The sequence below is a fragment of the Staurois parvus genome, unplaced genomic scaffold (assembly GCF_062004578.1).
Source record: "Staurois parvus isolate SC_StPar_1 unplaced genomic scaffold, SC_StPar_1.0 ptg000163l, whole genome shotgun sequence".
In the NCBI taxonomy this organism is placed as follows: domain Eukaryota; kingdom Metazoa; phylum Chordata; class Amphibia; order Anura; family Ranidae; genus Staurois; species Staurois parvus.
Genome location: NW_028317959.1, coordinates 2,032,755 through 2,609,470, shown reverse-complemented (window position 1 = coordinate 2,609,470; position 576,716 = coordinate 2,032,755). Strand labels below are relative to the sequence as shown.

The window sequence follows — 576,716 nt, the reverse complement described above, 5'->3', positions numbered from 1 at the left end:
TCCACAAACACCGAACTATTGGTGGAGCCAGCTGTATTGACTTTGAGGATTACCTAACTGCTATCTGCTTAGACCAACTGAGAGAGTGGTTTCACCAACCCTCATTCGTCTCTTGATTGACTTCTGAATCATCATTGGTTACGGTAGGCAATCTCTCTCATTTCCTACTCATGGATGGCTGCAAACCCTGGAACCTACACGTTCTTCCACCCACTATACACTGTAGCCTGCTAGCTTGGAGGAAACTATTAGCCAATTCCCAGGATACGATCTCTATTTGCTCTTCACTCTTCCCACTAAAACTCATGGAATTAGCTATCCCCTTTCTCAATGTTCAACGGTGGTTAGGGAAAGGTATCCAGAAAATCTCCAATTTATATGCCTCTAACACAATAAAAAATTGGGATACATTAGAAACTGAATTTGGAATCTCGGGAACTGACAGATTCTAATATCAACAAATTTCTCATGTTTTTCGTACACTACCCTCAAACATTAAATAGATCCTTATCGACTACTAGAAGTCAGAAAAAGTCTACATCCATCTTTTATACTTCTTCAAAATAAACTTGAAATTGTCAAAAACGCGGCTATGCTCCCAATGGGAATCCGACCTGTCAATGCATTTCTCTGAAGTGCAATGGAAATCTGCTCTAACAACTTTATACAAAGTATCTAGCTGTATTGACCACTGGGAGTTATCCCTAAAAATTATTACTACACTCCGTATAGACTTTCAAAATTTAGTCCAATCCACTTTCCTCTATGCTGGAGAAACTGAGCCACTATAGGCACGCTACCACACATTTTATGGTGCTGCAAGAACCTTACAAGCTTCTGGAAAAAAATCTTCCTCATTATTTCAGAGGTTACTGGTATACTGGTGAAACCTAATCCAGCTCTTGCTTTCTTAAATTTGGGAATTTCTGAAATACCCCCTCACTTTCGTGTGTCCATCTCCCACATTTTATACAGATTTTAAAAACAAATTATGTCTATGAACGCTTACTGGTTATTAGGAAAAATAAGTCGCCAGATTCATTCACCAATGGAAATCTTGGGTGAGCTGGAATGGCAGAGATGAAGTTGAGGATCTATAAAAAGTGATACGATCATACTTGACTACTACCTATACTTATCTATTCATATAATATTGAACGTACTTCTACTTTACCTTTCTTTTTTTCCCTGCCCTTTTGGATGATTATCTGTGCTACAATGCTAATGTACAATGATTGCTGGTATATTTCTTTCTCTATTTTTTTTTCTCCGCTTTTTGCTGTTCAGAATGGGGTGCTTAGGATCTGAATATATCTATATACTCTGTATATATTATTATTATTATACAGTATTTATAAAGCGCCAATAGTTCACTCAGCGCTGTACATTACAAAGGGGGACAGAACCTGTGACAGAACAAAACCAATACAATGCAAAACATGAGGGGATCGAGGGCCCTGCTCTTTCGAGCTTACAATCTAGGAGGGAGGGAATGGTGGCACAGGAGAAGATAGTTGTGGGGGATGGAGTGGTAGGAAGAGTGGAGGAGGTCGGCAAGTTTAGCGAGGGGTGGGGTAGGCTTCCCTGAAGAGATGGGTTTTCAGGGTGCACCTAAAGGAGAGGAGAGTAGGTGATAATCTGATGGGTTGGGGCAGGGAGTTCCAGAGGATGGGTGACACCCTGGGGAAGTCCTGGAGGCGGGCATGGGAGGAGGAGACCAGGGAACTAGAGAGGAGGTCTTGTGAGGAGCGGAGTGTGCGTGCTGGGCGGTACTTCGATATTAGGTCAGTGATGTAGTTCGGGGCAGTATGGTGGACAGCTTTGTACGTCAGTGTTAGGATTTTGAATTTGATCCGTTGCGCAATCAGAAGCCAGTGGAGGGATTGGCAGAGGGGGGTGGCAGAGATGGAGCGGTTGGAAAGGTGAATGAGTCTGGCAGCCGTATTCAGGATCGACTGAAGTGGGGACAGCCAGCGGCGAGGCAGGCCAGTGCGGAGGGAGTTGCAGTAGTCGAGTCGTGATATGATGAGGGAGTGGATGAGCTGTTTAGTGGTTTCTGGGGTTAGGAACGTGCGTATTTTGGCGATGTTGCGGAGGTGGAGTCTGCATGAGTTTGTTAAAGATTGGACTATATATAGATGTTGAATGGACCAAGTAGTTCTCTGGTCTTTTAGATCTTTTTTCTTGTAATATGTAAAAATCCTAATAAAAATCTATTGTTAAAAAAAAGGTGAGCCCTAGGCATTGGGAGGGGAAACTGGGCATGGTTTAAAGTGCGCTAAATATTGGGCGTGACTAAAGGGGAGTGTGGAGAAAGAGTCTGAGATTACTTACTTAGTGCAGAATATGGTAATGTTAAATATGGAATGTACAAAGCAGAGTGTATGGAGATGGGTAGCATGCACAGGAGAGGAGTGCGGAGTGTATGGCGGTGGGCAGTATGTACAGGAGAGGAGCGCAGAGTATATGCTGGTGGTTAATATGTACAGGAAAGGAGTGTGGATTGTATAGCGGGTAGTATGTATAGGAGAGGAGTGCAGAGTGTATGATGGTGGTTAGTATGTACAGCAGAGGAGTGTGGAATGTATGACAGTGGGCAGTATGTACAGAAGAGGAGTGAAGAGTGTATGGAGGCAGGTGGTATGCACAGTAGAGGAATGTGGAGTGTATGGAGGAGGGTAGTATGTACAAGAGAGGAGTGCGGAGTGTAGGGAGGTGGGCAGTATGCATAGGAGAGAAGTGCAGAGTGTGTTGCGGTGGTTAGTATGTATAGGAAAGGAATGTGGATTATAGGATGGTTGGTAGTATGTACAGGAGAGGAGTGCGTAGTGTATAGAGGTGGGTGGTATGTACAGGAGAGGGGTGTAGAGTGTATGGCAGTGGGTAGTATGTACAGGAGGGGAGTGTGGCGATAGGATAGTGGGCAGTATGTACAGGAGGGGAGTGTGGAGTGAATGGCGTGGGCGAGGGCACAGGTACACATAGGAGGAGAGGGGTGGGAGGAGCAGGTCCAGCTTTCTCTCCCTCTCTCTCTCTTCTCTCCCATCTGTGTGAGGACAGGGAGGGGGGGGAGGCTGTCGGTGGTGGTGGTGGGTGATCAGGGGCAGCAGTTGTGGTGGGGGGATGGGATCAGTGCCAGTGGTGTGTGTGTGGGGGGTGATCAGTAGCAGCAGCGGTGGGGGGTGGGGGATCAGTGGCAGCGTTGCTAGGGTTGATATGCGATCAGTGGCAGTGGTGGTGGGGGGCATGAGAGGGAATCTCCTGTATAATAATATGGGATCAGTGGCAGGGGTGGTTGTGGGGTGATCAGTGGCAGTAGTGGTGGGGAGGGATGGGATCAGTGGAAGTGCTGATGGGGGGGATGGGATTAGTGGCACTCACTTTCAGATTACTTGGTTCGTCCTCCTTGCTCAATCTCAGTATTTTTCCAGCTTCAGGTGTCTCCAGTAACTCCTATACTGACATGAGGTCTCCACACATGATGGAAAGCACCTCACACTTCTGGGTCAGCTGACTTTCTGTTTCAGTTTCCGCCTCCCAACATGACATCTCTGCCATCATTGCTGGGAACTGAATGGGCAGAGAGGATGAGTGGGACAGACCGATGTGTGGCTTCTGTGTGTCTGCCTGTGAGTAAGACAAGCTCCTCTCTCATATTAGTAGAAGAGCATTTGGGCTGGCGGTAGGCCCTCCCCTACAGTGGGGAAACTCAAGGGTCCAGTTGCAAGTGCGACCCTGGCAGTTCCGCCACTGCCCCTGATATGTATCATCCATGGGTACAATGTCTGTTAGAGCACAGTGACCCCCCTCTGGGCCTGTGTGCATGGAACACGCTGCACCCATTGATGATTTGCCACTGGCTGTAAATATTACACAGATAATGTCAGCACTCAACATAATAGTGGAAACAAGCCAAAGTTCGGCAATAAAGATAACAAGTCCATAAAAAACACAGTGCTGAATTAGTGACCAATGAAGGATATAGAACGATTATGACACACGGTCTTCGGTAGCTTCTCTCCAATATCTCAGAAATCTCTCAAGTACATGCAAAGAAACACAGCAGGGCACCAGATAAGTGTGAGTAAAAGAAAGTTATACTCTGCACCGGCTGTCGGCTGTGCTAGTCTGAAAAGAACTGTCCCCACATGTCGCCCTATCACTGGTGCAGTACAAAGGTTACCCTACATGTAAGTGAGATGTAAAAAAGTATCTCTTTCTTTTACTCACACTCACCTGGCATCCTGCTGTGTTTCTTTGCATAGCAGTTACTCTTTTGAGAGGCAGACATTACTCGCTGCTCAAGGAACCCCTAACTAGTGCTGGATAAACCATAGGGTTCCAAGGAACCCTGGTTGGGAAAGGCTGAAAGCGTGCCTTCCTACAAGCTCTATACTAATCTGTCTCTATGTGCTTTGTCAGCAGCATTCTCTATGCCAGGGTTTCTCAACCAGGGTTCCTCCAGAAGTTGCCAAGGGTTTCTTGAGCAATGAGCAATTTTTGCCTTTCTGATGAGTTCCCATTGACACCATTGATCTTTTTAGCAATCTCTAAGGGGGCAATTCATCCCAATGACCACAAGTGTAAGGAACATTTTTACCTCTACTATCACACTCATGAATTGTAGATAAAGCCATTTTTAGCAGGGGGTCCCTGAGATCAGAAAGTTATGTCAAGGCTTCCTCTGCGTTGAAAAGGTTGAGAAAGGCTGCTCTATGCTTTCCCTATCCCAGCTAAGCACATTTTTAATATGGCTGCTGGGAACCCTTCCTTTTTATAGTTGGTTCTGAAGAAAGCCCCCAAATATTGTCCATTCTAAGCCACCTGACCCAACTTCAGAGACCCGAAAACAAAAAAATGATGAGGTGATCTCTCTGGAATGAAGAATACTTTCAGCATCTGAAGTGTGTATTATTTATTTTTTAACACTTTTAGCCTTGTGTTTAGCTTGTATTTGAATTTGTGATTCATCGTAGCTTACATGTAAGTGAGATGTAAAAAAGTATTGCTTTCTTTTACTCACACTCACCTGGCATCCTGCTGTGTTTCTTTGCATAGCAGTTACTCATTTGAGAGGCAGAAGTTACTCACTGCTCAAGGAACCACTAACTAGTGATGGATAAACCATAGGCTTCCAAGGAACCCTGGTTGGGAAAGGCTGAATGCGTGCCTTCCTACAAGCCCTATACTAATCTGTCTCTGTGCTTTGTCAGCAGCATTCTCTATGCCAGGGTTTCTCAACCAGGGTTCCTCCAGTGGTTGCCAAGGGTTTCTTGAGCAATGAGCAATTTTTGCCTCTCAGGTAAGTTCCCACTGACACCATTGATCTTTTTGGCAAGGAGGCAATTCATCCCAATGACCACAAGTGTAAGGAACATTCTTACCTCTGACTATCACACCAATTTATCATGAATTGTAGATAAAGCCATTTTTAGCAGGGGGTCCCTGAGAATGGAAAGTTACATCAAGGCTTCCTCTGCGTTGAAAAGGTTGAGAAAGGGTGCACTATGCTTTCCCTATCCCAGCTAAGAACATTTTTAATATGGCTGCTGGGAACCCTTCATTTTTATAGTTGGGGCTGAAGAAAGCCCCCAAATATTGCCCATTCTAAGCCACCTGACCCAACTTCAGAGACCAGGAAACAAAAAAATGATGAGGTGATCTCTCTGGAATGAAGAATACTCCTCAGCATCTGAAGTGTCTGTTCTGTTTAACACGTTTAGCCTTGTGTTTAACTTGCATTTGCATTTGTGATTCATCTTAGCTTTTCAGACTCTGCAGTTTCCCACACTGTGTTCTAGGGTAAATGGGCTCTTAATGCAAATCCTACTGTAGGATCATTTTCACTGTTTGTCATTCTGTTTTCTGCCTGTATTCATCCACAAGCTTGACTTTAACATCGTCCAAGGTATGCTCATAGAATGGACAAGCAAGAAGTCTTGAACAAGTGTTTTATAGCTGTCCGAGAGACCCCTGGTAGGAGTACTGCTAAATGAAAGAGTTATTTTTTCTCTTATAGCTTGCAGGCTTTCTATCATTTCAATGGTACACCTTTTATAGAACTGCATGTGCTGTCCTCTCATTAGTTTATTCTGGTATAACGTCTAATAAAACTGAACACCAGGTAAAGTAAAAGTCTTCCCTTGCAATGGGGATTTGCCAACTCTGCAAGGGTTTGCTGCTCATTTATGTCTAGGGAATAGGGTGAAGCAGTTTTATAACTTTCATAACTGCTTTTGCTGTCTCCTCCACATAGAGTAGTCCCTGTCACCTTTTTCCTCTCTGGCAGTTGGATGCTTCTGACTTCATCAAGAAAGATGCAGGCACCAGAGCCCTGCACTAGACTTTAGGACGCCAGGTGAGTAGGGGATTAGGTAAGTAAAATTGCTTTTACTGTCCTTTTAAACATAAATGAGCAGGTACATTTTGCAGTATAGATCCACAGCTAGGAAGGATTTTAACGTTTTCCCAGAGTTGGGCTTTAAATACTGTTTATTGTGAGGATTTGCTTTTTTTCATGTACCTTCTGCAGCTCATTTCACATTTCTTTTGCAGTTTCAAACTTGCACATGTGCACAAATTGATCATTTTTCTACGTTCAGGAATTTAGTACTTTACGTTTTCTGTTTATCTGTAGGTGGATTTCTTCTGGGCTCATTCCAGTGTACCCTTTCTATATCATTAGCATCTTCATTTTAAATTTCAAGGACTGGTAGACCTGGTTTGTCAGCCTAACAACTGAGAATTATGTTGAAGTACTGTTATCAGTCATTATTGAACTTTCCTTGGTTTAGTACTTTGGCTGTAGTTCAAACCATAACCTTTTGTAAAGCTGGGGACCCCCAAATAGCATACCAGACTGTATGAGTCTGACATGGATTTTAAGGGGGAACCCCAAGGAAAAAAAAAACTTGCTGCTCCCCCTTCCTGAACCATGTCAGCCCACATGTCCTGGGGGGAGGACATCCTAGCAAAGCACCTTTTCCCCATGTTGATGAGGACAAAGGCCTCGTCCCCACATCACTGGCCCCGTTAGGCTTCATTCACACCAGCGATTAGGGTTGGTGTGAATTGTAGCGGCAGTTCTTGCTGTGGCTCTCAGTGGGTAGGTGTGGCAACTGGCTCTGTTCACTATAATGATAGGTTGCCAACAACCACACCTGGGGTGATCACTGCTGGATGCACAAATTGTGTGCACTTACAATGTTAATAAATATGCAACATGTTTGAAACTCAGGTGAAAATCTATTGCCAAACACGTTATCTAGAAATTTTATATCCATGTCAGTTGTGGTGACCAACAATCCCGATGACCCCTCCAAAAAAAGATTATTGCATCACTTCTACTGCCTACAACTACTTGCCATGAATGACAGCTCCTGGACCCACAGCTGAATTTAAAAGGAGTGAGGGTATTCCTTGCACCACCATACTGCAACTTCCCATACCACTCAGGCTTTAGACTATTTATGGACTCCCCCCCCACATTCTGGGCACACCTCCCCAGCGATTGTCTAAAATCCTATATTCAGACTGCAGCCTCTACTCCCTACCACCCCCCATGTTGTAGAAATCTCTAGCATACAGGGGCAGTAGCAGAGCAGCAGCCTGTGAAAACCTGAGCAGCCCTATCCAATCAACCCCTGCCCCACTGATTACAGTGTTGCCCAACTAAATTTAACTAGCAACTTTCCCTAAACCTAGAAGGATTCTATATTTGTAAATGTCACTTTTGCTGAAGTACATCATACAGAGGCACAACTTTACAGGCAGGTTTAAAGCATGATTCCCATACGCTCAAGTGTGAACAGGGCCTTATTAAAAAAGCTGCTCCTTGTCAAACAGTAATTTTAAAAACATTTTTTTGCTTTAGCATATGTCCCTTTTTGGCAATGCCCAGCTCTGCATGACTTTTGTTTGACAATCCCTTGCCCATTAGCCTTAAGAATGGAGGGAAATTATTTCCAAGATTTGCCTCCCATTGACTTCAATGGGGTTTACATTTAAATTGGCAATGTGCAGACTTTTGTGTGCTTGCTGAATCTACCTTTTGAATTGAAGTAGATTTGCTCATCAATACTACAGACTTGTCTTTTGTGGTGCTTCTTCTAACCAAATTTAATTCTGTAATCTTAACGTGACCGTAAAGTCTAAAATTGTTTTAAACATAGACGTGTATACTTACCTCCTTTGTATAATGGAATTGCACAAAGCGGCCCCAAACCACCTCTTCTTGGGTCCCCTGCCAGTGCTCCTGGCTCTTTGTCTTCTTGGTGTGGCACCATGGAAAGCTGCTTCCTATCATGGCACATCTGCGTGCTCAATCCCTAGCCACACTGCCTCTGTCCATTGACACAGACAGCGAGACTTGACCCTTCCCCCTCCCACATCACACAATTTGACTGACAGCAGCAGGAACCAATAGTTTCTGCTACTTTCAGCCAAACCTATTGTTAGAAATTCTGTACATAGCCCTACAGAACAGGCAGTGCACAGTTCACAGTGCACAGTTCATATGTTTTCTTCTGCATGAAGGTAACAGGAAACTTTTTATTCAGAGGAAAGACATACTGTATACAGTACCATAGACACAGCTAAAAACTAAACACTTCCTTCTACTGTTTGAAAAATATATCTCCACTAAATACTGATGTAGTTGTTGCATAAAATACATGAACAATGTATTCCAACACCCCCACTCAACAATTACACTTTATATTAGTCCTGTTTCAGATCTCAATTCTATACATCTGTTTCTTGAAAGCAGTTATATGAAAACATCTGATCCACTTTTGTTTCTCATGGGTTGGAAGTCTTTGCATCATATCCCATTAATCTGACTCTGGTTTTGATGCTATGCAAGCAATATAGGACAGACGTTTGGCTGGGATGCCTTTATTTTTTCTGGTGGATTTCCTGATTGAAGCCTCTTGTGGCCTGGTTTCGTATTTTACAATATTTGGATTGCCTGCATTCATTTCCATCTCTGTGTCACTTTGTTACACTTCTAATAATGGTTACCTTTTTGTTTGTGTCTTGGTGTAGACTTCTGTATCCCTTTTGAGATTCACTGTGCCCCACGAGTACACTTTCCTTTGCACAACATCCCGTTTTTTAAGTTTTTCTTTTGGGATGTGCACATAGGCTTTACTTCCAAAAATGTGTAGATGGTTCAAATTCATGGTCGTTCCATTTCACAGTTCATATGGATTTTTCTCTGTTGAGTTTCCTGGTAGTCAATTTTGGAGTCAGTATGCGGTCAGTATTACCTCCCCACAGTATGTGGCTGGCATATATGCATCAAACAACATGGTTCTTCCACTCTCACATAGAGTACGGTTAATTTTTTCTGCAACCCCATTTTGTTCTGGTTGTATGGGTGCAGTAGTTTGAAATATTATGCCATGCTTTCTGAGGATTGCCTGTATGTTATCACTTGTATATTCAGTTCCATTTTGCCAAATTTGTTGCTTACTTCTGCCAAATTCTGTTCAAGTTTCTCTTGTACTTCACTTTTGATGTGTAACAGATGCGGTGTAGTATCCCTGGAGTAATAATCTATAAAAGTGAGAAAAAAAACTTTTTCTTTATTGGAGTCAATTTTTCCAGTGGACAAAGATCTGAATAAATTAAGTCCAGGGTTTTTTTTTTCTTAGCTCTGCTGTCACTCTGCTTTTGGAAAGGCTTTTCTCATAATTTTTCCTTTTATACAGCTGGTACATTTCATTGTTTGATCACATGGACTAATTTTTAGTCTACTTGCATACTCACTCTCAGTTAATTTCTTTATTATGTCAGGACTTCTGTACCCAAGTCGTCTGTGCTATGTGTGAAATGCAGTTTGAATGTTTTCTTCCTTGGCAGAGTTACCCATCTCATTGTAATTCAGCTGTCACCTTTGGCAGGTCACTATATTGCCTTGTTTTGTGAGCTTCTTCACTGACCAAAGATTGGACATACAGGGCATTTTTCACAGGTATCTTTCTGGTGACACTCTGTGAAATAGAACAGTAAAGAAAAATGTCTTCTTTTCCTTCTGATTCCTTATTTGCCCATTAGCTGTAGTGATTTTTTCTTTTTTATTCTGGTCAAGGTGAATAAGGAAATTGTCAATTGTGACTTGTGACTTGTAGCAAGGAGGTGTAACTTTTGGATTGAAAAACATATTCATTATCTGAAATTTCTTCCTTCACACTTTTGGCTTTTTGTAGTTTAGTTAATTTTTGCATACTAGCTTCCCAGATTCTGCAATCTGCTTTTAAATGACCTTATTTCTTGCATACAAAGCATTCATGTGTTTCTTGTTGTATGTTACTGTTTTTATCCCTATTTTCCATCTTTAAACCAGACTCTGAGACAGAAGCACCGTCACTATTGATGCTTTCTGTTTTACGCTGATATTCATCCACAGGTTTGGCCTTAACATATTCCAATGCCAGTTTGTAATCTGGATGTGTATCAAGAACTGTGACAAGCATTTCATAACTTTCTGGTAAACCACTAAGTAATAGTGCTGCAACATGAAAATCTATTATTTCTTCTCCTATAGCTCTCAGGCGTTCAACCATTTCCATATTAAGTCATATATAATCCTGCATATCCTGGCTTTTCGTCAGCTTGGTTTGGTATAGCTTTCTAATCAAGTACAATTTATTGCTGAGACTAGCTCTTTCATACACCTTTTGTAATCCTTCCCACATTTCTTTAGCAGTTTCACATATACAGGTGAAACTCGAAAAATTAGAATATCGTGCAAAAGTTCATTTATTTCAGTAATGCAACTTAAAAGGTGAAACTAATATATGAGATAGACTCATTACATGCAAAGCAAGATAGTTCAAGCCGTGATTTGTCATAATTGCGATGATTATGGCTTACAGCTCATGAAAACCCCAAATCCACAATCTCAGAAAATTAGAATATTGTGAAAAGGTGCAATATTCTAGACTCAAAGGCCTTGATTCACTAAGATGTGAGTGTATTAGCAGAGACTGACCATTCAGGCAGACTCCGGTCAATCAATCAGTCGTCTGACCAGCGTCTAGCAAGCTCATTAACGAGCGTCTACTGACTACTTTGCCATTAGTGAATGTGGTATCCCGTCTGGCACATTTTTAGGTGCAATACCGGATATATTCGCTAGATGGCGCACAAGCGCGGGCTTTATTAACATTGGCGTTTTTCTGATAGAAAATTCTAATACAGCTGTACTATTACATTCTGAAAATTCTCTTTTGCTATTTTTTTTTTTTGGCTGTTTCTCCAAAATGATCAGGAAAGTATTGCATTTACTAATGAATGTCATACATTTTATTTTCAAATTTTTCACACTTATATCTCAAATAATTTATATACTTCTAATTTCCCAATATAGTTATATATCTTCATTCTCTTTAATCACATAACTATTCTATGTTAAAGACAAGTGCAGCGCTATAAATGCATGTGATCAATAATGAACGCATGTAAAAACCAAAAAGTGTAAAGAACTGCAATAATGATGTAAACTGGTAAATCGTGCTAAAATAAGTTCATATAATTATTTCTGAATAATGGAATGTCCTTGGTGTGAGAGTACCAACTCAGAGAGTGCCTATGAATGGCACGTGTGTTCTCTCCGTGACGGACAGTAGTGCATGAACTCGTGAAAGGTAAACCACCCTTGGGACTGGTCTACACTCACCAGAACAAAAGTATTAATGTGCATGGGTTATACACATCGCACATCTGGGGGTGCAGCGGTATGCTGGCAGCTATGGGTTAGTCAACCAGCTCCATCCATCCATCAGGGTGGGTGCCCAAATGGTCCTGGGGAGGAATTAGCTCAGCCACAGGAGCCAGAAAGGTGCTCAATAGTGTAGTACACTGTCACAGGGGTGGATGACCTTTCACGAGTTCATGCACTACTGTTCGTGGTTATATTTATCTTGTGTAATACCATTTTACTAGTCTATATCATTTGACCAGCGCTCGCTTTATCATTTTTAAACAATGTAACTATTCTACATTATAACTCAAACTGTGTTTCCCACAGTGGTTTAGTGGTTAGAGCTCAGAACTTACAGCACTTGGGTCATGGGTTCTAATCCCAGTCTTGGCAACATCCCAAAAAAATGGAGATCAATTTTCTGGGTTGTGGCAGGAATATTGATCAATCAATTATGATTTTGCCTAATGCCTAGAAAGTGGATGAATGTTACTTGCGTACTGTTCTTCTGCCAATTAGGTCATGTGCAAGTTTCATGCCGTGTATATTTCATTGTAACTTTTTTCTCTTTTAAATCTGTCTCCTTATACAACTTGACCCCCTCCCCCACCCCATCATCACCTGTCCCATATGCAAATCTATGGATCACCGCCCCACTCTTTAACTATCTATTTACTGATCAAGTGAATGTGTCTCATTTCTATCAGCTACAGCTCAGATCTCACATTATTATACAATTGCTGATTGTATCTCACCACTAGTCTGATTGAATTCACAATTCCTGGTCAGTCCTGTTCCCTGACCTCTAATAACCTTTAGGGCCAGTTCACACTACATGTGTTTCAGTTGCTTTTTCAGCATCACAAACGCACAGAAAGAAGGTTATATGGTTGTCAATGTCATAGTTCACATCAGCGCTTGCATTTTCAATGCATTGCAGGTGCTGTAAACAAAGTTGACCACGCTGCATTGTTTCTGCACAGAACTGTACTGGAACACATTGAAACGTCCTTGAATGTACTAAAACGCACATGTCCCTAACTACATTGAATACAAAGAAAATAGAAAAAAATAAGTGGAAGGGATACAAAAATGCAATGTAAACATGTCCAAAACGCATCCAAAATGTACTGGAACACACTAAACATGCATGCCAAAAGGGCATGAAAAAAACCCATCAGGAACACATCTAGACTGTTTCTATAGTGTGAACCAGCCCTTAGGACTTGTTCACACCATTGGTGGTGCAGAAACGCATGCAAGAACACACATTTTCCAGCACAGCAAAGAAATGCAATGCCCTATGTAGATGTGCGCAGGTACCATGATGAAAACGTTGTTGCACCTACACACGTCTATTAAAAACAGCCCCATTCACAGCCACAAATACGCATGGCACCACACTACTGTGCGGTTAGGTGCGACACACTTGGAAAATAACATAAAAATAAGCCAACATGGCTAAAACATATCTTGAAAATATGGGGACTCTGATATCCGGCGACAGTCCGTTCACCAACGAGAAGCAATTCTGCACCCTAAAACCAACATAGAGGAAAGGGATGGTCAAATTGCTGTGCTGCTTCCAAACCACCTCTGGCATGCCAGGGTCATTATGCAGGTCCTCGATGCCAGTTCTTGCCTGCGGCCACAAAATATCCACTGGCCACAAGTGAAGGTGAGTGGAGGACGTGAAGGTGGATTTCTACCAGCTTCAACCGCAAGCAGTACCACTCCTGAAAAATGAGAGCAAATAATCATTGACACGTCAACATGACAGTCAATTCTCAGTGCAGGCTATCTAGAGTGTCTTCCTTTTTAACCATTTCAAGAGTTCAAGGAAACATTCTTGGAGCATCTACTGTGTTTGGAAAGGCCAAAGGTCCCCCCCTCCCCCAGGCACACTAATGCTTATGCAGGCCATAGACAGGGAGAAAAACAGCCGATTTTTCTTTTAAAAAATGAAAAATCGGTTGTTCAAGAGGCCGACGTTACCAGCAATGGTAAAAAAAAAATCGGCCGATTTTCATCCCATCTACAGCCGGCAAAAAGTGTCCCTGCAGAGAGCTCCGCTATTTCTTTGACAGTTCTTTGACATTTATAGCGGTTGCAACAATGTATTTGTATCCATTTCGGATACAGATGTTTTTAGTCGGAAACAAATGGATACAATGTTGTAACCGCTGTAAATGTCAAGGAACTGTCAAAGAAATAGCGGAGCTCTCTGCAGGGACACTTTTTGCCATACTGGAATTCCTCTCATTTTTCATCCTTCTTCTTCCTCTTCTTCTTCATCATCATCCTCTTCTTCTTCATCATCCTCTTCTTCTTCATCATCATCATCCTCTTCTTCTTCATCATCATCCTCTTCTTCCTCTTCATCATCATCTTCTTCTTCATCATCATCCTCTTCTTCATCATCCTCTTCTTCTTCATCATCATCATCCTCTTCTTCTTCATCATCATCCTCTTCTTCCTCTTCATCATCTTCTTCTTCTTCTTCATCATCATCATCCTCTTCTTCTTCATCATCATCCTCTTCATCATCCTCATCCTCTTCTTCATCATCCTCATCTTCTTCTTCATCCTCATCCTCTTCTTCATCATCCTCATCTTCTTCTTCATCATCTTCATCTTCATCATCTTCATCATCATCCTCTTCTTCCTCTTCATCATCTTCTTCTTCTTCTTCATCATCATCATCCTCTTCTTCTTTTTCTTCTTTTTGTCTTCCTCTTGCAGGTCACTGCTCATCACTGATCAGCCATGTCCAATGACACGCTGATCACCGGGAAATGCATTTGCCGGGTCTTGGCTGCACTTTCATCACGCTGTCAGAATGTGTGGAAAGTACTGCCGAGAACCAGCAGTTATCAAAGCAGGGGTCGGCCCCAATGATCAGTGCCCACCAGTGCCACCCAACAGTTCCGCCCACCTGTGGCCAGCAGTGCCGCCTCATCAACGCACATCAGTGTTGCTAAATTACCAGTTTACCAAATGTTATAATATAAACAGACTTTTATTCATTATGAGCTATTTTGTGGTTTATCGAGCAAAAAGTAAAACACACAGCAGCAAGTCAATACCACCCAAAGAAAGCTCTATTTGTCTGAAAAAACTGATACAAATTTAAGATGGGTACAATGTGGCATGACCGCACAATTGTCATTCAAAGGGTAACAGTGCAGAAAGATTAAAATTGGCCAGGACAGGAAGGGGGTAGGAGTACCCAGTAGGCAAGTGGTTAATATAATTGACCCATCAATACCCAGGAGCTAATGTACAGATAAGTAGCATGTGCACCAAGTGAGATTCTGCTAGGCCCCACCCACAAAATTGCAATTACTTGTCCCTCACATGTTATAAACATATTTGCAATGGCCACAGTTACTTTACATATAAGGGTCATCTCCTCAGTTGAGAACTGTGCTCTCGCCATGTCCAAATGCCAATAAAGTTATCAAAATTTTCAACCAACACAAAACCTCCAACCACTTGTCATCCACTTACACTCCCCACTACCACTTCCGGGTGCGCACGCACCAGATGACGGACTTCCGGGAGGATAGCTGCTCGTGCGCCATGGGGGACACCTGTTTGGCGTTTATTTGTGCACGATCGCGCATATCTATGCACGATCGCTCATTTCTATGCACGGCTATGATAGCTTTCGCGAATGTGTGTTTTAGTGATTTTTTTCTTTTTAAACCTTGGCTAATATATATTTGTTGCCAAAGGCCAAAAATCAACATACAGTGGGGACTATTTTATTACTGTAAATCAAATTGTAGAAAACCTGTAGCTGGCTGCACAGTGAATGTGACATATTCATTAGTACATAACAATATTGTGGTGCAAGCAGGTTTTTTATTTTTTTGTTTGGTTTTGAAAAAGCCAGTTTGCACCCACTTGCATATTCACGCTCTTACAAGCTACATTTGAGCAGATTATATAAGTATACAAAGTAACTATTAAGGTTGTTCATATATTGAACATAAGATAAACACAAAAACATCGGTGAAACATTTATTGATCAAATATATCTTCATTTATTTGGTCAGCAGGAACAAGTAGGTACAGTCAATATCTTGGTGAGTCACAAAAATAGGATTGATGTGGCAAAAATAAAACACTCCTGCTCATAAGAGCTTACAATCTAAAGATACTTCTACTGAACTGTGTGTGCTCAGGTTATAGCAGGAAACAAAGGGGAAGATGAATCAAGTAACATTTTCGTGCACATAAGGTTTACTTACACAATCATTTAGTATAAAGATCCATTCACAAAAAAAGTCTACAGATCAAAATATCAAGAAAACAAGACATATGTGAAAAACCCCTCCCACCTCTACAAACCCCCTACACATACATTTGTCAGCAGGTTTGTAAGAAAAATACATTTGAGTCTAAATAAGCAAGCAAAATTAAAACAAGAGCAGATTTTAAACAAAACGATTGACATGTGTGAGGCTTTCAATGCAAAGAGAAAAAACACAATCATTGTGCAATAACACACAAACACACTTTACAAGGCCAAAAATATGCAAACATTTCCAGCCCACTTCCAAACACAGCCTGAGTGGTGTCTGGGGCAATTCAGCACAAAATCTCTTCCTCCCCCAAACCACCCGGCCTAGTAACAGGCCAAATCACTCCCTACTGCACATCTTTATATAAGCTAGGTTGTATTTGGAGCACGCCAAACAAGGCCCCACACCCAATGAAGCCACACCCACCACTGACCTTAGTTTGGTCAGTGAAAGTGTTTTCACCTGATGAATCCGCTTCCTACCTGCATTAACCCTTGGTATACAGGCCCCACAAATCAGAAAGATATATACAGTGAAATGTAGGTGTGCAGCATACAACAGAACATTGAGCAGGGATGTGAAAGGGAACCCCAATTGGAACCGTTATTGCTACTATGGTCACAATTCCCTCCAGATTCTCGCATGAGTTAAGACAGTCACATGACCACATCTTGTATGCAATACTGAAAATGACAAATCGATTTGACTAGTATGGTGAATTTCCCATCAATTGGTAAAACACTCCAGAAATCAAACATCACCAAACATTACACTCTGGGCAAAGCTGATTTACAAATCCTGCGACTTACAGTAAAGTTGACCATTTTAATGCAATTTTCAAGACATCTGACACAGATCTCTATGCAAATTGCCACTAAAGTAGTACATGTACTACTATAGAAATCAGTGTTTGAAACGCACCCATATGGTCACTCTAATAGCAGACAATAGGGTGCGACTTTGCAGACGATTTACAGCTTGCATGTTGTGCAAATCACATGCCAAGTCCCACTCAATGTGCACGCTATTGGAGCGTTCATATTGTTGTGGTTCAAACTTGGTAGGAGCCGCAAGTAATAATAAAGTAATGAATACACTACTTTTCATGCAATTTGCTGAGAGATCGGTGTCGAATGTCTTGCAAATTGCACTTGAAATCACCATGTACCCCGACTTTGAAATCATGCAACTTCTATGCAAGTCACATGATGTGACTGTGGTGTCAATAACACCACTTAGAAATCTGCTTTAATGTGACCGGGTAGCCCCCAGTAACATTGTTTGCGATTGCCATGCAATTGGCATGACAGGCGACTTGCAAATCGTAGACCAAGTCGCACCCTATTGGCCACTGTAGGCTCTGTTCACATCCAATTGGATTGTGAACTCGTGCAACTTCACTGTAAGTTGGACAATTGCTGCATCGGATTAGATGTGACAGTGGTGTTGGCCCCCAGTAACATTGGGTGCAATTTGCCATGCAAAGAGCAAGCTGCTGGCCATGCCAATCACATGACAAGTCACATCCAGGGTGTGCAATTTCAGGTGCGATTTGTGCATTGACATCGTACCTGATATCGGATATAATGAATGTGAGTGTATTAACATACACCATTTGTTGCAGCGAGAGTTCAAAGGTATTTGAGAATTGTGGCCATTTATTAGCAATTTAACATCTAGACTCAAATAGAAATCGCAATGCTACACACAATTGAAAACACAACTAGTTAGTAATTCTCTAGAAAACACAGTAAAATTGGCAACTTAAAGAGTAATTTTCAATTGCATATAGTGTGAGCGAAGCAGGAAAATCAACAAAGGAAATAAATCTTTGAAGGCGTGCGGTACCTGCCTGCTGGGATAAGGGTCTGCTATGCATTTGGGGGAAAAATGCACGCCAGGATTTGTGACAAGTTTGATGTGTGGATTCACCAACCAAGTCTTTTCTCTCTCGTTCACTCTTCTGAATGTCTCTCTTTATCACTCTTCAGTATGTATCTCTTGCTCACTCTTCTTTGTCTCACTGGCTCGCTCTTCTCTCTCGCTCACTCTTCTGAATGTCTCTCTTTATCACTCTTCATATGTATCTCTCGCTCACTCTTCTTCGTCTCACTCTTCTCTCTCTCTGTCAGCTCTTTGCTTGCCAAATCCTTCACAAAAGTGGGTGGAGTGTAAACCATCATTATCAAATCTATTAGTGATTCAGGCCCTTATCTTATCCCATTGTATGACATTCACATAAGGTGCAGCTTTGAAGGTGTTTCAACAGACAAGGCCTCATTCTAATTCACATTTTAGGGATCATTTAGACAGAAAGCAAAGATGTTGCCAGAATATGTATGTGAAGACAGCCACACACGGAGATCATGCTACTTCCTCGCCGGGGTTGGGATTCAAACCTACAACCCTAGAGTTATGAGGCAGTAGTGCTAACCACTAATCCACGGAGCTACATTGCTAACCCAGCCTGTATTTCTGTGCTGTAAATCAATCCTAGGTCCCTGGGCATGGTCAGTATAACTAGCCAGATATCTCCAATGTGACACAAATGTTGTGCTATGTTGCCAATTCAGATGTATGTTGGTTCTATGTATCCCAATACAAAGGATTGCAATACTAATACAGGCGTACCTCGGTTTACCAACGCCTCAGGGAACGTCATATTTGGGGTACAAATGTCAAACCATTTCAGTTAATTGGTCTGTTTACAAATGTTTGAATAATTTGGTATGGGCATGTGGCCTGGTATGGTTCAGGAGAGGGGAAGGCGCTCGCTCGTCGTCCCCCCCCCTTTCCTGACCTGCCGGGCTGCATGCTCGGATAAGTATGTGTTATGGATTTAGGGGGGTACCCCATGCTGTTTTTTATTTAATTTCAGCGTGGAGTTACCCCTTAACATCCATACGAGACCCGAAGGGCTTAGTATGGATGGGAGGGGGGACCCCACGCCAGTTATTTAAAGAACTGTTTATAAATCACTGCAATACTTTGACATTCAACTGTCAGTGGGGAAATCCGCCGACAGCTGAAACATGAGCGCTGCATTGGTTTTCACTACTAAAATGCTGCATGAGTTGATAACATAACTCATGCGGGATTGTAGGAGCGACAGCCATGAGTTAATGTTTCAACTGTCAGCGGGGTTCCCCACTGACAGCTGAATGTAAAATAATTCCCTTTATTGCATAAATAATAAAAAAAAAAGCGTGGGGTCCCCCCTCCCATCTGTACCAAGCCCTTCGGATCTGGTATGGATATTAAGGGGGAACTCCATGCTGGAATTAAAGAAAAAACCAGCGTGGGTCCCCCTCAATATCCATACCAGACCCTTATCCGAGCATGCAGCCCGGCAGGTCAGGAAAGGGGGGGGACGAGCGAGCGCCCCCCCCCTCCTGAACCATACCAGGCCACATGCCCTCAACATGGGGGGGGTGCTTTGGGGCAGGGGGGGCTCCCCCCCCAAAGCACCTTGTCCCCATGTTGATGAGGACAAGGGCCTCTTCCCCACAACCCTGGCCGGTGGTTGTGGGGGTCTGCGGGCGGGGGGCTTATCGGAATCTGGAAGCCCCTTTACCAAGGGGGCCCCCAGATCCCGGTCCCCCTCCTACGTGAATGATTCTGCGGTACACGGTCCGCAGACTCATTCACAAAAAAACTAAGTGTGGTGTAAAAAAAACACAGTACAGGGTCTTTGACAAGTCCTTTATTAAAACAATGTCCCCCGAAGTAGATCCAACGTCAATCGCGGCGGCGGCTACCCGAAAAAAGGAAAAAAAAAAAAAAGGTTCCGCTCCCGTCCGAGGCTTCCAGCCTAGTGAAGAAAAGCCTAGCTGACATTTCTTATATAGGTATGGGCGGGGCCAGCCGGGGACATCATCCCAGTGACCCGCCCCATGTCACATGCTTGCTGTTCCCGGCTGGCCCTGCCCCATACCTATATAAGAAATGTCAGCTAGGCTTTTCTTCACTAGGCTGGAAGCCTCGGACGGGAGCGGAACCTTTTTTTTTTTTTTCCTTCTTTCGGGTCGCCGCCGCCGCGATTGACGTTGGATCTACTTCGGGGGACATTGTTTTAATAAAGGACTTGTCAAAGACCCTGTACTGTGTTTTTTTTACACCACACTTAGTTTTTTTGTGAATGAGTCTGCGGACCGTGTACCGCAGAATCATTCACGTAGGGGGGGGGCCGGGATCTGGGGGCCCCCTTGTTAAAGGGGGCTTCCAGATTCTGATAAGCCCCCCGCCCGCAGACCCCCACAACCACCGGCCAGGGTTGTGGGGAAGAGGCCCTTGTCCTCATCAACATGGGGACAAGGTGCTTTGGGGGGGGAGCCCCTCTGCCCCAAAGCACCCCCCCATGTTGAGGGCATGTGGCCTGGTATGGTTCAGGAGGGGGGGGGTGCTCGCTCGTCCCCCCCTTCCCTGACCTGCCGGGCTGCATGCTCGGATAAGGGTCTGGTATGGATATTGAGGGGGACCCACGCTGTTTTTTTTTTTAATTTTCGACGTGGAGTTCCCCCTTAATATCCATACCAGATCCGAAGGGCTTGGTACAGATGGGAGGGGGGACCCACGCTGTTTTTTATTATTATTTATACTATAAAGGGAATTATTTTACATTCAGCTGTCAGTGGGGAACCCCGCTGACAGCTGAAACATTAACACATGGCTGTCGCTTCTAAAATCCCGCATGAGTTATGTTATCAACTCATGCGGCGTTTTAGTAGTGAAAACCAATGCAGCGCTCATGTTTCAGCTGTCGGCGGAGTTCCCCACTGACAGTTGAATGTCAAAGTATTGCGGGGAATTAGAAACTGTTTTTTAAATAACTGGCGTGGGGTCCCCCCTCCCATCTGTACCAAGCCCTTCGGATCTGGTATGGATATTAAGGGGGAACTCCACGCTGAAATTAAAAATAAAAACAGCGTGGGTCCCCCTCAATATCCATACCGACCCTTATCCGAGCATGCAGCCCGGCAGGTCAGGAAAGGGGGGGGGACGAGCGAGCGCCCCCCCCCCTCCTGAACCATACCAGGCCACATGCCCTCAACATGGGGGGGGTGCTTTGGGGCAGGGGGGGCTCCCCCCCCCCAAAGCACCTTGTCCCCATGTTGATGAGGACAAGGGCCTCTTCCCCACAACCCTGGCCGGTGGTTGTGGGGGTCTGCGGGCGGGGGGCTTATCAGAATCTGGAAGCCCCCTTTAACAAGGGGGCCCCCAGATCCCGGCCCCCCCCCCCTACGTGAATGATTCTGCGGTACACGTTCCGCAGACTCATTCACAAAAAAACTAAGTGTGGTGTAAAAAAAACACAGTACAGGGTCTTTGACAAGTCCTTTATTAAAACAATGTCCCCCGAAGTAGATCCAACGTCAATCGCGGCGGCGGCGACCCGAAAGAAGGAAAAAAAAAAAAAAGGTTCCGCTCCCGTCCGAGGCTTCCAGCCTAGTGAAGAAAAGCCTAGCTGACATTTCTTATATAGGTATGGGGCAGGGCCAGCTGGGAACAGCAAGCATGTGACATGGGGCGGGTCACTGGGATGATGTCCCCGGCTGGCCCCGCCCATACCTATATAAGAAATGTCAGCTAGGCTTTTCTTCACTAGGCTGGAAGCCTCGGACGGGAGCGGAACCTTTTTTTTTTTTTTTTCCTTTTTTCGGGTCGCCGCCGCTGCGATTGACGTTGGATCTACTTCGGGGGACATTGTTTTAATAAAGGACTTGTCAAAGACCCTGTACTGTGTTTTTTTTACACCACACTTAGTTTTTTTGTGAATGAGTCTGCGGACCGTGTACCGCAGAATCATTCACGTAGGGGGGGGGGCCGGGATCTGGGGGCCCCCTTGTTAAAGGGGGCTTCCAGATTCTGATAAGCCCCCCGCCCGCAGACAACCACCGGCCAGGGTTGTGGGGAAGAGGCCCTTGTCCTCATCAACATGGGGACAAGGTGCTTTGGGGGGGGAGCCCCTCTGCCCCAAAGCACCCCCCCCATGTTGAGGGCATGTGGCCTGGTATGGTTCAGGAGGGGGGGGGTGCTCGCTCGTCCCCCCCTTCCCTGACCTGCCGGGCTGCATGCTCGGATAAGGGTCTGGTATGGATATTGAGGGGGACCCACGCTGTTTTTTTTTTTAATTTTCGACGTGGAGTTCCCCCTTAATATCCATACCAGATCCGAAGGGCTTGGTACAGATGGGAGGGGGGACCCACGCTGTTTTTTATTATTATTTATACTATAAAGGGAATTATTTTACATTCAGCTGTCAGTGGGGAACCCCGCTGACAGCTGAAACATTAACACATGGCTGTCGCTTCTAAAATCCCGCATGAGTTATGTTATCAACTCATGCGGCGTTTTAGTAGTGAAAACCAATGCAGCGCTCATGTTTCAGCTGTCGGCGGAGTTCCCCACTGACAGTTGAATGTCAAAGTATTGCGGGGAATTAGAAACTGTTTTTTAAATAACTGGCGTGGGGTCCCCCCTCCCATCTGTACCAAGCCCTTCGGATCTGGTATGGATATTAAGGGGGAACTCCACGCTGAAATTAAAAATAAAAACAGCGTGGGTCCCCCTCAATATCCATACCGACCCTTATCCGAGCATGCAGCCCGGCAGGTCAGGAAAGGGGGGGGGACGAGCGAGCGCCCCCCCCCTCCTGAACCATACCAGGCCACATGCCCTCAACATGGGGGGGGTGCTTTGGGGCAGGGGGGGCTCCCCCCCCCCAAAGCACCTTGTCCCCATGTTGATGAGGACAAGGGCCTCTTCCCCACAACCCTGGCCGGTGGTTGTGGGGGTCTGCGGGCGGGGGGCTTATCAGAATCTGGAAGCCCCCTTTAACAAGGGGGCCCCCAGATCCCGGCCCCCCCCCCCCTACGTGAATGATTCTGCGGTACACGTTCCGCAGACTCATTCACAAAAAAACTAAGTGTGGTGTAAAAAAAACACAGTACAGGGTCTTTGACAAGTCCTTTATTAAAACAATGTCCCCCGAAGTAGATCCAACGTCAATCGCGGCGGCGGCGACCCGAAAAAAGGAAGAAAAAAAAAAGGTTCCGCTCCCGTCCGAGGCTTCCAGCCTAGTGAAGAAAAGCCTAGCTGACATTTCTTATATAGGTATGGGGCAGGGCCAGCCGGGAACAGCAAGCATGTGACATGGGGCGGGTCACTGGGATGATGTCCCCGGCTGGCCCCGCCCATACCTATATAAGAAATGTCAGCTAGGCTTTTCTTCACTAGGCTGGAAGCCTCGGACGGGAGCGGAACCTTTTTTTTTTTTTTTTTTCCTTTTTTCGGGTCGCCGCCGCTGCGATTGACGTTGGATCTACTTCGGGGGACATTGTTTTAATAAAGGACTTGTCAAAGACCCTGTACTGTGTTTTTTTTACACCACACTTAGTTTTTTTGTGAATGAGTCTGCGGACCGTGTACCGCAGAATCATTCACGTAGGGGGGGGGGGGCGGGATCTGGGGGCCCCCTTGTTAAAGGGGGCTTCCAGATTCTGATAAGCCCCCCGCCCGCAGACCCCCACAACCACCGGCCAGGGTTGTGGGGAAGAGGCCCTTGTCCTCATCAACATGGGGACAAGGTGCTTTGGGGGGGGAGCCCCCCTGCCCCAAAGCACCCCCCCCATGTTGAGGGCATGTGGCCTGGTATGGTTCAGGAGGGGGGGGGCGCTCGCTCGTCCCCCCCCCTTTCCTGACCTGCCGGGCTGCATGCTCGGATAAGGGTCTGGTATGGATATTGAGGGGGACCCACGCTGTTTTTTTTTTTAAATTTCAGCATGGAGTTCCCCCTTAATATCCATACCAGACCCGAAGGGCTTGGTATGGATGAGAGGGGGGACCCACGCTGTTTTTTTTTTTTTTTTTTTTTATTGCGGACCTTTATTTTTACATTCAGCTTTCAAAATAAATATTATCTAGACCTTCAAAATAAGTAAAATCATAACAGAAATAATTATAAAGGATAAGAAACAAAAATAGAATCACTAGAACTAAGGAAATCTAATTAGATTACATGAAGATATGCCGAGTGCTGTTTATTAAACACAGTAGTCGCGACCGAGTGCCAGCTGTCAGAGGAATCCACAATCAGATTCACTATTAGTCAGTGGCTAAAAATCAAACGCCCATGGCAGAGGTCTAAAAGGTGTTCTGCACATGCTCAGTTCTATCTGCCAAAGACACTGCACGGGCGTCTAGATTTTTACTGTGTCAATTTCCTTAAAAAAAACGATTTTTAACACATTCTTAATTTTTTTGGAAATAGCAGATATTGTTTAAAGTGAAGTCCTGATATTTGGCAAAGCAAATTTCTAAGTGAACATGTCTCTGCAGTGATTTTTCATGGTGTTAGATGTGCTTCTTAGCAAGTCTGCTTTTGTGAGTCTGATTCCGGGCGTGTGTCTTTTTGTGAATTAGATTGGGCGTCTGCTTATGGGTTCTGCTCAATAGTGAATTAGGTTGCAGGGTAAAAAATGGACGGACGCCCATGAAAATTGGGCTTAAGGCCATAAATATGCGCCCACGCCCAATAGTGAATCAAGGCCAAAGTGTCCCACTCTAATCCGCTAATTAAGCCATAACACCTGCAAAGGGTTCCTGAGCCTTTAAATGGTCTCTCAGTCTGGTTCAGTAGGAATCACAATCATGGGAAAGGCTGCTGACCTGACAGTTGTGCAGAAAACCATCATTGACACCCTCCATAAGGAGGGAAAGCCTCAAAAGGTAATTGCAAAAGAAGTTGGATGTTCTCAAAGTGCTGTATCAAAGCACATTATTAGAAAGTTATGTGGAAGGGAAAAGTGTAGAAGAAAAAGGTGCACAAGCAGCAGGGATGACCGCAGCCTGGAGAGGATTGTCAGGAAAAGGCCATTCAAAAGTGTTGGGGACTTTCACAAGGAGTGGACTGAGGCTGGGGTCAGTGCATTAAGAGCCACCACACACAGATATATTAGTTTCACCTTTTAAGTTGCATTACTGAAATAAATGAACTTTTGCACGGTATTCTAATTTTTTGAGTTTCACCTGTATGTATGATTTGATCATCTTCTATGCAAAAAGAGATTGTGCTCTGACCTTATGATCTTTCTCTATCCACTCCTCTGAAGGGTGTTCTGGCCTGACTTCAATTATACATTTCCATGTACTTTCTCCATAGTTTCATCTTGCATTTCCAAAACTGGCAGTTCTGGTTTGTCAGATTGAAAGCTTTGTTGCAGCTGTGTTACTTGCCATTTTATTCTGTTTGAAGTATTCTTTCTGTTGCTGTATCTTGCACTCTTTTGCTGTGACAGGCTATGACTGGGTGTTTGGGTGGGCGTCTGGGCCCATAACTGGTTAGAGATTGTGTATATTGCCCTACAGAACAGACAATGCTCAGTCCACGTGTTTACCTGCTGCTTCTCTATAAACAGGAACTTTTTTTTATAGAGAAAAGACATAGAGATTAACCATAGATGCAGCTGCAAACTTATAAACACTGTCCTCTACTGGTTGAAGAATATATCTCCACTGAATACTGATGTAGTTGTACAAAAATACATGAACAAGGTATTCTAACAGCTAGCCAAGGAGGAGAGGAGAGTGTACTTCCTTTGACTCCTTCAGGTCTACTTTCAGCACAGTTGCCTTGGTGAGGGCACATCACAGGGCATGTTGGCTGCATGATGTCACATTAAAATGTAGAGGTGAGATGGTATTACAGGTATTTTCTTAATTTTATGTCAATATTCTGTTAAAGTACAACTAAAGGCAAAACTTTTTTTTTTTTTTTTTTTTTTTTTAGTCTTGGATAGAGTGGAGAGGGTTTAGAATGCTTTTCAGTTTTTATTGCAGTGTGTGTTAGGGAGATTCACCTTCTCTATTGTGCCAAAATGTTTTTGACAGTCTCATCTGCTGATAAGGGTGGACAACTGCCATCTCCCCAGCTCTGTCGACTGCAAAATTAGCAGGAGTCTGAAGTCATCCCATTTTAAAGGCTCGACACTATCTGAAAATTGCTTATCATTTTTTTGCAAGCTCATTTTGAGCAAAATTCACATGGAAAATTGTATATAATAGGAAATTAATAGAGACAAATAGAGCTGTGTAATTCCAAAGCCATTGTTTCTAATTTTTAGGGACTCTTTAATGACTGGCATAGTTTCACTAGTTTGGTGTAAGGCCAATGTGGTGCCTATATTTAAAAAGAGATCAAAGTCTTTACCAAGCAGCTTTAGCTCTTTATCTTCTATAGTTGGGAAAATACTGTAGAGTTTAATAAAAAAACTCATAGAATAGTTTTTCCTAGAAAAAATATTTTAAGCAACAGACAGCAAGGATTCATGAAAGACAGAAGTTGTCAAACCAATCTTATTTTCTTTTTATGAGGAGGGCAGTGAAACCTTAGACAAAGGAGTGGCTGTGGATATATTATACCTGGATTTTGCACACGTGGCCAATGTGTAAAGTGAAGTCTAAAGTCTTGAAAATTCAGTTTGTAAATGAATAGAAAACTGGCAAAAAGACTGTAATCAGAGAGTAGTGGTCAATGATTCATACTTTGAATGTTCTAAGGTTATCAGTGGTGTACCCCAAGGTTCAGGGTTGGGACCGTTCCTTTATAATATATATATAAACAATATAAAGTCAGGGATTAAAAATCCCATTTCAGTCTTTGCAGATGACACCAAGCTGTGCAGTGGAATAACGTCCTTACAGGATGTCTCCAATTTACAAGCCAACCTCAATGCACTGTTTCATTGGGCAACTGTGTGGTAAAGAAGGTTTAATGTTAATAAATGGTGAAGGATCTGGGGGTTGTGGTAGATTATAAGCTTATAAACTTTGCTCAGTCGATTGCTGACGATACCTCTTTTAATATAAGATAGGATTTTGCTTGCTTTAGAAACTGCAGCTTGGCATTGCATGCCATTATTAGGGTTGTGATCTACCAGAACTCCCAGATCCTTCTCCACCATTGACCCCCCCCCGTATGTATGATGCATGCATATTCGTAGCCCCCAAGTCCATAACCTTACATTTATCAACATTAGACCTCATTTGCCACATAGTTGCCCAATTAAACAATGCATTGAGGTCAGCTTGTAAATTGGAGACATCCTGTAAGGACGTTATTCCACTGCACAGCTTGGTGTCATCTGCAAAGACTGAAATGGGATTTTTAATCCCAGACCCTATATTGTTTATAAATATATTAAAAAGTAATGATCCCAACACTGAACCTTGGGGTACACCACTGACAACCCTAAACCATTCAGAGTATGAATCATTAACCAATACTCCCAGAATACGATATTTTAGCCAGTTTTCTATCCATTTACCATACTGTTCGCTCCATAAGACGCACTTTTTTCTCCCCAAAAAAGGGGGGAAAATGTCAGTGTGTCTTATGGAGCGAATATGGAGCGGCCGGTCTGGTGTCAGAATACAACAGGACCTTACCTGTTCCTCAGTCCATCTCTGTACTGTCTTCCCGCGCCAGAATCTTTAGTTTGGGCACCCAGCTGTGACAGCCGGGTGCCCACTGTGCATGCGCGAGAAGCGCTGCACTTTGTGAATGGCCCGGCGTCTTCTTGGACCTGGCATGTGTTCCATTAGACGCTGGGCCATTCACAAAGCGCAGCACTTCTCACGCATGTGCAGTGGGCACCCGGCTGTCACAGCCGGGTACCCACTAAAGGGAGGACAACTCCGCAGAAGTGGGAGCGGGTACCTGTCAAATTTAGGTGCCCGCTCTTCCTCCCTCCCCAAAGGTCCACAGTCTCTGGTCATCCCCTGTACTGTCTGCAGTCTCTGGTCATCTTCTGTACTGTTTGCAGTCTCTGGTCATCTTCTGTACTGTCCGCAGTCTCTGGTCACCCCCTGTACTATGTTCGCAGTCTCTGGTTATCTCCTGTACTGTCCGCAGTCTCTGGTCATCACCTGTACTTTGTTCACAGTCTCTGGTCATCTCCTGTACTATGTCTGCAGTCTCTGCTTATCTCCTGTACTATGTCCGCAGTCTCTGACCATCTCCTGTACTATGTCCGCAGTCTCTGGTCATCTCCTGTAATATATCTGCAGTCTCTGGTCATCTCCTGAACTGTGTCCAGTCTCTGGTCATCTCCTGTACTGTGTCCGCAGTCTCTGGTCTTCTCCTGTACTGTGTCCGCAGTCTCTGGTCTTCTCCTGTACTATGTCCACAGTCTCTGGTCTTCTCCTGTACTATGTCCGCAGTCTCTGGTCTTCTGTACTATGTCCGCAGGCTCTGGTCATCTCCTGTACTATGTCTGCAGTCTCTGATCATCTCCTGTACTGTGTCTGCAGTCTCTGGTCATCTCCTGTACTGTGTCTGCAGTCTCTGGTCATCTCCTTTACTATGTCTGCAGTCTCTGGTCATCTCTTGTACTGTGTCTGGAGTCTCTGGTCATCTCCTGTACTGTGTCTGCAGTCCATTGGTTCAGAATATTTTTTTTCTTGTTTTCCTCCTCTAAAACCTAGGCGCGTCTTATGGTCAGGTGCATCTTATGGAGCAAAAAATACGGTACATACAGATTTTTCCAAGCCTGTAGACTTTACCTTACACATTAGCCGTGTGTGGGGAGCTGTGTCAAACACTTTTGCAAAATCCAAGTATACCACGTCCACCATCACCCCTCTGTCCAAAGCTTTGCTCACCTCCTCCTAAAAAGAAATCCGATTTGTTTGACAACTTCTGTCTTTCATGAATCCATGCTGTCTGTTGCTTAAAATATTTGTTTCCAGCAAGAACTCATCTATGTGGTCTTTTATTAAACTCTCCAGTATTTTCCCAACTATAGAAGTTAAAATAACAGGTCTATAATTACTTGGTAAAGATTTTGACCCCTTTTTAAATATTAGCACCACATTGGCCTTACGCCAATCCAGTGGTACTATGCCAGTCATTAAAGAGTCACTGACAATTAGAAACAATGGCTTTGAAATGACAGAGCTCAATTCTTTAAGGACCCGTGGGTGTATGCCATCTTGTCTAGGTGCTTTATTCACCTTTTATTCTGTCTAAATATTTTTGGATTATATCAATTGATGTGGATCATCTGGAGCTGTGTCAATACCATGCCCATTATGGACAAGAGCTCCCCCATTCCCCCATGGCATCATCAGCAGAGGAAGGCATCAGACACCTGCACAGAACCTTTAATGTTGGATGTCTTATGTGCGTAGATGTTGTTGCATTATGTAAAACTATTAGTTTAGTTTTTTACATATAAAATGGAACATCTCAAGATACATAATTTTAAAGGGTGCCTTGACTGAAAAAAGGTTGATTAACACTGGACTAAAATAATATAACTTTCGTTTTCTTTTTTTTCCCAGGAAACCCCAATAGACAAAATCTTGTGAGAACATGAAAAAAATAAACAGTTGGATGATTTTCTCGATTTTAATATTAATAGTCATTGCAAATATATTCTTCTGGTACATTCCTGCAAGAAGATCTATAACATTTTGCACAAACACAAGCACAAAACAAACCCTTAATGCAATGAATCCTGAAAATAGGATGCCCAAAAACAATGACCATGCCTTTGAACCCACTGGTGTGTGGACTGTGGAACCTTCAGGACGTCTTGGAAACCTCATAGGGCAATATGCAACGCTTTACGCGTTTGCCAAACGGCATGGACATCAAGCTTACATCTTACCCTACATGCATTCAGCACTATCTAAGATTTTTAAGATAAAACTGCCGGTTATTAATCGGGAAGTTGCAGACCGAATACCATGGAAAACCTTCAGAATATACAATAACTGGATGTCTGAAGAATATTATAACATATCTGGACAGTATGTTAAACTTTCTGGTTATCCCTTTTCATGGACCTTCTATCATCATCTCAAAGAAGAGATTCTTAAGGAATTCACTTTCCATGAATTTATTAGAGAGGAAAGCAATGCCTATCTTGCTGATATACGGGGGAACAAAACTAACACCACCTTCATTGGTATACATGTCCGTAGAGGTGACTATGTAGATATTATGCTAAAGAGCAAGAAAGGTGTGCTAGCTAGCAAAAAGTACCTGGATAAAGCAATGGAGTATTTTAGAAAAAAATATACAAACCCCTTGTTTGTGGTGACCAGCAATGATCTAGTTTGGTGTAAATCGAATATCAATAATTCCTTGGGAGATGTTTACTTTATTGGAGATGGAAAGGAAGGATCACCTGGCCGTGACTTTGCTCTCTTGGTTCACTGTAACCACACAATTATGACCATAGGTACATTTGGCTTATATGCTGCCTATTTGGCTGGAGGTGAAACCATTTATCTTACAAACTATACTTTGCCTGATTTCCCCCGTGTCACAAGATTTAAATATGAGACTATCTTTCTTCCTGAATGGATAGGGATTCCTGCAGATCTTTCCCCACTTTTAAGAAAAGATTAACACTGATATCTCACTGAAAGGGGTAGTATTAAAGTAAACTTGTCAAAAATTTCAATAATTCAAACTCAGCAATTAAAGGAAAAACATGGGCTTATAAAAAAAAAAGCAAACCTACAGTATATACTTCTATGCTGCAGCATCAGTGTAACATTGCAGCTGTCCCACATCAGCTCTAAGCCTGAGTGAATACATGACTGCTGATCGCTCAGCTCTTGGTCTGCATTGAGCAGAGATCAGTGACTGTCAATCACCGCTGTTAGCTCTGCTCCTCCAGCACTCACTGCAGTGCCGGGATAAAGAGGTAGCAGGTGCAGCGGGCTCCAGCTATCAGCCTCCAGCTGAGAGGTGGAGCCAACTGTCAATCAAGCATCATCGGGATCCTTCCAGAGCCTGGAGCAGCTCTGCTACGTCAACTGATAGCGAGTTATATAGCTCATTGTCAATTGACTCTGGTTCACAGGAGTGCAAAAGCAAGTGCACTCCTGTGACCCACAAGAGAAGTATGACCAAAAATGTATGGCTTTGGCCATACTTCTCTTTTATGAAAATATACTGTATATGTGGGGTTATTATATTTCAACTTCTTCAGTGTGCATTGTGATACACTGAAAAGTATGCAGCAGGACCATCATTTTTGGCTGTTGAGGTGCGAAAATGCTCTGCTATTGTGCAGCCCTCTGGAAGTGTTGGTGACCTCACTGGAGGCTCTCTTGATTTTCCAGCTGACCACGGTTTTTTTTAAAAATAAATAACTGCAAAACATTTTCCTAGTTTTAGATACAGTGAAGATGGATTCGAGCACCAGTCAGGTTTTTATTGCTGTCTGTGTCCCCGGTAGGGAGATTCACCCTCACTTTTTGTCCTGGTGATCATTATCACAGAAAGTGAAAGTAAATCCGAAATTTTGAGTGGACACCAGAACAGAAATGGAGGGGAAATCTTCCAATGGGGAAATATCTTTTTAAGTAAAATACATTTTCTTTCAGTTGTACTTTTATTGGGTTAATGTAATTTAAGAAAAAAATGATTCTTTTAAAAATGGAGTTTTCAATAAAAGAATACAGAACTTGATGATTCGCTACAATGGTGCTTGTTCAGGCACTTTCTTGTATGGCAAAATTAGAAACACAAAACATCAGATTGCGCAGATAAAAACACCTCTTAAACACTTGCTGGCCAACCACAGTATTTTTACTGCAAGAGGGCAGGTAGCTGCACATGTGCACTGGCGCATCCTAATCCCATGACCACTGTGTCTGGTGGAAACAGTAGATTACAACGCTTGGTACCTTTCTGCTGATCATAGCAATCACATGATTACAATGTAAACAAAACAGTCATAAATGGCTTCCAAGTTGTGATGCTGTGATTGGCCCACAGCTACTCATAGTACCTGGCACCCTGTACCATGTGATTAGCTGTAGCCAATCACAGATCACAATACTAAGTAAGCTGTTATAAATGAAAGCCATTCATGACCGCTAAAACTATTGCATATAACAGTGATCATCACCTTTTATAAGCAATAACCACAATCTCCCAGAGTAGTATGATATCACTCTGGTGACACAGAACTACTCTGATGAGAGTATGTAAATAAAAAAAATCTAAAAAAGAAGAGTAAATCTTTAGAGTAAAGTTTTAAAAAATTGAATAAAAAATATTATTTTTTTTATTTTTCACATACTGTCACCAGTCAGTATCACTAATCACTGCCACACCAGTCATGTTGATGCTGTACTGCACTGGTAACTATGTAAAAAAAAAATTGTGGAAAAAAAAACACATTTTATTTAATTTCATCATTTTCCAAAACAAATTACAACTCACAATGCCTCTTACTAAATTAAGGGGGGATATGATCAATATGTATAAATACATCAATGGTTCATATAGTGAACTCGGTGTAGAGTTATTCACCCTGAGGTCATCACAGAGGACATGGGGGCACTCGTTACGTCTGGAGGAAAATAAATTTAATCTCCAAACACGGAAAGGTTTCTTCACAGTAAGAGCTGTGAAAATGTGGAATAGACTCCCTCAAGAGTTGGTTCTGGCCAGCTTAGTGGATTGCTTTAAAAAAGGCCTGGATTATTTCTTAGATACACAGAATATAACTGGATACTATCCTTTATAGGTAAAGTTGATCCGGGGAATATCCGATTGCCTCTCGGGGGATCAGGAAGGAATTTTTTTCCTGCAGTAGCAAATTGGATTATGCTTTGTTGAGGTTTTTTTTTGCCTTCCTCTGGATCAACTGTGGGTATAGGATTATAACTTTTTTTTTTTTAATGGGTGAACTGGATGGACTTTTTGTCTTTTTTCAGCCAGACTAACTATGTAACTAGCAGCCTAACTATAAAAGAGCTACACATTATAAGATCTTGACTGTATGGTATGACAATGTTCTTGCACTGTGTTATCTTGTGCCACCTTTTTATGTTCGCTATGTTACCCAGCATGAAGAAGCAGCACACTCAGAGTCCAAAGGAGGTTCACAGTGTTATATTTACAGTACATAGTGGTTCCCCCTTGAGGGCCACTGGATTTTTGCTGTGTCCCCCTAATCTCTGCAGAGCCAGGCAACACGCATTTTCCACACTTTCAGGGTCAGTAAAACAGTCCTTGAGCTGGTTTTTGTTGTTTTTATTAGGGGTTATCAACTATGAGGACAATTTCCTAGCAAAACTCTGTACAAAATATGGACCAAAAATCAGCAACAGTGTTTTTAATGAGCACTGAATCCCCTTTGGTGTACCTCCTCAAACCCAGTCGAACCTCTTCTCATACACCTGGCTGTCCTGAAGTTATCTCTGGGCAAGAGATTCCAGAATCCACTGTAAAGCAGACCCAAAAGAGAAATAGCTGGGTATTGCTATAGATATTTAGGTATTTTCACCTGGTGAACATGCTTACTGTCTTAGGCTAGGTTCACACCTATGCAGGTTGCAATTGAGCCGTTTCTGCATTGCATTTTGCGTTGCGTTTTTGCACCTACATTTTGCATCGTTTTCGCCATGTTTTTGATGCTTTTTGGGTTTTTAACCCCTTGCCCTCCAGAGGATTTACCCCCCTTCCTGACCAGGCAATTTTTTGCATTATGGCGTTGTGTTACTTTAACTGACAATTGCGCAGTCATGCAACGCTGCACCCAAATCAAATTTACGTCCTTTCTTTCTCCACAAATTGAGTTTTCTTTTTGTGGTATTTTATCGACTCTGCGCTTTTTATTTCTTGCACTATAAAAAAAAAGGCCAACAATTTTGAGAAAAAACAATATTTACTTTTTGCTATTAAATATGTCCAGTAAAAAAAATTTTAAAAATCAAATTTCATCATACATTTAGGCCAAAATGTATTCTGCTACATGTCTTTGCTAAAAAAAATCCAAATACATGTAAATTAATTGGTTTACGTGAAAGTTATAGCATTTACAAATGGTGGTATATACTGGAGTTTTTTGGGGGGATGGTTACTAGTAATGGCGGCGATCAGTGACTTATTGTGGGACTACAGCAGGCATTCTGACACTGGGGGAACTGACTTGGTGTCACTGACATCCCCACCAATACAGTGATCAGTGCTAAAAAAAAAACACTGACACTGTACTAATGGCACTGGGCGGGAAGGTGTTAACATGAGGGGCGATCAAAGGGTTAACTGTGTGCTGTGTGTGTTTTACTATGTGCTTCACTGTAAGCACACTGCTTTGTATAGCTGTGCTGTGCACAGCCATGCAAAGCAGTGTGCACGAGCTGACAGGGAGGAGAACTGTTTTGTTTTCAAAGCGTTCTCCTTCCCGGCGGAGATGCTCGGCAATCACCTGGCGCTGGTGAGTAATCACCAGCCAGGACCCAGTGAATGACAGCTACGGCTGCTAATGGTGGTGCGCCTCGCTCACGCCCCCTTCCTGGAAATACAGAATCACATACAGTATCTCACAGAAGTGAGAACACACCCCACATTTTTGTAAATATTTTATTCTATCTTTTCATGTGACAACACTGAAGAAATTATATTTTGCTACAATGTAAAGTAGTGAGTGTACAGCTTGTATAACTGTAAATTTGCTGTCCCCTCAAAATAACTCAACACACAGCCATTAATGTCTAAACTGCTGGCAACAAAAGTGAGTACACCCCTATCTCACTTCTGTGAGATACTGTATATACAGTATACGTGATTTTGCGCACCCATGCCGCCCTCTAGCAGTATTTCTGCTATAGGATGGTCAGGAAGCTGTTAATTATATATTAATTATATATTTATTATATGTGCCATACAAATACTTACAGACAAATACAGAAAGTTAAAACTGATGGCATTCCTACAGACTACAACATATTACATAGCTATATAACTTAAATTGTAATTTTCATATAAAGCAAGCTAACTTCATAGTCTTAGGCCTCATGCACACAGAATGTTAAAAGAAACTCTCTTAGAAGCCATCCTCCTTGTAGCAGCGTTTTTGCTGAAAAAACACCTAATGTTTATTTCTAGAGATGAGCGAAATATTAAAAAATTCGGTTCGGCTGATTCTTCGAATTCGCCGAATAAATTCGCTTCGAGCCGAATATATTCGCTGCGAATTTAACTTATAAAAAGGGTGTTTCTAGGCTTCAGAGAGCCTTTATATTAGTGCAGAACACTGTACCTTTAATTTAAATGCCCTTGGAGTCTGCTGGGGAAGAGAAATAATACTGTCAGTCAGTATGACATGCAGATGAGTGCCGTCGATCTTAGAATCACCGCACACTTCACTCATTTGGGCAGTCACGGGGCCAAAACCAGAGTGTGGAGCCACAGTGTGGCGGTGGAGGCAGCAGCAATGGGAGGCCATACAGCACCCTATGACAAAATGGAACCCACCAGCAGTGTGAGGAGACCTGAAAGTGGCACATGGCAGAGTGTGGCGATGGAGACAGCAGCAATGGGAGGCCGTACAGGGACCCATGACACACTCTGGACCTGGCAGCAGCATGAGGAGGCGGTACAGGGGCCCATGACAGATTACGGGCCTGGCAGCAGCATGAGGAGTCGGTACGGGGGCCCATGGCAGATTACTGGCCTGGCAGCAGCATGAGGAGGTGGTACAGGGGCCCATGGCAGAGTGGCGGAGCGTAAGCAGCTAAAATTGAAGGCCATACAGAGGCCTATGTTAAAAAGTCCCCCCAGCAGCAGCGTGGGGAGACGACTATCAGAGTCCAATGGCAGAGTGGCGGAGCAGAAGCAGCTTCAATTGAATTCAATCCCGGGCCATGCCAACTAACGGTTGTGTCTGACGTACCCACCGACCGTTGGCTGTAGGTGTCAGAGGTGACCTGGGAAGAGAAAGACGACCGAGTCAACCAATCGATGACGGCAGGGTTGTCGGTGGAGACATGACCGCTGGATGACACCGGGAGCACTGGCCTCTGGCTGCGACTAGTGCTGCCTCGACCCCTTCCTCTGCTGCCACGTCTGCTCGCTCCTGAAACATTGCCTCCTCTGCCACTCCTCTGCGTGTTGTCTGACATACTCTTTAATTCAATAAGCACCCCAAAAATAAAACCGGATTTAACTCTTTGAACGTACAATAGTGGTTGTGAAGCAGAAAGTCAGTTTATTGTACACAATCGGTCAATTGCAGCTTGCCGTTGGCTGGAAACTTTACGTTTAGGTCACTGGAATGCACTAATCACCCAAAAAATATTACCGCCAGCCGGCGTGTAAATGGATCTAACTCTTTGAACGTACAATAGTGGTTGTGAAGCAGAAAGTCAGTTTATTTAGCACAATTGGTCAATTGCAGCTTGCCGTTGGCTGGAAACTGTACGTTTGTCACTGGAATGCACTAATCACCCAAAAAATATTACCGCCACCCGGCGTGTAAATGGATCTAACTCTTTGAACGTACAATAGTGGTTGTGAAGCAGAAAGTCAGTTTATTGTACACAATCGGTCAATTGCAGCTTGCCGTTGGCTGGAAACTGTACGTTTGTGTCACTGGAATGCACTAATCACCCAAAAAATATTACCGCCAGCCGGCGTGTAAATGGATTTAACTCTTTGAACGTACAATAGTGGTTGTGAAGCAGAAAGTCAGTTTATTTTGCACAATCGGCAAACTGCAGCACCAACTGTGCACGACAGCCACCAAAAAAAAAAAGGGTGTATGTCACTTTAAATTTTCGATTCTTTGATAGCTGTGGCCCTAAGTAACGATTCTGTGTCCCTGAGTAACGATTCTGTGTCCCTGAGTAACGATTCTGTGGCCCTAAAGTCTCTGTGGCCCTAACTCTGTCCCTTAATACACACAGGTCTGTCTCTCTTGAATGACCGGAGGCTAATGGAGAATTCTAAGATGGCCGCGATTTATAGCTCCACCATTACACAGTGCTGGCTGGCTGCTGATTGGCTAATGCGATCACATGTCATGAATGCATTATGGGTCAGCGCGCCTTGTCTGCGCGCCTTCCCAGAGATCCCCGCCCCATCTTCTCTGTCCATTTTCTCCGTCGCCACACATGTCGCCGCCATTTTTGGGAAAATTCGATTCGTGCATCCGAAGTTTGCTAATCTTCGGATTCGTTGCGAATAGAATTTTTCCAAATCTTCGGAACGAATTCCACTTCGTCATGTTCGATTCGCTCATCTCTATTTATTTCATTGGCCAGAATGAGAATTTATTTTGGCCATTGAAATAAATGAACATTTAAGGATTAAACGCACCAAGCATTTTTCTGCCAAAATGCTGCTGCTCCTGGACACACTGGCTCTGGGGTTTTTTTCCCTGCTGGTAAGCGCTACTGGTACTAAGAGCTTCTAAGAGCATCATGGCCGCAATTAGCGGTACCCCGGCCCCATGAGCGTGCGGTGCCACCCACGCACCGATGTCCACCTCACCGCAATGATGTTGCGCACATGAGCGGTGTGCTGCGCCATACGTGCAGGGCCGTCAGCGCGCCCAACAGGCCACAGCCTGCCATATGGCATTGTTCATCCACCCAGAAGCCCAGAAACTAAGGCATGCTGACTCCACATGGGGGCAATGTGAACTACAGGCACAAAAAGACCAAGACCGTATTACAAAAGGCCCCGCTGTGGGAAAAAAACACAGAGGGGGCCTACGCACCGGGTGGTAGACGGTGTCACCATCGATGCCCCCCGCCAGACCACCCCAGGACTGTCGCTGGGAGCATCCACCTTTCAATGTACATAATACATACTAATGGCACAAGTAGTACATACAGAATAATGCTTAAATAGAAAAGGAAGAACATCAAAGAAAAAACAAACAATGCAGAAAGATGTAATGCATGAATGGTACAATAAATGGAATAAAGGATTTACAGATCCCTTTCACAACCCCCAGAGCAAAAACCAGGCAAAAATGGTTTGATTTTAAAGGCCTTATTGAGACCAGGTGGATTGGTGGCATTCAGTTGGTAGATCCACCTTAATTCCCATTTTAGGAGGGTCTTGTTCAAAGTCCCCTACCTCAGGGATTCATGTGGATATGGTCTAGCCCTAAAAAATGTAGTGGAACAATGGACAGATGCCACATGTCGACCCAAAGGGAGTTCAGGGTCACTTTTGTGCATACTGTTGACATGTTAGTAGACTCTGTGCCAAAAGAGCATTTTGGTCTTACTGACATAGAAACACCCATATTCGCAGGATAATAGGTAAACAACCCCTAAGGTCTTGCAATTGACATAATGTTAAAGAAAGAAAGTTTGATTGTTGGAAAGATGAATATGCAGACGTGTGTCCATGTACTTGCAATAAGAGCAGGACCCACAGGGAAAGTCTCTGTTGGCTTCCCTGTATCCGCTGTGAACCACCCGGTAACTCACAGAGGGCACCTTCCTGTGGGTGATGGCTGGTGCAGCGGGCACATGGGAAGGGCCACAACATGGTCAATGGTAAGCTAATGCCAATATTTCTATATGATCTGTCTGATTTGCATATGTTGTGTGGAGTACCAAGTAACAATACGTACAGTAAAAAGATCATGGTGTGTGGATAGACAGACTCTTTTATAAGCTCTTTTCAGACAGGAGTTGGTATAACCATGCTCCAATAGGCGTTCTTTCAACACAAAATCTTCCTTTTTAAATAATATATAATTAGAACAGTTACGTCCGGCACGGAGGTATTGACTATATGGGATAGTTGTCACTAAATGCTTTAGGATGGAAACTAGCTGCATGCAATATGATGTTCCCTGATGTTGGTTTATGGTACAGTTCTCTCATCGCTGTGAGCACTCTGGTAGTTCATTGAGTCTTTCTGGCAGCAAGTATTGGCTTGCCCGTATCTGATGTACGAGCAGGCAGATACAGACAGTGTGCAGCAGACCTGCGTGGCATCTGCTGATCGCTGGTGCAATGCTTTACAGGCTCGCAACACAAAAAATTGTAAATGCTAATTTTTTTTTACCTGCAAAAAAAAAAATGTGCATTTATTATTTTTTGTGGAAAGGTGAACTTATCTTTTTTTTAATTCAAACACCACTACCCTAGGAAGTACCGGCAGCAGAACCAGCCCAATTCCCCTTATAGGTGAACTGGACTTCCAAAACCTGTCATATTTATATTGATTCATTAAAGGTAATTCATTGCTGGACAATATTATGCAAGTTAGCAGACTATAACATGTGGGTATTCAAAGATACACTACATTGCCAAAAGTATTGGGATGCCTGATCTACCACGCACATGAACTTTAATGACATCCCAGTTTTAGTCCGTAGGGTTCAATATTGAGTTGGCCCTGCCCTTTGCAGCTATAACAGCTTCAACTCTTCTGGGAAGGCTGTCCACAAGGTTTAGGAGTGTGTCTATGGGAATGTTTGACCATTCTTCCAGAAGTGCATTTGTGCGGTCAGGCACTGATGTCGGACAAGAAGGTCTGGCTCACAGACTCCACTCTAATTCATCCCAAAGGTGAAAGGTGTTCTATCGGGTTGAGGTCAGGACTCTGTTCAGGCCAGTCAAGTTCCTCCACCCCAAACTCGCTCATCCATCTTTATGGACCTTGCTTTGTGCAGTCATGATGGAACAGGAAGAGGCCATCCCCAAGCTGTTCCCACATGGGAACATGAAATTGTCCAAAATGTATTGGTATGCTGACATCTTAAGAGTTCCCTTCACTGGAACTAAGGGGCCAAGCCTAACCTCTGAAAAACAACCCCACACAGTAATCCCCCCTCCACCAAACTTTACACTTGGCAAAATGCAGGCAGGCAAGTACCTTTCTCCTGGTAACCGCCAAACCCACATCCATCGGATTGCCAGACAGAAAATCGTGATTCGTCACTCCAGAGAACACCTCTCCACTGCTCTAGAGTCCAGTGGCAGTGTGCTTTACACCACTGCATCCAACACTTTGCATTGCACTTGGTGATGTAAGGCTTCGATGCAGCTGCTTGGCCATGGAAACCAATTCCATGAAGCTCTCTATGCACTGTTGTTGTTGTGCTAATATGAAGGCCACACAAAATTTGTATGTCTTTAGCTACTGACTCTGCAGACAGTTGGTAACTTGTGCGCTTCAGCATGCACTGACCCCTCTCTATCATTCTATGTGGCCTACAGCCTCGTGGCAGAGTTGCTGTTGTTCCCAGTTGCTTTCACTTTGTTATAATACCAGTATCAGTTGACTGTGGAATATTTAGCGGCAAGGAAATTTCATGGATGGATTTATTGCACAGGTAGCAACCTATCAGGATACCACGCTTGAATTCACTAAGCTCCTGAAAGCGACCCATTTTTTCACAAATGTTTGTAGAAGCAGTCTGCATGCAGGTGCTAGATTTTATCAGGGGCGTATTTACCACAAGGCAAACAAGGCATTTGCCTAGGGCAGCAGCACTTTTCAGGGGGGGCAGCAGCACTTTTCAGGATGGCAGTAGCACTTTTCAGGAGGGCAGCAGCACTTTTCAGGGGGGCAGCAGCATTTTTCAGAGGGGCAGCACTGCCCCCCAAAAGAAGGGATGCAAGAAAGGACACACGCAGTATGGTAACCAGGTGGGATCTGAGAGCGGCTGTAGGCTGCTTGATGGTGTAAGCAGAGCCTGACTCTTGTTCCCGGGGATGTCCAGAACTGTGAAGGTAAATGTCTTCTCTCGCTGGGGTGGGGGTGGGGGGGGGTTGCCAGTGTATATGGGGCAGTGGTAGTGGAAGACTTTCTTGGGTTGGGCTAGGGTGGTGTCAGGGCAGGAGCTGAGGAACAGACAGGCAGGACTAATAACAATGTAATGCACTGGCTGACGACAACCACCATCCACAGACCGAAGTCCCTCAGGGCGCGGAGTCTAAGTCCCAGGCTGCCCTTCACCAGGGCCCCTGATGGTGGGGATGGACTTGACGCAGCCAGGAACCAGGTCGCGGCCCCCGAGACACCTCAGTTGCGGTAATGGCCGCCGCCAATGGCGTGTAGCTGGTGGAAAAGACAATAGAGTAGTCAGGCAGGCCGGGTCGACAACAACGGGACAAAACGGTACAGGACAGCAGACGAGAATCACAGGTCACGAGCCGGGTTCAGCAATGGAGGGTCAGATCAAAGGAGAACACAAAGAATAGTCGAGTCACAAGCCGAGTCAGATTCCAGGAGAGTCACGAGAGTCAGAACAGAGTTATAGCGACACAAGACACAAGTGCAAAGGGCATGTGCGGACCACAGGCTTATATGTAATCAGCCACACCCCTCTGGGGGATGGACCTCAGAGACCTGAAGGCATAAAAGATTCCCACCATGCTCAGCAGAAATCCAAGATGGATGCCAGCACATGGAGTAACATAACCTCTGGGAAAAGGTAGGATCTTGACAGGTGGGGTGTTGTTGGTCAATGTCAGGCTCTTATCGTGGGGGAGAGGGAGTTTGTCAGTGTCAGGGTCTCTCCGTGGGTGCGTGAGTGTCAGGAATGGACTCGCCAATGGTGGTGGGACTCACCTGCCTTGTGGGCTGCAGTACCAGGGCTGGCTAGCGGGTGCTCTCAGCAACCAGAAGCTCACTCCTGCAATCAGCCATCACCTGAGGCTGATTGTAGGAGGTGTATTTAAGGAATGGCCAGGCCTGCAGTCAGTGCCTTGGTGTTTGTTTCCTATGTGCCCTGTTTCCTGTATCCTGTCTCCTGCCTGCTTGATTCTCCTGCTTGACTCTGATAGAACTCCGCCTGAACTGACCCCGGCTATTCCTGATCATTCTTCTGCCTGCTCCCGTTGTACCTTTCTGCCTGATTGTTCCTGACCCGGCCTGCCTGACCACTCCACCTCTCCAGCCCTGACTGCACCTGTACCTATTAGTTTAAGGTTTGTTTTGTTTTGCACTGTTTGTTTATTTTGTGCAGCTCATAATAAATATTATTATTATTTAATCATTTCTGAAGCCTGCTGTTTCCCTGTGTCAGTCCACACATCTCTGGTCATACCTGGATCCCTGACATTACACCAGGGCCATTCCTGACCAGAGGTGGCTGCACAGGGAAGCCATCTTGGCTTATTGTTGTGAAGGATGCATCCAGAGGAGGTTATATACTTGTGTCTGCTAGTCTTTGATGACAAAGAATATTCCTATGAGACTCTGCAGGAGTATACCTGGGATCAGCTGCTAGAATGCATAGGGGTCGCGCATTCCCTGGCAGATCAGGGCACAGAGTTCTGTGAGGTGCAACCATTAATTCAGGTTTGTGTGGAGTTGGCTTCAGCCAGTACCCCTGAAAGCAGGGATGACTTTTTTCCCCCATTCAGTGCAGATCAAGTGGAATCGCTGGTATGGTTGTTGAAGGAGCATCCAGATTCCTTCCATGAGCATTATGCAGCTTGTCCATCACATGTGCTAGTGGAGTGTATAGACGCAGTGCAGTCTTTGGTCAGACAGGCTATGTGTAAGCGGAGTTGTGTTCAACCCATACTACAGTCCTGGGCAGACTTGTTACACCCATCCTCAGTCAGCTTGCAACAAACCAGTCCTGCTTCTCATCATACCTCTGCTCAAAGCTTTCTTCTTGCACTCCTGACAGCACCCCCAATGACAGCCCAGTATACCCTGCTAGCTACCACATGTCAGTCCCCTGCTCCCACTTGCTGCACCTATCCTGCCTTTAACCCTGTAAAGAAGTCCTCTGTAGCAACTGCTCCCTCCTTTGTTCCATCCCCCAGCTCTTCTCTGCCTACAGCTGCTCTATCCATTTACAAACCTGCGCTTACTTACAGTACTCCAGTAACTAAAACCAGGAAAAGGCGAAAATTCTTTCCAACCAGTACCATCCTGCCAGTATCCAAACCGGTCAGCCTGCCGTCTGAGAACCCGCCTTCCGTGGTTCAGCCTGGTGCCCCGGTGCCCGCAATTCAGCCTGATACATTGATGCCCGATGACCCAGTGTACGCTACCCGGCCTGATGTTCCTACCCAGCCTGACGATCTAGTGCCCACTATCCAGCCTGATGACCCGATCCGGCCTGATGATCCTATCCAGCTTGATGATCTAGTGTACGCTACCCAGCCTGATGACCCGATCCGGCCTGACGACCCGATCCAGCTTGATAATCTGGTATACGCTACCCAGCCTGATGACCCGATCCGGCCTGGTGATCCTATCCGGCCTGGTGATCCTATCCGGCCTGGTGATCCGATCCGGCCTGATGACCCGATCCGGCCTGATGACCCGATCCGGCCTGATGACCCGATCCAGCCTGATGGCCTAATCCAGCCTGATGACCTGGTGTTCGTGATCCAACCCGATGACCTGATCCAGCCTGACGACCTGGTCTGGCCTGGTACCTCGGTGCCCACTGTCGAGCCTGGTGACTCGGTGCCCGCTGTCGAGCCTGGTGACTCGGTGCCCGCTGTCGAGCCTGGTGACTCGGTGCCCGCTGTCGTGCCTGGTGACTCGGTGCCCGCTGTCGTGCCTGGTGACTCGGTGCCCGCTCTCGTGCCAGTTGACTCGGTGCCCGCTCTCGTGCCAGTTGACTCGGTGCCCGCTGTCGTGCCAGTTGACTCGGTGCCCGCTGTCGTGCCAGTTGACTCGGTGCCCGCTGTCGTGCCAGATGACTCAGTCCGCTGCCGAGCTTGGTGACCCGGTGCCCGCTGCCGAGCTTGGTGACCCGGTGCCCGCTGCCGAGCTTGGTGACTCGGTGCCCGCTGTCGAGCTTGGTGACTCGGTGCCCGCTGTCGAGCTTGGTGACTCGGTGCCTGCTGTCGTGCCAGTTGACTCGGTGCCCGCTGTCGTGCCAGTTGACTCGGTGCCCGCTGTCGTGCCAGTTGACTCGGTGCCCGCTGTCGTGCCAGTTGACTCAGACCCCGCTGTCGTGCCAGTTGACTCAGACCCCGCTGCCAAGCTTAATGACTCGGTGCCCGCTGTTGTGCCAGGTGACTCGGAGCCCGCTGTCGTGCCAGGTGACTCGGAGCCCGCTGTCGAGCTTGGTGACTCGGGGCCTGCTGTCGAGCTTGGTGACTTGGTGCCCGTTTTCGTGCCAGTTGACTCGGTGCCCGCTGTCGAGCTTGATGCCTCAGTGCCTGCTGCTCCGCCTGATGGCCCGGTGCCTGCTGCTCCGCCTGAGGGCCTGGTGCCTGCTGCTCCGCCTGAGGGCCCGGTGCCTGCTGCTCCGCCTGAGGACCCGGTGCCTGCTGCTCCGCCTGACGTGCCTCCATCCGCTGCCCAGCCTGACGTGCCTCCGTCCGCTGTCCAGCCTGACGTGCCTCCATCCGCTGCCCAGCCTGATGTGCCAGCCCCTGATATTCAGCCAGTTACCTGACCCGGGCGGTGGAACATTTTGCCCACTAAGGACTGTTTGGAGCGTCCTGAGGCCGCTCCTTGAGGGGGGGGGGGTACTGTCCGGAATGGACTCGCCAATGGTGGTGGGACTCACCTGCCTTGTGGGCTGCAGTACCAGGGCTGGCTAGAGGGTGCTCTCAGCAACCAGAAGCTCACTCCTGCAATCAGCCATCACCTGAGGCTGATTGTAGGAGGTGTATTTAAGGAATGGCCAGGCCTGCAGTCAGTGCCTTGGTGTTTGTTTCCCATGTGCCCTGTTTCCTGTATCCTGTCTCCTGCCTGCTCGACTCTCCTGCTTGACTCTGACTCTGATAGAACTCCGCCTGCACTGACCCCGCCTTTTCCTGACCATTCTTCTGCCTGCTCCCGTTGTACCTTTCTGCCTGATTGTTCCTGACCCGGCCTGCCTGACCACTCCACCTCTCCAGCCCTGACTGCACCTGTACCTATTAGTTTAAGGTTTGTTTTGTTTTGCACTGTTTGTTTATTTTGTGCAGCTCATAATAAATATTATTATTATTTAATCATTTCTGAAGCCTGCTGTTTCCCTGTGTCAGTCCACACATCTCTGGTCATACCTGGATCCCTGACAGTGAGTGGGGGAGCCAATTTTTGTGTTGCCTAGGGCAGCACGAAACCTTAATACACTACTGGGTTTTATACACCTGCGGCCATGGATGGTGATTGGAACACCTGAATCCAATGATTTGGAGGGGTGTCCCAATACTTTTGGCAATATAGTGTATTAATACCTATAGAAAACTATATCAGGGACATGGTCATAAACACAGCAACATCCCAGCAGCCAGAACGGATGACTTATCACATCATTTCTGTCAACACCTTCTCAAGATCCAGAAAAGGGGACTGCAACCACAGTTTACAGCTCTCATTTTACCATCAACAAGAAGGAATTTCTGCAAAGACTTGAGAGCCATTTTGCTCATTACTTGGATTCTGTTGAATGCAGAGAACCAGGGCATTGTTAAAAGTGGAGCTCCCATCTCTGGTGAAAAAATAAGTCATGAGCTACAAAAACTGTAGCTGCTGACTTTTAAAAAAATAGCCACTCACCTGTCCTAGGATCCAAATGTGTCCTCGCCACAGCCAGGTTCACTGGTCATCCTGTGTCCCCAGCATCTCAAGTGTTGGCACCCGACTGTGACAGTTTGTGGCCTCACAGCCGGGTGCCCACTTTGTATTGTGAATGCTCCCACAGTCCTCTGGGACCTGCCAGGAGAGGAGGAGAACTTCCACTTCCGTTCACCTAGGCGAGTGATTGAGAACCTTTTAGAGACCCAAACTGTAACCCAAAACCCACTTATTTATCGCAACGTGCCAACACTGCAATTAAACCTGAATACTGAGGTTTTAGTTTAGAAAAAACAATCCATACATTAACATCTATTGTCTTAAAAGAAAAACACAATAACAGAGCTTCCACTGACCTTCAGCACAAGAGGGCAAAGTGCCACTGACCACCAGCACTAAGGGGCAAAGTGCCACTGACCACCAGCACAAGGGGGCAAAGTGCAACATTCTTGTCACTTTTCAGACTAGTTCTTTCTGCATGGTGGTTCACCGATTAGTAGGAGTGGTTACATGATCAAAGGTCTGATATAAGCAACTGAATGACTCACATTGAGATTTCTCGCAGAGGCTTGTGAACAAAGTGCCTTGAAATTGGAGGAGTTTAAACCAAAGGAGTTTTCATCGTATACACATCATATACCTAACGTGAGTAATGTATTGTAACTGGGATCATTTGTGCTAGCAATGCTGGGTTGATGTGCAGAGTTAAAGTGTATGTTACCCTAAATATTTATTTTTCTATATGAGGTGCATATAGCAAACCTAGTAACTATTATTTCCATGCATTCTTTCCAACTTAAGTACCTGGTTGATCCTGCCAGTCCCCCCTCTTCCTTTTTCTTACTATGTAAAGCATGTAAGCCAATCTGTCCTCGTGTTGGCAGCTTGTGTCCTTGGGCTTGCAGTTCAGAGGTACAGGATGCCATGTACACACACGGTGTGCCTATAACTTCTGTAGCCTGACCAACTGCTACTCTCCCCCCTTCCCGGCTATCCCTGATCTGTAGATTGACAGCAGAGCTCAGCCCTAGCCTCTTTGTGCCAAGTCTATTGTGATATACTATGCAACTGCCCTATTGAGAAATGAAGCCATTCTTGCTATCAGGAAGAGAAGATTCCATAGCACTGTGCGATCACGCAACAGAAGAATATAAACTTGTGTGAAAGGTACAATTTTTTTTTTAATTAAGCAAAAGCACATACTGTATACAGGGTTTAATTTACTAAAACTGGAGAGTACAAAAATCTGGTGAAGCTGTGCATTGTAACCAGTTTCTAACTTCAGCTTGTTGACAAAAAAAAAAGAAAAAATGGAAGCTGATTGATTTCTATGCAGAGCTGCCCAGATTTTGCACTCTCCAGTTTTAGTAAATCAACCACAGTGCCTATATAGCAAAAACTATATGTGAAGGTGTCTAGGAGCTTGTGCGGTTGAAACTACTTTAGTTGATAATCAGGATGAGGAGGTAGGAAGTTGGGTTTCTATAGTGGGATGGTAGGGGCTCACAGAAAATAGAGGCTAGTCCTGTGTCTGAGCACCCAAACAGATTTGCAAAGTTTAATGAAGATGTGTGAGGGGCAAACCCAGAGATAGCAGCCCTAGATGTCCTGGATAACATGGGTAACAGCTTCTTTAGCAGGGGTGGTAAGGGTTATGTAGGAAGTCCTAGACAGTTGGTGGTAATAGGGGTTCTATAATCACAAGGACTGATTGAATATTTTGTCAACCTGAATGGTTTGCAATCTTTCTGGTGACATGGTTTGGCATGTGTCGCAGACAAATTACTGGGAGGGGCTGACCATGATCCATGTTGGGACCAATTACATAACACATAGAAGATAGAGGATCCTAAAGAATAAATTTAGAAAACTGGGCAGAAAATTGATGGGAAGGACCTTGCTAATTATATTCCTTGGAATATTTCCCGTGCCATGTGCAATACAGAAAAGGCAGAAGGAGTTTAGGGAGCTAAGTGCATGTGTATAGACCGGGTGTATGAGAGCAGGATTTGGGGTTTCTAGAGAACGGACTGTATATTCATTGGGGTACAGCCTAGATGCCAAAAAATGGTTTGGGCCAAAATGGAAGGGTGTCTGCTGTGCTAGTGGAGTGGTTTATGGGAAGGTTGTAAAAGTATTTCAACTGGGAATAAAGGGAAAGGGAGAGTTAGGCTGCCCTTACAACCAGCAGGTTGAACAAAAAAAACTGATTTGATTCCCCCATCCATAAACTCTGAATACACTGATCAGTGCTGCCAGCTATAGTGTGTGATGCTGATCTAGCAACAAGAAACAAATATAAGGTTGTACAGAAATTGATCGATAGAATGATTTCTGTACAACCACAGTGCCTATACATGGATGGAAATTCGGTTGGTTCCTGCTGAACCTAATTAATTTTCATCCATCTACAGTATGGCCGGCTTTAAAATATAATGGGGCAGACAAACCAGACAGGGGGTCAAACATTAAAGTGTTACTAAACCCACAACAGAACAATCAGTCTGCATATGCAGTAAAGCATGCTTGTTATACTCACTGTGGAACCTAAGGGGTTAATCCTCTACTAGAGAGTGTTTTTTTTTCTTGGGAGAGTGCATGTGATCAGCACAGGGCCATTCAGCACTGTCCAGACAGAGGTCAGGGGTTCTGCAACTTCCTAGAGCCAAATGAAAACTCCTACAAGCTTTAACCAGTGCTTGGCTGGACACTGATAGAAGTCACAAGACTGCTCTAACTGCTGATGAGAAAAGGTATTTAGCAGTTTATATTTACTAAAATAATTTCATTCTGTGTACTGTGGGAGACCAGATATAGTGCATGTACGGAAGGTGATAAGGAGTCTCCCATATTACAAACAAAAAGTGGCAATTAAAGTTATTTTTGTACTGCCAAAAAATATGATAAATAAAAATGCAAAATGCAACAATGGATGAAAGCATTTGTTCACCATTGCTTGAAGTCTGCCAATCAAAATAGAAAACTCTAGTGCTTTTGTATATGAAGAGAACTATGATTGATTTGGCATTATTGAAACTGGCCTTGTTCTTCAAATGATTTAGCTTTTAATATTTCTGGCTATGCTTTCTTTTGGAGAGATGGGGTAAAATGAAAAGGTGGCAATGTCTGTCTCTGAGTGAAAAAGGGATCCAAAAGTGAGCATGAAAGAAGAGCTTGTTGATGTCTCCATCAACATGGTGTGATGCATGATGGTGCAGAGACATTGCGGTTGGATTTTACATACTGTATGGTTTGGCATACTGCAAGGGTAATTATTTAATGGAGCTTGAGATTAAAAGTACCATTTTTATGTTTGTGATTGCGCCAAGCTATGTAGTTGAATAAAGTCTTTATGTTTAGTCTCCAGTTTATAAGCAAACCTTTTTGCACTGTTTGTGCATGTACAAAATTAGGTTATAAGTTGATAAATGTAATGTTATGTGCTTGGGGGCTAAAACCATTTATGCATCATACTTTTTTTGGGGAGTACAACTATGGGAGTCAAAAATCTGGGAGTTCTGGTAGATAATAGACTTAATAATGGCATGCAATGCCAAGTTGAAGTTTTTAAAGCAAGCAAAAATATTTTTCTGTATCAAGAGATATGGACTCGAGAGAGAGACATAATTTTGACCTCGTACAAATCATTAGTAAGATGTCATCTGGAATGTTCAGTTCAGTTTTAGGCAGCAATTCACAAAAAGAATATTGGAGAACAGTAGAAAGCACAGAGATTGGGAAACCAAACAGAGAGAGACATGGAGGATAGAAAAGTTGATTAGGGGTGGTATGATCACTATGTATAAATATATAAATAGTTGGTACAAAGTTAAAAAGAACAATAAAAACAAGCGCTAGATGTCAATAAGAAGAAAAAGGCTAGCCGCTGACATAAGAAGTAAACCTCTGGAACTTCAAATTTAAAAACAGACAATATGCAGCGCTGATTGCCAGAATTGAAAATCAAATAAGAGACATAATTATAAATTATGAATTAAGAACAACAAATTATAAAGTTCATGCAGGATAAACGTGACTTCTGTGATGTGTCAAAAGATGATAAAGCAGAATTTTCGTGACTCTTGTGGTAATGAGACTGGGTGTAGATTGCACTAAATGGATGCATAAGGAAATTATGCATGGAGTATTTAAGACCTACTCCTGGTGCTCTGGATGTGAGACACTGGAAGGGTAGTCGTCATCTTAAATCTCGCCACTAGATGTCATGTATCCTAAATCAATGGAAAAGCTCAGTGGATATCAGCATCAGCCACCAGGGAGATCATCCCAATCATCAGACAGCAATGAGCAGGAAATGATGAGCACAGCATTGAAGGATAACCGCCGACCGTCCTGAACTGGCCAAGCGGTGTGTAGTAGTAACTGGGGGGCATCTTCCTGACACGTTTCGTGTAATATACACGTTCTCAAAAGGGGGCTTTTTTTAGGTACATACTGGTCCTTTAAGATCGGTATAGTTTTATGTGCAGATCTTCATTTTTTATTTTTAAGATGGAGATAAAATTATTGTAAAGATTATTTATAGCCTAGTATAATTGCTGGGCTTTTTTAGGTTATACAAAAGTGTTTTTTGAGATTGGTGTGATAATATGTTCCATGATGAGAGAGACTGATCACTTTCAATTAATTTTTAGTGATTTTTAATTATGATTCCCAGCTCGCTGAGAGTTAATTCAGCAATGCAATAGAATTTGTTTAGAGGTGGAGATTGCTATTAGCGGTCTATATGATGTTTTTGGTGCTGCATAAGTAATTATGCAGGGTATAAAATGTTAGCCAGTGGTGTCGCACGCCGGATGATGAAACGCGTAGGGCGAGGCCTCGGTGTTGACGTCACCAATAAAGCCTGGATGATTTTACACTATATGGATTCCTTTTCTTCTTTCTTAATATCCCATTCTGGTTATCTGAGGAGCAAGTGCTATTTGAAAGAGTTTATGATCCCTCCTCGCTGGACTACCTGGGATACTGTAAGCTTACACTTTTGGATCATTTCCTCTGATGTGCATTTCCTACTTCTACCACTTGAGGGCGACCCCTCCTCATTTTTGCTAAATCCACCATGGTTCTGAAGGTAGTTTCTATGAATGCCCACGGTCTTAACAGCCTGTATAAATGTCATTCAATGTGGAAAGAGGCTCAACGGTTATGTGGTGACATGATTTGTGTTCAGGAAACACATTTTTTAAAAATTTCATTTTTGCTGTCATTGCTGTTTCAATGCATTTCACATATATTTTGTTCCTACTGCTTTGTCCTGTGCTCTGCCTGCATTTTGACTGTTCTTTCTGCCTGGAAACTTAGAAAAGTCCATGGCGTCCAAAAAGCGTCCCTTTACGTCAAAAGCGGTTTTAGAACAGCGATAGTAAATCAGAACCACTTGCAGAATTGAATGATAATGATTCGTGGGGAAATTCGTCATCAGACACTGAAAACGATTTTGCGACTTTGCTCAGCGATGTGCGAATTTGCCTCTGTATTTCAAATTTCAGTGTTTTTGGTTTGAATTAAATGTATTATTGTTATATTATTTTTTATGATTATTTATTAAATTATAATTTCTGATTTCGTGTTTCAAGTTTTATCATATCCGGAATGTTTGCTAGACTCTTGTTCGTACAGATTTCAGTGAGTTATTCCTAAAAATTACAGCCTACAATAAAAAACCATATTTCCATGCAAAAAAATGGTACTGCTTTCAGCACAAAAAATCGGAAAGAATCATACCGCCGAGGAGGTTAAAGATAACCCTAATACTCCTCAACCTACCCCAGAGCTAATTTGTCAATTTTTAGATCCGCTTTCACTACCTAAATTAGCACATCGTAAATTGGAAGGGCTTAATCAACCTATCCTAGAAAGCGAAATAATTGCGGCTATTAAAGCTTTACCAAAAGGGAAATCCCCGGGGGCTAACGGCTTTGCAGCGGAGTATTATATGGAATTTCAAACAATATTACTTCCTTATCTTAAAAAAACTTATGATGAAGCGGTAATTAAATCCACATTCCCATCTGAAATGTTAAAAGCTATCATCGTCACTCTACCTAAACCAGGGAAGACTCCTGACCGTCCTCAAAACTTTAGGCCAATTTCCCTGTTAAACACAGATCTTAAAATATACGCCAAAATTATAGCAACCCGACTATTAAATATTACTCCTCTTCTTATTCAGGCAGATCAGGTGGGCTTTGTTAAGGGCTGACAAGCAGCAGATGGAACTCGTAGAATACTTAATTTGATGCATTTGATTGAAAGATGAGGGCTTCAGGTGGTGTTTTTGGCATTGGACGCCGAGAAAGCGTTTGATAGAGTTCACTGGCAATACTTAGACGCTACTTTAAACAAATTTGGCATCAGCGGCTTTATAAAGTCTGCTATCATGGCATTATACACAGTCCCTACTGCCCAAGTATTTACATCTAATGCCCTGTCGGATCCTTTTAGTATCACCAACGATACAAGACAGGGATGCCCCCTCTCGCCCATCATTTTTTCATTGGTGATGGAACCTCTAGCGACTGCAATTAGAAATAATCCACGAATCTCTGGCATTCAAGTAGCGTCTACATCCCAAAAAATTGGACTGTTTGCGGACGATGTTATACTAACTGTTACTGACCCAGTGAACTCCCTTACAGAAATCTCAACTTCCTTGCAGTCTTTTAGTGAAGTTTCCTACTATAAACTTAATATCGCAAAATCCTGTGCTCTACCAATAGCTATAGCGAAGGGACCCCTAAACAATCTCAAAGACAAATTTCCCTATCAATGGACACATAAAAATTGGACTACCTAGGTATCTGTATATCAGCTCCATCCTCTAATACATTTAAAAATAATTTTGAACATTTGTACCAGTCCACTATAACAGAGCTGCAGCGGCTCGACAGATTTGAAACTTCATGGATAGGTAGAATAGCGGCATTTTAGATGTTAATATTTCCTAAAATATTATATTATTTCAGAACTATCCCGTTTCTTATTCCTCAGGCTTATTTTCATAAGCTGGAGATGGCCTTTAAAAAGATTAATCTGGAAAGGGAAAAAAACGCGGATTCCATTTCTGTCCCTTACTAAACATAAGTCTAAAGGATGAATTGGTCTTCCAGTACTTTCTACTTACTACTATGCAATAATTTTAGATCAACTCCCAGAGTGGTTTGTCCCGTCAGACAAATTATGGGTACAAATAGAATAGAATGTGGTTCCCAATAGAGATTTACGGGCACTTCTATTGGCTAGATCTGTTACATCAAAACTTTTAACTACATTTCTCCCATCTATTACCGCTACATTGGAAGCCTGCATAATAGGCCTAAATAAAGTATCTAATTCCTTTCCTAAGCTTCAAATTGATATCCCACTATTGGCTTATGAGTATTTTATCCCAAATCTTAATACCAAACCTTTAAAGGATCTTGGCTACAGTACCTTTGCTGGAATAGAAAAACCTATTCCGAGTAAAGGTCTACACCCTTTCTTGCAAATAAGAGGATTTCACAGAGCTGATCTACAGACATGGCTTGAGATAAATTCCAAACTATGGCATACTTTATCTAATCCTGTTAGAATGAAAAAAGGTATTTCTTGGTTTTATAGGTTCTTACACTATGACTAGAGATGAGCGAAGTATTCAAAAATTCGATTCGGCTGATTCGGCGAATTCGAGGAATAAATTCGATTCGATGCGAATATATTCGCTGCAAATTTAACTTATAAAAAGGGTTTCTAGGCTTCAGAGAGCCTTTATATTAGTGCAGAACACTGTACCTTTAATTTAAATGCCCTTGGAGTCTGCTGGGGAAGAGAAATAATACTGTCAGTCAGTATGACATGCAGATGAGTGCCGTCGATCTTAGAATCACCGCACACTTCACTCATTTGGGCAGTCACGGGGCCAAAACCAGAGTGTGGAGCCACAGTGTGGCGGTGGAGGCAGCAGCAATGGGAGGCCATACAGCACCCTATGACAAAAATGGAACCCACCAGCAGTGTGAGGAGACCTGAAAGTGGCACATGGCAGAGTGTGGCGATGGAGACAGCAGCAATGGGAGGCCGTACAGGGACCCATGAGACACTCTGGACCTGGCAGCAGCATGAGGAGGCGGTACGGGGGCCCATGGCAGATTACGGGCCTGGCAGCAGCAATGGGAGGCCCGTAATCTGCCAGCACCCTATGACAAAATGGAACCCACCAGCAGTGTGAGGAGACCTGAAAGTGGCACATGGCAGAGTGTGGCGATGGAGACAGCAGCAATGGGAGGCCGTACAGGGACCCATGAGAGACTCTGGACCTGGCAGCAGCATGAGGAGGCGGTACGGGGGCCCATGGCAGATTACGGGCCTGGCAGCAGCAATGGGAGGCCCGTAATCTGCCAGCACCCTATGACAAAATGGAACCCACCAACAGTGTAAGGAGACCTGAAAGTGGCACATGGCAGAGTGTGGCGATGGAGACAGCAGCAATGGGAGGCCGTACAGGGACCCATGAGAGACTCTGGACCTGGCAGCAGCATGAGGAGGCGGTACGGGGGCCCATGGCAGATTACGGGCCTGGCGGCAGCAATGGGAGGCCCGTAATCTGCCAGCACCCTATGACAAAATGGAACCCACCAACAGTGTAAGGAGACCTGAAAGTGGCACATGGCAGAGTCTGGCGATGAAGTCAGCAGCAATGGGAGGCCGTACAGGGACACATGACACACTCTGGACCTGGCAGCAGCAAGAGGAGGCGGTAAAGGGGCCCATGGCAGAGTGGCGAAGCGTAAGCAGCTTAAATTGAAGGCCATACAGAGGCCTATGTTAAAAATAATAACATGTTTGGGGCATGATTCATGGCGGATTTAGTCAGTTGTGTCAGGAACTGGTGGTTTGAAATCCAGACTAATCCACGCCTGATTCATTTTCACAAACGTGAGTCTCTCCACACTTTGGGTGGACAGTCGTGTCCTCCGCGGAGTTACAATACCTCCTGCCGCACTAAACACGCGCTCCGATGCCACGCTACTGGCCGGGCATGACAGCCTTTCAAGGGCAAATTCAGCTAGTTGGGGCCAAAGGTCAAGTTTCGTTGCCCAGTAGTCAAGGGGATTGTCTACCTCGGTTGGCAGGGTGCTGTCCAAGTAGGCCCGAGCCTGTTGTTTGAGGTCCTGCTCCAGGTCCACCTGATGCTGCTGCTGCTGCGGCTGGTTAGTAGTTTCCTCACTGCGCTGGTGAAGAAAGCTACTCATCATCGACTGCAGACTGAGGCAGCTGCTGCTGGTGGAGCTGCCACTGCTCCTACCACCCCACCCCTCCCCTGCTGCCATGGCAGCGGAACGCGAGCGCACAGGGCCCACAGTGTCTGAGGATGGACGTTGGCGCAGAAAGGCATAGACCAACTGACTACATAGGTGGTTTTTATAGTACGTTATTTTGGCCTCCCTCTCAGCAGGTGTGAAAAAGGCCACCATTTTTGAACGGTAGCGAGGGTCCAACAAGGTGGACAGCCAAAAGTCATCCCTCTGTCTGATGGTTATTATTCGGCTGTCGCTACGCAAGCAACCGAGCATGCTATGGGCCATTTGTGCCAAGGAATGCGAGGGACTCCCTGCCTCCATCTCCACAGCATACTGCCACGGTGCGTCTGGGTCCTCTGTCTCCTCCTCCTCCTCCTCTACCAGATGCTCCTGCTCCTCCACTCCTGTCCGCTGAGTGGAAAAACCACCCATTTCACTCAATAATTCCTGAGCACAAATGTCCTCCTCTACATCCTCCTCTTCTTCCTGTCCTGCCCCCACAGGGGTCATGTGGCGTTGAGATCTGTGCGCCACGTCTACCGCACCCTGACCAGCCATTGTTAACAGCATTTGTTCCAGGACGTGCAACAGAGGAATGACGTCGTTCATCCCATAGTCCTGCCGACTCACGAATAGCGTGGCCTCCTCAAAGGGCCTGAGCAAGCGGCAGGTGTCACGCATGAGCTGCCAATGGCTGACATCAAAGTTACACAGGGGAGTACCTTTATCCGCTTGTAACATCAGGAAATCGGTGATGGCCTTTCGCTGTTCGTAAAGGCGGTTAACATATGTAGGGTTGAATTCCACCTTGTTGCAACGTCACAGCATGAGGAGTCGGTACGGGGGCCCATGGCAGATTACGGGCCTGGCAGCAGCAATGGGAGGCCCGTAATCTGCCAGCACCCTATGTCAAAATGGACAGCACCAGCAGTGTGAGGAGACCTGAAAGTGGCACATGGCAGAGTGTGGCGATGGAGACAGCAGCAATGGGAGGCCGTACAGGGACCCATGAGACACTCTGGACCTGGCAGCAGCATGAGGAGGCGGTACAGGGGCCCATGGCAGATTACAGGCCTGGCAGCAGCAATGGGAGGCCCGTAATCTGCCAGCACCCTATGACAAAATGGAACACACCAGCAGTGTGAGGAGACCTGAAAGTGGCACATGGCAGAGTGTGGCAATGGAGACAGCAGCAATGGGAGGCCGTACAGGGACCCATGAGACACTGTGGACCTGGCAGCAGCATGAGGAGGCGGTACAGGGGCCCATGGCAGATTACAGGCCTGGCAGCAGCAATGGGAGACCCGTAATCTGCCAGCACCCTATGACAAAATGGAACACACCAGCAGTGTGAGGAGACCTGAAAGTGGCACATGGCAGAGTGTGGCGATGGAGACAGCAGCAATGGGAGGCCGTACAGGGACCCATGAGAGACTCTGGACCTGGCAGCAGCATGAGGAGGCGGTACAGGGGCCCATGGCAGATTACAGGCCTGGCAGCAGCAATGGGAGGCCCGTAATCTGCCAGCACCCTATGACAAAATGGAACACACCAGCAGTGTGAGTAGACCTGAAAGTGGCACATGGCAGAGTGTGGCGATGGAGACAGCAGCAATGGGAGGCCGTACAGAGACCCATGAGAGACTCTGGACCTGGCAGCAGCATGAGGAGGCGGTACGGGGGCCCATGGCAGATTACGGGCCTGGCAGCAGCAATGGGAGGCCCGTAATCTGCCAGCACCCTATGACAAAATGGAACACACCAGCAATGTGAGGAGACCTGAAAGTGGCACATGGCAGAGTGTGGCGATGGAGACAGCAGCAATGGGAGGCCGTACAGGGACCCATGAGACACTGTGGACCTGGCAGCAGCATGAGGAGGCGGTACAGGGGCCCATGGCAGATTACAGGCCTGGCAGCAGCAATGGGAGGCCCGTAATCTGCCAGCACCCTATGACAAAATGGAACACACCAGCAGTGTGAGGAGACCTGAAAGTGGCACATGGCAGAGTGTGGCGATGGAGACAGCAGCAATGGGAGGCCGTACAGGGACCCATGAGAGACTCTGGACCTGGCAGCAGCATGAGGAGGCGGTACGGGGGCCCATGGCAGATTACGGGCCTGGCAGCAGCAATGGGAGGCCCGTAATCTGACAGCACCCTATGACAAAATGGAACACACCAGCAGTGTGAGGAGACCTGAAAGTGGCATATGGCAGAGTGTGGCGATGGAGACAGCAGCAATGGGAGGCCATACAGGGACCCATGAGACACTGTGGACCTGGCAGCAGCATGAGGAGGCGGTACAGGGGCCCATGGCAGATTACAGGCCTGGCAGCAGCAATGGGAGGCCCGTAATCTGCCAGCACCCTATGACAAAATGGAACACACCAGCAGTGTGAGGAGACCTGAAAGTGGCACATGGCAGAGTGTGGCGATGGAGACAGCAGCAATAGGAGGCCGTACAGGGACCCATGAGAGACTCTGGACCTGGCAGCAGCATGAGGAGGCGGTACGGGGGCCCATGGCAGATTACGGGCCTGGCAGCAGCAATGGGAGGCCCGTAATCTGCCAGCACCCTATGACAAAATGGAACACACCAGCAGTGTGAGGAGACCTGAAAGTGGCACATGGCAGAGTGTGGCGATGGAGACAGCAGCAATGGGAGGCCGTACAGGGACCCATGAGACACTGTGGACCTGGCAGCAGCATGAGGAGGTGGTACAGGGGCCCATGGCAGATTACAGGCCTGGCAGCAGCAATGGGAGGCCCGTAATCTGCCAGCACCCTATGACAAAATGGAACACACCAGCAGTGTGAGGAGACCTGAAAGTGGCACATGGCAGAGTGTGGCGATGGAGACAGCAGCAATGGGAGGCCGTACAGGGACCCATTAGACACTCTGTACCTGGCAGCAGCATGAGGAGGCGGTACAGGGGCCCATGGCAGATTACAGGCCTGGCAGCAGCAATGGGAGGCCCGTAATCTGCCAGCACCCTATGACAAAATGGAACACACCAGCAGTGTGAGGAGACCTGAAAGTGGCACATGGCAGAGTGTGGCGATGGAGACAGCAGCAATGGGAGGCCGTACAGGGACCCATGAGACACTGTGGACCTGGCAGCAGCATGAGGAGGCGGTACAGGGGCCCATGGCAGATTACAGGCCTGGCAGCAGCAATGGGAGGCCCGTAATCTGCCAGCACCCTATGACAAAATGGAACACACCAGCAGTGTGAGGAGACCTGAAAGTGGCACATGGCAGAGTGTGGCGATGGAGACAGCAGCAATGGGAGGCCGTACAGGGACCCATTAGACACTCTGTACCTGGCAGCAGCATGAGGAGGCGGTACAGGGGCCCATGGCAGATTACAGGCCTGGCAGCAGCAATGGGAGGCCCGTAATCTGCCAGCACCCTATGACAAAATGGAACGCACCAGCAGTGTGAGGAGACCTGAAAGTGGCACATGGCAGAGTGTGGCGATGGAGACAGCAGCAATGGGAGGCCGTACAGGGACCCATGAGACACTCTGGACCTGGCAGCAGCATGAGGAGGCGGTACAGGGGCCCATGGCAGATTACAGGCCTGGCAGCAGCAATGGGAGGCCCGTAATCTGCCAGCACCCTATGACAAAATGGAACACACCAGCAGTGTGAGGAGACCTGAAAGTGGCACATGGCAGAGTGTGGCGATGGAGACAGCAGCAATGGGAGGCCGTACAGGGACCCATGACACACTCTGGACCTGGCAGCAGCATGAGGAGGCGGTACAGGGGCCCATGGCAGATTACGGGCCTGGCAGCAGCAATGGGAGGCCCGTAATCTGCCAGCACCCTATGACAAAATGGAACCCACCAGCAGTGTGAGGAGACCTGAAAGTGGCACATGTTTGGGGCATGATTCATGGCGGATTTAGTCAGTTGTGTCAGGAACTGGTGGTTTGAAATCCAGACTAATCCACGCCTGATTCATTTTCACAAACGTGAGTCTCTCCACACTTTGGGTGGACAGTCGTGTCCTCCGCGGAGTTACAATACCTCCTGCCGCACTAAACACGCGCTCCGATGCCACGCTACTGGCCGGGCATGACAGCCTTTCAAGGGCAAATTCAGCTAGTTGGGGCCAAAGGTCAAGTTTCGTTGCCCAGTAGTCAAGGGGATTGTCTACCTCGGTTGGCAGGGTGCTGTCCAAGTAGGCCCAAGCCTGTTGTTTGAGGTCCTGCTCCAGGTCCACCTGATGCTGCTGCTGCTGCGGCTGGTTAGTAGTTTCCTCACTGCGCTGGTGAAGAAAGTTACTCATCATCGACTGCAGACTGTGGCAGCCGCTGCTGGTGGAGCTGCCACTGCTCCTACCACCCCACCCCTCCCCTGCTGCCATGGCAGCAGAACGCGAGTGCACAGGGCCCACAGTGTCTGAGGATGGACGTTGGCGCAGAAAGGCAGAGACCAACTGACTACATAGGTGGTTTTTATAGTACGTTATTTTGACCTCCCTCTCAGCAGGTGTGGAAAAGGCCACCATTTTTGAACGGTAGCGAGGGTCCAACAAGGTGGACAGCCAAAAGTCATCCCTCTGTCTGATGGTTATTATTCGGCTGTCGCTACGCAAGCAACCGAGCATGCTATGGGCCATTTGTGCCAAGGAATGCGAGGGACTCCCTGCTGTCTTGGAAATTCGCTTTAACGAATACTCAAATCGCAGTTGGATGCGCAGAAATCCCCCATAAAGCTGTGTGAATCTCGCTTACCACGACTGCAGCCAAACTACACGATTCCTGCCCATCCAAATACTTTGGTCCTGTTGATTTGTAGGTGATGGAGCTCCGTTACCCTAGAATGATCACACGACACTCTAAGGCTGGTTGCAATCCACATAAGGGCCGGCTTTAGGCTCAGCTCTCTGTTTTTATTAAAAATACACACATGCCCCCCACATGAATAAAGTCAAACCCCTCCCACCGAACAATGCAATGGGGATTGCCTATACAGAAGATGTACATTCCAATTGGAGCATAGCCTTTGCTATTATCTATCACTGGTCCTCCCCCATGAACCTTCTGAGGTCAGCAGACTTCCTCCCCTTCCCCCCTATGAGCCATCTGAGGTCATATTTCCTGTCCTACTAGCTTCTATTGGTATGTAAAATTCTCTGCACAAGCACTCCCTAAAAATATCAGTCTGTACCTGGATGGGCCCGATACGATCTTTATTAAAACACATCCATCCAAGATACAGTTTCAAGTTGGTAATGGGTTGTAAGATATGCATAAGCCTACACGTGGAGTTCACACCGCTTGCGCATTGCGTTATGAAGCCCACGTGGTACCATGCTGCTGATATGTGGATACAGGCCCACGGTCTACTGACAGCAGCATTCGCATGGAATGCCGTGGTGGTATACACGCCGGTCTATAAGCGCAGATCTGCCATCTCATCCATTACCAAGCCGAGTACTGTAATACATACATTGTACATGCGCATGGCCCAATTGCAGCCTTCAGAGCTTTAATTAAGCCACACGAGAGACATATGAATAACACGAATACATGACACATTTAAAGTTCGACCAACAATACAAAATTTCCATGACATTCCCTCCTGTTTTATCATATTCTCCTCGTGTCCCTTCTTGATCTTCTTCAGCTTGATGGGTGTAGTCTCAAACTTCAAAGAGTTCCTGTAGTTGTCCCTGAGAATAAAGCTCCACGGGGTACCTGAAACAACAAGACCCGACGCAGACTCGACGCAAACAGGCTTGATTGAAGCGATGATCCTCAAGAGCGTTGGAACCTTCACTACAGGAAGGCTCTTGCAAAAACCACAAACAGACTTGTGGTATGAATAAAGCTTGTGATCCCACGGTGGTCTGGGGAGATCCAGCAACAGATTCTCAAATTGCCCCTGCAGACGGGGCCACACAAGGCTGGTCTCGACCCAGACAGTTTTCCAAATCGCAGACACAAACCATGATGAGGCTTGAAGCTTGCTTGAAGGTCTTGGAGAATGTGGTCTTCAGAGAGATAAATTAGAGGGAAGCCAGGACGTAATCTGTAGAGAAGGTGGATGGTTGGTGAGGTCTTCCTCCGATCAGTGGTTGGAGTGGGATCCCAGGAGCGGGCATGGAGATGTGGTCGTCTGCCCGAGCTTGGTTTACACGGTCGATGAGGCAACAGGAACATCTCACCGCGGCATATAAAAGGCAGATGAAAAAGAGAAGCATCAGGATATACACTCCCACTTCCTTCAACCAAGATCCGATGGAGAACAGGAAATCTCCCAATCCTCCCAAACCCTTGAACGGATTCCAACCCTCACTAGCTATAGCTCTAGCTTTTCCCTGTAGTTCACTAACTTTGTCCATATGGGCCTGGACCTTGTCATCGGTGTCTTCTATCCAAGTACAACAATCCTCTCCGATGAACTCACAGAACCCCCCTTTGGCGGCTAAAAGGTAATCAAGGGCCATCTTCTCCTGAAGCACTAAAATTCCCATCTGCCGTTGTTCTTGGGCAATTTCTCTGACAGCCTCTACGGTCTCGTTAAACATACTATCCACGATGACAGAAAAATTGTTCAGGCGCTTCATAAGTTCTATTCCCCATCCTGTCCATGAGGGGAACCAAGCCCATGCCTGGTCGCCCTCAGAGAACAGTTCCCTGCGAACTCTCCCTGCCATCCTTACCTTCTTGTGGACCATCAACTCTTCATGGTCCATCACTACATAGGATGCGGGGACTAGCTTTATGAGGGCACACGAACCTTTCGCGTTCTGGGGAAATGTTCTATAGGCTGCCGAACCACACAGAAAATAGTATGGACCTGTCAGAGCAGAGCAGGAGGAGTTCCTCGTTCGGCCTCTGGCACTGAGCAACAGTTGCACAGACTGGGGGATTGCTCCCTCAGTCTGCACATCACATCCGTCCTTCCAACACACGTGGTCTGGTCGGTCAGTGTGGTTACTCAGAAAGGAAGTCTGGTTAGTCAGATTGACAGTTATACCTCCCTCGCAGGTGGTAATCCCAACAAACTTGTTACCTGTGCCAAAGCTGATGTTAAAGCACACCTGAGGGCTGCCTAGCTGCCCAGTTACCCATAATGGACTGACGAGGGCCCTACAGGAGCTAGAGCTAATATTGGTGCTGAAACTGATGTTACCTGCTAAAAATGTGTCATTAAGTTCTACCGACAAATGTCTACGTGGGGGCTGACCAGGGGTCCCTTGCTTTTTCATGCCGACGCGGATGTCATATAGGGCATGAACAGCGGCCATTGCGGACATGTGATGACTGGGTGGGGGCTTTGAGCATACCCAACAGTTGGTTTTGTTGGCGGTTCTGGCTAAACGCAGGTGCATTTTAAATAAAAGGTTGGGGTATCTGCCATCTTTTCCTCCGTTCACACACATGTATGACATACAAACAAAAAGAAAAAGGAAAATGACACCCCTCATTCTCTGGTGTAGCTGAGAAGCTTCTTGCAGTGGCTTGCGTGCACCCAGTTGTCTCGTCCCTCGAGCTTGAGTGAGGTAGGTGTCGTCAGCTGGACTTGGTATGGTCCGGTGAACCGTGGCTCGAGTCCGGTTCTTTGATGTTTCTTTAGGACGACCCAATCACCTGGCTCAATAGAAAGAACACCTGTTATTGTATTTGGATCGGGGAGCGATTCGCGAACCCGATGGTGTATCTTCTGCAGCTCCCGTTGCAGAGATTGCACATAACCTGTAAGCTGTGAATGCAAAGACGACAACTGTTGAGGAAAGTACAACCCTGTTTTGGGAGGTCCCCCAAACAACACCTCGTAGGGTGACAGCCCATGTGGTTGCCGAGGGGCATTCCGGATGGAATAGAGGGCAATGGGGAGACACTCAGGCCAAGGTTTTTGGGTATCGGAAGACGTTCAACCTTACCGCTACTCTCGGGGTGATATGGGGTGTGTCGCCGCTGACTCCAGTTCCACCAAAGAAATGCAGTCGTGTCCTTTGGAAGAGAGATTAGTAGTGGACAAAGAAGACATGTTAGCAGAAGAGGTGTTAGTATTGTTAGTCGTGTTGCAAAATTCAGCACTGTCATTGCTGTCCTCCCCCCCCTTCTCATCTTCCGACACAGGAAGAAGAGAAGCTGGGTTAAGAATAGTGCATCGTTTGATAGTGAGGTTAGTAGGGGTTAGGAGGGCTTTCCCCTGAGAGGGGTACCTTGCCTTGGATGTCCTGTTTTCGCAGGACCGTTCTTGCTGCACCGGTGTCAGTGAGGCAAGGGAGGGGATATTTTAATTCCTCTAGAAAAAGATGGATCTGGGCCGACACCGATTTGTCAACTTCCTATGAGAATTCATAGGAGTTACTTACCATGGTGGTCATAGGGGCGGAGGACTCATCAGGAATGAACTGCCACCGACCTTTAGGTAATTGGGGACAGCTCCTCCTCATGTGCCCCGTTTGGTGGCACTGGAAGCACCTGGGTGGGGGCCTATCCTTCCTGTGACCCAGATCCCTTGGTTTTTCGTGTGGGGTCTGGGACATAAGAACTTTGGCCTTGTCTTGTTTTCTTCTATCCATTTCCCTCTCTATTGCCGCAAGAGTGGAAAGGATAGCAGGGATAGACATCTCATTATATTCGGGTCGGGCCAGAACCAGCCTTTCCCGAATTTTAGTATCGATGCCTTCCAAAAATTTGGCCCGCAACAGAATGTGCGTCGCGGTCACCTTTACCCCTTCAGTTGGAGCATCAGGTCCAACTTCCAGATCCGCATCCAGTGCCGTCTGCTTGAGACGGCGCCAGAAGCAGGCGCTTTCCTCATTAGGACCCTGGGTGAGCTTCATCATGTCCGTAGTAGAGGTAGCGCCATACATTTCTGGAAGCTTTGCCTTTAGCTGTGTACAGAACTCTTTGCCCCCTGAAGTCATCTCCTCATGCGTGGTTATAGAGCACCCTGCAATCACTGTACTGGCCACTTCCATGCCCACCTTTGCCCGTAGGATCTGTGCACAATCTGACCCGCTCATACCATAGCTGAACTGGTTTTGTCCAAACAGTCGAGCAAATCCTCTCGGATTGACTCGATAGTCCGGGAGCTCAGCCAGAAAAGTGCGGATCTCTGCCGGGGTGAAGGGGACATGCCAAACTACCCGTTCCCCTAAAGTCCGTTCCCCCTGTGCATTGGGAGGACCTTCAAATTGCTGCACCCTGACTGGATAGGCCTCGGTCCGGGAAGAGTGCAAGGGCTGACCCAGCATCATCGGTGGGCTTAGATTAACCACCTCGCTTACTGCACCTTCAGGTTTGAGGTCCCTCAGATCAGGGTATAGCTGGGGGGCAGGGGTCTGATCAGTGGTTCGTAGCGCTTTGATGCAATCCGCCCTGTTTTTTAACCGGGTGTCTATTCCCCTTGATTCACAGATAGTCTGCAAATCGGTTGTTGAGTAGGCTTCATAGTTGGAAACAGAAGGAGCTGGGGTGAAGCAGGGAGAAGGGAGAGGTAGAGGCAGAGGCTGAGGCATAGAGACAGAAGACACAGAAGGTACATCAAGAGTGACGTCACTAACAGAAGAGACAGGTGCAGTTATACTTATCTCAGCCACTGTTGGTTGTTGGGGAACCCCAGCAGACCCTGATCCTGCCTGCCTTAGTAGAGTCAGCCCTGAAAGAGCTTCTTCCACCTCTGACACTGGATCCTCCTGTTTTATTCCCTCTGGAGGCCAGGTATACATCACCTGGTTCTTCCGGACAGACACCAGTTTATGTATGCCTTGCTTCCCTAATCGGATTGACCTGTGAAGCCATAGCTGTGCGATCTCTAGTTCTGACGCCTGCATCCGTGGTCCAAATTCAGAGATGAATTTTTCCCACCTCCATGCGTCAAATGTACCTTCCCGGGGAATTTCCCATCTGGTACCCTTCGACCATTTATTCCACCTTTTGAGGGGTTCTGTAGACTTCCCCCCCAAACTCACCTTCATCAGTTGTGCAGCTGTCCTTACCCTGAAGAGGGCTGGTTCCCCCTCTCTCTTCATGGACTGACTACTGCCCATCGTGACTAGTCACTGGTATATATCCCGCGTCCGGGTACCTGTTTACCCCCTGGAGCACTCGGTGGGATCCTACCGAGAGGCCTGATTCCACCACTTTCCCAGCACAGCGTAATTTATGTGATACTTATCGATCACCCGAAGCGCATCAAGTGGCGGTCAGACTGAGAGCACACCTCCCACTCCCACAGCGCAATTTGTGTGATCCTGACCACCCGAAGTGTTTGTGGTGACCAGGACTTCCCTGGACCGCCCACTCGCACAGCGTAATTTATGTGGTTCTCATCACCCACTGTGTTTGGCAGGCCACACCGCACAATGATGAAAGTGGCTTTTCTCTCCCTGCACACAGTAGCTAACACAAGTCAAAACAAAAAGAGGGGTTCTTGGATGTTACTTAGGGGTCACTGGTTGGGCAGAAACCTGCTAACTGACCTTTAGGAAATTTGTGTAAAGAAAAAAACTTTCCTAATACACACAGAAAAACCCTTTTTCAACCTGAAAAACTGTTAAAAAGGACAAAGTGGATCCTTATGAAAAACACGGGACGTTTCACAGTAAAACAATTACACAGAGGTAAACCGAAAAACTGCGCCAAAAGTAACCTTGTTGCTGACGCAAAAATCACTCCTATCAGCACCGCTAAACGATCCACGTTATACACGCAATCTTTACTGCAACCACCTAGAACCGTTTACACAAAAAGTCTGCTGGACGTGAAACACGCGACACAGCAGCTTAAAACAAACCCGCTTTACAATAAGGAACTACTTTTAACAGGAAAAACACAAGAAAAACATAATCACTATACAAGAAATCTATGTGCAAAAACCCAGACTACACCGCGCTCATTAAATGTGGAACACGTGAAGGGAAAACTCGCTTAACACACTTTAAATTGGCTGGCAATACGCAAATTTAAAGCTAAAAGCAAACAACTTAAACTGTAAAAAATTTGGATTAAAAACACAATATGGGTCAAATGCATATAGGAAACTTCATGCACATTGCATAGAGATTACTGCACATATGGTAGTCAACAAAATGGCCACCAACAGGGAAAGCACATGGTAGCCAACAAAATGGCCACCAAACAAAAAGAGTCCATGTGGTTAGTCAAGAAGATGACCCCCCACAGAGGAGCACATGGCAGATTCTAGCCTCAAAATTGCCTCTTACATAAAACAGACTTTTAGACAGAACATACACTGGACAATTACACAACAATATGAAGTACACATACAACACAATTTGGGCACAATCACAGAACGGACATAAAACACCAACATATCACACTAACATGCACATGTAACAGAAAGGACCCCCTGCTGCATGCTTGCTGGGAGCAGTAGTACCACAAAACATTGTACAGATCACATACACACAGAGATCTTACAACAGTTAACAATTAACCTAAGCCTTTCAGCACTGTAATAATTACCTCACGTGGAGGGGGGTAAAGCAATCACCACAGTACCTACAGCCCACAAATACTTACCTAACACTATGCAACAACTTTTACCCACTAAAACATATACCCGTTTAATTTTTGGTTGGAAGATTTTTAAACTTGACCAAATCCAGCCAACCAAACCCACCCCCCCTGCTGCTCTCAGCAGAGACAAACCCTCGTCTTTTCACCCACAAATCAAGAGTTTAGGACAAAAAATGAGGTCCTTGTTAAGCGGTATTTCTTGTTAGCTAACAGAGAGCGAAATCAGCCACACGAACACGCAAAAAGTGATCCTCTTAATGGCAGAGAGACCTGAAATGTGCCGGCATACTTTTTGCTAGTTCATGATGGCCATTCCCCCCTCGTTCTAGGTTAGCTACGCAAGAATACGCGTTAGTATCCACCAGGCTCGCCAAACTGTCTTGGAAATTCGCTTTAACGAATTTCTCCTTACCGTGAGTACTCGCAGTTGGATGCGCAGAAATCCCCCATAAAGCTGTGTGAATCTCGCTTACCACGACTGCAGCCAAACTACACGATTCCTGCCCATCCAAATACTTTGGTCCTGTTGATTTGTAGGTGATGGAGCTCCGTTACCCTAGAATGATCACACAACACTCTAAGGCTGGTTGCAATCCACATAAGGGCCGGCTTTAGGCTCAGCTCTCTGTTTTTATTAAAAATACACACATGCCCCCCACATGAATAAAGTCAAACCCCTCCCACCGAACAATGCAATGGGGATTGCCTATACAGAAGATGTACATTCCAATTGGAGCATAGCCTTTGCTATTATCTATCACTGGTCCTCCCCCATGAACCTTCTGAGGTCAGCAGACTTCCTCCCCTTCCCCCCTATGAGCCATCTGAGGTCATATTTCCTGTCCTACTAGCTTCTATTGGTATGTAAAATTCTCTGCACAAGCACTCCCTAAAAATATCAGTCTGTACCTGGATGGGCCCGATACGATCTTTATTAAAACACATCCATCCAAGATACAGTTTCAAGTTGGTAATGGGTTGTAAGATATGCATAAGCCTACACGTGGAGTTCACACCGCTTGCGCATTGCGTTATGAAGCCCACGTGGTACCATGCTGCTGATATGTGGATACAGGCCCACGGTCTACTGACAGCAGCATTCGCATGGAATGCCGTGGTGGTATACACGCCGGTCTATAAGCGCAGATCTGCCATCTCATCCATTACCAAGCCGAGTACTGTAATACATACATTGTACATGCGCATGGCCCAATTGCAGCCTTCAGAGCTTTAATTAAGCCACACGAGAGACATATGAATAACACGAATACATGACACATTTAAAGTTCGACCAACAATACAAAATTTCCATGACACTGCCTCCATCTCCACAGCATACTGCCACGGTGCGTCTGGGTCCTCTGTCTCCTCCTCCTCCTCCTCTACCAGATGCTCCTGCTCCTCCACTCCTGTCCGCTGAGTGGAAAAACCACCCATTTCACTCAATAATTCCTGAGCACCAATGTCCTCCTCTACCTCCTCCTCTTCTTCCTGTCCTGCCCCCACAGGGGTCATGTGGCGTTGAGATCTGTGCTCCACGTCTACCACACCCTGACCAGCCATTGTTAACAGCATTTGTTCCAGGGCGTGCAACAGAGGAATGACGTCGTTCATCCCATAGTCATGCCGACTCACGAATAACGTGGCCTCCTCAAAGGGCCTGAGCAAGCGGCAGGTGTCACGCATGAGCTGCCAATGGCTGACATCGAAGTTACACAGGGGAGTACCTTTATCCGCTTGTAACTAGAGATGAGCGAATCGAAGTAGGCGAAGTGGAATTCGAGTCGAATATTGGAAAATTTCGCGCCGAATCCGAAAAATAGCCTACTTCGGACGCGCGAATCGAAATTTTTCCTAAAATGGCGGCGGACATGTGCGGCGACGGAGCGGGGATGTCTGGGAAGGCGCGCAGACAAGGCGCGCTGACCCATAATGCATTCCTTAATGACATGTGATCGCATTAGCCAATCAGCAGCCAGGCAGCCAGCACTGTGTAATGGTCGAGCTATAAATAGCGGCCATTTTAGAATTCTTCATTTGCCTCCAGTCATTCAAGAGAGGCAGACCGCTCTGTATTAGGGACAGAGTTAGGGCCACAGAAACGTTACTTGGGGACAGAGAAACGTTACTCAGGGACACAGAATTGTTAATGAGGGCCACAGAATCGTTACTTAGGGCCAAAGAAACGCTAGTTAGGGCCACAGAATTGTTACTCAGGGACAGACAGAATTGTTACTGAGTGCCAGAGAATTGTTACTTAGGGCCACAGAAACGTTAGTTAGGGCCACAGAATTGTTACTCAGGGACAGACACAGAATTGTTACTGAGGGCCACAGATTTGTTGCTTAGGGCCACAGAAACGTTACTCAGGGACACAGAATTGTTACTGAGGGCCACAGAACTGTTACTTAGGGCCACAGAAATGTTAGTTAGGGCCACAGAATTGTTACTCAGGGACAGACACAGAATTGTTACTGAGGGCCACAGAACTGTTACTTAGGGCCACAGAAACGTTATTAGGGCCACAGAATTGTTACTCAGGGACAGACAGAATTGTTACTGAGTGCCAGAGAATTGTTACTTAGGGCCACAGAAACGTTAGTTAGGGCCACAGAATTGTTACTCAGGGACAGACACAGAATTGTTACTGAGGGCCACAGATTTGTTGCTTAGGGCCACAGAAACGTTACTCAGGGACACAGAATTGTTACTGAGGGCCACAGAACTGTTACTTAGGGCCACAGAAATGTTAGTTAGGGCCACAGAATTGTTACTCAGGGACAGACAGAATTGTTACTGAGTGCCAGAGAATTGTTACTTAGGGCCACAGAATTGTTACTCAGGGACAGACACAGAATTGTTACTGAGGGCCACAGAACTGTTACTTAGGGCCACAGAAACGTTAGGGCCACAGAATTGTTACTCAGGGACAGACACAGAATTGTTACTGAGGGCCACAGAATTGTTACTTAGGGCCACAGAAACGTTACTCAGGGACACAGAATTGTTACTGAGGGCCACAGAACTGTTACTTAGGGCCACAGAAACGTTAGTTAGGGCCACAGAATTGTTACTCAGGGACAGACACAGAATTGTTATTGAGGGCCACAGAATTGTTACTGAGGGCCACAGAACCGTTACTTAGGGCCACAGAATTGTTACTCGGGGACAGACACAGTATTGTTACTCAGGGACACAGAATTGTTACTGAGGGCCACAGAACCGTTACTTAGGGCCACAGAAACGTTACTCAGGGACACAGAATTGTTACTGAGGGCCACATAACCGTTACTTAGGGCCACATAATTGTTACTCAGGGACAGACACAGAATTGTTACTGAGGGACACAGAATTGTTACTGAGGGCCACAACCGTTACTTAGGGCCACAGAATTGTTACTCAGGGACACAGAATTGTTACTGAGGGCCACAGAACCGTTACTTAGGGCCACAGAATTGTTACTCAGGGACACAGAATTGTTACTGAGGGCCACAGAACCGTTACTTAGGGCCACAGAATTGTTACTCAGGGACAGACACAGAATTGTTACTGAGAGACACAGAATTGTTACTGAGGGCCACAGAAACGTTAATCAGGGACACAGAATTGTTACTGAGGGTCACAGAACCGTTACTTAGGGCCACAGAATTGTTACTCAGGGACAGACACAGTATTGTTTCTCAGGGACACAGAATTGTTACTGAGGGCCACAGAACCGTTACTTAGGGCCACAGAAACGTTACTCAGGGACACAGAATTGTTACTGAGGGCCACATAACCGTTACTTAGGGCCACATAATTGTTACTCAGGGACAGACACAGAATTGTTACTGAGGGACACAGAATTGTTACTGAGGGCCACAACCGTTACTTAGGGCCACAGAATTGTTACTCAGGGACAGACACAGAATTGTTACTGAGGGCCACAGAACCGTTACTTAGGGCCACAGAATTGTTACTCAGGGACACAGAATTGTTACTGAGGGCCACAGAACCGTTACTTAGGGCCACAGAATTGTTACTCAGGGACAGACACAGAATTGTTACTGAGGGACACAGAATTGTTACTGAGGGCCACAGAAACGTTAATCAGGGACACAGAATTGTTACTGAGGGCCACAGAACCGTTACTTAGGGCCACATAAAAGTTAATCAGGGACACAGAATTGTTACTGAGGGCCACAGAACCGTTACTTAGGGCCACATAAAAGTTAATCAGGGACACAGAATTGTTACTGAGGGCCACAGAACCGTTACCTAGGGCCACAGAATTGTTACTCAGGGACAGACACAGAATTGTTACTGAGGGACACAGAATTGTTACTGAGGGACACAGAATTGTTACTGAGGGCCACAGAATTGTTACTGAGGGCCACAGAAACGTTAATCAGGGACACAGAATTGTTACTGAGGGCCACAGAACCGTTACTTAGGGCCACAGAATTGTTACTCACGGACAGACACAGAATTGTTTCTTGAGAGACACAGAATTGTTACTGAGGGCCACAGAACCGTTACTTAGGGCCACAGAAACGTTAATCAGGGACACAGAATTGTTACTGAGGGCCACAGAACCGTTACTTAGGGCCACGTAAACGTTAATCAGGGACAGACACAGAATTGTTACTGAGGGACACAGAATTGTTACTGAGGGACACAGAATTGTTACTGAGGGCCACAGAACCGTTACTTAGGGCCACAGAATTGTTACTTAGGGACACAGAATTGTTACTGAGGGCCACAGAACCGTTACTTAGGGCCACAGAATTGTTACTTAGGGCCACAGAATTGTTACTTAGGGCCACAGAACTGTTACTTAGGGCCACAGAATTGTTACTCGGACAGACACAGAATTGTTACTCAGGGACACAGAATTGTTACTGAGGGCCACAGAACCGTTACTTAGGGCCACAGAATTGTTACTCAGGGACACAGAATTGTTACTGAGGGCCACAGAACTGTTGTCAGGGATCGCGGCTCCATGGTCCGCGATCGCGGCTCTGTCCCTCGCGCATGCGCATTGGCGGCAGATCGCGCCGGGACACAGGCACTAGGTCCCGGCGAGCCGCGGCTGACAGGACGCCGCGCATGCGTAGTAGGAGCCGCGGGCGCGCCTCAGGCGTCCAATGACAGCCGGGGGCGCGTCCTAGCCGGCCAATGACAGTGCAGGGCGCACTATTTAAAGATGCCCTGCACTGTCACAGATTGCCGCAAGGTCTTCCTGTGATCCTGAGTTCCTGCACCTATCTTGTGACCCTGATTGACCCTGACTATTCTGCCTGCTCCTGCGTTTGACCCGGATTGTCCTGACTATTCTGCCTGCTTTTGCGTTTGACCCGGATTGCCCTGACCATTCTACGGATTGACTTCCCTGCTGACCCTGCGTGTGACCCGACTACTCTCGCCTACCGATTCTGTACCCCGCTTACCCTCACGGGCCCACGATCCGTTACTACCCTGCTGGGGCCGCCATCCTCTTCATATCTGGCTCTCCCGGTACCTGTCCCCATAGGTCTCCTCAGCCACTGGCGGGCCTGCTCGGAGGTCGTGACCTGGCCCGGGACTGTTTCAAGTCCATCCCCACCATCAGGGGCTCTGGTGAAAGCACAGCCCGGGCTTAGACCCCACGCTCTGAGTAGGTCTGTCAGTTGGCAGCCTGAGGCACCACCTGGCGGATCATAACAGTACCTTGCGGCCATGACAGAGCCAGGAAGTGCACCGGCGTCCCTAGAGGATATTTGTCAGCACCTGGCCACCTTGACCCAGGCTTTTCAGAACTTCCACAGTCGCTGCGCCCGACTGGAGGACCGCATGGAGTCATTAGCCCCCCTGACTCCCCCTGCTCAGAGTCCTCCACCTGCAGGACCTCCCGCTAACCCGGTATCCGGAGCGGTTGCCACATCCCTAGCTCCTGAACCCCGCGTTCCTCTGCCGGAACGATTCCGTGGTGACCGGAGCCGCTTCCGAGCCTTCCGGAACGCCTGCACCCTATACTTTGACTTACAACCCCGCACGTTCACCACTGAGACCGTCAAGGTGGGGTTTATAGTCTCCCTCCTTCAGGATGAGCCCCAGGATTGGGCTCACCGTCTGATGGAGAAGCACGACCCCCATCTTGACTCCGTGACCGAGTTCTTTCGGGCCATGGCCGTCTTGTATGACGACCCTCAGCGAGCTGCTTCCGCAGAAGCGACTCTATACTCCCTGCGGCAGGGCCGCCGGACAGCCGAAGAATACGCGTCCGATTTTAGGCGTTGCATGGGAGACACCAGATGGAACGATGCGGCCTTATGTCACCAGTTCCGCATCGGGCTGTCTGAGCCTCTCAAGGACGAACTAGCGCGAGTAGGCCTACCTGACTCCCTGGAAAAACTGATTGAGTTGGCCATTCAAATTGACCGTAGACTAAGGGAACGTCGGCTGGAAAGGAGCAGTCAGGGTCAAAGGGTGGCATGGATTCCTTCCAGAGATACAGCTCCAACCCCAGGGAACCATCCGCGAAGCACGGAAACAGGGGACAACCCGGAACCCATGCAGCTGGGATTGGCCCGTTCCCACTTATCGGTCGAGGAACGTCAAAGGAGACTATCACAGAACCTATGTCTGTACTGCGGGGAATCTGGTCATCAGGTGCGCTCCTGTCCTGCTAAAATGAGTAAGTCCACGCCCGTTTCTTTTACTCTACCCGCAGGAAGGGATGATCAGTCGAGTTACCTGGCCATTCCTGTGTCTTTACAGCTCCCCGGAGGAACATTGTCGGTGACCGCAATCGTTGACTCAGGAGCCTGTAGTTGCTTCATCGATCTGACTTTTGCCCACCGGCAAAAAATCCCTCTCCAGACCAAAGAAAGGGGGTTCAACATCTTCTTGGCAGATGGGTCCCGTATAAAATCAGGGGTGGTGGACCAGGAGACACCACCCATTTTCACCACAATGGCAGACCATCACCAGGAGTTCCTCCGTTTGGATGCCATCGCATCCCCCCTTTTTCCAGTCATTCTGGGCCTCCCTTGGCTGAGGGCCCATAACCCCCAGATTGACTGGGAAAAGGGAACAGTTAAATTTTGCTCACCCTATTGTTTGAGTCACTGCCACGTCACAGGATCCGTGGTTCCCCGTTTCCTCCTGTGCTTGGATGGTGACACCGATCTATCCCAGGTTATTCCCCCGGCCTACCATGACTTCTTAGACATCTTTAGTAAGCGAGGAGCTGACGTTCTCCCTCCGCACCGTTCCTACGACTGCCCCATAGACCTCCTACCCGGATCTGAAATCTCATTCGGCCGTATCTTTCCCTTGTCCGAAGCAGAATCAGGAGTACTGAGGGAATACATTGATGAGAACCTTCGGAAGGGATTTATTCGTCCATCCACATCCCCAGCCGGGGCCGGGTTATTTTTCGTAGAGAAGAAGGACAAATCGTTACGGCCCTGCATAGACTACCGTGACCTGAACAAAATAACGGTAAAGAATCGTTATCCTTTACCCCTAGTCCCCGAGCTCCTCCAGAGATTGAGATCGGCAACGATATTCACTAAATTAGACCTGCGGGGGGCCTATAACCTTGTCCGTATCAGGGAGGGGGATGAGTGGAAGACGGCGTTCCGTACGAGATTCGGTCACTACGAGTACTTGGTGATGCCGTTCGGGCTCTGTAATGCACCGGCGACCTTTCAGCACTTTATCAACGATGTTTTTCGTGACCTTCTTGATATTTTTGTGGTGGTTTATTTGGATGACATCTTAATTTTTTCCCCTTCACTGGAGGTTCATCGGGGTCACGTGATACGGGTATTAGAACGGTTGCGTCAACACGGGCTATACGCAAAGGCAGAAAAGTGCTGTTTCGAACAGCACGAAACCACATTCTTGGGACTGGTTCTCTCTTCCGCGGGGGTCGCGATGGATCCCCAGAAAGTCACGGCGATCTTAGATTGGCCAATACCCGCCGACAAAAAGGGGGTACAGCGTTTCATCGGTTTTTCCAACTTTTACAGGAAGTTTATTAGGAACTTCTCCGGTCTGGTCTCCCCGATCACGCAACTGACGAAACAAGGGGTCCGCTTTAAGTGGACTCCCAAAGCGCAGACAGCCTTTGAAAAGCTCAAAGAATTGTTCACCTCTGCTCCCATTCTCTGCCATCCAGATGCTTCTCTCCCATATGTGTTGGAAGTGGACGCCTCCGAAAATGCTGTAGGGGCGGTTTTGTCCCAAAGGAATGGTACCAAGGAACTTCTGCACCCTGTGGCGTTCTTCTCCAGGAAGTTGACTCCAGCGGAACGTAACTACGACATTGGAGATCGGGAGCTCCTGGCCATTAAAACTGCTCTTGAAGAATGGAGGTATTTACTGGAAGGAGCCACACACCCAATCCTAATATTCACAGATCACAAAAACCTTGAATATTTGAGAACGGCAAAACGACTGAGACCTCGCCAAGCGAGATGGGCGCTTTTCTTCTCTCGATTCTCATTCCATATAACGTACCGACCCGGTACTAAGAACACTAAACCAGACGCTCTGTCCCGCATGTTTGAGGACCCCGACGACGCTGTGGTACCTGACACCATCTTACCTTCTGGGAGTTTCCTCGCTCTACAAACGGAACTTCGCTCCCGGCTTCTCGATGCTTCTGTAGGACTACCAGTTCCGTCTGAATCACCCCTCCAGAGCCACGGTGGGCTATTTTGGAAGGAAGACCAGATCATGGTCCCAGAAGAAGTGCGAACCTTGGTCCTAGGGCACTGCCACGACCATCCTATGGCGGGCCACTTCGGGGTAACGAAGACTCTGGATCTGCTACGGCGCTCGTTCTGGTGGCCAGACATGATCAAGGATTGTGAGCAGTACGTCCGAACGTGTTCCACCTGTCAAAGGAACAAGCCCTCCAGGAGCAGGGCATGGGGATTGTTACGTCCATTACCCATACCCAAGCGGGCCTGGCAAATGATAGCCATGGATTTCGTGGTCGAACTTCCACCATCCCAGGGCTACAATGCAATAATGGTGATCGTCGACTGCTTCTCAAAGATGGCACATTTCGTGCCCCTGGAGAAGACCCCATCAGCACCGGAAACGGCACGGATCTTCATCAAGGAAGTGGTTAGGCTTCATGGTGTTCCCGAAGATATAGTATCAGATCGGGGGGTCCAATTCACCTCCAGGTTCTGGAACGCCTTATGTAAATCGCTGGGAATCAAGCTGTCGCTTTCATCCGCCTACCATCCACAGACCAACGGCCAAACTGAGAGGACAAACCAGACGCTGGAACAGTACTTACGGTGCTACACATCCTACCTTCAGGACGACTGGCTGTCGTTGCTGCCTTCCGCGGAATTCGCGTACAACAACTCGAGTCACTCAGCCACGGGTCAATCCCCGTTCTTTTCCAATTATGGGTATCATCCCACATTCCTCCCTGATCTGATGCCTGAGAATCCGGTACCAGCATCTCAAGACATCTTGAACTTCTTTTCTGTCAATAACATGACGATTCAGGAAGCCATCGCTAAAGCCCAAGAGGACAGTAAAAGGGCATTCGACCGAAAGAGAAGAGGAGAATTACTGCTTCATCCAGGGGATCAGGTTTGGCTAGCAACAACCAACTTGAAAATGCTATGTCCTTCAAGGAAGGTGGGACCCAAGTACATCGGCCCCTTTCCGGTAAAGCGAGTAGTTAACGAGGTGGCCTACGAACTCGAGCTTCCGCAGACCTTCAAGATACATCCTGTCTTCCATGTATCTCTCCTGAAGCCATCCAGACCGGATCCCTTCCCGGACCGTGAATCCAGACCTCCCGAGGCAGTCACTATAGGTGACCAGGAGGAATATGAAGTGGAGACTATCCTCAGTTGCCGAAGGAGGGGGGGCCAGACACAGTTCCTGATAAAATGGAAGGGGTATGACCCTGAGGAGAACTCATGGGAACCCGCCCAGAACGTCCACGCGCCCAGGCTCATCCGGGAGTTTTTTCGTGCTCACCCGCGGTGGAGAGATCAGTGGGGCTCCCGGAGGGTGCCCATTGGGGGGGGGGCAATGTCAGGGATCGCGGCTCCATGGTCCGCGATCGCGGCTCTGTCCCTCGCGCATGCGCATTGGCGGCAGATCGCACCGGGACACAGGCACTAGGTCCCGGCGAGCCGCGGCTGACAGGACGCCGCGCATGCGCAGTAGGAGCCGCGGGCGCGCCTCAGGCGTCCAATGACAGCCGGGGGCGCGTCCTAGCCGGCCAATGACAGTGCAGGGCGCACTATTTAAAGATGCCCTGCACTGTCACAGATTGCCGCAAGGTCTTCCTGTGATCCTGAGTTCCTGCACCTATCTTGTGACCCTGATTGACCCTGACTATTCTGCCTGCTCCTGCGTTTGACCCGGATTGTCCTGACTACTCTGCCTGCTCCTGCGTTTGACCCGGATTGTCCTGACTATTCTGCCTGCTCTTGCGTTTGACCCGGATTGCCCTGACCATTATACGGATTGACTTCCCTGCTGACCCTGCGTGTGACCCGACTACTCTCGCCTACCGATTCTGTACCCCGCTTACCCTCACGGGCCCACGATCCGTTACTACCCTGCTGGGGACGCCATCCTCTTCATATCTGGCTCTCCCGGTACCTGTCCCCAAAGGTCTCCTCAGCCACTGGCGGGCCTGCTCGGAGGTCGTGACCTGGCCCGGGACTGTTTCATGTCCATCCCCACCATCAGGGGCTCTGGTGAAAGCACAGCCCGGGCTTAGACCCCACGCTCTGAGTAGGTCTGTCAGTTGGCAGCCTGAGGCACCACCTGGCGGATCATAACAACTGTTACTTAGGGCCACAGAATTGTTACTCAGGGACACAGAATTGTTACTGAGGGCCACAGAACTGTTACTTAGGGCCACAGAATTGTTACTCAGGGACACAGAATTGTTACTGAGGGCCACAGAACTGTTACTTAGGGCCACAGAATTGTGACTCGGACAGACACAGAATTGTTACTCAGGGACACAGAATTGTTACTGAGGGCCACAGAACCGTTACTTAAGGCCACAGAATCGTTACTCAGGGACACAGAATTGTTACTGAGGGCCACAGAACTGTTACTTAGGGCCACAGAATTGTTACTCAGGGACACAGAATTGTTACTGAGGGCCACAGAACTGTTACTTAGGGCCACAGAATTGTTACTCGGACAGACACAGAATTGTTACTCAGGGACACAGAATTGTTACTGAGGGCCACAGAACCGTTACTTAGGGCCACATAAACGTTAATCAGGGACACAGAATTGTTACTGAGGGCCACAGAACCGTTACTTAGGGCCACATAATTGTTACTCAGGGACAGACACAGAATTGTTACTGAGGGACACAGAATTGTTACTGAGGGCCACAGAACCGTTACTTAGGGCCACAGAATTGTTACTCAGGGACAGACACAGAATTGTTACTCAGGGACACAGAATTGTTACTCAGGGACACAGAATTGTTACTCAGGGACACAGAATTGTTACTCAGGGACACAGAATCGTTGAATTAAAGAGTATGTCAGACAACATGCAGAGGAGTGGCAGAGGAGGCAATGTTTTAGGAGCGAGCAGACGTGGCAGCAGAGGAAGGGGTCGAGGCAGCACTATTCGCAGCCAGAGGCCAGTGCTCCCGGTGTCATCCAGCGGTCGTGTCTCCACCGACAACCCTGCCGTCGTCGATTGGTTGGCTCGGTCATCTTCCTCTTCCCAGGTCACCTCTGACACCTACAGCCAACGGTCGGTGGGTACGTCAGACACAACCGTTAGTTGGCATGGCCCGGGACCAAGCCCACTGAAATCACGTGTCCTCTACCTGCCCCTGTCCTTTGGTGTTCCCTCACCAAGCAAAGTATCGCATGCTGTGGGCTCAGCCCCACTGTACAGTGAGGAAGAGCTAACAGAGGGCGGTCAGGAACGGGGGGAGACATCCGCCTTTTCAGCAGCCAGGCGAAGAAGTAGTGGCGAGGAGAGTGGCTCGGTAGCCGGTCTAGAGACAGGTCTGTCTCCTGACCCAGACGCAGCCGAGGGGGCTAGTAGTGAGGCGGAGACCCTACTTGATGATGAGGAGGTTGATCGCACTTGGCAGCCTCGTCGTCATCAGGCAATTTCTTCCGCATCATCAGGAGAAGAGGGTGGCAGCTTGGCAGCGAGCAAAACAGTCGGTGGGTTGCCCAGGAGACAGCAGCAGGGTCGCAGCAGTGTCAGTGGAGCCAAACGGCCACGGAGTAGAGCACCAGCTCCACTGCAGCCTACCACCACGGCCAGTAGTGGTGCCGGTGTGCACGGAGGAAGCAGCATTCAGCCAGTGAGGAGTATCGGGGGCAAAGTTTCCTACTCGGCGGTGTGGCAATTTTTTGTCAAGCCGCCCGAGGAAGTAAACGTAGCCGTATGTCGACTATGTGGCCAGAAAGTCAAGCGTGGCCAGGGGGCCCATGTTGGGACTACAGCGTTGCGGCAGCATATGCAGCGTCGCCATTTGGTGGCCTGGGAAAACCGTGATAAAGATACGGCGGTTCTGCCCGCCCCAGCCCCCGCTCCATCACCCGCTCCGTTACTTGCTCCGTCACCCGACGTCAATCGCCCTCCATCAGCCAGTCAAGGCTCCAACACCTCTGCTGAGGGGAGTTGTCGCTCGTTGGCATCTTCCGCTCGTTCAGATGCTCCTTCTCCTGCTACTCCTCTTCACGGATTCCGTCAGCAGTCTTTCTTGGAATCCGTTTCCAAGAGACAACAGTTTGCGAGCACGCACCCGACGGTGCAAAAGCTGAACGTCCTCCTGTCCAAGTTGCTGGTGCTGCAGTCCCTCCCTTTCCAAGTGGTGGACTCAGCACCTTTCCGAGAAATGATGGCTTGTGCCGCGCCACGGTGGAGAGTGCCAAGCCGTCATTTCTTCGCCAAAAAGGCAGTGCCAGCCCTGCATTCACATGTAGAAGAGATGGTGGGCCAGTCTTTGAGCATGTCGGTCTCTGCCAAAGTGCACGGCAGCACCGATGTGTGGAGCTGTAACTACGGTCAGGGACAGTACATGTCATTTACGGCCCACTGGGTGAACGTGGTGCCGTCACAGCCGCACCAGCAACTTGGACAGGTCACGCCGCTTTTGCCTCCACGTTTGCACGTCCTTGGTCCGGCAAAGATGTCCGCCTCTACCACCTCTTCTTCCGCCGTGTCCTCAGCCGCCACCCCCGTGCCAAGTCCCATTACCCGACCGGCATATCACATGTGCAGGGCGCAACGGTGTCACGCTGTGCTGCACCTGGTATGCCTTGGCGAACGTAGTCACACAGAGGAGGAACTTCTGAGTGTAATGAACAGAGAAATCGACAGATGGCTGTCTCCGCGCAAACTGAAAATCGGAACCATGTTGACCGACAACGGAAAGAACATGGTGTCTGCTCTGCGTCAAGGAAGGTTGTGCCATGCGCCATGCATGGCTCACGTGTTCAATCTGGTTGTCAAGCGGTTCCTAAAATCCACCATCCCACTGCAAGACATCCTTAAAATGTCACGTAAACTTTGCATGCATTTCAGCCATTCCTACACCGCAAAGCACACCCTCCTTGAGCTGCAGCGGCAGAACGGAATTGCACAGCATCGCCTGATCTGCGACGTTGCAACAAGGTGGAATTCAACCCTACACATGTTAGACCGCCTTTACGAACAGCGAAAGGCCATCACCGATTTCCTGATGTTACAAGCGGATAAAGGTACTCCCCTGTGTAACTTTGATGTCAGCCATTGGCAGCTCATGCGTGACACCTGCCGCTTGCTCAGGCCCTTTGAGGAGGCCACGCTATTCGTGAGTCGGCAGGACTATGGGATGAACGACGTCATTCCTCTGTTGCACGTCCTGGAACAAATGCTGTTAACAATGGCTGGTCAGGGTGCGGTAGACGTGGCGCACAGATCTCAACGCCACATGACCCCTGTGGGGGCAGGACAGGAAGAAGAGGAGGATGTAGAGGAGGACATTTGTGCTCAGGAATTATTGAGTGAAATGGGTGGTTTTTCCACTCAGCGGACAGGAGTGGAGGAGCAGGAGCATCTGGTAGAGGAGGAGGAGTAGGAGACAGAGGACCCAGACGCACCGTGGCAGTATGCTGTGGAGATGGAGGCAGGGAGTCCCTCGCATTCCTTGGCACAAATGGCCCATAGCATGCTCGGTTGCTTGCGTAGCGACAGCCGAATAATAACCATCAGACAGAGGGATGACTTTTGGCTGTCCACCTTGTTGGACCCTCGCTACCGTTCAAAAATGGTGGCCTTTTTCACACCTGCTGAGAGGGAGGCCAAAATAACGTACTATAAAAACCACCTATGTAGTCAGTTGGTCTCTGCCTTTGTGCGCCAACGTCCATCCTCAGACACTGTGGGCCCTGTGCGCTCGCGTTCCGCTGCCATGGCAGCAGGGGAGGGGTGGGGTGGTAGGAGCAGTGGCAGCTCCACCAGCAGCGGCTGCCTCAGTCTGCAGTCGATGATGAGTAGCTTTCTTCACCAGCGCAGTGAGGAAACTACTAACCAGCCGCAGCAGCAGCAGCATCAGGTGGACCTGGAGCAGGACCTCAAACAACAGGCTTGGGCCTACTTGGACAGCACCCTGCCAACCGAGGTAGACAATCCCCTTGACTACTAGGCAACGAAACTTGACCTTTGGCCCCAACTAGCTGAATTTGCCCTTGAAAGGCTGTCATGCCCGGCCAGTAGCGTGGCATCGGAGCGCGTGTTTAGTGCGGCAGGAGGTATTGTAACTCCGCGGAGGACACGACTGTCCACCCAAAGTGTGGAGAGACTCACGTTTGTGAAAATGAATCAGGCGTGGATTAGTCTGGATTTCAAACCACCATTTCCTGACACAACTGACTAAATCCGCCATGAATCATGCCTCAAACATGTGCCACTTTCAGGTCTCCTCACACACTGCTGGTGTGTTCCATTTTTTGTCATAGGGTGCTGGCAGATTACGGGCCTCCCATAGCTGCTGCCAGGCCCCTAATCTGCCATGGGCCCCTATACCGCCTCCTCATGCTGCTGCCAGGTCCACAGTCTCTTATGCCATGTGCCACTTTCAGGTCTCCTCACACTGCTGGTGTGTTCAATTTTTTGACATAGGGTGCTGGCAGATTACGGGCCTCCCATAGCTGCTGCCAGGCCCCTAATCTGCCATGGGCCCCTATATGCCGCCTCCTCATGCTGCTGCCAGGTCCAGAGTCTCTCATGGGTCCCTGTACGGCCTCCCATTGCTGCTGTCTCCATCGCCACACTCTGCCATGTGCCACTTTCAGGTCTCCTCACACTGCTGGTGTGTTGAATTTTTTGACATATGGTGCTGGCAGATTACGGGCCTCCTATAGCTGCTGCCAGGCCCCTAATCTGCCATAGGCCCCTATATACCGCCTCCTCATGCTGCTGCCAGGTCCAGAGTCTCTCACGGGTCCCTGTACGGCCTCCCATTGCTGCTGTCTCCATCGCCACACTCTGCCATGTGCCACTTTCAGGTCTCCTCACACTGCTGGTGTGTTGAATTTTTTGACATAGGGTGCTGGCAGATTACGGGCCTCCTATAGCTGCTGCCAGGCCCCTAATCTGCCATAGGCCCCTATATACCGCCTCCTCATGCTGCTGCCAAGTCCAGAGTCTGTCATGGGTCCCTGTACGGCCTCCCATTGCTGCTGTCTCCATCGCCACACTCTGCCATGTGCCACTTTCAGGTCTCCTCACACTGCTGGCGTGTTGAATTTTTTGACATAGGGTGCTGGCAGATTACGGGCCTCCCATAGCTGCTGCCAGGCCCCTAATCTGCCATTGGCCCCTATACCGCCTCCTCATGCTGCTGCCAAGTCCAGAGTCTCTCATGGGTCCCTGTACGGCCTCCCATTGCTGCTGTCTCCATCGCCACACTCTGCCATGTGCCACTTTCACGTCTCCTCACACTGCTGGTGTGTTCAATTTTTTGACATAGGGTGCTGGCAGATTACGGGCCTCCCATAGCTGCTGCCAGGCCCCTAATCTGCCATAGGCCCCTATATACCGCCTCCTCATGCTGCTGCCAAGTCCAGAGTCTGTCATGGGTCCCTGTACGGCCTCCCATTGCTGCTGTCTCCATCGCCACACTCTGCCATGTGCCACTTTCAGGTCTCCTCACACACTGCTGGTGTGTTGAATTTTTTGACATAGGGTGCTGGCAGATTACGGGCCTCCCATTGCTGCTGCCAGGCCCGTAATCTGCCATGGGCCCCCGTACCGACTCCTCATGCTGTGACGTTGCAACAAGGTGGAATTCAACCCTACATATGTTAGATCGCCTTTACGAACAGCAAAAGGCCATCACAGATTTCCTGATGTTAAAAGCGGATAAAGGTACTCCCTGTGTAACTTAGATGTCAGCCATTGGCAGCTCATGCGTGACACCTGCGCTTGCTCAGGCCCTTTGAGGAGGCCACGCTATTCGTGAGTCGGCAGGACTATGGGATGAACGACGTCATTCCTCTGTTGCACGTCCTGGAACAAATGCTGTTAACAATGGCTGGTCAGGGTGCGGTAGACGTGGCGCACAGATCTCAACGCCACATGACCCCTGTGGGGGCAGGACAGGAAGAAGAGGAGGATGTAGAGGAGGACATTTGTGCTCAGGAATTATTGAGTGAAATGGGTGGTTTTTCCACTCAGCGGACAGGAGTGGAGGAGCAGGAGCATCTGGTAGAGGAGGAGGAGGAGGAGACAGAGGACCCAGACGCACCGTGGCAGTATGCTGTGGAGATGGAGGCAGGGAGTCCCTCGCATTCCTTGGCACAAATGGCCCATAGCATGCTCGGTTGCTTGCGTAGCGACAGCCGAATAATAACCATCAGACAGAGGGATGACTTTTGGCTGTCCACCTTGTTGGACCCTCGCTACCGTTCAAAAATGGTGGCCTTTTTCACACCTGCTGAGAGGGAGGCCAAAATAACGTACTATAAAAACCACCTATGTAGTCAGTTGGTCTCTGCCTTTGTGCGCCAACGTCCATCCTCAGACACTGTGGGCCCTGTGCGCTCGCGTTCCGCTGCCATGGCAGCAGGGGAGGGGTGGGGTAGTAGGAGCAGTGGCAGCTCCACCAGCAGCGGCTGCCTCAGTCTGCAGTCGATGAGTAGCTTTCTTCACCAGCGCAGTGAGGAAACTACTAACCAGCCGCAGCAGCAGCAGCAGCATCAGGTGGACCTGGAGCAGGACCTCAAACAACAGGCTTGGGCCTACTTGGACAGCACCCTGCCAACCGAGGTAGACAATCCCCTTGACTACTGGGCAACGAAACTTGACCTTTGGCCCCAACTAGCTGAATTTGCCCTTGAAAGGCTGTCATGCCCGGCCAGTAGCGTGGCATCGGAGCGCGTGTTTAGTACGGCAGGAGGTATTGTAACTCCGCGGAGGACACGACTGTCCACCCAAAGTGTGGAGAGACTCACGTTTGTGAAAATGAATCAGGCGTGGATTAGTCTGGATTTCAAACCACCAGTTCCTGACACAACTGACTAAATCCGCCATGAATCATGCCTCAAACATGTGCCACTTTCAGGTCTCCTCACACACTGCTGGTGTGTTCCATTTTTTGTCATAGGGTGCTGGCAGATTACGGGCCTCCCATAGCTGCTGCCAGGCCCCTAATCTGCCATGGGCCCCTATACCGCCTCCTCATGCTGCTGCCAGGTCCACAGTCTCTTATGCCATGTGCCACTTTCAGGTCTCCTCACACTGCTGGTGTGTTCAATTTTTTGACATAGGGTGCTGGCAGATTACGGGCCTTCCATAGCTGCTGCCAGGCCCCTAATCTGCCATGGGCCCCTATATACCGCCTCCTCATGCTGCTGCCAGGTCCAGAGTCTCTCATGGGTCCCTGTACGGCCTCCCATTGCTGCTGTCTCCATCGCCACACTCTGCCATGTGCCACTTTCAGGTCTCCTCACACACTGCTGGTGTGTTGAATTTTTTGACATAGGGTGCTGGCAGATTACGGGCCTCCTATAGCTGCTGCCAGGCCCCTAATCTGCCATAGGCCCCTATATACCGCCTCCTCATGCTGCTGCCAGGTCCAGAGTCTCTCATGGGTCCCTGTACGGCCTCCCATTGCTGCTGTCTCCATCGCCACACTCTGCCATGTGCCACTTTCAGGTCTCCTCACACACTGCTGGTGTGTTGAATTTTTTGACATAGGGTGCTGGCAGATTACGGGCCTCCCATTGCTGCTGCCAGGCCCGTAATCTGCCATGGGCCCCCGTACCGACTCCTCATGCTGTGACGTTGCAACAACGTGGAATTCAACCCTACACATGTTAGACCGCCTTTACGAACAGCAAAAGGCCATCACAGATTTCCTGATGTTAAAAGCGGATAAAGGTACTCCCTGTGTAACTTAGATGTCAGCCATTGGCAGCTCATGCGTGACACCTGCGCTTGCTCAGGCCCTTTGAGGAGGCCACGCTATTCGTGAGTCGGCAGGACTATGGGATGAACGACGTCATTCCTCTGTTGCATGTCCTGGAACAAATGCTGTTAACAATGGCTGGTCAGGGTGCGGTAGACGTGGCGCACAGATCTCAATGCCACATGACCCCTGTGGGAGCAGGACAGGAAGAAGAGGAGGAGGTAGAGGAGGACATTGGTGCTCAGGAATTATTGAGTGAAATGGGTTTTTTTTCCACTCAGCGGACAGGAGTGGAGGAGCAGGAGCATCTGGTAGAGGAGGAGGAAGAGGAGACAGAGGACCCAGACACACCGTGGCAGTATGCTGTGGAGATGGAGGCAGGGAGTCCCTCGCATTCCTTGGCACAAATGGCCCATAGCATGCTCGCTTGCTTGCGTACCGACAGCCGAATAATAACCATCAGACAGAGGGATGACTTTTGGCTGTCCACCTTGTTGGACCCTCGCTACCGTTCCAAAATAGTGGCCTTTTTCACACCTGCTGAGAGGGAGGCCAAAATAACGTACTATAAAAACCACCTATGTAGTCAGCTGGTCTCTGCCTGTCTGCGCCAACGTCCATCCTCAGACACTGTGGGCCCTGTGCGCTCGCGTTACGCTGCCATGGCAGCAGGGGAGGGGTGGGGTGGTAGGAGCAGTGGCAGCTCCACCAGCAGCGGCTGCCTCAGTCTGCAGTCGATGATGAGTAGCTTTCTTCACCAGCGCAGTGAGGAAACTACTAACCAGCCACAGCAGCAGCAGCATCAGGTGGACCTGGAGCAGGACCTCAAACAACAGGCTTAGGCCTACTTGGACAGCACCCTGCCAACCGAGGTAGACAATCCCCTTGACTACTGGGCAACGAAACTTGACCTTTGGCCCCAACTAGCTGAATTTGCCCTTGAAAGGCTGTCATGCCCGGCCAGTAGCGTGGCATCGGAGCGCATGTTTAGTGCGGCAGGAGGTATTGCAACTCCGCGGAGGACACGACTGTCCACCCAAAGTGTGGAGAGACTCACGTTTGTGAAAATGAATCAGGCGTGGATTAGTCTGGATTTCAAACCACCAGTTCCTGACACAACTGACTAAATCCGCCATGAATCATGCCCCAAACATGTGCCACTTTCAGGTCTCCTCACACTGCTGGTGTGTTCCATTTTTTGTCATAGGGTGCTGGCAGATTACGGGCCTCCCATAGCTGCTGCCAGGCCCCTAATCTGCCATGGGCCCCTATACCGCCTCCTCATGCTGCTGCCAAGTCCAGAGTCTCTCATGGGTCCCTGTACGGCCTCCCATTGCTGCTGTCTCCATCGCCACACTCTGCCATGTGCCACTTTCAGGTCTCCTCACACTGCTGGTGTGTTCAATTTTTTGACATAGGGTGCTGGCAGATTACGGGCCTCCCATAGCTGCTGCCAGGCCCCTAATCTGCCATGGGCCCCTATACCGCCTCCTCATGCTGCTGCCAAGTCCAGAGTCTGTCATGGGTCCCTGTACGGCCTCCCATTGCTCCCACTCTGCCATGTGCCACTTTGAGGTCTCCTCACACTCCTGCTGTTTTCCATTTTGTCATAGGTTGCTGGCAGATTACAGGCCTCCCATAGGTGCTGCCAGGCCCCAAATCTGCCATGGGCCCCCGTACCGCCTCGTCACGCTGCTGCTGGGTCCACAGTGTGACATGGGTCCCTGTACCGCCTCCCATTGCTCCCACTCTGCCATGTGCCACTTTGAGGTCTCCTCACACTCCTGCTGGTTTCCATTTTGTCATAGTTTGCTGTATGGCCTCCCATTGCTGCTGCCTCCACCGCCACACTGTGGCTCCACACTCTGGTTTTGGCCCCGTGACTGGCCAAATGAGTGAAGTGTGCGGTGATTCTAAGATCGACGGCACTCATCTGCATGTCATACTGACTGACAGTATTATTTCTCTTCCCCAGCAGACTCCAAGGGCATTTAAATTAAAGGTACAGTGTTCTGCACTAATATTAAGTCTCTCTGAAGCCTAGAAACACCCTTTTTTAAGTTAAATTCACAGCGAATATATTCGACTCGAATCGAATATTGTCCACGAATTCGCCGAATCGGTCAAATCGAATTTTTGAATACTTCGCTCATCTCTAATTATCATGTTAATTGATGTATCACTGATATTTGAGGATTTATCATGAATTTTTTAATTGGTATTTTTCATCACAGATTTATTAAGAGGCAAGATTAATTGGTATATATGAGAGGTGTTTATGTATTTTAGCTCATATGGTTTTTATCACCATATAATATTGATTATTTTAAGTTCAGTTGGTAATTAAGTTATACACAGTGGGAATTCTTTTAGATAATTTGGGAGCGCTTCACTATTTAATGCATGTTATCTATGACTTATTGGTTGAAGTTGAGTGATTGCAGCTAGTAGTTAGGGACCTACCCATACCGAGCGCAGGAGGATACCCCCCTAGCCATTTTTTGTACTGTTGAATTGTTGGTTGAAGGGGCTCACTGGACACCCTAGCTGCCATTGTGCTACATGCTGGGTGTCCGGTGTGCTCCTGTACCTTTTAAGGAGGGGTGGACTCCCTCAGGTCCACCTGCCCTTGGTCTATCCATTAAATTCATGTCTCTACTATGGGGGCTCTTAAATTGGAGAGTTAGGAACTACAGAATACTCGGGTGCCGTTTCAAGGCTCTGTTGCTTACACATATATTTTCAAATTTGTGCTAACTAAACCCCTGTTTTTAACACATACTGTTAGACAGGTTAATTCAATTTGTTTGCAGTCTGGCTGGCAAGTTAGAGCTTGGAATTTTTTTTGTTTGACATGCATCACCCTTCCATGTGCTCCTTGCTACGAAGGCCAGTTATAGACTGGGGCAGTGGCCATTTTTTGTACTATTACATAAAGGTATACTGATGGTGTCAGTGAGAGTGAGGCCTCGCATAGGGCTGGGCCAGAGCAGAGGACCCAAAACTACCAGCGGTTTCTGCAGGGGTAGTGCTACAAGCATTTAGCCAAATCTCTGTATATCCTTTTTCTTTCCTGCATTTTTGTAATTTTACCTTTTACATAGTTTCTATGCAACGCCTGCCTAAGGATATTAAATTCTAAATTTAAATTCTAATATTAAAGCTGTAATTATATTGCAGCTTAGTAATTTTTAGATGTGATGGCTGCATTTTGTTTCTTTTTCAAGCTTTCTTTCTTTTATTTTTACCTGGTGATCTGGCCAGTAAGTCTGTAGTTTTTCAAAAGGCTAAGCTCTCTTGCAGTTAGACCAGTTACAGGGATGAGACAAACCAGTTGTTAAAGTAAAAACTTTATCCCAAAAGGAAAAAACAACTGTAACTGCTGTAACTGCTTATAAAGTGTGAGCTGGAGTTTGGCTTCAATTTGTTAGTGTATTTAAATCTGATAGTACATCTAACACTCCTCTCCCCCTAGACTAATAATACCACGGTCCAAAGGTGCCCCCCATCCAGAGTGGAGGCACTTTATTACAGGAGGTGTGCTACTCGCCAGGTCACCAGATGAAAACAGTGGGGGGGAGAAGACAAAAAAAAATGCAGCCACCACATCTAATGATTGGCAAGCTGCAATATATTACATATATGGTTTTGGGTATAATACTGCTTTAATAAGTGCTTTCTGTGTACTAAGCTAAGAATTCATGCTCCTAGAGAGAGGTTGTTGCATTATGTTACCAGTAAATGTGCGCCTGGTTATAAAATCCCTGTTAACCTGTGTGAGACTGCATTGTGTGGCTGTGCCCTCATGTGTTCAGTAATTGCAGCAGTTGTTTGCAAGAGAATGAATGGCCAATCCTATTGTATGCACATTAGTGTCAGCGTGTAGAAGCTTCCATATCTGCCAGAAGGGGCTCTGTGTTTGTGTATTATTGCCTAGCAGACCAACCATCTGAGAAACTGCAGGTGGTGGCAGGCTACCCCAAATCACATACATGTCTGGTGCATAGGGGGGCAGAGTAAAAGTGACCACACCAAGATTCTAGCTCATAAGATAGCTTGAGGAATCTTACAAGTTTGTAGGAATCACTAGTCTACTCCACATTGCACCAGACTGTATGCAACAGTTGTATCTTCTTTTGTGGTGTCCAGCCAGTGGCAGCCAGTGGTATTGCAGGCTTTGTGAACTGCCCCACCCAAAGTAAGCACTCTCTTCTAACTCCTCAAACACCAAGAAATGCTCTTTCCCTGACTCACTAATAGGGTTGAGGACCTTGTCAATGACAACCAATATACAGAATTCTGTTTACTTGATTAACCACTTCAGTACCGCATACTTTCACCCCCTTTCTCCTCAGGCCATTTTTCATCTTTCAGTGCTCTCACATTTGAATGACAATTATTCAGTCATGCAACACTGCACCCAAATAAAATTTATCTTTTTTTTAATAGATAGAGCTTTCTTTTTGTGGTATTTAACTACCACTTTGCTATTTATTTTTTGTTATATAATTAAAAAAATACTGAAAATTTTTCAAAAAAAAGTTTTTCTTAGTTTCAGTCAAAAGATTTGCAAATAAATAATATTTCTTCATACATTTAGGTCAAAATGTATTTTGCCACATTTCTTTAGTAGAAATAACCCAACCCAGTGTATTAGTCTGCATGAAAGGTATAGTCTGCAAACTATGGTGTATATATTTGAAAATTGTTCAGTCCTAAAACAATGACTGCTTGTCTAATTTCTTTAGACCCTAAAATGCCCTCTACAGTGCAAATACCACCAACAATGACCCTTTTTTGGAAAGTAGACAGTCCAAGGTATTTAGGAAGAGACATGGGGAGTTTTCTGAAGTTGTCACAATTTTTAAGATATTAATTATTTTTCACAAAGATGCCATTTTAACAAATTATTTTTCACACACAGCATAGGCATTACACCCCAAAACAGATTCTGCTATGTCTCCTGAGTATGGGGATACCACATGTGTGAGACTTTTCCACAACCTAGATGCATAGAGGGACCCAAAATCCAAGGAGCACCTTTGGGCTTTCAAGGATCATAAATTACACATCTACTGTATTTTCTTGACTAAATAACACATTTATGGAGACCCTGGAGCACAGTAGACACACCTACAAAATTACTACATCTTGAAAAGGAAACACTCTAAGGTATTTTCTAAAAGACATAGTGAGTCTTTTGAAAATGTAATTTTTTTGCCAAAAGATTTAGGAAAATTCAGGAAAGAAAATGAAAGTATTTTCTACATAAAGTTCTCGATTATTAAGATATTTCTAGCACACATAATAGAGATACTTAAAATTACACCCCCAAACACATTCTGTTACTCATCCCGTGTATGGCAATACTACATATGTGAGACTTTTTTACAGCCTAGCCACATAGAGGGGCCCAAAAACCAAGGAACACTTTCAGGTGTTCTAGGTGGATAAATAATGCATCTAATTTTCTGATTACATATTACATTTTTTAAGGCCCTGGAACACCAGGACAGTAGCCTGAAAAATGACCACATTTTGGAAAGCAAACACCTCAAAGTATTTGTAAGAGGCATGAGGAGTCTTTTGAAGACTTAATTTTTTGCCACAAGTTTTTGAAAAATGCAGAAAGAAAAGAAAAAAATGTTTATAAAAAGTTGTCAATGTAATAATATATTTCACACACACAGCATAGGAATACTTAGAATTATACCCCAAAACACATTCTGCTAATCCTTTTGAGTATGGGGATACCACATGTGTGAAACCTTTTCACTTTTTAGACTGGTTTTTATACAATTGGTTGATTTATGTGATGCACAAGATACAATGTCTGGTATAAAATTAAAGTACTGTAATGGTCACCTCTATATAAGTGCTGAGGGAATATACAGTATATTAGTGTAGCATCACCTACATCAGTCCCACTTCCTATAGGCCAATAATCCAGGAATGTATTGTTCACTGACCAGAAAGTACAGGAAGCTGAAGAAAGGAAGAACTAAAGAGTCCCTGCAGTTTCAGGAGTGCAGTTTTCCGTAGCAGATGGCTGGGACTGGTGTCTCACAGAAACAATCAGTCAGATGTGCAGATGAGTCAGTTCAGGCCACAGGCAGAAAGATGGTCAGCAAGCAGGCAAAGGATCGGCCCAGGCAACAGGCAGAAACATGGTCAATAAAGAAGCCAGGGTCAGTAGAAGCAGCAGGCAGAGGGAACACTGCACTGGTGTTGCATACTGCACTGGTCTGGTGACACTGGGGACTAGTGTGGCAACAATCAGGAACAATACTGCTGACTTACACTGGTCAGGTGACATTGGGACTGGTGTGGCAATAAACAGAGACACTGTAACTGGTGTGGTGGTGATTAAGAAGAATATGACTGGTGTGGCCATAATTAGGGACAATATGACTGGTTTGGCAGTGATTAGAGACAATATGACTAGAGTGGCGTTGATTAGGGACAATATGGCTGGTGTTACAGTGATCAGGGACACTGTGCGGTGTAGCAGTGATTAGAGACACTGTGAGTGGGTGGCAGTGGTTGGAGACACTGACTGGTGCAGTGATGATTAGGGATACTGACTAGCAGCACTGGTCTGGTGACATTGTATGCTGTGTTGGTGATCAGAGATAATGGCTGGCAGCACTGATATACAGTGACATCAGAGCAGCCAGGCATTGTACAGTATCATTGCCATATATATATATATACACACAGTATATAGTGTATATATAAAATGCAATTCCTCCTAATCCGCATGAATTGTCCACGAGGAATGTTCCTGAACCATGAAGGATGACATGATGCCCACTCCTGATGGACAGATAACGATTACTATCTGTTGGCTTGAAGAACACCTTAGTGATTAGAGTGCTCTTCGATCTTTCTATAATGACATCCAAAAAGTTTATGGAATGGTTGCTCCACTGGAATTCCAGTTTTATATGATTATTGTTATCATTCAATCTAGCCATAAACTGATGTAAACTAACCTCTGACCATACACCTACCATTTGATTTTTAGACTTATCATTTCTTTGTGAGTGGGCAAACATTCAAAATCAGCAGGGGATCAAATACTTATTTCCTTCACTGTGTATATACACTATATATATATATATATATATATATATATATATATATATATACACACACACACACACATGCAGTATATATAATACACAGGATATATATAACATTTTTTTACATTTTCTTTCATTGCATCCTTTCACCAGACCAGTGCAGTGTTATCATAGTAACACTGCACTATTCTAGGGAAGAAGTGATTGGGATTTTTTTGCACTATGATCACTATGATTGGTTATACAGCATTGATGGCTGCATAAGCAATAATTTCTGGCAGTTCTCGGTTGCAATCAGGCAGCCATTGAGAATTACTGTGATAGCTGTTATTGACTACAGCTATCACATAATACAGGGAGGCAGTGCTTGGCCCTGTGCCATGTGATCACTGTGACCAATCACAAATATCACAGTAGTTTTCAATGGCTGTATGAATGGCAGTCACGTTTACTACTGGACATGTAATCTCTATGATTGGTCACAGTGATCACATGGTACTAGAACAGAGCACCGCCGCTTGGTACTCAGATCGGTGGTCTGCTGTGTCCACTGAACACTGCAGTCACAGGATCACACCTCTGCTCGTCCCCTGGGAGAGTACACAAGAGCAGTTATGGGAGAGTGTGTGGGTACCTCTTAGAATGACATTGGTCCCGCCTGGGTTTTTAAGTCTAGTGGCCGGGTGGCAAGGGGTTGAAAAGAGAAAAATGTATTAATTTTAATTTTCATTATTGTGCATCATAAAAATAAAATATATACGAAAAACTATAGATTACTGTTTATAGCCTAAAACAGCTTTTTTAACCAGGGTGCCCAGGCACCCCGAGGTGCATTAAGGTTTCTTCAGGGATGCCTTGGCAAAATGCCTACAAACTAGCCAAAAACCATATACAAGCCAGCGGGTGGCTCAAGTCTGACTTTTAGTTACACAAAGCCACAGGTTTTCATTGTGCACCATATCAACCTTGTAGCCGCTGGTGTCCTAACAACCAATGACACAGTTGCATAGTTAGTCTGGCTGAAAAAAAACAAAAGTCCATCCAGTTCGACTATTAAAAAAAAAAAAAGTTATAATCCTACACCCACAGTTGATCCAGAGGAAGGCAAATAACCCAGCAAAGCATGATCCAATTTGATCCTGGGGGGAAAAAATCCCTTCCTGATCCCCGATCGGCAATCGGATATTCTCTGGATCAACATTACCTATAAATGTTAATATCCAATTATATTCTGTGTATCTACAGTATGTATGAGGAAAGATTAGAGGAAGTGAATATATTCTCTCTTGAGAATAGGAGATTAAGGTGGGATATGATCAACATGTATAAATACATCAGTGGTTCATACAGTGAACTCGGTGTAGAGCTATTCACCCTGAGGTCATCACAGAGGACAAGGGGGCACTCTTTATGTCTGGAGGAAAATAAATTTAATCTCCAAACACGGAAAGGTTTCTTTGCAGTGAGAGCTGTGAAAATGTGGAATAGACTCCCTCAAGAGTTGGTTCTGGCCAGCTCAGTGGATTGTTTTAAAAAAAGACCTCTTGTATTAAAAGAGGTATAGACTCCAGAGAGACCATTTAAAGGCTTAGGAACCCTTTGCAGGTGTTATGGCTTAATTAGCTGATTAGAGCGGGACACTTTGAGCCGAGAATATTGCACCTTTTCACAATATTCTAATTTTCTGAAATTGTGGATTTGGGGTTTTCATGAGCTATAAGCCATAATCATCACAATTATGACAAATCACGGCTTGAACTATCTTGATTTGCATGTAATGAGTCTATCTCATATATTAGCTTCACCTTTTAAGTTGCATTACTGAAATAAATGAACTTTTGCACGATATTCTAATTTTTCAAGTTTCACCTGTAATTTTACCCCTGTACAAATCATTATTAAGACCTCATCTGGAATATGCATATTGATCATATCCCCCCTTAGTCTTCTCTTCTCAAAAGAGAATAAATTCAGTTCCTTTAATCTTTCCTCATAGCTGAGCTCCTCCATGCCTCTTATCAGTTTGGTTGCCCTTCTCTGTACTTTCTCCAGTTCCCCAATGTTCTTTTTGTGAATTGGTGCCCAAAACTGAACTGCATATTCCAGATGACGTTTTACTAATGATCTGTACCGGGGTAATATGATATCTCTCTCTCTGGACTCTATACCTCTTTTAATACAAGAGAGGATTTTGCTCGCTTTAGAAGCCGCAGCTTTGCATTGCTGCCATTTTAAGCTTGTGATCTACCAGAACTCCCAGATCCTTCTCCACCATTGATTCCCCCAGTTGTACCCCCCTAGTATGTATGATGCATGCATTATCTTAGCCCCCAAGTGCATAACCTTACATTTATCAATATTAAACCTCATTTGCCACATAGTTGCCCAATTATACAGTGCATTGAGGTTGGCTTTTAACTTAGAGACATCCTGTAAGGACTTTATTACACTGCACAGCTTGGTGTCATCTGCAAAGACTGAAATGGTATTTTTAATCCCAGACCCTATATTGTTTATAAATATATTAATAAGTAAGGGTCCCAACACTGAACCTTGGGGTACACCACTGATGGCCCTAGACCATTCGGAGTATGAATCATTAACCACTACTCTCTGAATACAATCTTTTAGCCAGTTTTCTATCCATTTACATACAGATCCAAGCCTGTAGACTTTACCTTATACATTAGCCGTGTGTGGGGAACTGTGTCAAATGCTTTTGCAAAATCCAAGTATACCACGTCCACCGCCACCCCTCTGTCCAAGGTTTTGTTCACCTCCTCATAAAAAGAAATCAGATTTGTTTGACAACTTCTGTCTTTCATGAATCCATGTCAATCCAGTGGTACTATGCCAGTCATATAGTAAAATGACAGCCGGGCGAACCTCTCGTCCCTCCGGTAGGACGTCATATTATATCCTTCTCGGATCACGCTTTGCGTGTGCCCGCAGGGCCGTGCTGTGGCGAAATCTGTCACCGACTGTGTACCTCGGACACGGCCGATGACAGATTTGTGTATCGGCCCCGTTTCCAGTACCATGTGACCTGCTGTGACCAATGACAGTTGTATACAATGGATGGCTTCCTTTCATGCCATCCATTGTATACGAGTGTGTCTAGCTGTAAATGGTCACAGTGATCAAATTGCACAGGCGGGACCAATCACAGCCCATCTGTGCCATGTGATTAGCTGTGGCCAATCACAGCTAATCACAAGAAAAAAAACTTGAATGAATCGATTTCATTCAGTTAAATGCTTGCTTATAGCAAATAAATTATTTGCTATAAGCAATCAAATTGTGTGAAAAAAAAACACTGATCACTTCCCCAAAGTAGTAAAATGTTACTATGGTAACATTATACTACTTTGGTCATAGTGTAATATGAAAAGAAAATCTTAAAAATAAAAAAAAAAGTAAAAAAAAATTAAAAAAAATTTAATTATCAATTTTTTTTTTCGTACTGTCACCAGTTGGTCTCCCTGACCACTGCCACACCAGTTATATGATGATGCTGTACTGCACTGGTGACAGTATGTAAAATAAATTGTGAAAATTATTTTTTTAATTTCTTCATTTAATAAATTATAACAAAAAAATTACTTTAAAAAACTCGCCATGCCTCTTATGAAATACGTCAGACTGTCTACTTTGCAAAAAGGGGTCATTTGGGGGATATCTGTACTGTTCTGACCTTTTTGAGCCTCAAGAAATTAGATTGGCTGTCAGCACTTCGGGATTGATCAATTTTCAGATACATCCCATAGTTTGTGAACTCTATAACTTTCCTACAGGCTAAATAATAAATACTGATTTGGGTTATTTTCACCAAAGAAATGTAGCAGAATACATCTTGGCCTAAATTTATGAAGAACAATTATTTATTTGCAAACTTTTATAACTGAAACAAAAAAACGTGTTTTTGTTTTAATTTTTGGTCTTTTTTGTTAATTTAGCAAAAAATAAAAACCCCAGTGGTGATACCACCAAAAGAAAGCTCTAATTGTGTGAACAAAATTATAAAATTTTAGTTTGGGTACAGTGTTGCATGACTGCGCAATTGTCATTCAAAGCGTGGGAACGCTGAAACTTGAAAATTGGCCTGGGCAGGAAGGGGGTAAAAGTGCCTGGTATTGAAGTGGTTAAAGAGTCCATAAAAATTAGAAACAATGGCTTTGAAATGACAAAGCTCAATTCTTTAAGGACCCGTGGGTGTATGCCATCTGGTCCAGGTGCTTTTATTCACCTTTATTCTGTCTAAATATTTTGGATCATATCAGTTGTGAATCAATGTGGATCATCTGGAGCTGTGTCAACACCATGCCCATTATGGACAAGAGCTCCCCCATGCCCCCATGGCATCATCAGCTGAGGAAGGCATCAGACACCTGCACAGAACCTTTAATGTTGGATGTCTTATGTGTGTAGATGTTGCTGCATTATGTAAAACTATTAGTTTAGTTTTTTATATTTTAAAATGGAACACCTCAAGATACATAATTTTAAAGGGTGCCTTGACTAAAAAAGGTTGATTAACACTGGACTAAAATAATATAACTTTCTTTTTCTTTTCTTTTTCCAGGAAACCCCAATAGACAAAATCTTGGAAGAACATGAAAAAAATAAAGAGTTGGATGACCTTCTCGATTTTAATATTAATAGTCATTGCAAATATATTCTTCTGGTACATTCTTGCAGGAAGATCTATAACATTTTGCACATACACAAGCACAAAACAAACCCTTGCTGCAATTAATTTGGAAAATAGGATGCCCGCAAACAATGACCATGCCTTTGAACCCACTGGTGTGTGGACTGTGGAACCTTCAGGACGTCTTGGAAACCTCATAGGGCAATATGCAACACTTTATGCGTTTGCCAAACGGCATGGGCATCAAGCTTACATCTTACCCTACATGCATTCAGCACTATCTAAGATTTTTAAGATAAAGCTGCCGGTTATTAATCGGGAAGTTGCAGACCGAATACCATGGAAAACGTTCGGAATATACAATAACTGGATGTCTGAAGAATATTATAACATATCTGGACAGTATGTTAAACTTTCTGGTTATCCCTTTTCATGGACCTTCTATCATCATCTCAAAGGAGAGATTCTTAAGGAATTCACTTTCCATGACTTTATTAGAGAGGAAAGCAATGCCTATCTTGCTGATATACGGGGTAACAAAACTAACACCACCTTCATTGGTATACATGTCCGTAGAGGTGACTATGTAGATATTATGCAAAAGAGCAAGAAAGGTGTGCTAGCTAGCAAAGAGTACCTGGATAAAGCAGTGGAGTATTTTAGAAAAAAATATACAAACCCCTTGTTTGTGGTGACCAGCAATGATCTAGTTTGGTGTAAATCGAATATCAATAATTCCTTGGGAGATGTTTACTTTATTGGAGATGGAAAGGAAGGATCACCTGGCCGTGACTTTGCTCTCTTGGTTCACTGTAACCACACAATTATGACCATAGGTACATTTGGCTTATTTGCTGCCTATTTGGCTGGAGGTGAAACCATTTATCTTACAAACTATACTTTGCCTGATTACCCCCGTGTCACAAGATTTAAATATGAGACTATCTTTCTTCCTGAATGGATAGGGATTCCTGCAGATCTTTCCCCACTTTTAAAAAAAGATTAACACTGATATCTCACTGAAAGGGGTAGTATTAAAGTAAACGTGTCAAAAATTTCAATAATTCAAACTCAGCAATTAAAGGAAAAACATGGGCTTATAAAAAAAAGCAAACCTACAGTATATACTCACTTCTATGCTGCAGCATCGGTGTAACATTGCAGCTGTCCCACATCAGCTCTAAGCCTGAGTGAATACATGACTGCTGATCGCTCAGCTCTCGGTCTGCATTGAGCAGAGATCAGTGACTGTCAGTCACTGTTGTTACCTCTGCTCCTCCAGCGCTCACTGCAGTGCTGGGATAAAGAGGTGGCAGGTGCAGTGGGCTCCAGCTATCAGCCTCCAGCTGAGAGGCGAAGCCAACTGTCCATCGGGCATCATCGAGATCCTTCCAGAGCCTGGAGCAGCTCTGCTACATCAACTGATAGCGAGTTATATAGCCCCCAGTTAGTTGACTCTGGTTCACAAGAGTGCAAAAGCAAGTGCACTCCTGTGACCCACAAGAGAAGTATGACCAAAAATGTATGGCTTTGGCCATACTTCTCTTTTATGAAAATATACTGTATATGTGGGGTTATTATACTTCACCTTCTTCAGTGTGCATTGTGATACACTGAAAAGTATGCAGCAGGACCATCATTTTTGGCTGTTGAGGTGCGAAAATGCTCTGCTATTGTGCAGCCCTCTGGAAGTGTTGGTGACCTCACTGGAGGCTCTCTTGATTTTCCAGCTGACCACCGCTGCTTTATAAATAAATAACTGCAAAACATTTTCCTAGTTTTAGATACAGTGAAAATGGATTCGAGCACCAGTCAGGTTTTTATTGCTGTCTGTGTCCCCGGTAGGGAGATTCACCCTCACTTTTTGTCCTGGTGACCATTATCACAGAAAGTGAAAGTAAATCCGAAATTTTGAGTGGTCACCAGAACAGAAATGGAGGGGAAATATCTTTTTAAGTAAAATACATTTTTCTTTCAGTTGTACTTTTATTGGGTTAATGTAATTTTTAAAAAAAAGTATTCTTTTAAAAATGGAGTTTTCAATAAAAGAATACAGAACTTGATGATTCGCTACAAAGGTGCTTGTTCAGGTACTTTCTGGTATTTTAAGACAAAATTAGAAACACAAAACATCAGATTGTGCAGATAAAAACATCTCTTAAGCACTTGCTTGCCACCCACAGTATTTTTACTGCAAGAGGGCAGGTAGCTGCACATGCGCACTGGCGCGTACTAATACTGTGTCTGGTGGACACAGTAGGTTACGGCGCTTGGTACCTTTCTGCTGATCATAGCGATCACATGATTACAATGTAAACAAAACAGTCATAAATGGCTTCCAGGTTGTGATGCTGTGATTGGCCCACAGCTACTCATGGTATCTGGCATCCTGTACCATGTGATTAGCTGTAGTCAATCGCAGATCACAATACTAAGTAAGTGGTCATAAATAAAAGCCATTCATGACAGCTAAAACTATTGCATATAACAGTGATCATCACCTTTTTAAGCAATAACCACAATCTCCCAGAGTAGTAAGATATCACTATGGTGACACTGAACTACTCTGATGAGAGTATGTAAAAAAGAAGAGAAAATCTTTAAAGTTTTAAAAAATTGAATAAAAATGATTTTTTTTTTTTTTCACATACTGTCACCAGTCAGTATCACCAATCACTGCCACACCAGTCATGCTGATGATGCACTGCACTGGTAACTGTATGTAAAACAAATTGTGAAAAAACCCACATTTTATTTAATTTCATCATTTTCCAAAACAAAAGTACAAAAAATTAAAACTCACAATGCCTCTTACTAAATACCTTGGACTGTCTACTTTCCAAAAAATGGATATTTTGTGGGATATTTGTACTTCCCTGGCATTTTAGGGTCTCAAGAAATGAAATAGGCCATCAGTACATCAAGATTGATCAATTTTCAAATATATATATACCATAGTATGTAGACTCTATAACTTTCACACAGCCTAAATATTATACACTGATTTGGGTTATGTTTACCAAAGAAATGTAGCAAACTAAATTTTGGCCTAAATTTATGAAGAAAAGATTATTTGTTTGCAAACGTTTAGAACAAAAACTAACAAAAAAAGTGTTATAAAATCCAGTGTTGATTAAATTGATTATAAAGGTTTTTTTTTTTTTAAAATAACAAACATGTCTATACGTACCTGCTGTATGCAGTGGTTTTGCACAGAGCAGGCCGAATCCTCCTCTTCCAGGTCCCCCGCTGGTGCTCCTGGCCCCTACCACCTGTCATGTTTCCTCACAGCAAGCAGTTTGCTATGGCGGCACACGATGCTCCAAGTATCAATTCACACATGGAGCCACGGCCCTGCCCCCGCTCTCTTCTCATTGGCTCACTGGTTGTGATTGACAGCAGTGGAAGCCAATGGCTTCTGTCTAAGCTAATGAGGAGAGGGAGTCCAGGATAGCCGAGACTCCAGTGCACATTGCTGGATCGAGAGAGGGCTTAGGTGAGTATTAGGGGGGCTGTGGGGAATGCTGCACAGAGGAGGTTTTTTACCTTCATATATAGAATGCATAAGAGTAAAAAACCTTGAGCCTTTAAAACAACTGTAGCCTCCCTGGTGGTATTCCCGAGTGTAGCTCGGGGTAAAGTTTCAGTACCAAAAGCGGTAACCCCGAGCTACACTCGGGCTTACCATGCGGCGCTGCTCCGGGATCTGTTCTTCACTTACCTTATCCTGCACTCCCATGATGTCCCTCCTGCAGTGTCCCCGGCAATGTCCTCCGGCGGATGCCGGCATCTGTCTTCCGGGTTCCGTCCCCTGCGATGTCGGGACGTACAGGGGACGGAACGGCGGGAAATTTGAAAATGACAAAAAGTGACATTCACTAAATTCACTAAAATCACATAGTAAAACATTACTGTATCAAACAATTTCATCTACATTTTGTCCCGAGTGCTTTGTCCTGTGCCCTGCCTGCATTTTTACTGTTCTTTTTGCCTGGAAACTGAGAAATGTCCATGGTGTCCAAAAAGCATCCCTTTTGGTTAAAAGCGGTTTTAGACCAGCTAGAGAACAGCGATAGTAAATTAGAACCACTTGCAGAATTGAGCGATAATGATTCGTGGAGAAATTCATCATCAGACTCTGAAAACGATTTTGCGCCTTTGCTCAGTGATGTGCGAACTTGGCTCTCTATTTCAAATTTCAGTGTTTTTGGTTTGATTATATTATTGAATTAAATTTATTATTATTATATTATTATTTTTTATGATTATTTATTAAATTATAATTTATGATTTCGTGTTTCAAATTGTAACATACCCGGGATGTTTACTAGACTCTTGTTCGGACAGATTTCAGTGAGTTATTCCTAAAAATTACAGGCCTACAATAAAAAAAAATACATATTTCCATGCAAAGAAATGTACCGATTTGAGCACAGAAATATGGACCTAAGCAGACCGCTACGGAGGTTAAATAACACCAAAAGAAAGCTCTATTTCTGTGAAAAAAGTGATAAAAATGTCATTTGTGTACAGTGTTGCATAACCAAGCAATTGCCAGTTAAAGTAGCACAGTGCTGAATAGCAAAAAAATGCCCTGGTCATTAAAGGGGTAAAACCTTCCGATGGTCAAGTGGTTTATAAAATAAAGAATGGTAAAATTTGACTTACAATAAAGTAGGTTGATCAGCTTTCATCAGGAATATCCCTCCAATGGTAAACTGGGTCACATTAACAGCTGCTTGCTATGGGGGCACCCATGTCCCCTCTCTCTTCTCATTGGCTCACTGGTTGTGATCGACAGCAGTGGAAGCCAATGTCTTCTGTCTAAGCCAATGAGGCGATCGAGTCCTGGGATAGCCGAGACTCCAGTGCACTTTGCTGGATCGAGAGGGGGCTTAAGTGAGTATTAGGGGGGGCTGTGGGAAATGTTGCACAGAGGAGGTTTTTTACCTTCATACATAGAAGGTACTCTACATATCCAGGATACAATTTTATTGACTCTATATCCACATTCTGAGGACATTTTTTGCATATATCTTGGTCTTTGTTTTTGCATTGTCCACTTCAGTCCACTTTGCTGGCTACATAGTAAAGCTTGGTTCACACTAATATGGCTGCATTTTGATTTGATTTTCGGTGTAATTATGTAGTGTGACTTGGTTGCGTTTTGTATTTGGTTTCATGTTCTATAGGGCCAAAGATGCACTGGAATCGCACCAAAGTCGTACAGGATCCTTTTCCAAATGGTGTTCTGTGCTGCATTGATGTGAACAGGCACCATTGAAACAATGTGATTTTCATTGTAATGCGATTCTGTGCATAGTTCCACGCACACCAACAATCTAGACTCAAGCTTCGGGATGTCTTTTTGATATATATTGCTGAAAAACTTTAAAAGGAGAAGGGTTTAGAGTTATGGAATACTGCAAAATGATAAGTAACAGGTGCAATAGGATGACAAACTTCTCTTTCTAATCTTCTAAAAGCAGCTTTCATGGAATGGCCAGTATATCAAGGACCCAACAGCAGCAGCCCATATAGCAACCTTTGGCAACTGGTTCCCTTCTGGCACTTGTACAACTATCAGTCCCCAGCAAGGTCTTTGCTCACAGTGTCCCAGGAGCTGTGTGCCACCCAGCCTCCACAGGTAGATCCCTAGTGAGGGAGATAATAAGATCCTTCTGCAGACCAGGACTAAAAGACAGTGCCCTTCGGCAAATGTAATCCTTGGCCAATCTTCTTCAGGCCCTCAGCCTGGCATCTTCTGAGGGCCATACTGCAGTTTCTTATCTCTCTCTGGCTCACTTCCAGGGGCAATAGCCCCCCCCCAAAAAAAAAACAAAAACAAACTGGAATTCTATCTGATGAGGAAAGAAAAGTCTGCTCAGGCTTCCTGCACACTTATCACCTCCCCAGCCACTTTCTGGATGCCCCCTTCCAGGGATTGGCAAGGGAATGTAAAATATTCATCTGATCACTGACCCCCTAACACTGTGGTCTGCAAACTTCTTTCAGAGGCAGAGGAAAGCAATGAAACGCTGAGCTCAGGAACCCTGATCAGACCAAACAATCAACAACCACTCCACTCACTACAGTGAAGCCAAAAACTACTTCATTTACCTGGTAATCTCAAACCATGCAGACCTTATTACAAATGTCCATATCTGGGCAGCAGTGATTATAACATGATATAATTTTTGGTTAACTGTAAACAGCGAGCATATAAGGGAAAAATAAAAACATTGCATTTTAAGAGAGCTAATTTTCCAAGGCTGAGAGCTGCTCTCCAAGACTTAGACTGGGAGGGAATATTGGCATCAATGAACGCAACACAGAAATGGGAGTTCTTCATAGAGACTGCATGTGAACACCTTGCAAAATATATTCCCATGGGCAACATGTTTAAAAGGCTAAAAATCAAACCTATGTGGCTTACGACCAAAGTAACAAAATCTATAGATAATAAGAAAAGAGCTTTTATTAAATATAAAAATGAAGGAATGCTATCTTCGTTTAACATTACAAAGAATATAACAGAATATGCAAATGGAAATAAAGGGTGCAAAAATTGAAAATGAACGACAGATTGAAAAAAATAGAAGGACCAATCCCAAACAATTCTTCAAATATATTAATAGTAAAAAGGTCAAGACCGAGCAGGTAGGCCCTTTACAAAATAATCTAGAGTGGGTGACTGGGGACAAAGAGATGGCAAATTTATTACATACCTTCTTCAGCTCTGTGTATACAAAGGAGCATGGGGGAGCTCTTGTCCATAACGGGCATGGTATTGACACAGCTCCAGATGACCCACATTGGCTCACAATTGATATGATCCAAAAATATTTAGACAGAATAAAGGTGAATAAAGCACCTGGACCAGATGGCATACACCCACGGATCCTTTAATGACTGGCATAGTACCACTGGATTGGCATAAGGCCAATGTGGTGCCAATATTTAAAAAGGGGTCAATCTTTACCAAATATTTATAGACCTGTTAGTTTAACTTCTATAGTTGGGAAGATACTGGAGAGTTTAATAAAAGACCACATGGATTTCTTGCTGGAAAAAAATATTTTAAGCAACAGACAGCATGGATTCATGAAAGACAGAAGTTGTCAAACAAATCTGATTTCTTTTTATGAGGAGGTGAGCAAAACCTTGGACAGAGGGGTGGCGGTGGATGTGGTATACTTGGATTTTGCAAAAGCATTTGACACAGTTCCCCACACATGGCTAATGTGTAAGGTAAAGCCTACGTGCTTGGAAAAAATCTGTATGTAAATGGATGGAAAACTGGCTAAAAGATCGTATTCAAAGAGTGCTGGTTAATGATTCATACTCTGCATGGTCTAGTGTTGTCAGTGGTGTAACCCAAGGTTCAGTGTTGGGACCCCTACTTTTTAATATATTTATAAACAATTTATAAACAATATAGGGTCTGGGATTAAAAATACCATTTCAGTTTTTGAAGATGACACCAAGCTGTGCAGTGGAATAACGTCCTTACAGGATGTCTTCATCCCCACATCCTATTCATGTACATGTGTCCCTGGCCCACCGGGCAAATGCCCAGTGTGTCTTATGGCCAGTCCAGGTCTGGTTGCAGTAAAGTAAATTGCTCCATCGATGGCTGCCTTTACAATTGAAGAGCACTAGCGTATTTGTTTTACAACACAGATGTAGCATCCCTTGGTGGTGGAAGGTTCAGTAGCATTCAGTAAAAGGCTCAAGTAATACTCAGCATCAGCTTCAGTAACTCCCAGTAACAGGGACGATCATGGGGGCTAGTGTTGCCAGCTTTTCATCATGGCTAGAGATGAGCGAATCGAAGTATCCGAAGTGGAATTCGAGTCGAATATCGGAAAAATTTCGATTCGTGCCGAATCCGAAAAACAGCCTAATTCGGACGCGCGAATCGAAATTTTTCCGAAAATGGCGGCTGACATGTGCGGCGACGGAGCGGGGATGTCGGGGAAGGCGCGCAGACAAGGCGCGCTGCCCCATAATGCATTCCTCAACGACATGTGATCGCATCAGCCAATCAGCAGCCAGCCAGCCAGCACTGTGTAATGGTCGAGGTATATATAGCGGCCATTTTGGAAATCTTCATTTGCCTGCAGTCATTGAACAGAGGCAGACCGCTCTGTACTAGGGACAGGGACAGAGTTAGGGCCACAGAAACGAGAATTGGGGACAGAGAGAAGTTACTTAGGGACAGAGAACCATTACTCAGGGACACAGACTTGTTAATGAGGGCCACAGAATCGTTATTTAGGGACAAAGAAACGCTAGTTAGGGCCACAGAATTCATACTCAGGGACAGACAGAATTGTTACTCAGTGCCAGAGAATTGTTACTTAGGGCCACAGAAACGTTATTAGGGCCACAGAATTTTTACTCAGGGACAGACAGAATTGTTACTGAGTGCCAGAGAATTGTTACTCAGGGACAGACAGAATTGTTACTGAGTGCCAGAGAATTCTTACTCAGGGCCACAGAATTCATTCTCAGGGACAGACAGAATTGTTACTCAGGGACAGACAGAATTGTTACTGAGTGCCAGAGAATTGTTACTCAGGGACAGACAGAATTGTTACTGAGTGCCAGAGAATTGTTACTCAGGGACAGACAGAATTGTTACTGAGTGCCAGAGAATTGTTACTCAGGGACAGACAGAATTGTTACTGAGTGCCAGAGAATTGTTACTCTCACAGACACAAAATTGTTACTTGCACAGACACAGAATTGTTACTTGCACAGACACACAATTGTTACTCAGGGCCACAGAATTCATACTCAGGGACAGACAGAATTGTTACTGAGTGCCAGAGAATTCTTACTCAGGGCCACAGAATTCATACTCAGGGACAGACAGAATTGTTACTCAGGGACAGACAGAATTGTTACTGAGTGCCAGAGAATTGTTACTCAGGGACAGACAGAATTGTTACTGAGTGCCAGAGAATTGTTACTCTCACAGACACAAAATTGTTACTTGCACAGACACAGAATTGTTACTTGCACAGACACACAATTGTTACTCAGGGCCACAGAATTCATACTCAGGGACAGACAGAATTGTTACTGAGTGCCAGAGAATTGTTACTCAGGGACAGACAGAATTGTTACTGAGTGCCAGAGAATTCTTACTCAGGGCCACAGAATTCATTCTCAGGGACAGACAGAATTGTTACTCAGGGACAGACAGAATTGTTACTGAGTGCCAGAGAATTGTTACTCAGGGACAGACAGAATTGTTACTGAGTGCCAGAGAATTGTTACTCAGGGACAGACAGAATTGTTACTGAGTGCCAGAGAATTGTTACTCAGGGACAGACAGAATTGTTACTGAGTGCCAGAGAATTGTTACTCTCACAGACACAAAATTGTTACTTGCACAGACACAGAATTGTTACTTGCACAGACACACAATTGTTACTCAGGGCCACAGAATTCATACTCAGGGACAGACAGAATTGTTACTGAGTGCCAGAGAATTCTTACTCAGGGCCACAGAATTCATACTCAGGGACAGACAGAATTGTTACTCAGGGACAGACAGAATTGTTACTGAGTGCCAGAGAATTGTTACTCAGGGACAGACAGAATTGTTACTGAGTGCCAGAGAATTCTTACTCAGGGACAGACAGAATTGTTACTGAGTGCCAGAGAATTGTTACTCTCACAGACACAAAATTGTTACTTGCACAGACACAGAATTGTTACTCGCACAGAGACAGAATTGTTACTCGCACAGAGACAGAATTGTTACTCAGGGCCACAGAATTCATACTCAGGGACAGACAGAATTGTTACTGAGTGCCAGAGAATTGTTACTCAGGGACAGACAGAATTGTTACTGAGTGCCAGAGAATTGTTACTCTCACAGACACAAAATTGTTACTTGCACAGACACAGAATTGTTACTTGCACAGACACACAATTGTTACTCAGGGCCACAGAATTCATACTCAGGGACAGACAGAATTGTTACTGAGTGCCAGAGAATTCTTACTCAGGGCCACAGAATTCATACTCAGGGACAGACAGAATTGTTACTCAGGGACAGACAGAATTGTTACTGAGTGCCAGAGAATTGTTACTCAGGGACAGACAGAATTGTTACTGAGTGCCAGAGAATTGTTACTCTCACAGACACAAAATTGTTACTTGCACAGACACAGAATTGTTACTTGCACAGACACACAATTGTTACTCAGGGCCACAGAATTCATACTCAGGGACAGACAGAATTGTTACTGAGTGCCAGAGAATTGTTACTCAGGGACAGACAGAATTGTTACTGAGTGCCAGAGAATTGTTACTCTCACAGACACAAAATTGTTACTTGCACAGACACAGAATTGTTACTCGCACAGAGACAGAATTGTTACTCAGGGCCACAGAATTCATACTCAGGGACAGACAGAATTGTTACTGAGTGCCAGAGAATTGTTACTCAGGGAAGACAGAATTGTTACTGAGTGCCAGAGAATTGTTACTCAGGGACAGACAGAATTGTTACTGAGTGCCAGAGAATTGTTACTCTCACAGACACAAAATTGTTACTTGCACAGACACAGAATTGTTACTCGCACAGAGACAGAATTGTTACTCAGGGCCACAGAATTCATACTCAGGGACAGACAGAATTGTTACTGAGTGCCAGAGAATTGTTACTCAGGGACAGACAGAATTGTTACTGAGTGCCAGAGAATTGTTACTCTCACAGACACAAAATTGTTACTTGCACAGACACAGAATTGTTACTTGCACAGACACACAATTGTTACTGAGTGCCAGAGAATTGTTACTCAGGGACAGACAGAATTGTTACTGAGTGCCAGAGAATTGTTACTCAGGGACAGACAGAATTGTTACTGAGTGCCAGAGAATTGTTACTCAGGGACAGACAGAATTGTTACTGAGTGCCAGAGAATTGTTACTCGCACAGACACAAAATTGTTACTTGCACAGACACAAAATTGTTACTTGCACAGACACAGAATTGTTACTCGCGCAGACACAGAATTGTTACTCAGGGCCACAGAATTCATACTCAGGGACAGACAGAATTGTTACTGAGTGCCAGAGAATTGTTACTCAGGGACAGACAGAATTGTTACTGAGTGCCAGAGAATTGTTACTCAGGGACAGACAGAATTGTTACTGAGTGCCAGAGAATTGTTACTCAGGGACAGACAGAATTGTTACTGAGTGCCAGAGAATTGTTACTCGCACAGACACAAAATTGTTACTTGCACAGACACAGAATTGTTACTCGCACAGACACAGAATTGTTACTCGCACAGACACAGAATTGTTACTCAGGGCCACAGAATTCATACTCAGGGACAGACAGAATTGTTACTGAGTGCCAGAGAATTGTTACTCAGGGACACCTAATCGTTGAATTAAATAGTATGTCAGACAACATGCAGAGGAGTGGCAGAGGAGGCAATGTTTTAGGAGCGAGCAGACGTGGCAGCAGAGGAAGGGGTCGAGGCAGCAGTATTCGCAGCCAGAGGCCAGTGCTCCCGGTGTCATCCAGCGGTCGTGTCTCCACCGACAACCCTGCCGTCATTGATTGGTTGGCTCGGTCGTCTTCCTCTTCCCAGGTCACCTCTGACACCTACAGCCAACGGTCGGTGGGTACGTCAGACACAACCGTTAGTTGGCATGGCCCGGGACCAAGCCCACTGAAATCACGTGTCCTCTACCTGCCCCTGTCCTTTGCTGTTCCCTCACCAAGCGAAGTATCGCATGCTGTGGGCTCAGCCCCACTGTACAGTGAGGAAGAGCTAACAGAGGGCGGTCAGGAACGGGGGGAGACATCGGCCTTTTCAGCAGCCAAGCGAACAAGTACTGGCGAGGAGAGTGGCTCGGTAGCCGGTCTAGAGACAGGTCTGTCTCCTGACCCAGACGCAGCCGAGGGGGCTAGTAGTGAGGCGGAGACCCTACTTGATGATGAGGAGGTTGATCGCACTTGGCACTTGACTCACATAGCTGCTGCCAGGCCCCTAATCTGCCATAGGCCCCTATATACCGCCTCCTCATGCTGCTGCCAAGTCCAGAGTCTGTCATGGTCCCTGTACGGCCTCCCATTGCTGCTGTCTCCATCGCCACACTCTGCTGCCATGTGCCACTTTCAGGTCTCTTCACACTGCTGGTGTGTTAAATTTTTTGACATAGGGTGCAGGCAGATTACGGGCCTCACATAGCTGCTGCCAGGCCCCTAATCTGCCATAGGCCCCTATATACCGCCTCCTCATGCTGCTGCCAAGTCCAGAGTCTGTCATGGTCCCTGTACGGCCTCCCATTGCTGCTGTCTCCATCGCCACACTCTGCTGCCATGTGCCACTTTCAGGTCTCTTCACACTGCTGGTGTGTTAAATTTTTTGACATAGGGTGCAGGCAGATTACGGGCCTCACATAGCTGCTGCCAGGCCCCTAATCTGCCATGGGCCCCTATATACCGCCTCCTCATGCTGCTGCCAAGTCCAGAGTCTGTCATGGTCCCTGTACGGCCTCCCATTGCTGCTGTCTCCATCGCCACACTCTGCTGCCATGTGCCACTTTCAGGTCTCTTCACACTGCTGGTGTGTTAAATTTTTTGACATAGGGTGCAGGCAGATTACGGGCCTCACATAGCTGCTGCCAGGCCCCTAATCTGCCATGGGCCCCTATATACCGCCTCCTCATGCTGCTGCCAAGTCCAGAGTCTGTCATGGTCCCTGTACGGCCTCCCATTGCTGCTGTCTCCATCGCCACACTCTGCTGCCATGTGCCACTTTCAGGTCTCTTCACACTGCTGGTGTGTTAAATTTTTTGACATAGGGTGCAGGCAGATTACGGGCCTCACATAGCTGCTGCCAGGCCCCTAATCTGCCATGGGCCCCTATATACCGCCTCCTCATGCTGCTGCCAAGTCCATAGTCTGTCATGGTCCCTGTACGGCCTCCCATTGCTGCTGTCTCCATCGCCACACTCTGCTGCCATGTGCCACTTTCAGGTCTCTTCACACTGCTGGTGTGTTAAATTTTTTGACATAGGGTGCAGGCAGATTACGGGCCTCACATAGCTGCTGCCAGGCCCCTAATCTGCCATGGGCCCCTATATACCGCCTCCTCATGCTGCTGCCAGGTCCAGAGTCTCTCATGGGTCCCTGTACGGCCTCCCATTGCTGCTTTCTCCATCGCCACACTCTGCCATGTGCCACTTTCAGGTCTCCTCACACACTGCTGGTGTGTTGAATTTTTTGACATAGGGTGCTGGCAGATTACGGGCCTCCCATAGCTGCTGCCAGGCCCCTAATCTGCCATGGGCCCCTATATACCGCCTCCTCATGCTGCTGCCAAGTCCAGAGTCTGTCATGGGTCCCTGTACGGCCTCCCATTGCTGCTGTCTCCATCGCCACACTCTGCCATGTGCCACTTTCAGGTCTCCTCACACACTGCTGGTGTGTAGAATTTTTTGACATAGGGTGCTGGCAGATTACGGGCCTCCCATAGCTGCTGCCAGGCCCCTAATCTGCCATGGGCCCCTATATACCGCCTCCTCATGCTGCTGCCAAGTCCAGAGTCTGTCATGGTCCCTGTACGGCCTCCCATTGCTGCTGTCTCCATCGCCACACTCTGCTGCCATGTGCCACTTTCAGGTCTCTTCACACTGCTGGTGTGTTAAATTTTTTGACATAGGGTGCAGGCAGATTACGGGCCTCACATAGCTGCTGCCAGGCCCCTAATCTGCCATGGGCCCCTATATACCGCCTCCTCATGCTGCTGCCAAGTCCATAGTCTGTCATGGTCCCTGTACGGCCTCCCATTGCTGCTGTCTCCATCGCCACACTCTGCTGCCATGTGCCACTTTCAGGTCTCTTCACACTGCTGGTGTGTTAAATTTTTTGACATAGGGTGCAGGCAGATTACGGGCCTCACATAGCTGCTGCCAGGCCCCTAATCTGCCATGGGCCCCTATATACCACCTCCTCCTGCTGCTGCCAGGTCCAGAGTCTCTCATGGGTCCCTGTACGGCCTCCCATTGCTGCTGTCTCCATCGCCACACTCTGCTGCCATGTGCCACTTTCAGGTCTCTTCACACTGCTGGTGTGTTAAATTTTTTGACATAGGGTGCTGCAAGATAACGGGCCTCACATAGCTGCTGCCAGGCCCCTAATCAGCCATGGGCCCCTATACCGCCTCCTCCTGCTGCTGCCAGGTCCAGAGTCTCTCATGGGTCCCTGTACGGCCTCCCATTGCTGCTGTCTCCATCGCCACACTCTGCTGCCATGTGCCACTTTCAGGTCTCTTCACACTGCTGGTGTGTTAAATTTTTTGACATAGGGTGCAGGCAGATTACGGGCCTCACATAGCTGCTGCCAGGCCCCTAATCTGCCATAGGCCCCTATATACCGCCTCCTCATGCTGCTGCCAAGTCCAGAGTCTGTCATGGTCCCTGTACGGCCTCCCATTGCTGCTGTCTCCATCGCCACACTCTGCTGCCATGTGCCACTTTCAGGTCTCTTCACACTGCTGGTGTGTTAAATTTTTTGACATAGGGTGCAGGCAGATTACGGGCCTCACATAGCTGCTGCCAGGCCCCTAATCTGCCATAGGCCCCTATATACCGCCTCCTCATGCTGCTGCCAAGTCCAGAGTCTGTCATGGTCCCTGTACGGCCTCCCATTGCTGCTGTCTCCATCGCCACACTCTGCTGCCATGTGCCACTTTCAGGTCTCTTCACACTGCTGGTGTGTTAAATTTTTTGACATAGGGTGCAGGCAGATTACGGGCCTCACATAGCTGCTGCCAGGCCCCTAATCTGCCATGGGCCCCTATATACCGCCTCCTCATGCTGCTGCCAAGTCCAGAGTCTGTCATGGTCCCTGTACGGCCTCCCATTGCTGCTGTCTCCATCGCCACACTCTGCTGCCATGTGCCACTTTCAGGTCTCTTCACACTGCTGGTGTGTTAAATTTTTTGACATAGGGTGCAGGCAGATTACGGGCCTCACATAGCTGCTGCCAGGCCCCTAATCTGCCATGGGCCCCTATATACCACCTCCTCCTGCTGCTGCCAGGTCCAGAGTCTCTCATGGGTCCCTGTACGGCCTCCCATTGCTGCTGTCTCCATCGCCACACTCTGCTGCCATGTGCCACTTTCAGGTCTCTTCACACTGCTGGTGTGTTAAATTTTTTGACATAGGGTGCTGCAAGATAACGGGCCTCACATAGCTGCTGCCAGGCCCCTAATCAGCCATGGGCCCCTATACCGCCTCCTCCTGCTGCTGCCAGGTCCAGAGTCTCTCATGGGTCCCTGTACGGCCTCCCATTGCTGCTGTCTCCATCGCCACACTCTGCTGCCATGTGCCACTTTCAGGTCTCTTCACACTGCTGGTGTGTTAAATTTTTTGACATAGGGTGCTGCAAGATAACGGGCCTCACATAGCTGCTGCCAGGCCCCTAATCAGCCATGGGCCCCTATACCGCCTCCTCCTGCTGCTGCCAGGTCCAGAGTCTCTCATGCCATGTGCCACTTTCAGGTCTCTTCACACTGCTGGTGTGTTTAATTTTTTGACATAGGGTGCAGGCAGATTACGGGCCTCACATAGCTGCTGCCAGGCCCCTAATCTGCCATGGGCCCCTATATACCGCCTCCTCATGCTGCTGCCAGGTCCAGAGTCTCTCATGGGTCCCTGTACGGCCTCCCATTGCTGCTTTCTCCATCGCCACACTCTGCCATGTGCCACTTTCAGGTCTCCTCACACACTGCTGGTGTGTTGAATTTTTTGACATAGGGTGCTGGCAGATTACGGGCCTCCCATAGCTGCTGCCAGGCCCCTAATCTGCCATGGGCCCCTATATACCGCCTCCTCATGCTGCTGCCAAGTCCAGAGTCTGTCATGGGTCCCTGTACGGCCTCCCATTGCTGCTGTCTCCATCGCCACACTCTGCCATGTGCCACTTTCAGGTCTCCTCACACACTGCTGGTGTGTAGAATTTTTTGACATAGGGTGCTGGCAGATTACGGGCCTCCCATAGCTGCTGCCAGGCCCCTAATCTGCCATGGGCCCCTATATACCGCCTCCTCATGCTGCTGCCAAGTCCAGAGTCTGTCATGGTCCCTGTACGGCCTCCCATTGCTGCTGTCTCCATCGCCACACTCTGCTGCCATGTGCCACTTTCAGGTCTCTTCACACTGCTGGTGTGTTAAATTTTTTGACATAGGGTGCTGCAAGATAACGGGCCTCACATAGCTGCTGCCAGGCCCCTAATCAGCCATGGGCCCCTATACCGCCTCCTCCTGCTGCTGCCAGGTCCAGAGTCTCTCATGCCATGTGCCACTTTCAGGTCTCTTCACACTGCTGGTGTGTTAAATTTTTTGACATAGGGTGCAGGCAGATTACGGGCCTCACATAGCTGCTGCCAGGCCCCTAATCTGCCATGGGCCCCTATATACCACCTCCTCCTGCTGCTGCCAGGTCCAGAGTCTCTCATGGGTCCCTGTACGGCCTCCCATTGCTGCTGTCTCCATCGCCACACTCTGCTGCCATGTGCCACTTTCAGGTCTCTTCACACTGCTGGTGTGTTAAATTTTTTGACATAGGGTGCTGCAAGATAACGGGCCTCACATAGCTGCTGCCAGGCCCCTAATCAGCCATGGGCCCCTATACCGCCTCCTCCTGCTGCTGCCAGGTCCAGAGTCTCTCATGGGTCCCTGTACGGCCTCCCATTGCTGCTGTCTCCATCGCCACACTCTGCTGCCATGTGCCACTTTCAGGTCTCTTCACACTGCTGGTGTGTTAAATTTTTTGACATAGGGTGCTGCAAGATAACGGGCCTCACATAGCTGCTGCCAGGCCCCTAATCAGCCATGGGCCCCTATACCGCCTCCTCCTGCTGCTGCCAGGTCCAGAGTCTCTCATGCCATGTGCCACTTTCAGGTCTCTTCACACTGCTGGTGTGTTTAATTTTTTGACATAGGGTGCAGGCAGATTACGGGCCTCACATAGCTGCTGCCAGGCCCCTAATCTGCCATGGGCCCCTATATACCGCCTCCTCATGCTGCTGCCAGGTCCAGAGTCTCTCATGGGTCCCTGTACGGCCTCCCATTGCTGCTTTCTCCATCGCCACACTCTGCCATGTGCCACTTTCAGGTCTCCTCACACACTGCTGGTGTGTTGAATTTTTTGACATAGGGTGCTGGCAGATTACGGGCCTCCCATAGCTGCTGCCAGGCCCCTAATCTGCCATGGGCCCCTATATACCGCCTCCTCATGCTGCTGCCAAGTCCAGAGTCTGTCATGGGTCCCTGTACGGCCTCCCATTGCTGCTGTCTCCATCGCCACACTCTGCCATGTGCCACTTTCAGGTCTCCTCACACACTGCTGGTGTGTAGAATTTTTTGACATAGGGTGCTGGCAGATTACGGGCCTCCCATAGCTGCTGCCAGGCCCCTAATCTGCCATGGGCCCCTATATACCGCCTCCTCATGCTGCTGCCAAGTCCAGAGTCTGTCATGGTCCCTGTACGGCCTCCCATTGCTGCTGTCTCCATCGCCACACTCTGCTGCCATGTGCCACTTTCAGGTCTCTTCACACTGCTGGTGTGTTAAATTTTTTGACATAGGGTGCTGCAAGATAACGGGCCTCACATAGCTGCTGCCAGGCCCCTAATCAGCCATGGGCCCCTATACCGCCTCCTCCTGCTGCTGCCAGGTCCAGAGTCTCTCATGCCATGTGCCACTTTCAGGTCTCTTCACACTGCTGGTGTGTTAAATTTTTTGACATAGGGTGCAGGCAGATTACGGGCCTCACATAGCTGCTGCCAGGCCCCTAATCTGCCATAGGCCCCTATATACCGCCTCCTCATGCTGCTGCCAAGTCCAGAGTCTGTCATGGTCCCTGTACGGCCTCCCATTGCTGCTGTCTCCATCGCCACACTCTGCTGCCATGTGCCACTTTCAGGTCTCTTCACACTGCTGGTGTGTTAAATTTTTTGACATAGGGTGCAGGCAGATTACGGGCCTCACATAGCTGCTGCCAGGCCCCTAATCTGCCATGGGCCCCTATATACCGCCTCCTCATGCTGCTGCCAAGTCCAGAGTCTGTCATGGTCCCTGTACGGCCTCCCATTGCTGCTGTCTCCATCGCCACACTCTGCTGCCATGTGCCACTTTCAGGTCTCTTCACACTGCTGGTGTGTTAAATTTTTTGACATAGGGTGCTGCAAGATAACGGGCCTCACATAGCTGCTGCCAGGCCCCTAATCAGCCATGGGCCCCTATACCGCCTCCTCCTGCTGCTGCCAGGTCCAGAGTCTCTCATGCCATGTGCCACTTTCAGGTCTCTTCACACTGCTGGTGTGTTAAATTTTTTGACATAGGGTGCAGGCAGATTACGGGCCTCACATAGCTGCTGCCAGGCCCCTAATCTGCCATAGGCCCCTATATACCGCCTCCTCATGCTGCTGCCAAGTCCAGAGTCTGTCATGGTCCCTGTACGGCCTCCCATTGCTGCTGTCTCCATCGCCACACTCTGCTGCCATGTGCCACTTTCAGGTCTCTTCACACTGCTGGTGTGTTAAATTTTTTGACATAGGGTGCAGGCAGATTACGGGCCTCACATAGCTGCTGCCAGGCCCCTAATCTGCCATAGGCCCCTATATACCGCCTCCTCATGCTGCTGCCAAGTCCAGAGTCTGTCATGGTCCCTGTACGGCCTCCCATTGCTGCTGTCTCCATCGCCACACTCTGCTGCCATGTGCCACTTTCAGGTCTCTTCACACTGCTGGTGTGTTAAATTTTTTGACATAGGGTGCAGGCAGATTACGGGCCTCACATAGCTGCTGCCAGGCCCCTAATCTGCCATGGGCCCCTATATACCGCCTCCTCATGCTGCTGCCAAGTCCAGAGTCTGTCATGGTCCCTGTACGGCCTCCCATTGCTGCTGTCTCCATCGCCACACTCTGCTGCCATGTGCCACTTTCAGGTCTCTTCACACTGCTGGTGTGTTAAATTTTTTGACATAGGGTGCAGGCAGATTACGGGCCTCACATAGCTGCTGCCAGGCCCCTAATCTGCCATGGGCCCCTATATACCACCTCCTCCTGCTGCTGCCAGGTCCAGAGTCTCTCATGGGTCCCTGTACGGCCTCCCATTGCTGCTGTCTCCATCGCCACACTCTGCTGCCATGTGCCACTTTCAGGTCTCTTCACACTGCTGGTGTGTTAAATTTTTTGACATAGGGTGCTGCAAGATAACGGGCCTCACATAGCTGCTGCCAGGCCCCTAATCAGCCATGGGCCCCTATACCGCCTCCTCCTGCTGCTGCCAGGTCCAGAGTCTCTCATGGGTCCCTGTACGGCCTCCCATTGCTGCTGTCTCCATCGCCACACTCTGCTGCCATGTGCCACTTTCAGGTCTCTTCACACTGCTGGTGTGTTAAATTTTTTGACATAGGGTGCTGCAAGATAACGGGCCTCACATAGCTGCTGCCAGGCCCCTAATCAGCCATGGGCCCCTATACCGCCTCCTCCTGCTGCTGCCAGGTCCAGAGTCTCTCATGCCATGTGCCACTTTCAGGTCTCTTCACACTGCTGGTGTGTTTAATTTTTTGACATAGGGTGCAGGCAGATTACGGGCCTCCTATAGCTGCTGCCAGGCCCCTAATCTGCCATAAGCCCCTATATACCGCCTCCTCATGCTGCTGCCAAGTCCAGAGTCTGTCATGGGTCCCTGTACGGCCTCCCATTGCTGCTGTCTCCATCGCCACACTCTGCCATGTGCCACTTTCAGGTCTCCTCACACACTGCTGGTGTGTTGAATTTTTTGACATAGGGTGCTGGCAGATTACGGGCCTCCTATAGCTGCTGCCAGGCCCCTAATCTGCCGTAGGCCCCTATATACCGCCTCCTCATGCTGCTGCCAGGTCCAGAGTCTCTCATGGGTCCCTGTACGGCCTCCCATTGCTGCTGTCTCCATCGCCACACTCTGCCATGTGCCACTTTCAGGTCTCCTCACACTGCTGGTGTGTTCCATTTTTTGTCATAGGGTGCTGGCAGATTATGGGCCTCCCATAACTGCTGCCAGGCCCCTAATCTGCCATGGGCCCCTATACCGACTCCTCATGCTGTGACGTTGCAACAAGGTGGAATTCAACCCTACATATGTTAGACCGCCTTTACGAACAGCAAAAGGCCATCACAGATTTCCTGATGTTAAAAGCAGATAAAGGTACTCCCTGTGTAACTTAGATGTCAGCCATTGGCAGCTCATGCGTGACACCTGCGCTTGCTCAGGCCCTTTGAGGAGGCCACGCTATTCGTGAGTCGGCAGGACTATGGGATGAACGACGTCATTCCTCTGTTGCACGTCCTGGAACAAATGCTGTTAACAATGGCTGGTCAGGGTGCGGTAGACGTGGCGCACAGATCTCAACGCCACATGGCCCCTGTGGGGGCAGGACTGGAAGAAGAGGAGGAGGTAGAGGAGGACATTGGTGCTCAGGAATTATTGAGTGAAATGGGTGGTTTTTCCACTCAGCGGACAGGAGTGGAGGAGCAGGAGCATCTGGTAGAGGAGGAGGAAGAGGAGACAGAGGACCTAGACGCACCGTGGCAGTATGCTGTGGAGATGGAGGCAGGGAGTCCCTCGCATTCCTTGGCACAAATGGCCCATAGCATGCTCGGTTGCTTGCGTAGCGACAGCCGAATAATAACCATCAGACAGAGGGATGACTTTTGGCTGTCCACCTTGTTGGACCCTCGCTACCGTTCAAAAATGGTGGCCTTTTTCACACCTGCTGAGAGGGAGGCCAAAATAACGTACTATAAAAAACACCTATGTAGTCAGCTGGTCTCTGCCTGTCTGCGCCAACGTCCATCCTCAGACACTGTGGGCCCTGTGCGCTCGTGTTCCGCTGCCATGGCAGCAGGGGAGGGGTGGGGTGGTAGGAGCAGTGGCAGCTCCACCAGCAGCGGCTGCCTCAGTCTGCAGTCGATGATGAGTAGCTTTCTTCACCAGCGCAGTGAGGAAACTACTAACCAGCCGCAGCAGCAGCAGCAGCATCAGGTGGACCTGGAGCAGGACCTCAAACAACAGGCTTAGGCCTACTTGGACAGCACCCTGCCAACCGAGGTAGACAATCCCCTTGACTACTGGGCAACGAAACTTGACCTTTGGCCCCAACTAGCTGAATTTGCCCTTGAAAGGCTGTCATGCCCGGCCAGTAGCGTGGCATCGGAGCGCGTGTTTAGTGCGGCAGGAGGTATTGCAACTCCGCGGAGGACACGACTGTCCACCCAAAGTGTGGAGAGACTCACGTTTGTGAAAATGAATCAGGCGTGGATTAGTCTGGATTTCAAACCACCAGTTCCTGACACAACTGACTAAATCCGCCATGAATCATGCCCCAAACATGTGCCACTTTCAGGTCTCCTCACACTGCTGGTGTGTTCCATTTTTTGTCATAGGGTGCTGGCAGATTACGGGCCTCCCATAGCTGCTGCCAGGCCCCTAATCTGCCATGGGCCCCTATACCGCCTCCTCATGCTGCTGCCAAGTCCAGAGTCTCTCATGGGTCCCTGTACGGCCTCCCATTGCTGCTGCCTCCATCGCCACACTCTGCCATGTGCCACTTTCAGGTCTCCTCACACTGCTGGTGTGTTCCATTTTTTGTCATAGGGTGCTGGCAGATTACGGGCCTCCCATAGCTGCTGCCAGGCCCCTAATCTGCCATGGGCCCCTATACCGCCTCCTCATGCTGCTGCCAGGTCCAGAGTCTCTCATGGGTCCCTGTACGGCCTCCCATTGCTGCTGTCTCCATCGCCACACTCTGCCATGTGCCACTTTCAGGTCTCCTCACACTGCTGGTGGGTTCCATTTTTTGTCATAGGGTGCTGGCAGATTACGGGCCTCCCATAGCTGCTGCCAGGCCCGTAATCTGCCATGGGCCCCCGTACCGACTCCTCATGCTGCTGCCAGGCCCGTAATCTGTCATGGGCCACTGTTGTCGCTTGTTGGCATATTCCGCTCGTTCAGATGCTCCTTCTCCTGCTACTCCTCTTCACGGATTCCGTCAGCAGTCTTTCTTGGAATCCGTTTCCAAGAGACAACAGTTTGCGAGCACGCACCCGACGGTGCAGAAGCTGAACGTCCTCCTGTCCAAGTTGCTGCTGCCAGGCTCGTAATCTGTCATGCGCCCCTGTACCGCCTCCTCATGCTGCTGCCAGGTCCAGAGTGTGTCATGGGCCCCCGTACCGACTCCTCATGCTGCTGCCAGGCCCGTAATCTGTCATGGGCCCCTGTACCGCCTCCCCATGCTGCTGCCAGGTCCAGAGTGTGTCATGGGTCCCTGTACGGCCTCCCATTGCTGCTGCCAGGCCCGTAATCTGCCATGGGCCCCTGTACCGACTCCTCATGCTGCTGCCAGGCCCGTAATCTGTCATGGGCCCCTGTACCGCCTCCTCATGCTGCTGCCAGGTCCAGAGTGTGTCATGGGTCCCTGTACGGCCTCCCATTGCTGCTGTCTCTATCGCCACACTCTGCCATGTGCCACTTTCAGGTCTCCTCACACTGCTGGTGGTTTCCATTTTTGTCATAGGGTGCTGTATGGCCTCCCATTGCTGCTGCCTCCACCGCCACACTGTGGCTCCACACTCTGGTTTTGGCCCCGTGACTGCCCAAATGAGTGAAGTGTGCGGTGATTCTAAGATCGACGGCACTCATCTGCATGTCATACTGACTGACAGTATTATTTCTCTTCCCCAGCAGACTCCAAGGGCATTTAAATTAAAGGTACAGTGTTCTGCACTAATATTAAGTCTCTCTGAAGCCTAGAAACACCCTTTTTTAAGTTAAATTCACAGCGAATTTATTCGACTCGAATCGAATATTGTCCACGAATTCGCCGAATCAGTCGAATCGAATTTTTCATTTCTTCGCTCATCTCTAATCATGGCAAACCCAAACACTTTAGCGGTGCACAGCAATTGTTTTTTTGTAATTCACACCAAAGAATTGTACAAGACCAAGGAAACCTTTGGGTGCCCCAGAGAGCAGTAATGCAGTGTAGCATGCAGCGGCATAAGGTGTGTGTGGCCAAATGGCGTTAACAGATGGGAAGGGGTTATGGGACATAGTTAAACAAAACCCCAGCTTACCTGTGTAATGTGCTTTGATTGCTGTGGCACAAGCAAGAGTCCCACAGAAACATATAAACCTTAGCAGAGTCAGTAAAAAAAAAAAGAGACTCTTCAATTACATATGATTTTGTGCACACTGAAAATAGACAGGGAGCAAACATTGTTTTTGAACCTACCATAAAAAAGAACTTCAGAAATTTAGTCAGGGACTGCTTAACAACCAGCAACTGTTAAGACAATGAATACTTTGATGAGAAGTATGTAATGTATAATATAGTGTATATAATGCAGGAGTCTGTAAGTCAGAGGAGACTGGGGTGTGCAATGCACAGAGTGCAAGGGTCAGGAATATGTAACGCACATATGCAGTGCTGCAATCAGTGTTGGGTTTAGGAGTACATAACACACATAGAACAGGGTCAGGAGAATGTAATGCACAGTAGGGGTTGCAAGTACACAACAAAAAGAGTACATGACTCAGAGTAGTGCAACATACAATGTAGGAGACCGGAGAGTACAAAATGATCCCCTCAAGCAATACTCTTACCCACTTTACCCTTCCAGCAAAAGTCCCCACTCCTTCCCTTCCAAAAAAAAAAATCTAGCACTATTCTGCATGCTAACCCCTCCCAGCGCAAATCTTTGCCTCTCATCAAATCCTCTCCCCTCTCTCCACACAAATCCTTCCACAACCACTCCATACACTCTGGAATGCCCGCACTGTCTGTAATAAGCTCACCTCTGTCCATGACCTTTTTGTCTCCCACTTCCTTAACCTACTAGCAATTACAGAAACCTGATTTCAAGCAGCAGATTCTGCTTCTCCTGAAGCACTTTCCTATGGAGGCCTTCTCTGGACTCACTCACCCAGACCCATTGGTCGGATTGGAGGTGGAGTTGGTTTGCTTCTATCCCCACTGAGCACCTTTCAAGTCCTCTATAACTCTCCCTCTCTATCCTTCTCTTCTTTCGAGACTCACTGCATTCAGCTGTTTTCTCCTATTTCTCTGAGAATTGCAGTGATCTACCGGCCTCCTGGACCAGTGTCCCACTTTCTTGATGACTTCTCTGCCTGGCTACCCTATTTTCTCTCCTCTGAAATACCCACTATCATTCTTGGAGATTTTAACATCCCCATTAATGTTAACAACTCGACTACATCCCAACTCTTCAACCTAACCTCATCTTTTACCTTAACACAATGGACACAGTCCTCCATTAACACTGATGGGAATACATTAGACCTTGTTCTCTCCCATCTTTGCACTCCCTACAACCTCACAAACACCCCCTTTTGTCTCTCTGATCAGAGTCTCATCACACCAGGTTCTGCAGGGGACACAGAAACACACGCTCTTGCTGGGCGTTCATCAATCTACATGTGTATCTGGATGGAAGCGGAGCCCGCTTGTCAACAGTCCCAATGCTGGCGGCTGCCTCCGGGACTCCAGGCTTGAATCTAATAACAGGAGATATTGTGCACCTTTCCTTATTCACTGTACGGGTGGTGAGTGGAACACTGTTCATACTGAAAAGGAATTATGGCCCTAGAGCCTCCTCTATTTGAGGCTGTACAGTGACTGCCATATTGATTTTCTTTCATGTCACTTATTTATCACAGGATGGGGACATTATGCCACACTTCCTACATGGTGCACAGCACCCTACTTCCACTATACTGCGTGGATATCCATATTGTCTCCACGTCAGCCATACATTAAGGGAGGCATTTAGTTTGCATGCTGTGAAGAATCCCTACACCATTCTGGCAGAACCCTGCCATTCCAACTACAGATGACGGATGTCCCATGAAGAAATCACTATTGTTATCAAGTTGTTTCCAAAGTTCCATTTTCATCCTGTGTCACATTAGGATACTGTTTTCAGCTTATCAGTCACAATCTACTTGAATTTTTTTGATAAGGCAATATTTGTCTGAGGACAGTGTTTTTTGATATATAACAGCATTAGTCTTTGCATTTTCATTGACGCACATATTAACAGCTATGTGTACATTCATGTGTTGCATATATTTCTCTGTTTGATTCATGCCCTAAGTTGGATCCTATACCAGATTTCTAGCATTGTCTAGCTGGGCTCCTCAGTCCATATATTCCATTGGTACTAATGTTTTGCATTGCAATTTTGATGCACAGTCCTATATGTTCAGATTATTTGTGTACATCCCCTACATGGTAGATGTTTCCAATGTGCCTGTGCTGTATATACATAAGACCTTGTGTCGTCTTTACAGCACAATCATATACATGGTCAGTCATGTAGTCCTTCTTTTATTATTATTTTTTGTTTTAGGTTAGTTTTTTGGTATTGTCTCATCTTGTGGTGATGGCTAACTGTGGTATTTACCTAAATGTCTAAATATATGCAAAATTTGCAATAAAGCATAATTTTTTTATAAGTCTTTGGGTATTGCTTTCTGTCCATAATGTAACCGCTTTTTTCTTGTGAATTCCTTTTTCACCCCCACCCCTTTTTTGCGGTCTGTTTTTGGTTACTTGGCAGATAAAATAAGTCCAGAGATATTGATAAATATACATGGCCTCATGCTCTCCTGTTGTTAACCTCAAAACACCCCCATTTCCTCTCTTTGATCCCAGTCTCATCACCTTCACAGTGTCCTGGTCTTCAAACACTTATCCCTCCAAGCAGCAATTACCCACAGAAACCTTCACAACTTAAACTCTCTTTTCCACTCTGCAACTGACCGTCTCTGTGACAGAATCTCTCCCCTGTCCTGCCCTGACTTGGCCACTGCTGTCTACTACAGTTCTCTTTCATCCACATTAGACTCCCTTGCTCCCCTAACCACACGAAGCATCAGGCCACAACAATTACAACCGTGGCAGACTGACAACACCAGAAATCTTAAGAGACATAGTCTTACACTGGATCGATTGTGGCGTACAACCAAATCTCAGTAAACTTTCACCCTATATAAATCTGCTTTCTTAACATACAATTCCTCCCTCCCTGCTGCCAAACAAACCTACTTTGTCACTCTTATCAATACCTCATCGTCTCTTCTCTACTTTTAACTCTCTACTTTCTTCACCTCCACCCAGTACCTCACTCACTGCTTACAAGATTGCAAATCATTTAAAAAACAAGATTGATGCAATTTGTAGGGGAATCTCCACTGCACAGACATTTATCCCATTTAGCATACCTTATACTAAACCTCCCTCAACACTTTCCTCTTTTGACCTTGCTACAACTGGAGAGGTCACTAAAGTTTTCTCAGAAGCCCATCTCACCACCTGCCCCTTGGATCCTGTCTCTTCACAACTACTACGGTCACCCCCTTCTTCCATCCTTTGCTCCCTCACTCACATCTTCAATCTCTCCCTCTGTAATGGTGCCTTCCCCACCCCTCTAAAGCATGCACAGATTACTCACATACTTAAAAAGCCCTTGCTGGACCCCACCAACCTGAACAACTTAAGACCCATCTGCCTGCTCCGGTTTACCTCTAAACTCTTAGAACACTTAGTCTACAATCGCCTGAGCTCTTACCTCACTGAGGCAACCTTCTTGACACTTTACAGTCTGGCTTTCGCCCACTGCACTCCACCGAAAATGTCCTACTAAATCTCACTAAAGATTTACTAACTGCTAAAACCAATGGCCACTATTCTATACTCTTACTACTTTGACTCTCTGTTTGATACTGTTGACCATCCCCTCCTAAAAAAAACTCCACTCTCTTGGCCTTCGAGACTCAGCTCTCTCCTGGTTCTCCTCCTACCAATCACAGTGCTCTTTCAGCATTACCTATAACTCTGACTCCTCCTCTCCACTTCCTCTTTCTGTAGGGGTCCCTCAAGGTTCTGTCCTTGGACCCCTTCTCTTCTCCATCTACACCTCCTCCCTTGGTTACTTGATAAACTCCCATGGCTTTAAGTACCATCTCTATGCTGATGACACACAAATCTATCTTTCTACTCCTCACCTCACCCCTTCAGTCTCCTCTTGCATTACTAACCTACTAAGTGATATATTGCCATGGGTGTCACTCCACTTCCTTAAACTCAATCTTTCGAAAACTGAGCTCATATTATTCCCTCCGGACCGTTCCCCCTCCCCTGACTTCTTCATCAAGATCAATAATACAACCATCAGTCCCTCCCCTCATGTCAGGGTACTAGGTGTAATCCTAGACTTCCATCTGTTCTTTCAGCCCCAAATCCAATCACTGTCCAGATCTTGTAGATTTCACCTCAGCAACATCTCCAAGATACGTCTGTTCTTAACCTCGGAAACTACTAAACAACTTATTCACTCCCTTGCTATCTGTCACCTTGACTACTGTAATTCCCTCCTCAATGCCCTACCCCATCGCAGGCTATCCCCTCTTCAAAACCAAGTGTATGAAATCAATAGTGAAATACACAATATCGTGCTGGATGCAGAAATAAATTAAATCATATATGAAAACTATTTAAAATAACAATATCTTAACATCCCTTGCTGCCATTATGTAAATAAATCCAATAAAAATTAACAGTGATGGTGTAAAAGTGGCACACACAATTAAGAGTGATAAGCTAATCATAGAAATAACAAATATTCCAAAAAATGAAACAACCAATAATATTCAAAAAATGTCATTAATATGTGAAAAAAATAAAGTGAAAAAATATATAAATGTGAATCCAAATCAAACATCACATATTTAAATCCACCATGTGATGAAAAAACTTCCACTGAAAACAAAGAATATCCAGTGGTAAAAAACAGTGGTCACAGTGCGTCCCCACACAGGTGTGCACTTACCAGTCACTCAATCATCACCTCTATGAGTACGTCAGAAATTACTAACACGTTAGAGCGTGACGGTGCGACAAACCGGACGTGACGTGGGACCGTAACAATATGAAGTACCCATTTATAATAGATACCAACCTCTGGAAAATTACAGAGAGGGTTATTTCCCTATTCCTCAACATCAGGGTCCTTCTTTTTTTGGCAGGGGGTGGGGAAAGGGGGGGCCAGAGGGGCCATCCTTTTTGCCCACCCAACAGAGGAAGGAGGGGTCCTACATTAGGAGGAGGGGTCACGGAGGTTGTAGACCAGCTTGAGAATTCCTGTTATATACAGTTGCAAGAAAAAGTATGTGAACCCCTTGGGATTACGTGGAGTTTTGCATGAATTGGGCATAAAATGTGCTCTGAACGTCATCTAAGTCACAACAATAGAAGAACACAGTCTGCTGAACATAATACTACACAAACATTAGACTTTGCCATGGTGTAATTGCACATAACATGTAAACATTCACAGTGCAGGGAGGAAAAAGTAAGTGAAGCCCTAGCTTAATGACTTCTCCCAGAGCTAATTGGGGCCAGGAGTGAGCCAACCTTGACTCCAATCAGTGTGATGATATTGGATGTGTTGCTGACAGCTGTCCTGCCCTTAAAAGACACACACCTGTTTTGGGTTTACTGGTTTCGAGAAGCACTGTCTGATGTGAACCATGCCTCGCAGAAAAGAGCTCTCAGAAGACCTACGATCAAGAATTGTTGACTTGCATGAAGCTGGAAAGGGTTACCAAAAGTATCTCCAAAAGCCTTGATGTTCATGTGTCCACGGTAAGACAGACTGTCTACAAATGGAGAAAGTTTAGCATTGTTGCTACTCTCCCTAGGCGTGGTCGTCCTGTAAAAATGACTGCAAGAGCACAGCGCAGAATGCTGCATGAGGTAAAGAAGAATCCCAGAGTGTCAGCTAAAGACCTACAGAAATCTCTGGCACATGCTAACATTTTTGTTGACACATCTACAATAAGGAAAACATTAAACAAGAATGGAGTACATTAGAGGACACCACGGAGGAAGCCATTGCTGTCCAAAAAGAATTTTGCAGCACGTTTGAAGTTTGCAAAAGAGCACCTGGATGTTCCACAGCACTAGTGGCAAAATATGCTGTGGACAGATGAAACCAAGATTGAGTTGTTTGGGAAGAACACACAACACTATGTGTGGAGAAAAAAAGACACAGCACACCAACATCAAAACCTCATCCCCACTGTAAAACATGGCAGAGGGAGCATCATGGTTTGGGGCTGCTTTGCTGCCTCAGGGCCTGGACGGATTGTTGTCATTGATGGGAAAATGAATTCCAGAGTTTATCAAGACATTTTGCAGGAAAACGTACGACCATCTGTCCGCCAACTGAAGCTCCGCAGAGGATGGGTGATGCAACAGGACAATGACCCAAAGCATACAATTAATTCAACAAAACAATGGCTGCAACAGCACAGAATACGCCTTCTGGAGTGGCCCAGTCAGAGTCCTGACCTCAACCCGATTGAAATGCTGTGGCATGACCTTAAGAGAGCGATTCACACCAGACATCCCAAGAATATTGCTACACTGAAACAGTTTTGTGAAGAGGAGTGGTCCAAAATTACTCCAGATCATTGTGCAGGTCTGATCTGCAACTACAGGAAACGTTTGGTTGAGGTTATTGCTGCCAAAGGAGGGTCAACCACTTATTAAGTCCAAAGGTTCACATACTTTTTCCTCCCTGCACTGTGAATGTTTACATGTTATGTGCAATTAAACCATGGCAACATCTAATGTTTGTGTGGTATTATGTTCAGCAGACTGTGTTCTTCTATTGTTGTGACTTAGATGACATTCAGAGCACATTTTATGCCCAATTCATGCAAAACTCCACGTAATCCCAAGGGGTTCACATACTTTTTCTTGCAACTGTATACGTTACTGAAAGTACATAAAAATGTTCCACATCCCCTGGGCCATCCTATAGTGAACGGCATAGGTTCGGTCACTGCTAGATTAGGTGAATACCTGGATAGATTCCTTCAGAAAAGTGTTATAGGTACAAAGGCATATTTAAGGGACACAAAGGATTTATTACAATATTTGGAAGCTTTGCAATTAAATGAAGAGAAGGATACTTTTTTTGTGACCGCAGATGTAACCTCATTGTACATCATCATTAGCCATGAAGATGCCCTATTGGCTCTTAATTGGACCCTTAGTCAAAGATATGACCTTCCTCATACATATAAAGTTTTTTTAGGCAAAGCCCTAGAGCTTTGCCTTTCACACAATTATTTTTGGTATGACAACACTTTTTACAAACAACGCAGTGGTGTAGCCATGGGAGCAAAGTTTGCTCCCACTTTAGCTAACATTTTTATGGCTGAATAGGAGGATAAAGCTGTCTTCCACCAATATCCAAAGGAGCTGTTGTTTTATAAAAGATATATATAGATGACCTAATCATTATTTGGGAAGGTTCTGAGTCTTCATTACATACTTTTATGGCTAAATTAAATGATAATAATAAATCTATTAAATCAGCGTAGTAATCATGCCATTAATTTTTTAGATGTGACAATACAACAAGTTAGTAATAAGATTACCACAAAGGTATATTGTAAACAGACGGATAGAAACAGCTATTTGTCAATGAGGAGTGGACACCATCCATCGTGGCTAAGAAATATACCTAGAGGACAGTTCATGCGGGTCAGGAGAAACTGTATTTTGAGAATGATTACATTATGCAATCAAATGTGATTAAAAAAACGTTTCCTACAAAGAGGTTATTCTGAGGAATTTTTGGAAAGAACTATACAGGATGTGTTGAGCATTCCTAGGTCCTCTTGTCTGGCTAATAATGTGAAGGAGAATGACAATAAACATCAATGGAATTTTTTATCAAATTTTCAATGTCAGTACAAAGAGAATCTATTTTTCAGAGACATTGGCATGTTCTCCTGATGGATAAAGTCTTGGGTCCAGTCTTACCAGAACTGCCTAAGTTTATCTATAGAAGAGCACCAAATTTGGGGGAAAAGGTAGTCAAAAAGATTTTGGATATTCCAAAAACTACTTCTATGTTTCCCTCCAAAAGGGGATTGATTGCATGTAGAAAATGCAAAGCATGTCGCACTGCTGATGGAAATGGGACTAAACTTCAATGCTTCACTTCTAATACAGTTAAACGCGAATTTAAAATACCAGAATTTATTACATGCAACACTACTTTTGTGGTGTATGACATTCAATGCCCTTGTGATCTAATTTATATAGGTTGCACAAAACGACCTCTTAAAGTGAGGATTGCGGGGAACATATGAAAAATATTAGAAAGGGATACACTCACTATAATGTATCTGATCAGTTTGCAAAATTCCATCATAAGGATCCTACAGTACTTAAATTTTGGGGGGTGGATTGGGTTTCTCCTAATTGGAGGGGCTCCAATAGAATTAGAGATCTGTCACGGAGGGAGACAAAATGGATATATTTACTTCAGTCACTAATACCAGTAGGTTTGAATGTAGAATTAGACATTAATTGTTTTATAAGTGATACTTAGGAGTATTTTGGGTTAATACACACATTTAATAAGTGACGCTACGGCGTCTGATGTTTGTTCCCGAAGCAGTGAGAGCACCTAAGCAGTCTCCACTTTTCCACACTGCATTTGGGCTTGTATTTTTTGTACACATTGTAAGTGCAACTTTTAAAGCAATAAAGCATTCGGTATATTTGTACTACACCATTGGAGTGGGCCTTGTTCCTTCTTCTATTTACATGATATGGTTGTCCATGGAGTGACATCGGATACCTTGTGAGATCCTTGTGCATAGGTGGCTGAACAAGTGGATACTGGGGACTCCTTTCACTTCTTGTATCTCACCTGCCAAAGCAGAGAACAATAAAGCCCTGGTAAGTACACACCCGTGTGGGGGCGCACTGTGACCACTGTTTTTAGCACTGGATATTCTTCAATTTCACTGGAAGTTTTTTCATTACATGGTGGATTTAAATATGTGATGTTTGATTTGGATTCACATTTATTTATTTTTTCACTTTATTTTTTTCACATATTAATTACATTTTTTGGAATATTATTGGTTGTTTCATTTTTTGGAATATTTGTTATTTCTATGATTAGCTTATCACTGTTAAGTCTGTGCTCCACTTTTACATCATCACTATGGGTTTTAATTTTTATCCCCTCTTCAGTCTATCAGGAATACTGCTGCCAGACTCATCCACCTTACTAACCCTTACATATCTGCCATCCCTCTCTGTCAATCTCTCCACTGGCTTCCCATTGCCCAACAAACAAAATTCAAAACATTAACAATAACATATAAAACCATTTATAACTCTGCCCCCAATTACATCATCAATCGTGTGTCCAAATATCACCCAAACCATCCTCTCCACTCCTCGCATGATTTCCTGATCTCTAGCTCCCTTGTCTCCTCCTCCCATGCTCATCTCTGGGACATCTCCAGAGCCTCCCCCATCCTCTGAAACTCTACCCCAATCTATCAGACTATCGCCTACTCTGCCCACTTTTAGGTGATCACTGAAAACCTATCTCTTCAGGGAAGCCTATCCTGCCTTCAGCTAATAACGGAATCTTCTATTCCTCCTACCAGTCCTTCCCCCACAGTCATTACCTTTTGTAACACCAGCCCCTCCCTCTTAGATTGTAAGCTCCGAAGAGCAGGGCCCTCCTAACCCTCTTGTATTGAACTGTATTGTTGCTGTATTGTCTCCCTTTATATTGTAAAGCGCTGAGCAAACTGTTACCGCTATATAAATCCTGAATAATAATAATAATAATCCAAATCCCCCTTCTAATACAAATCCTCTTTCCCCTTCTACCACAACCCCACCCTTTCCCCCAAACCTTTCCTACTGGCACCAAATCCTCTCCCCTTCCAAACTGCCCCCAGCACATATCTTCTTACTCCCCCAACCAAATCACTCCTCCCAGCACAAATATGTGGAACCTACCCCCCCCCCCCCCCCCCAGGCCACTGTGACTACCCAGTGTATTTCTTCATCCCAGTGTAATTCTCTCAGTGTACTCTCCCCAGTGTAAGCCCCCAAGTGCAAATCCCCCCAGTATGAATGTTCCAAGCCTAATCCCCAAAGTGGAATCCTCCCAGTGGAATCCCCCTTGTTTAAAGTGTTACTTAATCCAGGACTCTGCTTTCATTCTATCTGGTCTCCCACAGTACACACTATATGGAAATGCAATTATTTTAGTAAATCTAAACTGCTAAATAGATAGCTAGACAAAAGTCCATCCATTTCTACCATTATAAAAAAAAAAGTTCTAATCCTACACCCACAGTTGATCCAGAGGAAGGTAAAAACCCAGCAAAGCATGATCCAATTTGCTCCTGCAGGGGACAAAAACTCCTTCCTGATCCCCCAAGAGGCAATCGGATATTCCCTGGATCAACTTTACCTATAAATGTTAGTATCCAGTTATATTCTGTGTATCCAAGAAAGAATCCAGGACTTTTTTAAAGCAATCCACTGAGCTGGCCAGAACCAACTCTTGAGGAAGTCTATTCCACATTTTCACAGCTCTTACTGTGAAGAAACATTTCCGTGTTTGGAGATTAAATTTCTTTTCCTCCAGACGTCGAGACTGCCCCCTTGTCCTCTGTGATGACCTCAGGGTGAATAACTCTACACCGAGTTCACTATATGAACCACTGATGTATTTATACATGTTGATCATATCCCCCCTTAATCTCCTCTTCTCAAGAGAGAATACATTCAGTTCCTCTAATCTTTTCTCATAGCTGATCTCCTCCATGCCTCTTATCAGTTTGGTTTCCCTTCTCTGTACTTTCCTCCAGTTTCCCAATGTTCTTTTTGTGAATTGGTGCCCAAAACTGAACTGCATATTCCAGATGAGGTATAACTAATGATTTGTACAGGGGTAATAGGATATCGCTCTCTCTGGAATTTATACTTCTTTTAATACAAGAGAGGATTTTGCTCGCTTTAGAAACTGCAGCTTGGCATTGCATACTATTATTAAGCTTGTGATCTACCAGAACTCCCAGATCCTTCTCCACCATTGATTCCCCCAGTTGTACTCCCCCTAGTATGTATAGTTGTGTTCAAAATAATAGCAGTGTGTTGAAAAAAGTGAATAAAGCTGAAAATCCTTCTAATAGCTTTTATTTCCATACACACAAATGCATTGGGAACACTACACATTCTATTCCAAATCAAAACATGAAGAAAAATATATAAATTTTGTGCTGTTCCTCTAAAAATTTTGAAGAAAAGTGAATATTAGACTGTTCAAAAATATAGCAGTGTTTGTATTCTTCTTTACAAACTCAAACATTCACTATATAAACTGAAAAATGTTTGAAGATTTTGCTTTACTTTGAATCAATTAATATTTAGTTGTATAAGCACTGTTTCTGAGAACTGCTGTACATCTGTGTTGCATGGAGTCAACCAACTTCTGGCACCTGTGAACAGGTATTCCAGCCCAGGATGATTGGACTACATTTCACAGTTCTTCTCTATTTCTTGGTTTTGGCTCAGAAGCTGCATTTTTGATGTCACCCCACAAGTTTTCTATTGGATTAAGATCCGGGGATTGGGCTGGCCACTCCATAACGTCAATCTTGTTGGTCTGGAACCAAGATGTTGCACGTTTACTGGTGTGTTTGGAGTCGTTGTTTTGTTGGAACACCCATTTCAAGGGCATTTCCTCTTCAGCATAAGGCAGCATGACCTCTTCAAGTATTCTGATGTATTCAAACTGATCCATGATCCCTGGTATGCGATAAATAGGCCCAACACTGTAGTATAAGAAACATCCCCATATCATGATGCTTGCTAGAGATGAGCGAATTATTCAAAAATTCGATTCGACTGATTCGGCGAATTCGTGAAAAAATTTCGATTCGAGTCGAATATATTCGCTGCGAATTTAACTTATAAAAGGGTGTTTCTAGGCTTCAGAGAGCCTTTATATTAGTGCAGAACACTGTACCTTTAATTTAAATGCCCTTGGAGTCTGCTGGGGAAGAGAAATAATACTGACAGTCAGTATGACATGCAGATGAGTGCCGTCGATCTTAGAATCACCGCACACTTCACTCATTTGGGCAGTCACGGGGCCAAAACCAGAGTGTGGAGCCACAGTGTGGCGGTGGAGGCAGCAGCAATGGGAGGCCATACAGCACCCTATGACAAAAATGGAAACCACCAGCAGTGTGAGGAGACCTGAAAGTGGCACATGGCAGAGTGTGGCGATGGAGACAGCAGCAATGAGAGGCCGTACAGGGACCCATGACACACTCTGGACCTGGCAGCAGCATGAGGAGGCGGTACAGGGGCCCATGACAGATTACGGGCCTGGCAGCAGCATGAGGAGTTGGTACGGGGACCCATGGCAGATTACGGGCCTGGCAGCAGCAATGGGAGGCCGTAAAGGGACCCATGACACACTCTGGACCTGGCAGCAGCATGAGGAGGCGGTACAGGGGCGCATGACAGATTACGAGCCTGGCAGCAGCATGAGGAGTCGGTACGGGGGCCCATGACACACTCTGGACCTGGCAGCAGAATGAGGAGGCGGTACAGGGGCGCATGACAGATTACGAGCCTGGCAGCAGCAACTTGGACAGGAGGACGTTCAGCTTCTGCACCGTCGGGTGCGTGCTCGCAAACTGTTGTCTCTTGGAAACGGATTCCAAGAAAGACTGCTGACGGAATCCGTGAAGAGGAGTAGCAGGAGAAGGAGCATCTGAACGAGCGGAATATGCCAACAAGCGACAACAGGGGCCAATGACAGATTACGGGCCTGGCAGCAGCATGAAGAGTCGGTACGGGGGCCCATGGCAGATTACGGGCCTGGCAGCAGCAATGGGAGGCCCGTAATCTGCCAGCACCCTATGACAAAAAATGGAACACACCAGCAGTGTGAGGAGACCTGAAAGTGGCACATGGCATGAGACACTGTGGACCTTGCAGCAGCATGAGGAGGCGGTACAGGGGCCCGTGGCAGATTAGGGGCCTGGCAGCAGCTATGGGAGGCCCGTAATCTGCCAGCACCCTATGACAAAAAATGGAACACACCAGCAGTGTGAGGAGACCTGAAAGTGGCACATGGCAGAGTGTGGCGATGGAGAGAGCAGCAATGGGAGGCCGTACAGGGACCCATGAGAGACTCTGGACCTGGCAGCAGCATGAGGAGGCGGTACAGGGGCCCATGGCAGATTAGGGGCCTGGCAGCAGCTATGGGAGGCCCGTAATCTGCCAGCACCCTATGACAAAAAATGGAACACACCAGCAGTGTGAGGAGACCTGAAAGTGGCACATGTTTGGGGCATGATTCATGGCGGATTTAGTCAGTTGTGTCAGGAACTGGTGGTTTGAAATCCAGACTAATCCACGCCTGATTCATTTTCACAAACGTGAGTCTCTCCACACTTTGGGTGGACAGTCGTGTCCTCCGCGGAGTTACAATACCTCCTGCCGCACTAAACACGCGCTCCGCTGCCACGCTACTGGCCGGGCATGACAGCCTTTCAAGGGCAAATTCAGCTAGTTGGGGCCAAAGGTCAAGTTTCATTGCCCAGTAGTCAAGGGGATTGTCTACCTCGGTTGGCAGGGTGCTGTCCAAGTAGGCCCAAGCCTGTTGTTTGAGGTCCTGCTCCAGGTCCACCTGATGCTGCTGCTGCTGCGGCTGGTTAGTAGTTTCCTCACTGCGCTGGTGAAGAAAGCTACTCATCATCGACTGCAGACTGAGGCAGCCGCTGCTGGTGGAGCTGCCACTGCTCCTACCACCCCAACCCTCCCCTGCTGCCATGGCAGCGGAACGCGAGCGCACAGGGCCCACAGTGTCTGAGGATGGACGTTGGCGCAGAAAGGCAGAGACCAACTGACTACATAGGTGGTTTTTATAGTACGTTATTTTGGCCTCCCTCTCAGCAGGTGTGAAAAAGGCCACCATTTTTGAACGGTAGCGAGGGTCCAACAAGGTGGACAGCCAAAAGTCATCCCTCTGTCTGATGGTTATTATTCGGCTGTCGCTACACAAGCAACCGAGCATGCTATGGGCCATTTGTGCCAAGGAATGCGAGGGACTCCCTGCCTCCATCTCCACAGCATACTGCCACGGTGCATCTGGGTCCTCTGTCTCCTCCTCCTCCTCCTCTACCAGATGCTCCTGCTCCTCCACTCCTGTCCGCTGAGTGGAAAAACCACCCATTTCACTCAATAATTCCTGAGCACAAATGTCCTCCTCTACCTCCTCCTCTTCTTCCTGTCCTGCCCCCACAGGGGTCATGTGGCGTTGAGATCTGTGCGCCACGTCTACCGCACCCTGACCAGCCACTGTTAACAGCATTTGTTCCAGGACGTGCAACAGAGGAATGACGTCGTTCATCCCATAGTCCTGCCGACTCACGAATAGCGTGGCCTCCTCAAAGGGCCTGAGCAAGCGGCAGGTGTCACGCATGAGCTGCCAATGGCTGACATCGAAGTTACACAGGGAAGTACCTTTATCCGCTTGTAACATCAGGAAATCGGTGATGGCCTTTTGCTGTTCGTAAAGGCGGTCTAACATGTGTAGGGTTGAATTCCACCTTGTTGCAACGTCGCAGATCAGGCGATGCTGTGGAATTCCGTTCTGCCGCTGCAGCTCAAGGAGGGTGTGCTTTGCGGTGTAGGAATGGCTGAAATGCATGCAAAGTTTACGTGACATTTTAAGGATGTCTTGCAGTGGGATGGTGGATTTTAGGAACCGCTTGACAACCAGATTGAACACGTGAGCCATGCATGGCGCATGGCACAACCTTCCTTGACGCAGAGCAGACACCATGTTCTTTCCGTTGTCGGTCAACATGGTTCCGATTTTCAGTTTGCGCGGAGACAGCCATCTGTCGATTTCTCTGTTCATTACACTGAGAAGTTCCTCCCCTGTGTGACTACGTTTGCCAAGGCATACCAGGTGCAGCACAGCGTGACACCGTTGCGCCCTGCACATGTGATATGCCGGTCGGGTAATGGGACTTGGCACGGGGGTGGCGGCTGAGGACACGGCGGAAGAAGAGGTGGTAGAGGCGGACATCTTTGCCGGACCAAGGACGTGCAAACGTGGAGGCAAAAGCGGCGTGACCTGTCCAAGTTGCTGGTGCTGCTGTGCCGGCACCACGTTCACCCAGTGGGCCGTAAATGACATGTACTGTCCCTGACCGTAGTTACAGCTCCACACGTCGGCGCTGCCGTGCACTTTGGCAGAGACCGACATGCTCAAAGACTGGCCCACCATCTCTTCTACATGTGAATGCAGGGCTGGCACTGCCTTTTTGGCGAAGAAATGACGGCTTGGCACTCTCCACCGCGGCGCGGCACAAGCCATCATTTCTCGGAAAGGTGCTGAGTCCACCACTTGGAAAGGGAGGGACTGCAGCACCAGCAACTTGGACAGGAGGACGTTCAGCTTTTGCACCGTCGGGTGCGTGCTCGCAAACTGTTGTCTCTTGGAAACGGATTCCAAGAAAGACTGCTGACGGAATCCGTGAAGAGGAGTAGCAGGAGAAGGAGCATCTGAACGAGCGGAAGATGCCAACGAGCGACAACTCCCCTCAGCAGAGGTGTTGGAGCCTTGACTGGCTGATAGAGGGCGATTGACGTCGGGTGACGGAGCAAGTAACGGAGCGGGTGATGGAGCGGGGGCTGGGGCAGGCAGAACCGCCGTATCTTTATCACGGTTTTCCCAGGCCACCAAATGGTGATGCTGCATATGCTGACGCAACGCTGTAGTCCCAACATGGGCCCCCTGGCCACGCTTGACTTTCTGGCCACATTGTCGACATACGGCTACGTTTACTTCCTCGGGCGGCTTGACGAAAAATTGCCACACCGCCGAGTAGGAAACTTTGCCCCCGATACTCCTCACTGGCTGACTGCTGCTTCCTCCGTGCACACCGGCACCACTACTGGCCGTGGTGGTAGGCTGCAGTGGAGCTGGTGCCTTACTCCGTGGCCGTTTGCCTCCACTGACACTGCTGCGACCCTGCTGCCTCCTGGGCAACCCACCGACTGTTTTGCTCGCTGCCAAGCTGCCACCCTCTTCTCCTGATGATGCGGAAGCAATAGCCTGATGACGACGAGGCTGCCAAGTGCGATCAGCCTCATCATCATCAATTAGGGTCTCCGCCTCACTACTAGCCCCCTCGGCTGCATGTGGGTCAGGAGACAGACCTGTCTCTAGACCGGCTACCGAGCCACTCTCCTCGCCACTACTTCTTCGCCTGGCTGCTGAAGAGGCGGATGTCTCCCCCCGTTCCTGACCGCCCTCTGTTAGCTCTTCCTCACTGTACAGTGGGGCTGAGCCCACAGCATGCGATACTTCGCTTGGTGAGGGAACACCAAAGGACAGGGGCAGGTAGAGGACACGTGATTTCAGTGGGCTTGCTCCCGGGCCATGCCAACTAATGGTTGTGTCTGACGTACCCACCGACCGTTGGCTGTAGGTGTCAGAGGTGACCTGTGAAGAGGAAGACGACCGAGCCAACCAATCGATGACAGCAGGGTTGTCGGTGGAGACACGACCGCTGGATGACACCGGGAGCACTGGCCTCTGGCTGCGACTAGTGCTGCCTCGACCCCTTCCTCTGCTGCCACGTCTGCTCGCTCCTAAAACATTGCCTCCTCTGCCACTCCTCTGCATGTTGTCTGACATACTCTTTAATTAAACGATTCTGTGTCTTTCCCTGAGTAACAATTCTGTGTCCCTCAGTAACAATTCTGTGTCCCTCAGTAACAATTCTGTGTCTTTCCCTGAGTAACAATTCTGTGTCCCTGAGTAACAATTCTGTGTCCCTGAGTAACAATTCTGTGTCCCTGAGTAACAATTCTGTGTCCCCCAGTTACAATTCTGTGTCTGTCCCTGAGTAACAATTCTGTGTCTGTCGCTGAGTAACAATTCTGTGTCCCTCAGTAACAATTCTGTGTCCCTCAGTAACAATTCTGTGTCCCTGAGTAACAATTCTGTGTCCGTCCCTGAGTAACAATTCTGTGTCCGTCCCTGAGTAACAATTCTGTGTCTGTCCCTGAGTAACAATTCTGTGTCCCTCAGTAACAATTCTGTGTCCCTCAGTAACAATTCTGTGTCCCTCAGTAACAATTCTGTGTCCCTCAGTAACAATTCTGTGTCCCTCAGTAACAATTCTGTGTCCCTCAGTAACAATTCTGTGTCTGTCCCTGAGTAACAATTCTGTGTCTGTCGCTGAGTAACAATTCTGTGTCCCTCAGTAACAATTCTGTGTCTGTCGCTGAGTAACAATTCTGTGTCCCTCAGTAACAATTCTGTGTCCCTCAGTAACAATTCTGTGTCCCTCAGTAACAATTCTGTGTCTGTCCCTGAGTAACAATTCTGTGTCTGTCCCTGAGTAACAATTCTGTGTCCCTCAGTAACAATTCTGTGTCTGTCCCTGAGTAACAATTCTGTGTCTGTCCCTGAGTAACAATTCTGTGTCTGTCCCTGAGTAACAATTCTGTGTCCCTAAGTAACGTTTCTGTGGCCCTAAGTAACGGTTCTGTGGCCTTCAGTAACAAATCTGTGTCCCTCAGTAACAATTCTGTGTCTGTCCCTAAGTAACAATTCTGTGGCACTAAGTAACGTTTCTGTGGCCTTCAGTAACAAATCTGTGTCCCTCAGTAACAATTCTGTGTCTGTCCCTAAGTAACAATTCTGTGGCACTAAGTAACGTTTCTGTGGCCCTAAGTAACGATTCTGTGGCCCTAAGTAATGATTCTGTAGCCCTAAGTAATGTTTCTGTGGCCCTAAGTAACGTTTCTGTGGCCCTAAGTAACGGTTCTGTGTCCCTCAGTAACAATTCTGTATCCCTCAGTAACAATTCTGTGTCTGTTCCTGAGTAATAATTCTGTGTCCCTAAGTAACGTTTCTGTGGCCCTAAGTAACATTTCTGTGGCCCTCAGTAACAATTCTGTGTCCCTCAGTAACAATTCTGTGTCTGTCCCTAAGTAACAATTCTGTGGCCCTAAGTAACGTTTCTGTGGCCCTAAGTAACGGTTCTGTGTCCCTCAGTTACAATTCTGTGTCCCTCAGTAACAATTCTGTGTCTGTCCCTGAGTAACAATTCTGTGTCCCTAAGTAACGTTTCTGTGGCCCTAAGTAACTCTGTGGCCCTAAGTAACGGTTCTGTGGCCCTAAGTAACGGTTCTGTGGCCCTAAGTAACGGTTCTGTGGCCCTAAGTAACGGTTCTGTGTCTGTCCCTAAGTAACAATTCTGAGACCCTAATTAACGTTTCTGTGGCCCTAAGTAATGATTCTGTGGCCCTAAGTAACGGTTCTGTGGCCCTCAGTAACAATTCTGTGTCCCTCAGTAACAATTCTGTGTCTGCCCCTAAGTAACGTTTCTGTGGCTCTAAGTAACGATTCTGTGGCCCTAAGTAACGGTTCTGTGGCCCTCAGTAACAATTCTGTGTCCCTCAGTAACAATTCTGTGTCTGTCCCTAAGTAACGTTTCTGTGGCCCTAAGTAACGATTCTGTGGCCCTAAGTAACGGTTCTGTGGCCCTCAGTAACAATTCTGTGGCCCTCAGTAACAATTCTGTGTCTGTCCCTAAGTAACGTTTCTGTGGCCCTAAGTAACGATTCTGTGGCCCTAAGTAACGATTCTGTGGCCCTAAGTAATGATTCTGTGTCCCTCAGTAACAATTCTGTGTCTGTCCCTAAGTAACGTTTCTGTGGCCCTAAGTAACGTTTCTGTGGCCCTAAGTAACGTTTCTGTGTCCCTAAGTAACGGTTCTGTGGCCCTCAGTAACGGTTCTGTGGCCCTCAGTAACAAATCTGTGTCCCTCAGTAACAATTCTGTGTCTGTCCCTAAGTAACAATTCTGTGGCACTAAGTAACGTTTCTGTGGCCCTAAGTAACGTTTCTGTGGCCCTAAGTAACGTTTCTGTGGCCCTAAGTAACAGTTCTGTGTCCCTCAGTAACAATTCTGTGTCTGTCCCTAAGTAAAAATTCTGTGGCCCTAAGTAACGGTTCTGTGGCCCTCAGTAACAATTCTGTGTCCCTCAGTAACAATTCTGTGTCTGTCCCTAAGTAACAATTCTGTGTCCCTAAGTAACGTTTCTGTGGCCCTAAGAAACGGTTCTCTGGCCCTAAGTAACGGTTCTGTGGCCCTAAGTAACGGTTCTGTGGCCCTCAGTAACAATTCTGTGTCCCTCAGTAACAATTCTGTGTCTGTCCCTAAGTAACAATTCTGTGGCCCTAAGTAACGGTTCTGTGTCCCTCAGTAACAATTCTGTGTCCCTCAGTAAGAATTCTGTGTCTGTCCCTGAGTAACAATTCTGTGTCCCTAAGTAACGTTTCTGTGGCCCTAAGTAACGGTTCTGTGGCCCTAAGTAACGGTTCTGTGGCCCTCAGTAACAATTCTGTGTCCCTCAGTAACAATTCTGTGTCTGTCCCTAAGTAACAATTCTGTGTCCCTAAGTAACGTTTCTGTGGCCCTAAGAAACGGTTCTCTGGCCCTAAGTAACGGTTCTCTGGCCCTAAGTAACGGTTCTGTGGCCCTAAGTAACGGTTCTGTGTCTGTTGCTGAGTAACAATTCTGTGTCCCTCAGTAACAATTCTGTGTCTGTCCCTAAGTAACGTTTCTGTGGCCCTAAGTAACGTTTCTGTGGCCCTAAGTAACGTTTCTGTGTCCCTAAGTAACGGTTCTGTGGCCCTCAGTAACAAATCTGTGTCCCTCAGTAACAATTCTGTGTCTGTCCCTAAGTAACAATTCTGTGGCACTAAGTAACGTTTCTGTGGCCCTAAGTAACGTTTCTGTGGCCCTAAGTAACGTTTCTGTGGCCCTAAGTAACGATTCTGTGGCCCTAAGTAACGATTTTGTAGCCCTATGTAACGTTTCTGTGGCCCTAAGTAACATTTCTGTGGCCCTAAGTAACGGTTCTGTTTCCCTCAGTAACAATTCTGTATCCCTCAGTAACAATTCTGTGTCTGTCCCTAAGAAACGGTTCTGTGGCCCTAAGTAACGGTTCTGTTTCCCTCAGTAACAATTCTGTGTCCCTCAGTAACAATTCTGTGTCTGTCCCTAGTAACAATTCTGTGGCACTAAGTAACGTTTCTGTGGCCCTAAGTAACGTTTCTGTGGCCCTAAGAAACGATTCTGTGGCCCTAAGAAACGATTTTGTAGCCCTATGTAACGTTTCTGTGGCCCTAAGTAACATTTCTGTGGCCCTAAGTAACGGTTCTGTTTCCCTCAGTAACAATTCTGTATCCCTCAGTAACAATTCTGTGTCTGTCCCTAAGTAACGGTTCTGTGGCCCTAAGTAACGGTTCTGTGGCCCTAAGTAACGGTTCTGTGGCCCTCAGTAACAAATCTGTGGCCCTCAGTAACAATTCTGTGTCTGTCCCTAAGTAACAATTCTGTGGCCCTAAGTAACGTTTCCGTGGCCCTAAGTAACGTTTCTGTGGCCCTAAGTAACGATTCTGTGGCCCTAAGTAACGATTCTGTAGCCCTAAGTAACGTTTCTGTGGCCCTCAGTAACAGTTCTGTGGCCCTCAGTAACAATTCTGTGTCCCTCAGTAACAATTCTGTGTCTGTCCCTGAGTAACAATTCTGTGTCCCTAAGTAACGGTTCTGTGGCCCTAAGTAACGGTTCTGTGGCCCTCAGTAACAAATCTGTGTCCCTCAGTAACAATTCTGTGTCTGTCCCTAAGTAACAATTCTGTGGCCCTAAGTAACGATTCTGTAGTCCGAAGTAACGTTTCTGTGGCCCTAAGTAACGTTTCTGTGGCCCTCGGTAACAATTCTGTGTCCCTCGGTAACAATTCTGTGTCCCTCAGTAACAATTCTGTGTCTGTCCCTGAGTAACAATTCTGTGTCCCTAAGTAACGTTTCTGTGGCCCAAAGTAACAGTTCTGTGTCCCTCAGTAACAATTCTGTGTCTGTCCCTAAGTAAAAATTCTGTGGCCCTAAGTAACGGTTCTGTGTCCCTCAGTAACAATTCTGTGTCCCTCAGTAAGAATTCTGTGTCCCTCAGTAAGAATTCTGTGTCCCTCAGTAAGAAATCTGTGTCCCTCAGTAAGAATTCTGTGTCCCTCAGTAAGAATTCTGTGTCTGTCCCTGAGTAACAATTCTGTGTCCCTAAGTAACGTTTCTGTGGCCCTAAGTAACGTTTCTGTGGCCCTAAGTAACGGTTCTGTGGCCCTCAGTAACGGTTCTGTGGCCCTCAGTAACAATTCTGTGTCCCTCAGTAACAATTCTGTGTCTGTCCCTAAGTAACAATTCTGTGTCCCTAAGAAACGTTTCTGTGGCCCTAAGAAACGGTTCTGTGGCCCTAAGAAACGTTTCTGTGGCCCAAAGTAACAGTTCTGTGTCCCTCAGTAACAATTCTGTGTCTGTCCCTAAGTAAAAATTCTGTGGCCCTAAGTAACGGTTCTGTGTCCCTCAGTAACAATTCTGTGTCCCTCAGTAAGAATTCTGTGTCCCTCAGTAAGAAATCTGTGTCCCTCAGTAAGAATTCTGTGTCCCTCAGTAAGAATTCTGTGTCTGTCCCTGAGTAACAATTCTGTGTCCCTAAGTAACGTTTCTGTGGCCCTAAGTAACGTTTCTGTGGCCCTAAGTAACGGTTCTGTGGCCCTCAGTAACGGTTCTGTGGCCCTCAGTAACAATTCTGTGTCCCTCAGTAACAATTCTGTGTCTGTCCCTAAGTAACAATTCTGTGTCCCTAAGAAACGTTTCTGTGGCCCTAAGAAACGGTTCTGTGGCCCTAAGAAACGGTTCTCTGGCCCTAAGTAACGGTTCTGTGGCCCTAAGTAACGGTTCTGTGGCCCTCAGTAACAATTCTGTGTCCCTCAGTAACAATTCTGTGTCTGTCCCTAAGTAACAATTCTGTGGCCCTAAGTAACGGTTCTGTGTCCCTCAGTAACAATTCTGTGTCCCTCAGTAAGAATTCTGTGTCTGTCCCTGAGTAACAATTCTGTGTCCCTAAGTAACGATTCTGTGGCCCTAAGAAACGATTTTGTAGCCCTATGTAACGTTTCTGTGGCCCTAAGTAACATTTCTGTGGCCCTAAGTAACGGTTCTGTTTCCCTCAGTAACAGTTCTGTATCCCTCAGTAACAATTCTGTGTCTGTCCCTAAGTAACGGTTCTGTGGCCCTAAGTAACGGTTCTGTGGCCCTAAGTAACGGTTCTGTGGCCCTCAGTAACAAATCTGTGGCCCTCAGTAACAATTCTGTGTCTGTCCCTAAGTAACAATTCTGTGGCCCTAAGTAACGTTTCCGTGGCCCTAAGTAACGTTTCTGTGGCCCTAAGTAACGATTCTGTGGCCCTAAGTAACGATTCTGTAGCCCTAAGTAACGTTTCTGTGGCCCTCAGTAACAGTTCTGTGGCCCTCAGTAACAATTCTGTGTCCCTCAGTAACAATTCTGTGTCTGTCCCTGAGTAACAATTCTGTGTCCCTAAGTAACGGTTCTGTGGCCCTAAGTAACGGTTCTGTGGCCCTCAGTAACAAATCTGTGTCCCTCAGTAACAATTCTGTGTCTGTCCCTAAGTAACAATTCTGTGGCCCTAAGTAACGATTCTGTAGTCCGAAGTAACGTTTCTGTGGCCCTAAGTAACGTTTCTGTGGCCCTCGGTAACAATTCTGTGTCCCTCAGTAACAATTCTGTGTCCCTCAGTAACAATTCTGTGTCTGTCCCTGAGTAACAATTCTGTGTCCCTAAGTAACGTTTCTGTGGCCCAAAGTAACAGTTCTGTGTCCCTCAGTAACAATTCTGTGTCTGTCCCTAAGTAAAAATTCTGTGGCCCTAAGTAACGGTTCTGTGTCCCTCAGTAACAATTCTGTGTCCCTCAGTAAGAATTCTGTGTCCCTCAGTAAGAAATCTGTGTCCCTCAGTAAGAATTCTGTGTCCCTCAGTAAGAATTCTGTGTCTGTCCCTGAGTAACAATTCTGTGTCCCTAAGTAACGTTTCTGTGGCCCTAAGTAACGTTTCTGTGGCCCTAAGTAACGGTTCTGTGGCCCTCAGTAACGGTTCTGTGGCCCTCAGTAACAATTCTGTGTCCCTCAGTAACAATTCTGTGTCTGTCCCTAAGTAACAATTCTGTGTCCCTAAGAAACGTTTCTGTGGCCCTAAGAAACGGTTCTGTGGCCCTAAGAAACGTTTCTGTGGCCCAAAGTAACAGTTCTGTGTCCCTCAGTAACAATTCTGTGTCTGTCCCTAAGTAAAAATTCTGTGGCCCTAAGTAACGGTTCTGTGTCCCTCAGTAACAATTCTGTGTCCCTCAGTAAGAATTCTGTGTCCCTCAGTAAGAAATCTGTGTCCCTCAGTAAGAATTCTGTGTCCCTCAGTAAGAATTCTGTGTCTGTCCCTGAGTAACAATTCTGTGTCCCTAAGTAACGTTTCTGTGGCCCTAAGTAACGTTTCTGTGGCCCTAAGTAACGGTTCTGTGGCCCTCAGTAACGGTTCTGTGGCCCTCAGTAACAATTCTGTGTCCCTCAGTAACAATTCTGTGTCTGTCCCTAAGTAACAATTCTGTGTCCCTAAGAAACGTTTCTGTGGCCCTAAGAAACGGTTCTGTGGCCCTAAGAAACGGTTCTCTGGCCCTAAGTAACGGTTCTGTGGCCCTAAGTAACGGTTCTGTGGCCCTCAGTAACAATTCTGTGTCCCTCAGTAACAATTCTGTGTCTGTCCCTAAGTAACAATTCTGTGGCCCTAAGTAACGGTTCTGTGTCCCTCAGTAACAATTCTGTGTCCCTCAGTAAGAATTCTGTGTCTGTCCCTGAGTAACAATTCTGTGTCCCTAAGTAACGTTTCTGTGGCCCTAAGTAACGGTTCTGTGGCCCTAAGTAACGGTTCTGTGGCCCTCAGTAACGGTTCTGTGTCCCTCAGTAACAATTCTGTGTCCCTCAGTAAGAATTCTGTGTCTGTCCCTGAGTAACAATTCTGTGTCCCTAAGTAACGTTTCTGTGGCCCTAAGTAACGGTTCTGTGGCCCTAAGTAACGGTTCTGTGTCTGTCGCTGAGTAACAATTCTGTGTCCCTCAGTAACAATTCTGTGTCTGTCGCTGAGTAACAATTCTGTGTCCCTCAGTAACAATTCTGTGTCCCTCAGTAACAATTCTGTGTCCCTCAGTAACAATTCTGTGTCTGTCCCTGAGTAACAATTCTGTGTCCCTCAGTAACAATTCTGTGTCCCTCAGTAACAATTCTGTGTCTGTCCCTGAGTAACAATTCTGTGTCCCTAAGTAACGTTTCTGTGGCCCTAAGTAACGGTTCTGTGGCCCTCAGTAACAAATCTGTGTCCCTCAGTAACAATTCTGTGTCTGTCCCTAAGTAACAATTCTGTGGCACTAAGTAACGTTTCTGTGGCCCTAAGTAACGATTCTGTGGCCCTAAGTAACGATTCTGTAGCCCTAAGTAACGTTTCTGTGGCCCTAAGTAACGTTTCTGTGGCCCTAAGTAACGGTTCTGTGTCCCTCAGTAAGAATTCTGTATCCCTCAGTAACAATTCTGTGTCTGTTCCTGAGTAATAATTCTGTGTCCCTAAGTAACGTTTCTGTGGCCCTAAGTCACAGTTCTGTGGCCCTCAGTAACAATTCTGTGTCCCTCAGTAACAATTCTGTGTCTGTCCCTAAGTATCAATTCTGTGGCCCTAAGTAACGTTTCTGTGGCCCTAAGTAACGGTTCTGTGTCCCTCAGTTACAATTCTGTGTCCCTCAGTAACAATTCTGTGTCTGTCCCTGAGTAACAATTCTGTGTCCCTAAGTAACGTTTCTGTGGCCCTAAGTAACTCTGTGGCCCTAAGTAACGGTTCTGTGGCCCTAAGTAATGGTTCTGTGGCCCTAAGTAACTCTGTGGCACTAAGTAACGATTCTGTGGCCCTAAGTAACGATTCTGTAGCCCTATGTAACGTTTCTGTGGCCCTAAGTAACATTTCTGTGGCCCTAAGTAACGATTCTGTGGCCCTAAGTAACGGTTCTGTGGCCCTCAGTAACAATTCTGTGTCCCTCAGTAACAATTCTGTGTCTGCCCCTAAGTAACAATTCTGTGTCCCTAAGTAACGGTTCTGTGGCCCTCAGTAACAATTCTGTGTCCCTCAGTAACAATTCTGTGTCTGTCCCTAAGTAAAGTTTCTGTGGCCCTAAGTAACGATTCTGTGGCCCTAAGTAATGATTCTGTGTCCCTCAGTAATGATTCTGTGTCTGTCCCTAAGCAACGTTTCTGTGGCCCTAAGTAACGTTTCTGTGGCCCTAAGTAACGTTTCTGTGGCCCTAAGTAACGTTTCTGTGTCCCTAAGTAACGTTTCTGTGGCCCTCGGTAACAATTCTGTGTCCCTCAGTAACAATTCTGTGTCCCTCAGTAACAATTCTGTGTCTGTCCCTGAGTAACAATTCTGTGTCCCTAAGTAACGTTTCTGTGGCCCAAAGTAACAGTTCTGTGTCCCTCAGTAACAATTCTGTGTCTGTCCCTAAGTAAAAATTCTGTGGCCCTAAGTAACGGTTCTGTGTCCCTCAGTAACAATTCTGTGTCCCTCAGTAAGAATTCTGTGTCCCTCAGTAAGAATTCTGTGTCCCTCAGTAAGAATTCTGTGTCTGTCCCTGAGTAACAATTCTGTGTCCCTAAGTAACGTTTCTGTGGCCCTAAGTAACGTTTCTGTGGCCCTAAGTAACGGTTCTGTGGCCCTAAGTAACGGTTCTGTGGCCCTCAGTAACAATTCTGTGGCCCTCAGTAACAATTCTGTGTCTGTCCCTAAGTAACAATTCTGTGTCCCTAAGAAACGTTTCTGTGGCCCTAAGAAACGGTTCTGTGGCCCTAAGAAACGGTTCTCTGGCCCTAAGTAACGGTTCTGTGGCCCTAAGTAACGGTTCTGTGGCCCTCAGTAACAATTCTGTGTCCCTCAGTAACAATTCTGTGTCTGTCCCTAAGTAACAATTCTGTGGCCCTAAGTAACGGTTCTGTGTCCCTCAGTAACAATTCTGTGTCCCTCAGTAAGAATTCTGTGTCTGTCCCTGAGTAACAATTCTGTGTCCCTAAGTAACGTTTCTGTGGCCCTAAGTAACGGTTCTGTGGCCCTAAGTAACGGTTCTGTGGCCCTCAGTAACGGTTCTGTGTCCCTCAGTAACAATTCTGTGTCCCTCAGTAAGAATTCTGTGTCTGTCCCTGAGTAACAATTCTGTGTCCCTAAGTAACGTTTCTGTGGCCCTAAGTAACGGTTCTGTGGCCCTAAGTAACGGTTCTGTGTCCCTCAGTAACAATTCTGTGTCTGTCGCTGAGTAACAATTCTGTGTCCCTCAGTAACAATTCTGTGTCCCTCAGTAACAATTCTGTGTCCCTCAGTAACAATTCTGTGTCCCTCAGTAACAATTCTGTGTCTGTCCCTGAGTAACAATTCTGTGTCCCTCAGTAACAATTCTGTGTCCCTCAGTAACAATTCTGTGTCCCTCAGTAACAATTCTGTGTCTGTCCCTGAGTAACGTTTCTGTGGCCCTAAGTAACGGTTCTGTGGCCCTCAGTAACAAATCTGTGTCCCTCAGTAACAATTCTGTGTCTGTCCCCAAGTAACAATTCTGTGGCACTAAGTAACGTTTCTGTGGCCCTAAGTAACGATTCTGTGGCCCTAAGTAACGATTCTGTAGCCCTAAGTAACGTTTCTGTGGCCCTAAGTAACGTTTCTGTGGCCCTAAGTAACGGTTCTGTGTCCCTCAGTAAGAATTCTGTATCCCTCAGTAACAATTCTGTGTCTGTTCCTGAGTAATAATTCTGTGTCCCTAAGTAACGTTTCTGTGGCCCTAAGTAACAGTTCTGTGGCCCTCAGTAACAATTCTGTGTCCCTCAGTAACAATTCTGTGTCTGTCCCTAAGTAACAATTCTGTGGCCCTAAGTAACGTTTCTGTGGCCCTAAGTAACGGTTCTGTGTCCCTCAGTAACAATTCTGTGTCTGTCCCTAAGTAACAATTCTGTGGCCCTAAGTAACGGTTCTGTGTCCCTCAGTAACAATTCTGTGTCCCTCAGTAAGAATTCTGTGTCTGTCCCTGAGTAACAATTCTGTGTCCCTAAGTAACGTTTCTGTGGCCCTAAGTAACGGTTCTGTGGCCCTAAGTAACGGTTCTGTGGCCCTCAGTAACAATTCTGTGTCCCTCAGTAACAATTCTGTGTCTGTCCCTAAGTAACAATTCTGTGTCCCTAAGTAACGTTTCTGTGGCCCTAAGAAACGGTTCTCTGGCCCTAAGTAACGGTTCTCTGGCCCTAAGTAACGGTTCTGTGGCCCTAAGTAACGGTTCTGTGTCTGTTGCTGAGTAACAATTCTGTGTCCCTCAGTAACAATTCTGTGTCTGTCCCTAAGTAACGTTTCTGTGGCCCTAAGTAACGTTTCTGTGGCCCTAAGTAACGTTTCTGTGTCCCTAAGTAACGGTTCTGTGGCCCTCAGTAACAAATCTGTGTCCCTCAGTAACAATTCTGTGTCTGTCCCTAAGTAACAATTCTGTGGCACTAAGTAACGTTTCTGTGGCCCTAAGTAACGTTTCTGTGGCCCTAAGTAACGTTTCTGTGGCCCTAAGTAACGATTCTGTGGCCCTAAGTAACGATTTTGTAGCCCTATGTAACGTTTCTGTGGCCCTAAGTAACATTTCTGTGGCCCTAAGTAACGGTTCTGTTTCCCTCAGTAACAATTCTGTATCCCTCAGTAACAATTCTGTGTCTGTCCCTAAGAAACGGTTCTGTGGCCCTAAGTAACGGTTCTGTTTCCCTCAGTAACAATTCTGTGTCCCTCAGTAACAATTCTGTGTCTGTCCCTAGTAACAATTCTGTGGCACTAAGTAACGTTTCTGTGGCCCTAAGTAACGTTTCTGTGGCCCTAAGTAACGTTTCTGTGGCCCTAAGAAACGATTCTGTGGCCCTAAGAAACGATTTTGTAGCCCTATGTAACGTTTCTGTGGCCCTAAGAAACGATTCTGTGGCCCTAAGAAACGATTTTGTAGCCCTATGTAACGTTTCTGTGGCCCTAAGTAACATTTCTGTGGCCCTAAGTAACGGTTCTGTTTCCCTCAGTAACAATTCTGTATCCCTCAGTAACAATTCTGTGTCTGTCCCTAAGTAACGGTTCTGTGGCCCTAAGTAACGGTTCTGTGGCCCTAAGTAACGGTTCTGTGGCCCTCAGTAACAAATCTGTGGCCCTCAGTAACAATTCTGTGTCTGTCCCTAAGTAACAATTCTGTGGCCCTAAGTAACGTTTCCGTGGCCCTAAGTAACGTTTCTGTGGCCCTAAGTAACGATTCTGTGGCCCTAAGTAACGATTCTGTAGCCCTAAGTAACGTTTCTGTGGCCCTCAGTAACAGTTCTGTGGCCCTCAGTAACAATTCTGTGTCCCTCAGTAACAATTCTGTGTCTGTCCCTGAGTAACAATTCTGTGTCCCTAAGTAACGGTTCTGTGGCCCTAAGTAACGGTTCTGTGGCCCTCAGTAACAAATCTGTGTCCCTCAGTAACAATTCTGTGTCTGTCCCTAAGTAACAATTCTGTGGCCCTAAGTAACGATTCTGTAGTCCGAAGTAACGTTTCTGTGGCCCTAAGTAACGTTTCTGTGGCCCTAAGTAACGTTTCTGTGGCCCTCGGTAACAATTCTGTGTCCCTCAGTAACAATTCTGTGTCCCTCAGTAACAATTCTGTGTCTGTCCCTGAGTAACAATTCTGTGTCCCTAAGTAACGTTTCTGTGGCCCAAAGTAACAGTTCTGTGTCCCTCAGTAACAATTCTGTGTCTGTCCCTAAGTAAAAATTCTGTGGCCCTAAGTAACGGTTCTGTGTCCCTCAGTAACAATTCTGTGTCCCTCAGTAAGAATTCTGTGTCCCTCAGTAAGAAATCTGTGTCCCTCAGTAAGAATTCTGTGTCCCTCAGTAAGAATTCTGTGTCTGTCCCTGAGTAACAATTCTGTGTCCCTAAGTAACGTTTCTGTGGCCCTAAGTAACGTTTCTGTGGCCCTAAGTAACGGTTCTGTGGCCCTAAGTAACGGTTCTGTGGCCCTCAGTAACGGTTCTGTGGCCCTCAGTAACAATTCTGTGTCCCTCAGTAACAATTCTGTGTCTGTCCCTAAGTAACAATTCTGTGTCCCTAAGAAACGTTTCTGTGGCCCTAAGAAACGGTTCTGTGGCCCTAAGAAACGTTTCTGTGGCCCAAAGTAACAGTTCTGTGTCCCTCAGTAACAATTCTGTGTCTGTCCCTAAGTAAAAATTCTGTGGCCCTAAGTAACGGTTCTGTGTCCCTCAGTAACAATTCTGTGTCCCTCAGTAAGAATTCTGTGTCCCTCAGTAAGAAATCTGTGTCCCTCAGTAAGAATTCTGTGTCCCTCAGTAAGAATTCTGTGTCTGTCCCTTAGTAACAATTCTGTGTCCCTAAGTAACGTTTCTGTGGCCCTAAGTAACGTTTCTGTGGCCCTAAGTAACGGTTCTGTGGCCCTCAGTAACGGTTCTGTGGCCCTCAGTAACAATTCTGTGTCCCTCAGTAACAATTCTGTGTCTGTCCCTAAGTAACAATTCTGTGTCCCTAAGAAACGTTTCTGTGGCCCTAAGAAACGGTTCTGTGGCCCTAAGAAACGGTTCTGTGGCCCTAAGAAACGGTTCTCTGGCCCTAAGTAACGGTTCTCTGGCCCTAAGTAACGGTTCTGTGGCCCTCAGTAACAATTCTGTGTCCCTCAGTAACAATTCTGTGTCTGTCCCTAAGTAACAATTCTGTGGCCCTAAGTAACGGTTCTGTGTCCCTCAGTAACAATTCTGTGTCCCTCAGTAAGAATTCTGTGTCTGTCCCTGAGTAACAATTCTGTGTCCCTAAGTAACGTTTCTGTGGCCCTAAGTAACGGTTCTGTGGCCCTAAGTAACGGTTCTGTGGCCCTCAGTAACGGTTCTGTGTCCCTCAGTAACAATTCTGTGTCCCTCAGTAAGAATTCTGTGTCTGTCCCTGAGTAACAATTCTGTGTCCCTAAGTAACGTTTCTGTGGCCCTAAGTAACGGTTCTGTGGCCCTAAGTAACGGTTCTGTGTCTGTCGCTGAGTAACAATTCTGTGTCCCTCAGTAACAATTCTGTGTCTGTCGCTGAGTAACAATTCTGTGTCCCTCAGTAACAATTCTGTGTCCCTCAGTAACAATTCTGTGTCCCTCAGTAACAATTCTGTGTCTGTCCCTGAGTAACAATTCTGTGTCCCTCAGTAACAATTCTGTGTCCCTCAGTAACAATTCTGTGTCTGTCCCTGAGTAACAATTCTGTGTCCCTAAGTAACGTTTCTGTGGCCCTAAGTAACGGTTCTGTGGCCCTCAGTAACAAATCTGTGTCCCTCAGTAACAATTCTGTGTCTGTCCCTAAGTAACAATTCTGTGGCACTAAGTAACGTTTCTGTGGCCCTAAGTAACGATTCTGTGGCCCTAAGTAACGATTCTGTAGCCCTAAGTAACGTTTCTGTGGCCCTAAGTAACGTTTCTGTGGCCCTAAGTAACGGTTCTGTGTCCCTCAGTAAGAATTCTGTATCCCTCAGTAACAATTCTGTGTCTGTTCCTGAGTAATAATTCTGTGTCCCTAAGTAACGTTTCTGTGGCCCTAAGTCACAGTTCTGTGGCCCTCAGTAACAATTCTGTGTCCCTCAGTAACAATTCTGTGTCTGTCCCTAAGTATCAATTCTGTGGCCCTAAGTAACGTTTCTGTGGCCCTAAGTAACGGTTCTGTGTCCCTCAGTTACAATTCTGTGTCCCTCAGTAACAATTCTGTGTCTGTCCCTGAGTAACAATTCTGTGTCCCTAAGTAACGTTTCTGTGGCCCTAAGTAACTCTGTGGCCCTAAGTAACGGTTCTGTGGCCCTAAGTAACGGTTCTGTGGCCCTAAGTAACTCTGTGGCACTAAGTAACGATTCTGTGGCCCTAAGTAACGATTCTGTAGCCCTATGTAACGTTTCTGTGGCCCTAAGTAACATTTCTGTGGCCCTAAGTAACGATTCTGTGGCCCTAAGTAACGGTTCTGTGGCCCTCAGTAACAATTCTGTGTCCCTCAGTAACAATTCTGTGTCTGCCCCTAAGTAACAATTCTGTGTCCCTAAGTAACGGTTCTGTGGCCCTCAGTAACAATTCTGTGTCCCTCAGTAACAATTCTGTGTCTGTCCCTAAGTAAAGTTTCTGTGGCCCTAAGTAACGATTCTGTGGCCCTAAGTAATGATTCTGTGTCCCTCAGTAATGATTCTGTGTCTGTCCCTAAGCAACGTTTCTGTGGCCCTAAGTAACGTTTCTGTGGCCCTAAGTAACGTTTCTGTGGCCCTAAGTAACGTTTCTGTGTCCCTAAGTAACGTTTCTGTGGCCCTCGGTAACAATTCTGTGTCCCTCAGTAACAATTCTGTGTCCCTCAGTAACAATTCTGTGTCTGTCCCTGAGTAACAATTCTGTGTCCCTAAGTAACGTTTCTGTGGCCCAAAGTAACAGTTCTGTGTCCCTCAGTAACAATTCTGTGTCTGTCCCTAAGTAAAAATTCTGTGGCCCTAAGTAACGGTTCTGTGTCCCTCAGTAACAATTCTGTGTCCCTCAGTAAGAATTCTGTGTCCCTCAGTAAGAATTCTGTGTCCCTCAGTAAGAATTCTGTGTCTGTCCCTGAGTAACAATTCTGTGTCCCTAAGTAACGTTTCTGTGGCCCTAAGTAACGTTTCTGTGGCCCTAAGTAACGGTTCTGTGGCCCTAAGTAACGGTTCTGTGGCCCTCAGTAACAATTCTGTGGCCCTCAGTAACAATTCTGTGTCTGTCCCTAAGTAACAATTCTGTGTCCCTAAGAAACGTTTCTGTGGCCCTAAGAAACGGTTCTGTGGCCCTAAGAAACGGTTCTCTGGCCCTAAGTAACGGTTCTGTGGCCCTAAGTAACGGTTCTGTGGCCCTCAGTAACAATTCTGTGTCCCTCAGTAACAATTCTGTGTCTGTCCCTAAGTAACAATTCTGTGGCCCTAAGTAACGGTTCTGTGTCCCTCAGTAACAATTCTGTGTCCCTCAGTAAGAATTCTGTGTCTGTCCCTGAGTAACAATTCTGTGTCCCTAAGTAACGTTTCTGTGGCCCTAAGTAACGGTTCTGTGGCCCTAAGTAACGGTTCTGTGGCCCTCAGTAACGGTTCTGTGTCCCTCAGTAACAATTCTGTGTCCCTCAGTAAGAATTCTGTGTCTGTCCCTGAGTAACAATTCTGTGTCCCTAAGTAACGTTTCTGTGGCCCTAAGTAACGGTTCTGTGGCCCTAAGTAACGGTTCTGTGTCCCTCAGTAACAATTCTGTGTCTGTCGCTGAGTAACAATTCTGTGTCCCTCAGTAACAATTCTGTGTCCCTCAGTAACAATTCTGTGTCCCTCAGTAACAATTCTGTGTCCCTCAGTAACAATTCTGTGTCCCTCAGTAACAATTCTGTGTCCCTCAGTAACAATTCTGTGTCTGTCCCTGAGTAACAATTCTGTGTCCCTCAGTAACAATTCTGTGTCCCTCAGTAACAATTCTGTGTCCCTCAGTAACAATTCTGTGTCTGTCCCTGAGTAACGTTTCTGTGGCCCTAAGTAACGGTTCTGTGGCCCTCAGTAACAAATCTGTGTCCCTCAGTAACAATTCTGTGTCTGTCCCCAAGTAACAATTCTGTGGCACTAAGTAACGTTTCTGTGGCCCTAAGTAACGATTCTGTGGCCCTAAGTAACGATTCTGTAGCCCTAAGTAACGTTTCTGTGGCCCTAAGTAACGTTTCTGTGGCCCTAAGTAACGGTTCTGTGTCCCTCAGTAAGAATTCTGTATCCCTCAGTAACAATTCTGTGTCTGTTCCTGAGTAATAATTCTGTGTCCCTAAGTAACGTTTCTGTGGCCCTAAGTAACAGTTCTGTGGCCCTCAGTAACAATTCTGTGTCCCTCAGTAACAATTCTGTGTCTGTCCCTAAGTAACAATTCTGTGGCCCTAAGTAACGTTTCTGTGGCCCTAAGTAACGGTTCTGTGTCCCTCAGTTACAATTCTGTGTCCCTCAGTAACAATTCTGTGTCTGTCCCTGAGTAACAATTCTGTGTCCCTAAGTAACGTTTCTGTGGCCCTAAGTAACTCTGTGGCCCTAAGTAACGGTTCTGTGGCCCTAAGTAACGGTTCTGTGGCCCTAAGTAACTCTGTGGCACTAAGTAACGATTCTGTGGCCCTAAGTAACGATTCTGTAGCCCTATGTAACGTTTCTGTGGCCCTAAGTAACATTTCTGTGGCCCTAAGTAACGATTCTGTGGCCCTAAGTAACGGTTCTGTGGCCCTCAGTAACAATTCTGTGTCCCTCAGTAACAATTCTGTGTCTGCCCCTAAGTAACAATTCTGTGTCCCTAAGTAACGGTTCTGTGGCCCTCAGTAACAATTCTGTGTCCCTCAGTAACAATTCTGTGTCTGTCCCTAAGTAAAGTTTCTGTGGCCCTAAGTAACGATTCTGTGGCCCTAAGTAATGATTCTGTGTCCCTCAGTAACAATTCTGTGTCTGTCCCTAAGTAACGTTTCTGTGGCCCTAAGTAACGTTTCTGTGGCCCTAAGTAACGTTTCTGTGGCCCTAAGTAACGTTTCTGTGTCCCTAAGTAACGTTTCTGTGGCCCTAAGTAACGTTTCTGTGGCCCTCAGTAACAAATCTGTGTCCCTCAGTAACAATTCTGTGTCTGTCCCTAAGTAACAATTCTGTGGCACTAAGCAACGTTTCTGTGGCCCTAAGTAACGTTTCTGTGGCCCTAAGTAACGTTTCTGTGGCACTAAGTAACGATTCTGTGGCCCTAAGTAACGATTCTGTAGCCCTATGTAACGTTTCTGTGGCCCTAAGTAACATTTCTGTGGCCCTAAGTAACGGTTCTGTTTCCCTCAGTAACAATTCTGTGTCCCTCAGTAACAATTCTGTGGCACTAAGTAACGTTTCTGTGGCCCTAAGTAACGTTTCTGTGGCCCTAAGTAACGTTTCTGTGGCCCTAAGTAACGATTCTGTGGCCCTAAGTAACGTTTCTGTGGCCCTAAGTAACGGTTCTGTGGCCCTAAGTAACGGTTCTGTGGCCCTAAGTAAAGGTTCTGTGGCCCTCAGTAACAAATCTGTGGCCCTCAGTAACAATTCTGTGTCTGTCCCTAAGTAACAATTCTGTGGCCCTAAGTAACGTTTCTGTGGCCCTAAGTAACGTTTCTGTGGCCCTAAGTAACGATTCTGTGGCCCTAAGTAACGTTTCTGTAGCCCTAAGTAACGTTTCTGTGGCCCTAAGTAACAGTTCTGTGGCCCTCAGTAACAATTCTGTGTCCCTCAGTAACAATTCTGTGTCTGTCCCTGAGTAACAATTCTGTGTCCCTAAGTAACGGTTCTGTGGCCCTAAGTAACGGTTCTGTGACCCTCAGTAACAAATCTGTGTCCCTCAGTAACAATTCTGTGTCTGTCCCTAAGTAACAATTCTGTGGCCCTAAGTAACGATTCTGTGGCCCTAAGTAACGATTCTGTGGCCCGAAGTAACGTTTCTGTAGTCCGAAGTAACGTTTCTGTGACCCTAAGTAACGTTTCTGTGGCCCTAAGTAACAGTTCTGTGGCCCTCAGTAACAATTCTGTGTCCCTCAGTAACAATTCTGTGTCTGTCCCTGAGTAACAATTCTGTGTCCCTAAGTAACGTTTCTGTGGCCCTCAGTAACAATTCTGAGTCCCTCAGTAACAATTCTGTGTCTGTCCCTAAGTAACAATTCTGTGGCCCTAAGTAACGGTTCTGTGTCCCTCAGTAACAATTCTGTGTCCCTCAGTAAGAATTCTGTGTCTGTCCCTGAGTAACAATTCTGTGTCCCTAAGTAACGTTTCTGTGGCCCTAAGTAACGTTTCTGTGGCCCTAAGTAACGTTTCTGTGGCCCTAAGTAAGGGTTCTGTGGCCCTAAGTAACGGTTCTGTGGCCCTAAGTAACGGTTCTGTGGCCCTAAGTAACGGTTCTGTGGCCCTAAGTAACGGTTCTGTGGCCCTCAGTAACAATTCTGTGTCCCTCAGTAACAATTCTGTGTCTGTCCCTAAGTAACAATTCTGTGTCCCTAAGTAACGTTTCTGTGGCCCTAAGAAACGGTTCTCTGGCCCTAAGTAACGGTTCTGTGGCCCTAAGTAACGGTTCAGTGGCCCTCAGTAACAATTCTGTGTCCCTCAGTAACAATTCTGTGTCTGTCCCTAAGTAACAATTCTGTGGCCCTAAGTAACGGTTCTGTGTCCCTCAGTAACAATTCTGTGTCCCTCAGTAACAATTCTGTGTCCCTCAGTAAGAATTCTGTGTCTGTCCATGAGTAACAATTCTGTGTCCCTAAGTAACGTTTCTGTGGCCCTAAGTAACGGTTCTGTGGCCCTAAGTAACGGTTCTGTGGCCCTCAGTAACAATTCTGTGTCCCTCAGTAACAATTCTGTGTCCCTCAGTAACAATTCTGTGTCTGTCCCTAAGTAACAATTCTGTGTCCCTAAGTAACGTTTCTGTGGCCCTAAGAAACGGTTCTCTGGCCCTAAGTAACGGTTCTGTGGCCCTAAGTAACGGTTCTGTGGCCCTAAGTAACGGTTCTGTGGCCCTCAGTAACAATTCTGTGTCCCTCAGTAACAATTCTGTGTCTGTCCCCAAGTAACAATTCTGTGGCCCTAAGTAACGTTTCTGTAGCCCTAAGTAACGTTTCTGTGGCCCTAAGTAACGATTCTGTGGCCCTAAGTAACGTTTCTGTGGTTCTTAGTAACGTTTCTGTGGCCCCAAGTAACGATTCTGTGGCCCTAAGTAACGTTTCTGTGTCCCTAAGTAACGTTTCTGTGTCCCTAAGTAAAGTTTCTGTGGCCCTAAGTAACGTTTCTTTGGCCCTAAGTAACGTTTCTGTGGCCCTAAGTAACGTTTCTGTGTCCCTAACTAACGTTTCTGTGTCCCTAAGTAACGTTTCTGTGTCCCTAACTCTCTCCCTGAATACAGCCAGGTCGGCCTCTGTTGAATGACTGGAGGCAAATGGAGAATTCTAAAATGGCCGCCATTTATAGCTCGACCATTACACAGTGCTGGCTGGCTGGCTGCTGATTGGCTAATGCGATCACATGTCATGAATGAATGCATTATGGGTCAGCGCACCTTGTCTGCGCGCCTTCCCAGACATCCCCGCTCCGTCGCCGCACATGTCGCCGCCATTTTAGGAAAAATTTCCTAATATTCGAAACGAATTCCACTTCGCCTAGTTCGATTCGCTCATCTCTAATGCTTGCGAAACCATGCTTTACTGTCTTCACAGTGTACTGTGGCTTGAATTCAGTGTTTGGGGGTCGTCTGACAAACTGTCTCCGGCCACTAGAACCAAAAAGAACAATCTTACTTTCATCAGTCCACAAAATGTTGCGCCATTTCTCTTTAGGCCAGTCAATGTGCTCTTTGGCAAATTGTAACCTCTTCAGCACGTCTTTTTTTCAACAGTGGGACTTTGCGGGGGCTTCTTGCAGATAGTTTGGCTTCACATAGGCGTCTTCTAATTGTAACAGTACTCACAGGTAACTTTTTACCTTCTTTGATCCTCCTGGAGCTGATTGTTGGCTGAGTCCTTGCCATTTTGGCTATTCTTCTATCCATTTGAATGGTAGTTTTTCGCTTTCTTCCACGTCTTTCAGATTTTAGTTGCCATTTTAAAGCATTTGCGATCATTTTAGCTGAGCAGCCTATCATTTTCTGCACTTCTTTATATGTTTTCCCCTCTCCAATCAACTTTTTAATCAAGGTACGCTGTTCTTCTAAAAAATGTCTGGAATGACCCATTTTCCTCAGAATTTCAGAGAGAAATGCACTGTAACCAGCATGTACAACATTTGCTGCCTTCCTGCCTTAAATAAGGGCAATAATTGCCACCTGTTTTTCAAAGAATGAATGACCTCACTAATAGAACTCCACACTGCTATTATTTTGAACATGCCCCTTTCAATTAGTGATTCAACTACACAGAATCAGCAGCATGCATGTCATGACTGTTGGGTCTGTTGGATTTCTATTACTCTACTACACCTGCTAGCAAATTATTTGCCATGTAAAAATATAATTTCTACCAAAAACAGTGATTGATCAGGTTAGTGATGTCTGACTGCTATTATTTTGAACACAACTGTATAATGCATGCATATTTTTAGCCCCCATATTCTCATCAGCAGTTAGAGCAGTCTTGTGACTTCTATCAGTGTCCAGCAGAGCACTGGTTAAAGCTTGTAGGAGGATTTTTCTTTCAGCTCTTGGAGGATGCAGAACCTCTGACCTCTGTCTGGACAGTGTTGATTGGCCCTGTGCGTGATCACATGCACCCTCCAAGAAAAAAAAACTCTTCACATGATATGTATTATCAGTAGATAAAAGGGGGGCACCGGAAGAAGGGGAGGATCAGGGAAGTCAGGCTCAAACAGCATTTTTACACAATACAGAGGATTAACCTGTTAGGTTCCACAGCGAGTATAAAGCCTCTTCAGCATGGACTAATGTTATGCCGCTTGTAAATGCATGTTTTTTTAATTTTGAAATACCAACACTCCTGGTATAAAGATCACGCGCATGTGTACTTTGTATTTATCTGCGATTACGTGCATTTACATGTGACTGCGTTTAGCTGTGGTAGTAAATTCTTGCCTTTTCTAATGCAACTGTTTACTTAGTTTTTCTTTGTACTGCGATTAACTGCGTTTATGTACAGATAGCTGCAGTACATCGCTCCTGGATTTTGTCAACTTTATTTTTCCTAAATGCATAAAACAATTTGTTATGAAAATGTTGCTAAATGCAGTGTGTGAATGGAGCCATAGGGTTGCATTGTCTGCATTTAGCTACAGTAAATAAACTCCTCTAACCTCAGCTAATAGCTGAAATCTAATCGCCTGTGTGAAAGGGGCCAACAAGCATGCTTTACTGCATATACTGACTGATTTTACTGTTGTGGGTTTAGTAACACTTTAAATTCCCCCCATTTAAATCCCCCCTTCCCGCCATTTAATCCCCTGCAGTGTACTACGTGCAGTGTAATCCCCCTGTGCAATCCCCAGCAGTGTGCTCCCCGCAGTGTAATCCCCCCAGTGTAATCTCCCTGTGCAATCCCCAGCAGTGTGCTCCCTGCAGTGTAATCCCCCCAGTGTAATCCCCTGTACAATCCCCTGCAGTGTGCTCCCCCCAGTGTAATCCCCAGCAGTGTGCTCCCCGCAGTGTAATCCCCCCAGTGTAATCCCCTGCTGTGTATAATGTGTGTATAATCCCTCCAGTGTAAATGTCCTCAGTTTAAATTCCCCACTGTAATGCCCCCAATATAATCCCTCCAGTGTAAATCTGCCTAATATAAACCACCTATTACAGACCTCAGATCAGCACAGCTCTTTCCAGACAGGCGGCCCTCCTGCTAGGCTCCTCCTACTGTTGTGGATGTAATGTCAGATTGGAGAAGGAGCCTAGGCTACCTCAGCACATGACACCTCTCACCGCTTGCCTGTCACAATACTAAAGCAGGCGATTAGGCGCCGCCCCAGAGGAGATGCAGGGAAGGTGCCCAGAGGTGTAGGTGAATTAGTGGAGCCAAGTGCTGGAACTTGTTCCACACTGGGCTCTGATACTCCAGCCCGTTTATGGGGTATGCCAGGAATAGGGCCCCCTACTGACCCCAGGCAGTGCCCCAGGGCCCGAATGGTCAGTCTGCTCCTGAGCCACACAAGGCACCCCAAGGCTGGAGGATGGAAAAACAATAGATACAGTTTGCTCACTTTGGGTTACTCATTAGTTACTTAACCAGAGTAGCTAAACTAGAAACACAGAGCAATATTTCACCAATAAAGTGCACCTGTGCAAGGACCACAACAAGGATAACCCAGCTGGACTGCACTAGCAGACTGGGCAGCAACGTGGAATCTTTCATCAAGCATGGGAATGTGTTAATGACAATTAGCAACATGAAGCATAGGTTGATGTGTGTTGCCTCCACCAGTCCTATCACCCTAGAACAGGGATGTCAGACTGGTGACCCTGCAGCTGTTGTGACACTACAAGTCCCATCATGCCTCTGCCTTTGGGAGTCATGCTTGTAACTGCCAGCCTTGCAATGTCTCATGGGACTTGTAGTTTTGTAACAGCTGGAGGGCTGCTAGTTTGACACCCCTGCCCTAGAACATAGCATTTATTGACTATGCAGAAACATGACCCATTAAATCCCAGGAGCTAGTAATGCAGTTTTTACTCAGGCTGTACTCATTCTTGAGCATTGTGGTAAGACACTGTAAAGCATGCATTTCACAGCATTAGTATGTTGTATGTTACGGTGCAATACCATTTAATTTTTGCATCTGCGTTATAGCACAACACAAAGCACAGAAGAGAACATTCATGGGGAAATTCAAAGCATTTACGACTATTTTCTAATGGTAGTTTTCTTTAGAATTACCTGCTCCTAATACATAGTTAGTTCTAACTACCGCCATTTTAAGAACCTGTCACTATGACAGATTCTTAAAGAATTGCTGCCTGTTCACAGAGTAGAAAATTGGTGGGAATTAGGACCAGAAATCAAAAGAAATAAAAAGGGTTTTGCTCACACCTCCAACCTATTCCAAAATTCTTTTTTGTTAGTCATATAAAGATTATAGCTGAAATACACAGTTAGCATAACTGGCAAGAAAAGCCCATGGATGACTTCAGACAGATATCATCACAAATCTTATTTATTCATTCTCATTAAAAAAAAGGGGGGGGGATAACACACACAAATACACATAATTAAAATTCTAACCGACAAGTCCCTAAACTAATTGAAAAAAAAAAAATAAACAAATTAAAAAGTGTGTGTGTGTGTTTTTTTTATCTATACTAGAATATATAAATGATTATATACAGTAGTTATATACCCAAAATACCGGTTTAGCTACTCATGAAAAAATTCAAAGAGGGGGACCACAAAAATGGCTGCAGGAGGAGTTGAGAAGAGAATGAAAACACCTCCTGCAAGTTTTAAACAGTCCTCAGATGGACACTGATAGAAGTCACAAGACTGCTCTAACTGCTAATGAGAAAAGTTGCGTAGGCAACTGGCACACCGCCTGCCACGTGGCCCATAAAGAATTAATAATTACAAATTAGGCCAAAACACAGCCTTTGGGTCTGGTATGGACTTTTAGGGGAACCCCCATGTGAAAATATATAATGGCGTGGGGGTACCCCCCAAAAATCCATATCAGATCCTTATCTGAGCATGCAGCCTGGCAGGTCAGGAAGAGGGGGGGACGAGCGAGCGCCCCCCCCCCTCCTAAACCATACAAGAGTTGGCCCACCTTTTGCAGCTATAACAGCTTCAACTCTTCTGGGAAGGCTGTCCACAAGGTTTAGGATAGTGTCCATGGGAAGGTTTGACCATTTTTCCAGAAGCGCATTTGTGCGGTCAGGCACTGATGTCGGACGAGAAGGCCTGGCTTGCAGTCTCCACTCTAATTCAAAGGTGTTCTATCAGGTTGAGGTCAGGACAAGTCTAGTTCCTCCTCCCCAAACTTGCTCATCCATGTCTTTTTGGACCTTGCTTTGTGGACTGGTGCTCAGTCATGTTGGAATAGGAAGGGGCCATTCCAAACTGTTCCCACAAAGGTGGGAGCATGAAATTGTCCAAAATGTCTTGGTATGTTGTCACCTTAAGAGTTCCCTTCACTGGAACTAAGGGGCCAAGTCCAATCCCTGAAAAAAACCCCACACACACCATTATCCCCCCCTCCACCAAACTTTACAACCGCCAAACCCAGACACATCCATCAGATTGCCAGACAGAAAAGCGTGATTCGTCACTCCAGAGAACATGTCTCCACTGCTCTAGATTCCAGTGGTGGTGTGCTTTATGCCACTGCATCCAACGCTTTGCATTGCACTTGGTGATGTAAGGCTTGGATGCAGCTGCTCAGCCATGGAAACCCATTCCATGAAGCTCTCTACATACTGTTGTGTTATTCAGAAGGCCACATGAAGTTTGGAGGTCTTTAGCTATTGACTCTGCAGACAGTTGGCGACTTCTGTACACTGTGCGCTTCAGTATGCGCTTCAGTATGCACTGACCGCACTCTGTCAGCCACTTCATGGCTGAGTTGCTGTAGTTCCCAGTTGCTTCCATTTTGTTATAATACCACTAAAAGTTGATCATGCAATATTTAGTAGCAAGGAAATGTCACAATGGACTTACGGCACAGAAGGCAACCTATCACAGTACCACGGTTGAATTCGCTGAGCTCCTGAGAGCGACACATTTTTCACAAATGTTTGTAGAAGCAGTATTTATGCCTAGGTGCTTGATTTTATACATCTGTGGCCATGGAGGTGATTTTAACACCTGAATCCAATGATATGGGGGTGGGGGTCCCAATACTTTTGGCAATATAGTGTATATGTTCTTGCATTATACGCACATGGAGTGAAGGAGGGACTGAATGGGACATTGCTGTTCAATTTCTTGTTCCTTTTGCCTTACAGCCATTTTTGTGGTCCCCCTTTTTGAATGTTTTCATTAGTAGTTACACTGGTGTCTTGGGTATATAACTATATAATTACCTAAATAATATAGTATACAGAAACAAACACACACTATCTATCTATCTATCTATCTATCTATCTATCTATCTATCTATCTATCTATCTATCTTCAATTATTTTAGGGACATGACAGTTTCAATTTTAACTATGTTATTTCCCCCTTATTTTAAATGACATTTAATAAATAAGATTTGTATCGATATCTGTCCTAAGTCATCCATGGGCTTTTTTTGCCAATTATGCTAATTGTATATTTTAGCTATAATGTTTTCATAACTAACAAAACAAAATTTTTGTAATGGGGTGGAGGCATGAGCAAAATCCTTTCTCATTTATTTTGAATTCACGTATTGTGTGGGGTTCTCCCTCCCCTATATCTAACTATCTACACTATATATATATATATATATATATATATATATATACACAGTGGGGCAAAAACGTATTTAGTCAGCCACCATTTGTGCAAGTTCTCCCACTTAAAAAGATGAGAGAGGCCTGTAATTGGCATCATAGGTAGACCTCAACTATGAGAGACAATCTCACCCCGTGGGGTCAAAATCATTACAAGAACGGTGAGCTAAAATCCCAGGACCACACAGGGGGACCTAGTGAATGACCTGCAGAGAGCTGGGACCAACGTAACAAAGGCTACCATCAGTAACACATTCAATGGCGTGCTGCTATGGCACAAATATAATTTCTGACTTTAACACAAATGTGATGTTTCCTCAGCAGCATAAGTAGTTTGCGAATTGTGTTTCCTAATATTGCCTGTAATCATCCTGAAAAGTATGGGCTGGATCTGTAGCGTAGTTTGATAATGCATTTCATTTCCAGCAGAGGGAAGTATTGATCACATAAAACAAAGTTCAAGAAACAAGAAGTAACTGAAGGTTAAAGTCTATTTCCACAATTGCAGTTAAATTTGAATGTTTATTGTTCTTATTCCCACAGCATATCTAAAAATAATTAAAACTATATATTATATATACAGTAGAGCAAAAAAGGATTTAGTCAGCCACCAATTGTGCAAGTTCTCCCACTTAAAAAGATGAGAGAGGCCTGTAATTGGCATCATAGGTAGACCTCAACTATGAGAGACAAAATGAGAAAAAAAATCCAGACAATCACATTGGCTGATTTGGAAAGAGTTTATTTGCAAATTATGGTGGAAAATAAGTATTTGGTCAATATCAAAAGTTCATCTCAATACTTTGTTATATATCCTTTGTTGGCAATGACAGAGGTCAAACGTTTCCTGTAAGTCTTCACAAGGTTGGCACACACTGTTGCTGGTATGTTGGCCCATTCCTCCATGCAGATCTCCTCTAGAGCAGTGATGTTTTGGGACTGTCGCTGGGCAACACGGACTTTCAACTCCCTCCAAAGGTTTTCTATGGGGTTGAGATCTGGAGACTGGCTAGGCCACTCCAGGACCTTGAAATGCTTCTTACGAAGCCACTCCTTTGTTGCCAGGGCGGTATGTTTGGGATAATTGTCATGTTGGAAGACCCAGCCACGTTTCATCTTCAATGTCCTTGCTGATGGAAGGAGGTTTGCACTCAAAATCTCACGATACATGGCCCCATTCATTCTGTCTTGTACATCGATCAGTCGTCCTGGTCCCTTTGCGGAGACACAGCCCCAAAGCATGATGTTGCCACCCCCATGCTTCACAGTAGGTATAGTGTTCTTTGCATGCAACTCAGCATTCTCTCTCCTCCAAACACGACGAGTTGTGTTTCTACCAAACAGTTCTATTTTGGTTTCATCTGACCATATGACATTTTCCAAATCCTCTTCTGGATCATCCAAATGCTCTCTAGCAAACTTCAGACCGACCCGGACATGTACTGGCTTAAGCAGGGGGACACGTCTGGCACTGCAGGATCTGAGTCCCTGGCGGCGTAGTGTGTTACTGATGGTAGCCTTTGTTATGTTGGTCCCAGCTCTCTGCAGGTCATTCACTAGGTCCCCCCGTGTGGTGCTGGGATTTTTGCTCACCGTTCTTGTGATCATTTTGACCCCACGGGGTGAGATCTTGCGTGGAGCCCCAGATCGAGGGAGATTATCAGTGGTCTTGTATGTCTTCCATTTTCTAATTATTGCTCCCACAGTTGATTTGTTCACACCAAGCTGCTTGCCTATTGCACATTCAGTCTTCCCAGCCTGGTGCAGGTCTACAATTTTGTTTCTGGTGTCCTTCGACAGCTCTTTGGTTTTCACCATAGTGGAGTTTGGTGTGTGACTGTTTGAGGTTGTGGACAGGTGTCTTTTATACTGATAACAAGTTCAAACAGGTGCTATTGATACAGGTAATGAGTGCAGGACAGAGGAGCCTCTTAAAGAAGAAGGTACAGGTCTGTGAGAGCCAGAAATCTTGCTTGTTTGTAGGTGACCAAATACTTATTTTCCACCATAATTTGCAAATAAATTCTTTCCAAATCAGCCAATGTGATTGTCTGGATTTTTTTTCTCATTTTGTCTCTTATAGTTGAGGTCTACCTATGATGCCAATTACAGGCCTCTCTCATCTTTTTAAGTGGGAGAACTTGCACAATTGGTTGCTGACAAAATACTTTTTTGCCCCACTGTGTATATATATATATATATATATATATATATATATATATACATATATTTTATATTCAGGACCTGGTAGGATAATCTTTTAGGATATTGTGACGAATTGGGACCAGAGCTGAGTTGGTGTTTGGAGGTATTCCAATGCATGAGACATCTTACAGCATGGGGCTCTATCCTTGGACACTGGTGTTATCAGTACTTGGCAATGCTAATATTTGGCTGTGGCGCTTCAATTTCAACTCTTCTTACATTACATGCTTGGCAAATTGCTTGAGGTCAAAGGTGACGCAGACCTGATGGGGTACTATTCCCCACAGTTGCAACTCCTGTTTGGTGGGTAAAGTCTGTTGAAGAACTGAGAGACTACTTCCCTGTCGGGTCTGCCTTCATAGCCGAAGGCAAGGAGCTGATTTGAAAGCTGCTATTGCACTGCCATATGCTGTCAATCAATAGAATCAGGTTGAACTGGATGGACTTATCAACAACCTAATAGCAAGATAGAACTCATGGGGACCTGTTATTTCAATTCCCCATTGCCCACCACACTATAAAACATAGCCATGCATCTGTTTGTGATGGAGTGCAGTAGCTAGGTATGGACACTCTGACCTCAGTGCTTGGCGGCACATGCATCCAGTGAAAGCACCAACAATTTTGGTGTGGCAGCCTGATGGAATTCTAAAAGGTGTCTACAACATTCTTTATGAATCTCCCCTTCTATTTTTGTGCTGTGTTGGAACAAAATAGGGGCAGATACATTTTTACCTGTGTTTTGGTTGGACCACCTGATTTAAATGAATGTACTTCGGCAACACAACACTCATGTGTGCTGCTGTAGAGCTTGCCTATGCACGATAAAATCCCTGATGAAGGGGCCCCCCTTTTGCCCCCTAAATATGCTGGATATCTGTTTAGAAATGATCTAAAGGTTTTAATGGAATAACACGTCTTGGATGTGGCACACCATTCATGTTCTTTAGAAAATAAAATCTGATTGAGGCTCAAAAATGAAACATAGGTTTTAATAGAATTAGTCTTTCTTGTGCTCTTTTGAGGTCAACTAAATTTTGCTTGAACTTTTTTAGGTGTGACAAACATTTTTACATGTTGCTGTTTGGTTTGTGGCAGTTTATTCAGTAGGCTGTAGAAAAAGTTTGTCTGCTGGACAAGATCCAAAGTCGAGCTTGTTTTGGACTTTGGAGTTTGTCCAAGGCAAATGAGGTTGGGCTTCCTCGACACCACCCATTACTGGACAGTTACATGGCTGGAGTATCAAGTGTTTAAATCAGCAAGCATTATTTTTAGGAATGTTTGTTAAGTATTGTGGGGTTCCAATCAAGTGATAGTTATTACTCGTGAGCTAATATGGTGAAATTCAAAAATATTATAAACCAAATTAAACAAAACAACAACCTTTTAATTATGCACAAATTGGTTCGCTAACACCCTACACCAGTGGTGGGCAACCTTTTTTTTTTTTACTGAGCCAAATCTCGCCAAAACCACGATTGAAATTTATTTTGAGAGCCACATTTTTAAAACTGAAAATACATCCCCCATATAGTAATTCATCCCCCATAGTAATTCATCCCCCATATAGTAATTCACCCCCATAGTAATTCATCCCCCATAGTAATTCATCCCCCATATAGTAATTCATCCCCCATATAGTAATTCATCCCCCATAGTAATTCATCCTCCATATAGTAATTCATCCCCCATATAGTAATTCATCCCCCCTATAGTAATTCATCCCCCATAGTAATTCATCCCCCATATAGTAATTAATCCCCCATATAGTAATCCATCCCCCATAGTAATTCATCCCCCCTATAGTAATTCATCCCCCATAGTAATTCATCCCCCATATAGTAATTAATCCCCCATATAGTAATTCATCCCCCATAGTAATTCATCCCCCATATAGTAATTAATCCCCCATATAGTAATTCATCCCCCATATAGTAATTCATCCCCCCTATAGTAATTCATTCCCCATATTGTGTCAATTCACTTACCTTTGCTCCGCGCGTTCCTCTCACCGTGTTCCCGCGCCATTCCAGTCTTCAGACTGTGAGAGGAGAGGAGTTCGTCATGCTGCCCCGCCTACATCCTGACAGCCAATGTTTGCCACGCTCCGCGGGCCAGATTAAAAGGTCCGCCGGGCCGTAGTTTGCCCATTGCTGGGCTAGCTGCAGAGTCCTGACTTTTGGGGCGGCCGCCCGAGAGGAGGGAGGGGAGCGGGCGCCCGGCACACAGAAGAGCCGCATTAAAGAGTGTAAAGAGCCGCATGTGGCTCGCGAGCCGCGGCTTGCCGACCACTGCCCTACACCAACTCATGAATAGTGTTAATAACTAAATATATTCAAACAATAGTGCTGTGCTCCCGTGCTAATTAATTATTATACTAAAGAATTATGAAAACATTTTTTACCATACAATTGTGTCAAAAAAAAAAAAATTATTTATATCATCCTCTGCAGAGCCCGCGGTGGGGGAGAGGCGCTGCTGACAGTTGTGTGTTCCCGATCATTGCAGGAGACCTACTCCTGGATACACCGGAGGGACCTGGACCAGATCTCTCACCATTAAACACCAGGGGGACCCCTAAGTGGAGAGGATCATCAGCTGAGGGAGGACCACCCATTACCGGATGACATCTGGATCATTTATATACAAAGGCGCATATTTTATGCGGGTCTGGTGAGTGCGCATTGCTTTATCACATACGTGCACGAATACCAGGATCAAGTCACCTGATCACCTGAGCACCCATTCTCTCACATCTATTTGCAGGAGGACTTTTTATATAGATTGATTATTTGTGATTTTCTGTAAATGTTTAGAGCTGCACTTTATATATTTTTGAGTAGAGATAAGTTTGGATGATGCCAGACCTCAACTCTCAAGTCTAGTAAAATACACAAAAAACTGTTGCATGTACCTTTCTACAAGAGAGGTGCCTAGTCTGTAATAGATATGCATCTAATTTTGTTGCTGGGCTATGCTAGCTGGGTACATTTATTCTGGACAAACCACTGTGAGGAATATATTTTTGTTACAAATTAATAAATAAAGCCCCTTTCATATGGGTGCTGTCTGGCCTGTTTAGCAAAGGATCCATGAATAGATCCCCTGCTGAATCAGAAAATCATGTTATATTATTAATATTATTATTGTTATACAGATTTTATATAGCGCCAACCGTTTGCACAGATCTATACAAAATTAATGCAGCCAGTACAGTTACAATATGATTTAATGCAAGAGGAATCTGAGGGTACTTTGCTAATCCAGCAAAGAGACATCCCCATATAGCAAAGAGACAGCCCAGTCCAGCAAAGAGACAGCCCAGTCCAGCAAAGAGTCAGCCCCATCCAGCAAGGAGACAACTCAGTCCAGCAAGGAGACAGCCCAGTCCAGCAAAGAGACAGCTCAGTCCTGCAAAAAGACTGCCCAGTCCAGCGAACTGACAGCCCAGTCCAGCGAACTGACAGCCCAGTCCAGCAAACTGACAGCCCAGTCCAGGGAACTGACAGCCCAGTCCAGCAAAGAGACAGCACAAACCAGCAAAGAGATAGCCCAGTCAAGTATGTCTATGCAGATTGTCTTAAAATTTGTTCTAACAGTAAGTGTTCAGTGGCAGTGGCAGCCTGGCACTCACTCACATTTTCTTCAGTCTGGGCCAACTCCCTGTGATGTCTGTAGCGGCAGCAGTGACACCTATTAGGCATCAGGCAATGGGGTCTCCTCCAACTCCTCCCTCTTCACAGTAATGGGTGGCCCATGGGTTTGGTGACTGCTACCTCCCACCCCCTGCTCTGACGGCCATACAGTAAGAGAACTGACTGAGCAGCAGTGGAGAGACTGAGGAGTGGCATTGGCTCGAGACGAGGGGAAGCTCAGCTGCCGCATCTGCTTTGTGTTTTGCCCCACATTAAGTACATCTAGCTCGGTGGCCCTGGCCCACCAGGCAAGTGCCCCTGGTCATAAGACTTGGGTTTCAGGATGAGTTAGTGAGGGGTGCGTTAATGTAGTGCATCACTTTTAGAACCTGGGAGGTCTGCACTGAAAACTACCAAAACTGACCTTCTAGTGCTAAGAACTAATGTATTGAAATACTGATTCATAAGAAAAAGAGGCTTTTCTTAAATATCCATCTCCTGGTAAAAAAAAAAGGATCCCACGTTATGCAATATGTACATTTTGTGAACATTTCTATTAGAAAATTATTTAAAGCACAGCATGCCCAGGAGAAGTTGCTGAGTGGTCATCAACTACTGTGTCCTGCTGTATCCTAATCTTCTGTTGCTGACCTTGGCTTATAGCCTGACTACACCTTCTGCCTGCTGTCTCAGTACTTCTGGTGCCTGCCTGTTATCAACCCTGGCCTGGAATTTGACCTTGCTCTTTCTTCTGTCTTTGTACATCTTGTGCCAAATGTTGCTGACTTGGCTCGTTCTGACTATGGCCCTTCTCCTTGTATCTGACCAGCTTCCTGCACAGACCTCCAAGAATCTTTAGTATCACGACTACTCATAGACGGCCTTCTGATCCTCTGTATGATCTGGACCCTTTGTGGACACCAGTGACTCTACTCCTCCTGCTACACTCTGTCTCCATCTCTAGGGGGTACTGGGCAGAAGGTGTAAGGGAAGCCCTCTTGTCAACTGGGCCCCAGCCAGGTACATAACACTCTGTGGAAGCACTAATTGAAAATAGGTTACGCTGATATATTGTAACACCCTGCCATGATACTGCTTGCAGGATGTTAAATGGACACAAGATGGCAGTGTCCTGCAGCCCAATTTTACATACCCTGTTGTAAACGTTTGTGGGATTTGTAGGCTGCCTGCAGGATTTTTCTGTTTAACAGCAGGCTAATGAACTACATTTCTCAGAGGAGCTGGTGTGTGGGCAGAGGCAAATAAATACAGAAACCCAGGAACAGGAAGTGAGAGGTGAGAACTGGAGAACAGGTGTGGAGGAGAAGGCTATGCGGGAAGCCGGAGGACCGGGCCAGGCTAGGCTGCATAGAGAGAGAAGGAAGAAGGAAGAGTTACTGACTGCTGACACCGCTGGTGAATCTGGTGAGGTGTCCTGCGAGCCAGTGGTCCAGAGTGCTGCTGTCTGGACTGATCTCTGAAGGAGGAACCGCAGGAACACTGGGGGGCCCCCACCTGCAGAGAGACCATCAACTGCCAGACTGATGCCACAGATCGGCTGAGAGAGTTCCATTTTCAAGCCATTCAAGTTGCCAGTGGCATTGCTACAGTCTTCTGCTTTCTGCCTAGTTTAACTGACACTGTTCACAAGTTACACATGTTCAGGCCTAGTTCACCTGGCCCGCTGGTTACTACACCTTCAACATAATCCAATCACAGGAGCCCAATGCCATGCCTTACCCTCTGCAAGCTAAGCAGCATCATTGCTTTCACCACAGTCGGTCCCACATTAACCAAAAAGCTCTTGCCTTGATGCAGTTTTCCACTGGGATCCAAAGAGGAGTTAATTCTTACAGAAAGGGCTGCTGCTCATATTTGTTTATCCTGCCTAAATCTGCATTTTACTCTGAGTGTGTTGCAGGGGCACCATCCAAGCCACCTTCCCTTTAAAGGGGCAACTCCATTCCTTTGTAATCACCCATTATTGAAGAACTTCTACCTTTTGCTTTCAGAGAGATTAGAATTTTTAAAGTGCAACAACTCGGGCCCTATTAAGCAGGCAGAAGCTCTTATATTATAGTTTAAGGCACATTTAAAGGGACATTGTCCTATTCAATTAAGAGCTCTCTCTTTGCCTCAGAATTGAACCCTGTCTCCCGCCTCTGAAAGCCCAAAGTGAGCTAGGCGCACTGATTGGTAGTTTTTCTTTCTCACTGGGGAAAGACATCTCAGGACTGGGGTTACTGACTAAATTCTGAATTTCTGGGCGTCCAACACTGATTGAGATTTTACTGTATATGGTGTTTGCTTTGCTTAGAGTTACTAAGAGTGGTAATTGCCATTACGTACACATACTGTATACCACTTTTTCATGTTTGAAATTACATCCAAGTTTAATATAAGCACCATATCAGTTCACTCCAATCTGTGCGTGAGTCTATTTTCTGGTGATAATTTACTCTGGTCAGAAGAGTACTGTGTTGTCAGCAGGGGTTGGGCTTTCAGAGAGGGGATCAGAGTGACAGGGAACCCGAAAATAACTCAGCGACTCATAAGCGGGTAGTGCTACAGCTGTGTTTGACTTTTAGTTAAAATTACTAAGTCATAGCTATTATTTTATGCACAAACATTTCTGTTGTTTTCCTATGCTTGCATTTGATCTCAACACAACCAAGATATCAGTTCACTCTAAACTGTCTGTGAGTCTATTTTGTGGTTGCAGCCAGAGGGTTCCTCTAACTCAGTGTTTCTCAACTCCAGTCCTCATGGACCCCCAACAGGTCATGTTTTCAGGATTTCCATTATTTTGCACAGGTGATTTAATCAGTTTCACTGCCTTAGTAATTACCACAGCTGTTTCATCTGAGGGAAATCCTGAAAACATGACCTGTTGGGGGTCCATGAGGACTGGAGTTGAGAAACACTGCTCTCACTAGAGCTTTAAGGTGGTGTCAGCGGGGCTTGGGCTTCCAGAGCTGAGTCAGGCAAGACAGGGAACCCAAAAATTACTCAATGACCCCTGAAGGGGTTCTGCTACATATTCTTAAGCCATACCAAGATGAGTAATGATAAAGAGGCATCATATTACTTTGACAAAAAGATATACGATGTTGGTTCGAGAAAAAGGATTTGTACTTTAACCATCTTCCACCCGCCATCTAGTAATATGACAGACGCAAGGTGGTTCTCTCGTTCTGGGAGGACATCATATGACGTTCTCCCATTCTCACCGCGCATGCACGGCTCAGGAAGCGCGCAGCACGGCGATCTGCGGTGCGCTGTGTCACTTGGACACAGTGGATCACTGATCACGGAAAGAACCAAAGGTGTCGGCTTGGTCATGTGATCAGCGGTGTCCAATCACAGCTGATCACATGTAACAGGGAAATACCGGTTATCGGCATTTCTCTCCTCTCGAGCTGTCACGCTGACAGCTCGTGAGGAGAGGAGAGCCGGTAATCGGCTTTCCACGGAGGGGACATCTACACTGATCATCAGGGCACTGATGATCAGTGTGCCCTGATGATCAGCATAACCCCAGAAGTGCCACCTGTCAGTGTCCATTGTATCAGTGCTCATCAGTGCCTCGTGCCAGTGCCACATCAATGCCACATATCAGTGCCTACCAGTGCACATCAATGACACATATTAGTGCTACCAGTGCACATCAATGCCACATATCAGTGCCCATCTGAGCTGCTTTTCAGTGTCACCCATCAGCGCCAATCAGTGCTACCTATCAGTGCCGCCAATCAGTGCCAGTCAGTGCGGCCTATCAGTGTGCATCAGTGCCACCTATCAGTGCCACCTATCAGTGCTGCCTCAGTGCCAGTCAGTGTGGCCTATCAGTGTGCATCAGTGCCGCCTATCAGTGTCAGTCAGTGCCGCCTATCAGTGCCAGTCAGTGTTGAATATCAGTGCTGCCTATCAGTCCCATATATCAATGCCATGTATCAGTGCTGCCTTTCAGTGCCCATCAGTGATGCCTGTCAATGCCAATCAGTGCCACCTACCAGTGCCTCCTCATCAGTGCCACCTATCAGTGTCAGTCAGTGCAGCCTATGCGTGCAGCCTCATTAGCGCATATCAGTGAAGGAGAAAAATCACTTATTTACAAAATGTTATAACAAAAACTAAGAAAACCTTTTTTTTTTTTTCAAAATTTTCAGTGGTTTTTGGTTTGTTTAAGAAAAAATAAAAAACCCAGAGTTGATTAAATACCACCAAAATAAAGCTCTATTGGTCACAAAAAAATGATAAAAATTTCATATGGGTACAGTGTTGCATGACCGCGCAATTGTCATTCAAAGTGCGACATCGCTGAAAGCTGGAAATTGGCCTGGGCAGGAAGGGGGTATAAGTGTTCTGTAGGCTAGTGGTTAATAAAGAGCCTACATGCTCAAAGATGGTGTTATTATTCTTTTTTGCATATTAACTAATGTAGCTTTAGAATGGGAAATAAATCTGTAACCAGATATTCTTGCACATGCTCATAGTTTTGTATTATCTCTTGATTAATGTTGCAGGAATGAAAAACCTTGAAACACATTTGTGTGGGTGCGGCAGTCAATGAAAATCTCACACATTTCAGCACCAGCATGCAGCCGCACTAAAAAATGTGCCACTTTAACCGCCTCCCGCCCGCCATATCGTACAATGACGGGCGCAAGGTGGTTCTCTCGTTCTGGGAGGACGCCATATGACATCCGCGCATGCGCGGCTCCGGGAGCATGTAGCGCGGCAATCGTTGCGATGTGTCCCTCGGACACAGTGGATCACCGATCCACAGAAAGAGCCGAAGATGTTGGCTCGGTCATGTGATCAGCTGTGTCCAATCACACATTCCTTTCTGATCCCACGAGAGGCAATTGGATATTCCCTGGATCAACTTTACTTATATATGTTAGTATCCAGTTATATTCTGTGTATTTAGGAAATAATCCAGGCATTTTTTAAAGCAATCCACTGAGCTGGCCAGAACCATCTCATGAGGGAGTCTATTCCACATTTTCACAGCTCTTACTGTGAAGAAACCTTTCCATATTTGAAGATTACATGTCTTTTCCTGCAGAGATAAAGAGTGCCCCCTTGTCCTCTGTGATGACCTCAGGGTGAATAACTCTAGATCGAGTTCACTATATGAACCACTGATGTATTTATACATGGAGATCATATCCCCCCTTAATCTCCTCTTCTCAAGAGAGAATACATTCAGTTCCTCTAATCTTTCCTTGTAGCTGAGCTCCTCCATGCCTCTTTTAAGTTTGGTTGACCTTCTCTGCACTTTCTCCAGTTCCCCAATGTTCTTTTTTGTGAATTGGTACCCAAAAGTAAACTGCATATTCCAGATGAGGTATTACTAATGATTTGTACAGGGGTAAAATTATATCTCTCTCTGGAGTCTATACCTCTTTTAATACAAGAGAGGATTTTGCTCGCTTTAGAAACTGCAGCTTGGTATTGCATGCCATTATTAAGCTTGTGATCTACCAGAACTCCCAGATCCTTCTCCACCATTGATTCCCCCAGTTGTACCCCCCTAGTATGTATGATGCATGCATATTCTTAGCCCCCAAGTGCATAACCTTACATTTATCAACATTAAACCTCATTTGCCACATAGTTGCCCAATTAAACAGTGCATTGAGGTCGGCTTGTAAGTTGGAGACATCCTGTAAGGACGTTATTCCACTGCACAGCTTGGTGTCATCTGCAAAGACTGAAATGGGATTTTTAATCCCAGACCCTATATTGTTTATAAATATATTAAAAAGTAAGGGTCCCAACACTGAACCTCGGGGTACACCACTGACAACCCTAGACCATTCAGAGTATGAATCATTAACCACTACTCTCTGAATACGATCTTTTAGCCAGTTTTCTATCCATTTACATACAGATTTTTCCAAGCCCGTAGACTTTACCTTACACATTAGCCATGTGTGGGGAACTGTGTCAAACGCTTTAGTCGTGTGCAAAATCCAAGTATACCACGTCTACCGCCACCCCTCTGTCCAAGGTTTTGCTCACCTCCTCATAAAAAGAAATCAGATTTGTTTGACAACTTCTGTCTGTTGCTTAAAATATTTTTTTCTAGCAAGAACTCATCTATGTGGTCTTTTATTAAACTCTCCAGTATCTTCCCAACTATAGAAGTTAAACTAAAAGGTCTATAATTACTTGGTAAAGATTTTGACCCCTTTAATATTGGCACCACATTGGCCTTACACCAATCCAGTGGTACTATGCCAGTCATTAAAGAGTTCCTAAAAATTAGAAACAATGGCTTTGAACTGACAGAGCTCAATTCTTTAAGGACCCATGGGTGACAGCCTCGGCTGTCCCAGGTCTCTCTTCCCTCATTGACTGAGACAGCAGTGGAAGCCATTGGGGTGCATTAGTACCCCTTACCCATTCCCACAGAGTTTACAGTATATGTGAACCCTCACCTTGTATAACAACCCATTCAATTTAAAATAGAAATGAAAGGCAAAACATTTGTGGATACATATGAAAACATTATAAATACCCTTTTTCTACTTTGTCTGCAAGTAATCACATTTCCTCTGTTCTCAGCTGCACAAGGATGTTAGAGAGCTGGGGGAGGAGCAGTAACTGATCTTTCCTGTGAATGGCTGTGCAAGATATGTGTCAGCAGAAGACTGATCATTGGAGGAGAGCAGGCTGAATTCTCAGCACAGCCAAAAAACTGACCACGCTGTGCTCTCATGTCTAGTGTGGTCTGTTTTTAATAGGAAAGCAGAGGGACTAGCAAGCCTGGAAAGACTTGCTTGTCTGAAATCTACCTGGTTGATGAGCCTGCCTATTTATAGGACTTTGAATATGTGCTGAAGTTAAACACACTTGGACTTATGTGTTAGGACTGTGTAATATACTTATGGGAAGCTACAGCTACTGACTTTTTAGGTGAAGACTTGTAGACAAAGGTGGTGCACAAGACAATGTACCCCACCTCTGAAATTCAAATAACCCTCCTAATCTCTCGCTATGCAAGGCTAGATTCACACCTATGAAATTTCCATTGCGTTTAGCAGAAACGCACAGCAGTCCATTTAACATGATTTCCTATGGGACACGTTCACATCTACACGTTTTCACACGGTGCATTTTTTGGAAAGGATCAGGGACTTTTTTAAATGCAAAATGTTGTGTTTTTGGTTCAATAGACTTCAATGGAGACGCTGCAGAAATGCATGTAGTGTGTTTTTGGTGCGTTTTAATGTGCCCAGCAACAAGTTGGAAAAGACATGCATCAAAAACCCATCAAAAACGCATGTAAAAAAATGCAAAACACACCGCAAAAAGCTCTGCAGAAACTGATCAAACGCAAACTAACATAGGTGTGAACCTTGCCTAAAGCAGTCTGCATCCGGGCGGATCACTTGCAATGATTACATGTGAGTGGTAGCGATTAGCTGCAGGAGCCAGCAGCCTCCCATTGCTTTCAATTAGGCTGCTTCAAATCGCTGGAACCCCCTCTGGGGTTCTGACATCTAATCGGAGTTTGGATACAATCACAAGTGTAAATGCCCCCTCATAATAAGCAGCTTGGTTGTCCAGCTCCCCCCCCCCCTATAATTGGTGGCCAAGGTGCCAAAATTCTCCCACCGTAAATCCACCCAGAAGGCAAATTCAAATTCCAGAAATCTGTCTTTAGCAATGATGACTCTGTCAATATCACTGAGCATGGTTGAATCCCAACCCTATTCAAGATGTCAGACCACAGCCCTGGCTATCAGGAACCTCGCCTTTTTTTCTCCACTTATTAACTCCTCTGCAGATCTTCAAAAATTCTTGGTTTAAACATTTCTCCCAATCAGCATTTGTAATCAACTATGTAGTCCCATTAAAATTGAGAATTAAAGAGTACTGAAACCCCAAAACAAACTTTTAATAAATTACAGCTTACCAATCCTTACATGTGGTGACTGCATTTATTTTCACCTGGTGATCAGCCATTAAAACGCTTCCTGTCTTAGGCTAGGTTCACACCTATGCAGGTTGCATTCGAGCCGTTTCTGCATTGCGTTGCGTTTTTGCACATGCGTTTTTGATGTGTTTTGTGTTCTTTTTTTCTTGTGGCTAGGCAGATTTAACACACAAAACGCATCAAAAACCCAGAAAAAACACACTATACGCTTTTCTACAGCGTTTCCATTGAAGTCTATAGAACCAAAAATGCAACTTTTTGCGTTCAAGAAAGTCCCTGACCCTTTCCAAAAAATGCACTGGGAGATGTGAACATGTCCCATAGGAAATCATTTTAACTGGACTGTACTGCATTTCTCCAAAAAGTGGCGGAAACCACATAGGTGCAAACCTGGGGTTAGAGTGTCTCCACTCTGAATAGAATGGCAATGGAGCCACCCTTGGACAGCGGCATTGTCAATTTGTGGAAACGGTAGTGTTAGATGACAAGTAAAACAAAATTGAGACAGTTTGGTATCCCCTCTGATGATGTGCTTGGGCACGAAAGGCCTTAGGAGGAACCGACAGAGCATGACGTCATTGCCCGCCCGGAGCCACGAGATAGCCCGGCGGCCATTTTAGTTGGGGTCAGTATCACTGCTGCATACTCTGCATTTAATCACTCAGTTAATACAGCTATATACTACCCTGTATTATATACTAATTTTATAAATAAACTTATCATACATACTACACTATGGGCACCTGTTTTTTGGCTCCTTTTTGGAGCTAAATCAACTTTCAGGATACCTGTAGTCTGATCCACCACCACCAGAGGGACGGAGCTTCGGATCCTGGCTGATCACCATACCATCCTTAAGGGGACCTCCGGACCTACTAAATACATTCTCCCAGGCTGAATGACCTATAAATGGATGTTCATCCTTTTCATCTACTATAAAGATTCCAGTGGATATTATCATATGCGCATTATCCATGCGCGTCCGGTGAGTGCGCATTTTTCCATTGGTTCCTGTTTCAATCAGCTATCCCTGGGATTCGGTCATATAATATAATACACTATCACGGACTATTTCTTTCTCAATTTTGATACAATCCAGCGCTGCACTTTGTTTTACTTGTCATTTTATAGGTATACTGTGATTACCTTTTGTGCATTAGCTGCTTATATAAGAGCGCTCACTTTTTACATTTTATTTGGTAGTGTTAGATGAACCAGCAAATTTTTATGGACTTAACTAACAATTTAAAACAAACCTCCAGCTAAGACTTTTTAAGCAGTTAGAGCTCTTTCACCCTTGCACTGCTGTGCAGTACCTTTTGAAGAGTTGTCTGTATTCATATCGCTTTTTAGTGTGTGCTTGACAGGTGGTGAGGAGGTGCTATATCGCCTGATTTAACCCTGTAATGCAACAGAACTGGGTCACAACCATGTGCATTTTGCGGTCTTAGCTCCATTGAACTCAATATGTGAGTTTGACAGGCGACTTGCCAATAATCATGAAGCAAAGCATTGTGGCCGCAGCATGTGTACAACCTTGTCCATCTGCACTGCTACAAATGAGTGGGTGGCCAAGGGGAAGTAAAACTGCATCTCAGCTGCCTGTTTTGACAACCCCTTTCCCAGCTGACTGTTTGAAAGAGCCCTAACAGCAAACAGTTCTTTATTTTGTTCTTTTGGAATAAAGGTTTTTCATATATAAAAAAGCTGACTATTGTAAGCACCCCTGTTGGTGTTAAATGTTTTGTCCCAACCTTCTAACTGCCACTTTGCTAAACAGTTTGGTCTGTAGGAAATTGAAAAAAAAACAGACTTACTTTTATCATATAATTATTTGTTGTTAATGAAAATATCCTATCTATGTGCACATATGCATATTGTGTAATACATATTAACCCCTTGCCCTCCAGAGGATTTACGCCCCTTCCTGACCAGGCCATTTTTTTATGTTTTGCTAATAAACATATGCAGTAAAAAAAAATTTAAAAATCTAATTTTGTCATACATTTAGGCCAAAATGTATTCTGTTGCATGTCTTTGATAAAAAAAAAATACAAATACATGTAAATTAATTGGTTTACATGAAGTTATAGCATTTACAAATGGTGATATATATACTGGCGTTTTTTTCATTTTTTATTTTTACTAGTAATGGCGGCGATCAACAACTTATTGTGGGACTGCGGCGGACATTTTGAAACTGAGGGAAACACTTGGTGTCACTGACATCCCCAGTGACACCAATACAGTGATCGGTGCTAAAAAAAACACTGACACTGTACTAATGGCACTGGGCAGGAAGGGGTTAACATGAGGGGTGATCAAAGGGTTGACTGTGTGCTTTGTGTGTTTTACTATGTTTGTGCTTCACTGTAAGCACACTGCTTTGCATAGCTGTGCACAGCCATGCAAAGCAGTGTGCACAAGCTGACAGGGAGGAGAACTGTTTTCTTTAAGAACCGTTCTCCTCCTGTCGGCAATCACCGGGCGCTGGCAAGTAATCGTTGGCCAGGACCCAGTGATTGACAGCCACAGCTGCGAATGGTGGCGAGCCTCGCTCGCGCCCCCTACCCTGAAATGCAAAATTACATACAGTATTTTACAGAAGTGAGAACACCCCTCACATTTTTGTAAATATTTTATTATATCTTTTTATTTGACAACACTGAAGAAATGACACTTTGCTACAATGTAAAGTAGTGAGTTTACAGCTTGTATAACAGTGTAAATTTGCTGTCCCCTCAAAATAACTCAACACACAGCCATTAATGTCTAAACCGCTGGCAACAAAAGTACACCCCTAAGTGACAATGTTCAAATTGGGCCCAAAGTGTCAATGTTTTGTGTGGCCACCATTATTTTCCAGCACCGCCTTAACCCTCTTGGGCATGAAGTTCACCAGAGCTTCACAGGTTGCCACTGGAGTCCTCTTCCACTCCTTCATGACGACATCACGGAGCTGGTGGATGTAGAGACCTTGCGCTCCTCCACCTTCTGTTCGAGGATTCCCCAGAGATGCTCAATAGGGTTTAGGTCTGGAGACATACTTCGCCATTCCATCACCTTTACCCTCAGCTTCTTAAGCAAGGTAGTGGTCATCTTGGAGGTGTGTTTGGAGTCATTATCATGTTGGAATACTGCCCTGCGGCCTAGTCTCCAAAGGGAGGGGATCATGCTCTGCTTCAGTATGTCACAGTCAGGGGCGGACTGAAAATTCATGGGGCCCCCGGGCAATAGGGGATCATGGGGCCCCTGTGTCCTTGCCCAAACTCAAAAAAGCCTATGAAAAAGGTACCAGGGGCATCTCATGGGGCCCCCTACTGACCCCGAGCCCTCGGGCAGTGCCCGAATTTCCAAATGGTCAGTCCACCCCTGGTCAAAGTACATGTTGGCATTCATGGTTCCCTCAATGAACTGTAGCTCCCCAGTGCCAGCAGCACTCATGCATCCCCAGGCCATGACGCTTCCACCACCATGCTTGTCTGTAGGCAAGACACACTTGTCTTTGTACTCCTCACCTGGTTGCCGCCACACACGCTTCACACCATCTGAACCATATCAGTTAATATTGACCTCATCAGACCACAGGACATTGTTCCAGTAATCCATGTCCTTAGTCTTCTTGTCTTCAGTAAACAGTTTGAGGGCTTTCTTGTGCATCATCTTTAGAAGAGGCTTCCTTCTGGGACAACAGCCATGCAGAAGAATTTGATGCAGTGTGCGGCGTATGGTCTGAGCACTGACAGGCTGACCCCCCCACCCCTTCAACCTCTACAGCACGGGTATCAAACTGGCAGCCCTCCAGCTGTTGCCAAACTACAAGTCCCATGAGGCACTGCAATATTGACAGTTACAAGCATGACTCCCAAAGACAGAAGCATGATGGGGCTTGTAGTTTCGCAACAGCTGGAGGGCCACCAGTTTGACACCCATGCTCTACAGCAATGCTGGCAGCACTCATATGTCTATTTCCCAAACAACCTCTGGATATGACGCTGAGCAAGTGCATTCAACTTCTTTGGTCGACCATGGCGAGGCCTGTTCTGAGTGGAACCTGTCCTGTTAAACCTCTGTATGGTTTTGGCCACCGTGCTGCAGCTCAGTTTCAGGGTCTGGGCAAACTTTTTATAGTCTAGGCCAGTGGTCGGCAAGCCGCGGCTCTTTACAAACTTCAATGCGGCTCTTCTGTGTGCCAGGCGCCCGCTCCCCTCCCTCCTCTCGGGCGGCCGCCCCCTCCCTCCTCTCGGGCGGCCGCCCCCTCCCTCCTCTCGGGCGGCCGCCCCCTCCCCTCCCCCCTCTCGGGAAAAGTCAGGACTCTGCAGCTGTCAGGATGTAGGCGGGGCAGCCAGGATGTAGGCGGGGCAGCGTGACGAACTCCTCTCCTCTCACAGTCCGCCCTGAAGACCAGAACGGCGCGGGAACACGGCGAGAGGAACGCGCGGAGCAAAGGTAAGTGAATTGACACAGGGGGGACTTACTATATGGGGAATGAATTAATATGGGGAATGAATTACTATAGGGGGGATGAATTACTATGGGGGATGAATTACTATATGGGGGATGAATTACTATATGGGGGATTAATTACTATATGGGGAATGAATTAATATGGGGAATGAATTACTATAGGGGGGATGAATTACTATGGGGGATGAATTACTATATGGGGGATGAATTACTATGGGGGATGAATTACTATGGGGGATGAATTACTATATGGGAGATGTATTTTCAGTTTTAAAAATGTGGCTCTCAAAATAAATTTCAATCGTGGTTTTGGCGAGATTTGGCTCAGTTGAAAAAAAAGGTTGCCCACCACTGGTCTAGGCCATCTTTATGTAGAGAAACAATTCTTTTTTCAGATCCTCAGAGAGTTCTTTGCCATGAGGTGCCATGTTGAACTTTCAGTGGCCAGTATGAGAGAGTTAGAACGATAACACCAAATTTAACACACCTGCTCCCCATTCACACATTAGACCTTATAACACTAATGAGTCACATGACACCGGGGAGGGAAAATAGCTAATTGGGCCCAATTTGGACATTGTCACTTAGGGGTGTACTCACTTTTGTTGCAGCGGTTTAGACATTAATGGCTGTGTGTTGAGTTATTTTGAGGGGACAGCAAATTTACACTGTTATACAAGCTGTACACTCACTAATTTACATTGTAGTGTCATTTCTTCAGTGTTGTTACATGAAATGATAGAATCAAATATTTACAAAAATGTGAGGGGTGTACTCACTTCTGTGAGATACTGTATATATAAGTGATTTTATCACTTGTAGCAATATTTAGCAATATGTAGCAATATTTCCGCTATAGGGCGGTCGGGAAGCAGTTAATTATATATTAATTATATGTGCACATAAAAATACCTACAAATACAGACAGTCAAAATTGATGGCATTCCTACAGACTACAACATTTTATATAGATATATAACTTGTGATTAAATTGTAATTTTCATATAAAGCAAGCTAACTTCATAGTCTTAGGCCTCATGCACACAGAATGTTAAAAAAACTCTTCTAGAAGCCATCCTCCTTGCAGCAGCGTTTTTGCTGAAAAAACGCCTGACGTTTGTAAAACAATCTTATTTTACAAGCTTTTAAGAGCTTTTACAAGAGTCAAGTGCTGGGGCGTTAATTCATTTCATTGGCCAGAATGAGAATTTATTTTGGCCATTGAAATAAATTAATGCTCAAGCGTTAAATGCCCCAAGCATTATTTTCTGCCAAAACGCTGCTGCTCCTAGACACACTGGCTTTGGGGGGTTTTCTTCTAGCTTTTTTTCCTAGCGTTTTTTAGCTTCTAAAAGTCTATGTGTGCATGGACTTATAGGATAACATAGAGGGCCATTTGGAAGCAGTAAAACAAAAAAAACGCCTGACGCTCCTAAAATTGGCTGCAAAAATGCCCTGTGCGCATAAGACCTAATTCAAGCCTGGATGTTTATTGGGTATTAACCTTTACCCTAGGTTCACACTTATGCAGATTTCAGTGCATTTCCCAGTTTGCAAAAACACAATACAGTCCATTTAACCACTTGCCCTCCGCCTGCTGTTTAAAAATGGCAGGACGGTGGCACTCCAGGGGCGGGTTGCCGTTCATAAATGGCACCCGCCATTTCTAGCTGTGCGCGCTCCCTGGGAGCGCGCAGCACCGCAATCCGGTGCTCTCCGGACACAGTGAAACACCGATCGTCGGGCGGGATCCCGATCATGTGATCACTGATTGGCCAATCAGTGATCACATGCAAAGTAGTAAGCAAGATGTCACTTGTGACATCATTGCTTACTACGTGTGAAATCTGTGAATGATCACAGAGGTCACATGGTACAAGGCTATTCACAACAGCCTTGTACCATGTGACAAGCTGTGACCAATCACAGCTCACTCAGTATTTCTCAATGGCTGCAGGAATGCAGACAGAGAGAAGGAGAAATGATTGCTTTTACATCCTATATGGGTGTAAAAGCAATCACTGTAAAAAAAAAAATATTCATCACCCCCCACAAGTAGTACAGTGTCATCATGGTGACACTGTACTGCTAGGGTGACAGTATGTAAAAAAAAAAAAACAAAAACAAAAACATAATAATATAAAAAAAAATAAAAATGAAAAAAAAAGTTTAAAAATTCTAATTTTGTGGTTATAAACTAATTTGGCTCATCTTTTTTTACTAAAAAGATAACGGAATATATTTTGGCCAAGATTTATGATGAAAGATTTTTTATTTGCAAAATTTTATAAGAAAAACACTTTTTTTCAAAATTTTTGGACTTTTTCATTTACATAGCAAAAAAAATAAAATCCCTGTGGTGAATAAATACCACCAAAATAAAGCTTTATCTGTCTCAAAAAATGGTAAAAAATGCATATGGGTACAGTGTTGCATGACCGCGCAATTGTCATTCAAAGTGTGATAGCGCTGAAAACTGAAAATTGCCCTGGACAGGAAGGGGGTAAAAGTGTCCGGACAGGAAGTGGTTAATATGGTTTCCTATGGCTTTAGTTCACATTTGTGTGTTTTGAGCCAGTGCATTTTTTGGAAAGGGTCGGGAACTTTTTTTTCCCGTAGCAGATTGCATTTTGTGTGTAATAGACTTCAATGGACCAACACAAAAAATTTAAGTGTTGCATTTTTGTTGCGTTTTTGCCACGTTTTGTGCGTTTTCCTTTTTTCTTTTTTTGCTAATAGAGTATGACGGTTCTGCTTCTGTAGTGCGACTTTGGTGCAGCCTTAACCTCTCTGGGCACTCAAGTAGCATCAAAGTCGTATCAAAGTAGTGCAGGAACCTTTATGTGACCAAAGTTGCATGTTAGGGCTAAGGCCTAGGGTTGGGGTTAAAGGCTAAAGTTAGGGTTAAATGGTAGAGTAAGGGTTAGCGGTAAGGCTACATGTACACAGTTCATTTGGAGCACTCTTCTGAACACTGGAAATTGACAGCAGGAAAAAGCAGGTTAAAAAACAGCAGTTTTGCCGTGTTTGCATACTGCGTTTATGCGCGTTTAGGAGCATTTGCGTTCAGAAGAGTTTTTTAAAGATAAGCACAGGAGAACCTTCCAAATGCCCAGAATGCACTGGAAAATGGTAAATTATTAACTATTTCAGACTGTTTGAGAGAAATAGAGAGAGTAGAAGCAGAGAGAGCAGTATTTGTTGAGGTTAGCTGTCTTTTTTTTTTTTTTTTGCGGTGTTTGGATGTGTTCCAGCTCATTTCTGTACAGAAATTATTGCAGCAGTGTCTAACATATTTTCTTTCATACGTGACCTCAAAGTATGGTGTGCTAGGTCCATTTGAGTACTGGGAAAACGCTTTACATGCATTTTTCATGATGAAAAAAGGCTCTTGACAGTATCTGGAAATGGAAGAGTTAAACCAAATTTCCAAATGCTTATAAATGTGGTTAAAAAGAATTGTGAGTATAAGCGCCTTGATATGGATGTAAGCTGCTATGCACAAAAAAGGTAACCAATATCACCCTAAAACAATAATCTAAACCAGAGTGCAGCGCTAGAAAGAGTAAATGCAAATATAGCGTGTAAATTATGAATAAATAAGGTGCAAAGAGTCCAAATAGTAATGTACTCCAGACTAAAGTGACTCTTGTGCTCTGATAATTTGGGGGGGTCCGGTATCCGTGTGGTAGTGGTGAAGGTAATGCGCACTCACTGGACGCGCATTAATATGTGCTTTGTATGAATTATTCCAGATGTTATCCGGTGTTGGGTGGTCCTCCTTCTAATATAAGGTGGTGTGGCACCGGTGTAGGTAATCCTTTTCCCTTGAATGGGTTCCCCTGTGCTGCTGGTGGATGGTATCCCTCCGGATGGGCAGACCTTCTCTGTACTGCAATGATCCATCCAGGGAGCAGGTCTGTCGACTAAAGCACTCCCCCAGGGGGTAATAGAGAGACTCCCATAGTGTAGTATGTATAAAATTCTTTATTGTGATGCATCAAGTTAAGATATAACCAGTGAATCCAGACAGAGAACAGTGATGACTAACCGTCGGATAAAGTAAGATGGCCGCCGGAGCTGCACGTTGCTCCGGTGGCATGACGTCACGGCGTGGTGTGGCTCCTCCTGACCTCAGCCGCAGCTCCGGGGTCCCTAGTAATGAAGTCCGGATGAATCAGCACATATCCGGCGGCGCGCAGCCCAGAGAAGCCGAGACACAGCAAGCCACTTAGTCACTCCCGACTCTCACTGTCCCAGAGCTCGGAGCCGCGCATAGCTGACCTTAGACCTTTTTTATAAACAGTAAAAATGTAACAAGGGCAGAGAGACATCATCAATATACATCAGAAATTGTACTGATAACATAATGTTGGGAATAGGTAACACAATGGCAGTGTCCTTATGGTGAGAATGGAAAAATATATCGCAAAAACAATGCAAGGTTTCTAATGATAGCAAATGATTGGGGGTTGTCAACGATGGATTCATAATTTCGATCAGTTAGGATAATGACTCACTGGAACGTTGTGAAAGATTAAGGGGCTTTAGAGGAGGGTCGAAGAGGGGGTAGGTGAGGACAAGGGGGAGAAAAAGGGTAACAGCAATGACTCCATGAGCGGTAAGGAGGAACATGGTAACAGGCAGGCACCACGTAGGGTGGGCCGATAGCAGTGTCCAAGGTGCTCTGTACGAGAATCAAGGAAGAAGAAGGGATTCGTAAAAATTAGGTGGGAGAAAACATTCTACCCAGGGGCTCCAAACATTTAAGAATTTAGGGATCGTATCAAGAATCGTGGCTTCCACCTTTGCGTGTATCATAGCTTGCGTTATTCTAGATTTAACCGCTGTGATGTTTAAGGTGGGGGATTTCCAGGATTTTGCTATGACCTGCTTGGCCACCGTAGTGACTTGCAGAAGAAGTTTGAATTCTGAATTGGTAATACCAGGAGAGCGTGGATTGAGTAGGGCTGTGGCTGGGTTGGGTCGTAACTTGGTGGCGCTGAGTGTGGATAATATATGGAAGATTTCAATCCAGAAAGCTTGAGTGACTGGACAATCCCACCATATGTGGAAATGCGTTCCTAGGTCTGTACAGCCTCTAAAACAATTGGGTAAGTAGTTAGGAGTATACTTTGCAATTCTCGCTGGGACCAAATACCATCGTGTTAAAACTTTATAATTGGTTTCTAGTGCAACAATGTTCTGAGATGACGATTTTGTATTGGTCCAGATGTGTTCCCACTCAGATAGGTCTAATTGCCTATCTAAGTCTGTTTCCCATCTATGGGTGTATGGAGGGAGGGGTGTTGTGACCGAAGTTGTGAGGTGGGAGTATAAGCACAAGATGAGGCCACGTCTGTGCTGGTCTTTGCAACATGCCCGTTCGAAGGGAGACATGGTGTTGGGTTGGCTTGTTGTTGTAGCGTAAGGGGCGTAGAAGTGATGTAATTGTAAGTATTTAAATATTTCGGAAGTAGGGAGGCTATAAGCTTCCTGAAGCGAGGCAAAGGATTTAAACTTATTTCTCTGTAGGAAGTGGTGCGTACGGATCAGGTTAGCAGAAGTCCATGCGCTAAATGAGAGGGGCGTCTGCCAAGCCGGGGGAAAGGCTGGGTTTCGAAGGAACGAGAGCAGGGGGTTGTGAGGAGATTGGAGGAGATAGCGGGTTTTTAGTTTATCCCATAATGATAGGAAGTGGGAGGTGATGGGGTTTCTTATTGAGCGGCGGTCTATTGGCCTTAACCAGAGTAAGTTAGCTTTAGAAAGGGGATCACTCTCAACCGCTTCAAGGACCACCCATTGGGGAATTTCGAAAGTCGCATGATATTTTGGAAGCTGTGCTAAGTGCGCTGCTTGGTAATATTTACCAATATCGGGGAGGCCTAGACCTCCATTGAGCTTGGAGCGATAAACGGTGGAGCGAGGTATACGGGGACGGACCTTGCCCCAAACGTAGGAGAAAATACGGCGCTGTAGTATGCGAAGGTAGTGGGAGGGTACTGGGATTGGGAGGACTCTGAACAGGTATAACATTTTTCGGGAGGATTGACATCTTTACAACTGCAATTCTACCTAGCCATGCAAGGGGTAGGGAGGACCATTTGGTCAATAGAGCAGAGAGGTGAGTTAACATCGGAGTGTAGTTAGCTGCATAGAGATCGGACAGATTGGGGGTCAATTTGATTCCCAGGCACGGGATGTGGTGTTGCGACCAGGGAAATGGTAGGATCTGTTTGAGATGGGCCAGTTCTTTAGGGGGAAGGGAGATGTTGAGTGCCATCGATTTGTTGGGATTTATTATAAGGCCGGAAAGCGAGCCAAACTCCTCAAAAAGCCGGAGTAGGGGAGGAGAGGAAGTCAAGGGAGATGTGAGAAAAAGTAAAACGTCATCTGCAAAAAGACATAAGTTATGATGCGTGCCACCTAACTCAAGTCCCCGGACATCCGGATTAGCTCTTATTAAAAGGGCCAGAGGTTCTATGGCCAGGGCAAAGAGCAAAGGGGACAAAGGACAACCCTGTCTCGTGCCACGGAAGATTGGAAACCGAGTCGACCTGTGTCCCAGATACCCAATCCTGGCCGAGGGCTCTCGATAAAGCTAGTAGATCCAGGTTAAAAAGTGCGGGCCCAGACCCCAGCAATGCAAAATGTAGTAAAGGTATGGCCATGAGACTTTATCGAAGGCTTTCCGGATGTCCAGGGACAAGAAACAGGCAGGAATGTTTCGAGATTTAGCTATATTTGCCAGAAGTAATGCATTATCTCCGGCCTGTCGAGTCGGAATAAAGCCCGCTTGGTCGTTATGAATAAGGGACCCTATACATGAGTTAAGGCGCGTGGAAAGGATTTTTGCCAGCAGCTTGATGTCAATATTGAGGAGAGAGATTGGTCTATAATTGGACCACTGCGTGTCATCTGAATTTGGTTTTGGGATCATCGAGATGTTTGCTTGCACCGTTTCATAGTTGAAGGTATGACCAGATATTAAAGCATTAAAGGCGTTGGTGAGGATGGGTGTGAGGAGATGAATGAATTTTTTGTAGTAGGTGGCTGAGAAACCATCAGGTCCTGGGCGCTTGCAAGGTTTTAGGCTTTTAATAGCATTTAAGGTTTCGGTTGGGGTGATGGGTTGCTCTAACGTTGCTAATTGATGCTCAGACAATTTTGGAAAGGATATGGAGGCTAGAAGAGTATCAGCTTGTGAGGGGTCAAAAGGAGTGGGGGACGAGTAAAGCCGAGAGAGATGTTTATGAAAGGTTCGGAGAATGCGATCCGGATTACTTGTGAGGTTGCCAGAGGAGGTGCGTATTTGAATAGGTTTAGTAATCTGGTCCAGCCTACGAAGCGAGAGAGCCAAAAAGGTACTGGGCTTATTGGCCCTAGTATAATATTTGTGCCTAGACCAGGGGTGGGCAAACTTTTTGACTTGAGGGCCGCAATGGGTTCATATATTGGACCCGGGGGCCGGACCAAGAGTATATGAATGATGTGTATGTGTGAATTAATATAAATTAAATTAAAATTTGTAACATTAAATGTTTAGATTAATTTAAACACTACCATGCCATCCATAGTAAGTATAGTAATATTCCCCCATAGTAAGCATAGTAATTAATCCCCCATAGTAATTCATCCCCCATAGTAATTCATCCCCCATATAGTAATTCATCCCCCATAGTAATTCATCCCCCATAGTAATTCATCCCCCATATAGTAATTCATCCCCCCTATAGTAATTCATCCCCCCTATAGTAATTCATCCCCCATATTAATTCATCCCTCATATAGTATTTCATCCCCCATAGTAATTCATCCCCCATAGTAATTCATCCCCATATAGTAATTCATCCCCCCATAGTAATTCATCCCCCCTATAGTAATTCATTCCCCATATTAATTCATCCCCCATATTAATTCATCCCTCATATAGTATTTCATCCCCCACAGTAATATTCCCCCCCAAGTAGTAAGCCAAGTCCCCTCTGTGTCAATTTGCTTACCTTTGCTCCGCGCGTTCCTCTCGCCGAGTTCCCGCGCCGTTCCGGTCTTCAGGGCGGACTGTGAGAGGAGCCTAGCTCCCTCACGTTCGTCACGCTACCCCGCCTACACACATGCCCCGCCTACACACGCTCCGCGGGCCAGATTAAAAGGTCCGCCAGGCCGTATACGGCCCGCGGGCCGTAGTTTGCCCATTGCTGGCCTAGACCTACGAAGTGAAAGTTCTGCTTGGTCCATGAGGAAGAGGTCTAAAGCTAATCGAGAGCGTTCTAGGGCTTCACAGTTAGCCGGTGTGGGGGTCGCTTGAAAGGCTTGATGGGAGTGGTCATAGGTTTGTTCTAGAGAAAGAAGCTGTTGTCTTTTTGATTTACTCAAAAAGGACGCCTTGCTAATGCAGAATCCTTGTATCACCGGCTTATGCGCTTCCCATAATAGCAGGGGAGACATTTCAGGAGTTTGGTTTCAATTTCAGGGCAGTTTCAATTTCTGAGCAGTGTATTGGGTTTGTTAGTAAATTGTCGTTGATGAACCAAGAGGACTCAGATGAGGATGGGGCCAAAGAGGTCATGGATGTGAGTACGGTGCAGTGGTCTGACCAGGGAATTGGAAGTATTTCAGAGGTCAAGAGCCGGGAAGAGGAGCTAGCAGTAATGAAAATATGGTCTATTCTGGAGAAGGTCTTGTGTGGGTGGGAGTAGAAAGTGTATTGGCGCTTGGCCGGGTTGAGTTCCCTCCAAGTGTCTATCATGGAGTAACGTTGTAGAATGGTTTGGAAGGTTTGTTTAGAGGTGGGGAGGGGGGAAAGTTGAGGGGATTTGTCAAGGTATGGGTATAGTGCGCTATTAGAGTCTCCACAGACGAATAGGGTGCCTCACTTATGATGATCTACAATCGAAAATAAGTGGGAAAGAAATGGTAGTGGACCTAAATTCGGAGCATAATATGTAGTAATAGTGACATCGAAATCTAAGAGTTGCCCTACTAACAGGAGATAGCGACCCTCCGGGTCTTTAACCTCAGTGTTTAGGGTAAAGGGTGTTGTGCGATGAAAAGCTATTAACACCCCTCTGCTTTTGGAGGCGGCGGAGGCCATATAGACCTGTGGGTAACGGGGACCAAAAAACTTTGGAGTGGAAGTGGGGGTGAAATGTGTTTCTTGTAAACAGACTACGTGAGCTTTAAGGGATGCAAAGGAGTGGAAGGCCTTGTTACGTTTCTGTGGTATGTTAAGACCCTGAACGTTCAGGGTAAGGATGTTTAATGAGCCCATGGGGAGAGTGTGTGGAATTTTGAGTAAAATGGCAACATCCGCTGGGGCAGAGCCTGAAGATTACCATGGTGGACTGTTTCACTATGTAAAGGGTAGCTTGAGGTCATGGAGTCATTAGGGGGGAAGAAGGGAGGGGTATAGAACAGGAAGGGAAATAGAAGAAAAGTATAGGTGGCCATTCAAGGCCTAGGAGGTGGTCCCTGGGGACACCCTAATGCAGGGTGGGCCAGGGAGCAAGGATAGCTCAAGCACTATTAAATAGTCAATAGCACAGGAGCTAGTGTGAAGTGCGCAGATACGTGGACCGTGGGGGTGACAGTATAAAGATAAGTATGCGATGGTGGGATCCCGGAAGAGGAACAGATGACCAACCGAAGAATCCAGGATGGTTCCAGGCTCAGGTGGCATCGGTCGCACAGATGGAGCAGCATGGGTGGGGATGTGAAAGGTCCCATGCCGCCAGAGCCAGGACACCCCATATACAAACTGAGAGGCTGTCCAGGTGGAGCAAAACAGAATACAACTCTTGAGGGTCAACGGACTCCTTGAGACGCTGGATAGACAAAAATCCCAAACAGCCCCAAACCGGTGGGGAAGCCGAGTTCAATCAGGTAGAGAAGGAGAACGACTTGGGTATGAACCTCGATGCCGGTCAAAAGGGTACAACCGACTGGCGTACGTGGCGGGAGAAGGATGATGGAGCATAGATCAGCCCATTGTGTCTTGAGACGATAGGCCCGGTGATGAGAAGCGCCCTCGCTTGTGGAAGCTGAGTTGGCCGTCTGTAGTACGTAAGGGGTAAGATTTCCGAGGCGAGCGGGACGTGGACCTCCGTTTGGTACTCTCTGAAAATGTTGTCGAGGAAAGTAGTTGCAAATGCCGCAGAGTATCTAGTAGGTCTTCAGGAGTCTTTCAGGTAAAGTCTCGGGTCTGGTATCGGAAACGCACTGCGAAAGGGAAGCTCCACCTATACGATATGCCATGTTGTTGTAGTACCTGTAGGTGGGGTTTCATAGCCCTGCGTTTGGCAATGGTCATGGGGCTTAGGTCTTGGAATAGTTGGTAGGTGTGACCCTGAAACTGAAGAGAGTCCATATTGCGAGCTGCTTGGAGGAGTCGCTCTTTACTGCGGAAGAAGTGAAGCTTGGCTATAATATCACGCGGTGGGCCCTCCGTGCGTCGTGGAGCTAGCGCCCTATGAACTCTATCCATTTCTAATATTTCAATCGGGATAGCGGGGGCTAGCTCTTGGAATAGAGCTGTCACGGTTGATTGAACGTCGACAATCGTTTCCGGGAGGCCGCGGATACGCAGATTAGAACACCTTGCTCGATTTTAAAAGTCCTCCAATTGCGTTAATAGTGTTGTATTTTCGTCTCGTAGGAGGTCAAGGTCTTCTGTAAGTGTCCGAAGTGAAGCGTCAAGACCGTCAACTCTCTGTTCTAAATCAGCAGTGCGTTGTCCTAGCTCACGGATTTCTCTGGATAGTGTGGTAGTGTTGCGGTCAGAGGTCTGCTTCAGCGCTTTATGCAGCATTCTTTCAAAGCGTGCTAGCAGGTCAGGTGGTGTACGGTCAGATGTCGGAGGATGTGTGGGGGTGTCCGGTTCAATGTCCGACTCACCCTCTGAAGTTCAGGGATGGCTGGGCTGCGATTCTTGTAGAGCAGCGTAGGTACCTGCTGTCTGTTTGCTTCCATAGGCTGGTGCTGCGGCCATCTTTGTGGAGGCCTTAGCCAGGGCCTCCTTGATGGATTTGCTTGGTAGAGGAGCCTGGTGCCGGGGTGCCCCCTTAACCATAATGCTTTTGCTCAGGAGGGGGCTGTCACCAGGAATTCAGCCCCTTTATCTCCCTGTGTCTCTGCGTAAATGCCTGTCAGTGGGTGGGCCTTAGTGCAGCGCTCTGTGGGGATGAAACCCCTTCTCATATACAGTGCCCCGCAGCTATGAAGCAGCTGCAAACGGGGCGATTCAGGAGAGGGGGGAGCCCGCCGTGAGGATCGGGTCCTCCTTCACTACAGTGCGGGCCAGGATCCGCGGTTCTTCGGCTCTGTCACCCGACAGGGAGACGGAGCACTATCGGGACATGTCCGTCCCGCCGGCCGCGCATGCGTACTTCCTTGCATTGCAATTTTCATGCACAGTCCTATATGTTCAAATTATTTGTGTACATCCCCTATATGGTAGGAGTTTCCAATGTGCCTGTGCTGTATATACCTGTGTCCTTGTCTTTACAGCACAATCATATACATGGCTGGTCACGACGTCCTTCTTTTATCATTTTTTGTTTTAGGTTTTTGGTATTGTCTCATCTTGTGGTGATGGCTAACTGTGGTATTTACCTAAATGTCTAATATGTGCTAAATTTGCAATAAAGCATAATTTTTCGGTATCTTTGGGTATCGCTTTCTGTCCATAATGTAACCGCTTTTTTCTTGAACACAATTTTACTGCTAGAGGCAAACAACTACATCATCCATTCACAGAGATTCATGAATGCCCCATCTGCAACCATGGTGGAGGAACTAATAGTTGGTACGTACTTGCAGGTGGAGGAATAGTCTGCAAGAGACTGTGCATTACACCATTTATCCACTGATCAATGCAAAAAATTGTCAAATGCACAGTAATGGAATATGCCTTTTAAGAAGACACCTTATGTAATTATTTAGTTATATTTTTGTTGCTTTGGACAGGGTGGTCAAAGATTAGAACTATAAAAACTTGGTGCTGCGCTAATAATTAATTCTTTGAAATAAATTATGCAGAAAAATATCACAGAAGGAGCATATAAATCTCAAAAATAAATATAGAATTGAATACACATGAAAATAATATATAACCGTGGAACCCCCAAAGTACTAGATCTAGGGTGTTACCTACATGCACCTTAAATAGGTGACTAATGGATATCAAATTATATATAGAATAGAATACACATGAATGTGCAAAATCATATACGACAATGAAATCCCCCAAAATATATCTAAAGTGTACCCCAAGTACACCCTAAATTGGTGATTTATAAGTGACAATCCTTAACTAGAAAAGCTACAATTTCTGGGGAAATTGTGTGAAGTGTTCTTGCCTCCACCAGTAGTCTACAACTGGAGTGGGTGGAGTAACTGGGTGGAGTGGCTGGAGTAACTGTTGTGTGGTTGGAGTGGCTGGAGTAACTGTGAAAAGGTTTTGTCAGCTCCCACTCTAGTTTTGAACATTCCTCCATTCATTCCTATGGGACCAATTTCACCACAAAAACGCTGATATTTCGTGAACCATTCGGCGAAACGTTCCACAAAGTAATAGCACACCAATTGGGAACAATCCGCACGTTTCGATATATTACTGTCTATGTAGTGTAAAAACTGTGGGAGGAGTTATGGTGGTAAATTTGGCTATAATAATAAGAATATATATGTGAGATAACAGTAAGTGGCCTTGCCATGCAAGAACACTTCATAAGTGCCAAATAAGTGATAAAATAAAATCCCACCACTACTGTGCTAAATTGCACAAATGACTCGTGATGTGGAAAATATACCTACAGGTATATTCCGTGCCAAACTGGTAATTGCCAAGAAAACTACCCGAAAAAACACGCATAGTGCTCATAAGTGAAGAAAAAAAATTGAAAAAATGGTTAATCGTGAAAAACCACAATGCCAGTATAACACAACATAATCGAAAATGCAACATCCAAATTCTGCAGATAAATGACTAATAAAAGAATAAATGTGAACCATGTAGCGCTGACCCCTAATTGGGGATAAAGTGAAAATTAGTGGCTAAGTGACACTAATGGAATCTTTGTATGTAGTGAAGTGTTTATAAGCCACACAGCCTTGCTTGCTATTTATGTGTAGAAGGGCTCACCAGGGGGTAAGTGATGGTTTATCTTCCAGTCAGTATATTCATTCTTTTAATATTCTTAGACCTCATGTGCAAGGGCAGAAAAAAAGGTCGCTTATAGGCTTCATGCACACAGAAATGAAAACATACAATATATACAGTATATATATATAAATATATATATATAATATATATATTTTTATGCCTCTAAATGCAGGTCTAGTTTAGCCTATGTGGCCATTCACAGCAAGAGATAATTAAGAGCAGCATTTAGAGGTATAAAAAATTGTGACAAAGCTGCATTTGGAGAGGAGCCCATAAATGCTCATGTATGAGCATAATGTATTCCAATGACCAGAATAAATTAATATTCTAGCATGTAGAATGCATTTATGTTCAATGGCGAATGCGCATACATACACGACATAAGAGGTGTTTTTTTTTTCTGCCAAGTTATGGCAAAAAAAAAATTTCAGCATATTTGGAGCATAAATCCATATACATGGGGCCTTAGGCCTTGTTCACACGGCCATAAAAAAACGCATTATTAATGGCTCTGGATGCAGCTGCATTGTTTTCAATGGTGAGACCTTTATATAGGCACATAAACATACAAAATCCAAAAATTTGGGTCTGAGGATATACGTATGCCAGATGCAGGTATTGGGGTGGGGAACAGGAGAGTTTTATGCTAACAAAAATTTAGCTTAATAAGATTTGTAAAATTTGTAGGTGAATGTTGCCTTAAGGTTTTACTAAACCCAGGACAATCTATTCACTATATCTGGTCTCCAACAGTACACACAACATGGAAATGCAATTATTTTAGTAAATATAAACTGTAAATACATTTTCTCATCAACAGTATATAGCAGTCTTGTGGCTTTTATCCGTGTCCAGCAGAGCACAGGTTAAAGCTTATAGAAAGAGTTTTCATTCTCCTCTGTCTTATGAGGATGCATGACCTCTCACCCTCTCTCTGATTGGCCCTGTGCTGATCACATGCACTCTCCCATAGAAAAAAAACTTTGCACATGCTCAGTTTAGTGTGTATTGCTAGAGTAAATCCTAGCGCTCTGTACTATCAACAGAAAGATTGGGGACAGAAGAAGGGGAGGATCAGAGAAGACAGGATCAAACAGCTTTTTTACACAAGGAGGATTAACCCCTTAGGTTCCACAATGTATAATAAGAATGCTTTACTGAAAATACAGACTGAATTTACTGTTATGGGTTTAGAAACACTTTAAAGTCAGGGGTTTTTTTTTTCTTTTTACACCTGTTAAAGCAGCTCTACGTTATCTGATGTGGATATACAAATTGTGTCGTCTACAGGTGTACAGGTGTAAAGCACTATTCAGTGGAGTAAAAAAAATGCCCCAAATCTGCATTCAGAAAGGTGTGTTTTTTATCATAATTTACACCTGTATGCATCTAAAAAAAAGAACAATCTAACCAATAGAATAGGTTTACCCTCCTATGCTTCTAAACACAATATACATGTAAACGTGCATAAAGGCATTAAGAGACATTTTTTTTTCTGCCATCTCCTGGCAGTATATTTGGATCATAAATTCATATTCCTTATTGTTTTGTACTAACAAGCCTAACCTTTATAATAATATGTAATGACATTTTTAAACATTTGTTTACTTTTGAATTGACATCATAGGTTTTCTTATTATTATACTGCTGTATAAGTTTTTGCAAAGAGAATTAAACAATGTCAGCAGTCCTTTACTGTGCTGAACCAACAGTACTTTAAATTTCCCCAGAACATGGGAAAATAAAACATCTAAACTGACTGAGGAAAAAAAAACTATATCTTATCAGCCCATATGAAGACTATTGCACAAGCATCCTTCTCTTCTTGTAACTGTACACATAAAGGACGTTATGCAAGTTAGTTTCAGTTTCTGAGTGGTTAATTCTGTGGGGTTTTTTGTTGAAACGGATATAGGTGGAGTTTTCCTGCATGCTGAATGCTTTTGAGATAATGAAATTATATATTGTGGAAGAATTAACAGGCTGTGAGTGGATGGGAACAGCATCAACAACAGCATCCAGCAAGGTAAGACCATTCAACTTTTTTTATAAATCCTCAAAGGAATGTAATAACCGGAGGAATTTAAAATGGCTGTCACATGTAATGAAAGATCAACATGTTGTAGACCAGATTATTTCACGTATCCAGTGCTGTTAGATCAGCAGTAGAAAATAAACACTTCTACTTTATTTTTTTAAAATAAAATCTCCTATCCCATGACAGAACATTACAAGTAGGCAGGAGCCCTGAGCACTGATCAGTGCCTAGATGGTGTTAATCATTTTTCAGAGTTACTGTGCTTACACCAAATTTATAACACTTGTTAAAGGTCAAAACTTTTTTATTGAACTGATAGTAGAAGACACGACAAGGATGGTGGCAAGACCTTTTACATACCTCCCAACTTTATGAGATGGGAAAGAGGGGCCCCTGTTAAAAGTATGTAGGCAAAGGACACCCCTTCCCCCTTACATACAGAACTATACATAAAAATGATTGCTTAAAGCTTCACTCCAGGATCCTTTTTTTTTTTTTTAACCCCATATCTCCCCTAGCTCTTCTGAAAAGAAAAAAAAATCCCCATCTAAGTGTCCTTTTTCACTTACCTTAAAGTGGTTCTAAGGGCTGAAGGATTTTTACCTGTATGCATTCTATGCATGAAGGTAAAAACATTCAGAATGCAGCTTCTCCTGCAGCCCCCCCAATCATGATCCAGCACTGTGCATGGGAGCCTTGGCTCTCCCGGGTCTCTCCCTGCTCATTGGCTGAGACACAGTAGAAGGAGCCATTGGACCCGAGAAGAGGAGGATCAGGGCTGCTCTGTTCAAAACCATTGCACAGAGCAGGTATGACTTTTTTTTTTCTTTTTAAACAGTTTTTAACTTTTTATTATCATTTTAAAGTAGAAGTCTGGTCTAATTCTATACCTGCTCCCACCATCATTCGAAGTTCTATACAATGACAATGACACCCTACTAACTAGCCTGTAGATGAAAGATGCCTATACTTACCTATTCCCTGGACACTCTAGTCAAGTCATGTGGTCTCCCCAGTGGCTGGCTTTGGGGAGAGGAGAGATCACCGCCAATGGTTGCAATGCCTGGGCAGTGGTGTCACCTGTAGGCTTATTATGGGGCATCCATTGTCAGCTGTCCCTCCTCTTCCTTGAAGCTAAGGCTGGGAGCCCATCACGTAACTGAACCTGAGTGCCCAAGAAATAGGTAAGTATAGACATATTTCCTCTACTGACTAGTTAGTAGGGTGTCATTGTCGTCTTGCACTTCAAAAGACTGCAAAAACACCCTCTGGGCTGAAGTAAAATTGTGTAGGATTCAACTTCTGTGTCTTTTTGAAGAGTAAAACTGCTTGAAGATGGTGACAAGTCAGCAGACCATATTATCTGGGCAGACTGGGTCTACGGAAGTATTTCAATCCATAAAGCGGAATCTGAAACAGAACAAAGATGGTAACACCCAGCAGCACTCTTTTGCTTGTCTACACAAAGGAGCAATAACACTAAAATATATTACATGCAAATATAACCTTATGGAAAGATTATTGTTGAGATGAGTGGCCTAGTGACAGGGTCTCTTTAATCATAGGTATCATTTAAAGTATATCAAAGCAAAAATTTAGTTTTTTCATTTCGGATGGATTCTTTTTTTTTTTTCAGTCTGTGACCCATTGGGTGGATTTACTGTCACTGCCTTTGCTCTGAACACAGCAGAAAGGAAGGAAATCTCTTAAAAGTAAGGGAAAACCTCTTTTTAGACAGTTGTCACCAAAGTAAGTGTCCTCATTAGATTTTCCCTTCAGTTCTGTTGTGTGACAAAACACAATTTTGGATTTTTCCTCACTTTGAGTCTTGATGACAGTGGTGACAGTGACACATAGAAAGAACCTCCCTAACAGGGATACAGACCACAATACCCTGGCAGGTGCTCTAACCCCTTATTTTATCCAAAACGAAACCTATAAATAATAATTTCTGTATTTGGATTCACTTTACCTTTCTTCAGTCAAAATTGGGCTTGTGCATTTTTTTGTGTTTGTATCTGTATGGAATTGTTACGAGGACTGGAGCAAAGGAAACTCGGTTTGAAGAAGAATGTATAGTAGGATGCCATTAGTAACCTTCTAAAAATGCTAAACGCTTGGCTTGGTCTGGCTTCAGTAGTTGGAAAGTCTCTTACCTAGAATAGGCATGTATCAAGTGAAGTCAGAAGTCCCCACTTACATATGTACTCTGGGCATAGATGCCATAAAACTGTTGGATCAGCAAGGCAACCAGATGACTAGTATTTGTGAAGGGTCCAGCAGTGGTAATCTAAAATAGTCAGGAAATTTTTCCTTTACACTAAAGGAAATTGAATGGAAAGGTAGTCAAACAATGAACTTGTGAAGTAGACATAATTTATGTTGGTGTATGTAAAGATGGCTGAACACATAGATGCTATCCAATTTTATCTGTCTTCTATAATGAAATTACATATAGGGATATTTGAAGGTGTGTCTTGTTTTTTGATAGTCCATTGCCAAATTTTCAGCCTAACTCATTCAATCAAATTCTGTTCAGGCCCAATCTCACCAAATGTTAAGGCTGATGCTCCCTCCAGTCAAGTACCTTCAATGCACAAGGATACATAAAAAGTTGATTTTTATCTCATTTTGATTGGACTAACACAAATATTTGCATGGATGATGGTTCCAACTTTGCTGCAAACGTGTATTAAAATTTACTGTTTAATTGCTATAAATTGAATTGATTAAGCAATTCAATCAAAATTTCCATTTGTGTAGTCAGTTTATAGGGTTAGTTCACCTTCACAAAAAAGGGGCACCTGTAGATAAACACAAACTTTGCAGCTCTGACTACAGTTTAATACTGTCCTTGCTATAGCCATGGACCATTTACGTCATGAATAAATGTAGCCTTAAATCTGTGATAAATGAATAGATATAAAATAAATCCACATTTGAGCAATTAATAATTATAAAATATATAGAAAAATAAAAGTGCACTTTAATAATGAAAAATAAGTCCAACATAAGTAAAAATAAGTTTATCAAGAGTCACAAAAGATATTGCTGAAATAGAAAAAAACAACTCCAAGCCAAGGTGATCTTCTGTTTAGGAGTATTTATCAAAGGCACCAATGGTGAGTATCAAAAAGTCCCTTACCTGAAGGTGTTGATCCTCTAGAACTGAGCATTCATACGCTTACAAACAACCATCACTGGAGCCTTCCTTATTAGATGCCCAGCAAGGTGTTTATGGCATTCTCCATAGGAATTCAAATGGCTTCCAACATAATTGTATAGAAGGGGACTCTGCTAAACCTGATGAACTTCTTTTTACGTATGCTGGACCTATTTTCCACGTATTAAGTACATTTTTATTTTTGTTTTTCAATTTTATATGCATTTGTGTTGATTCATTATATAAATATTTATTTATGACCGTTTTAGCACTGCAGCATTTCATGACATTTTTCAGATTTGAAGTCAGCAAATCATTCCAGCTGTTTTGGTTATTTAAATTATTTTTTTAGGTCATTTATGTAGCCTCATTGAAAAACTCCTAGGGATGGTATCATCCCATTCTGCCTTGTTGCTAGGATACTGCTAAGACACTCCCAACCAATTCAAACCCCTTTGAATGTTCTCTTTCTCCCTGTCACAGAAGCTCTGAGCTCATCGACAGGGTAGACAGTGGACCACACATGTGTGGGGTCTTGAGAGCTCGCTCCTGTGATGGTGGGGGTGAGCAGTAATGGCTGGGAGTGTAATGGCAACTTCCTAGCAATAAGGGTAGATGGGATGTTACCATCTACAACTAGCTGAGCTGCCACCTCATTGAGAATAACCTTCTTGATCCCCTTCAGTCTGGATTTCACCCGCAACACTCCACAGAAACTGCTCTCTTAAAACTCACAACTTACTAACAACTAAAACCAACAGTCACTTTTCCATACTCTTACTCTTGGTCCTCTCTGCTGCTTTTGATACAGTTGACCACCCCTTCCTCCTCAAAAAACTCTATTTCCTTTGTTGGTTCTCACCTTACCTATTTCACTGCACCTTCAGTGTCACTTATAACTCTATTTCCTCCTCTTCTATTCTTCTTACCGTCAGGGTCCTCCAAGGTTCTGTCCTTGGACCTCTCCTATTCTTGATCTATACCCTTTCCCTGGGTCAGCTGATAGCTTTGCTTGGTTTCCAATACCATTTCTATGCTGATGACACCCAAATCTATCCCTCTACTCCTCAGCTCACCTCATCAGATTCTTCACATATCACTGATTTACTAACATATCTCAGACTGGATGTCACATCACTTGTCCAAACTCAGTCTATTCAAAACTGAGCTCATATTATTTCCTCCCCCATGTTCCCCTTCCCCTGAGTTCTTTGTCAAGATCATTGGCACAACTATCAGTATGTCCTCGCATGCCAGGGTGCTAGGGGTAACAAAGAACCAGCAAACACAAATGCTCCTGCGCTTGGGGATGGACTCGATGCAGGCTACAACCACATTAAGAATGTCCTGGAACATGCACACCTTGCTGCCCTCAAATGGACCGGGGAAATCCAAATATACTGAATGAGGAAAGACAAAACAGAGGGCGCACAGGCCTTGTGCATTACCATAAAAAATGTTTAATAAAAAATAATAAAATAGGTGTTGTACTCACAAACGACAATATAGTCAAGGCACATCATAAAGAACAGCTGGGTCAACACCGCGCTGAGTAACAGTCCACAAAAGCCTTTTGGATGTCTAAACTCCCTATTACGGACTGTTACTCAGCGCGGTGTTGACCCAGCTGTTCTTTATGATGTGCCTTGACTATATTGTTGTTTGTGAGTACACCTATTTTATTTTTTGTTAAACATTTTTTATGGTAATGCACTAGGCCGGTGCTAGGGGTAACCCTGGTCTCTGAACCGTACTTTCAGGCCTACATCCAATCCCTCTCCAAATCATGTCGCCTCAACCTCCGCACAATCTACAGAATATGCCCCTTTTTAGCCAATGTCACTGCAAAGTTTCTAATCCACTCACTGGTTATCTCTTGCCTCGACTACTGCAACTCCCTCCTCATTGGATTACCTTTATATAGGCTATGCCCCCTTTAGTCCATCATGAATTCTGCTGGCAGACTCATCCACCTTAAGAATCGTTCAGTGTCTAGTACCCCTCTCTGTCAATCCCTCCACTAGCTTTTGATCAGCCAATGAATAAAATTCAAAGTACTAACAACTCACAAAGCCATCCACAACTCTGCCCCCAGCTACATCACTAACCTGATCTCAAAATATCAACCAAATCGCTCTCTTTGGTCCTCCCAAGATGTTCTGCTCTCTAGCTCCCTTATCACCTCCTCCCATGCTTGCCTCCAGGACTTCTCCCATCCTATGGACCTCCCTACTCCAATCTGTCTGACTATCTCCTAATCTATCTATCTTTAAACGATCCCTGAAAACACTTCTCTTTAAAGAAGCCTATCCTGCTTCTAACTAATACACTGTGTTTTTACATACTCCGTCAGCTCATCCCCCACAGTTATTACCTTTCGTATCCCTTTTAGATTGTAAGCACTAACGAGCAAAGCCCTCTGATTTTTTTTGTATTGTAACTGTAATCAGGAACAGTAAACAGTTAGGGCTCGTTCACACTAGGCTGTTTTGCCAACGCTTGCCAAACACTCCTATAGCGTTTGGCAAGCGTTGGTCCGGCGTTTGCGGAGCGTTATTAACGCTCGGCAAACGCTCGGCAAACGCCGCATGCGCGGTTTAGCGGCCGTTGCTAGGCATTTGCCGAGCGTTAATAACGCCTCACAAACGCCTATAATGCAGTTTGAGTGGTGTTACCGCTCCGCAAACGCCCCGCAACCGCTCCGCAACCGCACCGCAAACGCCAGCCGGGCGTTTGCGGAGCGGCACCATAGATGAGAATAGGAGGCTTCAAAGCCTCCTGACTCGTCCAGAGGCGTCCGTTTTGCCGCGACGCGACGCAAACGCTCCCGTTAGAACAGCACCATGTGCTGTAATGTGCAGAATTGCAGAGGCGTTTGGGAAGCGGTAAAAACGCTTCCCAAACGCCTCTCTGCCGCCTGCACACAAGGCTAGTGTGAACGTAGCCTTACTGTTCCTGATCTGGAGAACTCCACCTCGGCTTTTGGCATCTGAATTAGACTCCACAGGTGCCTAATTGGAGGTGGTACCTCTCAGGATCTAACAAGTGGTGCTACTGGAGTCACAGGAGAGAGATATACACAAAAGACTACAAGGCTAAATGTTTTGTTTCCTTTTTGCTTTGTTCTAAAAAGGATGCAGCTGGTTTACTGTGACTGTTTAGTTGGCACTCATAAGATCAGTTTTTTTTTCTGTTTTTTGAGCTGTATTAAGCCATTTAGAAACAAACTTCCTCAGAGAAAGTTCTGAACTTTTAATTTCAGACCTTTCCACGCTATGGTGTTGTCTGGGGTGTGGTGGTCCAGGAAAATCTGAGGCGCTCAGCTGTAAGGTGGATGGTTGCAGATCCTTGAGCTGACAGTGTAGTAAATGACTCAAACAGAATTACTTCTGCAAAAAACGTTTTCTATTAAAAAAAATCAAAAAGGAAATAACTCTGCTGAGGTTGTGGTGACCCCATAGGATAATTACACACAACCTTCCATGAGTGCAGGTGGAGAATATTCTGTCTCCGCGCAGGATGAGGAAGGTTTCTCTTGGTGCCAAAGGGGTCACAGTCCTAGATTCTCTGCAGGGTTCTCAGGTAGTTGTTGGGTCAGATCAGTTGGATGATGTCTGTTCAGCAGAGGCGCACACTGTTGTGTGTTTAAAAACTCGGTTTGGGATAATTTAATTTATCGTACAATAGTTATAATGTTCATTGAATGATAAACCAGATGACCCTGATCCTCTTTTTTTAAATACACAACGACTGGCGTTGCACCACTGAGGTGCTTGATTAGATATCCTCTAACTCAGTGGTTCTCAACCTGTGGGTCGTGACCCCTTTGGGGGTCGAACAACCCTTTCATAGGGGTCGCCTGAGACCATTGGAAAACACATATTTCCGATGTGTAAAGAGCAGCTACTGTGTAGAAAGCAGCTGCTGTGTTGAAAGCAGCTACTCTGTTAAAAGCAGCTACTGTGTTGAAAGCAGCAGTATTGGAGGTAAAATGACACTTCATGAATTATAATTACTGAGTAAATAATTTTATGGTTGGGGGTCACCACAACAGGAGGAACTATATTAAAGGGTTGTGGCATTAGGAAGGTTGAGAACCACTGCTCTAACTCATCATGGGGTTCATTTACTAAAGGCAAATAGGCTGTTCCCCTATCGATGTATAAATTACCTTGCAAAGACCTTATTTATGCTTGTAATTGGCAGTAAAAACATACCGCTGAGCTGCTCCACTGATCTGAGCCCACCATCTGTTAAGCTGCAAAGGCAGTGGAAGGGGGTGTACACATGCCAAGGCAACTTGGCACATGCTTTGCATCACAGCATAGCTACAGTTATTTCCACTGTCATGATTTGCGGGCAGTACCACCTGCCTAACATGACCCATTCAACTGAATGGGGACACCCCACAAACATGTGCAATACGTGTGGTTGCAGAGCAGTGGTGCTGGTTTTTAGAGGTAAAACAAATAGCGAGAAAGCACCTCCTCACTGCTTGCTAAGCACCCTCTGAAGAATGATTCACTGTAGATCACTCTTCAGAGGGAGATACAAGTGTTCTTAATGAATGAGATGAAGCTCTGCTGACTTCTGTCATCCAATCATGTACAAACAAATTAAAAAAAAGAAAAAAAAATAACTTTTGTGTGATTGGTTATTATTTGCAAAGTGGACTTTTACTGAGCTAAGGGAAAATGCCTTGCAAAGATAAGAAGATAAGAACTTATTTGCTGTTAGTAAATCAACACCTATGTCCTGTGACTGTTGAACAATGCCAGTGGCTGCAGGGGAATATAGAAAACAATTGTGTTCCACGTGGCCCCATTCATACTATGAAGATAGTGTGATGTGTTGAAAAATTCAGGCATGCGGAACAAAGGTTAAATTTGTCACACAAAGTAACTCTCTGACAAACACCATCCTGCATGCTAAAATGAAAGATTTATTGTGTGGTTAGTGGAAATGGGCCCTTACGCTAAGGTCACACTTGCCTCCTGTATTGTTTTATTTAAAGACATCAAGAGATTGATCTGGGAAGGAACAACAACCTTCACACTTCCAAGATCACTTTCTCCTGCATTTAAAACAGATCTAAACCCATCGATTTTAAATGTTTCCCAAACTGTTATCTTTCACAGCATGCCTTGAATATAACTGTCACAGCTACTCTCAACCAAACTGTCAGACCATCAACCGGCTGCAGTCTGGGCTGCTGTTATAAACCATGGGGGCCCATACAGCTAACCTGACAGGCCCCCCCATCCCAACAAAAAAACACAGTTTACTATGTTTCAGTTATGAAAGAACACAGTGAGTGATCGGTACAATCACCCATTGTGATCATTTCGGAAAGGAATGGGCTGGTAAATGTGAAATATTCCCCCCACTCTCAAACCTGCAGGATCCTATTGTGTGCTTGCAGCTGTTGGTAGGAAGGAGAGGAGGGAAGCTGGCAACATTGCAGGGTTGGGGGCACACAGGGGGGTCTCTGCAGCAGGGGGAAATGTATGATGGTTGGGGCAATTACTGGAACGGTTTCCCTCTTTCGAGAAGACGACAGCTTTCAGCTTCTTCAGAGAGAGCCATACATGGGATAGGTACCAGGAATTGCTCCCCCAAATGTGCAAATCAACCTCCCTGCCCACATCCGATTCACCCACCTGCCTGATTTCCCCCCTGCTGGCTTGGGCCCCGCACAAGAGGACTGGCGGTACCTCCTTATCCACAACCCTGGCTGCGGTCATAACTGATCACATGTGCAGTAGCATGGCACCTGCAGATCAAACAGGCAAAGATGGCCCCTTCCTGGGCTGTAAAGGGTTTAGTTCTGCTTTAAATGTAGCTGCATTTACACATGTTTAGATGCACTCAGGGTATCAAATCTGCCCCTGGATGCACAGATTTCTGTTTTCTCTAAACTCAAGCAATCTGAATGCACCCAAATGCAGGTAAACACACAGTTTGAATTATACCTTTTAAAATCATTTACATGCATTTATAAATGCATATAAACACATGTACGTCAATGCAATGTGAATGAGGCCTAAACCTGACTCCTGTGTGATTTTAACCTGCTGCCCTCGCTCTCCCTTTGTTACACGTAGTGTTGGATGCCAGCATGTAACGTCCTCAAGGCAACCACATTTAAAAAAAATGACATGCTGTTAGTTTTTGGTTGTGAAACGCTTGTAATTAAAGCAGAACTAAACCCTCCTATCCTTTACAGCAAACACAGCTGTCCTCTTAGCCCTCTGTTTGATCTGCAGTTGCCAAGTTGCTGTACTTGTTTGTGAGCAGGGTATCCCAGGGCTCTGTCCTGGGCAGGGGCGGACTGACAACTCATGGGGCCCCCAAGCAATAGGGGATCATGGGGCCCCTGTGTCCTTGCCCAAACTCAAAAAAGCCTATGAAAAAGGTACCAGGGGCATCTCATGGGGCCCCCTATTGACCCTGGGCCCTCGGGCAGTGCCCGAGTTTCCAAATGGTCAGTCTGCCCCTGGTACTGGGATCAATTCTGTTCAACTTGTTCATATAGAGGTTCAGTCTCAATGTTAGCTGATGATATAAAACTAAGCAGGGCAATAACTTCACAACAGGATATAGAAACTTTGCAACGAAACCTAGTCATAATAGTGGTGTGGGCAACCACATGGCAGAGGAGGTTTAATATTGAAAAAATGTAAACTAATGCACTTGGGAGCACAAAATATGAATGCAACTTAGGGGGAGAACCTCTGGGGAAGCGGGGATGGAAGAAAGATCTGGGAGCCTTGGTAGATTGCAGATTTAGCAATAGCATGCAATGCCAAGCTGAAACAAGCAAGGCCAGCAGACTACTAACATACATTAACCACTTGACAACCATGCTATACCTGAATGACGGCTACAGCGCAGTTGTCCAGTTCTGGGAGGGCGTCATATGACCTCTTCCCAGAACACGCCCTCCCAGACACAGCTGATCACATGATGAAGTAAAAGGCCAATCACAGCAGCCTTTTACTACGTGATCAGCTGTGCACAATGACACAGCAGACCACAATGTAAATACAGTTGCCGGTTATCGGCTGCACTTTCCTCATGCTATCACAGCATTAATAAAGTACTGCCAATAAACGGCAAATGGCACAGAGGACATCTGCATTGATAATCATGGCACTGATGATCAGTGTCACCCAGCAGTACCACCCATCAGTGCCTCCTCTTGAATGCCCACCAGTGCCACCTCATCAATGCCACCTAATCAGTGTCCATGAGTGCTGCCTATCTGTGCCACCTCATCAGTGCCCATCAGTGCTGCCCAGGGGCGGACTGACAACTCATGGGGCCCCCGGGGCCCCTGTGTCCTTGCCCAAACTCAAAAAAGCCTATGAAAAAGGTACCAGGGGCATCTCATGGGGCCCCCTACTGACCTCAGGCCCTCGGGCAGTGCCCACGTTTCCAAATGCTCAGTCCGCCCCTGGTGCTGCCTATCCTTACCACCTCATTAGTGCTGCCTATCCGTACCACCTCATTAGTGCCCATCAGTGCTGCCTATAACTGCAGGCTCATCAATGCCACCTTATCAGTGTCCATCAGTGCTGCCTATCCATGCCACCTCATCAGTGCTGCCTATCCTTACCACCTCATTAGTGCTGCCTATCCATACCACCTCATCAGTGCCCATCAATGCTGCCTATCCTTACCACCTCATTAGTGCAGCTTATCCGTACCACCTCATTAGTGCCCATCAGCGCTGCCTATAACTGCAGGCTCATCAGTGCCGCCTATCCGCGCCACCTCATCAGTGCCCATCAGTGCTGCCTATCCTTACCACCTCCTTAGTGCTGCCTATCCATACCACCTCATCAGTGCCCATCAGTGCCGCCTATCCGTGCCACCTCATCAGTGCCCATCAGTGCTGCCTATCTGTGCCACCTCATCAGTGCCCATCAGTGCTGCCCAGGGGCGGACTGACAACTCATGGGGCCCCCGGGGCCCCTGTGTCCTTGCCCAAACTCAAAAAAGCCTATGAAAAAGGTACCAGGGGCATCTCATGGGGCCCCCTACTGACCTCAGGCCCTCGGGCAGTGCCCACGTTTCCAAATGGTCAGTCCGCCCCTGGTGCTGCCTATCCTTACCACCTCATTAGTGCTGCCTATCCATACCACCTCATTAGTGCCCATCAGTGCTGCCTATAACTGCAGGCTCATCAATGCCACCTTATCAGTGTCCATCAGTGCTGCCTATCCATGCCACCTCATCAGTGCCCATCAGTGCTGCCTATCCTTACCACCTCATTAGTGCTGCCTATCCATACCACCTCATCAGTGCCCATCAGTGCTGCCTATCCTTACCACCTCATTAGTGCAGCTTATCCGTACCACCTCATTAGTGCCCATCAGCGCTGCCTATAACTGCAGGCTCATCAGTGCCGCCTATCCGCGCCACCTCATCAGTGCCCATCAGTGCTGCCTATCCTTACCACCTCCTTAGTGCTGCCTATCCATACCACCTCATCAGTGCCCATCAGTGCCACCTATCCGTGCCACCTCATCAGTGCCGCCTATCCGTGCCACCTCATCAGTGCCCATCAGCGCTGCCTATAACTGCAGGCTCATCAACGCAAATCAATGAAGGAGAAAAATTACCTGTTTGCAAAATGTTGTAATAGAAACAAACAAAAACTTTTTTTTTCCAAATTGCTTGCTTTTTTTTGTTTGTAGTATAAAAAACAAAACACACAGTGGCGATTACCACCAAAAGAAAGCCCTATTTGTGTGAAAAAAAAATTATAAAAATTTCATATGGGTACAATGTTGCATCAGCGCGCAAATGTCATTCAAAGTGCAACAGTGCTGAAAGCTGAAAATTGGCCTAGGCACAAAGGGGGTAAAAGTGCCCGGTAGGCAAGTGGTTAACCACTTCAAATCCGGACACTTTTACCCCCTTCCTGTCCAGGCCAATTTTCAGCTTTCAGTGCTATCACAATTTGAATGACAATTGCGCGGTCATGCAACACTGTACCCATATGAATTTTTTAGCATTTTTTTGAGACAGATAAAACTTTATTTTGGCGGTATTTATTCACCACTGGCAGTTTTATTTTTTTTGCTATATAAATGAAAAAGTCCAAAAATTTTGAAAAAAATTGGTTTTCTTATAACATTTTGCAAATAAATAATCTTTCTTCATAAATCTTGACCAAAATTTATTTTATTTTTTTATATTATTATTTGTGTTTTTTATGACATACTGTCACCCTAGCAGTACAGTGTCACCATAGAGACACTGTACTACTTGTAGGGGGTGATGAAGATTTTTTTTTTTTTACACTGATTGCTTTTGCACTCATAAAGGCTGTAAAAGCAATAATTTCTCCTTCGCTCTGGCTGCATTCTTGCAGCCATTGAGAAATACTGTGAGGGCTGTGATTGGTCACAGCTTGTCACATGGTACAAGGCTGTTGTGAATAGCATTGTACCATGTGACCTCTGTGATCATTCACAGATTTCACTAGTAGTAAGCAATTATATCAGAAGTGACATCTTGCTTACTACTATTCATGTGATCATGGATTGGCCAATCAGGGATCACATGAATAGGGACCCCACACAGAGGTCCCGTACAGTGATCGGTGTACCGCTGTGTCGCGGTGCCGTGCTCTCCCAGGGAGCATGAGCTGTACATGGGCCGGACGGGAAGTGGTTAAAAAAGGTATTTAGCCTCATTTCACACTAGTGTGGGTGGAAGCCCACTCTTCGTCCCACAACTGCAACTACCAACATACAAAATGCGGGACCAACAGGCAGGTGCCATTAATCTTAATGGCATGCTGTCTATACTGGAAAATGCACCCTCAATTCAAATGAATGGGCTGCTGTGCCGCGTCCTGAAAAACTGCGCTAGTGTGAACTGAGGATAACTGAAGAGATAAAACTATAATTCTACCACGCTAGTGTGTGAGATATACTGGTGCCGCTCCAAGGTGGGAAGCAAAAAGGAATCACCTCACCAGCAGCAGAAGAGGGAGCGGTGTACGCAAATGATTCCAGCAGCATTCATACACCCAAAAAAAAGGATGCCGCTCTGAACAACTGCTCTGTGATCAAGCCCTGGTGAGCGACAGCTGAGGCCATTCTATATACCAGTCTCCATGGGCTGGTCAGAGCGGCGTCCTTTTTTTGGGTGTATAATTCTAGCACTTCGCAAAAATTCTGGTTCGGCCACATCTTATGTATGCTGTCCAACGCCGGTCACCAATTCTCAGGAAGGATGTGCTTGAATCGGAGAGAGTCCAGAGAAGGGCAACAAAGCTAATCAGGGGCTGGATGACCTCAGTTATAAGGGACGACTACCAATATTAAACTTATTTTCCCGAAGAAGCGAAGCTTAGAAGGAAATAAAATCACAATATACAAATCTTTAAATGGTGACTCTAGCATCTGGAGGAAACTTTTTATCCTAAGGTTCCTAAAGAAGACACATGGCCACACAATTTAGCTGGATGAGAAGCAACTCAATCTTATACTGCATAAGGTTTTTTTTTTACTGTTAGAGCGGTAAGGATTTAGCACTCCCTTCCACAGTTGGTGGTGTTTGTGGGGAATGTAGATAAAGATTTTTGATGTGTTTCTTAGTGAACACAATGTACAGGGATTTGCTCTCTCCTGGTTCTCTTTTTACCTTTCTCAGCACACTTTCAGCGTCACAGACAACTCCTCTTCCTCTTTCCCTTGGGGTACTCCAAGGCTCCATCCTTGGGCCCCTCCTTTTCTCTCTACACCTCCTCCGTGGACCGATTGATAACCTCTTATGGCTTCCAATACCAACATGATGCTGACGATACGCAGATCTATCTCTCCACTCCACAGCTCACCCTCCGCAATCTCCACATGTATCACAAATCTACTAAGCGACATATCCGTATGTCACACCACTTTCTTAAACTCAATCTTTCTAAAACCGAGCTTGTAACATTTCCTCCTCTCCAATCCCCCACTCATGACTTTACTATTAAGATCAACAGCACAACCATTGGTCCTTTCCCTCATGCCAGGGTGCTAGCTGTGATCCTAGACTCTGACCTCTCCTTCAGGCCCCACATCCAATCACTGGCTAAATCCTGCCACCTCAACCTCTGCAACATTTTAAAAATCCGCCCCTTTCTGACCAAGGACACCAAAAATTAATTTATCCACACCTTGGTTATATCCCTCCTTGATTACTGCAAATCCCTCCTCACTGGCCTACCGTTACACAGGTTATCTCCCTTTCAGCCTATCATGAATGCTGCTGCTAGACTCATATACCTTACCAACCGATCAGCGACTGCTGCCCCTCTCTGCCAATCTCTTCACTGGCTTCCACTAACCCAACGTATAAAATTCAAAACACTAACTACAACATACATCCACAACACTGCCCCTAGCTACATCACCAAACTCATCCACAGATATCGTCCAAATTGCCCACTCCGCTCCTCGCAAGACATCTTGCTCTCTATCTCCCTCTTCCCACGCTCGCCTCCAGGACTTCTCCACAACCTCTACCATCCTCTGGAACTTCCTACCACAGTATGTCCGGTCAGTCCCCACCCTGTCTGCCTTTAGGCGATCTTTGAAAACTCACTAATTCTGGGAAGCCTACCCCACCTCCACCTAAGAAATGTACTTGAATCACCTCCATTAGATCATCCCCCCACAGCTATCACCTTTTCAACCACCTCCCCCTTTCTGTACTGAATTTGCATTGTAAACTATTGGCGCTATATAAATCCTGTATTATAATAATACCATCAATAATATTAATATCAACACACACTCAGGTTAATCACTTGCCCTCCTGAAGATTTCCCCCCTTCCTGATCAGGCCATTTTTTACGTTACGGTGCTGCGTTACTTCAACTGACAATTGCATGGTCATGCAACACTGCACCCATCCTTTTTTCCCCACAAGCTGTCTTACCTTGCTCGCCTGTGCGTTTTTTATTTTTTGCACTATAAAAAAAAAAAGACCGTTAATTTTGAGAAAAAACAATATCTTTGACTATTTGCTATTAAACATGTCCAGTAAAAAATTTTAAAACATCACATTTTGTCATAAATTTAGGACAAAATGTATTCTGCTACATGTCTTTGCTAAAAAAAAAAAGCCCAATATGTGTTAAATTATTTGGTTTATGTGAAAGTTATAGTGTTTACAAATATAGATATTGGAATTTTGTATTTTTTTTTTTACTAGTAATGACGGCGATCAGCGAATTATAGCAAGATTGCGGTGGACATTCTGACACTGGGAGGAACTGACTTGGTGTCACTGACATCCCCAGTGACCAGTGCTAAAAAAAAGCACTCACAGTGTAATAATGGCACTGGGCAGGAAGGGTTTAACATTAGGGGCAATCAATGCGTTAACTGTGTTCAGGGAGTGTTTACTGGGGGGGGGGCGGTGTCTGTGTGCTTCACTGTAATCATACTGCTCTGGGTGTGCCTGAGCTGACAGAGAGGAGGACTGTTACTAAACAAAACAGTCCTTCTCCCTGTTGGAGATGCTCAGTAATCACTGTCTGGGACCTGGTGATTGACAGCCTTGAATGGCTGTGCAGGTAGGGTGCACGCCCCCTACCTGGAAATGCAAAATTGCGTATATATACGTGATTTTGTGCACCCCTGCCACCCTGTAGCAGTATATCTGCAATAGGGTGGCGGGAAAGCGGTTAAACAAAATGGACTGGTCTCTTTTTTTCAACAAACATGGGATCAGCTATGATACAAGCCATTTTATGGCTTGACAATTTGGTTGAGAACTAACATAAGCACACTAGTAACTGTAACAGTTATCATTCAAGGCAAGCTTTGAATATAATTTTCTGGGGAAATTGTTAAAATGGTGGATTTAGTTTCACTTTGACATTTAAAATATTCTGTTCTGAAAACCTGGGCCTTTAGTATAGAGGACTTCACAAGGTATACATTGATATCAACCAAGTGGTTAAGGGCAGAATCATCAATGCCAAATTCCAGTAACAAACTTTGTGAAAAAAGAAAGTTGTCAGATGGCTATTAGAGCTCACAGCAGAGTGGCAGCCCAACTGGCAGCTCTAAATACATCCATCGATACATAGCTGACAGTATTGGCCTGGAGTTCAGATACACTATATTGCCAAAAGTATTGGGCCAGCCCTCCAAATCACTGGATTCAGGTGTTCAAGTCAGCCCCATGGCCACAGGTGTATAAAATCCAGCACCTAAGCATGCAGACTGCTTCTACAAAAATTTGTGAAAGAATGGGTTGCTCTCAGGAGCTCAGTGAATTCAAGCGTGGTACCATGATAGGTTGCTACCTGTGCAATAAGTCCACCCATGAAATTTTCTCGCTATTAAATATTGCACGGCCAACTGTTAGTGGTATTAGAACAAAGCGGAAGCCACTGGGAACAACAGCAACTCAGCCACAAGTTGGTGGGCCACGTAAAACAAGAGAGCGGGGTCAGTGCATGCTGAAGTGCACAGTGTAGACAGTTGGTGACTTCTGTCCAGAGTTAATAGCTAAAGACCTCCAAACTTTGAATAGCACAGTGGGCAGAGAGCTTCATGGAATGGGTTTCCAGGGCCGAGCAGCTGCATCCAAGCCTTACACCACCAAGTGCAATGCAAAGTGTTGAATGCAGTGGTGTAAAGCACGCTGCCACTGGACTCTAGAACAGTAGAGATGTGTTCTCAGGAGTGACCAATCACGCTTGTCTGGCATTCTGATGGATCTGTCTGGGTTTGGCGATTGCCAGGAGAACGATACTTGCCTGACTGCATTGTGCAAAGTGTAAAGTTTGGTGGAGGTGGGATTATGGCGTGGGGTTGTTTTTTCAGGGGTTGGGCTTAACCCCTTAGTTCCAGTGAAAGAAACTCTTAAGGTGTCAGCATGGATGAGCGAATTTGGGGTGGAGGAACTTGACTGTCCTGAACGCATCCTGATAGAACACCTTTGGGATGAATTAGAGTGGAGACTGCAAGCCAGGCCTTCTTGTCCGACAGCAGTGCCTGACCTCACAAATGCGCTTCTGGAAGTATGGTCAAACATTCCCATCGACACACTCCTAAACCTTGTGGACAGCCTTCCCAAAAAAGTTGAAGCTGTTATAGTTGCAAAGGGCGGGCCAACTCAATATTAAACTTTACGGACTAAGACCGGGATTGCATTAAAGTATATGTGCATGTAAAGGCAGGCGGCCCAATACTTTTGGCAATATAGTGTATGTCTACAGCCACTGCTCTCAACACTGGATCAATCAGAGAAAACCATTGGATGCAAAAAAAATGAACCCCTTCCCCCAATATAATATGGAGACCTTCCATAAAAAGGATCTATTTTCTGGAAGTTTTGGCAAAAAAAAGTGGAGGGCCAAGTACTATTCACCAGTATGGCCTGCACACTACATGCTACTGATCTCTTTCTCCAGGATGGATTTACGTCATGTTTCATGCTGTGTCTCTATATGGAGGTGGCCAGATAGGCAAAAGAGCAGAAATTTGCTTCCTCATGTCAGGTCCTGTTGACTGGTGATCTATTAATCTAATGAATGGTGAACTGATAACTGGGAAGGGGAGTGATCTATAGGCAGCAGGAGAAGCACGGACACTAATGAATAAGGGAGAAAGCAAGGAATTCCTTGCAATGCACGTCCTTGGGTATAGCTACCTGTCCACAAGGTGCTCACAAGAACAACAAGCAGCACCAAAGTGACATATCCTTCTGTAATTGCAGTGCTCAGGAATAACCCCCAAATCCTGTGAGAGTGGCAGTCATTAGAGCCAGGGATATGACTTAAATAACCTCACATGGAATGAATGGGAATGCCTGTGCACCTTCATATGTCAGAAGGTGCACTGCAGCTTCTCATGAAAGATTTGAGGCAAACAGTACAATTTGTAGGGTAATGTTTAGCCACAATTAACCTTACTAGATATCCCCAATAAGAAAGCAAATTTTCACTTTTCGAAAATAGGTCCACGTTTAACACCTTTGAGAAAAATGTTAAAAGGTAGGCATTGCTTTGTGCCACCTTTATGGCTTTGAGACGTCCATAAACCTTTTTTTAACTTAGCAAAGGAAGATGCCAAGACAGTTCAAATCAGAAATTATACAGCATATGGGTGTTACAATTTCATTACATACCTGATTGTAAATTGGTACAAAGGTCAACACGAAAAACAAATAAAAACCCTTGCTCCCTTGGCCTTGGAGATCACAGCCCTGCCGGCCCATGTAAGCCACCTCCGCCACTTTTGTCTCTTATGGGGTGCAATAATCATCTTAAAATGAAGATTCTTCCTATTTTCCTGTATTTTCTATGCCACTCGCCCACATGAGTCCCCCTGCCTTCTTCCATAAGGTGCATGGTCTGTTTAGTTCCTTCATTTGGGGCTCCTCGCATCCGAGAATTAAGCTTTTGGAACTTCAAGAACCATGGGGTCTAGGGGGTCTCGCATTACCGAATCTTTTCAAATTCTATTTGGCAGGTCAGGGGGTGTTTGCACACCGGGACTCCATTCAAACTATACTATCTCCCGGTTCCATCTCCTTTTTCCCTGCGGCCCTGCTTTGGTGGAAACCCAAATTACCCCACTTTACATCCATCCTGGATCCTTTTATATGGGCCAAGATGGGTATAAAGACCTTGGGGGATATTACTCAGAGAGGTAAATTGTTGCCCTTGGATCATTTTAAAATCCAAATTTGCTCTCCCTAACCTTCATTTCTTTTGGTATCTGCAACTTAGACATGCCTTTGCTGCCCAATTTGGTTCTTCTCAACTAGACATACAATCGTCTGCCCTCGAGAATATTTTGTTAGATGACTATCTTAATAAACGACTACCTGAACTATACAAAGAACTGTTCCCGATCTCCTTTGGTGGTCAACTGCAGGACAAAGTGGGTTGAGGATGTTCTGGACTTGAACAGAGAGGATTGGGATGATATGTGGAGTTTCCCCTTTGCCCATCTCGTGTCATCTAAGGATCGGTTGATCCACTTTTTTACATAGAATTTACTTTGCCAAATCTATCCACTGGTGTCTGCGGAGTGCTGGTGCTGTTCGCACTCTCCGGCCACCTTTGGACATGTGTTCTGGTATTGTCCTGTGGCACAGGACTTTTGGAAGGACATTTTTGCAATTTTGCACCAGTGTCATAGCTCTACCTTTTCCTTTGATGGTTACAGTGTGTTTATTGGGTTTGGTAGAGGGCTTAGCACCCACTAGGGCGTAGCGCACCTTGGTTAGTCTACTGATGTTCTATGCTCGTAAGGCATTGATATTGTACTAGAAAAAACCTATAGTGCCATCACTGGCCTTCTGGAAAGGATTGATTAATAAAGCCATATCATTTTACAAGGTGATGTATTTGAGCAGGGGATGCCCCAACAAGTTTCAAAAGTTTGGGAGCCCTGGTTGGACAGCTCTTGCACTAGTGCCCGAAGGGTGGATCCAACCCGACTGATATGGTTCTCCCAAGAACAACGTTAACTTCTACCTCCTCTTTGGGCTATCATCATAGCACTTACATAGATTGGTTGTTTGTTCCTAATATTCTGCAATAGACGGCAGGCCGTGTAGGAGACCTGGATCAGATACTATGTAGTAACCATACTTATAAGATTTTGTTATTCAAGAATTGAGGTCATGTTGCTCTGCTTGGGGGCTCCTATTTTACTTGTAATTGGTGAGCCTGGATTGGGAGGAGGGGGTGGGGAGGGGTGAGGTTTCTACAGACTCAGGGCCTATGTAATTACATAGTTAGTCTGTCTGAAAAAAGACAAAAGTCCATCCATTTCAGCCATTAAAAAAAAAAATAAAGAAGTTATTATCCTATACCTACAGTCGATTCAGAGGAAGGCAAAAAAAACCCCAGCAAAGCATGATCCAATTTGCTCCTGCAGGGGAAATATTTTTTTTTCCTGATAACCGAGAGGCAATCAGATATTCCCTTAATCAACTTTACCTATAAAGGTTAGTATCCAGTTATATTCTGTGTATCTAGTTAAGAATTTTTAAAGCAATCCACTGAGCTGGCCAGAACCAACTCTTGAGGGAGTCTATTCCACATTTTCACAGCTCTCACTGTGAAGAAACCTTTCCGTGTTTGGAGATTAAATTTCTTTTCCTCCAGACATAAAGAGTACGCCCTTGTCCTCTGTGATGACCTCAGGGTGAATAGCTCTACACCAAGCTCACTATATGAACCACTGATGTATTTATACATGTTGATCATATCCCCCCTTAATCTCCTCTTCTCAAGAGAGAATAAATTCAGTTCCTCCATGCCTCATATCAGTTTGGTTGCCCTTCTCTGTACTTTCTCAAGTTCCCCAATGTTCTTTTTGTGAATTGGTTCCCAAAACTGAACTGCACATTCCAGATGAGGTCTTACTAATGATTTGTACAGGGGTAATATGATATCTCTCTCTGGAGTCTATACCTCTTTTAATACAAGAGAGGATTTTGCTCGCTTTAGAAACTGCAGCTTGGCATTGCATGCCATTATTAAGCTTGTGATCTACCAGAACTCTCAGATCCTTCTCCACCAATTGTTTCTATGTTTATTTTATATGTACCACCCGTGGCCTGCATGGCTTTTTGGGTTGTTGGTTAATCTTTTTACTGTTACTTTATTTTTGCAAAATCAATAAAAAGAGATTAACTAAAAAAAAAGTATAGACATGCTAAGATGACTATTGTATAAGTGTGCACTCCAACAGTACTTATGAAATAGTCAAAGGTGAGACAGAAGCTTTTTATGATTTATTGCAAAGAACCTTAGATGACATCTCTAGTTACAATGTAAAGCTGATGGGCAATTTTAATGCTCAAATGGCCAACAATTGCCAGGGTTTGGAGCATATACTGTATGTGGTCCCAAGAAAGGACCACTCTGTATGGCATGTTGAATTATGAGGGGCATTCAAGTCAAACCAAGACTTTTGAGTTGATATAATAAAAGAACACATTCCAAGGAGTGAAAACTGCATTTATTAATTTTTCCCCCCTGCTACATATATATATACCAGTGTTTAACTAATGTCTGGAAAGCTTCGGTATAGAAAGATTTGTCAATATTCCTGAAACATCCTAGGACAGCCTGATTCACTTCGTCATCAGTGCTGAAATGCTGACCTCCAAGGAACTCTTTTTCTTCTTTTTTCTATGCATCGATTATCCAGGATCAGGCATTCCATACACTGAATGTTCACAGGAATGACAGCTGTGGGCTAGGAACTACAACGGCAGGGATCATTGCTGACGGACGTATGGACATCTTTGAAACATTTACACCATTCAAATGTTTTACTGCAGCTGAGAGTCTCATCCCCATAGTGTGCTTGAAGTCTTCTGTACATGTCCAGGGGTGCCCATAGCGAAAGAAAGAAAGAAAGAGAAGAATAGCGCAGGGCAGACATGACTAGGTGAAGAGGGAGAAAATACAGGAAATGGTTAAGTTACAGGTGAAGGGTTAAAAAAAGATAGTAACACCTGATTGGTGTTAGTAAGTTTGGGTGGGATCATCCTGAATCTTGGGGGAGTGCCTGGGGGTTGGACGAGCCAGTGCTGGTTAGCAGTTGAAGAGAGAAGTTCCGCCCTCCCCTGGGGTATTTGTTCTGTTTGGCTTGTTTAGTTTGGTGGCAATTGTTGGTCTTGGTAGGTTGTTAATGGTTTGTGATAAGTGTATGGTTCGGACCCATCTGTGGTATGGTGTGCATGGGTAAATTCCAGTTAACCGAGTTTTAACTGAAAGGTGGAGGTATACCTGCGGAAGGTGTGTCCTTGTCTTCGAGTCGGTGCGTTGCAGCTGGAGGCCTAGTAGGAACATTAAGGTGAAGGTTCCGCAGGGGAACATCAACATTGTTTTGGGTGCCTGCCTAGACCAACAACTCATTCCGTAAGTTTTTGGAGGTTTATATTTTAACCACTTGCCGTCCGCCTGCTGTTTTTAAATGGCAGGGCGGTGGCACTCCAGGGGCGGGTTGCCGTTCATAAATGGCACCCGCTATTTCTAGTTGTGCGTGCTCCCTGGGAGTGCGCAGCACCGCGATCCAGTGCCCCCTGTGTCCTCAGGACACAGTGAAACACCGATCATCGGACGGGACCTCTGTACGAGGTCCCGATCATGTGATCACTGATTGGCCAATCAGTGATCACATGCAAAGTAGTAAGCACGATGTCACCTGTGACATCATTGCTTACTACGTGGGAAATCTGTGAATGATCACAGAGGTCACATGGTACAAGGCTATTCACAACAGCCTTGTACCATGTGACAAGCTCTGACCAATCACAGCTCACACAGTATTTCTCAATGGCTGCAAGAATGCAGACAGAGAGAAAGAGAAATTATTGCTTTTACATCCTATATGGGTGTAAAAGCAATCACTGTAAAAAAAAAAAGAAAAGAAATCTTCATCACCCCCCACAAGTAGTACAGTGTCACCATGGTGACACTGTACTGCTAGGGTGACGGTATGTAAAAAACAAACAAAAAAAACCATATATAATAATATAAAAAAATCAAATAAAAATGTAAAAACAAATGTTTAAAAATTATACTTTTCGGTTATAAACTAATTTGGCATATTTTTTTTTTTACTAAAAAGATAACGGAATAAATTTTGGCCAAGATTTATGATGAACTATTATTTATTTGCAAAATTTTATAAGAAAAACACTTTTTTCAAAATTTTGGGACATTTTCATTTATATAGCAAAAAAAATAAAAATCCCAGCGGTGAATAAATACCACCAAAATAAAGCTTTATCTGTCTCAAAAAAATGGTAAAAAATTCACTTTTATCTGAAACAAAAAAACACTTTGGACTGGAGCCTCATATTAGGATGTGGACTAGAGAATAGTCTTCCACACAAGCTGGATTTAGCAGACAGCATAGTTTTGAAAAATGCGTTGTGTGCTCTCCCAAAAGAACAATTAATAATGGTTTTAAAACACACACACACTTGTTTTTACACCGCTTCTCTTTTCTTTTGTTATAAGTGTTAAATAAATGATGGTTTCTTAGGGTTAATCTAGCCGGAATCAATAGGCCAAGGGTGACATTTAGCACTAGTATGGGCTTAGTGGCAGGACAGAGGGCGGCTGTTCAGTGCTGCCTCAGCACAGAGACTGGAAAGGTTCTGGGTCAAAGGATGAAAAAAGGTCACATATTTAGGATTTCCTTACATATAATTTAATCTAAGTACGCAGATAGAAATTTCATGTTGTGACACAGTAATCACTGAGTGATTAGGAAATGCCTTTAAGCAAAACCTCATACTGGCTTTCTACAATCAAAAATACTCTGTTGTAATGCTGAATCTGCATAAAACAAAGTATTGTGTATGGAATAAGAAAAATAAAGAGAATAGTGAAAGCAGAGCAGAAAAAGTAGTAGTTTCTCATCTTTTTTGTGTACTCTAGTGGGTTCATATGCTCAGCATAAAAAAATGATTAGAATAGTACAGAAATGTATCAAGCTATAATTCTTTTATAGACCGATCTACCGTAATTAAACTTTTTTTTTTTTAATCAAGTATTGTTTTGAAAATAAATTATGCACAATTACACTTATGGGTACTGGCAATTAATCTGTGCATGCAAAGGAGGACTTGAGGTACAATTGTGTGATAAAATGGTAGCACAGTACAGTGCGGTAGTCCTTTGTAAACATTGGGTTTTACTAAAGGTGCACACTTGTTATGTTCTGGGACACACTGATCAAATGTGTAGACGTTATATGAATATTTCAGAATTATATTAATTAATTTAGATTTTTTATTTATGTAGCACTACACCCTTAGGGATTGTTAAAGTTTGGGTCCCCCTATAGTCCTGCACAGCCAGGCAACATGCATTTTCTACACCTTCCAGGAGACAGTAACCAGTCCTTGAGCTTATTTTTTGTTTTTTATTAGGAGAATTAGAACTTGGATAGGGTATGGGTTGTACAGGATGACCAAGGGTAATAGTAACAGAGGACAATCTTCCTGAACTAACATTTATAGCTAAAGTTGCTTCAGGGAATATCCGATTGCCTCTCAGGGGATCAGGAAGGAATGTTTTTCCCTGCAGGAGCAAATTGGATCATGCTTTGCTGTTTTTTTTGCCTTTCTCTGGATCAACTGTGGGTATAGGATTAGAACTTTTTTTAATGGTTGAACTGGATGGACTTTTGTCTTTTTTTTCAGCCAGACTAACTATGTAACTATGTACAAGTCTCTTTAACAGTGAAAATCCTCTTGTGGAGAGCTAGCCAGCATCTCCTGTTGTACCACCTCAGACCCTAGATTCTCTTCTATCCAGCTGTTCTGGTGAATCCCTGGACTGGGGAGTGTCTCTTTCCCCTTACTGGCCCACGGGGTTTCCTTACTCAGTCCTTCTCCTGTGCTGCTGATGGCTGCTACCAGTCCTTCTAGCTGGGCGGCTCCTTCCCTGCTGCACAGGTGGTCCTCTGCCTATAGGTGAGCCCCTCTCCATCTGGGCCTCCTCCCAGGCTCCTGCTCTTCAGCCTCACTTCCTTTTCATCTTCCACCCAAACTCTCGCTGCTGAGCAGGCGTGGTTACTCTTAATGGCTGCCCTGACCCCTTGCCAAGCCTCCTGTTGGGGATTGGCCAGGATCCCTTCAGAGTACAGAGTAGCCACTCCTCCCCTCCTCCTACTGCTTATAGAACTATCTCCAAAGCTCAAGTGCGGGGGGAACTCTCAGAGAGCTAGTCTTCAGAGCTTCTCAGCTCTGACCCAAATTTGAACTTGCTAGCTATCACACCCAAACTGCTACTCAGCCCTCCTCACTAACAATTGAAACTTAGCTCCTCCTAGCTGACAAGGAGGATGCTATATTTATGAAACATTTCCATATGCCTGAGCACAAAGAGGTTGTGTGAAAGTGTAAATAAGCTATTTCAATGTGGAACCTAGTAAAACCAAGAGTTCTCACCCCCCATAGCCTTCCAGTAAAAAACAGAAAGACCTCTATTTTAGAACTCCATCAATTCTATTGTATGAGTCAAAAACTGTTGTAGTGAACCAAGGGACAACCAAGACAGCTGTGTACACTGTGTAGCTGCACAAGGGTCTTTATAAATCTGGGGATCCATTTATACCAATGTGGGATCCCCTCCTGTTAGACCTGGACATACTGTTCGCTTCTAGGACAGGCAAGCATCAGGAGGCATTATTCATGATGCCCTCCTAGTACAATGTCCAAGTGGTGTTGCTCTTCATTATGCAAGCTCTGCTGGACAGCAGGCACCACCTTCATTCCTAAAATGAAATGAGAAGCCTGGTTGTCTATCTTCTTTTATACTGTAACTGTCCTTACACAAGAGCTCTTTGGTGACTTAGCAACTGCATGGAGCACAAAAGTGACTTAATGTTTAACTTTTACTAATGCAAAACCTTATCTCTTCTATTGAGGACTTTCCCAGCTGTCTCGTGGCAGGTTCAGAAATGGTCAAACTGCAATAAAGCAAACAAGATCTGTAAAGGCACCATTTTGTTGGAAAAGCAGAAAGGTGTGGCCCCTCCATGTTTCTCCATAAAGACAAACTAAAGGGCATAATGTAGTGTCAGGGAAAACCATGTAAAGTGTTTTCCGTACACCCCCTTTGCTGTGTCACTCAGTCCACCCTGGTCTGTATTACAGGACTGTTGGCATCAACTCTGACATGAATAACCAGTGTAACAGGTGGTAGACTCTTGAGTCGTAAATACAGTACAAATAACATTACATTTTTAATTTATGTGCAGATCAAAATCTAGTAATATGATAATTTCAGCTCGCGCAAAGCTGTAAATTTGTTTTTATTTTATTATTTTTAATAACACTTCTGTTTACCCTTTAGTAATCAATGTATCACCAGGGGTGGACTGACAACTCATGGGGCCCCTGTATCCTTGCCCACACTCAAAGCACACCAAAAAAAGCCTATAAAAAGGTATCGGGGCATTTTATGGGGCCCCCTACTGACACCGGGCCCTCGGTGCTCGAATGGTCAGTCTGCCCCTGTGTATCACCAATTAGCTATAATTACCTTGTCTTTTATTTGGCCATTTTTTTTCCATTCCTATTTTTTTTCCACTATACAACTACAACCTTTTTCAAATTTGTGTTCATTTTCCTTCATTTTTGTTGCATAGTTTTAAATAAACATTTATTTTGGAGTTTGGCTTCATAAAACAAGGAATGGCAAGCACATAGATGAATGCAGGCTTAATATGACATGCTATTATGTCTGAAAACAAATGTTTTGAAGGCACACATGCTACCTTATCAAAGTGACCAACATGGTAAGTCATCACAGGTAAACCAGTGCCAACGTTAGTTATGCTGATCATTCCTTGCTTTGTGCAGGTTCTTGTGGCACCACTGCAGACCATGCATTTGGTGTTGAGGTTGAGGTTTGTGTGCAGGCAAAACTTGTTCAATACTGCATTTTTATATTTGTCTTTGCCAACATTATGGATAGTCTCCCTTGCCTCCTATCATATGGTCCATAGAAGGTGCAGTTGTCGCCAAGATAAGAAACTACAGGAAGCAATAAGGGTTTTAACCATTATTTACTTTATTAGTTTGCACTCTCTGCTGATGGGAACTTGAAACTATAGTCTTTGGCCGGCCCATCATTCTGCAGCTTGACCAGATGGATCCACCAGTCAGTGGGGGCCATATAAATCTGGCACAGTTGACAGTTTTTCATCAAAAACACTGTCATAATCTTCCTAGGGACATATTATACTTTATGCTTTGTACTCAGCAACATGTCAGAGAACAGCACTTTTGATGGAAAGCTGTCAACTGTGTATGTTCTCACTATTTAGACTGGTTCTTCATTCTGCAAAAACCCAGGACATAAGGGTAGGGCAAAGCAAACACTCTGTACATTTTGCTTTATATAGCATAGTATAGATGCTGTATCCTGTATACTGTGCTATATATTACATACCCCAAACCTAAATCTCTACACTATGCCACATATTATTAACCCCATTCTGCTGAACTCTGTACGCTGTGCTATATGTTGCATTCCCTACACCACTCTACACTTCTATCATTAGAATTTTTTCTAAGAATCTGAAATTTCATCCAGTTTATCAAATGGGGACACTTTTGCCAGTTACCAATTAGAAGCTACTTCTAGGGATCAGAATCCCAAACCCAAGACAGCTAAGGTAACAGTAAAATGGTATCTAGCAAATTTAGGAGGTGCTACCCCTGGGTTAAGGTGAAGCATCAATATGGCAGAGCCATAGTGAGTGACTGTTATGGCTCACAATTATGTGTGGTGCGTCGTTTTAAGCATCTAAATATCATTGTAATGCCTTAATTTACCTCCATTCTATCAGCCTCCAGTTTCTCTGGGTTTAGACGCTAATCTTAGCTGCAAAGAGCCCTTACATCACTTCCTTCTCCTGCCCAGGACTACATGTCCCATGAGGCATTGCTCCTCACACATTCACATGTTCTCAGGCACTTACTGACATGTACGAATGGTGCACTGAGCTGTATGTGTGCTGCAAAGTGTATACTGACATGTAAAGAAATAATGCATTCTGTATGCAGGCCAACTAATCGACTGACCAACCAATCGACAATAAAAATAGTTGACAACTATTTTTGTAATCAATTATTACTGGTTATGACAATTCGTTATTTCAGCCCTATCTATGAACATCTAGGTTTAGGTCTGCTTTATGAAATAAGTGGGACCAAGGCAAAAATCACTTCTGCTACCTTGCTGAAACAAAATTTAAGGGCTGATTTAGCAGACTATACATTTGTTGTAACAGGTGTAATGGATGCAAAGACAAAGTTCCCTTGAGTTAAAATAAGTTAGCCAATATAACTGGTTTTACTGGACGACAGTTTACTTCAGGAACCAGTAACTTTTCAAACCTTTGCGTAATGGTTGAAAGCTGTAGTTACACCGCCCAAGATGTTATCTCATCCCTATCAGAACCTAGTCCCCAGAAGCTTTTATGATGCTCAATTATATACTTTTTTGTAATTTACTTTTTGAAATAATTACATTATTTAGTCTATAATTTAACAAATCACTTAGAAAAGTCAAAGGCAATTATTTAAAGGCAATTATGTAAAGTCATGGTGTGAAAGTTTTTTTGTAAAAGACACTGTTGTCACCTAAATCCCTATAAAAAAAATGGTAATTCAGATAGGATGCTTTCCATTGAGAAGAAACAGGAAATCTTCAGGCACCAAGACAAGGATGCAGGATGAAACTGAATCCCTTGGCACCATGTCTTATTAAATATTGCTACTTGATTCCTTAAAGACAATATCAGATATGTCATATTCATTAGTTCGTTTACTGCCATCAGCCACTGCCCTACTGTAGGAGGAGAGGGATTTTTCCACCTTTACTGGAATGCATGACCTTGCAGCATTACTCAGATGAATCGATAACAAACAATATTTTCTCTTGGATAAAGAACTTAGGCAGGCCATAGACAATGCAATTTTCTTTCCTGCAACCATGGGTTGCAGAAAAGAAAATCACTTGATTCCCCCATCAATACAGTCAGTGTTCATGGAGGAATCCCTCCCATAGAGCTATTGTGTTCTCCCAGCAGGCAGTGGGGGAAGGGGGGAGCTGTCCCTGTTGGGAAAGCACAATAATTATTGCTAGTGGCTATAGCCGCTGGCAATAATCACATGTAAAAATCCAACATGCTGGTTGTACCCAAGTCATACAACAATCTATTTGAGTACAGTCAGCCTGTCCATAGATGGTTCAAATCTCGGCTGGTCCCCGATGAACTGGCCAAGTTTCGAACCATCTATGGGCCTGCTTTAGGTGCAGAACACAAGCTGCTGGATTTTCTCCTAATGACAAGCCAGTGAGTTCATGAATCAGTTTACAGATCTCAAGCCAAAAAAGCCAGAGTCATGGGCAGGACCAGAATATATGAAAGAGCATTCCTTCCATTTCCCCACATCTCCAGCAATTGGTGTTTATTTTTGGATATATCCTTTGTAGTCGTGCAGGGAACCTATACCATTTAGTAAGAATCTTATAGCCAGAATCTTGATATTTGGAAGCAGTTGATGATTTATGTGCAAAATGGAATATATATCCACATTGTTCAACTGCTAATTCAAGTTTCGTTCTAACCTAAATTGGGAGAGGGGGGGAGTGTATGGATCCATACATAAAATTTATATGCCATCAATTTAGGGTGATCAGAATATTTGATGCTTTTACCAAGGTAACTATGCTTATATCACATGTGGGATCCCTCCAGAAGTTCTGCTTCTAGTGCACTCTTGTGACCCAAAAGAGGAGTATGTCCAAAAAAGCTTTGGCCATAGTTCTATTTTAATTAACAGTTATTAAGTATTTTATTGGCTTGCATTCATGTGGGTATGTGATTGCTTATATTGAACTAGAAGAAAAAACATCTCCCCAATAAGGTTACCTGTTTACTAATTTGAAAGAGCATAATAGTAATGTTACACATTTAAAGTTCATGTATAACCAAAACTCTTTTTCTTTAGATTGTTTTAGTTTTGTATAGACTATGGATTGGTTAAAACCACTTTGTTTTTTGTTTTCTTTGCCCCTTTTGAGGGTCTCTCCAGTTACTTCCCTGTCCCAGAGACAAATCAAATCTCCACAAAATGAAGCTAATTCTCTATTTAGACAGTTGTCACTGGAATATTTGTTACCATTGGATGATTTATGCTCATGTACTTGTTTACTGACAATTCTAAAATTGGTCACAAAGACAAATAAAGCTAATGAAACTATTTAGTGGAGATACAGACAGCAATACCAACTTGGCAAGTGTCCAAATCCATCCACTAAAAATAAAGGCTTGGCTATACATACACCTAATTATGAAGATTGATGCTTCTGAAGCGCCTGCATTTGTTGAACTTATATATGTATATGTAAAATATTTTACATATTTCCCTTTTCATGATGTGTACTAAGCGATCTCATCCATATTTCTGTTTGCAAGAATATTATGGCTACGTGCCATTACTATGTTCTGCAGTGTTATAAGGGGGTTGGCAGAGGGGACCATTAAATGCTTGGGGTAACCAGGAGAGTGCCAAGTTCTAAAGAGTCTTCACGGGGAAAGTTTTCTTGATTATAGCAGTGTTTAGTAAGTGTTTACTATCTTTTTTTTTACAGGGACAGTCTTTTTTTAGGATTTAATTTTAGTAATAGTAGCTTTAATAAAATGGGGAATATTCCTTTTAAATGTTGGCACTTAATTTATGATATAAAGTGTTGAATTACACGTTGTACTGCATCCTGGCACTGCTGTTAGTTTAGGCAAAGCAACTTTTACTGTGGGAACAAAACCTTATGTAAATGTTTTCTGATGTTTTATTTGCTTTTGCTAAACTACAAAAGCTAGCAAGGCTTTTGACATTGGATTCATTGGTTAAGCAAACAAGTGCTTAGAAATTAAATTGACCAGATCTGTATGTTAAACCAGTTTTAAATGTTTTATGCTTTTACTGTAATGTAAAGAACCCTTTTACTTGCTATCTGATGAGGGCCAGTAGAAACCCCTCTGTTTGAAAACCTTCTAATAATCTATTTTAAAGTGATGGGATTCTGCATACCCTGATAGATTTTTGTATGAACATTCATAAAAAAAATCTTGTCAGTACATTTGATAATGCCAACTCGATGAATGTCGTTTGAAAGTATTGCAAAATTTCTTGGTAGACCAAGCACCGAATAAAATTGGCATCATTCGATTGCCCCAATCTGTTATCCTAGCCGATTGGTCACAAAGTTTGCAGGTGCTGGTTTTGTTGAATACCAGCTCCTTAGACACATTGAGAACTACAACAAAATGGCGCCTGTTCGCACACTGACTCGGCATATAGTGGGCTTCTCATAATAAAAAATGGCTTCAACTTGGTCTCCTACCGATAGGAAAACCCTGTCTAACATGTTTCAATGTTTCACCCAGTAGAAGCCTCTATATCTAAGCTCATAATGGCTGAAACATGTTAAAGAGTGTTGTCCCATGGATAGGGACCAAGCTGAAGCCATTTTTTTCTAAGAGGAGCTCATTATATGCCAAGGCAGTGTGCACACGAGCAATATTTTATTACATTTTAAAATTTAATTTGCTTTTAATGTTTGATTTTGAAATTAAAGGAATTTTGCCAAATAAAAACCACATACAATACAAGAAATGTGCTAATTCTGTGAAAAAAATTCCACCCCTTTGAATATTCTCTTCACTAAGGCTAGGTTCACACCTATGCAGTTTGCATTTGAGCTGCAGTGCGTTTTTTTGGTGCATTTTGGCAAAATGCACTATATGCTTTTCTGCAGCGTTTCCATTGATGTCTATAGAATCAAAAATGCAGCTTTTTGCGTTTTTAAAAAATTCTATGACCCTTTCAAAAAAACGCACTGATGAAAACGTGGAGATGTGAACCTGTCCCATAGGAAATCATGTTAAATGGACTGTAGTGCATTTCTACAAAAAGCTGCGGAAAACGCTTAGGTGTGAATGTAGGGTAAAAATGATCATCAATTTGACCCCAGTAATGATTAGGCAAAAGTGAAAAATTTCAAATGCACCTCCACTTGTGTTTAGTGCTGCATTAGGCCAAAACCGGGTTACAGCAGCTCAAAGCTGTTTAATAAAACTGAGTTGCTGTCTTTCCAAATCAGAAGATGTTGTCCTACTGATCTGCACTGGAAATTAAATGGAAACACTTTCCTTTTAAATAAAGTTTTATATTTTAAAAGGAATAGCAGAAACAGTTGAGTACTGTCAGTGCAAATAAAAAAAGGATCACGAACATACAATTTTCAGGACAAGCTTTCGGGGTATGTCCCCTACTTCAAGGTCCAAGCAGTACTACTTCACAAAGTTTTAGCAGAATGTTAAAAGAAACAATTTTTGAGGGGGAGAAAAAAAAAGAAACAGAAAAAAAACACACACAAACAAATGTATGCAGCAATGGTTATAAAATTAGGATTAGACTAGAGATAAGACAGAGCAAAAGCAAAGACGGGGGGGGGGGGGGGGGGTTGGGACAACACTCACAGAAGGGTTCGCAAAACTGTTGGATAATGAGTGAGGATGACCTTAATTTGGGTATGGGATTCCTCACTCATTATCCAACAGTTTTAGGAACCCCTCTGTGAGTGTTGCCCCAACCCCCTTTGCTTTTGCTCTATCTTACAGTGAGGAATAGAAGTATTTGAACACCCTGCAATTTTGCAAGTTCTCCCACTCTGAAATCATGGAGGGGTTTGAAATTCACATTGTAGGTGCATTCCCACTCTGAGAGACAGAATTTAAAAAAAAATTCAGGAAATCACATTGTATGATTTTTAAAGAATTTATTTGTCTTGCACTGCTGAACATAAGTATTTGAACACCTAAGAAACAGCAAGAATTCTGGCTCTCAAAGACCTGTTACTGTGCCTTTAAAAAGTCCACCTCTACTCCACTCATTAATCTAACTTAGTAGCACCTGTCTGAGCTCTTTAAAGACACCTGTCCACCCCACAGTCAGTCAGACACCAACTACTACCACGGGCAAGACCAAAGAGCTGTCAAAAGACACCAGAGACAAAATTGTGGACCTCCACAAGGCTGGAAAGGGCTACGGGGCAATTGCCAAGCAGCTTGGTGAAAATAGATCAACTGTTGGAGCAATTGTTAGAAAATGGAAGAGGCTAAAGACGACTGTCAGTCTCCCTCGGACTGGGGCTCCATGCAAGATCTCACCTCGTGGGGTATCACTGATGATAAGAAAGGTGAGGAATCAGCCCAGATCTACAAGGGAGGAGCTGGTCAATGACATGAAGAGAGCTGGGACCACAGTTTAAATGGTCACTGTCGGTAGAACACTACGCCGTCATGGTTTCAAATCATGCATTGCACCAAAGGTTCCCCTGCTCAAGTCATCACATGTCCAGGCCCGTCTGAAGTTTGCCAATGACCATCTGGATGATCCAGAGGAGGCATGGGAGAAAGTCATGTGGTCAGATGAGACCAAAGTATAACTTTTTGGTCTAAACTTCACTTGTCGTGTTTGGAGGAAAAAGAAGGATAAGTTGCATCCCAAGAACACCAACCCTACTGTGAAGCATGGGGGTGGTAACATCATGCTTTAGGGGTGCTTTTCTGCAAAGGGGACAGGATGACTGCACTGTATTAAGAAGAGGATGAATGGGGCCATTCTGTCTCTCAGAGTGGGAATGCACCTACAATGTGAATTTCAGACCCCTCCATGATTTCTAAGTGGGAGAACTTGCAAAATCGCAGGGTGTTCAAATACTTCTGTTCCTCACTGTATCTCTAGTCTAATTCTAGTTTTATAACCATTTCTGTGTACATTTGTTTGTTTGTGTTTTTTTCTGTTTTCTTTTTTCCCCTCAGATGGTTTCTTTTAACATTTTGCTAAAACTTTGTGAAGTAGTACTGCTTGGTCATTGAAGAAGGGGATATACCCCCAAAGCTTGTCCTGAAAATTGTATGTTAGTGCAAATAAAAAAAGGATCACTGACAGTACTCAATTGTTTCTGTCGCAAGTGCACTAAGATGGCTACAATCACCTCAAGCACAGAAGGAATAGCGAATACACAATTTTAATGTGTCATCTTACTTGACAATGTATGCAAAAATAACACGAGGCATGAACAGGGATTTAAAGGGAAGCAGAAACAGAAATATTCTTTAGTAGACTTTTCTTCGTAGAATGTAATGCAGTTTGCTGTTGTATGCACCAGGAACAGAAATATTCTTTAGTAGACTTTTCTTCATAGAATGTAATGCAGTTTGCTATAGTAAGCACCAGGAAAGGAGAACAAACAAGAAAAGACACAACACATAATATAAACAGGAAACAGCTTGCTGTCGTCCTCTGTATGATTCCCTTCCCTATATATAGAGTTTGATGCAGGGGCGGACTGACAACTCATGGGGCCCCCGGGCAATAGGGGACCATGGGGCCCCTGTGTCCTTGCCCAAACTCAAAAAAGCCTATGAAAAAGGTACCAGGGGCATCTCATGGGGCCCCCTACTGACCCCAGGCCCTCGGGCAGTGCCCGAGTTTCCAAATGGTCAGTCCGCCCCTGGTTTCATGCCATCCACAGCCACCCCCATTCTCTCTTCCAGTGATCAATTTATGGAATATTGTAGCCTATGGCTGATGAAAGCCCATTGACTGACAAGTAAACAGTGATGGATATCCAATGTTCAAACAGGTACTAATCTGTAATGCTCACTACACAATCAATAAGTTAAAAGCCCTTTTTAAAGCCCAGCTCTGTCAAATATAAAAATTGTGTCCCCTTCCCCCTCAGCTGCTGAAGAATTTAATACAAGATTTGTCAAGAGGATGGTATAACACAGGTAAAAAGTACTTATTCCACAGTCTGGTGTAACGACCTGTCCAAAAAAAAGCTGCTTTTCTTTTCTGGTCTCTGACCGCTCTTGTCGCTGCCCCCTCTTGTTGACATCAGTACTACATTGTACGTGGACCACAGAACACGGTAAGATAGAGGAGGACCGGCTATAGGTGAAACGCGTAAAAGCCTCTCTATTTTTGCAGAACATGGTATGAATTGGTAAACCTTACAGAATGCTCTATAACACTTTTATTTATAAAGCAGTGAAAGAACTTTCACAAAAACACTGGTAGTGAATCAAGCACTGTTATGCAAAACAAATGCACCAGAAAGATTTGCCTGCAGTTAATGTTTGCTGAATATCAGATCCACTGCTTTATACATACACTGATCAGCCATAATATTATGATCACTCTCCTAATATTGGGTAGGTCACCTTTTTCCACCAAAAAAGCCCTGACCCATCACAACAGGGACTCCACTAGACCACTGAAGGTATGCTGTGGTATCAGCAAATCCTTTAAACCTTCGCCGGCTTTCCTTCTTCCCAATCTGCATCCGGCTGCCATCTCTTCCCCAGGTAAGCGATGCACATGCACCCAGCCATCCACATGATTTGTCACACCAAACTGCCTTCTTCCTTTGCTTTGTGGTCCAATTCTGATATTTACTTGCCCATTTCAGGTGCTTTTGGCTGTGGAAATGGGACACTCTAACCATTCTGCAGCTATGCATTAGACATGTGAAAAATGAAAAAATGTGTTTTGTTTTGTTTCGATTCTTTTTGACTAATTTTGTTTGATTAGTTAAATTCGTTTAATTTGTCTTTCGGAATTCGTTTTGTTTATTTGAATTTGACTGAATTTGAAATTTCGAACGGATTCAAAAATTATTCGAATGTATTAGAAAACAATTCTAACGGATTTGAAAATAATGCTAACATTACAATCCATAATTACAATGGTAAGTGGTGGTATATAAGCTATATGGAGAGTTGTGTGACCATATTGGAAATTTCGATTTCATCAATATTTAAGTATTTTAGTCTTCTCTGATGTGAATGTACAATATATATGTAAAGAGCTGCGTATTTTGACGGCACTATATAAGTACCTGTAATAAATGAATAGAAAAGAATAGAACAGATTATACAATTTATCTACTTTATATTTTATTCTAATGTATTCTATTTGAATTCAAATTCATTCTTTTCAAAATTCAAATTTTGGAAGGCAGTTATATTCTTTTTATTGTATTCTATTGTTTTTCTATTCTTTGATTCTCTGTTCTAATCTTTCTAATTGATTCTATTCTGTTCCTTTATTATCTGTTTTAGTTTGCTCTCGTTTACTCTATTATTTTCTATTCTATTCTTTGATTTTCTATTCTTTTCTATTCCTTTATTTTCTATTCTATTTTATGCTATTATTTTCTACTTTATTCTGTGCTGTTCTTTTTTTCCCTCTATTCTATTCTTTGATTCTCTATTCTAATCTTTTCTATTCTAATTGATTCTAATATTTTCTATTCTATTCTTTGATTTTCTGTTCTTTTCTATTCCTTTATTTTCTATTCTATTTTACTCTATTACTTTCTACTTTATTCTGTGCTGTTCTTTTTTTCCCTCTATTCTATTCTTTTATTTTCCGTTCTACTATTTTTGATGTATTTATTTTCTGTTCTATTTTATTCTATTCTTGTTTTCAAATTCAAATTGGTTTTCGAATTTGAATTTGTTTTCGAATGTGTTTTTGAATTTGAATCAAATAAAATTTGGCCGGATTTTGTTTTGTTATTTCAGATTTGTTTAAATTCTTTACTATGGTAATTTGGAATTAAAATACATCTGAATCTCTGAATAACGAAAAATGTGTCCGCATTTTGATTCGGAACAAAACAAACTGCATATGTCTATTATGCATCCCCATACACAACAAACTTCTATGCACTGTGTGTTCTCATATCATTCTATCAGAACACATCAGAACCAGAATTAACTTTTTTAACAATTTTAACTGCAGTAGCTTTTCTATTGGATCAATCTACATGAGCCAGATTTTGTTCCCCACATGCATCAATGAGCTTTGGCTGCCCATGACCCTGTGGCAGGTTCAGCAGTTTTCCTTCCTTGGACCACTTTTGTTGCATCCTGACCACTACAGACTGGGAACATTCCACAAGAACTGCCGTTTTGAAGTTGATTTGACCAAGTCTTCTAGTCGTTACAGTTTGGCCCTTGTCAAAGCTGCTCAAATTCTTACTTTTGCCCATTTTTCCTGCTTTCAACACATCATCTTGAGAGAAAACATGTTCACTTGCTGCCTAATCTATCCCACCCACTTTCAGATGTCGTTGTAACAAGATCAGTGTCACTCACTTTACCTGTCAGTGGTCAGAATTCTATGGCTGATCAGTGTATGTCTGTCTGTGTTCTAGCACTGGCCACAGTTCAAACTGACATAAAAGGAAGGCATTGCAAATCTATGCCTTCCCTGAAGCAGAGCAGGATACAGACCTCTTGTGTCAAATATACAACCAGTGGGGAAGTTCTATTCTCTTTTTCTTCCCTGTAAGTGACTTATCACATGACATAACCAGAGAAAGAAAGAAAGAAAGAAAGAAAGGGAAGTTTCACTTCATGTCAGCTGCTCTGTAGTTCCTACACTAATCTATTTTCCTCCTGATACATGCAGTGTATCTTAGAAAGGACACCTTTAACTACATGCCGCCCAGCCACTGTACATATACGGCGGTAGGGCGGCACTCGCAGGCAAAACCACGTTTTAAAACGTGTGTTTTGTAAACAAATAGGGGGCGAGCGCGAGGCGCGCCGGCGCCCTATCTGTCCCCCTGATTACCGCCGCAGATGTCAGTCGCCGGGTCACAGCCGCTCCTTAGCAGCTGTTTCCCGGCGATCGGCGGCAAACAGTGACAGAGAGCACAGCTGCAGTAGCTGTGCTGTCTGTCACTTCCCTGTCAGTTTGAGGATGAGCTGATCAAGAAAGAACAGTTTCTCTTTCTCGATCAGCCTTGTCCCATCCAGTACACACCCCCACTCCCCTCACTCCTATAACCCTTCCCTGCAAAATAAAGTTAACCCCTTCCTCCCCATTGCCATTAGTACAGTGTCAGTGGGTTTTTTTTTTGCACTGATCACTGTTTTAGTGTTTTTGGGGATGTCAGTGACCCCAAGTCAGTACCCCCCAATGTCAGAATGTCCGCCGCAGTCCTTCAGTCCCGCCATAAGTCGCTGGTCGCTGCCATAAGTTCCTGATCGCCGCCATAATTCGCTGATCGCCGCCATTATTAGTGTAAAAAAAAACTAAAAATCCCAGTATCTTTCCCGCCATTTGTAAATGCTATAACTTTCACGTAAACCAATTAATTTACACATATTCGGTTTGTTTTTTTTAGCAAAGACATGTCGCAGAATGCATTTTGGCAGAAATTTATGACTAAATTTGATTTTTGCATTTTTTTTTTACTGGACATGTTTTATAACAAAAAGTCCAAAATATTGTTTTTTTTTCCACAAAATTGTCAGCCTTTTTTTTTTTTAGCGCAAAAAATAAAAACCGCACAGGCAATCAAATACCACCGAAAGCTCAATTTGTGGGGAAAAAAAGGATGTAAATTTCATTTATGTATCATATTGCATGACCGCGCAATTGTCCGTTAAACTAGCACAGCGCTGTATAGCAGAAAAATGGCGTAAAATGCAGTATTTATACCATAGTTTGTAGACGCTATAACTTCCACACAAAGCAATCAATATACACTTATTGGGAATTTTTTTTACCAAAAACATGTAGCAGAATACATTTTGGCCTAAATTTATAACCAACTTTGAGTTTACTATATATTTTTTATAGCTGAAAGTAAAAAATATTGTTTTTCTTCAAAATTTTTGGCCTTTTTTTGTTTATAGCGTGAAAAATAAAAAGCGCACAGGTGATCAAATTACACTGAAAGAAAGCTCTATTTGTGTGAAAAAAAGGACGTAAATTTCATTTGGGTGCAGCATTGCATGACCACGCAATTATCAGTTGAATTAGTGCAGCGCAAAGTAGCAAAAAGAGGCCTGGGCATTAAGGGGGGTAAATCCTCAGGAGCTCAAGTGGTTAACTGCACAAAGAAGATTCTCTGCAGATAGTAGAAGGAGAAGAAGTGCCTCTAAGTGCAGCATAACACTTTATTCAGGTTAACCTGAATAAAGTGTTATGCTGCACTTAGAGGCGCTTCTCCTTCTATCATCCTACAGAGTCTGCTACAGTACTTTTTGAAACTTTGCCCTTGGTGCCATACGGACCCACTCAAGTCTATCCACAACACCACTAACACCCCACACCAGGATAACCCAGGACTTGGAACAGTTTTGCGCTGATCACCCCCCCCCCCTTCACTTCTCTGCAGATAGTAGTCTGTGAGTAAAAAGAGAATTTTGGACTTATTGTAAAATACCTTTCTTGGAGTTCATTAAGGAACACAAGGCATAAGTATTTTTGATACAATTGGGTTATACTGTCATCTACAGGAAAATTGGACACAAAAATTGACCACAAAAAAGTGTCAGTGAGTCAGTATAACTCCTCCCACTCCCATCATGCTTCAGTTTTGTGTATAATAAATGATAAGATAGAGGAGTGGGACCCTTAATGAGCTCCAAGCACATTTTAATGGTAAGTCAAAAATTCTGTGTTTTTTTAATTGTTCATTAAAACACACAGGGCAGAAAGTAGTTCTGATACAACTGGGATGTCCAAAAGCAGTAAAACTGAGAGGGTGGGTATCACAGCAATGAAATGCTAGCAAGCCCACATGACAACCAGGTTAAATACTGAGGTTGCTTGCAGCTCAAGTTGCTGTCTGAAGGGCCATAAGCATCAGCTAGGGCCTGAACATCCACCTGGTAACTTGGAGAACCAGATGGCATCTGGGAAAAAGATGCATGATGCAGAAAAGCTCACAAGGCACTCATCCATAGCAGACAGTGCCTTGACAGGAAAAAGAAGGAATCTTATGCTTAAGTTAATATGCTTACATAGTGAGCTGCCTAAGCCAACTAAAAATGGGTGAGCGAGTCAGAAAGACAAGGAGGGAGACAGTAATTTTTAAAGAAGACATACACTATATTGCAAAAATTATTGGGACACCCCTCAAAATCATTGGATTCAGGTGTTCCAATCGCCTCCATGGCCGCAGGTGTATAAAATCAAGCACCTAGGCATGCAGGCTATTTCTACAAACATTTTTGAAAGAATCGGTCGCTCTCAGGAGCTCAGTGAATTCAAGCATGACACCGTGATAGGTTGCCACCTGTGCAATAAGTCCATCCGTGATATTTCCTGGCTACTAAATATTCCACGGTCAACTGTTAGTGGTATTATAACAAAATGGAAGCAACTGGAAAGAACATCAACTCAGCTACGAAGTGGTAGGCCATGTAAAATGACAGAGCGTAGTCAGCACATGCTGAAGCGCACAGTGCACGCACGGAAGTCACCAACTGTCTGCAGAATCAATAGCTAAAGACCTCCAAACTTCATGTGGCCTTCAGATTTTTTATTTTTTCTCTTTTCACACAATAGAGCACAATAACTGCCTAACAATGATAGGCAGCTCTTTAAAGCAGAACTTCACTCCCCTCCCCCCTACTTGAACACTTTTGTGCCTTTTTTGGGGAGGGGGGGTTACCTAGCTTTGGACATTCTCTGACTTCTGGTTGTATTTCTGCCCAAAGCCCCCCCCCCCCCGCAACCTCCTGGGAAATGTCACTGGTCCCAGAAGGCAGTGGAATCATTCGCACAGTGCAGTGTGGCTTATGCATGTGCAGTGGGAATCCAGCTGTGTGAGTCACAGCCGGCTTCCAGGGGGCTACAAAATTCTCCCTTTATCGGGGCTTAAATTGCTGGTTTGAATGTAATGTTGGGCTTGGGTAAAAAGAGGGTTAACTGAACTCAGCAATAAACTGGCTCTGGTAATTCCATAATCATGCCTCACCAGCTGGTTAAAATAGGCGTTTGAAAATAAACAGAGCCAAGTTTACTTTTAAATAAAACAGCACAAAATTGAAAGTGATACTTTTTTCATGGATTCTGCAGAATGAAAGCTATCAAAGTGTAAAATAAAGTCCACTAGCCCAATACGAAAGCTAGCTGAATACTGTGTAGTCAGTTCTTCTGATATTTGGTTCAAAAATATTACTTGTTGCTTTCAGATTAACACAACAACAGTATGTAGAGAGCAATGCAATGCAAAGTGTTGGATGCAGTGGTGTAAAGCACACTACCACTGGACTCTAGAGCAGTGGAGACGTGCTCTCTGGAGTGATGAATCACGCTTCTCTGTCTGGCAGTCCAATGGACGTGTCTGGGTTTGGTGGTTGCCAGGAGAACAGTAATCGCCTGACTGCATTGTGCCAAGTGTAACATTTGGTAGAGAGGGGATTATGGTGTGGGTTTTTTTTTCAGGGCTTGGGCCCTTAGTTCCAGTGAAAGGAACTCTTAACACATCAGCATGCCAAGACATTTTGGACAATTTCATGCTCCTAACTTTGTGGGAGAAGTTTGGGGATGGCCCCTTCCTGTTCCAACATGACTGCACACCAATGCACAAAGCAAGGTCCATAAAGACATGAGGAACTTGACTGGCCTGCACAGAGTTCTGACCTCAACCCGATAGAATACCTTTGGGATGAATTCGAGCGGAGACTGTGAGCCAGGCTTTCTCGTCCAACATCAGTGCCTGACCTCACAAATGGGCTTCTGGAAGATTGGTCAAACATTCCCATAGACACACTCCTAAACCTTGTGGACAGCCCTCCCAGAAGAGTTGAAGCTCTTATAACTGCAAAGGGTGGGCAAACTCAATATTGAACCCTATGGACTAAGACTGGGATGCCATTAAAGTTCATGTGCGTGTAAAGGCAGGCGGCCCAATACTTTTGGCAATGTAGTGTAGCTAAGAGATAAACTCAAAATGTCCCAACCACATCCAACAATGGAGAGTATCTCCTTGGGATGTATCAATGCCGAACAGAGGCATGGAAGCCCAATTTCCTAGTTAAGATAGAAGGAAACCCCACGTCTTAGGGAGAAAGGAAACCATAAACCTCAAGACAACCTTGTCCTTATGAAGGACAATACGAGTTCAAGAGAGAGATGTAAAATGAGAATCCGACTTGTCAAGGTGACGGCAACAAAGAAAACAACCTTGTGGCTGAGAGTGGGCAGGGGAAATGCCCCTTTTTGGTTCAAAAAGAGCAGAGATCTGTCCTTTGACAGTAGTCTAGGCTAGATGTTAATCCAGACTATACTGGAGAAAGTTCAAGATAATTTTATCCCAGTACTTCTTAACTAGACTTTATGAGGGGTGGCTTTCCCAGTCTTCAGGAGTAAAGGAATAGCAGAATTGTATAGGTTCCTATCTAGCAGAACCAGGGCTCCAACAGTCATACTGTTTAAACCAGTGATTGTGAAGCAGCTTGATAATCGGGTGCATGGGAAGAGATACGGGCAATCTGGAAGAGCACACAGGGAGTCTGCCCATAACCTTATGAAGTCCAAGTACCACAACCACCTGAACCAGTTCAGTGCAATGGGAATCACTGAAATGCCCTCCATCCTGAGCCTGAAGGGCAGAGAAGGTGTTTCAGAGAAGTAAAGGCATAGACCAGCTTAAACTGATCACTCTGAGTCACCAGAGCATCCACTATGATAGCCAGAGGATTCTTGGACCTAGAGACAAACTTGGCCAGATTTTGGTTGAATCTGGAAGCCAGGAAGTTCACACCTGTTATTCCCCACCTGTGACAGAGACCTTGAAATGCATCAAAGTGAAGAGGGCATTCTCTTGAGTCCAGACATTGTGAATTGAGAAAATCAGACTGTGAATTTTACATGCCTGAAATGTGCACAATGGACAGGACTGGAATGTGCAGTTCCACCCAAGCCGGAATATGATTAGTAAGTCTTTGAGCTGTGAGATTTCTGGTTCCATCCGGATTATTTATACATGCCACTCACCCATTGCCTGCCTGAGTCCAGGTCAGATGAGTGGTCTAGCATTGAAGGAACAACCGAAAGGCTCAAAGTTCCAGTAAGGTGATTAGGGGACAAGCTTTCCCCTGCTACTCAGGCTTCGAGAGAAACCTCCTGACCAATGGTAGGAAGAATGTCCCCAGCTCCCAGGGATGGTTTCATTAGCCAGCAGGGGTCACTTCGTTCTGGGCATCAGAAACATGCAACAGATCAAAGAATGTGCCCTTGAGTCTCACACAGCCAGAATATTGAGCTACAATGAACTGAAATAGAATTGGGCACACAGGAGCCAACAAAAAAGCCCCATACCCTCTTTCAGAGGGTTGGACAGCTCCCGGACTGCAGAAATTGGATAGGGGAGACAAGAGTTTGTCCTCCAGAGAGAAAACCTAGACTAAGTAGTAACTATTGAATTAATTCCAGAATCAACCTCTGAAAGTTCAAGGTCCTATGGAATCTCTGTAGTGTATGAAGAGTTTGTTGCAAATTTACCAATAAGGTTTATGCAGCCTACCCCTCTGTAGGTCATCCAGGTACTCCACTGATGGTGTTGTCCTGTGAGTGAAACAGAGCAAGCAAAAGGACTAGAACCTTGGTGAAAACTGGAGGTGCAGAGGACAGACCATGACGAAAGACAACAAACTGGTGGTTTTGCATGCTTGCAGCAAAATGCAGGTACTGTAGCTGTGATGCTAATGGTTATGTCAGTATGATACTTACTGTGTCTGTGGACATATTTCTAGTTTTCAGTATGGAATTTATTGTTTCTCTACAGACATGTTGGACTTGTGTCTGTATGGTAATGATTGTCTCTACAGCAGTTTCTAGCCTTCTAGTTTCTGTGTCTTTACAGTAATTATGTAGTCTTTGAGGTTATGATACTAATTGTGCTTGTGTAGATCTACCCCCCATAGAAACTGCTGAATTTCTGGCCTATTCAGGCCTATTCCCCTCACATTGCACCCACAGCCAGGCAAAATAAATTTTCCATACTCTCTCAGATGGTTCAAAGAAAAGTCTGGGGGTTTTGATGTTTAGTGTTTATTTTGGGAACACAGAACTTGGATGGAAATTGGAGGGTACATGGGATGCCTGAACTGTAGAAAACTGGAAACTTCAAACAAATGGTTGAGGGCCTACTAAAGTCTCCAGCTGCTATATTCCAAACTGAACTGGACTGCACAGTGGGAGTAATGGTGCAGTTGAAACGGGATAAAAGTCCCAAATGATAATGTTGAAGACACAGCCCCTCACCATATTGCTTGACACCTGGCTGCTCTTGTTCCAAAATTAGAGGTGTTGGGGTGCTCCTGGCTGTCTTGCACTGCACTTAAAGTGTTACTAAATTGACAACAGTAAAATCAGTCTGTATATGCACTAAAGCATGATTGTTATACTCACTGTGGAACCAAAGGGGCAAATCCTCTGCATTGTGTAAAAAGGCTGTTTGAATCTGACTTCTCTGCTCCTCCTCTTGTTCAAATATCCACGCTGATAAGACAGACTGAACCCATAGCCCTTCTGCACATGCTCAGTTTAGTGTGTATTGCTATAGAAGTTTTTATATTCTTGGGAGAGTGCATGTGATCAGCCTGGGGCCAATCAGCACTGTCCAAACAGAGGTCAGGGGTTTTGCATCCTCCTAGAGCAGAAATAAAACTCCTCCTACAAGCTTTAACCAGTTCTCTGCTGAAGTCACAAGACTGCTCTAACTGCTGATGAGAAAAGGTATTTAGCAGTTTATATTTACTAAATTATTTGTACTTCCATGTTCTGTGTACTGTGGGAGACCAGATATAGTGAATGCAAGGTCCGGGGTTTAGTAACATTTTAAGCTAACCCTGATCCCAGACAAGTGAGGTATTACACTTCACTGTCCTCTACTTCCTTTATTTGTATTACTGGCTTGTACTTACTGAGTCTACTTAAGTAGCTCCCATAATCCAAAAGACTGCTGTACTGGCCTTTTGCTGAACAGGCCTAGCTGAGACTGTAGCTGAATGACATCCTGGAGATCCCTTCCCCTCCCTCTTTTCTCTTTCTCTTCTGCCCCAGTGGGCAGAGTCCCCAGCACAGGGGTCACCTCCAGACGACTGGACACTGGACTCTGCACACAGACTGCCAGGCATCAGAATGGGCTGCTTTGCCACCTTCTAGGTCTGCCTTCCTAGAAATTGGTGGAAACCAATTAAACTGCAGTGTCTGTCCCTCCACCCACTATGTTCTGGAAGCAACAGTGAGTTCCAGAAGACAGGGGAAGGTAACAAAGCCACAGCCTGTGAAGCACTGCCCAGTCTTCTAAACACAATTAACACATTCGCCTCTGCCTACAGGGGAGCCAAACTTAATTTTCCTACACTGACAACTGTAGGGGTGCTATACTTGCACTAATTTGATTTCGATTCAACTTCTGTAAGGTTTCATAAATTTGCTACTGTTATAATTTTGTAAGTCATGACACATTTGTTTTGGATGCTGTGTGTCTTGAAAGGGAGGGAAGGTCTCAAAGAGTTGTTGGTGTAGGGAAGACAAACTTTTGTTGGTTCATAATTCCTATTAAGTCTTTTGGATGTGCCATGTACCCTAATGCACTCCTTTAGAAGAACGTCAGACCAGGCATTTAGCATTTTTGAGAACATTTACTTAAGCTTCTTTGCAAGTACAGAGTTAATCAAACACAGTCTCTGAAAATTCATCACAGACTCAGCTCCAGCTCATCCTAACCTAGGCTGCCCATATCATAACTCTAAGCTAAAAGAGTCCCTTATGAAAGGTCCATGTTCGGCTCCAGTACCCCAAAATCACAACCATGTGTTCTTGGTAGGGTTACATTCTGCATCACACTTTCCTGTTATTTCCCATGTGGAAGGCCCAGCCACCTCACATTGACTGCCTCCCCTTGTCTTTATAGTCCCACCACAAGGGGACAGAGCCATGAACACCTGGCAGTAAGCAGACTTAACCCTTTCCTAATTCCCGTGCAGCCTGCTAACTCCTTTACTGACATAACAGATGTATTAATACATGTTTTACATCCCTCTTGAAAAATATAGTAAAAGTGAACTGAACTTTATTTTGTATCATACACCTGTAAGCACCTGCTTACTTCAGCTATACCAGGGGCGGACTGACCATTTGGAAACTCGGGCACTGCCCGAGGGCCCTGGGTCAGTAGGGGGCCCCATGAGATGCCCCTGGTACCTTTTTCATAGGCTTTTTTGAGTATGGGCAAGGACACATGGTGCTTAGACCAGGGTGATGTCAATAAGATTCTCTTACACTGTTCTGGTGTGTCTTTGGGGTACACGCCATTGCACCGGAAGGATAGGGAGGTAATGTCCTGCATTGTGGAAGACAAGGGTTAGGAAGAATTAAGGCGGTTCTGAAGGCAAAAGGGGTCCAACCCAATACTAGCAAGGTTTACCTAATAAAGTGGACGGTTTGCCGGACCACGAGCACACAGCTCCGACAATCAGTGGCGGTCTTGGATTGTATTAGTGCTACCACTATCCGCACACCTAATATGTGAGTGCCATATTTTGAGCAAATAAAAGTCACACTTATATAAAAGATAAAGCACCATGTCGAGATCTTTTTTGTATGTGGTGAATCGTATGGAGATGAAAAAATAGACGAATTGCACCCGCTGGAGAGGAGATTCATCCTATAGCATATGTTGCACACCATGGATATCCTAAAGCAGGAGTTCTAAACAAGCAGGTTCCAAAGGAGGTGAACCACAAGTTTATATAGCCTAATTGCAGGCTTCTTATGAGGTGAGCGCACATCTTCACTTGAGGGAGGATTCACAAGCAGTCACCAATCATTGTAAATTGAAGATTTTCCAGCACAAAGTCACTTTTTTGGGACATTATTTTTATTTTTATTTTTATTTTTATTTTTTATTTTTTATTATTTTTATTTTTATTTTTATATTTTATTTTTTGGTATTTATTTGCAGTTTATTTTTTTCATGCACATTAATTATTTGTATTAATTCAAAGTATAAGAATATTAGTATATAAGTTTATTCGTACACATCATTCTTAATTACTGAAATCTTTAAAATAGAGATCAAATTCAAATAATAATATATTGATTTGAGGTTTGGGAGCGCAACACTATATATTTTATTTTTAAGGACACAGGGGCCCCATGATCCCCTATTGCCCGGGGGCCCCATGAGTTGTCAGTCCGCCCCTGAGCTATACTACAGCTTTTCATGCTTACCAGGAAAAGGACCAATGGTTAAATCACCTAGGGTGCTCAGCATATTTGGGGGACCAATGGAACAATTGGGTAGAAATCGATGGAACCTTTTCAGAAGTTGAAAGAGGCAAACAATGTCATCCGTTTGCACCATCCAGAGAAACTGAAAAGTTTCTACAAACTGTGGTCTTTGTAATGGTGAGCCATGTAGTACATTACAAACTTATAACCATTGTACTTTGTAAGCTATATTGTACTTTCCACTGTACTCTAAACAGTTTACATTTTCCTGTACGTATATTTTCTGTAAAGTTTTACATTACATAGCGCTGACCACTACAGTCAGTACGCTATGCTGTATATTACATAACCCTGACCACTGCATTCTGTGTGCTGTGCTTGATGTTACATAATCTTGACTGTTGCACTTTGTAAACTGTGCTGTATATTGTCCATTAAATACTTCTGACCAAAGTGTTTAGTGTTCCAGTGGTTGTCTATTGACGTATAGTTCGAGCTGACACAGTTGTAACCTGTGCCTGAAGGTCATCTTAAATGTGTCTGGAAGTTGATTGAGGTTCTTTGTCCACCATTCAAACAATCCTTTGTTGCAATCTTTTATCATGTTTTCCTCTTTTGTCCACATCCAGGCAGATGAGCTATGGTGCCGTGAGCTGTAAACATCTTGACAATGTTGTGCACAGTAGACACAGGAATATTAAGATCTGTTAATTGATACATGTGAGTTTAATTACAAATTACAGGAGCATCACAAACTTGGAATTAAATTATTTCTTACAATTTTGAGAAGGTGCCAATAATTTAGTCCAGTCCATTTTTGGAGTTTTGTGTGGAATGTCAGATTTGGCTTTTTGTTTCTCCACTGTTTTGTGTCACACCAATACAAACAGAAGAAATAAACATGAGAATGCCTAAACCATTGTAATTGCAACAATTTTCTGAGCGAAGTGGTGCCAGTATTTGTTGTTTTTGGCCATGACTGTATATTATACAATCACATCAGTCCCTGGTTTCAAGGCGCTTAGGATCTAAAAGTCCTTAACTCACATTCATACATAAACATGTTAGAGCCAATTTAGACAGGAACTAACTAACCTACCAGCATGTCTTTGCATCACTATATTTTTTAATGCAAGTAGCGTAGTATCTAATTTTGACTTGATATTAACATATAGCAGTTCTTTACACCAGGGCTGGAGTTTAAGAGAGAGAACCAGTATGAGAATCAAATCAGTAACATGCTGAAAGGGGGAGAATGCAGAGTAACAGAGAGATGAGCTCACTGTGCTGCTTCTTCTATCACTGTCCAGTCACATGGTAAGGTAGGTTCTTGAAGGCTTGGGCACAAAAGAATTGGGATGCTAGCTTTTAAAATTGGGACTAGTAGAAGAAAATGACTGTAAGGGAAAGTCCTGAATTTGTAGGGAGGTGCAGCGTGGTGTGGTAGCTGTAAAGCCGTAGAGTCTGGTTGCAATAAAACTTGGAGGATAGGGAATCCCTAGCCTATCCCTACTTGTCAGGAACTTTTCCCTGCTGCTAGTCAGTCTCCCATTTTCCCTCTCAGATGGGGTCTATCTGCTTAGTCTACCCATTTCGCAAATGCTAGTCAAAACCCCAGGGGCAGGGACTTATAAAGACCCTGCTGACCCAAGATGGCCACCAGGAGTTACATGGATACAGCGTAGCCAACCAGAACGCTGTTCCATGACCCAGAAAACCATAGAGAAACCAGGTTTCTCTTGATTTCCTCTCTAGGCTGTGGTACCACTCATTGAGCGCCACCAGTAGAGCAAATAGACTGTACCTACCTACAAATTGAAGATGAATATTGCAGTAAAAATCTTTTTTTCTATTATTGAGTTATTCATTGTTATTTTATTTTTGGTTGGAGTTCTGTTTTAAGGTTGTCTCAGGAAAAATGTACACTCCTGTAATATCTGTGCACAAAAGTACAGTGGGGATCGAAAGTTTGGGCACCCCAGCTAAAAATTTGTATTAATGTGCATAAAGAAGCCAAGGAAAGATGGAAAAATCTCCAAAAAGCATCAAATTACAGATTAGACATTCTTATAATATGTCAACAAAATTTAGATTTTATTTCCATCATTTACACTTTCAAAATAACAGAAAACAAAAAAAGGGCGTCTGCAAAAGTTTGGGCACCCTGCAGAGTTAATATCTTGTACTGCCCCCTTTGGCAAGTATCACAGCTTGTAAACTCTTTTTGTAGCCAGCCAAGAGTCTTTCAATTCTTGTTTGAGGTATCTTTGCCCATTATTCCTTACAAAAGTCTTCCAGTTCTTTGAGATTTCTGGGCTGTCTGTCACGCACTGCTCTTTTAAGGTCTATCCATAGATTTTCAATTATGTTGAGGTCAGGAGATTGTGAAGGCCATGGCAAAACCTTCAGTTTACGCCTCTTGATGTAATCCCCCGTGGATTTCGAGGTGTGTTTAGGATCATTATCCATTTGTAGAAGCCATCCTCTCTTTAACTTCAGCTTTTTCACATATGGCATCAAGTTACCATCCAAAATTTGCTGAAATTTTATTGAATCCATTTTTCCTTCTACTCGTGAGATGTTCCCTGTGCCACTGGCTGCAACACAACCCCAAAGCATGATTGATCCAACCCCATGCTTAACAGTTGGACAGAGGTTCTTTTCATTAAATTCTGTGCCCCTTCTTCTCCAAACGTACCTTTGCTCATTCCGGCCAAAAAGTTCAATTTTAACCTCATCGGTCCACAGAACTTGTTTCCAAAATGCATCAGGCTTGTCTATATGTTCATTTGCAAAGTTCAAACGATAATTTTTGTAATGAGGACGTAGAAGAGGTTTTCTTCTGATGACTCTTCCATGAAGACCATATTTGTACAAGTATCTCTTTATAGTGGAATAGTGTACCACAACTCCAGTGTCTGCCAGATCTTTCTGGAGGGATCGTGCAGTCAAACGTGGGTTTTGAATTGTTTTTCTCACAATCCTGCGAGCTGTTCTGTCTGATATTTTTCTTGGTCTTCCAGATCTTGCTTTAACTTCCACTGTTCCTGATGACTGCCATTTCTTAATTACATTCCGAACAGAGGATATTGACATCTGAAAACGCTTTGCTATCTTCTTATAGCCTTCTCCAGCTTTGTGAGCGTCAACTCTTTTCAGTTTCAGTTTTCTAGACAACTGCTTAGAAGAACCCATGGTGCTGATTGTTGGGGCAAGGTCAGATGAGTCTGGGCATTTAAAACCTTTGAGATTGAGATTGGAGATTTTTCCATCTTTCCTTGGCTTCTTTATGCACGTTAATACAAATTTTTAGCTGGGGTGCCCAAACTTTCGATCCCCACTGTATGTATAGCAAGAGAAAGATCTTCTAAATTTCTGTCTATTTGATGGATATCCAACAAAAAAAGTAAGTAAAAGGGAAATTCTACTTTTCCCAATTCAATCCAATATTCCCAATTTCCCCATTCCAAAAATTCCTAAATGTTTATACAGTTTAGAAAAATATGAAATAATTTGTAAAAATGCATTCATGATACTCACATCTGATCAGGTGAAATGGCAACTTCACCCTCCGTTGTGGTTTGGCAGACTACACTCACTCAAAATGAACATCCACCCACTCCTTTTATACTTCTTTTGCACTTTACCAGTGGCACTTGTTTGGACTTGCTTGATTTTCAAAGGAAACTGCTATTGTTTGTCTGGGGAGACTTAGGGTGAATAAGCTTACATTATTTACCCTGAAATGGAGGATTGGGGGTCCCAGATTTGCTAAGTATTTTTATGCTGCTCAGTTGGCACAGCTAATTAAATTTCATTCTCATAGACCTCAACCACTATGGATGAAAGTGGAATCCTTTTCCTGTTCCTGTAGGCCAATTTCTCATATTCTGTGACTGCCAGCGAAGAACAGCCTTTAATTCTATGCCCAACTCTATCCTTCACATTAGACATTTGGGACAGGCTCTCTAAGCCTCACAACTTCAAATCCCCCATAGTCCATTAGCTCCCATTCTCTGCAACAAGGAGTTCACCTGGGCTCATCCCCAGTGCATTTGCTTGGTGGTCTAACAAATGTCTTCTACGTATAGCTGATCTTTGTGATCACAGGAGAATTCGTATGAAACAAACATTAGTACAGAAATATAAATATGCCAGAATCTGAATATCATAGACATGCCCAGATTACGCATTTCCTAACAGCTCTGTCTCGCAGATCCGATATTGCCACAATGTCAGAGATTTGGCAAAATCTGTGGTCATATTTCAGAAATCTATGCTATTTTAACTAAAGCTTCAGTTAAATTAGAATATATGCAAAAATGGGAAACGGATCTCCAGGAAACTTTTGAGTTGGACGAATAGCATTTAAGCACTTGCCTTCCAGGCACTTTTACCCCCTTCATGCCCAGGGCAATTTTCAGCTTTCAGCACTGTCACACTTTGACAAATGTACAGTCATGCAACATTGTACAAAAATGACATTTTTATCATTTTTTTCAAATAAATAGAGCTTTCTTTTGGTGGTATTTAATCGCCACTGGATGTATTATTTTTTTGCACAATAAACAAAAAAATAGTAACAAATTAGGAAAAAAAAGTTTCTACTATAAAATTTTGCAAACAGGTAATTTTTGTCCTTCATTGATGTGCGTTGATGAGGCTGCACTGATAGGTAGCACTGATGAGGTGGAAGGGATAGGCAGCACTGATAGGTTGCACTTATGAAGTGGCACTGATGAGATGGCACTGGTGGGCATTGATGAGAAGACACACATATATGCAGCAATGATGGGCACTGATGGCCAATGATAGGCAGTACTGATGGTCGACACTGACGGGCAGCACTGATTGGCGGCACTGATGGGTGCAACTGCTAGGCAGCACTAATGGGTACTGCTGGGCACTGGTGGGTAGTACTGCTGGGCGTCACTGCAGATCATTGATCATCAGTACCCTGATGATCAGTGCTGATCTGCTCTGTGACAGCTGCCGGTTATTGGCAGTACTTTCCTCACGCTGTGGCAGCTGTATTTACTCGGTGATCTGCTGTATCATGTGGTAAAAGGCCACTGTGATTCGTCTTTTACCTCATCACGAGATCAGTTGTGTCCGTAGGACAAAACGATCATGGAGATCACCGAGCGCCATTGAGGACACGCGGGAGGACGCGTTCTGGGAGGACATCATATGACTCCCTCCCAGAACTGGACAACCGCGCTATAGCTATCATTCGGCTGTAGCGTGGTAAGGATTCGATTAATAGCTCAGGAAGCTTTAAAGTCTCTAGTAAACACTTTCATTATAGAAGCAAATTATAAAGTGATTTTAAAGTGGTACTAAACCCAGGACCCTGCATTCACTCTATCTGGACTCCCACAGTACACAGAACATGGAAATGCAAATATTGTAGTAAATATAAACTGCTAAAAACCTTTTCTCATCAGCAGTTAGAGCAGTCTTGTGACTTCTATCAGTGTCCAGGTGAGTACTGGTTAAAGCTTGAAGGAGGAGTTTTCATTCTTCTCTCACTGCCCTATGGAATTGTATAACCCCTGACCCTCTGTCTGGACAATGCTGATTGGCCCTGTGCTGATCACATGCACCCTCCCAAGAAAAAGAAAAAACTCACTAGCAGTACACACCAAACTGAGCATGTGCAGAGTGTCCTTGAGGCTGTGTTCTATCAGGAGATGATATGGGGAAAGTGGAGGAAGGGGAGTATTAGAGAAGTCAGGATAAAACATCCTTTTTACACAATGCAGAGGAGTAACCCCTTAAGTTCCACAGGGAGTATAACAAGCATACTTTACTGCATATACAGACTGATTTTACTGTTGTGGGTTTAGTAACACTTTAGGGTGGTACATGGTACAGGCTATATTGGCCACCTATGTCCCAGTGGTATCTTATTTATGCTTCAGAGGCTGTGGCCAGGAAGGTACGGTATACCACATATGGTGAAGATGCCCTAAAGGCGCTTTTTGATTAGAGTTTATAATTTCATCTATACCCTCACTCAGGCTAACCTGATCAACACTCCAAACCATGCCTTATTGTTATGCAAGGTAGAGGAAGCTTCTAGACAAGGCGCTAATCACTTTTATATTTGTCTCGGCGACAATTACCATTGCTAGAAACTGGAAATCAGCTATTCTACCTTTTGACCAACGCAAGCACAAACTTTCCTGGATAATGAAAAACGAGCACTTGTCAGCGATCTTAAATGATAAAATGAAAATCTTCTAAAAGGTGTGGGGTCTGTGAGCCACGTATTTAATGGGCGAGCCTTGGAATTTGTCCGATTAAGAAAGTACCAAGGAAAGAGTGAGCCAGAGTGCAGAGGAAAAGAAATTTAATCTCCAAACACGGAAAGGTTTCTTTACAGTAAGAGCTGTGAAAATGTGGAATAGACTCCCTCAAGACTCAGTTCTGGCCAGCTCAGTGGATTGCTTTAAAAAGACCTGGATTCTTTGTTGGATACACAGAATATAATTGGTTACTATTTATAGGTAAAGTTGATCCAGGGAATATCCGATTTCCTCTCGGGGGATCAGGAAGGAATTGTTTCCCCTGCAGGAGCAAATTGGATCGTGCTTTGCTGGGTTTTTTGCCTTCCTCTGGATCAACTGTGGGTATACGATTATAATTTTTTTTTTTAATGGTTGAATTTGATGAACGTTTGTCTTTTTTCAGCCAGACTAACTATGTAACAATACGAATGGCCATTTATTGGGGTTTAAAATTCAAGTTAAAAATCGAACTGATCAGCCTGAACTGGTAACCATAAATTAAAAATGTGCAATTAAAACAAAAACCAGCCCAATTTTAAACATTTGAAAGACCATTCAATGCATAACATTCAAAACAATCTACCTTCCATTACCTGTATCAACTTGCTCACCCAGAAAATCACCAGAATAACCCCCCTCAATACATCTTGAGCTAGTGACAAAGGAATGGATGAGGGGCATGCTTTCTATGTACCAATTGAGTAAAATTGTAAACATTCAGATTGTTGGCTGAATTAATTCCCACCAAAAGACACAGGATCATTGCAGGTATGGTATCAGATTCTTTCAAAAGCATTTCAGGTTTGACAGCCTGGCTGCTGAGAACAATAGACTTAAGCCAAAATTACCTTAACAATTAATCTTGCTCAAAGACAACACTTAGAAGGATTAAGTTGGAAAGGGCAAGGCCACAGCTCTATTAAATTCCAACATACCAACTTAACCAGTTCTAGTCACATTTATACTGTGAGTACACGTGAATAATAAATTTACATTGTATTAACCACTTCCATACTGGGCACTTTCACCCCCTTCCTGCCCAGGCCAATTTTCAGCTTTCAGCGCTGTTTAAATTTTGATCATTTTATTGAGACAGATATAGATTTTCGTGGTATTTAGTCACCACTGGTTTTTTTTATTTTTTCTACACAAATGAAAAAAGACAAAATTTTGGAAAAAATACATTTTCTGTTATAAAATTTTTCTTCTTCACTAATGGGCACTGATAAGAAGGCACGGATTGGCACTGATTATCAGTGTAAACCATGTACTGACAGCCTTTCCGGTTATTGGCTTTCCTCATACAGACACAGCGTGTGAGGAAAGGACTGCCGATAATTGGCAAGTCTGTTTACATGTGATCAGCTGTGATTGGCCCTTTACCCCGATCTGTGATCAGCTGTGTCCAAGGGACACAGTGATCTGAGAGCACCCCAGATGCATGCCCCAGGGGGGTGCAGGTGGTGGGGTTCTGGGAGGATGTCCAGGGATGCCCTCACAGAACTAGATGACTGCGCTGTAGCTGTCTTCTGGCTATAGCTTGGTCGGCAAGGGGTTAAACGATAAGTTCACCTTTTAAAAAAAAATAATAAAAGCACATTTTTTGCAGGAACCTGGAAAGCATTGCACCTGCAATCATCCTGTCAGTGTAATCTGTCTGCTGATACATTGTAAAAGAGGCAGTTTCTCACTGACAGGAAGAACATATGAACTGCCACAGCACCGTGGTAGTTCATCGAGAACTACAAGACGACATCTGGAAAGGCATGGCTGCGTTCTTTTCAAAAAGTGACAGCTGATATGGGGAACTTCTCCCCATACTGCTGTCACACACAGTGCTCAGATCGCCAAGCCGCTGCAGGAGCAGGAACATGTTACATGTTCCACCCTAAAACAGAGGTGAACTTCTCTTTTAATAGCATGTCCTTACCATGAGGGCCAGACAGGCATTAGACTGACCCAACTTCCACTCAAAGGCATAGCCTATGAAAGTAACATTAAACACAGGCAAGGTCAACCTGCCAAGAAAACTGTGACAATCATCCTCAAACTAGGTGGGTCAGTGGGCAACTCTTCTGAAGCTGAAGTTCCTCAGGTCAGAAGTGTTTGCTTCAAGCTCAATTTTAAACCTATTTCAGACCACAGCCCGTCACCCCATACCTAGGTGGCTAATCAAATTGGAGCTAAGTTAACTTCGATACCTAGGTCCAATACCACTTGCTGGTCCATGCTTCCATCAGCCAAGGCTCCCCTTCACTAGATATTCAAGGGGCCTTCATTACTACAGCAATAAGATCCACCAAGGAAAACATGAAAAGACAACCAGCAGCAACAGAAACCAAAGAGCTTTACACCTGTGAATTCATGTTCTTTAGCCCACATAAGCTTTATCTAAGGTCAACACATTGAATGCCAAAAAAAAATAGATTAGAACAATGTGTGTGTGCTTTGCCTGCCAGAGTGGCCTGCCATTCAACCTTACCTGCAGGGTTTCTTTATCTTCTGAAGGTATGTATAGGCACCTCGTGGCACTTGCATTTATACCAGCCGAAGGTTTTTTTTTTGTTCCAGAAGCAAGTCATTTTACCACTTGTCTACCAAGGTATATTTATAAACACCATGGTGGACAATAATCAATGCTTTTAATTATATTTAATATGAAATTTGTGGCACTATCATATACATGGTCAAAGTGGACCAGTAATGCAAAGTCCACATATAACAAAAAAAATTTCATCACAAGCTCACACAAATTAGCAAAATTGGACAAGTATTCTAGAGGAAGAATTTTGTGAACACGTTGCAATCCACCTGTCTAGAAAACTTGCTTGGGACCCTTTACAAGTTTAATGAAATTCTACTCTCTGCCATCTTGTGAACAGCCCATGCTCCATCCTACAGTGTGCACTCTTGGTGCCAAAGGATATTGAGCGAGGGACTAAGTGAATTAACCAAGCAGCACCCTTAAGATTTGGTCATTCAGGTGGGTTTTATAACCTTTACAAATTGTTATTCTTTCCCTCAAGATAAAATGGCACTGCTGTGTAGATCTATCCCCTCTCAAGCATGTACAAGTTAATGAAACAGCTGGCGACAGGGTGGTTGATAATGCCTGCAAATCTGACAGTCTGTGTAGAGATATGGTTAGATTAAAGCTCATCTCACGCCCAAATTATTTTTCAGTCTTGGGTAAAATGTGGAAGTGTTGAAACCTTTGTCTACACTGATCCCATTTGGAAGATTTCCCTTGCTTTCAGTTTTTATAACTGGTTGTCAGACAGAGCTAGAAGAGAAGAAAGATCTCCAAAATTCCCATTAATTTGATGGATATCCAACAAAAATGGAAGTGAAGGTGATCTGTCTTTCTCCTATGCCCCCTCTGTATAGACAAAAATGGGAGGAGGATAGTGGTATTACTCTCTGATGAGGACTGGGATTCCATGGTGGATAACATATGCAGGAGTTCTAGATCTCTTTCTGTTTGTGAGACTGCCCTTAAGGTCTTAACCAGATGGTATTATACCCCATCAAGACTACATGTATTGTTCCCACAAACCTCCCCTTTATGTTTCCGGGGCTGTGGCCTCACAGGTACTTTGGTTCATATATTTTGGGATTGCCCGAACACATCTTTGATTTGGCGCAAGTTATCTGAGGTGGCTGCCTCATTGGCAGGTATCCCAGTATGATTGTCTATACAGACCGGTTTATTGGGGGCTCATATCCCGGGGGTCTCTTAGGTCATTATGAGACTGATACATACTATTTGTATTGCCACTTTATGGGCTGTGGCCTCACATTGGAAGTCCGATACTGTACCCTTAGCCTCCGTTTTGCACAGAGTTGATGCTGTAATGCTCATGGAGCATATTTATTATACCTTACTGGATAAGATGCACTTATTTGAGAAAAAATGGGAATCATGGAAGGATTATAGACATTTATTGCATGATTAACAACATCCCAAGTGAAGATTGACTGGCAAATACTGTTGACAAGATGTAACATTCAACCTATTTAATTGTCTACGTTTTCATGTACTTGCAATCTGCTCTTTTCAACTTTCTATTTCCTTCTTTCTTTTTTAATATACTTTTCTGTATTGTACACTTCAAAAATACCTTGTTTTTGCTGTATCACTGTAACTGTACTGTTGTCTTACAGTCTACTTTTGCGAAATAAAACCGTTTTGTAACAAAAAAAAAATGGAAGTGAAGGGAAATTGCAGACAGCAATCAAAAAACATTCGGGATAGGTTCTTCCTGATCCCCATATAATCCACAATTCCCAATTTCCCCACTCAAAAAATATTATCTATACAGTTTGGAAAAATCTTATGAAAAAAAAAGCTGTAAAAATGATCTCATGTTATTAAATAGTTTATATGTGTTAAAAAAACTGAATTTAATTGGCTAATTAAAAAAAGATTTTGAGTTGGGCTTTAAAGTGTATCAATAATCACTCACGCCCAAAAACAGCAATTATTCCTCATGCCAAATTATATTACAGTGGTATTTTATGGACACATTAACACCATAAATTAACCATAAATGTCTCCAAGATTATACTGCAGATCTAGAAGTAGACTTTTACAATAGGGATGAGCAAACTGGGCAAAGCTCAACTCGTGGGAAGGTCAGTAAACTCAACAGGAAATCTGCTAACCTCAAAGTGACAAACACTAAGGAAGTCTACCAAGGCCATTATTTTCTGGCTTTTTTCAATACATGCCATGAGAGACATACTGTATATACATACAAAAAAAGTTTTAAAAAATACAGTAGTTCATGCAGTGCAGAAATGTACTGCATGCTTTTTTGTCCTGACATATACTGTACATGATTTGCGTTTATAAATACAGTATAAACACACATATACTGTATGTGTGTGTGTGTATATATATATATATATATATATATATGGAATTTAGTGTTACATTTTCTAGTGTTTAGTGTTACATTTTCTACATTTTCTAGATTCCTTATGTAATCTGTACACATGAAACCCTATTTGAAAAGAACAGAATAACTACTTTCATCACTGTAATCCTTGGAATGTTTTATAAATAAAATAAAGAATATAAATAAAACTTGGTCTCCAGTTAAAATTAAAGTGATAATAGACCTAAAACGTTTTTTTACTGTAATGGATTGCTAGCATTGAGTTAAAAAATCTTTTTAGTTTTTCTATCCTCCCCCTTCCCTGTGTAAAGGGGAAGAGAGTGGAGAATAGATCCAGCACTGTTCATGGATGCATCTCTTCTCCCCTCTCTTCCTCTTCACACAGAGACACGAACAACAGCAGCAGCCATTGGCTTTTGCTGCTGTCAATCAAATGTGGTGAAGAGGAAGTGGGGGCCAGGGCTAGGTCCTGCTGTGTGTGTCTATGGCGCACAGCTCCATAGACACACAGGTTGGGAGAGGCTCCGTAGATACACAGGTTGAGAGCACCTAACATGTGTCCCCTAGCAAACAGCTTGCTATGGGGACACACAAAAATGAGGAGGAACCAGGATTTCTGGTGAGGGACTCGAGAAGAGGAGGATCGGGGTGAGTACAACATGTTTGATATTTAAATGAAAAAAAAAATTTCCTTTAGTAATACTTTAACCATTCCAAATCAAAAGTGCTTTCATACCCAGGGGTGGTGCTAAACTATTTTGCACCCTAGTCAAGGCCAGCTACTTGCAACCCCCCCCCGCCAAAAAAACCCAAAAATGACTAAAGACCTAGGAGGAAGTAATATTGTGTGCTTGAGCACTAGATACCTCTTCTTCATGGATTGGCTGAAGTTTGCAGGAGGCGGCTTTGTCTCCAGTTAACATCATCCAATCGTGCAATGCAGCAGTCATACAACAAAGTTTTTAGGGACACCTTCTTTTCTGTGTGTGCAGAAAGCCACTGTAGGTGAGGCATTACTTTAATCGGGGGTGGGGCATTCATTTATTATGGGTGTGGTTTTACAAGAAGCAAGAAAAATAAAAATGCAGTGAGCAAAGCACGCTGTGGCGAAATGTGGGCCTGGTTTAAATTACACAAAATATTGGGCATGGCCTAAAGAGGGTGTGGTTAAATAGAGTCTAAGATGACTTAGATGTGCAGAATGCGGTGTGCATGATGGAGATGACAGGACAGAGATGACTGTGTGCATGATGGAGATGAAATGGAGATGACTGTGTGCATGATGGAGATGAAATGGAGATGACTGTGTGCATGATGGAGATGAAATGGAGATGACTGTGTGCATGATGGAGATGAAATGGAGATGACTGTGTGCATGATGGAGATGACATTGTAGATGACTGTGTCAGGTCAGTAAATTAGTTACCTGAGTCCTCTGGGTCAGGACGATTTTTAAAAAAAACACCCGGAAAATCGGTCATTAGATCGGCCGACGTTACCACCAACGTTAAAAAAATCAGCCAATTTTCGTCTCATCTATGGCCGGCATTAACCCATAACTTCTGTCCCTTGCAGAGACGGGAGCACACCATACAATGTAACAGCAATACATAAAAAGAAGAAGAAGAAGAAGAAGAATTCCAGTCCGCTATTATATTTTATATGAAAAAGTCTTGCAGTTCCAACAAATGTATCCATTTGTATCCAAATAAAAACATCTATATCCAAATAAAAACATTGTAATACATTATTTGGATTACAATGTTTTTATTTGGATACAGATGTTTTTATTTGGATACAAATGGATACATTTGTTGCAACCCCAAAATTTTTCATATAAAATATAATAGCGGACTGGAATTCTTCTTCTCCTTCTCCTTCTACTCAAAATCGGCCGCAAATTTTCCAACATCCCCGTTAAAAAAAATGTACAAAAGCCCTGAAAAACAGCCGACCAATTAACCCACCAACGGTGTGAAAAAATGGCCGATTTTCAACCTGTCTATGGCCGGCATTAGACTTGAGCTGGCTCTGGCCTCCACCACACTTGCTCCAGATCTCTCTCCTCCGGCTGGGCTCTCTCAGCTTGACTCTGTGTCTCAGCAAAGCTGCACCCTCCACTACCTCTCCATGTGCTCCCACAATTGATCGGCTCAAGACAGGCTGGCTTCCCTGGGGTAGCCACACACACTCACTCAGTACTGACCTATCAGGCACGCAGCACTTGACTTCCTGTAGCCGGAAGGATCACTCTGACTGTGTGTGTGTCTCTGTTTTGATTCACCCTGGCGCCACAACCATTTTTATTTTAACTGGCGTGTCAGAGTTGTCTGTGAGCCATGGCCATGGCTGTGCCCTAGGTGGCAATGCAACCTAGGCAGTTGCCTAGTTCACCTGGCGGTAGCGTCGGCCCTGTGTGTGTGCGTGTGTAAGTGTGTATGTATATACTGTATACTGTGTGTGTGTGTGTGTATATATATATATATATATTTTTTTTTTTTTTTTTTTTTTACTGTGCAAAAATCTTAGGCAGATGTGAACAAATGCTGTAAATTAAGAATACTTTCAGAAATAGAAATATTAAAATGTTTATTTTTGTTAATTGGAAAGTAAATCAACAGAAGAGAAATACAAAAATGCAATCAAATCAGTTGTTGGTAAACAGCATCGATTCTTCAAGGTACACTTGCACACTGTTCTTGAAGAAACTCGGAAGATAGGTTGTTCCAAACATCTTGGAGAACTAAGAACAAATCTGTGGATGTAGGCTGCCTCAGATCTGTATCTCTTTTCATTCACGCTCAAACAGACCTGATGATGTTGATATCAGTGCTCTATGGGAGTCAAATCATCACTTCGATGACTCCTTGTCAGAGGGGGACTGACAACTCATGGGGCCCCCGGGCAATAGGGGATCATGGGGCCCCTGTGTCCTTGCCCAAACTCAAAAAAGTCTATGAAAAAGGTACCAGGGGCATCTCATGGGGCCCCCTACTGACCCCGGGCCCTTGGGCAGTGCCCGAGTTTATAAATGATCAGTCCGCCCCTTCTCCTTGTTCTTCTCTACACTGGAGATAGTTCCTAATGACAAAGACTGTATGTTTGGGGTTGTTGTTCTGCTGCAGAATAAATTTGAGGCCAATTACATGCCTCCCTAATGGTATGGTATGATGGATGAGTATCTGCTTGTATCTTTCAGCATTGAGGACACTATTGATCCTAACCAAATCTCTAACTCCATTTGCAGAAATGCAGTCCTAAACTTGCAAGGAACCTCCACCATTCTTCACTGTTGCGTGCACACACTCATTATTGTACCGCTCTCCGGCACATTAGCGAAAAAACTTAAAATTTTGAATCATGAGTCCTTAGTACCTACTGCCATTTTTCTGTACCCCAGAGTACAAATATACCTAGTAGAATTGAAGGACTGAATCTGTTTTGAAGGAAAACGATGGTCACACCAAATATTGATTTAATTTGGATTTCTCTTCTGTTCACTTACTTTCCATTTTGGTAATCCATAAAAATAAACTACTAACACTTCTATTTATGAAAGCATTCTTAATTTACAGCATGCTATGTACAGTGTGCAGAGTTCAGGGTGCACTACACACAAAGTGCAGAGTTCAGCCCTCTTCCACAGCTGCTTACCTCTGCATCCCCCATCTACATCTCACTTCCCCCCTCTTCAGCTTTGATCTCTGCATGCAACCCCCCTCCACTGCCCCAATCCCCCCCCCCACCTTAAAAGCTCTACCATCTTCCATGTCTTACTTTTGTTGCTGTATGAAGCTCAAGCACCCAGCCAGCTCTAGTACCTCCCCACTGTCTATAGGTGGCTCCACCTCTCTCACTTGCAGGGAGATAATGCTTTGGGGGTGTCAGCATTCGCACTGCACCCTGGGCACCTGTATCTCCTTTGTCCCCATCCTGCATTCAGTGGGAGCCACTCAGGAGATCAAATCTGTGGGAGCTGTTGAAAGACAAGCTGGCACTTGTAAACACAGAAGCTGGACTTTTGTCTTTACAAGTGATAGTGGTGAGCAGGGAGCAGAGGGCCTGAGCCAGAGGAGGAGGAACTGAGTTCCACCACATTCCAGCTGAAAAAGGCATATATTCAGTATATATATATATATACACATACATACGTACATACACACATACAATATTGCCAAAAGTATTGGAACACCCCTTCAAATCGTTGGATTCAGGAGCTCCAATTACCTTCTTGGCCATAGGTGTATAAAATCAAGCACCTAGGCATGCAGACTGCTTCTACAAACATTTGTGAAAGAATGGGTCGCTCTCAGGAGCTCAGTGAATTCAAGAGTGGTACCGTGATAGGTTGCCACCTGTGCAATAAGTCCATCCATGACATTCCTTGTTCCTAAATATTCCACGATCAACTGTTAGTGGTATGATAACAAAGTGGAAGCAAATGGGAACAACAGCAACTCAGCCAGGAAGTGGTAGGCCACGTAAAATGACAGAGCGGGGTTAGTACGTGCTGAAGCGCACAATGCACAGAAGTCACCAACTGCCTGCAGAGTCAATAGCTAAAGACCTCCAAACTTTGTGTGGCCTTCAGATTAGCACAACGACAGCACGTAGAGAGCTTCATGGAATGGGTTTCCATGCCTGAGCAGCTGCATCCAAGCCTTACATCATCAAGTGCAATGCAAAGAGTAGGATGTAGAGGTGTAAAGCACATCGCCACAGGACTCTAGAGCAGTGGAGACGTGTTCTCTGGAGAGACTAATCACGATTCTGTCTGACAATCCGATGGACATATCTGGGTTTGGTGGTTGCCAGGAGAATGGTACCTGCCTGACTACATTGTGCCAAGTGTAAAGTATGGTGGAGGGGGGGGGGATTATGGTGTGAGCTTGTTTTTAAGGGCTTTGGCTTGGTCCCTTAGTTCCAGTGAAGTGAACTCTTAAGGCGTCAGCATACCAAGACATTTTGGACAAATTTCATGCTCCCAACTTTGTGTGAAGAGTTTGGGAATGGCCCCTGTTCCAACACGACTGTACACCAGTGCACAAAGCAAGGTCCATAAAGACACAGATGAGCGAGTTTGGGGTGGAGGAACTAGACTGGTCTGCATAGAGTTCTGACCTCAACCCAATAGAATTTGGGATGAATTAGAGCTGTGACTGCCAGCCAGGCCTTCTCGTCCGACATCAGTGCCTGACCTCACAAATATGCTTCTGGAAGAATGATCAAACATTCCCATAGACACACTCCTAAACCTTGTGGACAACCTTCCCAGAAGAGTCGAAGCTGTTATAGCAGCAAAGGACGGGGCCAACTCAATATTGAACCCTATGGACTAAGACTGGGATGCCATTAAAGTTCATGTGCGTGTAAAGGCAGGCGTCCCAATACTTTTGGCAATATTGTGTGAGTGTGTGTATATATATATATATATATATATATATATATATATATATTAGCAGTGAGGAGACAATATGTTGCCTTATCACCGCCTATTTTAACCTCAAGATTACCACATAATTTTCTTCTCATTTGTTTTAACAGAAAATGTAATGCTGCATTTTTCTGATGAAATTTGTTGTAAATTGCAAAGAGAAAGAAACACGAAGCAATCATGACACAAGAAGGACGTGAGAGCACATTGTGCAAACTGAAAGATTGTGAACACTTTTAGGACCCACTATTGGTTATTTGCTGCTTTTCAAGTCTGTAGGTTTATAGAGCAGGGATTGACAAATTTGCTTTGAATCTAGGAGTCAGCTAAAAAAGTTAGAAGCCAGTTTATTTTAATATAGTATGGGTTGTCAGCACCCAGGGCAGAGCAACTTTAGGGCGACAAGCTTCACATGATGCAATTTGCCATGTCACAATCACGGCAAAACCGCACCCTGTTTTAGGTACCATTGAAAATAATGGCATCTGACCCTGCATTTTGCACTCAAAGTGATTCTGCTGCGATCCCAAAACTCCCAGGTGTGAATGGAGCCACCCTGATTCACACATTCTGGATGCATTTTCAAACTCACAGATTCGCATGACAGGCAAGATATCATGTGTTCCTATTCAGATGGTTCACACAGATGCCATCTACATGCATTGTGTTTTGGATGACATTACTAAAAGCGTCCCGTGCAAGTTTGTAGGGGTGCGTTCCAGAATCACAAGTGCTAGAGTATAGTAGCATGCGAGATAAGTGTTCACTTAGGATTACTATTGACAGGAGTTTTTGCATTGAAGTCAATGGGAGGCATTTTTGCATTGAAATCAATGGAAGTCATGTTTGCATTGAAGTCAATGGGAGGAGTTTTTACTGGAAGTCAATGCAAAGTGTTTTTTTCATTGAAAATAGTGGGAGGCGTTTTTGCACTGAAGTCAATAGGCCGCTATTTTGCTATTTGACTATTTTAAGTCAAAAGGAGGCATTTTTGTATTGAAGTCAATGGGACACGATTTTGCTTTGAAATCAATGGGACAATGTTTTTACATTAAAATCAATATGGGGCATTTTGCAATGAAGTCAATAGGTTGCGATTTTGCATTGAAGTCAGTGGGAGGCAGTATGTGAATGCAGGTACCAGGATACAATTTCTAGTCACCATGGTTACCTAACTCCTGGGATTTGTCGAGCCCTAGGTACAGTATAAACAGATTAATTGTAAGCTTCCTTGTCAGTTGTTTGCAATCACATTGTACTGTGTATATTGGTTTAGACATTGACTTGATGTGATGTGTCAGCCATGTGTTTTTAAAACAAATTATTTAGAAAGCAGAAGTGAAATGTTATCCTGCCAATCGGTCTTCATGGTTTTCATTGTGCCTCATCAATTTTTGTCAGTGCTGCCTTGTTTATACACATTGTAGAATGACATGGACATTGCACTGCACAAAATCATATGACCAGGCACATTGCTAGGATTGTGAAAAATCCAGGGAACCCTTAGGCTTAGATTACACTTGCGGTTGGGGAGTGTCAAAAACAGGCAGTTGAGCCATGTTTTTACCGTCCATACCCCTAGCTTCATAGGCAGCCAAATGTGGCTATATGAAATTTTAGTGGTCAAAGCAAGTGGTGAAGAGACGATATATCACCTTCTAATTGTGAGTACCATTGCAGATCGCTTTTAAGAGGTACTTGGTAAGAAGTCAAGGTAAGAAGTTGCAGCAGAGGACTGATCTGTGTCAGGCATTTGTGAACATTTAAATTACTGTGACCTTGAAAAACAAAATAGAATTATCCTTCTAAAGAGAACAGCAAATTAAGGTATTGTTGGGGTGATTTCTGTGAGAAGCATTAATTTCCTTTAAGAGTTGAACTTACAAATTACTTAGCATAAATGTACTTTACATGAAAAAATATCTGATGCTAGGCCCAACCTAAGTGTAATTTTTTTGAGAAAATTATGAGTTAAGGGCTCATTCAATGGCGTGCTGCTATGGCACAAATATAATTTCTGACTTTAACACAAATGTGATGTTTCCTCAGCAGCATAAGTAGTTTGCGATTCCTAATATTGCCTGTAAACATCCTGAAAAGTATGGGCTGGATCTGTAGCGTAGTTTGATAATGCATTTCATTTCCAGCAGAGGGAAGTATTGATCACATAAAACAAAGTTCAAGAAACAAGTAGTAACTGAAGGTTAAAGTCTATTTCCACAATTGCAGTTGCATTTGAATGTTTATTGTTCTCATTCCCACAGCATACCTAAAAATAATTAAAACTATATCTTATATATACAGTAGAGCAAAAAAGTATTTAGTCAGCCACCAATTGTGCAAGTTCTCCCACTTAAAAAGATGAGAGAGGCCTGTAATTGGCATCATAGGTAGACCTCAACTATGAGAGACAAAATGAGAAAAAAAATCCAGACAATCACATTGGCTGATTTGGAAAGAATTTATTTGCAAACTATGGTGGAAAATAAGTATTTGGTCAATATCAAAAGTTCATCTCAATATCCTTGTTATATGTTATATATCCTTTGTTAGCAATGACAGAGAAAAAAAAAGATATCCAAAGCCTTGAATATATTGGTCTGCACTGTTCAATCACTTGTTAAAAAGTGGAAAATTCAAGGCTCTCTTGATACCAAGCCAGGGTCAGGTAGACCAAGAAAGCTTGCAGCCACAACTGCCAGAAGAATTGTTTGGGATAAAAAGGTGCAAAAGTTAACCTCAGCAGAAATAAAGACTGCTGAAAAAGAAGGTGTGGTTATTTCAAGGAGCACAATACGATGATACTTGAACAAAAATGAGCTGCATGTTTGAGTTGCCAGAAAGAAACCTTTACTGCACCAATGCCATAAAAAGCCCAGTTACATTATGCCTGACAACACCTTGACACGCCTAACAGCTTCTGGCACAGTGTAATCTGAAGTGACAAGATCAAATTAGAACTTTATGGTCAGAACCATAAGAACTATGTTTGGAGAGAGGCCAGTAAGGACTATAGAGTGCTCAACCTATGGCCCTCCAGCTATTGTGGAAGTCCCATTATGCCTCTGCCTTTGAGAGTCATGCCTGTAACTGTCAGCCTTGCAGACCACTCATGGAGTATACCGACAAGAATACCATCCCCACTGTAAAGAATGGCGGTGGCTCACTGATATTTTTTTTTGGGGGGGGGGTTGAGTGATAAAGGCACAGGGAAAATTGATGGCAAGATAAATGAAGCATGTTATCAGAGAATACTGGCAGACAATTTGCACAAAAGCTGTGCATTGTACGCTCTTGGACTTTCCACTGACCCTAAGCACAAGGCCAAGTTGACACTCCAGTGGTTACAGCAGAAAAAGGTGAAGGTTCTGGAGTGGCCATTGCAGTCTTCTGACCTTAATATCATCCAATATTTGAAAAAAATGTTTTGTACAATTTCTTTTAGGACCCCCGTTGGGAGGGGGGGGGGTGAAACATTAGGTGTCTAATCCACTGATGTCTCAGTATTGACATAGATTCCCCAGTCCCTCTCTCTGCAGCCTCAGCTCTACTGGACAGTGAATGAATGGGGAGTGCCCTTCAGTTATGAATGAACACAGTGAGTGATTGGTACTGAACCAACACTGTGTTTATTCAGAAAAGGAAGGGGCCGGTAAATTACATTTACCCTGCTCTCCATTATGAAACATCCCCCACAGCAGCCAGCGGGAGAGGACAGGAGGGAGGTTGGTGGCGTTGTGGGGGAAAGGAAAGGGGGAAGGCCTTGGCAGCAGGGGGAATCTATCATCTACACAGGATGATTAGAATATGACCAGGCACATCCGTGTGTATTCCTTTGTTTCCAACTAATAATGAGAATCTGCCAGCACAGTACAGGCAGGGATAATTATGGAATATATTACTCATCATAAACCTTCTTAAAAGAGAAGTTGAGGCCATTGCTGAGCGGCTGAGCCAGGTGTCAATCAAGGGATCTGACCGGCGAGTGATGTCAGCCGATAGCGGACTTTAGCCTGTTGTCGGCTGAAAATGGGTCACAGGAGTGCAGAATGAACTGAAGTACAGTCAAATGAGCTTTGGCTATACTTCTCCTTTAACATTACATAGAAGGTGAAAGCTAAGTAGGATTTTGACCAAGTAAAAAGCAGGTAAAAAGGTAAGCAGCAATTTTTAAAGATTTTTTAAGTTATGCTATGTAAACGGGAACAGGTAACAAATATAAAAACATTTGGATATACACTTTAAGTTTCCAATCTCAGAGTTCGAAGAGTAATAAAGACTTTTTTTAAACAGTTTGTTACAGTTAGGTCCATATATATTTGGACACAGGCACAATTTTAGTTTTTGTCAAGTATTTACCAAAACATATTCAAACTATAGTTAAATAATGGATATGAGCTGAAAGTGCGCACTCTCAGGTTTAATTTGAGGGTATGTACATCCAAATTGGAGGAAGGATTTAGGAATTACAGCTCTTAAGAGTAGCCATCCCCCCTTTTTCAAGGGACCAAAAGTAATTGGACAATTAAATATAATCATAAATAAAATGTTCATTTTTAATATTTTGTTGAGAATCCTTTACTGGCAATGACTGCCTGAAATCTGGAACCCATGGACATTACCAAAGATGGGGTTTCCTCCTTCCTGATGCTTAGCCAGGCTCTAACTGCAGCTATCTTCAGTTGTTCTTTGTTTGTGGGTTTTTAGTTTTGCCTTCAGCAAGTAAAATGCATGCTCAATTGGGTTGAGATCAGGTGATTGACTCGGCCATTGCAGAATATTCCACTTCTTTTCCTTCAAAAGCTCCTGGTTTGCTTTTGCAGTGTGTTTTGGATCATTGTCCATCTGTACTGTGAAGCGCCGTCCAATCAACTTTGCTGCATTTGGCTGAATCTGGGATGACAGTATATATTTAAACACTGCAGAATTCATCCAGCTGCGGTCTTCCGTCACATCATCAATAAACACCAATGACCCAGTGTCACTGGAAGCCATGCATGCCCATGTCATCACATGTTTACACATGATGTTGTGTGCTTTGGATCATGAGCTGTTCCAAGCCTTTTCTACACTTTTTTCTTCCCGTCATTCTGATACAGATTTATCTTAGATTCATCCGTCCAAAGAATGCTTTTCCAGAACTGGTCTGGCTTTTTTAGATATTTTTTGGCAAAGTGTAATCTGGCTTTACTATTCTTCAGGCTCATGAATGGTTTGTACCTTGCGGTGAACCCTCTGTATTTGCTCTTGTAAAGTCTTCTCTTGATTGTAGACTTTGACAATGATACGCCCACCGCCTGGAGAGTGTCCTTCACTTGTCTGGATGTTGTGAATGGGTTTTTCTTTACCATAGAGAGGATCCTGCAATCATCCACCACTGTTGTCTTCCGTGGACGTCCATGCCTTTTTATGTTGCTGAGCTCACCAGTGCATTCTTCTTTCCTCAGAATGTACCAAACAGTTGATTGGCCACTCCTAATGTTGCTGCTATCTCTCCGATGGATTTGTTTTGTTTTTGAAGCCTTACAATGGTCTGTTTCACTTTCATGGACAGCTCCTTTGAATGCATTATGTAGGTTCACAGCAATAGATTCGAAATGCAACCACACTTAGAATCAACTCCAGACCTTTTACCTGCTTAATTGATGATGAAATAATAAAGGAGTAGCCCACACCTGGCCATGAAACAGCTTTTAATTTAATCGTCCAATTACTTTTGGTCCCTTGAAAAAGGGGGGGTGGCTACTCTTAAGAGCTGTAATTCTTAAACCTTTCCTCCAATTTGGATGTACATACCCTCAAATTAAACCCAAGAGTGTGCACTTTTTGCCCATATCCATTATGTAACTATAGCTTGAATATGTAAAAAATATAAATAAACAGCGCAAACATAGACCTCTATATCAAATCAATATACAAAGTGCAAACATATATAAAAAATTGAATAAATAGTGAAGTCCATCAAAATTAATAAACACAAAATTCAAAAATAGTTTGTGCAAACAGAAATTTTCAAATTCTTCTTCTATTATAAAGAAACTTCCACCTTCCACCCGTGAAAACCAACATCAAATGCACTCACCAGATTAAGGTGAATGAAACGCCTTTTAGGAATTTATGGGATCCTAAACCCTCTTTGGTATCCACTCTATAGGAATCCTCACCTCCAGCATAGACTCCACCATCCAACCAGGGAGAAAAAAACTCAGATAGTGTAATATTGCAAAACACCATTCATAAGTGAAATCAAGGATTAAGGCCACTCACATTATAATCGCTTTAAAAAGGCATATTTATTAAGACCAGCTTCTTTCCAGATGAACAGTAGATGTAAGGCAACCTCTCACAGAATCTCACATCACAGCTCCAGGTTACAGCAGAAGCTCCACAGAGACCACACATATACAGATCCCAAAAGATGGCCGCTGGAACGCACCGCTCAGCGTGCGCTCCACTCACCGGAAGTGACGTCAGACGTACGGGGTAGTAACCGGAAATGCGTCAACGCGTTTCGCCCCTCCCATCGGGCGTTCTCAAGACGTTCATTTCCTGTCTGAAGCTCCCTTACATACCCAACAGGGACCCTCCCCTCCATTCCGATTGGTCAAAAACTCCTCCCCGGGATTATCAAAAAACTACTCCTCCTGTTTATGTGACGTGAGAGTCCTTTACAACTGAGGCATCTGTTTACACAATTTACAATCCTTTTTAACACTGTTTATTAATCTCCCAGAAGCGACATGCATATTAGTACATGTCCCCAGTGGGAAAAAACCAATACAATCTTAAACAATGCCTATTATAAAAAACATTCTTTAATAAATGAGCAATGAATATCACCATTAATAGATGGCAATATAATTGTAAATTAAATTAAATTTAAAATGAAAATAAAAATAAAAATAAATATAAAAATAAAAATAAAAATAAAATAAAAATAAAAATGAAAATAATATAAAAATGAAAAAAAATGAAAAAAAATATAAAAATAAAAATAAAAATAAAAATGAAAAATAAAATAAAAATAAATAAAAATAAAAATAAAAATGAAAATAAAATTAAAATAAAATAAAAATAAAAATAAAAATGAAAATAAAAATGAAAATGAAAATGAAAATAAAAATACTAAAAAATATTAAAATATAAATTGTTTTATAATTTTTATTAAATACAAATACATATAAAATAAAATCAAAAATCTTTTTACTAGTAATAAAACACACCTGAGGATATGTATTGAAAATAAACTATGCTCTTACCAATTAGACAAAAAACAATTAATGTCTATGTCCGAATTCAACCCCTTAGGGTGCAAAGGTCCCAATTGAAATATCCATTTTGTTTCATTCTGCGAGATACTCCTTACCATATCTCCTCCCCTCCAATGGGAAAAAATCTGATCAATCCCGCAGAATTTCAAACACGATGGATCCCTATTATGACACATTCTAAAATGATAGGACAAACTGTGGTATTTATATCCTTTTTTAATATTTCTAATGTGTTCACCTAATCTCACCGACAGTTTCCTGGAAGTTCTACCTACGTATTGAAGGTGACAAGAGCATTCCAACAAATACGTAACAAAGGAACTGTCACAAGATATAAAATTGTTTATTTTATAAGAGGAACCCGTAGAGCAAGAATGAAACGAATCATATCTCCTCTTGGTATCTCCTTTCATATTTCTACATGCCATACACCTATTACATTTGTAGAACCCCACAGTGTCCAAAAAAGTTGCCTTTTTCTTAGGAATATCTGGAATATTTTTTGCTAGCTTCATCCTCAATGTGGGTGGTTTTCTATAAATGAATGAAGGCTTCCCAGGTAATAAATCATGGAGAACCTCATCCCTCTTCAGAATCGACCAGTGTTTCCTTATGATGTTTTCAATAACCTTATGTTGATTAGAGTAACCCGTAATAAAAGCAAGTTCACCTGTTTTCTTCTTTTTCCTGCTATTTGTTAGTAATTCATCTCTATTCATCCTCCTCACTTGATCCATTGCACCTGTTAAAATATTTTCTTCATAGCCTTTTTCTCTAAACCTTTCCAACAACATATTTGCTTGCTCTTGAAATATCTTATTGTCATCACAATTCCGTTTAAGTCTAATCAATTGACTTTTAGGAATGGACCTCAACCAGTTTCTATGATGACAGCTGTGGATTGGGATGTACGCATTCCTATCCACTTGTTTAAAATATGTTTTTGTGTGAAGATAGTCCCCCTGTCTATAGATGACTAAATCCAGAAAATCTATAGATTCCATACCGATATGGTTAGTGAAAGTGATATTATAAGGATTACACTCCATTCTACGGATGTATTCCTCTAAACCATTCCTAGTTCCCTTCCAGATTATCACGATGTCATCTATAAACCTTCTGAAAAGTAATAATTTCTCATTCATCTTTTCAAATATAGCCTTATCTTCCCACATACTCATAAAAAGGTTGGCTACTGATGGAGCATACTTCGCTCCCATCGCGACTCCAGTACACTGCCTATAATAACTGTTGGAATGCCAAAAATAGTTATTTGACATTGCTAGGTCAAGACAATCTAGTAAAAACTCAATTTGATTACCTTTTAAACCCGATTTTTTCTTCAATGCCCACCTCACTGCTCTTAAAGCGTCCTCATGTCTAATGTTGGTATATAATGCATTAACATCAACACTGGCCAAAACACAGTTCTCTTTAATCCTTATTTTTTTCAAAACTGAGATCAAATCCCCACTATCCTTCAAGTAAGATGGAAACCCTGATACCAGGGGTTGTAGGAATTCATCCACATATTCCCCTAGTCTCGAAAACAATGAGTCAATCCCATTGACAATGGGTCTTCCAGGTGGTTTTGATAAACTTTTATGGATCTTGGGTAGTTGATATATAACAGGTGTAACAGGTGCTTTTGGTACCAAATATCTCGCTTCTTTTTTATTTAAAAAACCTTCTTTTTCACCTCTTTTCACTAGTTTCATTAATTTATTCTTATAGCTTTTTATAGGGTTACCCCTCAATTTCTCATAGGTATTTTCATCACCTACCAATCTATTCAATTCTTCATAATAATCATTCCTATTCAACACCACTACCCCTCCCCCTTTGTCTGCTGATCTTATTACAATATTATTATTTTTTTCTAATTGTTGGATTCCTCTAATTAAATCATGCTTCATCCTCTTATTTGGAACGGATAATACCTCCAAATCATATTCCACCATCTTTTTGAATGTATCTATACAACAATTGTTTCCTACTTTAGGGTTGAACACAGACTTGTTCCTCAAATTGGTGTGCTTATAAACCCCTTCATTCCCATTATTGCTCATTATTCCACCCTTATGAGGATCAATAACATTTGATTTGGAATTTTTACTCCAATATTTTTTTAAATTTAATTTCCTAATAAATCTATGAAGATCTATATATGTCTCCAATTTATTTAATTTTTTATCGGGTGCATACTTCAAACCCAATGCTAAGACCCTCAATTCTTCCTCTTTTAAAATATAATCACTTAAATTAAAAATACCTTTGTTTACATTGACCTTTTCCTTTTTCCTTTTACCTCCTCTACATCCCCTGTATTTCTTCCTTCCCAATAGGGATCCTGATAATTTGGGTCCTGGTAGTTTTGATAATTCTGATAGTTTGGAGGTGGATTCCATCCACCCCTCCCCCCTCTGTTTGGGTAATACTGACCCCCTCTCCCTCTCCAATTGTAGGCTCCCCTTTGGTTCCCCCCTCTCCATGGCGGTCCCACAAACCCTCCTCTTGGAAAAACCTTTCCCTCATTTTGATGTTTATATGGGGATCCCATTAGAGGTCCAAATCTATTGTATGTGGGCACCCCGTAGTTGGAAGTTGGATTCTCATCTCTGTTCTTTCTAGGGGAAGAATTCTTTTGTACGTTTTTAGAAAAAGCAACCGTAGCTGCCTTAATCTTCACTCCAGATGGTTCCAAATTAGAACCTGAATCTTTGCTATCCCCCTCAACTGAAGAATTTCTAGAGTCCTCAGTTCCCTTACTATTATCATCCTGCCACTTGTAAACATTATGGGATTTATAATCCTGTATATCTCTGCCATATTTCTTAATTTTCTTCTTTTTAGTATCCTCATCTACTTTGTTAATATATTCTTGAGTTTGTTTCGCCTTTTCTTTAAAATCCATTGATTCACTGAAAGGGGCCATTTTCTCCTTTAAATTATAAATTATATCTTCCAAAATTTTAAGTTTCCTTTTTCTTCTTTGTACAATTAGTTCCATAAGTTTTTTCTCAACATGGTTGAAAAATGAAAACCACTCATCATCCAACTCTTTACCCACAAGACCATCACTGGGAGCAACTTCCCATCTGAGCCTCCTTGGGGTAATTCCTTCTTTAATATATTTTTCAAGTGTCACTACATCCCACCACGCTCTCACCTGTTTGTCCAAAGAATTTTTTAATGTTCTAAAATCCTTAGACAAATCAGTGTTCTCTATATTCTGTGAAAAAATGTCTTCTACATCCACCCTTTTTAAAGACACAAAACTGAATAAATCCATGGCTGCAGGATCAGGTAAACAGACGAAATGTAAATATTATAACCTCTGAAAACAAAAAACTAAAAACTCTTCCTGCGCCTAGTGAAAACACCCTACTATAGGTTCTATCCTGCTGCTGTGCAATGTGATCAACACAAATTGTAAAAAATATAAATAAACAGCGCAAACATAGACCTCTATATCAAATCAATATACAAAGTGCAAACATATATAAAAAATTGAATAAATAGTGAAGTCCATCAAAATTAATAAACACAAAATTCAAAAATAGTTTGTGCAAACAGAAATTTTCAAATTCTTCTTCTATTATAAAGAAACTTCCACCTTCCACCCGTGAAAACCAACATCAAATGCACTCACCAGATTAAGGTGAATGAAACGCCTTTTAGGAATTTATGGGATCCTAAACCCTCTTTGGTATCCACTCTATAGGAATCCTCACCTCCAGCATAGACTCCACCATCCAACCAGGGAGAAAAAAACTCAGATAGTGTAATATTGCAAAACACCATTCATAAGTGAAATCAAGGATTAAGGCCACTCACATTATAATCGCTTTAAAAAGGCATATTTATTAAGACCAGCTTCTTTCCAGATGAACAGTAGATGTAAGGCAACCTCTCACAGAATCTCACATCACAGCTCCAGGTTACAGCAGAAGCTCCACAGAGACCACACATATACAGATCCCAAAAGATGGCCGCTGGAACGCACCGCTCAGCGTGCGCTCCACTCACCGGAAGTGACGTCAGACGTACGGGGTAGTAACCGGAAATGCGTCAACGCGTTTCGCCCCTCCCATCGGGCGTTCTCAAGACGTTCATTTCCTGTCTGAAGCTCCCTTACATATCCAACAGGGACCCTCCCCTCCATTCCGATTGGTCAAAAACTCCTCCCCGGGATTATCAAAAAACTACTCCTCCTGTTTATGTGACGTGAGAGTCCTTTACAACTGAGGCATCTGTTTACACAATTTACAATCCTTTTTAACACTGTTTACTTATCTCCCAGAAGCGACATGCATATTAGTACATGTCCCCAGTGGGAAAAAACCAATACAATCTTAAACAATGCCTATTATAAAAAACATTCTTTAATAAATGAGCAATGAATATCACCATTAATAGATGGCAATATAATTGTAAATTAAATTAAATTAAAAATGAAAATAAAAATAAAAATAAATATAAAAATAAAAATAAAATAAAAATAAAAATAAAAATAAAAATGAAAATAATATAAAAATGAAAAAAAATGAAAAAAAATATAAAAATAAAAATAAAAATGAAAAATAAAATAAAAATAAATAAAAATAAAAATAACAATAAAAATAAAAATAAAAATAAAAATAAAAATGAAAATAAAATTAAAATAAAATAAAAATAAAAATAAAAATGAAAAATAAAATAAAAATAAATAAAAATAAAAATAACAATAAAAATAAAAATAAAAATAAAAATGAAAATAAAATTAAAATAAAATAAAAATAAAAATAAAAATGAAAATGAAAATAAAAATACTAAAAAATATTAAAATATAAATTGTTTTATAATTTTTATTAAATACAAATTTACAATTATATTGCCATCTATTAATGGTGATATTCATTGCTCATTTATTAAAGAATGTTTTTTATAATAGGCATTGTTTAAGATTGTATTGGTTTTTTCCCACTGGGGACATGTACTAATATGCATGTCGCTTCTGGGAGATAAGTAAACAGTGTTAAAAAGGATTGTAAATTGTGTAAACAGATGCCTCAGTTGTAAAGGACTCTCACGTCACATAAACAGGAGGAGTAGTTTTTTGATAATCCCGGGGAGGAGTTTTTGACCAATCGGAATGGAGGGGAGGGTCCCTGTTGGGTATGTAAGGGAGCTTCAGACAGGAAATGAACGTCTTGAGAACGCCCGATGGGAGGGGCGAAACGCGTTGACGCATTTCCGGTTACTACCCCGTACGTCTGACGTCACTTCCGGTGAGTGGAGCGCACGCTGAGCGGTGCGTTCCAGCGGCCATCTTTTGGGATCTGTATATGTGTGGTCTCTGTGGAGCTTCTGCTGTAACCTGGAGCTGTGATGTGAGATTCTGTGAGAGGTTGCCTTACATCTACTGTTCATCTGGAAAGAAGCTGGTCTTAATAAATATGCCTTTTTAAAGCGATTATAATGTGAGTGGCCTTAATCCTTGATTTCACTTATCAATGGTGTTTTGCAATATTACACTATCTGAGTTTTTTTCTCCCTGGTTGGATGGTGGAGTCTATGCTGGAGGTGAGGATTCCTATAGAGTGGATACCAAAGAGGGTTTAGGATCCCATAAATTCCTAAAAGGCGTTTCATTCACCTTAATCTGGTGAGTGCATTTGATGTTGGTTTTCACGGGTGGAAGGTGGAAGTTTCTTTATAATAGAAGAAGAATTTGAAAATTTCTGTTTGCACAAACTATTTTTGAATTTTGTGTTTATTAATTTTGATGGACTTCACTATTTATTCAATTTTTTATATATGTTTGCACTTTGTATATTGATTTGATATAGAGGTCTATGTTTGCGCTGTTTATTTATATTTTTTACAATTTGTGTTGATCACATTGCACAGCAGCAGGATAGAACCTATAGTAGGGTGTTTTCACTAGGCGCAGGAAGAGTTTTTAGTTAATAGCTTGAATATGGTTTGGTAAATACCTGAAAAAATCTAAAATGTACCTGTGTCCAAATATATATAGACCTAACTGTACTAAAGCCAGATTATTAACTGCTGATTTCTGACTGGTTGTTATAGACTACTACAATTTGCATTTCTAAACAAGCCCTTGTACAGTGCCTTGAAAAAAAGTATTGATACCCCTTGAAATTTTCCACATTTTGTCATGTCACAGTCAAAAACGTTAATGTATTTGTTAGGATTTTAAGTTTTATATTTTAATTGTGGAGTGGAAGGGAAATGATGAATGGTTTTCAAAATTTTTTACAAGTAAATATCTGAAAAGTGTGGCGTGCATTTGTATTCAGCCCCCTTTTCTCTGATACCCATAACTAAAATCTAGTGGAACCAATTGCCTACAGAAGTCAACTAACTAGTAGAGTCCACCTGTGTGTAATTTAATCTCAGTATAAATACAGCTGTCCTGTGAAGCCCTCAGAGGTTTGTTAGAGAACAATAGTGAACAAACAACATCATGAAGGCCAAGGAACACACCAGACAGGTCAGGGATAAAATTGTGGAGAATGTTAAAGCAGAGTCAGGTTATAAAAAAAATATCTCAAGTTTTGAACATCTCATGGGGCACTGTTCAATTCATCATCTGAAAATGTAAAGAGTATGGCGCAACTGCAAACCTACCTAAACATGGCAGTCCACCTAAATTGACATGCCGGGCAAGGAGAGAAATAATCAGAGAAGCAGCCAAGAGGCCCATGGTAACTCTGGAGGAGCTCCGGTGAGAGAATCTGTCCACAGGACAACTATTAGTCGTGCATTCCACAAATCTGGCCTTTATGGAAGAGTGGCAAGAAGAAGGCCATAAGAAGTCCTGTTTTCAGTTTGCCAGAAGCCATGTGAGGGACACAGCAAACATGTGGAAGAAGGTGCTCTGGTCAGATGAGACCAAAATTTAACTTTTTGGCCTAAAATCAAAACGCTATGTGTGACGGAAAACTAACACTGCATATAACCCTGAACACACCATCCCCACTGTGAAACATGGTGGTGGCAGCATCATGTTGCATGGATGCTTTTATTCAGCAGGGACAGGGAAGCCGGTCAGAGTTGATGGAAAGGTGGATGAAGCCAAATACAGGGCAATCCTAGGAGAAAACTTGTTAGAGTCTGCAAAAGACTTGATACTGGGGCTCAGTCAAAGTCCAGACCTAAATCCAATTGAAAACATGTGGCAAGACTTGAAAAGTACTGTTCACAGACACTCTCCATGCAATCTGACAGAACTTGAGCTATTTTGCAAAGAAGAATGGACAAAAAGTTCACTCTCTAGATGTGCAAAGCTGGTAGAGACATCCCCAAAAAGACTTGCAGCTTTAATTGCAGCGAAAGGGGGTTCTACAAGGTATTGACTCCGGGGGGCTGAATACAAATGCACGTCACTTTTTTTTAGATATTTGTAAAACATTTTGAAAACCACTTATCATATTCCTTCCACTTTACAGTTATGTGCTACTTTGTGTTGGTCTATCACATAAAATTTTAAAAAATGTGGAAAATGTCAAGGGGTATGAATACTTTTTCAAGGCACTGTAGCAGCATGAGAGTCACCACATCTGTAGCACTGGGCCTGTGGCCAAACACCCATACAGTGCATTACTGAAATGTATTATGTAAAAAGTGAAATGTTTATGCAAAATGACAATAAGTACATGTGCAGCAGGAATGGGGCTTCATTCTGACGCACTGAGGTTTACTTACTAAAACTGGAGAGTGCAAAATCTGGTGCAACTCTGCCTAAAAAGCAATCAGTTTCCAGGTTTTTTGCCAAAGCTTAATTGAACAAGCAGAAGTTAGACGCTGATTGGCTACCATGCACAGCTGCACCAAATTCTGATTGCACCAGTTTTAGTAAATCTACCCTATAGATGCTGCAGTCACACCTTCACAGTGCATTTTCTTCACACGGTTTTTCCCCATTTCACTTGAACTCCAAGCACAACAAATGTGCCAAAGTAACTCCTGAACCTTTTTTAGCAGTGAGCCAAACATGTTTTTTTCATGTGTCAAAATGTGCAATTGCTACCTGTGTTTGGGTTGCTATTAAGGCTAGATATACATCTGTGCGGGTGATGCTACAACGGGACCCACACAAATACTGGCAGCCGCAACCATCCACACAGAGAAATGCGGGACCTGCAGGCAGGTGCCATTAATCTTAATGGCACGCCGCCAGCACTGCAAATGGCAACTGTACTGGGAACCTCGTTCCTGTACAGGCTGCGATTTCAAAAATAGGGCAGGGACATCTTTCCTGGGTGTCCCTAGGCATGGCAGCCCATTCAAGCGAACCTAGCCTAATAAATAATGGCACCACAATTATGATGTGTTCTGGGTACACAAAGGTGTGAATGCAGTCTGAGGCTTTTGGGCAAATTACATGGAAATTGATAGTTTGAAAAAAACCCAGTATGTGACCTTCATACACTTTGCACAAATATGCTTCCTTTGTCTTTACTTTTATAACAAGCAGCTTTTGTAGGCATTTGGTTTCCTGGTTGCTGTGTTTTAGTTCTGGGGAAACTGGAAACTGACCTACCCAAGCTACCATGTACCAGCCTAGCTGGTTTAAAACTGATAGTAGATAGACCTGATTAGTAGTTTGTCATTTTATTCTAGTTCTCCAGCAGTATTTGATGTAAAAATATACACACCCAACAGAGTTGTTAATACTGGTGTCAATATGGTTTTCTTTTTCATAGCACTCTGCAGTTCTCTTTGACAAGTGTGTGATGAGGCGTATCTGCTGAAGGCTATGGTAAGTATTACTCAAAAATTTTATGTTAATGTTTAATGTTTTTATATTGTGGTTACCCCAGCTTAACTATACATTTTTTTTTATTATTTGTACAGTATGGGTCTTGACTTTTTTTCGGAGGGGGTTAATTTCTTTGGTTTGTGCTCTTTAGGATTCCATCAGGTACAGGTGACAGTCATGTCAAACATGTAACTGAGATTTAAAAACACAACAAGGCAAATGTAATTCTCTACAGATTATCATTTTGAAATACCTTTGTAAATATTAAAAGATTACTACTGAAAATGTTTGTCCTTGAGTCGTTTTATAGTAAACCTGTACTAACGATTTAGGGCTCATTCACAGCATATGCATCAAGCTGTGATGGGCACTGCAGTGCCAATGCATGAGAAACAGGGTTGAGAAACAATACAAAGGGTGAATGTCACTGTGTTGCAATGTGAACCCACAAATTTTAAGTAATGATTTTCCTCTCAAGCTCCAGATTGTGAACCTCATGCACAAAGCAGTGGAGAAAGTAGAATGCACCTGACTATAAACTTAATTTAAATACCTGCTTCAACCCTCAGCCGTATTCCTCCCCTTCCTGCTTATACTCGCCTTCTGTTTTCTGACTCCCCACCAGGGGCGGACTGACCATTTGGAAACTGCCCAACGGCCTGGGGTCAGTAGGGGGCACCATGAGATGCCCCTGGTACCTTTTTCATAGGCTTTTTCGAGTTTGGGCAAGGACACAGGGGCCCCATGATCCCCAATTGCCCGGGGGCCCCATGAGTTGTCAGTCCGCCCCTGCTCCCCACTATGGCATTTGCCTACCAGAACAAAGTAAAAATTCTTGATTCTTCTTAGTATGAGTGAGCATATAACTCTGGCAAGGCAATCGCCAGGCTCAAGTGATGAGAAATGTGTGGTTACATACAGTAGTTAGTATGGCTGAAAAAAGACAAAATTCCATCTAGTTCACTCATTAACAAAAAACAGGCTTAGCCAATGTTCCCCCACCAAATCAGCAAACAAGCAATACAAAAAGATGGCAACCACCCCAGTTTACAACTGGCCTTTGCAGCAAGTTGCACATGGAAGGGCAAATTTGGTTTGGGGACACACTGGATGCCTTCAGCTGCCATTGTGCTCTTGCTGGGAGTCCAGTGCATCCCTATGCCTTTAACCACTTCCCATCTGCCCTATAGCAGAAATACTGCTACAGGCGGCACAGGTGTGCAAAACTACGTATATATATATGTGATTTTACATTTCAGGGTAGGGGGCGCACGCCATTTGCGGCCACGGCTGTCAATCACCGGGCCCCGGCCAGTAGTTACTCTCCGGCGCCCGGTGATGGGGAGGAAGACTGTTTCGTTTACTAAAAGTCCTACTCCCTATCGGCTTGGGCACACTGCACAGCCATCCAGAGCAGTGTGATTACAGTGAAGCACCAACACACATCCCCATAGCAAAACACTCCCAACACAGTTAACCCTTTGATCACTCCTCATGTTAACCCCTTGCTGCCTAGTGCCATTAGTACAGTGTCGGTGCTTTTTTTTTTTTTAGCACTGATCACTGTATTGGTGTCACTGGGGATGTCAGTGACACCAAGTCATTTCCCCCCCAGTGTCAAAATGTCTGCCGCAGTCCCGCTATAAGTCGCTGATCACCGCCATTACTAGTAAAAATGGAAAAAAAACAAAATCCCAGTATCTATACTGCCATTTGTAAACGCTATAACTTTCACGTAAAACAATTAATTTACACATTGGGATTTTTTTTAACAAAGACAAGAAATAGAATACATTTTGGCCTATATTTATGACGTAATTTGATTTTTGTATTTTTACTGGACATGTTTAATTGCAAAAAGTTAAAAATATTTTTCTTCTCAAAAAATAAAAAACACAAATACCACCAAAAGAAAGCTCAATTTGTGGGAAAAAAGGACATAAATTGTATTTGGGTGCAGCAATGCATGACCGCGCAATTGTCAGTTAAAGTAACACAGCGCTGTAATGCAAAAAATGGCCCGGTCAGGAAGGGGGGTAAATCCTCTGGAGGGCAAGTAGTTAAGGAGGAGTGGGCTCCCTCCAGGCAAACGTGCCTTTATTTATCCACTGCTATCTGTGCTTCAACTTGGAGCCTCTCAAAAATATAGAATTAGGAACACAGTAAACAGAGGAGCCTTGACATGGGCACTGCAGTTTACACATATATTTGCAAATGTGTGCAACAAAACCCTGTTTTTAACATGAATTGGTACACAGGGTCAGTTTGATTTGTTTGCAGACTAGCTGGTAAATGTGCTTAAAAATGTGCTTGTTTGTGACATGCGTTGCCCCTCCAAGTGCACCTTGCTGCAAATGCTATAAATTAGGGTGGTTGCCATTTTTTTGTATAGCTTGTTCGCTGATTGGATTACTTCAGATGCCATTGTGTTTTTGCTGGGCGTCCAGTGTATCCCTGTGCCTTTATGAAGGAGTGGACTCCCTCCAGGCAAACCTGCCCTTAATGCATCCACTGCTATATGTGTTTCCAACTTGGAGACTTTAAAAATGATAGAGTTAGGATCGCATCATACAAAGAAGTCTTGACATGGGCACTGTAGTTTCCACATATATTTGAAAAGATGTCCAACAAAACCCTTTGGTTTTTAACATGAATTGTTAGACATGGTCAATTTTCTTTGTTTGTAGGCTACCTGGTAAGTGTGCTGGGAAATTTGTTTGTTTGTGATGCACTATTCTTCCCACTTTCATACGGCACCTTTCCTCCTACTGATACCAACAGTATGGCACTATTCCTCCCACCAACACCAATGATAGGGCACTGTTTCTCCCACTGACATCAACAATGGGTCATAATTCCTCCTACTGGTAGCAATGATGGAGCACTATCATGTGCTGTCATTAATTTGCATGTTTGTTGGACGCCATGTGGCAGTTGTGTACATACCGCATACTCAGGGATGGGAAGTATGGTTTTCATTCAAATGAATCGAACTCTAAAATATATATTTTTTTATTGCTCAAGTACTTACAGAATACAGTTGTGGCCAAAATTATTCAACCCCCACTGAAATTGAGTGTTTTGGCCAGTTTGACATTGCTTTTGATCATTCAGTCATCTTGCTTACATTTACATTAAAGAGGCACTTGTAGGTCAGACAAATATAACATAACAGTTATAATGAAATAACCACAAATGTCTTTTCTGTGCTCACAGCATTATCAGTTTTATTCAACCCCCAAGTGACATTCAATCTTAGTACTTAGTACAGCATCCTTTTACAGTTATAACAGCTTTTAAACGTGAAGCATAGCTTGACACAAGTGTCTTGCAGCGATCTACGGGTATCTTCGCCCATTCTTCATGGGCAAAGGCCTCCAGTTCAGTCACATTCTTAGGCTTGCGCACTGCAACTGCTTTCTTTAAGTCCCACCAGAGGTTCTCAATCGGATTTAAGTCTGGTGACTGCGATGGCCACTCCAAAATGTTCCAGCCTTTCCTCTGCAACCATGCTCTAGTGGACTTGGAGGTATGCTTGGGATCATTGTCCTGTTGAAAGGTCCAACGTCTCCCAAGCCTCAGGTGTGTGACGGACTGCATCACGTTTCCATCCAATATCTCCTGGTACTGAAGAGAATTCATGGTACCTTGCACACGCTGAAGCTTCCCTGTACCTGCAGAAGCAAAACAGCCCCAAAGCATGATTGACCCTCCACCATGCTTCACAGTAGGCAAGGTGTTCTTTTCATCATAGGCCTTGTTCTTCCTCCTCCAAACATAGCGTTGATCCATGGGCCCAAACAGTTCTAATTTTGTTTCATCAGTCCACAGAACACTATCCCACAACTTTTGTGGTTTGTCCACATGGCTTTTGGCATACTGCAGTCGACTCTTCTTATTCTTTGGAGACAGCAAGGGGGTACGCCTGGGAGTTCTGGCACGGAGGCCTTCATTACGCAGTGTGCGTCTTATTGTCTGGGCTGAAACTTCTGTACCCACATCTGACAAATCTTTTCTCAGTTCCTCAGCAGTCACACGGGGACTTCTCTCCACTCTACGCTTCAGGTAGCGCACAGCAGTCGAAGTCAGCATCTTCTTTCTGCCACGACCAGGTAGCGTTTCAACAGTGCCCTTTGCCTTGAATTTGCGAATGATGCTTCCTAAGGTGTCTCTTGGTATGTTTAACATCTTTGCAATCTTCTTATAGCCATTGCCCTTCCTGTGAAGAGAAATCACCTCTTCTCTTGTCTTCCTGGACCATTCTCTTGCCTTCACCATGTTTGTAACCACACCAGTAAATGTCTAGAAGGAGCTGAGTATCACAGTCATTTTAAAGCTGCCTAATTGGTGCTTATTATGCTTGATTGCTGCTCGGTGACATCCACAGGTGTTTTCAATACCTGATGGAAAGCACCTGTATGAACCTCTGTTCTTCAGAGTGGTAGTCTTTAAGGGGTTGAATAATTGTGGCAATGAAGAAACCACATAAGAACCATTTACTACTGTATTACATAAACAATTGATGTCATTTTAGTTGCATTTGGGTAGTTACAACGTCCTTGTAGGATTTGATTCTGAATACAATTCCAAATGTACACTATAGTCCCTAAACCCCTTTACAGCATTGGGGGTTGAATAATTTTGGCCACAACTGTATATGCACAGAAAGCTAGTTAGACATTCTTTATACAGGTCAACAATATGTCATTTTTTTCACATGTGTGATTCACAAAAAATCCACTTTACAGCAATTGTTCATTCTCCACATCTACTTTGTTCATTCTCCACATCTGCTTAGTAACCACTTTATTAGGAAGGCCTACTCTTCAAAGTAAATGGATAATAATGATTTGTGAAGCAAACAAAGACTGACATTGTATAGTTGGTGACATAAGGTGCCTGCTTCTACCCTGACAGTGCCCCCTCCCTATTTGGTTAGTCAAAGAGGCCCCATGAACATAATTCACAGCTAATGATTTTCTGAAAGGAAATATTTGCATTTGTGCAGGAATCTCAAGCACTGAAAGAAGAAAATGTGTGAGCTAATGAGTTTTCACCACAAAATAATTGTTGGTACTGAAAACAGTGCATCATCCCAGAAAATACAGATCTCCTGGGATTTCCCTGTTCTACTGCCTTAAATGTTTACAGAGAATTGTGGGGAAAAACAAAACATCAACTTTAGCTGTAGTTTAATGAAAATAAAAACCTTGTTAAAGTGAAATTAAATGATATTCTTATTGTTCAAAAATAATCCATACACATCCACTACTTAAACAGTTCCTGACCTTGCTACAGCCAAAAGACAGCTACAGTGCGGTCGGCTAGTTCTGGTAGGATATCCATGGATGTCCTCCCAGAACCACACACCCGGTGCGCCCCCTGGGGAGCGCAACGTACTCAAGCTGTGGTCGTTGTGTCCTTCGGACACAGCCGATCATGTGTCCTGGTAAAGGGCCAATCAGAGCTGCCTTTTACCATGTGATTAGCTGTGTCCAATCACAGCTGATCTCAGTGTAAATAGGAAATGCCAGTTATCGGCAGTCCTCTCCTTATGCTGCCAGCGCGTGAGCTGGCATTTCTCAGAGAGAACATCTATGCTGATCATCAGGGAGGCTCGCTATTGGGGACCACCAGCGAGGGACTAAAAAAAAAGAGGGGGTGATCTTTGCAAAACGTTTGCACAGAGCTGGTAAGTATAACATGTTGGTTATTTTTTTTTTCTTTTTATTACAACCTTTAGAATCACTTTAATTGGTGTTTATATTGTAGAAATTGAATGATCCTGGAAAAAAAACAGTTTAAAGCAATATATGTTACACTTCTTCAAGCTGAAGAGGGCAAAATTTAATACACTGGGCATTTTCCAAAGGTAATACAATATGCACATATATGTAGGCAGGGCCTAGGAAAAGCGTACCAACAAATCGACATGTGATGGAACATTGCATACAAAATAAGAAAGGTAACGAGCATTTCACAAAACATAGTCTGAATATCTAGCAGGCATGAGCAGGGTGGCATTTGTTGCCCGGGCACAATCAAGTATTTGATGTTGATCTGCACTTCCAATCTCAGTGGTCCCTGGACTACGTCTCAACTAGCTTCCACAAGGTCTGCTCCATTAAACATCATATGCCCTATCAGGATAGACACATCCCCTCACACAGAGGTGTGTGTCCTTCACTTGTTTTCAGCTGCCATCTTTCTCACCTTAATTTTACCTAATTTGAAATCTTAAAATCTGGAGGGCTGATCCAAGGTGAGTAGATTCACAGATAGTAACCGGGGGGGGGGGGGGGGGGGGGTTGGAGGTGTTTACTGGCTCACAAGTGGAAGATCACTATATACAGTATATATATATTATGTGACCGTATGAAAGGCGAGGTGATCGATGGACGCTATGTGTCACCTCGCATGCGATCATACTTGGGAGTTTAACCTCCCTAGCGGTATTCCCGAGTGTAGCTCGGGGTAAAATGTCAGTACCAAAAGCGGTGACCCCGAGCTACACTCGGGCTTACCATGCAGCGCTGCATAGGGAGTCCCTGCAGAGCTTGCCTTGTCCTTCGCTCCTGCGATGTGTCCCCTGCAGTGTCCTCGGCCATCTTCTCCGGCCGATGCCGGCATCCGGCTTCTGTGTTCCGGTCCCTGTGACGTCGGGACGTACGGGCGGCGGCGGGAAATTTGAAAATTTTAAAAAATGTCACTTTTTTCCAAACAAATTTTACATAGCAAAACATTGCTGTTTCAACCCATTTCACATGCCTTTTGTCCATAGTGCTTTGTCCTGTGCCCTGCCTGCATTTTGTCTGTTCTTTCTGCCTGGAAACTGAGAAAAGTCCATGGCGTCCAAAAAGTGTCCCTTTAGGTCAAAAGCAGGTTTAGATCAGCTAGAGAACAGCGATAGTAAATCAGAACCGCTTGCAGAATTGAGTGATAATTTGTGGGGAAATTCGTCATCAGACACTGAAAACGATTTTGCGACTTTGCTCAGCAATGTGCGAACTTGGCGCTCTATTTCAAATTTCAGTGTTTTTGGTTTGATTATATTATTACATTAAATGTATTATTATTATATTATTATTTTTTATGATTATTTATTAAATTATAATTTATGATTTCGTGTTTCAAATTTTATCATACCCAGGATGTTTAATAGACTCTTGTTCGGACAGATTTCAGTGAGTTATTCCTAAAAATTACAGACTACAATAAAAAAACTACATATTTTCATGCAAAATAATGGTACCACTTTCAGCACCAAAAATCTGAAATAATCAGACCGCTAGGGAGGTTAAAGTGGAGTCCACTCCGGGTTTTCTGGGCCACAATGACAGAGGTGGTTCTGGACCAGATTTTGTGGTCCACGGATGACCAGGTGCTATAAATAAGGCAGGGCTGGAGCAAGAAGCCTGGGACTCAGAGAGCCATTCCTGAGAGAGCTGTGCATAAAACAAGAGAAAAGGTTTGCTTATTGTTTCATTTTTGTTGGTGACAGGGAAAAGCCCTTCACCTGTGAGAGAGGAAAAATTCTGTGTTTAGTTAGTGCCTGGATGGCAAGGGTTTATTTTGTGTTTTGTTTGTTTTTGATATTTTGCAACCTTTAATAAAACTGATGACCAGTCAGATTTTAAAGAAAGCCTGCCGCGTGGTCTACCTTTTTCCCAGGGAAGGTGATCCCCCACCTGAGCTAACTCCCACATATGGTGGATTTGGTGGGCAACTTCCTGAGCAAGTGGGAAGATGGAGGAAGTGATAAGAGCCTTGCTGCAGGCCACTGCAACCCAGCAGGAAACTAATCGCCAGTTCGCAGAGGCCAATGCAGCACAACAGGAGGCGAATCGCCAGTTTGCGGTGGCTCAACGAACACAACATGAAGTGAATCACCAATTTGCGGAGGCCCAACAAGCAGACCGAGAGATCCTTAAGGAGGTGGCCCAACACCTGGTGCAATTAAAGGAGTCTGCAGGGCCGCTGCCAGTGGAACAGAAAATGGCGCGGGCCAGCTATTTTCTGCAAAAGTTGATGCCTGCAGATGATGTGGAAGCCTACCTCACAACTTTTGAAAGCGTTGCTGTTCGGGAAGGATGACAAAAAGAACAATGGGCGGGACTGCTTGCACCATTTTTGACAGGTGAACCCCAAAAAAGCCTAGTATGACCTGGAACCAGATGCTGCCCAGGATTATGAGAAGCTGAAGGCTATGGTCCTTGCACTCCTGGGTGTCACCATTGCAGTCCGGGCTCAATGGGTACATCAGTGGCATTATAGTATTGACAAGCCACCCCGCACCCAGTTATTTGACTTACATCTCACCAGGAAGTGGCTCCAGCCAGAGGTATTGTCAGCCCCTCAGATTGTGGAGCGTGTGGCCATGGGCCAATATTTACGTGCGCTCCCTGCCACTTTGAGGAAGTGGGTTGGCCATGGAGACCCTAAGTCGGCACACGAACTGGTGGAGAGATATAAAGCCGCTGAGGACTTGTTGCACTCATACCCCAATGTCACTAGGGGTGGAAAACTACCCGGAGGATCTGGTAAGACTGCTCCAGGGGTCAAAGGCTCAGGGAAAAATGACAAGACTATTGTTTCAGACAATGAGACTGGGGGCTTAGGACCTGGAGACTGGCCGAATAGGTCAGGAAGGTCCCTGAGGCCGTTTAGAGGTCTGGGTGCAGAACATCAAAAGTGTTATCGTTGTCATGCGTTAGGTCATATTGCTGCAAACTGTTCCCTAAATGTTGAACCTATGCAATGTGGAAATGCTTACTTAGGAAAACGCATGTCTCTTTTTGCTCAGGTGGTGTGTACTGCAGCATGTCAGAAACGCATGGAAAAGCAAATGTGTGTGATTGCAATTGATGAAAAGCCAGTAACTGATCTGCTAGACTCTGGTAGTGTTGTGACCTTAGTCAAAGGTGATTTTGTAAACCCTGCAAGGTTACACCCTAGCACTATTGGGGTTATTTGTATTCATGGTGATACACGTAATTACCAGACTGCTATAGTTGAGATTGAGACTCCCTCGGGCCCTGTGACACATTCAGTGGGAGTGGTACCCTCTCTGCTTCATGAAGCCATAGTGGGGAGAGATTTTCCCCATTTCTGGAGGTTATGGGACAAAGAGAGAATTCAGGAGGACCGCGCTCCCCCTGCTGGGGAAACACCTGAACTCACTCCTGACCCTTTGATTGCAAAGTGGAAGTGGAAACTGTTGGTGTGTCCGAGGAATGCGTAGATCCTTTTCCTTTCTCTGTAAAGCTGGGGAGCAGGAGGAGCTGGATTCCAACCCAGACAATGAGGATACTGAACAAGAGATTATCCTTGGCTCTAATGAGAGTGGACAGAATGTGGTGCCTGACCTAGAGGTCAGAAAAGAGGATTTTTGTACGGAACAACTGAAAGATTCCACACTTAATAGAGTCCGAGAAAACATTAAAATGATTGATGGGGAACTGGTTGAAAATGATGTAGGGGTGTCTTTTCCCTACATGGCTCTTAAAAATAACTTGCTGTATCAAGTGGTAAAACAAGGGGAGGAGGTGGTAGAACAGTTAGTGGTTCCCAAACCCTTTCGCCGGATGGTACTAAAATATATATATATATATATATATATATATATATACACTGTGTGTGTATGTGTGTGTATGTATGTATGTATGTGTGTATATATATATATATATATATATATATATATGTATGTATGTGTATATATATGTGTGTGTGTGTGTGTATATGTGTATATATATATATATATATATATATATATATATATATATATATATACGCACATTTTAGAAGATCACAAAACTTGTTTTCTTCACCTTTTTGGACTCAGCATTGTTTAAGCTACACGTGGACTTTACAGTTTGATTTAAACAATGTTTTTGTATGTTTGTACATACACTTTGTACATGTGTATTATTGATTTCTTATATGTGTGTTCATATTATTTAGCACTACACAAATTTACTTTATTCATTAAACCCATAAGGCAATTGACTGGGGAACCACCAACTGGTAGACATCTCTTCAGTGGGAACATGAGCCCGCTGTTATAGTACACTGAAGTAAACCAAAGAAACTCAGTGGCTGTTCTCACTAAACATGGCAATGGACAAACAACTTCTGTGCCCCTAGGAGGAAAACCATACCAGGCCCAAACTGACTACCTTGAATTCTGGGATTGGCAATTTACCGCTTTCAGCTCATGAAGGAATATATACCATTTGTCTCCCATTTTGATCCATGTATGATACAAGGTGTCCATGACATCCATGTCAGATGATGGTTGCGGTTTTCTGTTCCTCTTTTGCTCAGACTGTTTGTGAATTAAATATCTATGACAAAACTCTCTACTAAATCTCCTTAAGAAGAGGGCTTTGTCCCTGAGAAATGCGTTGGAGCTGTCTGCATGAATAGGAATTTGTGTGGTTATGTTTGCCTGTAAAGTAAAATTTTTAACAATTTTGTACAATTATTATTATACAGGATTTATATAGCGCCAAAAGTTTGCTCAGTGCTTTTCTGGTGTGGTACCTTTGAAGTCCCAGTCGATTTTCTTTTGTAGGGTTTTCTTTGATTTTTTTCAGTGTCTTATATGAAGGAATGTGGTACCAATAAGACCATATGGATGTTGTGTCTGCTTGTTGCAGTCACCTTCCCATTTTTCTTTCTAGTTGCTGATATAATACTTCATTCTGTGCTTGTAGTTGATCCCATTGCCAAAGCAGTTGTGAAACGGAGGCTGGAAGTCAAATTCGCTTCTGATAAGTGGACTTACTATCCATTGATTGGAATCTCCAAGTCTTCAAGATATCAAGGTCTTGCCACTGCAACTTAGCCTATTCTGCCAGAGAGTATTTTTCAATCTGAACAGTATGCAAATTGCGTTCTGTCTGCCTCAGACTATGACTGACACAGTCTGGCTTAAACAACACATTCAATCCCATCCTGCTTCTGGTCAAGTACAGCCTCAAATCCCTGGAAGCTACTATCAGTATGAACACTGAAGGATTTTTGTGTAGTGAACATATGCCAGAAGTTGAGCAGTAGTTAGTTGTTTTTTGAGGGTGTCAAAATCTTCCCTTTGGGCAGTTACTAGTTGGCCTAGATGGAAGGAGATGGCTTGTCTTTCTGTTGGGTGGAATGTGCATACAACAATTATGTGAGGGGAGCAGCAATCTTTACAAATTTGGGATTTACTGTAAACACAGGAAATACCCTAGCAGCCTCAGTTCTGTCAGTTTTTGGAACTAGTCAATCCAGTACTGCCTGGATTTTGGCCAAATAAGGAGACACCCGTCCAGCCTCTACCACCCAGGTAAGTACTGTAGGAACTGCACATGGGGGTGTGTACTACAAAGGTGATCACTGGAGTTTGTTATAAGCCTCCCAGTGTTAATGAGGAGGTGGAGACTCAGCTCCTTGCACAGATCAAATGGGCTACAAGGGCTGGGACAGTGATAATAATGGGGGGTTTTAACTACCTGGAATATGACTAGAGTAATGGTACAGCAGGAACAGTTATAGGGTAATCATTTTTAAACCTACTACAGGACAATTTTATGGTACAGCTCATAGAGGACCCAACTAGGAATGATGCTCTGCTGGACCTGATAATCTCAAACCATGCAGAGCTTATTAGGAATGTCCATATAAAAGAACATCTAGGTAGCAGTGACCATAACATGATTTAATTTATTGTTAGCTGTAAACAGTGAGCACATACGGGAAAAATAAAAACGCTCAATTTTAAGAGGCCTAATTTTCCAAGGCTGAGAGCTGCTCTCCAAGACTTAGACTGGGAGGGAATTTTGGCATCAATGAACACAATACAGAATGGGAGTTCTTCAAAAATATTGTACATGAACACACTGCAAAATATATTCCCATGGGCAACAAGTTTAAAAGGCTAAAAATCAAACCTATGTGGCTTACGGCCAAAGTAAAAAATGCTATAGATAAGAAAAGAGCTTTTATTAACCTCCCTAGCGGTTTTCCCGAGTCTGGCTTGGGGTTAAATCTTGCTGTCAAAAGCGGTAACCCCGAGCCAGACTCGGGCTCACCACAATCTAATTACCTGGTCCTAACTCTACAAAATTTGGAGTCCTCATAGTAGAGGCACATGTATTAATGGATAAATCAAGTGCTATATGCTGGGTGTCCTTTCTGCTCCTGTACCTTTAATGGGGGCTGGGCTCCCTTGGATCACCTGCCCTTGATCTATCCATTAAATACATGTGCCTCTACTATGAGGACTCCAAATTTTGTAGAGTTGGGACCACAGAATGTCGGGGTGCCGTGATGTGGCTCTGTGGCTTGCGTATGTATTTGCAAATGTGTGCTAACTAAAACCCCTGTTTTTAAACACATATTGTTAGAACAGGTTAGTTTGGTTGTTGGCTGGCTGGCAAATTGAACTGGCTTTCTTATCCCCCTCTTTGATAAGTTATACCTATCCATGTTCCTTGTGTTATAGCCATTGTTAGATGGGCTGGCTTACAAGTTGAACTGGGTAGCCTAGGTAGTTTATATTAAATGCCCGTCCATGTTCACTGCTGTAAAAGTCAGTTATAGACAAGGGAGGTGACCCACTTCTTTCACCTTTTAAAAATCTGCACAATCATGAGGCACCCATTGCAAAATTTAAAAAACTAAAATAGTTTTACAGAACGCAGCAACAACTGCACATGTAAGACACCCAACATTAGAGGTGATTTTTACCTCCAAAGCAAATACACCTTTCAACACTGGAACTGACTAGTATTCCATTGTTTCTCTTCTCCCTCCATATATCTTCCTCACTCAGCTAAAGTGATTCCAGTGCTAATAGAGAGGGGCAGGGAAGGTGCAAGCAAAGATGGTCTGTAGGTGCCTGATGTCCTTCTTATCAACTAATGACATCATTAGTTGTAATGGTACACAATGAAAACCTGTGGCTTTGTGTATTTAAAAGGCAGGCTTGATCCACCTGCTGACTTGTATACAATTTTTGGGCAATTTTTAGGCATTTTGCCAAGGCATCCCCTGAAGGAACCTGAAGGTACCCCAGGGTGTCTGGGCACCTTGGTTGAAAAAGGCTGATCTACATAAATGAGGACTGTGACAAAGTCAAAGTCCTTAGATATAGTTCCATAATGCTGGCCATACACTATACAATTTTATGTCCAATTTCCTTTAGATTTACCTTCAGCTATGTAGCACAAGGGCTTGCCTAATTGGATACAATTGAAAGTGTTATTTAGGTTTAACCTCATGTTATATGGTTTTTGATAAATCAAAAATCTCAAGAAAATTGTATAATGTATGGCCAGCCTTAGTCGCTGAAACATGCTGTTGCATGGGCATGCCGCATGTGCATACTCATATAGTCCCAAAGGAGCGATGAAGGCTGTTTGCTCAAGATCCTCTTTCGTAAGAGACACCTACCAATAGCCACTAGCCAAGTCCAATGTTGAGAAGTAACATACTTGTCCTAAAGCCATCATTGGCTCCTCCACCTGAGTCAAAGGGTAGGCATCCTAATAGGTACAACGTTCGATAATCAACCCAAGCATAGACTCCTGTTTTTCTTTCTGACAAGGACTATGAGGGCAGCCAACGGATTCCTGCCGTCTCAGATGACCCCATTTTGCAACATATTATGGAGCAGACCCCTAACCTTTTCAGGGCTGTGGGAATATTGTGGTATCTTCAGTTTGGGACAATATCCCCAGTGTATATAAGATGTTCTAGAACAGTAGTGCAACAATAGTCTTTTGGACCCCCATCAAACACTAGCAAATGTTTTTCCAATAACTGATGTAGGAGCTGTTGCTGATTGAGCAAAAACTTGTGCATTGGCAAATACAATTGTTCTAACAACTGCTGGTATCCTCTAAAACAGTCATGCATCTGTTAAAGAGGCACATGCAGCCTCTCCCCTGGGGCAAGACATTCCAATAAACTTCTTTGGAATGGTGTACACATTGGCATTAACCAGCTGGGACGGCAACTGTATAGGAGAAGTACTCAGATTAATTATTTGAACCAGCACTTTGCCACAATGCAACTTGCTAGCAATGATACAATGCTAGCCTGATTATATATGTGCATCAATATATGATTTTCAATGTATATAACTTTGATATATATTTGCATATCCTGTCCCAGCTGGTTGGGGCTGTCACTCCACACAAAATGAAAAACTTCTAAACATCCGTATGCATGTTTAACAGTAGATGTTACTGAATAACCATCCAGCAACTAGCTAAAGCGTAACCACTTCCCGCCGATGTGGCACATATGTTATTAACCCCCTCAGGGCTTTTACTGTGCTGAGATCGTGCTCTGGGCGCAGCAACTAACATCTAACAGAAAGCTCCTGATGCATACTTGCAGTTAGGAGCTTTCTGATCATTTGACCGCTGTGACAGCCCATCACATCGGTCACATAATCGAAATGCCCACCTCCACTACCCGGTATGTAGATCCAGTTAAAGGGCCGGGCGGTGTCAGCAGAAAGGGGTGAAAGCTGAACTTCAGCCAACCATTAAGCAATGTTTATTTTTCTTTGGAATCATTCATAATCTTTATAGATTTCTTTAGATTTTGTCAAGCCAAATTGTTGGGAGTTTACGATGGATAAGGTGGTGATGAGTTATTGCAGGCTGCATGACTTGGGCTGGTCCTTATTGGTTAGTAAGTTTTTATGGTGTAGTTAGGACTGCTGTTTTGTTGGTGGTCCCAGTATGACAGCGCCCTCTTCTGTTCTATGAGAAGTAATGGAAATCTGCCCAACGCAGACCAGCAAGCACTGTTGAGGGTGCTCCACTGGACTTGGAGGAGGTGCTTGCAGAATTCCAGATGACATATTTACTTCGGGCTGGAGTCCCATTTGGATTGGTCTGGGTAGGGGATAGTACCCCAATACTTCACTGCCATAAAGAAGGATTGGAGTGATGACGCTATCAAAGATTTTAAGCCAGACTCTTACTCTTCCCTCTATTTCTCTCTTTTTCTCTTTCTCTCTCTCTCTCTCTCATAAATAGTGCATCAAGGTCGGCTTGCAAGTTGGAGACATTCCTGTAAGTACATATACTGTTACTATTAAGTTTTTATGGCTGACTGGAGTTTAGTTTTTATGGTTCACTGGAGTTTAGTTTTAACTCTTAGATACTGGCAAGATTAAAACAAGGGGAGAGGGAGTCTTAAAGGCTCCATGAGACAACCACAGCTTTATGCTCACTACAAAATATTAGTAACCTTTCTACCAAGCTCTCCTGTCAGTGCTGCTATGACAATACATCCGATTTAGGATTATTGAGTTAGATTAATACAAATGTTTCCAGAGTCACTTCCCATGAAAAAGTATGCAGATTGGAATTTTTTTACTTTTATCCTATTTCACTAGCTGCGTGCTTATTCTAGGTCAGTACCTTCGAAGTGCCAGGGACCTAGTATTTACATCAAGAGGTCCATAAGGCATATCTCCAAGTCTTCCTACCTCAACAGTAGGAGTGAACTGCTGGTTTGGCATGCAGGCAGGATCCAGCTTAATGTTGGGTGATTGTAGGTTCAACGAGTGTCAGAACTCAATGGGTGTTCAGCCAGGCCAAAAATCCAGTCACAGCAAAACATTTAGCAGTAGTGTTACTACTGCTGCCAAATGTGACATCCTCCTGCTTAGGGCTCATGGTTGTTGGGGAGATGATTCTCAGCTGACAGGTGAATGTAAACAAAGGAATGGGAATAGTGTTAAAAAAATGGCGCTGGTTCTGTTTTGAAGTGGAACCTCAAACAAAACACAATGAAAAAAGCATGGTGCCCCCTTCCAAATCCACACTAAACCCATATGGCCTCAGTTAGACTTGCAACTGAGAGGCAGTAAAACCCTGTGGTTGTGCTGTATTTTTACTGACCCTCAATGCCCAGGCAGTGTCTAAGGGTGTACACATGCCACAGCTTTGATGCTTTGCTTCACGGCCACGGCAGGAATTATACCTTGTGTCATTGTCAAGTGAATAGGGTCACGCTGCAACCACACACAACGTGCATGGTTTAACCTCTTCACTGCCTGTATTGCTGTCTGAAAAGCTATCCGAATGTAGATCTCGCTTCAGACAGCAAGCAAGTCTAAACAAGGCCTATGTGAGCATGCAGTCTGGTTGGCCAGGAATTGGAGAGCATGCGCGCACCTTGTTGAACCATACCAGGCCATACTCCCTCAGATCACACTTCCTCAACATGAAGAAGGTAAGTCAATGACCAAATATGGACATATCTTACTCATTTGCATAGAGTGGTTGGTGTCTGAGGTCCCTCTTCTTTTTAAAGGGGGCTTCCAGATTCCAATAATTCCCCCCTCTGCAGATGTCCATAACCACTGGGCCAAAGCAGTGGGGAAAACGCACGTATCCTCATCAGCAATGGGACAAGGTGCTTTGCCTGGGGGTCCCATGTTGAGAGAATGTGGCCTGACATGGTTTGGAGGGGGGCACATGCTTGTCTTCCTCCTTTCTAGTAAGGGTCTTCTATGGATTCTAGGGGATATCATGTTTTGTTTTTTTGTTTTGTTTTTTTGTTTGGTTTTTTTTTGTGTTTTTTTGGTTGGGGTTCCTCAAATTCCATATCACATCCCAAAAGATCCCCAAACAGAACAAAGCAGCTGGCAGCTATTATTTACTTCCAAATGAAACAGCAATTTTTGTTTTGTGTAAATGTCAGTTTTTTTGTTGTGTAGATTGTACAAATGCACCACTTCACAGGCACAATAAAGGCATCCCCCAAATATGTTATTCAACAGCTTCCCCGCTGCTGTAGAGCACAAATACTGCGCAAAATCACCATTTACGGCTGTCAGTCACCGGCTGGAGATTCTGGCACACGTCGCTCACCGAAGAACACTGACAGAAGAGAGGTCTGTATGTAAACAACACAGGTCTCTCCCCTGTCAGCTTCAGCATGCTGCTTTGTTTTGCTCTGCATAGCAGAGCAATACAAATGGCATGGGACATTTCTTCATTAAAGAGGAGGTCCAGGCTTGCAGATTCACAGCATTCGCAAGTCGTGCTGTGCCTTGAGATTGGTCCCTCAGTCTTCTGGGACCTGTGAAGTGTCCCAGAAGACTGTGGGGGGAAAAAAGGGGGCCGAACTTCAGGTTCAGTTTGCCGTGGTGAACTGAGACAGAAGTGGGAGCAGGTACCTGTAAAAACCAGGTACCCGCTCCCCCCCCCAAGAAGTGCCAGATGTGGCAGTGGAAGGGGTAGGATGCATAAAAGTGGAGCTTCCTCTTTTGGGTGGAGCTCCACTTTAACAATGGGGGTGGGGGGAGGTAATGCAGAAAAGTGTGGGGCCCTTAAACCAAGGGTTCTGCTTTGCACCTTTCTTGCTACTGTTACTTGTTAACTTGGGGACATTTAAGGGCCAGTGGGTGGATTTAGTTGGTTATGTAGAGGAAGAAAGTTAAGGAGGAACGTCGTTGTTACAGAGTGCACATCAATAGCCATCATGTGAGTCCTTGGAGTGCTGTGCTGTGTGCTTCCATTTTAGGTCCTATTCAACCTCAGTGCTTTACCTCTCAGGCAACTGTCCATTCCAACTGTGGTAGGGGGCCATGTGTTGCACGATTTAGCGCATCACAAGCTCCCTTTTTTTTTTGTAGAAACCTCATTTGAAGTGCACAAAAGTGACAGTTCATGTCCTTGTACAGTGACATGCAATTCTGTGTGTCATGGCGGTAATCAGCGTTGTGCAGTAAACCTCAACCCAATACTCCTAGTGTGAATTGGCACTGAGGGAGCACCAGGAATGCTTCTTGGTGGGAGGGAAAGAATACAACTGCCCCTTTATTGGAAGAGGATGCTAGGGGAAGCCTAACTGAACACTGGGCCTCTTAAATTGGTGCTCTGTAACTTTTGAAAATTTGATATGTATAACCGGGAAGAAACAGATACTGTACATCCCTTTGTTGGATTTTGTGAACTTTATATCAAGTACAGGATAAACCTTTCTTTAAAAATGCCAATGTCGTATAAAGAATCATATATTACTTGGGGGAGTTCTCTTGTTGAGGGAACTTGTGTTTGGAGGAAAGCAGAGAGACATCAGTAAAGAGTTTTGGGCTCTGTAGTGGTCCTGAATAATCTGGCTTTTCCAGGCTGGCTGCTGCCCCCTGTTTAAGAGGGGCAATGAGATGGTTGGGGATTTTCACACCTTGTTTTCCTGCCCCTCGGTGACTTAGGATTTTGGGTCCCTGTGAAGCCACGGTTAGGCAATAAAATTTAGAGCATAAATACCTAAATAAGCAGCCTATCTGTCCTGACGAAGCTCACAGTCACCTGGGTGAAACGTGTTGATGTTTGCAGCGTCTACAAGTATGGGCTTCACCCAAGCTAGCAGCTTGTAACCTGCTGCCCCACGGACACAGAGACGAGATGTTTGATCTTCAATAGCTCTCAATACCCGGAGGAATGGAGTTGCACCATCGTTAAGCACAGACCCATCCTGAGGAGCAGGGACTCAATTACCACAAGAACCTGGAACGGTGAGAGCCTCCGACCAATGGTTGAAAGAGTATCTATAAGCGTGGAAGCAGTAGAAAGTGGATGATACTGAGCAACTGAGCTTTTTTCAACCTGGCTGCATTGAACTATATCTCCTGCTTCACTAATGCTTTACATTACCTGCTTGCCTAATGCTGCTATCAGGGGCAGACTGACCATTCGGGTACTCAGGAACTGCCCGAGGGCCCGGGGTCAGTAGGGGGCCCCATGAGATACCCCTGGTACCTTTCATAGGCTTTTTTGAGTGTGGATGAGGACACAGGGGCCCCATGATCCCCTATTGCCTGGGGGCCCCATGAGTTGTCAGTCCGACCCTGGCTGCTATTTAGCTGTATGATTGCCACTGATGGCACTAGTGCAGATGGAGGATGTTTATATGTGATTTGATAAATAAGGAATACCAAAATATCCTCTTGATGACAAATGCGCCTGTTGAAAATTGACTACTTGAAGGGATTTGTAAATTTCTGGACAGTAATCAAGACAATTCTTTTAATGATCATCTTCAAAGTTATTAAAAAATGGACAATATCCATCTTTCTCAATTAGGTGAGGATCATTAATGTGATACTACAGCCCTGATCTAAGTAATGTAAGACATTAACCACTGGCCCTCCAGAGGATTTACCCCCCCCCCCCCCCTTCCTGACCAGGCCATTTTTTGCGATATGGCGCTGTGTTAATTTAACTGACAATTGCGCAGTCATGCAAAACTGCACCCAAATGAAATTCATATCCTTTTTTCCCACAAATAGAGCTTTCTTTTAGTGGTGTTTGATCATCTGTGCAATTTTTTATTTTTTTGCGCTATAAACAAAAAAAGACCGTCCATTCTGAAAAAATGTTGACTTTTTGCTATAAAACATATCCAATAAAAAAAAATTTAAAATCCAATCTCGTCATAAATTGAGACAAAAATGTATTCTGCTACGTCTTTGCTTTAAAAAAAAATAAAAGAATGTTTAAAAATACATGTAAATTAATTGGTTTATGTGAAAGTTATGGCGGTATATATGCTAGAATATTTATTTTTATTTTTTTTTATTTATACTAGTAATGGCGGCGATCAGAGACTTATAACATGACTGCGGGACTGTGGCAGGCATTCTGGCACTGGGTGGGAACTGACTAACTGTCACTGACATCCCAATGACACTAATACAGTGATCAGTGCTAACAAAAAGCACTGACACTGTGCTAATGACACTGGGCAGGAAGAGGTTAACATCTGGGGCGATCAAAGTGTTATCTGTGTGTTGTTTTACATAATGTGCTGTGTGTGTTTTACAAGGGAAATATGCTGCTGTGTATTTCTCTGCTGTGCACAGCAGCATGTTCTTGCTGGCAGGAGAGAGACCTGTGTTGTTGACAGTGTTACTCAGTGATCATTGGGTGCTGGCCGGGAATGTCCAGCCGGGACCCAGTGATTGACATTTGTAGCTGCCAATGGCGGCACGTGTAGGGCAGCGCTCATGTGCCCCCTACCGAAAAATGCAAATCACCTATATATATGTGATTTTGCGCAGCCCTGACACCCAGTAGAAGTTCTTCTACTATAGGGCGGTGGGCTATAGTAACAGGCCCTGAATTCCAAAAGGATTGCCTCATACTAGCAGGCTTGAGCATTATTGTATGTAAATGTAGTTTATTAGGAGTGTGTGACTGTGTCCCATTGTGTGTTACCATTTAAGTCTTTGCAGATGACACCAAGCTGTGCAGTGGAATAACGTCCTTACAGGATATCTCCAACTTACAAGCCAACCTCAATGCACTTTCTAATTTGGCAGCTATGTGGCAAATGAGGTTTAATGTTGATAAATGTAAGGTTATGCACTTGGGGGCTAAGAATATGCATGCATCATACATACTAGGGGGGGTACAACTGGGGGAATCAATGGTGGAGAAGGATCTGGGGGTTCTGGTAGATCACAAGCTTAATAATGGCAGCAATGCAAAGCTGCAGTTTCTAAAGCGAGCAAAATCCTCTCTTGTATTAAAAGAGGTATAGACTCCAGAGAGAGAGATATCATTTTCCCCGATACAAATCATTAGTAAGACCTCATCTGGAATATGCAGTTCAGTTTTGAGCACCAAGTCACAAAAAGAACATTGGGGAACTGGAGAAAGTACAGAGAAGGGCAACCAAACTGATAAGAGGCATGGAGGAGCTCAGCTATGAGGAAAGATTAGAGGAACTGAATTTATTCTCTCTTGAGAAGAGGAGATTAAGGGGGGATAAGATCAACATGTATAAATACATCAGTAGTTCATAGAGTGAACTCGGTGTAGAGTTATTCACCCTGAGGTCATCACAGAGCACAAGGGGGCACTCTTTACGTCTGGAGAAAAAGAGGATTAATCTCCAAACCCGGAAAGGTTTCTTCACAGTAAGAGCTGTGAAAATGTGGAATAGACGCCCTCAAGAGTTGGTTCTGGCCAGCTCAGTGGATTGCTTTAAAAAAGCCCTGGATTCTTTCTTAGATACACAGAATATAACTGGATACTAACATTTATAGGTAAAGTTGATCCAGGGAATATCTGATTGCCTCTCGGAGGATCAGGAAGGAAATTTTTTTCCTCTGCAGGAGCAAATTGGATCATGCTTTGCTGGGTTTTTTCCTTCCTCTGAATCAACTGTGGGTGTAGGATTATAACTTTTTTTTTTTTAATGGTTGAACTGGATGGACTTTTGTCTTTTTTCAGTCAGACTAACTATGTAACCCGCATTGGTTTGCATGAACGGGGTGCATTTCTGATGTGGTGCAGAATTTGCACAGAAAACGCTGCTAATTCCACATCACATCAGTGTGAACCCAGCCTTAATGCTGAAGAGTCACAGGGGAGGGTGAGGGATGAGATACTCCAAACACTTAACACAGCTTGAGGAAGACACTTCTCTGCCAGCCATAGCAGTAAAAGGACAAACAATCCTGGCTTCTGTGGCTATAGCAGAAGTCCCAAAACTAAATTTACCTAGCAGGCCGACTAGGAGAGTGCTACATGTACCCCAAAGGGTTAACTGCTCTGCAGAAAGTAAACCTGTGCTACATGCTCACAGAAGCTAAAATAGTGTCCTGTCTCATGCTAACTGGATGGGGAATGTGTACATGTAATTCTTAAAGATTTTTCCCAGCTGTACTTTGTTGGTCAATCTGAACTTTGAAAAATAATCAGATAAATAAAGGCAAATAAAAAAAAAAATAAAAAAAATAGAGGATGGTATAACTTGCCCATTTCCTGCCTGAAAAATACAAATAAAAAAATATTGCTGTAGGCTAAGTTCACACCTATGCAGGTTGCGTGTGACCCGTTTCTGCATTGCATTTTGCACCTTAATTTTTGACACTTTTTTTATGCATTTTCTTTTTTAATTTTTCTTTTTGCTAGGCAGATTTAAAACTCAAAACGCATAAAAAATGTATCAAACATGTGGCAAAAACACAGCAAAAAAGCACTACATGCTTTTCTGCAGCATTGCCATTGAAGTCTATAGAACCAGAAACAAAACTTTTTACGTTCAAAAAAGTCCCTGACCCTTTCCAAAAAACGCATTGGGTGAAACCGTAGAGATGTGAACATGTCCCATAGGGAATCATGTTAAATGGACTGTACTGCATTTCTCCAAAACGCTGCAGAAACTGCTTAGGTGTGAACCTAGGGTAACACAGGGGTCACTTTGTGCCTTGCTGTGCACTTACATTTCTAAGGGTGGACTCCATTTAGGTTTGCCACCGTACCCCGTTTAAAACTGAACATGCATGTATTACAGCAGCTCTGGGGCTAATGAAGGGCTGGTTCACAGCATGAATTGCACAGAAATGTTCTGTGCTTTCCTATGTGATTCACATGCAGTGCATTTTCAACCCATTCATTTGAATAAGTTGAAATTGCGCTGGACTTAACCAAAAGTAGTGCATGCACTTTTTTAAAAAAACGCACAGCAACCACTGTACCATGCGATCTGGTGCAGGCAAACATGCTGCATTTGTGATCTGTGGGGTGTTAATACTGACACCCACTGCAGATCACAAGTGTAGTGCGTTTTGTACGCAGAGTGGGAAATGCAGCATGGAATGTAGGTTGCGGATTGAAATAGGTCATTTTTAATGTTTAAAGCATGCAACATTAAATGGCGGACCATGGTCCAGATCCAGATCAAGTCCCTGCCCCATCCGGACCCGCTACGGTCAAATCATTTAGGAGCTGCCGGTTCTTCCCCTCAGCCACCGCTAGTGTCATCTTGGCAGAGCTGGCAGAAGGAGGCAGCACAGCTCTGGTCAGAGGGTGGGATCTGCCACAGTTAACTCGTTGCTAGGCTGCAGGGCAGTTCTAGCAACCAATCACAAGCTAGTTAACAGAAAAAATTATGCTCCACCCTTCCATCCAGAATTGTCCTGATATCAGCTCTAGACCTGCCATGCCTCCTGCCCTCCACCCTGTGTAAGGTAGGACAGGGAAGAGGGCTATGTCCTTGCTATGAAGGACGAGGCTGGGGGTGATATGAAAGGGGGTCAGAGACTGCAATGTGAAGGAGGGTGCTATAAAATGGGGTGAGGACAGGAGTGTAAAGTTGGGTTGATATGAATGGGGGCTGGGGACTACAATGTGAAGGAGGTGCTATACCGTAAAGGGGAGTGAGGACAGGAATAAGTCCTCCTCCTCATCCCACACTCGGTAGGACACTGGTGGAGACTTTTTACTGCTCTTCACCACACCACATTATGAAATCAGTGGGCTCTATTACTTGATTTTAAAAGAGGTGATAGAGAAGCAATGTGGCATGCTATTGCGCGTCACGGCGAATGGTGAGGGAGGCCAAGTTGCATTGACAATGGGAGGGGTTTAAAGGGGTGTGGTTAACTAAGCCAAAAGCCTTCTTGTTCTCATAAAATATGCTTACATTTCTATGCCACAAGCAAGAGTCTCACAGACGTATGAACCTCAGCACAATCATTTTATTTGAAACTCTTCCATTACATATGATTTTGTGTACACTGAATTTAGACAGAAGAGCTGACACTTTAAACAACCTTAAAGCAAATCTTAGAATAGCCATGGATTGCTGATCACATTCCATCTGTTCTCAGATGCCTAGAGAGTGGAAAAGCAGAGAAACAGCAGTACACTGATCTTCCCAGTGAATGGCTCTGGGGGTTGGACTGATCTTCCCAGTGAATGGCTCTGCGGGTTGGTGATGTCATCAGAAACTTGATCATTGGATTAACTTTCAGCACAGCCAGAAAACTGTTCACGCTTGCAGGAAGACCAGGGATTTTACACAAAGGAAGCAATACAAAGAGAACAGGATACTTTTGCATGTACATGGTACAGCAGGTACATATCAGGAATGTGAAATGTTAGGTTTACATATTCTTTAATTCCAAAATAGCTTGTGTAGTTTTGTGTGTTATAGTGATTTTTTTTTTTGTGAAAGTGGAGTTTTCCTTCAATATCGTCTTGCTTGTAAAATAATAGCTAGTTAACCACTTGCCCTCCAGAGGATTTACCCCCCTTAATGACCAGGCCTCTTTTTGCTACTCGGCGCTGCACTAATTCAACTGATAATTGCGCGGTCATGCAATGCTGCACCCAAACAAAATTTACGTCCTTTTTTTCACACAAATAGAGCTTTCTTTCGGTGGTATTTGATCACCTGTGCGCTTTTTATTTTTAACGCTATAAACAAAAAAAGGCCAAAAAGTTTGAAGAAAAATGATATTTTTTAATTTCAGCTATAAAAAATATATAGTAAACTCAAAGTTGGTTATAAATTTAGGCCAAAATGTATTCTGCTCCATGTTTTTGGTAAAAAAAATCCAAATAAGTGTATATTGATTGCTTTGTGTGAAAGTTATAGCGTCTACAAACTATGGTATAGATACTGCAATTTATGCCATTTTTTTTTTGCTATACAGTGCTGCACTAGTTTAACGGACAATTGCGCGGTCATGCAATACGGTACATAAATGAAATTTACATCCTTTTTTTTTCCCCCACAAATTGAGCTTTCTTTTGGTGGTATTTGATCGCCTGTGTGGTTTTTATTTATTGCGCTATAAAAATAAAGGCTGACAATTTTGAGGAAAAAAAACAATATTTTGGACTTTTTGCTATAAAACATGTCCAGTAAAAAAAAATGTAAAAATCAAATTTAGTCATAAATTTCTGCCAAAATGCATTCTGCGACATGTCTTTGCTGAAAAAAAAAAAAACCCAATACGTGTAAATTAATTGGTTTACGTGAAAGTTATAGCGTTTACAAATGGCGGGAAAGATAGTGGGATTTTTAGTTTTTTTTATACTAATAATGGCAGCGATCAGCGACTTACAGCGGCGATTAGCGACTTATGGCGGGACTGCGGTGGACATTCTGACATTGGGGGGTACTGACTTGGGGCCACTGACAGCCCCAGTGACACCAATACAGTGATCAGTGCAAAAAAAACCACTGACACTGTACTAATGGCACTGGGGAGGAAGGGGTTAAGTTTATTATTCAGGGAAAGGGTTAACTGTGTGAGGGGAGTGTTTTACTAGGGGTCGGGGGTGTGTACTGCACGGGACACCGCTGATCGGGAGAGAGAAACTCTTCTGTCCCGATCAGCTTGTCCTGGAGCTGTCAGGGAACTGACAGAAAGCACAGCCACTGCAGCTGTGCTCTCTGTCAGCGATTGCCGCCGATTGCCGGGACATAGCTGGTAACGACCGGCTGTGACCCGGCGGCTGTGATCAGCGGGACAGGTAGGGCAGTGGTGCGCCTCCTACCTGTTTTCAAAACACACATTTTAAACGTGCTTTTGCCCAGCCGTGCCGCCCTGCAGCCATATTTCTACAGTGGCTGGCGGCATGTGGTTAATGGTTAGCAGATTAATGTAGTATATTGTATGTTTGTTTGGGCAATGATCCATTACTGAAGCGCCCCTGTTCATCCTCAGGATTTTATAGGCATACCATCTGCATGACTTGGGTTGGTTATTGCTCTATAAAAGGCAAAACAAACAGGTAACTAACAAAGTCTAAGATGACAGATTCATCCAAGTGCAAGGATTAGACCTGTCTGCATTTGACATATACTAGGGAATGTCTAATTAGCCTGACACAGCAGCAGAGCTAGAGATGGGAAGACTTGAGGGGGCAATGTCTCCATTTTCCCAAATTCTGCCCACATGAATTTTTGAGAACGTATCTTTTCAGGAGAGGTAGAGAGCAGCAAAAGTATAGATTTACTAGGAACACCATGTAGTTGCTATTCCAGTCAAGTTAGCAGTTATGGCTGGCAAGAGAGGCAGAAGAGTAATTGATCCCATGGGCTGACACTTGAAGGCTGTGCAGGCCTCCCTCAAGGCAACCAATGCATAGAAAGAGCTTTCTGACACCAGATACATGTGTCCTCGTGTGTTAGAGCTCATTTTGCAGGTGTTGAGAAGGACCCTGTTTTGTTTTCTTGAAACAATGTATGCAAAAATACCAAACACGCAGGATGCAGGGCTAATTCCCAATGCTCCTTAAAGTATATATATTGACAGTGTTTCCGACTGTTACTGTGCAGCATTGGGGGCCCTAGTCAGTGGTGCCGCTAGGTGCGGTAAAACATGGTGCCACCCCCCCCCCAATAATTTGTTTCCCATATAACACAGTGACACCAAGACAGGAAGCAGGAAGTGAGGTGAAATCTCCTCAGTGGGGACACAGATAGATAGATAGATAGATAGATAGATAGATATATATAGTGAGAAAAAAACTTTTTCACTTAGTGATCAAATTAAATAATCAATCCTACAGCTGCAGTCAAAAAACATCTACCATATGATTAAATTGACTGTCACAAACAAGTTGCGCTGTAAATAAATAAGTGAACAACTAATAAAACGAGTAAAATATATATATTTACACTGTGTGTGTGTGTGTGTGTATATATATATACACATACATACATACATATGAGCCCTCTGCCCCCTCATGAGGTGCCCCATCTCCCCCTTACCTGAGGATGGCGGCCAGCAGCAGCCCACACAGGTCCAGCAGCTTCCGGCGCCTCTCCCACTTCATGTTTCCTATGGCTCCTCTCCTGCTTCATGGCTCCTCTGGCACCTCTCTCCTCCCAGCTACTCCTCCACACTTCTTGATTTCTGGGACAACAGCAAGCTCTCTTCTCACTGGCAAGAACGATTGGATGCCCCAGGATGCGCTCTAGTTGCGAACAGCAGAGGGAGGAAGTAAGCAGGGAGATGATTAGCTACCGTAGCTGTCAATCATCCAGCAAGCAGGCAGCGGATATAAATACCTCTGGGGCCTCGACCCCTCGTGGTGTCAGTGCTCTTTGGGATGCTCAAACCCCTACATATGTGTGGGCTGTCCCCCCGATGGCAGCCTTGCTTGATGGTGTTTCCATTCTGGGGAGAGAGGGTCACCAAGCTGATGCCTGCACCCCCCCCAGCACATAAATGACAAATGCAATCATAAAGTGCTTATGTGAATAAAAGTGTTCATACAATATTTAAGTGACATAAATCTCAGTCTCAGAATCATATAAGATCATAGAATCATAAAATCTCTAAAAATCTGAACATATATAGTGACAGTAAATAGTCTGTGGCACTACAGATCACAGCAATGCCTGGTAATCGCAGAACTACAAGGTGCAGCAATACCAGCTGGAATGCTCGAGTGTGCTCTTGTTCCAACACGGGAATCCACCACCTTTTATGGATGTGCACTCACCAGAACGCTACTTGTATAATAGCATTAATGCTGATCCTTACGGGGGGGTCTTAGGTAGCCATAAATAGGGACTGGACTTCTCCAGGTTCAGGGCTATGCAAAACCAGCAAAGGATCCTCCTGAGGGGGGAAGCTCACCACAGGAGCCTAAGGTATGGTAATATAGTGTAGTATTTATTTGTAAATATTTAAAAGTAATACACGTGCATACAGCAAAGAGTTAAATGCATGAAAGCATACCAAAATGGCTACCGCTCCGAGCTCTGGCCGTGGCGGCGTGACGTCAGCACATAAGGCTCTACCCAACACGTTTCATGCTTATGCACTTCCTCAGGTGCACGCCTACTAGCTAAAATCATGGACAGATTCCATTTAAATAGCCTGCAGGGCGCCATGTAAATTAGTCGGCACAATTTTGTTGAAGTCAGGAAGTGCTCAAAACATAACAGGAGCCATGATCCCATAGTACAAACATGATAGGACCGGATAACTATACTGCTAAGGAGCAATATAAACAGAGAGAAAATAGCTGTGAACGAGTGATCTTTCTGAAAACATACTGAAGGGCAGAATCACTCTCTGCAAAAAAGCATGTTAGACAAAAAATGTGCTACCAAGATATGCTTCATAAAAGAGGGGATGGTAATAGAAAACTACTGACTATAAAAAAGGTCATAAATCCGACCAGGGTAAAAACTATCATGGGGTATTTCATGTGAAAATCAATGTAGATTAGAAAATATGCACAAGTGGATCCTATTGTCACGTACCTGGTTGGGAAGCCTGACATGGAGAGAAGGCGTCCTCTTATGACTCCCGCTCGGAGCTCCTAATAGTGGGAACAGAGGGCGCAGAGCCAGGAGCAGCACAAGTGCCGGGTGGATCTGGAGCTGGCGGTAGGTAGCGGAAGACCCAGGAGATCCGGATGCAGGCCAGGTGCGGATGCAGGAACGTAGGTGCAGCGGCAGGCAGGTATGGCAGTAACCAGGATGCAGGCCAGGTGCAGATCCGTGGGTGCAGTGGCAGGCAAGTATGGCACACGTTAGGATACAAGCCAGATGCAGGACCGTGGGTGCAGCGGCAGGTAAGTATGGCACACAACAGGATGCAAGCCAGATGCAGGTGCAGGTAAGTAGATACAGCAGAGTCAGACAAGCTGGGTCAGTATTAAGCAGGCAGATCAAGTACAAGGGAGCAGGCAAGCGGATGGTCAGGGATAGCCGAGGTCGGTGCAGGTGGAGTTCTTTCTTAGTCAGGGTCAGATCAGAATACAAGTAACAGGAACAGGTAATAGTGCAGGGACGTTGTAGAGCAAAAGGCATTTATTGTACTGTATTGCAGGTTTAAATACCCTGCCTAGCGGTGACGGGGACTCTACTGCGCATGTGCGCACTTCCGCGCTTCTGCGCATGCGCACTCGCACTGACGTGACCCGAAGGGACCTGTCGTCGTCGCACATGGCGACAGGGTCACTGACAGTGCCCCCTCCCTAAGGGCAGCCTCCGGATGCCCAACTGGGCCATCTTCTCTGGATGCCTGCACTTGAATGCCACGATTAAATCTTTAGCGTGGATGTTAGACTCCAGTTCCCATGAGTTGTGTTCAAGTCCATAACATTTCCATTTAATTAGATATTGGAGTTGGTTCCTCCTTTTCCTGCAGTCAACAATAGTTTCAACCTCATAGTCTTCTTCGCCGTTGACGATCACTGGTTCGGGTGGCCCCAATTCCCGACCTGGGAAGGGGTTAGAGACTGCAGTCTTGAGCAATGAGACATGGAATACGGGATGGACTTTTAGTGAATCCGGTAGTATGAGCTCGTATGCTACGTCATTAATTCTCCTCTTTACCGGAAAAGGACCCACGAATTTGGGGAGAAGTGTAAAGAATAGTGCCTTATCCTTTTTATATTTAAACCACTTTAATCAATGCCCAAATGCACTCACAAAGTCTTTGCACTTCTCTCCTACTGAGGATACGTCCAAAGGAGGAATACAAGGGAGGAGCTGCAGGAGAGAGAGATCCCAGCATAGATGAGAGACGGGGAGCCAGTTGGGAGATATCCACCACACCTCGTATGATGCAATACACATCTATTCTAAAAGTTGCTTAAGAGAATGAAAGCGCAGTAAGCCTATTATAGGCTAGCAAGGAGGTGAGCGTACATCTTATGAATCACAATAAGGAAGTCACTGGAATTTATCATCACTGAGAGTTGACAACATTACTAAAGAAGTCACTGGCATTTATAACCTCACTTTAATCACTGGGGGTGGTCACTCCAATTTAATTAGAGACTTATTTTTCATCATATGTTATTCAGTGGATGTTTGAACAGATATTTTGATCACATTTATATTTATACAGATTAATAAACTCTTCCAAAGTATTAGGCACTCCGACTCGAGCTAGTTCATCTTTCAGGGATTCGGCAAGACCTAAGCGAAACTGATATCGTAGGGCAGCGTCGTTCCAATCAGTATCAGCGCTGCAGCGCCGGTTACATAGTCCTCAGCTACCCTGCTAGAGAGAGTGTAGTGCGGCTTCTGCAGATGCAGATTACTGGGGATCATCATAAAGCTGTGCCAGAGCTTCAAAGAAACTGTTTAAGGAAGACAGTTTGGCATCTTCTTTCTCCAGCAAATGGTGGGCCCATGCTTGCGGTTTGCCCTGGAGAAGTGATATCACAAATCCCACCTTGGTTACCTCTAGGAAAAAGGTGCGGGGTTGCAACGCAAAATAAAGTTCACAGGCATTGCAGAAGGCCCTGAATTTGTGGCGGTCGCCAGAAAATCTTTCGGGTGTAAGTACCCTAGGCTCAGGGGGCAACATCTTCACAGTAAGGCTTGCCATGGCTCCTGGAGCGACAGTTGGAGAGGGTGTCGCTGTGGTGCTAGCAGAGGGTGCAGCTGCAGATAGGGCCTGAAAACGGTCCTCCAGATGGTTGTACCCTTCTTGCAGTCCCTTGACAGCTTGTGTCAGTGCCACAATATAATGGCAGATTTCCTCCAGAGGAGAGGCCCCTCTCTCAGGCTCTGACATGGCCTTCTGGTACTGTCGCGTACCTGGTTGGGGAGCCTGACGTGGAGGGAAGGCGTCCTCTTATGACTCTCGCTTGGAGCCCCTGATAGTGGGAACAGAGGGAGTGGCACGAGTGCCAAGTGGATCTGGAGCTGGCAGCAGGTAGCGGACGATCCGGATGCAGGCTAAGTGCGGATGCAGGAGCGTAGGTGCAGCAGCAGGCAGGTATGGCAATCAGGATGCAGACTGGGACTGGGCACCACAGCGTGGGTGCGGTAGCAGGCTGGAATGGCAGTGACCAGGATGCAGGCCAGTTGCAGATCCGTGGGTGCAGCGGCAGGCAAGTATGGCACACGTCAGGATACAAGCCAGATGCCATTTCTGATGCCATTCCAGATGTCCCATAAAGTGCAAATCTCAGAAGTGGTTAAATTCTGAAGGTGCAAAAACAAACCATGTAGGTTATCTGCTACTTCATCTTTAGTGAATACATTGTCCGTAACAGCAGGACGTTTAGAACGAATTTCAAAATTATCCATTATGTACGCAGCTCAGCCTGTTGTTACCCAAAACCAGAGAGATATAAGGCGAGTGTAGACAATAAGGTAGCTGCTAGCACAAAAAAGGCAAGGTAACAAACCTACAGTAGTCAATTCAAATGTAAGTGCAGCACTAAAACATAAGTGACAAATGCTTATGTCAATAAAAGTGTTCATACAATATTCAAGTGACATAAATCTAATAGAATGTCTCAGATCATATAAAATCCTAGAATCATAAAATCTCTAAAAATCTGAACATAAATAGTGAATATAAATAGTCCGTGGCACTACAGGTTGCAGAAGTGCCAAACGATACATGTGTGCTTTTCAGCAATAGTAGTGATTATAAATAGTCTGTGGCACTACAGATCACAGCAATGCCTGATAATCATGGAACTACAAGGTGCAGCAATACCATCTGGAATGCTTGAGAGTGTTCATGATCCAACAAGGGAATCCACCACCTTATATGTATGAATACTACACTATATTGCCATACCTTCGACTCCTGTGGTGAGCTTCTCCCCCTAGGAGGATCCTTTGCTGGTTTTGCATAGCCCTGACTCTGGAGAAGTCCAGTCCCTATTTATGGCTTCCTGAGACCCCCCAATAAGGATCATTTTACCCATTCCATTTATTCCTTTTTTCCCGTCACCTTCTTTACAGTATGGGATCCATACTGTATGCATCTCCGCATCACAATAGAAAGGGCTCTAATAGAAACAACTCTTTCCCAGGAGATGACTATAGAGCACCCCCTGTACAGAACAAAGACTCTCATAATGCTAATAGGACCTATACCTATCCAAAAACTAACTATCACAGCCAAAGGAACTCTTAGTACACTGATTCTTATGGCCATCCATCATGGTTCCATGGTCATTCCCGTGGCTATAATAATACATCACATGGTGATACACATTACTCTGATCAACAAACAAAAAACAACAACAAAAAAAGAAATCTACATCCAGAAGAGGTACTAGAGGAGGAAAGAGGGTCAACAGACCCCAAAAGAAGGCGGACCTAGCCAGTAATGGCAAATTAAATCTCTGTAAAGTAACACTAACGCCTGAAGAAACTAATTTACTCAACAAAGGTCTGAAATATGCTCCTCAAGCCAAACTTAAGTTTCAGGCTTACATTGATATTCATAAATTCATACATAATGTCTCATTAAAGAATACTTTATATAGAATCCAATTATGACCAGACCATGGTAATCGAAAATCTGGAATCACTTCAAGTTAAACAGGTACATCAATCACACGCTGTCTCTAATAGTATCACTAGCCTCTTGTCCAATAAAGATTTAGTCATTCGACCAGTGGACAAAGGTGGTGGTATAGTGGTCCTGGATAAATCGGACTACATGACAGAAGCACATAAAATAATGAATGATGATTGTACATATCAGACCCTATCTAGGGATCCCACTCTGACATATCATATCTGAAAAATCACTTATTTACAACATTTTATAACAAAAACTAAGAAAAAACTTTTTTTTTTCAAAATTTTCAGTGGTTTTTCGTTTGTTTAGCAAATAATAAAAAACCCAGAGGTGATTAAATACCACCAAAATAAAGCTCTATCTGTCACAAAAAATGATAAAAATTTCAGATGGGTTGTCAGGGATCCCGGGTCCTCGGCGGTGCGCGCATGCGCAGACGGCTGATCCGTTCCAGCCGGCAAGCGCAGAGTCCTCGGCGATCGTGGCGGCGGCCGCGCATGCGCAGTAGCGATCGCGGCCGCACCAATGGGAGAACAGGGCGCTCTATTTAAAGCTGCCCTGTGCATCTCCAGGTTGCCGCAAGGTCTTGTTCCTGATCCTGTAAGTACGCTCCCTTGTTGCCAAACTCTGCCTGTTCTGACTGATGCTGATCCTCTCCTGCTCTGACCCCGGCTCGTCCCTGACCATCCTTCTGCCTGACCCTCTATACCGCGCTGCCCGCTACCTGCTGAACCTGGCTTGTGACCCCAACCATTCTCCGCTTACTCCCCCTGTACCACGCTGCCCGCACGATACCGACCCGGCTAGTCTGACCTCGCTCACTCCTAGCTGTCACCCATCCATTCCGCTCAGATCGGGATCTGTCATCCGTCCATCCTGCTCGGATCGGGATCTGTCATCCCATCCATCCGCTCGGATCGGACCTGTCATCCCCTTCACAGCAGGCTCATCCTGGATAAATCGGACTACATGACAGAAGCACATAAAATAATGAATGATGATTGTACATATCAGACCCTATCTAGGGATCCCACTCTGACATATCATATCTGAAAAATCACTTATTTACAACATTTTATAACAAAAACTAAGAAAAAACTTTTTTTTTTCAAAATTTTCAGTGGTTTTTCGTTTGTTTAGCAAATAATAAAAAACCCAGAGGTGATTAAATACCACCAAAATAAAGCTCTATCTGTCACAAAAAATGATAAAAATTTCAGATGGGTTGTCAGGGTTCCCGGGTCCTCGGCGGTGCGCGCATGCGCAGACGGCTGATCCGTTCCAGCCGGCAAGCGCAGAGTCCTCGGCGATCGTGGCGGCGGCCGCGCATGCGCAGTAGCGATCGCGGCCGCACCAATGGGAGAACAGGGCGCTCTATTTAAAGCTGCCCTGTGCATCTCCAGGTTGCCGCAAGGTCTTGTTCCTGATCCTGTAAGTACGCTCCCTTGTTGCCAAACTCTGCCTGTTCTGACTGATGCTGATCCTCTCCTGCTCTGACCCCGGCTCGTCCCTGACCATCCTTCTGCCTGACCCTCTATACCGCGCTGCCCGCTACCTGCTGAACCTGGCTTGTGACCCCAACCATTCTCCGCTTACTCCCCCTGTACCACGCTGCCCGCACGATACCGACCCGGCTAGTCTGACCTCGCTCACTCCTAGCTGTCACCCATCCATTCCACTCAGATCGGGATCTGTCATCCGTCCATCCTGCTCGGATCGGGATCTGTCATCCCATCCATCCGCTCGGATCGGACCTGTCATCCCCTTCACAGCAGGCTCATCCCGGGCACATACCCTCAGCGGGACCCCTCTGCCACCGCCGGGGGTGCCCAGTGGCGCGACCTGGTTCCAGTCTTGCACCAAGTCCATCCCCACCATCAGGGGCCCTGGTGAAAAGGCAGACTGGGACTTAGACTCCGCGTCCTGGGAAACCCCGTGCTGTGGACCACTAGAGATCCCGTTGGGCGGAGCCTGACATGGGTACAGTGTTGCATGACCGTACAATTGTCATTCAAAGTGCAACAGCGCTGAAAGCTGGAAATTGGCCTGGGCAGGAAGGGGGTATAAGTGCCCTGTAGGCTAGTGGTTAATAAACAGTTTTATCTACAAACTAGAGGGGTAGCCATGGGGGATAAATTTGCCCCCAGTTTGGCAAATCTGTTTAAGGCCCAATGGAAGGAAGACCTTATATACAAGAGAGACTATCGTGATGTTTTACAGGATGAATATTGACGATATCTTCTCCCTCTGGCAGGGAGATAAGGAATCCCTACCAGGGGTGGCTAACCTGTGGCTCTCCAGCTGTTGTGGAACTACATTTCCCATGAGGCATTGCAAAGATGGGAAGTTACTGACTTGCAGAGGCATGATGGAACTTGTAGTCCTGCAGCAGCTGGAGAGCCGCAGGTTGGCCACCCCTGCCCTAGACCATTTCATTAGCACTTCATGGCAATACTTTGAATATTAGTCTTATCCACGTTGCCAGCAGTGAGGAAATCAACTTTTTAGATCTAACACTTATAAACAATGGAACTAATATAGTGACCAAATCTTTTTTTAAGTTTACTGACAGGAACAGCGAGATACCTACAGACAGCTGTCACCACCCACTTTGGTTGCAGAATATTCCCAAAGGACAATTTATAAGGATTAGCCGTAACTGTCATAAATATCTGATTTCCACCTACAGGCCAGCATCGTAAAAAACAGGTTTTTGGAAAAAGAATATGCTAGTCATGTTCTAGAGGATACCATCTCTCAAGTAGCCAGGTTGGACAAGGCTTCCCTCTTCAATAAACAGACAACTAAATCGGAATCCTGTATAATCTGTCCTTTTGTAACCAATTTCTTGATGCAACATCACCAGGTCAAATACATTATGTCCAAACATTGGAGCATCTTAAAGAGTGACCTCATACTGAAAGATTTCCTCCCACCCAAACTAGAGGTTATCTTCAGAAGAGCTCCATCATTGAGAGACAAAATTGCACCAAATGTAGTCAATCCTCCACAGGAGATTTCTTTGTTTAAAGATCTTTCCCATGCAACCGATGAATGATCTGCCAACTAGATGGAAGAAGGCGATCTAAAATCGCCTCCTTCACCTCTAATGTCACTGGTAGGACCTATAACATTAATTCCTTCAATTCCTTCATCTCGTGCAATAGTGCAATAGTCTATACGTTATATTTGGAATGTTCCTGCAGTAAACAATACATTGGAAGGACCACTAGACGCTTGAGGGACAGAATGAGGGAACACTTGTACAACATCAAAAAAAGGTTTCAAGGAACACGACATTTAGGAGAGTGTCACAGGAGAGATCCACAGGGCATTACATTCACAGGGATTGACATTTTAAGCCCCCATTGGAGGGGGTGCAACAAGAGAAGAGTAGTATCCAAAATTGAAACCAAGTGGATATGCCAGTTACACTCCCTGACGCCCATTGGTCTTAATGTAGAAATTGGTTTGAATTGTTTTATTGCTAATAGCTGAATTTGTTAGGTAGATAACGTGTCTCTGCATTAAATCGCATGCTTTTTAATCTGATCTATTTTGACCCCTTTTTTACTCATTCTATTAATTTTTTTACTTATTTTATTCATTTTTATCATTTTACCCATTCCATTTATTTCTTTTTTCCCCTGTCGCCTCCTTTACAGCATGGGATCCACTCATGCATATTTTCTGATCCCCGTTTACTTTGTGAAATTGATTTTCACATGAGATGCCCCATAATAGTTTTTTACCCTGGTCTGGCCACTAGTGCACACTGGGAGAGAGTATAAATACATGGGAAGGTTAAGTGATCAGGGAGTCTGCTGGTCTGTTTGCCTACTCTCTTAGGGTATCCTGTGCCCAAACCCAATCTCCCTGAATTTTAAATGCATTAAATCGCATGCTTTTTAATCTGATCTATTTTGACCCCTTTTTTACTCATTCTATTAATTTTTTTACTTATTTTATTCATTTTTTATCATTTTACCCATTCCATTTATTTCTTTTTTCCCCTGTCGCCTCCTTTACAGCATGGGATCCACTCATGCATATTTTCTGATCCCCGTTTACTTTGTGAAATTGATTTTCACATGAGATGCCACATAATAGTTTTTACCCTGGTCTGGCCACTAGTGCACACTGGGAGAGAGTATAAATACATGGGAAGGTTAAGTGATCAGGGAGTCTGCTGGTCTGTTTGCCTACTGTCTTAGGGTATCCTGTGCCCAAACCCAATCTCCCTGAATTTTGTTGTTGTGAGCAACAAACTCATTTTTGTTCAGCCCATTTTTCTACAACTGTCCACGTCCACCATGCCTAGCAACCAAAGCCCTGAGGTGAAATGTCATCCTTCCCTGATGCCAGGGATCATGGGGGTGCTACATGTGTATAAACCATAGTCTAAACAGGCTTTTTCAACCAGGGTTCCATGGTACCCTAGGGTTCCTCCAGAGGTTGCAAGGGCTTCCTTGAACAATGAGAAATTTCTGCCTCTCAAATAAATTTCAACTGACACCATTGTTCTTTTTAGCTATCTGTAAGGGGGTAATTATTTCCAATGACCACATGTATAAGGAGAATTCTTCCTAAACACCATCACACTATTGCATCATGAGTTGTAGATATAGTAATTTTTATCAGGGGTTCCCTGAGACTGTAAAGTTAATTCAGGGATTCCTCTGTGCTGAAAAGGTTGAGAAAGGCTGGTCTAAAACATATTAATAGCATAATTTGTATCTGTAGTTGGGGTATTCTGTCTGTTGAAGGCAGGGGAGGACTGACAACTCATGGGTCCCCCGGGCAATAGGGGATCATGTGGCCCCTGTGTCCTTGAACACACTCAAAGCACACCCAAAAAGGCCTATAAAACGTACCAGGGGCATTTCATAGGGGCCCCCTACTGACCCTGGGCCCTCAGGCAGTGCCCGAGTGCTCTAATGGTCCTGGTTGAAGGCCAGTGTTGAAGACACATGGCTGTGAGTGGCCGCCATAGTACTAACTTACCTCCATCTGTATTGCTCTCTCACAGTCTTTGCAGTCTGAGCCACACACATGCATCAGGGAAGGCAGACTGGGCCCAATTACCTCTGATACCGGCCATTTCCCCTCTCCAAATCCCACCCAATCAAAAGGCGAGCCTCACAGGATGTTGTTACTCAGAGTAAGTCCCCAATGAAAGCACCACCTAAAGAACATCAGCTGCTTGAGGAGTAGGAAGGGGAAAGGATCTGTCTCTGGCATGTTCTTCTGTGTCTCTTGTGGGCACTGTGACCCTGTTCAACAGTACACAGAGCTCCTCACGTGTGCCTTGATATGAAACACAGTCTGCGATGTGTGCTGGCACCTGCGACACTGACTGTCCACGATTTGTTCTTGATTTCCTGGACGTAGTCATGGACAAGGTCGTATTGGGACAGCTTTTTACAATCTGTGACTATCTTGGGGAAATCGGGACAGCTGGCAACTATGCTTGTTCTGTAATTCAGTATTCCAAGATGATTCAAAATATATCTTTGTTCCATATGGGTAACTGATAAATCATTAAATAAAAATATATATAGTGTTGCGCTCTCAATCCTTCAATCAATATATATTAAAAAATGTGTATTAATAAACATAGATACTTATACTTGTGAATCTTTTGAATCAACTCAAATAACCAGTGTACATGGGGCAATGATAAATAAATAAACAAATATATAAAAAAATAAAAAATTAAATAATATAAATATATAATATATAATTATATATAATATATAATAAATGTCCCAAAAAGTGACTTTGTGCTGAAAAGATCTTCAAATGGCATAAAATCGGTGACTGCTTGTTACTCCTCCCTCAAGTGAAGATATGCGCTCACCTCATAGGTAGCCTGCAATTAGGCTATTAAAGCTTGCGGTTCACCTCCTTTGGAACCTGCTTGTTACGAACTCCTGTTACAAGAAATCCATGGAATGCGACATATATTATGGAATAAATCTCCTCTCCTAGGGTGCCACTCCTCTATCTTCCTGTCTCCATGCGGTTTGAGTAGATATCCTGCGCCAGTTGTTAGTCCGCTTCCTCTCAGCGCTGCTGTTCTCTAGTTCCGGAACTAGTCCATAGTCCATCTCAGGAGAAAACAAGAGGATTTGCAAAAGAAGCAAAGGAAACAGGTCTCTTTGAGAACGTGCGTGTGCACAAAACGTGTTAGAGAGGAGCCTACGTGCTGATGTCACGCTGCCGAGTCCATGTCGATGGTCTGGTGGCCATATCTGTAAGTGCTGCCGCATGTTTGTTGCGTTTTCCACGTGGATGTGTTTGTTTTAATACAATCAATAAAATACTATACTACATACCTTCGTTTTTGGGCTCTATATGGTGAGCTCTCCTTTTCAGAATACATCATCGAAAGGTCTTATATTATCCTTTTTGTGGAAAAGCAATACATTCCTTGGAGGAATTTTCCGCTACAAGCCTGGTTCATTTTATTTCTTGCGAGTGCATAGTGGTGGAGGATTTTCACAGATGTCTTCTCTTCATGGATGTCAGCTCTATGACTGCGATTCATAATATTTGTGGATGCAGTCATATTATCAAAGAGCACTTTTTGCACTGAAGGACATTTGATTGTGGACTTTTATATTATTTGATTTTCAGTATTATTTATTCATTTAAAATTGCACATAATTGCACAGTTTTATGGCTTTTGAGATGTGATAACACATAGTGGTTGCTGAACATATTAGATTATATAGGAGTTGTTGATTTCTTATTACATAGCGCAGCAGCTTTATTTATTTAGTTTTTTGTGGATGGAGTGGGTTCATCATTTGTGCTAGCTGCTTTTTAGTTGGTTTCTTTTAGCACTCACTTTAATTTGTTTTTTTCAATCAAAAGAGGCTGGCTACGTTCTTACATACATTGGGACCATGAAGAACAATGTTGCCACCCTCTAACAGGAAGGCAGGTCACAACAGCCAAAAAAAGGAATTTGGAACTTTGGAGAAGACTAAGAGCAACATAAGGGGCTTTTTTGAGCTAAGAATACATATTTGAGTAGTTTCTTTTTTCAAAACCAGAGTTTAGTGTCACTTTAATACTATGCTCATCCACTTTAATACTTTAATACTATGCTCATCCACTTTAATACTTTAATACTATGCTCATCCACTTTAATACTTTAATACTATGCTCATCCACTCCAAGCAAGAAGAACCATATTTTAGGTTATTACTTAACTAGCCTTAATTTCCCCCTCCCCCTACCTAACACGTATGCTAACTAACCACTGTAAAAAAAAATTGTATATACTTTCCTATTTTCAGGCCAGTCACGGGATCGCCTGTATGTCAGACTATGGTGGGTGCAGGGGAAAGGAGAGGGCATTCTGACAATGGGTAGAAAAGCCTAGAGTGGAGACATCACTCACAGGCTTCAATGGCCCATCCATTGTCAACGTTCTCTCCTCTCCCCTGCAGCAGTGTTGGCTGACACAGGGGAGCTGAATCATGACTAGTCTGGAACGGGCTGAAAATAGGTAAATATATACATCTTCCTTACAAAGTTAGTTAGCATAGGTGTTAGGAGGGGAGTGAGGCAGTTTTAACCACTTGCCTACCGAGCACTTTTACCCCCTTCCTGTCCAGGCCAATTTTTAGCTTTCAGTGCTGTCACACTTTGAATGACAATTGTGCGGACATGCAACATTGTACCCATATGAAATTTTTATAATTTTTTTTTTCACACAAATAGAGCTTTCTTTTGGTAAAATTTAATAACCACTGGGGTTTTTATTTTTTGCACTATAAACAAAAAAAGAGCAATAAATTTAAAAAAAAAAAGTTTTTCTTTTTTTCTATTATAAAATTTTGCAACCAGGTAATTTTTCTACTTCACTGATGTGTGTTGATGATGCTGCACTGATGAGGTGGCATGGATAGGCAGCACTGATGGGCACTGATCAGTGATGAGGTGACACTGATGAGGTGGCACTGGTGGGCATTGATGTGGAGGCACTGATGATACTGCACTGATATGCAGCAATGATGGGCACTGACTGGCGTCACTGATGGGTGACACTGCTGGGTACTGATCAGGGCACTGATCATCAGTGCAGTTCTGCTTTGTGACATTTGCCGGTTATCGGCAGTATGTTCCTCACGATGTGACAACGTGAGGAAAGTGCTGCCGATAACTGACAATTGTATTTACCTTGTGATCTGCTGTGTCATTGCAAGTGTATAGTCCAAACGCACACGTTCCTGCGTTAAAAATGGCTGTGTGTATAAATGGGTGCTGCAGTGGCCGTCTGCTGGAACCAAACAAAATCAGCAAGGAAAAATGTCACCAGCACACCAAGGATCACCAATATGGGTCCAAAGGTTTTAATAAACGATCACATAGTTACAGCAAGGCAACATTTCAGAGTCTCGCAGGACCCCTTCATCAGTCACATGCCTGATGAAGGGGTCCTGCGAGACTCCGAAACGTTGCCTTGCTGTAACTATGTGATCGTTTATTAAAACCTTTGGACCCATATTGGTGATCCTTGGTGTGCTGGTGACATTTTTCCTTGCTGCTGTGTCATTGGACACAGCTTATCATGTGGTAAAAGGCTGCTGTGATTGGTCTTTTACCTCATTATGTGATCAGCTGTGTCCAAAGGACACAGAGATCATTGACAGTGCCAGGTGTGTGCCGTTGGGGGTGCGTTCTGGGAGCCCAGTTAGATATATAGCTGGAATTGCACTTTAAAAGCATACTTCACCTCTATCAAAAAATGGCATATGCAGATAAGGAACTTCTGAAGATAAAAAAAAAGCTGTGCAGCTTTAACCAAAGTTAAACGATGCCCTTGATATAGGTGTAGGCTCTTTACATACCTCATGAAGCCTAACTGGAAAACCTTTAGGACATTGCTAAGGACATTGCTAAGAGAAGCCTAGCGTTACTGCTCACCTCCACCAGCACGGGAGGGAGCTCTTCCTCTGATTCAAACCTCCTCACGTGTTTTCTCTCTCTGACGCAGTAGCTCTGAGCTCAGTGTTCAAGAACTCACACCTGCGATGGTGTAAGTGAACAGTAACAGCAAGGCTTCTCTTAGCAACATTCCTAGCAACATCCTAGAAGTCTCCCAATCTGGCTTTATAACGTAGCTAAATGACCTACACCTAGAGCAAGGCCATTATTCAGCTTTCTATTCTTATGTGCATAGGCAGTTTTTTTTGGTAAAGGTGAGCTAACCCTTTAAAGGTCTGTTCAGACCTTTGCATGCATAACAGAACACATGCATGTACATTTTGAATGGGCTCTTGATGCATGAAAAAATGCACCTGTACGTTGTTTTGTTTATTAATCTCTTTTCTTGTCCCTGACAAGAGGTTGTTTAAATTTGCTTGAGTCATATTTTTGTTCCCTGTAATGATGCTTATCTTGTAGACAAAGGTGTAAACATAAAAAGAGTTTCCTTGTACTGTAATATTCTACATCTCAGAAGGAAGTAGGAAAGCAGGTTGCCACTCCCAGAATGCCACTATCTCATAGTTCAGTTAGCTGTCACAAGCTGACTCACACCCCTCTCTGCTTTATACCAGCAGGTAATTATAGCACAGGTGTCTCTCTGGCTGCATAGAGGAACCAGTAACATCATAGGAGACACGTACAGTGTCGGGAACAGGGAGGCAGCCTAGCACTGCAGGTGAGTTCACTTATATCCTCTGCTCTTTCATTGAGCTTAGGTCTATCATCCATAGTTCCAGGGAATAGCAGATTTTTGGGATCAGGAGGAATTTTTTTCCCACTAGAGCAAGTTGGATCATGCTTTATAGGTTTTTTTTTCTTCCTCTGTATCAACTGTGGATATAGAATTCTGTATACGGAGGTTTTCTATTGGTTGAATTAGATGGACTTGTGTCTTTTTTTCAAACAGGTTATGTAAGTAAATATGTAACTAAGTTTCTCATAGTCATTAGGTGACGTGTTTAGGAAATAAGACAGAATAACAGAATCCGTAAAACATGCTTGAATGCTGTTCAAAGAAACGCTGGTCTTTAAACCAGGAAAGTATGGGCTTTTCATTAATGGGGTAAGTTGATGGCTGCTACGTGTTCTATTAGTTAGTAATATATTGCAGGTAGGAAAGACCTGCAGTGAGTTGTTAATATCAGAACAGTCTGCAATTTCCACTTTATAGTTTGAGAGACATTCATTCAAGTCATCTTTATAAGTAAGCTTCTAAGATCAAGGGTGGCTGGGTACATGCACACACACATATATATATATATATATATATATATATATATATATATACACACACACAGTGTATGTACAGTATATATCTTCTGGACTAGCTGCATACAGGTTTTCGGTGTTTATACCAGGGTGATGCTTGCAGCCCAGTACCATTTTTTTTAAGAGATGGCAGTTGGTTCTCTTGTATAAGCAATCGGAGCGGATAACTAGCCACTCGTTTGCTAGTACAAGCAGCGAGAGGGGACATCCCCCATCCCCCTGTCACCTCTCACCACTCTCTCAGGATCTCCCGAACGACCAGCCAAGCGTGCCTGCCGGCTGGCCATGCCCCGAATACAGCCAGAATCGCCGTTGATCAGCTTTTTTTTTTTTTGTAAACTGGAAGCGATGACATGACATCACTTCCAAATTACTTGGAAACATTGAGGCCTGGTTCACACTGATGCAGTATGGAATTTGCAGCATTTTCTGTGCGAATTCTCCAACACATCAGAATCGCACCCCATTCATGCGAACCGTGTATGTTAAGTTAACACCCCGAAAGAGGTCTGCAAAATGCGGTGCAAAGTGCAGAATCAGTTCACATAGGTGTGAATACCCATGCGATCTGATTTTAGTGCGGACCAAAAAAAGGGTCCTGCATGTATTTTGTGCGGGTGCGGTGCGATTAGAGCCATACAAAATGTATGGCTCCAATCGCACCGCACACAAATCGCATGTGATTTGCACAGGAATACATATATGTGAACCCAGGCTCAGTGTCATTTTTAAAAAACACAGATATTGGTGTTTTGAATGCTTTCAAGTGCAGAGGAGGGATTTGGGGTCTTACAGACCCCAGATCCCTCCATAAAAAAAATCTGTCACAGGGGATGTTTACATTCCTTGTGACAGCAATAAAAGTGATAAAAAACAATTTAAAGTGACAGTGTAAAAATAATTAAAAAATAATTTAAAAAAATGAAAGTACCCCTGCCCCCCCATGCTTGCACGCAAAGGCGAATGCATGCGTCTGTCCCGCACACACGCAAACAGCGATCACCCCACAAATGCGGTATTGATGTGATTGTCAGATCATGGACAGTAATTCTAGCACTGGACCTCTTCTAAATGTAAATTGGTGACCTGTAAAGGCTTTTAAAGCGCTGCCCATAAATGGTAAAATGTACGTCATTTGTCGCCGTTGCACGAGCGTGCGCAATTTCAAAGTGTGACGTGTTTGGTATCTATTTACTTGGCATCCTTTATCTTTTATATTTTACAAAACAAATAGGTTATGTATTGTGTTTTTTTCAATAAAATTCCAAAAAGTGTATTTTTTTCCCCAAACTTGCACAAATACCACGTGACATTAAAACATGCAAAAACCCTCTGTCTGGAGCTCCATGCAAGATTTCGCCTCATGGGGTAAGGCTGATCATGAGAAAAGTGGAGGATCAGCCTGGAACTGTGCGGGAGGAGCTTGTGAATTATATCAAGACAGTTGGGACCACAGTCACCAAACAAACCATTGGTAATATGCTGCCATGGAGTGAAATCCTGCCGTGCCAGCAAGGTCCCCCTCCTCAAGATACAGGCCCATCTTTAAGGATGTAAAGATCTGTAAAAAATAGTGGACCAAAATCCCTCCTGAGATGTGTGCAAACCTGATAACCAACTACAGTAAACGTCTTACCTCTGTGCTTGCCAACAAGGGTTTGTCCACTAAGTACTAAGTCATGTTTTGCTTGGGGATCAAATACTTATTTTACTCACTGAACTGCAACTCAATTTATAACATTTGTATTATGTGCTTTTTTCTGGATTTTTGGTTGATATTATGTTTCTATCATTTAAAATACACCTATGATAAGAATTATAGACCCTTCATTTCTTTGTAAGTAGGTAAACTTACAAAATCTGCACGGGATAAAATAATTATTTTCCCCACTGTAAATATATATATATATATATATATATATATATATATATATATACATACACACACACACACACACACTATACTGCCAAAAATATAGCCCTCCAAATCATTGGGTTTGGGTGTTTCAATCACCTCCATGACCACAGGAGCTCAATGAATGCAAGCGTGGCACCGTGATAGGTTGTCACCTGTGCAGTAAGTCCATCCATGAAATTTCCTTGCTACTAAATATTCCACAGTTATCTGTTAGTGGTATTACAACAAATTGGAGGCAAATGGGAACAACAGCAACTCAGCCATGAAGTGGTAGGCCACGTAAAATGACAGAGCAGGGTCACTCTGTCTGCAGAGTCAATAGCTAAAGACCTCCAAACTTCATGTGGCCTTCAGATTAGCACAACAGTGTATAGAGAGCTTCATAGAAAGGGTTTCCGTGCCTGAGCAGCTGAGCATCCAAGGCTTACATCACTAAGCGCAATGCAATAGGTCAGATGCAGTGGTGTAAAGCATGCTGCCACTGGACTCTAGAGCAGTGGAGACTTGTTCTCTGGAGTGAACAATCACGCTTCTCTGTCTGGCAATCCGATGGACTTGTCTGTGTTTGGCAGTTGACAAAAGAACGGTACTTGCCTGACTGCATTGTGCCAAGTGTAAAGTCTGGTGGAGGGGGGATTATGGTGTGGGGTTGTTTTCCAGGGATGGGCTTGACCTCTTAGTTCCAAGGAAGGGAACTCTTAAGGTGTCAGCATACCAATACATTTTGGACAATTTCATGCTTCCAACTTTGTGGGAAGAGTTTGGGGATGGCCCCTTCCTGTTTCAACATGACTGCGCACCAGTGCACAAAGCAAGGTCCAAAAAGACATGGATGAGCGAGTTTGGGGTGGAGGAACTTGACTGGCCTGCACAGAGTCCTGACCTCAACCCAATAGAACACCTTCGGGATGAATTATAGCGGAGACTGCGAGCCAGGCCTTCTCGTCCGACATCAGTGCCTGACCTCACAAATGTGCTTCTGGAAGAATGGTTAAACATTCCCATAGACACCCTCCTAAACCTTGTGGACAGCCTTCCCAGAAGAGTTGAAGCTGTTATAGTAATAGAATTCGGTCTAAGACTGGGATGCCATTAAGGTTCATGTGCCTGTAAAGCCCAGTACTTTTGGCAATATAGTATGTGTGTATATACATATATAATATATATATATGCTGTAAATTAAGAAAGCTTTCAGAAATAGAAGGCAGTTACATGCAGTATTCATCAGGCCATACCATCAGGCTACATGCACACTAGTGTTTTTTATAAGCTCAAAAAATGCTAGAATAAAACACTGGATGAAAAACGCTGATAATAGAGTTTTTGTGCCGGCTTGTAGTAGCGATTTAGTGGCGTTTAGCAGCAATCAGGAGTGTTCACGTTTTATTAGTGTTTTTTTTTTACAGTACATGAAACAAAAGAATGCTCGAAAACAGCTGCTAGGAGCATCTTAGTAGCATTTAGAAAGCATTTAGGAGCATTCATTGTTTTATTTCCTGCCAAGAACACGCTTCCAAAAACTCTATTTTTTTTTTTGTTAAACACTGAAGATTGATAAATGCTTCTAGAATAAAATAGTGGAGAGATAGGATAACACTATTAGCTTATAGGAGCATAAAAATGCTCATAATAGCTTCTAGGAGCTTAATAAAACACTAGTGGGTATGGAGCCTCAGGGAGGTGTGTTTTTGGCCCCAAATTTATTCTGCAGCAGGATAACGACCCCAAACATACAGTCAATGTAATTAAGAACTATCTTCATTGTAAAGAACAAGGAGTCCTGAAAGTGATGGTTTGGCCCCCACAGAGCTCAGAACTCAACATCGTCCTGTCTGCCTGGGATTACAAGAAGAGACAGGAGGATTTGAGGCAGCCTACATCTGCAGAAGATCTGTGGTTAGTTCTCCAAGATGTTTACAACAACCTACCTGCAGAGTGTAAAATTGTAATTCTAAATTCATAATTCGGCACTTATAGGACTTAAATTATATTTATGGCAAGCTTGCAAAATATTTGTTATTTATGATTAATCATACTTAATATTAAAATGTGTGGTTGGCCTTGAACAAGTGATAGTGTTGAATTCTTCAGTTATAGATGAGCCAGAAAAATGTAAAAAAATGTCAGAGTATTTGGAGTTGACTAGCTGGAAGCTGAGTATTTAGGACATTTCTGTAGATGGGTATACTGTAGCTGGTTAGAAGATCTCTGGTGTAGGGTGTCATGGGAGTCAGAAGTGAACCAAAATAGAATTAGTATGAAATAGTATATTCTAGTAGTATCTGTGTATTTAATTCATGTTTTATAAGTTGGTAATATACGTTACATAAGTAGATTTTTGGTTATACAATATTATTGAGATATTATGTTGTAAAGATAGATTATAGTTGTACTATCTTAATAGAGAAACTGGTTACATGAGTAAGCTGATGCAACATTCTCATCTTTAACTTTTTAGATCAAGAATAGAATGTTACATATGGGCTTGTAAATCAATATATGTAGTGTCCCCTCCCTTCAATGAAAAGCTCTACTAAGCAGAATTTTTTTGCCATACAAGGTTCTGAGTTATGAGAATTATTTATGACGTCTGCATGTAACATAAGAAGACATACTGAGATGTACACATTATTTACATACTGACAAGCTTAACCACTTGCCTACCAGGCACTTTTACCCCCTTCCTGCCCAGTTCAATATTCAGCTTTCAGCACTGTCGCAGTTTGAATGACAATTGTACAATCATTCAACATTGTACCCAAATGAAATTTTTATCATTTTTTTCACACAAATAGAGCTTTCTTTTGGTGATATTTAATCACCACCGGGTGTTTTAATTTTTGCACTATAAACAAAAAAAGAGCAAAAAGTTTCTATTATAAAATTTTGCAAACAGGTAATTTTTCTCCTTCACTGATGTGTGTTGATGAGGCTGCACTGATAGGCGGCACTGATGGGCACTGATGAGGTGGTATGGATAGGCAGCACAAATGGGCACTGATAGGCTGCACTTGATGAGGTGGCCCTGGTGGGCATTGATGAGGAGGCACTTATGATGCTGCACTGATAGGCAGCAATGATGGTTACTGATAGGTGGCACTGACAGGTGACAATGATGGGTGGCACTGACTGACGATGCTGACTGACGGCACTGACTGGTGGCACTGCTGGATACAACTGCTTGTACAGCACTGATGGATGTCACTGATCATCAGTGCACTGATGATCAGTGCTGATCAGTTCAAATTAGCCAATATGTTCACATTTGCTGGTTATTGGCAGTACTTTCCTCATGCTATGACAGCGTGAGGAAAGTGCTGCCGATAACTGGCAACTGTATTTACTCCGTGATCTGCTGTGTCATTGGACACAGCTGATCACGTGGTAAGAGGCCGCTGTGATTGGCCTTTTACCTCATCATATGATCAGCTGTGTCCATAGGACACAGAAATCGCTGGGTGCGCGCCACTGGGGGTGTGTGGTAGGGCGCATTCTGGGAAGACGTCATAAGACACTTCTCTGACTCAACTACAAGACCATAAACTTTTTCTCCAGCAATGTATACAGCTATATGACATGGTGTTGAATCTATCTCTTGCATCAGGTCAGACAGTTTAACTCAATGAATTAACTCACATGTTGAGGAAGTCAGATGAGGAAATCCATTCAGATGTTCCATTTAATGGAGGATAATCATAAGTAAAAAAACGTTAATGTTGTAAGCCTCATGGAAAGATGCATACAGGAAGACAGGATACTGTGGAATGACTACCAGAGGGGGAAAGGTATACACAAGTACGGTGAGAGAAAGAGCTCAGCTTAGACAGGAGACAGCTTAAAAACACAGAGCAATGATAAACAAGTGATGGTCACAGAGAAATAATAATAAATCAAATAGTGTAACACAACACTCCCCGTCTGAAATCTTTAGATTTAATAACTTCAAAATATACAGTATATATTCAATAAGTCCAATTCTGATGAATGTCTTGGAACCTGTAACAAGAAAAATGCAACAAGCAAACATAAACATAAGTTCAACTGGATGCAGAACACGTAGTAATCCAACATGGGACATCTTCAGACAATACCAAAGTTCCAAGTAAAAAAACCAATGGTTAGCAGAAATGTACTCCCCGCTGTGCCAATAGCATGGGAGAGTGGTTGCATAAGTCAGTCGCCTGGCAACTCTGTAATTGGTGGAGCAAAAGTTTGTGTTGATCCTCCCTTGGTTACCTTGACCTCTACCTTCTGGACCTTGTCATCATCACTGGGCATAACCTTCGTAATAAGACCCATAGGCCATTCATTTTGACAAACTTCCTTGTCCTTTTGGAGAATAAGATCTCCAACTTTGAGATTAGGCTTAGATGTTTGCCATTTGTGATGACCTTGAAGATGATGAAGATACTCCTTCCTCCAGCAATGCCAAAACACATAGGCTAGATGTTGCACCTGTTTCCACTGACACCTGTAGATATTCTTGGAGTCAATTTCACTTGAAGATATTTCAGCAGTTCCAATCTTTTGAGTAAGAAGCTAAGCTGGAGTAAGGATCACTGGAGCATCAGGATCTGACGATACCAGCACTAAAGGTCTTGCGTTCACTATAGCAGACATTTCAGCAAGAAAGGTAGACAAAGTCTCATGGGTGAGTGGTAACTTATGATTCTGCAACATGGAATCAAGAATTCTTCTTGCTACTCCAATCATTCATTCCCAGGATCCTCCTATGTGTGAAGAATGTGGGAGGTTAAACAACCATACATCCATTGTTGGCCAGGAAATTGTCTAATTGCAACTCTTTACATGCTCCAACAAAGTTGGTACCACAGTCGGATCTCAGTTGCTTGACTAGTACTCTAACAGAGAAGAATCTTCATAGGGCACAGATGAAGGAAGAAGAATCCATAGACTCAATCACTACTATATGTGTCGCTTGGATGCTAAGACAGATAAACAGTACAGCCCACCTTTTACTATTGCCAGCTCCACTACAAGTTTTCTGAGTAATGACAGACCATGGACCAAAAACGTCTATTCCAACATAGGTGAAGGGTGGATCTGTACTTAGGCGATCAGCTGGGAGACTCGACATTTGTTGCTGTTGATGTCTTCCTCTTAACTTGTGATACTTGACACACCTGAAGAGCAGAGAGGAGACACACCTTTTTTATACCAACAACCCACAAGCCAGCTGATCTGATAGCACCTTCTGTAAATGGATGGCCTTGGTGTTGCACCTGTTCATGGTGGTGACGAACCAGAAGAGTAGCAACATGATGTTGACATGGTGTGATTATAGGATTCTGTTCTTTGCTGCATAGGTCAGATTTCCCTATACAACCACCAGCTCTCAGCAGCTGATTGGCGTCAACTATAGGGTTTAGATTGAAGATTGAATTGTTTTTGGACAATTCAGTTCCATTTATTATTCCCTCAAATTCCTCCACATACACCTCTTGTTGCACACAACAGATAATTACCTCTTCTGCATGTGCAATATCTGCTGCTGTGGGGTATCCAGAACAAATGTGCCAGCCATGACACTCTGATGTAGAGTTCTTTGCAAAGCAACGAGAAATGTGAATTAAGCGAGCAATAGCTTTTACAGCAGATGACCAGGTAGAAAAACGCTCAGAACGGTGTGACTGCAGTTTCTGTTTTGTACTCAAAGAAGTATGGAGTAAAATGTTCACAGTTCTTATTTCCTTATGATCTTCAGTACTTACTAGTCCATAGGTGTCATCAGTAAGGAGTGAGTAGGAGTTCTCACACAGAAACCTTGGAGGCGAAAGCCATAAGCTGTTCTGAAGAGCTGCTGATGACATGGCTCTGGTCCCACAGTCAGCTGGGTTGAGTTCAGTGGGAACGTAATGCCATTGACTTGGTAGAGAGTACCTCTTTACACATTCTACCTTGTTGCTGACGTACATGTAAAACTGTTTTGTTTGGTTGTATATATAACCAAGTACTACCTTACTGTCTGTATAAAAGGTGAATCAATTCTAGTGTCCATATCACTTCGTATGACTTCGGCAATTTCTACCGCTAGACGTGCCAGTACATTGCTGGTCCATGTTGGGCATGTATGTAACAGCAGAGAACACAGGCATATGATGAATTGGCTCTGTGGATCACCATGACTGCAATTCATTCTTTTTTATAATGCCCATGTTCAGGGTTAGGTCCAAAAAAGTTTTAAATTCATAAACCCTGGTAGGTTTCCATGTGAATTGTCTGGCAAGAGCTGAGTTTGGGTGAGCGGCCATGTATTGTTGTGCATATAAATTGCTTTGGCCCACAATCAATTGATACAAATCTCCCTTGAAAAACAGCAGAGGGGCTAAATGCTGGTGCTGACAGCGAATGGGGCTGATCCTGCTAACACTGTGTTTTTGGGGACACTATACAAAAGAGGCACTAACATAGTTCTGTTCGTGATCAATATCTTGATCCGTACAAACACTATACTAGTAATGGTGGTGATCAGCGACCTATAGCGTGAGTGCGATAGTGTGCGGGTAATCTAACGCTAGCTGACCCTGGCTGGGAGGGGCTTTTACTGACCCTGGCTCTATCTGACACTATCTGATGCGCTAATGGCAGTAATACAGTGATCAGTGAAAAATTCTATATACTGACTAATGGCACTGGCTGGGTGATGGGGCGATCAAAGGGTTAAATGTGTTAATTTAATGTGTGTGTGTGTAAAATGTAGTGCTTTTACTCGGTGCCGTGTTCTCTCTTCTCTCCCTAGACCGATGGGTGGGGGTGGGGGCAGCAGGGGGCACAGGCACGTTAACACCCAAAAATAAGAAGAGATGTAAGATTACGCTGCTTTGCCAAGAGCGGTTGGCAAGTAGTAGAAAAAAACAGAAAACTCTTAAAGAAAATGTAAAAAATATTCTCAATATGGTATTTTTTTTTAAATTTTTTTTTAAATATTTTTATCAGCATAGTACAATAATACCATAGTAACATTGTACTACTGTGGGAATGGGGGGGGGGGGGGGTGATCAGGGATTTTTTTTTTCTTTTTACACTTTGCTTTGCAGGAGAAATAAAGATAATTTCTCCTGAAATGAAAAGCTTGCTGTCAGAACCTAACTCATTCATGAACTGTCATCAATGACTTAAGTTTTGACAGCTCAGGATAGTGATCTGTGATTGGCTTGGGCTGGTCACACGGTACAGGGTGCTGTGATTGGCCCCATGTATCATGTGACAGCTGTGGGCCCAATCACAGCTCACTAGTAAGAGGAGCAGAGCTGTTGTGAGTGAGATTGAAATGGTTAAGATTTCTTTTGCTGCTCTTTGGCGTGCTGAATGAGTTTCCAACTCTGCTTTCTTTTTTGCATATGCAGCCTGCACCCTGCTGGCTTCCACTTCACAGTGGGCACTAATAAGTCGCTCACTGAGTGTAGAGCGTCTTGAACTATGTGATTTAGAGGACTCTCTAGAATGTCTTGTAGAAACGGATCTGTGAGATGCAGTGTCTTGTAGCAGCTTTATCTTTGCTTCTGCCTTTAATTTGGTTTGCTGGATAAAACTGTTTTTCTAGATTAACCACCTCCCGTCTGGCCGTTGTATATAAACGGCTGGACGGTGGCAGTGCAGGGTCGGGTGTCCATTTATAAACGATCCTCCCCGCACCCTGCTTGTGCGCTCTTCCTGGGAGCGCGCAACACCGATCATCGGACGGGACGTCTGTACGAGGTCCCAATCATATGATCACTGATTGGCCAATCAGTCATCACATGCAGAGTAGTAAGCAAGATGTCACTTCTGATATCATTGCTTACTACTAGTGAAATCTGTGAATGATCACAGAGGTCACATGGTACAAGGCTATTCACAACAGCCTTGTACCATGTGACAAGCTGTGACCAATTACAGCTCACTCAATAGTTCTCAATGGCTGCAAGAATGCAGCTAGAGAGAAGGAGAAATGATTGCTTTTACATGCTTTATGTAAAAAAAAAATAAAAAAAATCTTCATCACCCCCCACAAGTAGTACAGTGACACTGTACTGCTAGGGTGACAGTATGTAAAAAAAAAAAAATAAATAATATAAACAAATTTAAAAAAAGTTTCAAAATTATAATTTTTGGTTATAAACTAATTTGAGTTATTTTTTTACTAAAAATATAACGGAATAAATTTTGGCCAAGATTTATTATGAAATACTATTTATTTGCAACACTTAAAAACACTTTTTTAAAAATTTTTGTACTTTTTAATTTACATAGCAAAAAAAATAAAAATCCCAGCGGTGAATAAATACCACCAAAATAAAGCTTTATCTGTCTCAAAAAAATGCTAAAAAATGCATATGGGTACAGTGTTGCATAACCGCGCAATTGTCATTCAAAGCATGATAGCACTGAAAGCTGAAAATTGGCCTAGACAGGAAGGGGGTAAAAGTGTCCAGACTGAAAGTGGTTAAGAACCTGGAAGCTGTTTAATTCCTTTAAGGAATCTTCCATGTGCATGCTCTGTAAAACATTATTGAACTTGCTGGTAAACTGATAAAGCTCATATGAGGCAGAAAGTTGTTGGATGACGCCTTCTAGTAGCCATATCTCATGTTCACCAGATTGTGTGATTGAGTAACAACCTTTTCCCATAATAACTTCAGGCCAGTTGTTAGTTCAGAACTTAAACTTTCATAATATTCCATCATTTTCCAAGTTGGGTAACACAGCTGGATCTGAGTCTTGTGCTTGGTCCTCTGTATGTGACATCCGTTCACAGATGGAGCCCTTGTAACAACATTTACAGATAACAACATTTACATAATTATTTAAAATTAATATTTCAGTATATTTAAATTTTAAAACTGCCATGCCAGACAGAATTATGTTTCAATATTTTTATTAAATTTTTCAGAGAAAAACAAGGAAGTGCGATATGGTTCATTCATACAGTATTACATTAGATGATATATAGTTAAACATTTTTGTTGTTGTTCCACCCAATGGTAGGTGGAGGTGTAGATCTTGTTTAGCAATATCATCAGAGGTATTCATATATAGGTATGATGAGCCTTGGTGGGGAGTTGGGTTGTTAGGGGGGTTTTGGTGGGGAAGGAGAGGATTGGGGGGAGGAGGGATATAACTGGGTAATTGAGGAAATACCAGTCTTGGATTGGGTGGTAATTCAACTAATAAAGTGTCATCAGGATTGTAGAGAACATTTTGGGTGGTTTAGCCATCAGGTCCATTGGTTGTTAAATTTGTGATAGGAAGAAGTATTAATTGAGGATAGTTTTTCCATTTGACATTGGGTGTTAAGGTCTGTAATTAATGAAGTGATTGAGGGGGTATTATTTGTGTTCCATAATCTGGTAATGTTAATTTTGGCAGCAAAGAGTATGTGGGTAATAATTGTTCGGGAATGAGGAGGGAGTTTCTCGTTCCCGATGTGTAGGAGTGCTAAGGAGGGGTTTGGGGTTATCAAGATTTTGCTTATTTCAGAGATTAATTGAAAAGTAGTATTCCAGAAGGATCTGAGTGACTTACATGACCAAAGGATATGTAGTGTTGAGCCTGGCTCACCACATTGTCTCCAGCATGTAGGAGACTGTTTTGGGTAGTAGATGGAGAGTTTGACCCGGGTAAGGTACCATTGGTGGAATATTTTTAGATATGACTCCCAATGGGAGCTGCATCGGGTAGCTTTATAGGTGATGTTGAAGGTATTTTCCCAGCATTTTAAAGTTATTTTCTCTGATAGGATTTCTTACCAGTTGGTTAGGGAGGTTGTAGAGTAAATTGTAAGTTTATGAGATATGTATAAAAAGTGGATATACCTTTGCCTGGGTATTGAGGTTTGGTGAAGAAGATGAAGGCTGTAATTGGTATCATAGTGGTGTGGGGTAAGATAGATGTTTGTAGACAGTGAGCAATTCTTAGGTATGTAAAGTTTTCAGTAGTAGGGAGATTATATTTGGTTTGGAGAATTTGGAAGGGGCATATAGATTGATTGATATAGAGGTCTGTTATATTGGCCAGACAGAATTATATCCACTGTTATCACTAAGGGGTCTATGTATAAAAACTTTGCTGTGCAAATGTGTCAAACATTCACAGTCTCAACAAAACGTGTTGTATTTTGTGTAGTATAATTATCTTCTAAGATGGTAATCACCATCTAGTGGCCATAATGTTTTTTTTTTGTTCCTGATCGAGGTATTTAAAAATAAATACCCCATTTAGATCACTATGTGGTGCTTTTGATCATAAGAGATAATTATTTTACAAAATATGCAAAGTTTTAAGGGGGCTGTGTGAGTGCATGACGTACTTGTACAGTAAAGTTTTTTTACATAGACCATTTAGTGTTTTATTCAAGAAATAAGGAGATGTAACTTGCTGCCTTGTATTGGCTTTGAAATGATTACACTCCTATGTAGTGAAAGGGATGAGCCCAACTATAGCACAGATCATACGCCCATAGATACCAAAAGTGCCAGATTTGCCAGGACAGTCCCACATCTATGAACTGTGCCCTGATGATGCTGTGTCCTGAGATGACATTGTAGCATCACCCTTGTTTGAATTACTGAGGATATTACTCATGGCTTTGAATGGGAGGTTTACAAATAATTGGATGTGATACCAATGTGGGTATGATCTGAGTGGAATCACCCATTAAGGATCTGGGGGGAATGTTGGGAAGAAGGGTGTGGTTTGGGTGGGCCAAGGGTGGTGGTGACAGTATCCCGGGGACTGGAATAAATGTTGGCAAGTATGTACAGCACACAAAACACAGGTCACACACAACATATCCATATCACAAAGACTACTCATCACAGCAGAACAGATCACAAAGAGCACCCACAGCATACAAAGCAGACAAGGAGGACAGTACATACTGACACACAAGACTCACGGAGCTCAGCAGATTTGCAGCCCACGCAATACACATAGGTTGAAAAAAGTCCATCTAGATTAGCCAATGGAAAAAAAATATATAGAAAACCTCCATAAACAGAAACGTAGACCAACAATTGATCCAGACGAAGGCAAACAAACCATGTCCAGCATGGAAAGAAAATTCTTCCTGATCCCCTAGAAGGCAATCAGATATTCCTTGGATCAACTACCCCGATGTTAAAAAAAAGCACAGAGTACAACCACAGTACAGAACACACACAGCACACATTGCTCCCAACATACAAAGAACAAAATATAATCAGCATATAGGGAAGCAATCAGGGCTAGAAACCACGGGGCCCAATACAGCCAACCTGACAGGGCCCCTCTCCAAATAAACCCAGTTTACTATGCTTCAGTTATGAACTAATACAGTAAGTGATTGGTACTGATCACTCATTGTGTTCATTCAAGAAAGGAAGTGGCTGGTAAATGTGACATATTTACCAGACCCTTCCCCCCACTTTCCATCCTGAAGGATCTTATTGTGTGCTTGCAGCTGCTGGTGGAAAAGAGAGGAAGGAAGTCAACAGCACTGTGGGGGTGGGGGCACATGGGGGGCCTGGGCAGCAGGGGGAAACATATGATGCAGAGGGAGGGTGATGGGTGTGAGATGGGGGAGCCATTACTGGAACCTGGCTCTCTGCAGCAGCTGAAAGCCAGCAGAAGGGAGAGAAGACAGCTTTCAGCTGCTGTAGAGCGAGCCATACAGGGGATTGGTTCCCCTCCCGCCATGCTGGTCACCCTCCCTGCCCACATCTGATTCACGCAGCTGCCTGAGCCCCTCTGCTGGCCTGGGCCCCATACTGGAGGAGTGGTGGTACCACCTTATCCACAGCCCTGGAACCAGTTCACAAAAAAAAAAATCAGAGAACTGGAGAAAGTGCAGAGAAGGGCAACCAAAGAGGCATGGAATGGAGGAGTTCAGCTATGAGGAAAGATTAGAGGAACTGAATTTATTCTCTCTTGAGAAGAGGAGATTAAGGGGGGATATGATCTCCATGTATAATACATAAGGGGGGATATGATCAACATGTATAAATACATCAGTGGTTCATATAGTGAACTCGGTGTAGAGCTATTCACCTTGAGGTCATCACAGAGGACAAGGGGGCACTCTTTATGCCTGTAGGAAAATAAATGTAACCTTCAAATATGGAAAGGCTTCTTCACAATAAGAGCTGTGAAAATGTGAAAAAGACCCCCTTAAAGTGGTTGTAAACCTCAGTCATGAAATCTGAACAAAGCACATATATCTGTAGTGTTTAGTTGTGTCTCTACAAAGCTCCAAGTCTCATTTCTCTTTGATGCTTCTTTCCTTTGTTATCAGCATGTGTCATTTCTGAGAAGTTTTCCTGACACCCAAGATAAAATGGTGACGGGGAGGGAGCTCAGCACACAGCGTATCTACTCGCAACACAACTCTGTATGTTCCTTTGTTCCTGTGCAGTGTGTGGAAGTGGGGGCTTTCAGAGTTTACAAGAGCTCTAACTGCAACTCCCACTCCCTCCTCTGTGAAACTGGCAGACTAAGAAGGATTTTATTTACATTCAGCCCTTTTGGAAGAATATAGCAAAGAGAAGACTGAAGATAAACAAGTAAAACACAATGCATAATTGAATTTTTTTGTAAAATATAAAAGATGATGTTACACCAAGTAAATGATACCAAACATGTCACGCTTTAAAATTGCGCACGCCCCTGCAACATTGGCAAATGGCGTAAATTTTACTATTCATAGTAAAGCTTTAAAAGCCTTGACAGGTTACCACTTTAGATTTACAAAAGATGTCTAGTCCTAGAATTATTGCTCATGATCTGATGATTGCAGCGATACCTCACATGTGTGGGATGATCGCTGTTTGCACGTGTGCTGGACCGATATTTGCGTTTGCCTTTGTGTGCGAGCACAGGGAGGCAGGGGCACTTGAACTTTTTTTAATTATTCATTTTTTTTTATTGTTAATTTATACACTGTCACGCTAATTTTTTTTTTTTAAATTGCTGTCACAAGGAATGTAAAAATCCCCTGTGACAGCAATATATATTTAACAGGTATTTTTATGGAAGGATCTGATGTCTGAGACCCCAAATCCCTCCTCTGCGCTTAAAAGCATTCAAAACACAAAGATTTGTTAGGCCATCGTTTCCGGCTTACAAAAAAGGGGAGCTGGTCAAAGTTGATTCCAGCTTTGTTTGGCTGTCTGGCCAGCTGGAGGATGCGCCGGCTGGTCGCTCAGGACTCCCAGTGGGATGGGAGATCCCAACAATGGCGAAAGGGGGGGGGGAGGGGGCGTCTCCTCCTGCTGCTTGTAGAAGCAATCAAGCAGCTAGTTACCACTCTGATAGCTAGTAAAAAAGAGCCGCCCACTGGCTATAAAAAAAAAAAACTGTATCAGGCATCACTCCTGTACAACCACTGAAAGTCCAGTGACATACAGGTATGCCGCTGGTCTGGAGTTTGTTAAAAAAAAAAAAGTTGGATGCCTTCCTACATGCACAAAATATAACTGGATACTAATATTTAGAGGTAATAACACCAGGGGTAGTTGATCCAGGGAATATCCAATTGCCTCCTGGGGGAAGGAATTTTCCCCTACTGGAGCACTTTAGATCATGCTTTATTGTTTTTTTGTTTGTTTTTTTTCTTTGATTTCCTCTAGATCACCTGTGGGTATAGGATTGTATATGTGGTTTTCTATTTGGTATTTTTTTCTATTGAATGAACTAGATGAACTTGTTTATTTTTCAACTTGACTAGCTATGTACTGTAACTATGCAATTTAAAGCTTAAACAATAGCACAGCATACAGCACAAAACACACACAGTGAAATGTATACAAAGCATTGAGTGCAATCAGCAAAAAGACAGAAAACACAAATCAATCAGCAAACACAGAAAATACATAGCACAGAGAGCACACAGCATAATCATACACAGTATACAAGGAACAGAGGGCGCATGTGCCACAATAAAAATCTTTAACATGTCATGCCTGTTGGAAAATAAAAATTGTGTACATATACTGAAGCCGTCCATAGACTGATTGAAATTCGTTAAACAGTAACCGGCTGAGTTTCGATCCATCTATGGGCAGGCTGGTTGTACTGAAATTGATCTATCAATCGACTTTAATACAACCAGCTTGTCTGCCTGTTTTTTTTAGTTTGATTATTGATCATTGTATTCTGATAGCTGGGAATCCTCCCGCTGTCAGAATACAATAGGGAAGGATTTCTCCATCCACCCTAATTTGTTTGTTTTTTTTTCATAGTTACACAATCAGTAAAGTTGAATAAAGACACCAGTCCATCCAGTTCAATGTGTGTATGTATACGGTGCAGCGCTAAACAGTTCAATTAATAATGAATGCTCATTATGTAAAATATGGCAAGATTAATAAAACCATAAAATCCTCATAAGAATAAAGTGACTTGTGACAAAGTGCCAAAAATTCATATATTTTCAGTGACTCTCGTGATCTCATATAGTCCGTCACTGTTAGAGTGACCAGTAGTGGTGATATGATGCTAGAGTAATAGTCCCAATTAAGAGTATGGGAGATCAAATTATCTCCAGTAATAGGTGCTCCATCCAGACTGTCAAATGCAGGTACCCGCTCCCCCTCCCTCCCCAAAGGTCAGCAGTCATCTCTGTACTGTCCGCAGTCTCTGGTCATCCCTGTGCTGTCCGCAGTCTCTGGTCATCCCTGTGCTGTCCGCAGTCTCTGGTCATCCCCTGTACTGTCCGCAGTCTCTGGTCATCTCCTGTACTGTCCGCAGTCTCTGGTCATCCCTGTACTGTCCGCAGTCTCTGGTCATCCCTGTACTGTCCGCAGTCTCTGGTCATCTCCTGTACTGTCCGCAGTCTCTGGTCATCTCCTGTACTGTCCGCAGTCTCTGGTCATCTCCTGTACTGTCCGCAGTCTCTGGTCATCTCCTGTACTGTCCGCAGTCTCTGGTCATCTCCTGTACTGTGTCCGCAGTCTCTGGTCATCCCTGTACTGTGTCCGCAGTCTCTGGTCATCTCCTGTACTGTGTCCGCAGTCTATGGTCATCCCTGTACTGTGTCCGCAGTCTCTGGTCATCCCTGTACTGTGTACGCAGTCTCTGGTCATCCCTGTACTGTCCGCAGTCTCTGGTCATCCCTGTACTGTGTCCGCAGTCTCTGGTCATCTCCTGTACTGTCCGCAGTCTCTGGTCATCTCCTGTACTGTGTCCGCAGTCTCTGGTCATCCCTGTACTGTGTCCGCAGTCTCTGGTCATCTCCTGTACTGTGTCCGCAGTCTATGGTCATCCCTGTACTGTGTCCGCAGTCTCTGGTCATCCCTGTACTGTGTACGCAGTCTCTGGTCATCCCTGTACTGTCCGCAGTCTCTGGTCATCCCTGTACTGTGTCCGCAGTCTCTGGTCATCCCTGTACTGTCCGCAGTCTCTGGTCATCCCTGTACTGTCCGCAGTCTCTGGTCATCCCTGTACTGTCTGCAGTCACTGGTCATCCCTGTACTATGTCCGCAGTCTCTGGTCATCCCTGTACTGTCCGCAGTCTCTGGTCATCTCCTGTACTTTCCGCAGTCTCTGGTCATCCCTGTACTGTCCGCAGTCACTGGTCATCCCTGTACTGTGTCCGCAGTCTCTGGTCATCTCCTGTACTGTGTCCGCAGTCTCTGGTCATCCCTGTACTGTCCGCAGTCTCTGGTCATCCCTGTACTGTCCGCAGTCTCTGGTCATCTCCTGTACTGTCCGCAGTCTCTGGTCATCCCTGTACTGTGTCCGCAGTCTCTGGTCATCTCCTGTACTGTGTCCGCAGTCTCTGGTCATCTCCTGTACTGTGTCCGCAGTCTCTGGTCATCCCTGTACTGTCCGCAGTCTCTGGTCATCTCCTGTACTGTGTCCGCAGTCTCTGGTCATCCCTGTACTGTGTCCGCAGTCTCTGGTCATCCCTGTACTGTCCGCAGTCTCTGGTCATCCCTGTACTGTCCGCAGTCTCTGGTCATCCCTGTACTGTGTCTGCAGTCTCTGGTCATCCCTGTACTGTGTCTGCAGTCTCTGGTCATCCCTGTACTGTGTCTGCAGTCTCTGGTCATCCCTGTACTGTGTCCACAGTCTCTGGTCATCCCTGTACTGTCCGCAGTCTCTGGTCATCCCTGTACTGTCCGCAGTCTCTGGTCATCTCCTGTACTGTTAATTAGTTTGCACTACTGTACGAGTTGTTTTTTCTAAACCAAAAGCTCGATATTCAGGTTTCATTGCAGTGTTGGCACTTTGAAAGAAATAAGTTGGTTTTGGGTTGCAGTTTGGGCACTCGGGCTCAAAAAGGTTCGCCATCACTGGTGTAGGGTATTGTAAACAGCTCCAAAAACCACCCACTTCCAGTTGGACAATCAGGTGATATTGATTCGATCTAGTTAGCAGCATAGCTTGAATGGGATCCGTATCCTTACTAGTGCCCCACCCAGAGAAATGCTGTAGCTGGGTTGCTATAAAATACAGTTTGGCAGATGGGACTGCCAGTTATATACCATCCTTAGGCAGCTGTAAAATGGGCAATCAAATTCTTTGTTGTTTCCCCTTCCAAATCAGATTGTGATAAAGAGAGTCAATTTGTTTAGACCACTTTTGTGTTATCCATATCAGTGAATTGTGTAAAATATACAACAGCTGGAGAGCCCAGATCATTTTAATGAGGTCTGTTCAACCCACAATGGACAATGGGAGTTTACACCATACCATGCTCTTAGTTTTACATTTCTTCAATAATAAATGCAGGTTATGTTGCAAATAATCTTGTACCCAGGGGCGGACTGACAACTCATGGGGCCCCCGGGCAGTAGGGGATTATGGGGCCCCTGTGTCCTTGCCCACACTCAAACCACACCCAAAAAAGGCTATGAAAGGTAACAGGGGCATCTCATGGGGCCCCCTACTGACCCCGGGCCCTCGGGCAATGCCCGAGTGCTCGAATGGTCAGTCCACCCCTGCTTGTACCCTTGGGTGAACCCAGACTTCTAGATATTTAAAGGCCAAGACAATTTTTATCTGTTGGGCAACTGGTGGGAGCTCCACATGCAGGCCATCTAGGGGGAGAAGTACTGACTTGTCCCAGTTAATGTGAAAAATTATCCAAACATAGTGATGGTAGATATAAGGGAAGAAAAGGACCCGTCAGTATCTCCCAAAAAGAGCAGGGCATCATCTGCATAAAGAGCCACCTTATCTCCAAATTTCCCCTTCTAAAATTGACTGTGGTGTTCGATTGCCTAATGGCAGTTGCTAGCAGCTCTATCACCAGGGCAAATAGAAGAGGGGATAGGGGACACCCCTGGCGAGTTCCCCTGAACAGGGGAAAGGAATTGGACTATGAACCATTAATAGGCACAGTGGCTCTCGGGCCAGAGTATAAAAGTTGCACCCAGCTAATAAAGCTGTCTCCCAAGCCAAATAGTCTTAATACCTTCCATAGGTAGGGACACGCAAAGCTATTAAACTCTTTGGCCCTACAACCCATATTATCAGAGGGCATTTGTTGGTTTAAAAATAATCTACTGATATTAACAGCAGTTGAACTGGTGGGTATACAGTTGCAAGAAAAAGTATGTGAACCCCTTGGGATTACGTGGAGTTTTGCATGAATTGGGTATAAAATGTGCTCTGAACGTCATCTAAGTCACAACAATAGAAGAACACAGTCTGCTGAACATAATACTACACAAACCTTAGATGTTGCCATGGTTTAATTGCACGTAACATGTAAACATTCACAGTGCAGGGAGGAAAAAGTATGTGAGGCCCTAGCTTAATGACTTCTCCCAGAGCTAATTGGAGCCAGGAGTGAGCCAACCTTGACTCCAATCAGTGTGATGATATTGGATGTGTTGCTGACGGCTGTCCTGCCCTTAAAAAACACACACCTCTTTTGGGTTTACTGGTTTCAAGAAGCACTGTCTGATGTGAACCATGCCTCGCAGAAAAGAGCTCTCAGAAGACCTACGATCAAGAATTGTTGACTTGCATAAAGCTGGAAAGGGTTACAAAAGTATATCCAAAAGCCTTGATGTTCATGTGTCCACGGTAAGACAGACTGTCTACAAATGGAGAAAGTTTAGTACTGTTGCTACTCTCCCTAGGCATGGTCGTCCTGTAAAAATGACTGCAAGAGCAGAGCGCAGAATGCTGCATGAGGTAAAGAAGAATCCCAGAGTGTCAGCTAAAGACCTACAGAAATCTTTGGCACATGCTAACATTTTTGTTGACACGTCTACAATAAGAAAAACATTAAACAAGAATGGAGTACATGGGAGGACACCACGGAGGAAGCCATTGCTGTCCAAAAAGAATATTGCAGCACGTTTGAAGTTTGCAAAAGAGCACCTGGATGTTCCACAGCACTACTGGCAAAATCTACTGTGGACAGATGAAACCAAGATTGAGTTGTTTGGGAACAACACACAACACTATGTGTGGAGAAAAAAAGGCACAGCACACCAACATCAAAACCTCATCCCCACTGTAAAACATGGCGGAGGGAGCATGATGGTTTGGGGCTGCTTTGCTGCCTCAGGGCCTGGACGGATTGTTGTCATTGATGGGAAAATGGATTCCAGAGTTTATCAAGACATTTTGCAGGAAAATGTACGACCATCTGTCCGCCAACTGAAGCTCCGCAGAGGATGGGTGATGCAACAGGACAATGACCCAAAGCATACAAGTAATTCAACAAAACAATGGCTGCAACAGCACAGAATACGCCTTCTGGAGTGGCCCAGTCAGAGTCCTGACCTCAACCCGATTGAAATGCTGTGGCATGACCTTAAGAGAGCGATTCACACCAGACATCCCAAGAATATTGCTACACTGAAACAGTGTTGTGAAGAGGAGTGGTCCAAAATTACTCCAGATTGTTGTGCAGGTCTGATCTGTAACTACAGGAAACATTTGGTTGAGGTTATTGCTGCCAAAGGAGTGTCAACCAGTTATTAAGTCCAAAGGTTCACATACTTTTTCCTCCCTACACTGTGAATGTTTACATGTTATGTGCAATTAAACCATGGCAACATCTAATGTTTGTGTAGTATTATGTTCAGCAGACTGTGTTCTTCTATTGTTGTGACTTAGATGACGTTCAGAGCACATTTTATGCCCAATTCATGCAAAACTCCACATAATCCCAAGGGGTTCACATACTTTTTCTTGCAACTGTAAATCTCAATTGGTCAGGATGGACCAGGCATTGTATAACTTTACCCAAGTGATTAGCCAGTATTTTTGTGAGAATCTTAATGTCTAAATTCAGAGAAGAAATGGGACAGTAGGATTCAGGGAGCAAACAATCTTTTCCAGGTTTCGGAAGCACAGTGATACCCACCACATTCATACACACTGGCAGACATTGGAGGTCGCAAGCTGAGCTCAATACTTCCAATAGTTCTAGTAATAACATGTACTTGAAGCTTTTATAAGTTTCAGAAGGTAAGCCGTCTAATCCCGGGACCTTGTTGTTAGGGGTCTTGGTTACTGCTTTGTCCAATTCTTCTAGTGTAATGGGGGAGTTCAGGAACTTCCTATCAGAATCAGTTAAGCGAGGAAGCTTGAGGGCATCTAGAAATTCAGTTAATAAATATGATGTGTATTGTACCTTACTGCAATACAAATCTTTGTAAAAAGAGTGAAAAGCTCCTATAATTTCTGTCAGATCCTGTGTAAGCACCCCAGGGGCAGTATTAATGGAAGCAATATAGTTAGACAGGGATTGTGATCTAGCAATAACCACCAGTAAGTGGCCAGTGTTTTCACCATCAGCAAAGTATTGACATTTGGTACTGTCTGCCTTGTCATACAACTGTTTCTTATAAACCATTTGAGCATCCATCCTTCAACTGTTTCTTATAAACCATTTGAGCATCAGTAAACCGCTTCAGTTATATGTACCTCATACGCCAAAAAATTCTCCCAGTCCCTGCTAGCTTTCCTAAACACACTAATATCTTTAATCAGCAGCCCTCTCAAGTACGCTTTCATGGTATCCCACACACCAAGTGGGGAGGCTGTCCCTTTATTAAGTCACAAAAATTCAGTAAGATATCCTGGTATAGCATCACCCCTCAGGAGCACCTGAAACCAGAAAGGACTGACTCTTCAATAAGTATGATTAGATGAATGGGAAATTTAGAGTTTAAGTACTAGGGGGGAGTAGTCTGATAATCCCCTACGTCGGTAAGAAATATCAATGACGTGGGGTATGATAAGGTCAGACCCCAGGGCTAAATCTATTCAGAAAGAAGACTGGTATGTGCTAGAACAGCATGAATATAGAAGGGCTGTGAGGTTAGGCAGCCTCCAAATATCCCTAAGGCCCAGTTCAGTAAATTGGCGATAAAAAGGCGTCTCAGTTTGTGCTTCCGCTGGGCTACAATCCACACAAGAATTACACGCAGAATTAAAGTCCCCTACTACCAGAAAGATAATCCCTGGGTTATTGGCCAACAAAGTAGCCATCACCTTGAGGAAATCACTACTGTAGTGGTGTGGTACATAAACATTTCCTAGTAGACATTAAAAATGATCAAAACAAGCTAAAAAAAATATATCACCCAGTGGGATCTATGGTCGCTTGTCAACAGGAAAAATGCACCTTAGCCGAGATTAGAATACTGACTCCTCTAGCATAAGATGAGTAAACAGAATGATACGGGAAAAGTACAGGAAAAGTACAGGAATTTGATGATTGAGTAGAATCTGGAGTGAGATGCATTTCCTGTAGACATGCAATGGAAGTATCATAGTCAGAAAGTTAAAAATTGTTGTGCGTTTAACAGAGCCCTTCAAACCCCTAATATTCCAGGAGGTAATTCTAAGTCCTGCAGCCATGGGAGAGGGGGGAGGCCAAAAATTATGATCAAGAAGGACACAGAAGGGAGGTCATCTGCCCCTCTGTACAAAGCAAAAAAGCAAGAAAAAAACAAACAGTCAGCAGTTAAAGCTGTGAGGTAGATATTGAAGAACAATGGTGGAGCTGACATTATTTATTACAGGTACTTATATAGCGCCATCAATTTTATGCAGCGCTTTACATACATATATTATACATTCATATGAGTCCTTAACCCTCAAGAAGTGTACAATTTAAGGTCCCTAACTCACATTCATACGTATACTATGGCCAATTTTATACAGGAGCCAAATAACCTACCAGCATGTCTTGGGATGTAGGAGGAAACTGGAGGAAACCCACCCAGGCACAGGGAGTACATGAAAACTCTAGGCAGGTGGTGCTGTGGTTGGGATTCAAACCGATGACCCTAGTACTGCCAGGAGAAAGTGCTAACCATTTAGTCACTGTGCTGCATCTAGCAGGGCTTGGCTGAATGGTCTGCATAGGTGGATAGAATGTACACCCGTCATCTGAGCAGGACTGAAAAGGCAACAGTTAAAACATAAAAAGAAAAAAGCCCAAATCAGTGGGCCAGAACAGCTGTCCAATTCTGCCGGATCAATCTTGGGGGAAGAAAAATACTCCAAAGCCACATGTCAGCAGGATAACATTATAAGAATAAGTAATATAGCTTAAGCAGTGTGACATCTTGACAGAAGGTGCCGCCTTTAGCAACGGTATGAAGATACAGCAATTTTAGTAGGCTGTTAGGAGTGGTAGATAGTCATGGTGGAGAGCAGGCTCTGGAGAAGTACTGTTCATTACGATCCAGCCAGTGGGCTGTGCTCTTGGGAGCATCAAAAAAGTGGGTTTCCCCCTTCGCCACCACTTAGCTGGATACAGTATTGCATAGTGGACGTGAAGGGCTCAAAGCCTGCATTTCACATCATCATATTGGGCTCTCAGCTTCCAGACTTCAACAGAGAGGTCCGGAAAAAATGAAATCTTTGATCCATTAGGCTCGATGAGGCCTCTAGCACGGGCTAAAGCTAAGATGTTGTCCTAATCTTTATAGTGAAGCATTTTTAAAATAAAAAGCCAGGGACGAATCCCAGGAAGAAAGCGGTCGGGCAGGAATGAGATGAGCCCTTTCTACCACAAAGAATGGTGTAACCACTGCTCGATGTAAGCAGTGGGAGTGCTCAATCCTCAATTTTTTCCGGACGTTATTTCTCCATAGGTGGTTCTCCATGTCATCAATTCGATTAGCATGACGTTGAACTACAACATTAGTTGTGGAGTTTAGCTTGTTCAGCCCAAACACTCACCACTGCATAAAGCTGTGCATATCTTCCGCTGCCCCGGGTATTGGTATGCAGGGCCTGGTAGGACTCACCAGTAGTCAGCACAGCTGGGTCACCTGGAAGTTCCATAGCTGAGGTGGAAGCCTCATGTCTCTGTTGCTCTTCACTGGGCACATGAGCAAACCACTCCAGTCGCACCGCTTCCACCTTGCTTTTATTCCATGGAGTATGAGGAGGGAGCGGATCGGCACCTTTGTGGCCATTCCAGTCCAGATGCCCCGGCCTCTTCTCTGTTCCTTCTAACCATAGCCCTGGTCATGGGACACCACAGGAGGGTGGCCTGGGAGACGAAGGAGGTTAGTAAGAACCCAAAGCACCGAGTAAAGTCACTGTGAGGAGACTGTAAAGTTGATAATAAGCAGAGTTTCGGCAGGAGCTAAGGGCTCAACGTCTTCTCCCATTGGCAGCTTCGCCATGCCTCTGTATTAGCAGATTTAAATACACTAACACATTGAAGCCAAACTCCAGCTAACACTTTTTAAGCAGTTCAGCAATCTGTTTTTTTTTCTTTTGGGATAAAGGTTTTACCTAAATAAATAAAAGCTGATCAGTGTAAGTTCCCTTGTCAGTGTTAAATGGTTTGTCTCAACCCTGCAACTGCTACATCTGCAAGATAGCTTGTTCTTTTGAAAAACAACAGACTTGCTGGCCAGATCACCAAGTGAAAATAAATATACGAAAGCCTAAAAAAAGAAAACTAATGCAGCCACATTAGAATAGGTAAGCAGCATTATAATAAATGTCTGCCTTTCGGTTAAATACTGCTTTAAGCGACCTGAGACTGAATAGTTTTCTCCCTACCCCAGAATAATCATATAGATATTTGTATATTGCGATCATATCTCCTCTTAAGCGTCTCTTTTCCAGGGAGAATAAGTTTCATGCTTGTAGTTGTTTCTCATAACTGAGGTCTTCCTTTGGAGTCTCTCCAGTTCAAGCAGATCCTTCCTGAGGTCTGGTGACCAGAACTGCACAGCATACTCAAGATATGACCAAATCCGTTTTGTAAAGTGGTAAAGTTATAGTTAGGACCCCCAGATCGCACCTTCAAACCACCCAGAGGTTCTCCCCCTTGTAAATAACTTGCATTCATATTTTTAGCCCCCCATGTGCATTACGTTACATTTTTCTACACTGAACCTCGCCTGCCATGTAGCTGCCCACTAGGTGTTCTTGTAAAGTTGCCATGTCCTGTTATAAAGTTTTTGCCCTTCTTAGTTTTGTATAATCAGCAAACACTGAGACTGAACTATTTATTCCAATCTCAATATTGTTTACAAATGGGTTAAACAGAATTAGTCCCAGGAGAAAGCCCTGGGGTACCCCACTTATAACACCAGACCATTCGGAAAATACGTTATTTATCACCACCCTCTGGATGCAGTTGTATAACCAGTTATCTATCCAATTACACTACTGTACTGTATGAAATACTTTGGCAAAATCAGGTACACCACATCTATAGGCCTTCTAACCAGATGACATCTTATTTCCTCATAGAATGTTAACCGGCTGGTCTGGTAAGAACGATTTGGAATATTTAGAAGCAAGGAAATTTCACGAATGGACTTATGGCACAGGTGGCAACAGGGCCGGATCTAGCTGGTCTTATATGGGGGTGCAGTAAAAAATGTCAGGGGGGGCAGAGGATAAGAGGTCAGCAGGGCAGCATACAAAAACAGGAATCAGTAGTGGAGTGTACTGGGGGTCAGCAGGGCAGAGGACAGGAATTATCAGAGCCAAGGGCAGAGATCGGCAGTTGTAGGGTAATGTACAGGGGGTCAGCAGGGCAGAGGATGGTCAATCAATAAAGTGGAGGACTAGGGTCAGTATGGTAGTGTATTGCAGGAGTCAGCAGTTTGTAGGCCAGTTTACACGGGGTTAGCAGGGCAGAGGACGGGCGGTCAGCAGAGCGGAGGACAGGGGTCAGTATGGTAGTGCATTGCTGGGTTCAGCAGTTTGTAGGCCAGTGTACAGAAGGTCAGCAGGGCAGAGAACGGTTAGTCAGAAGGGGAGTGGACAGGGGTCAGCAGTGTGCAGGATATGTTTTTAAAGGCAAACTTAAGCAGGCCATAGATGGGTCGAAAATCGGCCGAAATTTCGTCCGAAAGAATAATCTGCCGATTTTCGGATCGTTAGTGGGCGAATTTGTCGGCCGTTTTTTGTGATTTTTGACACAATTACGGTTATGTTGGAAAAAAAAGTCCGATTTTGTCGATTGGATGATTTTCACGGCAATGATGGGCAAATCGGCCGATCTTTTTACCAATTAAAAAAAATGCTCATGAGCCATGACCTGCAAGAAGAAGGAAAAGAAGAAAAAGAAGATGAAGACAAAGAAAAAGAAGAACATCTGTATCTATTTGTATCCATTTCGGATACAAATGTTTCTATTGGGATACAAATAGATACAATGTTGCAACCACAATACTTTTAAATGTCAAAAATAATAGCGGAGTGTCCTTGCAGAGAGCTCCGCTATTATATTTGACATTTAAAAGTATTGTGGTTGCAACATTGTATCTATTTGTATCTGAATAGAAACATCTGTATCCGAAATGGATACAAATAGATACAATGTTGCAACTTTGCTATACTTTTAAATGTCAAATATAATAGCGGAGCTCTCTGTAGGGTCACCACTATTATATTTGCCGGCCATAGACGGTACGGAAATCATCCGATTCATTTATTTTTTTTACCAATGGTGGTAACGTCGGCCGATTGAACGACTGATTTTTTGTGTTTTTGCCCCCTCAATGGCCTGCATTAGCCTCTAAACATTATAAATAGAGATGAGCGAAGTATTCAAAAATTTGATTCGACTGATTCGGCGAATTCGTGGAAAAATTTTGATTCGAGTCGAATATATTCGCTGTGAATTTAACTTAAAAAAGGGTGTTTCTAGGCTTCAGAGAGACTTAATATTAGTGCAGAACACTGTACCTTTAATTTAAATGCCCTTGGAGTCTGCTGGGGAAGAGAAATAATACTGTCAGTCAGTATGACATGCAGATGAGTGCCGTCGATCTTAGAATCACCGCACACTTCACTCATTTGGGCAGTCACGGGGCCAAAACCAGAGTGTGGAGCTACAGTGTGGCGGTGGAGGCAGCAGCAATGGGAGGCCATACAGCACCCTATGACAAAAATGGAAACCACCAGCAGTGTGAGGAGACCTGAAAGTGGCACATGGCAGAGTGTGGCGATAGAGACAGCAGCAATGGGAGGCCGTACAGGGACCCATGACACACTCTGGACCTGGCAGCAGCATGAGGAGGCGGTACAGGGGCCCATGACAGATTACGGGCCTGGCAGCAGCATGAGGAGTCGGTAGGGGGGCCCATGGCAGATTACGGGCCTGGCAGCAGCAATGGGAGGCCGTACAGGGACCCATGACACACTCTGGACCTGGCAGCAGCATGGGGAGGCGGTACAGGGGCCCATGACAGATTACGGGCCTGGCAGCAGCATGAGGAGTCGGTACGGGGGCCCATGACACACTCTGGACCTGGCAGCAGCATGAGGAGGCGGTACAGGGGCGCATGACAGATTACGAGCCTGGCAGCAGCAACTTGGACAGGAGGACGTTCAGCTTCTGCACCGTCGGGTGCGTGCTCGCAAACTGTTGTCTCTTGGAAACGGATTCCAAGAAAGACTGCTGACGGAATCCGTGAAGAGGAGTAGCAGGAGAAGGAGCATCTGAACGAGCGGAATATGCCAACAAGCGACAACAGGGGCCCATGACAGATTACGGGCCTGGCAGCAGCATGAGGAGTCGGTACGGGGGCCCATGGCAGATTAGGGGCCTGGCAGCAGCTATGGGAGACCCGTAATCTGCCAGCACCCTATGACAAAAAATGGAACACACCAGCAGTGTGAGGAGACCTGAAAGTGGCACATGGCAGAGTGTGGCGATGGAGACAGCAGCAATGGGAGGCCGTACAGGGACCCATGAGAGACTCTGGACTTGGCAGCAGCATGAGGAGGCGGTATAGGGGCCCATGGCAGATTAGGGGCCTGGCAGCAGCTATAGGAGGCCCGTAATCTGCCAGCACCCTATGACAAAAAATGGAACACACCAGCAGTGTGAGGAGACCTGAAAGTGGCACATGTTTGGGGCATGATTCATGGCGGATTTAGTCAGTTGTGTCAGGAACTGGTGGTTTGAAATCCAGACTAATCCACGCCTGATTCATTTTCACAAACGTGAGTCTCTCCACACTTTGGGTGGACAGTCGTGTCCTCCGCGGAGTTGCAATACCTCCTGCCGCACTAAACACGCGCTCCGATGCCACGCTACTGGCCGGGCATGACAGCCTTTCAAGGGCAAATTCAGCTAGTTGGGGCCAAAGGTCAAGTTTCGTTGCCCAGTAGTCAAGGGGATTGTCTACCTCGGTTGGCAGGGTGCTGTCCAAGTAGGCCTAAGCCTGTTGTTTGAGGTCCTGCTCCAGGTCCACCTGATGCTGCTGCTGCTGCTGCTGCGGCTGGTTAGTAGTTTCCTCACTGCGCTGGTGAAGAAAGCTACTCATCATCGACTGCAGACTGAGGCAGCCGCTGCTGGTGGAGCTGCCACTGCTCCTACCACCCCACCCCTCCCCTGCTGCCATGGCAGCGGAACGCGAGCGCACAGGGCCCACAGTGTCTGAGGATGGACGTTGGCGCAGACAGGCAGAGACCAGCTGACTACATAGGTGGTTTTTATAGTACGTTATTTTGGCCTCCCTCTCAGCAGGTGTGAAAAAGGCCACCATTTTTGAACGGTAGCGAGGGTCCAACAAGGTGGACAGCCAAAAGTCATCCCTCTGTCTGATGGTTATTATTCGGCTGTCGCTACGCAAGCAAGCGAGCATGCTATGGGCCATTTGTGCCAAGGAATGCGAGGGACTCCCTGCCTCCATCTCCACAGCATACTGCCACGGTGCGTCTGGGTCCTCTGTCTCCTCTTCCTCCTCCTCTACCAGATGCTCCTGCTCCTCCACTCCTGTCCGCTGAGTGGAAAAACCACCCATTTCACTCAATAATTCCTGAGCACCAATGTCCTCCTCTACCTTTTCCTCTTCTTCCTGTCCTGCCCCCACAGGGGTCATGTGGCGTTGAGATCTGTGCGCCACGTCTACCGCACCCTGACCAGCCATTGTTAACAGCATTTGTTCCAGGACGTGCAACAGAGGAATGACGTCGTTCATCCCATAGTCCTGCCGACTCACGAATAGTGTGGCCTCCTCAAAGGGCCTGAGCAAGCGCAGGTGTCACGCATGAGCTGCCAATGGCTGACATCTAAGTTACACAGGGAGTACCTTTATCCGCTTTTAACATCAGGAAATCTGTGATGGCCTTTTGCTGTTCGTAAAGGCGGTCTAACATATGTAGGGTTGAATTCCACCTTGTTGCAACGTCATAGCATGAGGAGTCGGTATAGGGGCCCATGGCAGATTAGGGGCCTGGCAGCAGCTATGGGAGGCCCGTAATCTGCCAGCACCCTATGACAAAAAATGGAACACACCAGCAGTGTGAGGAGACCTGAAAGTGGCACATGGCAGAGTGTGGCGATGGAGACAGCAGCAGTGGGAGGCCGTACAGGGACCCATGAGAGACTCTGGACCTGGCAGCAGCATGAGGAGGCGGTATATAGGGGCCTATGGCAGATTAGGGGCCTGGCAGCAGCTATAGGAGGCCCGTAATCTGCCAGCACCCTATGTCAAAAAATTCAACACACCAGCAGTGTGAGGAGACCTGAAAGTGGCACATGGCAGAGTGTGGCGATGGAGACAGCAGCAATGGGAGGCCGTACAGGGACCCATGACAGACTCTGGACTTGGCAGCACCATGAGGAGGCGGTATATAGGGCCTATGGCAGATTAGGGGCCTGGCAGCAGCTATAGGAGGCCCGTAATCTGCCAGCACCCTATGTCAAAAAATTCAACACACCAGCAGTGTGTGAGGAGACCTGAAAGTGGCACATGGCAGAGTGTGGTGATGGAGACAGCAGCAATGGGAGGCCGTACAGGGACCCATGACAGACTCTGGACTTGGCAGCAGCATGAGGAGGCGGTATATAGGGGCCCATGGCAGATTAGGGGCCTGGCAGCAGCTATGGGAGGCCCGTAATCTGCCAGCACCCTATGTCAAAAAATTGAACACACCAGCAGTGTGTGAGGAGACCTGAAAGTGGCACATGGCAGAGTGTGGCGATGGAGACAGCAGCAATGGGAGGCCGTACAGGGACCCATGAGAGACTCTGGACTTGGCAGCAGCATGAGGAGGCGGTATATAGGGGCCCATGGCAGATTAGGGGCCTGGCAGCAGCTATGGGAGGCCCGTAATCTGCCAGCACCCTATGTCAAAAAATTCAACACACCAGCAGTGTGTGAGGAGACCTGAAAGTGGCACATGGCAGAGTGTGGCGATGGAGACAGCAGCAATGGGAGGCCGTACAGGGACCCATGAGAGACTCTGGACCTGGCAGCAGCATGAGGAGGCGGTATATAGGGGCCTATGGCAGATTAGGGGCCTGGCAGCAGCTATAGGAGGCCCGTAATCTGCCAGCACCCTATGTCAAAAAATTCAACACACCAGCAGTGTGAGGAGACCTGAAAGTGGCACATGGCAGAGTGTGGCGATGGAGACAGCAGCAATGGGAGGCCGTACAGGGACCCATGAGAGACTCTGGACCTGGCAGCAGCATGAGGAGGCGGTATATAGGGGCCCATGGCAGATTAGGGGCCTGGTAGCAGCTATGGGAGGCCTGTAATCTGCCAGCACCCTATGTCAAAATATTGAACACACCAGCAGTGTGTGAGGAGACCTGAAAGTGGCACATGGCAGAGTGTGGCGATGGAGACAGCAGCAATGGGAGGCCGTACAGGGACCCATGACAGACTCTGGACTTGGCAGCAGCATGAGGAGGCGGTATATAGGGGCCCATGGCAGATTAGGGGCCTGGCAGCAGCTATGGGAGGCCCGTAATCTGCCAGCACCCTATGTCAAAAAATTGAACACACCAGCAGTGTGTGAGGAGACCTGAAAGTGGCACATGGCAGAGTGTGGCGATGGAGACAGCAGCAATGGGAGGCCGTACAGGGACCCATGAGAGACTCTGGACCTGGCAGCAGCATGAGGAGGTGGTATATAGGGGCCCATGGCAGATTAGGGGCCTGGCAGCAGCTATGGGAGGCCCGTAATCTGCCAGCACCCTATGTCAAAAAATTGAACACACCAGCAGTGTGAGGAGACCTGAAAGTGGCACATGGCATAAGAGACTGTGGACCTGGCAGCAGCATGAGGAGGCGGTATAGGGGCCCATGGCAGATTAGGGGCCTGGCAGCAGCTATGGGAGGCCCGTAATCTGCCAGCACCCTATGACAAAAAATGGAACACACCAGCAGTGTGTGAGGAGACCTGAAAGTGGCACATGTTTGAGGCATGATTCATGGCGGATTTAGTCAGTTGTGTCAGGAACTGGTGGTTTGAAATCCAGACTAATCCATGCCTGATTCATTTTCACAAACGTGAGTCTCTCCACACTTTGGGTGGACAGTCGTGTCCTCCGCGGAGTTACAATACCTCCTGCCGCACTAAACACGCGCTCCGATGCCACGCTACTGGCCGGGCATGACAGCCTTTCATGGGCAAATTCAGCTAGTTGGGGCCAAAGGTCAAGTTTCGTTGCCCAGTAGTCAAGGGGATTGTCTACCTCGGTTGGCAGGGTGCTGTCCAAGTAGGCCCAAGCCTGTTGTTTGAGGTCCTGCTCCAGGTCCACCTAATGCTGCTGCTGCTGCTGCTGCGGCTGGTTAGTAGTTTCCTCACTGCGCTGGTGAAGAAAGCTACTCATCATCGACTGCAAACTGAGGCAGCCGCTGCTGGTGGAGCTGCCACTGCTCCTACCACCCCACCCCTCCCCTGCTGCCATGGCAGCGGAACGCGAGCGCACAGGGCCCACAGTGTCTGAGGATGGACGTTGGCGCACAAAGGCAGAGACCAACTGACTACATAGGTGGTTTTTATAGTACGTTATTTTGGCCTCCCTCTCAGCAGGTGTGAAAAAGGCCACCATTTTTGAACGGTAGCGAGGGTCCAACAGGGTGGACAGCCAAAAGTCATCCCTCTGTCTGATGGTTATTATTCGGCTGTCGCTACGCAAGCAACCGAGCATGCTATGGGCCATTTGTGCCAAGGAATGCGAGGGACTCCCTGCCTCCATCTCCACAGCATACTGCCACGGTGCGTCTGGGTCCTCTGTCTCCTCCTCCTCCTCCTCTACCAGATGCTCCTGCTCCTCCACTCCAGTCCGCTGAGTGGAAAAACCACCCATTTCACTCAATAATTCCTGAGCACAAATGTCCTCCTCTACCTCCTCCTCTTCTTCCTGTCCTGCCCCCACAGGGGTCATGTGGCGTTGAGATCTGTGCGCCACGTCTACTGCACCCTGACCAGCCATTGTTAACAGCATTTGTTCCAGGACGTGCAACAGAGGAATGACGTCGTTCATCCCATAGTCCTGCCGACTCACGAATAGCGTGGCCTCCTCAAAGGGCCTGAGCAAGCGGCAGGTGTCACGCATGAGCTGCCAATGGCTGACATCAAAGTTACACAGGGGAGTACCTTTATCCGCTTGTAACATCAGGAAATCGGTGATGGCCTTTCGCTGTTCGTAAAGGCGGTCTAACATGTGTAGGGTTGAATTCCACCTTGTTGCAACGTCGCAGATCAGGCGATGCTGTGCAATTCCGTTCTGCCGCTGCAGCTCAAGGAGGGTGTGCTTTGCGGTGTAGGAATGGCTGAAATGCATGCAAAGTTTACATGACATTTTAAGGATGTCTTGCAGTGGGATGGTGGATTTTAGGAACCGCTTGACAACCAGATTGAACACGTGAGCCATGCATGGCGCATGGCACAACCTTCCTTGACGCAGAGCAGACACCATGTTCTTTCCGTTGTCGGTCAACATGGTTCCGATTTTGAGTTTGCGCGGAGACAGCCATCTGTCGATTTCTCTGTTCATTACACTGAGAAGTTCCTCCCCTGTGTGACTACGTTCGCCAAGGCATACCAGGTGCAGCACAGCGTGACACCGTTGCGTCTGCACATGTGATATGCCGGTCGGGTAATGGGACTTGGCACGGGGGTGGCGGCTGAGGACACGGCGAAGAGGTGGTAGAGGCGGACATCTTTGCCGGACCAAGGACGTGCAAACGTGGAGGCAAAAGCGGCGTGACCTGTCCAAGTTGCTGGTGCGGCTGTGACGGCACCACGTTCACCCAGTGGGCCGTAAATGACATGTACTGTCCCTGACCGTAGTTACAGCTCCACACGTCGGCGCTGCCGTGCACTTTGGCAGAGACTGACATGCTCAAAGACTGGCCCACCATCTCTTCTACATGTGAATGCAGGGCTGGCACTGCCTTTTTGGCGAAGAAATGACGGCTTGGCACTCTCCACCGCGGCGCGGCACAAGCCATCATTTCTCTGAAAGGTGCTGAGTCCACCACTTGGAAAGGGAGGGACTGCAGCACCAGCAACTTGGACAGGAGGACGTTCAGCTTTTGCACCGTCGGGTGCGTGCTCGCAAACTGTTGTCTCTTGGAAACGGATTCCAAGAAAGACTGCTGACGGAATCCGTGAAGAGGAGTAGCAGGAGAAGGAGCATCTGAACGAGCGGAAGATGCCAACGAGCGACAACTCCCCTCAGCAGAGGTGTTGGAGCCTTGACTGGCTGATGGAGGGCGATTGACGTCGGGTGACGGAGCAAGTAACGGAGCGGGTGATGGAGCGGGGGCTGGGGCGGGCAGAACCGCCGTATCTTTATCACGGTTTTCCCAGGCCACCAAATGGCGACGCTGCATATGCTGCCGCAACGCTGTAGTCCCAACATGGGCCCCCTGGCCACGCTTGACTTTCTGGCCACATAGTCGACATACGGCTACGTTTACTTCCTCGGGCGGCTTGACAAAAAATTGCCACACCGCCGAGTAGGAAACTTTGCCCCCGATACTCCTCACTGGCTGACTGCTGCTTCCTCCGTGCACACCGGCACCACTACTGGCCGTGGTGGTAGGCTGCAGTGGAGCTGGTGCTCTACTCCGTGGACGTTTGGCTCCACTGACACTGCTGCGACCCTGCTGCTGTCTCCTGGGCAACCCACCGACTGTTTCGCTCGCTGCCAAGCTGCCACCCTCTTCTCCTGATGATGCGGAAGAAATTGCCTGATGACGACGAGGCTGCCAAGTGCGATCAACCTCCTCATCATCAAGTAGGGTCTCCGCCTCACTACTAGCCCCCTCGGCTGCGTCTGGGTCAGGAGACAGACCTGTCTCTAGACCGGCTACCGAGGCACTCTCCTCGCCACTACTTCTTCGCCTGGCTGCTGAAAAGGCGGATGTCTCCCCCCGTTCCTGACCGCCCTCTGTTAGCTCTTCCTCACTGTACAGTGGGGCTGAGCCCACAGCATGCGATACTTTGCTTGGTGAGGGAACACCAAAGGACAGGGGCAGGTAGAGGACACGTGATTTCAGTGGGCTTGGTCCCGGGCCATGCCAACTAACAGTTGTGTCTGACGTACCCACCGACCGTTGGCTGTAGGTGTCAGAGGTGACCTGGAAAGAGGAAGACGACCGAGCCAACCAATCGACGACGGCAGGGTTGTCGGTGGAGACACGACCGCTGGATGACACCGGGAGCACTGGCCTCTGGCTGCGAATAGTGCTGCCTCGACCCCTTCCTCTGCTGCCATGTCTGCTCGCTCCTAAAACATTGCCTCCTCTGCCACTGCTCTGCATGTTGTCTGACATACTCTTTAATTCAACGATTCTGTGTCCCTGAGTAACAATTCTGTGTCCCTGAGTAACAATTCTGTGTCTGTCCCTGAGTAACAATTCTGTGGCCCTAAGTAACGGTTCTGTGGCCCTCAGTAACAATTCTGTGTCCCTCAGTAACAATTCTGTGTCTGTCCCTGAGTAACAATTATGTGGCCCTAAGTAACGGTTCTGTGGCCCTCAGTAACAATTCGGTGTCCCTGATTAACGTTTATGTGGCCCTAAGTAACGGTTCTGTGGCCCTCAGTAACAATTCTGTGTCCCTGAGTAACAATTCTGTGTCTGTCCGAGTAACAATTCTGTGGCCCTAAGTAACAGTTCTGTGGCCCTCAGTAACAATTCTGTGTCCCTGAGTAACCTTTCTGTGGCCCTAAGTAACAGTTCTGTGGCCCTCAGTAACAATTCTGTGTCCCTGAGTAACAATTCTGTGGCCCTAAGTAACAGTTCTGTGGCCCTCAGTAACAATTCTGTGGCCCTCAGTAACAATTCTGTGGCCCTAAGTAACGGTTCTGTGGCCCTCAGTAACAATTCTGTGTCCCTGAGTAACAATTCTGTGTCTGTCCGAGTAACAATTCTGTGGCCCTAAGTAACAGTTCTGTGGCCCTCAGTAACAATTCAGTGTCCCTGAGTAACAATTCTGTTGCCCTAAGTAACAGTTCTGTGGCCCTCAGTAACAATTCTGTGTCCCTGAGTAACAATTCTGTGTCCCTAAGTAACGGTTCTGTTGCCCTCAGTAACAATTCTGTGTCCCTGAGTAACAATTCTGTGTCTGTCCGAGTAACAATTCTGTGGCCCTAAGTAACAGTTCTGTGGCCCTCAGTAACAATTCTGTGTCCCTAAGTAACAAATCTGTGGCCCTAAGTAACGGTTCTGTGGCCCTCAGTAACAATTCTGTGTCCCTAAGTAACAATTCTGTGGCCCTAAGTAACGGTTCTGTGGCCCTCAGTAACAATTCTGTGTCCCTCAGTAACAATTCTGTGTCCCTCAGTAACAATTCTGTGTCTGTCCCTGATTAACGTTTACGTGGCCCTAAGTAACGGTTCTGTGGCCCTCAGTAACAATTCTGTGTCCCTGATTAACGTTTCTGTGGCCCTCAGTAACAATTCTGTGTCCCTCAGTAACAATTCTGTGTCTGTCCCTGAGTAACAATTCTGTGGCCCTAAGTAACGGTTCTGTGGCCCTCAGTAACAATTCTGTGTCCCTGATTAACATTTATGTGGCCCTAAGTAACGGTTCTGTGGCCCTCAGTAACAATTCTGTGTCCCTGATTAACGTTTCTGTGGCCCTAAGTAATGGTTCTGTGGCCCTCAGTAACAATTCTGTGTCCCTCAGTAACAATTCTGTGTCTGTCCCTGAGTAACAATTCCGTGGCCCTAAGTAACGGTTCTGTGGCCCTCAGTAACAATTCTGTGTCCCTGATTAACTTTTATGTGGCCCTAAGTAATGGTTCTGTGGCCCTCAGTAACAATTCTGTGTCCCTGATTAACGTTTCTGTGGCCCTCAGTAACAATTCTGTGTCCCTCAGTAACAATTCTGTGTCTGTCCCTGAGTAACAATTTTGTGGCCCTAAGTAACGTTTCTGTGGCCCTCAGTAACAATTCTGTGTCCCTGAGTAACAATTCTGTGGCCCTAAGTAACGGTTCTGTGTCCCTCAGTAACAATTCTGTGTCCCTGAGTAACAATTCTGTGGCCCTAAGTAACGGTTGTGGCCCTCAGTAACAATTCTGTGTCCCTCAGTAACAATTCTGTGTCTGTCCCTGAGTAACAATTATGTGGCCCTAAGTAACGGTTATGTGGCCCTCAGTAACAATTCTGTGTCCCTGAGTAACGTTTCTGTGGCCCTAAGTAACGGTTCTGTGGCCCTCAGTAACAATTCTGTGTCCCTGAGTAACAATTCTGTGTCTGTCCCTGAGTAACAATTCTGTGGCCCTAAGTAACGGTTCTGTGGCCCTCAGTAACAATTCTGTGTCCCTGAGTAACATTTCTGTGGCCCTAAGTAACAATTCTGTGGCCCTCAGTAACAATTCTGTGTCTGTCCCTGAGTAACAATTCTGTGTCTGTCCCTGAGTAACAATTCTGTGGCCCTAACTAACGTTTCTGTGGCCCTAAGTAACAGTTCTGTGGCCCTCAGTACCAATTCTGTGTCCCTGAGTAACGTTTCTGTGGCCCTAAGTAACAATTCTGTGGCCCTCAGTAACAATCCTGTGTCTGTCCCTGAGTAACAATTCTGTGGCCCTAACTAACGTTTCTGTGGCCCTAAGTAACAATTCTCTGGCACTCAGTAACAATTCTGTCTGTCCCTGAGTAACAATTCTGTGGCCCTAACTAACGTTTCTGTGGCCCTAAGTAACAATTCTCTGGCACTCAGTAACAATTCTGTCTGTCCCTGAGTAACAATTCTGTGGCCCTAAGTAACAATTCTGTGGCCCTCAGTAACAATTCTGTGTCTGTCCCTGAGTAACAATTCTGTGGCCCTAACTAACGTTTCTGTGGCCCTCAGTAACAGTTCTGTGGCCCTCAGTAACAATTCTGTGTATGTCCCTGAGTAACAATTCTGTGGCCCTAACTAACGTTTCTGTGGCCCTAAGTAACAATTCTCTGGCACTCAGTAACAATTCTGTCTGTCCCTGAGTAACAATTCTGTTGCCCTAATAACGTTTCTGTGGCCCTAAGTAACAGTTCTGTGGCCCTCAGTAACAATTCTGTGTCTGTCCCTGAGTAACAATTCTGTGGCCCTAACTAACGTTTCTGTGGCCCTAAGTAACAATTCTCTGGCACTCAGTAACAATTCTGTCTGTCCCTGAGTAACAATTCTGTGGCCCTAATAACGTTTCTGTGGCCCTAAGTAACAGTTCTGTGGCCCTCAGTAACAATTCTGTGTCTGTCCCTGAGTAACAATTCTGTGGCCCTAACTAACGTTTCTGTGGCCCTAAGTAACAATTCTGTCTGTCCCTGAGTAACAATTCTGTGGCCCTAACTAGCATTTCTTTGGCCCTAAGTAACGATTCTGTGGCCCTCATTAACAATTCTGTGTCCCTGAGTAATGCTTCTCTGTCCCTAAGTAACGTTTCTCTGTCCCCAAGTAACGTTTCTGTGGCCCTAACTCTGTCCCTAATACAGAGCGGTCTGCCTCTCTTGAATGACTGGAGGCAAATGAAGAATTCTAAAATGGCCGCTATTTATAGCTCGACCATTACACAGTGCTGGCTGCCTGGCTGCTGATTGGCTAATGCGATCACATGTCATTAAGGAATGCATTATGGGTCAGCGCGCCTTGTCTGCGCGCCTTCCCAGACATCCCCGCTCCGTCGCCGCACATGTCCGCCGCCATTTTAGGAAAAATTTTCCAATATTCGACTCGAATTCCACTTCGCCTACTTCGATTCGCTTATCTCTAATTATAAACAATATGTAAATGTTGACAATATTAACAATACTCCTAACAAGTAATATGATTGGCTTTACAATTAAAAAGTCAAAGCAGGATGACAAAATGTGAGCAAGACTGGGATTATGAAAGACATGGGGCACCCTGGGAAAGAACAGAGAAATAAGTTCTGTGGCTTGCCAGTTGGAGGGTCTTAAGGGAGGATTGAACAGAATCTGTGTCTGCTGTATTCAATGCACACCTATACAACAGTACTCTTACCCACAAAATACTAAATACTATGCCACAACCGACAGTCTCAGCGACACAAAACTCAAAACAAAAAAACATTACTTTTTTTAATTAAATGTCTCCATTTCATATGTTTTTATGCACACAAAAAGGATATTTTTTTCTTTGGCAACCATACATGGATCAAAATTCCTCTGCTTCAATGGGGAGTCACAGGGGACCGGTTGAATTCCGATCCATGTATTGGCAGGCTGGTTGTACAGAAATCGATGTACCGATTGACGATCGACTTCTGTACAATCAGCCTCTAGGAAAGCTTCTGCATGATCAGCACCGATCAGTGTATTCTGGTGACATTGAAGTCTCTTCACTTTCAGAACACATTACCTCAGCAGGAGTGATTCCCCCATCCACATCGAATTTGTGGATAAGAGAATCAAGTCATTTTTTTTTCCAACCCACTGTTGAACAAAATAAAAATGACTAATGTATAGGCTGCTGTACTAATTTTTCCTTAAAGAAAAACTTCATTAAAACCAGTACAAGGGTCAGAAGTAAGTAAAAAACAAAACATATGGAGTGTAGAAGTCAGGATGAGCATCACGTTGGGGTGTATATATACTGCCACTGTGATATTTTGTGGCCGTGGCAGAAATAATATCCTCTGTTGCATTCTGTGGGCACAGTGCCTGCTGAATGTGACCCATTCAAGTGAATGAGGCTGCTTTTGCACCCCACAACTGCGTGCAATGAACATGGTAGCAGTGCACTAGCGTGGGGTTCTAGGGGTTAAAGCAGGTGGTGAGGAGGTGATACAGCATCTCCTCACTGCCAGCTAACTGCTCTCTGAAGGGTGATCTGAATTCAGATCACTCTTCGGAGACCAAAGCACATGTGAACAAGTACCTAAAGGGATGCTGAGACTGGGCAGGAAGGGGTTAAACATAAGCAGCACAAACTTGAGCGAAACCTCCATCAGTTTATCCAGCCAGCAGATTGTCAGCCATCTCCAATAATACAACATTTGTGTTAACTGGAAAAGAGCATGGGGGGGGGGAGACGAGAGAGAGAGATGGAGGGGGGGAGGGAGGAAGACGGAGGGAGGGAGATGGAGGAGGGAGAGAAGAGGGGGGGGAGAAAGGAGGTAGATGGAGGGGAGAAAAGAAGGAGGGATATAAAGGGGGGAGAGAAGAGGGAGGGAGATGGAGGAAGGAGAGACGAAGGAGGGAGATGGAGGGGGGAGAGAAGAGAGGCAATGGAGGGGAGAAGAGAAGGAGGGAGATGGAGGAGGATAATGGAGGAAGGGGAGATGGAGGGGGGAGAGAAGGAGGGGGGAGATGGAGGGAGAGGAGGAGGGAGAGGGAGGGAGAGGAGGAGGGAGAGGGAGGGGGGAGAGAAGAAGGAGGGAGATGGAGGGGGGAGAGTAGAGAGGCAATGGAGGGGAGAAGAGAAGGAGGGAGATGGAGGAGGAAAATGGAGGAAGGGGAGATGGAAGAGAAGGAGGGGGGAGATGGAGGGAGAGGGAGGGGGGAGAGAAGGAGGGGGGAGATGGAGGAGGAAGAGAAGGAGGGGGAAGATGGAGGAGGAAGAGAAGGGGGGAGATGGAGGAGGAAGAGAAGGAGGGGGGAGATGGAGGGGGGAAGAGAAGGAGGAGGGAGATGGATGGGGAAGAGAAGGAGGGAGATGGAGGGGGAAGAGAAGAAGGGAGATGGAGGGGGGAGAGAAGAAGGAGAGAGATGGAGGGGGAAGAGAAGAAGGAGGGAGGTGGAGGGGGGAGGGAAGAAGGAGGGAGGTGGAGGGGGAAGAGAAGAAGGAGGGAGGTGGAGGGGGGAGAGAAGAAGGAGGGAGGTGGAGGGGGGAGAGAAGAAGGAGGGAGGTGGAGGGGGGAGAGAAGAAGGAGGGAGGTGGAGGGGGAAGAGAAGAAGGAAGTAGAGGGAGGGGGGAGAGAAGAAGGGGGGAGATGGAGGGGGGAGAGAAAAAGGAGGGAGATAGGGGAGAGAAGGGGAGAGAAGGAGGGAGATGGAGGAGGAAGAGAAGGAGGGAGAAGGAGGGAGATCGGGGAGAGAAGGAGGGAGATGGAGGAGAAAGAAAAGGAGGGAGATGGAGGAGGAAGAGAAGGATGGAGATGGAGGGATGAAAGAATTAGGGGGGAGATGGGGGAGAGAAGGAGGGAGATGGAGGACGACGAGAAGGAGGGAGATGGAGGGGATAGAGAAGAAGGAGGGAGATAGAGGTGGAAGAGAAGGAGGGAGATGGAGGGATGAAAGAAGAAGGAGGGGAGATGAAAGGGGGGGGGAAGAAGGAGGGAGATGGGGGAGAGAAGGAGGGAGATGGAGGGGGGAGATGGAAGGGAGAGAGAAAAAGTAGGGAGAGAAGAAGGAGGGATTTGGAGGTGGGAGAGAAGGAGGGAGATGGAGGGGGAGAGAAGGAGGGAGATGGAGGAGGGGAGGGGAGGGGGGAAAGGATGGAGATGAAGGGGGAGAGAAGGAGGGAGAAGGGGAGAGTTCAGCTGTAGTGCAGAGCTCAGCTTACTCACTTGGGCTGGTCTCTGCAGGCTCAGGCAGAGGAATCAATCTTGCAGCCACTATGTAGTTGTAGGCTGCAGTGCTTGAAATTTCCCACCCACTCACACATCTCAGGTTCAGCACTGGTTAGGAGTTGGAGTGTGGGCGGGGCAGACAGGAGGAGAGAGGCGGGAGGAGGCAGTGTACATTGATCCCCCCTTTCCTGTTCATTCAGGGAAGCAGAGGGGGAAACGTGCTGTCTGGGCTATGTGAGCAGCTGCAGACAGCTTCTCTTGGATAAAGTCCACCTGGGAGGGTACAGCTGATATTCAGGGGGGGCATAGCCCACCCCAGAACCCCCCTAGATCCGGCCATGGGTGGCAACCTACCATGGTACCCCGCTGGAATTCACTGAGTTCCTGAGAGCAAACCATTCTTTCACAAATGTTTTCAGAAGCAGTCTGCATGCCTAGATGCTTTATTGTATACACCAGTGGCCATGGAGGTGATTGGAACACCCGAATCCAATGATTTAAAGGGGTGTCCCAGTACGTTTGGCACATAGTGTATTTTGCCAGTTTTTGAATATTTCCTTCTTTCATCCCAAGCAATAGACTGAAAAACACTGAAGCGAGTGATGCCTCAAAACAGCCAAGCAACTAGCATTTTCAGAAGGAGGTCAGTGATGGGAAGAATTCATAATTGTGCTAGATTTAATTTAAATATCTTTGTTCATCGTTTGTACACCATTTAATGTATTCTTTAATGTAAGGCAGTGTGTCAAAATGTAACTTGGCATCAGCCTTTTGCAGTCTCTGTACAGCATTTAAACTGTAGAGGATAATTAGCTCACCAGCTGAGCATAGCCCTGTATGGAAAGACATTGTTTGGTCATGCTGTGTGACAGAGCTTTGTAAATCTCAGAAATGGTTGAGCAGAAATATAAATCCTTTGGCAATTAGGCCTCATTTACATGATGCGTTTTAATTTGTGCCTTGTTCAGGGCCATGTTTACCGCCATGGGGATGCACAGGTGTTGCATATAACCCCATGCCGGAAGGCCCTGCTCCCAATGTAACATCTGTGTGGGTTCTGGTCCATTCACTCACACCTGCATGTCAAATTGGGAGCAGTGGCTGTGGACTGCCAGCACGTGGATGCAAGCAACACCTATGTATCCCCGTGCCCATAACACATGTCCCTGCATGGGGCACGGATTAAAATTCTCTAGGTGAATGAGGCCCTAATTCAGCTCCCATGTATGTATTTTAAATGTGTATTTAACTTTAATATTTATGTACAACAGGGATGCTCAACTTGTGGCTCTCAGAGCCCTCTGAAGTGGCCCTTGACATTGAACTGAATGCAGGAGTTTTGGTGCGCTTTCAGGAAGTGCACCACAACTGCAAGATATGATAAAAGTCTATGGCAAAGCACAGCTAACCCACAGGAAAGCCACAGGTGCACTGCACTGAACCCAAGGTGAGGGTAAAAAGTAGCCTTATAGGGGCTCAGGACAATATGACTGTGGTTTTTGGGGGGCAGTAGAAACCCCATTTGTTGAGACATGTTTTTACTACACCCACCAACCACTGGTGTAGTGTCACGGGTTGCAATGTGACCTCACCCCATGCTCCAGGGGGTCCATCTGGCCTCCCTGTCACATTCTGTTTTACACTTGGAAAGGAGGGGCGGCATATACAGGAACTGATCCTCTCCATTTTTGGTTTGCAACTGCTGAATGTTGGCTTCTCCTCCTCTCCCTCCCTCCGGCATTTAGCTGCTGCAGAAGAAAAATGTTCATTATGCTTATCAAAAAAATTCAAAATTCTGAATAATTTCATTTCATTGTGGCCCAAGACCATATAAGCGGCCTTCGCTCTTCAAAAGGTTGATCACCCCTAATGTACAACCTTCAAATTTAGGCAAACTGCTAAAATTGAGATAAAAATAACTAGTATTGTTTTAACTAATGTATATCTTTTTCTCAATTTTTTTCTAGCTCGGACCCCTAGAAACATGAATAAGCATCTCTTGTACAGCATAGTAGTTACTTTTGTTCTTCTGGTCATTGTGATCCTTTCCTATTTATACCATGTCAAACTTGACATCACTGTGTTTACGAACATTGTGCCCAAAAAAGTGGAACCAGTCACTGAGAAGCCACGGACTATAGAGGAACCAAAACCTCTGACCGGGATGTGGACTGTCAATGCCATTGGCCGGCTAGGTAATCTAATGGGAGAGTATGCCACACTTTATTCCCTTGCCAAAATGAATGGTCGACAAGCCTATATCTTGCCAGGGATGCACAGCCAGCTGTCAAGGATCTTTAAAATAAGATTGCCAGTACTTCACCAGGAAGTAGCTAACCGCCTCAAATGGAGGAATTACGGACTTCATGACTGGATGTCTGAGGAGTACCGACATATTGAAGCAGAATATATTCATCTCAGTGGCTACCCATGTTCTTTTACATTTTACAACCACATAAAAGATGAGATTCTCAGAGAATTTACATTCCATGACTTTATTAAAGAAGAGTCTTATGCATATCTGAACAATGTGCGCGGTGCCAAAAAAAATGTGACTTTTGTAGGTATACATGTCCGACGAGGAGACTATGTTCATGTTATGCCCAACACATGGAAAGGGGTGGTTGCTGATAAAGGATATCTGCAAAAAGCCATGGACTATTTCAGAAAGAAGTATGAAAACCCACTATTTATTGTAACCAGTAATGGGATGGACTGGTGTAAGGAAAACATTAATAATTCACTGGAAGATGTTCACTTTGCTGGAGATGGTCAAGAAGGATCCCCGGGACGGGACTTTGCCCTTCTGTCACATTGCAACCACACCATCATGACTATAGGGACCTTTGGTATTTGGGTGGGCTATCTGGTAGGTGGTGAAACCATCTATTTAACAAACTACACACTGCCTGACTCTCCTTTTCTTAAACTTTTTAAATATGAAGCCGCTTTCCTTCCAGATTGGATTGGGATTCCTGCAGACCTCTCTCCACTTCTAAATAAAAATCCATAATGGTAACTCGGCAATTTAAACAGAATGTCAGAAGTATTTGATTAGGATCTATTCCTCCTGTGGAGATGTTGCTGCATTTCATACAATGCAAAACAAGATTCATTGCATAATTTTTTTGCAATGCTATATATTTATGAACTTTAGAATAAATAAAAGTTGAGCTTTTATCTATAGTACCTATCTACATTTTCTGTTCAAATTACACAATATGGTTTAGAAATTAAAACCTAACTATCCAGTGTTATCTAAAAGTGTATACTGAGATTAACCACTTGCCCTTCTGAGGATTTACCCCCCTTCCTGACCAGGCCATCATGCAGCGCTGCACCCAAATTAAATTTACGTCCTTTTTTTCCCACCAATTGAGCTTTTTTTTGTGGTATTTGATCGCCTGCTGTTTTTTTATTTTTTCCGCTATAAAAAAAAAGACCTACAATTTTGAGAAAAAAAAACAATATTTTCGACTTGACTTGCTTGCTATTAAACATGTCCAGTAAAAAAATTTTAAAAATCAAATTTCGTCATAAATATAGGCCAAAATGTATTCTGCTATGTCTTTGCTAAAAAAAAAATCCCAATGTGTGTAAATTAATTGGTTTACGTAAAAGTTATAGCATTTACAAATGGCGGTATAGATACTGGAATTTTTTGTCCTACTAGTAATGGCGGCAATCAGCGACTTATAGCAGGACTGTGGGACTGTGGCGGACTATCTGACACTGGGGGGAACTGACTTGGTGTCATTAACATCCCCAGTGACACCAATACAGTGATCAGTGCTAAAAAAAAGCACTGACACTGTACTAATGGCACTGGGCAGGAAGGGGTTAACATTAGGGGCGATCAAAGGGTTAACTGTGTGCTGGGAGTGTTTTACTAGGGGGCGGGGTGTGTGTGCTTCACTGTAAGCACACTGCTCTGGATGGCTGTGCTGTGCACAGCCATCCAGATCAGTGTGCCCGAGCTGACAGCGAGGAAGACTGTTAGTAAACAAGACAGTCCCCTTCCCCATTAGAGATGCTCGGTAGTCACCGGGTGCTGGCGGGTAATCACACGTTTACCTTTGCGCACCCGTGCCACCCTGTAGCAGTATTTCTGCTATAGGGCGCTCGGGAAGTGGTTAAACAGCCTTAGAGCATATGCAAGTATCGGCTTTCTGAATATTAAAGTATAGACTTGACCTGCTCTTTCACATCTCATAAGAATTAAAGTAATTCTAAACCTAATTTCTTTCTTTAAAATAATAAACACAGAGCTGCACAGAGCTCTGCTGCCCTGATCCTCCTCTTCTGGGGTCCCCCTCTGGCTCTCCTGGCTGTTCCCCCCTGCTGAGTGCTCTCTTAGCAAGCTGCTTGCTATTGGGGCAATCATGCAGGCTTGCTGCTGAGCCAGCTCTGTGTATCCATTGACACACAGCGTGTGGCTCAGCCTGCCCTCTGCTCCCTCCTCAAAGGCTGTGATTGACAGCAGTGGGAGTCAATAGCTCCCGCTGCAGTCTCTGAGCCAGTGAGGATGGAGAGAGCAGAGAGAGCCTCTGATCTTGTGCACAGCGCTGGATTGAGATTGGGTTTATGTAACCAAAAGGGAGGGCTGAGGGGGAGGGGGGAAGCTGTACGCAGAAGGTTTTTTCCCTTAATGCAGAAAATGCAGTAAGGTAAAAAAAAACATTCTGCCTTTAGAATCACTTTAATAGGTCACTAAAGCCTCAGCTTTGCATTAATATTTGTGGATTGGGCTTGCCTATGCGCTGCAGGATTCAGGATTGCAAAGGCAGTTTGAGTGGCCTGGAGGTGCTCATCTTTTACTTAAAATAAAATGATATTGTGATGCGGTACATGTTCTATTTTTTATTGCAGTCAGGATTAAAAATAAGAATTATTTTAAGAAATGTATATTTCTATATTTTTTTAATTGGGTGAGTATGCTTTGGCATGCATTTAAAGTGTCATTAAACCCATATCATAAAACTATTAATAAATGCTGTATTACATGCTATTTATACTCAGTCACTATGGGATTCATTTTCTATGTTTTCTGTATTCTGCAAAAAACCTGGTTGATCCTGCTGTTCTCTTTCTCCCCTTTACTGTATGTCTATGTACCCAGTGCAGCTAGAGATTTTGCAAAGCAGTGTTTGCAGCTACTAAACATAAGTCAATAAATAGTGTCAGCTCTCAGTGATAAAGATTAGCTGCTAGCAAAAAATGTTCATACATAAATAAACACCAAAATAATACATAAATACATTTGTTTTCAGCGCTAATCAACAACTTAACTAAAAACCAACACCTGCGTCAAGTGTGTTAATCAAAAAAGGAATAAACAGTCCAACAATATCAAATATTTAAGGACCGTCTTCTCTTCTATATCTTTTCTTCATATAGTGACTTGGATAGTGCTTGACCTCCACCTTAAATAAAAATGCACACTCATCAGACACAATTGCTGTCTAAATAAATAGAACAGCAAACAACGCTTTGTTTGACAATGATGCTCTTCTCCACGAAAAGGTGCTCCAAACGAGTCAGTCTCTCTTCACCACTCTCTTAGCCCATTGAGACCATAGAAGACCATCAACAATAAAAAAGGTCTTATAGTGTAGTAATTTTATTCAAAATGGATATCCACAACCAATAACCTAACGAACATAAGTTAAAACATCTGACCAAAAGGACTTCACATACATGTTTAGCATGAGCATGGAGGCAAGACCTCTGGCGTGTCAAATACAATCTCTCTCTACAGCTGTTTCGCACAAATGTGCATCATTGAGAGCAAACTTAGAGTTAAGCATCCTCAACTTAAATAGTCCACCTGTAATCAAGCTAAAATTGCATTCCGGATGTCACTTCCGGAACCAGCGTCGTCTTAGTGATGTCATTTCCAAAGATGTGGAACGCACCATACTGACTTCTGGTATCCGTGCCATTTTAACGGCGTCTTATCCAGTCCAGCGCCATGATAAAGAAGACTGGAAAAATTCCATAGGTGTAAAGACAAATGTATACATCAAAGGAAAATGTATACACATAATTAATTATATATTAAATATAAAAGGTATAAAAAAATCCTTGATTACCAAATGGACTACCTAGTACAATCTATGGACATAATAAATAAAACAAAAAAGAGTGGTAAAAAATACATTTTAAATAAAAAGTAATGAATAATAAATGATGCAGAGAAAAAATTAAAATGAGAAATTACATATACAAGAAAAACTTTAACTAGTGTCTATAAAATAATTGACATCCCAGTCAATGTTCAGCCACAGAGAGGAAAAAGATTGTAATTCATAAATTAACTTCATTTCTAACTTAGAGACCTCTCTCATTCGATCACAACCTCTCCAATGTGGATTAAGTTTATCTATTGCCCTAAATTTCAAACCCTTCGGGTCTCTATTTTGACATGTATGAAAATGTGCTGAAAGACTATGATTTTTAAAACCTTTAATGTTGTAAACATGCTCTTTTAATCTATGTCTTAACCTTCTAGTAGTTCTTCCCACATATTGTTTGTGGCAAGGACATTCTAACAAATATACTATGTACCTAGTTTCACAAGAAATACATTTTTCGATCTGATATTTCTTAGTAGTGATGGTTGAAGAAAAATTAATAATTTTCTTCTTCCTAATACATAGTTAGTCTGGCTGAAAAAAAGATAAAAGTCCATCCACTTTGCATATAACACACTTATTGCAAGGATAAAAACCTATTAATTCCTTAAAAAACAAGACCTTTTGCAGAGGATTAATAATATTGGGGGCTAAAACGATCTCTCCAATTCGGTGCCCTCCTAAAAACAATTTCTGGTTTATCTGGCAATACTTTACTTAAGACAGGATCTGTTTTTAATATACTCCACCTATTTTGCATATTTTTTCTAATTTGAGAATATTGTGTTGAAAAATTAGTAATCAAAGGACAGAATAATTTACTTTCACCTCTGTATCTAGTATTCAGGACCAATAATGAGTCTCTACCTATGTCAGCAACGTCTGATTCAGGGTATCTGGATTATAACCCTTCTCAAAAACCCTCTCCTTTAATATTAATGACTGTTCCACGAAATCATCATGATCTCTGCAATTCCACATCATTCTTAAAAATTGTCGTTTGGGGACATTTTTAAGCCATGACGGATGATGACAGCTGTTTAAGGGAATGTACAGTTGCAAGAAAAAGTATGTGAACCCCTTGGGATTACGTGGAGTTTTGCATGAATTGGGCATAAAATGTGCTCTGAACGTCATCTAAGTCACAACAATAGAAGAACACAGTCTGCTGAACATAATACTACACAAACATTAGATGTTGCCATGGTTTAATTGCACATAGCATGTAAACATTCACAGTGCAGGGAGGAAAAAGTATGTGAACCTTTGGACTTAATAACTGGTTGACCCTCCTTTGGCAGCAATAACCTCAACCAAACGTTTCCTGTAGTTGCAGATCAGACCTGCACAACGATCTGGAGTAATTTTGGACCACTCCTCTTCACAAAACTGTTTCAGTGTAGCAATATTCTTGGGATGTCTGGTGTGAATCACTCTTTTAAGGTCATGCCACAGCATTTCAATCGGGTTGAGGTCAGGACTCTGACTGGGCCACTCCAGAAGGCGTATTCTGTGCTGTTGCAGCCATTGTTTTGTTGAATTACTTGTATGTTTTGGGTCATTGTCCTGTTGCATCACCCATCCTCTGCGGAGCTTCAGTTGGCAGACAGATGGTCGTACGTTTTCCTACAAAATGTCTTGATAAACTCTGGAATTCATTTTCCCATCAATGACAACAATCCGTCCAGGCCCTGAGGCAGCAAAGCAGCCCCAAACCAGGATGCTCCCTCCGCCATGTTTTACAGTGGGGATGAGGTTTTGATGTTGGTGTGCTGTGCCTTTTTTTCTCCACACATAGTGTTGTGTGTTCTTCCCAAACAACTCAATCTTGGTTTCATCTGTCCACAGTATATTTTGCCAGTAGTGCTGTGGAACATCCAGGTGCTCTTTTGCAAACTTCAAATGTGCTGCAATATTCTTTTTGGACAGCAATGGTTTCCTCCGTGGTGTCCTCCCATGTACTCCATTCTTGTTTAATGTTTTCCTTATTGTAGATGTGTCAACAAAAATGTTAGCATATGCCAGAGATTTGTGTAGGTCTTTAGCTGACACTCTGGAATTCTTCTTTACCTCATGCAGCATTCTGCGCTGTGCTCTTGCAGTCATTTTTACAGGACGACCACGCCTAGGGAGAGTAGCAACAGTGCTAAACTTTCTCCATTTGTAGACAGTCTGTCTTACTGTGCACACATGAACATCAAGGCTTTTGGAGATACTTTTGTAACCCTTTCCAGCTTCATGCAAGTCAACAATTCTTGATCGTAGGTCTTCTGAGAACTCTTTTCTGCAAGGCATGGTTCACATCAGACAGTGCTTCTTGAAACCAGTAAACCCAAAACAGGTGTGTGTTTTTTAAGGGCAGGACAGCTGTCAGCAACACATCCAATATCATCACACTGATTGGAGTCAAGGTTGGCTCACTCCTGGCTCCAATTAGCTCTGGGAGAAGTCAATAAGCTAGGGCCTCACATACTTTTTCCTCCCTGCACTGTGAATGTTTACATGTTATGTGCAATTAAACCATGGCAACATCTAATGTTTGTGTAGTATTATGTTCAGCAGACTGTGTTCTTCTATTGTTGTGACTTAGATGACGTTCAGAGCACATTTTATGCCCAATTCATGCAAAACTCCACGTAATCTCAAGGGGTTCACATACTTTTTCTTGCAACTGTAACTATTTCTGTCTGAGCTTTTCAAGAAAAAATTTGTGTACAGTTCACCATGTGTATAGTTCACCATTAACTATCTTTAAATTCAGATCCAAAAAGTTAACCTCTGCTTCACTATTTTTTTTATATATATATATATATATATGATCTATATTATGATTATTATCATTCAAATAGGTAATATAATCCTTTAAAGATGTTTCATCACCCCTCCATAAAATTAAAATATCGTCTATATGCCTCTTATAAAAATGAAAATTTCATTAGCATCTAATTCCCACCTGGACATAAAAAGATTAGCCAAACTAGAGGCAAACTTAGCGCCCATGGCTACACCTTTGTTTTGTAAATAAAAATATCCCTTAAACCAGCAAACATTATCGGGTTTATTTACTAAAGCTGGAGAGTCCAAAATCAGACTCCCTTCTGCATAGAAACCAATCAGCTTCTATCCTCAGCTTGTTCAATGAAGCTTTGGCAATGAAACCTGGAAGCTGATTGGTTTCTATGCAGACGGGAGTCTGATTTTGGACTCTCCAGCTTTAGTAAATAAACCCCTATGTGTCATGGCAAAATCTAATAAATTGAGAATAAATTGAGAAAGATTGTATTAGATGGCAGAGGTCCTGCCGCCATTCCCATGCAAGTTTGGCAGCTAAACATGTAAGTGAAGTCCTTTTTGGTCGGATGTTTTAACATATGTTCATTAGGTTATTGGTTGTGGATATCTGTTTTGAATAAAATTACTACACTATAAGACCTTTTTTTATTGTTGATTGTCATCTGTGGTCTCAGTGGGCTAAAAGAGTGGTGGATAGAGATTGACTCGTTTGGAGAAACTTTTCTTGGAGTAGAGCTTCATTGCCTAAAAAAGCATTGTTTGCTGTTCTATTTATTTAGTGTCTCGAGAGTTTGCATTTTTATTTAAGGTGGAGGTAAAGCACTATCCAAGTCACTATATGAAGAGAGGTTATAGAGGAGAAGACTGCCCTTAAATATTTGATATTGTTGGACTGTTTATTCCATTTTTCATTAACACACTTGTCACAGGTGTTGGTTGTTAGTTATTTTGTTTATTAGCGCTGCAAACAATTATATTTAGCTACTATACATGCTCAGTTTTCAGTTAGTTTCTATGCTGAGCATGTCCTCCCTATCACATCTGAGCAGCCCATGTGACTGTGTGTGGGCATATACACAGTGGTAAATGACAGCCCACTCACTCCCTTCTCCTCCATGCCCTCTAACCAGCTAAACACAGTAGAGGTGAGATATAACATCTTAATTGACTCCCTGTTAATCTAAGACAGGGGGGTTACACAGCCTCTGACTGCCAGAAATCCATCCACACCGTAATTGCCAAAAAAATAATAAAGATATTTTTAAATATATATTTGTATAACTATTTAAACAGTTTATGGATATGAATCATTTATTTTGAATCTGTATCCCTTTTTTTAAATTTTTAACATGTGGCCAGCAGCAGAGGACTAGAAGCTCCTGCTGCCACTGTTTTCCTGCAGACAGGCTAGGAAAGAGCTGGGACATATGACAGCTGTATATCATTTAGGAAAAAGGTACTTACATTTTTTTTTATATTTACAGTGCCATCATCCATATACAGAAAGAAAAGAGATAATGTAAATTAAACAGTGTGTGTTTAGGATCACTTTCTTGTTTATTTGTAATACAACCACACATTATAAAAAGGTCAAAATCGGAAGTAAATAGGCTTTATTACAAGACTTTATTACCTCTGCAGCTGCAGGCACTCTGGAAAAAATAATTCTTAAATTTCACAGGATGTGCATTGAACTTGTTCTAGTTCAGTCTCTCGGGAGCTCAGTACACTTTTCTCCCTCCCAGAGCCCTTGATTTGTGTTTACACTACATGTGTTTCAATATGATTTTTTTTCTGCATCCAAAGCGCACAGAAAGTAGGTTATATGGTTGTCAATGTCATAGTTCACATCAGTTCTTGCAGTTCCAGCTCATTCCAGTTGCAGAAAAAAAAGTATAACCGGCTGCATTTTTCCTGCACAGAACCGTACTGGAATGCAGTAAAACGCGTCATAAACGCACCAAAAATGCACTGGAACACACACATCCCTATTTAAATTGAAGAAAAAGAGAGGGGGAAAAAATAAATCAGAAAGCATAAAAAACGCACCAGAACACATGCGCATGCGGAAACGCATCCAGAGTGCATCTGGACTGCGTTTCTATAGCGTAATCCGGCCCTAAAGATCAGGCTGGAAGACAGAAAAGTCACTGCTGAGAGGGGGGGAACAGGGAGAGTTGGGCCTCGTTTACACCATGTGCAGAGACATGAGTTTTTCTGCATGCATTCTGCAAGGGTACAAAGAAAACAATTGTTCTCTATCTCTCCTGTTCACACCACAACATTAGTATGACATGCAGAATCTGCAGTGTGTGTAAAAGTTAGTGAAATTCACATGAAAACTGATATAAACTTGTGCCTCTGTGAAAGTGAAATCATTTTTTCCGGCAGTTTTTCTGCACGTATGGTGTGAAAGACTCCTTAGGCTAGGTGCAAAGTTATACAGGTGCAGGAATGCATGTAAATTGTACACGGTCCTGCATACGCAGGCAAAAATGCTCTGCTCTTTAGCAGACATGTGGGGTGCCATTAATTCTTAATGGCACCCCCTTGCAGCTGAATATGCAGAGTGTTTTTAGGCACAAGAAAGTGCATGATGTTTTTTTCACAGTGGCTGCAGTTTTGAGAAGGTGCAGGGACCTTTCTCCTGTGTTCCTGCTGATACAGCAGCCCATTCAAATGAATGGGTTGCTGTGCCTGCGCAAATGTGGCCGGCAGGAAATGGCTAGAGGTGAACCTAGTCTTAAGCAGGTGTAGACAAGGACTTTATTGCTTCTGCTGTGACATTTGAGGATGAATTGCAACACAGTGCCTGTAGCTACATAGGTCAGTGAGGACATGTTTTAAAGTTCCTTTACAGCTTGGTAAAAACATGTAGATGTTTCATTATCAATAGCTTGGCCACAGTTACATTTCAAAACATCCACCTAAAGCGGATACTACTGTTTTTGGTAGAGGATGTAGTATTAAAAGTTTGTGTAAAGACAAAACTTTTCATTTAGTTTTGGATAGAATGGGGAAGTGTTAGACTTTCTGATAAGTTCTTATTACCAAATGTGTCCCTGCTAGTGCGAATCACCCTGTATTAGTCCATGTGACCCTGTCTTTCAATGAGGACAAATGTTCTTATGACAGCTGTTCAAGGTGAGACCAACCCACTATTTTGGGAAGATTTGCGGTCACTTCCTGTAGCATCTCCAAAGGAATATCCCAGGGTGGACACAAAGAGCAAAAATAATGTGATACCACTATTGTATCCCAAAAAAAAAATATTTGACTGCTGAAGCTCAATTGAAGAGTAGATATTTACAGGCAGTCCCCGAGTAATGAACAAGGTAGGTTCTGTAGGTTTGTTCTTAATTTGATTTTGTTTGTTAATTTCTAAAAAATAAAGTTTTTAAGTGTCAAATAATTATTTTTAAGTTTTTAGCATAGGGAAGGGTTACCTGGCCATGCAGTGATGTGGGATTGCTGACAGGTCTGCAGGACAGTATGTGGTAGCATGCAGTGAGCAGCAAGATGGCTGCCCAGCGGTTTCTGGGACGAGTCACGCTGCCTCCATTCTTAAGTCGTATGTAAGCCAGATGTTGGTAACTCGGGGACTGCCTGTATTATATTTATTATACAACCTGCAGGGAGAGCTGCGTGCAGGGAAAACAACATAATACCAGCTATTGGATTTCAATTTGCTTTTACTAACTGTGGCCTCTAATACAATTTATATGTCCTACAATAGGTGGGAACCTAACTGTCTGTTTATATCTCATGCAGTCCTCCTAAACAAATTCCCAAAGACAGAGAACAATGTGCCTGCTAAATGGAAGTGAAAATAGAATTCTAACACAAAGAATACAGAATTATACTGAATGTTACACACTGAGGTTGATTTACTGAAACTGGAAAGTGCAAAATCTGCTGCAGCTGACGTTAGAAACTGATTGGCTACCATGTACGGCTACACCAGATTTTGCACTCTTGCACTCTCCAGTGTTAGTAAATCAGTCCTCAAATGTCTAAATACTGGATGTATGCAGTATGCCTGCTTAATTGAAAATTAATGTTTTATAAATAAATTGGCTGTTCATTTTTTACCCTTCAAACTATAGATACCCTTTAAACCAGTTATGCTTGGAAAAAAGCAGAAGTGCCAAAACAGGTGAACGGGGCAAAATTGGTAATTATAGCAGAGAAAGCTCACTGTTGATATATGCAAGACATTTAAACTTGTTCTAAAGGCTGAAGGTTTTTTACCTTCATGCAGCATTCCCCCCAACCCCCCTAATTCTCACCTAAGCCCCCCTCTCGATCCAGCAATGTGCACTGGAATTTTGGCTATCCCAGAACTCCCTCTCCTCATTGGCTGAGACAGAAGTGGGAGCCATTGGCTTCCACTGTTGTCAATCACAGCCAGTCAGCCAATGAAAAGAGAAAGAGGGTGGGGCCAAGATGCAGTTCCATGTGTGAATGGACACATAGAGCAGCGGGTGCCCCCATAGCAAGCTGCTTACTGTGGGGGCACTTGACAGGCCAGGAGTGCCGGCAGGGGTCCCAAGAAGAGGAGGATCAAGGCTGCTCTGTGCAAAACCACTGCACACAGCAGGTAAGTATAAGTATATTATTTTTTATATAAGCCTTTGGAATCACTTTAAGGATCCTTGGACTGGCTTTACCCTCCAATATCTAGCTTTATCTAAAATATCACATTTGGGTGGTCTGACCATTTAATAAAAGGGGATTTGAGCTTGTGGCTAAGGTACAAAGGAAAGCACCAAAGCAGCTTATTCATAATGCTTGTTTTTTTTCTCTCTTACAATTTGCATGTCAGTGGTTCTGGGAAAACTGAATTGAAAGGGACTGCCACAATTGTTAAAATAACTCACTAGACTTTCTGTAAATTAAAAAAGGCTCATTCTACTTTTCCTCATACCAGTAACTAAAATGTCCCATAATGTGTTTGTACTTAAATGTCACCTCCAGGCAAACCTGGCTTGGTTTTAGGTGTGGTTAAAGAACATGTTTACCTAATGGCCCTTGTACACGTAGGCACATGTGCTACAGCACGTTTGGCAATACATATGTGTAGGTGCGAATTGCCCTCTATAGTTGACCTTTAAAAACACATTACACTTCATCATGAGGATGTAAACCAATCTTATAAGAAAGAATGGAATTTCTCATTGAAATGCTCTTTCATGCGGAGAAATGTATGTATTTTACTGCAGGATAAATGTGAATGGCCTAAATCCCAGGTAATAAATGCAAATGGAATGCATAAAAATGTATTAAAAATCACCCAAGACACACCTTTGTTTCTGACCATGGGACCAAAAACCAGGACAAAAAAACAAATCAAAACAAAAAAGCCATACCTCTAAGTGTAAGTGCAATATGTTTACCTTATTTTTATCTGTGAATTGTAATAAATATTACACTATGAGATACCCTTTTTTATGATCTATGATTGATGGTGATGGAGAGCGGCTGAGGCTTTATGAAGATTCTGTAGAGTTAATGAGACTGGAATAAGTGAGGAGTTCCAATGTGGCTGCGATAACAAGCACTATATGACCTTCCTTTTAATTAAGGCCGGTCATGGATCTACGGTGAGTACATTCAATTGGCACAAGTGGTGAAGCGGTTTAAGAATAATTAGGCTCGGGCCACTGGATTGGTCTTGGTTTTTGGCACAAAAAAAACTTTTTTCATGTCTGATGGACTTTATTGTATGAATATTGATTAGGTTATTATTTAATGACAAGATCACTCTAGGGATAGCGCCCTCTTGATGTTTCTATATAGCTTTATGTAGGAGCATATATGTACTCTTAAAGGGGCAGCTACACCCATTCACTGTTTTTGTTCAGGTGAAGATTTTTCACAATCGTTTTTCTGGTAGGTTTGTATTTATATATAATTGATTACATATCACAGTTTTTATTATTTTCATATTTTGTGTATGAATACATAGGATGGATATAGTATGGCACCCAACCCCATATTTGTTTAAGACAGTTAAAATATTTGCCACTGATGAGTGACATGCACATTTTCTAAGTTCATATGTTCTAAAATTGTATTTTTATTTCTGTGTGCATGTATGTGAGTGCAGAAACTTTCAGAGTGATGAGGAAGCAAATACTATAGCACCAAGTATGTAGACACACATCTGGACCTAAAGAATGAATAGACCAAAAAAAGAAGGTTAAACCATCAAGTGCTTTTTTCACCACTACTGTTTCCTTTAAACAGCATTGCAATCATTTTGTAATAGTGGTATCAGACCCTCTGTGCTATGAGTGTCAGGAGTAAAAGGTCTGAGGCACAGAATCTAAGAAGCCTTAGTAGCACCAGCGCAAGCCACAAGGTGCCACATACTGTACCTGTATAAAGAGCTTGAGATGACAAGGGTGGCCTCTTGCACGATTCCTGTCTGAGCACCCCTGAAAGTGCAGGCAGAGAGTGCTAGGGCAATGAAAGGGTGTAGGTGGCAGGAAGTTGGAGCATCGAACTTGTAGTGGAAAGTACTGGTATCAGATGTGCTGAAGCGTAGAGTCAGGTCACAAGCCAAATTTGGTAACAGGTCATAGACAGGCAAGGGTTGGCTGCATGCTTGCAGCGAGGTACAGAATCAGAAGGCAGAAACTTGGTCAAAAGTCCAGGCTGAGGTCTGTTACGCAGATGAGTAGCAGATATGAACAGGCAAGGGCAATCTAGAGAAGAGTCAGGCTCAGGCAGGTCAGGAGTCAAGCAGGCTTCAGGAACACAGATAACAAGGCAATAGGCTGAGAGACTATCCAACAATGATCCCATGCATGTCTCAGGTTTAAATAGTCCACTAGGCGCCAGACTCTGTGGTGGACGTGCAGCCCTTGCGCATGCACATTTTTGCATGCTTCCATGCCTGAAACCATGTGCAGCATTTATGCCATTCAAATAAAAATAAGCTTGATCTCTCTGACATCTGACAAGAGGTTCCACACAAAAAGGGTAATGGGCTCTGCTGTGGACGGCTCCTAAATTGTTGCCCTCAGACACAGCTGGACTAGACGCAGTTGACAGCAATGAGAAGTAGTACAGGTTAAAGGTCAAACAAGCAAGAGGTCAGGACAGGTAGCAAAAAGAAATAATCAAAAAACAGGTTTAAAGAACTAAATAAAATTTGTTCAGGGAGCTATGGTAGGTTAAATTCCTTAAATGCTAATTTTATTTGATTTCATCCTAAAATAGCTAAAATAGTTTACAAATGAATGTTGCACTTAGATTTTATTATTATATATAGTATATGTACTGATTTTTTTATGCGGTATGTATATTTACACCGGTCAGCTATTACCACTCACCTAATATTGAGTAGGACCTCTTATTGCCACCAAAACAGCCCTGACCTGTCGAAGCATAGGCGCAACTAGACCTTTGAAAGTATGATGTGGTATGTAGCACTAAGCTGTTAGTAGCAGATCCTTTAAGTCCTATATGTTGTGAAGTGGGGCCTCCATGAATTGGACTTGTCTTTCCAGCACATCCCACAAATGCTCAACTGGATTGCGACCTAGAGAATTTGAGGGCCAAATCAACACCTCAAACGCGTTGTGTTCTTCAAAGCATTCCTGAACAATTTTTTGCAGTGTAGCAGGGTGCATTATCCTGGTAAAAGCAGGCCTGCCATAAGAGAATACTGTTTTCATCAAGGGGTGTACTTTGTCACTAACCATGTTTAGATAGGTGGTACGTGTCAAGTAACATCCACATGAATGACAGGACTCAAGGTTTCTCAGCAGAACATTGGGTTCCATTCACAAAGCGGTGTCTACCGCTTTAAGAAATTCGGTAAAATCCTGCTTAGTGTCTTTCAGAAAGTGTTTTGGCATTCACAAAAAAATGCTTCTAAAATATCTTTAAGAAATTCGGTAAAATCCTGCTTAGTGTCTTTCAGAAAGTGTTTTGGCATTCACAAAAAAATGCTTCTAAAATATCGCATGTAGTATTTTTGCGAAATATGTGGTATTTATTTTTTGAAACCATGTGGTATTTTATCACATGCGATATCCAGTGGGATGGATACAGTGGATTATATTTAGAACCCTTGTCAGTTTTTATTGTTAATAAAGAGGTTAAATGGTTTAAAACATAGCATGCCAACTCGCTAAGTCAGTTCAGTCCCTGCAACAGAAGTTCACTATATTGCCAAAAGTATTGAGATGCCTGCCTTAACACGCACATGATCTTTATTGGCATCTCAGTCTTAGTCCGTAGGATTCAATATTGAGTTGGCCAACCCTTTGCAGCTATAACAGCTTCAACTCTTCTGGGAAGGCCGTCCACAAGGTTTAGGAGTGTGTCTATGGGAAGGTTTGACCATTCTTCCAGAAGTGCATTTGTGATGTTGGATGAGAAGGCCTGGCTTGCAGTCTCCACTCTAATTCATCCCAAATGTGTTCTATCATTTGAGGTCAGGACTCTGTGCAGGCCGATCAAGTTCCTCCACCCCAAACTCACTCATTCGTGTCTTTATGGACCTTGCTTTGTGCACACGGTCATATTGAAACAGGAAGGGGCCATCCCCAAATTCTTCCCACAAAGTTGGGAGCATGAAATTGTACAAAATGTCTTGTTATACTGATTTCTTGAGAGTTCCCTTCACTGGAAATAAGGGATCAAGCCCAAACCCAGAAAAACAACCCTACACTGTAAATCCCCCTCCACCAAACTTTACACTTAGCACAATGCAGTCAGGCAAGTACTGTTCTCCTGTCCACAGCCTAACCGAGACATGTCCATCAGATTGCTAGACACAGAAGCGTGATTCGTCACTCCAGAGAACATGTCCCCACTGCCCTAGAGTCCAGTGGTGGAGTGCATTTCACCACTGCATCCAATGCTTTGCATTGCACTTGGTGATGTAAGGCTTGGATGCAGCTGTTCAGCCATGGAAACCCATTCCATGAAGCTCCTTATGCACTGTTGTTGTGCTAATCTGAAAGCCACATGCAGTTTGGAGGTCTTTAGCTATTGACTCTGCAAACAGTTGACTACTTCTGCACACTGTGCACTTCCGCATGTGCTGACCCCACTCTGTCATTTTATGTGGCCTACCACTGAGTTGCTGTTCCCAGGTGCTTCCACTTTGTTATAACACCACTAACAGTTGACTGTGGAGTATTTAGTAGCAAGGAAATGTCACAAATGGACTTATTGCTCAGGTGGCAACCTATCACAGTACCACTCTTGAATTCACTGAGCTCCTGAGAGCATCCCATTCTTTCAGAAATGTTTGTAGAAGCAGTATGCATGCCTAGGCGCTTGATTTTATACACCTGTGGTTATGGAGGTGATTGGAACACCTAAATCCAATATATATATATATATATATATATATATACAGGGGCGGACTGACAACTCATGGGGCCCCCAGGCAATTGGGGATCATTGGGCCCCTGTATCCTTGCCCAAACTTAAAAAAGCCTATGAAAAAGTACCAGGGGCATCTCATGGGGCCCTCTACTGACTGGCAGTGCCCAAGTTTCCAAATGGTCAGTCCGCCCCTGTATGTATGTATGTGTATATATATATATATATATATATATATATATATATATACATATATACACACACACACAGTATCTCACTGACGTGAGTACAATCCTCACATTTTTGTAAATATTTTATTCTATCTTTTCATGTGACAATACTGAAGAAATGACACTTTGCTACAATGTAAAGTAGTGAGTGTACAGCTTGTATAACAGTGTAAATTTGCTGTCCTCTCAAAATAACTCAACACACAGCCATTAATGTCTAAACTGCTGGCAACAAAAGTGAGTACACCCCTAAATGAAAATGTCCAAATTTGGCCCCGGTGTCATGTGATTCCTTAGTGTTACAAGGTCTCAGGTGTGAATGGGGAGCAGATGTGTTAAATTGGTGTTATCGCTCTCACTCTTTCTTCAGGATCTGAAAAAAAGAATTGTCGCTCTACATAAAGATGGCTAGGCTATAAGAAGATTGCCAAGACCCTGAAACTGAGCTGCAGCACGGTGGCCAAAACCATACAGCGGTTTCGCGTCATACACAGTGGTTGTCTTTGGGAAATAGATGTGTGAGTGCTGCCAGCATTGCTGCAGAGGTTGAAGGGGTGAGGGGTCAGCCTGTCAGTGTTCAGACCATACGCCGCACACTGCTTTAAATTGGTCTGCATGGCTGTTGTCCCAGAAGGAAGCCTCTTCTAAAGATGTTACACAAGAAAGCCCACAAACGGTTTGCTGATGACAAGCAGACTAAGGTCATGGATTATTGGAACCATGTCCTGTGGTCTGATGAGACCAAGATAAACTTATTTGGTTCAGATGGTGTGTGGTGGCAAGCAGGTGAGGAGTACAAAGACAAGTGTGTCTTGCCTACAGTCAAGCACGGTGGTCGTAGTGTCATTGAGGGAACCATGAATGCCAACATGTACTGTGACACACTGAACCAGAGCATGATCCCCTCCCTTCAGAGACTGGGCCGCAGGGCAGTATTCCAACATGATAATTACCCCAAACACATAAGAGGACCACTGCCTTGCTAAAGAAGCTGAGGGAAAAGTTGATGGACTGGGCAAACACGGAGAGAGGAGAGAGAGATAATTATTTGTACGATTCCCATCACACCACCCCTGGAAGTGGAGGCAGGGACTGCTGGGGCAGTGGTACGGTGCAGGTGCCAGGAAGTTGGACTAGCAAACTTGAACTGGAAAGGACTGATGTCAGATGGCAGAAGCATAAAGTCAGGTAGCAAGCTGAATTTGGTAACAGCTGGGTGGAGAGGTACAGTACCTAATCACGAACAGTGTCCAGCTTAGTGACAGGTAAGGGTTGGCTGCATGCAGAGAAGAGTCAGATATAGCCATTAGAGGAATCAAGCAGGCTTCTGGAACACAGATAACAAGGGAATACTCTGAAAGACCATCCAACAATCATCCATACAGGCCTCAAGTTTAAAGAAGTATGGCCAAAGATCTTTTTCCAATACTTCTCCCATTGGTCACATGAGTACACTCCTATCAAACATGGAGATACTACACCGTCCATCTATAATTTGTACCTAGGTAGCTTCCATGCGTGCAATAATGCGAGTTATGATCTATACCTGTGCTTCCATATTAATGACAGGAAGAAGCTCCTCTCCCAGCCAAAAAAAAACCTCCCTTAATATACAGTTTACTGAAGGTGTTTCTGATGGACTGACAAAACACTTTTGATCTTACATGAAAAGACTTAACTTGCCATTACTGTAAATAACAAGGTCACTATAGTGTTTATCAGGTACACAAGTAACCCTTTCACCATTTCCCATGAATACCCCCTTGCTTCTAATTACCATACCCTTTGAAATGTCTAATTAGACAAACTGGCTATTCTCCAAATACCGAGGTGACCTTGCATAAAATGAACATACAGTAGCAGAGTTATTTTGATACATAAAGTGGTCTCTTCACTGGCCTGTCCAAGGATGAACAGTGAATGTCTCAATATCTTCAATATCTACATATATATATATATATATATATATATATATAACACACAATATACTACAACAACTATAGCTCATTTAAATTAGAACTGTTAGCCCTGGTGTGGGCCATTAAGGAAAGGTTTGTCAAGTATCTCTCCAGGACCGAAATTGAGATTTATACCAATATTAACCCCCTTGCTAACTTGGAAATGTCAAAGTTGGGGGTTTTGGACCAAAAGTGGGTTGCACGGTTGGCCCGCTTTACAGTAATTACAAAATACTCTTTAAGCCAGGATGGCTAATTGGCTACAGTTGCAAGAAAAAGTATGTGAACCCTTTGGGATTACTTGGAGTTTTGCATGAATTGGGCATAAAATGTGCTTTGAACGTCATCTAAGTCACAACAATAGAAGAACACAGTCTGCTGAACATAATACTACACAAACATTAGATGTTGCCATGGTTTAATTGCACATAACATGTAAACATTCACAGTGCAGGGAGGAAAAAGTATGTGAATCTTTGGACTTAATAACTGGTTGACCCTCCTTTGGCAGCAATAACCTCAACCAAACGTTTCCTGTAGTTGCAGATCAGACCTGCACAACGATCTGGAGTAATTTTGGACCACTCCTCTTCACAAAACTGTTTCAGTGTAGCAATATTCTTGGGATGTCTAGTGTGAATCGCTCTCTTAAGGTCATGCCACAGCATTTCAATCGGGTTGAGGTCAGGCCTCTGACTGGGCCACTCCAGAAGGCGTATTCTGTGCTGTTGCAGCCATTGTTTTGTTGAATTACTTGCATGCTTTGGGTCATTGTCCTGTTGCATCACCCATCCTCTGCGGAGCTTCAGTTGGCGGACAGATGGTCGTACGTTTTCCTGCAAAATGTCTTGATAAACTCTGCAATTCATTTTCCCATCAATGACAACAATCCGTCCAGGCCCTGAGGCAGCAAAGCAGCCCCAAACCATGATGCTCCCTCCGCCATGTTTTACAGTGGGGATGAAGTTTTGATGTTGGTGTGCTGTGCCTTTTTTTCTCCACACATAGTGTTGTGTGTTCTTCCCAAACAACTCAATCTTGGTTTCATCTGTCCACAGTATATTTTGCCAGTAGTGCTGTGGAACATCCAGGTGCTCTTTTGCAAACTTCAAACGTGCTGCAATATTCTTTTTGGACAGCAATGGCTTCCTCCAATGGTGCTAACCATCTGGCCTCCCTCCTGCCTACATGTTTGTTTAGTACAAGCTGTGTAAGCACCTGAATTTGACTTGGTATCACCCTATTGCAGCAGAGCTCAGACTGGGGAAGGGAGAAACACAAGGCAAGCATAGCAGTTATGCTGTAGTGCCAGGAGCATGCTGGTTGTAGGAGAGCAGAGTGACTGAGAAATAAGCTCATCTCTCTGTTTCTTCTCCTTTCACTGTCTGGTAGCAGACTGGGTGTGAGCAGGAGACCTGTAAATGTTTCCTAACTACAACATAGAAATATCAGGTATCTTGTGTTGTCAGACAGGGTTGTGCTCTGTGGCAAAATCATGTAAATCTTAGTACTGGATGGACATAAATACAAACCCTTTGGCACCAAAATGGCTCCCTTATACATATAAAAAAGAGACCCTGAAATCTGTCAGCCATGCATCTATTCCACTCATAAAAATGTGCACAATATACCTACGGTCCTATTCACACCAGCAGGTGTGCATATCATATCTGGAGAGTATGGGTTAGTCATTAAATTTAAATTTTATACCTGTTAAAGCACAATTGCCAGAAAATAGTCTCAAGCTAAGAGCAAAGCAGAGCTGTTCTAAACCCTCATTAGCCAGTTTTCAAATGACTGCTGATTAGGTCATCTCAAAAATGTCTTGTATATCCCTCCAAATATTCTCCAGTATTTACATCTGTGAGATTGGGGTTAGTGACTCCTGACATACTGATGAACTGGCTATATTGAAGCCTCAAACAGTCTTCATAATTCTTACTGTCATGGTGTTACATTTATTAGGTGGTCACACTAATGTATGGGAAAAATGCCATCCATTAGACACCAAACAAGTCTATATTACAAGGTGCAGAAGACTGAGGGAAACATACATCAGGTTCATATAATTTTTGGTGTCTTCCATTTTGTATAATAATATAATAATATGTGTGGAAACTTGTCAGATGGAAAAAAAAGATATACTTAGAATAATTGGCATTAGGGAGTTTCCGCTGGAGCATAATAAAACACTTCCTACACCTCTTTAGCACACTCTTTTGATATCTACATAGTGTACCAGCCAGACACGTAGAACAAGTAAGTGATCTATCATGTAAATTTAACAAAAGCCTAGAAAGATAGAGAATTCCTAGTAGCCCTGGGTGATAAGCCCTCAAAAGAAGAGGAATGCATAAAGGAGGTTCTGTTGCCAAGACCAAATCTGTAGCGCAACAGCAAGAGGTGAGAGATTTTCTACAGCAAAATAAACATTTCTTCTCAGAGTTGCCAGACAGCATAAATAAAATGCATGACATTGACACTGACCCCCGGGGGGTATGTTATTAACAGCCCCTATCAATTCAGGAAAAAGTTGTGGATGGAGTGTACCTGGCACATAGGTTTTGGCATTTCATAAGATAAACTGGTGGCAGTAAAAGGTTTGTAGCAGTAGACCGAGGGTTAAGCACTGGCCACACCTTGTTCCCCACCTAGGGTATAGTATGTCTTTTCCTTGGGATAATCAGCATTGTTAGAGAAAGTATGCAGGCAGCTCTGGGCAGACCCTGTGTGGTCTTACTACTAGCCAGGAGGCTAAATACATTTTGTTGGACTGTAAAATAAATCCTCTGTAAGAGAACCTTTTGTTGGTCATGTTTTCTGCAATGCTGATGAGTAAACATGTGCAGAAAGCCTCTAAACATACCTTGGATACTCCTCTGCAAACTCTGCTTGAGGTTGGTCACTCACAACTCCCACTGACTTTCAGATGCTATTGTAACACGATAGATAATCTATGTTATTTACTTAACTTGTCAGTGCTCATAAAGTTATGGGTAATCGGTGTGTGCTTTTATTTATTTATATATATATATATATATATATATATACACCGTATTTTTCGGTCCATAAGACGCACCTGACCATAAGACGCACCTAGGTTTTAGAGGCAGAAAACAGGAAAAAAAAAATTCTGAACTAATGGACTGCAGACATAGTACAGGAGATGACCAGAGACTGCGGACAGTACAGGGATGACCACAGACTGCGGACAGTACAGGGATGACCAGAGACTGCGGACAGTACAGGAGATGACCAGAGACTGCGGACACAGTACAGGAGATGACCAGAGACTGCGGACAGTACAGTGATGACCAGAGATTGCGGACAGTACAGGAGATGACCAAGAGACTGCGGACAGTACAGGAGATGACCAGAGACTGCGGACAGTACAGGAGATGACCAGAGACTGCGGACACAGTACAGGAGATGACCAGAGACTGCGAACAGTACAGGGATGACCAGAGACTGTGGACAGTACAGGAGATGACTGCTGACCTTTGGGGAGGGGGGGAGCGGGTATCTGAATTTGACAGGTACCCGCTCTTACTTCCGCGGAGTTGTTCTTTGATCTTACCTATTCCTCTATCCAGCCACGCACTGTCTACCCGGCTTCTGTAGTGTGGGCGCTCGGCGGACAGCCGGATGCCCAGTGCGCATGCACGAGAAGCGCTGCGCTTTGTGATTGGTCCCGTGGCTTCTGGGATCTGTCATGTGTCCCAGGTACCGCCTTACCATTCACAAAGAGCACCGCTTCTTGCGCATGCGCACTTGGGACCCGGCTGTCACGCACACTACAGAAGACAGCGCGCCGCTGGATAGAGGAACATGTAAGGTCCCACTGCAGAGCTGAGTGGCCGGCCTGGTATTCTGACACGGCGGCGGTGGAAATACCGGACCGGCCACTCCATATTCGCTCCATAAGACGCACTGACATTTTCCCCCCTTTTTTTGGGGGAAAAAAGTGCATCTTATGGAGCGAAAAATACGGTATATATATATATATATATATATATACAGAGAGAGAGAAAACACATATTTTTTTTACAAATAATAATTTAATAAATGCATATGACTTTCAAAATCACTATAGGTTAGGCTGGACATAGTCGGATTGAAATCTGGCCAGTTCAGCAGGGACTGGACACATTTCCATTTGTGTGTGGCTGCCTCTGATCGACTTCTGTCAAACAGACAAGCTGGAAACATTTTCTCGAGTGCAGCTGCTGGTCAGTATATTCTGACAGCAGATGGAGTCCCACTGTCCAAATACAATTTCTCCATGGGGGGAAGATTACTCCTTTTTTTTGTTTGTGGATGTAGGAATCAGTTTTTTGAGGTGGTTTTTTTTTTTTGTTTTTTTTTTCAGCCCACAGTCTGAACACACAAGGACGAACTATTTTAGCCAGCTTGAGCAATAGCATGCAATGCCAAGCTGCGGAAAGTAAGGCTATCAAACTATTAGCATGCCTTAAAAAGGGTATTTACTCAACAGATAAAACTATATTTCTATCACTTTACAAAACTCTACTTAGGCCTCATCTTGAGTATACCGCCCAGTTTTGGTCACTGATTTTCAGGACGGATGTTCTTCAACTGGAGAGGATCCAGAAAAAGGGCAACAAAGTTATTACAAGGGCTGGAGGACCTTAGATATGATGAATGACAACATAAAATAAACATATTTTCTCGAAGAAAAGATGTTTAAGAGGCGATATGACCACAACATACAAATCTTTAAATGGTTATCTAGAATTGGGGGAACACTATTTAATCTTGGTCTCTAAAGAAGACATGTGACAAACACAAAATGAAGTTGTACGAGAAGTGGTCCAATCTTCACTAAAGGGTTCTTCACTATTGTGTAACCCTTCTACAGTTGGTGTTAGCCGGGAGTGTAGATAATTTCAAAAGTCTTTTGAAAAGAAACAATGTTTATTAGTAAACACAATGTACAGAGACACACACCCAGGTTGAATAGCATGGACTGGTGCCTTTAAACTATGTACCTTAAGGATTGGCACCTTTGGGAAGCAGGTACCCGAGTTTGACAGGTACCTGCTCTCATTTATGCTGCAATCACCTAAGGCGATCAGAAGCGGAAGTTGTCCTCCCTCCCCGTAGTTGTCTGGGACACGTGACAGGTCCCAGAAGACTACGGGACCATTCACAAAGTGCAGCACTTCTTGCGCATGTGCAGTGGGCACCCGCCTGTGAAGCTGTAAGCTGTCACAGCTGGGTTCCCACACTGAAGATGCCGGTGCTGGGGAGAGAAGACGGCCGGTGAAGCCAGCCGTGCTGAGGACACCGCTGGACGGAGAGACAGGTAAGTCTCTGTATTTTAAAATTCAGCAGCTTCAGTTTTTGTAGCTGCTGACTTTTATCTCTTTTTTTTTGCAACTGGAACTCTGCTTTAAGGTATGTTTTTTTTCACAACTGATGTGATAAGGTTTATCTTTCTCACTGAGCAGGGACGGACTGATCATTCGGGTACTCGGCACTGCCCGAGGGCCCAGGGTCAGTAGGGGCCCCATGAGATGCCCTTGGTACCTTTCATAGGCCTTTTTGGGTGTGGTTTGAGTGTGGGCGAAGACACAGGGGCCCCATGATCCCCTATTGCCCGGGGGCCCCATGAGTTGTCAGTCCGCCCCTGTCACTAAGTCATATTAATTTCTAATAATCAATAGCAATTTAGTAACATACTAACAAAAGGCATCATAGAAAATGCATGATAGAAATCAGTCAGAGACTGCTCTACCTTTTAACGTTCTGAACACCATAAACTTACTGGAAACCAGTCAGCTATTGATTTTTGTCTCTATCCCTTTTATAGGCTCCCCCCCCCCTACTTTCTATCTGATAAAACCCTTGTTAACAGGACAGGGAGTGAGAGAAAATCTCTCTAAAAAAGCCCCAGATAGCAATAAAAAGCAGACAATTGTTCTGGTCTTTCCCCACTTATACTAAACTAGAAAAATACATTTTTGGTTTGATATTCACTTTAATCTTCACAAAATCAATATATTTGACCGTTCTGATAACATTTTCCATTAACCTAATGTGTGACTGTACAATAGAAGCTGGTCTCATTGTGTATTTGAAGCTTTTGAGAATGACTGTCACTTTTCAGGAAAACGCCCCCCTAATCTGACCTTTTATGTAAATCCCTTTATAGAATAACCAGTTTAACTTAATCCCCTCATTTAAGTAGGTTTTGTATTAAAAGCTCTTGTGCACCAATGATAGATTCCCGTAAAATATTACCTTAATCTGATCCTGTATGTAAAACACTTTACAAGATAATTAGTTTCACATTTAACAAATCAGTAAATATGAATAAAAACGTTCAAATCATTAAGCTGAACTGCAGGCAGATCTAAAAAAATGAAATGAATGCAACTATGTATTCTTTGACACATCATTGAGCCCTGGTTCACACTAATGCGGTGTGGGAAATGCAATGAATCCTGTGTGTTTCCTGCCCTGCTTTGCAATAGCACGGCTTCCATGCGATCTGGTACGGGTGTCAATGTTAAATTAATGGCACCCAGAAATAGATTTCAAAACGCAGTGCGATTACCAGAATTCGCATTGCATGGATGTGAACACCCATGGGATGTGAATCAGGTGTGGGAAAAAAAAGGGTCCTGCACCTTTTTGGTGTGAATGTGATGCGATTTGAGCCATACAAAATGTATGGCTGAAATCGCATCGCACAAACATCGTATGGGATTTGCCCAGGAATGCGGTGCAGTTCCTGTGTGAATCACATGCCATGTGCCGCACCGCATTAGTGTGAACCAGGGCTAAATATATTTGTTTAGTGCAAGCTGTGTAAGTACCTGAATTTGACTTGGTTTCAGCGTATTGCAGTTCTTGCAGTAGAGCTCAGACTACGGAAGGGGAAAGCAGCACATGCAGTAGAGCAGATATGCTGCAGTGCCCGGAGCATGCTGATAGTAGGAGAGAGCAGAGTGGGTGAGAATGAAGCTCATCAGCCTGTCGTTTCTTCTTTAGCTGGCCATACAGTATACAATTTTCTTGAGAATTTTGCTTTAGATTTAGCAAAAAACATATAATACGTGGTCCAGGGGTGGACTGACAACTCATGGGGCCCCCGGGCAATAAGGGATCATGGGGCCCGTGTGTCCTTGCCCACACTCAAACCACACCCAAAAAAGCCTATAAAAAGGTACCAGGGGCATCTTATGGGGCCCCTACTGACCCCGGGCACTCGGGCAGTACCCGAGTGCTCGAATGGTCAGTCCGCCCCTGACGAGGTCAAACCTAAACAACACTTTCAATTGTATCCAATTAGGCGGGCCCTTGCACTACATAGTTGAAGGAAAATCTAAAGGAAATTGGGCAGAAAATTGTATAATGTATGGCCAGCCTTACACTCTTTGGTAGTAGACTGGGGGTGAGCAGGAGACCTGCAATTGTTTCTTAAAGTGGAACTTCACTCTGTCAGTCAATATTGTCAGTTTTAAATCCTTATGCTGTTAGCATTAGTAAATAGATAGAAATATATAATATCTACTTGTTTTAACCTTTTTAATACCTTTTTTCAGTTACTTCTTGGTTTCCATTCCTAGGCAAATGATGTCATAAATCCCAGGAGTCTTCATGAGAGAAGGACGGGCTTTCTCAGGTAAGCACACCATGCTTCCTGCATGCCTGAGCTAAGGGCAGATGGATTCCAGGAAGTAAATGCTAAATTAATCATCTGGTCTTACTCAAGATGGCCACAGCCAGAGATGCTAAGGGGGTGTCTTTCAAAATTATTCCTCAGTAAAATAAAGCATGGAGACATGGATGGATGGGTTTGAGTTTACTTTAACCTCCCTAGCGGTATGATTATGTCCATATTTCTGTGCTCAAAGCGGTACATTTTTTTCCATGGAAATATGTATTTTTTTTATTGTAGGCCTGTAATTTTAGGAATAACTTACTGAAATCTGTCCGAACAAGAGTCTAGTAAACATCCCGGGTATGATAAAACTTGAAACACGAAATCATAAATTACAATTGAATAAATAATCATAAAAAATAATAATATAATAATAATAAATTGAATTCAATAATATAATCAAACCAAAAACACTGAAATTTGAAATATAGTGCCAAGTTCGCACATCACTGAGCAAAGTCGCAAAATCGTTTTCAGTGTCTGATGACGAATTTCCCTACGAATCATTATCACTCAATTCTGCAAGTGGTTCTGATTTACTATCGCTGTTCTCTAGCTGGTCTAAAACCGCTTTTGACGTAAAGGGACGCTTTTTGGACGCCATGGACGTTTCTTAGTTTCCAGGCAGAAAGAACAGTAAAAATGCAGGCAGTGCACAGGACAAAGCACTCGGGACAAAAAATGTATGTGAAATGGTTTGATACAGTAATGTTGTACTATGTGATTTTAGTGAATTTAATGAATGTCACGTTTTGTCAAATTTCCCGCCGTTCCTCCCTCGTATGTCCTAATGCTCGCAGGGGACGGAAACCAGATGACAGATGCCGGCATCCGCCGAAGGACATTACAGGGGACACTGCCGGGGGGACATCGCGGGAACGCAGGACAAGGTAAGTGATCGAGGGATCTCGGAGCAGCGCCGCATGGTAAGCCCGAGTGTAGCTCGGGGTTACCGCTTGTGGTACTGAAACTTTACCCCGAGCTACACTTGGGAATACCGCCAGGGAGGTTAAAGATTCAAAATGATTTAAATAGCATTTTTGGTTTGTGGTGCTCAAATGCAGTGTATTCCTCTTTAACTACAAAATAGAAACATCAAGTGTCCTGTTCTGTCAGACAAAGCTGTTCTGTGTTGCAGAGTCACATAAATCTTAGTACTTGTACTTAGTACTCATTTGGCAGCCAAACAGCTGAAAATAAAAAGCCAAAGAAACTGCCTTGTGTGAAAACTCAAACTTCAGAATTGATTAATGTGTAGCATAGATTACAAGAAGCAGCAGCTCTACTATGACATATTTATCATAGTGAATCTATTATTTCACTATATCACGCTGCTCTGAAAAAATCATCCCAAAACAATCCAGGTGCATACTTAAAGTGATACTGAAGCTCTGTTTTTTCTCTAAAATAACAAACATGTCATACTTACATGTTCTGTGCAGTAGTTTTGCATGCAGCTGCCCTGATCCTCTTCTTTTTGGGTCCCCCAGCAATTCTCCAGGCTGCTCCCCCTCAAGCAGTACCACAGAAAGCTGCTTGCCCTGGGGGCACTACTGTGTGCTCACTCCTGAGCCACTCTTCTATGCATCCATAAGACACATAGAGCGCATACGCGACCAGAGTTGATAACGGTCAAATAGCCTAAGAGCTCCACTAATCCCTGGCCTTCCCGGCTCTCCTGGTCTGCAACATAAGCTGTGACACATACCAGGCGAGCCATATCAGCTCCGCACCCGGGAGAAAATATGGGGAAGATTGGGCGCTGGAAGCCCCCCTTCCCGCCCCTGCAAGATCCGCGGCCTTCACCTCTTCAACGGTTTCTCTCTAGGCCGCAATCCCTGGCCTCGAGTACCGCCATGAGTCTGAGGAAGGGCTCTGGACCCCCAGTGGCGACGAGCTGTACTGCGGCTCCCTTCTATATGGAGCAACAGACATCCCAAACTCCTGCACATCCCCAGATGGAGGATTCCGAGCCCCTGGCAATGGCAGGGGGAGCAATAGACCTCCCTTCTCCAGGGCATCATTCTCCACCATCATCCTCTGCCCCTATATCTCAGCAGGCATCATCTTTTCTCACAGTATCTGCGCTAAGCAACAAATTGCAAGTATTTCTACGCAACATCACTGCTTCTATATCTGCTGAAGTTGTAAAATTGGCTTTGGATCTTAGAGGAGAAATAGCCCAGATCTGAGATCGTGCTGATCAATTAGAGAATAAGTTTGATGAATTGGTGTATTACATTCATGTTTTGGAGGAAGACAACACGTATCTGAAGCATTCCATGTCCCAAATGCAACTCCAACAAGAAGACTTGGAAAACAGGGAACGCCGCCAGAACATCCATATTTGCAGTATGTCCGAATCAATTGTTGATTCTCAACTCCACCGACATCTATTGTCCTTCTTCATCACAACCACCCCGATGGTTACAGAAGCGGATTGGCAGCTGGATAGGGCTCACCGCTCTCTGGGCCCGAAACATGTTGAAGGCACAAGACCATGCAATGTCATAGTCCGCTTCCATTTTTTTGAAAGCAAAGAAGCCTTGTTATCTACAGTCAGCAGTAAACCTTCCTCGGAATTTAAAGAAAACAGACTCCAGCTCTTCTGTGATCTATCTCCGATTACCCTGGCCAAACGGCGGGCACTGAAACCGATCACCACACACCTTCAGCAACACCATGTCCCTTATCACTGGGGATTTCTCTTCAAGCTGGTCTTTCTAAAGATAACACCCAAGTTATTCTGCGTGAACTTTATGAGGCGGACTCTTTCCTAAAGCAGCTGGGACTCCCACCTCTTTCGGAAGACACATCTTTATTGCCTCCTACCCCATCTCGTCTTCCGCCACCCCCAACGAGATTTGGACACCAGTTCGCGGGGGCCGGAAGAAACTTTCCCGCACCCCACAATGTCCACGTCCTCCTCAATCAAGTGATGTGCCTACCTGATGTCATTCTGGGGTGACCTCCCATGGATACTCCAGAACTGTTCCTCCCCCCGTTATTACATAGCTTTTTCTTCATCTGGCCGAGCCCTCATTGGGTGCATTTATCTTTTTTGTTTTTTTTCTCTGGCTGTTCAGATGTGTCAGTTGTCATGTTGCAAGTATATATCCTTACGGATATCTGTGTCTCCCGCTGTAATTTCTATGGTTTATATTTTATGTGTTATATCAGTGTTATATATTTTTTGCTTTGTTTCATCGATGGTATCTCATTTATCTTTTCTGCTGGTACACATGCTATACCCATTATTATTTTATGATGGCCTTACGGTTTTCGTCATATAATGTCAAGGTCCTTAATTCCATCCTAAAACGGTGGATGGCTTTGAAGGAATTTTGATCCTCAGGAGCAGACATCATTTTTGTCCAGGAGGTCCATTTTACGACTGGCTCCTTTCGTTTTGCCTCAAGGTTTTTTTCCCAATCCTACTCGGCTTTCGATCCTTCTGGGAAGGCTGGTGTGGCATTTCTGATTCGGATGCACTGCTCCCTTCGGGTCATTTTCCCCAAGGGCGACCAACAAGGTTGTTTCATTATTTTGGAATGTATGCTTGGTGACACTCCCCTTGTTTTATTGAATTTGTATGCTCCGAACACGGGTCAGATGCAGTTTCTCTCCCAAACACTTGCCAAATTAGGTTCCTTTTCTACTCCACATGTGAATATTGGGGGTGATTTTAATTTACTCATTTCACCCCATAAAGACAGGAAGGTTCTCTTCGAGTCCACTCCTTCAAAGCGGCAATGCTCCTCTTCAAAATCTTTTTGCAAATTGATAAGGGAGCATCGTCTCTTTGACCCCTGGTGGATTAGAAACCCACTCCAGAAAGAGTGTTCTTTCTACTCCACTCCTCATCGTAGCTTTTCTCGCCTGGATCATTTCTTCATCTCCGCCCCATTGCTCCCTCTCTTGTTCTCATCTGAAATCAATCCTATCACGTGGTCCAACCCCGCTTCCCTAATTTTTAACCTTTTTTTCCGTAATGTTATGCCGAAAGCATGCCACTGGTGCCTCAACGAGACCTTTCTAACTACAGACCATCTCCGAGACGAACTCTCTCAGGGCCTTGGTATGTACTTTCCTCAAAATTTTGGGTCAGTAACCTCTACTTCGACTCTGTGGGAAGCCCATAAGTTGGTATTTCGGGGACCTTGCATCTTGCAATTTTGGGATACCCACTCCCATTTTCTTCCTTGGACGCATCCACCTAATAAAAATGACTGTGCTGCCTAAACTCCTGTATTTATTCGCTACTCTCCTCGTTCCCGTTCCTATGTCCAAACTACACTCCCTCCAGAAATCCCTCTAACATTTAATTTGGCACAACAAGCGTCATAGAATTGCATGTGCTGTACTACTCTCCCTGCCTTCTAGGGGGGGCCTAGAGGCACCGGATATAGTGACCTACTATTATGCTACCCACCTTCGTTTTTTTATGTCATGGTCCACCCACTACCACATCATCTCTAATACATATAGACTCCTTATGGACACTTCCCCCCTATCTAATGACACTCATCATTAAATGCCCAAGTGGTCCCAGTTCTTACCGTGTGACATTGATCTGACAATGTGGAAAAAATAACGCACCTAGATCCTCTGTTTGCGTGGTTTATAAGGAAAATATATACAAAATTATGATGTTGTGGTACAAAACACCTGAAGTACTCCATGCCTGTAACCCCAATGCTTCTTCTGCCTGCTAGTGCTGTGGGAAGGACTTTGGCTCTCTCTACCATATTTTTTGGACATGTGGATCCATTACTCCTTTTTGGGAAGAGGTTTTGTCCCTATTACAATTGCTATTGCATACCTCTCTCCCTTTCGAGCCTTTATAATTTTTATTGAGCCTGCCATTTCCTGGCCTACCCTAATCATCCAGGAAACTCTCCACACATGTTCTGACTGCGGCCAGAAGAAGCATTCCTATGTGTTGGCTATCCTCCATACCTCCTTCGATGCCAACTTTGTTTAAAATTATTGCTGATGTAAAGTTGTATTGGGTCCTCTGTTCTTACCTTAACCTCTACAAAGACCTCTGTAACTCTGAAACCTTGGGTATACATGTCAATAGACACAGATTGATAACTTTTGGCTTTTGGCCAAGCTGCAGTTTCTAAAGCGAGCAAAATCCTCTCTGGTATTAAAAGAGGTATAGACTCCAGAGAGAGATATCATATTACCCCGGTACAAATCATTCGTGTTCTGCCCATATTGTTGAAAATAAATGTATGTAGTGGATTATATTGCAATGTTATGTTATGTTGCTGCAATCTAGTGGTCAGAGTTATTATTATGCCTAGTTATATCAGGATTTGTCAGGAAGTGGTAATTTTCACATAGAGGCAATAACCTCTAACCTGGAAGTTCCTGTCCTCCATTTCGTGACTGCTTCTGAAACTAGCAAGTAGCATACAGTAGAGCTCCAAGCTATTCCTGGACTTATGGTGGAATTGTCCGTGAGTACACTCACTGATGGGATGAAGCTGTTGTATAATGTTTAATGTACTGACACATATGTTTTGTTTGTACAGAGAAAGGCAACCAAACTGATATGAGGCATGGAGGAGCTCAGCTATGAGGAAAGATTAGAGGAATTGAATTTACTCTCTCTTGAGAAGAGGAGATTAAGGGGGGATATGATCACCATGTATAATACATCAGTGGTTCATATAGTGAACTTGGTGTAGAGTTATTCACCCTGAGGTCATCACAGTGGACAAAGGCGCACTCTTTACGTCTGTAGGAAAATAAATGTAACCTTCAAATATGGAAAGGCTTCTTCACAATAAGAGCTGTGAAAATGTGAAAAAGACCCCCTTAAACTGGTTGTAAACCTCAGTCATGAAATCTGAACAAAGCACATATATCTGTAGTGTTTAGTTGTGTCTCTACAACGCTCCAAGTCTCATTTCTCTTTGATGCTTCTTTCTCTAAATACAGAAAGGTTTCTTTACAGTAAGAGCTGTGAAAATGTGGAATAGACTCCCTCAAGAGTTGGTTCTGGCCAGCTCAGTAGATTGCTTTAAAAAAGGCCTGGATTCTTTCTTAGATACACAGAATATACCTGGATACTATCATTTATAGGTAAAGTTGATACAGAGAAAATCCCTCTTGGGGGATCAGGAAGGAATTTTTTCCCCTGCAGGAGCAAATTGAATCATGCTTTGCTGGGGGGTTTTTTTGCCTTCCTCTGGATCAACTGTGGGTATAGCATATTTATGGTTGAACTAGATGAACTTTTGTCTTTTTTTCAGCCTGACTAACTATGTAACTGTGTAACTATGAGTGCCATTCAAAATGAACTCACATAATGTGCATAGTAGTAACCCACCTTACAGGGGCACATAGCAATGGAATGATGTGAGTGGGTCCTTTGAGAATAATCAGAAGTCCCCATCTGTGTGCTTGTTTCAAGACCATTAATATAAATGATCATTTTCACCTGAAGAAAAAATGTAGGATGAATATAAGGTAGGTTAGCTAGGATGGGCTTCTGCCCTTCTAGATAAATTTTAGCTGCCAGACTGTCTGGTACTTTCTTGCAGCGGGACAGGTAGGTCCCAATGCATGTTTACAGCAGTAGTCATGGTCTACAAAAACTGGAAGGGCTCTTTTCATCTGGCATGAAGGGCTTTCGCAAGATCTTTTCACCCGGTACGAGACAGTACTGTAGTAATAGGACTAGGTCTGGAAGGGAACAATACAGTTTAAAATGCAATTAATCAGTCCCTTGGGATGTTGACTTACACAATCCGAGTGTCAAGAAGAAGTAATAGCCCAGTTCTAGGGTGTCTTCAAAAATGATCACAAAGGGAAATAGGATCATGTGTTTATGAGGGTGTGCTTTATTGACCTTAGAACGGGGGACAATGCTTGAAGTAGTTTTAGTCCATTTTTCTCACAAGTCATTACCAACATCGATTTATTAGTGTCATGGAATCTTCTAACTTTGCCACTAGCCCGAGGATGATAAAAATAGCTTGAGGATGAGAAGAATATGAAATTGCTGGTCTATTCTGAAAACAAATTGCACGTACCAACACCTATTCAGGATATATTTTGGCAATTGTATAACTGCAATCTTTGAAAAAAAAAGTCATGGGTAGCTGTTCATATGGGGGTTTAGTTTTCCATCTCACTCCCACATTATGTTTAATACAAACAAAAACAGTCTGTTGAAGTAAATTCCAGTACATTATATGCAGACTTTTTTGCTATTTAGCTATGAAATTCTTGCTTGCAGATTGTTACACAGCATGAAAAATAAAAGGTGAAAATGGTGTAGTGGAATCAACAACATAAGTTTCAGCCATGTTATCCAGTGGTTGGTGAAAAGCAGTGTATTTGATCAGCAAAGGTAATTCTCAAAGCAGTGGAATTAATCCATTTTGTGTGAGAACCACATTTATACCAACACTAAACAATATCCTGATTCTCCAAAAAGTATCCATACACATTCACTACTTAATGGCCCTATAATCTATTTTCCACTAAATTGTTTCTGCCTACTTGTCACACCCTCTATGACCTTTTTATTCTTTGTTTGGAATGAGTAGTGCACGTTAGTTCCGATGTTATGCTGTACACTCTGCACACTACAAATCCCATAGTCTCTAGCTTATCTTGGAAAAAATGAGTGGGACCATTGACAAAAGGCGTAGCCATCCTCTAATAGGAAAAAGAAAAAAGGAATTTGGACATTTGGAGGAAGTACTTTTTTGAGCTAGAGAATACATACTTAAAGTGTTACTAAACCCACAACAGCAAAATCAGTCTCTATATGCAGTAAATCATGCTTGTTATACTCACTGTGGAACCTAAGGGGTTAATCTTCTGCATTGTATAAAAAATCCATTTGATCCTGTTTTCTCTGCCCCTCCTCTTGTTCAAATGTCCACCCGATAAGACAGACTGAACCCGTAGCCACATGCACATGCTCAGTTTAGTGTGTATTGCTAGATAGGTTTTTTTTTCTCTGGGAGAGTGCATGTGATCAGCACAGGGCCAATCAACACTGTCCAGACAGAGGTCAGGGGTTTAGCATCCTCCTAGAGCAGAAAGAAAACTCTTCCTAAAAGCTTTGACCAGTGCTCTGCTGAAGTCACAAGACGTCTGATGAGAAAAGGTATTTAGCAGTTTATATTTACTAAAATAATTGCACTTCCATGTTCTGTGTACTGTGGGAGTCCAGATATAGTGAATGTTGGGTCCTGGGTTTAATAACACTTTAAATATATTTTCCTAAAACCAGAGTTTAGTGTCACTTAAACTATGGCAACCCCAGTAAAAAGGATCAAAGCTTCAAAAAGGAATTATCTGATTTGTATAGGTTTCTTCGCTAATGCTGTGAAACCTATTGGTTGCCAGAGGGCACCAAAATCAAGGACAACAAGAAGGATATGTGAGTAACAAGCTTCTGTGAAAATGTGAAAACGTTTCCTTTGTACTGGCTGACAGAAATGTCACAGCTATTAGTTTTGCTATTTATGCAGAGAGGGTGGAGGTAATGGTTTTACTTCTACAACTTTTGTAGATGTATAAATGACATATGTGGATGTCCTTTATGATTCTTCTGTCTGGAACATAAATGGTAAAGTCAGCAGCATTTAATGGCTTATCAGAAAGGTGTGGGGAGGTTTAAAAAACATCTTTAAGACAGCCAATTACTGTATGTTCTGCACTTTAATTTGTTATACCACTGGTTGCAGGATTGAGGAATTATACTAATAGCAAGACTAAGACTTTAATCTCCCCTGTGCCTCCCACATCAAAGAGCAAGCAAACAGTAGTGCTGGGCTGAACACCCCCATGTTTGGATTCGCAGTCAAACTATCGAACCTAATCAATATTCAACCACGAACTTCAAACTCAATGCAAGTCTATGAAACTCAAACATGTAAATTCAAAAGTGCCAGTTTTGAAGGCTTATATGCGAGTTATTGGCCATAAAAGGGTATAGGGACTCGGGTGCTGAATCAGTGAAATTTTTTTTTTCAAAAAGTACCATTTTTAAAGGGGCAGTCATTTTTCATTGCCTAAAGTAAACCAAAGAAAAATTCCTTTAAATATCATGCCTGAGGGGTCCCCTTAAACTAGCTGCAAAGTTGCACATCTCTACAATGTATAGAACCTGCTGCAGCAGGACTGACTTTTTTTTTTTAAATTGGCATTAGGGGGGAACCCACATGGTTTCTTTTTTTTTTATGTATTGTTGTTTTATTTTTATTTGGGTTTTTTAATATTTTTTTTCTTTTTTTTGGGGGGGGGGGGGAGTATTCTTCCGTCTGTCTTTGGCAGTGTCTAGCAACACACTGCACAAGGCTGCTGCGTAAATGTGAGGAGTGGACTGTGCAAGCGGGGACTGTGCAAGTGCAGTGCATTGTAGGGTGTTTGACGGGCGAACAGTTGGTGGTGCCTTCACACCGTAACCCTTCAGAGTTATTCTTGACGAGTGCAGGATTGGACCCTGCTCTGAAAAAATCAACGTTTATGCACCTTTCACACGCTGTGTTGAAAAAATGGGTGTTGGTGCCTCTGCACTCTAACCCCTCACAGTTACTCTTGATGAGCACAAGAATTGGTACTGCTCTAAAAAACTGAAATTATAAGCACCTGTCACACAAGTGCAGAAAAATTGGGCCTTGGGTGTTAGTGGTGACTGAACACTGTAATCACTGTACTCTTGCCGAGGCGCAGGAATGGGCCCTGCTGTTAAAAATTAGAAATTTTTTTTTAATTACATGCACCTGTCAAACAGGTGCAGAAAAATTGGGCCTTTGGTGTTGGTGGTGAACTAAGTCAAAAACATTGTTGGAAGCTAGCATAATCAGGAATAGGATAGTCAGCTTAGGCAGTCTTCAATGAATCCCAGATCCCTAACAAATTTAATCAGATACATCAGCATGAGGAGCTTGATAACTGCTGTTGATCCAGGACTGATCCATTTTAATAAATGTCAGCCGGTCAATAGAGTTTGTGGACAGACGCACTCTTTTATCCATCACAAAACCACCAGCAGCACTGAATGTCCATTCGGAAAGCATGCTGGATGCAGGACAGGCCAATAGCTCAGCTGCATATTGGGCAAGTTCTGGCCAGTGATCCGTCCTCAAGATCCAGTAATCCAGTGGATCCTCAGTTGGAAAGGTCTCCAAATCTACTCTTGCCCCTAGATAATCCTGCAACATGTGATACAGACGCTGCCGAAGGGTGTTTAAACCTAACAGCACTGGACACTAAGGACTAAAGAATTGTTTAAAGGCATCGGTCAGCCGGCTGCCTTCTCTTCCTTTGACCAAGCGAAACCCCAGAAACACGTTGTCCAGGAAATAATAACCTCCTAGTGTCTGGAAAGGTGTTACACAAAATTTTCTTTAAGGTGTTCTCAAGATGTTTCATCCTCTGCTCCCTCTGCAACTTTACCCTTGTAACATGGATCAAGAAGGGTTGCCAACCAGTAATGATCCTTTTCCTTGATACCACAAATCCTCGGGTCCTTTTGTAGAAGCAGGGAGCTCATGCTGCGTAAGTTTGAGGAGGCATGAGATTCTGAGTCCTGGGTTTCTGGGAAGTGAAAAACATCCCTTGAAGACTGCCATATGTTATCCTTTACTTCCATACAGCCATAATTCTCCTTCTCTTTTTCCTCTTGGTGTTCTGCGGCCCCACAGGAATGGTATCTGCATAAAGGGGGCCTTGAGAGGAAAGGAAGTCTTCCTCTTCCTCCTGCTGTTCTACCTTAAGTGCCCTGTCCATAATTCCATGCAGCATGTGCTCCAGCAGGAAGACTAGAGGGATACTGTCACTGCTGCAGAAGGCTCACCATCCTTGTGGCCTCCTCAAATGGTGGCAGGACAATGCTTGCATACTTCATTAGCAGCTACTGGTGTGGCGAAAAGAAGCCAAGCTCCCCTGAGCCTGTGCTTGTGCCTTGCTCACACAGGTACTCATTGATGGCCCTCTGGTGTGTGTGCAACTGCTACAGCATTGCCAATGTTGAGTTCCACCTGGTGGGCATGTCACAAATGAGGCGGTAGGTGGGCAGGTTGAATTCCTGTTAAATGTCAGCCAGCTGAACACTGACCATGTATGACCTCCAGAAATGGCCAATGACTTTTCTGGCCTGCCTCAGAAGATCTTGTAAGCCTGGGTACCTGTTCAAGAAATACTGCACCACCAAATTCAGGACGTGCGCCAAGTGTCCTTGGAGGGTAGAGAGAATGTTGGAGCCATTGTCGCATACAACCATTCCTGGCTCAAACTGGTGTGGTGTGAAGACTAGACAGACCAGATCAATCACTGCATGGCATCTTTTAGCACTGCTGCTTTAAAAAACAATTCAGCAGAAGAAGTCATAGAGGAGGAGAAGGAAGAGCGTGCAGTGTATTGTAGGGTGCAGAGGGCAAATAGCCCTTACCATTCATGTGTTCAATTTAAATTCGATTTGAACATCAAGCCCATCACTAGCAAACAGCAACACTTTTGTGATATTACAGAGTTTACTTGCTGCATAGGTTTTGGAGTTTCATAAGATAAACTTTAGCAGTAGACATGGGATTAAAGGTGAAGTATGGCCAAAGCTTTTTGAATCACAGAAGTGCAGTTTGTTATGCACTCCTGTGACCCATTTTCATCCAACAGGAGGCTGAAGCCAAGCTGTCGGTTGACATCACAGGTTCGTGATCTGAAAAGATATATGTTTGGGATCCACCCAGAAGTGTGGACTGGCACCTGACCCCCTGAGAACCGGAGCCAGCCACTCCCTCCCCCTCCGCAGCCCAGCGCTCCTGAAAGGGCAAAGCAGAAAACCAGTGACCGACAGTCACTGTTTACGTTTATTGTTTACAGTGACCGACAGTCACGGCTTTCTGCTCAGAACTGAGCAATCAGCGGTTTGGTTTTTTGGGGTTTTCTTAAACCCATACTTCTCTTTTAAGCACTGGGCACAACTTGCTCCCCAACTGGAATAATCAATGTTATTAGAGAAAGGATGCCTGCTCACTGTGATGGAATATGCAATTCTCAACAGACCTCATGTGGTCTCGCTACTGACAAGGAGGCTAAATATTTTTGGTTGGATTTTGGACTGTGATTATTATGCCCTGTGAGGGGGGAACCTCTTGTTTGGTTCTGTTTTCAGCAATGCTGCTAATGGACAACATAGGCCGTAAGCCCCTAAACAAACTTTGGAGTCTGGATAACCTCTCTGCAAGCTCTCTGCTTGAAATTAATTGCCAACAATTGGTGTTTTGGTGCGGGCAATCACTCCATGAATCCTCGCTGAAAGGCAAGTTTGCTGGTTACTCTATGCACCTGTTAAATTTGCAGTGAGATAAGAAGTGTGAAAAGTTTTTGTCTGCAATAGTTTGAAAGGACAGTGTGATGTTCTGTTGAATCTATAAAACTGCTAAGGATGTCTGGGGAGAAAAATGTCAATAACCACTGTGATCCTGATGACAGCAAACTGTGTCTATACCCCTTAAAGACAAAGTTCACTTCTGTGTACAGTTTAAATCTGCAGCACGGAGATAAAGGCTTTACTCCAAAGCAATGCTGCACAGTAACAGATTTATCAGAAGAACCTGGAACAACAACAAAAAACCAATAGCCTGTTGGCTGTCCATCAGCAGCAAACTGATGCAACTCAACAACAAACAGCTGCTTAACAAAAGGCCTTCTTATTTACTTTTGAAAGCATCTCAAATGGGCAGGCCTGGCCTAAAGAACTTTGGGCAACACTTGTTGGGCCATTGTTAGCGGGAGACTCCCAAAAGGTTTACTTCAACATGACCTCTAATGATGCCTGAGACTATGACAAATTATAAGCTGAGATCTTACAGAGACTGGGAGTCACATTTCAGTGAGGATGCAGTGGGTGCAGAGCTGGAGCTAAAAGGTAGAAGGATCTCCCTGCTCCAAAATGTATGACCTAATTAGGCTTAGGGTCAAATGTTAACCTGGTCAAATGTTGGCTGCAGCCTGAAGTTCTTACAGAGCCTCAAATCATGGAACCATGGACTGATTTCTGAGGGTCTAACTCCAGACCTATGGAGGTGGGTAAATCAAGCTAATCCAGTCAGCTGATCAGCTGGTCAAGAACAAAGGAACTAATCACTGAGAAGTCATGGACTGTAGAGAAACAAAAACCTCTGACTGGTAAAGTGGTAGTAAAGCTTTTTATGTTTTACCTACAGGTAAGCCTTTAATAAAGTGGGCATTCTGACACTGGGTTGGAACTAACTGCCGTGGACATCCCCAGTGACACTAATACAATGATCAGTGCTAATAAAAAGCACTGACACTGTACTAATGACATTGGGCAGGAAGGGGTTGACATCTGGGGCGGTCAAAGGGTGAACTGAGTGCTGTGTGTGTCTTACTTGAGACATGCTGCTTTGTATCTCTCTGCTATGCAGGAAGATACAAAGCAGCATGTCCATGCTGACAGGAGAGAAACCTGTGTTTTTTTACACACAGGTCTCTCCCCTGTCAGCTTTGCTGATGATTATCAAATGCCTGCCGGGAATGGGTGATTGACATATGCAGCTGCCAATAGCGTCATGGGTAGGGCAGCACGCATGTGATTTTGCATAGCTGTGCCACCCTGTAGCAGTAACTTCTGCTATAGGGCGGATGACAAGTAGTTAAGGATTAGAAGGCTGGAAGACTGCCACGTCACTGCTGAGAGTGGAGAGCTGAGCTGATTTAGACAAGGACTTTATTGCTTCTGTTTTGAAATTTGAGTATGAATTGCAACACTGTGCCTGTAGCTATATAGGTTAGTGAGGGCCTGTTTTAAAGTTTATTTACTGCTTGGTAAGAATATGTAAATGTTTCAACGTTTCAATCTGTCCTTTTTTCATCCTTCCATGTACGGATGAAAAATGAGCAAATGGATGTAAATGGATGATCATGTCTGTTCAGGAAGTGGCCCTAAGTCGATGCAAATGGAGAAATGGGCTGTTTTTGCATCTATTTTTGCATTGGTTGTTCAGGATCCGGCACCCACTGGCTTCTTAACAATGATCAGTCATCCTTGCTGTCAGCAGAATGTAAACAAAAGAGCCCACAAAAAGAAGTCCCAAAGAGAAAAAACCTACCGATTAAAATGTATTTATTGAAAAATATAAAAATCTGAATGATACAATATCCCCTCCAACCTATACAACAAAAAGACAATGTAGCCATATCATAAAAACACCAGCACGGGCACACAGGTGTACTCTCCAAACACACAAGATGACATACACATAGGGGTATAATAGTGGGGACCTTGAAACTCTGTAGTTGTAGCTGATATAGCTAGATCAATGATAAGGAATTATCTATAACAACAATGCAATTAGGTGATGTACGGGTACCGGACCATCAACAAGTGCCAAGGATGTAACACATATCAGCATGTGTAATAATAGATGGTAATGGCAGTCCATCAATCAAAAAAAGATATATTCAATCAGTGCTGACAGGTTAGGAACCTGTAATGGATAGTTCCCATAAGCAGTTCAAACCATGCTAGGTGTCAAAATAATATCGGTGCATCAGATATTACACAGACATCACAGTTCAACAGGGCATCAATAGTGGTCACATAGAAGCAACAATCTGAAATTAGGTGACCGGTATATAGATAAAGATTGGGATGCACCACAGCCATGTGCTGCATGCAGACAAAAGGAGCCACCAGCTTTGTAAGGCTCAAAAGAGCAATTGGAGTCCAGAGGTAACCCCCGATATGTTCACAACCTGGTCTGAATGTAATCAGCTCACCCTTCCAGTAACAGTCACTGGCTATAATGGATCTCAATCCACTGTGTGGTGCGGCTAGAGTCACCCTCCGTCTAGCGATAACTGTGCATGGAACTGCAATGGCATGTCCAGTGTGAGATCAGGAAACAAAATTTCCCTAAGATCAAAGGTGTGAGTCTGATGTTCCAATTGTTAGTATTAAGTTTCATCATGAAGTCATGAAGTTCCTGCTCTGTACCTACCCAGAGCATGAGGACATCATCGATGTACCTCAGCCAAAGGGAAACATGGCTGAGGTACATCAAGGAATGGTACACGATCTCTTCCACCCACCACCCAAGGTGGAGGCAGGCATACGCTAGTGCCCACAGGGCCCCCATCAATGTCCCTGAATTTGGCAATAATAGGTCCCCAAGAATTGAAAGAAATTGTTGTGGAGAGCAAAGTTCAACAATTCTAAGAGAAATTTGTTTTGTGCTCCCATGCTTAGGTAATTAATTTCTAAAAAATTAGCCACAGCACTAATCCTCCAAACATGGGAGATGGAGGTATATAGGGACTCTATATCTGGACCTACCAATATTGTTCCTGTCTGAACCTCCACCTGGGAAATCTTTAACAGGACATCCCTAGTATCCTGAACATATGAGTCCCATCACCGTCTTTAATTAGAGCATCCAGGTATTTTCCAGTGCATTCCAAGGGTCCACTTATGACTGATATAATGGGCCTTCCTGGTGGATTTTTTGCAAGCTTTTGTGTACCTTGGGGATAATGTACATAATGGGGATATTATAGTCCTCCACACGCAAATAGCCCCTTTCTTTTTTGGTGATGAGACCCTCCTCACATGCCAAGGACAACTTCTGATTGAGGGACAAGACCAAAGGGGAAAAGGGTTCCCCCCCTTACCTTGCATATGTAGATAAATCTTGACAGTGTCTCTTAACTTCCAACTCATATGCATCTTCTGTCATAAGGACCACATTCCCACCCTTATCACTGGGCTTGATCACTAAATTGGGTGCTTCCTTAAGTTCTCTTAATGCCTGCCTCTCATCTTTTGAGAGTTTATCCATACCAGTCAGTCTCCATTCAAGTTTAGACAAAGCATATTGAACCATATCCAAAAAGACACCCAGCCAACGTTTTTTGTGAATCTGAGGAATCCTAGTGGATTTAATTGTCAAGCTGGCCTGTCTTATCCATGGATCACTAGGATCCATATCTTCATCCGACTCGAAAGACTCATCTTCCATCACTGATATGAGCTTTTCAATAGCTTCCTGTTCATCATCTTGTGGTATAAATTCATTACTCACTTGATAGATACTACCCACATGTTTTTCTGAATGTACTAATATTAAATATACCTTTCTAAGGAAAAGATAAATATCCTTGTATACCTCAAAATGATTCACGTATTCGTTGGCGAAAAGGACAAACCCTTACGGAGTAACATAATATGTCTCTCCTGTAGATCAAACTGTGAAAGGTTGATAACCTTCATATTTGACAGCTCCCTGTGTGGGGGGTCTGTATGATAACGGCAATGGCTCATTTCCATCTCTGACTCCTGGTGATGGCTTTCGATATGTCTACCGAGGATTCTTTCTCTCTGACTCTTTCTCCTCCTTGCTTGCCGTGTACTTCTCCCCCCCTCCTCTCTGTTGCCCTGAGAATACCCTGACCCGGGACGCCACCTCCTATTACTGATGGATTGTCATCTAAAAAACTAACCATTCTAGACTCTTCCTCTTCACTCTTGGATGATATCGGCCTATTTCTTGATGGTGTATGGGAGCGGTGACGGCGTTGCTGGGATCCACTTCGTCCACGCAGATTGGTGAGATCAAATATTTCCCCACTAGCCCAGTCATCCAAATCCCTTTTAAATTTGGTGTGTTTGGTACTTAGCAGATTTTTTTGGACCTTTTCTATCTCTTTTTTAAGGAGGTCATTCAGTCTCATAAAGTCGGGATTTTCCTTGTAGGGCTCAAACAATCTAGTACTCTCTTCAATTTGAGTTTTTAGCTCTATTAATTGAATTTTCTCTTCCTCAACAATTAACCGCATAACTGTCAACCCAAGATCAATACATTGTTGTTTCCATTTATCCAAGAATCTCTGAGTATGTAAATGTTCAGCAGGAATAACCCTCTCTCTAATGCCTCTTGGGATGATGCCATTGGTTCTAAATGATTCTAAAGACAGGATATCCCATCTTCGATTTAGATATTTGATAGTTAGTTTTTTATGTTGTTTAAAGAGTCCCTTAATAGGGACCATCTCCGGAATAACAGAGTCCCGAGGTTCCCGAGAGAAGGCTAACCTGATTTCTTCTTCAACCACCTCTCCAATGGCAAAACCCATCAAGAATCCCAGGCACCTCCACACGGCTTTGCCATCCTGCCACACCACACTGGGTGCGCCATTGCAGTTCCATGCACAGTTATTGTCACATGGAGAGTGACTCTACCCCTACATCACCTAATTGCAGTGTTGTCATAGATAATTCCTTATCATTGATCTAGCTATATTAGCTACAACTACAGCGTTTCCGGGTCCCCACTAATATATCCCCATGTGTATGTCATCTTCTGTGTCTGGAGAGTATGCCTGTGTGCGTGTGTTTTTAGGATATGGCAATGTTGTCATTTTGTTTTATTGTATAGGGTGGAGGGACTATTGTATAATTCAGATTTTGATATTTTTCAATAAACACATTTTTAAGCCAGAGATGTGTTTTTTTTTTTACTTCTTTTTGTGGGCTCCTTACCCACAAGCCAGTTTTTTGTTACGTACCCTATGGGTCCTGAGGACACCACCCTTAATTTTGGGTGAGTCACCTGTAATATATGTACATTTTCTTTGCAGTGGATCCCGATTCTATTTTTTTACTTTAGTACCAGTATTTTTGACTCCCTTCGGGTCTTCTATTTCGGTTGAACCCTGCTTATATATATTTATATAACTACATATGACAATTCCTTCCACCCTTCACTAGAAAGTGTTTCAGATTTTATGTCAGTGAACCTTATTTTATATGTCTTTTGTCATTGGAGAGGAGATTTAAAGAGAAATCAGATTAGCCTTCTCCTGGTTACCTCGGGACTCTGTTATTCCGGAGGTGGATGCTTTTAAGGGACTCTTTAAACAACATAAAAAACTAACTATCAAATATCTAAATCGAAGATGGGATATCCTGTCTTTAGAATCATACATAACCAATGGCATCATCCCAAGAGGCCTTAGAGAGAGGGTTATTCCTGCTGAACATTTACATACTCAGAGATTCTTGGATAAATGGAAACAACAATGTATTGACCATGGGTTGGCAGTTATGCGGTTAATTGTTCAGGAAGAGAAATCGTAATTAACAGAGCTAAAAACTCAAATTGAAGAGAGTACTAGATTGATTGTTTGAGCCCTACAAGGAAAATCCCGACTTTATGAGACTGAATGACCTCCTTAAAAAAAGATAGAAAAGGTCCAAAAAAATCTGCTAAGTACCAAACTTACCAGATTTCAAAGGGATTTGGATGACTGGTATGGTGGGTAAATATTTGATCTTACCAATCAGCGTGGATGAAGAGGATCCTGGCAACACCCTCACCGCTCCCATACACCATCAAGAAATAGGCCAATATCATCCAAGAGTGAAGAGGAAGAGTCTAGAATGCTTAGTTTTTAGACGACAATCCATCAGTAATTGGAGGTGGCGTCCCGGGTCTGGGTATTCTCAGGGCAACAGAGAGGAGGGGGGGAGACATAGGTGTAGGCAGCAGGCAAGGAGGAGAAAGAGTCAGGGAGAAAGAATCCTTGGTAGACACATCGAAAGCCATCAACAGGAGTCAGAGATGGAAAAGAGCCATTGCCATCTTCATACATACCCCCCACACAGAGAGCTGTCAGATATGATGGTTATCAATCTTTCACAGTTTGACCTACAGGAGAGACATATTATGTTACTCCGTAAGGGTTTGTTCTTTTCGCCAATGAACACCCTGAATCATTTTGAGGTATAGAAGGACATTTATCTTTTCCTTAGGAAGATATATTTAAGATTAGTACATTCAGGAAAACATGTGGGTAGTATATATCAAGTGAGTAATGAATTCATACCACAAGATGATGAACAGGAAGCTATTGAAAATCTCATATCAGTGATAGAAGATGAGTCTGTCGGGTCGGATGAAGATGTGGATCCTAGTGATCCATGGATAAGACAGGCCAGCTGGACAATTATTATGCATATGAGTTGGAAGTTAAGCAACAACTTCAAGATTCATCTACATATACAAGGTTAGGGGGGAACTCTTTTCCCCTTTTGGTTTGTCCCTCAATCAAAAATTGTCCTTGGCATGTGAGAAGTGTCTCATCACCAAAAAAGAATGAGGCTATTTGCGTGTGGAGGACTTTAATATCCCCATTATGTACATTATCCCCAAAAGCTTGAAAAATCCACCAGGAAGGCCCATTATATCGGTCATAAGAGGACCCAAGAGATGGTGATGGGACTCCCGTCATATGTTCAGGATACTAGGGATGTCCTGTTAAAGATTGCCCAGGTGGAGGTTCAGACAGGAACAAGGTAGGTAAAGATGTAGAGTCCCTATATACCTCCATCCCCAATTTTTTAGGGGATTGGTTTGGTGGCTCATTTTTTAGAAATTAATTACCTAAGCATGGGAGCACAAAACAAATTTCTCTTAGAATTGTTGGAGTTTGCTCTCAACAACAATGTCTTTCAATTCTTGGGTGCCTATTATAGCCGACATCAATGGGGGCCCTGTAGGCACCAACGTATGCCTGCCTCCATCTTGGGTGGTGAGAGGAAGAGATTGTGTACCGTTCCTTGTACCTCAGCCATGTTTCCCTTTGGCTGAGGTACATCAATGATGTCCTCATGCTCTGGGAAGTTACAGAGCAGGAACTTCATGACTTCATGGTGGAACTTAATACTAACAATTGGAACATCAGACTCACATACACCTTTGATCTTAGGGAAATTTTGTTTCTTGATCTCCTGATTTCTATTGAGGGTCAAAGCTTAACAACCAAAACATATCAGAAATCTACGGCTGCAAATACCTTGCTCCTAGCCACTAGCCACCATCCACATTCCCTGCTGCGGGGAATCCCTACTGGACAGTTTCTGTGAATCTGCAGGAACTGTACCAGTAAGGATGACTACAGACAGGAAGCGGAGGAACTCTATGGGAGATTCCGTGAGAGAGGGGATACTCCCATGGAATTATTAGATGATCCCGCAAAAGGGCCTCTATGCAAAAACGAGAGGAACTGCTGTACAAGTGCACTGAAAGTATGTCCTCCCAAGATAGCACCCCGGTACGTATCATTACCCGCTATGGCACTCAGTGGGAAAAGTTACAGGCTCTTTTGACTAAGCATTGGCATATATTGACACAGTCTCCAAAATTATCTGAAATAGTGGGCCCCAGACCCTTAATGGTTGCCAAAAGAGCTATGAATCTAAGGGACAACCTAGTAGAATCAGAATGTAAAAAATTGGCTAACGGACCTGCACCCACTTAAGGGTATGTATCCCTGTGGACGATGTCATATCTGCAGGTTCGTTGACCGTACAGATAGATTTACAGATGCAGATAGACAAAAGGTTTATCATATTCAGCAATTTATGAATTGTGCAACAACACGAATACTATACTTGCTCGAATGCCCCTGTAGGAAAATATATATTAGGAAGACTAAGCATCAGCTACGAGTGCGTATAGGCGAACATCATGGTAGTATTACCAACAAGCATGATAAAACTCCAGTTGCGAAACATTTTGCTAAGTTCCATATTTCATCTCCCATAGGACTTAGGGTGAAGGCAAGTTATGCTCTTAACATCTCCAACCTGCGGAAGGAGAAGGAGTGGATATTCAGACTTGGGTCACTGGCACCCAAGGGACTTAATACCGAATTGAGTTTACAGGTCTTTCTAGAATCATAGTCTCCATGGTGTCTTCATTTTGCTATTTAAGAATTATATTGCCTTTATGATTACTAGTTTATTTACCACCTTGTATGAGTAGCATTATGTACACAATATGGGCCATACTTTATGGCCATTTGGTTTATTGACATAATATAAAAAGTGGGTAATGTATGACTCAGTGTGATGGTGTGATACCATATTTACCTCTTACTGGTTCATTTTCTATTTATATACAATTGATATGGTAGCAGTTTGCAATGTTCGAAGTGACAACATAAGCTGTGGTTACTTTTGGGTAAATCCGGAAGTGACATGTTGATTTCTATATAAACCCTTGCTATTATGACTGCACTATCCTGAAGAAGCTCACGTGACTCTGTGGGCAAAACACGTTGACATCACAGCGTCATGACGCCACACGTCCCAAGCACCTCCACGCAGCTTTGCCATCCTGCCGCACCACACTGGACACGCCATTGCAGTTCCATGCACAGTTAACACCACACGGAGGGTGACTCTAACCGCACCACACAGTTGGTTGAGATCCATTGAAGCCAGTGACCATTACTGGAGGGGTGAGCTGATTACATTCAGACCAGGTTGTGAACATATAGGGGGTTATTCCCTGGACTCTGATTGCTCTGTTGAGCTTTACACACCTGGTGTCTCCTTTTGTCTGCACGCAGCGCATGGTGTGGTTCAGCACAATCTTTATCTACATACCGTTCACTTAATTTCAGACTATTGCTTCTATGCGACCACTTCTGATGCCCTGTTGAACTGTGATGTGTCTGTCTGTCACCTGCTGCACCAATATTATTGTGACACCTAGCATGGTTTGAACTGCTTATGGGAACTACCCATTACAGGTTCCTAAGCTGTCAGCACTGATTGTATATATCCTTTTTGAATTGATGGACTGCTATTACCATCTATTATTACACATGCTGATATGTGTTACATCCTTGGCACTTGTTGAGGGACCAGTACCCCTATATCACCTGATTGCATTGTTGTTATAGATAATTCCTTATCATTGATCTAGCTATATCAGCTACAACTAAAGGGTTTCCAGGTCCCCACTATTATATCCCCATGTGTATGTCATCTTGTGTGTCTGGAGAGTATACATGTGTGCCCGGGCAGGTGTTTTTATGATATGGCAGCGTTGTCATTTTATTGTACACCTGAATCCAATGATTTTGAGGGGTCTCCCATTACGTTTGGCAATATAGTGTACTTTCATTTAAAAATGAATATGTATACATAAAATGGCTGTTCCATTTCTTCCCTTCCGACTATAGATACTTTAATCCAGTTGTGCTTAGAATGGCAGAATTCCCAAAACTCCCAGGTGAACAGGAACAAAATTTGTAATAATAACAGAGAGAGCTTGCTTTTGATATATGCAAGACATTTAAGAATCCATGGACTGATTACACCCACCAGGATCTACCTTTATCTGCAATATCACATTTAGGTGGTCTGACCAATTAATAAAAGGAGATTGTGGGCTTGTGTGCTAAAGCACCAAAGCAGCATTTTCAGAATGTGTGCTTTTTTTCTCTTTCATCCTGTCTTTTTTCAGTTGCATATTAATGCAGCTGGAAAAGCTGAATTGAAATAGACCAGATATGTTAAAAGAACTTACTATACTTTCTGTATTTTGTACTTAGAGATCAACTCCAGGTTGATCCTCTTCTGATAGGAAGGTACAGCTTCTGACTGGAGGAGGAATCCTTTGCTCCAGCAACAATAAAGTTCTGCTAACCAAAGTCAAATCTTCCCATCTCAGAGGACAACAATTTCAATCTCAGCAGATGTAATGTTAAGAGTAGTATTGTTGCTCCACAGAGTTGTCTTTTTCTGATGTACGTGTTTCTTCATGGATCAAAACATTATGCAGCATACATATCTTCTGGTTGACTTTTCGATCCTCATCTTCTCTAGACAGAACTCCCTTTCAAGAATACAGAGGGAGTTCTCCAAACCCTACAAGAGGTTGGCTTGGATGCAAATCCTTGTGTATCTGAGAGCCTAATTCATCATGGTTCACAATACAGAAGTGTTTGCCACTAGAACATACTGGTGAAAGGATGCTGGGTTATCCTGTATTTCCTCTCTTCACCTGTCAGCATCTCAATGCCTGATGATGATCTGGACCATGGCCTCTCCCATCCTTATATTAAAGTGGGCTCAATGAAAGAGGCTTTCTGTCCAGAAGGGTTTTTCTCCAACATTGGACATGCACCCAGCTATTCATGTCTCGCAAACAGGTGAAGCCCTGGGTGCTGGCACATTAGTAAATATTTTGTGCTGCAGAGCTGTGGCCAGTTGAACTCCCCTGTTGGGACTTTTTTTTGGACATTCCAGTTTTCTGGCCAGTGTCAGTCTTCTGGGGGAGGTAGAGATGATTGTGACCTGAGTGGAGAGGAATTTCTTTACATTTTCAGCGAGTCTACATTCAGAATTTCTGACAGTGGTTCCTACATCTAATCTAATTTTCTTCAAGTAGATTTAAACTCTGGGCAAGATTCTAGAGTTAAATCTGCTAGCATTTCTTTACTATTACAAGCTTTACCTGAGGAACCAAGGCCAGCAAGCCCTGGGTGCAGGTTTCACAAGCCATATGCTTTCCTTCTAGTCTGATCCATATACAGTCTTTTGAGTCTGTTCCTAAAGACAGTGACCATCATCGCAGTAATTCCCCATTGGCCAAAGAGGCCTTGGTTTCTGCTTTTGATACAGGGTTAATCAGAACCCAGTCCTTTCTCTCAGATGAGATCTTCTGTTGCCGGGTGCAATTCTCCACTCTTGTTCATCTCTTTTCCATTTTTCATCCTGAGAGGAAAAGACTAATCAGCCCTGGCTGTTTTCTCTAAGTGATAACTATAAATCCTACAACAGGATTTTAATAAAGCTTGTTCAATTTGGACTGTTTTGTTTTCCTTTTCTTCAGTCCTCAGGTATATGCTGTACTTCAACTGATCTTAGGCTCTCTTAGAAGGCAGGTCTCAGCACCCCCTGTCATATCCAATGTCTCGTGGGTGAACTATTCCTTAGGTATCCAATATCTTGATGGGGGGCTGCATCTGATACTAGAGGGAGAAGCAAGGCTCTCTGTGTGGGATTTAATACTTGTTCTGGTCTTTCTTGCCAGTTCCAGATCTTTTTTCAGTCCCTCTTTGGTAAAGACTGAGCCACGAAAACAGCCTAAGGGCCATCACATCAGCCAGTAAGTTTGCCAAGATTAAGGCTTTAGGCTAGGAGGGATCCTTTGGTGGTCAGCAGCTCTAGGTGGGATCACCTTCAGTCCAGTTAGCATAAAGATTGAGCCATGATAACAATTTCTCTAAGGGCTACATCCTCAGCCAGGATGTTTTGCCAGGATCAGGTCCTTTAGGACCCTTTGGCAGCTTGCTGCTCCAGTTTTGAGTAAAGCCTTGGTCAGGAAGGCAGCCCTTCTAAGGGTTTTTTCCACAGCTCGGAGGTTTGCCAGGATCTGGCCATTAGGCTATGAATTATCCGTGTTTGCATTTTGCCTAGTACTGGTAGTGTTTATTTCTATATTGGGTTGCAATCTGAGGTGGCTTCGACATCCTATGAGAGCTAAACAATTATTCTCCCCACACGCAGGACCGCCAAGTATAATTAATTTCATGCCCTGGTTACTTTGCTTAGAGTTTTTAGGACATTTCTTTGTCATACCCCTTTGCAGAACCAACAGGACAGAGATATCATCCAGAATCATCGCTGCATGGGTCATGCCTGCTAGCTAACTGGCTTATAGGGCTTAAGGCTTAGTTTCTATGATAGCGGTGACAGCACACTCAACCAGGAGTGTGTAGACTTCATGGGTTTCCTGTAAAAGGGTACCAAGAATAGTTTTAGGGTGATGACATTGTCCTCCACTAAGGCTGTTCTGGCTTACTGTGGTGTGAACCTAGCTTATATATCCTGTTTATTTTTAACTGTAAGGTTTTTTGTTGGCTATGTGCTACTATTGAAACCTTACCTTTTTTTTTACATCCCATACTTGTTCTTTTGGCTAGTTAGCTCCCAAACGTAGGCTGTCATAGAATCTGTTAGGAAAATATCTTATCAGATACTTACCATAATTTTCCTTTCCTGATGGACTCCATGACAGCATGAGTCCCTTCCCAGTGTCATGAGTAGGCTAGTTATGGAACACTGCCTCTGGCTCAGTCTCAAAATTTATGACAGTGGTGTCCTATGGGGTAGGAGGAAAGGCAGAGCTACCCAAATTTTATGCAGCCATGGAGCCCATCAGGAAAGGAAAAATATGGTAAGTATTTGATAGGAAATTTTCCATTATTTGGTTTTAGATAATGTGTGTAAAGAATACGTTTAATTAAGGACTCGTGTACATCTATGCACATGCACTACAACGCATTATGTAATATACATGTATAGGAGTGAATTGGCTTTTATAGTTTCCCCTTAAAAATACGGTAAGCTGCAGCATGCAGAAGTGAATCAACAATACAGGAAATAATAGGACTTCTAATAAAGTGCACATTCATAACCTAGACCACTCTCTCCTCTTTTTGTAATCTATCTGTTCAGCCCCTCAGAGTTGAATGCTTTGTTGGACCCCATGGATCCCCCCACATTCTTACCCTCCCTCCCTTTCGTAGCCCCATTATCTTCCCTTATGAATTTTAACTCTTTCCCTTTTTATTCTCCTTTTTCTCTTCCTCTTCACCTCTTCTCCTATCATGTGTTATTTTTTTAAATGTACAATTTTGCACGCAATCTTTCCTTCTGAACCATAAAAAAGGAATTCCTGTATAGATACACCTTTTACTTAGACTACCTTGATAAGTATAAAGTACTACCTGTAGCTACTCTGGTTTATTGCTTATACAGTGCTGTGAAAAAGTATGCCACACCCTGGCCTGATTACTGCCAGACCTGTTGAATCAAGAAATCACTTAAATATATGCTGTCTGACAAATTGAAGCACGCTAAAAGATCTCAAAAGCAACACATCATGCCACAATCTAAAGAAATTCAAGAACAGATGAAAAACAAAGTAATTGGAAAAGAGCTCTGAACAGTCGTGAACCTTCCCAGGAGTGGCCGGGCTACCAAAATTACTTCAAGAGCACAACAACAACAACTCATAGAGGACAGCATAAAAGAACTCAGAACACTATCCAAAGAACTTCAGGCCTCACTTACCTCAGTTAAGGTCAGTGTCCATGATTCAACAATAAGAAAGAGACTGGGAAAAAATGGCATATGGCATAATGGCATAGCGAAAGCCACTGCTGACCAAAAAGAACACAAAGGCTCGTCACATTTGCCAAAAAAATCTTTATTATCCCCAAAACCTTTGAGCAAATATTCTGTGGACTGATGAGACAAAAGTTAAATTTTTGGAAGATGTGTGTCCCACTATATCTGGCATAAAATTAACAGAGTATTTCATAAAAAGTACATTATATGGACAGTCAAACATGGTGGTGGTGGTGCGATGGTCTGTGGCTGCTTTGCAACTTCAGGGCCTGGAAGACTTGCCATAATTGATGGAACCATGAAAATCCTGAAGGAGAATGTATGGCCATCAGTTTGTGACCTGAAGCTCAAGCACACTTGGGATATACAGCAAGAAAATGATCCGAAACACACCAGCAAGTCCACCTCTGAATAGCTCAGAAAAAGAAAAATAATTATTATTATTATACAGGATTTATATAGTGCCAACAGTTTGTGCATTACAATACATTTCCATACAGAAGGAATAGGAGGGCCCTGCTCATGGAGCTTACAATCTAAAATTAAGGTTTTAGAGTGGCCTAGTCAAAGTCTAGACTTCAATCCATTTGAGATGCTGTGGCATGACCATAAAAAGACTGCTTATGCTTGAAAAACCTTCAATGTCACTGAATTAAAATAATTCTGCAAAGAGTGAGTCAAAATTCCTCCACAGCAATGTGAATGACTCATTGCCAGTTATAGCAAATGCTTGATTGCAGTTGTTGCTGCCAATGGTGGCACAATCTGTTATTAAGTTAAGGGGACAATTACTTTTATAACATAGGGCCGGGCAGTTTTGGGCAGCTTTTTTCCCTTAATAAATGAAATCGTCATTTAAAAACTGCTTTTTGTATGTGAGCCACTGTACTTCCCTGAGCTGTCACTAACCATCCTGTCACCGATCCTATCCTGGTGAGATTTCTGCACTTTTCACTGCTCCTGTGTATCGGTCCTGATCTGGAGCACCTCTACATCCCTAGGGTGAGCCTTTTCCTGCCGTGATGACCCGGAAAAACAGAAGAGCCGGCCGGTCCAGACATCCATCATGGTGCCAGCACTCCACAGCCGCAACATGCACCCAGGGGAGGAGGTGACAAGTTGAAAGAGGCCGCTGGAAAGTCGGGGAAGGAGGGCTCCAGGGACATGCTTTACTATAACCAGAGGATTACAGGGTAATTGGACCTGAAGATTCAGGGGACTCCCATACCTTCTCCCTCTGTGCGGCCTACCACACCATTGCAGCAGCAGCTCCTGGGAGAGGAGGTGGACATGAGGGTCGAGCGGGGTGCTGAGAAGGACATTGATACTATTGAGCAGGAGCAACCCACTTTAGTGGGTATCCTTAAGGCTGTAAGACACTATACTGCATCGGTGAATCCTGCAAAGAAGGAAGTGGGGATCTGAGAGAAGAGGTGAACTTTCTCTGCCATGATATTCAGAAGATTAGAGAAAGGACCACGGCTGTGGAAAGTCGCATAAGTGATTTGGAAGATCATCTCCTCCCGTTGTTTTCTGATACCTGCTCCACAGCACATTTGGCTAAGGCTAACAATGTCAGAATGGACGATCTTGAAAACTGTCTGTGACACAACAATGTGCGTATTCTGGGCCTGCCGGAATGTACTGAGGGCGGTAATCCTACGCAATTTATCGAATCTTGGTTACTTGAGCATTTTGGCAAAGAAGCATTTTCTCCTCTTTTTGCACCGTACCCATACTCGACCATTGCCAGCTGGACAACCGCCCACGTCTACTCAATTAGAAGGGCCGTAAAATCATCCTGCATCTTGCAAGGGAGCGTGCTGATATTCAATTTAATGGGGCTAAGATTTCCATTTTATCCTGACTTCTCTGCAGAGGTGCAACGCAAGCGGGTCAAATTTCTTGAGATTAAAGGCCGCCTCCGGAACCTTCAACTGACAAATGCTATGCTGTATCCTGCCCACCTGAAAATCATTGCCAATAATCAATCATGCTTTTTTGACTCTGCTGCTGCAGCCTCAGATTAGGTGGACACACATGAAGCTCAACTGCATCGTCGCCCATGGACTCCTGACGATTAACTCTTGCTATTATCATCCTACTATTATGTGGGGATCCCTGATATTTTTTGTTCCTATCTCACAGGGAAATGTCATTTCTGGACTGCCGCAATTTTGAGCTCTGATTCTGTTTACTGTTACAGTGTGTGCTCCTGTTACTTGCTGAGTGGCAGTTACCCTTATCTGAGGTCATTTACTCACACTTGGGGGCCAGTTGCCTGACCCGAGGGGATATGGGAGCTATGGGTTTGTTGATTGTTTTTTGGATTTGTTATGTTAGGAACCGTTGTGCCTCAGTTTTGTTTAACCTTTCCAGTCCTTTTTCCAGTGCTCAATGCCCTAGAGGTCATTTTTATTTTTAGTCATGCAGTGTTCCGCAAGGTGGAGTATGCCCCTTGCCTACTGTGAGGGAACTTGTGTGTACTTTCCTCTTATCAAGCGTCATCCTTTCTCTGACCCATTTAATGTGTTATGGAGAGCATCTCGTTGATTTCATGGAACATTAGAGGCCTCAATGATCCCTTGAAGAAGATTATGATATCAACCAAACTACGCAAGCATCATCCTGTTATATGTGGCCTACAAGAAACTCATCTCACTGTGGACACTTTGGCTTTGGCGCAGTTTCCTTGGGCTGGACATGTGTATCACTCCATCCACACCGCCTATTCCCACGGGGTGTGTGCGCTGATACACAGGGCCATACCATACCGGAAGTTAGCGTGCAAAACTGACTCCGAGGGTAGATTCGTATTCTTGTTCTGCATTATATATTGTTACCTGTGTGTTAGCGATGATTTATGTGCCACCACCTTTTTCCACTACTATTTTGAGGCGACTTGTAGAATTTTTGCTGGACAAGCCTAATGTGCCATTATTTGTATTGGGTGATTTCTATGGGTACCTGGATCCTATTTTGGATAAGCATCCCCCTGCTATTGCAGTCTCCCAGACTCTGGGACTGCCCTTAGTTGTTTTTTGACTGAGGTGGGCTGGGTGGATTACTGGCGGATACAGTACCCGCCCACCCGTCAGTTCTCCTGTTTATCCAAAACTCATAGTTCCCTGTCCCGAATAGATTTGTGTGTAGGCAACTCCTTAGCAGGTTCCTTTGTCAAGACAATTGCCTACAGCCCAAGAAGTGTGTCTGACCATTGCCCCTTGGTCATCCAGCTTTGTATTGGTCCTGGGTCATCCCTCCCTGGGGCATCATGGAAGTTAAATGCTTCTTAGTTGAAGTTGATTCCTTCTCATGAAGCGGTAGCACAAAAGATAGTGTCACGATATAAGGTCAGGTTCAGAGACCAGTTGCTACAGCAGTTGTAAGGCTTACCTGAAACCAGCAGGATTGGTACACCAGCGGCCCACCCTGGGAATGACGCAGGCTCACCTGAGGTGCGGGGTCTAAGCATCCACCGGTCTTCCCCAGAGCTCCTAATGGTGGAGATGGATTTGGCTGCGTGTGAATGCCAGGTCGCAGATCTCAGGATCATCCAACCAGGGAATGAGTAGGCTGGAAACCAAAAGCGGATCAAACAGTTCAGGGATCAAACAGAAGCGGAGTCAGTCACAAGCCAGGGTTCGGTCACCAATGGTAGTAGATAGGATGAGGCAGAATCGTAGTCAGTAGCAAGCCAAAGGTCGGTAACGTAGATGAAGACAGCAGCAGGAATAGTAAGCGGGATATTGGCTGGTAAGGCACAATAATCTGGCAACCAGGAAGTGCAGAGACATGGCTTTTATAGGAAGTTCATGGGAGGAGCAAGGAGTTCAAGGTTCAAGACAAAACAGGGCAAAGGCAGGATCATCCAAAGAATTGTCAAGGGAGCTGTCCAGCATTCCAGGTGTCTCAGTGAGAAGAAACACTGTCTCTCACCGCAGAAGGCCCAGGTTCGATTCCAGGCTCTGACAGATAGATCATTTTTTCCAATCTAATTACCTTCCCTCTGACCCTTTACTTGTTTGGGATGCATTTAAAGCTTTTCTTAGAGCTGTCTTCCTATCTGAAATCTCTGTCATTAAAACTAAAACAAGGAAATTTGAGGCTCAGGTTACTCATCAGGCACATCTAATGGAGTGTGCTTATATAGACTACACCACTGACTCTAATAAGCAGGCGTGATTGTCCGCGCAGGAGGTTCTTGTGTGCATGACACACCACAGGCTGAGAAGCAATGTTTCTTTGCCAATCTTTTTATGAGGAAGGGGAGCAGACTGGATGTCTGTTGGTTAAGCTAATTCAAACTCAAACTGCAGTACAACCCATTGGTTCATTGATCTCCTCAACGGGTACTTTGGTAAACACTCCTGCAGCTGTTATGGAAGATCTAGTCCACTATTATACTAATCTCTATTCTTCTAAATCCACATTTACTTTAATGGCCCTGGATGAATATGTTGGAGATACCCCTTTACCTACACTCGCTCCTAGTCACAAATCTTATTTAGCCCCTCCTATTACAGTAGATGAGCTTGTCAAGGCAACTACTTTATTCTCGAATAATAATAAGACTCCGGGGGAGGATGGTATCCCTATAGAGGTATATAAAGTATATGCTGAAACCATGTTATCGTGACTCTTGACAGTGTTTCAAATGGCTTATGACAGGGGCTCTCTGCCTGCCTCTATGACCAAGGCCACAGTGGTCCTGCTACTTAAGCTGGACAAGATGGCCTCTGATCCCAGTTCCTATAGACCTATATCCCTCTGATCCTAGTTCCTATAGACCTATAGCCCTATTACAATCTGAAGTATAGATTCTGGCCAAGGTGCTAGAGCTTCGTCTAAATAAAGTAATCACCACTCTCATAAACCCTGACCAGGCAGGTTTCATGTCAGAGACATCTACAGCTGCTAATTTACTCAGACTGTTTATTAATATGCAAACACCAGCTGACAATGGGGGCTCTAGAGCGCTTCTGTCCTTGGATGCCACTAAGGCATTTGATAGCATAAAATGGGATTATTTATGGCGGATTCTTGAGAAATTTGGTATTGGTGACCGATTTATAAAGTGGGTGAAGCTTTTCTATAATTCTCCTTGTGCCGCGATTAGACAGGGTGGGGCTATTTCCTCAACTTTTCAATTGGGCAGAGGCACCCGTCAGGGATGCCCCCTTTCCCCGCTTTTGCTCGCACTGGCCATCTAGCCTTTGGTGGCTCATATTAGGGCTAGTATAGATGTAGTCGGTTTTTAAATATAGCACTCAAGAAAAAATATTGCTATATGCTGATGATGTTTTGCTTTTTGCTTGGAGACACTGGACCTTCCTTGCGTACTGTTATGCATATTGTTTCACAGTTTGGCCATTATTCGGGACAAGTCATTAACTGGGCTAAATCGGCACTGTTGCCACTGGACAGGGCTGTGGATCCCATGGTGTCTACTTTCTGTCCAGTGGTGATTAAAACCTCCTTCAAATATTTAGTTATCCTTATCAGTGCCAATTTACTAGATTATTGTCGACTCAATGTAGCTCCTTTGTTGACTCGCTTTAAAGATAAGGTCAAGATATAATCCAAATTCTGGTTATCTCTGACAGGTAGCGTTAATCTTATAAAAATTATATTTATGCCCCAATTGTTATACTTTCTTCATAATTCCCCAGTCATGATTCCGTTAAAAATGTTTGCAATTATAAATACCATTTTTCACTCATTGCTTTGGGAAGGTCGTTCACCTCGGCTTCAGCTGAAACAATTGCAGCGTTCCAAAGACAGAGGGGGGAGAGCGTTGCCTAACCCATGCTTGTATTACGTTGCTAGTCAGCTACAACATTTTTATAAGGGTATTGTGCAGGGAGTTGTTGACTCGGCTCCGGTTGATGACTCTACCCTTCAAGTAATGTTGCACTGCACTGCTTTTGGCTCTTTGCCTGAGTGCCTTGAGGCTCAATCCTTTTGTAAACCTAACAAATCCTTCCCTACATATCGCCTAATAAAAAAAATTTGGCTTAAGGCTAAGCACTTGCAACAGATAACAGGCCATACGTTTTTATAGTCCCATATGGAATAATGCAATGCTACCAGAATTGGCCAAATTACAATATGTTTCTAAATGGAAAACTTATGGTATCACTCATCTGAAGCATACAATATATTTAGCAATGATCAGCTTCTCTCCTTTGATGTCTACCAGTCTAGATATAACCTACCATCCACGATGCTATTTTACTATTTGCAGTTAACATTCAGTTAAGGCTCAGGGCCCATCGGCCCTCTGGCACCCTTCTCCTACCCCTATTTTTAACTACTTACAATCTACTACAGTAACTATGGGGCTTATTTCTCATTGTTATAGCATGCTTTTGGCAGATTACTTGGAAAAACACCCGAGTAGGGCCGGTGGGCAATGGGAATGAGATATTGGGACTTTTGAGGATGACCAGTGGGAGGCTGCATTGCATTCAGTACATCTTGGTTCGTTGACGGTTTCCCATCATATTACTCAACTATATATTCTACTTAGAGTTCATTATACTCTGGCAAAGTTGTACAAGATGGGGCTACGTGTCAGGGCTCCAGGGTATGACCAGAGGTATGTGAACTGACGCAGGGAAACGCAGGCTTCAGATATGTTATAAACAATATAATTTATTAACACTAACAATACAAACGCAGTGCAATACTAAAACATAACACAGTGCAAATGAACCAAACCACCCACAGATAACAATACATACAATGCAAGCGTCGTCAGGAAGGCCGGGTCAATAACAATCGGGCAGGTAGGAACAGGAGGAGAAGGCAGAGAGTAGTCAGGTCACGAGCCGGGTACAGCAACTAACGGGCAGGTAGGTACAGGGGGTCAGGCAGAGAATGGTCGGGGTCACAAGCCAGGGATCAAACAGGAGAAGTCAGCAGAGGTCCGGATCAGGCAGGGTCAGCAACGAATCAGTCAGACAGGAACAGGAACAGGGATGCAGGTTTTTTTTTTAATTCTTTTATTATAAAATTTCAAACAACAATTTCACAAAAATAACAATTTTTTTTTTTTTTTTTTTACAGATTCCATCATCATCAACCAAAAAGAAAACAGAATACACCACAAAGTCAAAGAAACTGCAATATTTACAAAATCATAATAAAAATAAACAATAAACAAAACAATACAGTAAATAAAGCATTAACATTTACATCATGTGTCATGCGTTTTTTTTTTTTTTTTGTCTTCAAATATATACAAAAAAAGGTACAAAAGGAACAACAAAAAAAAGCATTTCCAACATACATCAAATAAGCGTGCAATTTTCTCCATTGCATTCAGAGAAATGAAACTGTGCTTTTCCACTTGTAAGCTGTTTCTTTAGATGACAAAACTTCGAGAAATTGCAGACAAGGAGCAAAAAAAAACATAACTATCCCTACGACTATACAAGAAACACTTAAACATTTAAAAATATATTGTATGTCTTTAAAATACATTTTTTATATGTTAAAAAAAATCTGAAGAATATATTTAAAAAATATATATATTTTTAAAATATATATTTTTTTAAAGTATATTTTTCAGATTTTTGTTAACATTCCTCTGTCAAGATCTCTTCCTGACCAATTCTGATCTTACGTCACCACGCACGCCAGGACCATGTGGTATGATCACGTGACCGCTGCTGTGGGAATCTTATCCAGAAGTGTGTGGTGAGACTGTCACCTGCTGCTGAAGTGGCTGTCAGAAGGTTTTGGAGTGTTACTCATGCAATGTGATTTTATTTTTGACTAAATGTGAGTTTCATTTTAAGGGGGGCTTTGGTTAATAAATGTGTTAACAGAATTACACTATGTGGTTGTTTTCAGTTTGCCCACATATGGAGTTGGATTACTAAGTAAATCTTAATGATGAGGCGGTCGGAAGGAGAGTGATCAATACTTTATTGGATGGATGGTGATCTTGTTCTGTGACACTGAGATTGAATAGCACACTGTCGGCCCTATAATCATTCAGCATCAGGGAGTGTGATTTTCCACTGCTGGTTACTCACCAGTTTCTGGTTAGTGTTCAATTTGATGGGGTGTTAGTCACTGGAGGATCACAATAATGGTGGATTGAACAACCTTAAAGGAATATAACAGCAATGAAATGAACTGAACTGTATTTCACATTTGCACACTTTGGTGGAAGTTTCTTTATTTCCTTTTATATGTGTTATCGATTTACATATGATCCCTTGTTTTTTAGGGTAAATTTAATATAACTGAGTACTGTTTATGAGGACGTTCCAATTACTCATATACAGTTGTGTCCAAAATTATTCAACCCCCACTGAAATTGAGTGTTTTGGCCAGTTTGACATTGCTTTTGATCATTCAGTCATCTTGCTTACATTTACATTAAAGAGGCACTTGTAGGTCAGACAAATATAACATAACAGTTATAATGAAATAACCACAAATGTCTTTTCTGTGCTCACAGCATTATCAGTTTTATTCAACCCCCAAGTGACATTCAATCTTAGTACTTAGTACAGCATCCTTTTACAGTTATAACAGCTTTTAAACGTGAAGCATAGCTTGACACAAGTGTCTTGCAGCGATCTACGGGTATCTTCGCCCATTCTTCATGGGCAAAGGCCTCCAGTTCAGTCACATTCTTAGGCTTGCGCACTGCAACTGCTTTCTTTAAGTCCCACCAGAGGTTCTCAATCGGATTTAAGTCTGGTGACTGCGATGGCCACTCCAAAATGTTCCAGCCTTTCCTCTGCAACCATGCTCTAGTGGACTTGGAGGTATGCTTGGGATCATTGTCCTGTTGAAAGGTCCAACGTCTCCCAAGCCTCAGGTGTGTGACGGACTGCATCACGTTTCCATCCAATATCTCCTGGTACTGAAGAGAATTCATGGTACCTTGCACACGCTGAAGCTTCCCTGTACCTGCAGAAGCAAAACAGCCCCAAAGCATGATTGACCCTCCACCATGCTTCACAGTAGGCAAGGTGTTCTTTTCATCATAGGCCTTGTTCTTCCTCCTCCAAACATAGCGTTGATCCATGGGCCCAAACAGTTCTAATTTTGTTTCATCAGTCCACAGAACACTATCCCACAACTTTTGTGGTTTGTCCACATGGCTTTTGGCATACTGCAGTCGACTCTTCTTATTCTTTGGAGACAGCAAGGGGGTACGCCTGGGAGTTCTGGCACGGAGGCCTTCATTACGCAGTGTGCGTCTTATTGTCTGGGCTGAAACTTCTGTACCCACATCTGACAAATCTTTTCTCAGTTCCTCAGCAGTCACACGGGGACTTCTCTCCACTCTACGCTTCAGGTAGCGCACAGCAGTCGAAGTCAGCATCTTCTTTCTGCCACGACCAGGTAGCGTTTCAACAGTGCCCTTTGCCTTGAATTTGCGAATGATGCTTCCTAAGGTGTCTCTTGGTATGTTTAACATCTTTGCAATCTTCTTATAGCCATTGCCCTTCCTGTGAAGAGAAATCACCTCTTCTCTTGTCTTCCTGGACCATTCTCTTGCCTTCACCATGTTTGTAACCACACCAGTAAATGTCTAGAAGGAGCTGAGTATCACAGTCATTTTAAAGCTGCCTAATTGGTGCTTATTATGCTTGATTGCTGCTCGGTGACATCCACAGGTGTTTTCAATACCTGATGGAAAGCACCTGTATGAACCTCTGTTCTTCAGAGTGGTAGTCTTTAAGGGGTTGAATAATTGTGGCAATGAAGAAACCACATAAGAACCATTTACTACTGTATTACATAAACAATTGATGTCATTTTAGTTGCATTTGGGTAGTTACAACGTCCTTGTAGGATTTGATTCTGAATACAATTCCAAATGTACACTATAGTCCCTAAACCCCTTTACAGCATTGGGGGTTGAATAATTTTGGACACAACTGTATCTGTAAGAACATTACTTATTGTTTTTTTTTTAAATATTAAGTGCAGGTCTTTCTGAAGCTCTCCACCAGTGGTACTTGGCTCTTGGACAACTCTTCTGACAATTATTTTCACTCCTCTGTCAGAAAATCCTGGTCATGGCTGGTTTATGGTGAAATTATGTTGTTTCCACTTCCGGATTATGGCCACAACAGTGCTCACTGGAACTTTAGAAATCCTTCTGTAACCAATGCCATCAGTATGTTTTGTAACAATAAGGTTGCAAAGGTCTTGAGAGAGCTCTTTGCTTTTACCCATCATGAGATGTTTCTTGTGTGACACCTTGATAATGAGACACCTTTTCATAAACCATCAGTTGAGAATGAACCAGCTGATAGTAATTTGCACTGACAAAGGGCGGTAGTGCTTTCTAATTACTGATAGATTTCAGCTAGTGTCTTGGCTTACCAAGCCTTCTTTTCACCTCCCTTTCTTCATGTGTTCAATACGTTTATCCTGTGTCATTCCAATTTATTACACATAACTTAATTTCTGAACTTACTTGTTTTGGTTTCTTTTCATGTAAGGGTTGCATGTCAATAGCACCTTTAGAAATATATTTACCTAGAAAAATGGTGACGTATAATTTGGTAACCCTTGTCACTTGGTTATTTCCATTTTATCAGTGTTTTTCTTTTAGTTGTTAACCACTTTCCTGCCGCCCTATAGCAGATATACTGCCACAGGGCAGCAGGGGTGCGCAAAATCACGTGTGTATATATACGTGATTTTGCATTTCCGGGGAGGGGGCACACACCCTACCCGCGGCACCATTCACTGGCACCCGGTGATTACCGAGCATCTACGAGGGGGAGGAGGATTGTTTTGTTTACTAATAGCTCTCCTCCCTGTCAGCTCGGACACACTGCTTTGGATGGCACACACAGTTAACCCTTTGATCGCCCCTCATGTTAACCCCTTCCTGCCCAGTGCCGTTAGTACAGTGTCAATACTTTTTATTAGCACTGATCACTGTATTGTTGTCACTGGGGATGTCAGTGACACCAAGTCAGTTCCGCCCAGTGTCAGAATGCTATAAGTCGCTGATTGCTGCCATTACTAGTAAAAAACAAAATCCAGTATTTATACCGCCATTTGTAAACGCTATAACTTTCACGTAAACCAATTAATTTACACGTATTGGGATTTTTTTTAGGAAAGACATGTAGCAGAATACATTTTGGCCTAAATTTAAGATTAAATTTTATATTTAAATTTTTTTTACTGGACATGTTTAATAGCAAAAAGTCAAAAATATTGTTTTTTTCTCAAAATTGTCGGTCTCTTTTTTTTTTATAGCGCAAAAAATAAAAACCGCACAGGAGATCAAATACCACTGAAAGATCAATTTGTGGGAAAAAAAAGGATGTAAATTTCATTTAGGTTCAGCGTTGCATGACTGCGCGATTGTCTGTTAAAGTAACGCAGTGCCGTAACACAAAAATGGCCTGGTCAGGAAGAGGGAAATATTCTCAGGAGGGCAAGTGGTTAACTGGGGATGTACAGTCAGGTCCATAAATATTGGGACATCAACACAATTCTACCATTTTTGGCTCTATACACCACCACAATGGATTTGAAATTAAACAAACAAGATGTGCTTTAACTGCAGACTGTCAGCTTTAATGTGAGGGTATTTACATCCAAATCAGGTGAACGGTGTAGGAATTACAACAGTTTGCATATGTGCCTCCCACTTGTTAAGGGACCAAAAGTAATGGGACAATTGACTTCTCAGCTGTTCCATGGCCAGGTGTGTGTTATTTCCTCATTATCCCAATTACAATGAGCAGATAAAAGGTCCAGAGTTCATTTCAAGTGTTGCTGTCAACTCTCAAGATGAGTTCCAAAGAGCTGTCACTATCAGTGAAGCAAGCCATCATTAGCTGAAAAAACAAAACAAACCCATCAGAGAGATAGCAAAAACATTAGGCGTGGCCAAAACAACTGTTTGGAACATTCTTAAAAAGAAGGAACGCACCGATGAGCTCAGCAACACCAAAAGACCCGGAAGACCACGGAAAACAATTGTGGTGGATGACTGAAGAATTCTTTCCCTGGTGAAGAAAACACCCTTCACAACAGTTGGCCAGATCAAGAACACTCTCCAGGAGGTAGGTGTCTGTGTGTCAAAGTCAACAATCAAGAGAAGACTTCACCAGAGTGAATACAGAGGGTTCACCACAAGATGTAAACCATTGGTGAGCCTCAAAAACAGGAAGGCCAGATTAGAGTTTGCCAAACGACATCTAAAAAAGTCTTCACAGTTTTGGAACATCCTATGGCCAGATGAGACCAAGATCAACTTGTACCAGAGTGATGGGAAGAGAAGAGTATGGAGAAGGAAAGGAACTGCTCATGATCCTAAGCATACTACCTCATCAGTGAAGCATGGTGGTGGTAGTGTCATGGCGTGGGCATGTATGGCTGTCAATGGAACTGGTTCTCTTGTATTTATTGATGATGTGACTGCTGACAAAAGCAGCAGGATGAATTCTGAAGTGTTTCGGGAATATTATCTGCTCATATTCAGCCAAATGCTTCACAACTCATTGGGCACCGCTTCACAGTGCAGATGGACAATGACCCAAAGCATACTGCAAAAGCAACCAAAGAGTTTTTTAAGGGAAAGAAGTGGAATGTTATGCAATGGCCAAGTCAATCACCTGACCTGAATCCGATTGAGCATGCATTTCACTTGCTGAAGACAAAATTGAAGGGAAAATGCCCCAAGAACAAGCAGGAACTGAAGACAGTTGCAGTAGAGGCCTGGCAGAGCATCACCAGGGATGAAACCCAGCGTCTGGTGATGTCTATGCATTCCAGACTTCAGGCTGTAATTGACTGCAAAGGATTTGCAACCAAGTATTAAAAAGTGAAAGTTTGATTTATGATTTCTTATTCTGTTATTCTGTCCCATTACTTTTGGTCCCTTAACAAGTGGGAGGCACATATGCAAACTGTTGTAATTCCTACTACGTTCACCTGATTTGGATGTAAATACCCTCATATTAAAGCTGACAGTCTGCAGTTAAAGCACATCTTGTTTGTTTTATTTCAAATCCATTGTGGTGGTGTAAAGAGCCAAAAATGTTAGAATTGTGTCGATGTCCCAATATTTATGGACCTGACTGTAAGTTAGTTAGTTAAGTCAATAAGGCCTGCTGCTGTAAACAGTGACTGTGCCACCTACTGGATAGCCAACAGAAAAAAAGGGAGGCTATATCTACTAAGGGACAGCCACATGGAAAGAGTGCAAACACTCCTCTAAGCTAACCAGTCACCTGTAACCACCCAAAGAGGTGGGAAAATACCAGATGGACCTAGATGGAAAAGGAGATACAGGAGCAGAAGATAGTGCAAGGATGTCTATCCCAGGAACCCGGAGGGCACCACAGAGTAAACTTGCCAACCCCATCTCCCCCGAACACCCTGGGTGTCCTTGCAGCTTCCTACTCACTCAAAAAAGGGCACAAGGGGTACACATGAACCAGCAAAACCAAGCCAGAGCCAGTAAAATCTACCACAAAATTACACAAAGTAAATGACGAAAAATAAAAAAAGTTAAAAATAATAAAACAAATAATTAAATCTGCATAAACATAAGGATAAAAAATTTATATAGTTAGATGCCCAACAGAAAACCTGAACAACATTGTAGTCTTCACATAGACCTACTATTGTGCATGGAATAAACCTTAAACTATGAAATCAATTATGTTTTGTTTGAAATTTTCTATGCCAAAAAAAAAAATCTTGCTGCATTGGAAGGATCCAGCTCCACCTACATTGCCAGACATTTGTTGCTTAACCTCCCTGGCGGTATGATTATTTTCGATTTTTGGTGCTGAAAGCGGTACCATTTTTTTGCATGGAAATATGTAGTTTTTTATTGTAGGCTGTAATTTTTAGGAATAACTCACTGAAATCTGTCCAAACAAGTGTCTAGTAAACATTCCGGATATGATAAAACTTGAAACACGAAATCATAAATTATAATTTAATTAATAATCATAAAAAATATTAATATAATAACAATAAATTTAATTCAATAATATAATCAATCCAAATACACTGAAATTTGAAATACAGAGGCAAATTCGCACATCGCTGAGCAAAGTCGCAAAATCGTTTTCAGTGTCTGATGACGAATTTCCCCACAAATCATTATCACTATTAATTCTGCAAGTGGTTCTGATTTACTATCTCTGTTCTCTAGCTGGTCTAAAACCGCTTTTGACATAAAGGGACGCTTTTTGGACGCCATGGACTTTTCTACGTTTCCAGGCAGAAAGAACAGTCAAAATGTAGGCAGGGGACAGGACAAAGCAGTAGGGACAAAATGTATGTGAAATGCATTGAAACAGCAATGTTTTACTATATAATAATCATTTTTTAAAAAATTACTTTTTTTAAAAATTTCAAATTTGCCACCGGTTCCGGCGCCCGTACGTCCCGACGTCGCAGGGACCGGAACATGGAAGCCGGATGCCGGCATCGGCTGGAGGAGATGGCCGGGGACGCTGCAGGGGACACATCGCGGGAGCGAAGGACAAGGTAAGCGCTGCAGGGACTCCCTGAGCAACGCCGCATGGTAAGCCCGAGTGTAGCTCGGGGTTACCGCTCTTGGTACTGAAATTTTACCCCGAGCTACACTCGGGAATACAGCCAGGGAGGTTAATAAACCAGGCTATACCTTTGTACAAACTTATTTACAAAGGACGTGCATATTCTAAAAAAATGTGCTAAAGTATGGCAACCTTGGCTAGATATTTCAGCCTCTCAAATGACAGATTTGGGTCCTTCACAATCCTCTCCTTAAATAGGTTGGATGTGAATCTTCTACCTGGGTCTGAGGAGAACACTGTATGTGTGCGTGTGTTTATGTGTGATTATTGTTGGTGGTTGTATGTGTGGGTGTTGTTGTTTTATCTTACTATTCTTTTGTTGTTGGCTGAATTGAACTGTCCATGTCTATTCTTGCTGAAGGCTGTGTTACTTTATGGATGGTTTACTTTGTACTATCCCGCTGCTTATTGTTGTTGGGCTCTGCGTAGCCAACTTTACTGCCATCATCCTAGCTTAGATGGCAACTGTTTTGTATGCTAAAGGAGAAAAACTTAAATAAACCCTTTAAAAAAAACCTATGAAATCAGCCACAGAAATACAAAAATACAATAGGTGCATTTTTACATAGGTAAACCAAACAACATTTTGCAGAAATGATTTGATTGCTTCATTAAGGCCATGAGCTTTCATGGCTTTTAGAGAATTATTCCATTTTATTCTTTCACTGTAGTAAAATTCTATGGGGGGTACATGTTCGAGAGCAAAAAATTCATTTTGGAAAGAGCTGACATGTACTGTATGTGAGCACTTTTGTGTGATCCACTAATTCTTGTATTCTCCCAACAGAGAGAGACTGTTATTAGTGATGACATGTTTGGAGACCCAAGATAGGAGCTTAGAGATCTTTCATGAGTTTCTGAAGATACTGACAGATGATTAAACTCTTCAGCATCTACCAGCAGTAAAAAAGCAGGAGAATATAAGTTTTGGGTAGACTGACTCTACAAGTGTGTCTATAGTGCATAGTGTGTCACTGCAGGTCCTGCCCCTTGCCCAGCCAGAAATATTGTTTCATATATGGACCATGAAATCTTTCATTTTCTGTCCATGTTTTTCTATTGTTAAATGCTGCTATAAATATTTGTTCGACTTCAATAATAATTCTTTTGTAAGTCACAATGCTTTACAGGTCAAGAGAGAGATAGGCTTGATGCCAATTTCATTGTACTTGACTTTTTGTTCTCAGTCTTAGAAAGAAGCAGAGAAACAGGTTGGCATATCCACAGTAACTCCATCTCCCATGGTACAGCTTGCCTATCATAAATGTATTCACGCCCCTCTACCTCAAACTCACAGGTGATGATGCCAATGTTCTCTTTCTGCTTTGACTGCTTAGAAGAAACAAGTCTTATTGCAGAAAAGGCACATAGGGCCTCACCTGCAGGTGAGTGTGTTCACTCAAATACTTCTGTCTAGTACTTCTATCTACAATCATTCTTACATCTACTTGAAATGTGTCCACAACCCTTGGTTACCTGGTGTAGTAACCCACATGGAAGAAAAATATATCTGAAATATATTTAAAAAATATTCTTCCCAAATATATTGCCATATATTTGAAATGCTACAATTTTGGCTATATTCAATATACAGTATATATATATATATATATATATATATATATATATATATATATATATATACACATACACACACTGTATGTTGAAATGTGTTTTTTCAAATATATATTTTTTAAATATACTCTTCAAATTTTTTTTAATATATAAAAAAGTCATTTTAACATATATTTTTACATGTATTTGTAAATGCATTCCAAAAATGTAGATTTGTATTTTTAAAAACATACAGTATTTTCAAAAATATTTTTCATATATTTTGTAATAAAAACTCATTTCAACATGCAGTGTATATATATATATATATATATATATATATATATATTGAAATATATTGAATATGGCCAAAATTGTAGCATTTCAAATATATGGCAATATATTTGGGAAGAATATTTTTAAAATATGTTTCAATTATATTTTTCTTCCATGTGGGAATACACTGGGGTTGATTTACAGAAAGCAAATTGTATGCATTCTGCAATGAAACGTGCTAGAGCTTAGTACATGAGGCAAAGCTTCACTTTGCAAAGAATACCCAATCACACGGAACAAAAAAAAGCAGCATTTTTGCTTGCACATGATTGGATAATGAAAGTCAGCAGAGTATTATTATTATTATTATACAGGATTTATATAGCGCCAACAGTTTTCTCAGCGCTTTACAATATAATGGGAGACAATATAGCAACAATACAGTTCAATACAAGAGGGATAGGAGGGCCCTGCTCCTTGGAGCTTGCAATCTAGGAGGGAAGGGAGCAAATTGCTTTGCACGGTGCAACTGCACTTGCAAAGTGCACAGTCTGTTCACCATTAGTAAAACAACAATTGTGTAAAAATGCTATCATATTTTATATGATACATTATATTCTGATGATGATGATGATTGATTATCATTATTATTATTATTATTATATGAATTAATATGTAGTGTCATTATTGTACAAGAACGTTTGTGCTCAATTTCTTTAATTAATATTTTTATATTACATTTTACTGTAATAATTTTGCTGCAAGCAAAGCAACAGTACAGCCAGAGCTGGATTTACCATTGAGCACAGTAGGTATGTGCCTGTGCACATCAGAGGCAAAGGGGCAGCTTTCAAATGTATTATTACTGACCAGACATTTTGCAGTTCTCTTTTATTAGAATATTTACACTTTATTATAACTTTCTAAACCAGGTTAGGACTGAGAAAGCTAGAAAATGTTCTTTGTAAAAGATCCTAGCAGAGGGGGTGTTGCTTTGAATGACTACAGCTTCATGTCTACGGGCTCCAGTAATAAAAACCTGGCCAATTTATTTGGGTACTGTGTTGCATGGCCAAGAAATTGTCAGTCAAACTATCACAGAAACATGGCTTCTAATGAAGGAGTATTATAGACTGCTGTTCGAGAACTTAAGTAACCCTTCCCTTCCCCCCTTCTCTTACCTTTATAGCCATGTTGTTCCCCAAAAGCATTGTCACAAGACTGGTAATCCAGTTGTGTTCTCCATGGATCTGCCTGGTCCTGCACCGCCATCTTCTTCTGACATCACCAGTGGGGTCGGCTGTCTCTTCCAGTTTGTACAGCAGCCTTTTGATGGTGTGTATGTGCGGTGTACTGCATCATCAAATAGACAGCCAACACCCCCCCCCCCTTCCCCATGACACAGAGTGGCATATGCTCTGTACAGCACCCAGGGAATTTTTGGTTTCCCAGGAGGCTGCAGGAACACTAAACATCATTCTAGCCTAGGCCAGAAATAAGGAAGTGTGAAGAAGGAGAAACTGCCAAGTTTTTATTGTTGTCAGTGCTCCCATTTGGGAGATTAACCCCTCTATTTGTACTGGTGACAAATTGCAGAAAGTAATAGGCAATCCAAAATATTAGGGTTGTCCCCAGAATAAGAGGTAAGATTTCCTCTAACTTTCTGTTGCTTCTTCAGGACAGGAAGTAAAAGGAAAGTTCCATCAATGGTACACACTCAACAAAAATAACCTGGTAGGGGTTTTACCCTTCCCTTCCTAGAAAAAAGTTTTTCCTATACATACACTTTAAAAGAAAACTGTAAAGTTAATACAGGAGCTGCCATTGCTGAACCCCAACTCAAAATGTTATTTGGCTAGCTGCATCTGACTTAATTCTTAATGTTAGATTGAAATCAAAACTCCTGATGAGCATTTTTTTTCCTGATGAATCATCAAAGTATTGAAGCTGTTGGAACAGCAGGGCAACACGCCTTCTCAAAAGAAGAAGTCTGAAATGGCAGTCTCCATATTCTCTCAGTGCAGGTTTCCTTTAGGATTGTAGGATTACTAGCAGTTACATCAGAGAAACTTTACAATCCTAAAGAACATTTTCACATCAGAATTAACTGATTTTAAAATTTTTATACTTAGCTTTGCTTAAAAAAGCAGTATCACCCAAATCTGATGCATTTCAACTTAAATAAAAAAATGTTTCTAATAGTTTTAAATTTGATATTATTTTAAAATATGTTAATAGGCCTAAATTGACCAATGTAAGTAGAAGTCATAGCACATCTAAAAGCTTTAGGAAAGTTTTTCTTAAAAAAGAAAATAAAGCTAAAACCCACAATATCATAAAAACTGGCAAGTAACAAAACACTTTAATAGTGTAATTTGTTAGCTACTTTTTTTTTCAAAGTATCACACTGTATAGTTACATAATTAGTTAGGTTGAAAAAAGACGTCAAGTCTATCTAGTTCAACCAAAAAGACATTAAATAAGTAGAAAACCTTCATATACACAATCCTATACCCACAGTTGATTCAGAGGAAAGAAAAAAACCCTTTTGAAACATGATCCGATTTGCTCCATGATGCAATTAAATATTCCCAGGAGGCAATCGGATACTGTCTTAAAAGTGAAATGAAATGTCAAAACAGAAGGCATAAAAAACTTCAACACCACAATCCCTCACATCCCTCTCTGAATCCCCAAAATATTAAAAATATAGTCTTCTGGTATGTATTTTGTAGAAACTGGTTAGTGTCAGAACAGCACCTGAGTACTTGAAGCAGTTAACAATTAGAAAGAAATGAGGTAGGTTATATCTTGCGGTTAAATTTTGAGTGTATTATCTTGTACAGCAGCTGGCCAATAAATATAATAGAATGAGACAAGGCAGGTTTAACCATTACATAAAAATTAGAATGTATTATTTGAGACACAACAGTTGCAAACATTATACAGTGGTTGGAGAGTATGCGAGCAACTTTGTTAGGCTGCAATATAAGAGGCAGAAATAGGGCAAATATTACTCTGCAATAAAAGTATTATTTATTAATATTATTATTATTATTATTATATAGGACTTATATAGAGCCAACAGTTTGCATAGCGCTTTACAATATAATGTAGTTTGTATTATTTGAGCGCTAATAACCCCAAATATTGTACAGTAGATGGACAATAAATAAGGAGCTTGGTTTAGCTGCAATGTAAAAGATGAGACAGGTTTTATCTTGAAGTAGACATTTGAGCACATTATTTGAGAGAGAAAAGCCACACATTTTGCACACTGCCTGTAGCCAGTCCTGGTCACGGTGGCTTAATCGAAACTGTAAAACTGGCACTGAGGCAGCTGCCACCGCCACTGTTCCTCCTTTCAGAGTTCAGAGGATTGGAGGCATGCAGGTTATCAGAGGGGATCCTGCCACCATCAGGTAGTGAGAGGTTCTTATATAGCAGTTCCTCAAAGTGACATAAATTTGAGCATCAGTAGTGACAGGCCAAACACCCCCGTGTTCGGTTTGTAGTTGAACATTCAAACCGAATGAATGTTCGACTGTGGACTTGGAACTTAATGCAAGTCTACGAGACTCAAACTTATAAATTAAAAAGTGCTCATTTTGAAGGCTTATATGCAAGTTATTGGCTATAAAAAGGATATGGAGGCTTGGGTACTGCCCTGGTGGACATGGATCAGTGAAAAAAGAAATTAAAAAAGTACCGATTTTAAAGGGACAGTAATTTTTCATTTTTTGCTTAAAGTAAAAAAAAAAGAAAAATTCCTTTAAATATCGTGCCTGGGGGTCCCCTTAAACTACCTGCAAAGTTGCATATCTGTACAATTATAGAAGCTGCTGAAGCAGGACTGACATTTTTTTTTTTAATGACATTTTTAAAAGGTGGGTTTAGGAAGGACCCTACAGTAAAAAATGTTTTTTAAAAAGTGCAGGGTATTCCCCCTAAAAGCCATACCAAGCCTTTTAGGCCTGTTAGGTCTTTTAAGGGATAAAGAACCATACAAAAGTTTTTGTCAAGTTCTCAAGCCAAAAAAATGAATGGTTCCATCGTTGTAATCCATCATCAATTACAGCATCCAGTGTTGTCACGGCGTCTCGCTGAAATAAAAGAAATCTGATGCCTGCAGACCCTTCCGCACCTGCCTAGCACTCGCCTAGCACTGACATTTGCTGGTCAGATGTAAACAATTGGGTGGAGCTAGTGGTGACATCACCACTAGCCCCGCCCAATTGTGCTGTGATTGGCCAAAGCATTGCACCTGACCTGTGGCTAGGTGCATTGCTTAGGCCAATCAAAATGCAATTATGTTCAACTCGAACATTCAGCCCATTTACTATCCATCAGTAATGGTGGCAGTAGATTGACCATTTTACTCTTGTATAAGTGATCTAACAGGGTGGCCACCCAATAGTATTCCTTTTCTTCAATGACCTGGGGCTCTTCTGCAGGCATTTCAACATACAAGTTACCATTAGCCACACAATGCTTAGAGCTAAGGACCCCAACTCCTTGATGCTGCTCATGATAACATTATCCTCAACAATCTCATCCCACCCACATACAACTACCAGGGTTTGAGAGGAGTGAAACACTCCGGCCCCATTTCTTCCTTCTCTTCACCTCCAGCACCCCAACCTTCCTCCTCCTTATATTCCTCATCTGACCCTGCTGACTTTGCCCCACATGGATTGAAGTAGTAGGCAAAGGATCCTGATGGCCCTGAGACAGCAGAACATCTTCTTCTTCCTCCTGCTACTGTGTATCCTGTGCCCAGACTATGAAGCCACAGAGTGTGTAATTCAGAAGGGCCATGACAGGGATTGCATCACTAATCCCTGCCTTGCCATGGCTCACTATTTTGGACTCATCTTCAAAGATGCCAAAATACTCCTGACCGATGAGCTATTAACAGAATGAAAGCACTCCAGCTCCCCAAAAGCCTATCCTTGCACAAACAATTCCACAGGTGCTCATTGACAGCATGCTGGTGGTGCAGCCTCTGCAGAATGACCAACATTGAGTTCCAGGAAGTGGGGATATCACAGATGACGTTATTGTCAAAGAAGTGATGTTTAGCTCTGCGGATGAAAACAGGCTAGGTATAACTGTGTAATGCAGCCATAAATGATGAGCGAACTTCGGCAGTAGATCTTTGAACCCGGGCTAAAATCCACAAACCCCAAACATAGCACCTGAACCCCACAAAAGTCTATGGGAGATGAATCTTGTTATTTGTTAATTTTTCAAGGCCAGTTTGCAAGCTATTGTTAAAAATGGGCATGGGTAACTGGGATCTTGCATCTTACATAACATGGGCAACATGTACCAAAGCAAAAAAAAAAATTTAATGAGGAGCAGTTTTTCAAGACTTAAAGGGCATATTTAAAAATACACATTTCCTTAACATAACATGTTTGAGGGATACCTTAAACCTGCACGTGACGTGGAGCACCTGTTGGATGTACTTCTGCAAAAGTGACATTTAGAAAAACTATTGCCACTAAATTACATTTCCAGGTCCTACAAAAAATGGCAGCCACACCAACCTACAACTAGCCTTTACAGCAAGGTGCACATGGAAGGGTAACTCACAAACAAACAAAAGATTTCCCAGCACACTTACCAGCCTGCCTGCAAAACATCAAAATTCTCTGTCTAAAGGTTTACGTTAAAAACTGTGGGTTTTGTTTGCACACATTTGCAAATACATGCGTAAGTCGCACTTCCCACATCAAGAGACCTCTCTATATACTACTCCTAACTCTACAATGTTCAGAGCCTCCATAGTAGGAGCACATACTGTATATTAATAGATAGGTTTAGGGCACATGTGACTGGAGGGAGCCTACCCCTTCCTAAAGGTGATGTACATTTTCAGGTTGGCTTTATTCTGCTTGTAAATAAAGGCCAGGGGAACCCCTCAACATCCATACAAGGCCCTTATCCAGCTACAGAGCCAGTTGTTTTCCCGAATTAGCATTAACATGCTGTGTACTGGGGTAACTTAAAGATATTTCTTTCTTCCACTCTGCTCAACTGCTGGAAAGACACCTGCCTTGGAAATGTTGCTGCCAGAGATGGCAAAGCATTTGTAGGAAAATGCTGCTGAGTTTAAAATCTTTCTTTGACCCTCCTCAGTGTGGCCCCATGACCCACTTCCCCACTTGGCATTTCCTAAGCCTCTGAAACTCTTTGTGAGTCTTGCCTCCTTGACATTAAAGGCTGTAGCTGTTGGGGCATATGCAACAGGAGAATTTTGTTGTGGAGGGGTGTGACATGGAAGTGAGGAGGAGGAGGGTGAGTGCTGGCTTTTGGCTGCAAACTTGTCCCATTGAGGTGCTGCTTCCACCAAGCTCTGTGGTGCAGAGTCATGCAATTCCTAATGTGTGTGTTATCCCACTGGCTACTTTTGCCATGACTGATACAATGCAGGCAAAGGCTGCAGTCCAGAACAGTGCTGTTGGCAGCAGATATGGTAAACAAAACACACTGCAGAGCTCTGTTGACCAACCTTGGGGATAGAAATGGTCTTTACCTGTGGGAAAGTGTTGCCAGATAGATTGGATAGCTGCTGCCTCCAGTCCTCTGCAAAGCTGCCTCTGCATCTGCCCCTGGACAAAATATTTCCTCGCTGCTGTTCTGCATCTCCCTCAGAACTTTCAGGCTCTTTAATCGTTGGTCCTACAGATGATCTAACACCTCATCATTAACCTTCTACTCATCCCTGCAGTCCACACTGCAGTAAGCTTTATCTGTTAGAACATCACTGCCTCCTAATTCATACTGTCTGATGTCCCCCATCCACCTGTGAGATCACGAGATCATGAGATCACATAACCCAGGAGAGTTGGAAAAGAGAAAAGGATGTGAATGGCTGGAGGGGGCCCAGATGGAGTTTGGCTCACCTGCATAAAGAGGACCTTGGAAGGCTGAAAACTTCACCGGCCCCCTGAGAGAGAACCACCTGTGTGGCAGGGAAGGAGCGGCCCAGCTAGAAGGCTTGTTAGAAGCCACCATCCCCCCGGCGCTAACACGGAGGGACCAAGTGAGTAAACCTGGCCCAGTAAGAGGAAAGGAGCACTCTAGTAGGAAACTGGATTTTCTATCTTATCGGGATCAATGACATAACTTTCCTAACCGGTTTGTTGACATTCAGCAGCAAGCTGAGGAAAATATAAATTGTGTGAAAAGTGCGACAGGAGAAGATCTTTGGCACAGGCCATCATGTTTTCTTTCAGTGGGTCAAAGGGTGACATTCATCATGATTAGTGAGGGCTCTACATTGCTGGAGGTAGTGACTGATGATAAATTCACACCGTGGGACTTTTTGTCAATGGTATCTCTGTGTTTACATTGTACATTGTTATTGTGAATTAGAAATAGGGGTACTAAGTATCCCTACTCATTCACATGGGGAGCAGGGTATCTGATGGCCCCCTAAATCTGAAGGGAGCTTTCCCATTCCAATAAGCCCCCCTACAGTCCTCCACATTCACCTGGCCCAGTTATAATCACCTTCATCATAGTCACCTGTAAGAAGCCAAGATCTAGGTTCAGAATAATAGTGGTAATAAACCCAAAACCAAAAATGTAATATAGTGCATCTTACCAATCATTAGATGTGGTGGCTGTATCAGTTTACTGTTCTTAGGCTTTCTTCCCTGGTGATCTGACCAGTAACACACCTGCATTACAGTGCTCCCACTCTGGATGAATGAGCACAGGGGGCACTTTTGGACAGCAGCATTGTCAATCTGAGGGGAGAAGAGTGTTAGATGTGCTAGCAGATTTAAATACACTAACTAATTGAAGCCAAATGTAAGTTCATGCTTTGATCAGTTACAGCAAACAGTTTTTTTCCTTTTGGGAGAAAGTTTTGCATAAATAAAAGCCGATCATTGGAAGCACCCTGCTAGTGATACATTCTGCTGGGAAGCCTATTTCTTTTGAAAAATAACAGCCATATTGGCTAGATCCCCAAATGAAAATAGAAGAAAAACTGCCTTAAAAGGAAATTAATGCAGACATCACATCTAAGAACTGGTAAGCTGCAATCTAATAAATGTTTGCTTTTGAGTTTAATACTGCTTAAACTTTGGCTGATTGGGTTTTCAGACAAATACCCAAACTTTAGCCTCTTCAGCCCACTGTTCGGCAGAAGCTGACGATCATATATAGACAGGGGCGTATTTACCACAAGGCAAACAAGGCATTTGCCTAGGGCAGCATTTTTCAGGGGGGCAGCATCTCCTCCCAGAAGAAGGGATAAATTCCAAAGTAGAAAGAGACTCAGTACAAGCATTTGTTTTGTGTCCCACCACAGCCTCACATCAAAATAATGTAGAGATGACTTTCCCATACATCTCTAAAGAGCCTGATGTGGCACCAGGCGGGCAGTGTTGTATGTCTGTTTTTCATCTGGAACAAGTCCTGCAGCAGGCGGCTGCAGGACTTGTTTCAGATGAAAAACAGACATAAAACACTGCCCAGCTTGGCAGAGGGCTTAGTAGTGGGAAGAGAGTCTATGCTGCATCTGTGGTCAGTATGGGGGAACACATATAGTATTTTTTTTATGCAAAATGTAACTTGTACTTTAATGAATATGTAAATCCAACATTGCATATTCATGAAATGTGCCTGCTGTACCATGTAATTGTATGAAAAAGTATCATGTTCTTTTTGTACTGCTTCCTTTGTGCTAAATCCCTGGTATCCCTGCCAGTCCCTCTGCTTTCCTACTAAAAACTGACCACACTAATCAGGAGAACACACTGTGATCAGTTCTCTAGCTATGCTGGGAACTCATTGTGCTCACCTCCAAGTGTTAAGACTCACTCTTCCTCCCCCGCACAGTCTTTCACTGGAAAGATCAGTGTGCTGCTGTTTCTCCTTCCCCAGCTCTTAAGCAGCTGAGAACAGAGGGAATGTGATCATCTATAAAAAGGGGGGAAAAGTGTTTATACTTTTTTTCATATCTATACACCAATGTTTGCCTTTCATTTCTATTTTAAACTGAATGGGTTGTTTTACAAAATGAGTGTTAACGTTAACCTGTGGCCAGGTTATGGACATTAAATTAATTACACATGCTAAACAAGAAAGATTTTTTTTGTTCAAAAAATCTATTTTATTTAATATAAAATATGTAAAAAAAACAGAGTATACCTCCCATCCAAGCTTACCCTGATTTCGAACTGCGTAGGTTGCCTAAGGGGAACCAATGGCAGAGTAAAAGTATAACCATGAGATTTGGGGAGAGTAGGCATGGGTTAACATCTATCACTACCCCTAGCTTTCAAAAATATAAAACTGCAGTGTTCAGGGCTCTGTAAACCCAGAATTCCAATCTTTAAAGTTTTTATGTTCACTTATTACCACTGGGGTAGCAATTGGGGTTTGCATAGCGTGCACACAAGTTTGCTTGAACTCTGATTGACCACAGATCTTTTTGGGCTTTTATATCAAACCTTTACTGTTTCTTTGTTAATATGTACATTTTCTTAATTTCTAGCTAGAACAGCTTGAAAAATGAAAAAGCGTATCTTCTGGACCCTAAATGTTGCTGTGCTTTTATTCACGATTCTGAGTTTGTTCTATATTTACAATACCCCAATGGATGCCCGTATGGTTATAGACATTGTGAAAAAATACAAACAGTTTTCCAGAAGAGAGGAAATGCTTGCTGAGAAGTCATTAATTGTAGAAAATAAAAGTCATTCGTCTGGTATATGGACTATCAATGCTATTGGGCGCCTAGGTAATCTTATGGGGCAGTATGCTACCCTTTATGCCCTTGCCAAGATGAATGGCCACAAACCCTACATCTTGCCAGAAATGCACAAAGCACTGTCAAAAATCTTCAAGATAAGATTGAAAGTTATTCCATATGGAGTAGCTCCCAAAATTAAATGGAGGCATTATAGTCTTCATGACTGGATGTGTGAAGAGTACAGACATATAGAAGGGGAATATCTTTATCTTGGTGGTTACCCCAATTCTTTTACATTTTATCACCACATAAAGAATGAGATTCTACAAGAATTTACATTCCATGACTTCCTCGTAGAAGAGTCTTATGCCTATCTGAACAAAATCAGTTCAAACAAGAGAAACGTCACCTTTGTAGGGGTTCATGTCCGTCGTGGAGATTATCTCTATGTCATGCCAAATATATGGAAAGGGGTGGTAGCTCATAAAGAATATTTGAAAAATGCCATGGACTATTTCAGAAACAAATATGAAAATCCATTGTTCATCGTAACCAGTAATGGAATGGATTGGTGTGAAGAAAATGTTAATAATTCACTAGGAGATGTCTACTTTGCTGGAGATAGTCAAATAGATTCCCCAGGTCGAGACTTTGCCCTCCTGGCACATTGTAACCACACCATCATGACTATAGGAACCTTTGGTGTTTGGGTTGGCTACTTGGTAGGTGGTGAAACGATCTATTTAACAAACTACACACTGCCCGACTCTCCTTTCCTTCAAGTTTTTAAATATGAAGCTACCTTTCTCCCAGAATGGATGGGACTTCCTGCAGACCTCTCTCCACTTTTAGTTACACAGAATCCTTAACTCAATGCCCCCGTGCTCCTGTATTTGACTAAGAGTAATACTTCTCCTGTGATCACTATATTATTCATATGATACAAAACAGGGGTCATATTTACTATAATATCACTTGTGAAGCTGCTACAATAATTTGTTTAAAGGTCATTTTTATTATTTTACCACTTCCATGGCCCCTAAGGTAAAAGCCAATTTACGTTTCATCCAGATTTACCAATAAAATGTTTTGTTTCTTTTACACAATTTTGTTTAGAGAATGAAAGGGAACACCTGGGTAGTTGTGAAAAACTAAACTTTTATTGTAGTTTTTATATCCAAATTTGCTGATATCATATTTCATAATGCCAAGTGTACATTACAGTATGCATTTATTAATGAACTGTCAGGTATTCCAAGCGCAGTAAGAGCCATCCATGTAGTGATTAGAAAGGTATATAAGACATAAATCCAAGTATCTCAAAAGAATCAGCGCTGTGAGAGTGAATGAGTATAAACCTCGCTTGGAGGTGTAGCTTTATTGTATTAAAATGATCCCAATATGTGAGGTAGCCTGGGCAAGGTAGAGGACCCGTTCGCTCCTTCGATGTAACGATGTAGGGCAAAGAGAGCTCCTGTGCCCTGGTGGTGAAACACGAGACTTGATAAGGCTTGCAAAATGTTTTGTCTAGGTTACCGACCCTAGCCACCGGCTTGCGTTCCAAGGCATGATCCTCCCTTCTGCTTCCACCGAGATCGCGATGACGTCAGTTCTGGGATGTCACGATCTCGTGTTTCACCACCAGGGCACAGGAGCTCTCTCTCCCCTACAAAGGAGGTTTATACTCATTCACTCTCACAGCGCTGATTCTTTTGAGATACATACATTTATTAATAATGAACCTTCAGGCTTTGCTTCCTGCTGGTCATTACTTACTACTGCAGCTTAGGTCATGCTACTGTGAACACCTGCTCCAATTAAGAGTGCTTAAAGCGGAACATCACCTAAAAGGGGAAGTTCCACATTTCCACCTCCTCCTCCCCTCCTCGAACACTTTTGGATTTTTGGGGGTGCGAGTACCTTGTTTTGACATATATCCTCTCCCACTTCCGCTTTGGCAATATGAGCAGAAGTTCAGCTCCTCACGCCACAGGTTCCAGAAAGCTGCAGGATCATTCACAAAGCACAACATGGTAATCATTTTGTTGAGGTCCTTGTTGAGGCACAAAGCTCAGTCCCTGTCTCCTGATTGTGCCCCTGCATTGTAATGAAGGTTTCCAAAGGGGACTACAAGTGACTGATTCAACACATATTAAACAGACATGGTCATGGCTTTTGTCACATAAAACAAAAAAAAACATTCAGAGAAATGCTATGAAGGCTGCAGGAAATCGGCAGAACTGAGATGCAACAAAGGACTGCAAAAAAAAAGGTGAAAACAAGAAATTGTAATAAACACAGTGGGGGCCATTGATCAACGCTGTCTTGTGGTTTGCAGTTTCTTTTTTTATTGCAAGTTTGGGACAGATTTAATTCCTTTTGTAGCACTCCCCCTATAGAGCTGCTGATGACCGTAGCACTATTCACCTAGTTAAAGCACGCACAGCTAGGCACACAGCATTTTCTTCACCCTTCCGCTGGCTCAAAAGAACAGTTTAGGGGTATATTTTTTAAAGTTTTATTTAAAAATGTAACTTGAATGGGGATGAGGGGAGCATTGTATACCCCAAAACTGATTAACTGAATAATTTAAGGACTCTTGACTAGCTTGCTGGATTGTAAACAAATGTCCCATAAATCTCCAATGCTAATAGCAACAATGACTTCTCTCAGAGAACACAAAGCTACAGGCAGTCTCTAGACCTCCAGCACACAGGATCATCGGCTGCCTCCTTCCAATATCCACTAGAATCTTCATGAGGGAGATGCAGACTCACACCACCATAGGACAGTTGGACACTTCTTCCTCCAACTTCACCCTGGCTCTCTCCAGTGAGCTTTCTCCTGACCTAAATGGATTCCAAGACTAAACTTGCAAATTGGCCCCCACTCTTAAGCCTAGCTGGAACCTCAATTTGTTCTTGGTCTCCTCTCTAGAACTCCTGTCCTGTGCTGTGCAGAGCAATACAAAGCAGCATGTTCGTGCTGACAGGGGAGAGATCTGTGTTGTTTACACACAGACCTCTTGCCTGTCAGATCCGCTGACGATCACCGAGTCCTGGTCGAAAATCGGCACCCAGGACCTGGTGATTGGCATGCCAAGGAGCGCGTGAGTGCACCCCCTACCCAAAAATGCAAATCACATATATATATATATATATATATATATAAATGATTTTGTGCATCCCTGCCGCCCTGTAGCAGTACTTCTACTGTAGGGTGGTTGGGAAGCGGGCTTACCTGTAGCTAAAAGATTCAAAATTGGGTTTACTTCCACTTTAATAGAATTCACCCTAATCCAAGTGGGGATGATTTTTGTAAGTGTGTTTTACAAAAAAACCCCAAATGGAGCTATAGCCACAATCCCCCAGGGTGTGAATGATCAACTTAGATTTCTTTCTATGTTATAGTCAGTTAAATTTGGTCTCTTTCTCCACCTCCTTTATTTATTTACTTTTTCCTTTTCCTCCCCTTTCCCTTTCTTTCTTCTAGCTGGTCTTATAATTATACTGGTGATGCACTATAAATAAAGTCCTATAAGGTAGTTCTTTGGGTTTTTTTTACTAAAACACACATGTGAGAATTAAATTGTGAGTCCCTGTAGTTTCAATTGTTTTCTTGTTTACCCATATGTAGAACAGTTTGTGATGCTATTATGGGTTTTTTCATATTCTCAGAGTTTTGTGTATGTTAATTTTTATGTCATAGGGTTATATCAGAGTTGGTATAAAAACAAACAATATCTGCACTAGGTCAAATTAAATTTTGCACAAATCAAGCAGCCACTGGACAACTGTGATACCAGCTGAAACTTCAACAGACAAAAAAGACAGCAGCTCTAAAGTGACCTTATAAAAAACCTGTGTAAGAATTTAATGGGCTGCATAAAAATTAATATGTAAATATTGTCAGGTTGGTTATGTTCTGTGGGTCTATTTTTCACCCTTTTCCTTCCCAGTATTCATTACTTTTTCCTGTTAAGCCCTCACCTGTACTACCATGACCCTTTCTTACTGATTCTGACCCTCACCAATACTCCCATGACACGTTCTTGTCTCTCATAACCATTTGCCTCACTAGTACTGCCCCCATTAGACCACAACTCTGACCCCTCATTATTTCTGTTTTTTAATATCTGATAAAGGTTGATTTTTTTGGTAGGCAATATAAATATGGGTCTTTGTGCGGTTTAATGGAAAGAGTAGCAGCTATGCAAACACACGGTCACACATTTTAAACACCAATGCAGTGAAATAATTTTTGGGCAAGAAAGTCTAGATGCCCATAAAACAGGGCATGGTGGCATTTGGTTACAAGTAGTTGGACTGTGGTCGCACTGAGATGGGAAATCAATCCCCTTTGTAAGTTAAAAAAAAAAAAAACAATTCATCAACATACTTACTTTCAGAGCAGCTTGCAAATAAATACACCCAATGGTTCTTTAAGGCTTTAAATCAGTATTGCTACAGTGTTGGAAACAGAAGGTTTTATAAAAAAAATAAACGTTGCTTTCTCCAATTTGTTTTAGGACATGTATGAAACTTACACCAAGGTATACCTCACTATAGGTCAGGGTCCTTAGCTTTCTTTGGCTCTGTGCCAAAGGCATCCTAATTGACGGATTGTACATTGTTAGTGCTTCTTTTCAGGTTCAAATCCAAGTTGTGGTTGAGTGTTTAGTTTCTACTTCTCATAGGGCTCTATTTTGTGAAAGGTGTCACTAGAAACTATGTCTGTGGTTCAGTAGTTAAAGTAGCAAATGTGTCCCCAAAAAATTGAATTGGAGCATTTAAGATCAGACAGGCATAGGGCAGATTGGGTGCACTATAAATTAATTACTCTTAGTGATAGAGGCAGCGGAAAGTCAGAGTATGTCAGGACGATAGACAGGGAGGGATCATCATAGTTTTGGGAAGGGTTCATGACAGATAAGAATTGGGGTATCCATCTGATATAGAACATCTGATGAATTAATAGGATGGTGGGAGAAAAGGTCAGGGTTGTGGTCAGATGGGAAAATGTAATGTAAGCACTAGTGAAGGAAAGGGTCATGACCAGGGGCGGACTGACCATTTGGAAACTCGGGCACTGCCCGAGGGCCCAGGGTCAGTAGGGGGCCCAATGAGATGGCCCTGGTACCTTTTTCATAGGTTTTTTGAGTTTGGACAAGGACACAAGGGCCCCATGATCCCCTATTGCCCGAGGGCCCCATGAGTTGGAAGTCCACCCCTGGTCATGACAGTCAGGGAAGAATTAGTGGGTTGGTTGATTGTTAAGGGTTATCAAATGAAAGAAAGGAAAATATGAAAAATGGGGATAGGTCATGGGAGTACTATCAAAGGGTGACATGAAAGAGATGTAAGGATCATTAGAGTGTTGGTGAGGGTCATGAAAGATGGAGGAAGTATATGGACATGACAGGTGGATAGGAGAATGGCCATAGAAAGAGTATTGGTGAGGATGGCATGGCTGTGAAGGGGTCGAGGATGCAAGTGACGCTGGCCATACATTGTTTTTTCCCAGCAGGCTGGGTAAAAAAAAAAAAATAGAAGATTCCTCTATCCTTACTAGTGATGGGCTACACACTCCCATGTTCGGTTCACAGCTGAACATTCAAACCTAACGAAAGTTCAACCATGAACTTCGAACCAGGATAATTCACTAAGCAGTATCTTACCCAATCTGTGTATGCGGTAAGATACCGCACAGCTACTAAAATACTGCATGAGTTATATTAGCAGTATTTATGCAGTATTTTAGTAGTGAAAACATTCTTTAATGTTTCAGCTGTCAACGGGGTTCCCCGCTGACAGCTGAATGTAAAAAGAATTGCAGTCAATTTAAAAATGTGCAAAAAAAAAGGTGGGGGGGGTCCCTTCAGGTCTGGTATGGATTTTGAGGGGAACCCCCACGCCAAAAAAAAATTAAAAAGTGGTGTGAGGGTGCCTCCCATAATTCAAACCAGACCAGTGCCCCCCCTCCTGAACCATACCAGGCCACATGCCCTCAACATGGGGGGTGCTTTGGGGCAGGGGGGCTCCCTCCCAAAGCAACTTGTCCCCATATTAATAGGGACAAGGGCCTCTTCCACATAACCATGGCCAGTGGGTGTGGGGGTCTGTAGGCAGGGGGCTTACCAGAATCTGGAAGCCCCCTTTAACAAGGGGGCCCCCAGATCCCAGCTCCCCTTATGTAAATGAGTATGGGGTACATGGTAACGCTACTCATTCAAACAACAAAAAGTGTAGTGAGAAAAATGACATAAGACAGTCATTGACAAGTCCTTTATTAATAACAAAAATAAAAACAATGTCCCCCGAAGTAGATCTAACATCAATTACAATGCCTGCCTCCACCACCGACCTGAAAAAAGAAGAAAAAAAATGCTACGCTCTCGACGCTGGTTCCTGCCATCTGACAGCTGTGGCCGCCTGACAGTTCTTAAATATCTAAGGGGCGAGACCACCCAGTGACAACAACCAGGGCGACAACCAATCATGCACTGTGATTGGCCAAAGCATTGCACCTGACCTGTGGGCAGGTGCATTACTTTGTCCAATCACAATGCACTGTCAATGTCATTATGTTCGCCAAATACAAGAATGGCCGATGTTTGAGTCAAATTTACGTTTGACTCGAACATCAAGCCCAACATTAATCCTTACAAACAGGGAGGATGAAGGAATCCCCTCTGCCTGGACATTGTATTATGACAGCCTTCTTCTGGATTAACTGTGGGTGTAGGATTATAACTTTTATTTTTTACAGTTGAACTGGATGGACTCTTGTCTTTTTTTCAGGCAGACTAACTATGTACCTATGACAGCGGCTCCCACTGATGTCCGAATACCGTGATCAGTGACTGCAGGGGTTGACTGAGAAAAGTTTTTCAACTACCCTGTTTAACATAAATCTCTCAAATGATCGACTTCTGTTAAGGGGGCACTATCAAACATTGATTGCAATTCAGCCGCTTTCTGCTGCACTGCCCAAACTTCAATCACCGTATGGCCAACTCTTTGCTGTATTGTCACAACGGTTATGCTATAGTACCAATGTGAGGTGGCAATGCTAGTTAGGACATTTTCACTATGCCCTCTGTGCAGACTAATATTGTAAGAAATATTCTCATCTATTCAGGCCTCGGGGCAGAGCAATGGCAGAATAGGAACATCTTTGCTTAGTCCACAGTACAACCTCTAATAGGAGATAGATTTGCTGAAACTGGTGTAGTCAGAAAATGGTACAGGTGAACATGGTAGTGGCAGGGGAACCGCAGGGGTTGGTGTCCACAGGCAAGGGTTTTCGGGCAGAATGGGACTAAATCCAGCACAGGGCAGAGGTCTGGGCACAACAGGGTTGATCCAATACACAGGATGCAGAGCAGGGCAGAGAGGGTTGAGTCCAACGCAGGGGAGAGGTCCAGGCACAACCGGGTTAATCCAATAGACAGGATGCAGAGCAGAGAGGAGAGCAGAGTCCCAGTGTCTAGAAAGCCACACAGACAATGTAGAACCACAAATCCCAACAGTGCAAAAAGCAAATCACAGTTCAATGCATCTCCTAGCGAGGCCTGCAGCTCTGTCCATCCTGACTCAAGAGCTGCACATTCTGAGTTCTCTCCCACCAAAGGGACATTATATGGTCCTTTCAATTTGACCAAGCCTCAAGCCCCCAGTGCCAATGTCTGGCTTTTCACAGCCACAGGACACCATGCTGTCTGTGCCTCCTGCTGAGATCAACCTCATCTCCCACCCACTGCTGGGCACAGGAACTCCAGGTTTTAATTAAGCAGACAAGCTGACTTGTTGATTTCAACAAACAACACAAAAATAAAATAATATTTCTGATCTCTGTCACAGACTGGATTGTAAATTAGCCATTAGTAAAAGTATTTTATTGCACAAATAACAGGTTATAGGTATATCATTTGTACGATTTGTAATGATTTAGGAGCACGATGAGCATGATTTAAGAAATAGAAAAATCTAATACTAAATCAAAAGCACAAACAACATAAATAAGCTGCTAAAAAAAAATTACAAAAAAAAAAAAAAACTTTCTAATGTAGACCACGAGGCTGACAGGATTGGGTAAGCAGAATGCCATTTATTTATTTTTTTTAAATCATCGCACCTCTGGTTAAAAAAAAATAAAAAATTCTTCCCCTAATCCATGCCTCATTGTTGCCTTCCCTATCCTACTTCACAACTTGTCACCACCCACTTCTGGGCTGCCTGTGAGTCCTGCAGCACTGAACATCGATCATGCATCTTGCAACTTGAATACCCTTGACCACAACTGACCGAACTGAACTCTACCCATCCTGATCCTAAGCACGAGGACTCTTGTCACGGAAAGTTACAACTACGAGATATGCCACTGCACGCCGACCATCTACAACCAAGTGCCCTGAGAGACGTTCCACCTCACTTGTCTGCCACTTTGTTCACCTCCCTAAAATGCCACCTGTACTCCTCCTCCTCATACTCTTCTCCTCCATCCCCAAAATCTCTTCTCTCTATCCCCCTGCTCCTCCCAAACAACTATACATCACGCCCTCACTGCTTCCATTTCCCCTCTATGGCTCTCACCACTTCCTCCTGTTACTCCACTCTCCCACTGACCCGAACGCCACCAAGAGAATCACACACTCTTGTACATCCCTCTCCCATGCCACATTTCTTACCCTTCTTCTCCTAACCGCGGGGGACATCTCCCCGAACCCTGGTCCTCCACCACCTCACTCACCCACAAGGCACCCACCTACTTCCACGAACTGCCACAACCCCCTCAACTAATTCCGGTCCCCCTGCTCCCCAAAACCACCCCTCCGTTTTCGTGTGTACTCCTGAACCCCCGTTCGGTTTGCAACAAATTTACCGCCATCCACGACCTCTTTGTCTCCTGCTCCCTCAACCTCCTGGCGATCACTGAAACCTGGATCCAAACCACCGACTACTTCCCCTGTGGCACTCTCCTATGGAGGTCTCACCTGGACCCACTCACCCAGACCCAGCGGTCGCAAAGGTGGTGGGGTTGGTATGCTCCTGTCACCGCAGAGCACCTTGCAAGTCCTCCCAAACCCTCCCTCTCTATCCTTCTCCTCTTTTGAGGCCCACTGCATCCGACTATTCTCTCCAATCCCCCTGAGGATTGCAGTAATCAATCGGCCTCCTGGACCCGTATCCCGCTTCCTCGACGACTTCTCCGCCTGGTTATTCTTCTTTGTCTCCTCTGAGCTGCCCACCCTCATCCTTGGAGACTTCAACATCCCTATCAACATCAATAACCTGGCCACATCCCAACTCCTCCACCTAACCTCTTCTTTTGCACTCGCACAGTGCATACAGTCCACCACCCACTCCAACGGGAACACCCTGGACCTTGTTTTCTCTCATCTCTGCACCCCCCACAACCTCACAAACACCCCTTTTCCCCTCTCTGACCACAACCTCATTACCTTCTCCGTCTCCTTGTCCTCTTACACCTACCCCTCCAAATGTCAAACCATCACCAGCCGAAACCTCCGCAACCTGAACCCTGCCCCCTTCCACGCTGCAGCTGACCAACTGTACGAGAGTATACTTCCCCTGTCCTGCCCTGACCTGGCCACTACTGTTTATAACAACTCGCTGTCAGCCACTCTTGACTCCTTAGCACCCCTAACCACACAAAACATTATACCTCGACCACTTCAACCCTGACAGAATGACCATACCAAAAATCTCAAGCGATGCAGTCGTTGCGCTGGAGTGACTATGGCGCAAAACCAGATCCCAACAAGCGTTCACCCGATATAAATCCACCTTTCTCACCTACACTTCCTCCCTCTATGCTGCCAAGCAAGCCTACTTTGTAACCCTCATCAATATCCTCTCCTCCAGTCCTCGCCAGCTCTTCTCCACTTTTAACTCTCTGCTCTCTCCGCCCCCACCTCCACCCAGTACCTCACTCATTGCCCACGAGATTGCTAACCACTTCCAAAGCAAGATCGACGCAATTCGCAGGGACATCACCACTGCTCAGACTTCCGCCCCACCTAGCATTCCTCACACGAAAACCCCCTCAACACTCCTCTCCTTCGACCTCACCACTGTCCAGACCTCCACCCCGCCCAACATTCTTCACACTAAAACCCCCTCAACGCTCCACTTCTTCGACCCTGCTACCACTGAAGAGGTCACTAAGGTCTTCTCTGAAGCTCGCCTTACCACATACCCCCTTGACCCTGTCCCCACACAACTCCTACGATCACCCTCCTCCTTCATCCTATGCTCCCTCACTCACATCTTTAATCTCTCTCTCTCTACTGGCACATTCCCCTCCTCTCTGAAGCACGCGCACATCACTCCCATACTTAAAAAACCCTCCCTGGATCCCACCGACCTAAACAACCTTGGACCCATCTCCCTGCTGCCATTTACATCCAAACTCTTTGAGCGCTTAGCCTATAATCGCCTAAACTCCCACCTCACCGACAACAACCTCCTTGATCCCCTACAATCTGGCTTCCATCTCCTACACTCCACCGAAACCGCCCTACTCAAACTCACCAACGACCTGCTAACCGCCAAAGCCAATGGCAACTACTCAGTGCTACTACTCCTCGACCTCTCTGCGGCTTTCGACAAGGTCGACCACCCCCTCCTCCTCAAAAAACTATACTCTTTTGGCCTCACAGACTCCGCTCTCTCCTGGCTCTCTTCCTATCTATCACAACGCTCCTTCAGTGTTACCTATAACGCTGCCACCTCCCCCTCACTCCCCCTCTCTGTTGGAGTCCCCCAAGGTTCTGTCCTCGGGCCCCTTCTCTTTTCCATCTACATCTCCTCCCTTGGTCAATTGATACACTCCCAACTACCCAACTACCTATATCTCTATGCCGATGACACTCAAATCTATCTCTCTACCCCTCACCTCACCCCTTCAGTCTCTGCCCGAATCACTAGCCTTCTGAACGACATATCAGACTGGATGTCACTCCACTTCCTCAAATTAAACCTTGCCTAGTTTTCCCCCCAGCCCCCGCCCCCCCCCCCCCAACCTCTCCATCACGACCAACAAAGCCAACATCAGCCCCACCCCGCAAGCCAGAATACTAGGTGTCATTCTAGACTCCAATCTGTCTTCCCAGCCCCAGGTCCAATCGCTGACAAATTCATGCAGACTCCACCTCCGCAACATCTCCAAAATACGCACGTTCCTAACTCTAGAAACTACAAAGCAACTCATTCACTCCCTTATTATATCACGACTTGACTACTGTAACTCCCTCAACACAGGCTTTCCGCGCTTCAGTCTATCCTGAATTCTGCGTCCAGACTCATCCACCTTACTAACCGCTCCGTATCCACCACCCCCCTCTGCCAATCCCTCCACTGGCTTCCAATTGCCCAACGCATAAAATTCAAATTATTAACATTGACGTACAAAGCTGTTCATAATACTGCCCCAAACTACATCACCAACCTGATATCCATCTACCACCCAAAACGCACTCTTCGCTCCTCACAAGACCTCCTACTCTCTAGTTCCCTGGTCTCCTCCTCCCATGCCTGTCTCCAGGGCTTCCCCCATCCTCTGGAACTCACTACCCCAATCCATCAGACTGTCACCTACCCTCCTCACTTTTAGGCGCACCCTGAAATCCCATCTCTTCAGAGAAGCCTACCCTGCCCTCACCTAATTGCCGATCTCCTCCGCTCTTCCCACCACTCCATCCCCCACAGCTATTTCCTCCTGTACCACTCTCCTTTCCCTCCTAAATTTGTAAGCTCCAAGGAGCAGGGCCCTCGAACCCCTCGTGTATTGTATTGTATTGTTACTGTGCTGTCTCGTGTACTGTCCCCCATTATAATGTACAGCGCTGAGCAAACTGTTGGCGCTATATAAATACTGCATAATAATAATAAATGCATCATTACAAGTGCGCCTTTCAGTGCTACATACAAGATCCTCCAACACTGCTACTGAACATGTAAAGGAAGGACCCACAATGTCATTGCACCCACCAGAAGACAGCTGGATTTAGGTATGTCTTTAGGAAATTTTTAAGAACTAGGTGAGGGTGGTGATGGGTTCAGGAAAGGGGTTGGGAGGACTGAGTGGTGGGAGGTGGAGCTTAAAATTTGATGTATAATGATGTATCTTTTTTTTCTTAAAATTAATAAATTTTTGCTTTACAAATATACATGTAATACAGTATATGACAAAGGATTTCCAGAGCACCATGGTTTACCTGCAGAATCCTCACAGCAGCATCAGCCTGCCCATTAGCTTGCTTTGTCTAAAAAAACCTTCATACTAAGACGTCTATTAACCGCTTCCATACCGGGCACTTTTACTCCCTTCCTGTCCAGGCCATTTTTCAGGTTTCAGCACGCTCACATTTTGAATGACAATTGCGCGGTCATACAACACTGTACCCAAACTAAAATTTTATTTTCTTCACACAACTAGAGCTTTCTTTTGGTGGTATTTAATCACCACTGGGGTTTTTATTTTTTGCTAAATTAACAAAAAAAGACAGAAAACTTTGAAAAAAAACCCCATGTTTTTCTTGTTTTTCTGTTTAACATGTGTTTCTGTTATAAAAGTTTGCAAATAAATAATTGATCTTCATAATTTAGGCCAAGATGTATTCTGCTACATGCCTTTGGTGAAAATAACCCAAATTAGGATGTGTTATTTAGTTTGTAGGAAAGTTATATAGTTCACAAACTATGGTATAGATCTGAAAATTGATCAATTATGATTGAAGTACTGACGGCCAATCTAATTTCTTGAGGTCCAAGAATGTCAGAACAGTGCAGATATCCCCCAAATGACCCCTTTTTGCAAAGTAGACAGTCCAACGTATTTCTTAAGAGGCATGGCGAGTTTTTTGAAGTTGTAATTTTTTTTGTCATAATTTTTCGGAAAATGAAATAATTAAAAAAATTATTTTCACTATTTATTTTTTTACATTCTCTCACTAGTGCAGTACAGCATCATCATATAACTGGAATGGTGCTGATCAGGGACACTTAGCTGTGATTTGGCCATGGCTAATCACATGACACAGCTGGGCTGTGATTGGCCCAGCTTGTGCATGTGATCACTATGTCCATTCACAGCTAGACACACTTGTATACAATGGATGGCATGAAAGGAAGCCATCCATTGTATATAACTGTCATATGACCTACTGTGATTGGTCACAGCAGGTCACATGGTACTGGAAACGGGGCCGGTACACAGATCTGTCATCGGCCGTGCCCTGCAGGCAGGCGCACTGCGCATGCTTGAAAGGACGCCATATGGCGTCCACCCGGAGGGACGAACTGTTCCGCCTTTGTGCTATTGGCCGGTGGGAACCGGTTAAGAGATGAGCTCCTGGGATAAGACTTCAACTGATGACTAAAACAATACTAATTATTAAAATATATTTTGTATTTATCTAAAAAAATGTTTTAATATTTTTGGTTTCTGATCAAAATGAAGAAATTATACACAAGATCCCTACACATTCCCTATGCAGTATGTCAGTGGTGGTTAAATGTCTTAAAATAGGGGGCCTCAAGTGAAGCTTGTAACATCCTCCTACAGCTGCACATAGTAATCAGTGAATTTACTGCTACAGGAAGTATGTCATAGATGGCAGATATACAATTATGGTGCCCCCCCCCCCAGCCCCCAGCATCAGAGAAGGCTGACATTTCACCTCAGGATGCTGGTTGCTAGCATGGTGGGAGTGGATGGTTTTAGAAAAAAGGGTGCCAGTCACTTTTAGGCTGAACAAGAGTTAATTGCTCACAAAGACAAAATTAGTGAGATAGGGCAAAGCACAGGACACCCCAGGACAGTAGGTACACGGTCCATCTGACTCCTTAGATAAAAATAGCCAGGTGGACAGCAATATAGAACAAGAACCTTAGGCCTGCACCCAACGTTCTGTACCTCCGTAGCAACAGCTGTCTTCTATAACAACCAAAAACTCAGGTTACCGTGCAGGGATTCTTTGGATCCATCCATCTTGACACTTTCCCAGGCTCTCCACAGTCCCCAGATCATAGAAGTGTAACCTCTGGTCAGGGGCGGACTGACCATTTGGAAACTCGGGCACTGCCCGAGGGCCCTGGGTCTGTAGGGGGCCCCATGAGATGCCCCTGGTACCTTTTTCATAGGCTTTTTTGAGTTTGGGCAAGGACACAGGGGCCTCATGATCCCCTATTGCCCGGGGGCCCCATGAGTTGTCAGTCCACCCCTGCCTCTGGTACTTCATCTCAGAACTCCATCCCTTTCCTCATGCCTCCAGACAACAAACGGGCTCTCCCTTGCAGAGCTTCGAGCACATGGCTAGGCCTTGATCTCCTAGCATGCATTAGAGGCCAGAAAAACTCCCACTGATTGATTGAGAGAAGTATGCATTTTCAAAATCCAGCTTTACTGTAGCTCATCATACTAATGCCAAAGGTACCAGTGACACATACTGACAAAGGGGAAGAACCACAGTTATGCTATACTTAGGGGTGGAGCTAAATTGCCAAAAGACTACTGTAGTGATACCCTCTTGAGTGCCATTGAGTTTTTGAGTCCTCCTTAAGCTCTGCACAGCCAGGCAACACACTTGCATCCAAAGTCAGTACATGAATCTGTGTTTTTTACTTTTTTTTATTAGGGGTTAACAACTTGGATAGGGTAAAGAGGTTATGGAATGCCCAATCTGATTGAAGAAAAAGAATGAGGAGGACGTTTCCTGCTCTAGTACACTTACCAAAAAAATGACAAACACTTGACTATGTTCCAGGCAGAACCATTATAGTCCTTAGTAAAGTAATCACTTTCTGAGAGCTTGGTGTCCCCTGATTGGATTTCTAGCATTGTGCCAATGTGTAGGAGCTATTGGTCCCCATGGTGCACAGAATACCAGCCCATCTGGTTACGGTATCTGATCCCAGAACAAGGAATTGGGTAAACTATGAACTATCCTCTGAAGACTTGCCAGAAATTGCATCTAGCTGACATCTCCCTTCTAGGCCCTGGGGGTGTAAACGTACTCACACTGTCCTTGTCCTGCAGCTGTGGATAGAACTGGTTTCAGACCTTCTAACTGGGCTGGTTCCTCTCTAAACTTTGCAGGTTGTCCTTCCATGGTGGACAGCAGGACAGTGGAGCTCCCTCTCTCAGCTTCTCCCACACTTCCAGCCTGAAAGCAGAACCCCCTCCTCTGTGGCTCCCTCCCAGGTCACACAGCAACACTTCTCACCATCTTCCACCAGACTCCCCTGCTAGAATGGCTCTCTCATATTTATGGGCTGGTCTACTACACTACCAGAGCCTCCTCTCTGGGATTGGCTGGACTTCCATGAATATGCAGATTGAAGTCTCCACCCTACTGCCCACTGGCTTTTGGAAGCTTCCATAGACCTCCAGAAACAAGTGGAGGCGATAGAGTCCCAATCTGCTAAGCCATCCAGCCTGACCTCAAGGTGAACCCACAGTAATTCAGGCTCATTCACTACCATGAGCAAAATACTAGCCTCACCTACTGGGCGCTACACTACAAACCAGCCTGTGTATCCCTCATGTCTTAAACAGGGGCTACCAGTAAACCTAGTACAGCAAGATTTACTGGTAGCCCCTGTTTAAGACAGAGGGGATACACAGCATAAAGTGGATGATCACAAACTGCAAAAATTATACAAGCGTTGTTGGAGACTAGGGGTATACCTCAGGAGATAGTCATAGATCGGATATATCAGAGGATGAGGACTGGGCTCCTTTTACCTTGGTAAAAGATGGGTGCTCACAATGACTGTAGTGGATAGATAAGATAGATAAGTATTGTATTGTCTTTGCAAAACAAAATACAAAAGACATTTCTTCTTAAAACTTCCTACATTTGTAAACATAAAAACAACAAACATCATGTTCACATATAATCATACACTCATACAGGAATAAAAATTAGTCAATATTCATCAAAGACCATTTAACCTTACAAAGAAGTGAGAACCTGCTGTATTATTATTTATTATTATTATTAATATACAGGATTTTTATAGCACCAACAGTTTGCGCAGCACTTTACAAAATGAAGGTAGACATTACAGTTACACTACAGTTTTGGTACAAGAGGAAACAGAGGGTAAACAGTTACCCAAGTCCCCACAACTAGATAACTTTATTCAATTCTCCATCCATAGCCTTAATAGCTCTTGGTCGTCACCTTTCTGTGTCTGAACTGTCTACTGGATGGCAATAATTAAAAAATATGATGGTCAGGATGGGACAGATAACTCACTAATTTCTCTGCTCTACAGACACAGCAGAACTGATAAATTTCTCATAGAGAGACAAATTTCCATGCCACAACTCTGCGCAGTAATTACGTTTTTCTGAAGAGTAGCTGTTTCTGCCATCGTACAATTGGTATAACAGACTGAAATACAATACAGCAACACACTCTCACTAGAGGAGCGAAGCAAAATGGTCTCCAAAACATTTTACTTAACCTGAGAAGCCTCAGTGAATATAAACATTGCTAAAATTTCTTAATGCAGAGTTCCAGCTGCAAAAAAATAAAAGTTAGCAGCTAGAAAAACTGTAGCTGCTGACTTTTAAAATACAGACACTTACCTGTCCCTTGGTCCAGTGGTGTCCTCACTACCACTGGTTTCAGCCGTCTTCTCTCCCTGGTGCTGGCATCTTTAGTGTGGGCACCGGGCTGTGACAGCTTGCGGCTTCACAGCCGGGTGCCCACTGCACATGCGCGAGAAGCGCTGCGCTTTGTGAATGGTCCCGTAGTTTTCTGGGACCTGTTATGCATCCCAGACGACTACGGGGAGGGAGGACAACTCCCGCTTCCGATCGCCTAGGCTATCACAGCGGAAATGGGAGCGGGTACCTGTCAAATTTAGGTACCCACTCCCCAAAGGTGCCAATCCTTAATGGGGAGCGGGGGCCAAAGCATTAAAGCGGAACTTCCTCTTTTGGGTGGAGCACTGCTTTAATAATGATAAACATTAATATCAAATTCATAATTCGGCACTTATATTGACGGCAAGCTTGCAAAATATTTGTTTTTTATGATTAATCATAATTAATATTAAAATGTGTGAATGGCCTTGAACCAGTGATAGTGTTAATTTCTTCAGTTATAGCTGAGAGCTAACTAACCAGCTGGTTAAAGGACTCTAGAAGGACATAGCTGGTTAAAAGACTCTAGTGTAGAATGTCATGGAGTAACCAAAATAGAATTAGTATGCAATAATATATTCTAATAGTATCTGTGTGTATTTAGTTTGTTTTATAAGTTGGTAATATTGTTACATATGTAGATTTCTGGTTATACAACATTATTGAGATGTTGTGAAGATACATTCTTAATTTATATTATCATTTAAACATGAGCAGGTTGATGTAACATGGTCAATTTATGTTCACTACATATGGGCTTGTCAATCAAAAGACCATTTATGTAGCGTCCCCTCACTTCAATGAAATTGCTCTGCTAAGCAGTATTGTTTGACATACAAGGTTCTAAGATCACGAATTATGATGCTTACAAGTATCATAAAAAGGCATCCTAGGACACTCACACACACACCAGGGGCTGACTGACAACTCATGGGGCCCCCGGGCAATAGGGGATCATGGGGCCCCTGTGTCCTCACCCACACTCAAACCACACCCAAAAAAGCCTATGAAAGGTACCAGGGACATCTCATGGGGCCCCCTACTGACCCAAGGCCCTCAGGCAGTGCCCGAGTTCCCCAATGGTCAGTCCGCCCCTGACACATACACATGTCTGTGCATTCACACAGACACGCACATCAAAGCATGGAAACACTGTCGTTCACATTCAAAGAAGCTGGAACAGGTGCATTCTCTAAGAAAAGAACTCGTCACATGGTCAGATTCAGCTGCATTGAACAAGACAAGAGCACATGAAGGACAATCAGCCATGAGCATAATAGTGACACATCTTTAAACTTCTGCTTTGAAATTGCTGGTTTACCTACACGGAACTGTTCATGATACGCTTTACTTTGTTATTTTAAGCCATTGTGTGATAAAATAAAATCACACTTTATTTTTTACTTCACCGGCTCTTTAAATTATTCGCAAAATCGCCTATAGACACAAAAGAAGTATTATATGTGTCTCAGAAAATTCTACAAATAACAGCATTCACGTCCATTGACCATTGTTCTGTCCTCCTTATGTGTGAAGGTACATAGCTTGACAGACAGCTAAACCTTTCTCGGCAATGAGTTGACAAAGAAGCAACATCCAACTTTGTCTTTATTGCAAAGATATAAGAGGTGAAACTGAGGAACAGAAAATAAGGCGCTTAGTAACACTGTCTGCCATGTGACAAAGCATATTATACATTACAGTAAGGCAATGCACATATAAACACATGTAAGACATGTAGGTTACATAAAACACAGATGCATAAGATATAGACATGTGTGTAGACGTACCGACGATGCTATTGCGAACCTGAATGTGAGGGCTGGATCCTACCAGCATACCACAGGAATGGAGTCTGTGATGAGGAAATGGCTGCTATGAGCATGGCTGATGATGTAATCAGAGTTCATAGGCTACAAGCTATGGAAGCTGAAATGGGTCAAACTTCTACTGTGAAAAGATGCAGTGTATACAAACAGCCACTAGATGGAGCAGTTACACAATGAACAGAGAATTACAAACTGATAAGGCATACTAATAATGCCTAATTAACAAAGAACAAATTGCTAAAGGCATGACACTCCCCGTCTAAGAACAAATTGCTAAAGGCATGACAACCATGTTAAGTTCTCTGAAATTTTAATTCCTAGCAACTTAAAAACAGGATCCCGCTCCACCAGATGATGCAATGCAAACCACAACGTGATATGTCACCTTTAATAACCAATTCGGCTCCAGAACAATTGTTTTTATTTTTCAAATACATGTACAAATCTTATTTTTTGGCAATAGAATTACTTAAACCCCAATAACATTATATATGTTCTGAAAGCAGAGGCCGAGTAGAATCAACAGGTGATATCTGAACATTTTTATGTCACATGATATTTGCACACCTGTTTATTAAATGAAAATGTTCAGAAAAATATATAATAAAATTGATTTGTGTGCAAAAAAACATACAATAGAATGCCCATTTTTGCTTAAAATTTAAACGATGAGACTGCATCAAGTATTCCATGTCTTAAAATTGCATGTGCCTCTGATATCGCCAAAAACTAAGGTGCCCAAAAATCACCATAGGCGACGCTTTAAAAACATTTACAGCTCAGCTAGAAATTGTTCTCACTCTAATGTTCTGACAGTGATATCTCACATGTGTGGTGCGACCAAGGTTTACATATGCATGCACACCCTGGGCTTGCGTTTAAGATGGTGAGGCGCAATGGGGGTTACGGAAAATTAAAAAAAAAAAACTTTAGTATATTTTAATATATATTTTTAATTTTAAAAACTTTTTTCTTTTATTTTTTAAATCTATTTTTACTTGATTGCTATCACAAGGGGTTAATAAACCCCCATGTGATAGCATTGAGCAGGTGGCAGGTACTCTTTATGGAGACATTAGGGGTTTATTAGACCTGCCTTTCACACCATCCATCCAAGCACAGATCGGCTTTGTTAGATGTGTCCGTTTGCTGCACTGGCCAGGAAAGTGTGCATCTTAAACCAAAGGTTCCACTGTTTATATGATTGAGGCATGGATTTGCCCTGGTATAACAGTGCTGTCCTTCCCTTAGCTGGCAGTTGTGTTCCCAGGCTCCTATAAGAGTGGAGATCCTGGAAACCACAGGAGGAGGGGGGCCGCTGATGGGGGGGCGCACTGCTGGCTCTGTTAAATTGAATGGCAGCTATGAAGCTACTGCATCACTTTTAAGCCAATTTTCCAGCAAGAATCATTAAAAAAGGGCAAAAAAAATGTCCAGAACCCCAACTAAAGAATGTTTTTCCCTTTTTGTCCTGAGTAAAAACCTAGGTAAGGGAAATACAGGTTTCTGTCAGCAGGGCCTCTGAGGGCTGGACTGGTGAGCTGGAATTTTCTTTGGCTTTTAGTATATACCATCTCGTTGCTTGGTTAGGTTTATTTAAAGCAGTGGCATACTTACATGGGTCGCAATTGCGACCCAGCTCCATGCTCCAGGGGCCCCGTGCTGCCCCCTGTACACCTGGATAGGAGGAGTGGTGGATGGGGCGGCTGCACACAGAGGAACCAATCTCTCCATTTTCCTGGCTGCTTCTCCTCCTTCCCCTTCCCACAGGCTTTCAGCAGCTGAAGGAGGAAAATGGAGAGATTGGTTCCTGTGTATGCAGCTGCCCCTTCCACTCCTCCTATAGAGATGTACGGGGGGGCTGGGCAGCACAGGGCCCCTGGAGCTGCTTCTTTCTGCTTCAGTTCAGTGTGCTTTCCTGCCCCCCTGTGTTCTTTCCCGTCCCCTCTGTGCTATCTCTATTTTTAAAAACAAAAACTTTAATACAGAAAATATATTTGTAAAGAAATGTATTATTGAATGAACGATATAATATTAACATCATATTACAGTATTATTAATAAAAGTATTAGCAGTATAAAATGTATATATAAGATTGATTAAAAATGTAAATCCACAATTTATTGCATGGTATTTAAAAATAATGTATGCTTGCCATCACATATTGGTACTGTATATAACATTACAGCTGATTCTGAAAAGAACCACCAAATAGTAAACAAAAGTTGATAATAAAATCATACAACAAATGAAAATCATAAAATGGTATGAATCTCCTTTGCCATATTTAGCTTACTAGAAGAAATTTACAAATAAAAGCTTGGCTTTTCTAAAGCATCCGAATACCTCAATTGGTGTAACTTTCTCTTCACTTGTAAACATTTTCTTTTACTTCCTGTTGAATGGCCTGGCAAAGCAAGTGAAGAGAAATCTCCCCAATAAGGCACAGAGCAAACTATCAACTGTCAGGGACTTTAAATTATGTCTAAAGGCAAACATTTTTTTTAAGTTTTGGATAGAGTGATGTATTAGAACCCTGTTCAGGTTTTTATTAGTCTGTGCCCCCATTAGGGGGATTCCTCCTCTCCATTTGTCCTGTTTACCATTATCATTGAAAATGAAATGAAAAGAAAATCACAAACTTTGGTTGTCCCCAGAAAAGTAATAGAGGGGAAATCTTGCAATAGGGACACTAGTTCTGGTGACCTGGGGGTCCCCAAGGAATTCCCTTAATTTGCAGGAATTTCCTGTCATTTCCTGTTTGGCTTTGGGACAGGAAGTGAAGGGAAATCTCCGCAACGGGACACAGATAGCGAAAAAAGAAATCTGACAGGGGTTATAGCCCTCCGTTACTCTATCCAAAATGGTAAAAAAAAGTTTTGCCTATAGTTCTACGTTAACCCTTTCATACTCTATCTATTATTTAATTATAAAAAGTTGTATCTGTACATACAATTCAGCTACTATGGTTTATGGAGGTGCAAATTCTCTGTGACCTCCTATGGCAACACGGCTCTATTAAGGAAGAATATACTTTCTTTGTTAGGGCTCTGATATCATGCAGGAAGCATCTCCAGAGTGACATCAGTGTCATAAAAAGGAAATACTATGTTTACAATTAGAATAGAACTTATTCCTTTAACCCAGGGGTCTCCAAACTTTCTAAACTAAGAGCCAATTTACTGTCCTCTGAGGGGGCCGGATTGTAGTCAGTGAGAGTAGAAAATATTAAGCTTCAATGGGAGTAAACAATGCCCCATCATGTCAGTGGGAGGAATAGTGTCCTATCATTGGTGTCAGTGGAAAGAATAGTGCCCTATCATTGGTATTAGTGGGAGAAATTGTCTTTTCATTGGTGTCAGTGCGAAGAATAGTGCCCCATTGTTGGTATCAGTGGGAAAAATGGTGTCCTTTCGTTGGTGTCAGTGGGAAGAATAGTACCCCATCATTGGTGTGAGTGTTAAGAATAGTGCCCTGCCATTGTAGTCAGTGGGAGTAATAGTGCCCCAATGTTGGTGTCAATGGGAGGAGTGCCCCAAGGGCCAGATAAAGGCAAGCACAGGGCCACATCCACCTCCTGGGCCACAGGTTGGAGACCACTACTTTAACCCATTGCCACCGACATAATAAATGTGTGGCTTTGCGGAAGTGGGCCTTCTGAGGCGCCGCATATGTATGCACCAGCATGTGAGCTGGAAGTGCGTTGCATAGTGTGCTCTCAACAGCTCCTGGTCTCGAACTAATGACTGAGAGCTTAGGGGACCGGCTCCTTATCACATGATCGCTGTGATAGCCTGTCATTGGCTATCACGGTGATCAGTCATTAAAACCTGTACTCTCTTTCTACTTCTAAAGAATGTAATCAAGCAAATAAAAGCCTGTGTAAATAATAATAATTTTAACCACTTGGCACCTGCCCACAGTACATTTACTTTGGGGTGAACAGCAGCTATAGGTAAGGCGACATACCTGTACGCATCGACCTGTTTCTGAGTTATTGAGCGCATGTGCGCTTGCCTTCTGCTGACCTGTACTGTGATTGGTCACAGCACGAGCTTGTCAGCGGGTTTCAACCAATCATTTTGGCTCTGTACCTGCTGATTGGCTGTGGTTTACAAACACACAGAAATCTGTGTACACAGTACAGTGATCTGGCTGTTTCATCTCCCTAAAATAAACTCTGAGTTTAGGGGAAAAAAATCAGCCAGATCTGTGAGTAAAAGCAGCACATATTACACTTGATAGACATACAGTTAACCCCTTGATTTCACCTTGATGTTTACCCCTTCCCAACCAGTGTCATTAGGTGTCATTAGTACATTGTACTGTATTATCACTGATCACTGTATTAGTGTCACTAGTGACATCAGTGGCAGTTAGTCTGCCTCCCAGTCAGTGTCTGTTAGCACCAGATTGTCCACTACACTATCACAGTCACATTGTAAGTCTCTGATCACCGCCTTTACCAGTATGGAGTCTATAGCTGCATAAGTTTGTAGACACTATAACTTTCTCACAAACCAATTAATATACACTTATTGGGATTTTTTTTATAAGAAGGACATGTAGCAGAATACATTTTGTTATAAATTCTTGAAAACATTTGATTTTATTGGATATGTTTTATAGCAGAAATGATAAAATATATATATATTTTTTTTCTTTCAAAATTTTTGGTCTTATTTTCTTATAACAAAATAAAAAACCTAGTGGTGATCAAATACCACAAAAAGAAAGCTCTATTTGTGTGACAAAAATGTGGGTACAGTGTTGCATAACCATTTAAAGTAGTGCAGTGCTGAATAGCAAAAACATGCCTTGGTCATGAAGGAGGGGAAACCTTCAGGAGGTCAAGTGTTTAATAAAGATATAATAGCTGGATCACTAGATCAGTGCTTGATCTAGGTAAGTGTCATTGTCAGGGTCAAAGGTCAGGGTCGGTATGATTTAGGTAGAATTAAGCAAAAACCTATTTATTTAGTGCCAGTGTGTTTTAAGTAGAATAACAAAAAAATGCACATTATTGTTTGTGGCCCTGCTATGGGCACAATGGGTACAAAGAACAAATAATATACACATATTGTATTGCTGCAAACATAGGGAATAGGAGAATTTATTTGATTTTTTTTGTGGGGTTATGGTAAAGGCAAGAAATATACAGCACAATTTAAAAAATATATATTTTTTTACTATTTTGGGTCAGTTTGATTTTAATAATAATGAAAGAAAACAAGAGATATACATTAACATTTACCACCAAATTAAATCCCACTTTATCCTAAAACACTAAGTATAATTTACCTGTTTACACTGAGTAGCTGCAACAATATGTACAGTTTTACTAACACATATCAAAGCTACAAAATTGAGTTCAGATATTAAGAATTGTTTTACTTTCAGACATTAAGGGGTTTGCTGTAGAGGCCAATTTCAAGTCAGTGGAATTTTCTCCCTTTCTTACCAAATTATTCTCAATTATAATTAATGCCCTAATTTCTATTGTAATCATACAGTAAATGGGAAAGAGGCCATAACTAGAGATGAGCGAATCGAAGTAGGCGAAGTGGAATTCGAGTCGAATATCGGAAAATTTTCGATTTGCGCCGAATCCGAAAAATAGCCTACTTCGGACGCGCGAATCGAAATTTTTCCTAAAATGGCGGCGGACATGTGCGGCGACGGAGCGGGGATGTCTGGGAAGGCGCGCAGACAAGGCGCGCTGACCCATAATGCATTCCTTAATGACATGTGATCGCATCAGCCAATCAGCAGCCAGCCAGCCAGCACTGTGTAATGGTCGAGCTATAAATAGCGGCCATTTTGGAATTCTTCATTTGCCTCCAGTCATTCAAGAGAGGCAGACTGCTCTGTATTAGGGACAGAGTTAGGGCCACAGAAACGTTACTTGGGGACAGAGAAACGTTACTTAGGGACAGAGAAGCATTACTCAGGGACACAGAATTGTTAATGAGGGCCACAGAATCGTTACTTAGGGACAAAGAAACGCTAGTTAGGGCCACAGAATTGTTACTCAGGGACAGACAGAATTGTTACTGAGTGCCAGAGAATTGTTACTTAGGGCCACAGAAATGTTAGTTAGGGCCACAGAATTGTTACTCAGGGACAGACACAGAATTGTAACTGAGGGCCACAGAACTGTTACTTAGGGCCACAGAAACGTTATTAGGGCCACAGAATTGTTACTCAGGGACAGACAGAATTGTTACTGAGTGCCAGAGAATTGTTACTTAGGGCCACAGAATTGTTACTCAGGGACAGACACAGAATTGTTACTGAGGGCCACAGAACTGTTACTTAGGGCCACAGAAACGTTATTAGGGCCACAGAATTGTTACTCAGGGACAGACAGAATTGTTACTGAGTGCCAGAGAATTGTTACTTAGGGCCACAGAAACGTTAGGGCCACAGAATTGTTACTCAGGGACAGACACAGAATTGTTACTGAGGGCCACAGAACTGTTACTTAGGGCCACAGAAACGTTAGTTAGGGCCACAGAATTGTTACTCAGGGACAGACACAGAATTGTTACTGAGGGCCACAGAACTGTTACTTAGGGCCACAGAAACGTTATTAGGGCCACAGAATTGTTACTCAGGGACAGACAGAATTGTTACTGAGTGCCAGAGAATTGTTACTTAGGGCCACAGAAACGTTAGTTAGGGCCACAGAATTGTTACTCAGGGACAGACACAGAATTGTTACTGAGGGCCACAGAACTGTTACTTAGGGCCACAGAAACGTTATTAGGGATACAGAATTGTTACTCAGGGACAGACAGAATTGTTACTGAGTGCCAGAGAATTGTTACTTAGGGCCACAGAAACGTTAGTTAGGGCCACAGAATTGTTACTCAGGGACAGACAGAATTGTTACTCAGGGACAGACAGAATTGTTACTGAGTGCCAGAGAATTGTTACTTAGGGCCACAGAAACGTTAGTTAGGGCCACAGAACTGTTACTCAGGGACAGACACAGAATTGTTACTGAGAGCCACAGAACTGTTACTTAGGGCCACAGAAACGTTATTAGGGCCACAGAATTGTTACTCGGGGACAGACAGAATTGTTACTGAGTGCCAGAGAATTGTTATTTAGGGCCACAGAAACGTTAGGGCCACAGAATTGTTACTCAGGGACAGACACAGAATTGTTACTGAGGGCCACAGAACTGTTACTTAGGGCCACAGAAACGTTAGTTAGGGCCACAGAATTGTTACTCAGGGACAGACACAGAATTGTTACTGAGGGCCACAGAACTGTTACTTAGGGCCACAGAAACGTTATTAGGGCCACAGAATTGTTACTCAGGGACAGACAGAATTGTTACTGAGTGCCAGAGAATTGTTACTTAGGGCCACAGAAACGTTAGTTAGGGCCACAGAATTGTTACTCAGGGACAGACACAGAATTGTTACTGAGGGCCACAGAACTGTTACTTAGGGCCACAGAAACGTTAGTTAGGGCCACAGAATTGTTACTCAGGGACAGACACAGAATTGTTACTGAGGGCCACAGAACTGTTACTTAGGGCCACAGAAACGTTATTAGGGCCACAGAATTGTTACTCAGGGACAGACAGAATTGTTACTGAGTGCCAGAGAATTGTTACTTAGGGCCACAGAAACGTTAGTTAGGGCCACAGAATTGTTACTCAGGGACAGACACAGAATTGTTACTGAGGGCCACAGAACTGTTACTTAGGGCCACAGAAACGTTACTCAGGGACACAGAATTGTTACTGAGGGCCACAGAACCGTTACTTAGGGCCACAGAATTGTTACTCAGGGACAGACACAGAATTGTTACTCAGGGACACAGAATTGTTACTGAGGGCCACAGAACCGTTACTTAGGGCCACAGAAACGTTACTCAGGGACACAGAATTGTTACTGAGGGCCACAGAACCGTTACTTAGGGCCACAGAATTGTTACTCAGGGACAGACACAGAATTGTTACTGAGGGACACAGAATTGTTACTGAGGGCCACAACCGTTACTTAGGGCCACAGAATTGTTACTCAAGGACACAGAATTTTTACTGAGGGCCACAGAACTGTTACTTAGGGCCACAGAATTGTTACTCGGACAGACACAGAATTGTTACTCAGGGACACAGAATTGTTACTGAGGGCCACAGAACCGTTACTTAGGGCCACATAAACGTTAATCAGGGACACAGAATTGTTACTGAGGGCCACAGAACCGTTACTTAGGGCCACAGAATTGTTACTCAGACACAGACACAGAATTGTTACTGAGGGACACAAAATTGTTACTGAGGGCCACAGAACCGTTACTTAGGGCCACATAAACGTTAATCAGGGACACAGAATTGTTACTGAGGGCCACAGAACCGTTACTTAGGGCCACATAAACGTTAATCAGGGACACAGAATTGTTACTGAGGGCCACAGAACCGTTACTTAGGGCCACAGAAACGTTAATCAGGGACACAGAATTGTTACTGAGGGCCACAGAACCGTTACTTAGGGCCACAGAATTGTTACTCAGGGACAGACACAGAATTGTTTCTTGAGGGACACAGAATTGTTACTGAGGGCCACAAAATTGTTACTCAGGGACACAGAATTGTTACTGAGGGCCACAGAATTGTTACTTAGGGCCACAGAATTGTTACTCGGACAGACACAGAATTGTTACTCAGGACACAGAATTGTTACTGAGGGCCACAGAACCGTTACTTAGGGCCACAGAAACGTTACTCAGGGACACAGAATTGTTACTGAGGGCCACAGAACCGTTACTTAGGGCCACAGAATTGTTACTCGGACAGACACAGAATTGTTACTCAGGGACACAGAATTGTTACTGAGGGCCACAGAACCGTTACTTAGGGCCACATAAACGTTAATCAGGGACACAGAATTGTTACTGAGTGCCACAGAACCGTTGCTTAGGGCCACAGAATTGTTACTCAGGGACAGACACAGAATTGTTTCTTGAGGGACACAGAATTGTTACTGAGGGCCACAGAACCATTACTTAGGGCCACAGAAACGTTAATCAGGCACACAGAATTGTTACTGAGGGCCACAGAACCGTTACTTAGGGCCACAGAATTGTTACTCAGGGACAGACACAGAATTGTTTCTTGAGGGACACAGAATTGTTACTGAGGGCCACAGAACCGTTACTTAGGGCCACAGAAACGTTAATATGGGACACAGAATTGTTACTGAGGGCCACAGAACCGTTACTTAGGGCCACAGAAACGTTAATCAGGGACACAGAATTGTTACTGAGGGCCACAGAACCGTTACTTAGGGCCACAGAATTGTTACTCAGGGACACAGAATTGTTACTGAGGGCCACAGAACTGTTACTTAGGGCCACAGAATTGTTACTCGGACAGACACAGAATTGTTACTCAGGGACACAGAATTGTTACTGAGGGCCACAGAACCGTTACTTAGGGCCACAGAATTGTTACTCAGGGACACAGAATTGTTACTGAGGGCCACAGAACTGTTACTTAAGGCCACAGAATTGTTACTCGGACAGACACAGAATTGTTACTCAGGGACACAGAATTGTCACTGAGGGCCACAGAACCGTTACTTAGGGCCACAGAATTGTTACTCAGGGACAGACACAGAATTGTTACTCAGGGACACAGAATTGTTACTCAGGGACACAGAATCGTTGAATTAAAGAGTATGTCAGACAACACGCAGAGGAGTGGCAGAGGAGGCAATGTTTTAGGAGCGAGCAGACGTGGCAGCAGAGGAAGGGGTCGAGGCAGCACTATTTGCAGCCAGAGGCCAGTGCTCCCGGTGTCATCCAGCGGTCGTGTCTCCACCGAAAACCCTGCCGTCATCGATTGGTTGGCTCGGTCGTCTTCCTCTTCCCAGGTCACCTCTGACACCTACAGCCAACGGTCGGTGGGTACGTCAGACACAACCGTTAGTTGGCATGGCCCGGGAGCAAGCCCACTGAAATCACGTGTCCTCTACCTGCCCCTGTCCTTTGCTGTTCCCTCACCAAGCGAAGTATCGCATGCTGTGGGCTCAGCCCCACTGTACAGTGAGGAAGAGCTAACAGAGGGCGGTCAGGAACGGGGGGAGACATCCGCCTTTTCAGCATCCAGGCGAAGAAGTACTGGCGAGGAGAGTGGCTCGGTAGCCGGTCTAGAGACAGGTCTGTCTCCTGACCCAGACGCAGCCGAGGGGGCTAGTAGTGAGGCGGAGACCCTACTTGATGATGAGGAGGTTGATCGCACTTGGCAGCCTCGTCGTCATCAGGCAATTTCTTCCGCATCATCAGGAGAAGAGGGTGCCAGCTTGGCAGCGAGCGAAACAGTCGGTGGGTTGCCCAGGAGGCAGCAGGGTCGCATCAGTGTCAGTGGTGCCAAACGGCCACGGAGTAGAGCACCAGCTCCACTGCAGCCTACCACCACGGCCAGTAGTGGTGCCGGTGCGCACGGAGGAAGTAGCAGTCAGCCAGTGAGGAGTAGCGGGGGCAAAGTTTCCTACTCGGTGGTGTGGCAATTTTTCGTCAAGCCGCCCGAGGAAGTAAACGTAGCCGTATGTCGACTATGTGGCCAGAAATGCAAGCGTGGCCAGGGGGCCCATGTTGGGACTACAGCGTTGCGTCAGCATATGCAGCGTCACCATTCGGTCTCCTGGGAAAACCGTGATAAAGATACGGCGGTTCTGCCTGCCCCAGCCCCCGCTCCATCACCCGCTCCGTTACTTGCTCCGTCACCCGACGTCGTCAATCGCCCTCTATCAGCCAGTCAAGGCTCCAACACCTCTGCTGAGGGGAGTTGTCGCTCGTTGGCATCTTCCGCTCGTTCAGATGCTCCTTCTCCTGCTACTCCTCTTCTCGGATTCCGTCAGCAGTCTTTCTTGGAATCCGTTTCCAAGAGACAACAGTTTGCGAGCACGCACCCGACGGTGCAAAAGCTGAACGTCCTCCTGTCCAAGTTGCTGGTGCTGCAGTCCCTCCCTTTCCAACTGGTGGACTCAGCACCTTTCCGAGAAATGATGGCTTGTGCCGCGCCACGGTGGAGAGTGCCAAGCCGTCATTTCTTCGCCATAAAGGCAGTGCCAGCCCTGCATTCACATGTAGAAGAGATGGTGGGCCAGTCTTTGAGCATGTCGGTCTCTGCCAAAGTGCACGGCAGCGCCGACGTGTGGAGCTGTAACTACGGTCAGGGACAGTACATGTCATTTACGGCCCACTGGGTGAACGTGGTGCCGGCACAGCCGCACCAGCAACTTGGACAGGTCACGACGCTTTTGCCTCCACGTTTGCACGTCCTTGGTCCAGCAAACATGTCCGCCTCTACCACCTCTTTTTCCGCCGTGTCCTCAGCCGCCACCCCCGTGCCAAGTCCCATTACCCGACCGGCATATCACATGTGCAGGGCGCAACGGTGTCACGCTGTGCTGCACCTGGTATGCCTTGGCGAACATAGTCACACAGGGGAGGAACTTCTGAGTGTAATGAACAGAGAAATCGACAGATGGCTGTCTCCGCGCAAACTGAAAATCGGAACCATGTTGACCGACAACGGAAAGAACATGGTGTCTGCTCTGCGTCAAGGAAGGTTGTGCCATGCGCCATGCATGGCTCACATGTTCAATCTGGTTGTCAAGCGGTTCCTAAAATCCACCATCCCACTGCAAGACATCCTTAAAATGTCACGTAAACTGTGCATGCATTTCAGCCATTCCTACACCGCAAAGAACACCCTCATTGAGCTGCAGCGGCAGAACGGAATTCCACAGCATCGCCTGATCTGCGACGTTGCAACAAGGTGGAATTCAACCCTACACATGTTAGACCGCCTTTACGAGCAGCGAAAGGCCATCACCAATTTCCTGATGTTACAAGCGGATAAAGGTACTTCCCTGTGTAACTTCGATGTCAGCCATTGGCAGCTCATGCGTGACACCTGCCGCTTGCTCAGGCCCTTTGAGGAGGCCACGCTATTCGTGAGTCGGCAGGACTATGGGATGAACGACGTCATTCCTCTGTTGCACGTCCTTGAACAAATGCTGTTAACAATGGCTGGTCAGGGTGCGGTAGACGTGGCGCACAGATCTCAACGCCACATGACCCCTGTGGGGCCAGGACAGGAAGAAGAGGAGGAGGTAGAGGAGGACATTTGTGCTCAGGAATTATTGAGTGAAATGGGTGGTTTTTCCACTCAGCGGACAGGAGTGGAGGAGCAGGAGCATCTGGGAGAGGAGGAGGAGGAGGAGACAGAGGACCCAGACGCACCGTGGCAGTATGCTGTGGAGATGGAGGCAGGGAGTCCCTCGCATTCCTTGGCGCAAATGGCCCATAGCATGCTCGGTTGCTTGCGTAGCGACAGCCGAATAATAACCATCAGACAGAGGGATGACTTTTGGCTGTCCACCTTGTTGGACCCTCGCTATCGTTCCAAAATGGTGGCCTTTTTCACACCTGCTGAGAGGGAGGCCAAAATTACGTACTATAAAAACCACCTATGTAGACAGTTGGTCTCTGCCTTTGTGCGCCAACGTCCATCCTCAGACACTGTGGGCCCTGTGCGCTCGCGTTCCGCTGCCATGGCAGCAGGGGAGGGGTGGGGTGGTAGGAGCAGTGGCAGCTCCACCAGCAGCGGCTGCCTCAGTCTGCAGTCGATGATGAGTAGCTTTCTTCACCAGCGCAGTGAGGAAACTACTAACCAGCCGCAGCAGCAGCAGCATCAGGTGGACCTGGAGCAGGAGCTCAAACAACAGGCTTGGGCCTACTTGGACAGCACCCTGCCAACCGAGGTAGACAATCCCCTTGACTACTGGGCAACGAAACTTGACCTTTGGCCCCAACTAGCTGAATTTGCCCTTGAAAGGCTGTCATGCCCGGCCAGTAGCGTGGCATCGGAGCGCGTGTTTAGTGCGGCAGGAGGTATTGTAACTCCGCGGAGGACACGACTGTCCACCCAAAGTGTGGAGAGACTCACGTTTGTGAAAATGAATCAGGCGTGGATTAGTCTGGATTTCAAACCACCAGTTCCTGACACAACTGACTAAATCCGCCATGAATCATGCCCCAAACATGTGCCACTTTCAGGTCTCCTCACACACTGCTGGTGTGTTCCATTTTTTGTCATAGGGTGCTGGCAGATTACGGGCCTCCCATTGCTGCTGTCTCCATCGCCACACTCTGCCATGTGCCACATTCAGGTCTCTTCACACTGCTGGTGTGTTGAATTTTTTGACATAGGGTGCTGGCAGATTACGGGCCTCCCATAGCTGCTGCCAGGCCCCTAATCTGCCATGGGACCCTGTACCGCCTCCTCATGCTGCTGCCAGGTCCACAGTCTCTCATGCCATGTGCCACTTTCAGGTCTCCTCACACTGCTGGTGTGTTGAATTTTTTGACATAGGGTGCTGGCAGATTACGGGCCTCCCATAGCTGCTGCCAGGCCCCTAATCTGCCATGGGCCCCTATACCGCCTCCTCATGCTGCTGCCAAGTCCAGAGTCTCTCATGGGTCACTGTACGGCCTCCCATTGCTGCTGTCTCCATCGCCACACTCTGCCATGTGCCACATTCAGGTCTCTTCACACTGCTGGTGTGTTGAATTTTTTGACATAGGGTGCTGGCAGATTACGGGACTCCCATAGCTGCTGCCAGGCCCCTAATCTGCCATGGGCCCCTATACCGCCTCCTCATGCTGCTGCCAAGTCCAGAGTCTGTCATGGGTCCCTGTACGGCCTCCCATTGCTGCTGTCTCCATCGCCACACTCTGCCATGTGCCACTTTCAGGTCTCCTCACACACTGCTGTTGTGTTCAATTTTTTGACATAGGGTGCTGGCAGATTACGGGCCTCCCATAGCTGCTGCCAGGCCCCTAATCTGCCATGGGCCCCTATACCGCCTCCTCATGCTGCTGCCAAGTCCAGAGTCTCTCATGGGTCCCTGTACGGCCTCCCATTGCTGCTGTCTCCATCGCCACACTCTGCCATGTGCCACATTCAGGTCTCTTCACACTGCTGGTGTGTTGAATTTTTTGACATAGGGTGCTGGCAGATTACGGGCCTCCCATAGCTGCTGCCAGGCCCCTAATCTACCATGGGCCCCTATACCGCCTCCTCATGCTGCTGCCAAGTCCAGAGTCTGTCATGGGTCCCTGTACGGCCTCCCATTGCTGCTCTCTCCATCGCCACACTCTGCCATGTGCCACATTCAGGTCTCTTCACACTGCTGGTGTGTTGAATTTTTTGACATAGGGTGCTGGCAGATTACGGGCCTCCCATTGCTGCTGCCAGGCCCGTAATCTGCCATGGGCCTTTGTACCGCCTCTTCATGCTGCTGCCAGGTCCAGAGTGTCTCATGGGTCCCTGTACGGCCTCCCATTGCTGCTGCCAGGAGGCAGCAGGGTCGCAGCAGTGTCAGTGGAGGCAAACGGCCACGGAGTAGAGCACCAGCTCCACTGCAGCCTACCACCACAGCCAGTAGTGGTGCCGGTGTGCACGGAGGAAGTAGCAGTCAGCCAGTGAGGAGTAGCGGAGGCAAAGTTTCCTACTCTGCGGTGTGGCAATTTTTCGTCAAGCCGCCCGAGGAAGTAAACGTAGCCGTATGTCGACTATGTGGCCAGAAAGTCAAGCGTGGCCAGGGGGCCCATGTTGGGACTACAACGTTGCGTCAGCATATGCAGCGTCGCCATTCGGTGGCCTGGGAAAACCGTGATAAAGATACGGCGGTTCTGCCTGCCCCAGCCCAGGGTTCCATTTTGTCATAGGGTGCTGGCAGATTACAGGCCTCCCATAGGTGCCACCAGGCCCCAAATCGGCCATGGGCCCCCGTTCCGCCTGGTCATGCTGCTGCTGGGCCCACAGTGTGACCTGGGTCCCTGTACGGCCTCCTATTGCTCCCACTCTACCATGTGCCACTTTGAGGTCTCCTCACACTCCTGCGGTTTTCCATTTTGTCATAGGTTGCTGGCAGATTAAAGGCCTCCCATAGGTGCCGCCAGGCCCCAAATCGGCCATGGGCCCCCGTACCGCCTGGTCACGCTGCTGCTGGGCCCACAGTGTGACCTGGGTCCCTGTACGGCCTCCCATTGCTTCCACTCTGCCATGTGCCACTTTGAGGTCTCCTCACACTCCTGCGGTTTTCCATTTTGTCATAGGTTGCTGGCAGATTACAGGCCTCCCATAGGTGCCGCCTGGCCCCAAATCGGCCATGGGCCCCCGTACCGCCTGGTCACGCTGCTGCTGGGCACACAGTGTGACCTGGGTCCCTGTACGGCCTCCCATTGCTCCCACTCTACCATGTGCCACTTTGAGGTCTCCTTACACTCCTGCGGTTTTCCATTTTGTCATAGGTTGCTGGCAGATTACAGGCCTTCCATAGGTGCCGCCAGGCCCCAAATCGGCCATGGGCCCCCGTACCGCCTGGTCACGCTGCTGCTGGTCCCACAGTGTGACCTGGGTCCCTGTACGGCCTCCCATTGCTCCCACTCTACCATGTGCCACTTTGAGGTCTCCTCACACTCCTGCGGTTTTCCATTTTGTCATAGGTTGCTGGCAGATTACAGGCCTTCCATAGGTGCCGCCAGGCCCCAAATCGGCCATGGGCCCCCTTACCGCCTGGTCACGCTGCTGCTGGGCCCACAGTGTGACCTGGGTCCCTGTACGGCCTCCCATTGCTTCCACTCTGTCATGTGCCACTTTGAGGTCTCCTCACACTCCTGCGGTTTTCCATTTTGTCATAGGTTGCTGGCAGATTACAGGCCTTCCATAGGTGCCGCCAGGCCCCAAATCGGCCATGGGCCCCCGTACCGCCTGGTCACGCTGCTGCTGGGCCCACAGTGTGACCTGGGTCCCTGTACGGCCTCCCATTGCTTCCACTCTGCCATGTGCCACTTTGAGGTCTCCTCACACTCCTGCGGTTTTCCATTTTGTCATAGGTTGCTGGCAGATTACAGGCCTTCCATAGGTGCCGCCAGGCCCCAAATCGGCCATGGGCCCCCGTACCGCCTGGTCACGCTGCTGCTGGGCCCACAGTGTGACCTGGGTCCCTGTACGGCCTCCCATTGCTTCCACTCTGCCATGTGCCACTTTGAGGTCTCCTTACACTCCTGCGGTTTTCCATTTTGTCATAGGTTGCTGGCAGATTACAGGCCTCCCATAGGTGCCGCCAGGCCCCAAATCGGCCATGGGCCCCCGTACCGCCTGGTCACGCTGCTGCTGAGCCCACAGTGTGACCTGGGTCCCTGTACCGCCTCCCATTGCTCCCACTCTGCCATGTGCCACTTTGAGGTCTCCTCACACTGCTGGTGTGTTCAATTTTTTGACATAGGGTGCTGGCAGATTACGGGCCTCCCATTGCTGCTGCCAGGCACGTAATCTGCCATGGGCCCCCGTACCGACTCCTCATGCTGTGACGTTGCAACAAGGTGGAATTCAACACTACATATGTTAGACCGCCTTTACGAACAGCGAAAGGCCATCACAGATTTCCTGATGTTAAAAGCGGATAAAGGTACTCCCTGTGTAACTTAGATGTCAGCCATTGGCAGCTCATGCGTGACACCTGCGCTTGCTCAGGCCCTTTGAGGAGGCCACGCTATTCGTGAGTCGGCAGGACTATGGGATAAACGAGGTCAAATCGGCCATGGGTCCCCGTACCGCCTGGTCACGCTGATGCTGGTCCCACAGTGTGATCTGGGTCCCTGTACCGCCTCCCATTGCTCCCACTCTGCCATGTGCCACTTTGAGGTCTCCTCACACTCCTGCGGTTTTCCATTTTGTCATAGGTTGCTGGCAGATTACAGGCCTCCCATAGGTGCTGCCAGGCCCTAAATCTGCCATGGGCCCCCGTACCGCCTGGTCACGCTGCTGCTGGGCCCACAGTGTGACCTGGGTCCCTGTACCGCCTCCCATTGCTCCCACTCTGCCATGTGCCACTTTCAGGTCTCCTCACACTCCTACTGGTTTCCATTTTGTCATAGGTTGCTGTATGGCCTCCCATTGCTGCTGCCTCCACCGCCACACTGTGGCTCCAAACACTGGTTTTGGCCCCGTGACTGGCCAAATGAGTGAAATGTGCGGTGATTCTAAGATCGACGGCACTCATCTGCATGTCATACTGACTGACAGTATTATTTCTCTTCCCCAGCAGACTCCAAGGGCATTTAAATTAAAGGTACAGTGTTCTGCACTAATATTAAGTCTCTCTGAAGCCTAGAAACACCCTTTTTTAAGTTAAATTCACAGCGAATATATTCGACTCGAATCGAATATTGTCCACGAATTCGCCGAATCAGTCGAATCGAATTTTTGAATACTTCGCTCATCTCTAGCCATAACCATACATTGGCCTAAGAACAGAAGTAGGTAATCATTCAGCTTACATACAAGATTTTCATAAGTAAGAAATACCAGGACATCAACTGCATTATACACTTATCAAACAAATTAAAGGAACACTTTTTAATTAGAGTATAGCATCAAATCAATGAAACTCCTGGGATATTAATCTGGTCAGTTAAGTAGCAGAGGGGGTTGTTAATCAGTTTCAGTTGCTTTGGTGTTAATGAAATTAACCACCTCCCGTCCGGCCGTTGTATATAAACGGCCAGACGGTGGCACTGCAGGGTCGGGTGGCCGTCTATAAACGGCCTCCCCGCACCCTGCTTGTGCGCGCTCCCTGGGAGCGTGCAGCACCGCGATCCGGTGCCCGCTGTGTCCTCCGGACACAGTGAAACACCAATCGTCGGACGGGACCTCTGTACGAGGTCCTGATCATGTGATCACTGATTGGCCAATCAGTGATCACATGCAAAGTAGTAAGCAAGATGTCGCTTCTGACATCATTGCTTACTACGTGTGAAATCTGTGAATGATCACAGAGGTCACATGGTACAAGGCTATTCACAAAAGCCTTGTACCATGTGACAAGCTGTGACCAATCACAGCTCACTCAGTACTTCTCAATGAGTGCAAGAATGCACACAGAGAGAAAGAGAAATGATTGCTTTTACATCCTATATGGGTGTAAAAGCAATCAGTGTAAAAAAAAAAAAAAATCTTCATCACCCCCCACAAGTAGTACAGTGTCACCATGGTGACACTGTACTGCTAGGGTGACAGTATGTAAAAAAATAAATAAATAAATAAAAAATAATAATATAAAAAAATAAAATAAAAATGTAAAAAAAAATGTTTAAAAATTATAATTTTTGCTTATAAACTAATTTGGATTTTTTTTTTTACTAAAAAGATAACGGAATAAATTTTGGCTAAGATTTATGATGAAATATTATTTATTTGCAAAATTTTATAAAAAAAACACTTTTTTTCAAAATTTTTGGACATTTCATTTACATAGCAAAAAAAATACAAATCCCAGTGGTGAATAAATACCACCAAAATAAAGCTTTATCTGTCTCAAAAAAATGGTGAAAAATTCATTTGGGTACAGTGTTGCATGACCACGCAATTGTCATTCAAAGTGTGATAGCGCTAAAAGCTGAAAATTGCCCTGGTCAGGAAGGGGGTAAAAGTGTCCGGTCTGGAAGTGGTTAACAACAGGTGCACTAGATGGGCAAAAATGAGACGACCTCCAATACAGAAGTGGTTTTACAGGTGGAGGCCACTAACCTTTTTTTCCATACTCCTCTTTTCCGACTGTTTTTCACTAGTTTTGCATTTGGCTAGGGTCATTGTCACTACTGGTAGCAAGAGGCGATACCTGAACCCTACAGAGGTTGCACATGCAGTCCAACTCCAATTCCTCCAGCATAGCACATCAATACTTGCCATTGCCAGAAGGTTTGCTGAGTATCCCAGTTCAAGAGCACGAGTAGATTCCAGGAGACAGGCAGTTACTCTAGGAGAGCTGGAAAGGGCCGTAGAAGGTCCTTAACCCATCAGTAGGACTGATATCTGCTCCTTTGTGCAAGGAGGAACAGGATAAGCCCTGCCAGAGCCATACAAAATGACCTCCAGCAGGCCACTGGTGTGAATGTCTCTGACCAATCAGACTTCATGAGGGTGGCCTAAGGGCCCGGCATCCTCTAGTGGGCCCTGTGCTCACTGCATCACAGAGCTTGACTGGCATTTGTCATTAACACCAGAATTAGCAGGTCCGCCACTGGTGCCCTGTGCTTTTCACAGATGAGAGCAGGTTCACCATGAGCACGTGACAGACATGAAAGCGTCTGGAGAAGCCATGGAGAATGGTATGCTGCCTGTAACATCATTCAGCATGACTGTTTTGGTGGTGGGTCAGTGATGGTCTGAGGAGGCATATCCATGGGGAGATGCACAGACCTCTACAGGCTATACAATGGCACCCTGACTGCCATTAGGTATCAGGATGAAATCCTTGGACCCATTGCCAGACGCTATGCTGGTGCAGTGGGTCCTGAGTTCCTCCTGGTGCACGACAATGCCGGCCTCATTTGACAAGAATATGCAGGCAGTTCCTGGAGGATGAAGGAATTGATACCATTGAATTGCCCCCCACCTTCACCTGACCTAAATCCAATAGAACATCTCTGGGATATCATGTTTCGGTCCATCCGACCCCGCCAGGTTGCACCTCAGACTGTCCAGGAGTTCAGTGATGCCCTGGTCCAGATCTGGGAGGAAATCCCCCAGGACACCATCCATCATCTCATTAGGAGCATGTCCCTATGTTTTGCGGCATGCATACAAGCTCGTAGGAGTGATACAAAGTACTGAGAACCATTTTGAGTTGCTGCAATCACATTTCAGCAAAATGGACTAGCCTGCTGCATCATTTTTTTCACTTTGATTTTCGGGGTGTCTTTGAATTCAGTCCTCTGTAGGTTGATAATTTTCATTTCCATCAAACGATGGGGCATCCTTACATCCCTAACACATTACCCAGTCCATATCAGTATAGATATCCAGCATGATATTTTTCGCCATTGAGATCTGATGTCTTTTCAAAGTGTTCTTTTAATTTTTTCTGAGCAGTGTACTTACCAGATGGTATATTACCAGTATAACATTTTCAAGACTTTCACTTAATCCGACAACAGATGTTGGCACTGTAATTATGAGAATGTCACTTCATGTCACATTTTCTAGGAATGGTCACTCCTGCCTTCCTTCTGTTCCTATATGACAGATATCATGCATATAACTGGAATACATCATAAGTAATATTGCTTTCTAGACCACTTTGTCTAGAAAGAGATCCAGGAAATCTTCATTATTTCAACAGGTAATTGAGCAAATGGAAGCAAACTACTGCTCCTAGTTTAATGCAATATTCATATTATATTATAATTATATAGTAATATTATTTCCTTATTAGATCACTGATGTCATGGAGCAGAAGATGGGGGTGGGGTGATTTTCTAGAAACCCTAAATTAGGATCCCCATTGAGTCTTTAGTGTCTTGAAGACACCTGGTATTAGGGAGCCTGTAATCCATAATATGCTATTTGTAGCTAAAATAGGGTCCATAAAGTGGTCAATATAAAATATATAAAAAAAATGTTTGCTGTCTTTTATGCACATAATTGCTCGCTGGGTTTAAATCCATCCCTTGGATGCATTAAGTTCGCCCCTCCAAAACTGCTTGGCGGTGTGGTGTTTGTGGCCTGTGCCAGGGAGTGCCACTTGGCATAACCTATCACACTTTGAATGACAATTGAGCGGTCAGGCAACACTGTACCCATATGAAATTTTTAGCATTTTTTTGAGACAGATAAAGCTTTATTTTGGTGCTATTTATTTATTTATTCACCACTGGGATTTTTTTTTGCTATATAAATGAAAAAGTCCCAAAAATTTGAAAAAAAGTGTTTTTCTTATAAAATTGTGCAAATAAATAATCTTTCTTCATAAATCTTGGCCAAAATGTATTCTGTTATCTTTTTAGTAAAATAAAAATAACCCAAATTAGTTTATAACCAAAAATTATAATCTTTATTTTTTTTTTACATTTTTAATTTTTTTTTATATTCTTAATGTTTTTTGTTTACATACTGTCACCCTAGCAGTACAGTGTCACCATGGTGACACTGTACTACTGGTGGGGGTTATGAAGATTTTTTTTTCTTTTATTTACACTGATTGCTTTTACACCCATAAAAGCTGTAAAAGCAATAATTTCTCCTTCTCTCTGGCTGCATTCTTGCAGCCATTGAAAAATACTGTGAGAGCTGTGATTGGTCACAGCTTGTCACATGGTACAAGGCTGTTGTGAACAGAGAAGATAGACTGAATTGGGGGGAGGGGTGGTGGGGGTCAGTGGGAGAAGGATATTTTTTTAATTTTCTCCCTTCCCCCCCCCCACCCCCGTGTTCCCAGTAGGTCTTCAGGGAAGATGGATATAGATGGAGGGGTGTCGGGAGGCCAAACGGGATATTAAACACTTAAACCCCATGCAGACAGCTGAGGGTAGGAGCAGGCATCCATGTTCAGAGTGTTACCTCAAATCAAGAATCATCAGTGGGGGAATCCCACATCAGATTCCAGGACAATATATAGGCCAGGGGGTGTTTAGTGACTTAGGTAAGGGTTGGGGTGGGCAGGAGCGGGAAGCGAAGGATGGGTGGGGAGAGGGGGAATCAAAACCTGAATCAAAATCCAGAAGTATTTCTGTACGGAGTGTTGGGGAAATTTATGGAGTTTAAGAGGGGGATGCTGGTCTTGACAGGAGATTTTAATTTTTGTCTTGACCCATGGATGGATACGTCATTGAATGTGAGAGGTAAACTAAGAATGTTGAAAAAGAGGTTACATCAAAGTCAGTTAATAGATACATGGAGGGTGAAACATCCTAGAGAAAGAGATGATTCCTTCTTCTCTTTGGCGCATAGATCGTTCTCAAGGTTGGATTATATAATGATCGAGCATAGACAATTGGACTCATTGGTTAAATCTAATATTGAAATTATGTCTATCTCGGATCATGCACCTGTCATGGTGGGATTAAAAGTTGGAGGAGGAGAATGGAACAAAAGGGCAATGTGGGGACTAAATGAGACGCTTATAAAGGACCATGAAATAGAGAGGAGACTAAGGGAGGAAATAGAGCAATTGTTTCTGCTAAACGAAACTGAGGAAGTCTCTGTGGCCACCATTTGGGAAGCACATAATATGTGTGGAGAATCCTGATAGACGCAGGAGCCAAAAAAAGAGAGATTGTGAGAGAAAGATATAGGAGGTGACATAGGAACTGTATAGATTAGAACAGGCACATAAAAAGAGACAGGACAGAGGTTTATTCGAGGATCATACTCAAAAGAGAAGAGTCAATTGACTTATTGGAACAGGAATCAAGGTGTATTTTCAATAGGGTTTCACAGGAAAGATATCTGTGGGAGAATAAGTCAGGAAAATATCTGATGAAAAGACTTAAGGAAAAGAAATAAAAAAATTATATTGAAAAAAATTAAGGACGAAAATGGAGAACTGGTTTTACCACTGATATTGCTAAACGTTCCAAAAATTCTATAGTAAGCTGCGAAATGTAAAATCTAAAAAACCGAAAGTTATAGAGGAAGAAAAGAGGGGGAAATGCCTGGAATATCTAAAGGCAGCAGACTTGCCAAAATTAGCAAAACAAAAATTAGTGTCTTTAGAACAAACTATTCCCAGGAGGAAATTAATAAGGCCTTGAAGAATACAGCAGGGGGGGGGAAGAGCCCAGAACCCGACGGGTATACAGTGGGGTATAATAAGAAATTTAAAGATCTATTTGTCCCTACGTTTTGTATAAATATATGAATGCCTTAGGAGAGGGAATGGGAATAAGAGCTGAATAGTTTTAAGCGTATATAATGATCATTCTAAAAGAAGGAAAGGATAACTCACAATGTGCTAGTTACAGACCTATATCACTTCTAAATATAGATACAAAACTGTTAGTGAAGGTGCTCGCTACGAGGTTAAAAGAGCTAATGCCTGAATGGATACACTTAGATCAAGTGGGCTTTGTCCCAGGAAAGGAAGGGAGGGATAATGGTTTAAGAACATGGCACAGGAGGTGTTAAGAGTATGGGATGGAATACATAAACAAATAGACTGGAAGTAAAATTCATTATTGATTCCCCTGGTGAGTACTGATTTTTTCCCCGCCGGGGAAGGATAATATTTCAGGGAAAGGGTTTAAGAATGTAGATGCACGTTTGGGAGATATAGTAGTTAAGGGGAAATTGTACACTTTTCAAGATTTAAAGATAAACAATAGATATTTGTGACATTAGATGAATTGAGATAATAACAATTAAGACATTTTGTTTTGACGTTGCCTCAACCCCTGAGGATGGCGGAGGTTATGCTCCCGTTCGAAAAGATGTTGGGTTCTAGTATGGCTCCAAAACATGTCACTTCTGGGATATATAAGATTCTTACTGAATTGAGGGGGGCGGGTCCTCCTCTGTTCTTAGAGAAAAGGGAAAGGGAACTGGGAACAAAATGATGAATCACAGAAAAATAAAATGTTTAAATTAACACATGGGGTGATGAATATGAACACGGTCAAAATTAAATACAAATTTTTAGCAATATGGTTTTTTACACCGAGTGTTGTACATAGACAACGAGTAGACATCTCACCGCTCTTTTGGAAGGGATATGGAGCTAAGGGAACAATGGCACATACTATATTTGGTGGGACTGTCCAAAAATACAGGGGTTTTGGCAAGATATAATCCAATTTATACAAGAGATACTGGGGACAACTATACAGAAGGATCTGTGGGTGTGTTCATATTATAGGTCAGATGTACCAGAGAAGCAGTATAAAAATAGTGTATTATACCATCTAATTAGCACGGCTAAAGGGCTTATTCCCAATTTCTGGCAGGTACAGGAGCCTCCAGCAATAAGGGACTGGTTAGAGAGGGTTGGTTATATAAACAAGATTAAGGAGTTATACCATATAGACGAAGGTAAAATGGAAAAAATTTAGAAAGTTATGGAGAAGATGGCTTGACTTCAAGACATTCGTAAAATATATGGAAGTAGTAGGAGGCCCAGTGATCTGATCCGTGGTAGGAGATTCAAAGAGGACATCACACCTGTGACCCCACCCCAAGTGACATGAATGAGCCAGCATACTGCGGCTGATGATGTGACATGGGGCGGGGTCACATGGGTGATGTCCCTGGGAGGCCCCGCCCCTTACATATTTAAGAACTGTCAAGCCAGCGGAGCAGACAGATGGCCAGGAGCCAGCGCCGGAAGCGCAGCCTTTTTTTAGTCCTATTTTCAGGTGGTGGCGGACATTGTGATTGACATTGGATCTACTGCGGGGGACATTCTTTTCGTTTTTTTCTATTAATACAAGACTTTTCAAAGACTGACTCCTGTCTTTTTTTACACTACACTTTTGTTGTTTCACATGGGGGGGTGGGATCTAGGGGCCTCTTGCTAAAGGGGGCTTCCAGATTCCGATAAGCCCCCACCTGCAGACTGTGGTGGTTTATGTAAGGATATATTTTACTTATAAAGGGCGTGTCCCTTTCCCTTAGATGAAATATTACAGTGCCTCCAGCCGTTCAAATACGGCAAATATTTAGTAAACCAATAATTTGGACACCTTGATAATTCGATCACCACTTATTATTATACCTTGAATTCTTTTAGCCAATATGATTTCGTACCATACACACAAAATTTGCCTTATAATAGATAAATATAAAAATTTATTTATGTACAAAATTATATATATATTAACACAAAACGCAAAAGACTGGTGATAAATGAATATTGGTACACACAATCAAAAATATACCCTACCAATGTAATACACAATAATAAGGTTTCTAACTAATTACATCAATATCACAATTTTTAAATGATCTGATTATTAATTAAATTTATTAATAATTAATAATTTTGAGTATCTCAAAGGTTATATTCTCACAAGCCGTGGCCATAGGATTGCAAGAAGCTATCCCTTGATATATTATACTCTGATTATTAATATTCAATAAATTATGAAATATGAAAAAAAATTTATAATATGGCAACAAACAATTTTTAACAGTAAAACAGGATCTCTCTACATATATCTAACTACCCAATATTGTTGTGATATACTAAGGTAATTCTATGATTCCACACAACAGAGAAAATAGGTAATGCAAAATCAAATAAACAATCTCACCGCACCCGGCATTCAGACTAGGAAACTCTCCCGTGGATTTAGCTGGCAGTGGAACGCCTTCAAAATGATGACCACAGGGGAAATTGAGATAGAGTTCAATAGTGTGGGAGAATGTAGGAAGTTATAAGGACAGAGGTTTAGAAATTTAGTAAAGTTTTAGGAAGTTTGAAAGGATGGGAGAGTAGTTATTCAGCAGAGATCTCTTCAGATGTCAGGGTCTTCTTTTGATGAGGTCTTTTCTTTTGATGAGTCTTTTTTCTTTTGATGAGTTTTTTTTTTCTTAAAGGTACAAGGGCTTTTATACCAACTAATCCATTGTTCTAAGATACCTTCCCACCAGGCTTCTTGATTGGCTAGTTGAGAAATGTGTGTACATAAGCTATTTCTCACCTGCCCGCCAGATGGCGGTCATGTATCATAGAACAATTTGAGTATTTGAGATGACTCATACCTCGGGTGGAATCTTAAGGTAATTTCAGGGATTAAATATACGGCTTTTTCCAGATATAGAAGTGATCATACCTATAATATTCTAAATAGGGACCATGGAATATAGGTGTATATTCAGTTATTCCTTCTGGAAATACCATCCTGTCTGTTTCCTGATAAGACATATCTAATGCTAGTTTATAATACATCTTACTTTCCATCATCTCAATACTCAAGTTAGTGATATATAGTTCCCATTGCTGAATATTTGGTGGTGTGTAAAACCTATCCTTTATAACATCTCATTTATAATATGTTTTTGTAGTATATCTTTGTAGTTATATACAGTCAATTTTTAGACTTAAATGTCCTGAATTTAACTTCTTTGTTTTAGAACCAACATTTTCTATGTGTAGGGAAAAACTCTCTGTTTGCCTGGCTCTTGTATTGGAGTCACAGTAAACAACTGTTAATACTTTCACCCTTGGTGGACAATAGTATATTGTGATAGTTTGAGAGTTCTGTTGGTTTATCACACTCTGCAAGTTTTGGGTAAGCTTTCAACCAGTTGAGTTCCCGTCTCATTATTGTTAAAATGTTTGAAAGTTGAAGTCCTATCTGGCTATCTGTTTGACTTTTTGTATATGCATTCTTCTCAACCTCAATATACAAATAGTACTTGTTGACAGTCCAAACAGTCTTATTGTCTTGGAAAAGTCTCACTTCCCCCATTCTATCCATTTCTTAACTAGAATCCTTGAGGGTTCAACCAAGACAAAATTAACTCTTAGCATCCGGCTATATTGAGCTGTTATATAGGATTATGCCTTGATAAAATCATGTTTTTGAGATGTAATTTCAAAAGCCCACAACAAATCCCCCTTTTTTGGGGTACAGGCACGTGTAGATGGGTGTCTGTGTCGCAAAACATGAGTGGGACTTTTGGCTAGGGTGATTATTCGTCTTCTCCGGTGAAGTGAATGAAATACAAAAAAAAAAAATTTTTTCGATAATAAAATGGCAGCGGTGATGCTGGTTGTTCCTCAACTTGACTCGGCGTCTTTAGATGGACACTTCTGATGACGATCCTGGTCTTGTGATGAGGCCGGCCTGGCCTGGCACATCCACCTTGGGGTCCATGGGTCCTCCGCACGACAGGTCTCTTAGACGGTCTCCTAGGCGGGTCTTTTCCTCTGGACTGGCCCTTGGTGGCCTGGGACATCAGGTTATCGTCTCCGGATCGATCTCTGGCATCTGGTCTTTCCCACAGGACATTATAGCTTCCTTCTAGGGTCTGGTCATTGACACCTCCGATCGCCGGTCTGGTCATAGTCTGGGCCTTCCTTTCTAAATTATTAAAATGAACAGTTTAAGTATTGGATATACATAAAATTATATTACTGGATCCTGTAAAGAACAAGATGAATTATATGTTCAAAGGAAATTTAAGAATGATCTCAATATCTCCAGATAGGAACTGGTGGGTTAGTCTTCCAACAACTGCAATTGAGACTTCGGATGGCAAGCACGTAATTGGTTGATGTGCACCCATCTATCACTGATTTCACCATACCGGGTAACCTGCAATTTATATGCGACCGGAGAGATTTTATCAATGATAGAGAACGGACCTTTCCAAGATGGAAGGAATTTCCGTTCCTTGATCTGGTCTCTTGCAAAGTTGTATAGATAGACCTTGTCACCAATCTCATATTCCTTCTTGGAGGTTTTGAGATCATAGTATGTCTTAGCACTAGTTGCAGCTCTTTCCACATTTCGCTGGGCAAAGGCAAAAGCATATTGCAGATGTTTACGTAAATCCTCTATGTACTGGTGTGTGGTGGTAGCGTTGATCAAATTTTGATCTGTAGTGCGATACAATAAGTGCTGGGGCAGTACCATCCGTCTACCTGTCATCAGTTCAAAAGATGACATTTTTGTAACTGTATTCGGAGTAGCCCTCAACGCCATCAGGACCAGTGGGAGTTTGACATCCCAATCTTTGCCTGTTTCCTTAACAAATTTCTTAAGGACGTTAACGATGGTCTGATTGTATCGTTCTACACCACCACTAGAGGCTGGCCGATAGGCGATATGCAATTTCCTTTTAACCCCCAAAATTTTCCACAATTTGGCCATCACTTCGCTAGTGAAGTGCGATCCTCTATCAGACTCTATCCTCTGTGGTAGACCAAAACGTGAAAATACATGATTTATTAGCAATGCAGCACATGTCTCGGAGCTATTATTTGGTGCTGGTATACATTCGACATACTTGGTGAATAAACATGTAACTGTTAACATATACCGATTTCCTCGTGAAGATTTTGTTACGGGCCCAATAAAATCCATTTGAAGGTCTGACCAAGGCATACATATCCCCCTTTTCTGGAGAGGTGCTCTGTGAGTTGGCTTGGTAGGTTGAAATTGGGGACATATTAGGCAACCTTGGCAGTACTCCTTCACATCACGTAACATATGAGGCCAGTAGGCATAATCCCGCAGGATCTCATACGTGATCTTTTCACCGCGATGACCGGAAGTAGGAGCATCATGGGCATGCTGTAGCATCAAACCTCTAAATTTAAGTGGGACGACCCATTGTTGTACGCCACCCTTTGAGGTTCGTATCAACAATCCCTGGTATAAAGAGAATTGGGATTTGTATTTCATTAAGATACGTAAATCCTCCTTCCCACTACATACTTCCTTATTTATGGGATTTTGGTTGGGATCTTCTATATGACTATAAAACAAGCCAATTATTGGGTCTTCTTTTTGGGCAGTAATTAAATCCTCACTAGGAGAATCGTGACTCCACTGTATTGCATTCGGATCACCAGCTGTTCTGGCCTGTTGCCTGGTGACAGCTTCAACCTGTACGGTACCTAAAAATTGATGAATGTCTAACAGTTCACCGGTGATTGCCCCTTCCTTGGCTAGAGAATCGGCCAGATCGTTCCCTTCTTTCTCGGCACCTAGAACCTTGGAGTGGCCTTTGGTCTTCTTGAAGTGCAGGGTGAGATCATTGGACCTTACCAGTTCATCGATGTGACAAAAGAGCTTACCATGTTTCACGGGTTTGTGATTACTCTTGGTCATGTTGTTTCGCTTCCACCTAGGGAAATACTCCACAAAACTATTCCTGACATAATTGGAATCGGTTATGATGGCACACTCTTTAATGTTGAACTCTATAGCCATCTCAACTGCTCTAAGAATTGCAGTAAGTTCAGCAACCTGACTGCTTTTTGGTCCAAGTTTGTATCCCACAGAAATTGGGGTGACACCTTGGGTCCAAACAATTCCAATACCTGCCACTAGTTGGAGCTGTTCCCCATCCTTGTGATGAAAAGCACAACCATCCACATATACACACGGCAGCTGTTTACAGTATTCTTCATCGTAAACCTTGTAGGGAGAGAACAGTTGTTCTTCCAGAAAGTCAGTGTCCGGGGCCTCCATAGCAGGCGTAGTTGCGGAACAATCATGGAGCTCGGCTAGGCCCTGGGCTACTGGACTTTCCTTATTCTGTTTGTACCGAATTTCAAAAGGCCACCCTTGCAAAGACAAAGTCCAAGCAGTGATGCGGCTATTAGACACATTTCCTCCCTTGATACGTTCACTCTTTAAATACTGTAAAGGCTGGTGTGCCGTTTCAACAATGATTCTCTCTCCCTGAATGTAACTGCGGAAATTCTGTAATGCCCACACGGTGGACAATAGAGCTTTTTCACAGTCACTGAACTTTACTTCAACCGGGGACAAAGTTTTACTGGCATAGGCAATCACCTTACTGACATCATCACGTTTCTGGTAAAGAACGGAACTCATACTTACCTGCGTAAACCCTGTCTCTAGATAGAAATTTTTACCCCCTTCGGGATATCCTAGACACGGCGCTTGTGTAAGACGTTCCTTTAACTCCTTCATGGCGTCCTCCTGTTTCTTACCCCACGACCATCCGACATCTTTCTTCAGTAGGTGAAGCAACGGCTTGCTTATCTCGGCGTAATTATCAATAAACTTACGCGAGTAGTTTACCATACCTAGGAATGATCTCAATTCTTTAAGGTTAGTAGGGACTTTACAGTTCAGAACCGCCTCAACCTTCTTCTTTTGTGGGTTCAAACCTTCAGCAGTAACTTCATGGCCTAGGAAGTTTACCTTCGTGCGACACCACTGGGCTTTCTGTAAGGACAGTTTAACTCCTGCTGCTTTTAATTGGCCCAGGACATGCCGAAGTTCTGTAATGTGTTTGGCCATATCAGTACTTTTGATCAGGATATCGTCCACATATGCCAACGTCCCCCTTTCGAAGGCGTCTGGCATGGCCTTGTGCATGAACACAGCAAATTCATGCCCGGAATTTATGAATCCGAAAGGCATTCTCACCCAACAATATTGTCGATTCCCAAAACTGAAAGCCAGTTTGTATTGGTCTTCCTCACTCACCTTAATGGTCCAATACCCTTGTGCACAATCCAAGGCTGTAAAAACTTGGGATCCTTGGAGCTGGGCTAGACACTGGTCTATGTATGGGACCGGCCATCCTGACATGTACACACGTTTGTTCAGCTGACGGAGGTCAGCGCACAAACGCCATTGTCCATTGGGTTTTAAGATACCCAGGATCGGGTGGTTGTAGGAGCTGTGGATGGGCCTAATTATACCCCTTTCATGTAACTTCCTGATAATCTCAGCTAGAGATTCATAGGAAGCTAATGGTAACCTATACTGTCTTACGAATACTGGTGGGGCATCTGGATCTGTTTGGATCCTAGCGATGTGTAGGTCAGTAGTCCCACAATCGTAAGAATCCTTGGCAAAGATCTCTTGGAATTCAAGGAGAAGCTCTCGGAGCAATTGTCGGTCGAGATCACTGGAACACGCATCAGCGAGGACTACCATCTCTTCCACTAACTCCTTGAATCCAGGAAAGCTTTCCGGCTGACCTATCTCATATGCCTCTTCAAGTTTTGTGGTGAGGTCATTGGATATGTGATGTGTGTGTGTGTTCTCCTGCCATCCAGGTTCTTTGGGGTACTCTTGTTCTTTGATTGGGTGATCAAAGACAATCGATGTCTCTTCGATTCGACAGGTGCCATCTTTAGAATCAAATGGATAAATGGACTCTATGGTGAAAATACCCTCTGGTAATGAATGGAATGTTTGTTCAATTAATTGTTCCTCCGACAAATATTCATAGGGAATGAGTCCAATCACCTGGTTAGTGACCCCAAAGGTGTAATATTCAGTCTCTACCGCTAGACCAATAAGGGTCTCTTTGGGTAAGACGATGTCCTGATTGGACAGATTATGTATGTAAATGTACATCGGGGATTGATGTGTGTTGACTAGGGGCGTGTGTGTAATGTTCAGTCCCTCCCCCTGCATTTTATGGGAGAGACATACTAATGCATCTGACCCCTTCAGTCTATGTCCCTTTTTAACTTGGATGGGGAGTATGAAATTATTTATGCCCTTAGGAATTATAATCTTCTGGGCTACCTGGACTTCAACAGCATATGGCATCTGTTGCTGGGATTTTAAAGCTAAGTCCAGATTTTGGTATTTTTCGGGGTCCCCCTTTAGTCGACTCCATAAACAGTCATTAATTAGGTCGACTTGCATTGCAAATCGATGTAATACATCGTTGCCAAAATAAATTTTAGTTTGGGGATTATCCAAGACTAGGAACACATGGGTGGCTGTTTTGTTTCCTACAGTGACGTTTAAGAGACACCTAGCCATTGAATTGTAATCATCAGAGTCATCAATGGAGTCTGAAATCCAATGACGCTGAGGTGTGGAGAAACGGATCATTTCCATTTCGGTCAGGTGTTTTATCAGCCCATGGCTTACAAAGCTGTGTTCCTGTCTCAAATCTAGTTTGGCATATTTTGACCTATTAAGACCATTTATCCGGATGGGGATAAACAAGTCGCTGTTAACCCTTTCAATACCTGTCAAGAATTGGGTGTGATCTCCCCCTTTTCTTGGTTTATCCTCCTGATGAAAAGATATCGTAAGGATGTCATCTTGGAGGGAAATATCTTTTATTTTATCTTGGGGAATTCTAAAAATGTGTTCCTCATCTCTTCTGATAGGGTTATGGTCATCAGGTTTGATAACCGTTACATCAGGAAGTTGGCTGTTCCTGAAATGGATTTCTAATGATCCAGGCCTTTCTTCCACCAGGTGGCAGTGTTGTCGGGAATGGGGAGTTTTAAGTTTCCCATATTTAATCGGGGTATTTACTTGTGACCACAGTACTTGGTTCACACAGTCAACTATTGTGTTCAGCCTTTTTAGGAAGTTCATCCCAATTATCATGTGGTGCTGGGAGATGCTGGCAATGATGATGGGGTGTCTCAGTTCCTTATTACCCAGTTTCAGTTTAAGCCAGGCGGTACCCATGACTTGTAAAGGGTCTCCACCTACACCAATCAATGAGCTGTCAAAACTTTTAAGTCTCGGCTTGGTGGGCATGACATTCGCCACTTTATCAAAATGTTCCTGTGACATGATGGTTGCTTGGGATCCAGTGTCTATTAAGCCGACAATAGAAAGATCACTGGCATCCTGCACCTGCACTGTGGCATAATATCTCCCATCAGATTCAGCCAGCTCACACATGAAATTGGTGTGGTTGAAGATCTGTGGGCCCTTCAATAACATGTGACTAGCTCTTATCTCACCGCATGTGGTGGACACATCACCCTTATCCTCCCTGGTGGGATTCTTGGACTGTCTCAAGACAGAAGCACAACTAGAAGTTGGTGCTCCGTCTGGCTTGTCAATCCCGACGACTTCCGATGCCGCGACTATATTAGGGGCAATAGATGGACACTGAAAAACAGGAGAATCGTTAATACCCAACAACTGGTCCCCCTTCTCCATTAGTAGGCGTGTCAGGGACGGGGCACACATCTCCGGTCATTTGACTCAGTGTTCTCCCCTGTTGGTTTAAGGCTTGGTTGCCTGTTAATTCTGTGACCCTTGGTTGGTCACAGGGGCTGCTCCTAAAAAAGGATTGGATGAAAATTGAGTGTCAAGCCTGTCCATTTGTTCAGCCATTTTGCTGACCTGTGCCTCTATTTGTCCAATACGCTCAGAGGAGTCATTCTGTTGATTCTCCCTTTTCCTATACTTACGCTTGTATTTTGGCCGGGACTGGTAATGAGACTCAGAGTCAGAACTACTGCTCTGGTCCCGACGCCATTGTTCTCTCTGAGGTTTTGGGGTCTCCCTGTCATTAAGGGGAGCCTGGGGTACTGTACCCCCCCTTTGAGCTTGAGGGTGTTCTTGGCGTGGAGGAAATCTTTGGAAGTCGGAGTTCTTATTAAAATTGGGATTCTTATTGTAATTATGGTTCCTGTTGAAATTGGGTTTCCATAAAAATTCCCATGTTGGTTTTGGCGAGGATAATAGAACCTCCGAGGATACCATTGCCCCCTTTGATTCTCATCACTGTACTGGCCCTTACCATACTTTTTATTCTTCTCACTTCCACTACCGTAGTTCCCTGGCTTTTGTCTATCCTTTCTCACCCACTGGTTTTGGGGTGCAAAGTTATGGACCTCCTTCACTTGCTGGGTTTGAGGTACAAATCTAGGGGAACCATTGGTTTTACCCCCACGGACTACTTCCGCATATGATTTCTTCTCTGCCTGCAAATTTGGATTTGGAGGGGAAACGGTAGTGGTTGCTACTATCTTGGGGCTATTTTTGGGTTCTCTTTTTATCCCGCCCTCACTGGACTGTTGGATCGAGAATAAATAGTCACTCTCTCTCACCAACCAATCAAGAGAGCATCCCTTTCTGTAATCCTTTGCAAGTCCCAATTTTATGTAAGCAGGTAATGCTTCATAGAATAGGGTCTTGAATTCTGGCTGGTTAGGATTGGGATCCTTTTCAGCCAGGAAATAGGCATTTCTGAGGACAGCCAGAAATTCTGCAGGGCTTTGGTGAGGACCACACTTTAAATTGTAGGCCGCAGCCTTGGCAGAGGTTACAGTTTTATAAGGCCCAAATTCCATGTGGCACTTATGTTTAACCTCTCTCCAGGACTGATTGGAATAGGCCCTCAAGGTCTCAAAGAATTGCCGGTATTTCTCTTCAAACACCCATGGCAGCAATTCTATTTTGGTGTGGTCATCTCTAATGCCCAGAATTTCTAACGTCTGTTCATATGTTTTCATGTGTTCGGTGATCTCAAGGGACCCTTTCTTAGAAAACATAGGAACAGTGTCCTTCAGGAACTTAATGACCTTTGGGGTGTCATATCTCCTGAATGACCCCTGGGATTTCCCTTCCTGCCTATATGAAACCTCATACTTTTCTTCTGAGCGCTCTGGAGTGTATCTTGAAAGCCTAAGAGGTGACCTATATTCTGACCCTGCCTCACTATCAGGTACTTCGCTGTGATGCGGGTATCTCCGCTCATCAGCCTCCTGCTTGCCTGGGTTGGTCCGGTTTTGGACCCCAGAATTTATTTGGGCCGTCAACCTCATGATCTGCTCCTCCAGAGTTTTCTGCTCAGATTTTATCAATGTAAGTTCTGACTGGTCATGCTTATCCCCTGGGTGAACTTTAATTTTGACAGGAGATAACCTCTCTGATCTGAAGTACTCCACCTCATCTTTTAAGTCCTGATACTTCTCTTGAAGTTGTTTTAATTCCTGAAAGTTTCTTTCATACAGGTCCTGAGCACTTCGAAAGTCTCTGACCAATCTATCATAATATTTCTGGGATTCATCTAAACGAATACCGGCATGACCAAGCTTCCCTTTCAAAGACTCAATGTCCTGATTTTTGCTTTCTAACAAGAGGCGGGCCTCTGACAACTCTTCCCTTAAAGTCATGGTTCGCTGGGCAGCTCCAGCGGTCATGAACCATAACATGGGCCAAGCTTCTAGGAGAAGTCTGTCACGGCTTTTATCACTTTCTGCTCCAGCAAATGCTATTAAAAACCCAACAACCTGGCCCTTTTGGTTGAACAGGTCCTCAAAGGTGCTCATAGCCTGCCTTTCTCTTCATCCACGAATTCATTATTGCTATCCCCCAAACCTAATCTCTTGCGGAGGTAATCTATTACTCCACATTCAACATAATTCTGCCAAGCACTGACAGCTTTCCGGGCTGGCCTAGGAGTTTCCTCCTCAATGCCTTGAGCCGCCATATTTTCCTCGTTATGCTTGGAAGAGGTGGATCCGTGATTACTGGATGCCATTTTGATACAAAATATATGTTTGATAAAGTGTACAAATATACAATCACCAGTGCGTTTTGTATTATGGTACGATTTCTATGGCTCTCAGCAGTGCCTCCAAATTTATCCTGTGGTGGTTTATGTAAGGATATATTTTACTTATAAAGGGCGTGTCCCTTTCCCTTAGATGAAATATTACAGTGCCTCCAGCCGTTCAAATACGGCAAATATTTAGTAAACCAATAATTTGGACACCTTGATAATTCGATCACCACTTATTATTATACCTTGAATTCTTTTAGCCAATATGATTTCGTACCATACACACAAAATTTGCCTTATAATAGATAAATATAAAAATTTATTTATGTACAAAATTATATATATATTAACACAAAACGCAAAAGACTGGTGATAAATGAATATTGGTACACACAATCAAAAATATACCCTACCAATGTAATACACAATAATAAGGTTTCTAACTAATTACATCAATATCACAATTTTTAAATGATCTGATTATTAATTAAATTTATTAATAATTAATAATTTCGAGTATCTCAAAGGTTATATTCTCACAAGCCGTGGCCATAGGATTGCAAGAAGCTATCCCTTGATATATTATACTCTGATTATTAATATTCAATAAATTATGAAATATGAAAAAATTTTTATAATATGGCAACAAACAATTTTTAACAGTAAAACAGGATCTCTCTACATATATCTAACTACCCAATATTGTTGTGATACACTAAGGTAATTCTATGATTCCACACAACAGAGAAAATAGGTAATGCAAAATCAAATAAACAATCTCACCGCACCCGGCATTCAGACTAGGAAACTCTCCCGTGGATTTAGCTGGCAGTGGAACGCCTTCAAAATGATGACCACAGGGGAAATTGAGATAGAGTTCAATAGTGTGGGAGAATGTAGGAAGTTATAAGGACAGAGGTTTAGAAATTTAGTAAAGTTTTAGGAAGTTTGAAAGGATGGGAGAGTAGTTATTCAGCAGAGATCTCTTCAGATGTCAGGGTCTTCTTTTGATGAGGTCTTTTCTTTTGATGAGTCTTTTTTCTTTTGATGAGTTTTTTTTTTTCTTAAAGGTAGAAGGGCTTTTATACCAACTAATCCATTGTTCTAAGATACCTTCCCACCAGGCTTCTTGATTGGCTAGTTGAGAAATGTGTGTACATAAGCTATTTCTCACCTGCCCGCCAGATGGCGGTCATGTATCATAGAACAATTTGAGTATTTGAGATGACTCATACCTCGGGTGGAATCTTAAGGTAATTTCAGGGATTAAATATACGGCTTTTTCCAGATATAGAAGTGATCATACCTATAATATTCCAAATAGGGACCATGGAATATAGGTGTATATTCAGTTATTCCTTCTGGAAATACCATCCTGTCTGTTTCCTGATAAGACATATCTAATGCTAGTTTATAATACATCTTACTTTCCATCATCTCAATACTCAAGTTAGTGATATATAGTTCCCATTGCTGAATATTTGGTGGTGTGTAAAACCTATCCTTTATAACATCTCATTTATAATATGTTTTTGTAGTATATCTTTGTAGTTATATACAGTCAATTTTTAGACTTAAATGTCCTGAATTTAACTTCTTTGTTTTAGAACCAACATTTTCTATGTGTAGGGAAAAACTCTCTGTTTGCCTGGCTCTTGTATTGGAGTCACAGTAAACAACTGTTAATACTTTCACCCTTGGTGGACAATAGTATATTGTGATAGTTTGAGAGTTCTGTTGGTTTATCACACTCTGCAAGTTTTGGGTAAGCTTTCAACCAGTTGAGTTCCCGTCTCATTATTGTTAAAATGTTTGAAAGTCGAAGTCCTATCTGGCTATCTGTTTGACTTTTTGTATATGCATTCTTCTCAACCTCAATATACAAATAGTACTTGTTGACAGTCCAAACAGTCTTATTGTCTTGGAAAAGTCTCACTTCCCCCATTCTATCCATTTCTTAACTAGAATCCTTGAGGGTTCAACCAAGACAAAATTAACTCTTAGCATCCGGCTATACTGAGCTGTTATATAGGATTATGCCTTGATAAAATCATGTTTTTGAGATGTAATTTCAAAAGCCCACAACAAGACCCCCACAACCAAAGCCCAGGGTTTTGGGGAAGAGGCCATTGTCCCCATCAACATGGGGACAAGGTGCTTTGGGGGGGGAGCCCCCTACCCCAAAGAACCCCCCAATGTTGAGGGCATGTGGCCTGGTATGGTTCAGGAGGCAAGGGGGCGCTTGCTTGTCACCCCCTTTTTCTGACCTGCCTGGCTGCATGCTTACATAAGGGTCTGGTATGGATTTTGGCGGGAACCCGACAGCATTTTATTTTTTAATTTTGGCATGAGGGTTCCCCTCATAATCCAAACCAGACCCGAAGGGTTTTGTATGGATGGGAGGACGGAGCCCACTCTGTTTTTTTATTATTTTTTAATTGCCAACCTTTGTTTATTTTTAGATTCAGCTGTCAGTGGGGAACCGCGCTGACAGCTGATGGCTCCTAGGGTTGGGGGGGACACCGTGGACCCCTATTCCTTAACAACCCATGACAGTACTGACAGATAGCAGTACATACCGCATGCCTGGATCACTACATAAATAACGCATGCATTTAAATTTTTATTTCCTTTTGTGATTTGACTTTAAGGTCTTTTTATGCGGTATGCTATTTTCAGTAAATAACGCATACTAGTAATAGAGAATTGACATTTACAGTATCGCATGCGATATGTGGTCATGTGACTGACTTAACTCAAACCCCCCTCTCTATCCTTCTCCTCCTTTGAGGCCCACTGCATCCGACTATTCTCTCCAACCCCCCTGAGGATTGCTGTAATCTACCGGCCTCCTGGACCCGTATCCCGCTGCCTTGATGACTTCTCCGCCTGGCTACCCTTCTTTCTCACTTGTGAGTTACATCATCCTTGGGGACGTCAACATCCCTGTCAACATCAATAACCCGGCTACATCCCAACTCCTCCACTTAACCTCCTCTTTTGCACTTGCACAGTGCATGCAATCCACCACCCACTCTGACGGGAACATCTTGGACCTTGTCTTCTCCCATCTCTGCACTCCCCACAACCTCACACACACACCCTTCCCTCTCTCTGACCACAACCTTATTACCTTCTCAATCATATTCACAATCACAATCACAATCACAACCTTATTACCTTCAGCAATCATATTCCCCCTGATGAAGTCACGTGACCCTGTGACGCAACGCGTAGGGGAGGGGCTCTGACGTCACGACGTTGCATCGGAGAAGATCGGCGATTCCAGCAGAGGCAGACAGAGAGACAGAGAGCATTATCAGCTCCTATATATCTGTAACAGATAAGTGCCATAATCTGCTATATCACCGCTTCTGGCAGCAATAAACTACTTTCATACAAAAGGATAAGGCACCATGGTTTTTCTTTTCTCCATTTGATTTGCATCACCAACTCTGAGGAAAGGTGGATAAGAGGAGGAGGTGTCCCCAGGAGGGGAAATAGGAGAGATTCACATATGATCCAAAGATCCATCCATGAGTGGCTATGTGTATGGAGTGAGAGGAGATAAAAAGAGGATCTGAGCAGACCTTCACTCCCATTTGGAATACCTTATATAGGAGCATCATCCCACCAGTCCTGGAAGGACAAAAAGTTTATTTGCCTAAATTTATTTGGGCAAATATTAAGGTGAGCGCATATTGAGATCACACGGCACCTGGAAAGTGGGATTAAGGAGTTCACCTGCACATTGCATATTGCACCAATTTATATATAAAAAATACTTTTTTTTATTTATTTATGCACTATATGAATTATACTTGCACTATTTATTGTAATATTATTATTGACTGAGCACATATGGTATAAGTTAGCACTTTTATTGGTATAATTCTAATATTGATATATATGTCACATCAATCACTTATTATTAATTATCATTATTTAATTTATTTATTTATTTAGATGAGTCACACACTATATGTGATAAAATACCTATAGTAGGAGCGCGGCACTATAAATATATATTAATTGATCATTAGACACATAACCAAGTGAGTTTGTGAATGTGTCAGCGCACCCAGTATTACACCTAGGCAGTTTACAATTACTAACAATTAAACGAACACCTCAGTCACAGTAGCTCACAAGTATTCACCCATATTTCTTATTACCTTCTCTGTCTCCTAGTCCTCAAACACCTACCCCTCCAAAAGTCAAACTATTACCAGCCGAAACCTCCACAACCTGAACCCTGCCCCCTCCCACTCTTCAGCTGATCAACTTTACAACAGCATCCTTCCCCTGTCCTGCCCTGACCTGGCCACGACTGCCTATAACAACTCGCTGTCAACTGCTCTAGACTCGCTAGCGCCTTTTACCACATGAAGCATCAGACCCCGACCTCTTCAGCCCTGGCAGACTGATCACACCAAAACTCTCAAATGACGCAGTCGTGCGCTGGAGCAACTATGGCGCAAAACCAGATCCCAACTAGCGTTCACCCGCTATAAATCTGCCTTCCACACCTACACCTCCTCCCTCCACACTGCCAAACAAGCCTACTTTCTGACCCTTATCAATACCCTCTCCTCCAATCCTCGCCAGCTCTTCTCTACTTTCAACTCTCTGCTCTCTCCGCCCCCACCTCCACCCAGTACCTCACTCACCACCCACGAGATTGCCAATCACTTCAAAAACAAGATTGACACAATTCGCAGAGACATCGCCGCTGCTCAGTCTTCCAGCCCACCTATCACCTCTCACGCGGTAACCCCCTCAACACCCCTCTCCCTTGGCCTCACCACAGTCCAGACCTCCACCCCACCTAACATCCCTCACACTGAAGCCCCCTCAACACTCCACTCCTTCGACCTTACTACCACTGAGGAAGTCACTAAGGTCTTTGAAGCCCACCTCACCACCTGCCCCCTCGACCCTGTCCCCTCACAACTCCTACGATCTCCCTCCTCCTCCATCCTACGCTCCCTCACCCAAATCTTTAATCTCTCCCTCTCTTCTGGCGCATTCCCCTCCCCTCTGAAGCACGCACACATCACTCCCATACTTAAAAAGCCCTCCCTGGACCCCACCGACCCGAACAACCTTAGACCCATCTCCCTGCTGCCATTTACATCCAAACTCCTTGAGCGCTACACTCCACCAAAACTGCCTTACTCAAACTCACCAACAACCTGCTAACCACCAAAGCTAATGGCCACTACTCAGTGCTCCTACTCCTCGACCTCTCCGCGGCTTTTGACACAGTCGACCACCCCCTCCTCCTCAAAAAACTACACTCTCTTGGCCTTAGAGACTCCACTCTATCCTGGCTCTCGTCCTACCTATCACAACGCTCCTTCAGCGTTACCTATAACGCTACCACCTCCCCCTCACTCCCCCTCTCTGTTGGGGTCCCTCAAGGCTCTGTCCTCGGGCCCCTTTTCTTCTCCATCTACATCTCCTCCCTTGGCCAACTGATACACTCTCACGGCTTCAACTACCACCTCTATACCGACGACAAGCAAATCTATCTCTCGACCCCTTGCTTCACCCTTTCAGTCTCCTCCCAAATGACTAGCCTACTGGACGACATATCAGATTGGATGTCGCTTCACTTCCTCAAACTGAACCTCTCCAAAACCGAGCTCCTAGTTTTCCCCCCAGCCCGCACCCCCCCCCCACTGACTTCTCCATCACGTCCAACAATGCCACCATCAGGCCCACCCCGCAAGCCAGAGTACTTGGTGTCATTCTAGACTCCAATCTATCCTTCCAGCCCCAAGTCCAATCGCTAACAAACTCATGCAGACTCCACCTCCGCAACATCGCCAAAATACGTCCATTCCTAACCCCAGAAACTACTAAGCAACTCATCCACTCCCTCATCATATCACGACTCGATTACTGCAACTCCCTCCTCACTGGCCTGCCTCACCTCAGGCTATCCCCACTTCAGTCGATCCTGAATACGGCGGCCAGATTCATCTACCTTACCAACCGCTCCGTTTCTGCCACCCCCCTCTGCCAAACCCTCCACTGGCTTCTGATTGCCCAATGGATCAAATTCAAAATGCTAACACTGACATACAAAGCTGTCCATAACTCTGCCCCAAACTACATCACCGACCTAATATCCAAATACCACCCAAAATGCACTCTCCGCTCCTCCTTCTCTCTAGTTCCCGGGTCTCCTCATCCCATGCCCACCTCCAGGACTTCTCCAGGGCATCACCCATCCTCTGGAACTCCCTACACCAATCCATCAGACTATCACCTACTCTACTCTCCTTTAGGCACACCCTGAAAACCCACCTCTTCAGGGAAACCTACCCTGCCTTCTGCTAATTGCCAATCTCCTCCACTCTTCCCACCACTCCATCCCCCACAGCTTTCCCTCCCATACCACTATCCCCTCCCTCCTAGATTGTAAGCTCCAAGGAGCAGGGCCCTCGAACCCCTCGTGTATCACATTGTATTGTTATTGTACTGTCTCATGTATTGTCTCCTATTGTAATGTACAGCGCTGAGCGAACTGTTGGCGCTATATAAATACTGTATAATAATAATAATGTGATAAGCTTTAGTGAATTATGCCCATAGTGCCAATAAATTTTGGCATGGGATTCCCATTCACATCCCTGTTCAATTTTCTGTTGTATGCTGAACAGGTACACTTGTTTTACATTTGCTTTATTTCTGGGCATGCTAATGGACTCTAATTTGTGGGGTCTGTATACCAGAAGTGATGCACCTAGTGACATACCCAAGGGTTAACGCAGGTGGAAAGGGTATTTGTGCCTGCTAATCAGGTGCAATCACTTTCTCAGACCAAATGAATGACAATGGTGGGTGTGGCCTTAATTGGGCATGGGGCCTTGTTTGGCATGCTCCAAATCCAACCTATGTTATATAAAGGGATACAGTAGCCAGGTTGGCTTGGCCTCTTAATAGGCCAGGTTATTTTCAGCAAGTCCTTGCCTGTGGTGGTTTTGGGGGGGAGGAGAAAGAGATATTGTGCCTAATTGCCCAGGACCCCACTAAGGCTGTGTTTTGATGTGGGCTGTAAATGTTTTGCATTTTGTCCTTCTAAAGTGTGTTTTGTGTGTTATAAATGTCAATTGCTCTGCTCTCACAACTCCTAACTTGGATAGAATTTGCTTGCTTATTTAGACCGAAATGCAGCTTTATGCCAAACATAATCATAAATGTATGTGGGGGGGACTTGGGGAGGTGGGAAGTGTTGGTTGTGATATTTGCACTTTATTAAGCTGTTTTATTTATTTTGATCTCGGGACTGTTTTGTGGATAGATAATCCTGCATCTGAACAATTGATGGTGTGTGCTAAGTTTATGGCCTTGAAAATGTTGTCCGATTTATATTATCCATTTGTTTGCTGCTGTACCCTGTTAAAGTGCTGTTCATTATACGTAGAGATGAGCGAATTTCTCAAAAATTCGATTCGGCTGATTCGGCGAATTCCAGTGTGAAATTCGATTCGATGCGAATTTCTTCGCTACGAAGATGACTTATAAAAAGGGTTTCTAGGCTTCAGAGAGCCTTTAAATTAGTGCAGAACACTGTACCTTTAATTTAAATGCCCTTGGAGATGAGGAAAGAGAAGGAGAAGGAGAAGGATGAGAAGAAGGAGAAGGATGAGAAGAAGGAGAAGGAGAAGGATGAGAAGAAGGAGAAGGAGAAGGATGAGAAGAAGGAGAAGGAGAAGGATGAGAAGAAGGAGAAGGAGAAGGATGAGAAGAAGGAGAAGGATGAGGAGAAGAAGGATGAGACGAAGGAGAAGGAGAAGGATGAGAAGAAGGAGAAGGATGAGAAGAAAGAGAAGGATGAGAAGGAGAAGGAGAAGGATGAGAAGAAGGAGAAGGATGAGAAGAAGGATGAGAAGAAGGAGAAGGATGAGAAGAAGGAGAAGGATGAGAAGAAGGAGAAGGATGAGAAGAAGGAGAAGGATGAGAAGAAGGATGAGAAGAAGGAGAAGGATGAGAAGAAGGAGAAGGAGAAGGATGAGAAGAAGGAGAAGGATGAGAAGAAGGAGAAGGAGAAGGATGAGAAGAAGGAGAAGGAGAAGGATGAGAAGAAGGAGAAGGATGAGAAGAAGGATGAGAAGAAGGAGAAGGATGAGAAGAAGGAGAAGGAGAAGGATGAGAAGAAGGAGAAGGATGAGAAGAAGGATGAGAAGAAGGAGAAGGATGAGAAGAAGGAGAAGGATGAGAAGGAGAAGGATGAGAAGACGGAGAAGGAGAAGGAGAAGCAGAAGGAGAAGGATGAGAAGAAGGAAAAGGAGAAGGATGAGAAGATGGAGAAGGAGAAGGATGAGAAGGAGAAGGAGAAGGATGAGAAGAAGGAGAAGGAGAAGGATGAGAAGAAGGAGAAGGAGAAGGATGAGAAGAAGGAGAAGGATGAGAAGAAGGATGAGAAGAAGGAGAAGGATGAGAAGAAGGAGAAGGATGAGAAGAAGAAGGAGAAGGATGAGAAGAAGGAGAAGGATGAGAAGAAGGAGAAGGATGAGAAGAAGGAGAAGGAGAAGGATGAGAAGAAGGAGAAGGATGAGAAGAAGGAGAAGGATGAGAAGAAGGAGAAGGAGAAGGATGAGAAGAAGGAGAAGGAGAAGGATGAGAAGAAGGAGAAGGAGAAGGATGAGGAGAAGGAGAAGGATGAGAAGAAGGAGAAGGATGAGAAGAAGGAGAAGGATGAGAAGAAGGAGAAGGAGAAGGATGAGGAGAAGGAGAAGGATGAGAAGAAGGAGAAGAATGAGAAGAAGGAGAAGGAGAAGGATGAGAAGAAGGAGAAGGATGAGAAGAAGGAGAAGGAGAAGGATGAGAAGATGGAGAAGGAGAAGGATGAGAAGAAGGAGAAGGAGAAGGATGAGAAGAAGGAGAAGGAGAAGGATGAGAAGAAGGAGTAGGATGAGGAGAAGGATGAGAAGAAGGAGAAGGATGAGAAGAAGGAGAAGGATGAGAAGAAGGAGAAGGATGAGAAGAAGGAGAAGGAGAAGGATGAGAAGAAGGAGAAGGATGAGAAGAAGGAGAAGGATGAGAAGAAGGAGAAGGAGAAGGAGAAGCAGAAGGAGAAGGATGAGAAGAAGGAAAAGGAGAAGGATGAGAAGATGGAGAAGGAGAAGGATGAGAAGAAGGAGAAGGATAAGGATGAGAAGAAGGAGAAGGAGAAGGATGAGAAGATGGAGAAGGAGAAGGATGAGAAGAAGGAGAAGGAGAAGGATGAGAAGAAGGAGAAGGAGAAGGATGAGAAGAAGGAGAAGGAGAAGGATGAGAAGAAGGAGAAGGATGAGAAGAAGGAGAAGGATGAGAAGAAGGATGAGAAGAAGGAGAAGGATGAGAAGAAGGAGAAGGAGAAGGATGAGAAGAAGGAGAAGGATGAGAAGAAGGAGAAGGATGAGAAGAAGGATGAGAAGAAGGATGAGAAGAAGGATGAGAAGAAGGAGAAGGATGAGAAGAAGGACAGTTCTGTGACAGTTTCTGTCTATTTCTGACAGTTCTGGGACATTCACTCCATACAGCTGTTTCAACCGCTGTATGGAGGGAATGTCATGGAACTGTCAGAAATAGACTATTAATGACAGTTCTGGGACTGTTCTTCCATGCAGCGGTTGAAACATTGTATGTATTTGTTTCCATAAATGGATCCATTTATGGAAACAAATACATACAATGTTTCAACCGCTGTATGGAAGGACAGTCCCAGAACTGTCATTAATAGTCTATTTCTGACAGTTCTATGACATTCCCTCCATACAGCGGTTGAAACAGCTGTATGGAGTGAATGTCCCAGAACTGTCAGAAATAGACTATTTATGACAGTTCTGGGACTGTCCTTCCATACAGCGGTTGAAACATTGTATCTATTTTTTTCCATAAATGACATTCTGCAAATACACTTAGAGGAGCGCTGCAGATACACTTTTTGCCGGCTTGGAATTAATCTTATTTTCATCCTACTTCTTCTTCTTCATCCTCATCCTCATAAGAAGAAAAAGAAGAAGTAGGATGAAAATAAGAATAATTCCAAGCCGGCAAAAAGTGTATCTGCAGCGCTCCTCTAAGTGTATCTGCAGAATGTCATTTATGGAAACAAATAGATACAATGTTTCAACCGCTGTATGGAAGGACAGTCCCAGAACTGTCATTAATAGTCTATTTCTGACAGTTCTATGACATTCCCTCCATACAGCGGTTGAAACAGCTGTATGGAGTGAATGTCCCAGAACTGTCAGAAATAGACTATTTATGACAGTTCTGGGACTGTCCTTCCATACAGCGGTTGAAACATTGTATCTATTTTTTTCCATAAATGACATTCTGCAAATACACTTAGAGGAGCGCTGCAGATACACTTTTTGCCGGCTTGGAATTAATCTTATTTTCATCCTACTTCTTCTTCTTCATCCTCATCCTCATAAGAAGAAAAAGAAGAAGTAGGATGAAAATAAGAATAATTCCAAGCCGGCAAAAAGTGTATCTGCAGCGCTCCTCTAAGTGTATCTGCAGAATGTCATTTATGGAAACAAATAGATACAATGTTTCAACCGCTGTATGGAAGGACAGTCCCAGAACTGTCATTAATAGTCTATTTCTGACAGTTCTATGACATTCCCTCCATACAGCGGTTGAAACAGCTGTATGGAGTGAATGTCCCAGAACTGTCAGAAATAGACTATTTATGACAGTTCTGGGACTGTCCTTCCATACAGCGGTTGAAACATTGTATCTATTTTTTTCCATAAATGACATTCTGCAAATACACTTAGAGGAGCGCTGCAGATACACTTTTTGCCGGCTTGGAATTAATCTTATTTTCATCCTACTTCTTCTTCTTCATCCTCATCCTCATAAGAAGAAAAAGAAGAAGTAGGATGAAAATAAGAATAATTCCAAGCCGGCAAAAAGTGTATCTGCAGCGCTCCTCTAAGTGTATCTGCAGAATGTCATTTATGGAAAAAAATAGATACAATGTTTCAACCGCTGTATGGAGTGAATGTCCCAGAACTGTCATAAATAGTCTATTTCTGACAGTTCTGGGACATTCACTCCATACAGCTGTTTCAACCGCTGTATGGAGGGAATGTCATAGAACTGTCAGAAATAGACTATTAATGACAGTTCTGGGACTGTCCTTCCATACAGCGGTTGAAACATTGTATCTATTTGTTTCCATAAATGGATCCATTTATGGAAACAAATAGATACAATGTTTCAACCGCTGTATGGAAGGACAGTCCCAGAACTGTCATTAATAGTCTATTTCTGACAGTTCTATGACATTCCCTCCATACAGCGGTTGAAACAGCTGTATGGAGTGAATGTCCCAGAACTGTCAGAAATAGACTATTTATGACAGTTCTGGGACATTCCCTCCATACAGCGGTTTCCGGCAAAAAGTGTATGTGCAGAGTTCCTCTATTCTGCAGATACACTTAGAGGAGCTCTGCAGATACACTTAGAGGAGCTCTGCACATACACTTTTTGCCGGCTTGGAATTATTCTTATTTTCATCCTACTTCTTCTTCTTCTTCTTCTTCTTCATCCTCATCCTCATCCTCTTCTTCTTCTTCTGAGGATGAGGATGAGGATGAAGAAGAAGAAGAAGAAGAAGAAGTAGGATGAAAATAAGATTAATTCCAAGCCGGCAAAAAGTGTATGTGCAGAGCTCCTCTAAGTGTATCTGCAGAGCTCCTCTAAGTGTATCTGCAGAATAGAGGAACTCTGCACATACACTTTTTGCCGGCTTGCAATTATTCTTATTTTCATCCTACTTCTTCTTCTTCTTCTTCTTCATCCTCTTCTTCTTCTTCTGAGGATGAGGATAAAGAAGAAGAAGAAGAAGAAGTAGGATGAAAATAAGATTAATTCCAAACAGGCAAAAAGTGTATGTGCAGAGCTCCTCTAAGTGTATCTGCAGAATAGAGGAACTCTGCACATACACTTTTTGCCGGCTTGGAATTATTCTTATTTTCATCCTACTGCTTCTTTTTCTTCTTCATCCTCATCCTCATCCTCAGAAGAAGAGGATGAGGATGAGGATGAAGAAGAAGAAGAAGAAGAAGAAGAAGAAGTAGGATGAAAAGAAGAATAATTCCAAGCCGGCAAAAAGTGTATGTGCAGAGTTCCTCTATTCTGCAGATACACTTAGAGGAGCTCTGCACATACATCCTACTTCTTCTTCTTCTTCTTCTTCTTCATCCTCATCCTCATCCTCTTCTTCTGAGGATGAAGATGAAGAAGAAGAAGAAGTAGGATGAAAAGAAGAATAATTCCAAGCCGGCAAAAAGTGTATGTGCAGAGTTCCTCTATTTCTGACAGTTCTCTCACAGCTTCTTCACATGAACAGTGGTTGAAACATCTGTATCCTAAATGTAAACTAATAGATACAATGTTTCAACCGCTAAACATGTGTTCCTTCTGTCAGAGAACTGTCAGAAATAGCGGAGCTCACTGCAGGGACACTTTTGCCGGCTGATCGGGAAATGTTCGATTCGCGCACCCGAAGTAGGCAAAATTTCGGTTTCGCCGCGAATCGAATATTTCCTGAAATTCGACTCGAATTCCGGTTCGCCTGGTTCGATTCGCTCATCTCTAATTATACGGTGTGATCTTTTAGATTGTAAACTCTTATGAGCAGGGCCGTTCTATTTTAGCAACATAAATCCTACTGGTTTCTTTACCCAAAGAAATTGAATGTTACTACTTGCTGTCAAATAAATGTTGACTATGTATTGCATCAATAAATCTTTGCACTATGTATTGTTTTAATTTTTTGTTGTTTGTATGTTCTAGTTGAATGCATTCACACATAGTATGCACAAATATTTAGAAGCACATATGAAAGTATTTGTAAAATACCCAACCAAAAGCACCCTAATGCACCACCAGACTGAATGTTCTGCAACAATGAATGCAGCCGATGGATAAGTAGTGTTCAATGTGCAGCTAGCCATTATTTTGAAACAATCCTCCTAACAGTAATAATTTGGGACTTAAATGTGTGTTGCCTTGAAAAAAAAAGTCCCCTCCCCCACACCCCCGAACCATACCACATGCCCTCAACATGGAGGGGGACAAGGGCCTCTTCCCCACAATCCTGGGCTGTGGTTGTGGGGGTCTGCGGGCAAGGGGCTTATCGGAATTTGGAAACCCCCCTTTAGCAAGGGGCCCCCCAGGTCCCACCCCCCCCCCATGTGAATGAGTATGGGCTACCCATTCACGAAAAAAAATTGTACTGGGAAAAATACAGGAGTCAGGCTTTGATTAAATGATGTCCCCAAAGTAGATCCAACGTCAATCAAGTTGCCCGCCAACCCGAAAAAAAAGGCTCCGCTTCGGACGCTGGCTCCCGCCATCTGACTGATCCGCTGGCTTGAGAGTTCTTAAATATGTAAGGGACAGGGCCACCCGGTGACATCACCCACGTGACCCTGCCCCTGTGTGACATCAACAGGAGCAAGCTGGGTCAATGATGTCACATACGTGATGGCCCCGCCCTTTACATATTTAAGAACTGTCAAGCAAGCAGAGCAGTCAGACTGCCGGGAGCCAGCGTAAGGAGCAGAGTCTTTTTTTTTTCTTTTTTTGGGTTGGCGGAGTCGGGCATTGTGATTGACATTGGATCAGGGGCGGACTGATCATTCGAGCATTTACAGGAGTGGTCCTGCTTGCGGTTCAAGCTGGGAGAAAGCCACCTTCATGTCCTCCACTTGCCTTCATTTGTGGACAGTGGATATTTTGTGGCGCCAGGCAAGAACTGACATCAAGGACCTGCTTAAACATCCTGGCATGCCAGAGGTGGTTTGGAAGCAGCATAGCAACTTGTCCATCCCTTTCCTCTTTGCTGCTTTTGGGAGTGCATAATTGCTTCTCATTCCTGAACAAACTTGCAACGGATATTGGAGTCCCCATATTTTCCCGATGTGGTTGAGCCGGGTGTTGTCAAAGAGCGGAGCCTGGTTTTGGTTTTCCAACCAATTGGGAGCTTGCATGCATGTGTTCACATCAGGCCATGTATTTGCCTTTTTTGTGTGGAATAAAACGATTTTAGTTCCTAAAAAAAGTGTCATATCCTCTTGATTCTATTTCCTAGACTTAAAATGACCAGATAATATGCAATCTGGTGAAAACTGCAATTTTCTTTACATGTAGCTAACGTCTGTAACAGGAGGACCTACCAGAACAATGCTTTCATTTAGAATGGGCCAGGCCCATACAGTACATAACTGAGATTTGCTATGAAGGAACATTCACCTTTGGATACTTGACCTCATGTGGTTTGGGTCCAAATATTTCTGGCCATTGCAACGTATTGACTAATGCAGCTCAACATAGATCAGGCATAAATAAAAGTGTACCTTGTCCATAGAATAGCCACTGGGAGGTCCTATCTGGGCACACAGATCTGGCCTATGCATAATTGGGTACATTCTGGAAAATGAGAATTTGAGATGCTTTATATACTAAGGGGTTAGTTCATGCTTACTTCAGGGGAAGCATTACTAATAATCGTTGTATGTTCAGTGGAAAACGTGTCTGATTCCTAAATGCATTGAGGTACACATCAGGGGTTCAAGGTATTCTATAGAAGAAGTTATTGTTCTTCCTTACTATACAGATGGCACAGACACAAGCACACACCAGTCAGCTCTTCTACTCCCTCTCCACTTTCTAGGCAGTAGCCAAAGTCTTAATTGATTATTATTTCTGGGACTGATAGAGCCCCAGAAATTGATCTCCATATTTTGGGCCTTCACAATAGTCTGTAACATCAAGGAGCTTACAATCTAAGGCCACAAATTCATACATATACTAGGCTCAATTAACCTAACAGCATGTCTTTGGAGTGTTGGAAGAACACACCCGAACAGAGAAAGCATGCAAACTCCAGACAGGTGCTGCCATGACTGGGATTAGAACCCATGACCCAAATGCTGCAAGCCATGAGTGCTAACTACTAAGCCACTGTAACAGACAGTTTGAGCTGGAATGTAGAATAGTAACATGATTAAAGAGAATGAAGATATATAATTAGACTGGGAAATTAGAACTGGACATTAAAATTATTTGGGTATAAGTTTGAAAATGTTTGATATTCGAAAATAGGATGTATGACGTTGTAACATTCATTAGGAAATGCATTAGTTGGGCGATCATTTTTGGAGAAAAAAAAGGCAAGAAAGTTAATAGAGGCAACAATAATCGCAGCAAACACACAAAAATATATAAAAAGTTATTAAAACAAGCACACCTGAGAGTTTTCTCATCTGGCATACAAATAAACACGAACGGGACAAAGCCCGTGCTTGTGCGCCACCTAGACACCATATCCGGCATTGCTCCTACAATTGCGTCTACTCTGGTCAGCGATTTACAAAGAGAATTCACTCTACCTGAAAGACGTTTTTTCATTGACCACTGAAACGTCTTGATTGATTTAATTGGGTCCGGCTGAATGTTCGGTGTCTGCTGTTGGACGTTATTCTTAGTAAATCAGGGCCACCTGGGGGATCAAGAAGGATTTTTCCCCCATTGGAACAAGATTGAAATATGCTTTATTGGGGGGGGTTTACCTTCCTCTGGTTCAGTTGTGGGTAAAGTTTTCTATGTGTTTGTTTTTATCTATTGGTTGAAGTACATAGGCTTGAGTCTTTTTTCAACCTCATTATGTAACTATGTTATATGTCAGATCTTTAAAGTGTTACTAAACCCAGGACCCTGCATTCACTATATCTGGTCTACCACAGTACACAGAACATGGAAGTGCAATTATTTTAGTAAATATAAACTGCTAAATACCTTTTCTCATCAGCAGTTAGAGCAGTCTTATGACTTCTATCAGTGTCCAGCCAAGCACTGGTTAAAGCTTGTAGGAGGTGTTTATTTCTGCTCTAGGAGGATGCAGAATTCCTGACCTCTGTCTGGACAGTGCCGACTGGCCCTGTGCTGATCACATGCACTCTCCCAAGAACAAAAAAAAAACCTATCTAGAAATACACACCAAACTGAGCATGTGCAGAGTGTCTCCACACGATATGTCTTATCAGGAGATAAAAGGGGGACACTAGAAGAAGGTGAGTATCGGAGAAGACAGGACCAAACAGCGTTTTTTACACAATGCAGAGGATTAATCCCTTAGGTTCCACTATGAGTATAAGAAGCATGCTTTACTGCATATACTGACTGGTTTTACTGTTGTGGGTTTAGTAACACTTTAAGTCCTCTGTGTTGCTCAAGTACAGCTTTACAAGAGAGACATATAGAATTATTTACAAGTAAGTTCCCACTTTCCTAAATGAGAAATTAAGTCCTTTTCGGATATGTGCTGAAATGAATTGCATGAAAAATGTGTTGTGTAAAGGAGTTATTACTGTACTTCACAATGATGAATGGTTTATTTTGTCCCACCTAAACATAATCTGACTATTAAGGATGAGGTTCTAGTTTGCCACTACCATGGGTTTGAGGCAAATCCTGCAGATTCTAAATTTGTATCGCTGGCAAATTTAAGTGGAGATTTGCTGAGGAGGTTTTATTTAAATATAATGCACTGCATGGTCAAAAAGGGGGCTCACTATAAATTGTTGTGTTTTCCCGTTGAGATGTACGTGGCCATACTTAGACAAAGCTGAATACGTCTTAACCAGGGGCGGACTGACCATTTGGAAACTTGGGCACTGCCCGACGGCCCGGGGGCAGTAGGGGGCCCCATGAGATGCCCCTGGTACCTTTTTTCATGGGCTTTTTTGAGTCTGGGCAAGGACACAGGGGCCCCATGATCCCCTATTGCTCGGGGGCCCCATGAGTTGTCAGTCCGCCCCTGGTCTTAACAGTGAAACTTGTTGACATCAGCAATTTCTGAAATTGGACATCACACTGGGCAGGCCCCCTGAAGTCACAGGGAAATGCAGAATTTCTTGAAGTTAGTGGTGTAGACCACAAGTTATACTGAGTGGCTTTCAAGGAGAGCATTTGGTTCTCCTTCATTGCGCTTCACATGTTCTGTGAAAGACATTACCATTTGCCACCCAACTACCTACCTGTATATTGTTGGGTTTTGCGTGGTTATACCGGGACCATGGCCCCTCCCCTCATTCTGTCTTCTGCCTCCTTCCCGCACTCTCCCATCCCACCAGGAAGCCTAGGACTGAAGCAGGAAGTTCCATCGACTGACCGTAAAGATGACCAAGGACCAGAACATCCATGATCATTTCTATGGTCAAAGAAACAACTAGCAACAAGGTTTCTGGTTTAATAAACCCGTTCCCAGTACTAGGAGGAGTGGGGATCGTGAATTGCATCTTAAGCGGTGCAAAGAACAATAGATATAACGTCTCAAAAACCAGGGCCTGAAATTAATTCTTGATTTGCATTAATGTCCTTGAATGGCCTTGTGTTTAATTTGGTTGTCAATAATCTCTTAATCTTCAGGTTTACTATCCTGAAATATAGTTACTGTCCTGAATTGTGTTATATATTCAGAATATTTGGGGGTCTTTTTATGTATCTCTCATCAACAGGAAAGGAACTCTGTTGCATTGTCTCCTGTGTCTTTGTTAATATTGCTTAAGTAGCAACTTACATTATGTTTGCTTCCTGATTGTTTATCTCATCATTCTTAATACTTTGGAATCATATGTGTCTCCTGGTTTTTGTCTGATGAAACCTAAAACTGTAGGTCACTATGAAATAATGGCAGAGATTTAGCCAAACTGTGCACACAGAAACTGGTGCAGCTGTGCATAGTAACCAATCAGCTTCTGACTTCTGCTTGTTCAATAAAGCTTTAACAATGAAAACCTAGAAGCTGATTGGTTACTATGCACCAGATATTGTGTGTGCCAGTTTTAGTAAATCACCCCCATTTTGAACTTGCTAAAATAAAACAATGGTGTTGATTTACTAAAAGTGGAGAGTGCAAAATGAGGTGCAGCTGTGCATAGTAGCCAATCAGCTTCTAACTTCCGCTTGTTCAATTCAGCTTTGACAATAAAACCTGGAGGCTGATTGGTTTCTATGCACAGCTGCACCACATTTTGCACTCTCCACTTTTAGTAAATCTCCCCCATTGAGTGCTGCAACCTGTGAACTGACTCTGTCTATGTGTGTTTATATACAGTATATATATATATAAACAGATCAGTAATAACTTTATGATGACCCACGAATATAGAGTAGGTCCACCTTTTGCTGCCAAAACAGCCCTAACCCGTCAAGGCATGTATGCCACTAGGCCTCCAAAAGTATGCTGTGTGATCTGGCACCAAGCTATAAGTAGCAGACCCTTTAACCTCCCTAGCGGTCTGATTATGTCCATATTTCTGTGCTCAAAGCGGTACTTTTTTTGCATGGAAATATGATTTTTTTTTAGTGTAGGCCTGTAATTTTTAGGAATAACTCACTGAAATCTGTCCGAACAAGAGTCTAGTAAACATCATGGGTATGTTAAAATTTAAAACACGAAATCATAAATTATAATTTAATAAATAATCATAATAAATAATAATATAATAATAATAAATTTAATTCAATAATATAATCAAACCAAAAACACTGAAATTTGAAATAGAGCGCCAAGTTCGCACATCACTGAGCAAAGTCGCAAAATAGTTTTCAGTGTCTGATGACGAATTTCCCCACAAATCATTATCACTCAATTCTGCAAGTGGTTCTGATTTACTATCGCTGTTCTCTAGCTGGTCTAAAACCACTTTTGACCTAAAGGGACGCTTTTTGGACGCCATGGACGTTTCTCAGTTTCCAGGCAGAAAGAACAGTAAAAATGCCGGCAGGGCACAGGACAAAGCACTCGGGACAAAATGTATGTGAAATGGTTTGATACAGTAATGTTATACTATGTGATTTTAGTGTATTTAGTGAATGTCACTTTTTGTCATTTTCAAATTTCCCGCCGTTCCATCCCCCTTACGTCCCGACGCTCGCAGGGGACAGAACCCAGATGACAGATGCCGGCATCCACCGGAGGACATTGCTGGGGACACTGCAGGAGGGACATCGCGGGAGCGCAGGACAAGGTAAGTGAAGAACAGATCCCGGAGCAGTGCCGCATGGTAAGCCCGAGTGTAGCTCGGGGTTACTGCTTGCACCCTGACCGGTCTGCAGCTGCACAGGTACATACACAACAAACTGTGATGCCCAGTCTTTATGCTTTCAACACATTAACTTCAGGGACAACATTGTAAAAAATTGATTTTTTAGCTGCTGTCTAAAATATCCTACCAATGTCCAGATGCCATTGTAACAAGATAATGAATATTATTTACTTGACCTGTCAGCGCTGATCAGTGATCAGTGTATATTGTGACAGTGCTGTACCCTACCACTGGGTTAGAAGAAAGAGAAATATCACAGAAGGTTCTCACAAATGAAGTGTGAGAATCTCCAGATGTCGGTTTTGCGCCGTGAAAATAATTTTTTCCATTTTCTCCAGGACTGATAATTCCCAGATTGGGTTCTGGAGTCTGGAAACTTCGAAGAGCCTGAGTGTGCAGGTGAGCACAGACTTTATAATCAAGGGATTGTCTGCAGTTCAGGGCTTCACCTGGGAGACAGAAGGTCTCCTGCATGGAGGCCAGGGTGTAGGCTAGTACAATAGGGAGCTGTGAGAGAGCAAAGAGAGTTGCTAGAGAGGCTGATTTTGGGGAGATGGTCTAGAGGACTAGACAGGGGCCACAGTGTGTGGCCAGAACAGCAGTGCTGCAGGAGTAGTCTGGGAAGTTGAATGAAACATCTATGTTAATGTGTAGCCTTGAAAGAGGAATGCTGAACACTTCTGCAAGGGTAAACTTTTCATTGGGTTGGACTTGAATCAACAAGCCCTGAACCATATTTCCCAGATGGAGTGGACTTAATTTCAAATGCAGTACCATTAAGCATAACCCCCAAATATCACAATATACACACAAGCAAATGCACACTTAGTATATGATGCTAGGGGAGGAAACCTATGGTATACAATATACACTTGACGTTTGGGTGAGACAATATATCCATTACAAAATGCTGTGGGGAGATACATAATATAAAGAAACAGATTTCCATCTTTTGTTATTCAGAAATAGCTTTTCAGTTCCGGTTTGAATTTCACATATTACCTATATGTAAAAGTTCTTAAGTAAATATAGCCTGTTGTGACTTCTTTACCTGGGGTTATAGAAATGAAACATTTTTTTCACTCGTGCATAAAATGTACTGCGCTAAAAATTAATTAACTTACTGTATAAATGTGTTAGAAACAATTGAGTACTGTCCGTGATACTTTTTTTATTTGCACTAACATACAATTTTGAGGACAAGCTTTCGGGGTATGTCCCCTTCTTCAAAGTCCAAGCAGTACTATTACAAATCACAAAGTTTAACTTAAACTTTTTTTTTGCACGTTATACATTGCTTAATACCATAGGATTTCCCGGTTGACGTTGAGACAAACTCGTCAATTTTCCTTTTACGGGTATTGTCACACCTACATATAATACATTTGTTACACGGGTAAAATCCCTTTATATCCCCGAAGAAAGAAGTTTTCACAGGGGGATTCACAACATTCAGTGCAATACGGTTTCTCATAGCTGGAGCCCTCCTAAACATAATCTCAGGCTTGTTGGGTAATATTTGTGAAAGGACTGGGTCCATCTTCAAAATATCCCAGTTCTTCTTTATAAGTTTTCCTACCTGTTTATACTGCACTGAGAACGTTGTTACAAAGGGACATATTTTCTCATTTTTTCTTTGTGGTTTATGTGAAAGCATCTCCTTTCTGTCCAGGCCCGCAACCTTTGTCAAGGACTCATCAAGCTCAAGTTCTTTATATCCTTTCTCAAGGAATCTGTTCTTAAGGATATTAGCTTGAGACCAATACGTCCTTAGATCCGTGCAATTTCGTCTAATCCGAGTGAATTGGCCCTTCGGTATGTTACTAAGCCAATTCGGATGGTGACAGCTACTCACAGGGATATAGCTGTTACGGTCGGATACCTTAAAGAAGGACTCAGTTACTATCCTCCCATTATCTTTCTTAAGTGTAAGGTCCAAAAAATCGATCTGGTGTCGACTGTAGGTATAGGTCAGGTGGATATTTAAGGTGTTGTTATTCAATGTCGTGAAAAAGTTATTAAGTGCACTTTCCTCTCCATTCCAGAGGAGGAGGATGTCATCAATATATCGCTTGTACAAAACCAGTTCAGGCCAATCTCTGGCATAGATGACATCCTCCTCCCATCTGGACATGAAGAGATTGGCAAGGCTGGGGGCAAACTTTGCCCCCATTGCGACACCCTTAATCTGCAGGTAGAAAGTCTGATGATATGTTTATTGTGTCAACTTCATTCAGGACCTGCTTGGTGTCTCTAAGGTATGAAGGAGTTTCAGCGACCAATGGTTGCAGGTGGAAGTCGATATATTCCCCAATCCTAGATAGTAATGACCCTATCCCACTGATTATGGGTCGGCCTGGAGGGTGTACCGGGTCTTTGTGTACCTTTGGAAGGATGTACAATATAGGAAGGCCTGCACATATCTGATTTTATTGTGACTAAAGACTTGATGAACTATTTTAAATCATGTTGTTTTGAATCACATCACAGCGCTGCACTATATGTATACTATGTTTCTGTTGTGAGGTCCGATGATTCCTTGACGTGTTCCAGCTGCTGATTTCTCTGAGCGCTCGCTATATATCTATTGTTTTAAATAGAAGAACACAGTCTGCTGAACATAATACTACACAAACATTAGATGCTGTCATGGTTTAATTGCACATAACATGTAAACATTCACAGTGCAGGGAGGAAAAAGTATGTGAGGCCCTAGCTTAATGACTTCTCCTAGAGCTAATTGGAGCCAGGAGTGAGCCAACCCCGACTCCAATCAGTGTGACGATATTGGATGTGTTGCTGACAGCTGTTCTGCCCTTAAAAAACACACACCTGTTTTGGGTTTACTGGTTTCAAGAAGCACTGTCTGATGTGAACCTTGCCTCGCAGAAAAGAGCTCTCAGAAGACCTACGATCAAGAATTGTTGACTTGCATGAAGCTGGAAAGGGTTACAAAAGTATCTCCAAAAGCCTTGATGTTCATGTGTCCATGGTAAGACAGACTGTCTACAAATGGAGAAAGTTTAGCACTGTTGCTACTCTCCCTAGGCGTGGTCGTCCTGTAAAAATGACTGCAAGAGCACAGCGCAGAATGCTGCATGAGGTAAAGAGGAATCCCAGAGTGTCAGCTAAAGACCTACAGAAATCTCTGGCACATGCTAACATTTTTGTTGACACATCTACAATAAGGAAAACATTAAACAAGAATGGAGTACATGGGAGGACACCACGGAGGAAGCCTGGACGGATTGTTGTCATGGATGGGAAAATGAATTCCAGAGTTTATCAAGACTCTTTGCAGGAAAATGTACGACCATCTGTCCGCCAACTGAAGCTCCGCAGAGGATGGGTGATGCAACAGGACAATGACCCAAAGCATACAAGTAATTCAACAAAACAATGGCTGCAACAGCACAGAATACGCCTTCTGGAGTGGCCCGGTCAGAGTCCTGACCTCAACCCGATTGAAATGCTGTGGCATGACCTTAAGAGAGCGATTCACACCAGACATCCTAAGAATATTGCTAAACTGAAACGGTTTTGTGAAGAGGAGTGGTCCAAAATTACTCCAGATCGTCTTGCAGGTTTGATCTGCAACTACAGGAAACGTTTGGTTGAGGTTATTGCTGCCAAAGGAGGGTCAACCAGTCCAAAGGTTCACATACTTTTTCCTCCCTGCACTGTGAATGTTTACATGTTATGTGCAATTAAACCATGGCAACATCTAATGTTTGTGTAGTATTATGTTCAGCAGACTGTGTTCTTCTATTGTTGTGACTTAGATGACGTTCAGAGCACATTTTATGCCCAATTCATGCAAAACTCCACGTAATCCCAAGGGGTTCACATATTTTTTCTTGCAACTGTACCTTTAATTGGAGTAATATATCATGATAAGTAACATCAAAGAGTATGGTAGCCAGGACAAAGCAGTGAACCTGTCCACTCCTCAGGAAACCCAAGCCTGGAGAGAACTCCGTTGTAGTGAGTGGCTGGACCTGCCGGGGATCGTGGCGATCCGGAAGTGATGTCACCGGGACCACAGAGAGAGCAGAAGCTGGATCCTGGCCTTGGAACTCAAGCTGAGCTGGTAACCGTGACAACGCGTTTCATGCACAGTTTATCAAGTCATGGTTACCAGCTCGGCTTGAGTTCCAAGGCCAGGATCCGGCTTCCGCCCTCTCTGTGGTCGCAATTATGTCACTTCTGGGTCACCGCGATCCCCGGTGGGTTCAGCCGCTCACTACAACGGAGTTCTCTCCAGGCTTGTGTTCTCTGAGGAGCAGATGGTTCCACTGCTTTGTCCTGGCTACCATACCCTTTGATGTAACTTACCATGATATATTACTCCAATTAAAGGTATACCTCCTTGGGAGGTAAACATTATTTACCATTCTCTTAAAGCGCTGTTTTTCTTGGACCTCAAGCTTCATACAAAGAACTAGGAGGGTCAGACTTCAACACAACTAAAACGTGTTAGGAACTTGCCTGTCTCAGAAAGTGTTAAAGCTTTCAAGAACACTAAGGTTGGCTTGACACTGTTGCATTGCAGTAACACATGTTATGCACATGGGTATGCACCACAGTACAGGGTAATGCACTTTGTGTTGTGGTTCACTGTATTGATGAAAATAGTGCATGTACCTTTGTTGGTGCATTTTGGAGTGTTAGGCAGCTCATTCAGATGCATTGGTTTTCCATGCGGCATACTGCCTGTTAATGCACAACAGTGTGAATCCAGACTAAAGATACTGTATGTAGCACCCCGTGTGACAATGGCACTCTCAGCCTCACTGTTCATGGAGCTTTTTCAGCTTGCAGGACAATAATTTATGGCCAGCAGACTGAAAGTGATCATCACTTCACAGTTAACCCTTTACACACACACAGGTTCTGTTTTCCAGTTTAGCGTTTTAGAGATAAAGCTCAATTTTCAGACATCTCAACCACCCCAACTCTGTGCTGCGATATATTAAATCACAATAAAAACCTTGTGTTCTTCTCCTTAATAATGTGTCACTGCTGCTGCTATAAATAAATCTCAAGTAATTAAACAACAAATTATTTCAAACATGTAGCGCTCATCAAACTTAAAATACTATAACATTAAATCCCAACGTGTACTTAAATCCACCCAGTGCTTGTATGAATTAAACACTGGGTGGATATTAGGATATGTTGACGTTTAATATTACAGTATTTAAGGCTGATGATCACAAAGCTACAAATTTGAAATATTTTATTGCTTAATGTTTATATATTGTTTAATGAAAGGACCAGAAAAAAGATCCAAGCAAAATAATTACAGAAAAGGGATTTACAAAAATAGAAAATAATAGCAACAGTAAAATAAAGGGGACTACAAATGAAAAGCATTTGAAGATTAATTCCAGGTATGTATATTTTGTACATAGTTATATTGGTCCAATTTGGACCAGTGTAACTACACATATATCATACCTGGCCCATGCCCCTGGAAATCACTGAAGTAGACACCGATACTACAGTGATCTCTACTGGCTACCAGGTTTCAAGCTGAGTGGTTGCCTTGCTGCATTCTGAACACAGAAGAATGCCTGTTCGGCATGGGTGCCATGCAGAGAGCACTTTGCATTCTCTGATTAGACAAGGTGGAGATGAGGGAAGGTGGAATCACACTCTCCACCTTGTTTAGCATTCTCTGAGTGGCACCCACGCCAGCAGATGAACTCCTGTGAGTGCAGTGGAGCAGCCACTTGGCTTGGCACCTAGGAAACTAGATCATCAGAGTGGAGGTGTCTATACAGTGATTTCCTTCTTCCAGCGGCATTGGCTAGGTATGGTGTATACATGCAGAGCTACCCCCTGGAGCCGCTAAAAAGATGCGCAGGGTTCTTTTTCCCAGTAGTTGCCCCACAACCAGGCACACGGCCACAGTCACTATTTTGCTCAATGAACAGTTCAGGTGTATTCTTTTTGGTGTTTTTATTTTTGGGTAACTTGGATGGAGAAGAGAATTGAGTGGGATGCTCCAGAACTATGTTCAAATAGGAGGACACTTTCTCTTCTGTAGAACTATGAGCCAAGTTCTTGAACATGTAAATAGGTGGACTAAGTGTTGTAGCAGTAACTTGAGGAGACTAATCTTCCTCTCTGGACTGCAAAGGAAAGTCCTTTTACTAAGAAAAAACAGCACACACTAGGATCTCTAACAACTGTCTGTACTCGCAAATGTCATCAGACAATTGGCTGTCTCCTTCTGTTCCCTTCCAGATACTTTCTCCCTGTGTTACCAGAGAAGATCCACAGACGAAAGGCCCCCTCAGTCAGATCCAGCAACTTCCAGCAAACCCGGCCCCCCAGCTTACCCAGCTGGGACCGCGATGATCAGCAAACACATAGAAGGTTTTCTGGAGGGCAATCAGCCCCAACCCCAGGCTGTGATCTCCTCCTCAGGTAGAAGACCATTCTGTTCCAAGTCTCAAACTATTGATACACTTTCCCAGCAACCACCTGTGCCCTCTTCGAACAGGAATTGGCTGAGACATAATTTTCCAAATCTTCTGCATCATAAGGGCTGTGAACAGCATGGCTATCCACTAATAGGGCTATTAGCTCTGTCAGTCCGCATGTAAGCAGCTGCATCAAGGTCAGTGTTGCTGTGATTTCACTGCATTATTATTATAGATATAAAAGCCAGCAACTTACTCAGCACTTTATATATATAGTATATTCACATGGGTCCCTGCCCTCAAGGAGCTTACAATCCAAGGTCCCTACCTCACACCTTCCAGGGCCAATTAAACAGGATCAAAGTGTGGGTAGAAACTAGAGTACCTGAAAGAAATCTACGCAACTACAAGGGGAGCATACAAACTTCAAGAAGGTACTGTCCTGGTTTGGTTTGATAAAAGTTGTTCTGTCCCACTTTTATATATTTGTCTTATGTCTTGTATTAAACTGCATGAATTTATCTTTTTTCTATAGTATCCTGTCGTCTAGTGGTGGTTTTAGACCACTACAACCTTTTTATTAGTGTGATTTTGGTATCTTCTTCTGTTCTTTCCTCTTGTTTAGTGCTAGTTGGTTTATTCCTTGCTAGACCCTCCCTGCTTCTATGTTCCCTCTGTCGGTGTTAGTTGTTTATAGAGACAGGGCTCAGAAAAGTTATTATCTTCTTACACTGTAAAAAACATCTTCTCTACTGCAATTAACTGAAGAAAAATTGTGTTGAATGCAACTTCTCTGTCTTAATAAAAAGTTAAGCTGCCTGTGGATGGTGCTAAGTCAGCAGATGACCACACACTATGGACAGAATGGGTTTAGGGAGGTATGTAATGCATAAAGTGGCATACGATACACTAGCATTACAAATCAAAACTGCTAACCACTGAGCAACTGTTCTGCATAGGGAAAAACATACAAAGCTTTTTTTCAGCAAGACCAACAGGAATTTTCTAAAGGGTACTCAGCAGAGAATAGGTACTTTAAAAAGGCTTAAAAATAAAAAAAAAATACTTCATATACTAGGCTTGGGGGTGGGGGTGCCTTAAACCTGCACCTTAAGTGGCACAGCTGTAGGATGTATTTCAACAAAAAAAAGACAAAGTGGCCAGGGAATCCTGAGTGACTTTATTGCCCATCCCCCCACATCTGAGGCCTACAAAACCCTTATAAATCTGGAGTCCTAGTAGACATACTATAACCAAAAAAACACAAGCAAAAAACAACTAAGAACTTAATGCAAGATACTGTACCATTAAGTAATCCATCAAAAATAAATAAAAAGTGAAACAAACCACACAACAGCCATGACCCATTAATGAGCATTTATTTGCCAAAAAGTGTTAAAACCATATAGGTATACCTCATCCCCAACAAACCAAACACCCCATCTCCTCCCCTAACATATGAAAGATCCCCTAAGTACACCCCAAATATACAGTATGTATACAATGGACTAATATCTTCCAAATGTCATGCAGATGTGTACTCACAGGAAAAAGTGTTCAAAAGCAATGATCAATATAAAACAAAACATATATAATGTACAGTTTGTAAAACACAGCACTTCATGACTGATATTGTACAATTCTGAAATCCAAAGCTGAATATGCATAGTATTTTTGTGCTTTAGTTACTCCCAATGCAGCCACTGTTTTCTCGGGTCCCCTGTCTCCAGTGCCCTATGACACACCAGGGCTGAAGGGGGGATATTTATTGCAGCAATATACACAATAATACAATAACCAAAGGAATTGTAAACAGCAATAATTTCTTAAACAAGCCTGCAAAACAGGGGAAAAATAAAGTATACAATTGGTGATAAGGAGGCAGACCAGAGAATGACCCCTAATCCCTTGAGTGGGGAAGGTCTTGTCAAAGTGGCAATGCTATGATAATGGCCGAGTGGTCTTTGTCAAACCCTTCCCGACTAATACGTTGGGGCACAAATCCTGCATTGGAGTACTGAGAATAAAGTCCCTCCGAAACCAGATATAGGTGCCAGAACATTGTTCCTGGTAGGCTAAATTGTTCCTTTAAGTAAGGTCTGGTAGGGCAAGACCAGTGACCTCTCACTGGCTCCTAGGGTGTTGACTCAGCTCCTCCCACTCTCTGCCTGGTGCTCATTGGTATCAGCTGCAGTGAAGCCCTTCCCACGATCATGCGGCGACACCAAGTTCAGTGATGTTTCCACAGGCCCGGGGATGTCCGCTACTCAGCCTCCATGTGCCCCTGACACAGCAGCAAACCCACCCAAGAGCAGCCTCTTACACAATGTATGTCTTCCATCACGTCCTTTCTGTGACTGCTCCTAGCCGAGGAACAGTCCTTTGTTCTCCTCTCTCCAGAGATCTGTAAATGCTGGTATCTGTAGCTCCAGAAATAATTGATAGTACAGTCCAAGTCTGTCTGGGGCAGGGGCGGACTGACAATTCATGGGGCCCCCGGGCAATAGGGGATCATGGGGCCCCTGCATCCTTGCTCAAACTCAAAAAAGCCTATGAAAAAGGTACCAGGGGCAGCCCGAGTTTTCAAATGGTCAGTCCTCCCTTGGTCTGGGGACTACATTCCCCACAAGTCATAGTTCCTCCCAGCAGGCCCTGTCCTTCCCACAGTCCACAGCAGCTTAGTTTCTTCATTCTCTCTGTAATCCCAGGTGGTGGACAGGCTAATACCCTGTGCACATGATAAGAATGTCGGACAAATGATCATCCGTTTTTTTTATGCATGCTAATCTCCATATTGAAAATGAAAAGGGTACTAAACATACGAAAGTTCTCATACAAAAGAAAACATTTTGAAAGTGAAGTGATGTATTGTATTGTATTTTCGGATGACAACTGTACTGGTTAAACGAAAATCGTACAATCTGGTATCATATGAGAAACATTTTCGTGCTTGGCCCTTTCTATATTGTCACATGAATTGCCGTGATTGGCTCTCGAAAGCTGTGTACTAATGATCAGATTATCGGACGATCTGTCCTTGTACAAACATTTTCGTGTGTACAGGCCATTACTCAAGCTACAAAGACAGCACAGCAGCAACAGCAGTGATAATAACAGACAGACAGAACAGTGTTGTGTACCATAGCAGCAGTGGACCAGGAGCTACAGGTGAATCCACTATTTCCTCATGAGGTGAATGTGAAATTGCCAAGGTAAATAAAAGTAAAAATAAACTGTGCATCAGTAGATGATGGTTTGAACAATGATGGTAGACCAATGCATTCTTATTTCATCCCAGAACAAATGCTACAACATGGTTTCTATTAGATAATAAAAGAACGTGTTCACTGTGAATGTCTGGAATGATAATCACTAGGAATAGTTAATGAATTATGTGGATCCCATGGGTGTCCTATGAATCCACATAGGAGGAGGTCCTCCAAAGAAGTCACCAGGGCCATTTTGAGGTTTCAAGTTCACTCCCAGTTATACTTTGTGCATCTGCACAAGGGATATCCAATATCTCCAACTAGACTGATTTCCTTCAATGGGTACACATACACTTTATTGCCAAAACTAATGGGACGCCTGCCTTTACACGCACATGAACTTTAATGGCATCCCAGCGTGATTGGTCACTCCAGAGAATATGTCTCCACTGCTCTAGAGTCCAATGGTGGCATGCTTTACACCATTGCATCCAATGCTTTGCATTGTACTTGGTAATATAAGGCTGGGACGCAGCTGCTCGGCCATGGAAACCCATTCCATGAAGCTCTCTATGCACAGTTGTTGTGCTAATCTGAAGGCCACACAAAGTTTAGAGGTCTTTAGCTATTGACTCTGCAGACAGAGTGACCCTGCTCTGTCATTTTACGTGGCCTACCACTTCATGGCTGAGTTGCTGTTGTTCCCATTTGCCTCCAATTTGTTGTAATACCACTAACAGATAACTGTGGAATATTTAGTAGCAAGGAAATTTCATGGATGGACTTATTGTACATGTGGCAACCTATCACGGTACCACGCTTGAATACACTGAGCTCCTGAGAGTGACCCATTCTTTCACAAATGTTCGTAGAAGCAGTCTGCATGCCTAGGGGCTTGATTTTATACACCTGTGGCCATGGAGATAATTTCAACACCTAAATCCAATGATTCAAAGGGGTGTCCCAATACTTTTGGCACACCTCCAACTTGGAGGGAGAAATAAGTATCTAAACCCAAAAACCAGGCTGCCATTTGGCATTTTATACAGTTCTCAAGATAGCTCATACAATAATGCAACCTGTACAATATACATGGGATCCACAGCAAAAGAAGTTTTAGTAAAAAGTCTTAAAGTATTTGTAAACCTCAGACATGAGAGGCATGAGACATGAACAAAGCATATCCATCTATAGAGTGTGCCTGTCTAAATCCAGAGCAGTAAGTGTTATTTCTGTCCACTGCCTCATTCCTGTGCTATAAGAATTTCTGACAAGTTTTCCTGACACCAAGAGAAAAATAGGGACAGGCGAGGGATCCCCAGCAGATTGACAGCCTCAGTTCTGTTACTGTGTGCTGTGTGAAGGGGGGTGTCTCTCCCCTCCAATCAGCTCTCAGAGCTTTCCTCACTGATGTAACTTCAGCTCTTTGCTTTTCAGACTGGAAAGATCCTCTATATATTCTGTACTTTGAATGGATGTAGGGGAAAGACAGCCATAAATAAATAGGTACAATTTATGTGGGAGAATTTGTTTAATCTCTGTGTATAACCTGAGGCCAATCACTTCACTAGGTATATGTGAGGTTTTACAACCACTTTAAGGTGCTTCACATTTTTATACATACTCATATTCTGCATGCTACCAATGCTGTATTTGTAGATAGGACACAGAGTCCAAAGGAATCTCCCTTCATAGGGGATAGCATGGGGGTGAAGGGTAACCTAACTGATTTCGCAGGTTACCCTTTGTTCCATCACAGATACTGAATTTATTAAACAAATAAAATCATGACCACATTTTGTCAATAACATCAGCCTACTGGTGTATTGGCAAAAGGGATTTATGGCAAACGTCTGTTGGGGGAGACTCATCAGCATAAGGCCAGGATGATCTCAGATAGGGATGATGACACCAAGCAGCATGCAAACCATGGTAAGAAATCCTAAGGAGTTAGCTCACAAAAGAGAAAATTGGCTAATAGTGTAATATTTTATTAAAGGTACAGAGTATCCACGTGGAGAGTACAAACAAACAGTATAAAACAACTCACTAAAATGGCCACCAGACCTTCGTGTGGCCCTGGCAGCGTGAATCAATGCACAGGCTCCTTGACTGACGCGTTTCATGTGCACGCACATTTTCAAAGGGATATGCCTGCTAATTGACATCTATGCAAACTTATTTATAGTCCAGAGCATGTGCTCGTCAGCTGGTGCCATTTTCCCGAAGCCCGCGCATGTGTGTGGACGGGTACCATTTTCCCAGGGACCAACATACCAGCAACACAAAGAAGAGACTCCTCAGTGGAGGGAGAAGCAATACCCAAAACCTTTTGCATGGAATGGGAAAGGATATGTACTAGATATGTTCTCATAGTATAGCTTCCAATGATTATATGACAAAAGACTAAACCACGATCGTGCACCTGTCAGCGGGTGCCATTTTTTAGAAGTATTTCATTCACTAGTGAGGATACCAAGGGCGGTCCTTTAGTGTCAGCACGTTATACCTTTCTACACACCCATAGCGCTCACTGACACTCCATATATATTTTCCATTCATACCCTTATTAGTTGAGCAGCTGGGATTTTTTAACACTTTTTTTTTTTTTAATCTATTCTATTCTATTTATTGGCTATTCTATTCTATTGAGGTCAATCATTTGTAACTTAATTTTTACCATTCCATCTCACCTTATTAATTAATTTTTAGATTTACGAAATGGATATTTTTGAAGTGAGATCAAAAAGATCTGTTATCTCTGATGACGTATTTTCTTTTAACGAGGAAATAGGTAACCTACATGGTTTATTTTTACATTTACAGAACCTTACTACTTCAGAAATAAGAACGCTCTGGGATATTTCTTTTTTAGAGAAATATGTTAAGGAACATATGACTCCAAGGTCATTACGTTGGGTTATTACCCCCGAAACAGAAGACATTAATAGCAAGCAAGAATGCTATCAGTTTTTCAACAATACTGGTCTAGACTTGCTAAAATTTTTAATTTTGAAGAAAAAGAAGAAACGACTGCATTTAGATACTGAGATCAACAAGGTTTGGGAGAAATCAGCACCTTATATGGGGAGAGAGGAATACACTGTTGAATCTAATAGATTAAAGCTTCTTATGGACAATACGGAAAAGGAACAAAAAATTAAAAAGAGGAAAATTTTGCTAGGGATTATAGAGATTATAAGGATAATCTGGTATTCAAATAGCAGTTGGCCAAAGATTATGACCAAATGGTGGTCCCTACCTATAAAGGACCACATATGGGAGTATTGGACTCAAAAGGGGGGGCAAAGGGGAAGTTTAGGAAGCAAAGTACCAAGCGCCCCTCCCAATACACACCAAAAATGCCTCCTTCACAGGAAGGCTCTTTTAGATAACCAGCTAGACCCTACTCAGACAGGAGATTCACTGTACCTACTAACAACAGGTTTGATACTTTGCAGAACCTTCAGGATGAAAATATAGGGACCAGGGACATTCGGATACACCCATCCCACCCCACCCCTACTCATCAAGGTAGGAAACATCAACATGAGGTTGGATGGTATCATCCTAGGGCCCAATTTTCTAGACCTGATGATGGAGGTTATAGACCACCACAACAGACATGGAAAGGTCCAAGAAATCAGTCAGGTACCTACCATACAAATGGGAGAAATAACAAGGAGAATTATCATGATTGCTACTCCCCTTCTTATGATGACCCCAGAAATGCTTACTATTCTCCTCAACAGAAACAGAAAACCCCATTTTGGACCACCGAACCAAAACTATAGGGGTAATCAGGGGAATTTTAGGGTAACATCACAGAAACACGAGTCAGACTACTACCCTACCCCTCAAACCAGACCTTTTTGAACAATCAAGTCATTTTTTAGGGGAAGGACCATCCAGGAAATGAAGCACACGTGCAGAGGAAAGCGAGAGGGAAAAGAAGGTCAATAGACCCCAAAAACATATTAAGAACCACAACAACCAGCGTTCTATTGATGCCACGATCAGATCGCTTCTAAATAATAAAGACCTGGTTATCCGGCAGCTTAATAAAGGAGGGGGAATAGTTATCCTCAACAAAACGGACTATATGGCAGAGGTCCATAGAATTTTAGGGGACACAGAAACTTACTGTGTTCTACCCAAAGACCCGTTGGTGTCCGAAAAATATATCTGAAGACCAATATTAAGAGAGGGTTTGAAGAGCAAATTATTAATAAAAAAGAAAAGGAATTTCTATGCCCTACTGCACCTAAATTACCGGTCCTCTACTGTCTCCGTAAAATACATACAAATCAACAATAACCCCCTTGAAGGCCCATAGGTAATGGGATTGGGTCCCTATGTTCCAGAATGGGAGAATATATTGATTACTTTTTTAAACCTCTAGTCGTGTCCACGCCATCTTTCCTTAAAGACACTAAGCAGGTCCTTAATCATATTAAAGGAATAACTGTAGAACCGACCACATTTTTGGTCACGCAGATGTTGACGTGCTTTATAGTAATATTGTACATTCTGACGGGATGGCAGCTGCTGACTTTTAACTTAATGGATCCACTGATATCCCTTCATGCCAAAGAAGTTTATCCTAGAATTATTAGAATTTGCAATGCGTCATAACTACTTCTAGTTTGATAAAACTTTTTATCTACAAACCACAAGTGTTGCAATGGGGGTCAAGTTTGCCCCTAGCCTAGCCAATTTATTCATGGTTAGGTGGGAGGAGGACATCATATACTCCAGAGAATGGCCAGAATTAATTTTCTACCTTCGCTATATTGATGACATTTTACTGTTATGGCATGGGAGGGAGGAGTCTCTGATCAATTTCTTTGGTACTTTGAACAATAATGACCAAAACATACAGCTTACCTACACTTATGATCTTAAAGAGATCAATTTCCTTGATTTGACCTTAATGATCCAAGGCACTAGGATCATTACCAAATCATATTTTAAAGCGACCGATAGGAATAGCTATATCCCAGTCGAAAGTTGTCATCATCCATCTTGGCTACAGAATATACTAAAAGGCCAATTCATGAGGATCAGGAGGAATTGTAACAATATAGAGGATTTTCTCTCCCAAGCACAGGTTCTAATGAGTAGATTTTCTGAAAGGGGATATGATGATGCAACATTAGATTGGGCAATTAGGCAAGTAGCAGAGATGGACAGATCCTTAATGCTAACTACCAGAAATGACAACAGGCCCTCTAAAGTCTGCCCGTTTGTCACCAATTTTTCAATTCAGCATAAGGAAATATCGAGGATAATAAATAAAAATTGGTTGGTTGCTAAGAACTGACCCCGTTCTAGCAAAGGTTTTACCAAAAAAAAAACAAAGTTACTTTTCGTAGGGCCAGCCCTCTTAGAAACAAAATAGCACCGAATGTCATAGACCCTCCAAATACTACCTCCTTTTTCTCACATATGAAAGGATTTTATCCATGTAATAAATGCATTATCTATAAGTGTGATGGGACACACAAAAGGATGCGAGACACCTTTGAGTCCTATTCCACAGGTAGAAGCTACAATATGAATTAATTTATTACCTGTAATAGCAAACATGTTGTGTACCTCCTTGAATGTCCCTTCAGAAAACAATACATTGGCAGAACTACAAGGAGACTAAGGGATAGATTAAGAGAGCATGTTTATAACATCAAAAAGGCTTCAAGAAGAACTCTCTTTCAAAACATTTTGGATATCACCATTATAGGGATTCATCTCTTTTTGAAATTCATGGGAATCGATCTCATTCATTCCCATTGGAGAGGCAGTAACAAGTGCAGGGCTGTATGTAGATTAGAAACACGATAGATATTTGAGATGCAAACCCTTGCTCCTTTGGGGCACAATATTGATATTGATATCAATTGCTTTATTGAGAATAGTTGGCCTGTTTTTATATCAATTGCTTTATTGACAATAGTTGACCTGTTTTTATTCTCCTTGTTCATTTTTTATGTATTTTTAGTTATCTTAGTCTATATTTCCTTCTATCCTAGTCTATTCATTTACATTTGCTATTAGTTTGTTCTGGTCCCTCACCTTCGATACCTCTGTCCCTGGTGTGGTTATCTCCTTCTTATCCTTCTGGGATTGAGGTCATTTCATTTTTTAGCCATTCTATTCATAGGAGCAATTTTTCATATCGTAGCGAATACATCCATATCATGATCCATGTATCATATTTTATCACTAGATTTGCTTACAGTCTATTTTATTAATTGATCCCCATTCTCATTTCATTTATATAATGGTCTTATTCTTATTATGTTCATAGTAGTTTTATATTTAGGATTACATTTCATATTTTTTACTCCTATTTTAGAATTTTATTTTATTAGATTTTTACATTTTTATATGTATTTTAGTTCTTGCATTGTTATAACATGACCAGCACACATAATGAGACTCATTCTGATCATTATGTTTTCATTTTTTATATACGGTTTTCCCTCAATAGATATATGCCTTTTTTTATATTTACCTAGAGTACCCGGTTTTGAGGGAGATCTATTTCATATAGATCATTATGCTACCCATAATAGGGAAGTTTATATAATAATTTTTTCCTCGTCTAATAAGTACCATTATTGTCATATTATAACGGCGGTCACCGGATGACCATAATTTTGCACATTTTTATAATTTTTCCCGCTTTTAGTACATGGAGTTTTATCTCGTTGTAAGGACTATCACCAATCAGTCTTTTGTCATGAAATTATTGTAAGCTACACTATGAGAGCATATCTAGCATATATCCTTTTCCCATTCCATGCAAAAGGTTTTGGGTATTGCACTGAGGAGTCTTTGTGTTGCTGGTATGTTGGTCCTCGAGAAAATGGTGGCCGTCCATACATGCGAGCTTTGGGAAAATGGCGCCCGCTGACACGTGCATGCTCATGGTTTAGTCTTTTGTCAAATAATCATTGGAAGCTATACTATAAGAGCATACAGTCAGGTCCATAAATATTGGGACATCGACACAATTCTAACATTTTTGGCTCTATACACCACCACAATGGATTTGAAATGAAACAAACAAGATGTGCTTTAACTGCAGACTGTCAGCTTTAATTTGAGGGTATTTACATCCAAATCAGGTGAATGGTGTAGGAATTACAACAGTTTGCGTTTGTGCCTCCCACTTGTTAAGGGACCAAAAGTAATGGGACAGAATAATAATCATAAATCAAACTTTCACTTTTTAATACTTGGTTGCAAATCCTTTGCAGTCAATTACAGCCTGAAGTGTGGAACGCATAGACATCACCAGACGCTGGGTTTCATCCCTGGTGATGCTCTGCCAGGCCTCTACTGTAACTGTCTTCAGTTCCTGCTTGTTCTTGGGGTATTTTCCCTTCAGTTTTGTCTTCAGCAAGTGAAATGCATGCTCAATCGGATTCAGGTCAGGTGATTGACTTGGCCATTGCATAACATTCCACTTATTTCCCTTAAAAAACTCTTTGGTCGCATTTGCAGTATGCTTTGGGTCATTGTCCATCTGCACTGTGAAGCGGCGTCCAATGAGTTCTGAAGCATTTGGCTGAATATGAGCAGATAATATTCCCGAAACACTTCAGAATTCATACTGCTGCTTTTGTCAGCAGTCACATCATCAATAAATACAAGAGAACCAGTTCCATTGGCAGCCATACATGCCCACGCCATGACACTACCACCGCCATGCTTCACTGATGAGGTGGTATGCTTAGGATCATGAGCAGTTCCTTTCCTTCTCCATACTCTTCTCTTCCCATCACTCTGGTACAAGTTGATCTCGGTCTCATCTGTCCATAGGATGTTGTTCCAGAACTGTGAAGGCTTTTTTAGATGTCGTTTGGCAAACTCTAATCTGGCCTTCCTGTTTTTAAGGCTCACCAATGGTTTACATCTTGTGGTGAACCCTCGGTATTTACTCTGGTGAAGTCTTATCTTGATTGTTGGCTTTGACACACATACACCTACCTCCTGGAGAGTGTTCTTGATCTGGCCAACTGTTGTGAAGGGTGTTTTCTTCACCAGAGAAAGAATTCTTTGGTCATCCACCACAGTTGGTTTCCGTGGTCTTCCGGGTCTTTTGGTGTTGCTGAGCTCACCGGTGCGTTCCTTCTTTTTAAGAATGTTCCAAACAGTTGTTTTGTCCACGCCTAATGTTTTTGCTATCTCTCTGATGGGTTTGTTTTGTTTTGCCTAATGATGGCTTGCTTCACTGATAGTGACATGTCTTTGGAACTAATCTTGAGAGTTGACAGCAACATATTCCAAATGCAAATAGCACACTTGAAATGAACTCTGGACCTTTTATCTGTTCATTGTAATTGGGATAATGAGGGAATAACACCCCTGGCCATGGAACAGCTGAGAAGCCAATTGTCCCATTACTTTTGGTCCCTTAATAAGTGGGAGGCACATATGCAAACTGTTGTAATTCCTACACCGTTCACCTGATTTGGATGTAAATACCCTCAAATTAAAGCTGATAGTCTGCAGTTAAAGCACATCTTGTTTGTTTCATTTCAAATCCATTGTGGTGGTGTATAGAACCAAAAATGTTAGAATTGTGTAGATGTCCCAATATTTATGGACCTGACTGTATCTAGTACATATCCTTTCCCATTCCATGAAAAAGGTTTCGGGTATTGCTTCTCCCTCCACTTAGGAGTCTCTGCTTTGTGTTGCTGGTATGTTGGTCCCCGGGAAAATGGCGCCTGTCCACACATTCGGGCTCCGGGAAAATGGCACCTGCTGAGGAGCACATGCTCTGGACTATAAATAACTTTGCATAGATGTCCATTAGCAGGCATATCCCTTTGAAAACATGCATGCTCACGAAACATGTCAGGAAGGAGCCTGTTCATTGACGTCACGCCGCCGGGGCCGCATGAAGGTTTGGCGGCCATCTTAGTAAGCTGTTTTATACTGTTTGTTTGTACTCTCCACATGGATACGCTGTACCTTTAATAAAGCACTACACTATTAGCTGATTTTCTCTGGCTCTTTTGTGAGCTAACTCCTCAGGATTTCTCATCGCGGTTTGCTTGGTGTCATCATTCCTATCTGAGATCATCTTGGCCTTCATGGTCCTATGACTGATGGGTGTGCTGCCTGACTTACCTGGGGAAGAAACCAGCTGTTCATGTGCATTTTATGTGCGCTTCTGGTGAGTGCATATAAAGGAATACTTTTCACCAGCACTGGATGTCACCTGTTCACGGATTTATTTTCTGGACTTTTTTATAACTATTGTTTATCACAATTGTGTCATTTGATATATTACATTACATTACATTACATTGAGTTTATATAGCGCCAAAGGGTTTGCTCAGCGCTGTACAATAGAGGGGGGGACAATACATGAAACATTACAGCAACTACAAACAGCACACGAGGGGTTATAGGGCCCTACTCATATGTTCACTATCAGTCACTATTCATTTTATATCACCCAACGCTGACCAGTCAGTGTCAGGATGCCATCACACTTATCAGTATATTCATTATTCCTATATTAATAATTTATGAACTCTCACACTTTAGACTGGTAGCGCTGATCAGAGCGCCTCACTGTGTTTGCTTTTTAATATTGCTGCTATTCGTTCTATTGCTGCTTCTATTCACCTTATTATTTATTTATGTATATGCACATGTTTTAGAAGTATTTCATTTGATTCATTCATTACTTTAGCGCTGCACCTTTTATATTTCATTCACTAGTGAGGATACCAAGGGCGGTCCTTTAGTGCCCGCAGCTTATACCTTTCTACACACCCATAGCGCTCACTGACACTCCATATACATGTAGCACCCTCCTGATTAGGTGCTAGTTGGTTTAGATAAATTTAGTTTTGGCTCCTCTCTAGCCAGAGGAGCAAGTTGATTACTTTAGGCTGTTATGGGTTTCACAGGTTGCAAGTTGATTGTTCCTCCCTGCATGCTAGAACTCTCTGGGTAGTTCCAGAACATAGCTGTAGAGTAATCAGTTAAGGCTGGCCATACACTATACAATTTTCAGTCCAATTTCTGCCCAATATTCTTTAGACTTACCTTCAACTGTGCAGTGCAAGGGCCTGCTTAATTGGATACAATTGAAAGTGTTGTTTAGGTTTGACCTCATATTATATAGTTTTTGGTAAATCTAAAGGAGTTTTCTAAAGAAAATTGTATAGTGTATGGCCAGCCTTAGCAACCTAAATATGAATGCAGCCTAAATTCCTGGCCAGGAAGATGACCAGCAGGGGTCAGGGGTGTGTATAAACAGTCTGGGGCATAGAACAGCAGGATCTTCTGCTTGGTGGATACAGATTCTGCCCTCCAATAGAAGCCTGCAAGTGATTCAACACAGCCCCAGCTCAGGGAGTACTGGGGGGGGGGGGGGGTGAATACTAAAGCTAGAACAGGGGGGCACTCTTTATGTCTGGAGGAAAAGGAATTTAATCTCCAAATACGGAAAGGTTTCTTCACAGTGAGACCTGTGAAAATGTGGAATGGACTCTCTCAAGAGGTGGTTCTGGCCAGCTCAGTGGATTGCTTCAAAAAAGGCCTGGATTTTTTCTTAGATACACAGAATATAACTGGATATTAACATTTACAGGTAAAGTTGATCCAGGGAATATCCGATTGCCTCTCAGGGGATCAGGAAGGAATTTTTTTTTTCACAGCAGGAGCAAATTGGATTTTGCTTTGCTGGGGGGTTTTTTTTGCCTTTCTCTGGATCAACTGTGGGTATAGGATTATAACTTTTTTTTTTTTTGTTATCGTTGAAGTGGATGTACTTTTGTCTTTTTTCAGCCAGACTAACTATGTAACAGTCTGGAGTAAACTCTGCAGAGGATCTGGCCATGAGGCTCACGGTACAGGGTCTGACTACTGTTACTTGAATGGGGCATCTACATATATAGGGACACCGTGATTAAAGGCCTGAGAGAAATACTGTTGCTGTGTAACCTCCTTTTTGTGAGAGACTGTTCCAGAGTTTCCTGGCTCAGGGCTGTTTCCATTATGGGATCCCCCTGAAGCAGTATGTTTACATTGTCTTATACGAGAGGCCTACTTTGAAGAAGTAAATCCTTTTAGAGAGTGTCTTCAGTTTAAGATGCACTATTTCTGGAGTATCCCAAGGCACACTCGGTTTCCCATCCCAGTTCTTCAACCAATAAACCTAAAAAAAAAGACTTCTACCTGGTTATTGAGTCGAGAAACTGAGAAACGTCTGTGTGCCAAGCTGAGACAAACATCAGGACCAGTCTGGGGTTTGCGCTATACACAGGTCAAACTAGGATCTGAACACACCTGAGCCCTAATCCTGAAGAAGATCAGCTCATGCCTACCTATGTCACCACCCTATAAATTACATAAGCAGTCTCAGTCCGGCCATGAGGATGGTTCCCTAAGTGCCTTTTGAGGCTTTCAGCTTTCATGTTTCTCTGCTGTGTCATTTATATTGGCTTGAATTCAGTTATATCTCTTCCGAATCAAACAAGATGGACAACAAGGATGGATAGCAAGGTGAATAAACCTTAAGACAAATCTTCCATTCTTGTTATGCTAATTTAGATCATGAATACAAGCAGGATAAAGGGTGCCACACCCAGAATGACACTATCTCTCAAGGTTTAGTTTACCTGTCCCAGATTTATTCTGGAGAAACCAGGTTGCACAGTGAAAGTCACACACACAAGAGAGACATGAAGTGGCAGCCTGGTAATATAGGTGAGTACATATGCATGACTACCTATTCCAAATTTTACGCTACATTCACACTGGAACTCCTGCATTTAGCTCTTCTAAATGCAGGATAAATTATTTGGGAAGTACATACATTTTTTTATGTTGCTATGATCACTTTTTCCAGCATTGTGATGTTCTTTAAAGCAGATTTAGCAGCGTTTACACACATGTAATCAGACCACAGAAATACAGAATTCTATTTACTCTAAATGCAGCTAAATGCAGGTAAACACTCTTGAATGATACTTGCAAAACATTATTACATGCAGTAATATGATATAGAAATGTCCTCAGGTTTTTTTATTGCCAGTGTGAATGAAGCCTTAGATCTATGACATTGCCATCTGCCAAAGTTAATTTGTTGACGTTTGTGAAAAAAGAATGTATTACATTATTATTATAATGGTTATTGGTATTATTAATAATATTATTACTATTATTATTCAGTATTATTGTGTTCTTTTATATCCCCAAACTGTTGCTCGGGAGCCACTGTGACTCCTAGACCCTTCATGACATTTTTTTGACAAACCCCCCCCCATATTTTCTTCATATTTTGTTGTAAAACATCCAATAAAATCAAATTTCTTCATAAATTTAGACCAAAATGTATTCTTCTACATGTCTTTGCTAAAAAAAAATCCTAATATGTGTAAATTAATTGGTTTATGTGAACTATAGCTATAGTTATAGTGTCTACAAATGGGGATATATATAGTGGAATTTTTTTTTTTACTAGTAATGGCAGTGATCAGCGACTTATTGAGGGACTGCGGCAGGGATTCTGACACTGGGTGGAAACTGAATAACTGCCAGTGACATCCCCAGTGACACTAATACAGTGATCAGTGCTAATTAAAAGCTCTGTTACTGTACTAATGACACTGGGCAGGAAGGGGTTAACATCAGGGGCGATCAACTGTTAACTGTGTGCTATGTTGTGTTTTACATAGTGTGCTGTGTGTGTTTTACTATGTAGACATGCTGCTTTGTATTGCTCTGCTAAAAATTATCCCAATAAGTGTATATTAACTGGTTTGTGCGAAATTTGTAGTGTCTACAAACTATGGTATATAAACTGTATATATTTGAAAACTAATCAATTCTGATGTACTGATGGTCTCATTTCTTGAGGTCCTAAAATAGTAGAACAGTACATATAGCCCCCAATTGACCCCCTCTTGGAAAGTAGACAATCTGAGATATTTGCTAAGAGGCATGGCAAGTTTTCTGAAGTTGTAATTTGTTTGCCAAAATTTTGGGGAACATTAAGAAATTAAATATTTTTTTTTCACAATTTTTTTGCTGTTACCAGTGCAGAAAAGCATCATCACATGACTGGTCTGTTTACAATTTCTTCTTACACACTTTCATCAGAGTATTTCAGTGTCCCCATAGTAACACTGTACTACTCTTGGGGATGATCAGGGATATTTTTGATGATCACTGTAACAGAAGTCCTTTGAACTCTCATGAATGAATTTCATTCATAACTAGTGTGCTTACTCTAGTGATGCTGTGATTGGCCCATGGCTATCACATGGTACAGGGTGGTGTAATTGGCCCAGGTACCATGTGATAATTGTGGACCAATTACAGCATCACTATAGGAAACACAGCTGTTATGAATGGAATTAATTCATAACAGCTTTGTTGACATTGTGATCATTGTGGTCATCCCCTGGTCACTCAAAGAGAGTGGGAACTGTAATCCACTGTATCTCGTTGAAACAGTGGTTAGGGCTGCGGCACACAGGGTGCCCAGGGGGTAGATGTACTGTGTGTGGGCAGAAAGTGGTTAATTTTCCTAAGTCTCTCTTCCACTTCTTATTATATAGACCCTTTACTTTATAATGATTAAAAGTAGTAAATAAAGAATAACCCTAATAGGGTTTTTCCCCAAATTCTGTTACCTAGAAAGTTTTCCAGATGGAGGCTTAGCTTCCCCTTCTACTTAAAGCCTGAGTGTAGTTAAAATAAAAAATACAAAATTCAGCATAAAGGACATAATTTACTGTCACTGTGATGTGTCCCTTGTGCTGCTGTGTCCCCCATTCGCTAAAATCTTCCTCCTCCTCGATGACCCCCCACCCACCATAATCTTCCGGTGCATCATGGGTTAATAGAACTGTGGGAGCTTTCAAAGGGGTCTAATTAGGAGTGCTGACTATGAACACCCTTTCCGCCCAGCTGCTCCATTCATAGAAGCTGTAGTATGGATTCTATGAATGGAGGAGCCGGGCGGAAAGGGTGGGCATAATCGGCACTCCTAATGAGAGTGTGACAGTGCCTACAGCTCTATTAACCCCTGCTACAATGCAGAATTACAGGGGGGGGGTGCATCAAAACATTTTCTGCAATATAGACAGTGGACTACTTTAATTAATACACCATGGTGGAATATGTGTTTGGGGGGTATACGTTCTGGAGCATAATTTTACTATTTTATTTATATCATGCCACATAATAAAATATAAAATAAATAAAACTGCACTTCAGAACAAATTCCCCCAAGCAGTGGCACTATGTAAATTGAAGAAAAATTTTATATTCATCCACAATCATGTGTTTCACCAAGTGATCCTAACATACAATGCAACTGCTCACCAACTGCTCTCAAATTAAAGGAGGTCAAATGCACTCATTACATAAGGACCCCATGTATTGCTTGATCAAGTGACATCTGCAGAAGATGTCACTTGATTAAGTAATACATGGAGTCCTTATGTAATGAGTGCATTTGACCTCCTTTAATCAGCTGAAATGGTTGGAGGAGCATTGCAGAAATGCTCCTCCAACCATCTAAGCTGATTTACACAAGGTTCAGCAAATTTCCTCATATAACAGTGATAATCATAAACAGACCAGATCTAAGTGATATGATACCCATAAATAATCAGTGATTTATTTTCCCTACAGTATAAAAATATACTAACAAACACAAGCTTGTAACACAAGCATGTAAGAGTACTGCTATATGTAACACTCCTCCAGCTGAACCTCTCCGCTACAACATGATGATGTCTAAGGCTGGCCATACATTATACAATTATCTGCAGATTTTTGGTTTAGATTTACCAAAAACCATATAATAGGAGGACAAACCTAAACAACACTTTCAGTTGTATCCAATTAGGCAGGCCCTTGCACTACATAGTTGAAGGTAAATCTAAAGGAAATTGGGCAGAAAATCTGCAGATAATTGTATAATGTATGGCCAGCGTAAGATGGGGCCATGCATCTAACACATTGTATCCCCAGGCAGGACTTCCTCGGGGATACCCATATGGAGGAAAAATATATTTGAAATATATTTTAAAAATATTCTTCCCAAATATACTGCTATATATTTGAAATGCTACAATTTTGGCCATATTCAATATATTTCAAAATATATTTCAATAAATATATAAATAAAAAATATATGAAAAATATTTTTAAAAATAAATTACAAATACAGTATACTGTATGTCTTTAAAAATACAAATCTACATTTTTGGAATGCATTTACAAATATATGTAAAAATATATGTTAAAATGACTTTTTTATGTTAAAAAAATCTGAAGAATATATTTTACACAAAATATATTTTTAAAAATATATTAAATATATTCTTCAGATTTTTTAACATATAAAAAGTCATTTTTGCATATATTTGTAAATGCATTTCAAAAATGTAGATTTGTATTTTTAAAGACATACAGTATATTTGAAATATATTTTTGAAAATATTTTTCATATATTTTGTAATAAAAACGCATTTCAACATGCAGTGTGTGTATGTGTGTATATATATATATATATATATATTTAAATAATCGACTATGGCCACAATTGTAGCATTTAAATATATAAATATATGGCAATATATTTGGGAAGACAATTTTTAAACTCTATTTCAAATATATTTTTCTTCCATGTGGGTATCTGTTATATTTGGTGATCATTGCGTAAATCGGCTGAGATTGTTGGAGGAAGATTGCAGAAGGTGCCACTTGATAAAGCAATGTATGGGGTCCTTATGTAATGAATGCATTTGACCTCCTTTAATTTGAGAGATCTCATCTTCTGGTAAGCAGTTGCATTGCACATTTATACGAAGGTGGCGGTGCAAACTCATGTATTTGGATGAAGATACAATTTTTCTGCAAGTTACATTACATAAAGTGGTCTACTACACTAGGATGGAATACTGTTTGGAGGAATTAGTTCTGGAGTGGAATTTGATTTATTTTATATTTTATTATGTGGCATGATATTGTATTATTTTAGCTTTTTTTCCGAGTGCTTCACAGTTTTTTTATATGTATATTTGATTTCAAATGTGTGATACACAAATGAGTGTCAGGTGCTTTCACTGGTTAGGAGAGGTTGTAGAGACAGTCTCCCCATACTATCTGTCAAATTTAAAAACAGCGCAGCTGTGCGGGGCTCCGCCCACACGGTCGTGTCATTCATTCACAGACTACTGTGAATGAATAACCTGCAAGCCTTAGCGGCTGTGGACTTGTAGTTTTCATTGAACTACCATGGCACTGTGGAGTGGCATGGTTGTTCATTGAAGCTTCCTGTCAGAATATCTACTTGCTCATAAATCCCGTAACGGGCAACGAGGTATTCTGACAGGTCTGCAGGAGACCTACATGACATCAGCGATCTACTGATCAATGCTTTCCAGGCTCCTTTGGACAAAAATAATAAATGCACATTTTTTTTTTTACCTGCCAAAAAATGTGCATTTATTATTTTTGTCTAAAAGGTGAACTTATCCTTTAAAGCAGTTCTTACCAAATGCAATGTTAACATATGATATTTGCAAGTTCCAAAACAATCTCCTTAAAAATCAATATTAAGCCAATAATTTTCTTTTAACCTCTCCACAATAAATGTCCGACCACCTTGATCAATCACAACATATCCTCTGCATGAATAGAAAAGGTAAATATTCAAATAAATGCATCACTCTTTATAGGATATTGGATTATATTTAAACAGTATTAAACCCAAAAGCAAACATTTGTTATATGGTATCTTACCACTTCTTAGGTGTGATGGTTGCATTCAGGGACATCTTTGGTGTTTGTTTTTTGGGATGTTGGGGTGGAGAGCAAACTTTCATGGGGGGGGGGGCAAGAAAATGTTTGCCCAGGATCCAATCAATATTAAATACCGCCCTAGCTGCTTTGGTTTTTTTTTTGTAGGCTTTCTTTCCTTTATTTTCACCTTTTACACCTATTTTTACCTAATGTTCACAATTACAGTTCCTAGGGGAGTACAAATATATGTGTATACAAAGTAATCTTGTCTTTTTTACACTCATGATCAGACTGTACAATATTTTTTTATTCTGTTGCATGAAAATTGGATTGACTTTAGGCTGATGTCATTCAGACACTATTACCTCAGCTCCTGATCCAATTAGAGACTCAGATTTTATGATGGAACAAATGCTGTTCCAGTTTGTTGCCGTGATATTTATCTGTGCTGGAGAATTACACTTCAGATGAAATCTACATACAAAAGTTTGGGGCTGGATCTACATGTGCACTGGAGCCATCTTCTTTGTCTCAATTTTCTAACTTCTACATCTGCAGAACAGCTTGTTCTGTTGAAGTACAGCAGACTTACTGGCCAGATCACCAGGTGAAAATAAAGGAAAGAAAGCATAACAAAGAAAACAAAGGCATGCTATAACGTCTAATAATCTGCAATAGAATAAATGTTTGTTTTTATGTTGAATATTGCTTTAAGCAATTTGACATCTTTGTATGCACTTTTTTGCACCCAATTTGCATTCTGACAATCAATGATCTAATTCCAGGATGCAGTGGATGAGCATGGATTAGCATTATAAAATTAGTGATTGTGTAGATAAGCCTTTCGCAACCTTTTAACAAAAAGCCATTGTTTCTCATTTTTAGGGACTCTTTAATGACTGGCATAGTACCACTGGATTGGCGTAAAGCCAACGTAGTGCCAATATTTAAAAAGGGGTCAAAATCTTTACAAGTAATTATAGACCTGTTAGTTTAACTTCTATAGTTGGGAAGATACTGGAGAGTTTAATAAAAGACCACATTCTTGCTGGAAACAAATATTTTAAGCAACAGACAGCATGGATTCATGAAAGACAGAAGTTGTCAGACAAATCTGATTTCTTTTTATGAGGAGGTGAGAGAAACCTTGGGGTAGCGGTGGACGTGATATACTTGGATTTTGCAAAAGCGTTTGACACAGTTCCCCACACATGGCTAATGTGTAAGGTAAAGTCTACTGGCTTGGAAAAATCTATATGTAAATGGATAGAAAACTAGCTAAACCGGGGCGGCACAGTGGCTTAGTGGTTAGCATGTCTGCTTTGCAGTAAATGGGTCATGGGTTTGATTCCCAACCATGGCGCCTCCTGCCTGGAGCTTTTATGTTCTCCCTGTGCTTGTGTCGGTTTCCTCTGGGTACTCCGGTTTCCTCCCACATTCCAAAGACATGCTGGTAGGTTAATTGGCTCCTGTCTAAATTGGCCCTAATATATGAATGTGAATTAGGGACTTTAGATTGTATACCCCTTGAGGAATAGGGACTGATGTAAATGTACAATATATATATGTAAAGCGCTGTGTAAATTGACAGCGCTATATAAATACCATAAATAAATAAACAATCGTATTCAGAGAGTAGTGGTTAATGATTCATACTCGGAATGATCTCGTGGTGTACCCCAAGGTTCAGTGTTGGGACCCTTACTTTTTAATATATTGATAAACAATATAGGGTCTGGAATTAAGAATCCAGTCTTTGCAGATGACACCAAGCTGTGCAGTGGAATAATGTCCTTACAGGATGTCTCCAACTTACAAGCTGACCTCAATGCACTGTTTATTGGGCAACTATGTGGCAAATGAGGTTTAATGTTGATAAATGTAAGGTTCTGCATTTGGGGGCTAAGAATATGCATGCATCATACATACTGGGGGGGTACAACTGGGGGAATCAATGGTGGATATGGATCTGGGGGTCCTGGTAGATCACAAGCTTAATAATGGCATGCAATAACAAGCTGCAGGTTCTAAAGCGAGCAAAATCCTCTCTTGTATTAAAAGAGGTATAGACTCCGGAGAGAGAGATATCATATTACCCCTGTGCAAATCATTAGTAAAACCTCATCTGGAATATGCAGTTCAGTTTTGGGTACCAATTCACAAAAAGAACATTGGGGAACTGGAGAATGTACAGAGAAGGGCAACTGAACTGATAAGAGGTATGGAGGAGCTCAGCTTTTAGAGGAACTGAATTTGTTCTCACTTGAGAAGAGGAGATTAAGGGGGAATATGATCAACATGTATAAATACATCAGTGGTTCGTATAGTGAACTCAGTGTAGAGCTATTCATCCTGAGGTCATCACTAGAGATGAGCGAATCGAACCAGGCGAACCGGAATTCGAGTCGAATTTCAGGAAATATTCGATTCGCGGCGAAACCGAAATTTTGCCTACTTCGGGTGCGCGAATCGAACATTTCCCGATCAGCCGGCAAAAGTGTCCCTGCAGTGAGCTCCGCTATTTCTGACAGTTCTCTGACAGAAGGAACACATGTTTAGCGGTTGAAACATTGTATCTATTAGTTTACATTTAGGATACAGATGTTTCAACCACTGTTCATGTGAAGAAGCTGTGAGAGAACTGTCAGAAATAGAGGAACTCTGCACATACACTTTTTGCCGGCTTGGAATTATTCTTCTTTTCATCCTACTTCTTCTTCTTCTTCATCTTCATCCTCAGAAGAAGAGGATGAGGATGAAGAAGAAGAAGAAGAAGTAGGATGAAAAGAAGAATAATTCCAAGCCGGCAAAAAGTGTATGTGCAGAGTTCCTCTATTTCTGACAGTTCTCTCACAGCTTCTTCACATGTACAGCGGTTGAAACATCTGTATCCTAAATGGAAACTAATAGATACAATTTGTATCTATTAGTTTCCATTTAGGATACAGATGTTTCAACCGCTGTACATGTGAAGAAGCTGTGAGAGAACTGTCAGAAAAATGAGGAACTCTGCACATACACTTTTTGCCGGCTTGGAATTATTCTTCTTTTCATCCTACTTCTTCTTCTTCTTCTTCTTCTTCATCCTCATCCTCATCCTCATCCTCTTCTTCTGAGGATGAGGATGAGGATGAAGAAGAAGCAGTAGGATGAAAATAAGAATAATTCCAAGCCGGCAAAAAGTGTATGTGCAGAGTTCCTCTATTCTGCAGATACACTTAGAGGAGCTCTGCACATACACTTTTTGCCTGTTTGGAATTAATCTTATTTTCATCCTACTTCTTCTTCTTCTTCTTCTTTATCCTCATCCTCAGAAGAAGAAGAAGAGGATGAAGAAGAAGAAGAAGAAGAAGAAGTAGGATGAAAATAAGAATAATTGCAAGCCGGCAAAAAGTGTATGTGCAGAGTTCCTCTATTCTGCAGATACACTTAGAGGAGCTCTGCAGATACACTTAGAGGAGCTCTGCACATACACTTTTTGCCGGCTTGGAATTAATCTTATTTTCATCCTACTTCTTCTTCTTCATCCTCATCCTCATCCTCAGAAGAAGAAGAGGATGAGGATGAGGATGAAGAAGAAGAAGAAGAAGAAGAAGTAGGATGAAAATAAGAATAATTCCAAGCCGGCAAAAAGTGTATGTGCAGAGCTCCTCTAAGTGTATCTGCAGAGCTCCTCTAAGTGTATCTGCAGAATAGAGGAACTCTGCACATACACTTTTTGCCGGAAACCGCTGTATGGAGGGAATGTCCCAGAACTGTCATAAATAGTCTATTTCTGACAGTTCTGGGACATTCACTCCATACAGCTGTTTCAACCGCTGTATGGAGGGAATGTCATAGAACTGTCAGAAATAGACTATTAATGACAGTTCTGGGACTGTCCTTCCATACAGCGGTTGAAACATTGTATCTATTTGTTTCCATAAATGGATCCATTTATGGAAACAAATAGATACAATGTTTCAACCGCTGTATGGAAGGACAGTCCCAGAACTGTCATTAATAGTCTATTTCTGACAGTTCTATGACATTCCCTCCATACAGCGGTTGAAACAGCTGTATGGAGTGAATGTCCCAGAACTGTCAGAAATAGACTATTTATGACAGTTCTGGGACATTCACTCCATACAGCGGTTGAAACATTGTATCTATTTTTTTCCATAAATGACATTCTGCAGATACACTTAGAGGAGCGCTGCAGATACACTTTTTGCCGGCTTGGAATTATTCTTATTTTCATCCTACTTCTTCTTTTTCTTCTTATGAGGATGAGGATGAAGAAGAAGAAGTAGGATGAAAATAAGATTAATTCCAAGCCGGCAAAAAGTGTATCTGCAGCGCTCCTCTAAGTGTATTTGCAGAATGTCATTTATGGAAAAAAATAGATACAATGTTTCAACCGCTGTATGGAAGGACAGTCCCAGAACTGTCATAAATAGTCTATTTCTGACAGTTCTGGGACATTCACTCCATACAGCTGTTTCAACCGCTGTATGGAGGGAATGTCATAGAACTGTCAGAAATAGACTATTAATGACAGTTCTGGGACTGTCCTTCCATACAGCGGTTGAAACATTGTATGTATTTGTTTCCATAAATGGATCCATTGTATGTATTTGTTTCCATAAATGGATCCATTTATGGAAACAAATACATACAATGTTTCAACCGCTGTATGGAAGGACAGTCCCAGAACTGTCATTAATAGTCTATTTCTGACAGTTCCATGACATTCCCTCCATACAGCGGTTGAAACAGCTGTATGGAGTGATTGTCCCAGAACTGTCAGAAATAGTCTATTTCTGACAGTTCTGGGACATTCACTCCATACAGCTGTTTCAACCGCTGTATGGAGGGAATGTCATGTAACTGTCAGAGTCCCAGAACTGTCATTAATAGTCTATTTCTGACAGTTCCATGACATTCCCTCCATACAGCGGTTGAAACAGCTGTATGGAGTGAATGTCCCAGAACTGTCAGAAATAGACTATTTATGACAGTTCTGGGACTGTCCTTCCATACAGCGGTTGAAACATTGTATCTATTTTTTTCCATAAATGACATTCTGCAAATACACTTAGAGGAGCGCTGCAGATACACTTTTTGCCGGCTTGGAATTAATCTTATTTTCATCCTACTTCTTCTTCTTCATCCTCATCCTCATCCTCATAAGAAGAAAAAGAAGAAGTAGGATGAAAATAAGAATAATTCCAAGCCGGCAAAAAGTGTATCTGCAGCGCTCCTCTAAGTGTATCTGCAGAATGTCATTTATGGAAAAAAATAGATACAATGTTTCAACCGCTGTATGGAGTGAATGTCCCAGAACTGTCATAAATAGTCTATTTCTGACAGTTCTGGGACATTCACTCCATACAGCTGTTTCAACCGCTGTATGGAGGGAATGTCATAGAACTGTCAGAAATAGACTATTAATGACAGTTCTGGGACTCTGACAGTTACATGACATTCCCTCCATACAGCGGTTGAAACAGCTGTATGGAGTGAATGTCCCAGAACTGTCAGAAATAGACTATTTCTGACAGTTCTGGGACAATCACTCCATACAGCTGTTTCAACCGCTGTATGGAGGGAATGTCATGGAACTGTCAGAAATAGACTATTAATGACAGTTCTGGGACTGTCCTTCCATACAGCGGTTGAAACATTGTATGTATTTGTTTCCATAAATGGATCCATTTATGGAAACAAATACATACAATGTTTCAACAGCTGTATGGAAGGACAGTCCCAGAACTGTCAGAAATAGTCTATTTCTGACAGTTCTGGGACATTCACTCCATACAGCTGTTTCAACCGCTGTATGGAGGGAATGTCATGGAACTGTCAGAAATAGACTATTAATGACAGTTCTGGGACTGTCCTTCCATACAGCGGTTGAAACATTGTATGTATTTGTTTCCATAAATGGATCCATTTATGGAAACAAATACATACAATGTTTCAACCGCTGCATGGAAGGACAGTCCCAGAACTGTCATTAATAGTCTATTTCTGACAGTTCCATGACATTCCCTCCATACAGCGGTTGAAACAGCTGTATGGAGTGAATGTCCCAGAACTGTCATAAATAGAGAGAAACTGTCACAGAACTGTCCTTCTTCTCATCCTTCTCCTTCTTCTCATCCTTCTTCTCATCCTTCTTCTCATCCTTCTTCTCATCCTTCTCCTTCTTCTCATCCTTCTCCTTCTTCTCATCCTTCTCCTTCTCCTTCTTCTCATCCTTCTCCTTCTCCTTCTTCTCATCCTTCTCCTTCTCCTTCTTCTCATCCTTCTCCTTCTCCTTCTTCTCATCCTTCTCCTTCTTCTCATCCTTCTCCTTCTCCTTCTTCTCATCCTTCTCCTTCTCCTTCTTCTCATCCTTCTCCTTCTCCTTCTTCTCATCCTTCTCCTTCTCCTTCTTCTCATCCTTCTCCTTCTGCTTCTCCTTCTCCTTCTCCGTCTTCTCATCCTTCTCCTTCTCATCCTTCTCCTTCTTCTCATCCTTCTCCTTCTTCTCATCCTTCTCCTTCTCCTTCTTCTCATCCTTCTCCTTCTTCTCATCCTTCTCCTTCTTCTCATCCTTCTCCTTCTCCTCATCCTTCTCCTTCTTCTCATCCTTCTCCTTCTCCTTCTTCTCATCCTTCTCCTTCTTCTCATCCTTCTCCTTCTTCTCATCCTTCTCCTTCTCCTTCTTCTCATCCTTCTCCTTCTCCTTCTTCTCATCCTTCTCCTTCTCCTTCTTCTCATCCTTCTCCTTCTCCTTCTTCTCATCCTTCTCCTTCTCCTTCTTCTCATCCTTCTCCTTCTGCTTCTCCTTCTCCTTCTCCGTCTTCTCATCCTTCTCCTTCTCATCCTTCTCCTTCTTCTCATCCTTCTCCTTCTTCTCATCCTTCTCCTTCTCCTTCTTCTCATCCTTCTCCTTCTTCTCATCCTTCTCCTTCTTCTCATCCTTCTCCTTCTCCTCATCCTTCTCCTTCTTCTCATCCTTCTCCTTCTCCTTCTTCTCATCCTTCTCCTTCTTCTCATCCTTCTCCTTCTCCTCATCCTTCTCCTTCTTCTCATCCTTCTCCTTCTCCTTCTTCTCATCCTTCTCCTTCTCCTTCTTCTCATCCTTCTCCTTCTCCATCTTCTCATCCTTCTCCTTCTCCTTCTTCTCATCCTTCTCCTTCTTCTCATCCTTCTCCTTCTTCTCATCCTTCTCCTTCTCCTCATCCTTCTCCTTCTCCTTCTTCTCATCCTTCTCCTTCTCCTTCTTCTCATCCTTCTCCTTCTCATCCTTCTCCTTCTCCTCATCCTTCTCCTTCTCCTTCTTCTCATCCTTCTCCTTCTCCTTCTTCTCATCCTTCTCCTTCTTCTCATCCTTCTCCTTCTCCTCATCCTTCTCCTTCTTCTCATCCTTCTCCTTCTCCTTCTTCTCATCCTTCTCCTTCTCCTTCTTCTCATCCTTCTCCTTCTCCATCTTCTCATCCTTCTCCTTTTCCTTCTTCTCATCCTTCTCCTTCTGCTTCTCCTTCTCCTTCTCCGTCTTCTCATCCTTCTCCTTCTTCTCATCCTTCTCCTTCTTCTCATCCTTCTCCTTCTCCTTCTTCTCATCCTTCTCCTTCTTCTCATCCTTCTCCTTCTTCTCATCCTTCTCCTTCTCCTTCTTCTCATCCTTCTCCTTCTTCTCATCCTTCTATTTCTTCTCATCCTTCTCCTTCTCCTTCTTCTCATCCTTCTCCTTCTCCTTCTTCTCATCCTTCTCCTTCTTCTCATCCTTCTTCTTCTTCTCATCCTTCTCCTTCTCCTTCTTCTCATCCTTCTCCTTCTTCTCATCCTTCTTCTCATCCTTCTCCTTCTTCTCATCCTTCTCCTTCTTCTCATCCTTCTTCTCATCCTTCTCCTTCTTCTCATCCTTCTCCTTCTCCTTCTTCTCATCCTTCTCCTTCTCCTTCTTCTCATCCTTCTCCTTCTCATCCTTCTCTTTCTTCTCATCCTTCTCCTTCTTCTCATCCTTCTCCTTCTCCTTCTTCTCATCCTTCTCCTTCTCCTTCTTCTCATCCTTCTCCTTCTCCTTCTTCTCATCCTTCTCCTTCTTCTCATCCTTCTCCTTCTCCTTCTCCTTCTCCTTCTCTTTCCTCATCTCCAAGGGCATTTAAATTAAAGGTACAGTGTTCTGCACTAATTTAAAGGCTCTCTGAAGCCTAGAAACCCTTTTTATAAGTCATCTTCGTAGCGAAGAAATTCGCATCGAATCGAATTTCACACTGGAATTCGCCGAATCAGCCGAATCGAATTTTTGAAAAATTCGCTCATCTCTAGTTATCACAGAGGACAAGGAGAAAAATAAATATAATCTCCAAACATGGAAAGGTTTCTTCGTCTTTGGGAAGAATTCTTCTTTCATTTGTGGTCATTGGGAAGAATCCCCCCTACAGATAGCTAAAAAGATCATTGGTGTCAGCAGTTATTCATCTGAAAAGCAGAAATCTCTTATTGCTCTAGCGACCACTGGGGGAACCCTAGAGTTCATTGAAGCCCTGGCTGAGAAACCCTGCTGTAGATGTTTCTCCAAGTCTACTAGGTTGTATCAAAAAGTTTTGAGACTAGTTTTGTCAGACGACAACAGATGGCAGCACAAGGCTGCACGCACAGTCACAGGGACTAGTCAGTGTGCCAAAAGACATTGTCCTGTATACATTGGGAGCTGTGCAACTGGTGCTATTCTGACCAAGTGCTTTACCACATCTGCTATTTCATCATGGACAGCAAAGTTAGAACAAAAAGCAAACGTGAAATTCTGTGTGAAACTGAGCAAATCTGCCAGAGACGTTTGACTTAATTCGGCAAGTTTATGGCGATGCTGCAATGAGTTGTTCCAGGTGTTTTAAATGGCATGTATATAGTAAATGGCATGTATATATGTAAATAGTGGCAAGCGCTATTTAAACTGGCAGCAGTAATGCCTCTTTGCAGTTTGGTCTTTAGCTCCTGAATGTGTATCCTGATGCTTGTGCTTGGCTCATGATACTGAACCAGCTTGTTCCTGACCTCTGCTTGTCTGCTACCTGCCCTGACCTCTGGCTTGTCTTGGATTACTGTTTTGCATCCTGCTCTTGTCTGACTGAACCTCTGCTGTTGACCTGGCCTGTGACCCAACTACATTATTTCCTTCCATCTGACCTTGTATTTTCCACCTTGCTCCCCAGTGATCCATCCATTCAGTGCAGCTGCATACGGATCATGCTCTCTGCCATCAGTCTGTCCTGCTGCTTCGCCTGCCTGCTGGCTACTGCTGAAACTCAGACCACTGGACTGATCACAGGCAATCATACCTCGCAGTGCTCCTGCGGCTGCTGTCCCACTATCAGTAGCCCTCGAACTGGAGCTGTATGGGAGGCCTGCCTCTTCACGTCAGGCTCACTATCCAGGTACATGACAGTACTGGGAGACACAGCAAACCATCTGGCAATGGCATATATTGATGTGCCATCCTGGAGGAATTGGACTGCCTGTGCAACTTCTGTAGGGCCTCATGTTACCAGTAGAGACACTGACCCTTAGCCAAAAGTAAATCTAGTGAAAAACAGTCAGAAAAGATGAGCAGGGAAAAAAATGTCAGGGGACTCCACCTGTAAAATCATTCCTTTTTTGGGGGTCGTCTCATTGTTGCCCATCTAGTGCACCTGTTGTTAATTTTATTAACACAAAAGCTGATGAAACTGTTTAACAACCCCCTCTGCTACTTAACTGACCAGATAAATATCCCAGGAGTTTAATTGACTTGATGCTAAACTCTGAATAGAAAGTGTTTCTTTAATTTTTTTGAGCAGTGTATATTCAACATACAGTTGCAAGAAAAAGTATGTGAACCCCTTGGGATTGCGTGGAGTTTTGCATGAATTGGGCATAAAATGTGCTCTGAACGTCATCTAAGTCACAACAATAGAAGAACACAGTCTGCTGAACATAATACTACACAAACATTAGATGTTGCCATGGTTTAATTGCACATAACATGTAAACATTCACAGTGCAGGGAGGAAAAAGTATGTGAGGCCCTAGCTTAATGACTTCTCCCAGAGCTAATTGGAGCCAGGAGTGAGCCAACCTTGACTCCAATCAGTGTGATGATATTGGATGTGTTGCTGACAGCTGTCCTGCCCTTAACAAACACACACTTGTTTTGGGTTTACCAACATCAAAACCTCATCCCCACTGTAAAACGTGGCGGAGGGAGCATCATGGTTTGGGGCTGCTCTGCTGCCTCAGGGCCTGGACGGATTGTTGTCATTGATGGGAAAATGAATTCCAGAGTTTATCAAGACATTTTGCAGAAAAACGTACGACCATCTGTCCGCCAACTGAAGCTCCGCAGAGGATGGGTGATGCAACAGGACAATGACCCAAAGCATACAAGTAATTCAACAAAACAATGGCTGCAACAGCACAGAATACGCCTTCTGGAGTAGCCCAGTCAGAGTCCTGACCTCAACCCGATTTAAATGCTGTGGCATGACCTTAAGAGAGCGATTCACACCAGACATCCCAAGAATATTGCTACACTGAAACAGTTTTGTGAAGAGGAGTGGTCCAAAATTACTTTAGATCGTTGTGTAGGTCTGACCTGCAACTACAGGAAACGTTTGGTTGAGGTTATTGCTGCCAAAGGAGGGTCAACCAGTTATTAAGTCCAAAGGTTCACATAGTTTTTCCTCCCTGCACTATGAATGTTTACATGTTATGTGCAATTAAACCATGGCAACATCTAATGTTTGTGTAGTATTATGTTCAGCAGACCGTGTTCTTCTATTGTTGTGACATAGATGACGTTCAGAGCACATTTTATGCCCAATTCATGCAAAACTCCACGCAATCCCAAGGGGTTCACATACTTTTTCTTGCAACTGTAAATCAAAAAATAAGGAGGCACAAGGGTAGAACAAAAACACTAAACTTCAAAAGAGCCAACTTTTCTAAGCTATGCTCAATACTACAGGAAATTAAATGAGACAAAATCCTAGACACACTGAACATTTGGAATACTTTAGGAACAGATTAAATAAAGGTATTATCCAATGTATTCCATTGGGCAATAAATATAAGAGTGAAGGTTAAACCTGGGTGGCTAAACTGTAACGTAAAAGGACATATCAAGGAGAAAAGAATGGCCTTCAAGGAATATAAGGCAGAGGGGTCATTGTCAAAATTCCAACATTATAAGGAAAGTGTAAGAGAGCAATCAGGATGGCTAAAATAGACTATGAGAGACATATAGCATAGGAGAGTAAAAAGAATCCCAAGAAAGTTTTAAAATATATTAATAGCATTGAATGCATTCTTCTCCTCAGTTTATACAAAGGAAAAGGAGGGGTATAGTAAACAGGACTGTATCATTAGTAACACACCACAGAATGTACCCTTGTGGCTAACAGAAGACAATGTCTAAAAAATACTAGACAATCTCAACACAAATAAATCCCCAGATCAGATGGCTTACACCCAAGAGTCCGTAAAGAACTCAGACAGGTGAATGATTGCTGAAGGGCCAACATGGTATCACTATTCAAAAAAGGGCAAAGACATATACCTGGGAATTACAGACCAGTCAGTCTAATATCAATAATATGTAAACTAATTGAGGGGATGATAATGGACTATATCCAAGAATTTGCTGAAGAAAACAGTATAATTAGTAGTAATCAGCATGCATTTACAAAAGGTCGTTCTTGCCAAACAAATCTGTTAACATTCTATGGGGAAATGAGCACCCATCTAAAGGAAGGGCGATGGATGTGCTGTATCTGGATTTTGCAAAAGCTTTCGATACAGTTCCACATAAACGTTTAATTTACAAACTAAGATCTATGGGCATAGACCACAGGGTTTGTTCATGGAAAGAAAATTGGTTGCAGGGATGCATCCAACGAGTGGTGATAAATAGCGAGTACTCAGACTGGACTGAAGTGGTAAGTGGGGTACCACAAGGCTCTGCCCTGGGGCCAATTCTGTTTAATTTATTCATAAATGATATAGAGGTTGGTATAAAGAGCTCAATCTCAGTATTTGCTGATGATACATAGCTAAATAGGGCAATAATTTCACAACAAGATATAGAAATTTTAAATGAGGGTGGGCAAATACATGGCAAATTAGGTTTAATGTTGAAAAATGTAATGCACTTGGGGGCTAAAAATATGAAAGCAAATTGCTCACTAGGAGGAGAACCTCTGGGGGAATCCAGAATGGAAAAGATCTGGGGGTCGTAGGAGACAACAGGCTCAGTAGTAGCATGCAATGCCGAGCTGCAGCAAGCAATGCATTAAAAGGGAATTTACTCAAGATATAAAACTATAATCCTGCCACTTTACAAAACTCTGGTTCGGCCACATCTAGAGTATGCTGTAAAGTTCTGATCACCAATTCTCAGGAGGGAGGTGTGGGAACTGGAGAGAGCCCAGAGAAGGGCAACAAAGTTAAAAAGGGGACTGGAGGACCTCAGGTATGAAGAACAATTACAAACACAAAACATATCCCTGGAAAAGAAACACTTGAGAGCGGATATGATAGCGTAATACAGGTATCTTAATAGTAATTTTAGTATAGGGAATAAACTAATCAGTCTCAGGGAATGTAATAAGACAGGGCCACCCAATGAGATTGGAAGAGAAATGGTTTAACCTCAATGTTTACTGTTTTTTTTTTATTATCAAAGGAAAACTGGCCCAAAACAGTAAAAAAAAATTTTTTTTTAAATTTAGATGTGTATTTCTTGTTACTGCCATAACCTACCACCAAAGAACAACACAAAATACATTTTCCACCTCTTGACGATTGCAGTGATACCATATATGTGTATGTTATTTGTACCTGTAGTACAGCCCAGAAACAATAGTGCGCATTTTGTTTTTTTGGGGGTTTTTTTTACCTAAAACACACTGCCATTAACTGACACTGGTACCAATTAAAAAAAAAACCAAATCATAACCTTTGACCCTGACATTTTTACCTTGACCTATGAACCTGACTAAAACACTTACCCTGGCACCAAACTAGATAAATTCTTGATCTAGGTATTTTTTCTTTATTTTTTCTTTAATTTTTTAATATGTATTCATTTATTTTTAACAAACATTTTTTTTCTCTATGCCAGGGGTTGGAGAGATACAATGGATCTCTCTCCTCCATTACCTCCATCTCTCTCCTCCATTCATAGGGGAAAAAAAAGCAAGGGGGCGGGCTAAACAGTGACTGATCATTGTGATAGCCAATCAGAGGCTATCACAGTGATCATGTGACCAGGAATCGGGAGTCCCCGATCCCAATCATTAGAATAGGACCCGGGGCTCTCAGTGACACCCCGGTCTTTGCACTGGGAGCGTGCTGTGCTGTGTGCTCCCAGCAAAAAGACAGGTACGCAAATATGCAGCCCCACGGAAAAAAGCCCAGTTCTGTGAGGCAGCATATTTGTGTGATGTCGGCATCAAGGGGTTGGAATCAGTGTCTTAGAGTTCATTAAAGGACATAAGTCCTTTGCATGGTGCACTCAGAGTCTGGTGAAGCAGTGCATGTTAGCCAATCAGCTTCTAACTTCAACTTGTTCAATGAAGCTTCGGCAATAAAACCTGGAAGCTGATTGGTTTCTATGTAGCTTGCAACAGATTTTGCACTCTCCAGTTTTAGTAAATAACCCTCATTGTGTCCCTTAACAAATTCCAAGAAACAGATTTTACAAAAAGCAAAAAAGGCCTGTTTCCCCATGCCCCTGCTAATATTAAAATCACTTTTCTTGTTTAATTTACATTAAGAAATCTTTAATATTTCATTAATTTGTTTATCGGTCTATTGACACCTATTTAGGATAGCAACACTCGCCAACTGCATTACAAATCAGCAGGGCATTGTCAACCCAGCCAGTTCCATATTTACAAGGGAGCTAAAGGGACAACTGCCCTGGGTCACCTTGACAGAAAGTGTCCTCCCCTATACAAAAATAATCTAAAACAATATAAAACAAATAATAATGAAAATACTTTATTTTATTAAATATATCCTGGGAAGTAATATTTTGCCTGCCATCATCTGTAAACTTTTTTTTTTAATCTGGACTGGTATATTGTATCATTATTAAAAACTAATTTTGGCAGTTCATTGAACCACACATACAAAGCTTACACTCTTATGGAAAGTAGCCTATGACTGCATTTGTGTGTGCATGTTTGACATCAGAATGATGTTGTGTCATGCATTTTGAAAATGTGTGACTGTCATTGAGAATGTAAACCAACTCTGTGTATGAGGGACCCCCTGAATCTGATCTGCCCTGGCCTCCCCAAGGTCTAAATCTGGCTCTGGACACAGTCTCTGCAGACTGCCACCCGCTGCCACTGTTATAATAGGAAGCCCAGCATAGAACAGAGCAGTGATGTTACATACTTTCCGGTTCCCCCATAGCCTTGCCAAGTACTGTGCCCACATGACCAGTATTTAAACTCCTCAAAAGCTTTTCAGTCTTCTATTATACACTTCATTCTTGCTAAAGGGGCATAGGGTTCCTTCCTTGTTAATTTCCTTTACATGTACTTTAAATGGGGTTACCTGCCATGTCTGCAGACTTTGCTTTTCACATGCATATTAAGTTTTGTTTTTTGTTAATGTGTACTATTTCTTATTTTGTCTCTAGCAAGGTCCCCTGGCAAACTAAACAGATGTCTCTTCTGGATCATAGGAGTTAATGTGATTTTCCTTGTCATTATAAAGTTTTCCAGCATTTTTACTAGCAACTTGAGCATCAATATGTTTATGGACCTTATGAAAAAAAGCAAACCACTTTCCACAACAGAGGAACTGCCCACTAAGGAGATAATAGCCGTGGAAAAACCAAAACCATTGACTGGTATGTGGACTGTCAATGCAATTGGTCGCCTAGGTAATTTAATGGGAGAGTATGCTACACTATACTCTCTAGCTAAGATGAACGGCCGACAAGCCTACATCTTGCCAGGAATGCAAAATAAACTAGCAAGGATCTTTAAGATAAGACTGCCAGTGCTTGACCAGGATGTAGCTAAGCGCATAAAATGGAGCAATTACAGACTTCATGACTGGATGTCTGATGAATACCGACATATTGAAGGAAATAATGTTCATCTCAGTGGCTACCCATGTTCTTTTACATTTTACCACCACATAAAAGATGAAATTCTCAGAGAATTTACATTCCATGACTTCATTAAAGAAGAGTCTTATGCATATCTGAACAATGTGCGTGGTGACAAGAAAAATGTCTCTTTTGTAGGTGTACATGTTCGCCGAGGAGACTATGTGTATGTTATGCCCAACACATGGAAAGGGGTGCTTGCTGACAAAGGATATTTGCAAAAAGCTATGGACTATTTTAGAAACAAGTATGAAAACCCGCTGTTTATTGTAACCAGTAATGGGATGGACTGGTGTAAGGAGAACATTGATAATTCACTGGGAGATGTTCACTTTGGCGGAGATGGTCAAGAAGGATTCCCAGATCGGGATTTTGCCCTCTTGGCACATTGTAACCACACCATCATGACTATAGGAACCTTTGGTATTTGGCTGGGCTACCTGGTAGGTGGCGAAACCATCTATTTAACAAACTACACACTGCCCGACTCTCCTTTTCTTAACGTTTTTAAATATGAAGCCGCTTTCCTTCCAGAATGGATTGGGATTCCAGCAGACCTCTCACCACTGTTGAATAAGAAAGACCCTTAACTTCAATTTGGGAAATGGAGTTGGGCATAATACTCAGAGTATTTGAGAACTGCATCTCTTTTGGAAAAGCAATTGTGTTTTATACAATACAAAAACAGAATGCATATTGTATTAGTTCTTGTAATACCATCTGGTAAGCAATTACAAGGATTTTAATATACTTTTAAGTGCCAGATATATGAACATCAGAGTAATAAAAAAAAAAAAGTCAGAGGAACCAATAACTCTTTGTCCCCAATACAGTTTTGAGAATGAAAGTGCACACCTGACTCTTTGCAAAAAACATTTTCTTCTGTTCTAGTTTTAATTTTCTCATTATCAAATAGCACATCATACTTTACAAATGATCTTCCATCCTAATGTATTTATTTACATTTAACCACTTGCCTACCAGGCACTTATACCCCCTTCCTTACCAGGCCAATTTTCAGCTTTCAGCGCTGCCGCACTTTGATTGACAATTGCGCGGTCATGCAACATTGTACCCATATGAAATTTTGATCATTTTTTTCTCACAAATAGAGCTTTCTTTTGGTGGTATTTAATCGCCACTGGGCGCTTTACTTTTTGCGCTATAAATTAAAAAATGTGCAAAAAATTTGAAAAAAAAAAAAAGTTTATTTGTTTCTTTTATAAAATTTTTCAAACAGGTATTTTTTCTCCTTCACTGATTTGCGTTGATGAGGCGGCACTGATGGGCACTGATAGGCGGCACTGATGGGCACTGATAGGCAGCACTAAAGGGCACTGATAGGCAGTACTAATGAGGTGGCACGGATAGGCGGCACTGATAGACAGCACTAATTAGGGGTCACGGATAGGCGGCACTGATATGCAGCACTGATAGGCGGCACTGATAGGTGACACTGATGATGGGTACTGATAGACGGCACTGACTGGCATCACTTCTGGGCACTGACTGGCGGCACTGACTGGCACAACCCCTGGGCACTGACTGGTGGCACTGACTGGCAGCACTGGTGGGTGGCACTGGTGGGTGGCACTGGTGGACAGCACTGGTGGGTGGGCACAGGTGGGTGGCACTGGTGGGCACAGGTGGGTGGCGCTGGTGGGCACAGGTGGGTGGGCACAGGTGGGTGGCACTGCTGGGCACATGTAGGTGGCACTGCTGGGCACAGGTAGGTGGCACTGCAGAGTGGCACAGGTGGGGGCACTGCTGGGCACAGGTGGGGGCACTGCTGGGAATGGGTGGGCGGGGCTAGTGGGCGCACAGCTGATCGGAACTTGCGGGGGTCACTGCTGGGCACCGATCATCAGGGCACTGATCATCAGTGCCCTGATGATCGGTGCCGATCCCCGCTCTGACAACTGCCGGTTCTCGGCAGTACTTTCCTCACGATCTGACAGCGTGAGGAAAGTGCAGCCGAGAACCGGCACTTGCATTTTCCTGTGATCAGCGTGTCATTGGACACCGCTGATCACGTGGTAAAAGGCCGGTGGGATCGGCCTTTCACCACATCTCGTGATCAGCTGTGTCCGTAGGACACAGCGATCACGGAGATCGCCGGGTGCGCGCCCCCTGGGGCGCGCAGGAGAGCGCGTTCTGGGAGGACGTCATATGACGTCCACTCAGAACTGGCCGGCCGCGGTGAAGCCGTCATTCGGCTATGCGCGGTCGGCAAGTGGTTAATCTGCATCTGGTTATGTTTCCTTGTGCTACAGAGTATTGTTGTCTCTTTTTATAAATTAGTATGTATATTTATATTTTAATGTAATATTACTTTTTTTTTAAAGATGCCACTAATGTGAAAATTTTGTAGCATGTTCAGATAAAATTGTCTAAAAATGTATTGCGTGTGAGAGGCCTCTTTATGAATCTGCAATGTTTAAAATTAAATACTAATTCTGAATGTAGCAGTACCCTCATAGGAGAAGCTAACTAATGATGATGGAACGTGATTAAAGTACAGTCTCAGAGATGAAATTGATAATCAGAGTCCTGATGGTGCAGAGGCTAACAACGCACACACTTTGCTGTCTCCATGCACACACTGACCCAGTGACCGGTCTAGGGGATGTCTTTTTAAAGTTTAATGCTGAATAAACTTGCAAGTGAGGAGGGGTGCAAGGCATGGGATTCTCCAATAAGTACACATACAAAGAAGAGGACACTAACTTCACTGTCCTGCAGAATAACATGCCTTAGCCTCTGAGACTGGAAAGGGAAAGGGCAGGTTAGAGGTAGCGGAGTATTCTATACCCCATAACACTACATCGACTCTTATGTCCTTGCAGCAACAACATCACCTGGATCGATAAACAGTCTTTTACTGACAAGGCCAGGGAATAGCTGCCGGGAATAGCTGCCAAGACTTATCTTCCTGATGCCTCCCAGTGAGGTGCTAGTAGACTGGAAGGTTTCTGTGGTTGTTGGTAGGGCTTCTAGGCTCTACCACAGCCAGGAACCCGATGCTGCAAATACAGCAAATGAAATAGTGGCGCAACTTTCAGAGATGCAGCTTTCCCACCTGGTGAATTTATTAGACCATTTGTGTAGGTTTGTGTTCTAAAAGGTAGACTAGGCCCCAGTGAGATTTCTGGGCCTAACAGTATAAACAGTCCAGGCAGCAGCTTCTGCCTCTGCCTCTGCCTGAGGCAAGACATCGATCACATAGCTTTTCCAAATATTATACTCTCCCTCATCACGCCCCAGTGGCTTTGAACTCTTACTGGGATGACTAGGAGGAAATTAATATTTATAACTTAGCTAAGCAGGAATCCTTATACTATGGCCAGTGCAGTAACGACCCTTACTGGTGACAGCGAAAACCATCAATCTTCTGAGCTAAGGGAGAAACCAAGTGCACGCCTACACAAATCAAACAAATCTCTGTTCTATCAGGAGATATTTAGGAGACAATGGAAGAAGGAGAGGATCAGAGAAGACAGGATCAAACATCTTTTTTACACAATGTGGAGGATTAACCTCTTAGGTTCCACAATGAGTATAACAAGCATGCTTTACTGCATATACAGACTGATTCGACTGTTGTGGGTTTAGTAACACTTTAAGAGATAAAAGAAACTAGATGGTCAAAGAGTAAAATATTAATTTTGGAAAGCTTGATGGTTCTGCAGGATTGATATGGCTAGGTATGCACGTTCTTGCAGATTATATAGTGCCTTCAGGTTTTATAGGGTTGCATCTTTTTATAGTGTATGACGATGAAGATAAATTGCTACATTTGTATACTATCTCTTGTCTGCAAAAAAAGAGTTGAAAGTTATTGTTCACAAGAATCCCTATAAAACCCTGATGTAATGGTTCATCAGCGGCCCATTACCAAAAGATTATTGCTCTAAAGCTGATATTTTTACTGCTTTACCATCAAATGAAATGCAGGTATCACAAGATCATATGGTAAACGCAAATGTTTAACCATTCAATCTATCTGGTTTGATCAATAAAGTTTATCAAATCTGAAGCTGAATATAGATCATGAGCATCAAAATAACCTCTTCCTGACATAAACCTAACCATTAACCTTCTGGTTATAGCAATGTCTTCAGCTATAGGGCATGGGAATGTCTAGACCAGGGGTGGGCAAACTTTTTGACTTGAGGGCCGCAATGGGTTCATATATTGGACCCGGGGGCCGGACCAAGAGCAGATGAATGATGTGTATGTGTGAATTAATATAAATTAAATTAAAATTTGTAACATTAAATGTTTAGATTAATTTAAGGTAGAAAAGCATAAAAAGAGTTATTTTACAAAACTTGCCCCCTACTAGCTGCTGGCCGGCCCAGCCACTACCATGCCATCCATAGTAAGTATAGCAATATTCCCCCATAGTAAGCATAGTAATTAATCCCCCATATAGTAATTCATCCCCCATATAGTAATTCATCCCCCATAGTAATTCATCCCCCATAGTAATTCATCCCCCATATAGTAATTCATCCCCCCTATAGTAATTCATTCCCCATATTAATTCATCCCCCATATTAATTCATCCCTCATATAGTATTTCATCCCCCATAGTACTATTCCCCCCAAGTAGTAAGCCAAGTCCCCCCTGTGTCAATTTACTTACCTTTGCTCCACGCGTTCCTCTCGCCGTGTTCCCGCGCCGTTACGGTCTTCAGGGTGGACTGTGAGAGGAGCCTAGCTCCCCTCACGTTCGTCACGCTGCCCCGCCTACACACATCCTGACAGCCAATGTTTGCCTGCCCTGGCTGTTTTTTTTTTTTATCACGCTCCGCGGGCCGGATTAAAAGGTCCGCCGGGCCGTATACGGCCCGCGGGCCGTAGTTTGCCCATTGCTGGTCTAGACACTCTCCCAAAGCAGCAATTGCACTGCTGTTTTTGGTGAGCGAAATCAAGACAAAAGGAACATTTCCAGTTACAGGTTTAGGTACAAATAAAGTGTGTGCATAGCCAAAATGTTTTTACAGTTTTGAATATAGTAGGCAAGGGGTAATTTCCCTGTCAATGTACTTTTTTCTGTCTGTGTCCAGGTGGTGAGCTTCCTTTCCACATGCTCTCCTAGAGTCAAAACAGGACATTAGAGGCAATTTCTACAAAAAGAGCAATTATCCACTAGAACAGGTGTTCTCACTGGGTGATTTCCCATCACTTCTTGTTACATAGATACATACTGTAGTTGGTTGACATCATTCCAACCAGTTCAACCTATGTGGGTGTGTATGTGCACTTATGTCTCTGCCACTTCCCATGTACTTGTATTGTATTCACTAAGAAGCCCATCTAAAAGGTTTTCGAAACTACACTGAATCAGCACTTCCCACTGACACCATCGATTGTGGAAGGGAGTTCCACATTCTTAACGTTCTAATAGTAAAGAAACCTTTATGCAGTTTAAGGTTAAACTGCCTCTCGTTCAACTTCATTGAATGACCACGTGTCCTCTTGAGTGATCTGAGACTGAACAGTTTTCTCCCTATGCTAGAATCACCATTTAGATATTTATACATTGCAATCATCATGTTCTGGTGGTAACTCTGAAATTTTGTATTCTCCATCAATTTCTGTCTCAGTGGCAATGGTCACAGGACAAATAGGGTGAATCTACCCAGGTGGGACACATCCAGCAATAAAAACTTGACGGGGTTCTAGTCCCAAAGGAACCTTTTGGTTATACAAACACTTTAACATTTATAGGTATTTCCTACTTTTTGAGTTCAGGTCCACTTTGCTGGTTGAAGACTTTGATTCCCTTTTAACTCCTCGGTGCCAAGCATACGCAAATATGCAGCCTCTTGGTGGCTGGACCTTGCACCGAGGGGCAGCATATTTGCATAACCAATGTATACAAAAAATGTTGAGAGTGTGTGCCCTGGGCACTCCCGGCACATTTACTGGGAGGGAGGCACCGGCGCCAAGGGGTTAAATATAGGCATCATGTTGACTCTGTGCCAATATATTGGTACCAAGCCAATTATGAACAAGTCTTTAAAATTAGAAAAAGTGGCTTAGAGAAAATGAAGTTGAATTCTTCAAGGATATGTGGATGGCAGTCATTTGGTTCAAGTGCTTTATTTACCTTTTCTTTGGACCATATCAATTTTGAGCCATCATGGTTCATATGAGGTTGTGCTAATGATTAATGTGTTAACTATTCTCATTTTGTACATCAGCGTCTTTACCTTGTATATACAGAGCTGAAAAAGAACCTCCATGCTCTTACCTAGCTTTCTTAAAATTGGAAGTGAGCTACCTAGTATTTTTTTTTAAGCATTTTAAACAAAAAATGGGAATACATTTGCAATGTGGTTATTTTCATTTTATGTTCTGTCTATTGACAATATTTCCTTCTAGTCTACATTTTTGGAGAGTGGCCCTCAGTATTGAAAAAATTACTGTCTTAAAGGATAAGTTCAGTTTTCAACTAAAAATAAAAATGCACATTTTTTTGAAGGTAAACAAAAATTTGCATTTATTCCTTTTTTGCTTTGTGAGCCTGTAAAGCATTGCACCAGCAATCAGATCGCTGATGCCATGCAGGTTTTCTGTGTATCTGCTTCCTCGTACCTTGTACAGGGAAGCCAATACTTACTTACAGAAAGACTCAATGAACTACCACGGTGCTCACAGCGCTTTGGTAGTTCATTGAGAACTACAAGCCGACAGCTACAAAGGCTGCTGGGACTTGTAGTTTTCTCATTCACAGAACACTGTGAATGAGTAACGCGGCAAGGTGAGCGGAGCCCCACACGGCTGCTTTTTTAAAAATTGTAACAGCTAAAAGAAGATCCCCTGCTGGCTGTCACAATGGGGGATCGGGGGTGTGGGGGGCTAGTCAATTGGTACCATGTTACATGTTATACCTTGAATATGGATTTAACATGTTATGAAAGGTGAACTTATCCTTTAATATCAAAGGGACTATTCACACTATAGTACTGTTTACTGCAACACATGCATTGTCAAGCACTGCCACACATTCAGTTGCAGTGAGTTTAGTGGGCTATTCAAAATGAATAAGCTGATACTCACAGGAACACAAATGAAAAGAAAACAATGAAGTGAGAATATGATGATTTCATTAAAGAGTGCAGAAATACCAGTAGCAAACGTCCACATATGTTTTAATAATTTATTAAACAGATCTATAGTCTAGCTTCACCTACAATGTTATATCTCTACAAACTGATAGAATGGTAAAGGATTACAGCCTCTGTAAGGTTTTTACTGTTTTCATCCCTGCTGGGGTGATTTCCTCCAAATATGCCCAGTGTGGATGGCTATAAAAAACTGTCTGGTGATCTAACTGAACCCCTCTGCTAAAATAATGTTTTTCTGCCCCAGTGACATGAAAGAAAGTGAGGGGAAAGCCCTCAATAGGAGCACAAACAAAGCTGGAAAGAGGTTCTAGCAGTTTACAGAACTAAAAAAAAAGATTTAGGCTACAATTCCACTTGTGCAATTATGACAACAGACAAAGAAATGCATACCCATGTGAAAGTGGCAACTAAATTTATCAGAATTTTCAGTGGAATGTAGGTATTTACATAGTATTTACCTTGTGAATGTTTGCTCATTGTAATTCCATTAGTATTTGGTATTATTATTTTATGCTAAGAAATAAAGACATTTCTATTTTTTTCATAACTGTCTGTTGTTATTTTTTTTTTAGTATACAATAGAAACAGAATGAACACAGCATATGCCAACTTTAAGAGGCAATGCTCAGACCAAGCTGAGTACATTTAACGTGGATCTTCATACTCTATGCAATCTTCCTTCTTTTCCACCCGTCCCAGGCAAATGTCATGCATTATTTGCAGTATGTGCCCTTTGCCTTCTCGGATATGCATGTCACATATTCCAGGAGGCATTCTCTCCTTTCAGTAAAAGAGGAGGGGGCAGGCCTAGTGGCACGTCATCAGTAGGCCCTCCAACTGAAACCAGGAAAGCCTACGCCTACCGACGATGTTACAACAATATATGGTGGCACAAGTGCAAGCGGTGAAACAACAGAAGATGATCTCAGTGGGACAATGTTGGATCTTCTGGGTAGTGAGTATCTGAATTGTGGAGAAGACAAACCCTGGTCAGCAAGGGTTTAGAAAAAAAAAGGGTGCTGAGGATACTCTTTAAGCAACATAGATTCCACAAGGTGTTTGAATGACTAAAGTTTGAAAACCATATATACTAGACACCGAGAAATTGACAACAGAGGAAATGAATCAGGCTTGTAAAGGCGTGAGCCTGAGTGTAAACGTGTCAACTGAGCCTCCCAGCCAACTAGTGCCAGCACAGTACAGAAAACAGTTGTAGTAAACGTCAATTGTACAGAAAGCTGTCACATAAGTTGACAACACTGGTTGTAGTATCTAGCCAGAGAAGTGGAGAAATAATAGTAAGTGTAAGGGAAGAAAGAGAAAAGAAAAAAACAATACTGTGTATATAGTAAAGGAAGAGAGATAGGAGGGAAGAGAGGAGATCAGTGTCCTCAATTGCCATTCAGAGCCCAAAAATTGGTCAACCCAAGGTGAGTATAAGTCTGAATGGAAGAGTGCCAGAGTAACTCAGGAAGTGTTTTCCATAATATGCCACAGTTTTTAGACCTCATTGTATTTATTAACAATAAATAGTTGTTATAAGATACTCCATCCTTTTGATGTCTCTAAGGCCCCTTCCATATGGGGAGGACTCTACCAGGAGTCCGATTGCTCAGCGAGGGATCTGGCCACTGACCCCCGCTGAGCAAGCAGATGGCAAACCAGTGTCCACTCCGCTTATGCAAAGTGGACACAGACAAAGCCCGCTCTCCTCTATGGGCAGTTGGATGTAAACTGACCTCCTGTCTGTTTACAGCCAACTGCCATCCAATCAGATCCATTAGACGGAAGGGGAACAGATCCCCATGTTTGGATGTGGTGGGTGTAAATGGATACATGTCCAAGGATAATGGAGGGTCCGATCAAGTCTGCTTGAAAAACTGACAGGTAGACCCAGCTGGTCCACTTGTGTGAAAGGGGCCTAAGGCAGGCCATACATGACACAGGCCATACATATCTTGATTTTTGTTTGATTCACCTATCAACACAGCCATTGTTGATGGGGGAATCCCTCCCATAGAGCTATTGTGTTCTCCTGGTGGGGACGAGAGGAGGCATCCCCGCCGGAAGAACACAATGAATAGTGCTAGTGGCTATGATAGCCACAAGCAATAATCGCATGTAAAATCCGACATGCTGGTTGTATAGTCAGCCTGCCCATAGATGATTAGAATCTCGACCAATCCCAGCTGAACCGGCTGAGATTTGAATATCTATGGCTTGCTTTTCCTGGTGTAAAGCTTTGGCAAAAGAGGGGTTCACGTTGTTCATAATAAAGGGCAAATAAACATTGTGCTGTTGAGAGAACATACACCAACAATTGTTTGGAAGTTTTAGAGAAAGCAGGAGGAGGCAAACCTAATAGGAATGCTTTAGTGTAAAAGGGATCAAAGCGTTAAAAAGGGTGTAACGCGTATTTTTGTAATTGGTTGCACGTGTTGTAATTCTGCTATCGGTAAAGCGCAACACAACCTCTCTGAAAATTTACAGTATATTCTTAGTTAAGTTATGGCCATGGAAATCATATGACTTGTAAATTTGGGAATTTTTAAAGTAACCTATTGTATACCCTTTTGGTTGTCTGCATAAAAGGCAAAAATCCACAGAAATCAATTAGAAAACTCAAAATGGTTTGAATTTAGGAAAGTAAAATTTGATTGGTTGCTGTGTGTTACTGCACTCCATGCACCATTTCAGTCTCTGCACAGCTTAAAATGGTATTAAACCCAAAAACAAAAGTTTTTTTACATTTCAGCTTACAAATCCTTAAATGTGGTAGCTGTATTAGATCTCTTTTTTTAGGCATATTTTTCCTTTAATTTTCCCCTGCAATCTGTCCAGTAACCCAAGTCCTGTTTTAGGGTGATTCTGTTGCACTGGAGGAGCAACAGAGACACCTTTGGACAACAGCACTGTCAGCCTGTGGAGAGGATAGTGTTAGGTGCACTAGCAGGTTTAGATGGTCTTGATTAACAAACTAAAGTTGAACTTTATACTTTACTTTTTACATTTTACTTTATAACACTCTTTTGGCAGATACAGAAAGGTTTTTTTCTTTCTTTTGGGATAAAGGTTTACATAAATTACCAAAAGGTGTAAGCACCCTTGTTAGTAGAAATTGGTTTATCTCAACCCTCTAACCATCACTTTTGTTGGACAGCAAAAAAAAAAACAGCAAAACATGATCCAATTTGCAAAAATGTAACATTGTGGCTGGATGTTCTGGAATAATCCCGCAGCCATAAAATCTTTTATAGAAATGATCTTTTAACAAACATGCTTGTCAACATAGGATGATGTGCCTGTGTAGCGTTCTCCTACTTAGCTAGGGGAAGCTAAGGTCCTGATTGTTAGAGAGGAGGGCTGAGTAGCATCCTGGGTGTAATAGTCAGGAGGTTAAATTGTGGTCAGGGCTGAGAGGCTCTGCAGGCCAGCCCCTCTGGAATTTCCCCCTGCTCTAGAGTATGGAGATCTGGTCTAGAGGCAGTGTGTGGATCTGAGGAATGGTTGGCTTGTATTCTTCTGGGATCCTGACCAATTCCCAACAGGAGGCTTGGCAAGGGGCCAGGATAACCCTTAAAAGTAAGAGCCTGCTCAGCAGCAGCAGAGTTGGGAGAGAGTTGGAGAGTTTGGGTAAAAGACAGTGAGAAGGATGTGGCAGCCACCAACCCAGCGGCAGCACAGGAGAGGGATCAAGTGAGTAAACCTGCACTCCCTGGGCCAGTAAGGGGAAAGGAGCACTCTAGTGAGGAACTGTATTTGCTATCTTACCTGGGACTGTTTCACACTGCTGGGGCAGGCACTGGATCCCCTGCCCAGGGATTCACCCAGTACTGCTGGATGAGGAGAGGAGTCATCTGGGGTAGTACTACAGGAGATGCTGGCTAGCTCTCCAGACGATAAACTTTGCTCTAAAGACTTGTACATAGTTGCTAAGGAGTTTTGTCCTCAGTTGCCATTTCCTTTGGGCATCCCATCCACCTGTACCTATCCAAATTCTAAATCTCCTAATAAAACTTCAAAACAAAGCTCAAGGACTGGTCTCTGTCTCACAGGGCAAGTCTGAATGAGGAAATGCATAATGCCTGGCTGTGCAGGACTATAGCAGGGACCCAAATCTCTTGCAGCTCCTAAAGGAGTAGTGCTACATCTGTTTAGAACTGCTGAGGGGGAGAGCCCTGTTTAGACACTGTCACAGCCTTTGTGTTGACTTGTCTCAGGGTGACAAGCCAAGTAACCCCACAAATGGAAATGCGGGAGCTGGTTTTGGTGGCTTTTTTTTGGCCTCGTTTACACCATACGTGCAGAAAAACTGATGGAAACTGATGCGCATATTTCACTTGCAGAGACATCAGTTTACATTAGTTTTTATACCTGCTTCAATGAGTTTTATACACGTTTCAGATTCCTGCACAGAAGAAAATCTGTAAGTGATACAAGTGTTGTGGTGTGAACAGAGCACATATTAAACAATTGATTTTGTTGTGCCATTGCAGAACATGTGCAGAAAAACTGACATCTCGGCATCATGGCGTGAATGGGCCCTTAAGGTGCATACTTCAGGGCTGTCAACTCTATACTTGCTTTATTACTTAAAGCAGAACTAAACCTTCCTATTCTTTTCAGCCAAGGAAGCTGCCATCTTAGCCTCAGTTTGATCTGTAACTACGATGATGATGCACATGTGATCATTCGGGACACCAGCCATTTGATGGTTTGACAGTTTGGTTTATAGCTCACGCAAATGTGACAATCAGTATTCCTGGCATGTAACTGTTTTTTGAAACTGTTAAATCAGTGGGTTTAGTTTTGCTTTAAAGAGTAACTGATTGACCAAGCAAGCAACCAGAAAAGTGTTGGGTCAACCAGTTGGGGGAAATCAGGATTGCAGCCCCAAAGCATGAACAGTAATTTGACATAAAAACTTGATAAAAAATAACGTTCTTTAGCAAGCAACATACATTCCACATTAATAATTATGCTAACAAAACTAGTGTATGCTGTAACTTGCCTCCAGCATTGTTCCTGTTTCTTCCTGCTGGAGGATGCCATTTTGCTGAAGCCCACAACTCCTGAACAGCAGTAAATCTTTAGGCTGTAAGCATATTGGACTCCATGTTTTAAAAAAGAGAGACCAAATGAGCAAGTGCAGAGCAGGGGAGACAGTGTATTACTGGATATTAAACAGTACAGGCACTTATTTGTAATGATTTACATAGCTATACCAACAAAAGGGGCCAGCCTGAAGTGATCTAGCGGGACTTAATTTTCTGACTAAAACTTTAAAATTATCTTTTTTCTGACACTTTAAAATTGTCTTTCCAATTCAAAATGCAGATACTATCATTTTCTACAGATATTCAACAATTCACATGTTGCTTACTTGAGATATAGCAACCTGGAGGCATTATGCACACTATTAATATACAGAATCTCATTTTCAACTTGTGTGACTGTCTTTCTTGCTTTTCACAGAAGCCTGTAATGAGATACCAGTTATATGCCAGGTATCTCCTGCCATAGAATTGTAATTCTGGTGAGCTACACCCAAATGCAATTGCAGTGTATAGAGCAAGATTTAACAAAGCATTTGCAAAGTGTTATGCAAGCTTCAAGGAGCTTTTCTGAAGACTTTAATTGTATGTTACTCTAAATATTTGTTTTCTTTGCGTATGTTCTCACACAGTATTTGTATTTGATAAATCTATAATTTCCATTTAATTTTTTTTCTCAAAAATAAAATAAAAATTTAAATTGCAAATTTAGTACAATCTGTATACAGATTGTAAAATACTGTTACATCTATGAAAAGAAATAGTAAGAAGCATTACATTAGTTTTGATAATAACAACATTGTACATACAATGTATCAGGTTGTCATTAACATACAGTATATATAATATATTAAATGATGGAAAAAACAATACACGTGTAAGGAGGAAAACATGATATTAACATATATAAATGGTTGCTAGTAAATGTTAACATTGCATTGTAGGTATTATATAGAATATATTAGATAAAATAAACCGAATGAGATAACAAAAATAAAATAAGATAAACTAAAATAAATTATGTCATCTCTGTAATGGGCATATCAACATATTCTATGAATAATTCCTTAATCTATAAAGAATAGAAACAGAAAGATGTCTGGATATTTGTTTGAGAGGATACCTGTCCTGTATAGTAGTTTTAGTTATCACCATTTATAGTAGCCACATGAACTTTATTTTTACATTGTTAAAGAACTTATCAATTTTTTATATTGTTCATAAAGGGAGAAAATATTCCAGGCTCTCCACAATTTATGAAAGCGTGTAGTGGTTTCTTTTTGCTTGGCTATTGTTTCTTCCATGTAATAAATATTATCTATCTTTGCAAACCATTCTTTTATTGTTGGTACATGTGTGGATTTCCAGTAATGTGGAATTAGAGATTTTGCAGCATTTAGTAAATGTCTTGCTATTGAATTTTTTGTATTTTGTATGAATATGAATTTACATGGAGCAAAAATTAGGCTGGATTTAATTCCAATTTAGTATTAGTAATGTGGAGAATCCATTTCTGGTGCCAGTACCTAGAGATGGGTCTCCACCACATGCAAGAAGGTGCCTTTGTCTGAATGGCATCTCCAGCACATGTCAGAAGTAGAGGAAGACCAACTCTTAAGCTTAATTGGAGTAATATACCACTGTGTGAAGGTTTTGTATGAGATTTCTTGCAATCGTGTACTTGGGGAACATTTATGGGTGAAGACACAGGCTTTTTGCCAGTGGTCCTCTGGGATTTGTATTTTTAAGTCTTGCTCCCAAACCTGTCTAGTTTTTTCGTGATTCTCACTATATGCTTGTGACAGCCAAAAATAAGTCAAAGAAGTAACTTTGTTAATGGGACTGCTATTAGCACAGATGTTTTCAAAGTGTGTGAGTGGTCTTGACAGCGATGTCTTATGTTGGCTATTTTTTAAAAAGTGATGTAGTTGTAGGTAAAGCCAATAGTTAGTTATTAAACTAATGTATTCTGCTTGTAGTGTTTCAAAGGATTTAATTTTGCCATTATAGAAGCATTGGTGAGCCAGTAAGGACTTATCTTGGACTTTATGTGATACACTATTCCTTTGATAACCCAGTGGGAAATCTAGATTTTTTAGGATTGATGTTAGAAGGCTAGGTGTGGAGGAGAGTTTGTAATTTTTAGAGATTTTGTGGAAAATATCCAAAGTTGTATGAATCAGTGGGTGATGTTTAAGTATTAAAGGATAGTTAGAAGGCTGTATCCAAGGTAAATATCTGAGGATACAGTAGGTGAGCTCCAAGAGCATTCTGGTTTTACCCATTCTTTATTGTTGGAATGGCAATGCCAGTCTTTTACTCTGATTAAGTGTGTTGCATAATAGTATTTTTTAAATCCGGTAGCCCCATTCCACCTTTCGTTTTGGGTTGTGAAAGTAAATTAAGTGTATTACGTGTTTTTTTATCCACCCAATCAGAATTGCATTGCAAACCTAGCAATCCTTTGAAAAAGGTTGATGGAAGCTTAAATGGGAAAGCATGAAAATGTTATAAAAGTCTGGATAGAATAGTCATTTTTAGTATTGCTCCTCTTCCAAACCAGACAAAGAGTTTAGGATTCCACCATTTCAGATTTTTCTCTATTTCTTTTCAGCAGTGGTTGGAAGTTGTGTTCAAATAAAAGTTCAAGTTTTGGAGTTAGGTAGATCCCCAGATATTTTAGTGCTTTACTCTCCCAAATTTTTTCATCTGAAGTACCTGGTTTATCCTGTCAGCCATCTTTCTTCCTTGTTCTAAACTGACCACACAAAGTACAGAAGCTGATCTATGCTTTCATGGTCAGTTTTCAATATTTGGCTGCCCATTCAGAGGTATAGGACACTGTGCAGACAAACAGCATGCCTACATATGGTGTGTCTGCACAAAGTGCTGTAACCCCGCCCCCCTACACTTTTAGGTAGAAGTGATGCATGGTCACATGACAGAACTTTTTAATCTTGTAAACAAACATAAGAAGGATTATTGCTGAAACTAAACAAAAACAGTTATGGCAGATGCATAGTTAGTTATAAACTATAACATTGTATGTTCATAATTACTTCAAAGCAGCATTCCACTCTAGTTTGAAGGTGTGAAAAAGCAGATTTCAATTGGAGATCTTGTGGTAATTTTACCAAGCTTCAGCCCTACTTGAAATGTATCCAAAGCAGAGATTTTTATCAGAGAATAGGTGCAGGTACTCACAAATGGATACATGCTTTGTAAAAGCTTGTGCTTTCTTATCCTTTACATACATAAACTAGTGACAGTTACATAGTTGGTAAGGTTGAATAAAGACACCCGTCCTCAAAGAACAAATAGGCTGCTAACTTTGCAAGGGGATTTTCCCTTAGCTTAGTAAATGTGATAAATATTCACTTTGCAAACAATACCAATCATATGCCAGATAAATAAAAAAAATTGTGTATTTTACTTGCTATGATTAAATGGTGAAAGTCAACAGAGCTTCAGCTCATTTACTAAATGCTAAGTAAAAACTCCCTTGCAAATTGAAAAGCCTATTTGCCATTAGAAAATCAACCCCCATGTGTGCAAGATTCTAGATTGGTTCAATATCTTCAGAACAACTACCTCCATATCTACAATCCTAAATCAAGAGTTGATTCAGGGGAAGGCAAAAATCCTATAAAGTATAATCTCCAGCAGGAGAAAATCTTCCTGATCCCCAAGGACCCAATCAGATATTTCTTGGATCAAAAATCTCTGGTGATATTACCTATAAATGTTAGTATCCAGTCAGGGGTGGACTGACAACTCATGGGGCCCCTGGGCAATAGGGGATCATGGGGCCCCTGTGTCCTTGCCAAAACTCAAAAAAGCCTATAAAAAAGGTACCAGGGGCATCTCATGGGGCCCCCTACTGACCCCGGGCCCTCGAGCAGTGCCCGAGTTTCCAAATGGTCAATCCACCCCTGTATCCAGTTATATTTTGTACATCTAGGAATGTATCCAGCAGTTTTTTTTTTAAATAATCTACTTAGCTGGACAGAACAAGTTCTTGCCAGAGTCTATTTCACATTTTCACAGCTTGTAGTGTGAAGAAGCATTTCTGTATTTTCTCTAGCCATAAATAATGTCTACTTGACCTCTGTAATGACCTGAAAATGAATAACTCTATACCACGTTCAATAAATTGTATACTCTGACACATAAAGATGATTGCTTTAATGGAAATTTGAGACCATGGCCATTGGTCACTTAGCTTAATTGGATAGAAAAGGAAGATGGAGCAAGTGGTGATGAAAACTCTTTACCCCATGAGCTTTTCTGTATAGAGCCAGAGCAGCTGTCAGACTTTGCTCCATTGCCTACTGAAATTTTAGAAACCGATGCAATTAAATTTTTTTGAAAATTGAAATTAGTGAATAGAAAAGGACACTAATGTACAACTGCTTCTTCCAAGACTAGATGATTTTTTAAAATAATTTTTATTAAATATTTCAAAATTATAAGCAGCAAAGCAAAAAATGTAATATAGTATAGCAAAGAATAAAAAGATATACAATTATACAGTATATAAGGGTACATTTACAGTATTGGATTCCAATCCACAGACGAAAGATTATTTAAATATATTGTTAATGATAACAGTATATCAAATATAAATTTTTGTTGTTTCAGTCGCAAAACCTCCAGTTAACTGAATAATCATTATTTATGTTTCCATGCATGCATGAGTATTTAGTATTCAACTGATAATATAGCTGAGTTACCCATAAAATTATATACCAGTATACATTCAGAAAAAATAAGAATAAAAAAATTAAATAAAAAAGGGGGAAGATAAGAAAATAAATAAGTATAAAAATAAAAGAAAAGAAATAAAAGGAAAGGAATACGAAAAAAGGTCAAATGAATTAAATACTCTCTATTATTAAAAATATAGAGTGTCTGTTGTCTGTCAATAGTATTGTAGTCTACAATATTGGAGAACCTATAAACTCTCATAGACCAAAAAGAGAAGCAGAAAACTTGACAATACTAACTTCTATTTAGCTGATTTTTAGTCTGCCTAGGTAATTTCCTAGATTAGCCTTCAAATACCAATTAGTGTACAAAAAGGATGTCATTATTTGGGAAATTTCAGAATTCGACAATGAGTATTTCATGAAGTTTTGCCAGAAGTTGAAGAAATGTTTTGTAGAATGAAAGGCTTGAGTTGCCATATCCAATTTTTCTATGTACATTAAAGATTTTAGCTCTCTTTTCACAGAAGTTAGTTTGGGAACATTGTGTGATGTCCAAGATTTTAGTATGGTTTCTACCAGCTGTCAGCAAACATAAAGACAACCATGCTGGGATCATAATTGGTTTTGAAGATCCTAATGGAAGAGGACAATCAAGATACCCAAATAGACAGATTTTGGGATCCTTTTCAATATGTATCCTTATTATAGAATGTACTGTATGTAAGATCTGGTCCAAGACTAAATGATTTTTGTCAAAAAAAATGACAGCTACTTACAAAACAGCAAGAAAATTGTGAGAATCCATTTTTCAATAGATACACTCTATTGCCAAAAGTATTGGGACGCCTGCCTTTACACACACATGAACTTTAATGGCATCCCAGTCTTAGTCCGTAGGGTTCAATATTGAGTTGGCCTGCCCTTTGCAGCTATAACAGCTTTAACTCTTCTGGGAAGGCTGTCCACAAGGTTTAGGAGTGTGTCTATGGGAATGTTTGACCATTCTTCCAGAGGAGTATTTGTGAGGTCAGGCACTCACGTCGAACCAGAAGGCTTGGTTCACAGTCTCTGCTCTAATTCATCTCAAAGGTGTTCTATTGGGTTGAGGTCAGGACTCTGTGTTGAGTTCATCCATCCCAAACTTGCTCATCCATGTTTTTATGGACCTTGCTTTGTGCACAGGTGTGTAGTCATGTTGGGACAGGATCCTCAAACTGTTCCTACAAAGTTGGGAGCATGACACCTTAAGAGTTCCCTTCACTGGAATTAAGGGGTGAAGCCCAACCCCTGAAAGACAGCCCCACACCATAATCCCCCCTCCACCACTTTTTACACTTGGCACAGGGCAGTCAAGCAAGTACCGTTCTCCTGGCAATTGCCAAACCTGGACAGGTCCATTGGATTACCAGGCAGGGAAGCATGATTTGTCACTCCAGAGAAAATGTCTCCACTGCTCTAGAGTCCAGTGGCGGCGTGCTTTACACCACTGCACCCAACACTTTGCATTGCACTTGGTGATGTAAGGCTTGGATGCAGCTGCACGGCCATGGAAACCCACGTCATGAAGCTCTCTACGCACTGTTCTTATGCAAATCTGAAGGCCAAGTGAAGTTTGGAGGTCTTTAGCTATTGACTGCAGACAGTTGGCGACTTCTGCGCAATGTGCGCTTCAGTATGCGCTGACCCCGCTCTGTCATTTTATGTGGCCTACCAATTCGTGAATGAGTTGCTGTTGTTCCCAGTTGCTTCCACATTGTTATAATACCACTAACAGTTGACCATGGAATATTATTATTATTATACAGGATTTATATAGCGCAAACAGTTTGCTCAGTGCTTTACAATATAAAGTGAGACCATACAGCAACAATACAGTGCAATACAAGAGGGTTAGGAGGGCCCTGCTCCTTGGAGCTTACAATCTAAGAGGAAGGGGCTGGTGGTACACAAGGTAATAACTGTGGGGAATGAACTGATAGGAGGAATAGAAGATTCCGTTATTAGCTGAAGGCAGGATAGGCTTCCCTGAAGAGATAGGTTTTCAGAGATCATCTAAAAGTGGGCAAAGTAGACGATAGTCTGATAGATTGTGGTAGAGAGTTCCAGAGGGTGGGGGAGGCTTTAGAGAAGTCCTGGAGATGAGCATGGGAGGGGGAGATAAGGGAGCTAGAGAGCAGGAGGTCGTGGGAGGAGCAAAGAAGATGGTTTGGGTGATATTTGGAGACAAGATTGGTGATATAATTTGGGGCAGAGTTCTAAATGGCTTTATATATTATTGTTAATGTTTTGAATTTTATTCATTGGGCAATGGGAAGCCAGTGGAGGGATTGGCAGAGAGGGATGGCAGATATGAAACGGTTAGTAAGGTGGATGAGTCTGGCAGCAGCGTTTATGATAGACTGAAGAGGGGATAGCCTTTGATTAGGTAGTATAGGTAGAATATTTAGTAACAAGGAGATTTCCCGACTGGACTTACAGTATCTCACAGAAGTGAGTACACCCCTCACATTTTTGGAAATATTTTATTATATCTTTTCCTGTGACAACACTGAAGAAATTACACTTTGCTACAATGTAAAGTATCTATATGACGCTGAGCATGTGCACTCAAGTTCAACTTTTGTCAACCATGGCGAGACCTGTTCTGAGTGGAACCTGTCCTGTTAAACTGCTGTATGGTCTTGGCCACCATGCTGCAGCTCAGTTTCAGGGTCTTGGAAATCTTCTTATAGCCTAGGCCATCTTTATGTAGAGCAACAATTCTTTTTTTAAAATCCTCAGAGTTCTTTGCCATGAGGTGCCATGTTGAGAGAGTGAGAGCGATAACACCAAATTTAACACACCTGCTCCCCATTCACACCTGAGACCTTGTGACACTAATGAGTCACATGACACCGGGAAGGGAAAATGATTAATTGGGCCCAATTTTGACATATTCACTTAGGGGTGTACACACTTTTGTTGCCAGCAGTTTAGACATTAATGGTTGTGTGTTGAGTTATTTTGAGGGGACCGCAAATTTATACAGTTATACAAGCTGAACACTCACTACGTCACATTGTAGCAAAGTGTCATTTCTTCAGTGTTGTCACATGAAAAGATAGAATAAAATATTTACAAAAATGTGAGGGGTGTACTTACCTCTGGGAGATACTGTATTGCACAGGTGGCAACTTATCATGGTACCACGCTTGAATTTACTGAGCTCCTGACAGCGACCCATTCTTTCACAAATGTTTGTAGAAGCAGTCTGCATGCCTAGGTGATGATTTTATACCCCTGTGGCCATGAAGATGATTGGAACACCAGAATCCAATGATTTGGAGGGGTGGCCCAATACTTTTGGCAATATAGTGTATTTTTCATTACATTTCTATACAGTGAGGAACAGAAGTATTTGAACACCCTGCGATTTTGCAAGTTATCCCACTTAGAAATTATGGAGGGGTCTGAAATTCACATTGTAGGTGCATTCCCACTCTGAGAGACAGAATTAAAAAACAAAATTCAGGAAATCACATTGTATGATTTTTAAAGAATTTATTTGTCTTGCACTGCTGAACATAAGTATTTGAACACCTGAGAAGCAACACTAATTCTGGCTCTCAAAGACCTGTTACTGTGCCTTTTAAAAGTCCACTTGTACTCCACTCATTAATCTAACTTAGTAGCACCTATCTGAGCTCTTTAAAGACACCTGTCCACCCCATAGTCAGTCAGACACCAACTACTACCATGGGCAAGACCAAAGAGCTGTCAAAAGACACCAGAGACACAATTGTGGACCTCCACAAGGCTGGAAAGGGCTACAATTGACAAGCAGCTTGGTGAAAAAAAAATCAACTGTTGGAGCAATTGTTAGAAAATGGAAGAGGCTAAAGACGACTGTCAGTCTCCCTCGGACTGGGGCTCCATGCAAGATCTCACCTCGTGGGGTATCACTGATGATAAGAAAGGTGAGCAATCAGCCCACAACTACAAGGGAGGAGCTGGTCAATGACATGAAGAGAGCTGGGACCACAGTTTCAAAGGTCACTGTCGGTAGAACACTATGCCGTCATGGTTTCAAATCATGCATTGCAAGGAAGGTTCCCCTGCTCAAGTCATCACATGTCCAGGCCCCTCTGAAGTTTGCCAATGACCATCTTGATGATCCAGAGGAGGCATGGGAGATAGTCATGTGGTCAGATGAGACCAAAGTAGAACTTTTTGGTGTAAACTTCACTCATCGTGTTTGGAGGAAAATGAAGGATGAGTTGCATCCCAAGAACACCATCCCTACTGTGAAGCCAGGGGGGTGGTAACATCATGCTTTGGGGGTGCTTTTCTGCGAAGGGGACAGGACGACTGCACTGTATTAAGGAGAGGATGAATGGGGCCATTTATTGTGAGATTTTGAGCAACAACCTCCTTCCCTCAGTCAGAGCATTGAAGATGGGTCGTGGCTGGGTCTTCCAACATGACAACGACCTGAAGCACACAGCCAGGATAACCAAGGAGTGGCTCCGTAAGAAGCATATCAAGGTTCTGGAGTGGCCTAGCCAGTCTCCAGACCTAAATCCAATAGAACATCTTTGGAGGGAGCTGAAACTCCATGTTGCTCAGCGACAGCCCGAAACCTGACAGATCTAGAGGAGATCTGTGTGGAGGAGTGGGCGAAAATCCATGTTGCAGTGTGTGCAAACCTGGTCAAGAACTACAGGAAACGTTTGACCTCTGTAATTGCAAACAAAGGCTTCTGTACCAAATATTAACACTGATTTTCTCAGGTATTCAAATATTTATGTTCAGCAGTGCAAGACAAATAAATTCTTTAAAAATCATACAATGTGATTTCCTGAATTTTTTTTTAGTTCTGTTTCTCAGAGTGGGAATGCACCTACAATGTGAATTTCAGACCCCTCCATGATTTCTAAGTGGGAGAACTTGCAAAATCGCAGGGTGTTCAAATACTTCTGTTCCTCACTGTATATGCAATTTTCCTAAAAGTCTCTTTATAAGACCAGCAGTTTCATGTAGTTTCAAGTAGTTTAAATTTTAGAGTGAAATTTTGAAAGAAGATGCTACTGCTGACAACTCCATCTGGTAATGTTAGCCATCTAGCTGTCATATTGATACTCTGGCTTAAAAGTTCTGAGTCTCAGAAAAGGACTTCTGGCCTCTCCCCTACTTTAGAAACTGCATCAGGGCTAGGACAATACATGATTAAAAAAATCAAAGCATTACAAATATCCTTCTGTCCCTACTTTTCCTGTTCTTCTCTTCCCCGTCGCCTTACCAGAGACAATGTACTGAGAAGAAGATGGCTGTAGTGAAGCTAATCCAATCACATCAATGCCTTCTCTACGTATCTGCCTACGCTGCCTTTTACTTAACAGATGTACAATGAGTATCCTATAACAAAATGAGTATCCTATAACAAAAGCCCTTTTTTAAAAAAAGCCAGCAAAGAAATTTCATAGAAGTCATAAGGGAAATATCATTTGTCTGCAATTTAAAACACTTTTTCTCTTGGAAATGTTAGTGCTTTGAAAAAACAATGCTCCTGGCCAAATGTAATTTTTAACCACTTCAATACCGGGCACTTTTACCCCCTTCCTGCCCAGGCCAATTTTCAGCTGTCAGAACTGTCGCACTTTGAATGATAATCGCACGGTCTTGCAACACTGTAGTCAAACTAAATTTTTATCATTTTGTTGACACAAGTAGAGATTTCTTTTGGTGGTATTTAATCATCACTGGGATTTTTTATTTTTTGCTAAATAAACAAAAAAAGACCGAAAAAAAAAAAAAAGTTTTCATTGTTTCTGTTATAAAATTTTGCAAATGAATAATTGTTCTTCATAAATTTAGGTCAAAATATATACTGCTACATTTCTTTGGTAAAAATAACCCAAATTAGTGTAAATTATTTAGTCTGTAGGAAGGTTATAGAGTCCACAAACTATGGTTTATAACTGAAAATCAATCAGTTCTGATGTACTGATGGCCAATCTAATTTCTAGAGTCCCAAAAATGTCAGGATAGTACAGATTTTCCCCAAATTAACACTGTTTGGAAAGTGGACAGTCTGCGCTATTTAGTAAGAGGCATGGCGAGTTTTTTGAAGTTGTAATTTTTTTGTCATATTTTTTCACCATTTTTTTTACATACTGTCACCAGTGCAGTTATCATATAACTGGTGTGGTGGTGATAAGGGGCAATGACTGATGACAATATAAAAAAAAATTATATATTTTTTAAATTTTTTTAAAAAAGTTATAACTTTTTTTTCTTTTATTTACGATTAAAAAAAACTCACTGTAACCAGAGTAATATAATGTTACCATAGTAACATTTTACCACTCTGGGGAAGTGATCAGTATATATCTTTTCTTTTTACAAATTATGATTTTCTATAGCAGTGAATTTCACTGCTATAGGCAAGCATTTAACTGAATGAAATCGATTCATTCAGTGTTTTTTTTTATTAGCTGTGATTGGCCACAGCTAATCACATGACAAAGATGGGCTGTGATTGGCCCAGTCTGTACCATGTGGCCACTGTGACTAATCACAGCTAGCAACACAATTGTATACAATGGATGGCATGAAAGGAAGCCATCCATTGTTTACAATTGTCATTTGACCTGCTGTGATTGTTCTCAGCAGTCACATGGTACCGGCAAGGGCCAGTACCCAGATCTGTTACTGGCTGTCACTACAGTACAAGCCAATCAGCAGGTCCTGGCCAATGATTTTTGTCTGGGACCTGTAGATTGGCTTAGCAAATGACAGTTTAGAGCTCTGTGTCTACTAAAAATACAAGGCTCTGAACTGAGAAAAAAACAAATACATTGCTTAGTAAAGCAGCACATATTACATACATTACACATCATTAGGCACAAAGTTATCCCTTTGATTGCCCCTAGATGTTAACCCCTTCCCAGCCAGTGTCATTAGTACAGTGACAATGTATAGCATTAGCACTGATCACTGTATCAGAGTCATTAGGGATGTCAGTGGCAGTTAGTCAGTTCCCACCAAGCATCAGTTTCAGATATGTCGCCACACTTTCACAGTCTACCTATAAGTCGCTGATCACCTCCATTACTAGTTTAAAAATAAATAAATAAAATATTCTAGTATATATGCCATAGTTTGTAGATGCTATAACTTTCACACAAAGGAATTTATATAACTTATTAGGATTTTGTTTACCAAAGATGTGTAGCAGAATACATTTTGGACTGCTATTGTGAAATAATGTGTTTTTTTAAATCAGATATATTTTAAACAGAAGGTAAAAAATTCAGTCTTTTCTCGATTATATAATAAAAAATAACAAAAACAGTCAAATACCATAAAAAAATGGGAAAAAATAGAAACTTAATTTTGGTACAGTGTCGCATGACCACTCAATTGCTAGTTAAAATAGCACAGTGTTAAATAGCAATGAATGCCCTGGTCATGAAGGAGGGGTAAAATCTTCCGGAGCTGAAGTGGTCAAAGGAAACCTTTCCTAAGTGAAATGTGAAGCCTCCTACTATTTGCATCTCGTTCTTCAAATACTATTTACCTATCTATTATGCTAACCCCTTGTCTTCAATACTTTGAGTCACTGACCCAAAATAGTGTACCTATAAGAAGTTCTGATTTTCCTGATCTGCATACTTCCAGCTAAAAAAGTATTGAATCCGGACAACTTCCATTTTTCACAATGATGTAATCAATGGTCGCCTCCATGTTTCTCTCAGGAATACTTAAATAATGTGTAAGTCTCTTCAAGTCCTTTGCCAGTGATGACTGCATCCTGAATTATTGTAGAGATGGAGCATCTGTTGGGACTAGTGCCCCCTCATGCCACAGAGGACAGTGCCATCCTGTCCCTTTGGGCTGCAAATGCGGGGTGTGTACTGTTACCTTTGATGAGCACAGCAGCACTGACGGTAGAAAGTACACACTGCACACGTGTGGTTCAAAAGCACAGGTCAACGCTCCCTCCCATGTTGCAGTTGCTGAGCTCCTCACTGGTGTCAGGAG

The 576,716-nt window shown here is 43.4% G+C and overlaps 5 protein-coding genes across 10 annotated transcripts; all 5 read left to right on the top strand.

Moving 5' to 3' along the window:
- The first annotated feature begins 29,389 nt into the window (after nucleotides 1-29,389).
- LOC149463000 (galactoside alpha-(1,2)-fucosyltransferase 2-like) lies at nucleotides 29,390-31,477 on the top strand. Its single transcript, XM_089676092.1, has one exon. It carries the CDS (start codon nucleotides 29,390-29,392, stop codon nucleotides 30,431-30,433), a length of 1,044 nt encoding a protein of 347 aa, XP_089532218.1. The 3' UTR covers nucleotides 30,434-31,477.
- A 14,373-nt stretch (nucleotides 31,478-45,850) lies between these two features.
- On the top strand, nucleotides 45,851-101,353 carry LOC149462999 (galactoside alpha-(1,2)-fucosyltransferase 2-like). The gene is made up of 2 exons (XM_089676067.1): nucleotides 45,851-45,934; nucleotides 96,176-101,353. Exon 2 carries the CDS (start codon nucleotides 96,207-96,209, stop codon nucleotides 97,248-97,250), a length of 1,044 nt encoding a protein of 347 aa, XP_089532193.1. The 5' UTR covers nucleotides 45,851-45,934; nucleotides 96,176-96,206; the 3' UTR covers nucleotides 97,251-101,353.
- A 93,105-nt stretch (nucleotides 101,354-194,458) lies between these two features.
- LOC149462998 (galactoside alpha-(1,2)-fucosyltransferase 2-like) lies at nucleotides 194,459-418,842 on the top strand. Of its 6 annotated transcripts, XM_089676062.1 has the most exons (4): nucleotides 194,463-194,600; nucleotides 274,042-274,097; nucleotides 358,074-358,143; nucleotides 359,468-362,518. In XM_089676062.1, exon 4 carries the CDS (start codon nucleotides 359,485-359,487, stop codon nucleotides 360,511-360,513), a length of 1,029 nt encoding a protein of 342 aa, XP_089532188.1. In that variant the 5' UTR covers nucleotides 194,463-194,600; nucleotides 274,042-274,097; nucleotides 358,074-358,143; nucleotides 359,468-359,484; the 3' UTR covers nucleotides 360,514-362,518. The 6 variants fall into 6 exon arrangements, 5 of the variants coding, with proteins under 5 accessions (XP_089532188.1, XP_089532192.1, XP_089532187.1 ...); XR_016312543.1 differs by lacking the exons at nucleotides 358,074-358,143; nucleotides 359,468-362,518 and adding an exon at nucleotides 418,715-418,842 and having other exon boundaries at nucleotides 194,459-194,600; XM_089676066.1 differs by lacking the exon at nucleotides 358,074-358,143.
- Nucleotides 418,843-437,583: 18,741 nt separating this feature from the next.
- LOC149462997 (galactoside alpha-(1,2)-fucosyltransferase 2-like) lies at nucleotides 437,584-438,639 on the top strand. The gene has a single exon (XM_089676091.1). It carries the CDS (start codon nucleotides 437,590-437,592, stop codon nucleotides 438,637-438,639), a length of 1,050 nt encoding a protein of 349 aa, XP_089532217.1. The 5' UTR covers nucleotides 437,584-437,589.
- Nucleotides 438,640-531,533: 92,894 nt separating this feature from the next.
- Nucleotides 531,534-553,084, top strand: LOC149462996 (galactoside alpha-(1,2)-fucosyltransferase 2-like). Its single transcript, XM_089676090.1, has 2 exons — nucleotides 531,534-531,598; nucleotides 551,316-553,084. Exons 1-2 carry the CDS (start codon nucleotides 531,574-531,576, stop codon nucleotides 552,380-552,382), a joined length of 1,092 nt encoding a protein of 363 aa, XP_089532216.1. The 5' UTR covers nucleotides 531,534-531,573; the 3' UTR covers nucleotides 552,383-553,084.
- The last annotated feature ends 23,632 nt before the right edge of the window (nucleotides 553,085-576,716 follow it).

Coding starts and splice junctions, on each gene's coding strand:
- LOC149462996 (XM_089676090.1), top strand. CDS start 531,574: ATGAAGTGGCAGCCTGGTAATATAG. Junction 531,599..551,315: donor GTGGCAGCCTGGTAATATAG/GTGAGTACATAT, acceptor TTTTGTCTCTAG/CAAGGTCCCCTGGCAAACTA.
- LOC149462997 (XM_089676091.1), top strand. CDS start 437,590: ATGAAAAAGCGTATCTTCTGGACCCTAAATGTTGCTGTGCTTTTATTC.
- LOC149462998 (XM_089676066.1), top strand. CDS start 359,485: ATGAATAAGCATCTCTTGTACAGCATAGTAGTTACTTTTGTTCTTCTG.
- LOC149463000 (XM_089676092.1), top strand. CDS start 29,390: ATGAAAAAAATAAACAGTTGGATGATTTTCTCGATTTTAATATTAATA.
- LOC149462999 (XM_089676067.1), top strand. CDS start 96,207: ATGAAAAAAATAAAGAGTTGGATGACCTTCTCGATTTTAATATTAATA.